Below are 576716 nucleotides of genomic sequence, written 5' to 3' on the forward strand. Positions count from 1 at the left end.
AAAATAATGCGGCAAAGGGAAGAAAAAAAAAAGGTAACTGGAGCCTCGCTGAAGCACCGCAACAAAAGTTTATCGTAGCCTGCCTATAATAATAAGTTAAATAATATAGTCTCATTTCTACAATCTTGACCGGTTGATGCGGTTGAATTGTCAAATTAAAACCGTATCAGAAGAAATTGTACGTGCGTTGTTATATTTTATCTTGGCTCGCCGTCATATTCTAACACATTTAATAAATATACAGTATTTCAATCAATAAAATAAAAGCGGTTGTTAAGAAAAGATTTATAACAAAAAATAAAGCAAAATACGAAGACTTGCGACACTGACACTCCGTGTCGTATTCAGTTATTTTTATCCAAACGTCATCATGCCGACACTGAGGGTGGAGTAAAAGCACGTGCACTGATTGTCCGTGACGTGTAGATTCATCTATGCCAGGAAGTTGAACACTCGTATAAAACAAAGACAAGGGCTGGGCTTCGACCAGAGGCAAAGATATTCATTTCAAAGACAATCTTTCAGCATAGTTGTCCCTGTTTGGAGGACAGAGCCTCAAAACCAAAATTACACCGATTTTCTGCATTGTGATTGTGTGTGTCCTCGGGACTACCTCACAAAAACATGCTGACAGTTTGTATTTTAATTTTTCGCTATTTTTCCAGTTTTTTTGTGGAACCCATACAATGAACAAAAGTTGTAGAACCTGTTGACAGAGGAGACCGTAGGTTTGGAGAAGGAAGGCCAAGATGAACTTGCTCCTGTTTCAGTATGTAGGCTGCAGAGTGTTCACTTGTGCTGTTGCAATAATTGCAGTTAATGTAAATGTAAAGCACTTAGGTGGACTGAAACCCTTCCCCTTCCAAAAAATACAGCTGGTCATAGTCTGCACATATGGCTACTTAGTATTAAGTTATCATTCTCCTCTACTGAATGGAGAATGTTAGGGGAATACACAAGCTTTTTTTAAAAAAATCAATGTTGCAATGGCATATGAAAGTGAAGTTTTTAGATAGAAGTTAAAAAAAAAATCCTATTTAAACCCTGTTTAAGTAAAAAAAAAAAAAAAAAAAAAAAGGTTTAAATGGAAGCAAACAATGGTGAGCAAGTTCGAGTAAATGTAACCTAATGTAAACCTGTGTAAAGTTAATGGCGTTGTTTGACACATTTCAAAGTCAGTGTGATGTATCGAGTAAAAGTTAAATTTGATGAAGTGCAAATGAGTTAACACTTAAATGAGTTAATCTAGTTCCCATAAGCCTTCTTCTTCCAGGATGTGTGAATATCAGGAACTCCATATGATGATCCATTTTTCTTTGGATTTTCTCTTTAATGGATGTCATTATCTTTTAAGCTTTTGAGATCTGCCCTGTCCCTTCATAAATTTGCAACAAACATGTTATGCTGTTGTGTGTATGGACATCTAAGACCTGTTGAGATGCACATGGAAGGCCTGGAGATCCTGCTATCCGACACCGCTGATTTGTCAGAAAACCCATCTGGTCACAGTTATTGGACACCTGTTGATCTTTCCCCTTTTTTCGGTATAACTGATGTGCTTCATGCAATTTTCATCGCAGGCAACTACCTAGAAGAGCAAACTACTTTTGGTACATGGTGTTTTCAATGTCTGCTGTAACACTGAAAGCCGGAGTCATTCCACCCACTTGAACGCCAATGCTGACTCAGTGTTGAGTACTAGTTATTGGGCTTAACTCAGCAGTATCAGAACAAGACAGGAGACACCTTGACTGCATTGTTTCTCAGTGATCATCAAGTCACCTGGACCAGGCACCTTTGGTAAAGCAGACAGAGAAGTTTAGATTTTTCAAATATGCAAAGTTAATGTAATGTAATCGTCGAGATGGTGAGACCAAAGTTTAAGTCTTGAAATATTTCTCTACTTTTGAATTATTGTGATTTATCCGTGTGCGTTTTTCAATCTGTGGTTTTGACCTAGATTATAAAGTTGGCCATTTGAGGATGGAAATATATATATTTATATACGTATATGGTATATATTCTGTACACTTTGTAACTTCTTCCACCACCGTCACGTGCCTTTAGCACCTGTTCCACGTGGGAAACAACTCAGAGTCATAAAGACGTTCTTCGCTGCTGGAAGTTGTTGTTTTCCTTGTTTTCCACTAGGTGGCGCACTTTCTCCAGATATCGCAGAACTAACAAAGAGGTGTGTGATTGATGCAAGCGCGGGTAAATATTGTCAAGACAAGAAGAAATGCTGGGGTGTGAGAGGTTCAAGGTGACAGCAGAGGTGAAGCGGTGACAGAGTCGCTTTAAAGTTTAATATCATTTCTACAGTCCAGGACAACAAAAATTATTATTTTTTTTTTCTTTCCAACTTTATTTAATAAAGTTATCAATAATACACAACCAAAACAACACATTAAAATCCACAATCCAACAAACCCAATACCATTTTCCTACAGTTGGTCAACAAAGTTGCTAAGCAACCATTACATAAAACACATTGTCAAGACAAAGTCTTTCCCATAACAATCCCTTTCTGGCATCAAAGAATATACCTGACCCATGTCTTTCCCACACCAACATACCCAAAAGGACCGTCCCCCAGTAGCAGCTTATCTGAAGTCATCGTCATAATACATGCTTCCTTTAAAACACATAAAATACTTCTAAATTACAACATAAAACTTGGTCATACCCCTAAAACCAGACAAATAAATACACACAAGTAATCATCAGTATAAAACTCATGAACTTTTTAACTGCTTTGCCAAGTCAGGGTCGCAGGGTTCCGGAACCTATCCTAGAAGCAAGGGCTGCAAGGCTCAACATGACACACTCATGGCAGGGTATCCACACACAGATTACGGGCAATTTAGAGTGACTTGTAGTAGTTACCAGTGCAGTTTATGTGGAGTTTGCATGTTCACCCCATGTCTGAGTGGGATCCCCCAGCTGCTCTGGTTTCTTCCCATAGTCCAAGACATGCAATTTAGGCGAATTGGCAACTCTAAATTGGCCTTAATGTGTGACTGTGTGTGTGTGTGTGTGTGTGTGTGTGTGTGTGTGTGTAGCCTGCAATGGACTGGCGTCCCGTGCAGTATCATATGTACGAACCCAGCCTTCAGCCCAGGGATTCCCATAGGCTCCGTACCACCGTGACCCTGAGCAGAAGCAGTTGGTGAAAGTGAATGAGTATTACCCGTTAAGGAACACACAGCCTTTTGCAGTTATACTGAGTATTGATCCCATATGTGTTGTATGTGGCTTGGTTCCAGTACGTTCTGACAAGTCGGGATGATTCTGAACCACAGCCAATTATCTGAATTAACCGGTGAAAATGCGTACAGCACAGCGCAGAGCAGCCACTTTTTGCACATCTCCGCCAGCAGGTGGCACTATTGGAACGCAACTGAGAAATGGCTCAGTCCAGGTCCGTTTTCTGGGAGTCTCTGGTGTGGTGACAAGATGAGGAGGATTTTACATGTTGATGAAATTTTTATTGAGAATTTTACGATTCTCTTGTGTGAAACTGAAACAGAAGAAACCAGCATAGGTTTATCGAATAACTTACAAACAGTTTTTGAAACTCCCATTGTTTTTCTCCATTGTGATTCTATCCATTGTATAAATAGCATATAATAAAATTATAATTGTATGGCCTTTGCCTGAAGACGCACAAAACCGTTCAGGTTATTCAGACTAACACGTTGCCTGTAAAACTGTACATATTTAACCTTGAGTGCACTTAGTTAATGTATTAGAAGTTTGAAAAGCACCATGTTTTGGTTGAATATAAACTGTTAGAATATGATGGGGAGCCAAGAGAAAGTATAACACGAAGCACTTAAACCAAGCATAACTCAAATATTATTTTTCTTTGAATATCCACCTGAGCTCACATTGTTAATATAGATATATTGTGAGTTAGATGCATTAATATGGGCTCTAGCTAAAGATACTTTGCTCAAAAGCTTGTCTTGGTGATGATGTTCCCACTTGATCTGCAAAGAATCACACAGAGCTGTTCTGCAGCCAAACTAAAGCTTGAGCTTGAAAAATCAATTTTTAGAGAAGGAAGATGGTACAGTCAGGTGATGTTGTCTGTACCCTGGTACTCTCTTCCTCTTTTTCCTTTGCTGTTTTCCTTCCCCTCATCCTTTGCCCTATATGGTTCTGCGACTGTTTTCCTGTGGGGGCTCGGTGTTTGTTTTCTGCCTGTGTCTACATCTATCCCCTGCCAGGTTGACGACCACAGCTCCCAGTGAAGGGTCTTTTTCCTGTTTCAGGCCCGTACCCATCTGACCCCCTTCACGGACCCCCTTCACGGACCCCCCGTAAGACAGCAATGGCCTCCTCGGTGAAGCTCGTTTCACTCAAAGCCCTTTGGGAGAGAAGGGAGGGTGAGAAGGAAGACCAGCCCCATTCTGTCACTCTGAATTGCAATGTTACACCTTCTTTCATTGGGGAGTGAAAACAGAAACATGCATGTTTTTATTAAATCTGCGTGGACTGTGCTGGTACTCATTGATGTGTTGATTTTATAGCCAAAACAGACTTTCAGTGTTAGATACCGAATTGATATACGAGGATGGGGATCAGATTTAGAGATGGTTCCACTATCCTTGAGCGATGGCTGGAGGATGTCACAGTTCTTCCCATGGGCTGTAAAACACTCAATACTGATGCTGAAATGACCAAGAAAGGCCTCTTTGATCTCGCTGTTATATGCATTTGGTCCCTAAACCAAGTTAATAGGTTGGTGTGAAGTGTGGGTGTGTGTCATTGTATTAGTACATCAGAGTGCACTGATGAGGGGTGAAAGGCCAGAGAGGGGCTCACAGCTGTGTTAGGCTTCTTTGTTCCCATCACAAGGTTCTGACAATGTTCAGGTAAGCCCATGGTTTCACCCAGACAACTCATCGCTTACATATGTAATGAGCAAAGCTCTTGCTCCTTCTGGTGGAGCTTGTTTTCGGAGTGATGCCCTTTGCCTCAACTCAACGAGTTAAGCAGGGTGCCAGGTTCCTAGGTCCTGGTGTTGGAGCAGTGGGAGCGGACTCCTTCGGACATTGTCATGCACTCATGGCCCTGGTATGCATGCCTTTGAAGTTGGGCTCCTGTAAGGGCTGTCTCCAGATGTGCTGGGGCTGAGGCTTTTGGGCTCTCCATGTTCTACAGGCACAGGCAGCTGTGTAGGCACCGTCACACTTCAGTCGGGCATTAAGTTGTACGGGAACATGGAGTCCGAGCAGGGAGCAGCTCAGTTAGATGGTCTGAAACCAGAGCGGTCATTATTACTAAAACATAAAACAATTTTTTACAGGAAGAGAAAATGTTTAGTTATTGTTTTTATGTATAATTATGATTATTGTAGTCAAACTATCAACCAACACTGCAATCCAAAGAGACTCGCAATTTTACCCATTTAAACAGCTGGATATTCTGGTGGAGCACTTCTAGTACAGTATATAAACGCATACCCTTCAGCTGTATTTTGTATATTGATGCACTGCTAATATAAATGGTCTTTAGGGAGCCCTCTAGGCTTCATACTTCCTCCTTGGATTGTGGTGGGCAGTTTGACCACAGCAATATAATTCTCACCTCATTAACAGCGGCCTTGATGAATCACAGTCCTGGGCTGGTGCTGGAAACAGGCTGGGGGTGGAGGGATTTGCATCAGTGAAGCCCTGCTGTGGGGGGCAGGGTCTGTCTGGGAGTCTTAGAGCAGCTGTTTGACATCACAGAGCCTTGGTACAGGGAAGCCAAGCTTTCCCAGACTCACACGACTCACACTGTGGGGATGACCTGTGACACACAGGATCTGTTTCACTTGGCAAAGGAAGCAAGTGGTTACTTTCAGAATGTAATTCTTCATGCTGGAATAAACAAAGCATCTTAATAAAGTCATTATAAAATTATATTTCCAGATGAAAGAAATATCCGTAATATTAGCTGATCACATGTGTGAACTGTCAAACAGGTAATGTGACGTGATCTAGCTACAGATATACTATCTCTAAATGAAAACATGATCCATCTGTTTTCCCAGTACTATAAACATCTTAATTTTTCCTCTTTATAGCTTGTTTATCAAATAAATAAATAAAAAACAATATGTGTAGAATATGACATACAATGGCACTTTGCTCTATAATAGATGGGTTCCTTGCTTTCATTGTTTCACTGTTATTATGTTACTTATTACATTTACTGTATCATCAAATTTGTCACACGGGTGTATTCAGCATATGACCAGCTTATGTATGATATATATTTTGTCAAGAATAATTTATACATACATACCATCTGAAATCACTTGTCCTATACAGGGTTGCAGGGAGCCAGAGCCTAACCTGGCAGCACAGGGTGAAAGGCTGGAGACACACCCAGGACAGGACGCCGGTCCATCACAAGACACCCCAAGCAGGAATCGAACCTCAGACCCACTGGAGAGCAGGACCCAGTCCAACCCACTGTGCCCCCACGCACCCCTAAGAAAAATTTATCTATGTGATATTTATGTATATGATATTTTTTCTAATATAGTGCATATACATATTCAATATTTATTCAGTATATTAGAAAAACAGCATTTATGTACAGTAAATAGAGTATATTATAATAATACAGTATACCATGGGCAGCTAGTAGTGTAGTGGTTGGAGCTGCTGCCTTTGGACCCAAAAGTTGCAGGGTTGCATCCCACCTCCAGATGTAGTACCTTTGAGCAACGTACCCCCCCATGCTGTTCCAGTAAAAATTACCCACTTGTACAAATGGGTAAATAATTGTTAGTTGTTTTGGAGAAGACCATCAGCTAAATGAATAAAGGTAAGTATATGTTATTACACATCTTTAAAGTATACATTTTTTGTGCTCTTCACAGAAACACTTTAATAAACACTTTCTTTAATTACTTAATCCAATTAGTGCTGCTCCCAACATTGTTGTTACAGCAATTAGTTGCACCATTATCGTTTGCGGCGTGAACTCACCTTACAAACTAGCCCTCTGCTAATTAGCCGAGAACGGCTAACGCACTTGTTTAACATGAAAGAGTCACCTTTGTGATGTTATTTGACCTTTGTTTGTCCGAATTTTCTTTGAAATGCTCACGCCTCGACCTTTGAGCAGTTGACTTGTGACATCCTCACACTATCTGCCACATTTAATGGAGCAATTGAAAGACGGCAAGTCGACAACACGAAGAGCTGTTTGTGAAAAAAAAACGGGCGACTCACGCAGGCACCGAAACCGCGGCCAACTTTAAACCCTTCGCGTGTTTCGAATTGGAAATCGACTATTTTACGACTAACTTAACATCCAGTTGGTGGGCTGACTAAGGTCTGGAAAGTGGTTCAGACAATTTAGCTTTTAATGATTTTGAGGAAAGTGGCAGCTGGTGTCCTCGCATTACTGGAAATACAGCCGATACATCAATATCCAGCCAAGGGGGCTGGGAGAGGCCAGGCGGTCTTTCCTTTCCTCTAACCTTTCACCCTACGGGTCAGTCCTCTCTAAGGGCCTTTGGCTACTGTAACTTAGATCCGCAGTTTGGCCCTTTGAAGACTCACAATTTACAAAGGGGGGAGTATGAATGACTATAGGGGGACAGATACTCACATAGGACGTAGGCTGGAGCAGCGCTCTCTTTATCCTCCCTTTCAAAGTCTCGCAGTCGTTTGAAATGCAGCCATGCACCTTGATCCACTTGCATTACAGGTGAGAGGAGGAGAGAATGTGTCACTTAGTCCTCCCCGGGTCTGGCCGGAGGGTTGTTGACCTAAACGGGGCTATTCGGTTGAAGCCTCTGCTGCCTGTGGAGAGACCTGTCCCTTACACCTGCCCTGCTGTGTGGCAGCTGCTGCAGACATGCAGGCCGCTTCCAGGATTCTACCTGGCCCAGAACACACAACATGTAATGTGTTTTATGAAAAATGACAGACATAGTTGGAGTAATCATTTAATCCCAGTACATTATATTTATTTATTGACGGGGCAATTTTCACCAAGGCAACATAAAATTATTAACTAGTATTTAGCTCACACCTTTGTCAGGTTGTAATGGTAGATTTACTGCACCAAACTCCCTATAATAATTCACCCATGTATGCAGAAGGGTTAGCACACACTCAGTCATACTGTAAAGCCAGTTTAGAGCCACCATTTGACCTGAAACATGTCTTTGAACTGCAGGAGGAAAGCGGAGCAAACCCACATGAACACACTGGGGGAACATACTGGCTCTGCACAGACAGAGCTGGATTCAAACCTAATGTCTGAACACAGTCACGCTGTACACTGTACTAGGGTGGCCTGGTGGTACAGCACTACTGCAAATTGCCACGGTTAGTAATCAGTCATATGACAGCGTAGCGGAGCACAGAGGCGAGGCGGCGACGACGGGAAGCGGGGGACGGGGGACACGGCCTCGGAGATGCTCTCATTCCTGACGGGAACACGCTCCGCATTCCACATTGCTCGTGACCTCTGCACAGCCCGGAGGTCGAGTTAAACAGTAGTTTGATTGGAGGGCTGTTCGCACAGGAGTGTGAAATGCCTGCTCCATTGCCGTGTGTGGCCTGTGGCCAAGAGGAGAGGGGGGAGGGGTGGACTGACCTTTGAGTGCTCCACTGTCTGAATGTGTGACCCTATTGTCGCCGTGCCAGGCCCCAGCCCCAGAGTCCTTGTTCTTTTTCTAGTCTTTGTCTTGCTCGGCAGAGTCACTTCCTGCAGCCGTAGGTCAGGACAAGGTCGCTCTGTTGGTCAGCGTGTGCAACGTCCTTCAGTCCATGTGCCTCTCCGTCTGGCTGCAAGAGGCCCGGGCAGTCTTAAATGAAAGTGGCAAAAAGGTTAATGGTTAAATCAGCGGAGTGAAACACAAATGCATGTTAAACAGTAACACGGTCTGGCAAAAACAGGTATGCCGAGAATTATGCAAGAACACAATAAATCCTGTTTAGAGAATATAAAGTAAACAAAATAAATGCATGGTGAAGTCATGTTATTGAGTGGATATGTTGTCTATCAGCTTGGGATCGAGCCTCTTCCTAGGACAATGCAGCCTGGGTAAATGCTTAAACAGTTTAGCGCTGAACCTGCGTATAGGCAGTTAATCTAACGCAAATAATAAAGTTTTACACACGTGAGCTAGCGCAGGTAGGACACAGCGAGAGTTGCTCAGAGAACGGGGCGGGGTCGGTAAGGTGAGCGAGGCGGTCGAGGCAGCGTGGCAGTTTTCTCAGTGCCACAGGTAGGGCAGCGGACTGGAGCAGGACCCCATGACGTGATAAAAGAAGCAACAGCCATAGTGCTGTCAGACACAGTGGCTAAGATAGCGTACGTGGCCCAGGTCATCACAGTCCTGTGCCGGAGGATGAGGTGAGACGTTGGGGGGTTGAAGTATGTGATAGGAATCACTGGAGCTTTGATGTCTAAAGGCCTGATAAGTAGTTGCAAAGCATGTTGTTGGGGACAAAGGCAGTGACAAGGCAGGCACAAACAAGGGTAGGGCAGACTTCTTACCTGGGCCGTTGGCCTTAAGTACCATTAAGACCAAAAAAGAGAGAAAAAAACACGTGATACATGGGGGTCATTAGTGAAAAGTGGCAGAAAAGTCAAAGCTTTAAAAAAAAAACAAAACAGAGCCCATCATAAAGTTCAATAAGTACACAAAATGACATGGAGAAATGAATTTACATTTGAATGCACTGACAGAATTCAAAATAAGCTGTTCAAAATGACAGTCAAACAATCAGCAACACTGCAACTGACAAGAAGTCACAACTGTTATCGGAAAAAGTGGAGCCAGAGTTCAGTAAAAGGTAAATAAAAAAAACCTAGACTGGCCCCTGAAGCAAATAAAAATCAAAGACTAAAATTAGTAACACCAGATTTCAAACATGGTTACGTGGCAAAGTCTTATTTGACAGAAGACAACAAGCTGCTATGGTTTCCCAGTAATAAAGGACAAAAGATTTTGAGTATGTCTGAGTCAGATTGCAAGGTTATGCACGTTAGCATATGCATTCATTTGAACACACAGATGGACAAGCCATTTATGACCCAGATCCCTCATGTTCTATAAAAAATGATGTACTCTATTCACAGTAAAACCATATTGTTAAAACATGTTTAAAATTTCTTTCCAGAAATTTAAAAAAAAAAAGACTTTTTGGTATTGCTCAGTGAAATTCTTGCAGGCAGGGGAAGCCTTCCTTCAGTCTCAGACTTATACATCCCACCTGGCAAGACAGGATTAGCCTGACAACTCATAGGGTAATGAGTCATTAATACCAAAGTTTTAAAGTTTTTTATACTCAAATGTACAATTCGCGTTATTTACATTAGCGGGATCAGAGATGTCACAAAAAACAGGACAGGGAACAGTCTGGCAGGACAGAACATTTATTTTACAGTATCTTTCTTCCGCCAATATCAAAATTCTTATGACAGGAATACTGCAGAAGGATAACAAAGTTGTCATAAAATTTGGTTTAAAAAATGGAAGGGCTTCAGTGCTATATTTTTAAAATAAGGTGCCTGTCTTGTTTCTAGGACTGTGCCAGTGAAGACAGAATACACAGCTTCACTATCAGCTCAGTGTTCAATTCTAGAAATTTCCAAACAACTGAATGGAAAAGGTTAACAGGCAACTTTATGTGTCTTTCTTTAAAAAAAAGTTTACATAAAGTAGGCTTTTCTCTAACACAATTCTGTAACCAAAGAATAAAGAAAACAACAGAAAACAGACTTTTTAAACTGCAAAGCTGTTTTTCCAGTATTGCAAATGTATTTCACAGTTCACTTTCACAAAGATAGTTAAATGAAGTGGGAGAAGGACTTATACAACGATACTAACTGTAACCCTAACCCAAAGTTCATATATGGCCAAGAAAAAAATTATATGGATATACTACTGCTTAACGCAACCTCCTGATATGCTGTAAAAAACCAACATAACATGAAAAAAAACCTAAAAATACACTATTGCAGTTTCTTTGACTACCCATAATAAGGAATCAGATTCATCAGTTCAGCTGGGTTCATAAACTGCACCCCTTTTGCAGGGCTGAGAAGCTCAGCTTGTGTGAACACAGCTGTGCTGAAAACAAGAGGCTCTCATGTTGTTGACGCAACTGTTTGTGCTCGGGCTATTTACTAATTCTTGAGCAGACAAAGAGCCTTGTGGTTACGTACAGGAACCTGTTCCTGCACAGAAAGTGACCTGTGATTTCTTCTGTTCCCTGTGTGCAGCAGTGAGAGTCAAGATGTCGCTCCACTTTATCCCACCTGCAGTCTAATGATACTGTGCAAAATTGGTCAGATATCATTACCTTACCAGTTTAGCTGACTCTTTTCTCATGTGACTTAAAATAGTACGTTTATGCACTAAGCTACTTAGGATTGTTTAACCATTTATACAGCTGGATAATTTTTAATCAAGCAAGTCATATGAAGTCGGTTGTTCAAGTCCCAGGAGTGTCGCTGCTACTGTTGCCTTATATAGTATAGTGTCTCAGTGGATTTTGTTCAATCATCCACTGACATAGATGGGAAAAATATATGTACATTTGTTCAGATAAAACCTTTGCCCAAGATATTAAATAACCTCTATTGGTGAGTCATAAGAAAATAACTCAAATCCTTTTTATCCCTTCAGCTGTGAGGATAAAAAGGACTGAGTTAATTTTTAATTGGAATTAATTATTATTATAACTGATTTCAAATATTAAAGTACAGTATATGCACTCCTGATTTACAGACTTTTGGCCATAGAAAAGTTGTACCCATGTTCGGTATACAATCCAACTGCTCCCAGTATTATGTACTTTTTCTGGTGTTAGAGGCAGATTTTTCGCTGATGATACAGAAGATGTGATCCAATGAGATGCAGAGTTTTTCTCAAAAAAGTTTTTTAAATCAATAAATAAATGAACATCCCTCAATTCATGAGCTCTGGTTTCTTTATCTGAAATTTCATTATAACAGCTTTTGATAGTCAATTTTGGTATATAGAAAAGTGAAACGGAAGTAATGTACTGTAATTGGCCTGTATGCATCCAGATCTCCCTGTCTGTTGGTGGCTTAGGAATGTGAGTGTTGCTTTAAGAGAGTTGGACATTGTAGAAAGTGTATGAAATTCCACAAGAGCATCTGTTGGCCATATTGCTGTATTATTTTATTGAGTGATTGTGGAAACAGAATAGCAATTAGCAAGAATGTTTAATGGATTTTTTGGATTATGTATGTGCATTTTAGCAGTGGTGTGCAGTTTCAAAAAGTTGTTCACAATAAATGTGATATGTTCAGTGAATCCCTGCTTGGTTTATTTCTCATCTTGCAGAGTTCATCTATCAGTTATAAAGAAAAGTGGAAATTACCGCAGAGCGGTAAGCATGTAAATATAAGTGCTTTGTATTGTGCTGAAATCATGGATTATAGTTATATAAGTGTTTTAGTGATATTAGGGAAGTGTGTTTGGGGTTTTTGGGTGGGCTGGAACACTTTATTATAGTTCCCCATTTAAAATAATTGGAAACAAGCTTGTGGTATCCAAAACTTTGACATCCACATTGTTTTCAGGAACTCACACACACACATTGTCTGAAACCGCTTGTCCCAAGTGGGATTGCGGCGAGCCAGAGCCTAACCCAGCAACACAGGGCGTAGGGCTGGAGAGAGAGGGGACGCCGTACCCAGGACAGGATGTCAGTCTATCACAAGGCTCCCCAAGCAGGACTCAAACCCCAGACCTGCCAGAGAGCAGGACTCAGCCAAGCCTGCTGCGCCACCGTGCCCCCCACATTTTCAGGAACTAATTTAATAAATTGTAGGATCCCTGTATCCGGTAGTCGTCGGAAGTATGAGTATACCTAGGATAAACTGGTCAAAAGAGCCAAAGCAACCCACAAGTACCCTGCATCTCTGGGAACTGCCGAAGAAGCTATCAGGTGATTTATAAAAGCATTCGTGTAATTTGCTTTGGTCTCTTCATTAGTTAGACTGCCATAATGATAGTAATAAAATATCAAAAAGCACAAGTTAACTGAGTGAAGACTGGTAAGCAACATTAATATTTGGTAATATTGCAGACCCCTCATTTCACTGTATCAGCTAATAAATGTATGTCTGTTCATTCCCTAAAAAAGGATTTAAGATACTTAAGTTTGACTCAGTTGATCTGTCTCAGTCAAAAGACGTAAGTAATGACAGACGACGGACCAAATATATCAACTATTCAGCCGAATGTAGCTGTAACAAAGGCGTCTTGTATTGTAAGAGCTACGCAGGTGAGCGGCGGGGCGCGCGGCCGGAATGAAACGTTACCTGCGCTTACGTCACATCCTACTTTGTTTTCCGAAACTAGGGACAGAGGGTGCGCGCGCCTCCCGTAACACCTGGCCTGGGGTGGGAAGGAAGAGGGGAGACGGCGAAATAAAGCTACTTTCCTCACATTTTAGAGTATGTAAACCCCAACCCCAATCATAGTCGTCGACTATCCAGGAGATCGCCATTTTTTAGAAAAAAAAAGAAAATTACTTCTTTGTTTTATTACTTCCGCAAGTTCCGGAATACCTCTCAGGTAAGAGGACTCGACTGTCGTTCTCCGGCGGCGGCGTGAAAATTAAAGTTTTAACAGTTTTGGGTCATATTTTATAAACTCACGATATTAATGTTAAACATTAAACTTTAGTACTGTAAAATTAGAACTCTATCGCAGACCCCGGAGTCGCCAACACTAACTAAGCATTGCTGCTGGTGTCAACGTATTTGTTTCCCATCGTGACACGTTCGGTTCGGGTTACTTTTTTTGTTTTTGTGTGTGTGTGTGTGTGTATATATATATATGTGAGAGAGTGTTTGCGTTCATAGTTACTGTAACCGCAGCCGCTACGGAGGTTGTTCACCCCTTAGCGCAGCTGTTTCACCTGAGGTGTCGCGTTACGGTTGAAAAGGCGAACTAGTGAATTTATACACGTTGGCTGTGTGAGTTAAAAGGTGTTGCGTAGGAGAAAGTCGTACATTGAAATACAGTAGTTTGTTTAGTGTTTTTCTTTGGGGCGAGGGGGAGTCACGTCCTGATTGGCGATTGGGCGGATCGATAGTGAAGTGGGCGGAGCCATACAGACGTACTAGGCTAATCGATCATGTTGTTGAACTAGTACCACAACTCAGTACTGGATTTGTTTACTAGCCAGTGCTTAAAAGTTTTTTTTTTTTTTTTTTTGTCTTGTTTCAAGTGAATTACTTAAACTCAGACACTGGTGTTAATCTCATTATCTCTGATCTATGCTACATGTCTGGGGAAAGAAAATGCCAGCACTAGGGTGTGCATTCTTTATTATTATTGTTATTATTACTGGCAAGAATTGTGATTGTAGTCTAAATGCAGAAGTTATTGGACATTTTAAATGTGAATGTTTTTGAAACAACAACTTATATCACACCCATTCTTCATATACCAACATATGAAAATACTGCAATGAAATAATTTTGTAGATTACAATGCCAGCATGTTTAATAATATCTGTAACAAAATTATTTCTAGCTTGTCTTTTAATTGTATGTTTCATTCATTCATTATCAATATTATAACCACTTGTCCAGTGTGGTGTTGCAGTGGTCCTAGAGTCTATCCAGAAAACAGCAAGCAGTGTATATCCTCCAAATATAGCTTGTGAATGTTTATGATATAAAGTTTGATGCCCTGCTGCTGTACCCTTAAGAAAGAAAGATATTACCCAGGATTGCTCCAGTAAAAATTGCCCAGCTATGTAAAATGGGTGGATAATTGTAAGTAGCATAACACTAAGTTATTTGGTTTTCTGTTTTCTCCAAAGTAACTTAATAATGATATAGAATGTGCTAGTTTAGTTGTGACACTAGATTTATGTTGATTATTATTATTGGTTGAGATTTGAAATGTGGCAGAACTACTTCCGATGTGGCCTTGCACTATGCATAATTCATTTTTTGTACACAGTTAAATGATTTTTTGTTCTGTAATTTTTGTGAAATTTTCTAGTGAATGTTGAATGACTGCTCAAAACTGTCACCCGGGGATGTGAATTGTCATTGGGAATCACCCGTGTGGGATTGTTTGTGTGTGGCTGTACTGTCTGCTGCGTGTTTGTTAGCACTGCACGAAGGACATGCATGGAAGAAGAATGACTGTATATCTAGCAAAAATGCAATCCTTCTGAAGAATAAGCCTGTTGGATACCTTTTCACAAGCCTCTGTAGTGGTTTTTATTGTGCAGGCTCCTATTATATGAGGACTGGCTGTATAACCATCATTTAGCTGGTATCCGTAGTCATGGTGACCTATAGTGTTCAATAAGGAACATAGAAAAAACATTTACTTACGCAGCAGGATATTCTTACTGTCCGAAACATAGGTTAAGTACTTTGCAAAAGGATACATCAGGAGTTGGAATTTGAAACAAGGATGTTTGGATTACAAGTCCACAGCCATAAGTACTACACTGTCTTCTGCCCTGAAACACACACACATTGTCTGAAACCGCTTATCCCAAGTGGGGTCACGGCAAACCGAAGCCTAACCCGGCAACACAGAGCATAAGGAACCCCAGACCCACCGGAGAGCAGGACCTGGACAAACCCGCTGCGCTACCGCACCCCCTGCCCTGAAACATCTATTATGAATTTACTTTTGAATATATTACATGTGCTTATATCAAAACAGCTATTTGGTTTGAAAGTATCATAATCGCGTTTAACAATTCTCACTCCAAAAATACTTGATCATGCTTCTGTTTTTCCGTGACCTTCCAGTTACATGAAATACATGCTCATGTTTATAAGAATCTTGTGCATTATTACGTTTAAATTTAATTAGGGCCAGCAGGAAGGGTAATAGTTAGAGCAGCCACCTTCAGACCCAGAGGTCTCATGTGCAAATCCCAGTACTCCTGGGGCTGTAGTACTCCTGAGCAATGTACTTAACAATAAATTGCTCCAATAAAAATGATTTGAAGTTGATTTGAAGAAAAGTGTCAGCTGAATGAATACATGTTAAATAGTAATAATAATAAATGTTAAGTAGATTCTTGATTATGCTTTAAACACCCATTTCTCTTCAGTTACTCTAGGTATTGCTAGACCACATTTTTTTCTCCTTTTAATTAATGAAAAAGATAGCTAGTAAACTAAAAATAATCACTAGATATCCACATTATGCAACCTAGGACTAGCGCAGTTTTGTGGGGTATACTGAAGACATTGACATGGGAATGGCTATGGTTAAGATGCCAGTGTGTTTCTTAACCGCTTGGCAATGCTTTCTTTTGTGCAACCCATGGTCTTCAGACTGGGATTTGACGTAGAACAGTGGCAGGATTATGTGGAGCCACTGGCTGTTTGTTTTAATCTAACCATGTTGTAATGGAGATGGCTGTGCCTTGTGCAAGGCTCCACTTGGCCTTGCTCCAGGGAGGTTGTACGCTGAGCAGCAATCAGGGCGGGGTTGGATGGTGGAGGAGGCGTGGTGGTGTGAGCAAACTGTTTCAGGGTAGTGGGGGTGGAGCCACTGACTGCTAGCTTTGTACCGCTCACGGACCCCTTGTACCTTTGCTCAGTGGGTGTGGTAAATGGCCCGATTCAGTGTTGTAATACCAGTGGAAAATTAGAAAAAATAGTATGTCATAGATATTTACGGCTTAAAAATGTATCTTAACTACTTGTCCTAAAGTGTTTAAGTAGGTATGTTTTGTTACGAGACAAGATGACTAATGATAATAGTAATTTTGAAACAGAGCTCATTGTCACGGAGAGATACTGGCATTCTGGGAGTTTAGAGCCATGTGATTAAGTGTTGAGACCTTCAGTTGGTTGGTGTAGTAATTTATAAGTGCTATAGTCTGTATAATGTGTGTTTATAGTTTGAACAAGCTTGGTCATTTACTGGGCATTTGGTCAGCTGAGAGATCACTCTGTTATAAAGTCTTACCCTTGTTTGTCAAACAAACAAACAAAGAGGGAGGAAATCCTGCCCATCACAATCAGAAACCAGCCCGGTCACATTTAATATTTTGCAAAATTATTTTTGCTTACCTTTGTTGCTTTTTACTGTTATTGCAAAATAACAACAACTTTGAACAAATTTTACATAAAAAGGGATGAAACTTTGTCCTTTCTGACATATATAAGACCTCTTGTAAAATGTTTTTGACTTGGATGCATGTAGCCCAGTGATTAATGGGGAGGTTATGGAAAATGTCTGTCTTCTATTTTCTGAAAATGATTTCACTGACTTTCTTAGAATTTCCTTGCCACTAGCTGGAGTTGTTAGTTTTTCTTACTTTGGCATCTTCTAATTGTTTTACGAGCTATCCCTCTCTTTATTCGTTATGTTAAAATGTTGCTTGTACACCTTTGGGATGCTGTAGAATATTTTGCTGTTTTTTTGAAGGTCTTCATATCTGGGTGTTGGTAACTAACCTGTTTTTAAAGTAAACAGTTTCCACTTTTCTCAACTATTCTACTGAGACCTCATAGATAACCCAGCACATAAGATGAAAATCAAAATTAGCAACTGAAGGGTTAATAGAGCAGCGGCTGCATTCTGCTCCTCCCATAGGACTAAACAGGGAGTTGTCACCTTTATTTTTCATTTCCATCCCCTCCCTTTTCTTTTATCTTTTTTCCTGTCTAAATCTAATCTTTCTCCTGTATTCTCAGACATCACTCCTGTGTTGCTAGAGCTCACCATTTATTGGTTATTGAGGGCAAAAAATGTTGCCCTATTTAAATACTTAAGTTTTATATTTCTGTCTCTGTCTTTGGTATTTTTGCAAAGGTACGTTATGGACTCAAATAATGAAAAATGAACTTTTATTTAGATCAAGAAGGAATTACCAACTATGCCTTGGGTAGTAACTGATTATAGATTTGAGCAAATAAAACCCAGAAAAAGTAACCTGAGTAGCGTTTTGTAGGTGAACTTCATTCATCATTCCTCTACCCTATAAAGGAAACTTAGCATGTGCAAAGGAGAATGATGGAAGATAAGGCACCATTGTGTTTGACAGGAAGCATGTGCCATGTCATTGGTCAGTGCCAAGGAGCTGCTGTCCCCGAGTAAGGTCCCTGCGGCAGTGCGGTTTCAGCAGTCCAAGGGTTGGTCTCTTTCTCTCTCGCTCTCTCTCTTTCTCTCCCACTCTCGTTCTCTTGCTCTCTCACTCTCGATGAGCTGGCGCAGGCAGACGGACCGCCCACCCTGGCTGCCACTTTCCCCATTGCCCAGTCATGCAGCAGCACCTCCGGCTGGTGGCTTGATGGTGAGCCACTCGAATCAGCGTTTCCCACAGTGCACCTGACCGCCAGTGCATCTGCTGCGTGCACACGTATACACAAACGCAATCGCTGGGCTTGAGGTGTAGGGGTCCTGTCAGACTGCCTGGTGCTGGTAGCAGTACAACCACTCCGATTTCGCTGCCTGAGCGCCGGTGGCACTGCTGAGTATCTGCATCCAGGGTGATCGAAACAACGCAGATGATGGATGACACAGAAAAAAAGCTTTGCCCAGGATAAACCGGTTGGCTGTTTGTAACACGGACATCTTGTTGGGTTACCAGTGTCCTGAAACTAACACAGCAGGAAAATGTCATAAGGAAATGCCAGCGAATGCCATCTGCTGCAAAGTTTTGTTCACAGGTGAGCTGGGAGGTTGTGATGTTTCTATGTTTCCAAGAGAGTATGTGTTTGTGGGCAAGTATTGGAAAACAGAAACAGATAATCTTCAGATAGACATTCTGTGTAATGTCTTGTAGTTGTGCTTGTAACTAAGCTTACTATGAGCTTTAAACTTCTGTCCTAACACATTTAATTCTAGAAATAGATTGTTTGTTTGAATGAATAAATTACTGATTGCGTGGCTATTTAATTGATCATACAAGCCACAACAGATTGAAATGAACTGTGCTTAGTTGCAGTTGCTTTGGGAGTTTGCTGTGGTTGACTGTGGACTGGACTGTGGCAATGAATGTAGAAACGTTTATATTGCTCCTGTATCTAATAAGCGTGCTTCATTAATTTTGGGATTTAATAAGTGCCCCTCAATACTCCAAGGTATGCATTTATTATTAATGTAGCAGTTTTGGCCAAAGAATGAATTACAAGAGATTTAAAAGCTTACACAATAATGTAATGTGCTGCTGAGCAGTCTGTTGGGGGTGTCATTAGTTACCAGGACCAGGATTACAGTGCATTGTGGGTCATTTCAAATAACTTTGTCTTAGAAGTTAGGTTTATTTTTTCACTCGGCTCAAACACAGAGCTTGTGCCGACATTTAGCCAAGATAAATGTTGACAATTTTTTCTCTGAGGAAGCCACTGAAAAGGAAACAGCTGCATTCCCATTTCCAGGTTGTTTCCACTCAGAGGAATTGTGTCATTTCCTGTAGTCAGCCCTGAGTTGGGGGAACATCTCATCTGATCTCCATTTGGAATCTGTTTGTGTTACAGAAGCCTGGAATGAAGCAGTGCGTATGACTTTGAGCGTGGAAGGCTCTCTCTTGGTGGATAGAAGTTTCGGAGTACAAAGCTGGGGCAGCGAGTGGACTCAAGAAAAGGAAGTTAATTTCCCTTCAGGCTGCTACACTGGACTAGATCCTAACTCTGGTTGCCATGACGGAGCCCAAAGGATCTGCAGTAGGGCCCGCTTGGGTGCAGGTTTGCAAGGAGTGCGGGCAGGTGCATAGTGGGCAGGAAAACCACCTGTATGAGTACCAAGATGAGGTGGACGACGAGCTGATTTGCCACATTTGCCTGCAGCCGTTGCTGCGGCCCATGGACACTCCCTGCGGTCACACATACTGCTTCCAGTGCCTGGGTAGCTTCTTACGTGAGCAGGACTTTTGCCCCGTGGACCGACAGCGGCTTCAGCTGCACCAGTGTCGACCCTCCAGCCTGCTGGTGCGCAACCTGCTGGACAAGCTGAATGTCATGTGCCCCTACCAGCCCCTGTGTGGACAGCCCATGCAGCGCTGTGAGCTGCAGCCACATCTACACAACAGGTAAGAGAAATGTGGACAAGGGAGTAATGGGAGAAATTGGGATGATAAGAGAAAATGATAAAAATTTTATAAAAAAAAAAAGGCCAGAGGGGAAGAGCCCTGCAGAGGTTTGCCAGATTTAAAGTAGATACGAAGAACAAGGGGGGCAGAAGGGGAAGAAATCAGGGCTTTGGTGAGTTGTTTTCTGAAGGGGTGGGTCTGTGTGTGTGAGAGAGAGCAGACTTAATGTCTTAATGGGTTTGAAGTAAGCAATTTTCTTTTAAACAGTCTCAGTGCTAATTCATATACTCAGCATGGTGGCACAGAGGCTAATGATGGTGCTTTGCATGTTCTGGACTGGTTTTGGATCTGGGTTTGAATCCTGCTCTGTGTGCAGTTTGCATGTTATTCTCATGTTCGGATGGGTTCCGTGCCACAGTCCAAAGTCATGCTAAAGAAAACAATGGTACCATCTCTGTATGCTCTCTTTAACTTTACCTTCATGTCGTAATTTGTGAAAGGTATGTTTATGTTTACATATGTGTTTGTGTGTACCTGTAAGTGTCTATAAACAGAAAAGTTGAATTAGATTGTCTCCCTGGGAAATGGTACAAATAAAGTATTTTTTAAATCTCAGGATAGTGTTACAACAGGCCTGTGTTACCTTTGACAGGAGAGACTGCAAATTTGCAGAGGCAGATGGAGCAAAACATCAGTCGTACTGTTAAAAACATCAATACTGAAAAAATCTTTATGATCATAATCAGTCAGTTTTCTGCACACAAACATCCATTGTTTTGATCACACTGCAGTTGACATTGCAATGTGTTTATATTTTCTGTGAAAATGTGTATCCTGTACTGAGTTAAAAAAACGTCACATGTTCTCATAGCATTATGGATTCCCAACCAAAGTTGTTTTCAATGAAGATTCTGTAAACACATATTGCAGTTGTTAACTTTTTTTTTTTTCCCTGCATAAAAAATGTGCTCTTTCTGTCTAAAAAGAAAATAATAAGCTGTACCTGTGTAATATAGTTGTTTTAAATGTATGTTGCTGAATATCTTTCAACAGTTATACACATTTTACAGCAGGTTGGTAAGAATTTTCCGCAATATCAAAATTTCATTACCATGTCTTAAGATCATTTCAACCCCTATATAGCAGAGTGGTATATGGTGCATATAGAGATTGATTGATCAACATGATCTCTATGGGTATTTTTTTTTATGGACCTGGTTGTAGGTCATACCAGTGTGCAACATTAGCCGATGAGAATGGAAAAATACAAAACAGGGTTTCGTTCTCCAGTTTTGCTGGAAACTTGGTCTAGTGTACATTCTTGGAACCAAACTCCTTAATAGTCTGTATTGTTTTAAAGCACTCAGTCAAACTTAGTGTTAGAAGCTATGTAAAATAACTTTTAATTTTGGAAATGTTTATTTTGTACATCTTCATTTTTTCCATAGAAGTTGGGAGAAACAAATTTAGAATTTCAACAGAAGTTTTAAACATGTAGGGACAACTGAAAACATCAAAACTAACAGCCTGATTACTGGAATAAGACAGAGTACAATTTCAGAAAGGAAGTTGGAAATGTTTAAATTGCATAATTATATGGACATACCATTTTGTAGGTTAGAACAGAAAATGTGTATTCACTGAAAATTATTGGCCAGCCAAATCTTTGTACTGGATTCCACCTGAGCCTTCTAAAGCACAATTTAATTTAAAAAAAAAAAAAAAAAACTTGTTTATGGTTTTGCACTTAACCATGTACGAGAAAATCCCCACAGATCTGTTCCCAGTTCTTGTGTCTTTGGTACAATAGTCTGAATAGCTTCTGTGTTGCAGAAAGCTGTAACTGCCAGCAGAGTAACAAATAGGGAAATTATAATTTTCTTCAATCAGTGCTCCTTGTGTTTTGACTGGATAGAAATTTCTAGTATTCTCAGGTTTTTTTTGTGTTTTAAAGGTACACTTGAATACACTGATAACCTTTAATTATAGTGCCTTGCAAAAGTATTCAAGTGTATTTCAAAAGCTAAAATGAATAATTTTTCCTCAGCTATTAAAAATGTAAAGTGAAGTGTGCTGCTTGCATAAATATTCAAATCGCTGTGTTCCAAAAGCTTAAAGTGGCAAATTGTTCCTAAACAAAACACATTCGTCTCTTGTTTGAACATAATCAAGTAATTAGTTTCTACTGGTAAGGAATTAAAGGTCACATTTTTGGGATATAAAAATCACTCTGCGTAGGGGCAATTAACCAGGCTGTGAACAAATGATGAAAATGAAGGTGAAAGAATATCGCAAAAGTAAGAGATGATGTGATCCAAATGCATAATTCAGGAAAAAGGATTTAAAAAAAAAAAAAAAAATCAAATTGCTTGGATGTCCTAGCAAGCTCTGTATATCCATCAGCAGGAAGTAGAAGTTATGTCACACCACCCAGTCACTGTGTAAAGAAGGTTGTCCATCAATACTTGGCACCCAAGCAAGACATAAACTGGTAAGGAAAGTAACGATGCCAGCTATCACTTTGAATGAACTACAGAAGTCAGTTGCTGAAATACACAATATCAGGTGCTCTCCATAACACTGGTCTATTTGAGAGGGTAGCATGAAAGAAGCCACTAGTCAAGAATAGCCATAAAAAGTATGTCTTGAGTTTGCCACAATGCATGAGAGAGATCCAGCTAGGATGCAGGAAAAGGTGCTGTGGTCAGATGAAACCAAGATTGAGCTTTTCGGGTAAAATTCAAAGCGTTGTGCATGGCAGAAACCTAACGCTGCCCATGCCTCAAAAAAACACCATCCCTGTAGTGATCTATGGTGGTGGCAGCATAATGATGTGGAGATGCTTCCCCCCCCCCCCCAGCCTTACGCCCTGTGTTACCGGGTAGGCTCCGGTTCCCTGTGACCCCGTATGGGACAAGCGGTTCTGAAAATGTGTGTGTGTGTGTGTGTGTGTGTGTGTGTGTGTGTGTGCTTTTCATCTACAGGGGCTGGGAATCTTGTTAAGAGTGATAGAAGAATGGATGAATTAAATACAGTGACATAATGGAAGAAATCCTCTTCCAGTCAGGTCAGAAACTGAGGCTTGAGATTAGGTTCAGCTCCCAGCAAGACAAGAATTCCGAGCACAAGGCAAAGGCAACGCTCTAGTGGTTCAAAAACTAAAGCATGAATGTCCTACAATGGTCTGTTCAAAATCCTAATGTCTGTCTCATTGAGAATCTGTGGCACTTTTTGAAAACTGCAGTCCAGAAGTGCCATCCAACCAACCTGGATGATCTGCAGAAAATTACTCCTAAGCAGTGTACAAAGCTGGGTCAGACTTACCCCAAAAGACTTAACCCTGTTATTGCAGCAAAAGGAGGCACTACTAAATATTAAAGTATGTGGGTTAAATATTAATGCAAGCAGTGTTTTTTTCCAATTTTTATTAAATCTTTTAGCAAATTATTTACTTTTGCTTTGAAATTAAACTGTTAAAACACTTAGGTTTACAATAAAAATACTTATTGGAAGAATATGTGTATGTATCTTTTGAAATTTAGAAAATGGTGCCAACTTTCATGGGGCTTGAATAATTTTACAAGGCACTGCATTTATTTTTCTGATGGAATATTGGTAAACATTTCAACTCCTTCTCAGTACCTTTCTTTTGTCTGACTACATGGTACTGGCTCAAACATGCCATGTCGTTTTGTGTGGTGTGTTAGGTTGGAGAAGTTTCCTTTTTTTTGAGCCTCTTTTTTTATTGTTCTGTACATAGATTAATTTATCATGGAATTATTTGCAGGCTGTGTCCTAGAGGTCACTCACCCGTGTTATTCATACCAGCCGGCTCATGTCTGATGAGCACGTGGGGGGCAGGGAGGGCAGTATTTGTAAAGTGTGTTTCCTTGTTGCTTTTACGCACAAGCCTACGGTTAACTGTTTTGATAGGTTTAAGGCTTAATTTGCCAGTTTAAATAGTTTTTAACCAATTTAGTAAATGCTTATTACACCATTTTTTCCTCTCTGCCCCTTGCAGCAAGGACACCTGCTACCGTTTAAGGGAAGGTTTGAATTCAGGCACACCCCTCCTGCTCTTTGAGCCGTTCTCACCACAGATGGCAAATTTTTGCATGACAGACATTCTGTCCCATGTCCTCCTTGTAGGGGATACACTGGTTTATCAGTGCAAAATTTCTTTCATCCCTTTACATTTAAGCATTTTGCAAATGCTTTCTCCAAAGCAACTTGGAACACGGAGTGTAAAAGTGTGCATTCCACAGCACAGCTTCAGATACAACTCACAATTATCAAAGCACTAGTGCCAGCATTGATAGATCATCACTCTCTGGTTTAATTATACATTATTTCTGTTTGGTAAGCTGGTCCACCTCAGTTGGTAATGGACCGCCAGTGGAATATCTCAATACACCCATATTATCGGCTGGCTGCCAATTTTAACATTAGAACAAATTTTTTTTTTTGGTTTTTACTGTAAGCTGTTCTGTCCATGGTATGTAAACAAAAAACAGATAGCAGCGTAAAGGTTAATTTGTTCAGCACAATACCAAACCTAAGGCTAAATTAATAAATTTAGCTCAGCTGGAATGTGCTTTCAGGTGCTAGACAACCCAAAATAAATTTGAGGTTTCATTTCTTCAATTTTTTGCTTGCATATATAATTATCTGGCAATGATATGTTAACTTAGCATAGAAATACTGAAATAGAGACCAATCATCCTGCATGTGAAACAGGACACAAGCTCTTTATACAGGGAAAATATTAGCCAGGTAGATAGTTTTTACGTGGTCCTATACACCCAAGTACTAGCTAAATAAACTATGATTAACTGTGCTGTGGACCTAAAATATTCCTTGTTATTTGTCCCTTGAAATGTCATAAGCTATATCATGTTCTTGCATGATGTCTACTTTAATTTATAGAATTTGAACTGTTAGTGACTCTTCTTTGCCCTTCATACTTTACAGAGTTGAGTTTGTGAAACATAAGCTTTGCTGTTTTTATATTATTTATTTTCAACCTTAAATTTTAGAGGCTGCTTTATTTGAATGATTTATTTACTACATTCTAAATGTACGGGGAAAATTTGCATCGTGTATCATTCATTTTACATGAAGTTTAAATAGTCTGAACATCAGGAAATTAGAGGAAAACTGGTTTAAATCTGCCCTTCTGGGGAAAAGTCTTAATGAATTGCTTAATCTTATTTGAAATCAGTGTTCTCTGTTGGAGGATGACACTGACAGTTGTCAGGATCTTCCCTATTTCCGTTAGTCTCCGTTTTTGAAAAATTTAACCGTGTAGCGCTCATGTTTTATGTTGGAGTATGAATGCTAGGGTGACACAAGCTGGAGCACAGACAGCAGCATTGCAAGCAAGCTGACTCGGTGAGCCCTGCTCCGTGCCAGTCAGTCCTGTCTCTGCCTCCCTGCAATGCAGTGGAATATGCTCGCCATCTGCATAGCTCCTCAATCTCCTACTCCCCTCACGCCTGTCCAGTCTTCTGCCAAGTCCAAGCATTCCAGTTCCCATTGACAAGCAGCACTGGTAGCATGCGCACTTAGAAAAGACATGTGAAGGACCGTGTTTGTTGAAATGAACGATATAGCTTTCTGTATGTGTTTATGCTTCCAATTATGCCAGTGCAAGACATGCAAAATATAACTCAGCCAGTTTCCCTTTCTTCACTGACTAGTGTTGTTAGCTAAACCATCACCCTTCTGTACTCTTCTAGATGCCCAGGCTTCCGAAAGCTGCGAGAAGAGGCTGAGAGGAGAAAGAGGCCCTCTTGGAATGAACTGAAGGGCAATAAGTCAGAGTTGGAGCCAGGGACTGACTCTAAACACACACCTATGTCCTCTCGTATGGCTCCGCCCCGCGGACAGGCAGACCCAGGATTGGTTAACCCTGCTTTTGAGGAGACTGAAGATGGTAGGACTGCCTCCTTTTCTTATTTGACTTTGTCAGTTTACAGAAAATACAGAATCATGACAATCTTACACATTGTAAACGAATCGTGGCAAAGGGAGAGAGAATGGTTTTCCTGCCTTGTTGGCTCACTTTTACTTGACAGCACAGGTGTGGAGGTGTTTCTCTCTGCTCTCCACTCAGCCTAGTGCTGCTGATGCCTTTGAAGATGTAGTAATATTTCAACCTATTTTATTTGACACGATGACTGACAGGTGTTTTGTTAAATAAACCCAAACAAAGAACAGTTGCCTGGCAACTTCTTGTGCCATGTATTTTGTTTTAAAGCCTGGCTCTTATCTGTTTCACATTGATGACTCAGAAGTATTTCAAAGATTTGCTGCGATTAAGTCATACTCCGTGGCTTTGTAACGTGAGCCCTTATATACTACAAGTACGTGCATGCTCACGTGTGTTTCGAAGCGTGTGCATGTATGTGTGTGTAATTTCCGACTTCCTCTCCAGATGCCCCTCTGAGGTGCAGTCTTGTTGCGGAGACAAATGTGGTGGAGATTTTCCGTGACGAGCCGGAGGAGGAGCTTGGTATCCGTATTGTTGGCGGGAAGGACACGCCCCTAGGGAACATCGTCATCCAGGACATCCTGCGGGACTCCCTGGCTGCTCGCGATGGCAGGCTGGCCCCTGGGGACCACATCTTGGAGGTCAGTGTCCTCCCCATACTGATCCGTATTCCGTTACAGGACTGTATGGTAATGATTCAGATTGTAACATTTTTTTTCTCCAACTTTTCCATCTTAGATAATGTATTTTTTTGAATTCCAGTTTTTGGACTAGATAAATTTAACTGCTATACAGTTTCTGTTTACAGTTACTCTGTCCGTATTACACTCTCAATGTTGGCTGAGCAGTTGGCTAGATTACCACCCAGCACATTTGTGACTCATTATAACCATGTACAATGAAGGAGTTCATATATTTGTAGTTCCTGGTTAAAATACTGTAGAATAAAACATTTTTAACATAGCTGTACTCAAACTGTAAGATGACATTCTCACAAGTGTCTTACATTGTTGTACTTTCAACCGTCACCCATTCTGTATACACAACACTGCATATTTGTTGACATTTTCATGTATCACTGATTACAGATTATAATGTAAGCAAGGTTTTATTTTAAGGTAGGTCACGAGCAAGGTTATAATGCATGGAGGCTGGTGTGTAATACTGTATGTACTAAGTACTCTGCCTGGAAGCTTCTCAGGATGTAATGAAGCATATTCAGACTTGGTTGAATTTACAGAGAAGTATAGCAAGTTAAGTACTTGCTATGTACCTGTTCTGTTTTTAAATATGAATGAGGGAAAAGGGAAAATTTGATACAGCTGCATGATTGGAGCAGCAGGAAATGGTTGCTGTATTATGTGCTTCTTTGCTCTGTGTGGACAGTCTGGCTTTCGCTCCTCTAGGCAGTGCTGGAATGCACACAGAGGTAAACAGATCTGACAGAATGGGTTCAAATTAGTCCCTGGAATGCTCCAGGCCACCCTTTGTTCTGCTGCAGCCAATTAGAAATATGGAAACGGGAATACAAACCTCTCACCCTATTGGCTCCCATGGAATCTCTGTATTAGATAACAAATCTTTCTGTGCTGCTTTGTGGTGTCATGTCAAAAGATATTAAACTGTGAGTGCATCATCTAGTTGTTGAAATACATTCCACTTGTCTCAAAGAATTTGTATACACCTTAGGCAGTGGTCCCCAGGGCTTCACGCTAAATCCGACAAGGTGTTTTTTTTAATTGAATTATTTGATTGTATACTATATGTCTCCTTTGTTTAATAGGAAGCATCATTGTTTCCTACAGGTATTTATTCATTTAGCTGACACTTTTGTCCAAAGTGACTGACAATATTAGGTTTGTACACTACAACATGAACAAGTATTGAAACCCAGGTCTTTCAGTTGTAAGGTGACCACTCATGACTTACAGCATTTGTCCCATTTATGCAGTGTTTTACTACATCAGTTCAAGGTAATTTCTTTGCTCAAAGGCTCAACAGAAGTAGTGAGGCTCAGACTAACACCTTCACATTATAAGTCCATGTCCTTAACCATTAAAATGCCTTCTGCCACTGCAATATTGTTTGTCCTTGCATGTCATGTCACTAGGGGCAGTGCATTCAAGTGATTGAAGTGTGTAACTGTTCACAGGTGAACGATGTCAGCGTAGCCAGTATTGCCCACGCTCATGCTGTAGCTGTACTGCGCCGGCCTTGCCCTGCTGTGCGCCTCACAGTGATGCAGGAGAAGGGCTTCTCCACCAGGAACCCACGTCCTGAACACCACCCGTCCCCCTCCCACAGCAACAGCCCTGCCCCCGCCCCCAACCCTGGCACAGTTATCCAAGTGACCCTGATGAAGAGGGATCGCTCAGAGCCGTTGGGCATCAAGCTGATCCGCAAGTCGGAAGAGCCGGGTGTTTTTATTCTGGACCTCCTTCCGGGGGGGCTGGCGGCCAAAGATGGTAAACTGCGTAACAATGACAAGGTGCTGGCCATTAATGGGCAGGACCTGCGACACGGCACCCCAGAGAGCGCTGCACAAATCATACAGGTGTGTTCTGCAGCCCACAAACAAGAAATTGTAGTGCTTTGGTGGTAGTAGTATTGAGTGTCGGTAAACACAAGTTATTTTGTCAACTGCTAAGTTTTGTCAGATTTTGTCAAAGTGTGGAGCTGGGAATGTGTGTGACATTTTTGTGCTGGGGATGGGGGTGTGCTGTGTCTGTGTTCAGGCCAGCGAGGTGCGTGTGAATTTTGTGGTGATGAGGCAGCAAGAGCCTGTGGGAGAGGTGGACCTTGGCAGTGAAGGCCGTAGCAGGGGCATCCGGCGAAATGCGGACCTACACTATTTCAGGCGGCGTTCCACCTACGTGAAGGTAAGCCACACGCCGAAGTTACAGAGGGGTTCTGCTGGATTTTACTGGTGGTGCTTCCACAGGGAAGTGTGTTTCTTTGGGAGGAGAGCTTGTGTTCTTTTACACAACAAGCCCAAACAGCAGTCTTTGCCATGGGATGAGATGAAAGACACCCTCCCTCTTTAAATGCTTGTGATCAAAAGAACACATTGCTGCTGACACTGGTGCTGCTTTGTTTGCTTGCTGGGGGCCGGGAGCCGGGGGAGTCTGTGGATCAAAGCTAATAACAGTTAGCTTTCACTAGCAAGACTCCTTCTAGCTGGGAAGGAGGCTCCCTGCTGCCCGGGAAGGCACCGGCCCCCCTGCCTGATCTCCTGTGTTTGAAGAGACTCCAGAGTCACAGGGGAGACTGGCAAAGCTGTAAATTTCAACACGTGCCCTGAGCTAATGTATTGTCCTGTGCCGTCGTTCTGTGCTGCACATTTAGTCTTTGAAAGGAAGTTGCACAAGACTGCAGCAATGCGTGCAACAAACTAATGACAGAAGACGTTAACAACACTAACAGGTGAATATCCCATGTAGGCAAGCACTAGGCTGTGACAGCTGAACTGGACCAGTGCACTGTTGAAAAATTCTCTAGTAACCACTGAGAGTGTACTAAGCTGCTCTGTCCAAAGTTTTGCAGCTGCAGGCTGGACGACATCACACACCACTTCTGTGCTAGAAAGCAAATTGGTGCGGTTTAAAACCCGTGAGGTGTACAACTTGAGTGCATACTGACAGCAATCTGCACAGTTCCTGGGTCATAAGATACATCTGTTCCCCAGTCGTGACATGTGCCACGTTACAGTACCAGCTGTTCACAAGCCCAGTGCCTCTCCTTTGACTGCATTGCTGGTGATCTCTGTCTGCTCACTCAGTTCAAAACCAATTCACAGTCCCCTGCAGCACTGCTCAGCATTGCTGAGTCCCTGCATAAACCCTTCCAGGGCACCAGATGCTGGCCGACAAATGAGGAATTCTCTTCGAGGCCAGCTGCTGACACCCGTACATATAAAGGCCCATAAATAAATGCCACAGAAAGACGTAAAAATACAAAGTACAGTGCTGTTGTACCTGAAGGCAGCCACTTAGTCTGTCTGAAATTTTTCTCATGTTAGCATTTCTCTTTCTCTTTGCATGAAATGTAATGTATTTCTTTGGTCTGTACTGTAACTTGTCTTTGTGTGTGGCCTGTTTTAGGACCCTCCGGATGGTTTTTCCAGCCAGGAGAAGACTGTAAGCGTGAAGAAGGAGCCACGCCTCTCCTTGGGTATCACCATTGCAGGCGGGCGCGACAGCCGGAGCCATTTGCCCATCTACATCACCAGTGTGCAGCCAGTGGGCTGCCTGCACCGTGATGGCACCATCAAAGCCGGTAAACCTGGATGGTCATCGTAGACTCTCACCATATACTATCATGCCTCTGCTGCCTCTGTATGCTGTGTATAACTTGTTTTTGTGTCCCTCTGTACAAAAACGCTCCATTTGACCAATATCTGCATATGGTGTGAATTGTTCTGCAAGCAGTATTTCTTCCTCAGTACACCACTGACCAGAATATGACCTCAGTTAGTTAATTTACATTTATTTAGTAAGATGTTTTTCTCCAAGCAATGTACAGAAAGTGCATTTCAAAAAAAGAAAAGCTTTAGATGCATAGACATGGTTATTGAAATATGCTGTTTCTTGTCTAAAATACAGCAAGGAAATGCAGAAGTGATTGTGACAGATGGTGTGATGCAAATTTATGTAGCTTTTAGATTAGGAGAGAAAAGGGTCTGAAGGAGATGTTTTGAGACCCGTCTATAATGCTGGATATTAGGTACTGTATTCAGCAGTTCTGAGTTAGAGAGGGAGTTTGGTGCACCACACTGGAGCCAAAACTGAGAACCTATGGATTCTTGATTTTGGAACCTATGTGAGTGAGACCACCAACTTGCCTGAGGTGGAAGAGCATAGATCTTTTATGTGGATTTAGGGAACGATCACATCCTATAGCTATCAGGCCACTTATCCCTTGACTCTCTTGTAGACCATTTATTGAAATCTTCAGGCCATCAGGTAGCTTTATAATTGTATGCATATTCAAACTGGGTTCCTTTGTCTTCCACTTTTTAGGCGATGTGCTACTGAGCATCAATGGGGTGGACCTAACTCAACTGACCTACAGCGAGGCTGTGTCTGTGCTGAAGGCACAGGCCTCCCAGGCCAGTGTGGTGCTGCGGGTCCTGGAGACTGTAACAACCAGCCGAGAAGAAGAGGAAGGGGAGGCAGTTGACCTGGATGAGCTGGAGGTCTTGGAGAATCCCAGAGAGGATGATGTGAACTGGGCCCCACTGTGGACCCACTGGTTGGGCCTGCCCAGGTAAGAAGCTACAATGTGATGTTGGCTGATGAGTGAGGTCTACTCAGCATACCACGTATTGTCCAGTCTACTGGGCAGTCTCTCTGAGGACTTGGTTTTGTGGGCTGCTGGCACTGAATAAAACAGGACTCATCTGTGGTTTGTCAAAGAATTTTGTTTTGCTGTTAAGATTCAGAAAAGGAAAAAGGTTGTTTTTTTCTATCCTGTCCTTAAGCGCCTTACACTGGTGTCGAGACATCGCTCTGCACAAGGTGAACAACGAGAGCTGGGGCTTCAGTATTGTGGGAGGCTATGAGGAAGGTCACGGCCAGCAGCCCTTCTTCATCAAGACCATTGTGCCCGGGACCCCCGCCCATTTTGATGGGCGCCTCAAGTGAGTTTCTGTCTGAAACGGAAACCCTCACGAGAACTTGGTGGTTGCTCGTTTTCTTTCCTGTGTGTTTTTGCAACATGGAGATTCACTAAATGAGTTTTTATCTGTAGTTGTTTTTTGGATTCTCATTAATTCTGGAGTATTTTGAGGGGAATCAGAAAAAATGTGATGTGTTTGATGGAAATGTTGCAGGAATTGATGTTTCTGAAAGTAAACCAGAGTCACAAATCTGTGGTGTACCTGTTAAGCTGAAGGAACCCTGTTGCTTTGGGGTGAGGCTGTACACTGAGGCTATGCTTATTCTACAGTTTTTAACTGTTTCTTCAACTTATTTGAACAAAGTTGGAAAGAGAACTCTGTCAGTTAATGTGAAATAACTGAAATATGTTAGAGATTTGTAAAAGGTCACAACTTTGATGGTGGAAGAGAACTGAGGTTTAATTGTAGTAATCTCTAAGCTAATACGAAGCAGATGGAAGGAACTGAGAGATCTGAACTTTCCAGTGAGAACTAGCTGCCCCTTGTCTCGTTGCTTTGGACAAAAGTGTCTGCTGAATGAATAAATGTAAATGTCTCCCATTCCTCCCTGTGGAGGAGTTTCCATGCTAAGAAGGTCCCTTTGTGCTTCTGCGCAGGTGTGGCGATGAGATTGTGGCTGTGAATGGTGCCACCACGGCAGGCATGAACAACTCCTCACTCATCCCACTGCTGAAGCTACAGAGGAACAAAGTGACTCTCACGGTGGTGTCGTGGCCTGGCAGTCTGGCGTGACCCTCGCTGCGATGCCGGTATGAAAAGGTGGCCCTGGCTGACCAGTTGTCCAGCACAGTGTTTCTGTCTACTGTCCTGGCTTCAGAGCCTTTTCTCCACATTGTGCATCTGCTTCTGTGGCTGCCACAAGAAGGCCCTCTTCTGAATTCTTCAAGCAGTTCTCATCAGTTTTAGTGTGTTTCTAAAGGCCTGATTTATTTTAAGAATTTTGAAAACTCTGATGGACGGCTATTTTGCACAGTACCTCTGCCCACTGGTTAGACTTCACCGCTGAGGGTGATTCCTTGGTACATAATTCTGGTTTAAGAGTAATCAATAGTCAGCTCCACTCTGGGAATCAGTGAGGTATTGCACACACAACGGAAGGTGCAAATTTTAAACACAAATTATCGGTTGAAGTCAGAAAACAGTACAGATGACTGTGTCACCCATCTTTTATGCAAAGAAGTTACACAAAGAAGTTTTAATCATAAAATATAACCCTATGAAGTATGTGTTTTATACCAAGTGTTAAATGCTTCAGTCAGTGATGCTACTAGGTGCTGTTTTCTGTATCCCTCTGTCTACACCGAGTGCCTGTGGGAAAGGGGTGGCAGACAATCTCTTCTTGACTGGCCTGTCCGTGGTGCACTGACATCTTCCAGATTGCTGGAAGAATAGGGTTTTAACCACCAGATACACTTCTACTACAGATAATGCTACTTCACTGTTTGAACACCAACTTCCTGTTGGCACCCATTCTATAATATTCTATAATCCTTTCTATTTGTATGACTCATGTACCCAATAATGTATCAGTGGGTGCCATGGATTTTTTTTTTTTTATTACAAAGTTCAGCGTACATCAAATATTATTCCCAACACTTTAGCCTCGGAACACCTTTTTTGTCAGAGCATCTACTCTCAGAAGCCCCTTAACAAGCATGAATGAAGTACAGCCAGTTGTCATAAATCTGGGTTTTACTTACTGTCAGGCAGTCCTGGAGGTACTGAACCTCTAGCTGTTCAGGGTGTGAACATACCAAAGTGATTTTATTTTTATTTTTTTTTTTTTTTATTTCCTCCTTCAGCTTGTTTCTGAGCGACTTTAATACAGGCATAAAACTTTCTATCCTATGCATATGGCTCTGTAATTGTGCCTGTTATTCAGTCTAGCAGTCCTCTTTAAACAGTGTAACCAACTTGATCTTCATCTGATAATTTCAGTGCAGATTGTTGTTTCCATTGATTTTTGTTTTGTGTGCCTTGTTTTGTATGAAATGAATCAAAATCAGTTCATATCTGCCTTAAGGACCAAAAAACAAAAATGCAATCTTTCATTTTGCACCCCTTTCATGCTTTTGTTCCTCCTTATGAGACAAAGGAGTTTGGGGTGACAGGGCCAGTAGTGCAGGCTTTACAGCAAACATTTTAATTAGCATGTGATAAATGTAACAGCCATGGGTAGCGACATGCTGGTCAGTAAATTTCCTTAGTAAAACTATTAGAAACAGCAATTCAGGTCCTGAAAAGCACAGCTGCGTAGTTCTGATGAGGCCAAAGGCTGGTGCTGAGGAGGGGCCACTTACTGCTGCAGCAAGGTATCCAGAGTAGTACTGGCAACCAGAGTCCAACCAGCACCCAACCAGGACCCCATTTGCTCCACTTTTTCCCAGCAGAAAAGCCTGAAATGCCAGACTCACTTAAAAGAGAAGTTTCCTTTTACAGCCTCATTTCTGCAACAGGACGATAGCGTTCTCTTGCAGTGGTTCTTGAACGGACTTTTGTTGAGTGGTCTAGGTGAAACTCCCAGAGGAACACTGCCTCCTGTCTCTGTAGAGATGCTTGTTTGTGTGAATACACATATGTAGAATGTTCTTTTAGCCTGCCACAAGCGTTGATTTTGGAAGGAGCTTTTGTAGTGACTGCAATGTGATTAAATGATCTTGTTTCAATAAATAAAAAAAAAAAACTGAAGCACATTTTAGTGTTTCATACAGATATAGCTTCCTTTTATTTATTCGTTCATGACATTTGCTTGTGTGTTCTATGTGTGCAAATAAAAAAGGAAAAAGGACTAATGTAAAAGTCAACTTGGAAAACATTAATGGTGTCAGACTGAATGGTAGGTTGTGGGTAGTCAAAATCTGTTAGTGTATTTTCAGATGTCTCTACTTAAGTCCTATTTAATATCAGAGCATGAACATAAAAGTACACAGGAGGTGTTTAAAGTGTCTTTGAGCTCCACCAGTAATGTCTTAGTAGGGCTGGATTGGGAATTTGCTGGTGATAACTGATACTTTTATTCCCAGCTATAAAATGTACAGTTGGAAGTAACCCAAAGAAGCACCTGTTACATATATACTTAACACAAAATAAATTAGTGTTTGCTTTTCTATATAAAAAAAGTAATGTTAAAAAGCTTAAGAGTCAAAAATACAAAAACAATTTCTTAAATAGGAAAGGTACGATACACAGATAAGCGACACTGTACAGAGGAATCACATTTTATGCCAGTCAACATGGAAGTGAATAAATGAGCCTTGGAGACGGGTGTGGAACAGATGGAGCTGTTGGTGGGCACAGTGGGACTGCCCGTGCCACCGGCAAGATCCATGGACAGCGGGCGTGTCTTGGGTTTGCTGATGGAAGTTGGGTGTGTCTTCTACTCCTTACCCTCGGACTCCTCTCTGTGCCCTGACACCTCCTCCAGTGCCTCCTTGTCCTCCTTACTGCGCTTATTCTTTTTGTGCTTGTGTCTCCGATGGCCCTCCCCCTCCTCCCCATCGTGCTGCTTGCTGGAAGGCATCAACAGATTGTTGTTAGACTTACCATCATGCTCTCTGGGATTTCTTCCAAGAGAGACACCAGTAGCGCTTGTGATGACGCCACTACCTCTGAGGACACGTTTAACCTCTTGGCTGCCACACTTAGTAATCCAGACCCTTCCCCATCGTTCAATCCTCCTTCCAGGTGGGAGTGCTTCATACTTACCGCTTGGAGGACTTGTGTTTGCTGCTCTCTTCCTTGTCACGATGGCGCCGGTCCCTGTGCCGCTCATCGCGCTCTCTGCTGCGCTCACGGCTGCGTTCTCGGCTGCGCTCGCGGCCATGGTGGAACTCTCGCTCGTAGTCCCGGTCGTGGCTGTAGTAGTGATAGCGTTCATCCTCGCTAAAATTATGAAAACCAATTGGGAGCCTTGTGACAACCAAAACGGACATGGAAAACAGGAGCTTCTCAATTATGGCACTTTTCTTATCTCCGGTACTTCACAAAGAAATGCATCAAGGTCTCCTCGACTAATAAAGACGCAATATGGGGCAGGAAAAAAAAAAAAAAACACTTGTCACTTATCTCTACTACTTCTGGTCTAAAGGCCTAAAGTTACTCTTACTGTACTGTGGTCTAATTCTCAAATAAATCAATGCCACTAGTCAGATTCAACTGTGTTAAACATGATTCTGTGCCATGACAGGAAATGTGTTTTGAGTCATTTGTACGGTCATCTTCAAATTGATGGCCAATTATCCGGCATAGCTTGCCAAGGAAGGAAGTGGCCTGTGTCAGTGGAAAAGCAAACTCACTTGCTGTACTCGCTTGTGGTGGGTGTGCGGTCCCTCTCGCGGTCTCGCTCTCTCTCCATGTCCCGGCGAGATCCCTGGTACTCCCAGTGCGAGCTACCTGCACTTCCCTTCTCCAGAGGTGGAACCCAGGGTGAATGGGAGGAAGACACTGGAGGGTAGCTGATGAAACTGGAATCTGCAATCAAGAACATTCTTAGCCTTTAGATCAAGGCTTTCTAAAACTTGTGCCTCCTGCATGCCAATTTTTATTGCAGCAGAGCTCTATATTAATTTGCTCTCAATTAGTGTGTGTACATAGTGTGAGTGATACAGAGACAGTGTGTTTCACTGATGTATGGATGAGTGACCCATTGTAAGTAGTGTATCTAGCAGTGTAAGTCACCTTGGTGAATAAGGTGTGTGGGCTGATAACACTACATGGTATCCATTGTAAGTCGCGTTGGAGAAAAGCGTCTGCTAAGTGAATAAATGTAAATAAATGTAATGTAAAATGATTTAATGAATTGTTTGAAGCCACAATGAACCACACATTAATAGATGGATCAATATGGTTTTTCAGTTGTGTGAAATCAAATGTATTGAGAAGGGTGCTTCATAAGAATAAACTGAACTGAAAATTGAATTGATGTATGAAAACTCACACACACACACACTGGCTGAAGTTGCTTGTCCTGAGCGGGGTCGCGGCAGGCCGGACCCTAACCCAGCAACACACAGGGCGTAAGGCTAGAGGGGGAGGATGGGGCGCACCAAGCAGGACTCAAACCCCCGACCTGCCAGAGAGCAGGACCTGGCCAAGGCCGCTGCGCTACTGTGCCCCCCTTTGTATGAAAAGTAGATTCCAAAAATCATTATGTAAATACTGTAACTATGACTAAAGTAATTACTGTATTTTTAGAGAAAATTTAAATTTTAAAAAAAAAAAAATCTTTTAAACTACCAAATGCATTCTAGGCTAAAATTAGCTAAAGGTTTGGAACTATCGACAGCAACCCTAAGGCATGTTAAAGATTTACCCTGTGCGTATTATAGGACTGTCCCCAATGGAACGCTGGCCAAGCAAGGAACACCTACTGAACTTCAACAGGCTTCAAAAGTGCCATCAGTCGCATTCAGCAGGTGCCCATCCTTGGGACAGGGTGAACACAGTGTCACTCATTAGGGGATATTTGAGAAACTCACCTGAGGAGTTGTATCCAAAGGGAGGTGGGGCTCTAGTGTTGTACCCCGAGGTAGGGCATCTTCTGCAAAACGGAGCAGCACACAGTCAACACCATCACCAAACATGAACCCTGTGTACCACCCTTCTCACCACACTCACCCATCCATTGGAGGCATCATTAGACTTGGGGGTGGAGCCATGGGAGGGGGAAACAAGCCTGAAAACACAATATCAGTACAATGAAGTCAGCCCTACCAAGCACAACATATCATGCAGGTGTATGAAAACATCTCTGTAATCACCCTGCTCACAACAGCATGTATGCAGATTGCCTCTGACTCACTTCTTTTGTAGCTGCTATGGACTCTTACCTGGAATGGCAGGTGGAGGAATCCCTGACAAAAAATGACAATGTCAGTAAACAGAAATAGCTAAAACATATGCACAAGTCAACAAAGTAACAGCCATGTGAAGATATTAGATTTTTAATATTAATTCTAATATTCCATTATAACTGGACAGCAGGTACTGTAGTCTTTAGAGAGATTTTCTTGGAATCAGAAAGTCCCAAGTTTGAATCCCACCCCTGCTGTAGTCCCTTTGAACCTGCTTTACCTTTAGTTAAAAAAAAAAAACAAAAAAAAAAAAACACCACACTATAAATGGGCAAGTCATTCGTAGCTTAGCAAACAAAACTAACATTCTAAGCTGCTTTGGAGAAAGAAAAGTGTGAGAAAAATTAACCATATTACAAAAACTGTTGAATGAGGCTCGGAGAGGCAAATTTTAAGCGATCATGTGATGTGCAGTATTAACCGAGTTTACAAAAGATCCCTGTTAAATGTCTAAAACGCCCGAGGGTTCATTACACGCTCTCCTGTACACACACAGTGGCAGTGAGTCCTCACCTGGGGGGTGCAGCGGGGGGGGCATGCCGGAGACTGGTGGAGGGGGGTGCATGAAATGAGGAGGGGGAGCTCCAATCGGGGGAGGAGGGAGGCCCGCTGGCGGGACAAACGGCTGCGTCTTGTTGGCATGGTCTCCCAATACCTGAAATGCATGATGGGAAACCAGTTGGCAACCTTTTCAATGTCATCTCTTTAATTTCTTGCAGTCTAGAAAACAGTTTTGAACGAAGTGACCGCAAAAGCACATACAGTAATTTACTTAACTGGCTCTTCTGTTCCCTTTACAATACCATTTAATTACAGATGGTGTGATTTGCACTGCGATGTTTAGACAACGCTTGTAGCACTGCTATACAAGTTTGTAAGCAGGGTGGGGAGACAACAGGGACAGAGTCCGAGAGACCTGGATGGGGTTCTGTTCATGTATCTCTCTCCTTCGCCCTTCAACCCGTCGAATCGCACCGGTCTGTCCGCCAATCACATCAATGGTTCCGCCCAACTTCCTGCACAGACACAAACATGACAGAGACAAGACCGACATAATCAGCGATAAGTTGGTTCGAGTTGCAAAACGGAAGCGGCTCCTGTTTCGACAAATTAAGGGAGATTATTGTATAGCAGAGGTGCAAAGTATTATTTTTTCCAATCTGTCCACGACCCACAGGCACTGTCACCTATTTGGTGGGGGTCCCGCCTTAAGTCTGTTGGCAGCAGGAAGGATGTTGGCAGGAGGGGGGAAGTCCATCTTGAAGTCCGGCTTGATGGCATTTGGCTCCGTTTCCTTCTCTAAAATAGCCGTCCTTCCTTGCTGGACCTTCAGGACACAGACCGGAAGTTAGGGAATGTCTGGCTACTGCCGGTGTGTGGTGACATACCTGCCTTCAAGTGCCTGCTCATGTGCTCTGCCATCATCATCACTATGTTCAATAGTCAATATACTGGGTCCTCGAGTTCTGAACGTTTCAATTACAATTTTTTAAAAAGACATTTTTCAGTTTATTTCTTCATAACTGCACTTTCTTTACTCGCCTATTTCCACAGAATGAGCGAGGCTTCAGATTTAAGTAACTCGCTTCCACAGAGTTTACAACTTGCATCTGGTGTTTGTCACTGTTGTCAAACAATAACAAGATGACGGACGTGGCACGTTTACAAGCAGCATCAAATAAAAGACAACGTATTTTTAATTTCAGTCATTTTAAATTTGTTTTAATTTTAAGTCTTACGGCATATTTTCATTTATCAAAGCACTATCTAAGACTTTTACACTTATTCATTCACCTGACGCTTTTCTCCAAAGCGACTTACAATGTTAAGGTTACAATTATTTACCCATTTGTACAGCTGGATAATTTTACTGAAGCAATTCAGGGTAAATACTTTGCTCAAGGGTACTACAGCCAGAGGTGAGGCTCAAACCTCCGAGTCCAAAGGCAGTCACTCTAACCACTACGCTACCAGCAGAACATACCCAGCAAACAAATGTAGGTATGTCTCTGATCATATAGGCAATAAATAAAGTGCCACATTCTAACAAACACTTGACATATTTATGCAACGAATCAGTCAGTCGTATTCCTTATTTTCATTAATTTTAATATTGTTTGAAGTTAATTAAATAAAACCAAGCCTTGTAAGCTATGTTTCTGAGAGGCTCCGGAGACCACCACAACCCTACACAGGACAAGCAACTGCTGAATATGGGATAAGTTTTTTTTTTTTTTTTCTTTTAAAGGAAGTATTACGGAGAATTTATTTTATCCATTATAGCTAACCTAACCTGAGACGTCTGTATTATTAAGCTTTTATTAACTGTGACACTTTGGATTTATGGACAAAATGAATTAGGTTTACTCCTGGCCCCGGTTGTGCTTATAAGCTAAGGATCCAGTGTATTCTAAGAACACAACACTATGAATAATTGTACTTTTGAGGAACCCTGATTTGTGTTCTAGAAAAAGTGGTAGAAACGTAATTCCTGCACGCAGCACGCTGATAAGGCTTCTGCCCTGCCGCTCCCTCCTCGACCTTCTGGTTGAAACATGAACTCCGTCCATGATTTGGTCTGCCAGTACCTACTGTGATCTTATTCTCAGAGCTCAGAGGGGCGCTGGGCTCCAGGCCCAGCTGCAGCCTGCGCTGCTTCTCGCAGTACGCCTTCCAGGTCTCCTCGTTAAAGCCGTAGTTGAAGTAGTCGGAGAGGTCAGCACCTGCATGCCAGTGACATAGGAAACTGGGTTAAGTTTACACTTCTCACTCACCTGTGCCACATGAGAACAAAATCCGAGGTCAATACAGGTAGTCCTCGACTTACAACAACGGTTCCATTCCAACAACCTCATAAGTCCACTTTCTTGTAAGTCACAAATCTCATCATCTGTAGACCACTCATGACTGGCTCACTGTCACCATCAGACCATCAGACCATCATTAGACCACTCTCATCATTAATAAAGTACTCATCATCAACTGATCCCCGTCATCATCAAACCACTCATTATCAGCAATAACAAGTGAGTAATAAATATGGGTACCCTGTGGCAGTGCGACCAGCTAATGCTGCACAAGAGATGGCGCGGTCGTTGTAAGTCATTATGACCAAATTCTGGGGCTCGAAAATAATATAATAAGGTCCTTTAGGCAGCCTTCCTAAGTCTGGACTGTCATATAAGTTGCATATGTCATAAGACCATGACCACGTTGTATATGAAAATAAAACGGCTAGGGAAAATGGTAGAAATGCAAATCCAACATGAATGTGGATCAACATAATGCAGAATCACTGATAACATAGTCAAGGGTCTTTCTTAAATTTTAAAGAAAACAACAATTTTTTAAACAAAGCATCTTTATCTGCTATGTCATTTTTAAAGAAGCAAAGGCTTAACATTGTGAGTCACACCGTAGTGTCAGCTAAATGAATAAATGTAAATGTGATGTAATGCAGACTCACTTATAATGCAGCTGAGTACCCTGGACCTCGGTGTCCTCACTGTATCAGGTCTACAGTGTAGTTACTGATCTTTAAGGAGACTCTCTGAAACATTGGCTCGAATCATAGTGGACCCTCCATATTCTTATATACTGTTTTTCAGTTAGCTGGTGCCAGTATGCTGTTCTCATTCATAAACCCTTCTCCTCACCTGGCTTCCTCCATGGTTTGTCCTCAAAGATGTCAATGTCCACCTCTACCACAGGAAGCCCGTTGATGCTGCCCAAGGCTTCCATATCGATTCCTTTAGACTGCAGCTTGGCTGGGTTATGTGCAAAGAAGACAAAATGTTAGTTAGCAAGAGTTGAGCTGCTAAATCAATAACTAATTAAAAAAAAAAAAAGAAGCAGGAAAATTCAACACGTGATTTAAGAATTTAGGCTTTGGGGGTAGTTACTTGCATATTGGATATAACAAGGGGTAAGTGTGCTGAAGCACTGCAAGGAAACCAAGGATGTAAAAATAGTAATTTGCAGCAGCTCTCCTAAGACAGACAGGAGAACAGTAATATCTTGGTTAGATCACTTGCCTGCAGGATTAACACCATAACCTCGTCCAGGTTTTAGACTCAGGTTCATTGGTGGTGCCCTACATGAAAGATAAGCTTTTCATTTTTTTTAAACTAACAGGAAAAAAGCAGCCACAGAAATGCACGGCAGCAAGATGTCCTAGAGGTAGGGTGACTATGTAAATTAGAGACGCCAATGTCACACTCACATATATGAAGGTGCTCCGGTCTTAATATTGCCAATGGTGACCTTGACATCATCGTCGTCATCGCTGTCACTGTCGTCATCATCCTCGTCGCTCTTCACAGCCTGTAGAAAGAGAGCGCTCCACAGTCGAGGGTCCTGATATTCAGTTTGGACCTCTGCCCAAGATGAATCGATCAAGGAATATCTCACGGACAGTGATTCCACCACAGCAGAAGTTGGAGCCTTGTTAAAATGGTAAAAAGTAATCACTCTAAATTTAAACTGAACTTTAATTCCAGAGCAGGTCTGCCACCGGCACTTTTGCAGGATGATATCTTCTGGGATTAAAACAAAATCTTTAAATAAACTGAAAGGCACGGAAAAGGGGAGCTGAATATACGCTGCTGGAGTACAAGAGGAAATTAATTAAAAAGGACTCTTGAGTTTGCATAATCAAGTGTCTTTTAAATTAAAAAAGGTCGCACCCGAAGCAGACGCCAAGTGCATACCCGTTCAGCAGTGTCCTTGTCATCGGTGTTGCTAAGGAAACTCTCTTGATTGGAATCAGGGAACCTGGAAGATGGAGGTTATTAAATATAATCAGCAATCATACTCATAATCAACTGTTTTGTGGAAGATTTGGTGTAAGAAATTAAAAAGAAGGTGTTTTTGTACCTTTGATCAAAATATTTTACTTTGGATGCCCCACCCACAATGTTAATTCAAATGAGCAGACTGGCCAACCAATCAGAACACTGCGCACTCAATTTATTAATTTTATCAATTTCAACTTATTAAAATCACCTGTCAGCCCGAATTGCCAGTAGATACAGCTCATAAAGGAAAACACTGAACCCTGAAATGTTTTATTTTTTTAATTAGTAAGCTTTACATCAATAGCGCATCAACAGATCAATAATATTCAACAATGTTTTGCAATAAAATCTCTGGATTACTTCAGAATCACAGGGATATGTAAGCCTAGAGGAAATTTTTTTTAACTTGAATGTACTTATACTGTATGTTTATAAAAGCAAGTAACACTAGGCCCACTTTCAATCACAGCTACCATCAAATATTTCACAAAATAATGATCGGTATGAACCCAAAAAAATGCAGAGGCAAAGCATTCTTACCCAGTCACAGCCTCCTCAGTCTGTTTTTTGGTGCTCTCATCTGTAAAACAACAACATGTTTATGCTGGTTTCATTTCCAGGACAAACAGCATCATTTTTTACTGTATGTTACTGCAGCTCTTTCATTTAACATGCAGCACTTTGACCAATTTATGTGATTATTTTAAGGTATGTGAGCAAAATATGATCTAAGCGATGAATGTTGAACAGCACGATGGTCCAGTAACAAGAGAAAGTAATCTGATGGGAGAGAGTTGTCCACTTATGAGAGAGGTGCAGTCATGAGAGAGGTCAACTGATGACGAGAGCTGTCCACCGATGAGACCGGTGTAGTGACGATGAGATGATGAAGACAATGGTCTATTGATGAGAGTGCTCTAGTGATGATGAGTGGTCTTATAATGATTGGAGATGACTTCTGCTGAGTGACAGGTGTGATGACCGGAATGGCTTCGTGATGATGAAAGTGGTCTTCTGATGATCAAAGTGATCCAGTGGCGAGAGGTCTGCTGGTGATGAGATTGATCTACTGATGACGGCGGTCCAGCGATGATTCCAGCATCCAGTGAAGATGAGCGCAGTCTACTGATGAAGAGGTCTATTAATGAGTTCAGTCCGAAGATGGCAGAAAGCACTTGACGATAGTCTATTGATAACGGGAGCGGTCTCATGATGCCAGTTGATCTATTGATGATGATCACAGTGATCCAGTCATGACTGGTCTACTGATGATGATGATGATGATGATGATGAGAGTAGTCTAATGACAAGCAGTGATCTGGTGATGATCACAGGGACTGGTGACGGTCAGAGATTGTTCTATTGGCGAGAGTGGTGCAGTGATGTCGAGAGCTGTCCAGGGATGAGGGGTCTGTTGATAATGAGGATGATCCAGGGGTCCAGCATCCCTCGCGCTCCAGATGGAGAAAGGATGTGGGACCGTTAATACGTTCTTTCTCGGCGGGATTTATTACGGACCACGCACGACCTCGGGCTGTTTGTGTGAGCGCCTGAAAGGCCCTAACAGCACTGTGTCCGTCACCGAGGAGCTTATTTACCCCCGTACAGCCACTGCTCCTCGTCCTCCTCGGGGTCGTTCGCGCCGCCGGCCACCAAAGAGGAATCCGCGGCGCTCGACTCGCCCGCCATTTCTTCACCTTTTTTATCTGTTTATTTTCAGTTCCTCTCGGCGTCGGTCAGCGTGCCACTTTCGGGAACATTAACGAACCGGGCATTGTGCAAAAGGAAAAAAATCATAATGCACGAGATGCGCGAAGTTACTACTGTAAAAGGACAAAGGTGATTAATACGGACGTAACGACACGATCAGCAGTGTCCACGGTGTTTAAGCTGCTTTCGCGCCGCCATGTCGTTCCTAAGGCCGAGACGGGCCGCGCTCCCGGGTCCTAGCGCCATGCCGTTTCGTCCTCCTTCGTCCGCAGCCGAATCGCTTCTCTCATCGCTCCGCTTTCCGCGCAACACACCTCAACATCCGCGCGAGCACTCAAGAAGTTTCTTACATTTAAAAATGCACATTAACCGACCATATACGCATATCTGCCGACTGTGCCCTTTTTATGGTCTGTGTGAACAAGTTTTGATATTTATGTAGCATTTCAAAAAGTAACCGTTTAACAAAAAAATTAATAAAGGCCTAATTTGAACACCTGGTTGGTTTAAAATTTCCAGCAGCATGCTATTACCTGTCAAACAACAGAGCACTGATTATTAAAAAGTGGCACAGCAAGTAGCCCTTGATGTGAGAGGATATGGGTTTCCTCCCTCAGTCCAAAGACGTGCTGTTCAGGTTCACCCATAGTGAGAGCGACAGAGAGAGTGTGTGTTCCACTGATGTATGGATGAGTGACCCAGTGTAAGTAGTATATAGTACTAGCAGTGTAAGTTACCTTGGTGAATAAGGTATGGGCTGATAACACTACATAGAGTTTGCTGGAAGTCACTTTGGAGAAAACCATCTGCTAAATAAAAAGTTGACCAATAAGATTTGAAACAGAGTGACAAATCCTCACAGAAAATGTGGCATAAATGCCAACACTGCTTGAATCACTTGAATGTCCAGTGAAATCAATGCTCTCCACAATGACTTGGGGTAACAGTTTATTTCAGTTTTCCTTAGTTCAGCAAGGATTTGGAAAACATGAGTACAAGTCCTCTGCTAGAGAAGGGACACTAAGAGATTGAACTGTTGTTGTTCGGCGGAACTCCCCGTGCATGACCAATTTGCCAGAGCAGGACCATGATAAGCATCTGTAAGGCCTGAACCCAACTGTGCACTGGGAGTTCTGTGTAACAGGAACCGAAACACTACATTCACTGGTACACCGGCCTGTACCAGCATGCAGCATCTGCACAAAACTACTGCAGTCACATAGCACAGCTCAGAAAACGCAAAACTGAAATGTAACAAAAACCGAAATGTTATAACATTACAATGGAGCAGCTAACTTGAATTCTTCACCGGCTGCAGTTGATGTTTGTGTAGGTGGAGCAGACATCTACATCAATTTCAAGGAGATTGAGAGATGCCCATTTCTGTTCAGAGTGAAAATCATGTCAAAAAAACAGTGAAGAGCCATGAATACACATCTGTGCAATGACTTAAGACTTTTTAAAGTCATATCTTCTTCAGTTGGCAAAACCCACTCAACTTGCATCACTACTGTTATTGTAAATAACAGTCTATGACGTTGGTCAAATGGAAAAATGAAACCCACCTTCAGTGCGCTACCGTGAAATTTTCAGGATCGGCATTATCTACATAGTAACAGTATGGCTTACTAGGTAAACAGGTCCATTTATGCAGAAAGGTTACTCATCTTTCATATAGCTACTGTACATCAATACCTTGGCAAAAAAACTACATTCTGTAAACAATGGCATAACACTGTATACCTTTTCCTAAAGCAATTACGTATACGTTACATGAGCCAGTTACCATCTTGGTATAGAAAGAGTTTTCTTTTGAAAAGCAGGAAGAAACATTACCTAAACTACAAAAAAAGTTGTATCTCCTGACCATTTCTTTAGAATAAATTTTAAGATTATGTGGGAAAGATGGAAAATAAAACTAAATATTTGAAGAAAGAATTCCGTTCGTTTCTTGATTGAATTCTACTTGCTGAATTTGAACTGAAAGGGTAAGTTTTTTTTTTTTTTTTTTTTATATGGCAAATAAGAAAATTCTACATTTGTATAGGGTTTTTGCCCTTGAAATAATAATCCAATACAAAAACTGATGAATACATTACGTGCTACAGGGAGGAATAGAGTTTCCCAGTGTCTTCAATCACAGGAAATCTAGTTCAATTTTAAGTGCTCAATGAAGATGCTGTCATTTTCTTCAAGCTGTCCTTTGTGACCTACACACTTATAACATGTTTTGTTGTCACTCCACCCAAGTGAGGCAGCATGATAAAATTCTTCACAGAAAAACAATCTTTTTCTCCATTAAACAAAAAATGTCCAAGTGCAACAAAGGAGCCTCACTATGCAAGAATATGTGCAAAATCTGCTCTAAAGCAAAGTGACAGTGTTGTAGTTCTACTGTAGAGGAGGGACAAGGAGGGGGTTGTCACAACACAGCAGCATAGACCATCAGTCCACCATATCTACAAGGCACTAAGTGTAGGAATGGAGGGTTGCACACCGGGACATCCGATCTGCCTCTTCAGTCTGGTCTGAAGATTGGATATTTGGGCAAGAATTCTATAAGAATTACCTGTGAAAAAGACAACACACAAGGTGTTACTTGGCTGTCTGACAACTACTGCAGTTTAACTGCAATAAAACTTTGACATTACTAACCCTTTCAACTTTCGGTGACAAATTTAATCCCAAAGCCACTTTTACCACAAAGTTACAATCAATAAAAATTTCATAGTACAGACATCTCCTACATAATGTATTTATAGCCCCATGTCCAATGTAGGATTGCAGTGGTCCACATCTATCCCAGAAATATAGGGTGTGAAACAGAGCACATCATGGATGGAATGTCAAAAATCAACATATTCATATCCTCCTATTCAGACTTTGCTACTGACCAATTTATCACATAAGCACATGTAACATTCAGCAGCCTCGGGGCACTGTCAAACTTATTATCTACGAATCAATGACAGTTTAATACTACAGAACCTTAGTTTATTTATGGGTTAATTTCTGTAAAAATCATAAATATTGCAATAAAGAAAATGTCTTAAGACTTCATTTTAACATTTTTATCTATCATCAGACTATACTAGAATTAAAAACTAACAAATGCATTCATTGCACAGATGCCTATCATATGCCAACTCTCAAATGTTTCCTCCTACAAACATATGCACCAAACACAAGCTGAAAATACGGTGGAAACCAATCAAATAAGAGTCTCACCCCTCTTCTACTTGGCTGTGTTCTGCTGTAAACTAATATCTATGTGCAGAAATGCTTGTTTTTGCTGTGCAAATCAAAAATTTTATGAAACTTGAGGTTCCAGTGTAATGTCATGCCACAACCTGGAATCAAATTTTCGAATTTACACATATAAAATACTAAATGCAATTCATTCCCAGATTCTTCACAGAACACTGCTGTCAATAACATCACTATACTCCTATCACACTTTCTCTCACACTAAATTTACAAGGGTGACCCTGTGCACCATACCGGACAGTTATTACCAAGTGGAACACCATCACACATCATGCATGTCATTGCTGCTAAAGTTGCACTGTATAAATGCCAGGTATGTTGATATAACTATTTATGCAGCGGCCACTATCGCCTAGCCAGAATAAAGCAACTTTTCTTCAGCACCTTCGCCATTCCTGATCACAAACTTCAAAATGCTTTAATTTACTAATTCTTTATGGCTATAACTGATTAGAATAGAGACCTGAGAAGCCCTCTGGCATTCAATGTATGTGACAGTTTGATCACATCTTCATTATTCTTAATGTGGCTCTTCATTGCAAAGCATACTGACATATTCCTGTTTTTATAAACCATATAACATTCACATAAACTTGCATTTTCACTTTTAACTGCAATTACGCAAGAAATCCCAAGTGGAATTATTCTGTATTTTCAGTGACCGAATAATTAAGATGTTTCAGCATAAAGTCACAGTAAGTGTACAACACAACCAGATTTCCAAAATAAACACATATGCAAGTTAAACTTACATATTCCATCATGTTACTGCTTTCACATTTCCTCTTGCTGAGTTTCCAGTGCAGTCCCAGCTGCACAAAAAAGAGCAAAGTTAGTAGCAGATACAAGTCTTTGTACAGAAAGTGATTACCAGTGAAGCCGCCCACATGGAGTACTCTGCTGGACGTGCAACATTCTGCACAACATTCTTGGGCCGCTGGGTGCTCCCATACATTGCCATGCAGGTTAAGCCAAAATGTCTTCTACGGTTAACTTTTACTTGTTCCGTTTATTATTCATTCATTTAGCTGACACCTTTCTCCAAAGTAACTTAAAATGTTAGGTTTGGATGCTAAACCATGCACAACTATTTACCCATTTTTCTTCTGGGTAATTTTTACTGAGGAAATTTAGGGTAACTATCTTGATCAGCGATTTACAAGAGGAGCAGGACTTCAGACCTGGGTGCTTCAGTTTCAATGTAATGGTTCTAATCATAATGTTACCAGACTACCCTCTACTAGTAATAGTATCACACGAGAATAGACAATGACAGAGGCAAAAACAACAATGCCATTGCTGGAATGGGATGCTATATTGCACTAAGGCTTTTACAAAGCACACCCTGCACAAACCAGTAAAGCAGTTAATGTAGTAATTACTTTGATTTTTTAAAAAAAAAAAAAAAATTTAAAAATGATCAAACTAACAACAAGCTGTAGAGTGTATTTACCTTGCACTTACCTTATGATACAATCTATTGTTTTCCCATTCTAATAATTTCTGAATGGACCTTCTCGTCTGTTACAAAGGACACAGCCATTAAATTCAATACATTTTTGAAAGACAATATAAGTGCTTCACATTAGCAAAAATATAAAGCAACTTATAAAATGTGTATGGCCTTCAATTTAACAGCCAATAAAGTCTACGATGCTGTCAATAATAGTGAGGAGCTCTGCCACCTTTCTTTTTCCAACATTGTCACAAACAGAAATTACTACACCCATTACATGCCTCACTTCCATCCTACATGAACTGTTACTGCCTCTTTCAAACACTTTTAAGACTTCTCTTGCTGAAAGGCATCAGGGAGGCCGACTTGTTCAGGGAGAGGACAGGAATAAGGGGAGATGCATTCCTTTGTCATGCAACAAAGGCATTTTGGGAGACCTGCTTTCTCGCTAAAGATGATAACAAGAGGCTTTTAGAGACCTACTCCCCTGTTTCGAGGCAGATGACAGAGCACTTTTGGGAGACCAGCTATTTTGTTGAGGCAAATGACAGAAGCTTTAGGGAGACCTACTCTCAGGTTGAGGTAAATGAGACATTGCGGGAGGCTTACTCTCTTGTTGAGACAGATGACAGGCCACAGGCTGCAACCAACTGTGCAACAGCAGCACAGGCAGCCACACAAAAGCCACTTCACGTTGATGGGAAGGTTCTTCTTTAGGCACGTGTTCACCCGGCCCATGCTTGTCTTGAACTCCTCGGGAGCCACCTGAGATCGCCATGGAGCCAGAATGGCAAAGGAGGAGAGAAAGAAGCACTATGAAGTGTAAGCATCACCCAAACCAAAAGTACACCAAAGCAGGTATAGCAAAGCTATTTATATACTGTAAAGAAAAAAGCTCTGCCCTCTTGTGCACTCATTGTTTGCTAAAAACACTTGCACTGACTTCATCTCTGAGTTCCAGCAGATCAAAGGAATTTTCTGTTCAAACAGATATTTGCAGATGCTCCTCAAGAGATCAGATCTGATCTCTCAGCCCTAAGTTTGTAACCTGCTCGTCCAGCTTTTGTCATTTCAGGCCCAAAGGGAAACAAAAAAGACAGATAAGCACAGAGCCCCTGGCTGAAGTCTCCCCACACAAAGAATGGGTGCTCATTGCTTACTGAGTATGTACGCCGTAAAACAGGGGTCGTAAGTTTTTATGACAGGATACTGAGGGCTTTAGCATAAAGCCCAGCAGGCCTGAGCTAGACCCCTCAATCATCATAACCGTGACCTCATTCAACACATCACCCAGGTTCCCAATGCAGACAGTACACTTTATTGCCTTGCACTTCCCTTAGCCTGTTATCCCCCAGCAGCCCTCTTTTTGTGTTGGGCCGTCTGACCCTTTTTTGTGTGTGGGGCGGCCTTTTAGTCATTATTTTGTCACCTGATGCTGTGTCCTCTCGTCGCTGGATTCACACTAACTTGGTCTGTCCAGGGCTTATTCATTGACAGAGCTCCATTTCAATTCTTTCTGAAGTACCATCACTTTGGCCCAGTTAAGATGACACAAGCTCAGAAAAGCTCTTGTTAGGACTTTAAGAGGCAAGAGGAAATTCTAGCTGTGAAGACACCATATTTGATCAATGGCATAAAATTACCTGACTTTGTAAATGTCTAATCTAGATGACCGTAAAAAGGCTTTTGTGGCATAAAAGAACACATGAAAAATGAAAATGAAGTTACCTTTCCTGTAAGAACTGAAGGAAATTCAGAGTCGAATTTGTTGCTCAGGCCAAACCTTTAAAGTAGAAGATAAATAACTGCACACAACAGAAATAAGTTCTTAAAATGGTTTAAACACAAAGTTAGGTTACAAGCAAGTCGCTGGAACTTTAAAACGATTTCACTGTAAGTACAATTAAAAATAGTAGCAAGAGCATCATTTTGTCAAAACACTGGTGGACAGATGTTATGAGTTTAAAATATAAACGTTAATTCTGAAACACCAAAATTTTATCTTGCCAAATCATATAACATGGGAGTTCATGACTAAACCTTTCAAAACTAGTCTTAATAAGAAAGCCATTTTTGCACAGGTTTTACAGGAGAAAGATTATAAAAACATTCTATCACTAATAATGAACAATAAAGCAACCAATAAAAGGATTAGGGGAAAAAAAATGTAGAAGTACTTTCACTGGCAAAAAAGGTATTTAATTTCTGAAAAAGCAATTCTTTATCAATAATCAGGCCATCAACTCAGTTACTAAGATCTACAAACATTCAGTGTCTGACATATTCTTTCTCAGATCAGTTTTGTTCCCATGCCTTATACATACCTTACTCGTAACGTCAGACCACACTTGGTTATATAAGAACAAAAAATACACAATTATTTAAAAAATTCTGGGTAACCTTACAACTAGGAGTACTAGCAGGCCTTATTGTTAGCTAAGAAGCTACAATAACTACAGGATTTCTAAGATGTGATCAAAATGTCAATAGTATACAGTGAGAAGCATAGGTATTGGGACAGAAGTAAAACTGGTTATTTTATTGCAATCTCATGAAAGTTACATTTCAAATAAAAAAATGAATAGAAGGGTAAAGTGCAGAATGTCAGAATTTTGGAACAATCTTATTCTTGTGTTTAGTCCCCACAATTTCAGTTGAACATAGATATTGGAACAATTAAATTTAAAACAAATTAAAGCTTTTCAAAAATATTCACGTTTGGTCTCAAGCCCCTAAAATGTGAAAACTCTCTCAATTCTACAACCCAGTGACACCAGCAGACTCCTGATGTCTTGATCCCTCTGCAAAGTCAAAGCAACAGCCTCTCTCAATTGCTGCTGTTTTGTGGATTTTCGGATTTCAGTTTTCTATCCAGTAAGCGAAATATACGCTCAGCTGAACATAAGTATGGCTTATTTAAGCTCACCTAACACTGGGGGGAATTAAGACAAAAATTAAAGTTTTCCAGCATGGCTTAACCAGACTGAAAAACATTACTCGGAAATATATATACATTTACTAATTTAGCTGATGCTTTCCTCCAAAGACGCAGGAGGTTTGGCCAGTGCCTGCTGTGTGGCGGGTCTAGGGTTCGAGTCTTGCTTAAGGTGCCTTGCGATGGACTGACATCCCGTCCAGAACGTTTCCCCTTCCCCTCCAGCCTTGTGCCCTGTGTTTCCAGGATAGGCTTCGGCTTGCCACGACCCCGCTTGGGACAAGCGGTTGTTGACATTGGTTGGTTTTCTCCAAAGAGACCATGTTTAATTACCTACAACTATTGGAACCCAAAGCTGGGGAATCTTATAGGAGCAATTTTAGGGTTAGTGCCTTGCTCAAGGGTGCTACTACGGTAAGTGAGATTCGAACAGGCAACCTTTGGATCCAAAGCCTTTAGTCTAAAGCTGAAATTCTACTTTAGCTACACATTTTCATCTGAAATACAAATTGTATAAGTATGCACTGAAATAAACAATTTTACTTCAGTGTCCCAACACATACTTCATACTGTATATGTCCCACAAACCTTGTTACCTCTCTATAACATTATGAAAATGACAGACTGGTAAGAGTAACATTAATGGCATGTCAGACTATTTTAAATACTGTCAAATGAATGGCAGTCAACAACCAGTAAAATCCATAAGTATACAAGTTGTCTTTAATCATCTGAATTTAGAATTTTATTTGATCAAGCACAGCTGTCAATGTTTATGTCAGGAATGTGAAACAGTTCTTGATTGCTATGCATCCAACAGCAATATTTGTTTTAAAATACTGTTTATACTTAAAAAAGGCAAGCTTATCTTATAACTTGAGACACTTCAATTTAATTAATTAAAACAACATCGTGTTAAAGACTTAATATTACTGGGGTGTGGCTATTATCAATATGTATTTTGCTGACACCTTCCTCTAAGGAGGTGTCAGACAAGCAATTTTACAATAACTTACACACTGATACAGCAGCATACTTTTATTGCATCAATTCAGGCTAAGTAACTTAACAAAAAGCTATTACTGCGAGAGTGCGATTCTAAGCGATAATGAGAATAAGTAAGAGAGCAGTCTTAAATAATGCATAACATCCCACCTACTGCCCTGATCATTATTATAGTGTCTATAATGAGACGTAAACAGGATCTGCGAACGCCTGAGTGGATGCCTGTGTGACCCTGGCAGGGGAAACACACAGACAAACAACACATATCAAGTCACTAGGCAAATTATAAGGTGACAATGACGTGTTTGGGAGAAAAATGTGAATGCCTGTTAAGAGAAAGTAAACTTAAGTGGGGGGGGGGGCGTGGTAGTGCAGTGGGTTTGGCCTGTGACTGCTCTGTGGTGGATCTAGGGTTCGGGTCCCGCTTGGGGTGCCTTGCAATGGACGGGCGTCCCGTCCTGGGTGTGTCCCCTCCCCCTCCAGCCCTGCTTTGCCGGGTTAGGCTCCGGCTCGCCTCGTCCCCGCTTGGGACAAGCGGTTCCAGTCAATCTGTGTGAGAACACTAGTGGAGCTGTGACACATGGCGAAACAAATATTACACAAACTTATCATCCCGAGCAGCTCCTTTTTGTTCGAATCACCCTAAATGACGCCTGCTGGAGAGGACTGCTGTGGACCATCGTGAGGAGACAGACACCTCCGTGCAGGACAAGGCAAGCGTAGCGTAGCAGAGCCGTCACCAGAACGTTTCACACTGCAGCGACAGTCCTCACCTCCTCCTGTCTTTAACTTAAGACCGGGAACAACCGAATTCATCTGGGCTGGTTATACAAGAAAAATAAGCTGAAACGACACACTTTTTCACTTCTCGTCATGTGTAAACGCGCAACACTCGGCCACAGTCAGTAGTACAACGCTTGAAAAAAAAGACTTTAGACACACACTTGTGAAGCAGAGCTGGTGTCACCAAGGCGACTTTCTCTAGTTACATGATTGTGAACAGTCACAGTGTGGCAGAAGCTTTTGGAGCTCTGGGTTTAACCAGACAGGTCGGTGACACACTCTGTCTCACACTCTGACTCTCCCTCCGGCGAACTTCTTCACTCAGTTACACACACTTACTTACTTACTTACTAACTTAGCCAGCGTTCAGCACAGACTAAACTACTACCAGTAGTACTAGTACCTGCTGCTGCGAATTGTGTCCGAAGTGAGCTAAGCTACCAAACGAGCCGCAGCAGGATGTGGCTGTGTGTGTAAATATAAAGCAGTCTCCTGCCCGCCCTGGTGCAGAGCTCGGCCGCTAGTCGCCCGCCACGTCCGCCTTCCTGCTCACGGGGGACCGAGGAACGGAACGGAACGGACGGCGCGGCGCGGCCTAGCAGTACACCCGAGGCCGAGCGCGCGCACAAACCGCCAACACTGAGAGGCAACCGCCTGGACGGATGGAGGAAGGACGCGACCCGGTGCCTTACACGGTGATGTGGCCGGCACCCCGCATCACCACGGGCTCGGGGCAGTATCTGGCCGCGTGCTCCTCGCTCACCACCCGATCGTCGTCCTCGTCCAGCTCGTAGATGGTGTCGAAATCCGCCATGCTTGGCAGTAGGACGGTCATGACGTCACACTGCGGAGCCGTTACGCAGTAACGTGCGCGCCGGCGGCAGAGGGGGCGCGGACGCAACGAGCTGCGCGCGAGATCCGCTTTCGCTGCGATCGGCGATCTACCTCGTGATTCAGCTGACAGGTGCTGAACTGTTTCGAGTAAAACATTCGCCTGTCTTTGTAGGAATGCTTTATAGTTCGTAAAAGTTTAGGGTTTCCCTTATACTTCTGACAAGTGTGTCCCTGTTCGAAATGTAAATAGTTTTATGAAAGTACATAAGAAATATAAAGTGCTGAGTTAAAGGCTTAACGGAATTCTGTTTACATTCAAAGGCTCGTTTTAAATGAGTGCAGAATTGTTAAACTTAAAATGTTTTTTTAAAAATAAACGTATGACTACTGTGGGTTTCTTTCAGTGAAATTCCCCAGCTCATGGGATTTAGGCTCAAACCCAAGTTTGTTAACATCATGCTGAGTATAGCCTGTGTGTGCATAGTCCAGTTGGTACTGTGTGAATAATAAGACAATAAATGTGTTTTAAGAAAGGGATGACAAGACATCTTTAAAAAGAGTTATGTTTCGAGGTTGTCTGTCGCCTTGTCCGGAACATATACCAGTCAACGAACTGAATCTTGGCTCACACTTACACCAGTGTGGTGTTGACCGAACACTAACTAAAGCCTCAATCTTGAAAAAATTAAGTTGTCATTTTAATTTAAAAACATTTTATAATCATCACACTGACAAAATATTTATATCCAACAATCAAACAAAAAAGCACACTAACATAAACACAATTTTTTTTTTTTTAACTTCAATAAAACCTGTATTGTGAAGTCTCCAGCATCGGATTTTAAAAAGTGTAACATTTAAGATGAACAATGTAAGTGGCGTATTTGACAAGTGACCCATGGAAATCTGCCTTGTCCAGTTGGCCTGGGAGTGGCTGAGGATCCCCTGAGGATGAGCTGGAGGAAGTTGCGAGGGACAGGGACGTCTGGGCTTCTCTGCTCTCCCTATCGCCACCGTGACCCTAGAAGGACAAGCGGTCAAGAAAATGGATGGATGGATGGATGGATGGATGGTTTTCTCGACACCAGTTCAAAGCCTGCCCTCAGTGTACTTCCAGTCTATTGGAGTGCTCAGTGCTTCTGGCAGTTTCAAGTCAGCAGCTCACTGAGTGACAGTCACTTGCTGCATATTCCGAACAGGCTGCAGGTTATCTATTCCCATAGGAGGGTAGACATTGATGTGAATTTCTGAAGGGCTCATAGACACCCGTGGTGGAAGAGGACTCAGGGAGCCAGGTTCACTGTGCCCAGAGCTGCCACTGCCATCTGACTGGGCCATTTTCCTCTTGATCAGTTTCCTCTCTTTGGCCCTGCGGTTCTGAAACCAGATCTTCACCTGTAGGAAAATAAAACGTTGTTGAAATTGTGGGACGCTGAAATAAATGACAGCAGAGGCGCTTACCATGTACAGATGTTGCACACATACTTGTTAGCCTACAAATATAAAAAAAGACAATTGTCAGTTAAGCACGTTACACTCCTGGTTTGCTTCTGTCAGCATTAACATATTTTTAAAAAAAATCCATTTGGATTCTTAAGTTCACTTTTATCTTAAGCTATTTGAATACATTTTATCACATGTTTTTCTAGTTATATGTCCACACCAACGGTGCGTATGTATAGACAATATATAAACTGCGTAATATATCTAGGTATATGAATTATAAATTGACGGTTTGATAGCTAGACATCACAAGGACTAGATATTTTTGAGCTGTACATTGTATACATGATCTGGATACTCTGTGACAATATAAGCCTATCGCTAGAATAACACTACTGCACGATTGATTGCAAGATTGTTGTCTTTGCAATAATATACTTTACTTTTTTTGCAAGCAGTTGACAGTGAAATCCCAATATACAGTAGTTGAGGGTTACCTGTCTTTCTGAGAGTCCGAGGTTAAGCGCCAGCTCGGATTTTCGTCGGATTGTGATGTAGCGGTTATAGTGGAACTCTTTTTCTAATTCCAGTCTCTGGTGGTCAGTATAGACGACTCTGTATTTGTCCTTCGTCCTCGTTTTCCCTGTTATTTAAAGGAACATCCATTGTGATGAGTTGTATTACAAGAGAGGCTGCGGCAAATGTGCAGCCGATACTGAACACATCCCAAATACAGAGAAATTAATGTCGTCCTTTTATAAACACCTATTTGAAACTACGAAAAACGAGCTGCTGAAAGCTAGTATCTAGAAATGTGACAAATTAATTCGTCGTTTACGTTATTAACAGTTTTCCGACCAACATATACCCCTTAAACCGTATTTGCATTTAACGCTATAAATTACGTTTAAATTAATAGCCATCTATTTCTTACGACTTTTGGAACCATATGACCACTAGTGTCTCTGGTGTTCTTGCACCCTCATTTGATGTCCTATTTTGCGAAAATCTTTTCTTTGATTTTTTAAGCCTTTTTTTGTTCGCAAATTAAAGAAATAATTTATCCCTGACGAAAAACCATGAAATTTCACTGTGCTTTATTAAATAAAATTGTCTTAAATAAAAGGTGCTTTAAATAAAGTTTGCTGAACCTCTGTTACCATTTTAAAGTGTTTTCATTTAAAGCTATCAAACTGAATCAAATATAGGAATAACCAAATGATGTAAAGCTTATATGCTGTATTTCTAAAATGCGCTAACTGCGCACTGGTTCGTCTAACACTGGTTATTTTTTCTTAGCAGTCGCTCGAATCTTTCAGTAAATATGAACCAAGACTAATAATGGCAATAAAATTATCCTTATGGAATATATGGTAGCATTTCCTCATCATTCAAGGTGTATATGAGGAACAACAGCTAAAATAACTATATATTAAAGCATTCGATACGTTGAAAATTTCCATCATCTAAACCTTGAATACATTATTTAAATAACTAATAAACTATGAAGAACTCGTCTGAACTCGGCGTATATCAGAGAATAAAATACATTTCAAAATAATGCAGAAAAGTGAAATATTTTTCAGAATAGTCTACAATTTACATAAAAAAGCAACTTGTGTGGACTTAAAATTTGAATTAACATTTAACTCATTCATTGGTATTCTCATCTTAGGAACTGTTGTAATATGATTAATCAGTCTAATGTTATCTACTATATATTTTTCCCATAACTATAAACAATGTTCGTAACCTTATTTATTCATTTATTTGCAGTTTTCAAGTAAGCTGTATAATTTAAAAAAAAAATAACCTCTAGAGTTATTCTGGGAGAGGACGCAGCTAAATTTAAGTAAAAAAAATAAAATAGTTGTATCGGACCAGTTTTTCGAAATGGTTTTCCTTACGGAAAAACCGCTTCTAATATAAAAAAGCGCTTTTTTAACACAGTAATTTGCCCAGATTGTGGGAATGACGCAACGCTATACTGTATGTTCATATTGTAGAATTCAAAGAGAGTTCTCGTGAAATCAAAGGAGCCGCTGAACGCTCTCGTGCGCGGAGAACCCGCCTGCCCTTTTACACGTAGCAACAAGGGACCGTCAGGGAGTCTCGAGCCGCAGCACCAGCACGTTGCCGTGGACGGTCGCACTCACCGGTCGAGGTGGACTGGGCCGTTTTTCTCATCCACTGGTACGAGTTGCTGCGTCGTTCTGTCTCAGGCGACTCTTCCGACACCGGGACACTCTGTGGCGCGGGCTGCAGGCCCGTCGATCCCGGCGGAGGATTCATAGCTGTGTAGTCTTGAGAAGCGAAGGAACCCTGGCCGGGCGGTAGGTTGTTCGCAGGCCCAGGTAGAGGGGCCTGGGGCGCCAGTCCGTATGCACCCCAGTCCTCTCTCTGCCCCCCATACGGGGGTCCCCAGGTCCCTGTGGCCTGTGAGTGGCATTCCATATTCGGGACGTGATGGTATCCTGCATAATCGGAGTACTGTGGAGCGGAGATGAAGTTCTGAGGAGGCATGTTGATGCTGGATCTTCTTACTGTTCCCTGATGGTACATGGTTCCTTCTTTGTCCAGAACGTACCCCACGTACATGACTGATGGAAGGTCTTATTTACGGCGACATATCTGTTGCAAAGGTGTGTGACTCAAACGTGTCCCGTTCCGTTAATGAAAAAAGGCTCCCGGGATGTATAGTCCACTGGAGGTTCCCGGAGAGGTGGTTAAGAGACACTTCCAGAGGAGCCTCAGATGCTCATCGCTGAGCTGTGTTGACAAGGTGTCTCTGGCCACGCCGCGGTATAGCCACTCATACCTGACGTCAGGAGGGCCCTCACACTCAAGACATTTGCATTCAAATGGACAAGTATCGGTGCTGAACCCACTTTCTAGCCCCTCCTCGCCCTTTCTGAAACATCGGCCTGCGCAACACACTTTTTTTTTTTCTTTTTTCCCCCCCACTTATACTTTTTGGCGCCAAAATTCAATGCAAGTACTTGCCGGTATGTAACACGAATTTGCGAAAATCAAAGTGACCAATAAACACGACCGGTGAAAACCGATACGCTTTTAGAAATAACGTTCACAAAGTTCTCTAATTAAGACGCATTTCCACGCAAAAAAAAGAGTATAGATTCAATTGTTAGAAAAGCACAATCATTCAACAGTGCAGCGATACTGCAACTCCTGATATTAAGCACATGCAAAATTGTTTGAACGTTTCAGTGTTTTCTTGACGCATTATTAAGTTGTATTCTGTTTTGGCTGATAATATCATATAAATGGAGATCTGCATATTTGACTCGGACCGAATATAACAGTTACATCATGTGCACCCTTTTCACAACGACATAATCGCACACATATCCCTTTGCTGCCTTCGGAGACCCCACTGCGGGAACGTGGCGCTCCCACGCTTCGAGGCCTCGCACGCGCGCGCGCGCGCGCGCGCTCCCCCGCCCGCCCGCGCGCCCGTCTCATTGTTGCGCTCATTCAGGCCGGAGAGGTGCGAACCGCGCAGCGAGCTGTGTCTGGTTGCGCAGCGCAACTATTCACATTCACATCAGTTCCCACTGTGACACTTTCAGATCACACGTCCCAGCCAAATCCGGCGAAAGGAAACCTGCAACCTCACATCACGTCCAACCTGAAAAGCGAGGATGGGGAAAAAAAAGCCAAATTTCAACACCTTCCTAGAGATTCCTTCAAGTTTTGTCTTTTGGTGATGTAGGGAGCTCGGACATGAACTAAAAGCTCACATGTATTCGAACTCCTTTCGTGACTTCATCATCATATTATCATTCACGTTAAATTAAAGCATATGATTCATTTTTAATCACTGTGCACACATATCTTTAAAATTAAAATTCCTCAGTATTGCTAGAAATACTCATACAATTTCAGTATGTATATATATATATAACATCCAACAATTAATGCAGGTGAATTTTAAGCTCGGATATTCAGTGAAATTCAGCGGAGCTGGAAAACTCGTTCGATGAATTGGAGTACCTTTTTTTCCACATAAGTTTTTGCCATTAATTTTCACAATTTAACAAACCTTGTCTTCTCATTGTTTGTGAGATACGCGTTTGCTCACAGAAACTGCAAAATATGTATTCCTTTTATGAGCTCGTAATTTGGGCATTTTTTTTTGCATCAATCACTTAAGTAATACTTTGACTTAATTCGTTTCCTGTCTTAGGCACAACAAATAAAGAAATAAATGAAAAACATGCAGCAGGATTACCATTTTCAATCTCTCACTTAGGGAACATTCATCTGTTTTCAATTTATCTGGACAGTTAAGAATACTGTTGCTAGAATTTATAAAGGATGAATTTAATTTCATCCACTTAAAACGCTTAAACAGTCGGGCACGTTTTTTCACATTTAAGTAAATTTGCTTGAGTCAGTTTAATAAGGTAGTTTTATAAAGCCTCCATGCTGGCAAGCGGTCTATCAGCACCTTAATCAATCAGTGGTGTCAAGTCGTATGTTCGACATGTTTGCCTGCTTTGGTGATTTGTTGTCAGTAATAATAAAATAACCTAAATGAGGTTTTCCTCACTTTTCGTTTTACCAGCGCTTTACCTCCGCGAACACGCTTTGCCCTCTAGCGGCTGATAATGTTGTTGCACCCATTAAGATCCAGGTAACGCGATCGACAGCCTCTTCTGCTGCCCCCTTGCGACAGAATACGGAATTTGCCGAATCATTTACGCAATCAATTATAGTCAAGCGTGCAAACGTCTGAAGATCTAGACAGTTAATATACTATAATTATTTTTGTGTACATCTCTGTTAATAAAAAGAGAGGGCACAAATAATTGGATAGATAGATAGATAGATAGATAGATAGATAGATGACATTAGGTCGGTAGTTTCACGACCGTTACACGACTCCGTACTGTAAACCTGCGATAAATCATCTTAAATTTGAGTGTTGTAGGTGTGAAATAAATGTATTAATTTTCGTATGGAACATGTTATTTGAATTTGTCTCATAACTAAATGTACTCATTCATTGCAGTGTGTTCTGTCATTACGTTGCTGCATATGCTGCTGTAGCATTTCTTGTACGATTAAAGTAATATCTAACACATACTGATAGTTGCAAAGCACACACTTCTTCAAACCGGGAACGTTCACGTGTATTTAACTGAACCAACACTCACTCGCTCAATATTCAACAAATAGTAACCAATGCGATGCTCCGATCACATAGGTACGGCAACCCGTAAGGTTCAATCTGTACGAGCATTTTTACAGCAGGTGTATTGCATTCATCGCAGCGGCGTTGCTGTGACCAGGTCTGTCCTCTAGGGGGCGTGTCAGCCCTACTCTGGTACAGTGCTCAGCCATCGCGGTATGAGACATATTGCAGTGATAAGATATTCACTGTCACAATGAAAATACAATTTAGTTTCTTTGATTGCTGCAAGGACGACAACCAACAATTTTATTTAATCAATGTGATTTGCTTAGTAACCAAATTTCATAGCCATAAATTCAAATTCTCTAATATGAAAGCTGACTTTGTAGCGCTCTCGAGTAAAATCGCAGTACATTGCCACTCTCCAAGACTTCACTACTAAAAAAAAAAACAACTAAAACTGTTACACTCTGTAAATTGTTCACAATTTTCATCCCTCTTTGTATTCCCTTGACACACACTTGCTGAAGCCACTTGTCCTGTGCAGGGTCGCGGTGAGCCGGAGCCTAACCGGGCAACATGGGGTGTAAGGCTGGAGAAAGAGGGGACACAACCAGGGCACGATGCCAGTTTCTCACAAGTCCCTCACAAGGCACCCCAAGCAGGACTTGAGCCCTAGCCCCACCAGAGAGCAGGACCCGGCCAAGCCCACTGCGCCACCATGCCGCCCATAATATCTTTATGCTGTTCTTTTTGTTGCTTTCATACTTGCATTGTGTTAAAAATGGTGGCATGGTGGCACAGGGAGTAGCGCTGCTGTTTCACAGCACCTGGGTGGTGTGAGAAGATGCAGGTTTGATCGTCACTCAGTCTGCATGGAGTTTGCATGGTCTCCTCATGTCTGTGTGGGTTTTCTCTGGGTGCTCTGGTTTCCTCCCACAGTCGGAAGACATGCTGTTCAGGTTCATCCATAGTGTGTGAGTGACAGAAAGAGAGTGTGTTCCACTGATGCATGGATGAGTGACCCCTTGTAAGTAGTGTATCTAGCAGTGTAAGTCACCTTGGTAAATAAGGTGTGTGGGCTGATAACTGTCACGTTTTAATTGCATTTTCTGTATTACTCTATTTCCAGAATATCTCTTTTCTGAGTGAATATGGCCTACATTTCTGCTTGCTGCCATTGAAAGGCTGCAAAACATTCTGTTGACATGACGCCCCTTCCCACCCCCCCTAAAATAGAAATTTAAACAGGATTGAGGAGGGGGCGGGTGTGGTGTCATGAGCACATGGTGATTGAGAATGTGAACCCAGTTGTCATATGAGCCCAGCATGGGCCGATGCAGACTAACAGAGGTGAGGACGTGACGGTGCCAGGCAGCGTTTGTGATATAAGCGGGATCGGAGCCAAGTTCATGGCCGTGATTGAATTGCGGGTAAAAGTCAGGTTCGTGGCCAAGATTGGGTCAAAGCCAAGATCGTGATCATGGTCGAAGCGTGGCTCAAAGCCAGGTTCGTGATCAAAGAAGGATCAGAGCCAAGTTTGGCCTCGAAGTGTGGGTAAAAGCAATGGATGTAGTCGTAGAGAAAATGTGGTTCAAAAGGAGAATCGAGGTCATGGAAACCGACACAGTAAAGGGGCTCTGTTCTCTTACGAGCTGCTGCAAAGTTAGCGGTCTGAGGACGCCTGTCCGAGAAGCACTCCTAGGGTTTGTGGCACATGGCATCTCGGAGTTATTTTCGACCCCCTGACTGCGCCCTAACTACACGCACCTGGCAGGAATCAACGGGACAAAAAGCAGTGGTTTAAAAGCAGTGAAACCACCGTTCTCAGGTTGCGGAATCTCCCAGTGACAACCGGCCATTCAATTCTCACCTCAATCCTTTCACTCTTCGCCCTGTTTCCTTGCCCCACGACTAGACTACTCCGGTTTGGGTCATCGCTCCTCACCTAGAACTACGACTTTGGATTCGCCTGCTGAACGATGTTTGCACCTTGGTTCTCAAAACCTCGCCTGTCCCTCACCATGAGTCTTGTACTGCCACGCAATCATTAATAAATTCCACTGCAACCGGGTCCAACCTCCTGCCTCGCGTCTCGTGGTTGTGACAGTTGTACAGAAGGGGATTCATCCACTTTTTATTTATTGCAGCTATAGTCATGACTTTTACAGAAAGAACCCAACAAATAAATAGAGATACATTTCTATTATTATGTTTTTTGATTGGGAACTGCAAGTGACCACATGCTGACAAACATGTCCATGTAATGCATCCGTCACTTCCTCCTGGCCAGTTTTGTTGAAGTGTACCATGGAGCAGTTGGCACTGAAGGTGAAACACTTTATAATATGTTCTCTCCACACGATCCTCCATCACACTGCAACTCACTCCCTTTTCTTTTCCCCACCGTTTCTCTGTTCTTTGCTGCCTGGTGACTGTCTTGGGTGTATAAAACAACATAATTAAAAGGAGATTTAATATCTTATGTATTTTTTAGTTTCAGCCCTTTTAAAGTAGACAATTTTAATGTGTCTTCATGTAAATAAAACAGTAAAATGAAGTGACATTCCCTCCACAATATAACCTTCCTATGCAATGTGCATAGAGGAAAATTATTCTACTGTATGAGTTGTAAATGAAAATAAATGTCTTACAGTTATTCCTTTATTTCTTTTATTCCATTATAGCTCTTTATAATATATTTAATAGAACCTAACCCATGAACAACTTGAGAGACCGAGCTGTATTATTAAAATTTTCTTGATTGTGACATTGTTCCAAACAGGCAGCCTTCATTGACAAGATTTTTGATAGCAATAAGGGTTATTGCCAATCCAGGAAAAACCACTCTTTTAATTCTGAGCTACTTTAGTAGTTTCTTTGCCATTGCGCTTGGGACCATTGTACTCCTGAAAAATTAATTTCTGTCCAAACTTTAGCTTTCTGCAGACAAGAATACATTGCATTACAACATTACTGTTTTTTGTACCATAGATCATTCCTTCAGTTTTGACTACATTTACATTTATTCACTTAGCAGATGCTTTTCTCTAAAGTGCCTTACAATGGATACTATGTAGTGTAGCCCACACACCAAGATGGCTTACACTGCTAGATACATTACTTACACTGGGTCACTCATCCATACATCAGTGAAACACACACTCTCAGTTTAACTCACACACGATGGGGAAACCTGAACAGCATGCCTTTGGACTGTGGGAGGAAACCAGAGCACCCTGAGGAAACCCACACAGAGAACATGCAAACTCTACACAGACTGAGCGGAGATCGAACTCATGCCCTCTCGCACCACCCAAGCGCTGTGAGACAGCAGCACTACTCACTGCGCCACCCAGATTACCACATTGTATTACAGCATTACCATTTTTGCACTGTAGATCATTCTTCTGTTTTGTCTGGATGACCAGTCCCTGCAGATGATAAATACACCACAGCATTGTTCTGCCACTGCCATATTTTATGTTAGAAGTGGTGTTGTTTAGGGCATGGGTCATGTTACTTGTGTGTCACACAAAGCGCTTTGTGTATTGCCAAAAAATCAGTCTTTTCCCACACTCCAGTGTAATCACTCCAAAATAGACTTTCAGTTGTTTTTTTAAGACCTTCTTTCTTATCAGCTTCTAATGGCGCTTGTGATACACTCTAGGTGTCTGATGTACCTTCTCTCCACTCTCCGCCACTGGGTTCTGTAGCTCTTTCAAAGTGAATGTTAGCCTCCCTGAAGCTTCTCACACAAGACTTATTGTTTGATTGGTGAGTTTTCTGGGACAGTTTTAGAGTCTTTGTGGTTTGATGCTCCTTCTTCTTCCCGATTTGTAAGCCAGCAGTGCTGGGTTATCCATATACTGTGATACTGTTTTGTTTCCTTTTCCTTCACAATGCATTTTTATAACTTTATCTCTTACTTCCTCAGGATGCCCTTTGGTCTTTATTTTCATGCCTTCAGATACGTGGTCTGACAAGGGTTCCCTGTAGGACATTGATTCAGTAAATGGGAGTTTTTTCTTCTTTCTTCTCCGCAAGCAGAGTCCAATGGTATGGAAAATAGGTATTCTACTTAGAGAAGTGTCTTGCACATGCACACTTTTAAGTTACCAGACCACAGGGTCTAAATGCTTATATTTTAGACTTTCTTTGGGATATCTGCAGAGAAATAAATAAGTTTAGGTTCTACACAGTACATAGTGTGTAAGCATGTGACTTTGCAATTGCAGATAAACGGGACAAAGCTTTGCAACATTTGAAAATGTTTGCAGGGTCTGAATACTTTTACAAGGCACCGCCTTTCACGGGATGTTTCTATTCTACATTGTCCTCATTTGCTTATTATATGTTGAATTTAATTATATTTTCAAAATTTGCTCTTAAATCCTGTTACAATGAGGTACTTAATATAATACAGAGGTGATAAAAATGTTTTGACAGATACGTAAGTATGTGATTTCCAGCCTTCAAAGTGCGAAATCTGATTTCAAAAGCTGCGTTCCGCAGAAAGAGGACTGTTTAATGTGCGGAATGATAACGTGTGTATTTTTGTTCATATCAGTAGGAAAGATTTTGCCATGTAAATAAATCAAAAAGATAGCACTGGTGAGACAGAGACTCTCAGGTTCTGTAAGGCAAACATATAACAGATGTGTAAAGAAAATGTCATAAATCTTGTCTATTGTATCTAGAGCATCCCTCCTTTAAAGTGATTTCAAATTTTTAACATTTTTTTCCTGACACCACTTCTTCGCCAGGCATTGCTTTTTCAAGGACATTCTGGCCAAGACGGGGAGTCCTGCCAGCTTAGCAGCAGTAAGGGTGTTCCAGGCGGGCTTGGCAGCTCATCTCAGGCTGCGCGGCGGTAAGGCTCCTTCGGACTGTCCCAGTAGCTGACCCCGTGCTGCGCAGTAGGAGCGCTTCTTACAAGATCATCCAGTCATATTTTTAGACGTGTTTTTGAATGGAGGCCGTAGAGCCGACGGAGCCGGCAATTACTTTCGGCTGCTTCTGCGGATGTAACATCTTTGCATGCTGTTTTCTCAAGTTAAAACAGGATACGAGGAGCGTGAGCCGGGTTGAAAAACATCTTTATTTTTTCAAGTGGACAACAGGAAAGGGTGTATGCGGGAACGTGTTTTTTCTCTGTGTGATACCAAAAGACGTATGAATAGTTACCACTGTTTACGTGAGCAAGAATGCAAACGCGAATAACTTTCAAATAGCATTTACTTCATTTTATGATTTCCTACTCATGTTAAACATGCAAACTCGTGTCTCGGTTTGCATAAGATATTTATTTTAGCATTACTCTGTATGTTTCGGTTATTCAGTATAAAACCATGAACCAGACTGTTAGCATCAGAATAAATATTCTGTGAATAGTTATTTCTTAAAGGGTTTTTAAGATCATCATAGTGCACCAGAAACTGAAAAGTATGTCACTGTGACGCTGCAATCTGTCATTTCTAGTAATATTTCTGGAATTAGCATTGTGGTAAATTTAACTAGTGTCACATTCCAATCTCAGTATTGTACAATGCACAAATGACTGCAAAAGAACGCGGCAGCAATTAAATAAAGTCAAACTATGGTGAAATACCATGCTGCAGTTATTACATACTACAGACTATACATACATCACCTATGAATAAACAGTTGGAGAGGTCTCAGAATCAAAGAAGTATGGTGATTTTTATAGCTTATGTTAATGTGACAAAGGCAAATAATTTCAAGTGACTCAGAAGTATTTTCGCATCTCAGGTTTTTAGACTTGGAGTGAGTTGAAGACCTCACACGGAACCCCGGGGTATCCGCTTTCTTTTTTGCTGAAATCTCTTGCGGCGCTCAGCTGCACTTTTGATTCATCAGCTCAGCGTAACAGCTACCTTACCAGCTGTCAGGGACGAGGACTGGACGCAGGTAAGTTTGTGGACCCAATTGCGGGTCGGACTTTAATCTCGTTGGACAGGTTCAAGGGACGAGGCAAGGTCAGAGTCAGGAAACAGGCGTGGGTCAATCCAGGGACGAATGTGGCAATACAGGCAATCCAAAACTCGGTGGTCGGTCAAAGAACAGGCAAGGGGTCAAGACACAAGAGCAGGCGAGGAACAGATGCTGATGAGAGCCACCGAAACTGCAAAGGCACGGCGCGATTGCAAGAATCCGTGCCCGGGTGTGGACGCGGAACCTCTTTCATCCCTGGTCTTCTTGAGTGGGCGCAGGTGTCTCTGCTTTGCTCGTTCCCGGGGGCTTGACACCAACCTTCATATCGAGATGAACTCCTTGTGTCCAAAGCATTGCTTCCTGTGAGACTTGCAAGTTAAGTGGTATTTCAGGTGTATTCACGTGCAAAATGCAGAGAACAAGCGAACCAGTCCAAGGATAAACTATTATTCTGAAAATGTGCAAAATTTCCCTTTGTATTTTTGTATTTATTTGTGGGTAGGGCTGAAACAAGATATGAATCCAGGTAACTTTCTCCAGGTACTGAAATTGTAGTGACATTTTGATGTCACATAATCTGTGTGACACTTTGCCTAAATCTGCATTGTGACATGAAGAAACTTTCACACAAATCAATTCCTGTATAAATGAAATAGTTTTCAAAAACCTGAACGCTGAATTTCATTTACAGTGAGTAAATTGACTGTCCCTCACGTGCACATACTATATGCATGTTTCCCACAGGTAGATGATTTCAAAGCGTAAGCAACACGTGAACAATCGAGAGGAGCAGTAAACCAAGGAATATTGCTGCCTTGGTTTTCATAAGCTGGAATGTCTGCCTTTCAGCAGGATGCTGTGTTTCTGGAGAGTCTGAACTCAGAACCTCAAGGGAGAGACAAAATCTGATGCAGTGCTCAACATCTGGACCCGGTTCCATGGGGCAGTGGGCACACTTGCCCCATGGGGACTTCTGCTCCTGTGTGTGGTATAGCATCTCTGCTCTACTACGGTAAGTTATTTCTTTAATTAGCCCTTAAGACAGGTCCTGAGGTCCAAAAGCGGAGGTTTAATTAGAGTTTTTCTGAGGTACTCCAGCTCAGACCTAATTGGGGTGGTTCTGTGGTCCTCCGGCGGATGCTTAATTGGGGTACTTCTGCGCCAGATGCAGCAGCACCAAACTGGTCACGCCATGCCAGCTTGGTTGAACTTTAATTTATGGAGACGCTAAATTAAAGCTCCTCGCTGCACCACCACCTACACGCGCATGCAAAATGTTAGCCTTTACACTGGAAACTCAATGTCAGTGTTTCCACTGATACTGGAAACCACATTGGTTGAATTTTATAGCTGTAATAACTACCTGGGTAATATATTATTTGAGTATTTAGTAAACTATCTTATTTGTCTATTTGTCTTATGCCTTTGTTCAGCGCTCTTTGTCAATGTGTGAGAAGAGTGCTCTGTAAAAGTAAAAAGAATAAAGTTGGTTATACTGTGAGTATGTGAGCCTGTTTTCTGGAGCTATCGCATCCCTTTCTCAGGTGTGACATTCCCTGTATGCTATGTCAAAGATCACAATTTTCATACAGATATAGATGGACTTATGGTATGGTAAGTGCTGAGTTGAAGCCGACCCATAGCAACCACTCGCGTGGTTTTCAAGGCAAGTCAAGGGAGGAAACAGAGGTGGGTTGCCAGGTCCTTCCTCTGCATGGTGAGGGAGGCAAACACAGGGAGAAAGACCAGGCCACCGCACCCCAAACAGGACTCAAACCCCAGACCTGCCACACAGCAAGGCACCAGCCAAACCCACCGTGCCACCGAGCCCCCGAGATGGACTTATACATCCACAAAAAATATCACATGGTTTTTCAGGCCTGTCACAACCTCATGTGAGTGTGCCACACTTCATTTCCATTTTTTTCTGCATGTCACACTGTAATAATAACGAGAATGTCATCTGTTAAGTAATTGTGTCATTGATGTACCAGCTTGGTTTTTACCGTATTAAATTTATTTATTTAGCTGAGGCCTTTCTCCAAAGTGAATGAAAGCACTGTTCTACCTACAGTTACTTATCCATTTGTACAGCGGTGTGATTTTTACTGGAGCAATTTAGGGTAAGTGTGTTGCTCAAGGAGAAATTCAAACCAACAACCTTCAGCTCTACAGGCAGCAGCACCAACCACTACACTACCAACTGGTCCATTGTCGCTGTTAAGTATTAACTTGCTCTTTTAAAGTTCACTTTATGGATGTGAGGCTTCTATTAATTCATCTTTAAAATGCATAAAACTGCATCAGCTGAGAGCTCATATTTGTATGGGAGTCATCATGTGAAACAATCTGCAGTAATAGCTGCAACAGATGTTTAGGGCATCCCTACACATACAGTAGACCCCTCAGACACAACTTGAGCCAAACACGTTCAAGGTGTCTTGCAATTCTTCTCCGAGCATCTTTTTTTAGCCACTTTGTGGCCTGCCTGAAAGTTCCTGTGCAGGCTAAAGAAGGAGGACATAGTGCAGAAGTTAGGAGGAGCATGCCTGGGTCCCTCTGCAGGCGACATAGGCGTGAGCGTGGGGAAGGGGGAGGGGATTGGCTACGGGGGACATCCGGCCCATTGTTCTGGTTCTAGGTGAGTGGTTCGGCGCAGCAGACGTGGCCTCCTATTGCTTCACCTTTTTGGATGGAAATGCATTGTGTTGGGGGGCTGGAGGGGAAGTGCACGTTGCTGATGGGAACAACGCGAGCGGACGGCGGCGGCACACACCTAATCAGGGGGTGGGGAGTCGGTGCTGGGATGAAAGTATTTTGGGCCTCCGTGCTTTTCTTCGGCTGGGGAAAATGTGTTTTTGGCAGGATATTAGAGACCCCGTAATGTGTTGCCTCTGTTGAAGTGATTAATGGTACATCCTGTGTCTAAGGGCTTTGTTTGCCTTCCGAATGGGCCGTGGAAGTGAAAATTTGGGAGCTATGCTTCTGCCCAATTGCTCTAAGCAAAGTAATAAGTGTGTTGCTTAAATATACCGGATCTGCTTATTAGATGCGAGGAACCATACAAATATTTGGCTGTTAGACAATATGAAAACAAATAGGATCTTGGGCTTTGTGATCGGCACTTGTGATCTACTCTCGGATTAATAACAGATTAATTAACTTGGCCCAGGCAAATTAAATGGGTAAACCAAAATTTTCCAGTACAAATATCTTTGTGAAGTTCCTTCGGATAACAGCTTTCACTCTGTGAAAAATAAGAAGGGTGACATGTCAATAGCTAGATTTTAATTTCTTTGAGCTGTGGTTCTCAGCTCTGGCCGTAGAGTACTTCCGTTGACTTTTATTCTATCTCAGGTTAAAATTTAGTAGCCATGGCTGGGCTGACAAAGGGTATGGAATTCACGCCCTGCTTGGGGTGCCTTACGGGGGACTGGCGTCCCGTCCTGGGTGTGTCCCCGCCCCCTCCAGCCTCCGGTTCGCCGCAACCCCGCCTGTGATAAGCGGTTTCAGACTCTGTGTGTGTGTGTGTGTGTGTGTGTGTGTGTGTGTGTGTGTGTGTGTGTGTTGGCTGACAAAAGAAATCTGACCATGATCATAACTATTTCAACACTGCAACGCTATGGCCTTTTGAGAACACATCTGTACTTTTCTAATCATAAATCAACCAAATCAATTAATGTAATAAATGAAATAAAGTGTGTTCTGATCAGAAATAAACCATAATAACATAATCAGCACTTTATTTAACTCAATGTTATTTCACTGCTTTCCGCAAAATCATGTCAAAATTGGATGTTTTACGAGCAGTTCAGGTCATGTAGTTCTCTTGAGGTCTCTCCTGGATACTGAACTCAAACTTTTAAATCGCAAGTTGGTGCAGTTAAGCGCAGTGTGATGTATAAATACATTTAATGTACCCTGAAGACCCTTCCTTTAAGCCTTCAAACTGCACTTGCAATATTTGTGCAATTTTTGCTTATTATAGAGCAGCTCAATGAAATCATTTTCAGAAATTTCAAAATACTTCAGGTGAAGTATTTTGCTCGAAGGCAGAACGTCAGCCTTCGCACCTCTCTAGCTTATAATGTTAGAATACTTTTTCATGTACGATGTACTGTGGGCTGACCTAGGTGGTGGTGTTTTCCCCATGGGTCGGTAACAATGGAAACAGTAATGCCTATGATTAATCTCCAAGTTTCATTTTGATGTGTCTGACTTTTTTGCGGGACTTTATTGAAGACGAGCAGAAACCACAGTGGGCGGATATTTTCCAAAACCCCTCAGAAATTAGTTGCCTTAACTGCCATAGTGCATAACAAGCGATCGGGTTTCAAAACAGAATGCCAGTTCTGTGTCTTGAAAGCTTTATTTCTGGCAGCAAAAACCAAACCCATCTCAAAAGCAACAAATTAGTTCATGAAGTTCTACCTAAATAAGGAAAAAAATTAATGGCATGACCATAACAACAATTTACCGCTGAGTGTTTTACACAGACAAACACACTGATATCTAGCTCATAGGCTGAGAAAGAGCTCTTAGTCGTAGAGATCTCATCATTTTCGTGCAGATGTAAGCTTAAGGAAAGAACTTTGTTCCCGAGAGGTATGCAGCATTGCAGCAACACACACCCTGACTCTTGCCAGCTCAGCCAGAGAGTGTACTGCTGCTATCTTGGAATGTGGCACGCCAGACAATAACAGCACTGTCCCGGTGTGTTGTGTATGCCTTCGTTCAGAAGTAAAGGGAGTCAAGATAAACATGGCCTTTGTCAACAGCTCAGCCTTGCAATAGAAGAGCCATTGTGTTTTTCCTGCTTGTTTTTTCCATGGAAAGGTTGTAGGTGTGCGTGCTTAGCCTCACGTAGTCACAATTACCTTGAAATGTACTTGACTTACATCTTCCCTCTTGTGCTGCATTCCTTTTTCTTGCACGGACACTTACGAGGCTTGTGAAAAACCTCCGATACGTTTGTGGTCCAGTGCAATAATACAACAACTAATACGGCGATGCCCTCCGTGCCATGATCACTGTGGGACGGGGAGTGACCCCCTGCCAAAGAGTCTCCTGTCTGACTGTCTCCATTCACACAAGGCGCCAGTGTTTCGGGACACTGACGCAAAAGAGGAAGTTTCATGATTGCAAAGGGAGTGATTTAGACCTAGTTCCTGTCCTGTTTACTTAAGGACTCACCCTTTGCGGAACACATGGCAATATATCAAGACTCTGCAATGATTAGACCGGCAGGTTGAAGTATGTAGGGGGTTTGATGGAATTAATTAACTGACACTTGTTTCACACCGCAGAGTTGTTCATTGAGAGCTGGGAAACATGTACTTGGCCTTACGGAATAAAATCTGAAGTCCTCAAGATCAACCGCGTACGGGATCACATGGGCTGTTCGTGGTTTACGCATGAATCACAGAGGGCATCCAAGGCATCCAGAAAAAAAAAATGAGTGCAGGAATCCAAAAGAATTCTGCTTGTCCACCAAAGGTGCACTGAGTACCAGCGTGCAGAAAGAGAACAGGTGTCACCGTGTTTCCACCAAGTTCACCTGGAATGAAATGTCCCTGCCGTAGCAACATTACAGCAGAAAGCTTCAGCAAAATATCTAGCTTTGCATGAAAGCATTTGCTAGTGAACAATGTAGTAATACTGTCATTACATGGAGTATTGAGTGAAGAATGAGCTTTGATTCCTTGGTGTATGTTAACAAGGCAGGCTGCTAGGTACAGACACACAACAGGAAGCCAGCATGATGGGCATCGTCGTTCTATACTCGGCATGCTTCTGACAATTATGAATATGTCCTGTTTCATATATTGCTGGTACCAAGTAATGTAGTGGTTAAGGACACAGTGAAAGGTATGAACCCTGAATCACTCCAGCAGAAAAACCCAGCTAAATAAATGCATGCTTTGAGTTTTTTACTTTCTGTTTTTATCCTGGCGTAATGGATAATATGTAGAGACTGTGCACTTGATAAAAGGGGTGTGCCTTTATATGCATACAATTTATATGTAATATGTGTATAATATGTATAATAAAATTTTTTAAAGATTAAGTATGTAAAAACACATTTATTTTAAAAGTTACTCGAGGCTGCCATAATGTATAAATATATAAATCTTTATTCATTTATTTATTAATTTTCTTAAACATTGTTTAAAAATACAGTTTTGAATACACTTTAACTACACAAGAAAACAGTATAATCAGTGCATACATTTTGCAATGCCTGCAGTCCAAACCAAAAGTCCACGTTCATAAAAACAACATGACTCTATTCATCTACATAACTGACTGCATATCTATACCTATATATACCCTGAAAAGGTCGTTCTGGTCAAGAGTATTGCTGAACATTTGTGGGGTTGACCATTTAGACTTGTTTATGTGATAAATAAAGCACACCTACACGTTGACAAAAAGACCATTTGACATTTTTAACAAGGGGAACAGACAGATAAAATACAGTATATTAGTAAACCCTGCAGGGCTTAAAACAATGACCTGCCTAATACTGTACATTGATGTGATGCTCAAATCTCAACACAGGAAGACACTAGAAAATGCTTGCAACCAACTCACTAAACACATATAATTCCTCTTAGACAGTGTGGTCTGTCCTATAGTAGTTTAAGTACTAGTATGCTTTCTTGTCAAAACATCAAATAACTACAATACTGTAAATTTCACATATTACAATGTATAATCTATATACTGTTTACTACAAAACAACCAGCATATATGGTTTCAGAATTTAAGAAGTACACAGGAATGTTAGTCATTTTAATACAAAAACACTGAGAATATAAAGGTCTTTGGGTAAATGAACCACTCTAGATTAAAATGAAGCTGTATAAAATATATGAAGTTGACCTATATTCTTTAAATAAATATGCATAGTTTATTCCTTCATAGTTTTGCGTAGCAGATACTTCATTGGAATTTAGGGAAACAATCTAAACAGCATTTTAGCAAATACAAACCAACCCTTCCACATACTTCCCTTCACCTTTGGCAAAAGCAACAACGGAACAAGAGTGTTTCCATCAGGCCCAGCAGTCTAGGTATCAAATTTTGTTTTGTTGTTTAGGAAGGATTGCAAGGATCCAGGTTCCAGGATGAGGTCTGACGGGGGACTGGAGCTCATGTCAGTGTGTGAGGCAGCACAGGACTCCACCCTGTCTGTGAGCGTTTACAAAATGCCGTACCAACACCTCATTGCTGCTGTTTGCCCAAAATGATCTTGAACCTGCTAACGCTGGAACTTTAATTCATGTAAAAATAACAAAAAAAAACAACAAAAAAAAAACACTTTCCAGTTTTCACATATAAAACTACATGTGCAGACAGGAAATATGGATGAACCCTCTGTGGTAACTACTTTTTCAGTGACACGTCCTGCAGTTGTGGCATGGTACCAGCAGTAGTTTTAAAAAAGTACAGTAACCCTTTCCTTGGTACATTACACATGACCAAAACCCACTGAGTGACGGTATTTTATCAGTAGACATAGCAAGCTAAGGAATAGCGAAGAAAGTCATACCTGAGTTAAAAGTTCAAATGCTTGGGCATCACAGTGGTTAATTCAGCAGTCCTTTTACAATGTGCTGTACGAGCACCCAAGGTATAACACATTTTTGAATTTCAGAGAGCACATCCCGATGCTTTTTCATTTGAAAAGCATTTACAGAACATACATACAGGTAGACATATGTGTTGCTGGAATAACCAGCAATTTAGCTGCACGAACAACATTACCATGGGTAGCTGTACAGAACCTGGCATTTTCTTCATTTTGGTTGCTAGAGCGGTATATTGTCCCTTTATAGAAATTAAGCAGTGCCAAAGTGGGCAAAGTGTAAAAACTCGCTCAAAGCTGAGAAATGGAGTGTGGAGGTTGTGGTGTAGCGCTGTGAAGTGCAACTTCGAGAGAGAAGCTGAAGCTGAAAGGACACGTCAAGTCCAGAGGGAGTGCACTTGAGTTTCGTTTGGCTAGTCACGCCAAAGAACTAGACGGGCGGCGCAGAATAGCGAACCACATCATCATAATCGGGCGGCGGACTGTGACACTCCAGACTGGGGTCCAAGGATGAGTCTTCCAGGCTGAAGTCCAGAGTGGAAGGTGGGAGAAGGAGTTTGTCCTGCTCCCGTTCTGACAGCACAGACTCCTTACTCTTACTCATGGCCTTTAATCTGAAGGGGAAGCAGAACAAAAACATACTGCTGATGAAAGAGTCTGATAAAATGGGCTATAATAATGGGTCCATTAGCATTGTAGCTGACAGAACTAATGCAGCGAAGGCTGGTTGCTGAGTGAGAAAAGGCAGAATACAACAAATGCAACAGCGTTGTACTGTTAAACTCATTTGGATTCTAATGACATTGATTAATCATGGGGGATGGAAGGACCACATGGAAACACATATTAGTTACTCCAGTTGCACTTTGTATAGTCTTTTAACAGTTGGCTTTCTGAGAATTCCTCCTATTTGCTCAAAGGCTTGCACTTTTAAGTACCAAAAATGTATAATCTGAACCTTCTGTTTTATTACTAGTGAGATTCTGCTCTCTGCTGTGTTCAATTCCTCTGTATCTGGTATTGCATTCAAGAGCACTTGATCTGTGATGATTTGTGCTGGAATGCCACCATATCTTGGTATGGTAACGACAGACTGGAGTATGAGAAACACAGTACGTTACGTTTACATTTATTCCTTTGGCAGGTGTTTTTCTCCAAAGCAAGGTACAACTCAGAGTAAACGGAAGTGCATTTCACCAACAGACAGAGCGATACAGACACAGAAAGATGATTCTGGAAGTAGAGTCAGTTAGTTAAATACCACCGTTTTTTTTGCCAGCATACATTACACAAGTAGTTTCATACAGAAATGATAGGGAGTATTTTTTAATCAACATTTGGTACATATTTTCAGTTGGGTTGAATGTAAATCCAATAGAGGGCACCAGACTCGGGATTTGCCAAGTCCATGGGCTAAACGTCAATGTTTTAGCGTTCAAGTTTAACGTCTCTCCGATGTCACCTAAACCTTCAAGCGATTTTAAGTTTAAACCTCTCAGAAGTGTTATTCAATACCTGTAATGAAATCAAGTCCAGACCACAGGTACTGAGTCTGGCGCAGGGGGGCTGCATGACTTCACCTCTGTAGATAATCCCTGCAGCAGTTTAATCATGAACAATCTGTACGGTTTCAGTAATCTAAACAAAGGAATGGCCTAGTGACGGGTAATAGGAAACCACAATTAGCTTAAATGATTTATGACAGGAGTTGTCATAACATTGGCTTTGAGTGGCTGCTGTCCTGAACCAAGAGTTTAAAACACACTTCAGCATCATGTGAGTTGTATCATTTAAATCTCTGCCCCTTTTTGATCTCGGGGTCCTATTAACCTGTCCGCCTCAGGTTAGGACCGGGCAACAACTATCAGATTCTCTCTTAATAAAATGCTCTTGAATTACATTCTTTTCCCTGCTTGGTATTGTCCTATTTACTGTAATAATGCAGAGTATGATCTTTAAATTTAGAACTACATGAATTTATTTTGCAGATTAACATGATAATTTTCAAAAACAAGCTCAGTCCAAGCCAAATTTCTTTATGTTTTGCTTATATTCTATTAAAATATAAGTTCACATCTTCACATACCCACCTGCAGATTAATCTTATATCGATGTGGTTTCTCTGCTTGCTAGTGGAAACCTAGTATTTGCCTGGCTACGGTTTTTCTTGAAAATCAGCATATACTTCTTTGACTAGGAGAATCATTCTCGTGGGCATTAAAGCACATCTTGTAAACAATGATGACATTTCAAAATATGAGGCAGTTCTTGAGGAAGTGGGAATGTGACAAAAAAATTTCTGGTTTGAGTTCCACATGGAGTTTCTTCTGATCTTAGCCGTGAACAGGAAGGGAGATTGTGAAAGACAAGCCCACAAGAACTCCCCCAGTGAACGGAACTAGCCCTAAACACACTGTAGCAGAGAAGAGGAAGGCATCGGTGTGTGGGGGGTAATAGACACTTCCCTTTATGTCCTTCTACCAGCCATCAGTGAGCTCGATGTTGGAGAAGCTACGCACTTACCCAAGAGCTCTGTTGCTTAGTGGTCTAGCCAGCGACTCCAGCCGTTTCAGGGTTTTGATGTCATCTGAGGATAAGCCCATTCCACTGTCAGAGTGCCCACCCTGTATGGTGCATTCATGCACACACATAAGTAACATGATATGAAACATATTTCCAACAAACAGTAAGATCAGAGAGCGGAAATTTTAAGATTTTTTTCATGTCATACCGGACCGCTCTCAGTTCCACATTTCTGATTTGTACTTTTTGGCTGTCATTTCCTAAGTGTTAGTATAAAGTGTGTAGGAGCAACTCACTTCATGGGCTTCATTTGTGTCACTCTGCATGGTAACCTCATCGAAGGTCTTGACACTTGCAGGACGCACTTTGATGTTCCTGTAGTAAAAGACCAGTGTCATGATGAGAGGCAAATACGTGGTGGTATATTGGGCTAAGCAAAAGATTTTGGCCCTCAGAAAGCTGATCTGATTGTACATTCTTCTCACTTAGCCTATAACGAATTATAAAAATATGCTTTGCTAAATTACAACGAAGAGCTAGCATACTCTTCAAAAACACATCCACTAACATATTTTTTGTTACAAAATAACCAATTAACCAAAGTCCTTTGTAAGAAAGCTTGGGCAATCTTTACCTAACAGAATGTAAATCCTACATACTGTACATGTTGTGTTTGTGAACAGTTACTTGAAAGTGCCCTGGTGTGTCTTGGTTCTTGGGTATTGTTGCAATGAACACTCATTTTTGCTGTTGGCTTAGTCATTTCTAAGTAATTTATATGAAACACATGTTGCAACATATGCAAATTTTTGTAGTTTTTAGAACCGAACTTGATTAATCCATACCAAGGGGAACCCTATTGGGTCTTAGTGTCTGCTGGCATGTAAGACTTGAAGCTGTATAAATTGTTCTGGATTAAAGGCCTTGCTAAGAGTTTTCTCATTTTAAATGTTCCATGGGGCATGTAAGATTTACAAATAATTATGGAATGTGGAAGCTGAGCAGCGAGCCTGATGTTGGGAGGTTCCACTCACCACATGTTCCCAGAATCCCGATGAGAGTTACATGTGTTGGAGCCCTCCTCTGTCAAAGAGGTGTTGGAAGACTCGTCACCTTTAGTCAGCAAGGCTGTGTTGACTGGGATATAGTGCTTACCCTCCTGTCATGGTGATATTGAAGAACCAACAGTGTACAATAGCAGGATTTTTACAGATATCCAAATTTGTTTGTGAAAAGCAGGAAAAATAGAAAGTCATGGAAAATTGCAAGTGAATATCATGGACAATACACAAACCTATGTGTGTTTGAGGATGGTAGATTTGATATATTTAGTGATTTTCACAACACTTCATAGTTCCGAATACAATTCTCCTATTGGGAATGAATGCAATGAGTGGATGTGGAGAATTGACGCCCACAGGCACATTTTCTTTAATTTCTAAACTGGAGGCAAACGCCATGTCAAAAATCTTTTATATTTGTAACAGAGATATCTTTAATTCATCCATAGTTAAACATTTTTGTTCTCGGAAGTCTTGTCTGCAGTCATTTACGGTATGCATGGTTCACCCACTGTTGTGAAATTGTCTCTTTCCAAGGGAAATGAAATAGACATGTTGAGAGAAATTTCCTATTATAGTTTCTGCTTGAGCTCTCCTGGGTGCCATTTCTCCAACCTTAGCCTTTTTTAAGCACAAATTAAACTTCTATTGCCTTTTCTTTTTCTATTTCTAGGCATGAAAGTTTCAGAACCGGAGGTTAGCATTCATTGTGTTGATTCTTGCCTAAAGAGCCCATTGTAATACCAGTCCTGCATCATGGGGCAATATTAGGACAAATTAATAAAGCTTAATCCTAACTCTGATCCATACAGAAATCATTTGCATACACAGAGCAGAAGGTTATTGTCTTGATGTCCAAAAGGTATTTTCATCACATTCATTTTAATGTAAACATAAATGTATGCTGAATTTCATTATGTACATGCAAATCTCATGTCCCTCATTTCCCATGTCTCCTGATTCTGGTTCTGATAGTGGTTTATTACCTGCTGAACATTGGCCTGCAGCAGGTCTCCCAGCCTCTCCACCAGGTCTGTGAAGGTAGGCCTCATCTCAGGTTCTCCATGCCAGCAATCCAGCATGGTCTGATATCTGTTGGGATGGAGAAATTTTTCACGACAATGATCCAGTCACCAGAAGCAGCAAGACACAAAAATATGTTTTTTTTTCTAGCTTTTTTGCTCATGGACATGCTATTTAGAGTGCTTAATTAACTGACAACCAATAAAATCATTCAGAAATTTCAAACCTCAACAGAACTGAATCTTTTCTCCCCACTCTCATTTGAGCAACGAGATTACCCCAGTTTTGGTTTGTCAAAAGCATTAGCCATGTGGGACTACATCTCCTGCAATGTCCATCATGTGTAGGACTGCATCTGTTCCAATGCCGTACTGAATTTATGAAAGGAACAATGAGACTTTTGTTTTACAGAACAAGGTATGCATTAGTGATCTATGTATCTCTGCATAGAGCTTTACTTCCGTCACTTGACTCCTAGACAAAGAATGCTTTCTTTTTAAACCATCTCCACCAACCATTGGTACCAGAACCAGTTAATGTGCTTCTCACGAAAATTTCAGCAAAGCAGATGGTTCATTACTTCCTTCACCGTTCGCTTCCTGCCCTTTGACCTCTCCATCTGTGTTTGTTTTGGGCATGTAGACCTCCACATTAAAGCATTTTTATTCCTTGTGCAGAAGAGATTAATTGAAGGAAACAGTGCTGGCCTAATTTGTCCACTAATTAACAGCATTATCCAGGTGCCAATGAGCTGAGGCTGGGGGGAGAGTCAGGAGCTCTCAGGGCAGGAAGCCTGAAAGATGATGGCTTTTGAGTACCTTCACAGAAAGTACACCATGAAACATCTGCAAGATGCAGTATAATGTGGTCTCCCATCTTCCTTTTGGGGGTTTGGGTAGGAAAACAAAAATAGTTGAGTCTCAGAAGGGCAATAAATGACTTGTGATAAAAACAGGTTTGAGCTTTCATTTTGCTCTCTTGCTAATGAGTAAATGTACAAATAGAAACATCCAGGATGCAACAACCCTCCTACGCATTCTTCAGCAGTGCACTACTACGTGACCAGCAGTCTGCGAAATCCCTTCAAAATCCCAGATAAAGTGACTCACAAACAGTAAGGATTTAGAGCTGAGCTACTCCTGCATCTCATCTAGGTTTCTTTCCTGGGGCTTTTGGCAGTGGAGGTCAAGGTCATGCTCAGGGTCAGGATGCCTAAGTGGATCTGGGGTGAAGGAGGGATTACATATGCAGGGCACATCAAGAGCATAGCTGAGTCAGTGTTGAGGATGTCTATGTCACAGTTCTGGTGCAATAGCTGTTTTCCAGCATGAACTTTTCATTAATTTTCACTGATATTTTACATGCGATTTACTTATTTTTTAACCCTTTGGACCCACCAAAAAGTTTGACAGTAGAGTTTCTGGACAAAGGTTGACATACAAGAAGTTACCACAGAACATGTGAGATTGTGCTGAGATTATGTATGACCAGCAAAATGAAAGAATATGTGTCAGTCAGTTTTACAAATGGTATCCTTGCCTGCCTAGATTTTTAATTCATTGGGCATCGTATGTTCATGTCTGGCTTTGACAACTGCAATATCAGACAAGGTGTTAAGCTGACTGGCTGCTTGTTCAGTCAAGGAAAAAGGAACATGTATCGTCAGTATAACAGATCAGTGAACAAGATGAAGTGCAGAAGAGGGCATCTGACAGTAGGAGTGTAACTGGTGTCATTTGTAAAGCTGATGAGATTAGCCCTTTAAGACAAGGGGATTTCTCTCTCACTTGTTTCTTGCTGCTTGTTCTGATTCACACTGGCCCTGCTGTTGAGTTCACAGGCAGTTCCAATGGAAAACAGAGATTCTGTTTCAAAGCACTAAAGAAAATACCCTACTTGAGAAATTCAGCCCCAACAGACTGAACTCAAGGAAGAATTTTGGGTGTGCCACTACATTCCACTGTCCTCTGTCATCTGAGGATCAAACCCCGTGACAATCTATTTAGCCGCATACTCAATATGCACACATCTACAACACCCTTTTTAGAGGTTGAGTAAATGTGGCACTCTCCCTGCTCCCCCGCTCTCCCTCTCTGCTCTCCATGCTCCCCTGCCAGCTGGCATTGCCCCAGGTCTGAAACTGTATAAAAGTGTGTCAATGTGAGACATTTTTCCCTTCCTGCTGATCCTTAAGCTCTGGCTCAGGGCCCATGTTCCTGTCCCAGAAGAGAAGTGATGAAACACCACTCTGGGTTCTCTTCTTTTACACCCCTTTCAGTGGCAGCCAGACCCAACCTCAAGGGTTTTTTCAATGATTTCTATAGAGTAATATACATATTACATTAAACCTATGCCAAGCAGAAGTCCTGAGGCAAGGACAGTATACAACAGAAGTGAGTACACCCCTGTGCCATATCACTTAAATGTCAAATGATTCAAAATTTTATCACGTCTCAATAATTGCATTATTTCTAAGTTGAACAGTAGGGTATTTGCTCTTATGTGAAATGAAAAACTAACAGTTTAGATTTACTATATTTAAAATACAGGCCCAACAGTAGAAATTCAATGCAACAAAAGTCAGAACACCTTTCATTACTGAGATTCAAAGCTTTTATTTTTTCAATACTTTGTATGTCCACCTTTATTTTTGATTAAAGACTCAATCCTCCTCTCCTGTGAACACCAGAATTTTATCAGTTTTGGACCTATGGGCTGTGTCTATCTACTTGTCTGCATCATGGCTCCACGTGGAAAAGAATTGCCAGAAGAACTAAAAAATCTGACTGTGAGACTTCACAAAGATGAAAGAGGATACAGGAGGATCGGTGACCAACTACAAATCAGTCAAAGCACAGTTGCAGCAGTAATCAGGACGTATAGAACGAGACGTAGTACCACTAATCAGAGCCGCAATGAGCGACCTCCTACAATGACGCCACGGACAGTGTGCTACTTGCACAATATAGCTCTGAAAAACAGACGGGCAAATGCTTCAGACTGGGCACAGGAGTTATCAATGGAAATCGGTGTTTTGACAGCTCAGACAGTGTGAAGGACATTGCATAATGTCAACCTCTATGGACAGTGTCCAAGATAAAACCCTTGCTTGCTCTTCAGCACAAAACTGGAAAATTAAACTTTGCTAATAAACGTAAGAAGCCTGATGAATATTGGGAACACATTCTTTGGTCAGATGAGACCAAGATAAATGTGTTTGGCTCAGATGGGGTCCAGCATGTTTGGCGTGAACCTGGCCAGGACTACCACAGAGAATGCATAGTCCTGACAGTGAAGCATGAAGGTGGGAGTGTGATGACTGTACTTAAGAATCACACATCTGCAGCTATGTCTCTTTCTCCTGAGGTAATGCACAAATTGTATTTTCTATGAGATGTACGTCACTTTGGAGAAAAGCATCTGCTAAATGAATAAATGTAAAATGTAAATGATGATATGGGGCTGCATGAGTGCAAAAGGTGTTGGGGAGATGACATTTATAGATGGCATCATGAATGCCTGCGGATATACCAAAATACTGGCTGACACGATGACTCCCAGTCTCCAGAAGCTTGGCAGAAGAGGAATATTCCAGTATGATAAAGGTCCAAAGCACACTGCAAAAATCACAAAAGAGTTTCTAAAGAAGAACAAAATAAAAACTATGACCTGGCCAAGTATGCCGCCTGACTTGAATCCAAGAGAACACCTTTGGGGTATTTTAAAGAGAAAGGTAGAGCAACACAACCCCTCCATCAAAGAGCAGCTGAAAAAAATTATCTGTGAAGAATGGCAGAACATCTCTCCAGCACTGGTATCCTCCATGCCGAAGAGGATTGAATCTATCGTCAAAAATAAAGGAGTACATAGAAAATAAAAAATTTGAATCCCAGTAACGAAATCTGTACTGACTTTTGTTGCATTGAGTTCCTACTGTGGGGCCTGTATTTTTATTATAATAAATCTAAACTGTTCTTAATTTCACATAAGAGCAAATACGCTACTGTTCAACTCAGAAATAAAGCAATTATTGAGAGGTGATACAATTATGAATCATTTGACATTTAAGTGATATTGCACAGGGGTGTAATCACTTCTGTTGTATATGGCATGAATCTCTTAATGCATAAGGTAATTGCAGGCGTTTTCCCTGCTGAAAATGCACGTATTTTGTGTCTGCTGCTTTTGGTGTTGCTTAGGGCGGTAAATGGAGGAAGGTGAGGTTTACATTTCAGACGATGCATATTCAGGTGCTCTCATCCTGGTGCCCTCTTTCAATCTGCGACAGAAGTCCTCATCAATCTGTAGGCCGGGGTATGGTGAGGCACCTGAGCAAGAGGTGGGGAGAAAGGTGGTCACCAGGTGTAACACGACTCAGGTGTAGAGGCACACGTCGACACTAGAGAAACGAACTTTCAACAGCTGGAAGGTAAAAAGGCAGAGGGTAACAAAGTGCACCGCTACAGCTCTTGTTATTGAACTCATTTTTTTCTCCATTAACACAAATAAATCCAGTGAGGCCAAACCCCGAAATAACACAGCATTCATCACAAGACAATAGATTTTGACAAGATTTCATTACATGCGTCAGCTCATGGCTGTCAAAATCAATGCAGAATTAAAGGGTTATCTGTTGTGTTGTAAAACAGTCAGGCTGAAGCAGTGTTTCTAATGTATTCTGTGAAGAAAAACATTACTACAATACACTGTAACACATCCCAGGGGTAATGATCATAAAATAGGTAACTGGACAATGAACAAGCAAATACTGTGGAATGATAACAAACAGAAATGTGAAAATTTTAACAAATAAGAAAAAGTTTGCTTGATGCACTGCGGACGTCTGACAGCCTGCAGGTTTATAAATAATTGTCGTAAGTATCTGTTTAAGATTGGTAAATATTGTATATGTGATAGAAATGTTAGATACAGTATCAAATGACACTTAATAGACTGACAGAAAATGTCACTACTACACACACACTACTAATACATTACTAATTACGTTCTTCAAGTCAAAGTCAAGTCAAAGTGGCTTCATTGTCATTTCAACCATATACAGCTGGTACAGTATAAAGTGAAATGAAACAACGTTCCTCCAGGACCATGATGCTACATAAAAAACAACACAAAGCTACCTAGACAAAACAAAAAACAACAAACATGGCAAAAAACGGAAGATATTACAAAATATCTTATTCAGTGACACTCATAAAATCACAATCCATGCTATCTTTATAAAAGCAAGTGAAGCTTATTGTATTATCTTTATTAATAGTGAAACAGTCCACCTCTGCTTTTACAAACAGTAGTATATTCCACTTTGGGACCTAAACCAACAAGATAAGGAAATCCAAGAGCAATAAACTCAATCTGCCTGAATTTGTATGGCAGCTGCAATATGTGAGCATGTATGTGTGTGTGCACGAACATTGAGATCAGCACAAACTTTTGACCTGACGGCACTATCAGGTTGCAGCACTCTGTGTTTGTAATTTTTGCAACTACTTCTCATGTTCTGATTCTTCTCTTTGAGACAGTAGTTAATGCTGACCAGATGTGTGTGTAGCGATATAGTGCAGCAGCAGAGGATGGTCGTATGCCTCATGCAGAAAACACAAACCCACCACAGCCCGCACACAGTCATGACCCTGCCCCAGACGGCAGTAATTATTTCACTAAACAAAAATGTATAATAGATTTTATCATTAAATATATAGATTATAATGTTTTTATTTTAAAAATATGTTACCTAGTTTTACATAGTAAGTAGTCTTCCTGCACTAGTTCTAACAGTTAATATTATAATAGATATTTTATATAGTGCAATCTGTCATATTGTATAATAGATTTTATCATTAAATATATAGATTATAACATGTTTTTCTTTTAAAAATATGTTATGCAGTTTTATACAGTAAGTAGTCTTCCTGCACTAGTTCTAACAGTTAATATTAGTTACTATAGCAACACAAGACAGTCTGCCTTCCTTGATTACTCTGTATCATTGTACTCTATAGCTGTATATCAGCGATCTTTTAGCTCTTTTGTACCTACTATGTACTGTACTTAAATTCCCACAAATAAAACATAAAGGAATATGATACTCAATGTTTATGTATTAATTTAAAAAGTAATAAAAGTATGGACAAATGAAATCTGTGAAACAATTCCGCTGAATTTACAAGTTGACATTTGTATATATGTGTGTGTGACATTGTTCTGGGGTATACATGGATGAACAACTAATGAATTTAGTGCAGTTTATCTAGCACTGTAGTTGCCTTGGATAAGGGTTTCAGCTAAATACTAGTTAATAATCACTGTACGTGGCATCAGACATTCATTTAGCGTCGAATAATTGAAAAAAATGTAATGTAAAGCGGCTGGTGTTTGTCCACAAGGGCCACATTAACATCAATCTGCTGCTTGGTTACTCAAAGTTTGCTCCAGGTAAAGTGGGATGTATTTTGACCTTTATCCTTTGCATAATACTGGAAAGGGTCAATAGTGGGTTTTATACCACTGCACCAGTACTGTTTATTCAGAGGTAACAGCACTCTGTATGCCCCCTACCCCGAAAGAAACAATTAAGTTGTACAAGCTGGAATTATTACCATGTACATCTGGAGAGCAGTGCCGTCAGCAGCTAATAAAAAAGGCTGCATTGTTTGTACCGTGCACCTAAACACAGAGGATGAATTTGTGTTACCCTCCCATTCTGCTTCTCTGTGAAATACGTTGGTACCATGCAGTCATGTACCAATTCACATGTTTACATCAAATCTAATTAGTTACAGTTACAGTTTGTTTGACTTTCACGGGCAGGAGGTGCTGAGGTGGCCAAATAAAATAGACGAGTTCTAATTGTGTTATCATTTGCAGGTAACCAGAAACAAACAATGCTTAAAGAATGAACAGTGAGCACAACACTGCACAAATTGGACCTGTCACATTTTGGCGGGAAAAATGCATTTTGGTTGTTTTCCGAAAGACTTCAAAGCCATATGGAGGTTGCAGATATGGCCGGATGGGTATTCACAACCCGCTGCACTGCACGGCGCCTGGTATTTTGTGTTTGTTTTTTTTTAAGCGTGTGAAGTTACTGTACACAGCATGGGCTACGTTGAAGAATAAGCACATTGGGTAGCTGGCAAGACTGGTACTTACCCAAAGAGAATATTTCCCACATGAGTACCCCAAAGGACCACACATCACTCTGCGTTGTGTAGATCTTGTCGAAGATGGCTTCTGGGGCCATCCATTTCAAGGGAAGTCTGGCCTAAAGAAGAAAAATCAGTTTTGGGTCTCCTTCTACACACCTGCTTGTTATTATAAAGTCCAGCCAAAAATAATGGGTCTCTTTTTTTCAGAATGAGACATAACCCCACACCAATTACATAAATCTTTCCTGGTTATGTTTTAAATACATATATGTGCTGCTTTGTTCCTAGTGGATTCAATCCCTCAGTTATTCTCTGAGCTGAGATCTACGTTGAAAGTTTAATGTTGCTTTAAGCTGTCAAGACGCTTTGGGTGTTTGGAGAAGAGTTAAATTTCGAGTGTCTTTCATGGTTTGCCTAATGAGAGTGGTCGCAAACTGTTTTTGTTCTGTCAGTCAGGAGTGTAAGTGAAAGATTTAGCTGTGGAGAAAGATTTCTGCTCACAACCTCACAGTAGACAGCTTCAGAGCAAAGGAAGTGGTTGGAATTCTAATTTCCACAATAATTTATTTTCTCCTCTGCAACAACTAAATTTTATACTTACTTCTCCCTTGCGCACATAGTCAGGGTCTTTATAGATGTCCCTTGCAAGACCAAAGTCGCATATCTTCACAACATTATTTTCAGACAACAGGATATTTCTGGCAGCCAGATCACGGTGAATGCACTGGAGAAAAAAAATTGATTTTTTTTAAAAGAGAAGAATATGGCACAACTCCTATTCTTTCATTACTGTTAATTTTAACAATTTAGGTTCCACAGTAATAACCAAAGAGCAACACCCTCTTAAGCAAAACCCTCTGTGTAGGGCGGCACATGTGTTCAGGATGTGAAGTTCTTTAATTCAGTGTCTGTCCCTGATCTGAAGGCACTGAGGGCAACAGCCAGCGGCTGTCCCAACTCGTGCTCTAACATCTGGAATGAAGGCGGCAAAATGTGCTGCAGCTCGGACGAACACACAGCACATGGAACAGCCATTAATGAGACTCTATCTAGGGGGCGTGGTGGCAGAGCGGGTTTGACCAGGTCCTGCTCTCCGGTGGGTCTGGGGTTTGAGTTCCGCTTGGGGTGCCTTGCGATGGACTGGTTTCCTGTCCTGGGTGTATCACCTCTAGCCTTGCGCCCTGTGTTGCCGGGTTAGGCTCCGGTTCGCTGCGACCCCGCTTAGGACAAGCGGTTTCAGAAAATGTGTGTGTGTGAGACTCTGTTTAACGATGCATTCAACCAGGCTTTGTGGTGCTATGCACACCAGGGATGCCACTCATGTAACACTCCTGGCCAGACAGCAAAACATCAGAAACTTTTGCTTTAACAGTGAAACCCAGCATGAAGGCTAAGATCTCTGCTTCCCAGTAAAGTAGATTACAGGAAAGGCAATCTGCCACTTGCATTCATTCATTTTTACAGCTGCTTATAACACATTTAATAGTTAGTTTGAATAAGTTCTGCAGTAGGTAGCGATAAGTAAAGGAAAACATACTTTACGTGAGGCCAGGAATTCCATTCCCTTTGCAACTTGAAAGCTGTAGCTGATCAGATCCTCCATTGTTAGGACTCTCTTGTACAAGTCCTCTGGTTCTGTGGGTAGAAAAAAAGAGATACCCAGTCAGAGATGTGTCTTGTTGCTGCAGAAATGAAATGTACTCGGGTGCTATATTTTGGGTACAGAACAGGAAGCATAAATACTGTGACTGTTTTTGACGATTTTAGTGACACTGTTCTCCATGGATAAACCAAATGTAAATCTGTTCCTAAATGAATTGCCGCAGTATGTGCAGATATAAATTCTGTCAGTGATTCTCAGTTGGAGGGCTTTGTGGTATGAACTCTGTGCTGTCCTGCTCAACTCCTCCCACCTGAATAAACAATTTATCAAACAAGAAACAACAAATGAAAGCAAGGCAAATGCTGTGGAACTGGACAAATGCTCCAGATGGCCAGGAAAAGAGAAGACACAACAAGTGGTCGATGGCTATTGCTATGATAAGAGGCTCTATTTACACACGTAGGCCAGGGGTCTGCCGTTGGACTGCAGACAGAAGACAATCAAGGGAACTCTGGACAGGGGGGAGGTGATGTGGGAATAAGTGGGGGTTGAAGGGGCAGTGGAAGGAAGAGCCCTGAATGTTACCTTCCTCTTCTTCTTCCGAATCACAGTAGCTCTTATCTTCAATGAAACCAGAGCTAGCAGAGCTTCCTGTGCTGGCCACGCTCTCCAGGCGACGCTTGATGAGCTCGCTCAAGTCACTGAGCTCGCAGCCCGACCCCAACCCTATCAACTTGCTAGCTGGGTTCTGCTGATGCAATGATAAATCACTTGGATCAGCCTAACAACATTGTCATATAGGTGGCAAAATAAGAGACAATGAATCAGTGGCGCTTAAAGCAAACTTCCTCTAAGAGAACAAGTTGAAGCAGCAAGGAGACTCACCTTGTAGACAATGAAGTCACCTCTCTTGCTTCTTAGGTAATTAGACAAATTTCCATATTTGCAGTACTCCACAATTACCATCAAGGGACCTGTAGGGGCAGTAAAAACAAAGCCAATAAGCGTGTGTTTGGTATTTATTACATTAAAACCTTGGTGTACTTTCTCAACTTTTCCTCTCACCTCCTGGCTTTGTGCAGGCTCCTAGCAGGTTGACCACATTAAGGTGGTGACCAATGTGGATCAATATCTTCAGCTCTGACATCAGGGCCTTACATTCATTTGCTGTAGCTCCTCCTGATGGACAGAGACATCACACTGACTTTAAGACTGGAGTTCCTTGGGCCCATATAAGATAGCAACAATAAAAAAGTAAATCAATACTGAGTGTGCATAGTAATCATTCAAGACTATGGTGTATCAAATTCACATAAAAATAAAATAAACAACATTACAATATATTAATAATATATCAGACAATATTGTGTTTCAGACTGAGAAAACACTTCATGTTGTACAACTATATTTGCCTCAGTTTGAGGAAATTTTATACAATTTTTATACAAGACATGTATACTTTTCATTACATTTAATGTTTCTTGATCTAAAATCGCTTAAGACATTATGTTTTGTTCTCAGAAGGATGTAAGATACGTCTTTCAAGCACGCAACCTTGGAAATCTAATATGATCATGGGATATGTGCAAGGAGCATTTTTATGTTGTTCATCCCCATGGTTTTCAGAAATGCAATGCGTTATGTAATGAATGACATTCTTTAGCAGTGAGGGTCTGTCAAACATATTTGTATTCATATCCTTCAAAATTTAAGTTTTAGATCTAATTTTATTGAAGTCTCCATTTCATGTTATTGAAAGAGAAAGATCTTGTGGATTAAAATGTATGTTTATTGTGAGTAATCTTGGTAATTTCAGCCAGAAACTACTTATAGTCTCAGCTGCAAAAATACAACCTTAGAAAAATTCTGAAAACATTATGAGCAAAACATTTTTTGGTGAAGGAGCAATGGTGGAAGAGGTTATCCTCTTATGTGCTTAATCAGTGATGACTGAAGCTCCTTATTCCCCTGGCCTTATAAGTGAATTCTCACAATTTCTCATCGTTAAAATCCCACAGTCTTTCTCCCCTCCAAAACATACAGTAACACAGATATTTTAAGCCCCACAAGACATTATGGGCTCTAAATGTACTGCCTCCTCCTGTTAGAGTTGACTTTGGGTGCATGAGCTGAGGTCCCTTTAGCTCAAAGTGACATGATTAACGCTAAGGAAGGACCTTGGCTGTTAAGGGAATTCCATAAAAAGTGATTTATCACTGTGAGTATAATCACTGGATCACAGGATAATTACTGTTTCGAACATTAATCTTCAAAATGTATAGTGCTAAGGGCACAGATGAAAGGGTATATTATGTTAACCTTTGTATTCTGCTATTAAGGCTCTAAGGTGATTTTTTGGCTGAGTTTTTGTTTCCAGTTTCCTACAGAGAATAACTATGTCATATTAAGACACATATAAGAGGCATGTAATTAAATTACTTCAATTAATCTCAAGACAGGAATTCATCATTGTCATCACTGTCATTTCAAAGAACTCCTATTTCAAACACACTAAAAAATGTTGATGTTTGAATATTTGTCATGCATATTTGTATTATCTCTGAATAATGGACATTATAGGCAATTTATACTTTTAGATTTTTTTTTTCTGGACTAGGCACATGTAATGAAGTGATTCTATATTTAAAGTACAATTCAACTAGAAAAAATTTCAAATAAAGATGCTTTTAATATTCTGACAGTCTAGAAACAAAAACAATGCCTTTTTTAGTGAAATACTTAAGACAATGCAAAAAAAAAAAATCTACCTTTCAACATTTTCACAGCCACTGTCTTGCAGGTAGAGAGCTTGTCAATCCCAAATGCAGAGGCCTCCACCACTTTACCAAAAGCTCCATGCCCCAGGGTTTTACCTGCAGGAGAAAGGTTTCTTTGGCAAATGTGACTGCATAGGAGCATTTTTTCACTTGAAAGTCATAACTCAAACCCTAGGATATGCTGTCAGGAAAGATATGGGCCTGTAATTAAAACAGCCTGCTGAGTTTTTCATAGCTGGGCCAGCTCTCCATGGGGAATTTATGGGTCTGGGGGACAGCGGCTGGTCTAAGAAGAACAATGTTGGGATGTTTAATTCAGAAATATCACACATGAAGCGCTTCTGTTCCACATCATCATTTCGATATAGATAAATTAAATTTGGAATCAGATGTACCAGATTTCTTTGTGTTAGAAGTTTACATAGCCTCAATATTTGTTAAATAATTGTTTGAAGGAGCAGTGGGAAGTGAGGACTGCATCACCTATGGATCTGATTATAGAGGTGATATTTGACCAGGGATCACTATTCGTTTGACACAATAAGAGTACAAAACAGTGATCTTTGGACATATGAGATCTCTGACCCAGCCTAAGAGTAAAAGCTACCACTTGGCCCCTGAGACAGACAGTGTACCAAGGTCGTGTGCCTGGCCCCATGCTTACCCAGCCTTAGACGGTCTCTGGGAAACTCCCATTTGCTGCTGTCATATGGCAGGCGGTCACACTGCTCATCTAGGGGCATCTCATCTGGGTCCATGATGATGGACAGGTAGCCCCTCTGGATATCTGCGGAGCTTGGCTGAAACAGGAGACTCAGGTTTTAAGAATAAGATTCCGGTCCTGTACAACTCCACATGAGAGGAAACATTACTGAAAAAATTAGATCTTACAGGCATACAGAGGATGGAGGTCTTGTCTTACCTTTTTCAGCTTGCGAATGAAGAGGACCAGCATTAGCCAGAGGAAAGTGGCAGCCACACCAGTGCATACTAGGATTATAACCTCTATGTTGGGCTTGTCTTCTTCTGAAACAGCATCAGGAAACCAGTAATGTAAGAACCACATGACTGGCTAATACTGATGCTGACAGTTTCTGGCATACTGGAGGAAAATGGTATTGGACTGAACCTGAAAATTACTGCTCTGTCTGAATCCAGTTGTGCCTGAATCAGTCCTTACACCAAAAGAGGTTTTTCAAGCCCATGTTTGAACCACATTAAATTAAACCATCAGAACAGGTTCTTTCACCTTAATACTTTGACTCATGATACAAGTAATAGGGTGTGATGACTATTTATTTTTCAGTGTCACCTCTATGCCCTTTGTATTGTTACTGAAACAGTAGCGATGGTATGCAAGTATGCTGCTTGTGTTAAATACTGCTGTCACAGAGAGGAGGTAGAACGAAGAAGAGTTAGAACATTTTGAGAAAAGGAGAGATGACTAATTTGTAACAGTTTTTTCATCATACCTCAAATCACAAAATCTTAATGCAGCATATCCTAATGATAATCATATATTAAAATAATTTTATAATTCTTCATGTATTGAAATAATATACAAATTATTAAATTGAAAAAGGTACTATTAAACTCCTGTGGAACAGTCTTTGTTGGCGGTAATAAGATGGATGTGTAAAAAGGACATGGAAAGGTTAAAGCAGGTCTTCAGCATTGGTGCCGTTAAGAATTCCAGTGTATGACCTGGCAACCTGGTCTTTGGCCCCGTTATTCCTTGTTTCAAGTTTCATGCTACTTTCATGAGCGGACCTCTTCTAAAAATGTTCATGATCATTAGCAAACCTCTTCAGAGAAGCCAAAGAGGTCAGTTCCCAGGAGTGAAATCCCTACAAGAACTCATAGTAAAAGCAAAGAGGAATTTGCTTTCAGTAGTAACTCTCTTGGGTGTCTCTAATTCTGAAGCTATTTGTGGCAATGGCTAAAACAAAAAAGTATGACAAATTCAAGCCAGCAAATATTTTTGAAATGCCTTTGCATACCATGTCTTGTAAACTTGTGAAGATTTATGTAAGCTGCAGCTGATATATGCTGTTTATTTCATAGCTGGAGAAAATGTGCTGTTATTTAAATCTTCTGTACGATATGCATGTACATCTATGCTTAGTACAAAAAATGAATGGACATGGCTTCGTAGAATATATTATTTTTCATGCATTTAATACAAACAGAGACTCGGGATCATATATTGTGGAGTGTTGAACTGTTTGATGTGTGGTTTACTGGAATGGTATGAGGGTATGTAAAAAGCATTTACCACAATGTTTATGGGGAGCAGAAGATACAGAAAGGTTCTGGTGACTGACCTACTACGGTGATACTGGCAGCAGTCATCACTTTCCCTTCACTGTTGCTGGCCTCACACTTATAGAGCCCTTCTTCATCTTTATTCACCCGTTCAATCGTCAACAACCCATCTGCCGTCATTGTGATCCCTGAAGCACAGACAATTTTCACGGAATCAGGACAGTCTGCTTTCACACTACCTCCAGGCTGTGTCCTTATTGTTATTATGCTGTATGACCAATATACATTTTTATAACTAAAATGCTGTCAAGCACATCTTAGCGAAACTGTTTGTTATACCTGCGTTACATACATTCTGTCCTATCCATGAAAAGAAACGGTTTTTGTCTGCTTAGAAGAAGAGTTCAGTTCAACTGCATTCAAGTACGGAGGAGCAGCATAATTCTTAAAAAAAATGACAGTAGCAAGGGAAAGTAAACATCTTAAAATTGTACTTACCAGGTGCAGCCTGCACAAGCTTGCCATTTTTGTACCATGTAATGAAAGGGGGCGGAACCCCATGGGCATAACAAGCCAGGGTCAGGGTGCTGCTGCTGTTGACAACCTGACTGGTCAGGTTCTGCCGCAACCAAGGGGCTCTCCTCTCTGGGTGCCGCAAAACAAACACAGGAATAACTGGTGACTGAATTATATTGTTACACTTTTCACCAACCAAGTGGCAGCTCATTCATTAACACTTAAAGCACAGATCTTACTGAAAGGGAAAAGAAAAGATCTTGCGTTATTTTCACTCACTCTCAACGCTGAACTTGGACGTTTTGGTGACAATGTGTCTTGTGTAGCCGTTGAGTGCGTGACAGGAATAGCCCTTGGCGTCAGTGTGCGACACGTTCCTGAGCGTGAGTGACAGGGAGATGGAGTGTCGTCCCATGTGCAAGGTAACGTTGCTATTGGGGACTGTGTGGTTCACTGGGTCGACCCACTTCATCTCTGTATAGAGGTACCGTGTGCCTCTGCAGGTCATGTTGATGTCATCTCCTTCTATTGCTTTTTGGGGCTCAATTTCTAAAGGTTCTGGGTGATCTAACGGACAAATAAAAGACAAAAACATAAGGTGAGACAGAATACATATATAGAAATAAATATAAAATGATAATAATAATAATTATTATTGTTAATATGAAAACGTAAGGAATGAGTTGTTTCATCTTTGCTTTGAAATGGTGTGTAGCCATGTCCAGCACAACACAGCAGTACAGTGGAAAGACCAGCTGGGACACTGGGACTGGGATTGTGGGGTTGACCAGGTTTATTCAAAATACTGGAAAATGTTCTGGCTTCCATAAAAGAAGACAGCTGTTGTACTCATTCCATTGCATTCCTCTGCTCAGCATTCCTGTGGTCCCTGCTGTAGCCACCTCTGGGACGGTACGCTCTGTACAGTTCCTCTGCCCTGGCTGAGTCATAGCAGTACCCCAGCCTGTGAGGTTTCCCTCTCGTACCGTGGAATGGAACACATCCACACTATAGGTACCAGCTGGTTCAGAAAACTGCTTTGGGTCTTGAACACAGTGGATTACGTAATTGAATTCACGCATTTCATTTGGACTTTTAAAACTCAGGAAATGCTTGTAAGGACTAAATTGTAAAGGAAGACACATGAAAGCACTGCAATGGCAAAATAAGAGTGTAATATAAGACATTAGCCATAATAAATACATGATGTGTAATGACAACTAAATTCTTATCATTTATATTCATACAACGACTAAAACAAACACAGCTAAACATGCCAATATTATGGTATTATACAGTGAAATATGACCTAGAACATGTTGTGTTTACTCATTATTAATGTATGGCCCTGACAGAGTAGTCTGGTTTCAATTAATTCCCCCCCCGGACATTTAGTTGCACAATCTGTGCACTCTTGTCTTAGCATTCTGGTTCATTTGGATGGAAGGATCTATATAATGAATGAATAAAAATTATGTACTGGTTAAAACAGAAACAAACAAGTAAATTTTTTCCTCCATAACTGTATTTTAGAGTAAATTAAAAATTATTTCTATTTTTCATCAGGGATCTTCATTGAAAATGTCCCAACTCTACAGCCAGCGGTTTACTAATTTGAGCTGATTTCTTTGCAAAAGACTAATCATTATATCATATGGAGGTTTCCATCCAATTTCAAGTTTGTGTTGTCATTTAAGGGGGTGCGGTGGCGCAGCGGTGCAGCGGGTTTGGCCTGTGCCTGATCTCTGGCGGGTCTGGGGTTCAAGTCCTGCTTGGGGTGCCTTGCAATGGACTGGTGTCCTGTCCTGGGTGTGTCCCCTTCCCCTTCAGCCTTAGGCCCTGTATTGCTGGGTTAGGCTCCAGCTCGTCAGGACATGTGGTTTCAGTCAGTGTGTGTGTGTATTATTCAATAAATGTTGCAGTAGTAGCTTTGCACTAGTCCCACTTACCATCCACAATGAAAGGTATGCTCCAGTTGTGACTGCCATTTTCATTCCACACCAGGCAAGTGTAAACCCCCGATGCTTTTGCTGCTTCCACCACTAGTGTGCTCTGTGCAAGAAGAAAAGCAGCTTCCTCCATGAGATGCTATGACGTGTACTTTCAAACATACTAATAAAACACCGCTGCAGACATGCAAAATATCAAAAAACAAGGTCCAGGTGGGTATTTTCCTGTAAATGGCCCAGGTTCAGTCAGCTGCCATTCAGATGGGGCAAAGGTCAATTCAAACCTGACTCTTTCTGTGTGCAAGGAATTCAGATTAAGCAAAAGGACACATCTGGGATTTAAGAAACAACAGTGCTCCATTGAAGCAGAAAGACTGCATGTGTCTTGTATAATTTCCTGAAGAACATTCATGCAATGACTTTCAGTATGGGTCAAGTCCACCACCATTAAACATTAGCCTGTTTGAAAACTAAAGCACATATAAGTACAATTTGGCAAGGAGCCAGGTTACACGCTTCTGTTTTGTGTTCACGATGACACATATTTCATGTTTTGCTACGTCAGCAATACTTTAAGATGTCAGTTTTTCTTCTTGAGATTTTGTTTGGTTTCCTGTCTTTTGTGCTGTGGTATGATGAGCATCTAAGAGTTACAACTCTTGGGTGTTTGATGCATTTTATGTTTTTAATCATCTGCTAAATGTCCCACTTAGGAGTGGTATGTAATCATATCACAAATAAGTCTGGAGACTCCAGAGTCAGAATGGAAGTTGAGTCACCTGCAGGACAGAGACAGAAGTTGCTTATAAAATTGCAATTGTAATGGTTTTGCTGCACAGCAAATTTAATGATTGTTCATTTTTTGATACTCTTGAATGGATTGACTTGTCCTTCTTCACACTGACATTTCATTTCATGGCCTCTATACTTTTAACAGTGCCTTTGCAGAAAATACAACACTCTGACTGTTAAGTATGTGTTCATTAGTTTACCTTAAATGTAACCTGACCTTAAAAGTCCAGTGAGTGCATCCAGGATTTTTAACTCGGCCCTTCCTGATGACCTGATTAGATGCCCCCCCATGCCCCTGTTGCCACCATGACCTCTGTCTCACTTGACAGCCTTTACAAGGAAACCTTCTGAGACCCACCATTGCCTTGTTCATGGGGAACCAGGATTTATATAGGGTGACAGAATGGAATTTGCTCCAACAAAACCACGCCAACGCTCCCTTGTTATCGGTGACCCCCATAAAGCACCAGCATCGGCTAACAATGTCTTGTAAATGTGTTCCTCTCCATATATCAACCTAAGTTCCTTTAACACATGAACAAACACCCAGGAAAACCATTTTCATTTTAAATTTTAGTGTCAATTTTAGTGTCAATTATTATAACAATTTCAATGTCAGTTATAATAACTCATTCTACTTCTGCATTGCAGTGCATCATTATAGATGATGACTCTCCGCAGGATCAGATATATTGTCTCTTTTCATTAACTTAGTCATTTTCTTTGTTGGATGAAACTGGCAACAGTATATAATTTATTATGCTGGAATGCTATTCATTTTTAAGGATTAATGTTAGTGTATGATATGCTAGTCTTTGTTCATATTTTAATGTACTTTACTGTCTGGATTTCATTTAGCAATGGATTCTCCACCCTTGTGTGTGAAGGTGACGAAGAATGAGTGGCCTAATATTCATAGTATCTACAAATAGCCTGGTGTTTGATTAAGTTTCTCCAATAAAAAGTCTCACGGGGACAGTTCCTGGAATGTGTATAGCATTCATTTGGAGCTTTGAAAACTTAAGACTCTGTGTATACACAAGGAAAATGTACAGTTAATATAGGTGGTACACGATTTACGATGGTTCGATTTACAATTTTTTTTACTTTATCATGGTGAGCTGGCAACAGACATTCAGTAGGCACCGTACTTTGAATTTTGAATTTTGATTTTTTTTCCCGGGCAAGCGATATGTGGAGTGATACTCTCTCGCAGTGCTGGGCAGCGGCAGTGATCTGCATCTCCCAGTCTGTAATGCTGAGGTGGTGTGTATTAGGTGTATTTAAGGTATTTTCGACTTATGATGGGTTTCGCGCAATGTAGCCCCATCGTAAATCGAGGACCACCTGTAAGTGTTCAGACCAAAATAAAAGCAACATCAGTGTCTTTGACCACAGACAACTAAAAGCCTGCAACACAGGAACAGGGCTCATCGAAAAGTCATGGGACTCCTTCGCCACAGACTTCCTGCGGTCATATCGGAGGCATTTTAAAACAATGCTGCCTTCTGAGGGCCAGGTCATACCTACAGCCTTGAGCAAAAGACTCATCACCTTCCATTTGAAAGGCACAGTGGGCCATACAAAGGGAGTTAAATCATAATAAAAGTAAAGGTACCTACTATTTTTTCCCCATGTTTCAAATGTAATACAATAAGGAAGCGTATGACACATGGAATAGCACAGGCTACATACTGTGCATACTGCGTCTGACATAGTGTGCAACTGCATTCACCCGAACAACCAGCAGCCAGTGTTTCTGTGGAAAGGGTCGGATAAGATGATTTCCCTTGTTACTAAAGAAAGAGTCGAAATAAAAGAACGTGCAATCAGCACCATACCATGCACACACGCATAGTTGAGAGTCATTGTTCTGTTGGGAGATCTTCACAGTCCAGCGGTTTCCCACAGAAACAGCCAAGTAGCACACACAAGCTAATGGCGGATGTGTTATTTAGAGGCTTTTTATTTTATGCCGAGGGATGTCTGGCAGATCGCTCCCCCAGCGAACCACATGCACATGATAAGTTTATACCACACTAAAACATTTCCTTAAACATAAGTCCAAATGTATAATTTAGACCAAACGTAATCAACAGCTAATTACTGCAGGAACATGGATTTGTCTGCGTGGGTTCGAATCTCTCAATTTTTTTGCATACAATTACCGTTTTCATTTATATTTCAAAGCTGTTAAATAACTTTTAAATGACTGACAATAATAATTGCTTCATCAGTGGCCAAAGAGAAAGGCTAAATGATGGATGACTAATAATAAAGTTACATGTTTTTTTTTTTAATTTAAGTAACAATCTTGTTGAAAACAAATGGAGTACAGTCAGGGATGAAGTGTGTATTCACTGTGTGTACTGTATTAAAGACTCTCCTTAAGAAGCATGGCCCCTACTGCAGCTTAGCGCTGCCAAAGAGAAACTTGCAAAATTGCAGGCGGAACTGAGGGGTGCTAAAAATTCATTTTCTGTTACTGACTACTTCCGACTCCTAGCAAGACCAACGAAATTAGTTCATATGTCAAATAAACGTAAAGTTATGCATGAGTCGTGACAAAAATAACAGGGTTCCCACCTTGTTCTTGTGTTTCGCGGGTGAAGGCTCGGCTATGATGGAGCCAATCATGTTATAAGGGTATGCAACGTTCGTGCTGCTTCCATCCTCTTCATAAAACTTCACAGGTTTTGGTTCAGAGTACAGTTTGCACCTGACAGAGGAGAAGAAAGTGCGTTATCGTGTGCTATGACAGAGTAAGTTATAAGGCTTTATAAGCATAACATTAAACAAAATGTTTTATATGGTGTAACACACTTTAGTCATACTTTAAACAGTCATGCTTACAGAATTACTGTACTTAGGATAATGGACAACAGCTCTTGGTTCAGACCAACAGGTTGAGCTAAGTCTCTGCGTGCGTATTAATGGTAAGTACTATCTATGTTTTGTGTGTGCTAGAGGTCTGTACCTGTGTACCTGTGTATCTGTATGTATGGGCTAACCCTATTCGTCAGTTTAATTGCATTTGTCTGCCTCCCACACCCCCAGAGTGCTCGCGTGATGAGGGTTTCTTGCTACGCATGTGTCCATGCGTCTCTTGTGCTGGAGCTGATGGAGGAAGTGGGGCTGGGGCCTGACCATTCGAAGGAGAGGAACAATCAGATTGATGAGAATGGGAGGCAAACAGGAAGGCCTTGGGAATACTTCACCCCCGCTCTCCCACCCCCCCAATGTCTCTGGACAGAGGAGATAAGACTGAACTGCAGGACTTGCCGGGTCAAGGAGGGAAACTGGCTGATCAGATTTCTCACCATGAAGATAAAGACTCCTCCATAAATCTGCTTCTTCACTTCACCCGTTACCTCCAGCAACTCTAAACCACTTCCTTTCATATAAAGACCTTGGTTTATTTTTGGCTTAATCTTATCTGCTCAGTTTGGTTTCAGCAGGGTGTATATTAAGGAAATTCTGTTGTTCAAAACAAACACATGGACAATTTGTCCCCTGCTAAGCAGTGGCTGTTCGTATCTCAAAGGCTTTTGCTCATTAATGGTTCATAAACTGTGCTTTTGATCGACTGCATTCATAGGCTGCTGTTGGCAGACGCGACTGTAAACTCTTTAGCGCTGTCAAAAGCTGTGCTTTGCCAACACTCAGCCTCACTTCCATTTCTGTGGCAAACAGGAGCAACCAGCATACAAAATCATTATCAGTAATTAAAGAAGCACTTGTCAACCATGTTACCTGAAGCACAATGTAATTATAAAGAATGAATTCCTCTCTGTGAGCCCTGAAATCCCAAACAAGTTTTTATATCGGTTTTCATTGAGTGCTGCTAATGGCCCTATGGTAATGGGTCTTTTGTGCTGTGTGTCTGGAGCTCAAAAGACTCCTGCTGTCGCTAACGCGGCTGGCTCTCTGGGAGTGTTCATCTTGTATAGCATGGTCCACATAGGTGCAGACAGCACCGAGAACTGCTTCAGTCTGCGACCTATAAGTGAGCTTGAGAGAATTGGGTGAAGCCTATACTGCCCCATCAAAGGTGCCAAAGGCAAAGGTGGTGACTGCTTTAAGAAGCAGTCATCTTTTATAAATGCCCTGTCACTAGGTTTCTGTCAGCTTCTTGCTCCTGAACCCTCTCATCTTGTCATAAAAAGGGATCCTTGGGTCAAGGTTCAAGGTTGCCTACTTCAAGAAGAACAATAGTGCAGATGGCTGAGAAAACCGAGGTAGAGCAGATGTCAATGAACCAACCCAGACAGCTAATTGGTTTGCCATCCTAACACTGCCAGGGACAGACAAAGGGCTCAGAAGCCCAAAGGCTGTTTCACAAAAGAGATTACACAAATAGAAAAAGAGTGCTGAATGAAAAAATTAGAAAGTATTTCTCGGATGAGAGGATACACAATTCCACATCCTGTTCCCCTTCCGGTTCGTTCTTTCAGTAGGGTGTTCATCTCATATGGCCTGGGTGACTCATGTATTTTTGAAATCCTTCCCTAATTGGAAGAGGCAATGCAAATACGGAAAAAAGACCGTTCGTCCCGGACATGACTGCGGTGCCATCTGCAGTGTGGGCCGGGAGAAAGATTTCTCAAAGATGTTGATTACTTTGACAATTAGAGGTTGTTCAAGTTGATGGTAATCAAGCTAAACACCCTGTGTCTGGAGTACAGTAAAATCTAAACAGTCACATTAAGGCCTTTCCAAATGTTGCTGTCTGAAATAATCCAAGGACACAAATAACATTTTTTGGTCAGGAGGTTACGGCCTGTATATGTGTCTACGCAGAAAGTTTCGAACAAATCAACAGGCTGGAGAAAAAGACAAATTATATCAAACATCCTGACTTGCATTCAGTGGTGTTTAGAGTGTGATAAGGAGCTGACTGTATTCAACATGTCTGCGATAGGCATAGTCTGAATTAGTAAACCTGCCATTCCATACACCTTTCACCTTTTCTTTTTAAATAATTTTTTTCTTTTCTCATCCCATTTTCATCATGAGCAGAGTTGCTCTAATTCTGCCTCCCAAGGAGGTTCTTGGTGGAATCAGTTCACATTAGGAGGCTGAATAAAAGGATAATGTCAATTACCACTTGAGGTTGGAGTCGGGGTCACATGGTTGCCACTTCCAGGTAATGCTGGGTAAGGGATTGCCTTTGGCTGTGCAGGTGAGACGGTGTTCCTTTCCAAGCAGGTGGGGCTGACGCTCCAATGGAAGCTCCTCCTCTAAGATACTTGGTTTTACTGGAGTGGGAAGTGAAGACAGACCATCCAGGTAATATAAATCACAGAATGGCTGAATCAGAGAGTGGACTGTCACACAAGTAATCTATGAGTAACTTTATTGCAGTGCAACTGAAATGTGAACACTGCATGTTTATGTGGGGCTTTTTGGATGTTATCGGATATATTATGATTGGACAATGTCTAAAGTGCTACCAGGAATCCCATTTTTTTTTCTTTTGCCTTACCTTTACCTCAGCCATGAGGTGAACCAACAAATGACTTCAATCACACACACACACACACACACACACACACACACACACATTTTCAGAACCACTTGTCCCATACGGGGTCGCAGAGAACCGGAGCCTACCCGGAAACACAGGGTGTAAGGCCGGAGGGGGTGGGGACACACCCAGGACGGGACGCCATTCCGCCGCAAGGCACCCCAAGAAGGACTCGAACCCCAGACCCACCAGAGAGCAGGACCCAGTCCAATCCACTGCGCCACCACACCCCCCAACTTCAATCACACACACACACACACACACACACACACACACACATTTTCAGAACCGCTTGTCCCATACGGGGTCGCGGGGAACCGGAGCCTACCCGGTAACACAGGGCGTAAGGCCAGAGGGGGTGGGGACACACCCAGGACGGGACGCCAGTCCGCCGCAAGGCACCCCAAGAAGGACTCGAACCCCAGACCCACCAGAGAGCAGGACCCAGTCCAATCCACTGCGCCACCACACCCCCCAACTTCAATCACAAATTAGTAAAATATTTTTATTCTGGGATGGGGTGTCAAGAAAATCATCGCAAACACTGTATACAAGAATCCCTAGGTGTAATATTAGAGTAGTAGTAGTGGGGAATCATTATTTTCAGCAGAGATTTGCAGTCATTATGTTCTATGAATGTCTCAAGTCTTTGCAGAGAATATCAGTTGCCATTTTGTTTTTTTTTTGCTAAAGCGCTTTGTCTTAACAGAGGCAAATGTCATGGAACACATGGGACATAAACTCCCTTGGTGCATGTCTTCTGCTGGCTGGTCAAAGGTCAGCGAGGAAGAGAACCTGGGTCTGGACTCAATACCACATAAGAAAAAACTAAGGTCTAGAGGGGGTGAGGGTGAATTGGAAAGAGAAAGCAGCTGGAGGGGTACTGCACACACATTGAAACACACACAGAGATGTTCACAGGCCTTCTCAAGGATCTCTAATTGAGGCCAGCTGAACCCTTCTGTCAAGTTAGTTCAAGAAAGAATAAAGCTAAAATTCCTCATTGGGACTGCCTGGAGCAGGGAGAGCATCAGGATGCTTCATGAGCCTACACATCTGTGTTACATTGTGCTGTGATTCTGCATGGTATGGCTGAGAATTGACTGACTCAAAGGATTGCCGCATACCTACCTCCAACCTCCAAAACGTATTTAATGTCCTCGTATAAGGACCGTTCCTTGTTTCCCACACGCATGGTGAAGTTTCCTGCATCCTCTGGCTTAACGTCTTTAATGATGAGATTGTAACCCGCAGGCTCATAACAGGTTGAGTCTTCTTTGATTGGAACGTCGTCCTTGAACCTGCAGAACAATAGAATGCAGGATTGTGGGGTTTTAACAAGACCTACAAAATCACCCTGATCGGAATAGAAATTCCTCATAGTTTTTTTACTACAAAGACACACTTCAGCTTTGCCTGTAAGTACTTCAGGCTGTAAATTTGCCATCAGTCTTACCACATCACAACGTTGGGAGCTGGAACTGCATTAACCCTGGGTCCAAACTTCAACATTTTTTTACCTTCAAGAACTTTAATGACTTTGTCGCCTTTGTAGGATAAATTGATGAAAGGATGCTCTAAGGATGACAAAGAAAGCAAACAAGTGGTGAATTTTTTTTTCCAGAAATAACCCACACACACACACACACACACACACACACACACACACTGGCTGAAGCTGCTTGTCCCGAGTGGGGTTGTGGCAAGCTGGACTGAAGGGGAAAGAGACACACCCAGGACGGGACGCCAGTCCGTCACAAGGCACCCCAAACGGGACTCGAATCCCAGACCCGCCAGAGAGCAGAGCCCAGCCAAACCTGCTGCGCCACCACGCCCCCCCCCCGTCCAGAAATAACCATTTTCCTCAGAAAAGGAAAGGAACTGCTCGTAAGGCCAAGTGGAGGAATCATACAATGGGTCATGTAATCAGGGTATTACAGAAACTTGCCATTCTAACTTTTCACCAACAGAATGTTTCTGCCACCCTTACTAAAGGGGGATACTCACCATAAATGATTACTTTAGCTGTCAGGTTCCTGATGTGCTTATTCTCTGCTGTGCACTGGTACCGGCCCCTGTCAGTGATGGTGACGTTTTGCAAGGTCAGAATGCTGCTAAAGGTGAAAGGTGGAGATGGCCCATCTGGAGGCTTGATAGTGTGGGACCGATTCAGCTAAATACAGAAACCAGAGAAGCCAAGTGAGCTTCGACTATGTTTATCCCTCAAAAGGAACCTACACCAACAGCAAGGTTCTTTGGTGTAGACCACCTGCTTATGGAAAGAACCATGGCTATACCTTTGTCTAGACTGGAAAAACCTTAGAAAACTGAGAATTTCAACAGTTTTGAAAGAGCAAACTTACTGGCTTGCCAGGATAGTCCCAAGAGAAAGATATCCTCCCATTGTAGGTGGTCTCGCCAGAGCATTTGAGGGTAAGTGTGTCTCCGACTACCAGTCTCACACGATCCGCGCTTATCTTCACGTTCTTCATCTCGGTTGCTGGACAAACAAGAGGAAAAGTATACAGCCGCAATCAATTAGTTTTTCTATTCAGTTTTTTCTGACCAAAACATACAGAGTGAGGAGAGAAGTTGAACAACTGGAAAAGGTTCTTCTCTGTGGTTCTCCTAGAATCTTGGTGGTGATTCCACATTGACAGGAGACAGTGGCTGCACTCACAGATCCTGTGGGGAATGTAGTGTGACTCATGGCGGATGTGCTGGCTTCCAGTTGTGGTGATGCACTTGACTATTCTGTAGTGGCTGCCAAAGGGGTATGGCATCCTGAATCCAAGCTTTGGGTCCCAGTCCGCTTTCTCTTCAAACTCACGTGACATGCTTTGTTCCTAGATTCAGAGACATTTAGTTATTCTCTCTTTGTAATTGTTTCTCTAGCATATATTTTTATATAGTTGAGGAATGGGCTTAAGATGAAAATTAGTGCGAGACACACTTTTTACAGTTTTGTCTATTTCTAGAATTTATAAGAGCAGTGAATAAAAATTAATGAAGTTTAATAAGTTGGGTAAGGTTTTAGAAGTTGAGGTAAATATTGTGTTGACTGAACCAAGACCTCCACAGAGGTCTTTCCCAAAATGGAGAAGATTCTGGTAAATGCCTATTTTGAAAAAAATTATAGTCATCAGCTTAGTGGCTGATTCTTTCTGTATACAGAAAACACAAGGTCTCTCCAAGTTCTCACACTCTTTCTCTGAGCACAAAGTGTCCAAAATGCAGCCCACACCATTTTCCAATTCTGACATTCAGGTACTGCATTTCTTCACACATTGCATTTTCATTTCTTTACAATTTGCAATTTTGCATTTCTGGCACATTTTTTCTTCAGCAATCCACTTAAAATCAATTATTTAAAGTGTATATAATTGATTGATTCATATATGGCAACTGATCTTTATTCATTTTCTTGCTTTTATCTGTAAAACAAATATTGTCATATAAACATTTCCTTTTTTAGACTCATGGTGTTCTTTAGTATTCTCTTACTTAGGGGCAGGATTATTAAGTCAGGACATACATTTCACTGAAGATTTCAAAATGCTAAAATAACAGCAAGAACATAGACACAATATACACAGTACAGTACAGAAGATGTTAGTGTTTTAAACTTCTGAGTTTACGTGTCCTTTATGATTGGTTTCATGCAGGACAGTTAACATTCTGGAAGTGTATGTTTCCATATTTTCCGATGTCTTTAGACAGAGAAACTATAAAACATTCTGCTGGTAGCAGAGAATGCTTCATGAAATGCTGTTCAGTGGGTGTAGCTTCACTTATTTCCATTGTTCATTCTACAGTCAAAAGGCTAATGCTAAAGTTGGAGGGGCCTGATCTTCAGTAACCCATGCCATTTTAAAGGTCAGACATATTTTTACTTCACCACACAATACTTAACTTCCCAGAACTTTGAGATGTGATGTGAGTTCTGATATGGCTACCCATGGGGTTAGAGTGATTCAACCAATTAACAAGATTCCTTACCACTTTCAGAGTGACCGCATAGTCAGGAGAGGTGGTCCGGCAAGGAATAACCAGCATGTCATCATTATCATACAAGAGGAGGAGGTCAGGGTTTGGATAGTGCTGTTGCACGAAAGGATTGGAGTCATCTGTTGAGAGATCATCGCGTTATGGTTAAATGGATACCCTGACTCCTTCAGCCAGGGCTGTATGCAAAAGTTATATGGTCTGGAAGCTCTAATTGCTGGCAGAGATAAGATGTGGCCACTTGACCAATAACGCTTGGGTAGGTAGCTGGATGTTTTTCCTTCACTGTTTTTGGCAAAAACTTGAGCTGCATCAAGCAGTTTATACTGTAGTTGTCCCAAATGCCACAAAAAAACAACATTCTGTACAGCCAAGTGAGGCTAACCAGAGGACAGACAGTGACCGCAAACATGCCGTTACTTCAGCAATTTCACAGGCCAGTGACCCCAGGTCTCCCTTTTTTACATTTTGTTGAGTGTTGACTCTTCAGACCTGAGCACAAAGGCAAGGCCTACAAAGTCTCCCAGGGGTGAAATGAAATATCCCTGCCAAATTTACATCGGCTCTCAAGCCAAACAATTCCCGCCCTTGTCCGGCATTAAGCAAAGAAACAAATCAGCGATGGAGTGATTGTACCGCCACTTGTTCACAATGGACACGGCAAGCACTGGGGCACTGGACGGCGGTTACTTCAGAGTCGTGCTGTGGGAATGCATTAGGACAATAAACACCACACTTTGCGCTTTGCGTTGGTGTTCCTGATCAAAATATGAACACTTTGTGCTGGGGATGTGGGAGCCAGAATATAAAAATAAACATAGAAAAATCATGTCATAAACAGGGGATGAGGTCTGAGAGGGGCTGACTTAGACTAAACATGAGACTGCCAGGTCATCGTAGACGTACAATGTGACTTAAGACGGTGAAAATCGGTTTCTCAAAGGTAGACTCAAGAATGTCTTTTGTGTTGCTCAAACTGTATGCCCTCTGAGATTATCATTTGCATAACTGAACTTGACCCTTACAAAAGTATACGAACATGTACATTCTCATGTACCACAGCAAAGTAAAACACATTGTTAACCATGTTTAGTCTCCTTAGTGAAAGACTGCTGAACATATATAAAAACAGTTTCATTACAAATTCACATACGTGGTGAAAAACTAAAATTACACTATAGACAGAACCTTGTTTACTGGAGATTCATACACAAAATTTGGTATTATTAAGAAAGTATGTATGAATGTTTTCTTTTCCAGCAGTCTTTACAACTGTAAGTAGGTATAAAATTATTTTACGTATGAAACTGACTAATTCTGAAACAATAATGTCCGAGCACAGAAAACTGAAATCTTTTTGCACTGTTATAAAAAACTCAAGACATCATGCTAGGTAGTGGGGTGGCAAGGGTTGTTGCTGGAAGGTTTCAATCCTATTTCTGTTACAGTGCCTTTAATCCAGGTACCCCAAATTACTTTAGTAAGAGTACCTGTTGTATAAATGGGTTAATGACTGCAAATTTGCCACCCTCATTCTACATCAGCTTGCATAAAGATGTCATCTGAACACAAGTTAGCATTATTATCTGTCTCCAAATGCTTCACGACACAACTCTCTCAAGGCCAGTTTCCTTTTATCAAGCAATATCAGACTCCTGAACTTCTTAGCTGTGTATTGGCAGTCCTCCAGTGAGGTACTTTGGCTTCCTGTGTTCAGCTGAATGGTTTCCCTGAGACACAGCATGCATGTAAGCCAAAAACACCTTGTTCATTATTTATGGTGCAATAATCTGCAATAACAGGAGCTTGAGAAGTGAACAATATTCAGAGGTTGGGGGCTTCCAATTATTTCCAATTTATTTGCTCTGTGTGTCCTCCCCCATCTACCCACCTATCCCTGCAAGATAACAGATGTGGTCATCCACTGGGCTGCAAGCCCAGTAAATTAAACCCCCCCTCCCCACCACCATTGTCACACGCTGGTAATTACGGACCATCGCGTCACCAAATTCCCGAGTGATTTGTAGCTTCCTGGTTGGTTAAAGCTATGGGATGGAACCTTTCTTCTCTTCTGTTTGTCTGGTGCTTTTCCAGGTTTCATACCATGGAAGAAGATCTCAGATGTTTCACTCTAGAGTACTTTGCTCTGTTTGGTTTACATGGTGCAATCCATTCAAATTGCAAAAAGCATGACTGACAAAGAGTTTGTTTAATTAGCATATTGAGAATTAAGACTCAGCAGACGACTCTCAGTAAAACATTGAACAGATGAAAACCTTAAAGCAATGAAAAGCCAAAAAAAAAAAAAAATTCAACAAAAGTTAATGAACACAAGTGACCTGAGTAACCACTAAATAAAAAGCGCACTGCGAGATCACGGAACTATTGAAATTTACAGTCCTCTGGACCATAGACTTCACAGTTATTGGTGGGTCAGTTCCTGGTGGACCAAAAGGCTAGCCCAACAGGAACTGCTGATGGACGATGCAGCACTCCGGGCCTCACCTCTGACAAAGACATACGTGGCCTTTTCTTCAACTGGAGTGTGATTGACATGCATGCAGGTGTATAAACCAGTGTCGTTGTGAATCAGATCCTCCACAACCAGTCGACTGCAGTGACTGTATGGGTGTTTCTCGCAGCCCTTATCCGCCACCCACACTCCAGATGAGGAGAGGTTCCTCGAGGGTAGCTTCCACTGCAGTTGGGATGAGCCTCTGTCAACAGGACAGCACACAGGGATTACTAGTAAGCATGACATTTTGCAACAGTAAAATTGTTACAGACCAAGAACCAATTGTCAATATGACATTTTTATTAATCTGTGCCACAGTTCAGTGCAAATTATGGTTGTTGTATCTTTGAAGGCTGAAATGGAATTTCTAAACAATGCAGTAATGTTGTTAAGTAGAAGACACAGTTCATTCCTTCCCAGCTGAAACACCCTGTTTAATGTAAAAGTGTGACAATAATTATATCTTGTCAACCAAAAGTTTTTGTGAACTTCTTCACTATACAGAAAAGCGTGACCTGCCTCATCACCCATCATCTGATAGTTGTAATTTTCGCGTGGGAATGTTTTTTCTGGGACGATGTGTTCAAATAGCATACATTTCAAAGCTACTTCTGAGGGACCAATTAATCCTCTCCTAGGGGACTATGGACATGTCTCGCATACCATTGCCAGCACCACGAGCGCGACGGGTCGACCGTGCACATGGTGAGGAGATGGAGCAGCATCTATCGCAAGGCCATGTAGGGAAGCGAGACATTGGAGCAGATCACCAGGGTTAGCATTCCGGGTGAAGCTTGGGAACTGTACAAGTCAGGCCCTTGAGAACTCATTTTTGCAGAGGCATCTTGGGTAGGTACCTCTGAGGATAGCTGACAAGGATGGGCCAGCGGAGCTGCCTGCTGTGGCCCCTATATATTGTGTCAGTCCAAGGGATGTGGCAAGGGACATGGGATATGGCTGCACTGACCACAACCTCCCCTGACAAGTGAGTTGCGTCTAGGGCCAGAGACTGTGATCCCAGCCCCAGTGTCAACTTTGGTCCATCCATCCATCATAACCAATGAAATCTTTGATTTATCTATTTAAAACTTTTCTGTTCCATTTCTATAATTTTATATGTATTCATGCATATGTCATTTGTGTGTATATCTATGCATGTAATAGCAAAAACTTGAGAGTAAGTGTGTGAGCAAATTTACAGGACATCCACTCCTTTACCATGCTTCTGAACACCTAGGGATATTTGTGACACAAGGTGCCACTTTACCTGCAAGTGAGGGTCAACTTGTTCCCAGCATGCTTCTTTAGCGTGTTCCCGGCCGGAACTATATGCAGGGAGGCCTCTGTGACAGTCATCTCTGCAGGAACATAGCATCCAGATAGTATTGTTAATAGAAAAAACAGTCATAGTGTGGAACGATGCATTGAGAGGACAGTTTGCTGATGGGCAGTACTGAGCAATATTGCATGTAGGAGTCAGACGTGTATCCTTCTGAAATTAGCATTCTGATATTGCCTTTTTGGATCATTCAGTTTATCTTTTGCACTGTAGAACATCCTTGATAATTGATAAATCCTCCTTCATCAGAGTCTTACCCTTGTTTGATTTTCAGGGGAGGTCTTACTACAAGCCAGTTGGTTTTTTGACCTCTCCAGCACACTCGGTTCATATTTCTGCAATTCTATTCTTGTGTATTCTTTTTCAGGCACATTAAATGATAAATAATAAAAAAAAGTGAATGTTGCTATCAAAACTGGGAAAGTAAGAAATTATTTCAGCAAAGATGGTGCTTCCTATTTTGAATGAGTCACCTTCCAGAGGAATTATTTCATCCACCCAGAAAAGAAGCGTTTCACAATATTCTCCTTCCGACCACATTTGTCATTTTTGTATTATTCACGCATAGAAACACATATACAGTAGATGCACTCTGCCTGGCCTGACACTCACAGCAAACTGTACATTTCTTTTTTCTGCATCATGAAGCCATACAAGATGAATCATTATCTTTTCTAATGGACAGGGCCTCCCCAGTTTCGCCCTTATTCAGCCTTGATCTGCGCTAGCCGACTCCCTGGAAGCACAACACATTTCAACAGCAGTGCAAGTGGAGAAATATGCAGAAATTTGTTCTGAGATCTCACTTGGCTATCTATGAGAGGACAGACACAAGCAGAAACAATCCAGTGTGTCACCACGTGTTGCACGCTCCAGCTAGTTCTTGTGCTCGTAATTAGTCTTGTGTTTTTGTTCATTTTTCAAATATTTGTAATCCCTAATCCAACTTCCTCCTGACTGTGGCATCTCGAGGGCCTGAAACGGCACCCTGTCTTTCTGCACTTGTGTCTTGTTTAGATACACCGTTTTTCCAGGACAAATTTGTGGTCAAGTTTAAAGCAAAACAAATAGCTTTCTCGTGAATTGCAACAATAAAAGTACATCATCACAGCTGAGCTCCAGATAGGCTTGTCTCTTTGCCTTTCTGATCTTGCACTCTGGAATCCATATAAATTAAACGCTGGATTCCTAACAAGCTAAAAACAGAACGCACAGCACACTGCCCAGAATTCTAATTCAAAAACCAATTTCCCATTACATGGAGTAGTGAAGTATCCAGAAAAAGAATGTTCTTGTTTTTTGGAAGCTAAAAAATGAAGAAAAAAATACATAAGAAACCTTGACCTACAGCTGAACTTGTTTTTTTATACCTACTAAATACTGCTGAGTCTGTGTACTGGGTATTGTGCAATTGGTCTATACTAAGCGTACAGCAGAATAAAAATATCTTTCTGAATACACACATCTTCAGAACCGCTTGTCCCATACGGGGTCACGGAGCCTACCCGGAAACACAGGGCGTAAGGCCGGAGGGGGAGGGGACACACCCAGGACGGGACGCCAGTCCATCGCAAGGCACCCCAAGCGGGACTCGAACCCCAGACCCACCGGAGAGCAGGACTGTGGTCCAACCCACTGCGCCACCGCACCCCCCAAAAATATCTTTCTCCAGAAGGGAAATTTCCTGCTTCAGCACTGTAAGCATCAGAAACACACACACATTTTCAGAACCGCTTGTCCCATACGGGGCCGCGGGGAACCGGAGCCTACCCAGCAACACAGGGCATAAGGCCGGAAGGGGAAGGGACACACCCAGGACAGGACGCCAGTCCGTCGCAAGGCACCCCCAAGCAGGACTTGAACCCCAGACCCACCAGAAAGCAGGACCGTGGTCCAACCCACTGCACCACTGCACCACCGCACCCCCTTTAGCATCAGAAACAATCTTTGGAATTCCCTGATATGGAGCACATGTTCTCCATGGTTAATGTCATACCAGTGCCACTCTCCACCCAGAATCTGTGAAACCCACACTAACCACTGTGTCCTCTTACTGGTCCTGAAGACAAAAGGAACTGTATATGCTATGACTGCAATACCACCTAAATTTGAAATGTCATCAGTAAAATTTAAGATATATTGCTGCAATAATTCTCTATAAATCTTCACACTCCTTGTCATTTTCTCTGTAAATCACTCTTTTCATGACTGATGGAAATCTGTAGTAACAGGATGCCAGTTATGATTCATATTCATTCAGTCATGTAATGTACTTCCTTTTTCTGGAGTAATTTGGGCACTGATGACATTTACAGATCTTGAATTCTTTTTTTTATAACAAGCAACTTTGTCATTTTAAGGGGTTTCATTTTAAAGCTAACAACTATTTGGCAGTGTTTAATTCCTCTGGATCACAATGGCAAGAACATCAATGCAAATCAGTCTCCTTTTACTGTGCTGAAATTACAGGAAAATATTTATTGAGGGTGAACTTTTAGACAAATAGTCATCCACTAAAGCACCCTAAATGCTGCCCTAGAGCTACGTAGAGAGGTCCTTCCGGCATTCAAACATCCCACCCAGTCCTGGTCCTTCTGCAGAGAGAAACTGTTTTACAAACTCATAGATTAACCTTCTGACATTTAGGAACTTAACGGATTCCCACACCAAAAACAATCCGACCAGGATGGGTGGGTACTCCAAAGAGAACAGGCTTTTATAAACTGTAGGCTGTTGTCATGAACAACGAGATATTGTGTACAGATAACAAGGTGGCTGCTGCAGCTGCATACATTGCTTTGAGAAAACTATAAAATATATTAGCAGTGGGGGCGCGGTGGTGCAGTGGGTTGGACCAGGTCCTGCTCTCCGGTGGGTCTGGGGTTCAAGTCCTGCTTGGGGTGCCTTGCGACGGACTGGCGTCCCGTCCTGGGTGTGTCCCCTCCCCCTCCAGCCTTACACCCTGTGTTGCCGGGTAGGCTCCGGTTCCCTGCGACCCCGTATGGGACAAGCGGTTCCGGAAATGTGTGTGTGTGTATTGGCAGCACCATCACTTTGCATTGCTGAAGGCCCATGTGAGTCTTGCTTCACGAAATAATTTATTTATAATACACACACATATTCTGAATCTGAGATTTTTTCCACCAAGAAAAAACGCACAGCGACCGGGAATCAGGAGTCCACCCCTCAGAGTGAAAGAGAAAAGAAAAGGCCAGTTGGTGAACAGCGCTCTGAGATGCTGAGAAAAGCTTCCTGTCTATCAAATTCTCACTTTGCAAACAATTAAAGGAGCATACATCAGAACCACCTCAGAAACAGTAGCATCTCAGGTGTGCGCGGCTCTGCCAGATGCTTCCACGTGCGGTAGGAATAGACCCACGGCACTTTAAACACGAGCTCACAAAGGCTGGTGAATGTAGCTATGCACATGTGTCATGAGCGAGTGTTCCTAAGGGTGGGACAATACGAATATCAGGGTGAGATCTGCCACGTCCATTTCATACATTTTTAAGCTGCCGCGGTGGGGTGTTCCCTTAACAGAAAACAAGTCATTTCTGGAGTGAAGAATTATGAAAAAACTGTTTTACTCTCAACAGATCTTGGCTGAGCGAGTCAATCATACAGCCTCGGAGGGGGGCCCTGTTATCGCATGTGAACATTGCTGGCCTCTGGAATTGTTTCTGTCCCTGGATTCCTATCTGCTCCGGCCTCTCGGCCCCTTCTGCATCTGCGCAAACATCACCCCGGGTCCTCGGCCAAGCTGGCTGCTAGCGAATGGCTCCCGCCCTCTTCCCAGCAGCACGATGCGGGGGACGCCATGCATATGACTAGTGGGCGCGGCTACATGAAAGGACTTCACCTGTCCTCAAACCGTGAGACGAAAGCTGTGTACATGGACCAACTGCCTGTATCTGACTGCAGCAAACAGATGGTAGGTCTCCCCCGGCGTCTGGAGCTGCAAAAACTTGCTGTGCTGACCATGAAGCTGCTGGTGTCCATCCAACATATTTATGCATTCTGAGGACACGATTTTCAAGATTACACAAAACATCCACTTGCCAGATGCTCCTGCTCAATGGAATTTGCACAGCTACAGTTTTCCCTTCTTTGGGACATTTTTCTCGAGCTATTTATACTAACAGTCTTTCTCCATGGTCCAAAAGCAAAACCTTATGCAAGACTTGAACCTGTAACCAACTTGCCCAGTTCCCTAACAACTACACTAGATGCTTATCCTCATAAACAAGAAAAGCAGTATTGTACTATGTAAAAGAATGAAACATGACCTACTAATAAAATAACTGGGACATCTATTCATTTCCCTGGAACTGCTTCACTTGTCCATCACCTGTGAAGTATGAAGAGAATTCCTTTTATACTGAAAAATACCCTACTGAAAAAAGCTATCCAATGAGTTATGATGGGATTTCAAAATTATGGAGATATTCAAAATGCATATTGTATATTATATTCGTGCACACTTTCAGACTGTATGAGTACGCTAATATGATGTACTAAAATAACGTGTTTTCAAGGTCTAGTTCTACTAGGGTCTAGTTAATAAAACCTCGAATATAAGAACCATTAAAGCTGATGAAATGATTATATAAGTGTGGTGTCGGAAAGGGAGGTACACCGTTCTTTGGAGGTTTTACAGAAACACAGCAACGAAACACTCTGAGTGCACAAATAAAGGATCTTATTAAGAACAGCAGCTCGTGCGGAACCTTTTTTTTTTTTTTTTTTTTTTGCTCCCGCGCGAAAAAGCCCGCGTCGGCCACCCCGTGCAGCCTATAACAAATCCCCGCTTCAATCAAGAATTAACCAATGACAATTAAGCAACCTTTGTCAACTTACAGCCTATAGGCTGGCAGGGACATTTCTTTTACAAAACTCTAAATGATTTGCTCTGGGTGTAAAACGCCACAATGAGCGTATGGTATAAAACAAATCATTTGCATCACGTACAAAAGAGCAGACACACGCTTAAGACATTTAACCAGCTGGTTTAAATTTCAAACTATCAATAAATGTATGAGGTATTTTTGTAAAGGGGGATGGTGGCGTGACCGAAGACTGCAGCTCACGCAAACACCGGATGAGCAGAAAACAATCGGCTCCTTTTCCTTCTTCCCCCATTGTCTTAAGACGTCGGCTGATTGGGGTCATTAGGAGCGCGGCAAACGCGGGGGGGGTGGTCTCTGCTCAGGTAGCGGGTCACGTTTCCGCGATGTCCGCCACGCGGGCTGAACAATTCCCTCCGTTTCCTCGCCGCTTCTTTCCCACGCTTCAGCACAGCGCGCGGGACAGCGGAGAGCACCTACGACGTGGAAATGCCACAGACAAAGCATCCCAACCTAAAATAGTTACGGAGCGCCGCATTTCCTCTGTTTATCCTTCAGATGGATTCTTGTTTATTTGGACAGCGACAGGAAGATCCGTGCTTTTAGCGCACCACGGAGGTGCTACGCCACACACACCACACGACTGTCACCTTTGTCACGGGGCGGCAGGTGGCGTAGTTGCTAGAGCCGTCGGCTTGCAGTCTTCACACGCCTGGCTGCGATCCCACTCCTACTATATTACCCTAAGGCTTAATTAAGGTACTTACACTGAATTCCTCCAGTAAAACTATGCTACGGATGAAACGATCAAATCATTACATTAGAAAGTTGTAAGATGGCAATTCTCAGTATAGATTATTCAGAAATACACCTTGTAATCATTTTGACTCCACTCAAACAAACCCTCATGGCAGGGGCCATCTGCAAATTTTTGCTGTACACCTTTTCTTTTTTTTTTTCAAACACTGCACTTCATCGCACACATCATCATAACATCCAATATTAATTCAATTTCGGACTGTTAGACGAACAATGAATCAGCTTTTTTCCTCATTGTAACCCGTCAGAGTGATGTTCCCGAACTTTTTCTTCCACAATTTATACTATTCGGCTGGGCCACAATTATTATTATTATTATTATTATTATTAGACTATTAATAAAAATTAGACTAGATGGAAAATCGCGGGACACGACGTCCCTCTGCTCCACCTCTTTATTTCCACTATGTCTGAAATTTATATACGTACTACTCTTTAATTTGCATTTCGCTAAATTATTTACAGCGTAATAATAATAATAATAATAATAATATGAACACCCACTCACAAGGCATAAAACTGCAAGCATAAACAGGTGTCTTCTTTATCACAAAGACCACATGGATGAACACCGTCTGTCACGGGTACGATTAAAGCACCTCTTGGTCACTTAAGCGCAAGTTGCGCTCTTCGCCTCCATCCACGGACCGCGCAGCGCACAATTTCTCCGCAAAGACAGTTAACTTCCGTAGCAGGTCGACAGATGCGATAAGCTTTAAAAAACACTTTGCATTACTGCAATATGTGTTGTACGTGGAAACTTAGTGTTCTTGAAGACTAATGGAGAATATCTTAAAAAGTACCCATAATATGAGTATCCAACTGGCACGCATAGCAACATCATCATGAGGTAATGGCAAATGGTGAGACATGCAGAGGACATCAAAGTATTAATGAAAATATTTGAAACAGGGAAACGTAGAAAGAAAATAATTAGACCTCACTCACCCATGTAAGCTGAGCACAGAACTACAATGAATGGCAGCGAAGCCCAATACATGGTGGACCTTCGCTCTTCGGCTGCGCTGGAGCCCAAGAGAGAGAATCTGTGGGGTCCGAAGTGCCGACCAGGCTCTCCTGGGCGATGGAGGTGAAGATGATGATCGCCGATTGTATCCGATCTTCTCCCACCCACACGGCGGTTTTCACACACAGACTCACCAACTTTCTTCAAATCCTCAAGAAAAAGGTCATTAAGAGCGCTCACTGCTCGCCCTGCAGATCATCAGATGATACAATAGTTATAGTGTCTTTTGGTCGCGCGAAAGACCAAAGGCTACATAACAGTACATCCAAAAGATGTTTCATGGAAAATGACAATGATGCACCTCACTATAATTCGCTAGTGTGGTTTGTTACTTCGCTCGTGTCAAAGTTTCTGGAAGTGCAGGGAGCTGTGAGGACAGGTGCGAAGGGAATTTCAGAACACGCCTTCTTTTGGGAAGTCAGTGTCCTTCTCGAATGGAGTGAGTGAATCCACCAGAATCTTGAGAAAGAAAGGAAAGAAAAAAAGTTCAGGAAAATTAACACCAAGCAGCCGCCAGGGATCGCAGCCGTTACGTTACGTCAATTAGTTGTTTCCTTTTTGACACTGACAGACACACACACACGGACAGTCCCCACCGAGTGTGGGTTTGAGCGCGTTCTCCTGGCCCACGGACCCTATATAGTGGGAGAGAGAGGAAGGAGATCGCGTCACGAGCGCCAGAGGGGCGCGGGGCTGCGGTGCTGGACGGCAGCGCGCGCGCCTTTCCCGCCCGTGCGCGTTCTCACCACGCGCGCGCCCGCTGTGTCGGACGCACAGCGGCGTCCGCGACGGAACGAGCGATTTCACCCAGATCACGTGCCGGTGAAATTAAGGAATTTAGAACAAAATACTGTGATGTGAGCGGCGTAACAGCTCAGATGTTTGGGAGCAAAATATTAGTGAGTCACACAAATAATAATGTTGAGGGAAAAATTAGACTACCTGGAAATATCGGGGGACACGTCCCTCTGCCCCCCCAACCCCCTTTTTTTATTTTGACTATGTGTCTGAAATTTACATACGTACTATACTGTTTAATTTGCATTTCGTTAAATTACTTACTGCGTGTCTATTATTGGCTCCATGGTGTTACTGTTGTACTGATGAAATGACCAAATTGACATTTTTCGCCACCAGTTCCTATTCTCTAAAGAGCTGTGATACACACAGCTGTCGCACAGCGCCTGGGTGGTGCGAGAGAACCTGGGTCCGATCCCCGCTCAGTCTGTGCTCTGGTTTCCTCCCACAGTCCAAAGACATGCTGTTCAGGTTCCACCGGAGTGTATGAGTGACACACAGAGGGAGTGTGTGTGTTCCACTGATGTATGGATGAGTGACCCAGTGTTAGTAGTATACCTAGCAGTGTAAGTCACCACGGTGAATAAAGTGTGGGGGCTGGTAACACTACATAGTATATGCATTGTAAGTCGCTTTGGAGAAAAGCATCTGCTAAGTGAATAAATGTAAATACACACCTCCTGAACTCTTCAATTTCTGCTCAGTAAAAGGGTAAACTAATAAACGACCAATATAGTTCCTGGAGAGAATGCCTCCTTTTAAAGATCTAGGACAAATATTTACCACATTTTGGCTAAATATAAGAACAGGATGCTGTGTGTTGCTATTTATATCTTAGTCAATACAGGAGTGCCCCCCTGGATCCCAGCAATACCCTGGGGTGTGGAAGTTGCACAGACTGTTTACCTTGAGCTTCTGACAAATGGGTTTAGCAGTAGGAGCCCAGGCTGCCAGGTAGGACATCCTCCACACTGAAACATCCTGCCACCACCTTCTGCCGCTCCCATATTTGGGACGAGCTTTGGCCAGAGCCTGGCCTGAACCCCTGCTTGATGAGCCACTGATATCTTTTCCCAGATTTCCATACAGGACAGAATTTTTCCTTCCTTAGAGGAGCCAGAGCAGTTCAGCCTGCGTGGTGGGAAATACAGAGGATGATGGGAGGTTGATGATAACAGAGCATGTGATTTGATTTTTCTGGAAAAGGGAAAAAGTGGTCTGTGCTTAAAGACGTACATTCAGTTTGGAACGTCTTTTGCTTCTATGAAGTCTCAGCGGTCAGAGTTTGGCTGAGCCAACTAGGTGCAAAATAGCCGGTAACTCAGGAAGTGAGTGGCGGGTTAAACATCTCGAATTTAATGCCTTTTCATAGGCAACACCCAGTGGTCAGTGTCTTCAGGGAGACACGTTTAAAGCATTTGTTACACCAGTGTCGAAAGAGAGCACCCTGCAACGTCTTTTCTGACACTTTAAAGACCACAGACACTTAGTGCTGAGAGAAATCAGCCATAGTTACTGTCTGACATCTCACAGGGAACTGTAAAATCTAATGGATTTTGTCGAAGTGCAGAATGGACTTCAGCAAAAGCTCATACACGCCTTCTGACATAACATTCAGTCTTGCTTTTAACCATTTCTTTGTATAATGTCACATTAATTCATAAAACATTGACATCTGGCATATATTTTGCCATGCTGTAAAAAATGTGCATGTTGTTACAGCGGGCTGTCACTTCTGATCCAGCACTCTGCAAACTAAACATAAAAACTGTAAATGCTGGCCAAGCCGAAGTTCAAGAAGTATGTATCACATATTATTCAGAGGCAGTTTGCTGAAAAGTGTACACTGTACTCAAACCTGGAAAGTGGAAGCAGCTTATCACCGGAGAAACTCAGCGATGACCCAGCGGAAGGTGAAACATACACACTTACACAAAAAGAGGACGTACACTCGCTGCTACGACCCAGAAACGGACACAAATCACTCCTGTGTTTGAAAATGTTGTAAGACCGTTTTAGATGGAGAGCAACATTTTGAGTTAATTGTACAGCACTTGGCTGCTTTCCTTGCACAGCTTCTTATTTTTCTTTCATGTAATTAAGCCTGTTTGATGAATGGCAGTTAGCTGCTCGGTCAGCAGGGTAGCAAGATAAGGCTGGAGAAGTAAAAATTTGTGAAAGCTGCAAGAAATACAGTTTTCTTGTCCATATTTTAGTACGGTGCATGAAAATATCCTTAAGACACCTATGTATATAGCCTGGCATCTGCCAAATAAAGAATGAAATGGGCCAAAAATGAGTAGAAAAGCAATAAAGGCTATTTTTAAAGAGCTTTATGCAACTACAACACCTCTGCGGATACAGTGCATATCAATGTCTCCGGAAGTCCTGATACACGGCAACAGGGATGAGCGAGTTTGCTAAATTTCTGTTCTTGATGGAGCATCTGGTATGTGACACAGTCAGACATCATCATCATCATCTGAAACTGCTTGCAGGGAACCAGAGCCTAACCCAGCAGCACAAGGCTGGAGGGGGAGGGGACACACCCAGGACAGGACACCAGTTCGTCACAAGGCACCCCAAGCAGGGTTGAACCCCAGACCCACTGTGTCACTGCACCCCCTTAGCTGAAACACTTGGCTATAAAAACCACCACTTGACCACATTCCAGTTGTGGAATCTCATTAAGACAACAGTCCTTCTGGTCCCTCTGGTCCTCCTGGTCCCTCTGGTCCCCCTGGTTCCACAGGTCCCTGGTCACCTTTGTCTCTGACTTCATCTAAGGATCTTCACTCCTACTCTCACTGCTGACCGACCGACTCTTCGCCTGTCCTCGGCAACGAGAACTTGCCTGACTCCTCATTTCCAAATAAACGATCCTGCAGTTGGATCCAGCCTTCCCTGTAGCCTCTGTTCTGTGTGACAGTATAACACAGTAGAATGGATACAGTACATACATCTTAAAAAATTATCAAAAAAAAAAAAAAAAATCCTAGTCCAGTGCCTATTAGATGCCAATATAAAATAAACCCAATATCTATTTGTGAACAAGTGAGGGGTTTGACCACAAAATGAGACAAAATAGAACAGAAAATTTGGAAAAAAGATAATTCCTTTCTTATTGTTTTGCAAAATGAAAGAAATCCAGCAGCAAAGTGCCAAACATATTTCCAGCTTTCCTTTCAAACTCATGAATAATCCATTCAAAGTTTAACAAGTTTAACTAGAGAAACAATAGTTCATGTAAGGAAAATCAAAGCCACGTAATGTCAATATTCAGTCATTCTTATCTTCGCCTTCACCAGTCACAGCCAACATTCCTTCATAAAGGAGTCTTGACCGTCTCGAGCTCCTTCTTATCTGACCCAGGTTGAATCGTCAGGATTTTAGCCTCAGAAATTTTAAAGTCTTCTGCCTTTATAATTACTGACAACACTTCACTCTTAAAATCCTGTGCTGAATCTTTATGGAGTGGATATCATATTTATGTTTGCTTTAGAATCATTTAGATCTAAGGCAACTTGATACATATAACTGTTCGGCTATCTTCGAAGTTATGGAAATGGTTCTTATTGTGTTTTGCGGTCAAACCCCTCAGGTATTACCAGTACAACAATTACTTAATATCTTCCCAAAAATGGAGTGTAAAGACAAATAGCACATTGCAATAAATTATGCTAGTAGCAGAGTTCACTATGTATTATGGATAATTTTTAAAGCTAAATAAAAGTGACAAAAATGTGAGGAAAATCTTTGTTAAATCCTAAAAATCAGTTTTTAAATCTAGTTTTAAAGTACGGTGGCGCAGCAGGTTTGGCTGGGGCCTGCTCTCTGGTGGGTCTGGGGTTTGAGTCCTGCTTGGGGAGCCTTGTGATGGACTGGCATCCTGTCCTGGGTGTGTCTCCTCCCCCCTCCAGCCTAATGCCCTGTGTTGCTGGGTTAGGCTCTGGTTTGCGGTGACCCCTGCTTGGGACAAGTGGCTTCAGACTGTATGTGTGTGTTTATGTTTTTCTAAGGCTTCTCCCTCTTCTGTCAATGTTTACCAGTCCAGTTGTAAGACAAGAAGGAATGGTCAGTAACTGAGGTCTTAGCCAGAGGGGATCAAGTGAAAACTCTCCTAATGGCTACAAGCACAGGTCAGCATTTAAAGCACACAGGTGATTCTTAGCTTATGGCAAAATTACCACAGACACAAGCGAATGAACGTGCAGGAGCTGGAAAAAAGAATGACAAAGAGAGTTATTGCGGCCTTTCTTGATATTAAATCTACAATATTCCCAATCTCATCATTTGAAAACGAGAGGAGAAGTGGGGTGGAGATACATGGTTCAACAGCTGGGACTGAATAGGAGTTTGTGGATGAGACACATTTTTATTTGGTTTTCATTTTTGTTGCTCAAATAAAATAAATGTTAAAATTTTTAAAATAATGTAAATGTTTAAAATGTTTTACTGACTATTTTTATTTATTGCTGCTATATCTGTGAGTTTTCACAGGCAGTAACCCAGGAATATAGTGATGAATCATGATTTTATTGATTGTGGCTTATTGGTAAAAGCCTTGTAGTTTTGGAGTGACAAACAAAGCTGAGAACGTCTTATAAATCAAATTCTTGTACATTATATTATGGCATAAAGTGCTATTCATTTAAACTGGAAAAAATACACACACACACACACACACATTTTCAGAACCGCTTGTCCCTTATGGGGTCACGGGGAACCGGAGCCTACCCGGCAACACAGGGCGTAAGGCCGGAGGGGGAAGGGGACACACCCAGGACGGGACGCCAGTCCGTCACAAGGCACCCCAAGCGGGACTTGAATCCCAGACCCAGCGAAGAGCAGGACTGTGGTCCAACCCACTGCGCCACCGCACCCCGGAAAAAATACACTGTACTGCAAAAAAGACATAGGTTTTTAGCCAAATTTACACAATCATCTGGCCGTATAAAAAAGGACAATCTTTTTTTAGCCTTGGAAATTTCCTTACTCAAGTACCTGACAGGACACAGAACCTGTCATTGTTTAGTTATTTCTTAAATTACAATGTAGCAAACCACAAGATTATGTGCAAAAAGGACATCGGCAGAGGTGAGTAAATAAGTCAGAAACAATACTAGAGTAAAAATACCGTTACTTTCGCAAAACAGTTACAAAAGTGGATGTAAAACAAAAGCGAAAAGAAAACGAACACACAAACCAAAGGGTACACCTAGGGTACACTTGATGCTCGTGTTAAAAACATTTGAGGTTTACAACATTTGCAACATTTTCCAGTTAATTTTTAATTACATTTCTTCACTGGAATATTATGTAAGATGTCTGTTGCAGAGCAAAAATGACTTCACCTGCTATAGCAGAGAGAATTACAATAAAACAATAGGGACATTCTAGTGCTTACAGCTCATGTATAGTGCGTCTTGGTGATTGAGACAAATATGACAAAACATTGTGCATGTTTCTTGAATTAACAGTCAACAATCAGCTGAGAGTTTGGGTTTTGACTGCTATTTTACATTTACATTTACATTTACATTTACATTTATTCATTTAGCAGATGCTTTTGTCCAAAGCGATGTACATCTCAGCAAAAATATAATTTATTACATTAAATTACAATTACGATTACAATTTATTACATAAAGTTACAATTATTTTCTGTCATTTTAGCTTTTGTGTTTTGTGTTGTTTCTTGAAGTTAACAAAAATGTTAAAGTTCACACACATGAACCGCTTGTCCCTAGTGGGGTCATGGCAAACCAGAGCTTAACCCAGCAACAAAGGGCATAGGGCTGGAGGGGGAGGGGACACACCCAGGGCGGGACGCCAGTCTGTCACAAGGCACCTCAAGCAGGACTCGAACCCAAGACCCACCAGAGAGCAGGACCCAGTCAAACCTGCTGTGCCATCACACCCCTCTATGTTAAAACTAAAAGTCTTTAAAAGTTTTTAAAGATTTTTGCTGTAATACCCAAGATATGGTATGCACCCCTAAAGAGTAGGAGTGGGACCTGGATGCTATAAATGGTTGTTAATTTGGATATAGAGAGCAGAGTAATGTACATAGATGCCCATATGTGAAGGTGACTGTGTGTGTTGTTACTGGGGTGGCTACCTGTACCTGCTGTATATAAGGCTGGCTGGGGAGTGGCGCTATTGGACGAATAATGTCCTTGGGTATTTCACATTTCTGAACTGCTTGTCCCATATGGGGTTGCGAGGAACTGGAGCCTACCCGGCAACACGGGGCGGAAGGCTGGAGGGGAGACACACCCAGGACGGGACGCCAGTCCGCCGCAAGGCACCCCAAGCAGGACTCGAACCCCAGACCCACCGGAGAGCAGGACACGGGCCAACCCACCGCGCCCCCCTTCCTTGGGTATTAAAAGGATAATATTTCCTAGCTGTAACCTCCTTGTTATTTCCTTATGTTCTAATAAGTGCTGCATTATGAAAACCATACTGGTTTCTTCATTTCCCCCCGCTGTACCCATGGCCATTGTGCTCACTACAATATTAACTGAAGCTAACCCATAAATAAATCAAGGTGGATGTGTTTTATGAAGCTTTCATTGATTGTGGAGCTGGTACAATTGAAAGTAGCCCATAGGAATAACATATTATACCAGATTAGCTGATGAAGGCAACTGGGACGGGAAGTAAATAAATCCAAAATCATCTTTTACCACTAAGTCACAATGAATAAAGGGTGAATAAGGGGTTTATTTTTTCTCGTTATTTGCAGGCTATGTTCCGCAAAAACCTCGGATAGTGCTATAATTTTTTTTTTTTCAGAAAATCACATGAGTACATGATCTACTCCTTTACATTATTCAATGTATACTTCGTACTCAGCTTTAGTCAGGACTCCCTCTTGTGTTCACTTAAAGAACTACAGCAACATGAGGTTTTACATTTATTTAGCAGATGCTTTTCTCCAAAGCAACTTCCAATGAACTCTGTGTAGTTTTATCATCCCACACACCTTATTCACCACGGTGACTTACACTGTTAGATCGATACACTACTTACAATGGGTCACTCATCCATACATCAGTGGAACACACTCCCTCTGTCACTCACACACTATGGGTGAACATGAACAGCATGTCTTTGGAGTGTGGGAGGAAACCAGAGCACCCAGAGGAAACTCATACAGACACAGGGAGAACATGCAAACTCCACAGACTGAATGGGGATCAAACCCACATCTTCTCACACCACTGAGGCACTGTGAGACAGCAGCGCTACTTGCTATGCCACCATGCCACCCAATTTTTAGTGGTTACAGCTGCTGCCATTAGACCCAAAAGCTGCAGGTTTGAATCTCACCTCGGGATCTAGTACCCTTGAGCAAGGTACTTATCCTAAATTGCTCTGGTAAAATTACTTGGCTGGGTAAATGTGTTGACATTGTAAGTTTTCACACACACACACACACACTTTGTGAACCACTTGTCCCATACGGGGTCGCGGGGAACCGGAGCCTAACCCGGCAACGCAGGGCGTAGGGCCGGATGGGGAGGGGACACAGCCAGGACGGGATGCCAGTCTGTCACAAGGCACCCCAAACGGGATTTGAACCCCAGACCCACCGGAAAACAGGACCCGATCCAACCCACTGCGCCACCACACCCCCCTCAACATTGTAAGTTGCTTTGGAGAAAAGTGTCAGCTAAATGTAATAATAACCCCAGAGTGTATTTAAAAGTGCACAGGGCACACTGTAAAGTAGAGGTGAAATGACAAGCACGGGACGTGGGACCTGAACATGGAGGTGAGGCGGAACACTGGACCTGGACAAGAGCACAAAAGGCAGGAGTACATGGGACAGGCGCTCGGCACTAGAACATAAACAGCTGTAGAACAACACTTGAGAAAGAGGTAACTAAGGTTTGCAAGGAAATTGCAACCCTGCTTAGTTCTTTGGTCCTTTCATAATCCATCACCAGATTGTGAACAGGATCACGGGTCTGGGCTGGTGGCGCTGAATGGCACTTCCTCTAGTCCCTATGGGTATTGTCGCTGTGGGTCATGACACACCCATGAAACCACAACCATTTTTAGAACTCCATTTGACTAAGCCCTGGGGGAGAGCTATGGAGAAATATGGAGTTCTAATAAATAGTCTTCATCAGTGGGCTTGTTTTCTGTCCGTTGTGACTGACAAAGATTCATCTCTCATAAAGGTTTACACGAATCCGCATGAAATACCTTCGTAAACCTGAAGTCTTTATCCTGATCTGAGGTCCATCTGAAACCCAAGCACCGCAAAGAGCACAGGGGTCTCCAGATACCTGAGTTCTTAATAGATGAAGAAAATGGTCATTAAAGCTTGTTTCTCTCAAGTTTTTAACCAAATAGCCAGCTTTTCACAACTGTTGCATTGATCCCTCTAAGCACATCACTCTCATTGTCACACACACACACACATCATCTGAACCGCTTGTTCAATACGGGGTCACAGGGAGCCGGAGCCTAACCCGGAAACACAAGGCGTAAGGGACACACCCAAGACGGGACGCCAGTTCGTCACAAGGCACGCCAAGCGGGACTCGAACCCCAGACCCACTGGACCTCCACACCCCCAGTATGTAGTAATTACAACTAAAATAAATTAACGTGGGTTAACAAGCTTTTTTTGTAAATATCCTGTATACACATTTAAAGGTTTGATTTCATTCAACTACCCCTGAAATCAATAAAGTTTAAAAGCGTAATAAGGAAAAACTAAAAGAAGCTGTGTTATAACACACACACACACACACTTTCTGAACTACTCGTCCCATACAGGGTCGCGGAGAGCCAGAGCCTAACCTGGCAACACAAGACGTAAGGCTGTAGAGGGAGGGGACACACCCAGGATGGGACACCAGTCCATCACAACACACCCCAAGCAGGACACGAAGCCCAGACCCACCAGAGAGCAGGACCCAGTCCAACCCACTGCACCACCGCACCCCCCTACGCTTGCGTTGTCACTTTTAATTATTTAGGTGATTTATTGTTATTGGCATTATTTATTGCTTTTTTGTGTATAGTACTATCTGTTGTGTTGTCTATAGTCTGTGGAGAAACATTCAAGCAAGAATTTCATAGTACTTTGTACATGGTACTTGTAATTATAACAATAAATCTTGAACTTGAACTAATAAATTAAATATTAAGATATTAGATAAAAATTACTTGTTCATGATTTTTGTACCTTGTGCAACACTGCAAACAAAAATTTTACAAATAAAATTTATTTATGTGTAGAGACACCCTAAAAAATTCATTCACTCGGGGAGTTTTAGTTAATCTAGATTTTTTTTCATATACACGTGCTAACTCGCAGTTTAGTAATTTTATAATACAGCCCTGCAATAACTTCCGGAAAGGACAAATTTTTTTGTTTAATAAATACTCTAGAAAAGGAGACAACTCAAATTATGGATAGAAAGTGGTCTGACACGCAGTTGAACTCAAGAACAAACACACATGTTAGACGTGGGTGTTACTTATGAGCATTAGAGGGCAAAATCTTTTAAAAATTCTGGTTTGCTATCCTGAATAGCAGGGGGGTGCGGTGGCGCAGTGGGTTGGACCACAGTCCTATTCTCCAGTGGGTCTGGGGTTCAAGTCCCGCTTGGGGTGCCTTGCGGTGGACTGGCGTCCCGTCCTGGGTGTGTCCCCTTCCCCCTCTGGCCTTATGCCCTGTGTGTTGCTGGGTAGGCTCCGGTTCCCCATGACCCTGTAAGGGACAAGCGGTTCTGAAAATGTGTGTGTATCCTGAATAGCTTCACACCCTTTCTGAATTCCTATGTCTTCAATTTTTTAATAGCTGCTTTAAGGTATTTTTATCAGAAAAAAACATAAACCAAAGTATGGGATTTTGAAAACTGATTTATTTATTTATTTATTTCCGCGCCCCCCCAAAACTCACACACACACACACACACACATTTCCAGAACCGCTTGCGCCACCGCACCCCCATTCCCCCCAAAACTCATTGGCTAAAAATCCATTTCGGTGAATTTTCTGGCAGCTAAACTGTTTATTGAATTGCTGAATGATTTCAGAAAACAACGCTGAGGGTAATAATAAAATCATTCTTTCCAATAGCAGGCTATTTTCACTGCTTAGTCACTTAACAGCTTTTGTAAAAAAAAAAATATTAAAAGTTGCTAAAGACTCCAAAAACACAAACTAAAAATGCTACTCCAAAAGACACACACACACACTTTCAGAACCACTTGTCCCATAGGGGGTCACAGGGAACCGGAGCCTACCCGGTAACACAGGGCGTAAGGCCGGAGGGGGAGGGGACGCACCCAGGACAGAACGCCAGTCCATTGCAAGGCACCCCAAGCAGGACTCGAACCCCAGACCCCCTGGAGAGCAGGACTGTGGTCCAACCCACTGCACCACTGCACTCCCAATTATTCCAAAAGACATTTGTAAAATTTAATTGGACATGGTGATCTGTGGGGGGGGGGTTGGACCGGGTCCTGCTCTCCAGTGGGTCGGGGGTTCGAGTCCCCCTTGGGGTGCCTTGCGACGGACTGGCGTCCTGTCCTGGGTGCGTCCCCTCCCCCTCCGGCCTTATGCCCTGTGTTGCTGTGTTAGGCTCCGGCTCACCGCGACCCCGTATGGGACAAGCGGTTCAGAAAATGTGTGTGTGTGTGTGTGATCTGCATACATTGAAAATGACAGTTGTGTCTGATTGATACAATCTGGAGAAGTACACATTCACTGTGTTGTAGAGGCAGTTTGAATGTCTACAGTAAATGACAGTCAGGGTTATAACTAATATAAAGCTTTTGCCAGTCAGGCAAAATCATTTTACACGGATTTTCATAATTTTAAATAATTGTCTTTGATTCGGAAGCAGGACAGATTCTGCTCATGACATCACAGTTCCAGCAGAACAACCTCATTCATATGAATACTTACTCAGAGGCAATCATAGAACCAGGTGTGATAAATTACTTACCTGTTTAACAGCCATCACATGTATCTCCATTTGGCAATTTTCTTCACAGCTCCCATCATTTTAACCTGATACAACCTGTGCTTGGCACTGCAGTAGTGCAACTGCTGAGTAAAGCTTTACTTTGCATGTTGAGTGCAACTGGTGTGTGGACAGCTAACGCAACCCACGATGCGGGAGAACTGCAGGTACACATGTGGGTGGAGGATGCCTAAATGGAAGCATCATCAGGAAGCCTTCTTTGTCACAGCACCAAAAACGGTGTTACCTGAGACACATGTATTAAATATACAGCACTCCTTTTCCAATGTGTCTTCTTTTATGATTTTTTCACTGACCTTCTACATCTGCTCAATGACTACTCAAAAAGTTATCTGGGTGATAGTGATTTTAGTCAAGTAAATGAGAAATTATAGGCACCCAAAAATTAAATTAATATGTAGAATAATCCCTCTGTAGTTGTGGGGCATGGTGCCGCAGTGGGTTTGACTGGGGCTTGCTCTCTGGTGGGTCTGAGGTTCAAGTCCTGCTTGGGGTACCTTGTGATGGACTGGTGTCCTGTCCTGGGTGTGTCCCCTCCCCCTCCAGCCCTACGCTCTGTGCTGCTGGGTTCAGCTCCGGTTTGCCGCAACCCCACTTGGGACAAGTGGTTTCCAGCTCTGTGTGTATGACGGATCCAGAACTACAGGCCAATGTCCCTCCTCCCTTTTCTGTCAAAAGATATAGATAGGCAACCTTTAATTAATTCTCTGGATTCCTCATGCAGAACAATCTCCTCAGTGGGTATCAGTCTGGATTCAAAGTTGGACATTCCACCAAGACAGCTCTGCTCTCAGTATTGGATTCTCTCCAGTCTCTCTTCTTCCTCTACTCAACCTCTGTGCAGCATTTGACATTGTCAGCCACCAAATTCTACTCTCGGACAGCTTGGGATCAATGGAGCGACACTGAATTGGTTTCGGTGCTACCTGTCAGGTCCAGTGGGACTTCAGATCATCCCCTCAACCTCTCTTAACTGGCGTTCCACAGGGCTCAGTACTGGGACCCCTACCCTTGTCAATCGGCGCCTCTTCTCTCGGTCTTGCCATCATCTCCCACAGATTCTCCTACCACCTCTATATCGACAATATCCGGCTCTTTCTCTCCTTTCCCCCTCAGAACTACAGATATTTCTTTGCGCATTGCAACCTGTATCTCGGAGATCTCTGCCTGATGTCTGATCACCACCTACAACTCAACCTCTCCAAACAGAGGTCCAAAATCAAAAGCACAAAGGTTTTCGGTTCTGGCTCTGGTATTGTGGAATGACCTAACTCAGAACTGCGGAATCCCTCTATATTTAAGAAGAGTCTCAGAACTCACCTCTTTCGGAATCACTTCTTCGTTGATCTCATAAGTACATGATAAAAGTATAATTTTTAAGAATTTCTTTAATAGTGGAAAGCTCTTTATGCAGCTATTTTGCATAACTTCTATTGGTTCTTGTGGTGGAATGTGACAAACTGACTGTACTCAAGAATCACGTGTCTGCACCCAAATCTCTCCTTGTGCTGATGTATTACACTCTTTGCAGTATTCTCTGAGATGTACGTCGCTTTGGAGAAAAGTGTCTGCTAAATGAATAAACGTAAATGTAAATGTAAATGTATTGTATATTCTGCAGCCAAGCGTTTTACAGGGCTGAATTCTGAATGTAAGAATCCTGGGATTAAGCCCTGGACTTCGATATACTCTTAGATACCAGGAGATTAAAGCTATGAAAGTGAGTATCGGGGCGGGGGGAGAGGCAACACAAGTTTGAGGAATACCGAAGGTGAAAGATACCAAAGGGCCTAGTGTCTCACGATCTTGAGATGCCACTGAATTGTGGGCTGCAGGTCCCCATGGATGTGGTGTGATGTAGCTCCAAACTCAGCATGTAGCTAACTTTCAGCAAAATTTCTGTAGGAAAGAAAGAAAAAAATACTTAAATGCAGAAATAGGGAATGAAAGAGGGAAAAAAAAAAAGTGGCAATGGAATTCAAGCTTGAAAACGTTCTGGAAGAGAACAGCACAAATTATCTACAATGACTATTCAGTTACGCTGCTGAACCTGGCATTAGAAAAGTATATCCATCAGTTATCAATAACTTCTCGTCTAGTGTAAGGCTGCAGTCCTCCAGAGTTTATCTTGGGATAAAGGATCATCTCACATGCCTGTTGGACAATGGGAAAAAACTGAAACATCTGGAATAAAACCACACAAACACAAGGAAGACACGCAAGCTTCGCACAGACTGAACCAAATTAGAACCCAGATCTGAAGCCCCCTCCCAATAGTTGTGAAGCATCAGCCCTACTCACTCTGTAACCCAATACTGATTAATAGTGATATTAAGTAAAAAAAATGGGTGTGTTCATGAGTGTGACTGCATAAGCAATGCTTTCAGAGTAGTCACCTCCAAAGGCCCCGAGCAACATGTACAAAGCATTCAGAAGCTGCAATTAATCACACGACCATTATGTGTTCATTATAATTTAAGAAAGGTGAAAGAATTTGCAAGTAAATTTCCAGCGTTGAGTTGGAAGTTGAGGTCTTGTGGCAGGATGTACGCAAAGGAAACCCTGCTACTAGAGGGATGCTGTTTGTCCCTGCCTCGGTGGTCCTGCGCCGTGTCTGTGATGACAGTCAAGGCCCTCTGGTCCATCGGATGTATGTCTGTTTATCCTTAGGCCAGTATGACTCACACGCTTCACTTTCAGTGAGAGTGGCGAAACTGCTAGTGGGCCAGGTATTATATAACACCGGAACCAGGACATGTTTGTATTCAGCCAGTAAAGGAAAAAAAAAACTGTTTACTGCCCTGTCTGATTAAAGAAAAAATGCCTTTCAGGGCAAAATTACATCACCTGAAAATTAAAAAAAACTGAGAACATTATGTACCATTATGTAAAATCACTAATTTTCAATGCAGGGTGCAAGACAACATCAGTTTCCATAATAATGCAATTTTGCAGTCAACAAATAAGACATAAAAGATAGAAGTCAAGTACACAAGTGTTGGTTTGTACCTTACCGATGCTCCTGGTGTAAATAAAGGCCTGCTATTTACACTCACAGCATGGCTGACCATCATCACCAAATATTAGCACGAAAGTCATCAATGTAAAGGGTTAAAATACACTCGCTGGAGGTGGACAGTGTGTCCCTGCAAAGGGGAAGGATCAGAGATGGTCAGAAACTGTCAATTTATCACTTTTGCACACCTGGGTACCACACACTGAATGTGTTCACATCTGTATTTCAACAGCACCTAACATTACACTCACACACACACACACACTTTCAGAACCGCTCATCCCAAGCGGGGTCACGGGGAACCGGAGCCTACCCGGTAACACAGGGCGTAAGGCCGGAGGGGGAGGGGACACACCCAGGACAGGACGCCAGTCCATCGCAAGGCACCCCAAGCGGGACTTGAACCCCAGACCCACTGGAAGGCAGGACTGTGGTCCAACCCACTGAGCCACAGCACCCCCCGTAACATTACACTCATTTAAAGTATTTTTTTTTAAGTAAACTACTTTAGTAAAGTATTTAAAAAGCTTATTTCTGCTCTGAACTTAGTGAAAAATAGACAAATGTTGCAGATGTACACGTGAAGGTTCTCAGAAAAAGTACTCTATTACATACTACAGTAAACGAATGTACTAAATACTTATATATATGTATGTCCCTGTCCTTTGAGGTGTACATCGTTTTCGAGAAAAGCATCTTAAGGACTAGGCCTAATTATATACAGCGTATATAAATAAATATATATAAATGCTTGTTTAGCAGACGCTTTCTCCAAAGGGACTTCCAATGAACTCTACCAGTGTTCTGAGCCCACACACCTTATTCACCGCGGTGACTTACACTGCTAGATACACTATTTACACTGGCTCACTCATCCATACATCGGTTTAACACACACTACAAGTGAACCTGAACAGCATGTCTTTGGAGTGTGGGAGGAAACCAGAGCACCCAAAGACTTATACTGCTAGACACACTACTTACACTGGGTCACTCGTCCATACATCAGTGGAACACACACACACACACACACATTCTCTGTCACCCGCACACACTGGATTGAACACTAACTGTAAACCTGCACTCGGCACTAATTGTAAATGTAAATATACTTCAGTATTTCGTCATAAGTGTAAATACTCCCAACACAGTGTGAAAGAGCCGTCTTGAATGATTTGTAAATTCATAACCACAGCAGCAACTGAAAAAAGAAACAATAAACTATAAAGGATTCTCTTACGTATTTTGTATCAGTCCTCGAAATAATGTGAAATACTTCCACTTTATTCGAAGAAAATAAATGTGTATAGCAGTGTTAATGACAGCGCACTTAGCTGAAAATGAAAATGCACCATTTCTGAATCTTAGTTAAAAAGTTTAATGTTCAAACACAGGATGGATGTCACGTCAGGCTATCGCTTCGATTTTCCTCCTTCGCGTTGATTATGTTAATCGAGCAACGCTCTGCATTTAATTCAACACTCAAATGGAGTACCATAATAATATGTATATACCTAGATGTTTAAAGGTTTAAACACAAGCACAGAGAACCTGTGGTCAAGATCTCGTTTCCACCCCTACAGCCCTTTCTTCTGCGTGGTCCAACAAACGGCCTTTGGTTGTTCACAAAATAAACGCGAGGTGTCGCTATAATCACAAAGCGGGTTATACTAATATCTTAACAGTAGATGTCGCCAGAAGCCACATTTTACACCAAGTCTTTTTCATTCACTCCTGGTCCCACTAACTTCTCGTCCGAATGTTGAATAACTGCAACAACACCTTTCACGTAGAGCCTAAACTTATGAAATCATTTTGCCCCATGAATGAAAAATTAAACGTGTCACGAAATTCAGCAACTGACACCTTTTAAATCATTATAGACCATATCTGTTTGGGAGGTAAAAGCTGGTACGATAGGTGACTCCTGGAGCGGAGAAATCACGGTCACATTTGCTTTTATACGGTGTGTTAGAAAAGGGTTCGAAAGCTTTAATATAGTTTGCGGTTGGCATGTGATCAAAGGCCTGACGATTTAGTTACGCTTTCTTTTGCTGTCTCAGAGGGTTGGGCTTAATGTTTTTTTTGTTGGTCAGGTAAAGAAGGGCGTGGGCCCACGAAGTAAGGGTTGGGCTCAGGTATGTATTCATCTCTGGATACAGCTAAGAAAACTGCACCGTCTTTGGAGCTGCAGCTGGAAATTTGATAAAAGGAAACCATCGGTTTTTCTCGAGACCAATCTCATCCCGAAACGTTGTCGGCGTGAAAAAAAAAACATAAAAGATACAAAGCAGCTTTTCCAAGATTCGGTGAGCTGTCTTCCACATAGCTCCTCCTGGATATTAACCTAGGTCGCCTCTTCATCCGACTGCTGGTTTAATATAGTAATTATAAACAAATACATGTATAAAATAATGATTCACCACCCTCCTACGCTTTAGTGATGAATTTAGACCTAAAATTTCTAGTGTGACTTACTGGTGCAGAATAGACCTATTTGCAGAGACATAGAGTCTCCCATCTCCCTCCAGCAGTCTTTGCAATGATGCAGAGTACTTCCATAATTAGAACATATTCTATATTTTGTGCATTGCTTATGTGCATTTATGTCCTTGGGTTGTCCTGTAATAACTGCAAATTTTAGAAGATCTAAAGAACAGGATAACATTTTCTTTAATAAATCTAAACATTTCTGAACATCCCCATATTTGCAGTTATATAAGCAAAGTAATCATTAGCATACATGGAATTGATGGGTGTACAAAGTAATAGCAGGTTGAATTTCTTACACATTTGGGGTCAACATATTACATTTTCTCTGCTGTATTAATCGTATTAAAAGTATTCTTCACACATGAAAGTAGATTTTCCGTAGCACTTGCTGTGCTTCACCCATTTCCACACAGAAGTCACATCTCACCTGAAACCTCAAGGACTTGTAGTTTGCTGATATATGGTAATTTTTAAAGATATGGTGGAGCAGAACCATTCCAGCGGTTATTAAATATGAATGAATCACTCTGTGTGCATAATTAATACCGGAAATTTAGACCCTGAAAATAACGATAACACTGCGAATAGTTTGCCTCTTGACATAGTTTAAAATTAAACTTTAAAACTGTAGAAATCAGTGAAATTTAAATTGGAGACCTCAGTTTGGCTGCACTGTGAAAGTTCTAGCTGCAGATGATATTTTCAAATTTTTACCTGAAGTGGTTTAATGTTTCAGGATTTTTATATTTTATTCCCCCCTTTTTTTTTTCCTTTTTCCAAAGCTGCAATTTCACTTAGAAACCCCCATTTATAAACAGAAAAAAAAAAAAAAAAAAAAAAAAACTTGTTTATTCTTCTCCAGATAAATAGAAACCCCGGATTATTATCTCTCAATGCCCAGATTAAAAGGGAACTGAAACAATGATCAACTGTGTCACATATTTTATTATCATTTTAAAATATGTTTGTCCAGTCCAAAAAAGGAACAGTACAAAATGAAATGAAGCAGGACTGCCTTCCTCCATGACCAGCAGACTGGAGGACGGAAACGTCGACATGCCAGACAGCTCCTGCGACCTCGTCTCGGGGAGAACAGCCACCGTACAGCAAAGGGGTGCTATGCATAAGGACCTGCTGCTTCCATACCGTGACGGTGTGCTGTCACCATCATCTCACACCTATCCTCACCTTTTGCACCCCTAGACTCCCACATAGAATCCATCCTTATGAGAAAACCCAGTGCAAGCTCCACCACAGTACAATCTCAAGCATTCATGGAACACACCAGATGCATTCGCAGTCACTCTTAAAAAGTGTACAGTGCTCCGAGTGAATGAAAAATAAAAATTCTTTGGGCACTATGATCACGGCTGACCTATGAATAATTTGCAGGTCCATTAACAGTCAGCACTATTTGGAGAGAGAGAGAGAGAGAGAGAGAGAGAGAGAGCGCTTTTGATGTCACCAATATACAAACAACCCCTACCCTCCAATTTTAATTTCAAGAGCCTGATTTCAAGTTTTCTTCTGAAAATAAAATAAAGCAAAACAATCCTCACAACAAATCACATCTAAGAAAGGCCCATTATTTGACAATGTTACCCTAGAATGAGATTCTGTTTACAGAGAATAAAGACATTAGTGGATGTTTGAATGGAAAGCTCTTTTTAGTTTTATTTCAATTCTATAAAAGTTGTAGCTGTCCACATTGTCTTACATGAGCAAGGGGGATTCTCTGCCGTTACGGTTTACATGTACAGATGCAGTAGTTCATCATGGCTCAGTACCCTTCGGTCACTCCCTGGTTCAGACGCAGGTGTGAAACAGAAGTACCTGGCAGGCTGCCCTCTCAGGAACTTCCTACTCGTAAAGCAGAAATATTATGGGGGATTATGGAGGATAATGCAAACCGGACCTTCAGTAGGCGGAAGCGTTTCCAGTTTTCAGTGCGGCTCGGTGGGGGTGCATTCATCCTGGTTTAAACGGTTGTGCAAAACATATTCCATGCTGCCAGAAGAGGTGGAAAGAGGCCTTTTCTGCACTTCTGATACATCCAACACACGTGCTGTCCTTGAGAGAAAAATCGTTTCTACAGACTCGCATGTCGCCCGACCTTTTCAACGCTCCAGCGCACCCAGTGTCACCGCAGTCCTTTCCTTGGAGAAAATCATGGTCTTTCAGTCACTGCTGTGGGACGCTGGTGTCTGCATTAGATTCCCAGTCCCTGAAATATGAGTTGATGCATTGGCTCGACACTTGCCTAGAACTGATACCAAAAAAGCAAACACAAAAAAAAAAAAAAAAAAAAGAAACCAGCCATATTAACCAACCAACATGTGAATAATGGAGGAAAACGAACAGACCGTAATTTGTCTTTAAAATGATAAAAGAGGGAAAACTATCCGCTGCGCCTGTGTTCCGCTGAACAGCTGCCCTCCACTCCGGCTCACAAGGCAGCGCCACATGACTGACTGTGCCTGGAGTGAGTCTCCCTGGAAGGCAGAGAGGGCGAGTGGGTGGTCCGCAGCGCAGCGTGGAGAGGGGCTCTTCCACCACCACGGTAAAAGAAGAAGTCACCGCAGCAGAACGGCTTTCTGCCACACGATGGGGGCGGGGGTGGGGGGGCGTTGAGCCATCAAAATCGTCCTCCTTCACAGGAGCGAGTCTCCATCCTATGCTCTCACAGTTTAGCTAAACTCCTCTGTCAGTAGCGGGGGGGGGGGGAAAAAAAATGTGGAAAATATTCACACGGATTAGAGCGTCTCTAACTGGATACTGCGAGCAGCAGGAACTGCACCTCGCTGTTCTTCAGCGCCAACATTGACTTTAACAGATATATTTATTCATTTCCCATAAGGCAGTTTGGCATTTCAAAGAGAGCCCAATTATACCTCTCTACCCTCCTTCATTATACCAGAGCAGCATAAAAAAAAAGAAAACAACCAATACTTAAAGAAATCTGACAGCCCTCCACATATGTAGACAAGTCTTATGAAGTGTTAAACAGCAAGAGGTCTTTTTAACGTCACCGAGTCATCTTGCCACACGATGTCATTCTTTTAACTTCCGGCTCCAGTAACATAAAGGTAGGGATTCATGTTCCACTTGGGTTCTGTTCACGTCAGCTCCAGAGAAGGGAGGCACTGGCTGGCTCTGTCCCAAACTGTCAGCAGCCGTTCAGAAATGCAGGTGGTCTGCGGTCTTTACGATATCAGCAGTAGTTTGTGTGACCGATTGGGTTTTTTTTTGTTTTTTTTTTTTTTCTTTTTTTATTTTTAAAACTCTGAACGCTGGAAAAAGGTTCCTTGAACAGAACAGTACCATCCGGGGTCCTGATTTGTATCTAGTCCATCCAGCTTCTCATCATCCAAGTCTTTCCAAGCCCAGCATCATGAAGCACGCTGATCCAGCTTGAGCAAACTGTCAGCCCCTCAGAGCATTTCCAAGTCCAGCTCGCCATGGCACCTTTGTGAGACCCATCAAAGTGGTCAAGAACCAACCTGCACGCCTGTTCCTTTGCTCTGCGTTAAAAGATTAAATGCGTCTGCTATGACATCGCTGCCACAGATGGGTTTGCTGAGAAACTCATGCAGGGGTGTGCACAGTCACAGAAATGATGAGACTTTTTACCCATTAAAGAGTAACAGAATGATGACAATAAAACTTGATATGCAACATATCTAAAAAAGGGAAGGATGGGACTTCAGCTAGGTAGGTAGACTTCAATGTGGATCTGGGGACCACGGGGACTTGGGTGTTCAGAGCTTCTCCGGGGAGGAGATCCAGATGTAAGGGCCTGACTGTTCCTCAATGATCATCTTTATTTTGCTGTAGATCTCCTCTAGCGAGTCACCCTGTACAATTGCTGGAAAGGAAAGAGAGGGAGATGTCACCATAAAGTGGAGGATCATCCTTTTCTATGATTCTTCTGGCTGCAAAGCATCAATATTTCCTGCTCTTTTTGTGACACTAAGCCCGCTGTTCACAGCCGACTTCCGCATCTTAATCTTAATGATCTAATCAGATTCGGTCATTGATGGTTTCCTTCGTTGGGCGTGATGTTCGCGATAAGACTGCCGTCAGCGACGCCTCCCTTTACACCGTCCATCGGCTGTTGCCTCTGAGCTGCCGTTTACAGAGCAGACCTTGGCGCGAACAGTCCGGCTACTGCCATCATGCCACGTCCAGGCTACCGCGTCAGGCCAATTTACACGCTTTTCAAATGATCTTTTCTCCATTTTCCCACAAATTATGCAAGATACTGGCACCATAACAATCCAGTGAGTGCTGTGCATAGTTATGCTTCACACAAAGAATTGCTTTGGCAGCTGCTGCTGCTAAGGAGAAAGCGGCACGGAAGTTTTCCGTACATTAAAATACAGAAGTTAACGTATCCCTTTAGCCCTTACATAATAGTTAAAAAGTTGCGTGTTTTGAGTGCTCGTACAACGGTCGTGACAAATTCCAGGCAACATCAGCTGGAGATATTAACTGATTGTATTTTGTAAGCATCCTTTTATTCGAATACAAGACACTACGTTAGCCTTATAAAACTGACACACAACCTTTAAACTAAGCTGAATTATACAGATTTTCACTCACTTTATGAACAAGTCATTATTTAATAATTGCTGGAGTTCTTTTTTCTTTAAAGAACAATTATGAAATAATGTTGGAGTTTTTTTCTTTTTTAAAAAAAAATAAAAAAATAAACAATTCATGTTGGGAGTTTTATTTAAAAAAAAAAAAACAAACATGAATAGAAGTGTACCTGTGAAATACTCTCCAAACTCCTGCTCCAGCTTCATCGCCTTGTCGAACACTTTGCTGGCTTGTTCATATGTCTGTCTCTTATTCATCTCCCTGCAGAACACAGAAAGGTCAGAGACGGACACGCGACTGGCTGCTTTATAAGTAAAACGTATTTCCTATGAAGACAAAGTAGAGTAAGTTTTTCAGAAGACTGCCCGCAACTCACATAAGGGCTTCGATGGATTTTGGCTTGATGAAAATGGAAATTGGGTACAGTTGTGCTTGTTGCAATCGCTTGATGGCATTCCCTGACACGTCCAAGATGCAATGCTTTCCCTGGAATAAAGAAAGGAGAACAGTTACAACAAAAACATGATACCATGTCACAGCAGCATTGGTGATGAGGGTTTCATAATTGAAAAATGAGACAATCATTTCCAGAAGGTAAAATTCCTGCTTATGGATCTCCTTATACTTCAAACTCCTTTGCCTTCTCGAAAACAGGGACATTTTCCACAGAACACGTTCAGCAAATGTACATTTTACTATTCCAAGCATTTTCAACTGAATTTTTTTTGCGGCAAGAATCTCTGCATACTTATGGATCTTTCTTGTCTTTTTCTACCCTTTAGAAACACCTACCCTTTCAGCCACAGCTCTGACAGACTGGATGCTTGTACCGTAGAGGTTCTCGTTGAACTGGCCTGCTTCAATGAACTTGTTGTCCTGAATGTCCTTCTCCATCTGTTCCCGTGAAGCAACGAAGTGATAATCCTGACCGTCTATCTCATTCTCCCTCCTCGGCCTGGTGGTGTCTGTGACCCAGAGACAAGTTTTTACGACGGTCAGTTTGCACGCTCCTTGCATAGAAGGAACCGGGTCGTTTAATTACCATCGCCACTTCGTTAATGTAACAATGCGAGGGGACCATGGCGACCACCCGCAGCGGAGTCTCGGGACACTCACGCGGAACGCAAGATCCGAACTTGTGAGGAAACTCGGAGATGAGGTCATCGTTCACCCTGTCCTTCATCGGTCCCAGAATGATCACGGGTCTTGTGTAATGAACTGCAAAAAACGACACCGACCAAAACGAACTCAATCGCATCCACCCAGCAGGTCCCGTCCGTCTCCCCAGAGGGGACAGTTACAACAGTGACTAGTCACTAGTTCCACAGTTACTTCTGACAGACAAAAGGAACTGAGAATAAAAGGCCACACTTACTTTCCTGTCGAATCACTGGTTCATAGGACAGGATTGTATCTTCCTGTCCCTCTGAAAAAGGAAGCCACAAAGCTTGAGCATCATGCATTACACATTTTCAGAACCGCTTGTCCCATACGGGGTCACGGGGAACCAAAGCCAACCCGGTAACACAGGGCGTAAGGCCGGAGGGGGAGGGGACACACCCAGGACCGGACGCCAGTCCGTCGCAGGGCACCCCAAGCGGGACTCGAACCCCAGACCCACCGGAGAGCAGGACTGTGGTCCAACCCACTGCGCCACCGCACCCCCATCATGCATTAAAGAAAGAAAAAAAAACAAAAAAAAAAAAAAACGAAAAGAATATATATGTCCATTAAATAAGTACCACATATTTGCCATTCAACAGTTTTCATTTATGTGTATTTACACCGAGGCTGTTTACGAAAGTGCTACGAAAAACTCTCCGCTACAGTTCAGATTCCACCGGAGAGGCCTCAATGCCTATGAGGGAGCGGGAAGCGCTGGACACAAAACTGAGCTCTCTACGAAGGTGGCGATCAGAGGAAAGGCGTTTGCGCCCGTTGGCGGAAACACCATGAAGGATGCTTACTTGAGCTGCTTTCGCTGTCGCTCGTGTTTGACGTCAGACATTCTACAACAGAGACACCGAGGTTACAGTTTTGCAATGAATGAAACAAATGAATCAGAGAAAATCCAGTCTTATATGCTTTATATTCTTCTGTGACGAATGAAACAATCTTTTGCATTATATAAGTTGATGGTGGGGGGCGGTTGATCAAAATCCCTGAGTTGCAGTTTGCTACTATGCTGGGGAAGAATTAGATAATGAAAAGGGCTGAGTATGCGCGTATGCTCTCACAGGGCACTCGGAGGCGCTTGTGCCGAGGAGGTGGACAGAAACGGGACGTTAACCATTTGCCCTCAATGGGTCCCGATTGACCTCGCGCTTGTACCGGGGCTCTCCTGCCGCCGAGCCGGGCTCTGTGGTGACCCACGCCGAGGAAAAGCCCACAGACACCCTATCGAGTCATTTAAACCTTCACCTCGCTAAATATGTCCATAAAGCTGGGGTCAGGAGCCTTGGGTCCACGTTCCCCTCATCCATGAAAGAGCTCCTAAAAATTGCCCTGTAAGAGTATAAAAGTGTCCTACATGTCTTTGTTCCCTGAAAGGCTGGTTTGGGGGGGGGGGGGGGAAAAAAAAAAAAAAAAAAAAAAACTGAGCCAACAACCAGCATCGGATGCCGCAGCTGCTCGGGCACAGGTTTGGCGACCCTCTTGTGCCTGCAGTGCCGTGGTATGGGGGTGTTAGCGTGTGAGGGTTAGAATTCTAGCCTGGGACAGCATGAGGAGAAAGCCCCACACTTACTCAAACTCTTTGATCCATAATAGTCATCGCTTAACCCTGGGAAGTCCTGAGTGTCCCGGCAGGTGAAAAGAGAAAGAGAGAAGAGAGAAAGCACAGAGGAAGAAAGAGAAGGTTAGTGGGGGACCGAGACGAGGACAGAGACCTGGAGACGACTAAGGGGCTTTTCGGGTTGAGGGCCAACGCCATCCCTCTTATCTCACCCTGGGATTACCGTGTGTCCTTTCCTGCATTTCGCCCGTTTCTCCCAGTTTAGTCACAGCCAATAATCTGGTTCATATGCTCATGTGCTCTCGAAGCATGCCAATTGGGTGAACAGCGATTTCTCTCTATGGGCGGCACCCTTCAGCAGGTAATGTAACACACTTGGAGGAGAGTGAAATTTACCGCACTCCATCTGCAGCGACGCAGTCATCTGGCTGATTGTAGGCGTTACTGTGAGAGAGGATGGGGAGAGAACTCCAGCCGCGTCACCCGCCCAAGGAAGCAGGGGCCACTTCGTACGTCCCGGCCATCCGTGCCACGGATGGCTAGAGGGGCACGGTGGAAATCGAGGGAAAAGTGGCCCGCGGGCGCCGCCACTGGGGAGGCCCGTTTTTTTCATGCGTTGCTGAAGCCAACATCACCAGTGCCCTTCACAAGCCCTAGTCTGAGGCTCTGTCCTTTGAAGGAGTAGGGACGCTTGCCCATTATTAGCACTGGGAAGTCAGTGCGCTAATCGGCATGTCGCCCAGTTGTAAACACAAAAAGCCTTGGGGACAGCAGCGATACAAAGCGTGGGAGCGTGTGCGTATGTGTCTGTTCCCGTTAGAAAGGCACCGCTACCCCGAAGCTATAAGGGCTGCGAGGATCTACGAAGCAGAGGACACGGCTGATGGAGGCAGGCTGCAGCGATGGCCGTCCCCGCAAAGCGAGCAGGAATGAGAGCGAAGGATGAGGAACGGAGGTCGGCGTTAGAGCCCCACCACCTGCCCCCTACTCACGTTCAGGCTCCACGCTCTCCTGCGCAATGTTCTCCTTGCTCTTGTAAAAGGGAAACTTGCGCGAGAGGCTGAAGCTCTTTTTGCGCTTTACTTTGACCGACTGCCGGGGAGATGCACAGATGAAGGGCGGGGGATGGAGGATGAAACAGAACACAACGGAATGGGCTGATGAGCAATGCAACACACGCGTGCGCGCACCTCCGACAAACGCGAAGAAACACAAAACCAAAAAGTGACACGCAAAAAAATTAACTCAACAGGAAGAACGATCAATTAAAAAGCACATCGAGACCATAAATGAAAAGCAGGGTATGTGAGCACAATAAATTGAACGTTTTCGCATTCATACAGAGTTTAAATAAGGAAGATCTACCATGAGCCACCACTTCGACAGAAAGAAATCCCTGGGATTTTTGATTCGGGTATAATTTTAATAATGCAGAGCACTGTAATACAGCATCGCCTCTTCATGCAGTACCATTTACATGGACCTGTTAATTTTGCGTCACCCAAACATGCAGAGGAGAATTAGTACTAATACTTCACTGAAAACGAGCAGCATCTCAGCTATTGGTGCCCACTTCGGTTCAGCCTTTGCGTTCAACCCGTATCACACATTGCACGGTGGTAGACTTTGCACCGATGACAAATGTCACCCTGTTTTACAGTACTCAGCAGCTGCCTTCGGATGATGCAATTTCCTCCATCGGTGACTAATCGTCACGAAAACAAGAGCGAGATGGAGAGTTCGGGCGCAGAGGCCGATACACACACATCAGGAGGAGGAACAGGATGTACAGACAGAGGAGGGGAGGCTGCATGCAGGTCTGGCATCGCAGGTGTTAGACAGCTCACCCTGTTGGACTCAATCATGCCCGTCCTGGCGTGGAACTTGACCGTTTTTAACCTCGCGCGCTCTTTCTTCTCCACCCTGCCGAGTCAACGAAGGGAGAGATGTTACAGCCGCGCTGCAGGCGAACCGGGCGCTCGGAGGTGCTCGGGAGCGGCTACAAACCGAGCGATAAGCCTGGCTTGCTGGAACTAATAACCAAGATAGCGTCAAAAAGCTCTTTAGTTGCAAACGCTGGTTTCGTACTTTCCGCTGCAGTCACGCCGGCGAAGGAAAAATAAGTAGGAGACTGGCTTCCTCAGCAGTGGAGACAAACCAAAACAGTTCAAATGTCCTCATTAGGCTAAGGGTCAGTGCTGGACACATGTATATGCATCCTGATCGCCCCCCCCCCCCAGCTGTCGGTTCACCTCGAGGTTGAAAAGCCGTACCTCTTCTTGCTGGGGATGACCCCGATCTGCTCGCTCTCCCCGTGGGGGGTGACGAGCCGCGCCTGCCACCACTCGTCGTCCGAGGCATTGATGACGTGTAGGATGTCCCCGTAGGAGAAGCTCAGGCCCTGGCTGGGCAGGCAGCTGTCCCGCGTGCGGTCATAGTCAAAGAGAGCTCTGCAGAGAGGGAGGCGGGAAGGTGAAAGGAAGGGTTCCCCATGGAAATCATTAGAGGCTCTTGAACCAAAGTTGGACATTACAAAACTGAGCTCCCTTCCAATTACCATGTTTTACCATTCAGGCAAAAGTGAACATTTAAACCTCTAACTGCCCTGCGCTGTGTCCACTCAGCAGCCCACTGTGGAGGATGTAATTGAGAGAAACCCCTCTAGCTCCACTGGGTTTCTGCCTCTTTGCTTTGTATCCAGGAGACACTTCTGTCCAGCATGTGCCCGCAGTCTTCCCTGTGGTAGCAACAGCAGAAGCAGCACCGCTCACAGCCATGACAGCAGAAGCTTCCGAAGGACTCAAGGACCATGCAGCGTTGGCACTGCGTGATCCGTATATGAACGTGGCCACGTGGAGATCAACCATCAGTCTCGCAGAGGGTTTCCGGTACTTTCCGCCACTGGGACCGTAACTTCAGAGGAACGGTTCACGGAGGACTCGAGACCACGAGAGGAGGCTGGGACCAGCAGGCAGAGAAGGGGAACCCTTCTTTTCACAACCTTACAACTGGAACGTTCTGGGTTCAACTCCCTGCACCCCAAGTTGCTTTTGGAGAAAAGCATCAGAAAAGTTAATGAATAAAATGAGAATTTTAATTTGCCGTCATCTACTGAAACAGTCAGCTATCAAGTGTCTTCGTCACCAGGAGACAGACTCCCGCTGACGGCTGCTCCGCTGCGACCCGGCTCTCTTTCCACCTACTCCGTATCACCTTCTCCATCCTCCCCGCATAATGTATCTAACCTTTCTCCGGTACCTGCACCAAAAGCCCATGACAAGAACAGCTGCTATGTAGGTCTAATCGCTCCTTACGTCCCACGCTTGTGGCTGATTCAGCGTCTGTCCTTCCTCTGCACCGTGCTCTCTGCAGCCTGCACCCTGTTTGTACCATGACGCTGTACCCTCCGAAGTGCTGCAAGTCACCCTAGATGAAGACGCCGGACAAATAAGTACGCCACGCATTTCCACGATTGACAAAGGCCCCCTGATTAAAGGTTTGAGTGCCACACAGTCACAGATACACTGCTATGCTCTTCGTGTAACTCTTCAGGGTCCTGCCTGGAACTCGGCAGCGCTGCGGATGAAGCCACGTCACCATTCTAGAATATCACGGAAACGATCGCGGGCAAATTCTTATTTTGTGCCGCTTTCCGGCTCAGCGCGTACACTCAAATTCGGAAGGATCTTAAAAAGGAAAGCGCAACAGGTGGCATCATTGTTAGAGCCATTCCCTTGCTACTGATGGACCCGGGTTCGACTCCACCCTCCCGCTGTACAATGGAAGCATTAACGTAGCATGAATGTGCTTACGCTGAAGCGATACAACAAAAATGACCATGATATTTAAAACAGTAAAAAATTTTAAGTAGCTTAGTGTTAAAACCTAATATTGTAAGCCTCCTTGGTCAGAGATATCAGTTAAATAAATAAAAGCATATACAGTATAACTTAATAACCGAGCTAGGGTCACCGCTCTTGCTTGCAACATCTGGAGCAAAATCCTTTACCCTGATCTCAGTACCACCAAAACGTATCTTCTCCTCGGGAGAAGCAACACACTTGTATTACGCAGAACAGCGTACCACAGTGCTGTCAGACTGCGGACACGTTAAGCGCAGCGAGATGAAGAGTCGCCCTTGATCGCCTGCCTTTGGACAACAACACCTTGTACTCTCACCGTCGATACGATCTGCTCCACGGGAAGGTGCCCCGGCGCCCGGGACTGCAGCGCAGGCTGGCACACCCAGCTTTACCCTGCTTTGCTCATAGCTGGTATGCTTTAAAATAGATAATCTGGCATTAGCAACATTGCTCAGCCTGCACCCGAGAAAAGTCATTTAGACATTCGGTCACGACTGCATTGTACCACAAAGAGAAGGAAGCACACAAAAAAAAATAATCATATTTATTCAAGCCAGTGACTCAGCGTGGTGTTTCTGCTGATGTACTAATCCCAGCTGTCGTCCAAATGATCGGTCTACCGCTACTTCACTCTCTAAACTCGCAAGTTACGTCTTGGAGAAACTTGCCTCTCCCATTCAGATCGCTGAAAAGCTGGTAAGTATAAAAGCAACACCATGACAGGTCCCATTCCTACATTCAAACTTACATCCTTCTGGCTATTAGCTCAAGTCCTTCATCAGTTCTACACATAACAAAAAACAGAGGAGTCTCGTGCAAATGGGTAATTAAAAAGAAAACCTACTGTCAATAAGTCGTTTTCAGCAAATTGCATGGATGCACAGTGAAATAAACGAAATCTCCTCTCAAACCTGTTAATTACCTTCTCCAGAATACAATTCAGTAAATTAAATTAGTAATTAAATTGTGATGACTATTAATATGAACAATCGCACCCGTTTCAATGTTTGAACGATGGGTTCAGGAGGTAAAGAGGATGCGAGCATTGGGAATGTTTGTCTGCATCAGTGTCTCTATGTGTGTGTGCGTGTGTGTGTGTGTGTGTGTGTGTTCACACTGTTTTCCCACGAGGGTGGGATGCGGCTGCAGGCTTGCGACCGGCTCCTTTCTTGGGCGTAGCAGCCTACCTGACGTAAAGCGAGCGCTTCTCACTGGTGCGCAGGGAGCCCGAACCCGAGCTCATGCTGCTGTTCATCATCTGTTCTCGCAGGTCGTGGATCTTGGACTCAAAGCGGCTGTACTCTGTAAAACACACATACAGAGAAAACAATGTCAGCTGAGGACCACACAAAGTGTCCCTTTTATGACGGTCACCCCTTCCTGCTGGACTTCAGAGCAAAGCCTAGGAATAGTTGAGATGCTTTTCCTGGGTCCAAGAGAAAAGCAGGTGCGCAAGAGACACTCCAAGTGTTTGTTCTGCTTAAGCAAACAGAAGAGGAGTCAAACATCCGTGTTAAATTATTCCAGAGATTGGGAGGCATCTCCATATTTAATTTTTGTTTTTCTCCAAAGTGACTTTCAATCTTTGAGGTACTTTAGGGATTTGCACATTCAAACAGCTGAGTAATTTTACTGGAGCAATTTTAGGGTAAGTACCTTGAACAAGGAGATGGGATTCAAACCAACAACCTTCAGATTCAAAGACAGCAGCTCTAACCGCTATACCACCTTCTGTCCCTTTTTAAAGGAAAAATACAGTGTTCATTTTCATTCCACCAAAGCCTGTGGGCGCAAACTCGCAAAACAATTTGCAGCTTTGGTTTTTAAATACGAACGAACAGTCTGTTCAACAACTGCAACAGTCCCGTTCCTAATGCGGGCTGAAGAACACAAAAGACAGTATTTAATGTGACAAAATGCTGAATACATGTTCAACAGTCTGAAAGAGTTGTGACAACATGAAGATTTAAATAATGCAGGGTGCTCCCTCAGCCATATTCAAAATAGCTTCTATTATTTCTTGCCAGGCAGTATGTTATACATACTGAATAAATTAAACCAGCAATTCCATTTGGGGCTGTGGGACATATGTTTGCATGTTAACCTTCAGGCAACAGGTGGCATAGTGGTTAGAGCCACTGCCTTCCAATCAAACGTTTTGGGCTTGAACCCCCCTCTTGCTGCCTTACCCTACATCGATACAGTAAAAGTACCCGGCTGTACAACGGGTCCATAATTCCAAGTATCTTAAGGTACAAACCTAATACTGTAAGTCACTTTGGAGAAAAGCGTAATGAAAAAATAACACAATCAAATTAACTACGGACACAAGATGGGGGGGGGGGTTATATTTCTTTATAATTTCTGAATCTGCAATGAGACCATCTGAGAAATAAAGAGGATGAAGAAACATGTTAAAACTTTTACTTTCCTCAGTTATGCCACAGCCGTCTTTTTTGCCAACTCACCGCGGAACATTTTCTTGACGCAGACACTTGGATATATGTTCTTCTATGTTACAAAATCCACCAACTGTTTGTAGTACAGTATTTCACTAACACAAGGCCAAATAGGCTATCCTGCCAAACAACCTTCCATCTGTAACAAGTATAAGGAAAAGAATGAAAAACTCCAGAGAGACGCGCGGGCAATTCGCCCACACAGACGCTCAGATTATAACATGACAAGTCAGTCGAAACCAAGAGATCAAGCAGCGCAAGCGCACAGAAACCACGCCCGGGGCCAGCTCTACAGGCTCAAGGTACAGCCAGTCGAAACAGAAAGGTGAGGTAACCCGACACCACCCGACTGAGACAAGGTGACGCCGAGGGCTCTGTGGAGAAAGAATTAGAGAGCCCCAGTCAGCGAAACAGGATGGCACTCCACTGTAGGCGGCACGCCAACAATGTGGGGGTGGAAGAGTCCGAGAGAATACAGAGACACGTACTGTGTAACCGCAATAGACGGAGGAAGCAGCAAAGGACCGATCTCAAACAGGGCATTTTTAACAGTTACAAGTGTTGCTTTGCAATCACGGGAGCTGGGTTTGAATCCCACGTCCTGCTGTAGTGCTCTTGATCAAGACACTTATCCTGAACTGTTCCAGTAAAAATTACCCTGCTGCATAAATGGGTCTTTGCAGCAGAGTAGTGCAGTGGCTCCTCACCTTATGAGCATAACTGAGACCAGAAGCCTGTTTCTAAATCAATGTGTTTGTAAATTCAAAGCTTAAAACAAAGAACCTGTGATCTCCACAACGGTTTGCCGTCATCTGGCCACATTCAACTTCTTTATCATCAACTAAAACAACAAAAACGTGAAAACACGGACATCCCTTGATTTATTTATGCCAGGATAAGGCTCAGAAAAAGGTATAATAAAAATACTTACTAAAAGTTATGTTGTAACTTATCAATCGCTGTCACTTAAGACCCTGGTTATGGCCTACAAATGCATCGATAGAACTTCTCCCAGTTATCTACAAGACTTGATCAGCCGCTACACCCCAACCAGTCTGCTAAACGCTTCCACATCTGCCCGCTTGGTGGTACCACACACGAAAGGTAAAGCACGGAGGTTCTTGGTTCTGGCTCCATTGTGGTGGAACGACCTCTCCCTCTCACTCAGAACTGCTGAATCTCTGTCCACATTTAAAAAGGGTCTTAAAACTCACTTCTTCCAGACTCACTTCTCCCAGGATCTCTCAAGTTCATGTAAGGTGTAAACGTTCATGTACTATAAATCATGCCCGGGTCAGTCCTTTACAGAGCTACTCCTGCAATGTAACGTAAATGTTTACATGTATCTAAAAAAAGAAAAAAAACTACTAGGAAGGTGATTAGGAATCGGCGATATTCTGGTAGAGTTTTACGCAGCTACTTGTGTGATGAACGTCGGTACATATGGTGAAGGAAACAAACTAACCGTACTTAAGAGTCACGTATCTGCAGCTATGTCTCTCCTAAGGTAATGAACAAATTGTATTTTCTATGAGATGTACGTCACTTTGGAGAAAAGCGGCTGCTGAATGAATAAACGTAAACGTAGATCCAAAGATGAAGAAAGTTGAATGAAGTCAGTTCAAGTGAGTTTTACTGCCATCTAAAGGCTGGCTGTGTAAATACAGGTTGTGGTTGGTCAGCAACAGACATGCAGTACCGTATTTCAGCAAACAGACAAATGGTAAAATGCAATTAAAACAATGCGAACACAAGACTGTCAGTAGCTTCAAAAATTTCAAAGTTCAGTTTTCATGACACTAAGACCCAAAGTGGAAAAGTAACACTCAGAGCCACTTTGGAGAAAAGCTTCAGCTAAATACATAGATAAAAATAATAACGAAGGCACTACGCTGGTTAAACTTTGCATGCAGAAAGATACCAAAAGAGCTAAAATGCAACAAGAAGGTGCTGGAAGCACACACGTTTTGCTGTGATAAGCTACTTAGGGTATACCCCAACTGTCAGAGCCTGGACCATCTCAAACATGACAGGAACTCCCCTCTGCAGCCACAAGGAAGGGGGTTCTGGCAGGATGCTCCAGTTGGAGCCCGTGCAGCAGGGACAGTGAGCCGTGGAACATCCCAGCGGTCCAGCAGCATAGCTGGCAGGTTCTAATGACCCATAAAGAGAATGCTGCCAGCTCACCCACTGGAAACTGGGTCAGTGCAGTGTCTCGCCAAGATGCTTCATGTCCTCTGCGTTTCCCCTCAGTGGACGCTTTCATCCAACATGCAGCATGTTTTATACTTGTGCTCAGCTAAACAGTGGAATGTTCTGAAATCACAGATATGTTAAAAACACTGACACAAGAAAGGAAAACTGTCGTGAAGTTTAGGTAACATTCTCCCAAGGAGATGGCATCAGACCCCATTCCCTTGACTCGCTGTGCAAAACAGGAAAGTACAACTGTATGAACTCAGGAAGGCCCCGTACATCACCAGCAAAATCTATCGCTGTCTCCGGAGCTAGAGCAGAACAACACAACTACCTTACAAATGCATCAATAAACGAGATGAAGAATTCTGAATCCCGAATCCCGGTAGATGGGAAAAGATGGGCCTTACCTATTTATTCCTTAGCATAATGGAACTTTTGCAGCAGTAAGTGATACAGAAAACTTTGGAGTCTTTCATAGCGCCACTCAATGATAGCATGGCACAGCAGAGCCTCACTTGGCCCTGTGTGGGTTGGCCAAGTGAAACGTAGTTTCTGGATTCTAACAATTCCATCAGCACCTCTCAGGCCCGGTCGAGCCAACGAAAGAGCTCCTTTCAGCTGTGAACACCAGCCTCTCTACGAAACAAAAATACGAGGATACCACATAGATCGAGCATGGTTGCAGCAGAGGGTTTATCCACATATTTCAAATCTATTTGTACAGGTATATTTCTCAATTTGATATTTTTCAGTGTGTTCAGAGAACTACATGTAAACCACAAGCAGCTATGCAGCCACCGCTGTTTGGTCAGGGACGCGATCGAGTTAAATACTGGCAAAGTAGACAGAACACACAAATGCTGCGAGTAACCTTTCAGCTTAAGTAAACTCCACCTCGCTTGGATAATGCAAAATTTAAAGACAATAAAATAAACACTATCAAAACCAACTATTAATGAGACAGGTTCACCCAACACTTTCACGTCACTGAGCCCTTGAGCTAAGCTAAGCTGAGCTAAGCTAAGCTGAGCTAAGCTAAGCTAAAGCTAACTAGACTATAACACTAACCGCACACCAGACTTACCTGATTATAAAACAAAGCTTAAAATGTAAACATGAAAAAGCTACTACTAAAACTTCAGCATCTAGGCTTAAGGCTGTCCTCCCAGAATTCAACCCTGATCAAAGTGGATTTGTTAAAGCCAGATTTGGCTCTGATATCACACTGTACGCCATCCTTTAAATATTAAAAACTATTTCTGGAAAGCAAAAACCTGCTATGATTATCCCTCAACGCAGAAAAGGCAATTGACCGAGTACAATGGTGCTTCTTATTTGCTGCCACAGAGAAACTTGAGATGGTTAATAACTTCTTTAGTGTAATCAAGCTCTTATATTCAAACCTTTCAGCACAGGTTAATACAAATGGCTTTCTGTTTTGCTATTGGAAGAGAATGCTGCTATGCCTGAGCAATCCTGAAACACCAGTCTCCGCAGTTTTATATTAAAGTTCAGATTTGAAAAATCAACCTCTGCAAATCTCTGGCTATGCGACTGAGTATGCCTCCTAATTGAAAATTCTCTTTAAACAGAGAAATTCTGGCTTTAGATACTTAGGAATTTTTGGTACTCCTGCCCTTGGCCATCTTGTAGACACCAACGACTCACCAAGAAGGTTAAACAGAATCAGGCCTCATGGACCTCTATGCCTATTTCCACATTTGACACAATTAATTTCATCTGGATTAAATGTTTTATGTGTCTGTTATACTTGTAAAATGTACTTACTTGTAAGATAACTTTTTAAAGACATCTTTGTTTCTGGATTTATATGAAACAATAAAAGGCCCAGAATTAAACTCTCCAAATTTTGTCAACCAAAAGACAAGGGTGGGGTTTCTCTACCAAATATGACATTTTACTATTGTACAGCACAAATTAAACAAGTGATTGATTAATTCCTGGCTAGACCAGATTCACTGTGGGTAGATATAGAATCTATTTGAAGCTATTTCAGAAGTTCCGTAAGATCCCATCTTTGTCATATGCAACACTTCTAGTCCGGAGAGATGTTGTGATACCTGGGATCCAAACGGACAATCTATGAGGTTTCCTCTTGCCTTCTGAAGAGACCATTTACTTGCCTTTCAGCGATTACGAATGGTCATCTATATGTGCTAAAGTCTTCCCCGCCTACAGCTTCCTCGGCATCCAGGAACAAAACTTAAAGCTCATCACGCCTTCACAAGATGCTCCCAGGGACACATCAGTTGCCCTTTAAATGCAAAACCTCTCTGATACATTAATTTTGGAAAGGTGATAAAACAAGTTTACTGGCTAATCTCACACACTTGGCAAAGAAACGTATTTTAATGTATACCCCAGAAGTTCCCTCTATAATTATCTGAATGACTGAAGTGTTTAAAATTCTACCATTGAAAAAATTAACATTTAATTTGCATGAGAACTCCAAGGAATTCTGTAAAGTTTGTACAACCTTCTGGAAGTTAATAGGAGATGCTAGATAATCACACCTGTGATATACTGTCACCCTTTCACCTTGAGCCTTCGCTCTATGTACATGGACATATTGGCAATCGGTTGCTGTACTGTCCATCTGCTCTTCAAAAATCAAACTAAAACAAACGCATGAAAAAATAAAAACATAACTTGGCTGCACAACATAGGCTGCAAGTAAAGAGTCAACATAAACAAGAGATCTTATATAGGATAAATGAGGGAAAACGGTCATGTGCTCAATAATGATAAGGTCCTTGACTTTATAAGCATTCCTAAAAACTGTCAATGTAAAGGGAGCCAACATCCCCCCCCCCCCCCCACCACCACCACCACCACCACCATCCTAATTCAATATACTGTTCCTCATTCTTTTCTAACCTATATCGTTATTTGTTCACCGAAAAACCCTTTCCCATGTCAGACCAGGTCCACGGTACTCGGCCACTTTTGATCACTTATCAAGGTCGAGCAGAACATGTTTTGACAGATATCCTACATTTCCACATTCCTCTCATATCCACCATTTCGTTTTTCCCACTAAAACTATCCTCAAATGTATTTTTCATCGGTATGTCCAATTTGGGAGGGGAAAAAAAAAAAAAAAAACCTGAAGATTATGTACAAGCTCTCGTGGTACATATACAGTAAAGTCAATAAAAAGTTAACTGCTGGTGTGTGAACAAAACTGTTTTTGTTTGGCCACCTGCTTTCGCGCTGACAAAACTCAACCAGGGTCAACAACAAGAACTTGTTCTTTGGACCCGGGCTCATCCTCTCTATTATGAGCTCACACTGATTAATTATTTACAAGGTACAACACCAAACACGAAGTAGCAGGTGACCCTGGGGAAATCAAATAGAAACCCATATGTACTTTTACACCATAACTCAGTTATATGTAGATGTACGATATTTAAGACGGCACAGGATGGAGCTGTGAATTAGGAACGAGCAGTTTTGAGGTCCCAGCAGGGATAACCTAAAAATGCGTGTCCAGGACACCCTTTATAATTAAGCTCAACGAAGAGCAGAAAAGCTCTTTGTCACTGTCCAAGTGCAACGGCCAACGGCCAACAACTCAATATACAAATGAATGGACTGAGACTAAGCTCTTACCCACATTCCTTAGGACCAAAGGCCCAGTTCTACACCAAGCCACATCTGAGTAGAGCAGCAGAATTTTTACTGAATACTGGAGAGAAGCCGCCAATAAACCGCAGACAGACTTATCTGAACTATACAGGTACTGTGGAAATGAGTTAACATAAAATGAGTAAATACATTGGGTTAAAAATGATGACGTTTTCTAAAGTATTGCTCTGAAAGTATACATTCTGTCTTATTTAAAAGGAAATTCTTTCAGAAAATGTGTTGCACACATGTCACAGCGGATTTCTCCAAAAACAAAATATACAAGTACCTGTACTGTTTGCACCATGAAATGAAGGAGTGAGTTCAGTCTGTTTCAAAAGTTACGATCTTGCTTTGTCCTTTTGGTTATTCTGCCATTTACCAGACAATATAATAACCATAGTGTGTAAACTGTTCATGTACAGCAGTACTACTCAATTAACTGCCCGCACATTTCGCATGTAAACTACTGCAGCTGCAAAGCATGACACCCCTCTAAAAAAAAAGTGTAGCAATATATCTAATAACAGAAACAGTAAATAAAAGTGATCCAGTCATTAACTGAGGGCTGCACAGCAGAGCAGAGGGTAGCGCTGTCATCTAACAGCATCCGTGTTTTTCGGGTACGAGTTCGAATCCCGCTCAGTATGTGGAGGATACATGGTCTCCCAGTGTCTGCGCAGGTTTCCTCCGGGTACTCTGGTTTCTTGCCAGACCTGCGGTTCAGGTGAATTCTTGATGCTAAATTGCCTGTAGTGTATGAACGGGTGAGTGACTCACTCTCTGTGTTGTGTGTGGGTGGCTACCCTGCAATGGAGTGGCATCCTGTCCAGGCTGTACCCTTTGAAGCCTTACGCCCAGTAATTCTGCAATAGGCTCCGGACTGTCACCACCTTGACCCGGGAAAGTGTTTAGCAAAGTGGGTGAGTGAATCATTAGCTGACACACACACACACACACACACACACACACACACACACACAGAAGCCATTTGTCCCAAGCAGGGTCAGGCAAACTGGAGCCTAACCTAGCAACACAGGGTGCAAGGCTGGAGGGGTAAGGGACACAACCCGGGCGGGACGCCATTCCATCGCAAGGCACCCCAGGCAGGATTTTGAACCCTAAGCCCACCAGAGCGTGGGACCCGGCCAAACCCGCTGCACCCAACCACCCCCCCAGCTGAGACTGTGCTCCTTTAATGTTACAAAGGGGATCCCTTTATAATTTTACGGATCTGATCGTGTTATAACGCTACAGAAATGTTCCTTAACTACACGGAAGTCTGTAATAACGTTATAGAAACCATACTGCAACTATATACATAATTATGTAGTAACAGAATGGAGATGTGAACGTGTAGTAAGGAGACATAAACGATCATACTGTAACTACACAGAAGTGATGGGGCTGGAAGAGAAGAGAAGAGAAGAGAAGAGAAGCCCGATCTACTCTTACTGTGATCTGCGGTGTTTCCGACCCCGTCCGGGTCACGGCACAGCGAGGGGGTCTTTCAGGCAGATCGGGGATGGGAGGCGCGGCTTCTGCGGATCTCGACCTTCAGATCACACTCTAAAGAGTCATTTTAAGGGGCTCTGCGACCTTGTGGACACACAGTACAGTCCGTCCGTCGGTCGGTCGGTCGGTTCGGCTGTGCAGCTCGCAGCCTAAATCCCGCAATCTGAAGCGAGTCTGCAGATGAATCGTCAAGGAGCACCAGGTTGGTACCGCAGCACCATCCCCCACCGCAACGCGGGGAATCACCCCCCCTGAAAACACTCCTTCCGTGCGGTCTCGCGCCTCTCGCCCCCGCCCCCAGCTCCGTGAACGCGGACAGCGTGATCGCGCACCCGCGGCGCCGCGATCGCCGTGTCGCAGGTCGTTTAACGATCTCTCTCTCTCTCACACACACACACTCACACTCACACTCACAATAATAAAACGAAAGCGATCGATCATGCCTTTGTAAAGTAACGAGTGGAGCGACTGAGGCCACGTGGACCCCCCCCGGCCCGGTCCGAGAGGAAGCGAGAGAGAGGCAGAGAGAGCGCGCAGCCTGGCCGAGCGAGTGCGGGGCTCGGACGCGAATCCGGAAAGAGTACCTGTCTTAAAGGGAGAGGCAGGAGTCCGCGGTGCGAGTGCGCGGCTGCGCCTCCCGAACAAGAGCGGCGAAAAGAGCGCGCGACACAGCGCGCGAGCAAGCGCGAAACCTCGCACGGACAGCGCATAAAATCACTGTTCCCCCCCCCGCCCACCCTATTCAAATATCTTCGCAAAACATTACTAACGTTTACCACAGTTTTTCCCACGGTTAAATGCCTCACTGGTGTCGAATCGAATTTTTTTTTATTTGTACGCAGAACACTATTTTAAGACACAAACGCATACACTTGTTGTTGAAATAAAACACAGATAATAAATGTCTGAGGATCCGACCCCACGACCGTTCAGCGCTATGCTGCTAAGTTTCTGTATTGCTAAGGTCAGCTTCAGTGACTCAGTAGTATAGCGCTGAACAGTTTGTGGGGTTGGACCCTGGACCCTGGTATAACATTGCATGTGGAGGAGAAGGCTATAGGAGGGGTGTGGACGGGTCAGTAGGTACCCCCCAGCACCTAGTGGTCAAGGTGTGCAAGCTGATGCTGGTTGTGAGGGTGATATCTGGGGGTCCTACCCTCTGGTCGGAATTGGGCAATGATGGTGACCGTCTGTCCCGCCCTCTTCAGCGCGGCAGCGGCCTGCTCATGTGTGGCATTACGCAGGTTCACTCCATTCACCTGGGGAAGGAAACACAGCCTCAAACCCATGTCCCTCCTCTGAGGCCTGTGACAGTTACGCTGTATCACAGCGAGCCCTTAAGTACTCGCATATGAGAAGGAATAGGGAAACCTGTCATAGAGTGATAGTGCAGCTGTCTAGATGTATATTAAGAGTTACATATGCAGCTTGCACATACACAGATGTACATACATAGCAGATATGAGTCATGAATAACGTGACGAGGGGTGCCGGTGGACGAGAAGCTAACCGAAAGGATGCGGTCTCCTCTCCTCAGCTCCCCGCTCAGGTCAGCAGGCCCTCCTGCCAAGATGAAGGAGACAAAGATGCCCTCGCCATCCTCCCCACCGACGATGTTGAAGCCCAGGCCCGTGGATCCCTTGTGCAGGACAATCTTTCGGGGCTCCCTGCCAAAGGGAGTCACAGCCAGAATGGCAAACCAGATTGGGTCTGGTTTAGAAAAAAAGACTAGAATCACACAGACAAGACACTCCATATTTCATACAAAAGGTATGAAAATATACATAACATATACACAAAAATCTGTTGCCTGTTTGAAATTTCCAGATAAGTCCCCACCTGACCGAACGGTGTTTCTGAAACATTCATATTCAGTGCAATCACTAAAGTTCAGCTATTTTTAATAATCAAAATCTTCAAACCAGAATCCCTTCAAAGAACAACTGAACATGACATAAGAAGACATAAGAGAAAATTAACAGTGTTCAGAAAATCAACAGACGAAAACTGCTGTGGAAGCTGTTTCCATTCAGGCTGAAAAACCTGTTGCAAAGGTCCTAAAGAGCAAACTACGAAGCTAAGAAATTCGTCTTCATTTCACCAAATAGTCCAAATTGTAGGGAATTACTAAATATCACAAGTGGGTTCAATCAACACTTTCTGTACGAGAACAATGAAAATATTAGCGGCCACAATGCCACTGTAGTGTGACATTCCAATCACTCATGGACACACGTTCAGGGTATATCTAAACACGAGACAGCGGCACCCCTCCGCCCAGCTCCCTGCCCCCCCGGCCCCTCGCCCCCAGGCACATACTGGGAGCAGCTGAGCTCATTCATGCCTCATGGTCGACTGCCCCATTGCAGTTCTGTTTTAAGCTGCTGTGACTCACCAGGCAGTGGGCGGCTGTTTCTGCGCCATGTCAGGGTTCTGTGTAACCACTCAAACCACAGTTACAGACGGTCAGAGCCTGTGGAGAGGCACGGGCTACTTCATCTCGCTGAGGCTATGTTGCACCACTGCGGTACTCAGCACCTTGCCCGAGTTAACAGAGCATGACACTTGGTAAACAATGTACCGAACCCGTGCTTTAACCGCAGATTCCAGTGGCTGACAAAAGGAATTTTTCATCCAACCTCACACACACACACACGCAATGACTGAAACTGCTTGTCCCAAGCAGGGGTCGCAGCAAACCGGAGCCTAACCCGGGGCCCAAGGACACGCTCAGGATGGGATGCCAGTCTGTCACAAGGCACCCCAAGCAGGGCTCGAACCCAGAACCACCAGAGAGCAGAACCCAGCCAAACCCATTGCGCTATCACACTCCCCCACATCCAACCTGAAATATATAATTAATCCTTTAAAAGAGGGAAAATTAAAGATATTCCAGACAATTTAAATTATTCTCATTTACTGAGCTGACATGAAGCCTGCAGCTGTGTAAATGTGGGCTAATGTAATACAATGCTTTAAAAAACCATTAAACACACATATATACGTATAAAGGGTGAATAATAGATATATATTAAGTGAAAGGTACAACAGCCATCAGTACATCAGACAGCATGATCTACCTGGATCTATGGCACCAAAGGCCCAGTGCTGCACAGCAACTCCCCCTCCGGAGTAACAGCAACAAAAAGCACTAGAAAAAAGGAGATTAAGCTACTCCTCCTCTATTATTAATACATTTATTTATTTAGCTGACACTTTTCTCCAAAGTGACTTACAATGTTAAGCAATTTACAGTTATTTACCCATTTAAACAGATGGATAATTCTTGTGGAATAATCTAGGGTAAGCAGGAAGAGCTGGTAGTGTAGTGGTTGGGGTTACTGCCCTTGAATCCAAAGGTTGTAGGTTTGATCTCTACCTTTGGCTGCAGTACTCTTGAGCAAGGTACTTGTCCTAAATTACCCTAAAATGGCAGAGCATGGGCTGGCTGGCTGAGTGCATCCAAAAATGACAGAGGCCTTCCCAGGTCACCCCTATGGCTCTCTGTTCTGTGTCCAGCTGTTAAGAGTCTGACTAAAGGTAGCACTGCTAGAGGTGCTGACATGTCACACCACTGTGGGTAAAGCACACCAGCTTTTCACTGAAGGTGACAGCAGGCACTGTTCTCCTCACTGTGTGTTCTGAGGTTCAGTTAAGCCTGAGTACCTGTCTGCAGTGCCAGGTCTGCTCAATCCACTGTTTGCCTTTTTCTCCTCAGTTTCCGCTGCTTTCCACTCTCTCATCCTCAGAATGTGTAATACAGCTATACCCCGGTATATAGACTTCAGGTTTACAGACTTTCGGTATAACAGCTCTAGAAAAGTTGTACCCATATTTGGTATACGACATCCGCTCCCAGTAATATATACATTTTTCAGGTATTCTTGTCCCTGATGACATATAAGTCATGAGCTTTCGACAATATATGATAACCTCTTTAATGTTGCACTGTTTCTCACATACACTCTGAAACAGCTTGTCCCAAGTGGGGTAAAGGCAAACCGGAGCCTAACCGGGCAACACAGGGCCCAAGGCTGGAGGGGGAAGGGACACACCGCGGATGGGACACCAAGCCATTACAAGGCACCCCAAGCAGGACTCGAACCCCAGACCCGCCAGAGAGCAGGACCTGGCCAAACCTGCAGTGCCACCGCACCCCCCCCACTGTTTTTTCAAGCTGTTTTATTTCAGGTTTGAGAAATTTTTACAATTTTTTTTTAAATACTTTTTTGTTAATGTACCTCTACACTAAGGGGGATCTCAACTCACCTCTTTTGGAAAAACTTCTCCCCTTGTTTCCTAACTGCTCAATAAAAGTGTACGTGTTTGATATGCTTAATAATTTTAATATAAATGTATTAAATATTGGAAAATCCTATATGCATCTACTTGTGTAATGTATACGGGCCATATGGTGGTATGAGACAAATGGACTTCAAAACTGAAAAAATCACATCTCAGATCTCTCCTTCTGTTGATGTAGTGTATTTGTAATGTACTCTTTGTGTTGCTCTCTGAGACGTACATTGCTTTGGAAAAAAGAAAAGTGTCTGCTAAATGAATAAATGTAAACATACTGTATGTGTTTTTTGCATGTTTACGTGCAGTGCTGTATTGGAGTGGTGCTTTTGCCAGTTTCATCAGGAAAATAAGTATCACACTTGGAATTATGGCCTCCATAAGCTGTTTAATGCAGGTTTCGTGATGAGGTCAGTGGTCAGTATAAGCAGTGATTACAACGTCCTTGGGTCCTTGCTCAGACCCTTCTGTTGTCCCCCTTGAGCTCAGCTTTGTCAGGAAAATGTTATTGTTCTATGAGTAGGATTACTTCACCTGGACGGTAGTAAAGATATAATGGTACGCACACACTGGCTGAAACCGCTACTCCCGAGCAGGATCGCTGCAAATCGGATCCTAACCCAGCAACGCAGGGCGTAAGGCTGGAGGGGGAGGGGACACACCCACGACAGGATACCAGTCCGCCACAAGGCACCCCAAGCAGAACTCAAGACCCGAACCCACCAGAGAGCAGGACCCGGCCAAACCCGCTGCACCGCTGTGGTAGTGGTACAAACAGCTGAAATGTGCAGTTATGAGCTATGCAGAAAGCCCTGCGTTAGGATCGCCCATGAGATAAACAGGTACAGTAATGAGGTAATGTGCCGGAGAAGTCACCAGCAACCCTCAGCTCTCCAATAAGCCACACACACACCCACGCACATTGTCTGAAACTGTTTGTCCCAAGCGGGGTAACAGGAAGCCGGAGCCTCACCTGGCAGAACAGGGCACAAGGCTGGAGGGGGAGGGGACATACCCAGGACAGGACACAAGTCCACCACAAGGCACCCCAAGCAGGACTTGAACCCCAGACCCACCAGAGACCAGCCAAACCCGCTGCGCTACTGTACTGCTGTGCCCCCTTCTGCAATAATCTCTTCTATTGAAATAAGTCAGGCAAATATTTGTTCCATTAAGGTGACAGACCTTTCTATTTCCTGCATACACAAGCAATTAATAATGAATGCAATACAAAGGATCTTTAATGATTGATATTCCAACAATTTGTCTGCCTCGACTCCTTGACTTCGCACAAACACACGCTCGCTGTATGAAACCATTGTGGTTCCTGTTGTTCAGATGAAGGTGGTTACTGGTGATGATGGGCTAGTATATGCAATTCATAACAAGAATTATGAGTCCTGCTTGGGTCGCCTTGTGATGGACTGGCGTCCCATCCTGGGTGTGCCCCCTACCCCTCCAGCCTTGCGCCCTGTGTTGCCGGGTTAGGCTCTGGCTTGCCGCAACCCTGCTCGGGACAAGCGGCTTCAGACATGTGCAATTTACAGAAATACGTCCTTCTGTCTTGTGTCCAGAATGAATTTGTCCATATTATTATGTTTTCCTTTAGCTTACACTTTTCTCCAAGGTGAATTACAATGTTTGTGCACTAGGCTACTTACAATGATTTACCTGTTTTCAGAGCAGTGTAATTTTTACTGCAGCAGTTCAGGGTAAGTACTTTAATGAAGGGTTTTACATATACATGCATCTACATGTATTCATTTAGCATTTTCCTCCAAAGTGATGTAAATCTCAGAGAGAAAAAAACAATGATTGCATTACATCAACGGCGGCAAATGGTGATTCAAACTCGGGTCTTTTAATTGGAAGGTGAGGGCAATAAACCAGCTGCTGTCCCTTTCCTTAATTGTGCCCACATACCCACCTTCATAGAACAGCTCACACTCTGTCCTCTGGATAGCCCATGGATGGAAACCCTGCAGAGTTATGCATTTTAGGCCTGACAGCATTATTTTTTGGACAGTTAATAACAATAGTGCCAGTGAGATTCCCTCGTTACGCGAGTGCTCATTGTGAAATCACTGCTGTATTTTCCCCTATCTATTGATGTGAGTGTTCATATGAAGAGAACGTGTTCCAGCTGGCACGGGTCTGCGGAAGAAACGTGAAGAAACTGAGCTAAGCAGCTGGAGGTGAAAGTGGAGGAAGATTTAACAATATAACAATGGCCACTTTCGCCATTTCAGCCGTCCTCTGAAAGCAGGCAAGAGCAATCCAGGCAACGCAAAATGTTCTGCAATCAGAGAATCGTCTGGGAACAGCGATATGTGGATGGTGGGGGGGCTGTACTCTCTACGTGATTGTGTCTGACCACGCTCCAAAATGCTTCCTCCCCAACTTGTGAGACTCCATTATGACCCTTTTACTTTTTGACTCCCAATTTGCATTATGTGCTTTATTTTGGGGCGCTTATTGACTGTAGCGTCACCTGTTTAGCCTGGGAGGAGGAAGGCCTCTGAAGGGTGTGCTGTGGACGCCAGTGCCCACGTCGGGGGTACGTGCAGATGGGCGGAGGGCTGAGAGCCAACCTGACGATGACTATGACTCATTTGTCAAGCTTCAGCTTCATGCAGAGACAACTGAAGTCATCACAGTTAATGAATACAGATGAGCTCCATCCAGGTATTCCTGTTTTTTAGCAATTGTGGCCTAAGTGTTAAAACTTAATTGGGATCAACATTCATTTATGTATTGTATTTCCTCAATAACATTTCCCGAGGAAATGTCAGGTCATGACAAGACGCTCCTTGTGTTTTAAAGACATATACAATATTACCTACATTGTTCCAGGTGTGAACTTGAACATACAGCATATTGGTGCAGCTGGTAGCACTGGGGGGCTCACAGCTCTTAAGCTGCTGGTTTGGATGTAGGTGGTGTAGTGGTAAGAGCTGCAGTCTCTGAACCTAGAGGTTGCAGGTTTGAATCCCACTTCCTGTACTCTTGAGTAAAGAATTTATTGGAAATATTATTGTAGTAAAAATAACCCATGTACAAAAGGGTGAATAATTGTAAGTAGCTTAATAACCATTGCAGGGAGGCGTGGTGGTGCGGCGGGTTTGGCCGGTGCGGCAGGTCTGGGGTTCGAGCCCTGCTTGGGGTGCCTTGCGATGCACTGGCGTCCTATCCTGGGTGTGTCCCCTCCAGCCTTACGCCCTGTGTTGCAGGGTAGGCTCCGGCTTGCTGCGACCCCGCTTGGGGCAAGTGGTTGTTGACAATGGTTGGTTGGTTAATCACCATTGCAAGTCACTTTGGAGACAAAGTATCTGTCAAATTAACGGAAGCAAACACACATGCTCTCCTTGCAATGTAATTCAGGTGACTCTAAATTACACATAGTGTGTATGAGTGTGTGATTCCCCTTCGAGGGTCTAGTGTCCTGTCCGGGATGTACCCTGTTTCACACCCTATGTTTCAGGTATAGATTTGGGACCGCTGTGCATTAGGACAAGTGTTTACAGAGAGTGGATGGATGTGTGTGTGAGAGAGAATGTTTGGCAGTAGCACTACGTCTTTCACTTTGCAATAAATGAGTGGAGATATACAGTTTCATATATGTGCCTGCTGGACTGGAGCGAAGTCCAACTGGACAGCTGGTGTTTACGTTACGTAACTCAGGAAATACCCTGTTTCCATGCCACAGTTCTGAGGAAACACAGCAGCGAGAAAGGTAAAAACAAACGAATGATGTAGCAGACAGAGGAGTGATTAGAGCCGCTGCCATTGGACTTGAAGGACCCACGTTCGAATCCTAACTCGTGCCGTAGTAACCTTGAGCAAGGCACTTACCCCACATTCCTCGGGTAAAAAAATGACCCAGCTGCATGAAGGCATGAAGAGGTAAATAACTATAAGTTGATGCGGAGGAAAGTATTAGTTAAATATCCCATTGTGGTAGTTCTTTAGATTTATGCAAATTGTAGGGTTATAAAAAATTGTTTTGCACTGCTGGGCAGAAACTGAGCGTGTCCAGGTGTCCAATCCCCCCCACCTTTACAGAAATGTGTTTGAAACTGTAGATACTGCCATATGAACACAACAACAGACCGTCAGCGCACAGACAAGCAACGTCGAGCACTGGGAAGGCCCCATTATCTGAAGTGATGCGGTCGTACGTTTCGGCTGGTGTTCGTTTAACTAAAGCCCTTAAGCGCGTATACTCCGCTGAAGGGATCTTGTACCGCAACCCAAACAAGTTCAGCTGAGTCCTCTCGCTGCCTTTCTGCTTTGCTCCTTGGTTCCACCGGGCTCCCACGCAGCAGTGACACATGCAGCTCCCCCCCCCCAAACTCTTTTCAGAGCTGTGTTGCGGGGAACAGGATTCCGTAACCATGGTAACGAACTAACATCCCCCGCTGAAGGCAGCTGGGCAAGTTTGGGTCTGGGTACCACTCTGCCTTTCAGCCAAACTCTCACTGAGATGGATCCCTGTTTGTAGAGGGCCGGTACAGCTGTTTTGTTCAGTCATGTGTCTCTTCATCACCCAGGTGGACACTGATGAGGAGTCCAGCTCTTATAGTGTTATATTAAGTCACATTCATACTCTCTGTACTACTGTTATTATATGCTTTACCACAATAATCAAATGATAACCATACTGCCGGAAAAATAACCCAAGAGTACTCCGGTAAAATTTGCTCCCAGCTGGATGTCGTATAATTATCAATAGTTATATGTACCATATTTATAATATTTTCATTTCTGTTTCTGGATCTAACATATACTCTTATAGGCAGGGGCACATATGCCTGAATGTGTGTCGCAGTGTTTGGCAACAAACCAGAGGGCCGCGTTTGTGCTGGAAGACGAGTGCAGACGCATGGAAATGTTGCACACACATGCACTGTCATGGGGACGGGTGATATCAGAGCAAACATTTGCTGAGCCTCTGAATGTAGCCGGTGCAGCTCCCCATGGAAACCAAACACAAACCGAGTGGCTCAAAACAGCATATTTGTGCATTTAAAAACGGTTTCGGTCAGTAAAGTGACGTAGCGAAGGACACGCTGTAAAAGGACTAATAGGGACACGCTAAAGGACATGCTGTCAATGTATTTATATGCAAATGCTTGGCCCACTCGTAAGGTGTCCTAAATTAAAAGTCAATCAATTCTCAGTTTTAAATTAGATGGTGGAATGAGCTTCCTCAGAACTTTTGAGTCCCTTCCAGCACTCAGGGTCTCAAAAACCATCTATTTCAGACTCATTTCCTATTTCCCTGCAAGTTAATCCTTCACCACCTGTTAAATTTATTTTCCTGTTTGCTATTTCAATGTCTTTTATAGGCAGGAAAAGTATCAAGCAAACAGTGCGAGCTCTAACGAACATCTGTCTACCTAAAGCTTTTTGTTGTGAAATGCTTTGGAGAAAATAAAAAATTAATAATAAAAGTAAATGTGCACTTTATAAACGGCACCGTGAATGATCGCGGAAGGTCCGGCACCTCTACGCGGACACACGACGGTAGATTTCCATGATCTAACACTTTCAAATGTACACAGCAACGCAAGTACAATAGTAGCAGTGACAGTACCGCACTCCTTATCCAGGGCTCTGAACACACAGGAAAACCAGACTCTAAATCACCAGAGCAAGCTGGGTACTGCGTGACATGGCTTTGATAATTAAAGCACCCCGATCTAGCTGTGGCCCCGACACATTCGGGCTGTTGTGGACGCGGTAAAAGCCATTCGCACCGATACCAAATCCAGGTAATTCCACTGATCGAGCGAGTGCTCTCTGGGTATCGGGACACATCAAAAAGCACCCTGCCGCCTGCTACTTTTCCCCTGCCTTTCCCAGGTGATCTCGGCGACGTGGTGCTATGAGCAGAAAGCTAACGTGCCCCGGCAAAGTTCCCTCGACGCGCTACCGATCACCGTGCGATCACTTCATGCGATCACCACGAAGGCACTAGAGTGTCTTCGTGGCGATCGCATGAGAAAGCTAAACAATCTGGCATCTTGTCTCCTGTACACCTTGTCTCCTTCACACCTTGCACGCTACTGGACTGTCCTTGCTTGCACAACGTAGCCCTCTCACGGTCAGGCCTGTGTTACCATGCTGCTGTACCGTGCGAAAGTAGAGGGGTGCCAGAGCAGAGCAGCCTGGAGAGTACGGTTTGAGCCGCGATGACCGTACCTGGCGTGTTACTCACCTGGTCATGTCCTCCTCCCCCAGCATGTGCCGAGGCACCGGGGAGTACCGGGACGGAGCGATCTGGGGGGGCTGCTGGTACACCGGCTTGGGTTCCATGCCGCCCATGTAGGCCATGCTGGAGCTGTGGCCTACGTGATTATCGACCATGGTGGGGAAGGCTGCAGGGAGGGCGAGGCCAGTAGACAGAAAGGAGGGAAGATTAAAACGGGAACACGGCTGCTCTTTTGGCGGCGTTCGGCGTGTGTCGGCGTGCACGCGTACGACCCCCCGTGGGTTGATACGTACTGCTGGAGTAGTCGGGCGGGGCGTACATGTCGTTGAGGTGCGTAGGCCCGGGCTTGGCCACCTTCAGGTACACCATGTCCGAGGTATTCTTCAGCGCTGCCACGGCCTCCTCGTGCCGCACATCCTGCAGGTTGATGTTGTTCACCTGAGCAGAGAAGCGCAGTCAAGAAACGGGAACGCGCCTCGCTTGGTCGATGAACGCTCTTTAATTATCCTCATTTAATAAAAACCGAATCCGAGTCCCTTGGAGACGACATCCTGAGATTCAGTTACCGCAAGACCTGAAGGTAAGACACCTTGCGGATTCTTAGCGCAGGCATTTATAGCACCCTAACAAATCGCAATTATTTTATCGTGTCTTGAGTGTAATTGCAGGTTGACCCATCAAAGCATTCGGCAATGAGTGTTAACTCTCACGCGGAACCATAAATCACTTCCCCTCGACGCTGGAAAAAGGCGACGGAGGGCTGCTTTCACTGTAAACATCTGCACCGATGTGTGATGGATGCAGAGTAATGAGCACACAAGAGAGTGCTTGTGTTTCGAGTATTCGGGACCTCGGGAGGAGAAGATGCATCGGGTGGTTTTTAATACTTGAAAAACCGCAGCTGCGCTGAAAAGATGAGTACACTTTGTAAACACGTGCGGTGTGTTTACACGCATTAATACAAGAAAGGGTGCCGGAGCTTGGGCTAATTTCAGGTCGGGCCGGATGCGCGCGGCTACGGACGTTGTGGCGCGAGTCTTCGGGATTCGGGACTGGAGGCAATTACACCGACGTTTCTCAAAGCTGGCAGCGACACCGTGAGGGCGCGCCGCCTGACTGAAAATGAATTCCCCCCCGCTTTCGAAGCCACCTTGCTATTGTCAATAATCGTGTTAAGCCGTTTGTCCCCCGCAGAACAAATAATTACTGCCTTACGGCGACGTTCCCACAGAACGAGAGCTGCTCTCCCTCCCTCCTGGGTGAGTCTGAAGTGCTGCATTAAGAGACAATGCGAGAACAACTGCATCTGTTTGTTCCCCTCGCTTGTCGTTTACTCATTTGTGGGTGTTCCTCGGCGTTTGGTATACATGGCAACACGGGGGCCCAGCGATGTGTGCCCTTTGTTCTGTTACCGCGCTAAATGCAAGGTGGGCGAGCGCAGAGGTTCAAGAGGCGGAGCTTTGACTCACGGCTAGCAGGCGGTCTCCCGTTTGGAGCCGGCCGTCCTTCTGCGCGGCACCGCCCTCGATAATCTTGGTGATATAGATGCTGTTGTCTCCTGGGATATGCTGGTTGCCTATCCCCCCTGCGATGCTGAAGCCCAGTCCTGGGACCGGAGGAGCAAAGAGAGCCAGATGTGGATGCAAAGCAGATGCAGGACACAGGCATCCCTCGATTTACAAATCCATTTATCCAAAAATTTGGTGTAATGACTGTTGGCTTTTGACACGCATTTTTCTATTTACGGAACCAAAAATCAGCATGACATTTATTTGAAGGGTGTCCAAAAAATTTCGAAATTTGCACGTTCCGCGAGTGAAGCAGAAGTGCAATAATGTACTGTAGCTGGTTGGCCTGCACCCAGATTTCTGCCGGTGTGTTAAGAATGTGAGAGCTGCTTCAAGAGAATGGGGCACTATAGGAAACGTATGAATTTCCACAGGCGTGTCTGTCAGCCATATCGAATGTATTATTTAACTGAAAGATTGTGGAGGCAGCAGAGTATTTAGCAGGAAAAGTTTAGCTCATTGTTTCTTGGATGTGTATGCGAATGTCAGCCGCAGTGCAGTTTTAGAAAGTTGTTCACACTAAACGCTATGTGCTCAGTCGATCCTCGTTTGGTTACTGGCCATACTGCAGAGAACTGACCAGTAACCCTGACCCTGGAGTTTTAAGCGGAGACAGAAACCTGCCCTGGGATTTCTAACTACGCTCTGGAAGCAGGACAGCAAAGGTAAGAGATGTAATGCACTTTTGTATTATTTCCTGAGACGTATGTCGCATTGGAGAAAGGTGTCTGCTAAATAAAAAATGTAAATGTATGTGTTTTATATCATGCTGAAAACAGGTTGATATGATGGATATATAGGTGTTTTATGGTGTTTTAGTGATGTCTGGTGTCTTTGGATGGGCTGGCTGTCATTATAATTTGTCCCATTTAAAATAATGGGGAATTTAGGTTTTAGGTTTCCGAATTTTCGAGATCCATACCGTTTCCAGGAATTAATTGCGTAAATCAAGGAATTCCTGCATTAAAAAAAGAGCCGTCACGTGCGTCTCAGCTGCTGCAGTTCGAACAGTACGTGCGCCCTCACCTTTGGGACCCTTGAGCAAGTTGACTTCCAGGATGGTCTCGGGCGGAGCCTGTCTCCGCCGTACCAACAGTCTGACGACAGGTCCCGCCTCTTTCAAGGCCTCCACCGCCTGGCTGTGGACCACCTCGGACACGTCCACATCGTTCACACGCAGCACGCAGTCGTTCACCCTGCGTGTTCGAGGGGGAAACCTAGTAGTTGGAATCACCGGCTTACGGCAGAGCGAGGTCGACAGCGGGGATGGAGAAAGCGCTGGAGCCGATGGTGGGAGTGATTTTACCCGCACTAAGCAGTACGCTAAACCGCTCTCTTACTCACTCCCTCATTATCCTACTAGTTTGGGGAATTCAAGCAGACTAGAACAAAGTGTGTCGCACATCTGCAAAACAGACTCTGCTCTCCCCCGCAGCCGCGGCCGACGGAGCGCCGGCATTTGGGGAGCTGTTCCGGGAAGAACACGTGGGAGGAGGAACGCTCACCCAAGCCTGCCGTCCATGGCTGCTGCCCCTCCTGGGATGATCTTTGTGATGAAGATCCCCGGGTCATCAGGGATGTGCGGATTGTCTATCCCTCCGGCAATGCTGAACCCCAGTCCAGAGTTGCCCTGCATAGGGGTGGGGTGCAGAGTGTTATCCACATGCTCCTTGCAGATAAATCGCACGCACGCACGCACGCACGCCTTAGGGACAACAGAAAGTGTAAAATTCAGGCTTGAAATGAGCACCGCTGTTTCCATCAGAAGCACAGAGTAGATCCTGCGGTGACATCAGCAGGATGGTGTCATGCTGGCCCTCTCCCCGGGAAAGACCCAGAATTCTCTGCAAGGGTCACTAGATCACATCTGTATGCCACTGCGCTACGCAAACACACTTGGAGAAGACAACAGCAACATAACTAATTGTCTCCAAATCACACATATGAGGTCATTTTTTTGACCAGCTCAGAAGCTCTGCTGACTTCTAAGGGTTATTTAAAACATTTATTCTGAACCATATGTGTATGTGCTGATAACATTATGGTTTTGTTCCAATACAGTGACATGTAACGTTGTAAACTGTATTGTTTGTAAAAAGAACTTTTTTTTTTGTATCAGGTCTACTCAGTGCTACTATAAAGTCTGAGCATTTTTCAGTTTTCTAAAATAGCTTTAATGCTTATTGATACAATGGCACAATATTATTGTTATTAGAAATTGCACATTCTACTTCAGCCATAAGATAAAAATAAAAGATAAGAAAAGAGAACAGGGATAAAGTGAATGTCCATCCTTACACACACACAAACACACACACACACCAAGAAGCCAAAGATGGAGAAATGGTCGGAAGAGAAAACAAAGTGTGCCAATGTGTGTGTGTCTCACCAAAAGTCACACGCGGAAGCGCTGGAAGAGGACGGTTATGTGCAGTTTATATGTGAACCAAAGTGAGGCACAGAAATATTTTGCACAAATGCAAATATTCTGCATTATACCATACAGGTGTTGGTGTATGAAGAGACTGACTGAGTGGCTCCATCTGATATTTGCCAATTACAGCATTGAGTACTAGGCACTACACCAGCAGTTTCAATTTATGTGCTGCAGAACACAAAGGCTTCAGCAGTTCCGGTAGTGTGAAAGATCACCTATTGCCCCCTAGTGGCTCAGGGTGCGAGGAGGTACCTGATCTACCTGGTCGGCACAAGTCTGCTTCAGTGAATACGTGGAGCAGGAGCCTCCAAGTTACAACGAGACCGCAATTATGCAAAATGCTGAGAATTTTACAGGATGGCGTGCCGATGATGCTGCAGTGATATCCTGAAACCTGATACTTTAACACAATACATCAGCATTGTAACGGTGAACTGAGCAAAATACGATTTTTATGATGTCTCCCCCAGACTTCTAAAATATACCTTTTCCATATTTTATTATATTTGTTTATTGAGAGAAGAAACATCCTATAATTAAAATTTAGAAGAAACATTTATTTAGGAGATGCTTTTCTCCGAAGCAACTTCCAATTAATACTGCGTAGTGTTATCAGCCCACACACCTTATTCACCATGGTAACATACACTGCTAGATACACTACTTACAATGGGTCACTCATCTATAAATCGGTGGAACACATTGTGTCTGTCACTCACACACTGCAGGCGAACCTGAACAGCAGGCCTTTGGAGTGTGGGAGGAAACCAGAGCACCCAGAGGAAACCCACACAGACACAGGGAGAACATGCAAACTCCACACAGACCAAGCGGGGATCGAACCCACATCCTCTCACACCACCCAGGTTCTGTGAGACAGCAGCACTACTCATTGTGCCACCGTGCCGCCCTTTATTTCGTTAAATAAAGTCATGAAAATAATTTTTTTTAAGAATGGCTTTACTCACCCTTTCCAGAATTATTTCTTCGTATTTATACATCCCATCACTGCCATTCACCTGCAAACAAGTATAGTTTTTATTATATTAGTAGAATGCTACTTTTTACCAAAATTCTAGACATTAATGTAGATACAAGGACAGCCACACACACAATAGGTTTGAGAGGGAAAAGTGCATTTTTACTTAATAAAATGAAACACGAAGGAACACAGACAGTGACAAAGGATAAGTAATATGGGTGACACAAGGCAAGAGATGACTGACACTCACATAGGGGCCTGCATCCAAGGAATCCGCATTGACCAGGATTGGAGGTGGATTTGCCTGCAAAATTAAACCTTAGGTGTAAAACAAGAATTCAAAGTAATGTTCTGCTACAACACGACGTGTGAGAATCACCATCCAAAAGAACGAGAAACATGTGGTGTATGTGACATGACACGTTGGATGTTGTTTCTGGTGTTATTCTTGTCCTGTTAATTCTCTCCAGTGTAAAACACGGTATGAAGAATGTAGTGAGACACATCTAGAAGATAAATCACATTAATATGGGTATAATCTTATGGCTGCCTTTTAGGTCACATTTTAGTCCTGTCAGAGGGTACACTGAGTGATAGGCTTTGAGCGCACGCACACACACACACACGCGCGCAGCAACAGATTCATAGCTTCACCGACGTGACGTTTGCAGAAGAAGCCAAATCCAAACACGCGTAACTGCAGCGACACCCAACAATCCAAAATCTCCAACCATCCTGTCCCCAAATAATGAGAACGGAGTCTTGTCCGGCGAAGCTCATGGTACCGGACTCATCGATCTCCCCGTTGGTTCTATGCCCTCTATAGATGTAATGCACACCATCTGTCAGTCATGAAGAAGGTTTGCAATTGTGCGTCTCAACCATTAATTCGTTGCATAGCTGAACATGAAACTTGGAACTTTTTTTCTGACTTTTTCACTCCTTTTTCGCGTCTTTCTCCCAGATCTGGGCAGATTTTATAACACCACCCCCACAGCATTGTCCTGGTCTTGGAGGACCTCCCACGTGCCACCCAGTCCGGTCCCCACTGGAGAGAGGACACCCAGGGCTGCGGAGGTGTGTCCAGGCTGTGACTGGACCTGCACATCGTGCTGCTCCCCATGCTGTGCCTCCTGCTTTACCAGACTAGAAAATGTCAAAATTCAAGATTCAGCACAGATAGAGCAGGATTTGAGCTCAGTTTAACTCTCACAGCACTGTACAGCGTACATTAATTAACAATAAAATCTCCACCTGGAGAGATCCTGCAAAACTGCAATTTCTTTTTTGAAGTGTTAGCTAAGCAACTAAATAACACTAAACAACAGCATATGCCAATTCCAACACTTAAGGCATCCCACCTTTTGCACAAAAGCTGGAAGAAATGCAGTGATACCCTCCTGATGGCCTCCTACAGCATCCCTGTGAAGTATTCTGCGAAGCAGCTCGCGGGAATAAAATCGGTCAAGCTCACGGCTATCATCTACATCGAAAGCAGTACAATGTTCGGCACAACGAGCAAAATGAAAGGAAGCCTCATCAATACATTTACATATTTTCTCTCCGCTTAAATTATTTTAAAGATGGCTGGTAAGGGCTAGTATTTACATAAAAGAATCTCTGATGGGGACTGAACTGAAATCTCATGCTCATGATGTTGGACTTTAACAGCAGAAATCTACAGGCTGATTTGTCAGACATACAGTAACTAAAATCCCACTTACTAAAATACTGCGATGACAAATTAACGCATAAATCTCCATGAACGCTCCATTAAAGGAGTTTACATCAATCATCTCTTATACTTGTGAATGATGGACTGATATGTGCTAGAAGGTGAGGAGCAAGCACACAACTTCAGATTCTTTAGGCAACGTTTGAATGAATGAATGAATGAATGTCAACAAAAAATCACTGCGGCGAGTCTACTCTGGAAATGTGTTTTCCCTTCAAACTTTGGGCTCCTCAGTCTGCAAACTAACCATGCGACGTGTAGATTACGTCTTACCAAGGTAACACTGGCTTATGGTCAGCTCAGCGGGTAGTGTACACCACAGCAAAAATCACACTCCAGGATTGCCATAATCCCAGTATAAGGGATCAGACTAAACAAGCAAACAACAGGGAAATAATCATGGTATTATCCAGCCTCTGTGTCCCGTGCAGGATGCCTCCTTTGAAGAGAAAGCAGCGAAGTGATGCGATAAGCAGTGCGTGGCAGGCAAAGGCCCGGTGGTTTACGAGAGCGAGGTTTGACCCGGTCAGATCTCCTGCAACAAAGGAGCTTCCACAACCCTGATGTGAGGACAGCTTCCAGGACACACAGCGAGCACTATTATTGTTATTATTACTATTATTAGCTCATTTGGCTGACATATTTATCCAGAAAGACTTACGGTGATAACTTAATAAACTAAGCTACTTACAACTATTTACCCATTTAATACAGCGGGGTAGTTTTTACTGGAGCAATTCCAGGTAAGAACCTTGGACGATTTGAAAGTAAAACTGAATGGAAAGAGACTGAGCTTGGGCAGCTGGGTGGGGATGTGGTGGGCTGAAGATGAGAAGGAAAAGGGGGAAGATCCGGGTAGCATCCAGCCAGCAGAAGGCAGAGAGAACAGTGCATGGAGGGAATTAAATAAATCTGAATCAGATTGCCCTAAATCGCTTTATTTCCCTTTAATTCGGACCCTGTTTGTGAAAGGTTGTGTTCCCGGCCAGCTGTCAGGGGCCACTTGTGTTCAGTAGCTGCCTGCAGCACAGCGCTTGGGGCCCAGGGATTAGGATATTGTGGGAGGAGCTCTGCACAGGCCCTGCCCACAACTCACCTGAAACCCCGCCTCCCATCTTCACTGGCTCCACCCCCAATCGATCCACATGTCCTTTTCTCCCAGGCTTGGCCTCTGACTTTACCCCTGAGCGTCACAGAACGTGGCAGGTTTAGCATGCCGAGTTGCGAGGTATTTAAGCTAAAAACGTTCTCATTGCTGCGTGACGAAACTGGCCAAACTAATGAGCTGTGACACGAGTTCGCCTGCACATGGCGATATGTGCCGCGCGAAGAGACCCTGAGAAAACTGTCACAACAGAAGCGTGTGACACTGCCAGATGGGCTGCATTTGGAGTGGCGCTGCACATTTGCCTCATCGTCGGGGGGCTTCGGCTTCACGTGGTAAAGACGACGGCTCTGCGGGCATCTCCTCTATACGCTTTCGTCTGTTTTTTTCTCAAATGAACGTGTTGCCCCGCTAACAGTCAGCCAACGGTCATTAGCGCTACGCAGAGCCCAGCTGCCTCATGAGAGGAGGGCGGCTTTTTGCTAGCAACAAAAAGCACCTTGCAGGCTTTCCTACTTGGACCTGGATGAGGAGCCCCAGGATTAAAAACCCTCAGAGCACAAAGAAAGCTCCGCGAGCGCCGGACCTGGACTGAGCCCGTGCCACGGCCAGCCTCTTCCAAGCCGTTAAATAATCAATGCGTTCCCATGGCGACGGCGACTCAACCCCCCCCAGCCACCTCCTGTCCCCTTTGCCCGGGGCTCCGATGCAGCACAGATCCAGGGAATTTGCTGCTCCTCACACAGCCCAGATGAGGGTCCGTTCTTCACGGAATCTCACGACGGTTGACCCACGGGGGCCCGAGGGTAGGGTGAAAAGGCGAGATTATTGCCTCTGCACCATGCAGCACCAAAAGTATTTACAGCTATGATGTTTCAATATTGCGTATGTGATCCTGTGCTCATGTATGCGTCTACACGCATATACAGACAACACACAAAGTTGAGCAGCATGAAAAAGATAGACCACGTATGCCTTCCCACCGGGACCTTAAATAGAGCCCATTCATTGGGCTGCGGCTGCCTGAGCAACACAAGGCAAAGCTGATTATGGGGCATCTGCGTGCCTGACACCGTGACTGTTGAGCTGGGGGGCTGAGAATACGGCCCCGGCCACCTCCTCCCTCATGATTCGTCTGGTTGAAATGGCCTGCGGCTGGAAACGCTCCAGCTAAACACAAGGCGGCGTCAAATATAGGGACCGAATGCGGAAGCTGCACATTGAAAAAGCAACACTTGAGGACAGAAGAACAAACACCTGCCTGTCCGTCATAGAAGAGGCATAAAAACCCCTAGGAACCGTCACCCTTCCAAGGTTTCCGTCATCCCCCCCACTGTCCCATCTATACCTCTCTCGCTCAGTAGTGTCCCAAGCAGAGGTCTCAACAACCTCTCTTGGCAGCGGTGCGAGTCCACCGCTGGCCTCTAAGCCAAGATGGAAAGTACACAAAGTTTTGGCTCAAAACACACAATCTCAGTCTAATACTTGTAACTACTGAAATGACAGGTGCCATCATTAAGGACAACACAAAAAGAGTTCTTTTGTTGCATGACAGTCATGCCTCATAATATTTAATATAATAAGGTATATTAATTTTTTTTTGGTTGTCGTGGTGTAAGCCCAGAGAGCAATTAATTTACTGGTAATTATTATAATCATTATCTTCATTCTCGTCACTGGCACATATTTAACTGTCCCCAAACATATTACCCTTTTTTAATTACATAATTTACATGAGTTAATATGTCCCTGCAGAAGACCTGCATAAAACACTGTGAAGAATGAAACCGAAAAAAAGGCTACATAATTTTTGATTGAAATTCAGCCAATTTCATGCTCTTTAGAATGATAAGTTTCTTATTAGGACACTTTAAATTACACACTGGTGAGGTAGAGCCGCGTGTCTACCTGAACAAGATGATGAGAGAGCTGTAAGAATGAGCTGTAGGGCTGCATCCAGAGCTCATTGTAGCATATTTCATTCCCAGAAATCTTATCACGGTGTCAGAAATGATGCAGATCAATCACAGAAAACGAGCCCAAAATTGCTATCTTGATCTGCTGCTTCATCAGTAGAGAGCCACTCGTATTTGGTGTCCTTGCCCGTGTGTTTCCAAAGCAGCTCCGCCAGGTTTATCTCTCCTCCCTTCCCCTGAGTGCTGACATTATGTTTTATCTCCTCCCCGTTTCTGTAACCGCGGTAAACAAGCAAGACCTGGCAGCTCTCCCATGATGCTTAGAGAACGAATCGCTCCCCAGAGTGCTTAATAATCACAATGATATGGAAAGAATCCATTCTGCGTGTGAAGAATATAGAGTCCACCTGAGATTTGAGATTTCAGCAGGTGTATGGAAGGGCATTTTGGCTACGGCACTGATTCGGAGGGTGATGCAATGTTAGTTCTGCATATGAAGGTGCTTGAAATGTACCCATTATACAGCTAAACAATTCAGAGTAAGCACCTTGATCAGGGTTACCAAAGCAGGAGTCGGGGTCCAAACCCAAGTCCGTAGATTTATTTGTAGGTTTAAATTAGCCTGCAGCCGAAGCAACTGTGTGTGTAACAGGTAAAGTACCTCTCGCGAGGTGTATCATATAGCCAAATTACTACAGGCTGCAAGACTAACAGGTTTTTTTTGCCCTTCGTCTTAGGTATGCCCTATCTCATGCCCCATGCTTTCTGGATAGGCTCTGTTCCAATGTGACTCTGTGCAGGCAAAGCAATTATAGATGAATGCATGAATGAATGAATAAATGAATGAATGTTTAAAATTGAAATAAAACTAAGCACAATCCACCTCTATCACGCTGATTCCTCTGAGCCACAGTGGCCCACAATCCAAGCCATACTGTGCTTCAGTCAAGCACTCCATTAAACCCCCCCCTGCCCCCCCACACACATTTTCCACCCAGGCTACCTCTGAGAGGCAAGAGAGATTCATGGAGGAGAGGGAAGCATATTTTATGACTCCAGTGATTGGCAATGAAAGAAAAACTGGCAAAGTAATGAAATAATGGACTACGGGGACATGCATGTGCTAGTAAAATTGAAATTAAGAACCTGTCAGACACTGCTGTGCCATGCCTGAAATTTGTGTCTTATCCAGTGTGGCCATCTGGCTGTGCACTGGGGCAGCGATGGCCATGGTCACAACGAGAGGGGTGAAAACGGCCTCATATATCACACAGCAGATGCTGTAAGAGGTCAGGTCATCCACCATGACTGGATACATGTGCTTCAAGGCAGCTGTTCTGTTGGGTAGTTGACCTGGCAGCAACAGTAACTGGCAGAAACCGCCCTAAAAGCTTCACATATGATCACACTGCTCTCATATTATTACATTAACAGTGATCATTTTTTTTCATGTTTAATTATTTTATATGATTAGGACTGCCGCGTATTTCACCCTGAGGCGACAAGCTCTCTCCTTGGTGAAAAGCGTCTCAGATCCTGTTTTCACAGATGTATGTTTAGATGTAATGGAACTGTGAGTGGATTATGTAACTCCACGTAAAGGAAAACAAGTTTATGCAGCTCAGAATGGAAGGAACTGAGGTTCTCTGCAGCAATCAAAGCATCTCACTTCATAACATGCTTCCCTAAATGACTTCGGTCATCTTACCAAGACACCGTGAATACTTGGCTCCTTGAAAATAGAATTTGATCACACCCTTCTCTGAGGTGATGTCAGCAAAGTTCTGCAGCACTGATCATCTGTTGAAATGATGGAAAGAAGGCAGTACGTGTTGTGCAGCCAGGCCACCCAGAGTCACGGCCACGGTCTCCAGCCCTTACCGCCGCTGTCCGATCTACTAGCCAAAAAACCATGTAGGCGTGAAGGAAACTTGTGAATCTGAAAACGAAATTAGAATTACCTTGCTTTGTAAGCACAATTCTGGACATGTTCATGAATGGTACGAATAGTATGCATTTTCTGCCACAACGCTGGGGAAGTGGCAACTGAGAACATCACCTCGCGCAAATGAGAGTCGCCAAGGCTTCCGTAACGACCCGAATTTGCCATCAGTCCGACACGTATCGCTTTGTAACAAACAGACCCACACAAGATCCTCTGAGTCTAACCGCCGAGGGGCTGAAACGTTGACCCGCAACGAACCGAAGGCCATAAACGAACAACGATTTGACCACATCGTACGTGATGAAATAATTAAACGCTATTTAAATAAAGACATTACGCAATACAAATACGGAAAATAAACTGTGAAAGCAAAGCGATTTATTACATATTTGTATGGCACCACAAACTAAACCCACAATCACAAATTCGACACAAGTCTATTTTATGGGTCTCTCGCAGGATTTCACCCACAGAAAATATGGACTGTTCTGGAGCAGCGAATTAGTCATTTTCTTTGTATTTTGTTTACGACGAAACAAGGCTCGGGCGTACCGCAGCTTTGCTTGTCGGAGAGATGCAAAAATCTCCTTGCGGCTTTCAGAGTAGAGAGGCGAGCGGCAAAATTGATAGCGGGTTTTCGTGTGCTGGGCGCTCGGCCCAAACCGGGGAACGAACAGCTTGCTGCACGGGCCTCAGTCACGTCTCACAGAGTACTCTTAGCTACGAGTGAGTTACACTGCGACAATTCAAATCACACACACACACTTTCTGAACCGCTTGTCCCATACGGGGTTGCGGGGAACCGGAGCCTAACCCCGCAACTCAGGGTGTAAGGCTGGAGGGGGAGGGGACACACCCAGGACGGGACGCCAGTCCATCGCAAGGCCCCCAGAGTGGGACTCGAACCCCAGACCCACCAGAGAACAGGACCCGGTCCAACCCACCGCACCCCCCCATACCCAATTCAAATCAACTACAGTTAAAAAAAAAAAAAAAAAAAAGAGTACCAGCTGCTGGCATTTTGGCGTCACCCTATGAAACAAGATTAAAACATATCAGGCGTATAGGTTACGCACCTGCTTTATCCCACTCTGGCCTCAGTCACAGATTGTCAATTCATCTTGCATCACGTCCAAGGCTGATCTTATATAAGATGCAACGTACTGTTTCATATTCGATTATCATCTTCCGATTCCTGAAATACACCTTTGTAAGCAATTTTACAAGCCAAGCATTGCATGGTGACTTGGACAATGACGTCAACTAAATAAACCAATCGATAATCTTAATTTATTTAGATGATGGTTTTCTCCAAAGTTTATATACGAAGCTACTTATTATTATTTACGCACTTATAAAGCTGCAAATTTTCACAGAATCGCTTCAGGGTAAGTACCTTGCTCGGGGTCGCTACAGCATGAGCCAGATAGCTTGAGGTAGATTTTAATTTGGGTCCTCTGAGCGGAAGATGATAGCTGTAACTATTACACTACCTGCTGGCCCAAGTTTGAAAAGCAATAATAATTGTAAATATTACACGTTTCAAAATGTTTCAGATACAGTATTCTTGAACTGAGACAGGTAAAAACAATCACATGATAACACGTTGAACGTGCTGGTTTTATCACCATGGATCCAAATGCGGTGTGATTGAGCTGCTACCTTCTGTTATATATTCTGTGATTTGCCCCCAGGACCCGGAACTTCTTTATCAGAGCATGATACGGTTTAAAAGGGACAATTCTAACAGGTTAAAGCTTTTTCACTTTGACATCCAGCACACCCCACTTCTGACACTCTCTACTTCAGGATCTCAAACATTTGGATGACTAACCGCATCGTATGCAGACTTCTGCCGATTACATAATTGGAATTTTAATGGGGGGATTGCTAATCCGCAGCAGTGCAGTACCGGGCTTCATAAATGGATTGATCTGGATCTGCAGGAAAGGGCTGTTGAGTCTGTGCTGTAACCTCCCTCAATGTTACACAAGCATCCTGCTGCACGGAGGGGATGCGAGCCACCACTTGAACCCGGTACAGAGGAGTACAGCTCACATTCACACATAGACCGGATCCCAGCTGCTTGGCCAGAGCGAAAATTAACTAAAGACGTCACAAACTTATCTCGATCAATACAAAAAATTATGTCTTTCATTTTGATGTTATTTTGAGCACTTATGTAAGCTTTGGTCTCATGTACTGAAGTAAAAATTGTTGGAAATTCTCAGAATGTCAGCGTTTCAAACATGCTGTGCCTTTATTGTATGCGTGACTGCTTACTGGAAAAGCCCATGCTTTGATTTCTTTTTTAACCGTGGAGTTTGAGAAAAATTTTAAAACTGACAAAATAACCTGGACTTCATTGCTTGTTTTTAATGGTTTTATTCCATGTTCAAGTGAACTTTAAATAGTTTACTGTCATTTTATAAGAAATACTGGTAGTAATATACGTGGGTGTAACATACATTATTCTTCAGCAAATATAAAGGTACATAACACTATCCTGCTGCCATTTCAGGATATTCTGTCCAGACCTGATTTCATATTTTACATGTAAGTCTTCACAACTTATTCACCTCCTTATTTTCTGACAGTGCTCTGTGGAGAAGGTCACACAGAAAGGCACACTAAGATTCATGCTAGTGTACAGGGATCTCCAAACCACTGGATGCCCCATGGTATGCAACCGGTTGGTTCTGCTTTCCACTTTAAAGACCATAGTTTGAATCCGAACATACTAAGTTGCATTGGGGAAAAGTGTCAACCAAATAAAATGTAGATGGCATGTGAGTGGCAGTAAGAGCATATGCTGAGTCTAATATTCATCTTGTTCTACACTGCCGCCCCCAAACAGACAAGACAAACAGGTGATTCCTTCCCATCCTGCAGCAGAACTACTTCACATTTTCTAAAGATGGGAAGCAAGACGTGGGACATGGGACTCTGAACTCCACAATTCTTCTTTCTGGGAAAACATGTTTGGTTTACTTATCACAGTCAGTTCTGACAAAGACATTCCAGACCTCCTCTTGCAGCCTGAAAAGCATTGAGTTCCAAGAGCGTCATAAACAGCCAGATAAAGTTGAAAAGTCATTGTAATGTCTGCGATACCTGATCTTGATCGCGTTTAACTGAGCAGAGAGAACGTGGAAATAGTACAAATCTGAGTCGACAAGGAGGAACGACACATGGTACTATAGTTGTGAATTCCACAAGTCCTGCACCCATGGAATGGCTAATGTAGGAACTGAAGATCAGGCAACAATGTTTCTCTCAGATGTTGTACGCAAAGCTAGAATGAGCATCCTGCAGCATTTCCGAACATGATGACCATGGTAAAGTCACTAAGGAATTATGACTCAGAAGGAGAGCTGATCGTGTTGAACCACTATTAGCCTTCAAAAAAAGTGTATTGCCACCACTCCTTTGTCCTTGAAGCTTTGCAAGCAACCAGTTATTTTGATCACCCCGACAAACCGTGCCTGACAAATTCAACCAACAGTCCAACTTTGGCCTTGGACGCAGAGAAACATCTGTTATCAAATAACACAACATTGTTAATATTCTTTACCATGGGAAAAAAACACAATATAAAAACCACAAAGCTAAATGACAATGTTACACAACAGAATTAGTTCATTACCCAGTCAAGTGATTATTACTGTATTATGCTGAGTCCTGCCAGCCAGTACTGGTCTGCTGCCGGCTGACCGTGTATGACTCTGATAAGACAGCACTGTAATCCAGCATGTAATCTTAGCAAGCTCAGCTTTGCTCACATCCTTCTATGCTGTTGCCATGGGGACAGCATATCCAGTGCCTGTTGTAGGGGGTTGGAGGGGCATGGGATGATGTTGATGAACTGCATCTCCTTGTAGGTAGGATTAAAGAAGAAATATGCTCTACTCCACATTGCACAGCACAAAGAGGAAACCAGGAACATTCCTGTCCAGCTGTTCACCAAATCCACTTCGAGGTCAGTGGTACGTCAATGTGGACGAACAAAGCACTGATGGGATTCTAGCCAAGCTTGACAGCAGGAGGTCGGGCCCTTGGGGCCAAGAAGAACAGAGATGAAAGTGAAAGGATATTGATCGCACACATGTTCCTTTTTAAGAAGGAATACAGCTCCAACATCCTAATCCAGTTTTAGGGTTCCCGACTCAAGGCAAAGTCAAACTGCCCTTCAGGAATTTCAGGACAACTGATTTTTGGGGAAAAAGAAAATGAATCAAACTGTACTCTTGGTAAAAGGTGAGAAAGGGATTAAAGAGAAAGTGAAAAATACAAACTCTGAACAGATGAAGTCCTCTTACTAAGGAGAGAGTCGAGGGGAGGACGTCTGTATGGCCACGCCCGCATGGAGCTAACAGTGTTGGGTGTGAGCAATTTCTGAGCTCATTCCTCTAGGTGAGCTGGAGATGCTGGAAAGCACTGCTCCCTATTCCCTCCAGCAACCTGGAGCGATATCTGTCTCCATCACCCTGACAGCTTCTCTGCAGTGAGCTCAACGGGTACTGTATCCAGAAGCCCACTGACTGAGATCTGTTTATTCACTTTAATACATTCAGACATAATGGCATTTTGAAGAAGAAAATCTTTTCAAGAATTGGCTTTCAGTGTTAGAAATGTAAAAAAAAAAAAAGAAAAACGGGGCCAAAAATATGTGAAGGCAACGCAAAATGGCATATACTTTCTTTCTGAAATACAAAAACTGGATTTTAACAGGGCTGCTCTTCCTGAACACAGGATAAAAATTACACTTAACATAAAGAAAGGTAATTGAGTAAATACAGCTGGATTTAAAAATACAGTTTTAACCAGATGTTAGCATTATTTTTTCATAGTGAAAAATTGTTGAACTAAAACTTTCAACCAATGAATCACACACATCATGAAAAATTTTTCCGAAACGAAAAAAAAAAAATTATTATAACAGAATAGTAGTGCACCAATGATCTCATCTTAAGTATGTTTTTTCATGTATGCTGTATTACATTGGAAAGGAAAACCACAATGAAATATTTAGGTATTGAAGACAAAGAAGACGTGTGTTAATCTCAGCAACAACCCAAACAATGAGACTCACGTTTCTTACTTCAAGACACCGAGCAGAGACACGGTGCCAAAAAGATGCCCAGCCTAACGGCAGAGGAGCCATTCCAATCATACAGATGGACAACTCACAAAACCTCTTCCTAAGGATTAAAGAAAGAAATGTGAGCCAACTTCAGATTATCCCTTCCTTCTAATCCCTTTCTAACGAATGCTTAGAGAGAAAATACATGTTATGGGTAGTTATGAAATATATGTATATAATGCCATAATATTTCATAAAGCACCATAACATGGATTGCAGTTTGTACGGTTGGACGTCTAGTTCTATATCTTTAATTTTAGAGAGCAAGAAATGATGGAAAACTGCTGAAAAATCTCCAGTCTGGTATATTCCTAATCTATCGTATAGAAAGATATGTGTGGAAAATTTCTTAAAGCAGGAACGAATATGAGATCTTTCTCTTGGAGTATTTGATGCTTGGTGAGTATGTTATGAGCAGGAAAGTATAAGTATGCTGAAATAAGAGATAAAAAGTTACACAATATTAAAAATGTTACATAAAATGTTCTGAATGTTACATTTATGCTAGCGGTGAAACTACCGCCAAACAGGACAAGTACTGATCCAGCCTTTATTCTTGCTGAGGTTGTTCATTTCTAAACGCATACAAACTGAGTTTTAGAAAGAGGAGATTTCTAGGTACAAGGAAGCAGAGAAAAAAATTATGTAACATACATTTGTAATAGTCAGCTTACTCATCTCCATATTTAGGCCTAATGTACTATTACACTTTGCTAGTATCTGAACGAAGTAATTTTTGTCATATTACATAAAAAAGTAAAACAACCATAAATTCAACACTCGTGGCTGCAGTGACACTGACATTATATATGAACTGTTTTCCAAGGCAATAGATTCTGTCTTTTAAAAATATACAGCGGGTTGTTCCAGTTAAATTTAGAGGTTGCCTCCAAACCATGTATTGCATAGGTAACATTACATACTGATTTCTAGCAGAAGAAAGCTGATGCGCTCTTGAAAAAAGACAAACGGAAAGATCCGCAGTATGCTGTACAAAGAAGAACTGGAAGGCTTTGAGATTGGCCACTCTTCCACTTTATCGATTCGCAAGCGTACAAACTCCGTAGGAGTGCGTGTTCCAGCACAGGCTGGTGTACACAGTATGTGGGCAATGCTATTTGCAGCCATTGTTCATGCTGCGTTGGGTCCATGGAGAAATAGTGCAAGTGTTTCAGTAGTTCGACGGGGCTCTTGACAAACTTGGTTGAGTAAAGGCCTCTTGGCCTGCATCGGTTTGACCCTACAGCCCAGATGAAACAGCAACCAACAACCCCCTGGGGGATGTCTCCGTGTACCATTAGTCAGCAGTAGATTGCTTGGTTGATGACTGGAAGCATCTCGTTGTCAGCGCTCGGTGCAGTATATCTTCACGCTTTCCATAACATTACGCAACCAAAGCGTCAGCCAATTTTTAAAATCAGAGCGGTGTGGACCCGATGCGGACTTCTCGTTCTCCATTCCCTCATCAAAGACCTGGGTCGCGTGCGTAACTTATGTGGTAACAAGAAATAAAATGAAAGAGTTCGTCATAATGCAAAGCTCTTAATATTCAATTATCTTACAGTTATGGTTATTGTGATAATGAAGCTCTGAAAAGAAACAATGAACCCGATGCTCGGACCGTGCCACGTTCTGTTGCTAAGCGATAAACCTGCTCTCCATCTGATGACAAAGCCAACGCACCGGCGGCCGAGGCAGGGGCCTCTCTGCCTCGACACATTTCCAGGCCAGTTGCCATTGTAATCAGCGAAAAAAAGAAAAAAAAGAGAGAAAAGAATATCCCACATAAAGCCTGGGCACGGGGGCAACCAAACAAACACCCCTTCCCCCGGCTGCCCATGCTTCCCTGTTCAAAAGAGAAGACAACATGGGGAGCGTTCCAGCGGCAAACAGCCGGCGGCAAGACGTGAGGACTGGGGGAAACTCGCGGTGGTCGGAGAGCATGCCAAGCACGTAACAAGCCAACAGCTCCGTGATTCGGACACGGTGACCTAAGCGTAGCGACATGACTGGAGAGGGAGGGTAGAATTCATGCAAACAGCGCTGCGCAGATTGCCAAACATACTGTCCGAGCCAAGCGGAGCAGCGCATGTTCTGAGAGCTTACATTAGTCCACCAGCTCAGTATATCTTTCACATTTCCCTAAATATTTTCCGATGCAACTCAGGATAGCCAAAATGTTATTACTTAACATGTTCACATACCCAGTTGTGATAATCAGCACCAAATACTGACAATTGAGATTTTTTTTTTTTCCCTAGAAGGGCAATCACGCCTCTTTGTTCACAGGCTCCAGCAATTCAAGGTGAACGATTTTAAAATATCAAAACTCGAGGAATTGCGAGAAACTGAGAATTAGAAAAGGCTGGGATCAGATGTGAAGCGTGCGCACCGACTGAGCAGAGATAATCCCAAATACACACAGCGGTTCAGAAGAAGAAAGTGTAAGCAATATTGAGTGTTTTCAGAGGATATAAGTCCTACAGTCCACTGAAATCTCGTACAAATTGGAACCCATTCAACGTGATGACATTTTCCTTCGGATAACTTGGTACAGGTTGTTACCCATCCCCATGTGGAACGAACACTGTGAGACCGCCGGACGGTTTAACTTCATACTTCTGATATAATCTGGTGAAAAAACAAAGAGGCACACCATAAATTTGGATGCAACATCCCTGCATCTACTCCAGCGTAAAGGTCGTTCCATGTGCGGTAACCTTTACTGCACCGTACTCCTGTGAGACTGATTACCAATAGCGCTAATACAAGTTACTTTTCAGAAGAGAATACTGCAATCTCTGTTCCTTCCTTTTACTACAGTTTCATTTTCTTCCCTTCATGCACTTCATCTTTAAACATCACACTGTGTATGTATGTATGTATGTATGTATGTATGTATTGCTTTCGAGCTTTGTCACCAGTGAAATCAAGGACTATGAAGTTCCACAATTACACCGAGCTGTGACTCATGACTGTTGCGGGTCTGGAACAAAGCTATTGATGGGTATGTGTCAGTCCCTTAGTCGCAGTGTTAGTGCACCAAGACGGCCACTGCCATTCATCGCACTGCATGAGGCAGGCAGATCTTCTGTAAAGTCCCATCACCACACTCCTCGAAGTGGAATGATCGTAAGCAGACTGAGGCCTGCTCTGGGCTCCGTGACATCTCTCCTCCTTCACAGGGCACACTTGAGCCCAGGCCTGCCCACGGGGGGCGAGGTCCCTCAGGACACAGGGCACACGAAGCCAAAGAACGGACAAAACTCTCGGGATGCCGCCTACGCCGTTCCAGCTTTCACAGCAGCCAAGGAAGGAGGAAACGTGAGACGTTTTTGTCCTTCTGCTGCGAGTCCCTTCTAATAAGTGCAGTGGGTTGCGTTACGAAGCTCATTTCGACCAGCAAAGCAAAAGCAGCCAACATATAGACAGTTCCAGAATTTCTAACTGATACAGGTACTCATTGCATAGGATGAGGGTGCTTACAACAATATTTCTGATTTGGCTGAACCCCAAACCCAGGACACAGGTTAGAGGCGTGAGCTGAGACAAACCCTCCTGTCCTGTCGTCGACTTGATAGTAATAAACTACCCTGCTGTGAAGGCACAATAAAGCGCACTATCATCTTCTCTAAGGGGGTAACAGTCAATGAACTGCTCGTGCAGATATGCGCCGATGCAAATTTTACAGACACAAGATCTTGCCGCACCCACGTGCTCATCCTGCACAGAAATTCAACAAAAGCATGAGTTCACGAAGCATGCATGGCGGCCCAGTGGGTAGAGCTGGTGCTTCACAGCACCTGGATGGTACGATCGAACGAAGGCTTGATCCCTACTTGGTCAATGTGGAGTTTGCATGTTCTCAACGTGCTTGCAGGGGCTTCTTTCCAGAGTCCAACGATGTGTTTCAGGTGGGTTGGCGACACTACATTACCCTATAGCGTATATATGAGCGGTACATTGCTGTATAAATGGCACATTGGTTGTAGGGTGTGTACGGTAGTGGATTTAGCGTCGGATGTCACCTTGGACGAAGGGGTCAGCTCAATACTGGCCAAAAATCGTCGTACGTTGTTGTGGAGACAAGTGTCTGGTAAAAGCATAAATGAAAATGCATCAGACATAAACTCATGTGGAGTCACTGCAAGGCGGTTCATCATGAAGTGAAATATTGAGACAGCCAAGAGAGCCAGAGATGGGAAAAGGTGCCATTTCTCCCCTCTTGAAAATGTATATCAGACATGGCTGTCCACTGTCTACTGTTTACCGTCCTGCTCCGGCAACTGCTAGAGAAGTGCGCTTGGGCTGAGGCAACTCCTCACTCTCGACAGTGACTCTTAGAGCTCATTTTCATTTCGCTGCTTCTGCTCGTCTTCCTGAACCCCAAGCCTGGTTCAGAATGACATCATTGCCAAATAGCCCGTCTGTCTGGTGTATTTAATGTCACGCTTCCGCCGTGGCAGTTCCTTCTGGGAAGTGCTGTGCATCAGTGTCGTCTGGGTCAGCCTCAGTTTAAAAAAAAAAAAAAAAAAAAAAAAGAAATGGTGGATGACGCTCACCCTGTTGAGTACACCTCCTGATTTTCCTCCGGGCATCCCTTCATTGCACACCCCCCTGGCTGGGAGAGCTTTAAAGCCCTCTGGTCCTGCCCCCGCATATTGCAAGCTATCTCATGACACGAATCTCCAGGGTGTCCCAAGAGTGACACACCCATTCCCCTCTCCCAGCTGCCGTCCATCAGCAATTCAGCATTGTGCAAGAGCTACATGGCCGCCACCTTTACTCATTACCCCTGGGTCACCGGTAGGCCTGGTACACCAATTAAATGGATTTATGTAAAGACATAAATTATGCACGCATCTTCTGTATGTTGTCAAAGGTGGATACATGTTGTGTCCATGGAAAGCAGAGTGTCCTCTCTCCTGGCACAGAACATATTTTGTATTAAAACCTTAATTTTTGTTGTATTTTCCCTGATCAACAAAGACACCTGTGAGTCGAGTGTCAGCCAGAGCCGTCGCCTAACACTCACAGGACTGAGGTTTGAATCCTACATCCTGCTGTGGTACCTCTGAGAAAGGTACTTACCCTCAGCCTGAACAGTAAAAATGACCCAGCTGTATAAATGGGTAAATCACATTAAATATAAGTAGCTTAGTGTATGTTTATGTATTGTTCTTATTATTATTATTATTATAAGAGAAGGAAGAAGAATTAAAAGTATGCTTGTTAAATTATGTATTTTTAAATAAAATAAAGCGAAAAATCTCACTGAATTTTTTTCAGAGGAAACAAAATATTTCTGGATGTCTATTTTATATTTAAGCAAACATAAATACATAAAGAATTAAAATAAGTAGTGACTTAAATCTGAGCACAAATATTTATTTGGAGTTCTACATGCACACGCACGATTTTTAATTTTCAAAATGATGTGCGAAAAAAAGTCACCTTTTTAAAATTATGACTAAACTACTGAAATGACGTCGTCATAATGAGCAGTGAAAAACTAAACCGACCCCAGATATGGTGCTTTTGCATTTGTGATTTAAAGAGGGAAACCATAAATCAGAAACTTTCACATAAAGCGCTAGTAAAGCTGATACAAGCTGGAAGGAGTGATGAGAAGTAGTTTGGATATTTGGTTGAATTATCAATAAATGATGGCATTTTTCCTTCCGGAAAGAACACTAACATCTTACTGTTAATTCCTCCTCACGTGTTAAAATGAATAAGTAATGGGACGAACCCCTCCGTCGGTGAGGGGAGGAAGGTTTCTCCATTCCGCTGGTAATGATCGAAGTGGGAACACAGAGGACAGGGGTGTGAAAAAGCCACCGGCACGTTGCGAAGGTTTTGTTTTGATTTAAACGGGAGCAAATTGCTCATTAAAGACAAAAAAGGCAGCACGCGGCCGGAGAAACATAAAGCGCAAGAAAAGGGGCTTGTGGGATTGAGACAAAGCTTATCGTGTTTAATGCTGTGCGACTGATAAATAACGTAAAAGGCAATTAATATTTCAAGGCTGTATTTGCTGCGAGAGTGTGCCACGGATCTGGAGAGCTCCGAGGACAGATTGGAGCCTGAGGAAAGAGATCTTTCTGTGGAAAGGCCCATTGGCTGAGCTTCTGTGGATCTGTCTCCGAGGAGATTTAAACCGTCTGTGATCTCAAACATCTTTTTTTTTTTTTTATTTTTTATTTTTTTTTACCTAAAAGTACATCCATCTGCCTCTAATTAATCCCGACTTTCAGCATGATCCTTTATCGTAATCTCCATTTATCTGAGGTCCAGGAGGTTGCGGGTGCGTGTGTGTGTGTGTGTGTGTGTGTGTGCGCCTGCAGTTTCTGGAAGGACAGAAGTAGATCTGAATTTGAAAGTGCTGTCCATTAATAAATAAAAATCGCCAAACTGTTTTAACCATGTTTTCTGCCAAAGCCTACACCTTTCACACTGCTACCATCTCAGCAGCATTTAACCCTTATTTCAGAAATGTATCAGACATTACTTTCAACCCCCATTAAACGCAGTATTAACCTACAGAGAATAAGAGCAGCATAATGCAGCACCTTAAAGACCCGACGGAAATGTCTGGTTAAATAAACATTCGTCCTTTCTATAATACGTTTGATGAGAAACACAGCGTCCAGTTTGACCGTAACTTGATTTTACCGGCACGCCTCTATTCCTTCCGAATCTTTCAAAGCTGCCTTTTCTTTTCCGAAGCCCCGAGAGACGTGGTACGAAAACTCCTGCTGGGATCGCATGTTTACTGTTGCCTGTGCGCTTTACACAGCGCTACCTAGAGCAGAAAAATGTGCTGCAGCGATGAGAAATAATACATAAAATATTGAGGAGTGACATCTGATGAGGAGGCTGCCTTTTGAGAATAGAGACACTATAAGCATGATAAGCACAACAAGCAGATAAATCCCTCTGGTTGCTTGGCAGAGTGACACAGGGCCAAGGGATGATGGGGTGACACACTCCCTCCTGTAAATTTCACACCCCTCCACACACGGCACAGACCGAGGGGCAGATGTCTGTCCGCGCTCTCCCGAACCGTCCCCTTTCGCACCGCCAACTGGCTCCTCTTATGTAAGGGCAAACCCCTTCGCGGTGCCTGCCTCGGGTAGCTGCGCTCGGTGCCTTTGCCATCACCGGGCCGTTTTCCGTTCCCGGAGCCCAGCTCTCCCAGCGCGACAGGGCGCCGTACCGCGTCGCTGGGCTCTATCAGCCGTACTCTCATCCGCTCCGAAGCGACCGCAACCGGACCGCGTCGGACGCCTTCCGTGCGGGGCGCACAGCGGATAAGCGGCACGCAGATAAGCCCGAATGCCTTTACCGAAGACACGGCGGTTTTCTGCGGAGAACCATCCGAAAAAACCCATTACGTAAAATTCCATATTTTTATTTTTTCTAATACTGAGGTCTGAGTGAGCAGCATCAGGGCAGCGACGAGTGCATGACTTGAGTTTAGAATAATTTTTCGGAGTGGAATTTCAGTCTCCATTTTGCCCTCCCGTTCGCACAAACACACACGGATACACGCACCAAGACGCAGATGCACACGCGCCCAGAGCCCTCTCGTTTCATACAGCGAGCGCAACCCTCCCCCTCAGCCGCCCCCTCACCAACCCCAACCCCCTCCTTCCACACCATGCTCACACACACACACACACGCACGCACGCACACCTCACAATTACATCTTATGCGACCAAGTCTCTGCCAAGCTATAAAACATGGATAAATGGAAAAATCTCAGCCCCATTAATGAACGGAGCACATTTTGCCTTTGATAGATAAAATCCATTATATAATTTGCACAACATTCAGCGGTGCCTCTCTGCCATTGATGCCTCCGTATCTTTCTAGCAACCGTCATTCCTTCATGAGGAATAAAAACCCAGAGCTACTCTATAACTGCTGGACATTATCTTACGCAACTGCCAGTTTTTACATATATTTAACAAACCATTTATTGCAAAGCCTTGCCTTTGATGTCTAATGTTTTTTTTTTCTCTTTGTAGCAAATATACCAGACAAGATGCATTCTGTATAATTTTACAGCCATTCGGGGGGCTGCAGAAATGTAATTTTCCCATGAAACGTAAATTACGATATCCTCAAGAATAAAGGAGTCCGGCACCCAATTTAAAATAACGTGTTTCTATGCAAAATTACGCTCTTCTGAAATTGACAGGCTACTAAATATCGCAATGTACTGTATAACGTATACCTGAAAGTCACCGGTATTCAGGTACCCGGTAAAATGTTAGCGAACCCATCCAGGAGGTGCTCAGTACGTGTGTGTGTGTATAACGCGCTGAGATTAAGTACAGATGTAACATCCCTAAGCAACAGCGTAAGAGTTAATTGACGAAACTGATGATATACCCTGCTGGGTGAGAAAGCTACACCTGCGGAAATTTGGCATCGCAGACGTATCAGGACAGAAGAGACGTACGAATCTAAATAACCCCTCAAAAGGCCAGTTACGGTGGAAGATAAGCACTTCCAGAAATACAGTTTATCTGCGATCGTATCTCTTCCGAGACCGAGAGCCTCGCATAAAAACACGAGTACGGCTGACGGCACGGGAGAGTGGCTTTCGGACGAGGAGGGCCACTGCTTCCGGCTCCCCTGTCCATGCCTCGGCAGGCTCCCGGGATCTTACCTGGTCGTACCACTCCCGGCCAGAACAGGTGCACTCCGGCCACCATCCCCCTTGGCCCCCCGAGCTGTTTCCGTTCACCTTGGGGCCGCCCTTGGACTGGCCCTTGGGGTTGGGGCCCCCGGGACCCCCGGCGGACATCATCTTGCCCTTGCTTCTCCCGAGGGTGCCGCTTCCGCCCACGCCACCCCCTCCTCCAGGGGTCTGTGGGGGCAGGTTCTGACCGCTTCCGTACCCGCCCGGGTACCCATAGGGCTCCGGCTGCCATTCCCCGTAGGACGGGGGGTCCATCCTGCGCAGGGCGGCCATGCGGGTCACTTCGTAGCACTCCGGGCATTTGCAGCAGTGGTGGTGCTTGTGCATGCTGGCTGGGCGGCCGGAGCTCTGCCTGCTCACGCTCTCGCAAGCTCACGCGCGCACGGCTCTCTTCCTGCTGCTGCCTCCTCAGAGTGCCGTCCTCCCACCGCGGAACACGGCGATGTCAGGGTACCGATGCCAGCAGCGGCGCTAATCAGAGCAATTTGACAGATTCTCCCTTAATCCTGATCTTCTGCTCATCCACCGCAAATGAAAAAGGAGGAAGCGGCGGGTAGAAAAAGCGAGGAAAGGGGAAGTGGTCGTCTTCTTGTCGTAAAGAAAAAAATATACAGTATATACTGAAAATATTAAGAATGAGTCACACAATCAGAGACCAGCCCTGATGATAGAAATATTTTTCACAGTGGTATGTATAGAAATACATAGATTTACTTATGTATACATATATATGTACATATACATATATATTTACACACACACTCACATAGAAAAATATCTATATAAACAGACAAGTACACTTACAAACAAATGTATATATGTATACATAAATAACTATGTGCTCGTGTATACAAATGTATATATACATATGTTTGTATATAATATGAATGCGGACATAAATAGAATTAAAAAATCTCCATCCTTTGCTGAAATCTTCTGTCTGTCCCTGCTTGGTTTCGCAAAGACGTTTTCTTCGTTTTCCTGCTGCGTTGAGGAGCGTTTTCTCTCCTTCTCGCTCTCCGTCTCTCCTGCTTTTTTTCCCCTCAGCTTTCAGAGAGGAGCTGAGCTCAGGAGCGTCTCTCAGCTTGCTTGCCCTAGTTGCTGATTACACAGATGGATGCGAGCGAGCGAGAGAGGAGGCTGGGGGGGGGGGGGGGCTGAGGGAGGCAGTGAGACGCAGTAGCATCCCTCCAGCACCGCGGCCCCGACAGCCACGTCCAATCAACTGGCAGCGCCGCCATCAGCAGCGGCAGTGACACTGAGCGCTTCACTGCGTGCTCTTAAAGGGCCCACGCTTTGCCAAGACGCTGCCCATCCTACGCGGCGAGACCCAAGCTTCTCCAGCGCGGTTTCCTCTCTTCCCATTTCCAGCGCCGCGTTCCCTGCATCCGACCCGATGGGGCCGCATGGAGCCATGCCGCGCTCACGTATTTCACGGGGAAGCACGAGGCTTCAATGAGAATGAGATACTGGCTTACGTGCCCCACTGCGGTGAACTTCTGTAGAGATCTTCCGTCACACTATCAAATTCATGTAACGTCTTTGGTTAAAACTCCAGTTCGACACTCATTTTCATTGCTTTACTTAACTGATGCTGGCTGTTCTCCAAAGCAACTAACAATTTTAGGTTTTTATACTAAGCTTACAGACACATTGTCTGAAACCGCCCGCCCCAAGCGGGGTCGCGGCGAACCGGAACCTAAGCCGGCAACACGGGGTGCAAGGCTGGAGAGGGAGGGGACACACCCAGGACAGGGCGCCAGGCTGTCGCAAGGCCCCCCAAGTGGGACTCGAACCTCAGACCCCGGAGACGGCAGGACTCGGCCAAACCTGCCGGGCCGCTGGGCCACAGCACCCCCACTTTAGGCTAAGCTACTTCCAGTTATTTACTCATTTTTGCAGCTTGGTCATTTTTACTGCATTCGGTCAAAGTAAGTACCTGGATCAAGGGTATTACAGCAGGAGCAAAGATTTAAATCCAGGTCCTTCAACTGCTAGCTAATGGCTGTAAACATCTCTTCCCGCTGATCCATCATGTTACATAATAACAACAATGTTCATACTAAAAGAGATGACTTCAGCAAATAAAAAATGGAGTCGAAAACATGGAATTGAGGGATTTATCTGCCAAAGCCAAGAAATACAGTTATTGCCTAGAATGAGCCAACAAGATCAGATTCAATAACATACAGTACTATCAGCAAAAACACGAAGTGAGAACAGGCTGTCCGGTAGGTTCGCTACGATGCTGTCAGCATACAGTGCAGCACATGTACTTCGGAAACAGGACGGAAAGACATTAGTTGGCACGCAGTGAGTGAACAATTGAGCGACAGCACTGCATGTCTGTGCGTGAATGAATGTGTGTGTGCGTGTGTGTCAGTGCACAGATACGTGCATGTGTTATGGCCAAAGCCCAGACAGAATCAAGTCGATGAACGTGCACGTTTGAGGGGATCCTTAGTGTACCAACATCTTTTTTGACAGAGCAGGACTGTAAAGGTGACGGCTCCTCATCTAAATAAATGTAAGACTGTTAAAGAGTCGGCGTCGCAACACCCAAGAGCGTCCTGCTCGAATACGGCTGCGACGCTTCTGTACGTTACGAGGGATATGATGATGATGACTAATCGTCCACTTGGCTTCGCTGCGTATGAGCGTGTGTGCATGTGAGTGTGTTTCCCCGCTGAGGGTCTGGGTACCCAGGTTCTTCGCGGTTGCTTCTCCATCATGCTGCTCAGGCCTTTCCAGGAGGCACGAACAGCAGGCTCAGCCGCAGCTAATTACATGCAACGGTAACTCTACTCATTATCATGCTATTCTATTCCTGTAACTTACGTAGATTTTGCAAGAGGAGAGGAGGGAAAAAAATGCAAAGAAAGGGAGGGAGTCAGAGCTCAGCTCTCCAGAAACACATCGGTAGCCAATCAGGTTCTGAGGGCGTGTCTAAATGTATTTTCTTAAAGAGACGGCGCACCACCTGGGACCGGGGATCTCGCAGACCGCATCTATTCGCAATCTTCCCTTCCTTCTGTATCCATTCCGCTCCTCGGGCACGTGTGCGGGGGTGTAGGGAAAGGCGGGGCTTGAACACCTAGCCCTCCAGGTTTCCGCGGCGCTTTTTCAGAAGGTGCGCTCGTGTCCTTTTTCGTTCGAACCCTTCCGCCGAGGAAAACCTCCTCGTAGTGACAACACCGTACCGGTCCAAACTGGCCACTATAGCAGACTGCAGACTTGCTGTCTGCACAAACAAGAGAGAGCTGAATGGAGATAGGGCCTGGATAAAATTCAGAAATCAAAGTGTGAAACCTGTGTAATAAAGCGCATTTCCAAAGACAGCCAGCTGACAGTGTTGTATATGTACACGGCCCAAGGACTGACAGATTACAAGAAAGGGTCACTAACTACTACTAGATGTGTTGTATAAATATTTCATTAATTGAGCAATTAAAAAAAATTTAAATTAATAGAATAATTCCAATATCACACAGCTTACAGACAGCATTATGGTCAGTCCTTGGAAAGCTACAACCATTTTTAGGGTTTGACATCCAGTTGCATGCAGACCTTATCGGAGCACCTACAGGTAAGCATGCGCAGACTTCGTTCTAATGCACCTTATTATTATTTTTATTATTGTCGCTGTTGTTAACAACGATAATAATAACAATTTAGCTGACGCTTCTTTCAAAAACAACTTACAGTATTAGGTTTGCAAACTGAGCAAGTTATAATCATATATCAATATACAGAGCAGGATAACTTTTACTGGAGCAATTCAGTGTATATACCTTGATCGAAGGTACAGTAGTGAGAGAGAGAATTTGAAACTGAATTCTTCAAATGCAAGGCAGCTGTAACCAGTACGGTACCTGCTGTATTTCCATCACATATGTATCACCACGTAACACCAGTTCTATACAACCTTCCCAGACATAAATCTCCATGCCTTACAGTCCACGAGCACATATTAAGTATGGTGTTTTTTTAAAATGTCTGGGTCTCCAACTTAAACATACAGTAACATTTAGGCCATATTTATTGAGATTTTAATGAGGATTACCATTCTGTGATTTCAGCTCCAAAAACACATTGTTATTGCATCTGTTATCCAAAGTTAGCTGGCCAGGCTCTGATCGACCATGCAAGCAAACACTTCACCTCTCTCTCACGCACACACAGAATATGTACACCCTCCTAGATGCTCTTCCTTCTGGAATTTTTGTGCATTCTCTCACATGTCACATGCTGACTCTTGTGCCACCTGACAGGACAAACGCCCATATATGGGAAAAGGAAGTGATGGCAGGCTTAAAGATGCAATCGCTTTCCATGACATATCTTAGGTCTTAGTGACGGCCAGCCTTTTAACCTGACGCCTTTTTCGCAGACCGGTGAGACAGGAAGGTAACCCTGGCAGACCGCACTGTTCGAGCCTTTCTCGTGCCTCGGAGGAGAAGGTCTCGGCTCTTTCGCTGCTCTCCATCCAGCAGCCCCGGAGTGTCCCCGGGAATGAGCCAGAGACCCTAGGAGGGGAACGCTATGTCATCGAGGCCCGAGAGGCGCCGTGAGAGACACCTGGGCCGGAGCAGCCACAGCAGCAGCGGCCCCATCATCAGCTACCCCATTACATCCGCTCATGTGAACCGAACGGGAAAAGAAAGGGGCTGCGTCTGTTCCCCCTATTAATAGGACGGGCGGTGGCAACAGCTGCTCCACCAAACACAGCACATCCGCCTGACGGAGTAATGATAGGGCGATCAGGGAGCGCGACAAAAAGGAGGAACATGAATGAGACGAAAGGGAAGGAGAGGAATGAAGCAGGATGGGCCTGAAAGAAGAGGAATGGGGCAGGAAGAAGAGGATCAGGGTGGGGAAGGAGGAAGAGGATCAGGGTGAGGAAGAAAGAAGAGGAATGGGGCAGGAAGAAGAGGATCAGGGTGGAGAAGGAAGAAGAGGAATGGGGCAGGAAGAAGAGGATCAGGGTGGGGAAGGAAGAAGAGGAATGGGGCAGGAAGAAGAGGATCAGGGTGGAGAAGGAAGAAGAGGAATGGGGCAGGAAGAAGAGGATCAGGGTGGAGAAGGAAGAAGAGGAATGGGGCAGGAAGAAGAGGATCAGGGTGGGGAAGGAGGAAGAGGAATGGGGCAGGAAGAAGAGGATCAGGGTGGAGAAGGAAGAAGAGGAATGGGGCAGGAAGAAGAGGATCAGGGTGGGGAAGGAAGAAGAGGAATGGGGCAGGAAGAAGAGGATCAGGGTGGAGAAGGAAGAAGAGGAATGGGGCAGGAAGAAGAGGATCAGGGTGGAGAAGGAAGAAGAGGAATGGGGCAGGAAGAAGAGGATCAGGGTGGGGAAGGAGGAAGAGGATCAGGGTGAGGAAGAAAGAAGAGGAATGGGACAGGAAGAAGAGGATCAGGGTGGGGAAGGAAGAAGAGGAATGGGACAGGAAGAAGAGGATCAGGGTGGGGAAGGAAGAAGAGGAATGGGGCAGGATGGGACAAAAGGAGAGGAATAGAGCCGTAATAAGAGGAACAGAATGGCACAGGAAGGGGAGAAATAGCGTTATATGAGACATGAGGAGAGAGACAAGGAGAGGAATGGAGCAGCACGGACATAGAAAGGAGTGGAATGTGGCACAGAGGATCGAGACAACGAGGGTTCGGAAGGAGAGGAATGGAGCAGGACCGGAAGGAGAGCACAGAGGTGCCGTGCTGATGTGAGAAGAGAAAAGCAAAGGACAGAGAGTCAGAGAGTTCACACGACCGGCCGAGGGACAAAAGGCAGATGAAGCGGGCTAGAGGACTGGACTAGCGCTTTTACCAGGGTCTGAGGGCCTTGAGAGGCGCATGGGACCTGCATTGCTGCCAAGATTAAGAGCTGTGTTTAAAACATAAAAAGGGAGCCCTCTGAGGACATGGTGAAGTAAAAAAATAAACAAATGAAATAAAAAAAACACACAGAGAACTGTGTATGTGTGCGTCTTCTCTATTCTTGCCCAGTTATGTAAACACCAACGTGAGCTGCATGTAATTACATGGTCAGATTCATGTGTGAACTGTATGTAAGGCATGAACACATGCATGTCTGCTTAATATATATATGTGTGTGTGTGTGTGTGTGTGTGTGAGTGAGCGAGCGAGAGAGCGAGAGAGCAAGGGAATGAATGTCTATGATGATGCAGGCTGGGGGAAAAATGTGGTTTCCATGGTGATGTGAAGCAGGCTGAGCACTGGGTGTCCATTCCAGCTCTTACTGTGCTGCACCTCACAGCCACTCGCTGCCACTGTCTCAGCCTCGTCCCCCTTCCCCCACCTGACCGCCGTTCCGTATGGCCGTCGGACCACCGCTGCGCGATGTGGCGATGCGCAACAGAAACGCTGCACCGCCAACGCCTGTCCCACCCCAGCTCCCCTCCGCAGTCCGTAGCACCATGTTGCCCCCGCACCCCGGCCCTCCCCCATACGCTGCTCCCCAGCTCCTCGGGGTGCTGAGCTGACGTGTGCCGTGGGCTGTTTGCATTTGGGAGGCCATGAGAGCATCGTGTCTTTTAATGACTCCGCGAAGCCAGACTGGGAGCAGATGCACTTGGATGCCGTGCGCACCATCACGCCTTGATTCAGAGGCCCCTCGTGTGCTATGAACGCTCTCTGAAACGGCTGACTCAAACGTTGCTTCCACCAGACTCGGAGCAAAACCGCTTAACATTTCGGGTCTAAATAAGCGGCGGGAAAATAACGGATCGTTAACTGCTCTTTTCCAGCAATCGTGAACTTGATCTGAAATACGCATCTAAGCTTTGCTCCAACCCTGTTTTGCTCCTTTCCAAAGGGAAGAAGAAAAGTTTCTGACAGCTACCGTGCGTTGCTGTGAAAAGACACGTAAGAAGGCCCAGGAGTAGATTCCAGGCGAACGGAATAACCGCGTACCCTTGATCCGTGCCTGTGACTACATCAGCCCATCTCAGTGCCGGATCTTCTAAAGGCAGCTATATTAAACTGAAGTTCACGGGCAAAGTCAATGGCACTCGCTTTGCCTTTTTCGCGTTTCCAGGATGAATGCGCGTCCCACGATGCCGCCTGTTTCGAGTGTGTTTTTCGCTCGGCTTGGCTCCGCATCCTCTCCCGCACAGCCCCACACCTCCTCTCCAATTTGTTCTGGAAGGTTTATTCTAGCAACCTAGGGGATTATCTCGCAGACACAGGCTAGCTGTCAGCTCCAGACTTCATTACCAATGATGATCCATTGCCAGTGCGCGCCATGCTGTTTCTCACATCCACCTTGCACCTAGGTCCAGACGGCGAACATCGAATCGGTGCTTCGTTCCCCATTCGGGGCGCTTATGCAATTAATGCCATTCAAATTCATGCATTTCAGCAGGTTTTGGGCTTTTTCTCTGCATGTTCTCGTCAATATTGTAACAACCCCGCGTTACTGGTTTTGTGTAAATAGTTGCATTCTGGGAAATCTGTAAATAATGTCTGTAACCACTGGGGGCACACACACACTTTTCTGAACCGCTTGTCCCATACGGGGTTGCAGGGAACCAGAGCCTAACCTGGCAACTCAGAGCGTAGGGCTGGAGGGGGAGGGGACACACCCAGGACAGGACACCAGTCCATCACAAGGCACCCCAAGCAGGACTCGAACCCCAGACCCACCGGAAAGCAGAACCCAGTCCAACCCACTGTGCCACTTTGGGGGGAAATGGTGGGTTTACTGTGGCTGCCAGTGTTTTGGGGCAAGAGCCTAGGGGTGCTAGGCAGGCTGGGAAGGCTGGCTGTAAGCGCAGGTCCTGGAGGAAATGGGGTCCTCGCACCGAGCGTATCGTTTCCCTTGTGCCGGTGTTCGAATAAATTGTTCGTCGTGAACGTTGCCTCTGCATCCTTCTTTGCCCCATTCAAACCCACAGTGCTGCGCGCCACAATATTTTCATAGTGGGTCATAGTAGTGGCAAGCGCCCTCTTTTCAGGTACTCCGGTTGTGTGATGCTGCAAATGTCAATGGAAGCCTCTTCCCCCCGTTCACCTCCAAAGGCAGAGAAACGCGACGCATTTCAGCAGAGGGAGCCTCAGATGCCGATTGACGTTCATTGCAGGGAACAGGATAGGGAGTAACAATGCAGTTTTACAGGACTTCAAAGCGGCTCTGCGAGGCACAGAGCAAGACTCCGGCCGTCATCTCACTGACCTTGGGCATCTCAACGTGGGAGCGGCTCACCAACCCGGACACTCGCTCCACCTTCTTGGGATATCTGCTGCTGGTCACCCGCACGCGTTCCACACCTTCCTCATCTGTACCCTGTGAAAAAAACTGAAAAACGGGAGAAATGTGGCATATGGACAAATGCAAATGCAAAAAATCGGTCAGAGAGGCCAGAAGCAGCAATAAAAAATGATGTTGTGCACATTAATGACACAGAGTACAGTAGGGCAAAAATTTTCATCTTCGAAAGAGTTAATACAAAGGATGGGTTTATATTCTGCTGGAGATCACATGACTTCATGTATATTTACATTTACTGTAGGGCAGGGTGGTCAACTGCCTACATTATGCTTCCATTCCCTTTACACATTTTATGATTTTCATCATAATCGCAATGAGAATGAGTGAAAAACGTGCTTTAATAATGGCACGATGAAGAAATTGCCGTCGTAATCCAGATCAGGCTTAGCTCAAGCTTTCCTCGCAATATGAAACGAGGAACAGAGGCGCCTTCTCTGTGTTTGTGCTCCATGAGTAAGTACACTGGTGGTACCCCTTACTGTATGTAGCGGAACATACCGGAAGGCCTAACAACCACTCCAAAGAAAAGAGACAGAGTAGGCATGAAAAGCAGACCAAAGAGATAATACCCAACTCGGCGCCATTGGACACAGACAACCTGCTTCATGCGGTCATCGTACCCCTGTCTGAGCTGGGAAACGTGGACCACAGTGCACTCCCTAACCCTGACTGCTGCAACAGTGTGCACATTTTGGTGGTATGCTGGCCACACCCATCCTCAGGAATTAGTGATGCATGTTTCCAAAACCTTAAGATCCACAGATGGTGTATTATTACCTTGTTGTTGGGGGTGTTTCGTTGGGTTCCGCTCTGTGGCGGGTCTGCGGTTCGAGTCCTGCTTGGGGTGCCCTGCGATGGACTGGCGTCCTGTCCTGGGTTGTCCTGGGTGTGTCCCCTCCCCCTCCAGCCTCGCGCCCTGCGTTGCCAGGTTAGGCTCTGGCTCGCCATGACCCCGCTTGGCATGAGCAGTTTCTGACAACGTGTGTGTACCGTGTTCCCGAGCTGAACCAACAACCTTCTGTTCACAAGCCTATGTCCTTAACCACTCCCTGCAGTGCCGTCTATGACGAGCGCAGAAGAATGCGACACATATACAACGAGGAGCTAAATCAATACACCTAATATCCATATCCACATATGGACATGAATGAGAACAAGGAATGACTAAACCCAGAACAGCCGAAACAGAAGATTGCTCTAAACGAACGCAACAAAACGGGCGATGGCACAGCGATGGACGTCAGGTATCAATCACAATTACAGGCTGTTTTGTGCTCATCGAATGCCAGTTCGTGTTTCAGAAACTGTCTGTGACAATATTGTGTAACTCGGAGCCACCGCCCACCCGCTTCTCCGGACTCCCACGTACTGACAGCCAATCGCTTTCGGCCGAGAAGGATCTTCAGCCGCGTCTTTACTGGCTACACGTGTCCGTGGTTTCTTTTGCAGCCTGTTGCCGAACGCGGGGGCTTGTTCTGTTTCTTCAGCTCAGGTAGCAGCGTCTGCGCTGGACGCGCGTGCAGCCGCCGCCTCCTCTCGGCTCGCCCCGGTTCGGTCCGGCTCTTTCCAACGCCCACCTCTTTCCGCCGCTTCGCCTCCTCCACCCCCCCCCGACTCCCCGCCGGCTCTGCTGCGGCAGCTGACCGGGGAACGCTCGGGAACAGGGCCGAGGGGGCGGTGAGAGGTGCTGGAGGTGGTCACAGGACTATGGCGGGTGTGTCCCTGCCAGGTCCAGAGTGCGTGACTACTGCGGTCACAGTGCCCTGACTTCCTCTTACACTATCTTACTACACACAGCAGCGTATCTTATGAAACCTGACAATTGACCATATAGAGCATGGCAATGCACCTTATAGAAAATTCTACGTACGGAACAAGATAATTCGCTTCATAGAGCATGACGATTCACCAGTTCAGTTCACCTTATGAAACATGTAAAAATGTAAACACACACACACACACACACACACACACACACACACACTTGCGGAACCGCTTGTCCCATACAGGGTCGTGGGGAGCCGGAGCCTACCCGGCAACACAGGGCATAGGGCCGGAGGGGGAGGGGACGCACCCAGGACGGGACGCCAGTCCGTCGCAAGGCACCCCAAGCGGGACTCGAACCCCAGACCCACTGGAGAGCAGGACCCGGCCAACCCACTGCACCACCGCGCCCCCGAAAGTTGTAATTGTTTCAAGAATATTATTGTTTGATACACAGAACAAAAAATGAACTAGATGCGGCTGAATCGGTTTATGTTACATATCATGGCAATTTCTATGTGTATGTATTTTCGAGTACACATCTGCATGCAGTTGTTTGTAGCTGCATTTATATGTTAATATCTATGATGCAAAGGGGGCACAGCGGCGCCGCAGGTCTGGCCGGGACCCGCTTTTTGGCGGGCCTGGGGTTCGAGTCCTGCTTGGGGTGCCTTGCGATGGACTGGCGTCCTGTCCTGGGTGTGTCCCCTCCCCCTTCAGCCTTGCGCCATGTGTTGCCGGGTTAGGCTCCGGCTCGGGACAGCCAGTTTCAGACAGTGTGTGTGTGTGTGTGTGTGTGTGTGTGTGTGTGTGTGTGTGTGTATCTATGATGTGTTTATTCTTAGAATATCCCAATATGCATTTTGTATACAAGGTATGTGCAACTCTGTCTATGTTAATGTTGATCACAGATGAGTTGTGCAGTATATCTGTACTTAACAGCGCCATGTGCATGTCATCACATGAACGCATGCATGTTTTTCCCTGTCTGTCATATCAGATGAGTATGTTTACGAGTGTGATCTGTTCACGCGTGTACCAAATTGGATGCCTGATGACTGAGTAGGTAGGTGGGCGGTGGGAGAAACATTTTTCTTAGATGGTACCATTTAGATACCATTTGCTGACCTGTCTGACCACTGCAGCCCCCTCTCTGAAACAATCAGCTACGGTCTTCCTGCCCGTTCACTGCTCAGCTCTGAATGCGTCACATTGTCACTTCCAGCAAAGAAGCAGAGGGCCAGCACTTGATCGTTATGGGAAGATAAGCATCATGGTGGGAGACACTGAACTGTATTAAGGGGATGAAGGCATCAGGCAGAGGTTTCAATCACATGATATGTATTCACATTCACTGCCACCATTATATTACAGCTCAGTTCCAGATGAGCATCAGATGAAGATGTGCAGGACCTGTTAACTGCATGGTGAAAACAAGGTCAAAGACCATTGACTTAAAGACCCCTGCAGATCAGCCTGGCATCAAGCTCACAGACAATCTGCCTTCATCTGAAACAAAATAAAGCTACGCAGGTCATGAAGAGAAATGTTAAATCTCCCACTGCAGACATATCAACTCACCAGTGATGAGGTACTAATTTAATTTTACAAAGATAAACGTGGCTCCCTTGATACGGTTCCATTGCAAGACCCTGCAAACCTAGAAAGAGCGTTTATTCACATGTACTCTTGGCGGGGGATCACAGAGCAACCCCCAACACAACAGCGAAATGTGGATCCCGGGCTCTTTTATCCAGCGCATCTATTAATATTTCTGAGCACACTGAAGCTGTTATCACTAGTAATATAAGGCAAAAGTGGCATGAATCAGCCAGGTGAACACATTTCTTTACTTCGTTTCTAGAAATGACTAATCCTGTAGTGTCTGCCTCACTTTCCAATTCATTTCCTCCACCCCCACATCCCCTCCTTAACTTTCGCCCTCCCTAGTTTCTCTCTCCTCTTTGGAGAAAAAAAAAATATTCCTCCTTAGCTCCTTTTTCTGCTTTTAATAAACTGAATTTCAAATCCTGGCTTTTATCTCGTCCATCCTCCCCCTTCTTACCTCGCTCTCCTCCTCCTGCTCATGTCCTCCGTGTCTGGGGTCCCGGCTGTTCTGCGCGGTGTTCAAACTCAGGGTCAGCTCGTAGCACTCCTGGATGTCTGCATGCGAGCCAAAATGAAATTCACGGCATGTTAAGGAAAACATGTAAGTTTGCTTAAGCGCCCTGACCTGAACTTTTATTGCTGGCCTTAACTAGACAATTTAATTACAGTCCAGCAACAGAAACACGCTGGATGTGCATAACACAGAGATGGGGAAGTGTTAGTGTTACCAAACACCAAGTGAGTCAACTTGCAAGCTTATTAAGCATTTAAATCTTAAGCCATGCAGGATTTAGGACAGCACAGCACAGCACAGCACAGCAGAACACAGCAGCCTTTGACAGGCCCTATTCTCAGCTCTTTGTCGCCACCTATAGGTCAAAAAAATCACCACACATTCAGAGCTCATGCTCCTGTCCAGAAATGTAACCTTTGGCATCCTTCTCCTGACACCTGACAAATGTGAGCGAACCGAACAAAATAAACAACTGCAAGTGTAAACAGCAATGCTCCTTACCTCTTCCAGGTAAGAAGCATATCAAGTAAAACATGCAGACTTTGCAAACACAAAGCTGTCAACCAATAACCAATATAGCTTACAGACGGACTCTAAACAAATCAGTGCATTTGCAACAACTTGCAAACTCTTAACATTTTGTTTGCCACACTTATTTTGTGCTATATTGTAACTTTTGAACTACTTTATTTCTGAATAGTCTAACTTTGCCAGTGATTCGTTTTGCTTGAAATACAGTACACATAAATAAGACAAAGTCTGATGCTGCATATGCAAAGAACACACACCAATAAACTCAAATGTTCTAATCCAGTCTTTTGTTTCGAGCAGGTTCCTTCTCTTGCCGCCTTTTCCTTTCTCCATACCAAAAAGCACCCGGCGAGCCCCACAGTCCCTCACTGCACGCCAGCCTCCTCACCAGGTCACGTCACATCTTGGGCAAAACTGCGCCACCAAACTTTCAGCTAAAAAGACCCTAACCCTAATTCCACTACAGGCGGTTCAGGGTGTAGTGGCGTGAGCTACTGCCTGTGGACCCGAAGGTTACCGATGTGAACCCTGGCTGTAGTACCTCCAATCAAGGCACTTACCCATAATTGCTCTGGTACAATTACCCAGCTGTATAAATGGGTAAATAATTGTAGGTGCCTAAACATTATAAGTTGCTCTGAAGAAAAGTGTTGGCTAAATGAATAAACATCATATAATCCTTCTGCTCCTACTTCCACAGTGTGCCTTTTATTTGGTTGTTTTCCTCCCTCCTGCCCTCCTCTCCTCATCTGCTTGGATCTTAAACTCGCATCTGGTGGCCCACGGCAGTTGCCCACTCACTGGAACATGTAGTGCTGTTTACCTCAGTCTCTTTCTGCCTTTCTCTCTCTCTCTCTCTCTCTCTCTCTCTCTCTCTCACACACACACACACACACACACACACACACACACACACACACACACACACACACACACACACACACACAGATGATGCAGAGCAGTTTCTGTTTTTACCCACTGTGTTTTTACAGCTCATACAAAAATGCAGAAGAACTTGCATTGAAACGTTGCATATGCTCTTAGTTAACTTAAGTTTCAGTGCATTTCAGAGAGTGTGTTTGGTGTGGGAAGACAGAATTGAAATGAGAGTACAGAAAGAACCTAAGAGGCTGTGTGTGTGAGAGCGAGAGTGAGAGAGAGAGAGAGAGAGAGAGAGAGAGACAAAAAAAAGAGGACACATGTTCAGCACATATTCTGTATGTGAAAAAAATATGTGGTTTGTTTTCCAAAAAAAATTAAGAATAGTAGGCCTTAAGACATAAAATGTGTTTTTAATAAACACAAAAGTATATCTAGTATCCATCCATCCATCCATCCATCCATCCATCCATCCATGTGTCCGACCACATACTCTGAGCACTACTGCTTTAGTCCAGAGTCTAAACTGGAAAAACCAAGCAGGTGGCAAGATACACCCTGGATGGGACACCAAGTTTTACGACTGCTTTATTTATATTTATTCCTTCAGACAAGAAATACATTTTCATGCAACGACGAAAGACTCCAATAAATACAATAAATTGATATACATTACGGGGAGGGGGCGCGGACTGGCTCCTGCTCTCCGGTGGGTCTGGGGTTCAAGTCCCGCTTGGGGTGCCTTACGATGGACTGGCATCCCGTCCTGGGTGTGTCCCCTCCCCCTCCAGCCCCCCGCAGCCCCCTACCCTGTGTTGCCGGGTTAGGCTCCGGCTCCCTGCGATCCCGTACGGGACAAGCGGTTCAGACGGTGTGTGTGTGTGTGATATACATTGCATTTACACTTATCCGTTTGGCAGATGCTTTTCTCCAAAGCGACATACATCTCAGAGTGCATTACATCGACATATTTCAAATGGGAACCGAATTAAAAAAATCGAACATTAAGCAGCCTTTTCAGTAAGCAGTGATTTCTCCTATGTGAGCTGTGACTGTTAATGTTAATTACTACATGAATAATTAATTGTATAATAAAATTATTGCTTTTTTGGTCTATTTTGAAGTCTTAGCCTTGGCATGTCCACCGTTCCGGAACAGCGTAACGAACTCTCACACACGGCAGCTGTAAGAAAGCAGTGCGGCACCGTCTCGGTGAGGTGCAGGTACGTTCCTGGCCCTGAAATGAAGCACCGTCCATAGATTCCCTCAAACACATCTCCTCTCCTTCTGAGCGCCCTCTCCCAGAGACTCCCTGGGCTGCTCTTCGTTCCCTCCATTCGCGTTTCTCGCCGGATCCTCAGCGCACACGTCCAGCCTAAAGCTCTAGAAGCCTTCCAATGTTTTTTTACTTTTACCCTAAAGACCAAGTGGAAGAGAGCTAATCCTTCACCACTGATGAACACCGCGATGAATATGTCGTTTAATGACATTATTTCTTTTCACTTGGCTGTCTATTGGAGCTCCATTCCGTGAAGCACATCACTTTCTGACTCCCCAGGTCCTGAGGTCAGCATTCTCACCACAGAGAGAACCACATCCCAGTGCCTGTGTGTGTAAGTAAAAATGTCCCCACGAGGATATAAACCCAGGAAAATGATGATGAGGGTGTGACCGCACAATGTAAACCATATATTTTTAGAGAAGTTAAAAAATCACAGCGTAAACCAGCGCCTCTCAATAATTTAAAATGTTTTTTCTCTTCATCAGCACGCATTTCTTGACATTTTGCTTGGGTGGAGCGAAGGAGCATTTAACCGAACTCAATGTGAATTCTATGCTTTGATAGAACAAATTTGAATTTGTGTGCGTGTGTGTGTGTGTGCGCACGCGTATGTGTGCATGTGTTTGTGTGTATGCCCTCCAGTAATACTCTGCTCTTAAACCCATCCAAAGTCCACAGAAGTGGGCGCTCACTGATCCAGACTAAAACCCGTGCCTCCGAGGCCTTTATTTAGAACGACGATGGGAAATTACACCTCATTAGGCTTAAATCTTAGACTGAAATTAGGTCAAATTAGGTTGTGTTTTTTTTCTCCCGTGCAGACAAAGCGGGCGTAATCCCCCTATGAAACGGCTCGCTGCGTCACCTACAAAGCCCGCTGCCCGCGCTTCGCTGCGAGCTCAAGACCGGCTCTTCTGGCCAGTCTGTGGGCTGTGACACGGACGCAAACAAAAGGGTGACGCCGTGCTACAGAACATCTTTGTCCCTGATTGCTCAGCCATGCAGGCTGCAGTTGCCCATGCGAGTCCTCAGCTCCGTGTGGCGTTTTCTACCCCTCTGTGGCTCATCCGGGTGGCTCGCACTGAGTCGTGTACCGTACCTATAGTACAACAACACGGATAAATGTGAACGTGTTTACACAGACAAGTGGCATCATTACTATTACTACTACTGCTGCTAAAAATAATTATTAATATAATAATAATGGGGGCGCGGCGGGTCTGGGGTTCGAGTCCCGCTTGGGGTGCCTTGTGATAGACTGGCGTCCCATCCTGGGTATGTCCCCTCCCCCTCCAGCCTCGTGCCTCGTGTTGCTGGATTAGGCTCCGGTTTGCCGCAACCCCACTCGGCACAAGCGGCTTCAGCCAGTGTGTGTGTGTATGTGTGTGTGTGCGCGCGTGTGTGTGTGTAATAATAATAGGAGTGGTGGCACCGGTGCCTCACGGTACCTGGGCTCTTGGTTCCGCTATGGGTCCAGATGAGACCCGTGTCGGTCACGTAAACTGATGACTATAAATTGCCTTGTGTGCGTACGTACGAGTGAAATCTGGTGTGTGCTCGGCCTGTGACGGACTAGTTCTCTGTTCACGTTGTACCCTGCCTCACGGCCTGTGTCTGTAGGATAGGCTCCAGGTCACAGGGACCCTGCACTGGACAAGTGGTTATCAATAAGGACATCACAAAAGGTGGCTGTACTACTAGTATTAACATAGAATTAAGTATTAGAATAATACACACATTGTCTGAAACCACTTGTCTCACGTGGGGTCGTGAGGAGCGGGAGCCTAACCGGGCAACACAGGGTGTAAACCTGGAGGGGGAGGGGACACACCCAGGACAGGATGCCAATCTGTCGCAAGGCACCCCAAGCAGGACTCGAACCCCAGATCCACCGGAGAGCAGGACCCGGTCAAACCCACCGCGCTCCCCTATTAGAATAATAGGACATGATACAAGATGCTTTTACGCTGTTCCTCAGCTGGATTAAACATTTGCAGCTGGAGGCACTACAGATCTTCACATGTAAACTTCTACCGTGGAGGTCAATACAATTTCAGAGAGAACAAGAGCAAACAACTTGTGGTTTTCAGATAAAACTATATCAGATGGGAAATGAGAGTTTATTATTAGCAGCTAAGAGATACTGAGGTTTTACCTTTTTTAAACTTTTTATTAAGAGTACAGTGAAAACAGGCAAAAACATCCAGATACATAAAGAAGGTTGTAAGATCAAAAGTTTACAGTGTGATCATGCAGCGCCTTTTAACTTCCAGAATCCAGGTCCAAATGCTGCAGAATTCTTCTCAGTGGTCATACAGATCAAATTTTAATTTTTCTAGTGGAAGATATTTAAACACTTTATTCATCCACATGCTTACTGAGGAAACTGCAGGTGCAGGTCATAATATTGACATTTATTAATTTATATTGTCCAAACTGACTTCTAATTAACTCTGTGTAGTGTTATGAGCCCACACACCTTATTCACCACGGTGACTTACACTGCTAGATACATGACTTACATTGGGTCACTCATCCATACATCAGTGGAACACACTCTCTCTGTCACTTACACACTACAAGTGAACCTGAACAGCATGTCTTTGGAGTGTGGGAGGAAACCAGAGTACCCAGAGGAAACCCATGCATATACAGGAAGAACATACAAACTCCACACAGACTGAGCAGGGATCAAACCCACATCCTCTCACACCACCCTGGTACTGTGAGACAGCAGCACTACTTGCTGTGCCACCCATTTAATGTCATTTCCATGCCAGGAAAATGAAAGGAATCTGCCTGTGTTCTATAATGAAACAAGATTTTGGGTTAAGGTTTAGCAAGAAAATTGAGGGGGATGAATCAAACTTTTTGTTAAAGGTTTTTCGAATGGCTGAGTGAACCCTATTACAGGAAACTCGCATCCTGTTACTTTCCCAGAATAAATGTGTCAAAGTTCCTCACGCTGAAAGCACAGCTGAGAAGATCCAGTGAGGACACACAAGAATGCGGTACGTTCTAGTGTCGCTCGAAAGTATGTAAACTTGTGTCCCCGAGTTTTACGTAATGAGAAACAGTCTTTCTCATGTGACATAATAGGTGTATAACGACCAATTCCATATGTTGCATTGCAGTAAATCATGTGTGCAGTAGAAAAATTAAAGTAGCGCAGGTGTGAAAAATAAGACAAGCCGAAGTTACAGTGGTTAAACCCAGTGGGTAAGTAGAACCAGGTGGGTAAATCATAATCATTTATGCATTTCATAAGTGTATTTTAAGATTTATGATTTAGGTTTCATAATTTTATTTTAACATTTTATACAAGAATAATGACCATCCCTACAGGGTTCACATACTTCCGAGCAGCACTGTATGAATGAGCTTCAAAGTTTGTTCCTGGATGCTAAGGGAGGTGTAGACATGGAACCACATGCAGGTGACCATTTATCATCTCTAAAAGACAAGCCAGGGGTTTTTACCCTTTAACCTACCTTTTGCCTGTCCGGTGGTCAGTCTCCTTATCTGGCCACCCCGCCCGACTAAGTCTGCGTACCTCACCGACAGCTACGGCGCACATATCCAAGCGGGCCGTGCACAGGAATGCCTGGTATTTAGATCATCTGGTGCAGCACAGCCACATCTCCCTTCAGCAGCTCGCAGCCCTGGCGGAAAAATCCCTGCACCTTTCGCACCCTTGCAGACTCAGAGACCACCGGTCCCAAAGATAGGAAGGGTGCTCAAACACAACTGCATTCTGCAAAATAGCGCAACGCACGTTAAAGCTCAGCAGTTTCTATCCACTTCTAATCTGGATGAAACTTCTGGGAATCTTTCAGTTTAACTGAACCACAGGAATTTCAGGTTAAATAAGTGTACAGAAAGGTTTACCTTTCACTTTTGCTATCAACACATTGCCCGCTGGCACACGCCCAGACTGTATGTAAATGAGTCAAGATGGTGTTAGGGTAGAGTGCAACAGTCAAAAGGCTTTGAGAAGGATAAGTCCTTACTGTACTGCCAGGCTGAGAATGGAAAACCACTGCAGCAGGTTACCGTGGTATAAGATGACCTCAGTGAACACACATCTACAATGAGAAGCTACACACACCTACCGCAATTGAACATTGACCACCTGTCACAACAGTACACTTGGGCTCCAGAGTGCAGTACCCTTACCTGAGCCATCCTCAACCGATCATTAGTCAACGAGTTTATGTGCAGAAACAGACATCGGTGGGTCTCACTGCAATATTTATGTCATACTGTGTGTGTGCTGATGTCTGTCTCTTACATTTATTTATTTATTTAGCAGTCACTTTTCTCCAAAGCAACTTCTAGTGAACTCTATGCAGTGTTATGAGCCCACACACCTTATTCACCATGGTGACTTACACTGCTAGATACACTACTTACAAATGGGTCACTCATCCATACATCAGTGTAACACACTCTCTCTGTCACTGACACACTACAAGTGAAACTGAACAGCATGTGTTTGGAGTGTGGGAGGAAACCAGAGCACCCAAAGACTTATACTGCTAGATACACCACTTACAATGGGTCACTCACCCCTACATCAGTGGAACACACTCCCTCCATCACTCACACACTATGGGTGAACCTGAACAGCATGTCTTTGGAGTGTGGGAGGAAACCAGAGCACTCAGACATGGCAAGAACATGCAAACTCCACACAGACTGAGCAGGGATTGAACCCACACCTTCTTGCACCACCCAGGCACTGTGAGAGAGCTGCTCCCTATGCTGCTGTCTAACTGTCACTCTGTGTAGCCCCATTTGCAGCACCAGTCAAAAGTTTGAGTACACTTTGGCAAAACTTTTTTGGCATGACATGGACAGATGAGCGAATGCACAGCAACACAGGAGAATCTCTGAGAATTGCAAAAGAAGAGCTGGGAAGTGGGGGCATGGTGGTGTGGCAGGTTTGGTCAGTGCCTCCTGTGTGGGGGGTCTGGGGTTCGAGCCCTGCTTAGTGTGCCTTGGGGCGGACTGGCGCGCAGTCCAGGGTGTGCCCCTGTCAGCCTTACGCCCTGTATTGCAGGCTAGGCTCCAGCTCGCCGCGACCCTGCTTGGGACAAGTGGTTGTTGACAATGGTTGCTTAGTCACTCACCATTACAAGTCACTTTGCAGACAAAGTATCTGCCAAATTAACAGAAGCAAATGCACTTTTGTAGACGTTGGTTGGAGCTTGGAAGAGATGTTAACCCATTTCCTGATCAAACTTGGTAACAGAATACCTACTTTCCAGTAAGAGTACTCAAACTTTTTACTGGCACAGCACATCTGTTCTTATTCCTTCTGAACCCTTCTAGCTCAGGCCAGGGATGGACTCTGTTGACACTTATGAGCTTTCAGTGTTTTTACCGCCAGCCCACCGAAGATCACACCCGATCATCAGACAGATCGTGTTTGACACCTGACTTCTCCAGAAAACAATACAGAAGAATAAAATTTTTCCAGATTATGTAATGATAGCATGCGCATAGTGGGAGTGCAGGTAGTTGGCCTTGGACCCACACAGATTGTTTAATGTTCTGCCAGATTTAGAAATTTCAGTTACACTCCTCAGCTCCGTGAACTTCTTTCCAACGTTACTAATAATCCGTTTGGAATATCTCTGTACTTTCTATGATAACTCTAAGAACATGTCCGGATAAACCTTTACAAAGCTACTCCTCTAATGTAACGTAAATGTTGATCTCAAAAAAAAAAAAAAAATACTAGGAAGATGATCTGGAATCATGGATACAGTTTTATGCAACTCCTCATGTGATGAACATTGGTTCACACACACACTTTCAGAGCCGCTTGCCCCATACAGGGTCACAGGGAACCAGAGCCTACCCCGTAACACGGGGCGGAAGGGGACACACAGAGGACAGGACGCCAGTCCGTCGCAAGGCACCCCAAGCAGGACTCGAACCCCAGACGCACCGGAGAGCAGGACAGTGGCCCAACCCACTGCGCTACTGCACCCTCACAATGGTTCCTATGGAAGAAAAAACAAACTAACTGCACTTAAAAATCAAGCATCTGCTTCTTAGTGTCTCTTCCTACTAATGTAAGGAACACATTGTATTTTCTACGAGATGTAGGTCACTTTGGAGAAAATTGTCTATTAAATTAAAAAATGTACAGATGGGCCCTGATTTCTGGGGTTCGAGTCCGCTTGGGGTGCCTTGCGGAGGACTGGCGTCCCGTCCCGGGTGCGTCCCCTCCCCCTCCGGCCTTACGCCCTGTGTTACCGGGTAGGCTCCGGTTCCCCGCGACCCCGTATGGGACAAGCGGTTCAGAAAATGTGTGTGTGGGGCCTGATTTACGATGGTCCGACTTGTGATTTTTTCGACTTTACAATGGTGAGTGGGGGGCGTGGCGGTGCAGCGGGTTTGGTCGGGTCCTGCTCTCTGGTGGGCCTGGGGTTCGAGTCCTGCTTAGGGTGCCCTGTGATGGACTGGCATCCCATCCTGGGTGTGTCTCCTCCCCCTCCAGCCTTGTGTGCTGTGTTGCTGGGTTAGGTTATGTCTTTCAGCCCCCCCCCCAGGACAAGCGACTTCAGCCTATGTGTGTGTGCGTGCGCGTGCTCCCAGGAAAGCAATACGTGGAGCGATGCTGGGCAGTGGCAGCGATCCGCATCTCCCAGCCTGTCATGTAGAGGTGTGTATTAAATGTATTTTCGAGTTACAACATTTCTGACTTGTGATGGGTTTCGCAGAACGTAACCCCATCGTAAACCAGGGACCACTTTGTAAATGCAAAAAAAGGTGCTCTGAAGCATCACATGTGACGGGCACTATACAGAATTATCCTCCACAGAACCGAATTAAAATACACTGGATGCCTTTGCCTCGTTCTCACTTTCTTTTCTTTCGTTCCCGATAATAAAAAGAAAATTAACGAGTGCTCTCTTAAGCGAAAGAGAAAGGAAGGAACTTCCAGAGAAACAGACGCAAAAGCGCTTTGTGCGAGCTCATGAAACCTGGCCTGTGCCGCGGGGAGCCGCACACAGCGCCGTTTCAACGCCGGCAACATTCGCGGAGCCTGACGCACGCTCGTTGACAGGGGCGGGAAGGTTATTTGCAACGCTGCTAACTCTTTCGGGGAAAATCTGCGAAGGCCACCAAGACGTAGCGTCTATGATATCCGAAGACTCTCTTTACACACGGAAGCACTGAGCGGCTGAAAGGACATTTCTGAAAGGCCTTTATTGGCTTCCCTATGATGTGGCTGGAAAACATTTCTATTATGTTAAAGTACAAAAGCGGTTCTGAGCGGACCGACACAGGCCGACTTGCGCTTGCGCTGCGGTGCGTCAGCCCCGAACGCACGAAAGCATTCATGAGTACAAAGGCACATCAGTGCTGACACACTGTAGTCACTCAGCAGCAGTCAGGAGAACTTTGTCGAGTGTTTTCCAGCAGCCAAACCACATCTCCGGAGGACACGTCTGTGAACTGCTCTTAGCAAATGTTACTTCCACCCGCGGACAGGGCAAAAAGAGGCTGCCTTCTCTTAGTCTGACTGGAGTGTTGGGAGAGTGCAATTCTGTCACTTTAGAAATATTCCAATATCAGAGATGAAAACCATTTAAGAAAACATAAAGCACCAACATATGTTCCTTTGAGTTCTTCAATGAGATGTACGTCGCTTTGGAGAAAACATACACGCACACTGTGCGAAACCTCTTGTCCCATATGAGGAGCCAGAGCCTAACCTGGCAACACAGGGCGTAAGGCTGGAGAGGGAGGGGACACACCCAGGATGGGACAGCAGTCCATCGCAAGGCACCCCAGGCGGCGCTCGAACCCCTGACCCCCCGGAGACCAGGACCCGGCGAAACCCACTGCTCCACCGCACCCCCACACTTTGGAGGAAAGTGTCTGCTCAATGAATTAATGGAAATGTTCCATCTACAGGATAAGAAACAAGAACTAAGTAAAAAAAAAAAAAACAATTTTTAATATGAAAAGAAGTGATCCAGAACTGTTGAGAAGAGTCTCATTCACTTTGTGTTATTAACCGCTTGTCAAAATCAGGATCACAGTGATCCAGAGTCTATCCTGGAAACACTGGGCACAAGGCTAAGCAGGGTTCATCTTGGGCGAAAAACCAGTCCATTGCAAGGTAGCCAGACACAAACATTTACACAATACGGGCAATTGAAAGTCATCAGTTAACGGGGAACATGGACTGTGGGACTGTGGGAAACCAGAGCACCCAGAGGAATCCCACACGGATACGGGGAGAACATTCAAACTCGACACAGGCCGAGCCAGAACTGTAATGTAAGACGGTTTGTGAAAAGTAGACTGATGAAATTAAATTAGAAATCAGAGAGTATTTTGGAAGAAGGAAATAGCAGAGGAAAAAAGGCAGAAGAGCACAACCTCCAAGTTCAGCCGCGTAACAAAACACCTACGATTACGGACATATTAACGTGAACGTCGCAGTTGAGTGAGTCACTGCATTTAAACAGAGAGAACAGCAACTTACCGAGAAGGGCCCGAAAAAGCTGGCTGTCGAACACGGCCGACACTTTGCCCACGCGTGTCCTTAGGGCCTGTTGCTCGGGGCTCGACAGGGTGGCCTGGTACTGTTTCAGCAGAGTCACGGCCCTCTCTGTGTCTGTGTGGCACAACATACACACGTACGTACACCGTATATATACACACCCGCACTGCGCAATTTTACACCGCAGGGACCATTTTCATTTGTCAACCTCAGCTCTTTCATTCAGCAAACTTTATCCAATGTAAAACGGGCAGCTCTCGGTTAAACGCGCAGAAAGGTTTTCCTTTAGCAGAGCCACAGCCCTCTACCTGTGCAAAATTGGTACACTTCATATTCAGCACCTCTGAGGACACTTGCTGGAAACTAGCAACCGCTTGCTCCAAGAGGGGTAGCGGCAAGCCGGGACCTAACCCGGCAACACAGGGCGCAAGGCCAGAGAGGGAGGGGACACACCCAGGATGGGATGCCAGTCCATTGCAAGGCACCCTAAGCAGGCTCGAACTCCAGACCCACCAGACAGCAGGACCCGGCCAAACCCGCTGTGCCACCACACCCCCCTCCCCCAAAACCAGCTTTTTTCAAAAGATAATTGGTTCACAAGTTTGAGCAGCGTACGAAGCATCACATCTTTCCCACATGTGTCCGTTCCCTCCCGCAGAAGAACTGTCCTGGTGTACTCAAACTTTTGACCGGGGCTGTACCGCTACTTCACACTGCCACTGTGTGCCAGTTACCACTGGATCATCTGTAGTGGGTAAAATCAGTGGACCCCAACGTTTCCATTGACTTGATCCTCCCCCAGAAAAGAGGGAAAAGAAAAGAAAGAAGCCAGACTCATCCCTAACGGGAAAATCTCAGTAAGAGATGGAAAATAAAAGATTTTGTCTGCTCCAGTCTGCTGGCTGTTTTGGCAAATTAAACAGCAGAACATGATGGACTAAGAAAGAGCTCAAAAGGGAGAGTCAGTAACTTACAGTGTTTGCCAGGGAGACTCATTTTTCACTCTTTAATTTCGTGTATCGTTTTAAACATCAAACCTTTCTTTACATTTTTTTTTTTATTTTGCAGCACCCCAGCCCCGCCTAATCCTCCACATTGAGTTCTAAAATAAATACGAAGTAAAACATAAGCATAAAGGGAGAAAATATTTCCATAAAATGTGGAAATGAAGAACTTTTACAGTAAAATGACTACACATGATGATGATGATCATGATTATAGAAGAAAGCAAAAGCATATATAACTGTATTATAACACCCGATACAACCCGTGAATAAGATCCGTTACACGATCCCGTCTCCGTACCACCTTAAAAACGAGATTTTGATTTAGTGTGTATTAGCAGTTCGGCGCCAAATCGTCTTTCAATCACAGTGACTTCCAAACAGTGAATTACAGCGGTAAAGTTTTACATCGATCGGATTGATCGCGCGCTCCTCGTAACCATTACGTCAAACAGCCCGTGGCGCTTAGTTGGAGAAAACGAGGTACCGTTATTAACACTCACCGTACTTGTGCACCATGGTCGCTTACATCGCAAAAAGTTCTGTAGTGGAAAAAAATTTAAAAAAAAAAAAAAAAAACCCTCTTTTATCCGCACACGTCGGGGGGAAACGGGCCAGTTCGTCGCGAGGCGCTGTAAACAACTGAGTGCAAAAAAAAAAAAAAGAAAAAAAAAAAAGTACATGCACATACACAGTCAGTATATTGTTCTCCGAGAACAGCATGTGAGACGAGCCGCGTTTTACAGCGGGGCTCCGCGTTTGACGGGATTAAGCGAGAAGCGCCGCAGGTCGCCTGCTCCCCCTAAGGTCCGCTTCGAGTGACCGCGACGGACCATCCCAGCGGAGCGTCCCTCCTCTTTTTCCACTCCCTCTGGCCCCTCCTCTTCCAACATGATCCAGTTGTGCAACAACTCGACAAGTTCGGGGGGAATGAAAATTTTGGCCACAGTGCGTCAAGGAGTTGCAGTCGTGAGAATATTGCGAAATCTTTGGCAATATCTGGATTTCTGCATAAATCGCTGGTAAATTGTGATCTGATCTTCATCTAAATCATAATAATGAATGAAGAGAGTCGTTTTTCAGACAACACGCACATTTTACATTGCACTGTCCTAAAGAAATGGTTAAAACAATCAAGTCAAGCCGGTCATTGGGGAAAAGTATTTGAATCTTTTCTTTAGTAACTAGTGGAACCTCCTTTATTGTCAATCATCTCAGGCATACACTTTCTGTAGCAGTTAATCAGACCCATGCAGCAGTTAGGAGGTATTTTGGCCCATTCTTCTATTAAAAAAAGGTTTTTTATTATGTCTTACTAAATACTACACTTCAGATTACACCATGAGATTGCAATGGGATTTAGGGTAGGGCTCTTTCTTGGCCATTCTAAAATATAGAATTTCTTCTGTTTGAGCCACTCTTGTAGATTTACTCTTGTGTTGTGGGTCATTTTCAAGTAGTACAACCCAGCTTCACCAAGTACATGTATTAGGTCACAAATGCCTTGACATTCTGCTGTAGAATTTCCTGACTCAACGTGGATTTCAGTGGTCCTTCAATGACTGCAAATCATCCAAGTTTTACAGCAAAGGAGCCCCGCTGCATTATACTCCCTCCACCATGATTTGCAGCTGTGATGAGCTATTCGCATTTCTTACAAATATAATGATGGGTATGTTTACCAGGAAGTTCAACTTTGTCTATTATTCCAGTAGAGCTGAGGAACATCAAGGTGCTCTTCAGCAAACTTGAGACAAGCAGCAATGTGTTGCTGGAGAGCAGGGGTTTCCTCTGTGGTAACTTCCCATGCATGTAACCAGAACTGCATGATATTTTTATACAACATGGCAGGTGAAACCCACACCTGAATCATTTATTGGAATACCTGAGTCCAATTACCCTGTTTTCACAATGTCATTTTCCTGGAGGTTCACATGGTTTTTCCATCAATAATGTTGAATGTTCATATAATTTGCTCAACAAAGCTATGGCAATGCAGAATATTGTACAGTACTTGTTTGAACAAGACTTCATAACCACTCAGGTGAAAATCTTTTTTTGTATGATTTATGTCAAAATTTAGGTAATGCCAGAGGCTTCATAAACTTTTCTCAGAGCTGTAGACACAAGTATTGGGAAAGACACATTACAACACTGCACTACTCCCCACCCTTGTTATGAGTATGCCTCCTCTCTTTCCAGTCTCTCCACCCACTCCAGTGTCCTTCCACAGGCCCAGATAACCGCTCTGATGCACTGCTCAGTACTTTTCCTGAAACAAGGACAATGTGGCAAAGGAGAAGACAGAAACTTTAGCTGTGAATCTCCCCTAAAGTTACACTGAGAGGCAGTCTTCCGAAAGACCATAACTGATAAACAACATCAAAGACGGCCTTTTATACTTAATTTGTCTGGGCTGGTTTACCTTCTCTCTCAAGGGGGGTATTCACTGGACAAAATTTAAGCCACATGACATACATGGGAGCTGAAACATAATTCAGTAAAATCTGCCACCCAGTGGGCAATGGTGTACATTTTTAGCATTTGTTTTTATTTGATATGGAACTTGTGATACATTAACAAAGAAAAGAAGTTTTGAATAACTTGTTTTATTTTAAACTAACTTGTACACAAAGCTTTGCTGCACAAGGTTAAACCTACATTTACATTCAGGTTAAACCTGAACCATATTAAAACCATTTCTGTTCATATTATTCCAGGCTTTAAAAAAAGCAACTTAAAGAGCAGAGGGAGTGAAAAAATTTGGTTGTTGCAATTTGCAAAGATGTTGCAATAATTTCATCACTTATAGTTAATATAACACATATATATCAAATTAATGTCATTACAGTGTACTAGAAAACATATAACAGTTACATAATAAAACAGTATTCTACAATAATTTGGTAACATGACTTCAGTACAACCCTGTGTTGGACTGGCATCCCATCCAGGGTGTACCCCATCTGCCTTGCGCTCAGTGATTCCAGGATAGGTTCTGAACCACTGTGACCCTGACTCCGACATGTGGTTAATGAAAATAGATTAATGAATGGATGGCTACACTTTAATTCATATGGAAAAACCTTCAAAAATTTGTTACTGACATCCATTCGCCATGTAGATAACCGTGAAGAAATGACATAAAAAAATAACAAAATAATGAAAAAGGCAAGATACAGCACATGGATCAACCTTGAAAGCAGTTATTAATGTACTGAAGAAATCCATGAGCATTTATCAAGTTTATATTATTTTGGGCAAAGCTCACCTAAGGAGGAAAAAATGCATGGTGTTTGAGTGTGACAATGCTACACGTAGACCATCTGAAAATGTGTGTGTGTGTGTGGGGCCTGGTTTGGTTTGATTTTTAAGTTTGATTAAATAAGGTACAGTAGTGGTGATGATACTCCTTGTCCATAGTCTTGGAGAAGTGATTATTAGACATCTCATCTGTGCTCATTTTAAAAAAAAGTGAGCATTTCTTCCTCCCGTGTGCCATCATTGTTTTCTTCCTGAAACAGAGGAAAGAAGTAGGTACATTTACTCTGTATCACTCCCCTGAAATTATTTAGTCTCATTTCAGGATCTTTGAGGAAAAAAAAAAGAAAAAAAAGAAAAAAAAACTAAAAATATAAAATATATTTTATCTAAGACAAAATGCATACATGCCAAGATCTTTTTAAGAACATTGCAAGTTAGGTATATTGTTGGTGACACAGCAGAGAGCCTCCTAAGAACTAGAACTGGAAACCTTTAAGTTGCAAGTCCATGTCCTTAAATACCATGCAACTTGTCATTTTAATAACTGTGCACACTTCCATACTTCAGAATTACTAAAAAAAAAAAAAAAAAAAAAAAAAAAGTTATTTCCAAAACCTCCTATTCTATGTCATATGGAAAATTTGTTTGCCTATACAATCAATAAAAGTACAGTGATACTCAACTTCCCTTGATTTATTCCCAAGGTAGGTTCTGTAAAAAACTTGGATATAGTTATAATTAAATAAATGCACTCTAAGGATGTTATTACTGTGAAATTCAGTGAGCTGGCCAAGCTGGCAACACTGCTGATAGTGAGAGTGGACACACATTAATAACACAGACCTCAGGATGGAAGGTACTGGTTCTGAGCCTTACCTGGAAGACCGCGGTGTAGTTTACAATGAGCTCTCGGGTGAGACGCACCATATCTGTGTTCATAGCAAACTGCTGGAAAATGTTGGGCACAAACACAATGGCCAGGTTCTGAGCAGTCATCTTGTTCTGCTGGCTGTAGAGCTGGACTCTGATTTAACATGTAGACATTTATCAAAATATTAGCTGCACAGACATCCACGCGAAGGGGCCACAAATCATCAGATCGTTAGCATGAGCAGTTTGAGCAACAGTTAAAACACTGTTTCAGGCAGGGAGGAAGTTGAACTTCAGGATACAACTCCTTTGCTACAATGTGTTGCAGAATGACACTGACTGAAATGGTGTAACAGGAAAATGACAGAAGCTCACATATACAGGTGTCCAAAGACAGCACTGAGTGTGATCCTGTTGTCTGGAGGGAGTTGGTTCAGTAGTGTGCGGTAGGCTTTCAGTCTCTGGGCCTCTTCCGCTTGACCTTGACAACACAGATATATGGAGGTCAGTGGCCACATTGTTCACGTATACATAATAAACTGTCAAACAGGTTATCAGCGCAAGAGAGGAGCAGCATGAATGTAAGGACTGGCAAATCCATTTCCCCTCGAGGTCAGTCAAGAGCTGGTCATTTTGTGTTTGCCTCTCCTGCACAGTTTATTTCTTATATTAATATAGAGATATTCTGGAGGCCCAACTTATTTTAGCTGAATGCTAAAGAATTGCCAAGAAGCAGCAGAAGCAATGCAATTCATACATTACAGTCATGATTAATGTACTTCACATAATTGGCACAGTAACCAACCACTGTTAAAGCTTGCGTGTTGAAAGAAAATCAGAATGTCCACTACATAACAACAGCTCATGAGAGAAACAGCTTATTGACATCTGTTGACAACAGAGCCACACCAAGAACAGCATGGAGATTATGCCATACCTGCAGCCTGCACCCAGTTCCCCATGTGGCTTGCTGGTATGAGATCCAGCTTCTGGCGAATGAACTGCTTGAGTGCCCCAGCCACATCTAAAACACCCATCTCATGTGGCACCAGCTGAGCCTTGCTGGGAGAGGAGCTCAGAATCTCCACCAGTTCGCTGACCTTTACTGCCATGCCACAGCGCCGGTAGATACCCTCCACCTTGAGACCTAAGGAGAGAAAACAGAACTTAACCAATAATTCACATGTGATATGATGCATAGAATGTCATGTCTGAACAACCCTTTGGGACACTGTTGTAGTCTGTTATGCAGTTTTGACCATGGCAACAAGAGTAAATCCGGAGGTGAAATGTCGTAAGTCAGAGGTAGCGTAAACTAAAAATTCTAGTTATACAAGCAAACCTGATTTTAAGCAAAGTTCTTCACAAAGAGGATGGAGACTCTGCTTGAGTAGAGAGCCAGATAATCATGTACAAGCTGTGTGCAGGTAACAGCTGGTACTCACCATACTGCGTAATATGGGAGATGCACCTCTCCAAACCAGGGGGGACACGGCCCGTGATGAAGGAGGGCAGCTGGTACCTAGGCTCTTTTGACGGCTTTTCCTCTGGGGGCAAGGCCACCTTCATCAACACGCCCCAGCACTGGCAGGGCTCTTCCTGCTCAAACTGTAAGCAGATAGTCCTGTGGGGTGTGGTATTTATGAAGACATTTAGTCATTTCAATTCAAGGGAGGTAAGGGACTGTGTGTTTCAAGGCAAACAACACAACACGAACATGACAAAACAGGCTGTAATCTGAATCATGTCACCAGAAGCAGCTTCGTTTAGAATATAACAGTCAGCAGAATAACAACCAGAACAGCCTGGTGTCATATGAAAGTATACGATAGGGGAGTGAATAATTCTTTGCTACAAATCATATTTAAAATTGAATTATAACATTAAATTTCTATTCTTTTTAAGTCATCTGATGTTTTTTTTCAAGTAGAAATATGTTTAACAATGATGAATGAGCATGGGAAACTGCCCTGCTATGGAATGGTATCCTGTCCAAGGTGTTCGCTGCTTGTGCCACCATGACTGTGTTAGGACAAGCAGTTTGTGAAAATGGGGGGGGGGGGAAAAAAAAAAAAAAAAAAAAATGTATACCTAAGGATAAAAATTAAATGCATACTGCACACAGAACAGCAGGCCAACTCAGAGGTAGTTTGTTTGATGAACCTTGACACTTGGAAAAATGGGGCGAAACTTATGAAAAACAAAACTTGTAAAACCACAGACCTTGTAAAAACACAGAAAAACTAACTAGTCTGTTAGGTATCAGGTCCTACTTGCCTGGTCGCAGTGACCACTTCAATGGTGTTCTCAGTAGCATCCATGTCTATAGGCAGAAGAGAGGGACTTGCATTTCTAAAGTTACAGGTAAACACAAGCTCTACAGCAAAAGCTTTTCCACTGCCATGAGCTGAGATAAGCCAGTACACTGACCCCACCCTGACAAGTGAGACTTAAATATGTCTTGTACCAATATTAACTTAGTATCTGGATACACTTTATACATGCAGCGCGGTGCTTGAATAAATGTTGAGTTATTTCCACTAATAATGCTCTACCTAGCAGTGCTAAAATTAATATTGTGCCATCAATAATATAAGGCTCTATTATCTAAGCAACTTAACACCACCGCTGTTAATAAAAAACATAAGGTAATGTGAAAAAAGAACTGTTGTAGCTGTTGAAATATTTAAAAGTATACACGTGATATAACAAGAAAAACATCAAAAACAACTAGACCTTCAACATATTTTCTTTTCATTTTCTCTGTACTGCAGATTATCTAATCATTAAAATGCAAAAAATGTATACTTACTGGTAGCATGACTAGAAGGATAACTTACGTGAAATGTGGGCTACATTTAACTAAATATATAGTACTTTATAAAACCAAACAAACCACACTATTTTCTAAGTCGCAAATGAAATATCCACATTTTAAAAATTAACCTGTTCAATATGAGCACATAACATGTACCAGCATATTTAGTTCAGCATCACAAAGTCAGTATTTTCAATATTTGCTTTCAAAAGCAAATCGTGAACCGTGCTTGTAGGGAATTTTTAGGAACAATGTAGCAATAGCCGAGGAGGAGGAATACAAACAGAAGGGTGACCTACTGGAGCACATGTCTGGGGTGAGCAGCATCTTATCCTGATTGCCTCCCTCGATGGGATAAATCAGGATCTCATTGTTCCGGAGGGCCACCCAGACCTCAGTGTGCCGCAGATCCTCTCCCTCCCGCAGCCATACCCTGGACACAGCGTGAACCCCCTGAAGATCTTCATCAGAGACAGATCCTGGGAGCACCACCTGGATTTAGAGATAAACACCCTTCAGAGGAAGTGGAAGGTTGTGACTCAACTTTGCATCATGGGCAAGGCTGCCCCTTAGCATTCTTATACTTCATATCACTGGGCATCAGTTTTCAAAATAATTACACAAATAAGCTATCAATCCCAAAAAACGCTGCTTCTCTGACAACTAAAATACACTTTGTCCTCTTATGAAAGTTCTCGTTGATTTCAAAGCTTTTAAGATCAAAGGGGAAACCCACTATAAAGAGTATGCTACTGTCCTCCAGCCAGGATGGGATGTCCAGTCTTAACTCCAAATGGGTACAAGGGGAACGGTTTAAGGCTAATCAGAGTTTACTTAAAAGTACCTTCAAAATGTGCGTTAAGTGCGCGAGGAGACCGTCTCTTGTGTCAGAGCTGCAGATCAGTTTGTCTGCGAGTGTCAGCATCTCAAACTCATTTTTTGGCCTGTGGAGGCAGATGACATGTTAGGGTCATGCAAAAATATACATTTTACATCGTGGGGACATTTGCACACACAAAGACACAAACAAATGTAAACACACACAGCACTAAGCAGAATGCAGCCTGTTACCCAGAAGAGCAGTCGAAGATCGACGTGACTTCTCTCAGGTCTAGAACATCGCAGGCAGCTGAGTCATTCTCCTGAGAGAACAGGAAGCGGTCCTCCTCCAGCTTCCCATGGAGCTCCTCTTGTCCAGCTACCCCGAGACATTACCACTTTGTCAGGTTTAAGAGACCACTTTCTGTGCAGAACCTGCACTGTTGGTTCTTATGATTTCTAAAATCCTTCCTATATTCATTTTGTGTCATGCAACGTGCACATTGCCCTGTTATGCAGAGTTACCTGCTGCAGAGTTTGGATCCGTGGTTGCAGAATTCTGTGACACCAGACGTTTAGACGGCTTCTTCTGAATACAGCGCGGGACCTCTGCCAGAAGAGTATGACAACAAAGCTTCTTCAGTGGACATGAAAAGACCCAAGAAGCAAGGCTATAGATTTTGCAAAGAGCTCTGGGTCCAGGAGGTTTACCTATGAACTCATTGTGCTTGAGAAACTCCACCTGTAGGGCCTGGCTTGCCTGCTCTGCCAGCAAGATGGGTGAGGTTAACTGGGGGTCCTCCGTGTGACATAGGATCTGTGCTCCCGACCACACCAACATCATAGTCTCCGAGACATCTGGACTGCAAACCACCTCGCACAACCTCTGAGGGGCACAAAGAAGTGATAATCCATTTCTGCAAGTCAAACAGAGTAAAGCAGCACTCCCTGCACCCTCTATACTGACCATATCTATATAGAAAATGTCCAGTATGTGGGTTAAAAAAAAAAAAAAAAAAGCGAGAAAAACAAAATCTTTTGCTGTCAAAAGCTAGCACATCTTGTGTGTCACTGCAACACAAGTTGATGCACAAGAAAGATACCTGTATTATCGCAATACTTTACTCAGATCCCATAGCTGAGTTTCAGTGTGACATAGCAAAAACTAACTTCTCCAAATGTGCTCCCTTATCCGTAATCACTGACCTCTATAACCATAGGCAGCAATGCGTGATGACAAAGTTATAGTACATTCCATTTCAGATGGAAAGCTATTTTTTTTTTTTTTTTTTGTTTTTACAGTATTTGTTACAAAGCAATAAGTTTTTAGCAGAAGCTTGAGTACTTCAAGTGATTATTTATTATTATTTATCAGACACAATTGTCTACGGCAACTTCCAGGGATAGGTTATAGATGCTAAAGCAGTACCTAAAAAAAGCAACTTTTGACTTCATTTTGAAAATATTTCTGGCCACAGTACGAAAGACGCCCTCAAATAACCAGCTCACACTGCACATTTGCTAATCACTAACATTATCAAAATCATTCTCGGCACAGACGCATGAATTCCTGGAAAGTCCAAAAGATCTGAAAAGAGATTGGACCGCAGGGCCATAGAGTCAAAGATAAAGAACATTCACTGCTGTCAGAACTGCATGCAAACCTGGTTGAGGCGCTTCTGGCTGAAAGCCAGGGGGTGTGGTCGCCGGTATAGGCCTTTGCAGTACTTGGCCTTGATGAACGCATTACGCTGGTTCGGGCTGGCATCAGGCAGGATCTGCTCTGCGATGGGCATATTGTGGCCCCACACAGAATTGGCAACCTTGTTCCCATACAGCACAAAAAGCTGAGGGGAAACACAAAACAAATTATGTCATGGCGATGGGAAATTAAACAATAAGGAGATCCTCACATCAGCAGTACTCTGAAAAGAACAAGAGGCAGCCCTTGCGCTCACCTGGATTAATGGGTTTGTCCACACTTTGCTGTCCATCTTAAGACTGCGCACTTTGGATACATTGATTCCCACTGATCGATGCTGCCCTGCAAATCGTCACATTGAGAACAGTTCAGCCAGGAGCACTATAAAAGCTGCTGCAACTTCCTGTGAATCTGCTTCAACTTCCACAGCTCCTCTCACCTGCACAGGCCTCACAGATGAGCACAACCAGGTTTATGGAGGCCCACTCGGGGTTGGGCGAGCCACAGTCGGCACACACCTTGTTCCAGGGACTAGACCAGAGGCGCTGAGCCACCTCGCTACAGGACAGTGCACTGCGGATCACCCGCATCAGACTTTCCTGCCACATCAACAGGTCCTTAGAGGAGTCAGCTGTAAAACTGGGGGGGGGCAGGGGTCAGGACTTTACTGACAAGAGAATACTGAAGATACCACTATTTATCTAGCACACAGAAATTAAACCTGGCACACCCACTAGAGTTCTGCCCACAACAACTGTTTTGCTCATTAATGCTGCAGACATTGTCAAGATGAATTACCATCACAGAAATTCATGCATTCTGTAAAGGATGCAACACGAAAAATGACAGTGAAAGATAACATGTCAAGTGGTTTAATAAGCAACTTAAGGTTTCTGCATCTCTTAAGGCCCTATGCACCAACTGGAGTAAGAGGATTAAAGAAGAAGCATCACTTTTCAAAAGTTATGAAACTGCAGAGAACAGTGCTTAATGTGACATATGAATTCCAGGAAATTATCTGGTCCACTTTTGACCTCCTAATGTGGGCTTACTTAAAAGTCCTGTAAGGCGTGATGAGGCTGAAGCTGTGACGACCTGTCTGCTTGACTGTTGCCATGTCCATGGACACAATATTCATCCCAACCCCCAAGCTGAAGTCCTTAATGAAAACAAAGTAATTATAAATTGTATACAAAATAATTTTGTACCAAAACCTATACACATATATATCAATTATTTAAAATGTCATAATATCATAAATATGACAATGCAAATAACACCTATGTCTGCTACTACCAGATGAAACCATTCATATATTAGTTCGCAGTGCAAGCAGAATATAGCATTAACTTGCAATTTTGTAATGCACATATTTGGCCACAAAGGGTCCTCCTAAATGGCAGGATCTATAAAAAGGAAGGATGACGATCCAGTCTCGTCTTCAATACCTCTTTACTGCGGTGGATCCATAGGCTGTGCCCACAGATAGCAACATACACCTTGCTACGGGGGTCCTTCATTTGGAGTGGGCCGTGCTGCTCAGCTGGGGCAGGGGGCACCTGTCCGCGACATGCGTGCAAAGATTCTATCCAGCTCTCTTGTGCCACTGCAGAGGAAATCCAATGACACATGGGCACCGTTCAGATCCATCAGCATAAAGGGGCTTGGAGAAAGATGCTGGGATTAGCGTCTCAGACTGTGCTACCAAAACTCACTTGGAGTGTCTGCCATGAACTCAATGCGCTTCTTGTTGAAATAGATGGAGAAGTGTGCTCGGTCTTGTTTTTGGATGCTAGTGATGCTTGAAACATGGAACACAACCTCGGTGAACTTGTCCTGAAGAACACCCAAGGAGACAACAAGGTGACACCAAGCTTCAAATACAGCCAAATGCTGTTGGGGCTTACCTATGGAATTTGAACTTGAAATGAGCAGGACTCTTACCGTACGCTTCTTCCAAAGAGACATCATCTGCCCATCCAGTGTGACCCACAGAACATGGTGCCTACAAAAAGCCAAAGGAGTAATGAACTCATGAACAAAAATGGGCAGCAGGCAGCATAGCGGTTAGAGCCACTCCCTTCAATAAAAGACATAGGTTAGAACTCCACCACCTACTTACACCTAACAGCATCAGCAGAAAAAAAAAAAAAAAAAAATGACCCAGATGCATAAATTGGTAAATAACTAAATAGCTTAGTATACAAACTTAAAATCATAAGCATGTTGACAACACTGAAATCGTACTTGCGGCCCTGCCACACGTCCAGCCAGCTGGAGCGGGACACCACGTTCACCTCACCCGCCTGAGAACCCACACTAGAGCCTGAGGGGGTTTGTTTCCTCCTGCTCACTCGAATGGTAGCAACACTGCAGAACAGAAAGTCAGCACACAAAAGTCATCACTGAAAGTTGCAATTACATGCCAGCTGATGGAAAAACACCCTGTTCTACAGCTGGGCTTAGCTGCCTCAGAACTACACCCATTATTGTTTCCAGGAAGACCACAGAATTCTGCACAGAGAACCCTGCAATTCTCTGCTCAGGTCCTTTGACGCCAGCTGGTCTTTGATAAGTTCCGCAGAGATAATAATGAGGCTGCTCAACTGCTCCCTTTCCCTCCTTGGGATCTCACATGGAGGGGTGATGTACATACCGTGGGGCCATCTGCCTCAAGGGTCTTGTCTGCAGGGCTGAATTCTCCTTTCTCAGCTCGCTGGGCTGTATATTGCTGAGAACATGGACCTTATTGCCAGAGCTGGAAATAGATTTAAGTATTTAAGTATCGTTCCCAAATGAAACTGCAGAAGTACGAAATGTCATGGCAAAGCCATCTAGTTTTGCATTCACTTAATGTCTTTATTTCATTTAATAACCTGGTTTAAAGTTGATTTTAGACAAAGAATACAAAAAAATATTTTGTGTAACTTCCTGTAGTAAACCCAAATTAAGGACTATCGGGAAATTATGCCTAATGCAAATAACGTCAAATTTACACTAAACTTCATTTAGTGCATCTCCATATTTCACATTGTACATTCTCAAATATGTTTTCCATTTGAAAAGTAAATATCTGAGGTCTATGTACCTTCATAAGATAATTAGGAGGGTAACACTCACTCATTGGTATTACAAGGCTTTTCTGAGACTGCACTCCGGGAAGGCAACTCAGCAATCTCCTCTTCGGTGGACGAGTCATATCCAGGGTCCGTAGCCCAGTCAGCCAGATCCTTGAGGATGGTGCCCAAGGATTCAAGAGGAGGAGAACCAGAGGTTGCTATAGGACGGTCAGTTTCGAGTCTGAAGTCATTGGTATCTAGCTGGTTCTGATTGCTGCTGGTCAAGCGATCTCGTTGGGCTGACAGAGGCAAGCTAGTATTCTGGTGGGGAGGCAAGGAGCTGCTCCCATCTGACCCCGGTGGTTTGGAGAGGACAGAGACTGGTTTGTCATTTCTGTTGTTTATCAAACGAGCCGTGTCTTTTGCTTCGAAAGCAGGGCTGTTTTGCAAACCATCACTGGAACCGTTTGAGATAAGAGCCGATGTGTCACCTTCTCCCTCAAAAGCTGGTGGAGCTCCTGTGGATACATATGAAAATATCAGCAGGTAGTGTATTTTTGTATTGTACAAAAAGACCCAGGTTTAAATCCAACATCGTTCTGTTTGACCCTTGAGCAAAAGTACTAACTCTAAATCACTCCAGTAAAAAATATCCACATATATAAATTATTGTAAATTGCTTTGGAAAAAAGCAACAGCTAAGTAAAAGTAATAGAGAGGAAAAACATAAAAATATGTTACAGCAGTCACAGTGTACTTCATAATGTTAATAATCATGTAACATTTCCAAATATACTTGCCTGACAAATTGCTAAACTAAAAGTTTAAAATTTTCCACTTGTGCAATGGAAAAGCTGTTTATAGTTTTTGGAATGTTTTAAGTGACATCATAGCTCAGAGAAGCACTAAGATTTGAGAATCTTAACTTCCCCCAATGACATGACAGAAAAGAATGCAGGAAAATCAGATGATAGAGGTTGTCTAACTTAAAAAAAAAAAAGAATTATAAAGCAACTGTAAAAACTATGAAAATACTGCTGTTGGTATACTGTGAACTAGTGTGAATTCCAAATATATGTCTGCGTTACTTTATTTAGCAGGCAATTTTCCCCAAAGCAACTTCCAATGAGCACTATTTAGTGTTATCAGCCCACACATTATTCACCCAAAGTGATTTACACTGCTAGATACACTATTTATGAGTCACTCACCCAAAGATCAGTGAAACACACTATCACTTACACACTACGGGTGACTCAGAGTCACCAGTGTACCTGAACGGCATGTCTTTGGAGTGCGGGAGGAAACCCACCCAAATACAGGAAGAAGATGAAAACTACAGACTGAAAACTACTCATACCCTCTCACATCATGTAGGTGCTGCGAGACAGCAGTGCTACTTGCTGTGCCACATATGTGAAAGTGTCAATGAGCGCCAGTTTACCTGGTTTCACAAGCTTGTGTGATCCTTGGGGTTCGGGATGATTTTCAGTTAACTGTGAGTCTGGAGCATTGTTCACCATCGCTCTTTAAAAAAAAAAAAAAAAAAAGTATAATAGATAAGAAAACTTCAAAAAAAGGGAGTGGTGACTCACTAAACATAAGCTTAAAAATTGCAGACCCACCTCTCAGAGGAGGATTGAGTGTGAGATACCAATCTTTGCCGCTGCCGGGGTTTCGGGATGGGAACTTGCACTGTATCAGTGGGACCCGACATCCTGAGACTATCACACCTGCCTAAGGAAACAGAAGGGGAAAGGTCACGGCCAACAGAGAACCCTTTTTCAATTCAGTTCCACAGTTCAGTTTTTCTAGCTCCACACCATAACAAGAAATCAATGACCATGAGTGAGTTCAACTACATGTACCAAATTTTTTATATATATAAAAAATATAAGAAATTTTATATATTGTGGCACACAGCGCCGTGGGTTTGGATGGGGCGAAGGAGGACACAGAGGCAGCGTTCATTTTGAACGTTCTATTAGAACACCGGTACCAGGGAAATAATGCTCTTGGTCCGAGGACCTCGTTTCCTCCAGGACCTGCACCTCAAGCCAGCCTTCCCAGCCTGCTTAGCGCCCCCTCCCCGTACGTCAACAAAAACTAACCAATTACAATAAACGCATTTCCCACTCAAACACAGTAACGCGGGTCGTTACAATACATATAGGGTACAGGTAGTTGAACTCACTGATGGTCATTGATTGCTACCACACACACACACACACACACACACATCAGCGTCTGAAACCGCTTGTTCCATACGGGGTCGCGGGGAGCCGGAGCCTAACCCGGCAACACAGGGCGTAAGGCCGGAGGGGGAGGGGACGCACCCAGGACGGGACGCCAGTCCGTCGCAAAGCACCCCAAGCGGGACTCGAACCCCAGACCCACTGGAGAGCAGGACCCGGTCCAACCCACCGCGCCCCCGATTGCTATCAATATACATATATATACAGCATATGATATAGGCAGCTGGTAGTGCAGTAGTTAATGCTGCTGCCTTTGGATCCAATGGTTACAGGTTCAGTTTTCACCTCCAGCTGTAGTACCTTTGACTGAAGTACCTACCCTAAAATTGATCCAATAAAAAAAATCCTCAACTGTATACATGGGTAAATAATTGTAAGTACCTTACCACTGTAAGTTGCTTCTTTGGGAAAAAAGATAGAAGCCTCACTCACAGTGACTGTATGTGACATATATGTATACACACAATATGGGTTGTGTGTGTACTACACACACTCACAGCACTTTCCTGTTGACTCTCCTAAAAAAGTAAAAAGACATGTAAACTTCAAGTACATTATGTGGCAATGAATGTTCCTGACAACGACCTTACATTTGATTCGTTAGACAATGAGGAAGACAAAAGAGAGAAAATAAGATAGAACTTCTCTCTTTGTGGGCCGACTGAGCTCACCAAGCGCAAAGGTTAAATACCTGCAGGTTATAGAACCATAACGCAGAAAATGAAAGACACAGAGAGTAAAAAAATCGCGACAAAGAACTTGTCCTTCACGATACGAAACCGAACTTCTTCTAGTCAGTGGGATATTTATAAACCCAACAAGGCATTATAATTATTATGCCTTATCCGAGCAATTCGGAGACTCTCGTAAACACACAAGGAAGTAGCGCGCTACAACCGACTACTAGTTAGTTTCGCAAAAACAGCGAGTAGTTGGCTGAAATAAGAGCGAATAAATCGCGTTCGTACCGCGACGGCGGCGCGCACACACACCGTACGACGTCCTCGCGCTCACGCGGACGCTCGAGACGCTGGCTACTCGGCCGATCTTACCTGCTTGGCGCGAATCGCGAGGCTCTCTGCTCTGCCTCGCGCCTTCTTTGGCTCTGCGGCAGACGCGCCCGCGAGACCAGAAGAACTCCTGCCGTCTTACCTGTAATACCTGTTTGGCAACTTAGAGCGGGAGCAGCTCCCGCGGTTCGCGCGTGATAAATTATGCACCTAGGCGAAAAATATGTCTATGAGTATGAAGAAAAATCACGTCCAAAATCTTGACGCAAAAGTGTATCTGTATGTCATCGAAAAATCACGTCATGGAAACAGCATGTCAGTGACATGATCATAAACGCTGAAAGGTTAGGTTCCCCAAAGTAATAGTTCGCAATCGTCGTTATATAACGAAGTCTGATTTTAGATTCAGGCTTTCCTGAAATTGTTTTTTTTTTTTTTTTTTTTGTAGTTGACTAAAAACGAAAATAAATCGAAGTATTTATGTAATTATTTGTTTGTTTAGCTAGCTCTTGGGATCTACTCATATCTGGCGCACGTGGTGACGGACGAGTCCGGGAACTGCTCGTGTCGACCGTCATCTCGTGCTCGCGCCGTCACGGCGATTGCAGTAGCGAGTAAACCGGTGGAACCGCGTTCCCGGCGGCCGCGCAATATACGGAATTTTGTTACAGCTTAATCCATCGCTACGAGATTTCCCCTATGAAACAGTCTCCTGAGAATTACACCTAATTGTTGTGATCATGTAAGAAAAAAAAAAAAAGTATTTCTATAGTCTAAAAAGAAGGTTCCACGAGCTGTTGTGAAGCAGAGTTCAGCACGGAAATGTACTGGAAAAGAGATGTGAAATTAAACAAGGCAGCATGTTTTCATGTGAGCGAAGGTTAAAAAACAGAAAGAATATTTCCCCCAAGTCTCTCGTACAACGGGAGCAGTGGTGTGAGATGTATAAAAGTAAAACGAAACACTGGCGAAGTGAATTGATTTGTTGGAGAGGCAAGAGAAGCAGAATCAGTGCGGCATCAACCACTTTTCATAGAAAGACTGAGACCAAGTCAAACACACCTGACGTTTTAAACTCATGACTACTTTTTTTTTTTTTTTTTTTACATTTTCCATAAAACCTTTCTGTTTAAAAACTACAGAAAATACATGGATGTGTTTTTTTTATTTGCCTGACAACACTTTTTTTAAGTAGCAATTCTCTCCAATGGTTATGAAGACATTGTAGAACATATTTTAGCCTTACATAACTGTAATTGTCAGGAGTTGCCCTTTCAGTGGGTGAGTTCTCCATAACAGCCAAAATGTAAAGCTGATGAAAATGAATTTAAGTTACAGGCTGTTCAATTATAGGTTTGAATCCAGGTCAGTCTGTGTTGTTTGCAATCTCTCCCTATATCTCTGTGGGTTTCCTCTGGGTGATCTGGTTTCCTCCCACAGTCCAAAGACTTGCCTTCCAGGTGAACGTAATGCTGGATCGTGTGTAGTGTGCGAACAAGTGCATGCGACCCTGTAATGGATTGGTGTCCTGTCTGGGGTGTACCCATCCTAGCCTTGCACCCAGTGATTCTGGGATAGACGCTAAACTACTGTGACCCTGAGAAGGATTAAGCAGTTAAATTGTGTAGGCAACTCAGTACACATTTTCCAGAAATTACAGAATCTGTGCTTTCAAATACCAAAGATATTAATAATACATGACTATGACTTTTTGCATATGAATTCATTTATACACATTTTTAATTAATGGATTTTTTTTTATACAACTTCAACTGAATAAGTAATTGCCTTTGAGTAGTTATGTGTGATAGGTGAAAAACATGCTCAAAAGTCAAGAGGATGCAGTCTGATATGACATTCAATTAAATATGATGATTAATCTTACATATTTTTTTCTACCATCTTGGATGTATGTATAGTGTCACCACAATGGGGCTCCATTAATAACATACAAAGAAAACAGGAAACCATGGATAAGAGCTTTGAGGAGGTTGCTGCCTTGACTGGCTGTTACACAGTTCCTCAAGCACATGTGAACATACGCAGCTCCTACAAAAGAAAAAAAATAATGCAATCCACTACAAACTACTTAGTAGTTATGGACAATGATGGCCATTGGAAGTGTAAATTAATCAACAATGGAATGATGAGGACACTACTCGACATTTTGTGAAATTTTTATTTTGTGCAATACACTTTTTAACAGCAGATAGCAGTAGTACAGTATTCTCACGAACTTTACTAAAGACTAGTAGACAGCATGTTCCAAATGGACCAACACTCCAGAACAGCACAGAACAGAACTCAGTCAGTGGCAAGTAGTAAGATCTATTCATCTTAACGACTCTTTCATACAAGATAATTTAATATCTATCTACAGTTTTGTTCACAATCTTCAATTTTCAACATGGTCACACAAAATTACAACAGGTATGTTTAGTAGTGACCGTGTGGGTGAGGTATGAAAGAACAAATGAATAGTACAGAGGTCTATTGATGATTCACAGGGACTGATCTACTGCTTCTAATGTGGCACTGGCAACAGAAAAAAAGTGAGATAAAAAATAGAACTATTGTGAAATGAGATAAAAGAAGGCTTGCACAATGAAGTACTGGTCAAAACTCAGGCCTGGTAAATAATTGGGAAAATGACTCCTCTTAACCAAGCAACTTCTTCAACCGCTTTCACGTGGACATTTGGGTGCTAATGAAAGCCAACTGTTCCTGAATGAACTATAGCTACACACTTAAAAACTCATCTGTTCCACACTGTGAACACTAGATATATTCTAGGAACCATTAGATCACTCGCACAATGACGACTCTGTGGCTTTACTTGGTGTACAATGCAAGTTAACAAAATACACTATCCACCTTCATAAACCTTATAACTTCAACACACTATCCAGCTACAGTGTGATCTATGAAGCCGTTATTCTCATTTTTATGGCAGGGAGGAGCTGAGACAATCACTGTGTTTTCAACAATGTTATAAACAAAAATATGTTAATGGAAAGAAAGGAGGACATACCTAACACATTTGGAAATAATGTTCCTTTAGTTACATAACCTAAGACCCACATGGTCCTGTGTCTTCACAAGTAACACAGGCCTTTGTTTTCAACAAATGGACTGATTAAACCATTTAATGCACTGTTGTCTATTTACAGTTTAAGGAGGAAATCATGAGTTAACCTTCCCTCTTGGTAAAGGCTTGCACAATGATGCGCCCTGCTTTTTAGTAATACATTCTCTTGTTAAAACTCCTTTCCCCTCTTGTAAAGGGATGCAGGAAAATGCAAAAAAAAAAAAAAAAAAAAGAAATTCACAATCCACTTTACATACAACTCAACACCATCCGAGTTTACCCTCTTTGGCTGTTCATTAAAACTTAATACAATAAGATATTTACGCAACTAGAAACACCAGAATTTGAGTAGGGCATTGATAATTCAGAATGCAGTAAACAAAATCAACAGCTGTTGATTGTTACAGTACAAGCTCATTATTTAGCAAATTCAAGACACTACCTTTTGATACATTAAGTACTAAATGGACTCTGGATTGCCTGATCCAGAGATAACCAGAAAAATTGGGAGTCCCTGTTTACTTGAACAGAGTAGTATTAAAGGTTTGTTTAATTTTGTTAGACACAACTTCCCTTTAAAAAAAAATAAAAAATCAAAAACAAAGCAACACCCCCCTGAACATCTCAGGCCTCATCCAACATTACACTTCATATACTTAATATTTTAGTTATGGCAAGTATGACAGCACAGATTTGCTCCAATAAAAATGATAAAAACTCAAAATGGTTGGAGAAGCTCACAACCTGCAATCCTATGTACCCCATGCAGCTGAAATAAATGAGATCCTGAACAAATGTTTCAACTTATCCTGTGGTTTAGTTTTCCCTTTTTGTATTTGTCTTTAAATATAGAATAATAGCACATCCAAACTGTTACTCCAAAAAGTCACTGAGTAAAAGAGAAACAGGTCCTCTAGCCAATGCAATAGTTTACGTGGTTCGTGCAAGTGGCCAGAGATATGCAGGTAAACCTCAATCTGCTGGCCTTAGCAGGAACAGCTGCTTTCTGTTACTGGTTGTTCTGGTGGCTTTTCCAACTTGATGTCAATCACTGTAGGATTTCATTTAGGAACACAGACAATCACAAACATCAGCGTCTTTCCACAACCTGGTTGCAAGCATAGAGAATTTTGTAGACACTGTTCTCCCTATAGTGGCAATTTTCTAAATGTTTTTTGCAACTTTACACCATTTGTCAATTATCTTCGTTAAACTGCAAATGACAATCTCACCAAGCCAATGGGTATAAATGGCAAGACCACAAACTTACCATTCCAAATCCAACAGATTTTAGAGCAGCAATGAGAGACAGTATGAACAAGCAACATAGTACATCTATAATGCTACAGAGGCTTTGTCCTCTATCCCAAAGAAGGATACTGTCCTCTTTGCTCTTCTCAGGAGTGCTATCCATCCCAGGCAAGGCAGCGGCCACTCGACGGAACAGCTGTCGGCGAAAGGGAACCATACTGAAAACCTTCTAATGTTACTCTTCTTTCATTCAGAACCTTGACTCCATAATATACAAAACACCGTAATTATAACATAACAATTGAAGAAAAAAGATCACTCATTTTCTCTGCCGATAATATGAAAATTACTTACGGTTTAATGTTTTATAAAAAGAAAACAATCTAAACTGATCAACCCTCATATTAATGCAACGATTGCATGATAAATTGATTAATATAACATTTACTTTTCATTAAACATTTAAATTCAAAAACCTGTGTATCAAGTTCGAACATATGTACTGTAAGTACATTTGGAAAAACTGCTACATTAATCTGCAGGACTGTAACAGACTAGCAGTGACACATAGTGGTAAATAGGGGAAGCACAGCATAGTGCATCAAATGACATAAAAGGAACAGATGAAAAGAAAAAGAAAAACACTAAACAAAGAGACACACAAAGGAGAGTTGCTTGTTGGAAAAAAAAAAAAAAAGAGAGCAGTTGACTATATGTGCCAGTTCACTACCTGCTTCACATTGTAGCCAGTCTTTGCACTGGTCTCAATGAACATGACATTCAATTCCTTAGCTCTCTGCTCGCCCTCTTCTGTGGTGATCTGCCTACTCCGGCCACAGGGTGTACAGGCAAGATGCAGGTAAGGAAAGTCACACACAGGGGAGGGAAGGGAAGGGAAAAGAGAGAAAGAAGAAGAGGAGGAAAAAGGGGGGGAAAAAAAAAAAAAAACCCGCTAATGCAAAATGTGCTGCAGCAAGGTAAGTACAGTATTAAGAAAAGGTTAGTGACTTTTATATTCCACAAAGACAACTTTTTGGGGGAAAAAACAGACCAAAATCAATCGCGAATTCAGTTAAGAGCAATTCAACACACAGTTCACACAAGAAATCAAGCTGAGGCAGGACATTGAACGTGAGCTTGTGATACAATATGCAACCTCCTCCTCCACCATAACCCTTGCTTACTCCTGGCAAGGTGGAGACCCACCTGTTTAACGTTATATCCTGCTTTGGCGCTGGTCTCAATGTGCATCACATTGAGTTCCCGAGCTTTCTTTTCTGCTGCCTCAACAGACACCTCCCTGACCGCACCCAAGGACAGGGAAATGGCATGGGGAGCCAAATCATATGTGATACAGGGAGAAACAGAATCAAGGGGAGGGAAAAATAAAAATTAAAACAGTAATATGAAAAGGCACTGATGACTGAGTTTCAAAGCAAACAACTACAGCAGATATTATATTGTGTTTGAGATCATTTAATTTTGAAGATCTTAATCAACCGTTATTCCAATTACATATTAGCTGCCTTTAACACTAAGATGAATTAGAATGTAAGATCATAAAACCTGTTTGGCTTGACCCAGTACAGTGTTGGAGAAACTCAGCCATCACAACAAAATATTTGAAAAAGAAATTAAATACACACACATAAAACAAATACAAAAGAAGCAGTCTCATCTACCAAAACAGCAACAAAAAACATCAAATAATTGATAAAATAAATTCTCCTGGCATACATATGGAAGCAGCAACGGGAATCAAATTTCCATTGGGACATGACAAAATATAAAGATCAATAAACCATTTACAACAAAGTGAGTTGGGCAACATGAAATGCTCAACTGTACAAAGCCTGTACCTTTTATCCGCCAAGTCCGTTTTGTTTCCAACTAACATGATTATAACATCACTTCCTCTTTCTGTCCTGACATCATCAATCCATTTTGAGGTTTGCTGGAAGGAGTTGAGGTCTACGGAAAAAGAACAAATTAAAACAAATTAAATCTGGGCGACTAGCTATTTCCCATGGAATTTAAAGTATTCAATAAATACCGAATGGTTTGAACACCACACTTTTGTCATGAACAAAACTTCAAGGCTGTACTATCATGAGCCCCTTAAAAATATTAATGAACGGAGCCTGGGGGGTATACACCCATTCCTCACACGACAGTGTTAACTTACTTCTGTCAAATCAATTCATAAAGGAAATCCCTGCTGTGAGGGTGGTGGATTACCATTACTTCTCAGAGAGGAAGAAAATGAAAGGTATGTTTTTGCATGGCAGCAACAACAAATTTTATAACATTTGGAATAAAATTATTTCTAGTTTGTCATTTTCCAACCCACATCAGTTAGAGGGTTAAAATTACAACACAGTAAGTTTTTTGAACCAGCAGCCATTAAAAGAGACAGATATAGGATATGTAAGAAAGGGAGTTGGGTGAGCTTGATTACAAGTAAAACAGCTGAAAAAAGTCCCCACAGATTGAAGAATGCAGCCATGACTCAAACCTGAGAACACTTCAGACCTATTAAGATGGCTGGATACTTGGATGAGGCACTAAAATAGCCACTACCTTGAAATGGATGCACTTGTACAACCTTTATAAGTTAATAAATTAATAACCAAGCCTCTCTGCCTTCCTTTACTTGCTAAGACCAGCATGAAAAATAGCCCAGCCAGTGGCCTGGAGAGCAGGACTCACTGGTGATGTCATAGACCACCACAGCGATGGTGGAGTCGCGAATGTAACTGGGGATGAGGCTGCGGAAGCGCTCCTGTCCTGCTGTGTCCCACAGCTGGAGTCGTACCTGTGGGGGTTCAGAGGGAGAGGGAAATAGAAGAACAGGGAAGCAACAGGACAGTTAAGGGAAAAAAAAAAAAAAAAAAACAAGTTTTGCTGACATGTAAAAGGACTACCTCTCAGGAAGAAGAAAAACATGATGATCAAATAACAACTGGGGGAGGAAAAACAACTGACTGCTGCACAGAGAGGCAGAGGGAATTAAACACCAAAAACCACTCCAGATATTTACATTAGATCTCTATTGGCACAGTTTGAAATACATATTCTAATGCCAAAACATATTACTCCTGCTGTGCATGTATGTTATTTCACAGTGTTTCTGCAGGTTCTTCCTAACAGGTGAACAGCTGAAAATTTCACTCTCACCAGTCACTCTCAGTGTGAGGGGTCACTGCTAAGGGGCTGCAGTTCACATTGAGCCAGGGCTAATGTCGTTGCTTGTGTGTGCTCAACACTTGTATGTATTTTTTCACATTATTTCTCCAGAATTATTTCAATTTCCACATAACAGATTTAGCAGAGTGCTCGTGTGATTCAGACTGTCATTAATGTGACAGTCAAAGAAGGGAATGATTGCCTCATAGAAGGGAACAGGAAGGAGAATTTCCATCTTACTTCACACAGAGCAAGCTTCAGAAAAGGCCCAATTTATAGGTGACAGAGACACTGTGGGCATCAGTAGAGCAAACAACCTTCTTCCCACAACATGCACATGGAATGGGAAGGAAGGATGAGAACTAGGGATGGCCCATTACCTACTTTTGATGTCACTGGGCACCACAGCAGCAGCAGTCATGAATGTAGCTGGAAACAAAATTGAGGAAGCACTCCTGCACAGCCGTGTCTCACAGCCCCAGCTGGACCTGTAGCCGTCCACGTGAAACACGGGGTAGCGGCCCAAGGTGCCAAATGGCAAGGGATGTGTGAAGGAATGGGGAATCAACACAAAACAAACAAAACCCAAAGCTTAAAGGAAAACAAAACAATCGGGGGGAAAAAACCTCCGGCAAAAACAAGCCATAGCACATGCAGGTTACATGCACGTTCAAGACTCTAGTCCATTTCTCAAGCGGGTAACAGTGTCTGGCTTTCAGGAGATTAACCCTTAACACTAACAAAATTCCTTTCAATGTAACTTCTACAGAATTATCACTTTGTTACCCTTAAATGGGACTTGAATCATGGATGTACATGTTTAAAAGATAAATGACTTACCAAAAAATCATTTATGACATGAAAAATGACATTTAAAAAAAAGAGAGATACAGAAGTAGAAACTGGACCAAAAATCTATAAAGAATGGACAGTGAGGATGCTGGTACAGCGACAGGGAAACAACATGAATGATAACACACCCCCTTGCCCCAGTTACCAGCTCGAGAAGCCGAATACAAGAGTCATTAAGAACCATAATCACACTTACCGTACGATCTTCCAAATACATGGTTTTCGAGAGAAAGTCTATGCCAATAGTTGCCTTCAAAAAAAAAAAAAAAAAAAAAAAAAGTTTTTCTATAAGAATTAAGCACAAACATCATTACTGCATAATTTCAAGATTATACTGCACTGCAGCCAAACTGAATTCTTCATTTCATCTTAACTGTTACATTGATTACTTAAGAATCCAGATGTCTTGATTTGAATTACTGAAACAGATCAAATTGTTCTGCTTTCCAAAGCCGTTTTTCAAGTGCTACAGCTACAGCTGGCAGATGGATGACTAACAAACAACCTCCAGGTTTGCCTGAGCTTTAAATGCATGATTAATGCCTTAGATTGGCAGTCATTTCAGAAAACAACCCTTTCAAACAGGGCCTTGTGAGTCTGAAGCCAAAGCACCAAAATCAATGAGGGGTCAGGGAATCATTCTCAGCTTTTCCCCATAGTGACTAAGTGAGGTTTTGTATACCCACAGAGCACTTAATGACAATTTTTTTTTTGTAATGATGCAGTACAATAAATAAAAATGTATTTTTTTTTTTGTATTTTTCCAGGTATCATGGGAACTGTTACCTGATACGTGTTGTCAAAGCTGTCATACATAAACCTGGTGATGAGTGAAGTCTTCCCCACTAACAAGAGAAATAGAGACATAAAGAAATGCACGTTACATTCAATGGATATTTGTATTGTAATTCAAATGACCACTAGTATAATCAATCAATGTTTTATGCCTCTCATTCATTAATAACAAATCTTAGAGACTTACTACAAAAATAAAAATAAAACTTCAGCAAGACGCAAAATTAATATTTAAGTTAGTTACATCCTGCAATGGACTGATTTCCTGTTCATATTGTAATGGCAAACACCCTGTGCCTCTGCGACAGGCTCTTGACTATTTGTGACATTGCACTATAGAAGCAGTTATTGAAAATTGACAAGTGGATGGGGGCGAGTGTGGCAAACCCAACAATAAGTGCCTGCTCGATGTCTCATCAGCAAGTTAACTGGTCAGACGCGCACAGATTCACCCACAGGATTCACAGTTGGGTGGAAATAACCTGCGCAGTAAATCAGCACCATCTGCAATAACTTATTTAAATGAAAGAACTGGTCAGTAACCATCCAAAAATATTTAATGAACAGCATTTTAATCACGCATATTTTTGCTGTACAGTTTTAGCACAGCCTGTATGAAAATGTGGCCTATTTGAATTTAACCTAGAATGTCTTCCTGAACAGCTAATGCTAAGACAAAGCAGCACGGAGGACAACTCAGTACTGGACTTAATCAGAGCATCCTCTCAGGCATTTCTTAATTGGGGGGGGGGGGACAGATGTGCTGTATACTGCGACACAGTATTAGGCCAGCAAGCACTGTAATGCTTTGTGCCCTTGCCCTGCAAATGGAAGATTCAGTGTCTGAATCCCCCTCCTGCTGCAACACCTTTGAGCAAGGTACTTACTCAGAACTGACACAGTAAAAATGACCGAGTTGTATAAATATGAAAAACACCTTAAGCATCTTAGTATTCAAAAGTAACATTGCTACTCACCTCAGACAAAATAAATGTACATTGAAGTCTGGGCTTTAACTGAGAATAGTGCTATGACTGCATGACAGTGACAAGACTTTAAAGTTCAGCAGTGTAAATGTCTGTATTAAAGGTAAAATTCCAGGACATTCTGATTCCCAACACAATTTCCATAGTTTTTCACTAACCAGTGATTTATAGGCATCATGCTAAAGGTTACTTCTGTCAATATCATGTGCACTACTTCTGAAAATATGCTGAGATGACAAGATGTGGTGCCACAAATCAGGACCAAGGACCAGGGACTGGGAGGGGACTGGCCAAATGGTGACAGAATACTAAGCAGTGTGGGGTGCGTTGGGATGGCAACGTGGCAAACACCGTATTGGAAAATCAAATTAACTGCACGACAAACAAACCCCTGCTTGTCATTTTAAGCCAAAACTGCTTCCTATAACAAAGACAGATGTTTGAGACTAGCATTATTATTCATTATTAATTCACCTAGTCAATGCTTTTTATCCAGAGCAACTTGAAATGACATTTGTCTAATAAGCTACTTACAATGATTTAGGCATTTGTAGAGCAGGGTAATTTTTACTGGAGCAGTCAGGGTGAGTACCTTACTCATAGGTACTACAGCAGGAGGTGGGATTCAAACCCTAGGCTAACCACTTCACTAGCAACTGCCCCTGAGTGAGTCATCCTACTCCTGTACCATTGTGCATGGCTAATATTCACCACCATCCATCCATCCATCCATCCATCCATTCATTCATTTTCTAGGCCGCTTAGTCTATATATATATGGGGTCGCGGTGGCAATAGAATAGGTTAATATTCACATGATTCTTCGCTGCCCAAATGAAGGGGAAATACCATCATGTCAACATTCCTAAGAAGTTTGCCTCAAGCAGCACTGCTGCGCTCACCTGCAGCGTCAGAGATTTGGCTGCCAGTGAGCCCTGAATGCAGCAAACACACACACACACACACACACACACACACACACACACACACGCACGCACGCAGGTGAACGTGTGTTGTGTAACTATGCGGGAGGTCCTTTGCCAGCCATAAACACTGTTGCTGTTACGTAATGACACGCGATGATGATCATGATGTGTTCTGGACCAGGCTCACCACCACCACCATGTTCACCTCAGTCGGAGCGCGTTTACATTACATGATGATGTGATGTGTGTCAGTCAGGGTTCATGTGCGATCACCGCAGAGACCCAGACCCTCCCAGTACATCATTACATAACGAGGGTCCAGCGCAGCCACGGCGTGTTGTTCGCATGATCATGATGACACCGCCGCGGTGCTCCGCCATAACATAAGTCACGAGACGAGACCGGACGATGAAACTTTAAAGTCAGTGGACACCTGTCTGTTCAATATTCGTGCGTATATAATTATAAGTCAAGTTGTGGCCATTTTGTAGCAATAAGAATAACACGGTGGTAGCGCCGCTCCGCAGCAGCCAGGCCCAGGGCCTGTTCCCGCCCGCGGCCTTTTCCTCTCGCCCGCCCAGCAAAGATGCAGTAAAACGGTCCACGCCTCGCTCGGTAAGTTCGAGGATCCCATCGTGGGTGCGATAGATAGTCTAAGTATATTTTTCGAAAACTGGCGAGAGCCCCGGCCATTTTACACACACACACACACACACACACACATACAGTGTACACATACAGTGTACACATACACATACACAGGCACACAGACAGACTGAGACTCAACTCACCGCTCTGCTCGCCGAGGAAAACCAGCTTGAATTTCCTCAGCGGGTTCCCGAACTCTCCGCCGCCCGTCGTCGTCATGCTCCTTTTTTTATTATTTTCCTCGCTTGCGCCCACGAAAGTACAGTCTTAGCTGTCGCAAATGTTTATTAAGAGAAAATAGTGAGATAATAAAAGAACCGGAGTAGAGCGAGTCCGCACCCTGAGGGGGAGATGAGGAGCAGGGCGGCCGTGAAGAGAGCAGACCAAAAACGACGACCGCAGAAGACAACACCGGCAGCAGCAGGAAAGACAGAAATAGTCAAAAAGATGGAAACGCAAGGCACGTACCGTACGTGTCCGTTTACGTCATCTCGCGTCTTCGAACGTCGGTACAGGAACCGGAAATGTGCTTTTGCGGTAAGAGCGAAATATGTGTCAGTTTGTTTTGACCAATAAAGTGAGAGAAGTCTCCTATAAATTTAATTCACAGAATTTATCCAAGTAAAGGGTTTTTCTTTCCAAAGACGGGAAAAAAAAAAAAAAACAACATTGACAGGAGATGCTCATTTTGTGAAAGTCCCTCAGAAACAACTCTTCAGTTATTTTGGTTCTTCTGCACAGAAATTCTGGTCGGGCCTTCTCAATGGAAACTTGGTTTTTCTCTCTGATTTCTCCTTTAATTTCAGCATGTTTTGCTTGGATTTTGCAAATGTGAGAGAGATGACAATAAGTCCTACATAATTACAGATTTTTTTTTTTTTTTGGTAGCCAAATATTATATACATTATTGTAAATGTAGTCATTCAAAGCCTTTTTTCCCCATAAGAAATTAAACATTACAAGAACACTGTTCTACTTTCTAAAACCCCAAAGCTGTGAGAACTATGTTTGTACTTACCTCATTTGTGAAATCTTTATTTACTTTTGTGTATATTTTATTTTTTTTTTTTCTTATTAATTTGTCTGTATACTCGTTTTTAATCTTATTCCCTCTCTGGCATGGTTGTAATATTTGGATCTGGTTCCTTGTTTTTATGATCCTAACTTCTGTAATTGCTAATTTTTTTTTTTTTTTTTTTTTTTTTTTTTTGGTCAAAGTTCATTCCAAAAAAAGTCTTAGTGGGTGTGGTAAAAGGTTTAGGGGATTTACAATCTGTTACTTTCAGGCCAGTTTTTACCTCCTTGGATCTGTAAGGCCGTGACTCAACATAGATGGAGCGGCAGCTGGTGCATCAGTTAAAAACGTTATTGAATTCTCAGCTTTCAGGTGTCTAAATATATCTGCAAAATAACGTATCAAAGAGAGCACTTGTCTTCAAAAGAGCCACAGATAAACTTAGCCATATCATTTATAGGAGAACTATAAAATAACTGAATTAATGAAGACTCGTGCATAGTTGGGAGTAGTTTTATTTCGGACAGTCGCACAACAACACTTGTATAACAGTAGACACATTCTTTTTATTTAAAAAGAATACTAACCAACATACATAATTCAAACAGACATTGAATCACAGCGAGAGACTCCACCCACCCACACACACATATATATTTGTGTGCGTAATATTTTTGGCTTCGCAGATGATTACACCGATGTGCCACAGAACTAGTCAAAGTCACTCTTGTGAATTCTCTGATCACTGTTTGTTATGGTGGATCATAAGAGATAATGATAACGGAACTGATTGCTGTTTTTGATGCTCTTGGGATTCTCCAACCAAATGTGTGTAACATCTAAGAATGATCTGGGTTTAAAAGCAGAAAACTTTCAAAGATATAAAAACCTCTCATTTGAGTAAACATCAAAAAAATTGTAGATGTTTAACCCCAATGCCAGTGTAAATCTTCACCATGTGTGGCAAGAGGGAAAGAGAAGTTACTTTTAGTATTGGACTTTTTCATACTGCTTCTTTGTTTTGTCCATCATTCGGTCTCATTTTCTCAATCTGTCGGCTTCTTATTCCTGGCCCTTTTGTCCTTTTCTTCTGGGGAATCTACTCAATGTTAATATCCGAGCTTCCGGTCATGAAAAATACAAAAGAGAAATAACATACCATTAGTGGCAGTTCTTTTCAGACATTTTTGATTAGACACTGTACGTAGATAGAATCTTTAACTGTGTAAATAGTGTCATAGAGCTGCTTCAGACTGTCTCAAGAGGGAAGTGGCCTCACCTTCACTAAGTGGGCAGATTTACTCCAGTTGGCTGCAGATCATGAAGTGCACAAACATACAAGAACATCAACGACATAACCAAAACTTCACTGCTCAGACTTTACCAGGCACTTTCCCTGTCTCCTATTCTTTCCATTATTGATTCAAGAATAATCAGGTTTATTTGTTTTGAATAGATTCAGTAGAGACCACAATAAAAGTTAGTTGTGTTTTTGAAAGAATTAAACATTTAACTGTCCTACTGGTTTATTTTTTTTTTTAAACAGATGTTACTCATGTTTGTACATTTACTTTATCATATTGAACAATTGCCTTTTTGTTCAGCTATCTTGTAATCTGTTATACTTACACATCTTCTCATTGGGATGCAATGAAGTGGGTAGAAAAAAATTACTATTAGTAACTGCATCAAAAGATATATAATCATACATTAGTTTATCCTGAGCTTACTCATATTAAATGTGTAGTGTTTTACATCTGAACACTAAAGCTATCTAATTATTGCCTAAGAAGATCTCAGATCATGAACTCATTAATATAAAGGAATGCATAAATTCTCAGATATATTATGTCTGCTTCTTACCTGCAGGCTTGGGATGCATCAGGACCAAAGGAAGCTCGACACTAACATCACTGTAAGAACGTAACAAGAATCATTTAACCACTCGGTATGTATCACTATGTTATGGTGAAAACAAGTTGTTTAGAGTCATGCCGCAAAATATTGTTGGTTTTCACTTGAGAATTCATAGTTTTTTCTAAAATATTAAGTTACCTTGCTGTCAGGTCTCCCAAGATACTAGAAGAGAGAGAAAAAAGCAAATATTAGGGACACTGTTTGCCCTTTAAGCATACTGTCTACATGTCATAGTAAGAGATATAAATGCCAGTGATATACAGTAATACTGTGTAGCTCCACTGCCTCTCTGGCTATTGTTTCAATGACCGGAGCATTGTGGACTAGAAGACTGAGGACATTTTTCTGAAACTGTTCCTTACCCTCCTCTGGAAACCATGAGGTTGATCTTAATTTTGTAGGAGACCAGGATTCCCAAAACTTCCTTATCCATGCCAGGCCGCAACCTGAAGGTAAGAGAAAACAAAGTCTGAGGCTGGTAAAAATAAATAATAATAAAAAAAAAAAAAATACCGCAACTCTTAAATATTTACACATTTTTAGTATTTTGTTTGTAGGGCAGTGCAGTTTTAGTGAACATTTGATTTTGATGTTCGTGTTAATGATTTTCACTCTTTAGATTTACAAGTTGCAGAGTGAAGTCCATGCGATGCAATTACGTTTAAAATAAAACTTGAAATGCACAGACATATTTGGCCTCCCGATTGCTATATAAGTGGCTTGTTTTAATTGTACCAGCTCCGTCTAAAGGTTTTTCAGGCAATTGTTTGAACTCTTGGCCTGGCTATAAAAGTCTTATTTGCTCGTAATGGTCTAATGAACGACACACATTGTCTATGAGAACACACTGTTCCCTTTGGAGTGTGGTGGAAATGTTACAGAAGCCAGACGTGTTACAAAATCGGCACACTTACATGGTAGTGGACGCCAGATTAGTGTCTTCCTCCTTCAACCTGCCATCCAGCGCCAGACCACGCTTCTCTTTATTGTTGACCAGTATGGGAATAATGCTGAGGGCTTTTTCAAACGTTGAGTTTGCTTCAACTGTCTCCCTGTAACAGATGGACCGATTTCCCACACAAAACAAATTAGATTAATCATGGGACCTCAGGAAGAAATGGAGGTTATCCTCTCCTGGAAGGCAAGACTAAACGCAGTTTAGAAGCTTATTTAAAATCCTGCTTGCATAGTAGATAAGTGACTTTCACAAGTTTTGGATACATACTGCTTCACCACCACATTTTAATATAGCTTAGTCTTGATACATATTATAAATGGATTATGAAAACAGATTTACTTTTACATTTATTCATTTAGCAGATGCTTTTGTCCAAAGTGACATACATCTCAGCAAAAGTACAATTTATGCATTACATTCAGAGAAAGAGACATAGCTGCAGACATGTGACTCAAGTAAACCTAGTTTGTTACCTACCACTTGCTGCACCGAGGTTCATAGTTCAAGTAGGTGCATAAAACACACTATAGACCAATCCTGATACCCTCCTACCATTTTTTTTTTTTTATATACAATATTATAAGATACACAAGCAAGCAAAAACAGTGCCAGAGTAGTGGCTGAATAAAGGCTTTATTTAGATTTCATGTTCTTACCCAAACTCTTCACTCAGTACATTCTTTGTGTACTTATCGGCAGAGTAGAGCACCACATCTGTAGTTTGGTCAACTGATGACAAAGGAATTCCACAGTTAGATACTCTAACAATTCATTTACCAGTATTGTCATGAATTCACTGCATTGTTGAGTCTCCTTTCCAAATTGACTCTCAGTGTTTGACCGATTTATACAACTTGAAATTTTTACTGGAGCAATTTAGGGTCACAACCTTGCATGAAGGAACTTCAGCAGGGTGCTTGAACTGACATCCTTAAGGTTACAAATCCTGTCCCTTCTGTACTGCACAAGGTGCTGACCCCTTTGACTTTAACCTTTACTTTATTGCAGCTGTAATGTTATTCATCTGAAATGTCAGTTTTTCTGTTTATCCCACACAATTATTACTAAATAGAAAATAAAGTAAAAATTACCTAGATTTATATTTTATACTTTAAAAATGTAACTATTTGTCCACGTGATTAGTTTTTGCATGATGACTCCCTTAACAGTCATTAATTTTATTATGCTCTTATCATACTTACCAGTTATTTTGATTTTCTTCACCACCTTGCTGGTTTCATTATTAATCTTAATTTTAATCGGGACTGGGTCTCCATGGTAAAAGATCTGACATTGATAAAGAGAAAATGGAAATAATATTAAACATGCAGACATTACATTAATAAATAGGGCTAAATATAAAAGGTATCCAGTCCAGCTGGGCAGTGTCTCAAGCATACAGCATCAGAATGTAAAAACTGAGTGGCTGGGACCATATAAGGCAAGAACAAGGAAAGTTAAAGAGAGCCCACCTCCTTCTCCAGAGAAGCCTCTAGGTGGACCGGCTTGTCGGACATCATGAACTGCTTGCTGATGTTGCTTTTGGGCCCGACGCCCGTTTGATCAGGGGCAAACTGGATCTTGCGAATAATGAGGCGGCAGGTGTCCCTGCATCAGCAGAGAGAGGGACAGGAGTTCTCACATGTGCCAATGTGCATGACCACATCCAAACAAAAAGTTTTTCAATACTAATTATGATAACAGTATATGTAATATCAAATCATTATTTTGATCAGTAATGTCAGCATTTCCTATATTGGTGATCTAAACTTTTACACAAGTTTCATATAACCCTACATTAACTGCTGTAGAATTGTTTTTTCCCCAGTGCTTTGTTTGGTTAGAGGTAAACAAAGCATACAGGGAACTTTAAGGTCCTGAATAGGTTTGGAAGACAGGGCTGCTCTTACTTCTTGTCCACCTGCTCATCTGGATTATCTGCTTCTTTTGCAATGTATGCCTTCACTTCAAAGTCCACACCGCATGGCTGAAGTGACACAAAGTGATGAGCATTAAGGACCAAATCTAAAAATCTTCAAGATGTTTATTTACCCTACATAACAGTACAGAATCTCCTACTTTGCCAGTGTCTTCTGGTCCTGGTTGAAGAGTAACTGAGCAAGGAAGGTTGGTTGGAAGCTGAAATAAATGGAGAAAGCTTACTTTAACTGGCTGGGCTGGTCTTTTTTCAGAGGATAGCCCAATGACAATGACTGTTAACTGGGGGTTGCTCAAAGCCTGATTTCCTACTGGAGGGTAAAAGTTATGCTTTTGTAGATGAAAACCTCCAGGATCCAGCAGCATAAAGGACACTTCAAGACTGACAGCTAGGGTGAGCCCTGGGCAGCATTACAGGGGAAGTGATACAGAGGTCCAGCTTTGCATACTATTTTAATAATAGGAAGAACATTTCCCATATATGCATAGTTTATATGTTTGAGGTACAGTATAAAAGTCTTTAAGTGTGTACTCAGTGACTTGACCATAGGCATTACTGTGATAAAGATGCTGGAAAGTGAAAGGGACATACGTGGAAAATGAAAGGATAGCCTTGATCACCGGCTTTCTTCAGCAAAACCTCCTGCATAGGGGTATTTGGCGATGAATTGCCAGTAGGTGGGTAAATCTGCAACTGCTGAATCCAGATGTCTTTCCTGAATGACAGGCCAATTACATCCAGATCATCACGGCCGTAGCGGAAGGCACAGACCAGCTGCACCCACACTACAGAGAGAGGATGAGGAAGAGTGCATAGTGTCAATTCACACTAGAATGCTAACCTTCTTCTGAATGCAACCTTATAGTGACATAGGAAACACAATGACAAACAGACATGAATCCATGCCTAACCTTGAGAACTGAGATTGAGATTGAGAACTGTACCTTTCCTGTCTCCAAGTTCAGCAGGGTCAACCTTCAACACCCCATCTGCCAGAGAGATGTCATCAGCCCCAGGGTAGTGTTACAGTCTCTTCTCGCATTCATTATTTGGTTAAATTCTTTCAAAATGGAACCATGAACACAGAATGACTCACCAACAGGGTCCACAGTGTCCACATGGTCCACGAAGTCCCTCCTCCCCAGGTAGAGGGTGAGCTGGGGAGACATAACACAACAGGTGACACCAGCAGCCGTACATTGCTACCTGCTCACAATGTATACTTGGTGGCACACACATGTTGGTTATTAATTCTTTGACTAGACTTGAGTGTCCACAGACTTCAAGTGTTTGAAGAGTCTCCAAGAAATCACTGTCCAGAAGAAAACATCGTATCCTCTTACCGAGCCGTTGCCACTGGTTTTCTTGTAGACCCTGTAAGCAGTTTAAAAACAGAGACCAGTCAACTGAAGGAATCGTATCTTCTGTTTTTAACTGAACCCATGGAAACAGACATGATGTAGGGCTCATGGCAAACTCTTAAAAGATATATAATAAATATATTTAAAATGAAACCATGCAGTCACAAGAAATTTTGTTATTTGAAGTGAACTTATGACATTGTTTCATTGCCTGGTTCATTTCCATTGTCCCGAGTATAATTAAATCAGTGGTTAACCAAATCAACAAATATACACCAAAAAACAAGAAAGAACAGTGACTATACTGAGTCAACCACTTAACAGGTGTAAAATTAAACATGTTATGTTACTTGGCTTAATCTGAGCCATTGCCAAGTCCTTGGCTGTTTGAACAGATTTTCATTTCCTCACTCACCCTTCTTATTTAAAGCATTTCCTACTAATCACAGCCTGCCCTTATCTAATCCTGCTAAATCCAGTGAGACAACTTAGGAAATGCCCATTGTGCCCAAATGCAGGGAGTTCTGTGGCTGATGTCGAAAATCGATTGGTGTCCTGTTCGTCAAAGCTCGCTGTTACATGAAATGTTCCCACTGCCTCCCTCATATCAACCCCTGGCTTTTCATGAATGCAGCAGATCTTCGAGTGCTGTACAGAACATGACTGATGTCAAGATATTATACAGAAAAAAAATATTTTGCTTAAGGTCACTGGTTTTCAATGGTCTCACTCCTGGTTCTGTGGTTCCATTACGTTTGTTTTGTTTTCCTTCAGATGAGGCAGGGATTCAGTTGTCTTGACTGAGCCGTTGACTACATCACATGATCCAAATTACATCAAACTTAATGACTAAGTCAACGCCTCTCATTAAATATTCATTAGCATTAAATCGAATTTATATGATCAATACCAATTAAGATGTTTAAAAAATGGATGCAAGTGCTTTTTTGCTAAAAAAAAATTTTTAATTTATAAAACCAAAGTCATAATACATTAGCCTTTAATGAAAATAATGAGTTCATTGACGAAACTGAAATGAAATCCAAATTAGTAAATTTATGTTTAATAATATTCAATCGAACAAACATCTTAATCAACAGCAATAAGTTGAATTTTCAATTTTAATCTTAGCCAGTAAACAGAGTGGTGTTCCAGGACAAGAACTAACAGCTGCTGCTTTGTATAGCATATTTAAAGTTAGGATGACTAAACTGAGTGCTGAAACATCAGACATGGTATGGATTTATGATATATGACTAAGAAAAAGAATTACAAACTGTATAGTGGAAGGAATCCAAACAGAGCCTAGATATTAATGTTTGTAGCATACATATTCCATGTGTATTTTTACCGAAATACAGATGGTATAGACATTACACTGTTAGTAATTGCACGTGAAGTGTTTCATTTGACCTAATCAAGACAATCCATTGACACCCAGGATTTTGATCTTCTTGCCTTTATACTCTGATCTTTTTAATCCAGAGGCTTTTGAGGGCTTGGCCTCAAAAATCCTTGCATTTGTCAAGAGCAGATAAGCCGTTAAATTCTAGGTTTATGCTGAAGTGCCTTGCAGCAATCTGTTCCTCGTTAATATGACACTTGGGTCATTTTAAAGTTTTTTGTGCTGCTAACTCATGACTGTTGACATGCCTTGATGTTGCAGTTGAATGCAATACTGAATAATTTATTTCTGTAGGTGACGAGGAAGTCCTTTATATTTACACATAACATCTATTTGTACGTTTTATAGTCAGAAACACTGTTTTGCAATTTAGAAAACTTACTTGGCCATTTCTTTGCTTCTTTTTGTTCTGCCTGTAAAGAAGTAGAAAAAAGTAGGTAGTGTCAGCAAAGATTTTTTTCTGTGGGAAATCTGATTACCAGGAGTTCAAAAACATCTTAGAAGTAAAGCAGGGGGAATTTTACAGAGCATGAGACAACAGCAGTAAGCAAAAATACATTTACAACTGCCTGGTAACAAAACAATAAATTAAATGAGCAGGGACAGGGTTTTCACTGTGAACTATACAAAAAGAGGTTTAAATGCCACCTGAACAACTTAAATGATACGCTTTAAACTATTCTAATGCTAAATCATGTGATTGATGGAGAAGCCGAAGAAAGAAACTTGCTTATGAAATTATGTTTTTCAAATGTAATTTTGGAGTTTTATTTGTATTAAATTTCTCTTTCACAACCTTTTTCATTATTTATTAATATTTTTCCATATTTTTTCTGCCTTTTAAATTTTCACCCTCTTTAATAGGGGAAAAAAATGATAAATTTAATGGGAAATCCAGCACTGTTTCTCACCATATTGCCTATAACCCTGTGTGACCTGTTGTCCAGACCTAACATTATGATCCTGGCAAATGAGATTCATGGCTAATGTGAATTCTGACAAATTTAAACCAAATCTTGTGGTTGGACAGGGGGGTGTGGTGGCGCAGTGGCCTTGGCTGGATCCAGCTCTCTGGTGGGTCTCGGGTTCGAGTCGCGCTTGGGGTGCCTTGCAGCGGACTGGCGTCCCGTCCTGGGTGTGTCCCCTCCCCTCCGGCCCTATGCCCTGTGTTGCTGGGTTAGGCTCCGGTTTGCTGTGTGTATGTGTATGTGTGTGTATGTATTGTGGTTGGGATTTGTTTCTCTTGAGTTAAAACACAGTGCTCTGGCATTATTCCATATTTGGAGTACCCTGCTACACCTCAAACTTTGGTTATGTTGACAGGGCTGTAAGGGTGAGACATATCCATTTAACTGTTATTTACCCAGTTTGGAGGTACATTGAATGCGCACAAGCTTACATCTTACATTCTCATCACAAGCTCAAACACAAACCTTCTGTCTGGTTTGATTTAGCCTTTTGGCTACACTGGTATATTTTTACTTGTTCGTTGTTTCCAGGAACTTAGATACTAATGAAAAATGTACTGTTCAGTCTGAACTCAACTGGTATTTTGACTATATTTTTCTCACATTAGGTAAATTAACAAGTAAAATTGTGTTGTTTGATTTAGAGTGTAATATTTATCACACAGTGTGTCTATTTCATACCTTCTCTGTTTTTTACACCTTTCTCACTTTGAATTCCTGTCTTTGTATAATAAACGAGCTCACGCCATATTTTCTCTAATTATGGTCTTATTTAGAATGAGGCCAAAAATATTAGAATGTGAACAAAGCGGGCAAACAAAAGAAAAGATGTGAAACTGAGACGCTAACTACGGAAGTGTGTGTTAGCTCTGTTGGTATGCCCAGAGAGGCAATAAAATCTCTATCCTAACAGGTAATAAGATTTAGGACTAGTTCAAAAACTGACTGATCTTTTGTAGGATGTTCAGAGGATCTTCATGGCAGAAGGTGATATCATTTTCCGTAGAGAAGCACTGGATGCAGCCAGTTGTGCTACATCAAATGTCACACACCAGCGGTATCCTGCCTCAAGTGAACAGGTCACACTTATTGGATTCACATTATCCTGGCATAAAGCCACAATACTTGATTTTACATTAGTCACTCACTTCACTCTCCCATGTCTGAAAAGACCCAAACAGGGTATTTTACAGAATTACTACACAAGTATAAAAAATATATGTAGCTACTGTAGCTAAGGAAAAGCTGAATTTCGGTAACGAAAAACAAAAGTTTACTTACTGGCTCATCTCTAAATAAATTTTTTTTAAAAATGTTTTTTAGTACAATAGTTTTGCCATATTTGAAATACATATATTTCCTTTTTCAGACATTCTAGCAAATATAAAGCTTGTAAATATCTGTACTAAGCAACAATGATGCAAATGAAGCTCCACCTTGAATTACTATGATTATTTACCTTCCTCATGAACAATAGTTAATACTTTAGATGTTGGACATAGTATTTTAGTTACTATGTGAATTTTGATGAATTGTGATGCATTGATCATCTTCTGGTCATATTCTTTTCTCAACCCACTGTGTAACACATATGCTTTCATTCACTTTCATTTCTCACACTATGTCTCTTTCACCTTCTTTGTTTTCTGTACTATCCAGCCATCTACACCCAGTTTTATTCTTCCATTGTGGGGAAAAGTTGTTTAGATAAGCAGAAAGGAGCATGGAGCAGACTTACCTGCTGCGGCCGGTGAATGTGTTCTCCTCACTTCCTAGTAATCCCTGAGTGGTGTGCTTACTGGACTCCTTGGTTGCCTTTATACCCTGATCTCTGCACCTTCCACTGGACTTACCTTCCCCGTTACGGCTTCTTCTTTCTCTCATAATCTTGTTAATCACTTAGCTGTCTGCTTTTTTAGGTTTCACGGTGGTCTAAAAATACACAGAGGGTGCAAAAATGGGGATTAATCTGACATATGACCAAGTTTGAATAAAAATATGAAAGTGAAGTGTCAGATTTAAGAATTGTAAATTACAATTCATGGGCTGCTTTTAGAGGTTCATTTAAGTCTGTTTTTAAATAGGCTTAAGTGTTCACATTTGAGCATTCCTTACACATCATCAGTTAACCATTTAGCATATTCTGTGTGACTGGGTGGCCCAGAACTACTGGAAGTCTGTCAGCGTTCTTACTGTCTCAAACTGTTTGCTTTGACAAATACTGGTATGGCATTGCTGAAAATATAACATGTATGGAGGCATAGAAGAATGATTAGATTCTTTCAGATCTATATTTATTAAAGGCTTGAGACCTTTATCAAATTGGTATTTATTGTAGGGTTTACTCTCTTTTGAATTGCCATATCAGTTTTCATTATAGGCTTTCACGAGTTACAGACATTTCACTCCAGCCATTCCTCACCACTATTTGGCTAGAAACAGAATACATGTATTTCAAATATATAATGGATACGTATATTCGGCTCTATGTTCTTATGGGATTATGGCACCTTAAGTGAATTGCTGTCATTGTAATCTTTACAACATGGAGCAGTTGTAGCATTTCAAAGTACGTAGAAATCTAGCATATATATAGTATCAAAGCCTCTTAATACTAAAATACTGTTAACAAACCTGCAGCCTTTTCAGCAAGGAAAATGAAAAAAATTCCATTGCATTCAATACATTGCTTTAAATATGGAATATCCTAATAATGCTACTTAGTACTTTCATGTGTGAAGATTTTTATGCTGCTTTATCATCACAATTATTCTACATTGTTCTCCAGTGGTATCCTTTCCTGGCTACTGGTATATGTAATGCACTTTGAGATGTACTTCTCTTGGAGAAAAGCATCTGCTAAATGAATAAATGTTAATGTAAATGCACTCAGTCAAGAGCTGTGTGTGACACTAATGTCAATAGTGAGGAGCTGTCCTTCAGCACCACTGTACCCATCAGCACTGATGTCAACATTGAAGACCTGTCATTCAGGACCACATACCAGTCAACACTGCCGTCAACAATGTGGAGCTGTGCTTCCGGACCACTCTACTGGTCTACAGTAGTGTCCACCATTAAGGAGTTGATCTTCAGGACCACTGTCCCAGTCAACACTAGTCTTAGTGGTTGGAGTTAGCATAGTAAAGTGGAGTGGTGTGTAGTTAGCATAGTGATTGGCATTATGTCCTTTGGATTCATAGGTCATGGGTTCAATCCCCACTTCTGGTTGTAGTATCCTTGAGTAAGATATTTTCCCTACCTTCGTCCAGGTAAACTACCCAGCTGTTTAAATGGGTAAATAGTTGTAACCTTAACATTGTAAGTTGCTTTGGAGAAAAGCATCAGCTAAGTGAATAAATGTAATTAGATAGAAAATGCAAAAATGAACAAAGCAGATAGGATGTGAGCTTATCTGTTAAGAGTTTGTGAGAGAAACAGGTCCAAAGGATGTATATTTTGAGTCCCTTCTGGAATGCTGAAGGGATTCAGCGATTCTGAGTGAAGAATGAATTTATTTCACGGTGGAGCCAAAACCAAAATAAATGGGAAAAAAATAACCGAGAACCTCAGTACTTCCAACTTTGGACCCCTTATGAATGGGACCACCTAGCAGCCAGAAGTGGAGAAGTGCAGTGCACTTACTGGGGTGCAGTGAACGATCAGATCCCGTAGGTATCTGCCTGAACCTTTGACTCTCTTATAATATCTACATCTTTTTTCTTTTCATTCTACACTGTTTGACTGAATGTTTTAGATAAATTTTGGAAGGTTCAGAATGAGTATTAACTTCACTTACAGTATTCAACACAAATTATTACCTTGAATCTTTAGATTTACTGCTTGCTATTAAAAGAAATAAACAGACTTGAAAAACCTGTTAAACCAAGAGGAGAGTTCATAATTTGGAGTTCATATTGACTTGATATATGTATCTTTCAAGGGTTCAAATAGTGACTTTATCATAAAATGTTCTGTACAAGTATCAATGATTTCCCATTTCATACTATTTCTTCATAAATGGCTCTATTATTCATGGTTTTTAATTTAACATTTCATTTCCTATTCAGTTTGCTTTGAAGATGCTTCATACTTCTTAATAAAATTATATTTGTAGCAACTTTTCTTTACCTCAAGTGCCTTCATACTTACAGAAGAGAGTCCAGACTCAAGTGACGTCACTGAGATTACGCATGTAACAGAAAGGCCTGACATGAGCAGTTAAGTCTGTTGCTGGCTGGTCGGCCTGGTGACACCCAAAGCCTAGGAGTACAACAGACGTCCAAGAATAGTCGAAGGCACTATTTGTGCAGTAGTGTGGGGGTCTGCGGCTGAGAGCCAGTGGGGAGACAGCCATCTGGTGGAATCAGGAAGACGCACCTGGCCCTTGCAAAGAGGTGTAAACAGCCAGCTAAGGTTTTAGAAGGGACTTTGGGGCACTGCAACGAGGAGATACGAGTGGTGGCTTGATGGACTCTGGGTGCTATAATTGCTCCAAGACACTGCAGCTTAGTTTGTGCAAAAAAGTGCATTTTCCATTCGCTTTCCCTAAACTCAGGAAAGATATCGTCTCGCTCACAAATACTGAGTAGGAAAATTTTTTTCCTTGCGCTTCTGAACACTTTGCTACCATTGAACATGTGTGTGTCTATTGCAGTAGTTTCCAATGAATATATTCTCCTGAGACTAAGCTATTAATTTTTGTCCGCTCTAGAGGACAGATGTTCTTACCATATGAGTAGCTTCCAACTGTATATGCTTAAAATATGCTGAGCTGTCATGCACGTTATTGATGACATGCTATACTTTTAAAAGATAACACACAACTGGGAATGCGGCTTGGACAACTTCCTAAAAATCCTAGAAATCTTATAAATCCTGAAAATATCCTCTCAGGAGGATAAGAAGGAAAGTGTCCCTTATGTTGCAGAGTAGGAGCCAAGGAAGCCCTGCTGTCACAGGATGTTTACTATATGCAATCATTGTGACAGATCATATCAGCGCTCTCATTTTTCTCACAAGAATGACCAGCAGGCTCTTATATAATGATAGCTGTGCTGAAGAGCACAGTTGGGGCCCAGATTCTTGCCGATCAAATCATCAGAAAGAATTCAGACCTATTCAGAATTTTTATCCTAAGTGCCCTTAAATAAACTTAAGCAAATCTGTTGTATGGATGGACAATATTCATATTTCATGTAAAATTCTGAATAGGAACATTGCTCTCTCATCTAATACTTAACTGTACTGTGGTTTTTTCAGTGTAGGAAATAAGCAGAAGTGTTGGAATTATTCCTCCTTGTAATAACATCTGTTTGGGTGAACTGAAATAGTAAAATTAAGAGGATTGTTGTTCAACTATGAACATGCCTGACGGCCGGTGGAAACTCTGTATTTCACAGCTTATTTCCTCGTGGAGAGATTTTGATTGTAAGTAACCTTTTGCACACTTAGTGTAATCCCCTTACTGTTAAGCTCTTTCCAGAATAGCTGTCCCCAAGTCAAAGCATGATTTTGGCTCAGCGTGATCTATTGATAGATTCGATTCGCACTCACAGTGGTGATTTGACACCCTCTATGTTATCAAATGAATTCTTTATAAAGAAATGCTATTTTCGTCATATAGACGCTCTGAGACAAACCAAACTGAGTCAATTTAGTACGCAAACAAGACCAGGCGTCCTTCATCAATGTTTTTAACTGTTGAGATGTGGTGTCACATAGTTGGACTTGTGTGTTTTTGTGTGTTATACTGCATATAAAAAGTATTGCCAGAAACAAACATTTAATATAGGAATATAATTATACATAACAACTAATACAAAAGGCACATTTCATAAAATTTAACATTTTTTCTTTTGTTTAATACCTCAGGGCCTTCAGGTCTTGATTTAAACATTCACTATATGCTATAGTTAACCTATCAGTATTTAACACTTCTGTTGAAGACTAATTTTTTTTTTTTTTTTTAATTTCCTAAGCAAGTTTTAAAACTGCTAAAGGAAATGACTATCACACAGACACAAGCACAGATTGCAATTCCTAAGAAGTTCATCTCCCAAATTCTCCCTGTAACCCCACTACTTACCATGGTATTTTGCCAGAGTATTTATATCTCCTCTCAGTATCTCTTACCTCTGAAATTAGCTTTGTGTTCAGTCAGCTTGCCTTCTCCCTTTTTATTTCCTTTGATTCTACATTAATTTAGTCTTACTGGCAGATGACAAGTTTGCACAGTCACATGTTATCCTTCATACTTAATCTGAATGAATTTTGTACAGTATAAATTAGTATCTTTAATACAACATAACTGACAACATGCTTTCCTTAAATCTGCACTTCTTTAACTTTCGATGGCAAAAAAAGTTAAAGAACAATTTTACACCAAAACTGATTCGACAATGAATGTGTTGTAGATGTTTAGGCTTTGTTATAGTTAATAACATTTTCTATTCAGATTTGTTTGTGTGCAACACACTGGAACCTGCAGCTCCCATCATTCACCCTTTGAAGACAGATCATCAGTACGGTATTTCACTATATAGATATATCTAGTTTTCAAGTCCACTCCACACAATACCTGTTCAGCCCTGGGTTGCTCTACAGGCGATAAGAGGACATTCACATGTAACCTTTCCTGTTCTACTCATTGAGTCTCAACTCAAGGCGGGACGAAACTGATTAATCGGGCAATAGGATTAACCAAACGCTTATCGCAAACTCCACCCAACTGCAAGAATCCCCTCAGGGACAATGACAGCAGACCCTCTAAGATGTGAGAAAGCAGTCTATCCTGAGCAGCAAGAGTATTGTCTAAGATTAAGAAGAGTGTGTTAATATGCATTGGTCTAATTCTGCTAGTGGAGTGCAAACACATGGAGTCACCATCCTGTGACTGCAGTGATATACCATGAATTACCAGGAGGGGTGGAGAACTGGTTTTACATTTATTCATTTAGCTGTCACTTTCCTCCAAAGCAACTTACAATGTTAAAGTTATAGTTACTACAAGCTCACAATTATTTACCCATTTATACAGCTGGTTGATTTTACTGTAGCAATTTAAAGTAAGTACTTTACTCAAGGGTACTACATCTAGAAGTGGGGATTAAACCTGTGATCTTTAAATCCAGAGGTAATAGCATGAACCACTATGCTACCAGCTGTTTCCTTTTCCAAGGAAAAAAAAACCAAATGTTTCTTCATGTGCAGTTGTGTGTTTTGAGACCGCTGGGAAAAAATAAATAGGCTGTACACAGTAAACCCCACTTTTCCAGACACATTTGTGCAGAAGCGTTTCAGAGTGCCAATCTGACATTAGATCAGCCATTCTTGCCCTTCTCTCCACAGACTGTTTCTAAATGCTACACAGGTGCTTATTTGACCTCAGTGTCATTTAGGTCTGATCATTTTACGTTACATTTATTCATTCAGCAGACACTTTTCCCCAAAGCCACTTACATCTCAGGGAACAACATAAAAGCACATTATGCCAACAGGTGAGAGATATGAATGCAGACAATGAAAATGTTCTCAAAATCATATGAAATGCAACAGTTTATTGGGCGATGCCAGGATGAGACCCTTTGAAAAAGGCACCACATCCTTGTCCTTTGTGTTGCTCTCATCAAAGACTGAGTGATCTGGCGTCAAGTTCCGTTGTTTACACAAGCCTTGTGTCCATCAGAACAAATAAACACATAATTAATGCATTTTCAGTGATCTGCGTATGCATAACTTGGCAGGTGCAGAGTATTCAGTCTGCCTGGATGCAGGAGAGCTCGGTCTGCGGCGGTCTCCGTGATGCCACCTGCTGGACACAAACGCATGTTCAAACCTTTTGATATGTCCGGAAAACACAATTATAGGTAATGCCAAGTGGGGAAGAGTGAACAAAATACGGATTTCATGACCAACTTTGACCAAATATTATACAAACTCCTCTACACACGGTGAGTCCCTGCAGCGGTTAAGGGCTGCGCCCATTGATATTTGAGAGCAGAATTAGCAATGAGTGGTCTACGAACCCCGTACGGCTCCGAGAGAGGCGTCTACAGTGCCACATTGACCAAAGATTAGAAAGAGGCAAACAGCCAACAAGGAGGCACACGCATAAACAGAAAGCTTGCATGTAACCCTTTAATCAGCCGCTTTTTTTTTCCACTGCGTGAGTGACAGAGGAGCGGCCTCATGCACAACAGTGATGTGTTTGAGGGTTTAGGTAAGCAGCTCTAGCCTAACAGCTCCACAGTGCCAGTATTTCACTCTTAGTGATCTGGAAATCCCTTCTCAGTTGAGTGCACTCTTAAATCCCTTTGACCTTAGGGAGTCTTCTAAAGGCACTGAAAGCATCGATCTCCTTAGCTGCCCATATGGAATGATGGCCCTTAAATACACACACACACTTTCTGAACCACTTGTCCAATACAGGGTCACAGGGAACCGGAGCCTAACCCAGCAACTCAGGGCATAAGGCCAGAGGGGGAGGGGACACACCCAGGACGGGACGCCAGTCCATCGCAAGGCACCCCAAGCGGGACTTGAACCCTAGACCCAACGGAGAACAGGACCCAGTCCCACCCACTGCACAACCGCACCCCCTGGCCCTTAAATAATTGCACTTTTTTTTCCCTGCATTTTGAGTTGCCGCATTTTTCAGCAGATCCGAGGGCCTCTTCAGCTGATAAACGTGAACTCTGTTGGAAGGCGTATCATGTGCTTGTATGACTTCACTACAACCACCCCTGAACTTCATCTTTGTAAACAGAACGTTTTGTAGGTAACTGAGATCCTTCACCTCCTGGTTTCCTATTCGGTCCATAAATTTTCAATACATTATTGATTACTGTTATAATAAAAATGAATTGGAAACAATCCTATATATATGTAATGGTTCAAACGATAATATCATACAAACTGGCTGTTACTCGAGAATCATGTGTATGGATCTGTGTCTTTCCATCTGCTGCTGAAATGGACTTTTTTAATTTTGAGTTGTATGTCACTTTGGAGAAAATCATCTGCCCAATAAATGATGTAAATGTACAGAGAAAATGGCATCTTTACATCAAAACAAAGTATTAGAAAATATACTTTTTGCTACTTTTTTGCTTGTTTACCACTTAAAACATATTTTTTGAGAAAGTAAATAACTTCTGTTGCACAACTTTCAAAACATTTGTGAACTAAAGTGCAACTTTTGGAGAGAAAAGCAACAAGGGCAATGCTCTTGCACAAGCGTACTTTTAAAAATTACAATACATATTTAGCTGATGCTTTTCTCCAAAGAAACTGAAAACGTAAAGCTCATACACATTGACTTAGACCACTTGTCCCAAGCAAGGTTGCTGTGAGCTGGAGCCTAACCCAGCAACACAGGGCACAAGGCTGGAGGGGGGAGGGGATACACCCAGGATGGGATGCCAGTCCATCACAAGGCACCCCAAGCAGGATGTGAACCCCAGACCCACCAGAGAGCAGGCCCCAGCCAAACCTGCTGCACCACCGCCGACCCCCTCACAATGTTACACTAATTATAATTATTTACCCATTTATACACCTGGACAATTTTTTTCTGAAGCAGTTCAAAGTATCTCTCTTGAAGGCACAAATTCGGCAAGTGGGATCTAAACCTGGTTCCTTCAGCACACATCAGCAGCACCAACCACTAAACCACCTGCTGCCCCATATAAATTTTACTTATTCAAGATCCTTTGTTGCTCAAATGGAAAGTGACCATTTAAATGTTTAGGCTGTGATTTATGATATTTTAGTGTAAGGAATTAATTTGCAATCTCTTGTTGCCCCAGTATCCTGTATTACATACCTTCCGTGTCCTGAATAAGTCTTTTGTTGCAAAAGAAAAGACAAGTTAGAGGATCCATGAAAGGCTGATGGTTCATCCACACACGCACACACTCTCTGAACCGCTTGTCCCATATGGGGTCGTGGGGAGCCGGAGTCTAACCCGGCAGCACAGGGCATAGGGCTGGAGGGGGAGGGGACACACCCAGGACAGGGCATCAGACCATCGCAAGGCAACCCAAGTGGGACTCGAACTTCAGACCCACTGGACAGCAGGACTCAGTCCAACCCACTGCTCCACCACACCCCCTACCTGCCCAAAATATTAGGAATTTATTCTTACTGCCCATGATAGAATTAAACTAACAATCCTATGAAATATTAACTACAATGATGAGAAGAAAAAGTTTATATGTAAGTGCTCATTGTTAGTTTCTCTAAAACATGTATGTCTGCCCCAGTGCTTGGGATAACCAGTGAGATTCAGTATTTTGTGGGTAAAGTGTAACACAGAAGAATGAGTTTTAGATCTACAGTGTTGCTTGGAAGTATGTGAACCCCTTGTGTCCCTGAGTTTTACCATGAAATGGTTACTTAATGAGAAGCAGTCTTTCTCATGGGACACAACAGGTGTATGATGACCAGTTCCATATGTTGCTTCAGAGGACATCATATGTGTAGTAGAAACACGGAAGTAGTGCAGGTGCAAAAATAAGCGAAGCCCAAGTTGCACTGGTTAAACCAAGTAGATAATTACAATCAGTTGTGTAAATCATTATCGTTTATTCATTTTAGAAGTTTTAGTTAACATTTAGATTTTAAAGGTTTATTTTAATATTTTATACAAGAATAACGACCATCCCAATAAGGTTCGGTACTTTCAAACAGCACCGTACTTGAAGGATAGAGTTAATTCAATAGTCCTGATTCAGGAAGGGTGAGGTGATTCTTTTCAGCATCTGTGGCTTTTCGAACTTCACAGATTATAAACACTGACCATCTTCTAATGAACATGCATGACACTTTTTTCAAAAAAGCCAAATAGAACTACTGTTAAACTGTCACATCAGCAAGAACAGAATCCAGCCAGATTCTTTCTTTTGCACCTGACACCGGGGACCTAAGCAGTCAGTTACCTTAAATTATATTTCACATGGTAACAGTAAAGCTCAGACTGAAAAAACCCACAGTGCTGTGGCTTTTTGACCCTGTCATGAAGAAAAAAGCACAAAAGCAGGATCTGGAGAAGTCTCACTGAGTAATCCTATTACCATCTGACGGCGACAACAGACGGCTGCTCCCAATTAATCTGCTAAATCACATTACAGAGTCTATAGATAGAGCTGCAGACGTTAAGAGATGGGTTCAAGTCCCCTTTCACAGTAACTGGCAGCTATAAATCAAATCTATTGCTTGGGTGTGTAGAGGAGTGTGTGTCTGTCTTGAGTGAGACCCAGAAAGCTGGAGAGTGGCAGGAAGGGTCAGTGGGTGAAAAGATTGCGATCGTGGGGTCCAGCAGTCCAGCCTCTGTTTCTGACCAGTTCTTCCGACAAGACATTCATCTACCATGCTGTTCTTTCAAGGGTAACGTCTATTTGGAAAGAGGCTAGGAAATGAATGAATGTAAATCTAACGGTAGCAGTATGACCCAAAGGCACAGAGCCACTATGTCAAGGATTAGTAAAGGTTTTGGGTGCCATCAGTTGAGATGTGTAAAGACTTGCAGTGTCAGAACAGTATCGGAACTGGTAGGGTTGTACGCCAATAGCTATGATTAAATTATTATGCGTTAACACCACATTTAAATCTCAAAAACAGTGAAAATGCACTTTTATTTGCTTTGATTATATTTTGAGACATGGATCTTATTTATAGCCACATTTTTTCCAAAGGCTTACTTTTTCTGGATGCCAGATTTTGGGTTTCACCGAATTGTATGAATCAGTAATTGCTGTTTTCTATAGTGATGGCTTCTGTTCAACAAATGGTGATAAAACATGCGTTTAAAGGAATAACAAACTTTTCTATTACTGCCAGTCTTTTCCGAAATTCTGTGCAGTGAATGTGAAAATGTTATTAGACAGTTTCTACTATTTCTCTTTTTTCACATTCTTAGAGTATCACAAAATTATACCAGGCAGAAGAAAGTTTTGCAGAGAACAGTAATAAATCAACAGCAGCCTTCTCATTATTGCGGCAAGGTGTGAACCAGATGTCTGGATCGGACAAGAGAAGGTGTGGATTTCTACACTGGAATTACAAAATCACATTCTGGGGTTTGGAAGATCATCCTTATCAGGGAGGAAAAGCCTTGTGCTAAATCTGTTTAATTTATTATTTGCAATGAATATTAGATATTGACAGGATGGGACTTCCACAATATTCTGATAGCCTCATAGTCAGAGCCTATTACAAACAATTTATTAAAAATGAATATTTGGATATGTCACAAATTACTTTTTTTAAATACCCTCAGATGAGGGAGAAATTTGCATCGTAATAAAAAAGCTGATGTTCAGTAAAAAGTGTCTAATTTTAGTTCTGTGTTGAAAGATAAAATAATCAATATTAACACACTACCAGCAGTTCTATTCTATTTCCTGGTTGCACTGCATTCCATAATTCCATTTCTAGACTGGATTATCTGTCTTGTTTTGTTTGAAAGCTTAAACTGTCAGGGGGTGTGGTGGCATGGCGGCGTGGTGGGTTCGGCCACTGGTGGGTCTGGGGTTCGAGCCGTGCTTGGACCGCCTTGCGACGTACTGCCGTCCTGTCCTGGGCGTGTCCCCCTTTGGCCTTGTGCCCCGTGTTGCCGAGTAGGCGCCGCCTCGCTGTGACCCCGCTTGGGACAAGCGGTTGTTGACGTTGGTTGGCTTTAACTGTCGGATAGGGAGCAGAGACAGAGGAGGTTGCAGGTCGCTGCTCAGACGGCAGAGGGAGTCGGAGAGGAGAAGGCAGACCGCTTTGCTGAGTTCATGTACATTCTGCTGCTTGTAGCCTGAAAGTCTGACCGTACGCATCACAGCAGTGTTTCTCAGCTTAGGTTTTATACAGTGTTTTCGTAAAAAATGTTGCTCTGGAGCACCGGAATCTCTGCATTCTGCACACTCTGCCTGTGCTGTCCCAAGGGGCAAGGTGCCAGACCCAGGACTTTCTCCCTATTTGTAATGAGGCACTGCCTGGTGGTCTAGGAGCTGTGCTGCCCACCCCTCTGGCCAGGAGAGGGCACCCTCTCCCAGGCACTCGTCAAAGTGACTGGACATGTGCTGGGGGTCTTCATGGTACTTTCTGTACTCTTTCCCAGTAGATGCATCGCAAGTGTGCCGTGCCTTCCTCCGTACTTAGTTCCATCTGTGAGACTGGGAGCCCTGTGGCGAGAATCAACTTCTCTGCAACATTAATCATGAATCTGATCTCTTCTCCAAATCTGTGAAACAGTAAAGAGCCCAAGAAGTTGAATCAAGCTGTATTGTATCTGTCAAATTAGATGTGTGTTCTAGTCCAAAGTGTGAGGGGGAAACTCATCCCAAACTGCCCGATGTTCATTACGCAGGGGTTCTGTTCTGAAACGGGATGTAAAAATTACCTGGTTTGGGTTCCGGAGACTTACGATTAACAAACTGTTGTGAAGGCGAAGCAAGCTCTTGGTGATTGGTACTAAAAACAATGGTCATGCACGTAAACAGTCATTCGGTTTCACTGCAGTTAAAGTGCAAAGGCATTAAGTTAGTGGCACTTTACACCAGCAGTGGCCAAACATGCCCTTGGAAAGCCGCGTGGTTCACGGGTCTTAGATGTGGACTTAATTAATTCAGTTCTCAGTCTGGAAAAACATAATTTGGCATTTACAAGTGTGAAACATTTACTGAGCATCTGACTCCCCGGTAGCAGCTCATTATACAGACAAGCCTTTAAAAGTATGTGTGAATGTGTGGACAGGCTGTGAAATAACTAGAAAAATGTTGTGAATGTAAGAGAACTTTCAGATGTATTTTTTCATACTATACTTTGATTAGTCAAAAGTGATTAATCAAAAATGTTTTGCTATAGGTGCAGTGGGTTGGACCACAGTCCTGTTGTCCAGTGGGTCTGGGGTTCGAGTCCCGCTTGGGGTGCCTTGCGGCAGACTGGCGTCCTGTCCTGGGTGTGTCCCCTCCCCCTCTGGCCTTACGCCCTGTGTTGCCGGGTAGGCTCCGGTTCCCCGTGACCCCGTATGGGACAAGCGGCTCTGAAGATGTGTGTGTGTGTGTGTTTTGCTATAGCTTTAAGACAGTGTTTTTTAAAGGAAACATCTGATATATTAAAATGGATTATAGACCTGGGTGAAATATAATATTGTAAATAAAGAAGTGTTTACTTAGATTGTTCTGCATAAAAAAGACATTTCTTTAAATTCTGCTTCTCATAGTTCCTTCCTCCAGTAAACACACACACACACACACACACACACACACACACACACACTCAAAGGCACATGGACAGTCGCACATCTCCCCATCTTTGCTTACAATCTTACTGCCTACCGTGTGAGAAACCTTTTAGCTCTCAAGGACATGAGCATTTAGCAGGTGAAAGGAAAGCAATACTGAATGTACAGGGACTCAATCTAGCAGACATCCTGCAACAATAAAAGAAAATAATTAACCGTTCATGAAAAAGTGAGGATTTTTTTTTTTTTGGACATTGAAAAGTTAAAAACATCCACACTGATGTTTCTGCAGAAGGGAAGGAAAGATGGAAAGAATATAAAAAAAACTCATATAACCAAATTAATCTGGTAAAAACTAATAAAGCAAAGCTCTGTTTCTCACAAATACATCTACAAGGGAATGTTCTTTCATGGTGGTCTTGTGGATCAGTTTCCTGTTTTGTTCACTGCCCAGTAAGTCCTTTTGGACTGTGCATTCAGCTGCTCATTCTAATTGAAATGTTAAACCATATGGACTTAAGAATGTGAAATGACTTTTATGGCAGAGTCACCTGTGTGGACCACCCCTTCTATGTCCCATAAAGTTCCTACACAGGCCTTCGAGCTTTAGTTGGAGCCATCTGTCCAGAAGACACTGCTAGGACTAATAGTGGGACAAAGCGTTTCTTCATTTACCTCAAGGAACCTGGAAGACAATATGGGACAAGCAGCACCATATAGAGGCTCTCTGGAAAATATCAGAAGCATATTCTGGAATGTAATTTCTGTGCTGTGGTTCTCTGAAGGGGCTGTAGTGATGCATTCATGTATAAGAAGTGTACTTCGGACGGACAATCTTTGGTCAATTTAATTAGAGCAGTTTTAAACAAAACGGAAACTCATTAAAGGTCACTGAACCAAGTGACGAGTTACCTTTAGTCACCATTTTACTATAGGCCAGGCTGACTATAACATCCGAGTACAAGATTACTCTACTGCATTACTATTATTGTAGTAAGTGGACCAAGACATAGCAGTTCAAAACCTAATAAATGTGTTTTAAGGGAACTATGAAATGTACTGTAAGTTGAGACAAAATAAAACTTCTGATCAAAGTAAAAAGTAATTACACAGGATACTGAGCATGAGGTAAAATTATGTGTAAAGCAATTTAGTGACCTAGGAGAAGAAAACATATCAACAATAGTTCTTACTGAAGTACCAGTATTAGAATGGGATGAAATTATATTTTATGTCACTAATATTTTATATACATATACATATACAGCACTGTGCAAAAGTTTTAGTGACTTGGTTGGGAAAAAAAAAGCTGTAAAATGAGAATGCTTCCAGAAATACACATACACACACACACATTTTCAGAACCACTTGTCCCATACGGGGTCACGGAGCATACCCGGTAACACAGGGCGTAAGGCCAGAGGCGGAGGGGACACACCCAGGATGGGACGCCAGTCCATCGCAAGGCACCCCAAGCGGGACTCGAACCCCAGACCCACTGGAGAGCAGGACTGTGGTCCAACCCACTGCACCACCATGGCCCCCTGCTTCTAGAAATAATGCTCTTAATTAATAACTTCCTACAAAGATTAGTAACCATTCATCGTAAACAACCACTTGTCCCCAGTGGGGTCACGGGGGTTTGGCTGGGTCCTGCTCTCTGGTGGGTCTGGGGTTTGAGTCCTACTTGGGATGCCTTGTGATGGACTGGCGTCCCGTCCTGGGTGTGTCCCCTCCCCCTCCAGTCTTCCACCCTGTGTTGCCGGGTTAGGCTCCGGTTCACCGCAACCCCGTTCAGGACAAATGGTCTCAGACACTGTGTGTGTGTGTGCACTTTCTTTCTTCAACGACATACAAAACTCTTAATGTAATACTGTAACTTTTTGCAAAAGGAATGCTTGGAAATCTAAAATATGCTCTTTCCCATTGACACTAATGCAAAAGACATTAAATAACCGTCTAAAACAAATATTTCTGTGAAACATCTAAGTGCCTAAGGCTTTTGCACAGTACTGTAGGTATACATATACATATACATATACATATTATGGACTTGAAGATCTTGTTTATCAAAAGATATTGCCTCCAAACTTTACAGTTGAGTTTCCAATACAAAAAGTGTTGTGTTAAATTCTAATTAATGCCTTTAAGGCTTTTTCATATGGTTTCTCTGTGCCCCATCAACCCTCCAAAAAATTAAATGTAAGATTTCAAGGACACATGGACCAGAATTTAATCAGAGAGACTGAGAACGAAGTGAAAGAGTGACATAAAGAGGAGAGAAGTCCATTATTCCATTGAAAAGGAAACCGATGGCTTTCATGGTTGCTATGGAAACGGGCCTTTCTCTCACAGTCGAACTTGTGATAAGGTACTTCACTGGACTAACCACAATTGTACAGAGGTAAAAAGGAAAATATTGCTTTTCAATGTTAATAAATGTTAGGTATTGATTGGCAGGGAGATGAATGCAGAATCACAATCTAGCTGTTTTGCCTGCTCTACTCAGATGGCTGGAATAAGTGCAGATTTTGCTCTAAATCTGCTACAAGCACCCAACGGCTGCTCTTGACTGCACTTTGGACTGGGCATTCTCGTCACTTTGTGAGCGATGTCAAATAGATAGAACACCTTCGAACTCACTTTTCTCTGTTAAACCTGCGTAACGACTGCACTAACCTGTTTACAATAGAAAGCAGCAAAATTTTGAATTACACTATGAAACCATAATAGAATGAGGTGTTAGTGAATTTATTAGTAAAATATGATTGTGGATAAAAATTTAAGTTACTATAAGCTGTAGAATATAAATATATTGCTCCACATTAAGTCTGGCATGAGTATCTTCATTGTGGTTTTCCTACTTAGTGTGTAAAAACTGAGAAAATATTATGTGAAGCCTAACCAGGTGCATGCTGGGGAAAAACAAGAGGGCAGCTGGTAAGTGTAGTGGTTGGAGCTGATGTCTTTGGACCCAAAGGTTGCAGGTTTAAGTCTCACTTACAGCTATAATACCCTTGAGCAAGGTACTTACCCTAAAATTGCTCCAGTAAAATCACCCAACTGCATAAATGGGTAAATAATTATAAAAAGCTTAACATTGTAAGTTGCTTTGGAGAAACGCATCAACTAAACAAAGTAATATAAACTATACATTAGCTGGCCTGTGAATCCTGGCGCAACAGAACATTTTACCTTGTTGACCTTGGACAAGGTTTGATAAAGTCAGTTATTTCAAATTCAGGGACATGCTTACTGTCACAGCATAACATCTCCCTGTCCTTTGCAACAAAGAGACGTGAATGGTTCTGCAGCTCTACAAAAGAAGGCTCAGACTTCATCAGTCTTGAAACTGATAAAGTCCCTCAGACAATCTGAGATTTTGTCAACACCCAACATGGGAACATGTAATCAGAGGCAGGGGCATGTCTCAGAGATTTCAGTGGGAAGCTTTACTACCTTCTGAGGGCCTCTCCATGAACAAATGCCGTCATCATTGTCCCTAATCAGTTCTCTGTTGTGTCAATGTGTGTTGATGTTAGTGATAACAAAGGGATTCTTCTAGCTACCGTTATATTTGCATGATTAGCTAATCGAGTTCAACAGAAAATAAATCCACCTAAATACATTACAAGCCCACTGTAGTCATAGGAACTAGTATCACGAAACAGGTGGGGTCTCTAGGCTGAGCATTCAGAGACTAGAGGTGCTAATTTCCTTTTTGATCGGTCCATTATATTTAAAATTCAAAACATTTAAACTTCTGTGGTAGATACCAGGAATGCAATGATTAGGTGACCTATATATTATACTGGGTCATTCTCACAAGGGTGTAAATTTATTAACTACTTTTATGTTATTGTATTTATATACAGAACAACAATGCAATACACAAATTTTCTGTCTGATTTTTCATGACATCATATGATGCATTGTAGAGTTCTTAACGGTGCTCTTTCCATTACTCAGCAACAGAAAATATACATGTATCAAATATTTAATCTGTAACCAAATTTAAAGCCTTTAACTGAAAAACAGCATTAAAGGATTTTAATTTCAACTAATTAAATATACACAGTTTCCTACACAACGCGATCTCATCCAGAAGACTTAAAACCCCAGTCAGGTTAAATAATTGTTATGTTTTAGGAAAGACAAATTCTACAGTTATAAAGACGTTAACAAATAATGTTCAATTCAAGTCTCAGAGAGTTGCCAAGCCATGTTCCAATTTACAATCAAAAGACCTGGCAAATCCCACCCACAAAGGCCAAAAACTACCTTAAACATATGTATTCCTGGTCAGCAACTGAATATCCCTTTGAAATCAAGGGGATGGGAAGTGGCAAGTAGAGTTACTACATCCCTGCACCCCCACAGAACTGTTGTTTTCACCAAGTACAAGGCTGTCTGATAAGGGGGCACGGCAGTGCAGTGGGTTTGACTGGGTTCTGCTCCCTGGTGGGTCTGGGGTTCGAGTCCTGCTGGGGTGCCTTGCAACGGACTTGCATCCCACCCTGGGTGTGTCCACTCCACCTCCTGCCTTGCGCCCTGTGTTGCCAACTTAGGCTCCAGTTTGCTGCAACCCCATTCGGGACAGTGTGTGTAAAGCTATCTGTATTTCTACACAACCTTTAATATTTTTCTATTACCATCTCCATTTTGATAATATTGTCATGATTCTTGTAAGGTGTCGATAAGAAATTAAGTGTGGAGATTGTTGTCTGAAGTGTTGTAGTCTGAAGAACACGGGTCATGATCCGAAGAGTTGGAGTTTGAATGCAAAGATCGTAGTCTGAGGAGTCATGGTTTGAAGAGCCAGGGCCATGATATGAAGAGCCGTGGTTCAAATGTAGAGATCATTGTCTGAAGCGCGAGGGTCGTGATCGAAAGAACAATTAATTTGCTCTTTACAAGAAGTAAAGAGCAAAGCTGAGCGCAAGGAAAGGCAAGGATTCTCAAGGTTTCCACAAACACTGCTGGTAGGTCTTCTTTTAAAGAGTGTTTTAATGAGGTGCAGGTGTTTGCCATCCACATGCCCATCCACATGCAATTAGCTGTGATGACCTTCTCCTGTGGCCCTCTAGTGTAATCTCCTTTAGTTTGTGACCATACCCTCCTCCTTTTAGGGGCAGCTCCAGCCGTACTTCTACACTGGGAGGGAGGATGGCCTCTTGGCCTCCACGTATCGGTCCGAGTGCAGCCTGTGGAACTTCTTGATGAGGGCTGAATCCAGGATATTATGGGCAGGAACCCAGGACTGCTCCTCCAAGCCATACCCCTCCCAGTCCACCAGAGAGAAGTATACTTTCCCACTCCTCCTTTTTAAGTTCAGGATAGACATTGACAGTGTAGAACGAAGCAAAACCTGACCTCCACCGGCCCTAGCTTACACTGTCAGACTAGTGGCAGTACGTGATGTGGCTGATGCACGTCACAGTTTTGAAAGGTCCTATGACTTTTGGAAACAGCTCCTTAGAAGGGAGGTGGAGTTTAAGGCTCTATGTAGAGGGCCACACCATCTCCCTGACTTGTACAGCACCGTCTGTCATTTATCCACCTAGACCTTTAGAGACTGGCTGGGTTGTTGGAGTTGAATATGGGTGGTCTTCTAAACCACCTCATTCTGTTTGTACCACTCATCCACTCATCATATCACTTCTTGACCTGTTGTCTTTAATCAAAGTGAAATACTGCAATCCGAGCACTTTCCAGCCCTTTTAAGGGTTATTGAGCACTTACAATCCTGCCCAGGGTTGCACTAGGGGGATGAAGACATCCCAGGCACCAGCGGGGAGGTTGGCGGGGAGGTCGACGACAGCAGCAACGATGAAGACAATGATACGAAAGAAGAAAACTGCTGGGGGGGACGTGAGGCCATGTCCTCTGGGGAAGCAGTTTCATACTGCTCTCTCTGAGGGCTCGTCCACCCGGAAGAGCTCCCTGGAGAAAGAAGGATGACTGGGGATGCAGGAGCCACTCATCGAGGGAACCACAATGCTGACGCCGGCTGGAGGTGGACCGGCGGTGGAGGCAGCGGCAACGACGGCTCTTCAGGCATCATTGGCCTCACCTGCAGAAGAGGCAGCCAGGCCCAAGAAGAAGAGCTCTGCTGCCCCGGTGGGATCCCTGGAGGAAGAAGAGAAGCAGTCCTCTTCAATTAGAATTTCAGGTTAAAATTAAAGCACACCACATGCTTTAGATGGAGAAAAACAGAGGAGTTGGAGGACTTCCAAGAACCACCGGTTTCATTAGGGAGGTGATTTTCAGGACATTGAGCTTGGCTGCTGGACAAGTTGTTTGTGTCCAAAGGAATGGACCCCAGCAGATTTTTGACATTACCAATCTCGCCAAGGATGTGTACCAGAAGGTAGTGGAGATTTGTAAGAAGGAAAAGGACAGGAAATTGAAACAATATAAGACTGAGCACTTGTGGTGGATGGATAGCAGGATAATTACTATCCATGTTTCCAATCCCTTTGTCCCCACTGAGGCCATTTGTGCTTATCTATAACATCACGTCAACCTCCTTCCGGGCCACAGGGATATTCGGGACAAGAATGTTATATGGAATGGGTGCAGGCAGTTTCAGGCACACCTGCAGCCCCATTCTGTTTCCCCAACAGACTGCATCATCGCCTGGCATATTTCAGTAGATTAAATAATAAGGCGTACCTCTTTTACCCCCAGCAGCCTCCCTTCTGCAGGCACACAGGGTCAGGGGCACACAGCAGAAGAATGCAGAAATTTGAAATGCAGGCACTGCTTGGAGACCAGCCACTTTGCCAGGGACTGCAAATTCCCGTGCCACTCTAACATCTGCAGTAGTGAAGATCATCTGGCCTGTCTCAGCCCGCAGTACAGGTCCTCCTATGAAAATACCCTGTCTAGAATTGGGGCGTCTGTAGAGGAGGGTCTTCAGTACAACTTCCTGGTTCCAATTAAAGTGCCGAGAGGTTCCTTTAAGCAGGGCCATCAGGCACGCAGCAATGCTACTAAAGTCCTGAATGAAGTGCCTATAAAAATTAGTGAAACCCAAAAATTTCTACCACTGCTTCAAAGACTTAGGCTGTGCCAGGAAGACACTGCTTCAACTTTCCTTGAGTCTATGGCCACACCCTGTAGACCGAAAACAAACACTAGGAATTCCACTGTGTCCTTGTGAAATTGGCACTTTTCATCCTTTACAAAGAGTTGGTGGTCCAATATGAATAACCATTTCGAAACTTCCCTAACGTGTGAAACATGTTCCTCATATGAGCATAACAATATGTCATGAAGATACACTATACCAATTGATCATATCTCTGAAGACATTATTAATAAATGCTTGGAAACCCAAGGGAACATTAACTCAACCAAAAGGCATAACAACATACTTGTAATAGCCCAGGGTAGTACTAAAGGCGGCCTTCCATTCTTCCCCTTGTCTAATTTGAATTAGGTTGTAGGCGCTCCAGAAGTCAAGCTCAGTGAAGATGGTTGCACCATGAATCTGTTCGGGTGCAGAGGTAATCAGGGGCAGGGGATGAGGATATTTTACTATTATGGTATTTAATTCTCCATAGTCAATTGACAGCTGAAGGCCACTGTCTTTCTTTTCAAAAAAAACCAACTAGTGCAGGGGAAGTGGAAGGCCAAATAAGATCAGATTTTAAAGCTTTGGTAATATAACTCTCCATGGCTTCTTGTTTCTGTTGGAGGAGTGGATACACTCTTCCCCTAAGGGGCATTGTACCAAGTAACAAATCAATGGACCTGTACTCTATGACAATACAGAATCATAAGCTGTGAGCCAGGAAAAGGCTGATATTATAGTGATATAGGGGGACTTGATTAGGAAGAAACGAATGTGTCAGTTTGAATCATCTCCACCTGGAGAGGAACTGGCACGGTTGAGTGGGAAGATCGTAGTCCAAAGATTGGTGGTTGTGGTCAGAAGAATGAGGGTTGTGATCTGAAGAGTTGGGGTTTGAGCACAAAGAGCATAGTCCGGAGAATTGTGGTCATGGTTTGAGCAGCACGGGTTGTGATCTGAAGTGCTGTGGTTTAAAAGCAGAGATTGTAGTTTGAGGTGCATAGGTCATGATCCAAAGAACAATTAACAAGTAGTGAAGCACAAATCTGAGCGTGAAGAAAGGCAGTACTTCTCAATAAGTTTTCAAGAACGCTGCAAGTAAGTCCTCTTCTTTTTTTAAAGAATGTTTTAATGAGGTGCAGGTGTTTGTCATGTATTAAGAGTCAAGAGAGGTTTTATTGTCATTTCAACCATTTACAGCTGGTACAGTATACAGTGAAATGAACCAACGTTCCTCCAGGACCATGGTGCTACATAAAATAATGTATGTGGAATTAGCTCTTATGATCGTCTCGGTGGTCCTCTGGTGTAATCTCCCCGAGGTTGTGACAAATATAGGTAACACTGATAGTGCTTAGCCCACTTTTAAAAACATGCATTGTATATAACATATACTCCCTCTGTGTTAGCGTATATAAATATATGGCATCTTTTCAATATTAATAAGGTATAATCCTTTTGTTTATTCAAATTTTTGCAACTGAAAAAATCTGGTAGACTACTCTGATTGCTGACAGGTTTAAATTTTGTTAAATTTAAACTTTTTTTAATTAAATTTTTTAAAGTTTGGCTGTTTTGCTATGTATAAAGGGGGTGCAGTGGTGCAGTGGGTTGAACTGGGTCTTGCTCTCCGGTGGGTCTGGGGTTCGAGTCCCGCTTGGGGTGCCTTGTGACAGAATGGCGTCCTGTCCTGGGTGTGTTCCCTCCCCCTCCAGCCTTACGCCCTGTGTTGCCAGGTTAGGCTCTGGCTCCTCGCGACCCCAAATGGTTCAGAAAGTGTGTGTGTGTGTGTGTGTGTGTGTGTGTGTGTGTGTGTGTGTGTGTGTGTTCTACTGTGTTTATGCAGGTTATGCAAGAAGTGTTTACTGAATATTGTACACGGTAAAAGTTTATTTTCATCTTTCCTAGCAGCAGTTAAACTTATGTTAAACCTCCCAGCCTGTTTCTAACGAATCTGGTTGACTTCCTGATTTAAAGTAAAGTAAGAGAATGAATACTATCATTATGTATTGTGCAATCTTCATACACCCTTCTGTTTGTAATTACTGTAATTATTCATGTTATTTGTTATTTATTTAACAACCAAAAACAATGTATTAAATGAAATTCAAATCCATCTCAGCATATTGTGTCATCTACAATTCTTGCTTCTATAGCTATCAGTTATGATGTGTTAAAATGTAAATTTCTTTACTTCCTCATTACACTGTAATGAACTATGAATGACAAGGAGTATACGAAAGCTGTAAATTTTACTTTGTGAGTAATGTATCTATTTTACATGGATTTGTAATTTGTTGAAATTCAGTTGGGGTGTGGTGGCACAGTGGGTTGGACTGGGTCTTGCTTTCCAGTGGGTTTGGGGTTCAAGTCCTGCTTGGGGTGCCTTGTGATGGACTGAGGTTGTGTCCTCTGGCCTTAGGCCCTGTGTTGCCAGGTAGGCTCTGTGACCCTGTATGGGACAAGTGGTTCAGAAAGTGTGTGTGAAATTCAATTGCACTGTTTTTCCATTTGATGTACTGTTTTTCCAGTTTAGTTTTTCTTTTTCAATTTTTTAAATGACCTATGGGTTGCTTGTCTGTATCTATGTGGCACTGCTCGTCCTTCATCTTAAACACAGTGGTTGTTCATACTGGTTACACTGGGAGGTAATGAGCAATGAGTGAATGACTAAAAATCTGTAATAATCATGTATATTTAGAAAATGAGAGGAGATGATAAGCTGTTGCTTGGGAGGGAGACATCTGCGAAATGGATAAATGTAAATGTAAGCCGGTACCTGTCTTGGCTCAAAGCAATGAAAACAAAAAGAGGTCTAGAAAATGCATCATCCAAAATATGCCAGTTGGGAACCAGCATCTGCTGTTTCACATATGGCTAAACTTGTACAAACACTGTGCTTGTGTTTATGTAATAGGTTCCTTAAAAGGGTTTCCGGATGTTAGATTGTAAATCAGGACGTAGGGTAGTAGTTAGAGCTGTTGCTTTGCATTTGAAGGACCCAGGTTTGCATTCCTGCTTCCACTGTAATGCTCGCAAACAAGGTACGTACCATATATTTCTGGCTGGTGTAAATGTGCAAATCACAGCAGTGCCTTGGTTATACAAGCAAAACATTGGAAGATGATTTGGAGAAAAGCATCCTGTCAATGAATAAATACTAGTAGTTTTTAAAAAATAAATTAATGAGAGGTTGGCAAGGTGAACCATTTGCCCCTACTTTCCTCGTCATCTGTGGTTACACCTTTACATTTCCTCTTTAAGTGTCATACCTGGGTCTATGTCTAGCTTGCAATCAAGTACCAATTTTGTTTTGTTTCATTGTTCTGTCGTATCTGCTCAAGGCCACAAAGCGCAGTTCCTCATGTGCCTGCAGCAGAGCGCTACAATATATCGCAGCGGGGAAAATTGAACGGGCAGATTGTTCTCCTTCATCCTCGCTTCTGTTTACAGATGCTTTCCTTGTCTTCTGCTGAGAATACATGGAGAACAGTGCGTGGGATCTCGTATAATCATTTTCCACTGGTAGCCACAGAGGCAAGGAAGAGGGGAAAAAAGATCAGCACAACGAAGCGAAGGTGAAATGTTAACAAGAATCTGATGAAATCCAAGGCCTGACAAACTTGGCGAGTTAAAAATTGAACGTGGACGTGCATGCCGGAGGTCTGCTGTCACCGGAGCTCTTCTCCCGCCTGGCGATGCTGGCGGCGGAAGGGTCAGAGAAGTTACGAAAGTAATTAAAGCGCAGCGATTCGCCGCCTGCCGTAAAGAAAAGACAGCAAGCTGTCAGTTTGATTTGGAAAAGTAAATTACAGTTTTAATAATAGGGCACATGAAGGGGAGGGGTATGGGGGGGGGTCGTCCTGCGCCTCCGACGGCAGGTTTGTTGGTGTCCGGTGGGGGGGAGGTATCTACCCATCAACAGTGGCCATTTTCTGAAACGGCACTGGTTGTGCATTGCAAGAGCACAAGTGCCCTTAAAAAAAAGAAAATGCTGGAACATTACCATACTGATTTCATGCGCGTGGCAAAGGGCCTGTGCCAATAACATAGAAGACTCAGCACTCCCATTGTCTGAGGAACTCTGGTCCCCTCTGATATGAAAATTCAATTATTCCCCAAGTAGATCTCGCGCTGCTTTTTGACAGTCAGCGGGAGCGCCTTGCCAGCTGCATCAGCACAGGGGCCCCGCGCCTCCTGATAGCGCGGGGGCCCGCCTTTCAGACACACCGACATGTTGTTGGCGGACAAGATTACTTAAATGTGTTGCATTTAGGGACCGAGAGTTAATCTAATGCATTGCCATTATCACACTCCAGGTAATTCCAATGCCACCTCTATCCGGTATATTTACGCACGCTCACATACTCTCGCACACCTGCACTTCATTGCTTAACATCTGATTATTTATTTTTTTTTTCAGAATTGGCCTCCAAATCTATTGGACTTATTTTGTTGTCCTCATTTTTCTGATGTGGTCATGTTTAAGGAGAAACTCACAACCCTTTCTGCGGTGTCTCAGTTATGTACCTTGTTTTCTCAGGTCTGCTTGAACGGTTGTCCGTTATAACGGAGACATTTATGTTATATCTTTTCATTATGCTCTAATCATTTATGTTTTCCAGAATCATGATTTTGAAGCTTGTAACTGTGTGTTCGAGCAGAAGAATAAGGTTATGACAAGGTTCAAAGCAAAGAGCACTCGTTGAACACCAGCGGTCTTATAGTGACATCTTCATTGTCCATCACCCACAATGAATATCCTCCTTTAAGTCCCTGGAGAGCCCCTTTCTTCTTCACTTCTACCAACTTTTGTCTCACATTTCTATGCATTATTCTACTTTTCATATATTTTCACGATACACATGCGAGCCAATTAAATCAAATTACACTCATTTTTGATGCATCCTTTTGAGGGCTTTACAATAGCTTTACACTCATACTCAAGTAAATGAAAGAGTATTTTACATTAATTCACACAGCTGATGCCTTTCTCCAAAGTGACTTAAATTGTTATTTTGGACATTGAGCTACTTACAGTTATTTTCCCATTTATATACCTGAGAAATTTTGACTAGAGCAATTCAGTCGGTACTTTGTTCAAGAGTACTACAGCAGGAGTAGGTACTCGCAACCGAGCAAAACAATGGTCATAACCACTATGGTACATACTAAGCCAGTTTGATTTTTTCTCCAGTAAGTAGTTATAATACTAAATTAGAACAGTGAATTCTCAGGATGATTTACTAGAACTTTATTTTTCTTTTTCTGATATTTTGTGGTGGAATACAGTCTGCTCTCCGACCAGGTCTCTGCAAATCACAGCCTCTGTAAAAGAACATTGGCCCATTGTCAGTTTTTGCTGTCCCTCAGAGAAATGAAAGCAGACTACATTAATTAGACTGCCCCATTAGATTAGGTGAAATGAGAAGCGCCACTAGACAGTTGCTGAGGGTGTAATCCATTAGAATGCATTATTATATTATTTGTATTATTTGCCAGATTGAAGGAGATGGACATGATTGCGAGGCACACTAACAGTGTTATTACTGTAATTATTATTATTTTATAAAAATGTTATTCAGTTATTTCTGCTGAAAGATGCTTTGAGAGAAGTGGGTTGTGGAACAAAGGTCATGAGCAACGATGTTTGATAACACGGCGGAGGGACAATACGGTCCAGAGCTAACCTTTGATCTGAAATAAGAAAAAAACATGTATTCTTCCGCTGAAGCAGAAAAGAAGCATGTGCAGGTGAATGTGGGTGCTGCAGCGGGACTCTAAGAAAGATGTGACAGAAATGCTTTTCTTGGAAATATACCAACAAATGCTCTTCTTGACAGGCTGCTCTGTTGTCCTCAGAGTATGAAAAAAAAACAATAAAAAGGAGAAGAACGTCACAAGACTTTAAATAAAACACTGTCTTGCTTTGAACGTGGGCCGAGCAGACATGACATTAGATGTTGACACGTGATATGGGCCGGTGAGTTTAAAACGAGGACACATCATAGGTAGTGGGTGAGAACTGCAGCCTTTAGATCCAAAAGTTACATTTACATTTACATTTATTTATTTAGCAGACGCTTTTCTCCAAAGTGACTTCCAATGAAATCTATATAGTGTCATCAGGCCACGCACCTTATTCACCACGGTGACTTACACTGCTAGATACACTACATACAGTGGCTCACTCATCCATACATCAGTGGAACACACTCTCTCTGTCACTCATACACAAACACAAGTTTCCTGTTTGAATCTCAACTACTGCTGTAGTACTCTTGAGAATGGTACTTACACTAAATAGCTCCAGTAGAATTACCCAGCTGTATAAATGGTTAAATAATCAAACGTATCTTAACATTGTAAGTTGCTTGGGAGAAAACTGTCAGCTAAATGAATAAATGCAAATAAGAAAGAGTGAAATAGGCTAGTTAATGTGGTCAAAAATATGCCAAAGACTTTGACACAAAATGAATAAAGAGCTATGCTGAGATGCACAAGATGAAGTTCTCATTTTTTAAAAAACCTCTATACATGTTCATCTATTGTACAGCTGACTGAAGTGATAAACTGATAAATCTCACCATTACTGCCAGTTAAAACCAAATGGGTGAGCTGAAGGCCTGCTATAATTTTCATGATTGTCAAACTAAATTGATTTAAAACAAACACAAAAATACGACGTACAAGAAATCGAAAGCAAATTTTACCAACAGCTAATACACATTTCAGTGTTAATGGCTCTTTTTTTGCTACAAGAAGTAACTTGGCTTTCAAGATGCATGTAAAGACACGCTAGGTTTCTCTCCTGGGTCATGATCCCTTTGCTTTTATTCTGTGAAGTGAATTAAATAAAATTAAAACTAAAATAAAATAACGAAATTAATTGTTTGACAGATTTGAGAGTTGATGAGAAACTCAGATCCGACATCAAATTAAATTGTTTAAAAGTCACGGTTTTCCCAGTTACCTCGGGCTTCCCTCAGCACTGCTGTTGTGCATACATTTGTGTTCACACTTGTCTGTACACCTTATACAGGTGTGTCCAATGTCTACCTCAGGAGCAGAACAACGGGTTCGAGATGCACTTGAATCAAGTGTTTCCTGTCCTCTCTGGCCTTCCCAAGGCCACAGCTCGGGACCCATATTAACCTGTGCCAGGGAGAGAACGCACAATGAAGCCGCAGCGGAGAAAGGGGCTGCCGGTAAGAAGAAAAGGCCTTTAATTGATATTCTGTGCATGGGAGGGAACATTAGTCCTTAGTTAGCAGCGGGTGCACAATTCACTCTGAAGGGAAGGAGGGACGTGTCTCATACAATGCATTCAGGGTGTCCCAAGGGCAGCACAACAGATGAGCATGGAAAAATGCCTCTTTGTGTGTATGTGTGCGCACACGCGTCTGTTTTTGTATGCAGCTCACCTGTAACTGGATTTTTGCTTCTGTCTCTCAGAATGAGCAAATGATGTTCAACCGATGTTCCGACAATCAATTTGTCACATGAAGAAATTATCCACTGAAACAGAGAACTTTATTTCTCACACAAAAGAGGAACGAACGTGGTCTGATCTCTGGACAGCACACTTCAGTCATTCAAGAGGCTCCAAGGACTGATACAGCATCGCCTGATACCTCAGTCTCAGCCAGTTGGCCATGTTACAGGCTCACGTCCCCAGCGTCTTGATATCGTGTAATAGAAGGCCTGACCTTGGACAGGAAAGCACCCCGATGTTCTCCACCAGAGGCATCTTGTTGAAGCAGACACCCCCACGTGGATGAGCAGATGAGACATTGTAGGTAGAGTATGAAAGACATGTCACTTGCTTCACAGCCCAGTGAGATATAATTCCTTACAAATACGGAGGTGCTTATTTCCCTCCCTAAAGCCTGTCAAAGAGGGCAAGATATCCTTTCCTATGGGTGTCATGGGCTAAATATTCAATATCGTTTTCCCGCAGTGATCTTAGCGTGTGTAGAGTTTAAAGCTCAGCGGTGGAGAAAGCTGTGTATGATGCTATATGAAAAAAACCAAGTTTTGCAGGGAATAGTTTTTGAAGAAAAATGTTGAATCTCACCCAGTAGAAGATGAAGAACATTTCTGGTCTATGTCCTTCACTGCATGACTGAAAAGTTACACTCGGTTGTGTATTCGCCTCAGTGCAGGATTTTTTTATAGGATATAATAGACACTTGCAGCTCCTTCACGACATATCAGGTTAACTCAATCCCTGTCTTTTCATAAATGGATCAGTGGGAAATGATTCACGGGGTAGCACAATTCTGCCTTTGTTCTGCATCTCACTTGGGGAAACAAAGAAACCTACGAAACAGGATCTATTTATGCTTCATGAAGAAAGAACATATATAAAGATCCACTATACAGATGTATGTTTCATTTTCCATAAATCTTAGTTCTATAAAAGATGACTTTATTTTTGCTCTAGCAATAGAAGTAAAAATCCAGCATGTATAGATGTAGGCTAGAAATCTGGGAAATAGATCGACCAGACAACATGCAGTATTTTAAGGTTATCAGCCACAGTTTATTCAGTAAATTACAGAAGGTAAAAATGGACTAAGTCTCTGTGTTGTAATGGCATACATTTTATACTTATCTATTCAATGGACTAATGCACACACACACACACACACACACTTTCAGAACCGCTTGTCCCATACGGGGTCGCGGGGAACCGGAGCCTACCCGGTAACACAGGGCGTAAGGGACACACCCAGGACAGGATGCCAGTCCCTCGCAAGGCACCCCAAGCAGGACTCGAACCCCAGACTCACCGGAGAGCAGGACAGTGGTCCAACCCACTGCGCCACCGCACCCCCTTTTTTATTGACTAATGCTTTTCTCCAAAAAAAACTTAACAATGTTATGCTCCTTACAGTTATTTACCCACTAATATATCTGGGAAATTTTTACTGTAGTAATTCAATAGCAGTACCTTTCCCAAGGGTACAACACCGATATTCAAGCATGGGCCCTTTGCTTGCAAAACAAAAGGCTTAACTGCTATGTTACCTGCTTCCTCTTTGAAGGAATTATTCATCCAAACAGGCATCAGACAAAAAAAAGGTCACAGAAAGGTTAATAAGATATAGATTGTATATTGTTTAATATAATGTAGAGATGAATGTGTCCCCGTACCCTGACAATATCCATCTCAAAGTAGAAACAGCTGTCAAACAGCTGTTGCTGTGTAGCAGCTTCACTTCCTAATAGAGCCACTTGAAGTTATCCTGGAGCAAAACTGACTAATGTAATGGGAGGTTAAGCATCCAGATTAATGCGCTGGTGTCAGGACGGTGATGACTGCGACAGGACACCATTAACTGTCAGCAACCATCAAAGGCTCATCAAACCAACAATTAGGCCCATAAATGAATGGTCCCTGTCAAGATGACAATAATATAGGTAGTGAGATTGAGAAGGGAAAAAAAAATCATGCATCAGCCTAATACAAAGTGTCTTTTTTTTTAATGGCACTGTTTTACCGTGTATCCATCCGGTGACTGATCTGAATGCTACGTAACCCATTAGATGGCCTGGTGCAAACAGTGTCGACCGGGGTAGTTTTCTGACTCTCAGTCATCCATTGTGAGCGGTGATGGGAATGACACTCAGGGAAGATTAGCTCCATCGGAATCTGAATGCGTTGCATTAAACCCAAATTGTGATATGTGGCGTGCACCGTCATGACAACGCTGCCGTAACTACTTCCCTCGATCCCGCAACTTTTACACGTACCACCTGTTTTCCCAGTTTTTGCAATGTGCCTGAAAGTGCTTTTATCACTACCGCATTTTCGTGTGTTTGTGCAATCTCACTAATTTTGTTGCATGCCAGTGAGAGACTGTACACATTTTCTTTCATTGCGGGGCGACGCTGCCAAAGAGGAACACTCGAACAGACAGAGACACCACAGAGTTACAGAGCAGCGTAGGTGCTGTCAATGACAACTAGACCCTTTCACAGGATCACATTTTTCCTTTTTTGTCACACCGGTCTTTCAGCCAGCGGCTCCAGGCCCGTTTCCGCGCCAAGTTTTGCGGCCTGCCATATTGTCTGTCCTGCTCAGCTATTTGAAAAATGTTGAATATCAACAAAGGCTTTCAGCGGCGCATTGTCAACTTTTGTATGAAGCCATCTTGGCTGAGTGAGATGGTCCCAGTGCTGCTGGAGCCAGCTGGGGCACACACTCCGGGGGCCGTCGCCCCAGCCCGGCTCTCGCGGCGCACTTCCTCCGCATGGGAAATCCGCCTGCTCGTCAGCCGCCGGTGGCTTTTGTTTGGCTCTGGGCTGTTTGACAGGCAGGCACGTTGAGGGTGGTCCGGAGAATGGAGAGTAGAGCTGTTGCTCAGGGTCATCGGGTGTGGTGTGGCTCAGTGACTGAATTTCCTGCTGTGACCACACCGGGGACCCGGGGCTTCTTGCCACCCCTTCGGATTGCCTCCAATGACTCACGGCCTTGAGGCAGGGGTACGACATCTCACTACTGGTAAGTAGTTGGTATTGGGAGTACCTCACTGAGAGTTAGTTGTGTGCGTGAATGTGTCCATCTGGGTGTGTGTGTGTGTGTGTGTGTGTGCGTATATACGTGCTGACCCATGCGTAAGTGCCTGCATGTCAATGACTGATTAATTTGTTTGCCATTTATTGCTCTACAGTTAAGCGTGCTTTAAAGCATTTCGGAACTTCAAAATGTGGTTTATATTTAATTAGCAATGAACAGAACACTCGTTCTCAGCATTGAACATGTTTTTCTGACATACTTCAAGTTTATATATAAAACAGAACTTTTCATTGAAATTTTTCCTAAAATTTGGAAATTGTCAACGAAATTTTCATTAGTTAATTTCTTAACTGATTGAAGTAAACACAAATGAATGATTTTGAAGATTTCTACATATTTTGTTGCCAAAATGTATGCAGTATTTTTTGGATATATATGTCAAGTCTTTTTCTGTCTTTGTTGGTTACGTAGGAAATAAAGGCATGTGGTTTGAATTTGAAGACAGACAAAATTATGACAGACAGATAATTGTTTTAATAAGTCATGTCATAATCATAACATGAATGTTTTCAAAAACCTAAGGAACTGTTCCAAGAAAACAGTAATTTCGTAGTAAGAAAATTTTTTAGAAGCATAATTGTCATGGTCAGTTTATTTTAAAAAAATGTTAAATATATATACTGTAGTATTAAATGGACATAAAATTGCAATGATTAAAACGTTGCTTAATGCAAAACGATACTTAAACTATGTGTTAAAGAATGAAATAAACGTGAAAAATTATCAGAGTGAGAGACCTAAGTCTGTAAGTGGTGTGATGATGAGGATCAGCAGGCAGTAAATAAATCATCAGGCTGTTGGGAATTCATTTTCCTAATACAATAACATTGTTTTACAGGCTAATGAGGTGATACATCATTTTGTTTTAGCACAGCACATTACCCCTGGCTGCCTTCAATCATGCTGGTATCTGGGGCAGCCGACTGGGTCCCGCCCCATGCCCACACCCCACTCCTCACCACAAAACCAGTCTTTTTCACTCAACAATCAATAAATGATCACAAAACTAAACACAGGGACAGAGACATTTTAACATTTATGCATAAGGACATTTTTCAGTATCAAGTAGGAGCACCTTTAACAGCTTCACTTGCATTTTCTGCGCAAAATGTATGTTCAGATATGATTAAAGGCCATGCAGCTATGTGGATGTATACAGAGTTAAAGTGGAAAAAGAAATTAATATTTAAAATAAAAGTTATTATAAGACCTTGGCAGACAAAAATTTGCATGTGTTTGCTGGACACATATACACAAATGAAACTGCGTCTTTTCCGAAGAAATATTCTTCATCCCCATCATGTACATGAGAACTGTACTGCTTTCCATTATGTCATTGCTGTTCTACAATTCCTCACTACAGCTTGTCTTGTGCAAAAAATTTAACTTATATTTGAGAGTTTTGAAGGAGAACGGGATGACGGCATACTGAATGCACTCAGCAGATGAGGTTTTGCACTGTGAAGTACTGCGACCATGAGCCTTTTCGAAGAGCACTTTCACACTATATTCTGACATTTATTGAAATTGCATCTAGCGTGGGTGGATATAATGCTTAACGCTCAGCTTTTAATTCTCAGCAAGATGCCGTAGCGAAATGTTGCAGAAGATCACATGTTTACTTTGAATGTGTCTATGAAAAAGAAATCCAATTCTGCAGTTCAAAATTGGAATTGCACGCTAACGTCAATAACACACAGAGGTCTTAAACATAATAAAGATGAGAAGATGACAAACGGGCAAGTTTTTAAAATAAATGTTATTGTATTAAAATGCAATAAAAACATGTGTAAATTAAATGCAGGATTGATTTTTCATCCTTCTCTCTAGATACATTTTGTTAAAAGTATATACATAGATACTGTAACAAACAATGAAAAGTAATCCTTTATTTTTTTAATCAGTATGAGTCATTTTAAAAGTCAAATATTCCTGTGTAAACAGGCTACGAAATAAGTTCCTGATGTGCATTCTTTTCTGCAAGAAGCTTATTAACATTCATGAAAAGAGTATGAAAAGCAGACAGCCTCTCCGTCTTCATTTAAATTAGAAAATATGTATTTACTTTTGACAAATAAATGTGCCCATGAGCATGTATTGGTCTGAGTGGTTTTTGTGTTTGAAGTATTCATACGTATATTTTTAATATGAGTGTCGGTATGTGACAGAGACAGTTATTGCACATGTTTATGCACCTCTGTATATTTGCATGCATGTAGTTGCATATGGCTGTGTGTTCTATCAAGGCCAGGCCATTGGCACTTGCTGTGTTCTGTGCCAATGAATGCACTGGCAAAGTGCTGTACCATCATCCACTGTTCCAACAGTTGTAAATACCTTTCAATAAGACATCTTCTGAGACTCTTCACATGCTCTTCATGTTTGCCATTAGTGGAGAAACAAGCCATCAAGGTATGAAAAGCAACTGTTATATGGTCTCTTCAAAACCTGAGCTTCTTCAGTTTCTTTCCCTGACTGTGACTTACTTTAATCTCTTCTGCATTCTGTGCTTCTAATAAACAACCACAACCAGAGTCAGAAATGTGTTTGAACCATTTGCGTGAATTTCACCGTAGGCCTGCTTGTAACTTACATGGGTTTGCATGCTTGGTAACCTACTCTCCAGGAGGTTACACATGTCACCACACCAGAAGATGTGACCAAGGTCCTCCACGTCCCTCTAGTCAGTACAAAGCACATTGTCCCTTTTCCCTAGGCAAGGTGACCATCTCCATCTATGGCCACACAATCCATTATCCTGTCAACAGAGAGTTTCAGAGCCCAGTCTCCACCAGACGGCCAACACTGTCTTTAATTAAATCATCAGTAATCCCACACCTCATCTTTTCACACTGAAGGTAATTAATGCTTTCTGGGGCTGTGGCTGCCTCTTAATTAAATTATGCTTCTTTTAATAAGACCTTTACTGACACAAAATTTTTTGGCCAGTATCTTCATTATCAGGTGCTCCTCAAGTGATAGCAATTTGTCATTTTAACCTGAGTCACGCAGAGATTAGGCATAATAGAGCTCATAATTAATCCATCAATTTATACTTGTTTGTTTCTTTATAAAAGGCTTAATAAGCTCTCCCTTGTAATTAGCAGCGCGGGCGACATCCGCGAAAAAAAAAAAAAAAAAAAAAAAAAAACCTCTTATTCCCGCCATTAGTGCGCGCGCGCCTTTCAGTGACGTATTCATTTTGGCGGCAAACGCAGATAACAACTTTTTAATCATATTACAAAATTAGGTGTGCTTAGTTCATTAAAGATAGAGGCTTCGAATTAATTACGCATCTGCATAATATTATCTCTGGCTAATGAACGTGTGACAAAGAAGCAGTTTCGGTATTTTAAAAAAGGGAGGGAGATTAGTGAGATCTCAATTATGTCTAAAACAAAAGGTAACTACCGCTTGAGCATTGTATAACGTAAAAAATAAAAGTGTCTGTTCAGCGATTTCCACTAAACAGCAAAATGGGAAAAGTTCCCATTGTTTTGCGTAAACTGCAGTACATGAGAATGATGAAAAGATACATGTGTGAAGTGATGACGGCTGTAATTGGCATAAGGGACGGTAATCGTCCTGTCGCGGATCATTTACTGAGGAGCACACTTGGTAAATGCAGGTGTTTTTCTGTAAAGCACGATATATGGGGACTGAGCAGAAACATCCTCCAGTATTTGTGCGACTAGTTTTCTCCATAAGTACAGTAGAGCAGCAGGCAGAGAAGTGATGACTTGCAATCAGGATTTTCTGGGTTCCCCTTTCGCTTCCGCTGTAATGCCAATGAACAAGATACTAACTAATCCTAAATTAATCCAGTAAGCGTTATCTATCCAGATGTGTGATTTTAAACATCTTATTTTACAACCTGATATTTCAGTCGCCTTGGACAAAGGGGTCAGATGAAAAAAAAAAAAATCATGTAATAACATTGTGCGTCTTTTAGTTTCCATTTTAATGTGTATACGCCTTTAAATTATATATATATATATATATATATATATATATATATATATATATATATATATATATATATATATATGTCTGTATTGTGACGACAACGTTTTTGTAGTATTGGTAATAACATACAGAGCATTTTTATATTAACTTTACGTATTTATTCCAAGAATGCATATAACCAAACACCTATTGTCCTCATTGAAAAAGCGTGAGTAGCATCTACTGTGAGTCAATGCCTTCGTGGCCAAGTTATATTTATAATAATTTTCTGCTTAATTTAAAGAGTAATCTAGTAGAAATGGATTTTGAAAGGACGAGAAATTACTAGTCTTGGGGTTTTTTTCTTCATTTAACGCATCATATACCTAATACATTGACATTATTATGGATGATGCTGCCCTGAACCTGAAAGCGAAGTGGCCAGATGGAGCTCAGTAGAGAAGCAGTATTTATTCCAAGAGTCTTCTGCTTTAGCGTAGGACTGGCAAAACTTTTTTGCTGGCTTTTAAGTAATAGATACAGAACCATGAATACGACAGCGCATAGGTGCACGCACTTGTGTTTTGATGCTGTCAGTGGTGGTCTTGTATCTGCAGTACGGTGGCACAGCGAGTAGCGGTGCTGTCTCACGGTGCCTGGGTGGTGCGAGAGGACGTGGGGTCGATCCCCGCTCAGTCTGTGTGGAGTTTGCATGTTATCCCCGTGGGTTTCCGCCGGGTGCTCTGGTTTCCTCCCACAGTCCAAAGACATGCTGTTCAGGTTCCCCATAGTGTTGAGTGACAGGCAGCGTGTGTTCCGCTGATGTATCATCATGGATGAGGGACCAAGTAAGTAGTGTATCTAGCAGTGTAAATCACCTTGCTGAATAAGGGGTGTGGGGTGATAACGCTACACAGTATCCGTTGGAAGTCGCTTTGGAGAAAAAGCGTCTGCTAAACGAAATTATAAATGTAAATGCTATCCGTCTGGGCGTGGGATGAATGTAAGGTGGCGAGACCACGCGTCTGCGGAGCGCGCGCCCGGCCCCCGCTGTACGGAACGCGGGAGTCACGAGCGTCGCGCGGTCACGCCCTGTCTCTCCCCACACAGTCTCCGAGTTAAAGAGATTACACCCGGGTCTGTGTCAGCGGCCTCGGTCGGGCCCCGTGCTCAGTGTAACACAATTAGGACGGATCTGCTTGAAGCGCGAGCAAAAAGGAGTGACCTTTGAAGACATTATTCGGCAAATAAAAGGTGGCGTTTTTTTGCTCGTTTCGCGACGATGAATTGAGATTGCGCTTCGCGAAACGTGACGACAGGGTGGTCCTCTGCGCGCGGGCGGGTACCGTTCAAACAGCCGCCCGTAAGAATGCGCTCTGTGTCAGCCGCGCTCCAAGTGTGAAATCTCCCTGGGCCGTAGCGGTTTTGTTGTCGGCGCACAAAAAAAGGTTTGCAGTGAATTGCACCAGTGACAGGGGAAATGTTGTCGGTGTGCGCGCGCCTGTTTGCCTCGGGTTTAAGTGAATGTCTTGTGTCTGCGCATAAAGAGCCGAGGCACTTGGGAGTTACACAGATGCGCCCATAGGAAGGCGCCCATTCATCGCCAGGGATACGGAGCGCGAGCTGAATAAACTTCCTGTCTCGCTCATTAGAACCAGATTCATCAGATCTTATAAACCGCTCGAGACGGGCCCCGCGCGCGCTGAAGGGATAAGGCGGGAACTGGGAACGCCGCAAGGGCCGGGAGAAAACTGCTCCTCCTCGTCTTACAAAAACCCGCAACGAGTATTGTCACAACAGGAAAAGAAACTTGTTCGCGCGGTGACATAACGCATTTTGCTACGAAATATGGATTCGTCCAGGGCTCTCAAGTCAAACCCTTTGACTTTTAAAAAAAGAAAAAAAAAAACCTCACCACTGTTTTAATTTACTAATAACTACATTCTGCTGCTGCTAAGGCAAACCCCCAACCAAAATATGAATTTCAGTGAAGGACTTAGAAAATGTAATTAGCTGCGATAATGATGGCAACAGTAAGATAAACATGATGTAATATTCTTTTTAATTAAATTGGCGGGAAACTACCAAGAGCTCATCGCACAGATTGATGATCGGAGCCAAAATGTAATGCCACGTGTGTCACCCAATGTGCAGTTGCCCTGACTGGATGCTCTTCTGCACTGCTTGAGGAGTCAACTGAATCAAAGTGCCAGGGTTAACTATTAATTAACAATAATTAGTTTAATCATTGAGGCGTCGCACAACGCCGTTGTAGTACGAGTGGACATGGGTTCGATCCCCGCCCAGTCTGTGTGGAGTTTACATGTTTTTTTTTCCGTGTTGGAGTGCTTCTTCCAGGCAGGCGCCCTTCCTGTTTCTTTCCACAGCATGTATGATTGAGACTTTACTGCAGTATCTCCAGCGATGTAAGTCACTTTGAAGAAAGGAGTCGCCTAAATGAAGAAAATGCAAAATACATGTTAACAGTGTCATTGGTATATTTAAGAAAGATACACACAATGTCCTTTCTCATTCATTTGGTATGGATACACAAAGATGCACGCATGCCATGGGTAAGGGAAATAATTCTTACCTTATGAGGACGCTCGTCATCTTGCACCCTATTCAGCACTTAACGTTACCGCAGGTTTACCTCTGGAAAGTTTACGGCTTCAGTCAGAAAGTCTTTTGTCCTTTCAACAGATACCTGCTTTGTTTAATCTTATTAATCTTAAACCAATTGATTAACTTGGCTGAAAACATTTCCGATACCGGAGGAAAAAAAAAAATAAAGCAGTGCTCATTGGGCTGGAGCAGAGGCGCTCTTAAAATATTTTAGAATAGAAAGGTTCAACACACCATTTTGTGTTACACAAAAATTCCCCAAGTTTTTTGTGCGGCCTTCTATATGTCCCTTGCTTTTATATTCCACCTTATTGCTAATTACATTTTTTTTTTTTTAATTTCTGAGCAAAAATACATAAGGATTGGGGCATAGGTGTGGTCCTAAAAGAAATCTGTGTTTACACTCAGTGATCCATCCACCTGAACTGTAGTTTGCAAATGGACAGCTTCAAAACATTATATATTGGGAATCTAAAAGAAATAAATACCTGCGCCAAACGTATAATTTCCACAGGATTGCGAGCAAGTGAAAAGTGAACGTGGTCTTACGACTTTGAAAGCTGCAAGTTTAGATGAATAGTGTAACACTCGTTTTATAGACTGGATTAGTTTATTTCAGCCTTGGTAGACAAAAGTGCACTTCATAACGTTGTTTTGAAGTAGATTGTTTGTAAAATTCCATTTTATATTTTTAGACTGTAACCTGTCACATTTTCTAGGAATTAAGGCCCGTGATTTAAATTTGCGGTAATTTCTGTCTTTCGCTGATATAGTCCTGTGTTGCTCTGGTGTCCTTCTTTTTAATGGCCCGTGAATATTATTTTACCTGCGATAGAAGGAGCGGCCACGACACCATTCACGGCGACACAATGGGAAAAGCAGACCGTGTTCAAATCGTATGGTCATTTGCATTAGGGATCCAAAAATCATGCAAATCTTAATGAGACTGTCTCTATTGTCGTCATAATTGAAAACCCATTCTGTGTTAATTACTGTTAGTCAATGGCCTTGTCCGTGGTCATTGAGATGGGGAAAAATGAGTTATTGATTCCAGGGGTTTCACTCGAGAATTAAATTGGTATTATTGCGATTTTATGCATTTATAAGCGTATAGGCATGTACATATGTGGCTAATGCACGAGATTTAATAGTAAAGACGCAGAAAGATAAACGACAAAAGAATCACGCAGCTGAATGTAGGAAACAATTTTTACTGGTGCATTTTAGAATTCGGCTTTGATTTGCTTTTTTTTTTCGTTTGATTTGAAGTGTTGATTTTCTGCAGTTTCTACTTGATTGTGCTTTGTGATTGTTACGCGGAAAAAAAAAAGAAGTTATAAACACAATTCGCAGAATGGACTCTCAGATTATCCTGCGCTATTAAATTTGTTACAGTTTCAGACGTGTGTCTAAAATCCATTTTACAGCCACGTTCCCACTTTCCGTTATAGGATCAAATGCATAACCCGTAAAAATGGCTGACATCAGCGTTTTTCATAAGTATAATATCTGCCACTAAACATCAGAACCAAGTCTCGTGCGCTGACTAACGTTATATAGTCTAATTTGGCCGTGCAATTTCTTTAATGAGCTGATTAACATATTACACAGATAATGTTGTGTTAAATATATTTATTCACAGGAATTGTGACTGAAGTCATTTGAAAACGTTTTATATTCAGACATTAAACAGTAATGGGTTTTACTGTATATTATTTAGATAACATTTTATCATGTGATTTCTCTACATTATATTTATAACAATTCTGTCATGCAGAGACCTTACGGCTGATGATACCATGACAATTTTTGACTTTCAGATAATTAATTGGACTGAAGACGTTATTTCACCTGTATTGATCTTTGTTATCAGTATTTAAAATGTTATGTCATTGTGTGTTTCCATTGTGTGACTTTAAATTAGTATTGTCAATCTTTAGTATAAAAGGCTGTACTGATATTTTTTTACAGTATTACTAACTATTCAATTCTGTGTCTTTTTGGTCAAATTAAAACCTCTCAGGCTGACGACACTTGAATAATTAGTGTCTCTGTATTGAACAGACCCTATGTATTGTAATGGATTCTAACCATACCATAGTAGATATAATTTTCACAAAATACAAATGTGTTAAGTATTGGCTTTCACATTTTGGTTCCGTGTCAGTAAGAATTCACAGCAATACTTGAACATCTTTCCGGTGTCCCCAGCCCTTGTGTCTTAAAGGTCTGGTAAAACAGTAACTCTTCTCTTCTTAACTGGTGGTCTCATCTTGTCCTTTTCATTCATTATTTCACTTTGTTCAATGGAATCTTCATTATCAGGTAAGACGACTTTCTTTTACTGCTGCTGGAAATATTTTATAAGAAGATTACAAGGGGATCAGTCCCACGGATCTACAGCAAATAAGAGAAATAACAAATCACTGGACTTACAGAATTAGTTGAGTTGAATCAGCCAGTAATTAGGAGTTTACCTCCTGTGGAGACCCCTTAATGGCAGCTCGTGGATTTGTGTATTGATCAGTGTTAAACCACCATAGAGGCTTAACGGTTCATACACAGTAAGTGCTTTAATTTGGGAATGGAGCCGTGTTCCTTGGAATTAGTTGTTGATCAATACTGATATTGTAAGAATAGTCTACTGATAACATAAGAGAAATATTTTGACACTTTCTGTGGTGCAGCTTGCTGAATTCGCATCATATTTCACAAACATTTTTGTATGAACCTCTCTTCTATAATTGAATTGTATACGATTATTAAATTCTTGTATGGCATGTACATATTTTGTGAAATTGATATTTGGTGTGGAAAACTGAAAAAAAAATAGATTAGATTTAAAGGTTAAAAATAAATCTTAATTCTTGCAAAGAGCATGAATCTTAGACCTGTCGTTAGGTTATTTCTACTTTTGTCCTGCCAATGTTCGAACGTCCAGTCATATTCACTACGAATTTAAAAATTGATGAAGGGCAGACCTTTATTTTCTGAAAGGTTTTAGCTGCTGGTAAAATTCCACGTCCTTGATGGATCACTCGTGTGGAGCGCAAGAGGTAAACCTGAATGTGACGCTATTTATGCGTTTCCTAGTATTTAAAGGTCCTGTAGCGTGTGTTTGTGTGTTGAACAACAATGTCGTGCTCTTGTTAAATAAGCTATTGCAGAGCAGCACCGTTTTTACTGTGGGCTAAAGGGAACATTTTAAAAGCTTAGCTCATTCTAACTGAAACAAAGTTCATAATTTATCACGACGAGTCGCACGATTGCGAACATGATTCGCGCTTGACATGATAGTTAGAGCACAGCGTCACTTTTTAACTTCAGCGCTGCATGATTTACTAGTCGTGCAGCCAGATTTCTGGACCTTTCCAGGTTTTATTTAATTATTCGGAGACGCGGTTATTTTCCTCCGTGCGGGCGCTCCTGGAGCGTCGATGACACTGGATGTGTAACTCGCTTTTCTCCGCAAAGAGCACAGCTCTGACCGCAAGAGGGCACGAACGCAGTGCTCAGGGCTCCTCCTGAGCTGCCCGTGTCGTGATTCGTGAACTGGCTTCTCCCTTCTCTCTTCTCGCTTCTCCCTGAACGCCACGGAAAAGTTCCTCTCCCACTTTCAGCAGGACCTAAAGTCCGCTTAATTTCTGACACACCTGATTATAAAGAGACCGAATACACCGAGAAGTTACTTTCCAATTGAACACAGACTAAGTGCTAGATAATAATTGCGAGGTCAGATTTGCGGAGAACACATTCCTTTTTGCTAATTAAAGCTAAGCGATGTTAACATTTTGAACGTAATGGTTTATACGTTCCTGATAGGAATTCCGACGTCCTTTTCCATGGTATTTCCTCAAAGATATTATAAATATAAACGTCTAAGTGAATTTCTAGTGCACTGGAACGCAAGGTTGCAGCTCAGTGTCATTTCGTGTTTGGAAACATTGGGCGGTTGGTTCATAAACGGCAGATACTACTCTTTATATATAGGCTGCAAATTGTTAATGCATTATAAAATGTTCATTTAGTATGTTTTACAGATTTCTCATTGACTCAATGAGTATTCAATCTCCGACTGCTGATGATACAGCTTAGTTGCCATAAGTAGTGTTTCCCTCTTTGACATGGTGGTAAAGCTAAGTAATTAAAAACTAAATTTCTGCTTTTTTCCCAAGGCATTAACTGGGGCAGGCCGAAGCGCGGATAATTTTCATTATATTCATTAAAAAAAAAGTTTGTTCTAAACCAGTCTCGAGTTAATCTGTATGACCAGCCACTTTTAATTGTTCAAACCACGAAAGTTTGCTGAAATATTTAAATCACGTGACCTTCAACGGGACTGGAACATTTTTTGCAGTATAGTGCACCCGACGTTTCATAGTTTTTGCATGTTGTGTGCAAACAAAGTGTTTTTGCAGTTCGACGGGACTGATCGCGCTAATCCAGCACTCGCCGTAAAATGAGTTCTGTCTTCGAGAAAATAAATGAACTGTATTTACACTATAACTGCTGTAAAGTGACTTGGGAACAGAAATATCTGCAATAATATATAATATAGTATAACATGTTAACAAAGTGGCACGCTGCTCACATTTACGTATAACAATGATATAATAATAAAAATGTGAAATTAGAGGAGCATGATTAAAATAATTTTGATTACTGCTAGAAATGAAATCTAAATTACAGTAGTATGTTAAGCGCTTACCTCGAAAGTGAACGCTTACCAACCAGTGCACCAGGTTGGATGGGGGCCCGAGCGGTCGACTCTGATTGGCTGAGAGCGCGTCATTGTCACGCTGTCAATCACCGAGCCGGGCCACTATTAACAGCCGAGGTTTGGAGAGCAACTTTTCAGAGTTCTCTTGCGGGGCTGGGAGAGGGAGAGCTTTTGCGCCGAGAACCTCGGAGAAGCAGCACGCGCCACAAAGTGGACCGAGTTCAGCTCCAGCTTTCGCGAGTGCCTTCTTCTCTCAGCACTCTCGCTGTTTGCCAGTTTCCTGGCTTGCGACTCATTTCTCGAGGAAAGCGGCAGCGAAACAGGCAGTTGAATGTATAGCATGATGGAAACCGAGATCAAGACGCCGCTCCCGCAGTCCAATGCGGGCTCGGGTGGCAACGGCGGCAAAAACAGCGGTTCTAACGACCAGGACCGAGTGAAGCGGCCCATGAACGCCTTCATGGTGTGGTCTCGGGGCCAGCGGAGAAAGATGGCTCAGGAGAACCCCAAAATGCACAACTCGGAGATCAGCAAGCGCCTGGGCGCAGACTGGAAACTCCTGACCGATGCGGAGAAGCGACCCTTCATCGACGAGGCCAAGCGCTTGAGAGCCATGCACATGAAGGAGCACCCGGATTATAAATACCGACCCCGCAGGAAGACCAAGACCCTGCTCAAGAAAGACAAGTACTCCTTACCCGGGGGACTTCTGGCGCCGGGTTCGAACAGCGTGAACAGCGCCGTGTCGGTGGGACAGAGGATGGACAGTTACGCGCACATGAACGGATGGACCAACAGCGCCTACTCCCTCATGCAGGACCAGCTGGGCTACCCCCAGCACCCCGGCATGAACAGCCCCCAGATCCAGCAGATGCACCGCTACGAGATGGCGGGGCTCCAGTATCCCATGATGTCCTCAGCCCAGACCTACATGAACGCGGGCTCCACGTACAGCATGTCCCCCGCGTACACCCCGCAGACCACTAGCGCCATGGGCTTGGGCTCCATGGCTTCCGTGTGTAAGAGCGAACCGAGTTCCCCACCCCCTGCCATCACGTCCCATTCGCAGAGAGCGTGTCTGGGAGACCTGCGGGATATGATAAGCATGTATCTCCCACCTGGGGGGGACGGATCGGATCACTCGAGTCTGCAGACCACCCGGTTACACGGGGTCCACCAGCACTACCAGAGCGCCGGGACTGGGGTGAACGGAACCCTACCCCTCACTCACATCTGAACGGACTCGCTCCACTTCAAAAGTGCGTCAAATACTTGAACATTTCCACCTCTGAATTTAGAGCGCGATTCGGAGGTCTTTGTGCATTGCATTTTATTATCATTTTCTTTTTTGTTTTTTGTTTTTTTTTTTTTTGTCCCCACCCCCACCCCCAAGAGAAAAGCCAATATTCATCTGACGAGTTCCTCCTAACGGGAGCAAATTCTGGACTCCTGCGCATCAGTGGCGAGCCCCAGCTGAGTCATTTGTGTTGTTATTTCAGAGGCTTTTTGTCCCCGGGTCTTCTCTAGAAGGAGGTTTTGGGACTTGTTTTGTTGCCAATTTCATTAAAAGAAAAAAAGAAACTTTACGACTTAAAAAAAAAACAAAAAAAAACAAAAAAAAAAAACTTTGACTTGTCAATGAAGAGGGAAAGCACACTATCACAAGTGATTGTTTACAGTCAAAATGTAGAATGTCCAAGGTTTGTCCGAGGCTGTGTCCAAATCTGTGTAGAGATGGTTAATTTTTTTTTTTTTTTAAAAAAAAGATTTGTTTTCAATGAATTTAGGTTTTAACACCACGAGAGACTGTGCGGGTCGCAAGCGCAAGTTATATTTATAGTAAGTTGTGTATTTTAATTTTCTTCATAAAGCTTGTGAACTTCTGTGCGTTTTTTTTTTTTTGTCCATATGTTCCATTTTTGGTTTGTGAGTTTTTTTTTTTTTTTTCCTGTGATAAGTTTGACAGCATCAGGTTGATCTATATCGCGAGTGGAGAATCTATTTAAACAGATGTTTCTACAGATTTTAAGATCATTCTCTATTCCAAAAGGATAAATAAATTTGTACAAAGCACAAGGAATGATATTTCTACGGTCTCAACTTTTTTTGGTCCATACCCAATCGTCTCCCCAGTTTTTTTATATTTTTTTTTTCTTTATATTGACGCTACTCAGCGTTGGTGAAACTACAACTATAGTTTAAGTATTTCTTTGCATAAAACACTTTCAGATGAGAACACAAACATATGTAATATTGCCTTTTTTTTGGCCTTTTTGGTATCCATTTGGAAACCGTTTTTTATAGAACACAAAACGGTTTAAATCAAACCGCGGGCAAAATTTCAACTTATTTCTATAAGTTTGGAAATATTAATTAATACGCTGCTCCGCTATTTGGCGTGATATAGAAAAGGTAATTTGTAAAAAATACACCATTTATTTCGTTTCTACCAAGTCAGTTTGAAATTCTTGCATCTTTTTTTATGGGTGTAAAAAGGGAGAGTTATTAAAAATGCAAAGGCTCCGTGTTGTCCATGTACAAGGTATGTAAAACGCTGTAAACTAGGGTGGACAGGCAGGGTGTCGCTGAGTGAGGACAGTCTGTTTTTTCGGACTCTGCTGTGATGAAGAGCTTATTGGAGCCCCTCCAGGTAAAGACAGTCTCCCTGTCAGCTTCTTTTAGCCCTCATTCGTACAGACAGGCCAGTGAGGCAGTCATCCAGACCTCATCATGCCCCTCTTTGAGCACACGTGTGTGTGTGTGTGTGTCTGTGTCTGTGTGTACGCTTTACTGCATGGGAAATAACACAATAAGTGCTTTATTGGCTCTAGTGGACAGACCTAGATATCCAATTGACCGTATTCGCATACAATTCTCACATTTAAAAAAGTCTAAATTAATTTCGTCTGCAGACCGATGTCGCTCTTTAACATCTTCAACTTTCATCATTACTTAATAGAAAGTTACTCGTGTGATGAAGCTGGAATGAAGTTCCATATTATACCTTGTTAGGCCCATTTTTAAAGTGTCAGAAGTTGAGATAGCGGCTTCAGAGGAAATGATGGGAGAGGTATTTCTGAACAAAAAAGATGCCAGTAATTAGGGAATCTTTCTGCATTGGATTTTATTATTATTTTCTTTTCTTTTTCCGAAAAAGTCCTCGAGTTAAGTTTATACCTTTAATACAGAGTTAAAGTATAAGGTTTCTATTTGCTGCAGGACGTGAAACGACTAGAACGCATATAACCAGGTACAAGTACAGTATATCCAGGTCCTTTTTTCGTAGGAGTTTGATTTTTTTTCTCAGTTTAGTTCACTTTGTACTTTTAAGTGGATATCATTGTACTCCAAGAGCGAAATACAAGTGCGATGAGCAGATCGGCACATCTCTACCACTGATCCTCATTCACAATGTTCAGCCATGTGCTCAGGTCATTTGTTCATTAATTTTTTTTTACATCTTTAGTTGTTCAAGGAAACTGTCAGTGATGGAGAAGCTATGCATCGCAATGAAACTCAGCATAACGTGTATTTCGGTGTATATACTGTATATACACAAATTAAAATTAAATGTCATCTACATGGTAGAGACATTTTATTGATTTGTGCTCCACTTTTCCTTGCATTTCATTTCTTGCTGCTCCGTACAAAACACCAATCATCGCTTCAAGGTGGGATAGTTGTTTTACTGTTTAACAAGAACTTTCAAATCAAGATTCGTCTTAACTGTGATGATGTTTTTTTTTCATCATCACAAAATCAGACTAAAATCTATGATTAAGTGTGGAATAAATCCAGTGTCTGCTCACATACACGTACGTGTTGCTCTCGGTGGTATGACTTCAGTTGTTCATGTGTTACAAATAAAAGTGTGGAAAAGCGGAATATTCTACTTTTGGTGTAAAATCACAGATTTCCTCACCTATTCCAATAAACTGTGAATAAAAATTTGGCCTAATCATTGTTTCTTCAAATATCCACATAAGAAAAAAAAACTTTCCCAGTGATCTCTTTAGTGAATCCTTACTTTAATGAAGCCCCAATAGGGTAAGTTTTTTTTTTTAAAAAACACAATTAATTAAAATGATTTTTGTTTGTAAACTTTAACATGCTTGTGATGCCTTTGATAAGATTTTTAAAAACACCTGAATGCGCATTTCTATTATAAATAAAGCCATTGGTTCACAGTGTTTAATCTATTTAAGTCTGGCCAAAGTTTAACAGCAGTAATAATAATAATAATAATGATCATCATTGTCATCATTAGAAAGTGACAGATAGGCAGTTTAAAGGTAAAAAATGAAGAGTAAAATCTCACGCAACGATGCCTCGCACGCTTGCTACACATAATACCTTCACAGCAGGATGCCTGCTGTGCCTGCAGGCTGCTTGCTGCAGGGCACCCTGGGATACGCTGGCCTAGCCACAGCAAGGGTGCGAGTAGCGATGGGCCTGCTGGACTTCCCACACTCACAGTGAGTGCCTAATGCAGCTCTCAGCGCAGCAGCCGGGATTAGCCCTGCGCACCTTTGTGGAAGAAAAAGCTTATCCAATCCTCGCTGCATTCAACAACAGAGCCTTAAACCATCCCAGAGCCTCAGCAGCAGCTCCGATGCCCATTACTCCTTTTTTTATTCTTCCTGTTCTTTTAAACTAAGCCGCTTTAACTCTCTGGGCCCGACACATTGAAGATTTTTGGGCGGTATCTGGGGTGGTCTTTCTGTCCCCCATGTGTTGACTGTCACACTTTGTCAGTAAGGCTTGGATTTCTGGTGGAATAGATGGCAAATGATTGGTCCAATGGTCAAACTTTTTTGTTTGTAGTGTGTGTTTTTAACATTTCGGAAGGAGATCGGACCTCAGAGAAGAAACTGTGGCCTGCGCACTGATATAGGCTCAATAAAAATGAAATCTAAGGGCATCAACTGAGCAGTGATACACCACTAAATAGCAACAGGTGTGTATGACAAGCTGGACCTGCCAAATACACATCATAACGTGTGGAATATGGCAACAGCTTACTCCTGTTTTGTATCGTGCCTTGCTGAATCGGCCCGACTGTTGCCGCACTAATTCTAATTCTAATGATGAAAGCTCAGCAACTTTTTCCTCCTGCTCGGGGCTTGGACCCAGTCATGTGAGCTCCGTTGCCCACTCAGCAAGTGCAGAAACAGCCCGCTCCCAATTGTGTATGACCCCTGCTCGCCTATTTGTTAACCCTTTCTCCAGAACGGACCCAATTATGGCCTCGGCCTTTCCTGCCACCCCGCATTTGTGTGTGCGTGTGTGTACGGCTGCGCGTGGCCCTGGCGCATTGTTTGTTGTGTGGCGATCACATTACCGGTAATCCGCGTGAATGGCTGAGAGCTGACATCACTTCTCCAATCGTCCAACCTGTTCTGCGACAGTCTGACAACACAGCTCTTCTACGGACGAACGTGTTTTCAGTCAAATTAAGTACTTAATACCAATGACGAGGGCAAGCGGAGGTTGCAGTTTACCAGAGGAGTTAATGAAATTGAATTAATTTTCAATAGTCGATGGTTTTTCATATTCTGTATTTTCACAGTTATAAATTGTTTTGTTAAATGTTACATTTACTGTATGTATTTTTTTCTTTTGGGGATGCAGGCTGAAAAGTGGTTCAGAATGTTTAGAATGCACTGCTAGTATACCAGTGAGGCATAATAATAATAATAATAATAATAATAATAATAATAATAATAATAATAATAATAATCTTGTGTCTTAACGGTCTGTCTCAGAAAGAACCTAAGACAGGCCACGCTGAAAGAAGATTCGTAGCCATAGAGGACCCGTATGGGGCACTAAGCCTGACAGCGCAGTGGTTTGAGAGGGCAATGGGGGGATAATCTCCTCGAACTGGGGCAGATGTTGGCAGCTAGCCCCTCTATGATCTCCTCCCTCTGCTCGTGGGAAAGCGAGAACCCAGGCTTCACGGGGTCAGAGATTGTGCTGACTCACAGACAGAGGCAACTTGCCGCACATTTCTAAAAAAGTTTCTTGTTCACTTAAAATTTAGTCACGAGGACAGCTGACGTTGTCTTTATTCGATTTTTAAATTTTCAATGCAGTGCAACGTGGGTGTCAGTCTACTTCTTCAGATTCCATGGCTTTTCTAGCTGTATATGTGACTTCTGCATTTCCCGTATTACTACGGCGCAAAGAATGCGAGCGTGTAATTTAGGAGTCGAGTATAGTTTCATCGTTAGATTCACTTAAAGGTAAAAAGCCAATGGCTTACACTACTGCCAGAGTAAGGTAAAGAAAGGAAGTACGTGGAAGTCTCCGGCAAATGCAAATGTGTCAACTTGGCTGCGCATAAGTCATGAATGTATGAAAACATTGAAATGCAAATAGCCGCAATGATCCACATTAAGGTCATCGCTATGGGTTTGAACATGTAACGTGGTTTGCACTGGGGTTTTACTGCTTAATGTCTTAATATTCAATGGCATGTCTGAAGGAACCCTGAACTGTACAGAATCAGCCGGAAATTGTGCAAAACAAGGAGAATCACTGTGGCGACAGAGAGACCGGTTTCAGGTAGATTCTAAAGCAGCTTGTCAGCCCACCCACGCTGCCCTTTTGACATCCACTTTGAAAAGAAATCACATGAGCGCAGACTACCGGGTGCAAGTAGAAGCTGCCTTTGTGTCCAGGTAGGTCTGCTGGTCTGGACGTGAGCTCAGCGATTCACCCGGGGCGGTGTCTACCACTCACGGCAGCCCTGTCCCATTCAGTTTGCTGCTGGTTGCATGATACCAGCGTGTTCAACGTTACGTACAACTCCGTAGAGAACTGGAAAGAATAAGAAATCAGGGCTGGTACTAAAAAGTCTGAAAATGAAATCATATTCATTTGGGTTTGTATGAAAATCAATAAAAATGAAGGATAATCAAAACTTTTAATAGCAAGAAATTAGAAACAAGGCAATTTACACTTAATGACTATTACATGTACAATCTGTCCTTTGTGTACAGTATGTGCACATGTGTGTGAAAGAGCGCTTATTGAAACTGTTATTAGTTGTCAGCTATATGAAAAGGACTTAGTAAAATTGTTTCTGTGGAATTTAGTCTCTTTGTTACAACTGTCTGGGAGGATAATTTTAATGGTTAATGACGCGCAAAGAAGAATATATAAAACAGGTTTATAGATGAAAGCTCAAATACCAGCATGTATGGAGAGGTGTGACCGATATCATAGCCGTGCATAAACTCCGCTTGCGAGAAAAGAAGTGCGAGGGAGAAAAGGTTTCTTTCTGAAACCCGGGCAAAGCGATCGGTAAGTCGTACATGTCGATATAGTCAGAAACTGTAAGAATAGTAAGACCCTTCTGTGCCGTACGAGATGAAAGGACCAAGGGACAGTAAATGAATGTACTCAGCTGGAATATACGCAGTGGCGTAGATACTGTCGTGATGTTATCCTGTGACTGTACAGACAAAATGTGGACCGTGGGAGAAATCATTTCAGGGGAGTAAGTGTGGGGCCTCTGAGGAGCCCTGAGGGCAGGTCAACCCCCACCATGTAGGCCAAATATATTGATTAGTGTCAGTGAAGGTTATCGCAGAAGAAGATGACTGACACATGCACTCTTTATTGGTGTCGGGACACGCAACCCAAATGACAACATAATCCACGCCACGTTGTAAAGATGTGCTTTCACACATCCCATAGCAAATGTGACGGAGACTGAAGGCTCACATCAAGCCGTTGCCGACTATCACCCACCCACCTTGGCCTGCGCTCCCGGCTCCTGTACTGGCTTTTGAGCTTTTCCTTTTTTTGGACTGCTCTATGCTTGGTCTTAAAATTCTTTTCTTATGGACATTTGATTTAGTTGCTACATTGATGCTGTTGACAGCAGCTGAGGCAGATGAGGACAGAATGATTTTGTCACTTATTGATTATCTGCCATTGCGACTTCATCATCCTTGAAGTCCAGCAGTGATTCTGTCCTCCAGGATGACGGCTGTGTCAAGCTGGTTTTGAGGATGTATATTGGAAATGGCAGGGAATGGTTATGGGATAAAAACATGTCTGTATGATCAGAAAACATCACTACGTTAAATATTGATTAGAATGTAACGTTAAAGGTAAACCTCAAGGATATGTAGAGTTTTTTGATATCATTTACATTTATTCATTTAGCTAATGCTTTTCTCCCAAGTGAGTTACAGTGCTAGGCTATTTATAATTATTTACCCATTTCTACAGTTGGGTAGTTTTACTGGAGCAATTTAGGGCAAGTACCTTGCTCAAGGGCATTACAGCTGTAGGTGGATTTCACACTTTTGGGCTGAAAGGCAGCAACTCTAACCACTATACTACTAGCAGTCGCCATAATAACCCCATAATAAACAAGATGTATATGGATATACAGGTCATGGACTGTAAAGCTATTGAGTTAAGTGAGAGAAAATAAACTATTATAGGTAAAGTACATTAGGAGTAAAATCGTGCGATGAAAACTAAACAATCTGAGACTAAGACACACACACACACACACACACAGAGAGAGAACTTGGGCACAAAATCACCAGCTGTAGTGCAGTCAGGCTGCATTGTTAGTCCTTCACTTTCACCCTTTGTCCTCCTATGCTGTTGTTGCACACAGACTGCTTTTAATTGTGAGTGCAGAAAATGACAGGAGTAGTACCCTTTAGGCCATACCCTCCACTTGTGCGTCCTACACATGCGCACGTGACACAGGGTGCGGTGTGTTACCGTGGCGGTGCTTCTTGATCCTACGTTACATAGACTGGTATAGCGCAGCTCCAAAAGATTAAGAGCTCAGTTGCTTTCAGCCTCTCCAGCGAGATGCGCTGAGGGGCATTAGGCATGCAAGGACTTGTAGGTTAAGCACATGGGAAATCTGTTTGGGTCCTGAAGGTCTGTGGACAGCAGGCAGTGTTGTTTAGATAAGGCGCTATCTTTAAATGAGGCTTGTGTGAATTTTGATGAATGCTGGTCAATTTTGGGGTCAGTGAATTTGGTTCGTCTTTCTTTTGTCAGGAGTGCCTCTCACACACTAGTAGTCGTCGGTCTTTTATACCAGTGCCAGTGCACAGGCACCTTCAGCTGTGGTGCGGTCAGCATCAAATGTGCCCCGTCTATGGCTATTGCCTTGCACTTATGCAGATTATGGACTCATGAAGGGTCAGCACCATTTCAGTTGAATGTCTTCAGGGCAGTTACTCTAGAAATGGGACAACCAGGGATTAAAATATTTGTATCAATAATCATCAGCTCTGGAGTATTACATAGAATGACATGATAGATTTGCATGCATACATACATACATACATAGACCTGGTTTTTACTGTGGTACCTGGATTATGTTGAAGGATATGTCCAAACTCATTTCCAGATTAAGACCCAGAATGATAGCTCCTATATATGCATCTGAAAAAAGTATAAACAGTCTCACACTCTCAGATTATAGATTCTTCTGGCTTGCCCCATTCATAGGGATGCCAGGGAAGAAAGTCATTGTAAGTAACATTTATTTTGTCTTTATTTCTCTGTATCTTGATCAAGGTCAGATTTCCCTGTCTTCTTTTGAGCAAGCATATGACAGCATATTTTTCAGACATGTTTTTACCTTTAATGAGATAGTGTATACATTATGTACAACGATAGATGTAAAACTGGAGACAACTACAGGTAGTGAGTGAAATTTTTTTATAGCTTTTATTTTATTTATTCCTTTTTTATTCCTCTCAAGGCATACAACTTCAATCAGAAGTATTTGCATAAAACCATAAAAAAGGTAATCAACTTGAAACACAGAACACTGCATAAACAGGCAAATCGGTTTATGCAAGGAAAGGCAAAAGCTGAATTTTAAATATAATAACTCAAGGATAACAAGTGTTTCCCAAAGGTCAACTGTCATTTTTATGGGGTGAACAAATTTATTCATTTATTATCACTAACCACTTGTCCAGAGCAAGGCTATAGTGGTGCAGACCCTTTGTAGGACGCATTGGGAATGAGCCAGAGTGCGTCCTGGATAGGATATCAGTCCATCACACACATACATACTCATACTACGGAAATTTTAGAATGACCAATTCACCTGAAATACATGTCTTTGAACTTTGGGAGGAAACCGGAGAACCCAGAGGAAACCCATGTGAAGACGATGGAGAACACGCAAACTCCATACAGATTGAGCTGGATTCAAACCCACAGTCCAGGAGATGCACCACCATGTCACCTGAAAACACATTTTCTGAGTCACTTTTTCATAATATATCTCCGAAAGTCAGGGATTGGCTGAATATGGCTGTGAAGTTTAAATGTAGTGTAAGTCCTAAAACATTTTTTAAATTTGTTGAAAGATCCCAACAAAGTGACGGAGAAACTATAGCATTCTTCTTTGCTAGAGACCTTGATGTTCTGAGACACGTGTGTCTTACCAGACTTGTGGAAGGCCAGGGTCAGGTATTTGACACCTAGGGAGCCATTAACTGCACTGAGCCCACAGCAGGGAAGACCATTGCGGTAGCAAGTGTGAAGAGGTTGAAGAGGGACACAATGGACAGGAGAGTTGGATGTTGAAAGACAGAGAAGTGGAGGTGAAGTTATCTTTCATTTTGTGGTTCGTTTTGAGTTGCTTTGTTTCTTGAGGCACCACGTACTGCATGAAAGTAAGAGTGACGTACTTTTAATCACTTAAATCCAAAGGAACCGTGGCTGCGCTTTCTTCAATGCTGAGAAGAGACACAAACTGCTGCATATGGCAAATGCGCACCCAAAACGTGACGTTCCCCTCAGCCTCTTGTCAGTGCCCCATCATTGCACCTTCGCCCATCGAAATCTCACAGCCTGGGTACATTATCATGACTGAGCTCCACACATCAGCCCTTGCAGGGGGTCTGGGAGTCTTTAGTGCTGAGTTTTGACACCAATCAGGGGAGATGGCGGGCGCCTTTGTCATGCTAACTGGAATGGGCTCTTGTCTCTTCTCCAATTCCTCTCTCCCTGTCTCTGTCTCGCTCTCCTGTTCTCCCTTTCTGTCTGCTCCTCAAGTCCAAGTTAATCCTGATCCAAAAAGTTCCTTGGCCCCTGCGGCGGCCAGCGAGTGGGCCCCTCTCCTGGGAGTCAGCCTGGCTCTCTGCTGTGCATGGTGCTGTTTCTATGGCCAATGGGTCCATTTCATATTCAAATGCCCCAATCAGGCCATAGATCCATGGGGGGCCATTTATGATGAGAGCCTTGGGTCACGAGGTCAAGATGCAGATTTAAAAGCCAAAGCAAACGGATGAAGATTTTTAATGTGTGTTTGCGTGTTTATGAGTGTGTGCACATGTGAGTGGGGGAATAGTTAAATATTCTAAAAAACACTGGAGGTCTTAAGAAGGGCTGCCAATATTTTGTGATGTAAATGACTATCTATATAGAAAATTGTTTCCCACAAATCAATCCTCCCTCCTTGTTTTCACAGCTTTTCCTTTAAATCTTTAGTACTTACTGCCCTCTTTTCTCTATCAGACTAGTTTTCCTGGAAAATTATCAAAAGTTGAAATAACAATGGCGTCCTGTACACTATTCAAAAAGCAAACTGAAACGCAGCAGTAATTGCAATGCACCTTAGTCATCGTTCTTCATGTATTACATCTTCCTGGCAGTTTTTTCAGCAGCTGAATCTGGCAGTCTTTACACTGTTTTCCCTCTTCTCAGTAACTGCTCAAGGTGTGAACCGGCTGTGTTTCTAAGTGCGTTCTGGCAATTCCGAACTAGCTGCGTGTCAGTGTGGCCTCGACGTCTCTGATCTAGCTGTGTTGCAGAATGAAATCAGGTGGGTTTAACCCACGTGTGTCACTGTGCAGTGTTCATAGGTAAACCAGTGTAAACATAGGCCACGGTGACTTAGATGATCGTCGGGATGGAAGTAGGCCATTGTGACTCGCTAAATTACAGGTAGGAAGACAGACTATCACGAATCAGTTTTTCTTCAGTGTCGGGACGGAACTCAGTAACAGTGTCGAATCAAGTTTATTTCTATAGCACATTTTCAAATACAATGGTCGTTCAAAGGTCTTTACAGAAGATAAAGTGCATAATAAAAGTACACATAAGTAAAATTATAAATTAGGAATAAATATGAAAATTAAAAGAATATAGTATAAAATACTAAGACATTTAAGAACAGACATTAAAAGTACCAGTCACATAATACAAGTAAAAGAAATCAATTATGTAAAAGCAGTAGAAAATAAAACTGTTTTCAGTAAAGACTTAAAATAGGTATGTCACAGGTAAACACAAGATTATAGTAAAGGAGAAGGATCTGCAGCAGAAGCTATGGTCAGACACAGTAATGACTGTTTAGATTTGCATTTATTCATTAGCAGAAGCTTTTCAACTGAGAAAAATACAGAGTGCATTACATCAACAGAAGGAGAGATTTGGATGCAGACACATGATTCTAAAGCACAATTTGTCACATTCCACCAGATGAACCGGTACACATCACATGAGTAGCTGCAAAATGGTTTTTCCATTATTAAAAAAATAGTTATTTGAAAGGGGGGTGTAGTGGCACGGTGGGTTGGACCGGGTCCTGCTCTCCGGTGGGTCTGGGGTTCGAGTCTGGCTTGGGGTGCCTTGCGATGGCCTGGTGTCCCCCCGGTTGTGTCTCACCCAGCCTTTGGCCCTGTGTTGCTGGGTTAGGCTCTGGCTCCCCATGAACCCATATAGGACAAGCGGTTTCAGATGATGGTGTGTGTGTTATTTAAAAAATGTTAAACATATACACTTGCTCATTAATTATGCATTTATGAGATCAGGGGAGAAAAGAATTCAAAAGAGGTGAGTTTTGAGACTCTTCTATAAACGCAGGAAGTGATTCAGCAGTTCTGAGTGAGAGAGGGAGGTCATTCCACCACATCAGAGCCAGAACCAAAAACCTTTGTGCTTTTGATTTTGGACCTTCCGTGCATGTGACCACCAAGCGGGCAGAGGTGGAGGAGCGCAGCAGTCTGCTTCAGGTGTAGCCAGTGATCAGTGGTCAGGTCTTGTAGATAGAAGAGAGAAGATCCATTGATAGTTTTGCAGGCCATAACCAGAATGTTGAATTTGATCAGTCTGAAGCTATAGGAAGCCAATGCAGAGCGATGAAGAGCGAGGACACATAAGAATGCTCTGGCCCGTCAAACACGACTCGTACAACAGGGTTCTGTATCTACCGGAGCAGTCTGATGGCAGAGGCTGGAAAGTGAGACAGGAGAGACTTGCAGTAGTGTAGGCTGGATATCACCATGTCCCGGACTAGGAGTTATGTGGAGTGTTTTGTGAGATACAGGTGGATCATGCAGATGTTATGCAGGATGTATCTGCAGGACCCAGTTATGGCTTCGATATATTGAAAGAAAGACAGACTTAAGTCCATCATTACTCCCATTCTCTTAGCCGATGAGGACTGTTCCTGGAAGTGGTCTTTCCCAGCACGTTTGCACAGGGATCCTGGGGTTGTACAGAAATGGCATAATAAGGCAACAATACATTCTTTCATTACTCAAGATCACATTAAACCTACAAGATGGCATGGTGGTACAGTGAGCAGCGTTGCTGTGTCACAGCACCTGGGTGGTGTGACAGGATGTGTGTTCAAATCCTGTATGTGTAGAGTTTGCATGTTCTGCCTGTGTCTGTGTGACTTTCTTCTCATAGTCCAAAGATGTGCTGTTCAGGCAGATTGGTGACTCTAAAGTCATCCAGAGTGGGTGTGTAGGTGAGGGAGAGAAAGGAAGTGCATTGCGCTAGTAGATGGTGTAAGTGACCCAATGTAAGTCACCGTGGTGAATAAGGTGTGTGGGCTCATAACACTACATAGAGTTCATTGGAAGTTGTTTTGGAGAAAAGTGTCTGCTAAATGTTTTGCATAAGTAAGGTTCAAATGAAATTATACAAGCATAAATGAGCTTTTATTAAACATGTTCAGATTGGAGCCAGCATCACATAAAAAAGAAAATGACATTTGATTGGAGATCCTACATGTGTACTGTATGTGTGTGTTTTTGTGTTTTCATACCTGCATCTTGTATTTATTCATCATGAGAGGGTACCGCTGTCTTAAAACCACCAGGAGCGAGAACTCATATTGTCTTCACTTTCCTCGCAGAGCCCCAGGAGAGCAAAAAGGCCGCTTTTGTTTGTGAAAAGTGGTCTGATCCTGCAGGGTAAGAGACCTTTGCAGCAGGCAGAAGGACGAGTGCTCTGTTCCGTGCTGGAATGGTCTACTGAGAGCAAGCAATGGAACTGGAAAAGAGAGAAGTGGGGGGCTTAGAGTGATCTAGGTGAGAATTTGGCAGGTAATTCACACAGGCGTTGTATCATAATGAGTTTGACATTGCTGGGTTCCACCCCTACCATACCCCCCCCCATCAGTTCACCTCGTGTTCCAGGATGCAGGTTTTAACTTGCTGGGTCCTGGGCCCCACCTCTTTGCACTTTCTGCCCTGACCTTAATGAAGTAGCAAACACAGGCTCTTTGTCTAACGGCAGCGTACCTGGAGACCTCTTAAGGGGCGAAATGAGAACTTGGGACCACCTTTGAATTTGGACGAGGCAGAGCGGAGCTGGACAGAAGGCGGAGCGGTGGCCGAAGACATGGACTTATAACCAGGGCGTATAACCTATAAAGGTCGTCAGTTCAAGCCCCACTTTTCACTACGACTTTAACACCCTTGAGCACGGCATTTACCCTGAGATGTTCTAATAAAATTCCTGTTAAAATGAGACAAATAGCGTACATAGCTTTGGGTGAAAGTGTTAGCTAAGCCAAAAATAAATAATAAAATTCATGAAAAGAAGGACTCACTGCCAGCACCAGTATAGGTTGCACAACATTATTAAACTATTATTATAAGATGATTATTATAACATGTATACACAAGAGACACATTCACAGAGCTGGATACTTCTTCAGTTAAGCCATTCGGGTTAAATATCTAACACAAGCATCGGGCGCTTTTAGCCACTCGACCGGTATGGCGAACGGTACACTCTCGCTCTGCCTTCCCCGTGCTCTTGCGCCGTGCTGGAGGTCTGACTGCAGCGAGCCAATAAGAACGAGAGGTGGTGGAGCTTTGAGTGTCCAGCCCGGGCAGGGAAGAGGAGCGGCGGGGGACACGCAGCTGCAGCAGTCCAGTAGATTCACCGAAACCACCCCTCCCTCCGTGCCCAGGGCATTGCTGCCACTCTGCTACATTAGGAGAAAGGGCTCTGCCGCTTGGATGCCCCGCGCCGTGCACCCAGGTTGGCAGCGACCAGTAGAACCGGTCACGGCTATTATCTGCAGCCCTGCAGCTGTACGAGAGCAGAGCAGGAGGATTGGTGTGTGGCCTGTGTGTATCACTCTGTGTGTGTGCTTCACTGTTTGAGGGGTGGGAGGTGGGGCTACGGAGTTGGAACTCAAACCTTAGAGAGGAGATCAGGAGGACGTGGAGGGAGGTGGCATATCCCAGCATGCTTCCATTCTTTTTGTCCCCATGCTGACCATTCCCACAACCCCCTGCTGCCCCACCCCCAGTCTCGGCCCGCTTCCCCCAGCATGTCCCTTGTATACATCCACACCTGCACGGAGTGCGGGGGGCGCTTTCTGCAGCCCAGGCCGGCGATGGGGAGCAGAGAGTGATTTATCTGCGGTTCAGCGGTTCACTGGATCTGCAGAAACAGGATGAGCGAGGTCCGCTTGGGGGACGATGAGTTTAGACGGATTTTCAGCATGATCAGGTGCTCCGAGCGCACGAGCGCAGCGCGTCTCCGCGTGTTCGTTAAATTACTTCACTGTGTTCGGATGCGCATGTGTGCGTGATGGTGTTCGCCGCAACTCCCATCCTTTGAGAAGTGTACCTTTATTCTGACCGGTAGTTTGGAGCACGTAATTATTACTGCGTGTGAGACACTTGCAGACGAACTAGTTTCAAGTGCTTTTGTTTCACAGCTGGTTTCCTTTATAGCACTGTTGATGTGTGTCTGGCCTCTGTATCAAATTACAGTACAGTTTATGTAAAATTAATAAAATACTTAATAACATACAATTCTGTAACCTTTTGCAAATGAGACCCTGCTTCACCGGCACCGCCGCGGTAAGACTTCCCCCGCCTTCGAGAGAGAGGAAAAAAAAAAAAACGGAGCTCGGAGACCTAAAAACCGAACATAAAAAAGCCTGGCGAAATTACCCCAAATCGCCTCAATTTTGTCATTAGGCGTGTGAGAGCTGCACGCTGATTGGCTGGACCTCCGATCCATATTCAATGGCGCAGGATGAGATAGGGCTGCCTGCTGAGAAAATGGTGTCGTAATCAGTCACCGCCAGTTGTGCTGCATCGGGCCCACCATGACCCAGGCCCCTCTCCCTCTCCCCTGCCCTGTAAGGAGATCCTAATGAGAGCCTGCACTGTGCTCGTCTCGAGTGCGGAGTCGGAGGGAGCAGGAGCGAGGGGAGGGCGGTTAGTGAGGTGGGCGGGAGGGTGCGGTTCGAGGTTCGGGGGGCATTTTTTGTTCCCACATTTGATTATTCGGGTTGGCTGAACTAAATTCTCAACTTCTTATCCCCTCTGGGGGCATTTGCATTTGTTTTTAGGCCCCTCTCTCACCTCCTTTCTCTCAGGGAGCAAGAGGGAGGTGCGATGCGACCAGGCCAGTCCGGCCTTTAAGGTTTCACCCTGGTGTGAAATATAGGCGAACAAGCCAGTACTTTGAAATATAAACTGTCAAGCCCCCCAAGCCACCACCACCACCACCACCATCAATCCACTACACAGCCTTCCCTCTACTTCACTCTGGCTGGGTGCCCTGTTCCGTTCTGTTCTGTGTTCCCAGTTCCATGGGGAGCCCATATCTGCATTTAGCTGGGCTCACTTCTTGGTTAAAGCCCTACATGAACTTCGCTTCAGTGCGCCTGTAGGGAAGTTGACATAGGCCACAACTTGTTCTACTGGAACCTGGGACAGTGGGGGGTCCCCAGCAGATGCAAAAGAACTGGGTTGAGGTCGCACTGCAACTCTACACAGGAGAGAACCCCGAGTAAAAACATTTAGCTTCGTTTATCCGACACCTTTCCCACGAAGTGACTTATGATACTAAGCTACTCGTAATTATTTACCCATTTATTACAGCTTGACATTCAGCGCTGGAGCGGTTCAGGGTACGTACCTTGCTCAAGGGTACTGCAGCAGGAGGTGACATTCAAACGTAGGTCTTAGAGTCTGGAGGTGCCACTTTGGCTGCTACACTTCCCGCTGCACCTACAGCACTGTGCAGAAGTCTTAGGCACTTAGACGTTTCACTAAAATATTTGTTTTAGACGGTTATTTAATGTCTTCAGCATTAGTGTCAATGGGAAAGAGCATATTTTCGATTTCCAAGCATTCCTTTTGCAAAAGGTTACAGTATTACAGTAAGGGTTTTGTATGTTGTTAAAGAAAGAAAGTAAAATAGTAATAAACCGCTTTCCAAATAGAGAACTTGAGGTCTTTTTATGGGATGCCGATTAACTGAAGCACAAAGAGCTGTATAGAGGCAATAAAACCGGGCGAGGGACAACCACACTGAAAATGTGAGGTTTCGTCAGATGTGGCAGTTTAACGTTCAGATTTTACACCATGGCAAGAGTGAGTAGAGCGACAAGACACAAGGTGGTCATCCTTGGGATAAGCGCTTGTTGGCGGTGGATGGTTACTGAGCTTTGTAGGAAGTTTATTAATTGAGAGCATTATTTTTGGAATCATTCTCACTTTACGGTTTTTTTCCCCAACTGCCTAAACTTTTGCACAGTACTGTACGTCTGTGAAGCCCTCGCAGATCACATGTGCAGTGCATAAGTGTCAGTTTGGAGAACTTTGCTATTTGCTGCCGACTGAGGAGGAGACATGGGATGTTTGATATGGCTTCATGGGTTGCGATGAACAACTCACCCCAGCGGCGTTTTCAACTTTTGGCTTCCCCGTCAAGTTCAACAGGTGCATTCACTCACAGGATGGCTTGGATCCAAAGTATAAGGGTTTAATTTCAAATGCCGCTGTTGTTGCCTTTCTTGTTTAGTGCCATCACATTGATGTCAACTCTTGGCGACCGCAGACATATAGTTCTTCCAGAATGTTCTGTTCTGCCTCTGGATGTTGATTGTCCACTTCCTTTTCCTTCAACTTTTCCAAATGTTGCCGGCTGTGTGACAGAATTCAGTCCTTCAATAATGTGTCCCTTACTTTTGTCCTCCCCTTTTTAATACTTGTATTTATGGCTATATAATTCCCTGTCACCACAGATAATGTAGTTGTACAAGACTGATATCACTGGAGCAAAATGCCACTTAGGTCTCCAGTCAAATCCAGACCCCGGGATTCCAACTCTGGATTATTTTAGTTTTTTCTGTAAAGACTCGGGTTCGATTTTTGACGTTGTGTGAAAGGTCTTAATCGTTCAGACAGGGAGGCATTTTGTGATATGCAATACGTTTCACCAACTTTCATAAATTCCTTTTGTCGTGTGTGTGCCTCTATAAGTGTTCCCCATCTGAACAGGTGGACAAAGATTATGGGGAAACTGTTCTGGAAAGTTTGTACCGAATTTCCAAAATTGACAACAAGGCAGTGCATGTTTATAAGTTACAAAATACATATTTATATATTTGAAGTTTGTGCTTTTCTGATGACACTTGTTTTCTGTTGCATTAAACTGGGGGTCTGATGGGGGGATCTGGAGGGGATCTGGGGGGGGGTGGTGGTGCGCAAGGATGATTTTTGATCACGTGGGGTGTTTGTCATCCCTAGTATTCCTTTGCCCCTAACCCCCCATCCAACCCTTGAGCCTGCGCCCCCTCCCGCCCTGGGTGCAGTGTCAGGAGGAGAGCACTGAGCGGTCATTGTGTGTGCTAATCAAAGCGGAAAGCCCGGGTGACAAAAGGGGGAGGGCTGGGCTTCGGGCAACAAAGGCAGGAGGCGGGGTGCTCAGTCGGAGAACAGGAGGGGCAGGGGACCTGGGGGGATACCACGGGTTCTACTCACCCCGAAAAGCCCAGCAACTCCTCCCCCTCAGCCACTCACGGAGAGGACTATCTGCAGCATACACAACACAGGGGCACTTGTTTTTGCCCTCACCACGTGTGACGGCTACTGATTTGGTGAAGTTTCTCACTATCATGGATGGTCTTCTATTTGTACCCCTTAACTTCCAAGGGCAGCCACTTCACCAGATTTTTTTTTTTTGCTTTTGAACCTGTGTTGGTAAAACATGCCCCAAAATTGTGCTCCATCCCAGGGGATAGTAGCCGCTGCACTTGACTAACCTCCAAAGGGGTGGTGGGAGGGGTGGCAGTCTGTTGCAATGCACTGCTGCCTTGAGACTATCTTTGGATGGCCCCATAGCAGACCCTCACACACAGCTCTTTGTGATTCAGGTGTCTGTGTTCAGTGGTTTCCCTCCCATGAAGATCCTGACCCAGAGTGTAACCCCCATGATGCCCTGAAGCTAGGGACAGCAATGTCACGACCACTACAGCCACAGCATCACTTTGAAAAGAAGCCCTTCCTCATTTCTCCTTGTCCTTTCCTCCAGGATCTGAGGATGACTTTGCTGGATCAAAGGGAAGCTCTCACTGAAGACCCCTGCATGGTGACCCTCCAACCCCACCCAACCTCAGCTATACTTACCATCTGAAAACCCCTTAATTCCGCAGACCTTCACGTTTTCTGTCGTTTTACATCCAAGCAAGCTGGAGTTACAGGTAGTGTGTGTTTTATTCGGTGTAACCAGGTTTCTGTCTGTAAACAGCTTCAAGTTAAATAAAGGTGTGAGTGTGAGGTCATGAAGGAGACCACACTGAATGTGTGGTGTCCAGTACAGATACATCAGAACTGTTGGGGCAGCTGGTAGTGTATTGATTAGAGCAGCTGCCTTTGGACCTAAAGGTTGCAGGTTAGAGTCTTACCTCTGGCTATGGTACACTTGAGCAAGGTACTTACCCAAACTTGCTTCAGTAAAATTACCCGGTTCTATAAACGGGTAAAGAATTGTGAGTAGGTTAACAGTCTAAGTTGCTTTGGAGAAAAGCATCAGCTAAATGATTAAATATAAACTGTTAGTAACTGTTTATCCAGGTTGAGGTCATAGTGGTCTAGCTCCTATTGTGCGAAACACAGGGTACATCATAGATGGGACACTAGTCTATTGCAATGCAATCCCATGCACTAAGAATACTGAAATGAGTCTTTGGACTGTGGGGTTCCAAACATTTAAATTTGTTCATTTAACTGACACTTTTCTCCAAAGTAACTCATAATGTTCAACTATCTACAACTATTTACCCCTTTAAACAGCTGAGTAATTTTACTGGAGCAACTTAGGGTAAGGACCTTGCTTAAGGGTACCACAGCAGTAGATGGGATTTGAAGCAACAACCTTGAATCCAAAGGAAGGAGCTCTAACAATTATGTTATCAGCTGCCCAGACACAAGCTGAATGTGTGAACTCCATGCAGGCAGATTCGAACACATATCTGAAACCCTGTGTGGCACAAGCACTGTCTGCTATGCCGGTGTGTTGGCCCTGTCGGAAGCCTCTGTCAGGCAAATGTGACCTTTTAGGGGCTTTCAGTTTGTTCTCTGCAGGGGGAGATCCAAGCTGAAGTGGAACTCTTTAAAAAGAATTTGCCCATCTAGATATCTAGGTTCGAAAGCTGGGAGAAGACAGTTCTGCAGGTTTCTTGAAATATGTAGAGTGGGACAAAACAGGTTTGCGTAATATTTAACTTCTCGGTCACTTTTGATACCAAAGTCCTGCCCCTTTTATTCTATTCATTTCTGGTCGCGGCTCCGATGGTGAGAAGAGGAGTTTGCCTAACCCAGCTGTCACGTTCACGCCCGCAACCCAGTCGACAGCACCTGACTAACTGGTCACCCTTTAAAAGACCCTCCTCAGTGCCCATATCTTTGCGGAATCTCGTCAGGGACAACTGCCCTCCTTCGTGATGTCCCGTTCACGTGCATCCCTAATTCTCAGTTCTCATTCTTCAGTTTTCGACCCTTCGCTTCGTCCCCTGACCACGCCCACGGATCTTCGCTCTGACTCCGACCGCTGATGGATTGACCCTTCACCTGTCCCCAACACCAAGAATTTGCCTGATCCCTTGACTCCAGATGAACGACCCTGCACTTGGGTCCATCCGTTCTGGGTCCCTCGGTTCTGCGTGACACCATCGCAGAACATTAACTGGATTTATGTCACTGTTACTTAACCAATTTTACCGTTAAAAGCTAGTATCAGATGATTATTCTTCCCTCCATATTGTGAAAACACTAAAGCTCTTGATACATTTGGCCCTGACTTTTTCATTTGTGCAAGTCGAAAGACGCAAGTCCGTGATTCATAGCGCTGGTGAACCCAGCATGAGACGCTGGGCCGATGACTAGACCTTCCTTACGCTCAGGATGACCAAAAGGCTTCATCTGCTAGATGCTGAAGACAGCTCCAAAGCACTGAAGTAAGAGCGTGCTCATACAGACTTCTGTAAATGCGGTGAACTTCCCGAAAACCCGTATGTGTCATACCACCCTCCAACCCCCCCACCCCCCATGCCCACCCGACCCCCCACATCTCTCTGGTAACAGAGCAGAACTGGCGTACTTCTCTACCCCAGGGGCACTATTAACGGTGGCCGGCAGCAATCAGGAGATGTTCGCAGCCGCTCTCCCGCCCCTCCACCTGGCCTAAGGGAGACAGACTGGCTTGTTACTTCTTCATTTGGGTAATTAGATAATCTGGGGCCAATCTGGGCCTGTTCTTCCACCATGCTGGGCTGTTCCTGTGTCAGCCGGTAATCAGCATGCCGTTCTAGTGGGAAGTGTGTTTGTGTGTGCTCGTGTGTGTGTATGTGTGTGTGTGTGTGTCCCTGGGCATGTACACAGTTTTGGAAGAAAATCTTGTTGGTGTGGTACTTGTCAGGTAAGTTTTATTAGACCTAATGGCGTCATTTGAATGTATGTTATGAACTGTGGTTAGCACTAGGAACCAGCGTCATTGAAGTATGTATTCAGATTTTTTCTTTGTACCTGCACAACGATTGATAAAGTTTTGGCCATGGAAAAGCGTCTTCTTCTGAGAGCACGGCAGTCTGCTCTTGTAGTTAGACGCAGTTACCTTTATTTAACAAAGCAGATTATTTATTAAATTATTGATTCTCAAAGCAGTGATGTGCTGATAACTTTTCTCTCTTTTTGCTCTCCTTCCCGTTTTTTTCTTCCTTCGTAGTTATATTCGCTTTGCGAAACAGAAAGTGTGCATACTTGCGTGTGCCGGTGTTTGTGTGTGGATGTGTGTGCCTCCGTCTGTCTGGGTCTTCCTATATGTGTGTTTAGCTGTATGCCTATGGGTGTGTGTGTGTCTGTTACTGTTTGAGTTAATTTGCCTGCATTGTTGCGCCTTCTCAGCATTCAGTCCTCATCCTGGCTTTTTTGCTCTGTGAGACCTGTGTGAGGTGTGGGCTGCGAACTGCTGAATGGGGGGTGTGTGAGGCGCCCTGCGGTTCCCGCAGACCCGTCACGGCTCTGTCCCCGGCTTCCGCCGGTTCCGCCCGGAGATAGCCATTGTCTGTGCCTCCATGGAATCCCGATGACATCACCACCCATTGCTGGCCCTGTCGACTTTGGCGGTCCGCCCAGCGCCGGCCCCCAGCGCGTCCGACCCTTGTGGAGGGCCCCCCGGACCTGCACCCTGTCCGCAACACAATATAAAATGTGCTGTTGTTGCAGACTGGCCCAGCTTCGTGTTCCGCCTTCACACGGATGAGCTTAGGACTTTCCACTCGGTGGAAGGAAGGCTTCCGCTGGGATGGGCTCTCATGGGCAGAGTCAAACGGCTGGGCCGCAAAGGGGTGTGGGGGAATTCAGAGAGGGACACGTGGCAGGACACATGAAGAAGTGGAACATGGGAGACTTCTAGCCTTTGGCCTCAATGCCAACCACACCCAATCTATCTGACATTTACATTTATACATTCAGATTTTCTCCAAAGTGATGTGCAGTGATTGCTGCGCAGTATTTACCTGACACCTTTATCCGAGCTCACTCGCAATGTAATATACACTACGGTAAACTTAATACCAATATTTACCTTTCCATACACCACAGCAATGCAAAAAACCCACATACATTACGGGTAATTTAGTCATCATTTCTCCCAAGATATATCTTCGGACTGTGGGAGGGAACGAGAGCAAGTCTATGCAAACATGGGGAACGCAAACGCAACACTCCCACGCAAACAGAATGAGGATCAAGCCGACATCCAGGTGGACGAGACCTCAGTACTACCTGCCGTGCCCCCCCATCAACTCGTATCCATGTTTCTCTTTCCCAAAACCACCATCGACCCTTAAAGAGCTTTTAACTGTTGTGCCTTTTTCAGCTTTGATGTACTTTTATCAAAACGTGCGCCCCAAACCGATGTGAGCAAATGAAAGCATTGCTTTTAATTTCATTCATGCTAAAGCATTAAGTAGTGGAGCTGGCAGTAAAAAGCTGTGCGGCACAAAAATGATAATTGCTCTGTGGTTCCACCTCTTTCTCTTTATCTACAGTAAAGCCGGTATCCGCCTCCTTTTTTTCTTCCACCTGTGGATTATCACTCCAGCGGCATCTCTACATCTGCCATGGGTTTAAGGCATATGCGGTTTTCCCATGAGCCTCTGCTGCTGTCTCACGCCACAGTCCCCTTGCGTGAGTACGAGCGGGGGCAATCCACGGCCATTAGCCGATTCCTCTCCTTGCCTTCCTATTTTCTCTGTCACTCACTCGCACTCTGCAGGTGAGGCAAGTGGCACTGGGAAAACCTGCCTTTCCGGACTCCCACCTCCTCCGTAGGCCGGTCCCAGCTCACCTGCGCAAATACTGCCTGCTGCGCCTCGTGCGTCATTGAGCGGGCACAGGGATGGGCACTCCAGAGGACATCGGGGCCACGACTAAAATGTGATCTTTTCAAACCTTCGGTTACAGACACGTTGGGAAAACGACAAGGAGAAGCAGTCAGAGCTTTTTGTTCGGTGTTCTGGACTTGACCTACGGGTTTGGTTCTGGCACTCTGGTGGAGGTGTGGGTTTTTGGCGCTTGGGTCAGACCCGTAGCCGCAACATCACTGGGCACAGGCCTACTGAGATTTTTGCTCACAGGGCTCTGCTGGGTCGTCATAAAGACAGACGGCAAGAGTGGGAGGAGATGTAGCCGTTGTTCCTCTAGTTGCAACCCCTGTGCAGGTGTGTGTAGGGACAGCAAGTGGCGTAGTGGTTAGAGCTGCTGCCTTCTACTCAAAGGACCCACATTCGAATGCCACCTGCAGTAAATCCTGCTGCAGTACCCTTGAGCATGGTACTTACCCTGAATTGCTCCAACAAAAGCGACCCAGCTGTACAAATGGGTCAATCACTGTGGGTGTAACAGGGCGGCAGGTGATACAGTGGTTAACGGCGCTACCTCTGAACTCAGAGGTTGAAAGTTCAAGCCCCCCCCTTTCAGTGTAATACTCTTGAGTAACATACTTACCCTGATTTTTTTGGTGAAAGAAATTACCCAGCTGTATAAATGAGGAAAAACTGTTGGTCGCTTAAAAGTATATTTCGCTTTTAATAAATATGATTAATAAATATTAAATAAATGTTGCAAGTTGATTTGGTGAAAAGCATTGTGCGCATGCATGACTGTAAATATTTGTTCTGAACAAACACAGCCTGTGTGACATTTAGAAAAGTGTTGAGGTTAAATAGAGCCCCCCCTCCCCCCCGTCGCTCTCCCTCGGTCTCGTACCACCTTTCTCACCCACTCTTCCAGGAGGGTTTTGAGGGTGTGGACCCCTTCCTGCGTATGCTGCAGGTTGAGGCCTGACTGCTGTGCCAGTCCTTCTGCCAAACATGGTCCTCCACCCCGCCCTCCAGACATGGATTCCTTTCCCTCCCACACACACGCACGCACACACACGCACGCACACACACACACACACACACACACACGGGCACACAGGCACACCGTCACTCCGTCTCTCGATCACCGACTCTCTTTAAGGCACACCTGCCCGGCCTATCGATTCCCCACAAATGCCCTGTGCAGGTGCACACATAAAGGCAGACATCAGCACGCACAAACACACACTGCGGACAAACACACACTCTCCGTCTTTGAAAGGAACAACACATCAGTGTTTGATTTCAGGCGTAAGCTCTGCCTATCCTTCTCTCCCACACACACCCAAACACGCCCACCCGCCGACCGAGCCGTAGGCGCACAGCACACCCGTAGCGAGCCTCTCGGACTCCCCTCCGCCACAGCAAAGGCCCGCAAGTTCGCAGAAGAATAAAATAAAACTGCAATGCTGCGTCACACAGGGAAACCCGTGCTGGGTTCAGCGCCGGCGGGCCGCTGCGATGGGCCCAAAGCGCACCGGGGCACAAGGCGCTCGTGGCCACATGCGCGGCACTAACAGTCATTTCCAGGCACATACCTGCGCTAGGTGTAATCCTGTCCCGCAGCGCTGGGAACTGCAAATAGTCTCCCGTTTATGAGTCACATCAGCAGAGCTAAAAATAGCATGGGTGCAGGACAGCCCCATCCTGACCACAGGGCTGGGAGGAAAGGGACTGGGCCTTGTTTTTGAACCAACAAACAAAGGGGACCGTGTCTAAACCTGCAGAACTTTCCAATCCTAATTGCCACTTTGTAGGATCGGCAGGTGGTGTAACAGTTAAGGAACCATTTTTTTCGGGGGGTGGGGAGGGCGAGAGGCCGCAGATTCAAACCGCGGGCGCGGCGCTGCTGTTGTACCAAATCTTTTCAATCGCTTTGATCGACACCCAGCTGTCAACATGGGGGGGGGAAGAGCTGAAATGCTAAGCTGTGTAAATAACCTCTTCCTACAGCAACCGCAAGTGTGTTATTTCTCCTGCCTACAGGCAAAGTGTGTTTCTGATGTGCGTTTGCAGCGGTCCTTCCGGAACTGTAAGGAAACGGGAACGTGTCCAGTCCAGCGGCGGTGCTTTGCGCAGCAGGAGAAGCACGGTATTGTGTCTGTAGGCACTTAAACGCGGCAGAACACAGACACGCACCCTCTCTGTCTCGCTCTCACACACACTTTACTTCAGCTCTATGTTTCTCTCAAGCCATCTGACCCCAACATGAGCGTTAACGCCGTGCGCTCTGGGGTTTCCCGTGAGTCGGTGACTTCCTCCCCTCTGATCCTCCATCTGAGCATCTTAGATAGGGGAAAGCCCACAGAGTGCCTTTTTTGGCAAAGTGGGGTTTCAGACCGCACGACCGCATGACCGCATGACCGCACGATCGCGTCGCTCAGCGGGAAGGATGCGGCTCGTCTTGCGGATTCGGCTCGGCGTGGGGAACGGGCACCTTTACGAGCAGCGGAGGATCCGAAGCGGGGTAAAGCGAGCGTGAGGAGAGAGGCGGCTCGGTGTGGCTGTTTGTCAGGTCTGTTTGTTCGGATGTTTTGTGGAACTCCTCTAATCAGATCTGTCTTTGTGCAAAGTACACTTACTGCGACCTGACGCTCACCTATCTGCTTCTCCCAACCGATTGTCTCCGCTTTCACGTCGGCCGCGAAACAAACTCCTTTTCGGCCTGATTCAGACTGTGGCCGTGTCCTCGGCAGATTTTTAAAAACCCTCCTTTGCAGGATCCCTGACCCTGGTCCAGGGACGCATTGGAGGTGCTCCCACTGGTGGTCAGTCTCTGTGCTACAGGCGCAGTGTTCATTGTTTTCAGCGCTCTGTAAAACTTCGTCACGCTCCGGAATCCTCGACGCTATGAAGGAAGTGAGAACTGGAAGGATGAACGGTGTCGCCGTTCGAAGTTTACTGCCGGCGCGCAGGGAGAGATGCGGCCGATCACGGCTCGGATCTTCTTGCCTTCGCCGCGTCGCCTCTCGCGCCGTCAGATTTCTGTCCGTTTTGGTTAATCTGAAAATAACACGATCTTCTTAATGTCAAACTGGCAGTGGAATATTGGGTTAAGGTGGCACCATAAGTGAATCATTTCAAAAATATTTTTGGTTGTTGGCAGAAGCCTGCGGCAGACTGACTATTCACATGCAGTCATGCACAGAGAGGAAGGTGCTGATGTCACCGGTGAAGGATGAAAGCGAATGTTAGATCCAGACTGCGATTAGGAAATGCGTGCATCGCCTCCGTGCTGGTCTCCCGTGGTGATAACTTATAAACTCTCGTTGCCTTCATCGCTGCGGATTTCCAAAGCCATCGTGCCGAAACGCTTCGGTGAGACGCTTCACCCCGGCCCCACGTCACCTGGGAGCTCCTCGCACCTTCCACCGTCACTCGCGCGGTGCAAAACGGGGCCGTAAAAGTGACCGCCGAGACGCCATCCCTCTCGCTCTGGAGCGCAGCCAGCTGCGGCGGCGGAGGCCAAGTGTGGGACTGGGCCGTCCCTTTCTCAGGAAAGTGAGGACTGGTTTTGTGCCTGGCAACATGCGCAGGGTGGTGGATCGCGATTCGGGACACTTCCAAAGCTCTTCTTTGTAGGCGCTCTGATGGAATGGAATGCACCTGCGCTGGTATGTGCCAGACAGGTTCGTTACCGTCACCCGCTCAGAGACGAGGGCGGCTGTCGGTAATTTGTTTAGAGCTCCCAGAATATTGTTAGTCACCGGTTTAGACAAATGTTAGTGCAGAACAGCTGGTGGACGTTTGTGCTGTCCTCAACGGGGATCTGATGTTTTTCGCCAAAGCGACTCATTATCTTACTCTACCAGTAGTTACTTATCCATTTATACGGCTGGGTAATTTTACTGGGGTAATTTAGGGTAGGTACCTTGCTCAAGGGCAGTACAGCAGTAAAGGAGAGACAAACCTGCAGCCTTTAATCATGAAGGCAGTGTCTCTGTCCCCTACATTATCTGCCTCCCCTGATGTATTGGTCACTGCCAGTGCTGTCGGACTCAAAGTACTCAGGTTCGAATCTCAGCTACTGCTGCCGACCCCTTGGCGGAGGTAGTTGCCCTTATTTTCTCCACTGAAATTTGCCCAGCTCTGGCGTAACACTGTGAATCGCTTTGGAGAAATGTGTCTGCTAAGTGGAGAAGCGTAAATGTGAATTTTGTCGCTATTTCTTGGGGCAGGAGATACAGGGATTGCCTGTCCCCTCGCTTGATTTTCCCACAGAGGCCTCATAGTGCAACCAGCAGCAGGTCTACCCAGAGCAGTGCCACCCAGGCTTAGCTGGCCCGGGAGTATCCCTCTGGCATGGGAACCCAGCGTGGCGGCAGAACCTGGAGTCTTGTGTTGCACCGCTGCTGTTATTTTGCGGCCCGACTCTTTGTGCTGCTTCCTGCGAACCAGGAACCGAAGGCTCTGCGAGCGGCAAGGGACTCCATATTTAGTTACGGACGCCTTCCCCTTCGATTGTCAGAACGGGCCGGGAGACGTAAGCGATATCGCGTCGAGTATCGCATTCGCGCGAAAGCGCTCCCGCAACAAAACCAGACAACTTCCTCTCGCGTTCCCATTAGGGCCACACCCACCGGGAGCACGTAACTCGAGAAAGGGTTTTCAGCAAAGTCGGCCGGACGGAGGCAGAGACGACCGAGGCTTTCTGTGGTATGGGTTTCTCCATCCGTATCATCTGCGATGAAGCTGAGCCACAGCGAGAACATACATTACACGCATGTTAATATGGCGGCGTTAATTGGCTCGCAGTCGGATGAGCAAAACGCACCGCAGCTAATGGCCATTCCTTTGACTATCGCCAGACCGCTGAGAGGGTCCGTAATACCACCCGATATAATGCGCAAGATAAAAATCTATTGTGAGGCATGCTATAAATTAGCTGCAAAATTCGAGTGCATGGGGAGGAAGAGGCGGGGCGGGGGGGCGGGGGGCGGGGGGATGAAGCGGAGCCGCTGGAATCCGCAGTGTTGTGAAAGCTTCATACCTTTCAGCTTCATTAAACCAATTTCACGCCAAGCCGAGCTAAGAGAGGAAGCGCCGAAGTATCGGGCTGCGTAACAATGGCACATCGAGGGGACGGGGCCGGAGTAAATTAGCTACCACTTCAGAAATAGCAAATTAAAATCGGAAAGTTGGAAATGGAAAGTTGAGAGGAGGTGATTATGTCTTTATTGTGGCCCCACTCACTCTTTTAGAAGGCCTCCTCATTTTCCGCCGCCGCCACTGCCTCCCACCTCTCCATAAACCAGCCCCCTTAGAAAAAAGCGATAATCTATTTCAGCTCTGGTAATTGGTTTTTAAGATGCTCTTACAAATAACCTCAGATTAAAAACGGTAAAAGCTCCTTTAAGGCCCCCTCTTCAGGCCCTTGATTTTATTCCCCTATCAGTCAGAGTTTGCAGGCTGACCCGCCTCCTCTCCCCAAACATGAATTTTAACTTCCAAAGGCCCCATCATGTAATTATGCATTGTTCTTGGCCATTTGTGTGTTTCCTGATATGTTTTTCGCTTTAACTCTAAGTGAAATATTTTGAGTTTGCAAATAATCCAAGCAACACATTGGAACATGTATCTCGGTTAGTGTTACGCAAACTCAGAACGTCATATTTACAATGGTTAGGCTTGTTTATTTATGACAATAAAAATTACTGTGCCGTGTAACTTTTTTTGTAACTCTACTGATAGGAATATGGACAGTGGGCTTGTAAATCATTGCGATGTATTCTATGATGGATGTGCACAGCACTGACTATGTGTACTGTGTTTATGTAGGTTAATGACCTTGTTCGATGACTTTTTTATTCATTCTGTCTTTTTTTTTTACTCTTCCATCACAGAGCAACATTCTTTGCACCGTATGCACACTGGCGAATGAATATGACTCAGCTTTATGAAGCTTCACATAGAATGTGCTAGAAAGAAATTATGCCTGAAAATTTTTACTGAGGAATGAAGATGAGAAATTTTTCAAATTAATACATTGTTGAAACAAATATGCTGCTGGGAGTGTTGGGTCAGCTGGTGTTAGATTCTCAGAAGGGGCATCCACATGAAGCGTATGCCCACACACACACACACACACACACACACACACACACACACACACACACACATCTTGGAAGGAACTGCAGAGAAAGGCAGAAGGGCGGTGATCTTGGTCAGCAGGATGCCCGGAGTGGAGCTGCTGCTCTGACGGCAGACGGAGCTGGATTGTGAACTGTGGGAGTTTGGGGTGGGTGGGGCAGGGGCAGTTTCACTTCAGCACTCTTGCTTTCTGGCCAGTTGAGTTAGAAGGCTGTAAAACGCAGCATTTCCATCCAATCTGGCCACACAGCTTGGAGTTTTTACCGCCCTTGGGCCTCTAGTGCGGCCAGACGGACGGGTCCCCTTGTCGTAAAACCATCTTCTCACACAAAGGGATTGTTTGGGGGGTCTGCGATGCCGGGGGATGGGGAGACAGTGGTGGTGGTCATGGGGGATCTGACATGTCACCTGCAGGTGATCCGTTTGACACTCCATGAATGAATGCATCAGTGGTGACCAAAGTGGTGACCATAGATGCATAAACACATCTAAGGGTGTTAAATGAGAGATGCACTTGTACACATTTTCATTTATTCATTTAGCAGATGCTCTTTTTCCAAAGGCTGCATAATGATTACCATGTAGTATTTAGCCCAAGACACCCATGGTGACTTGCCATGTTAGATACATTACAGTAATACTGTAATATTCCCTACAATAATTCACTCATCTGTCCACCCGATGTATGTAACCCTCATATACAAATTTCAAGTCTCTGACTAACCTGAACAGCGGGGGCAGAGAAGAAAACCCATGTGAATATTGGTGGAACGTACAAATTCCACACAGACTGTGCTGGTTTCGAACCCTTGTCTATATGTACAGCCCAGACGTTGAGAGCACCAGCGTTATCTGCTGACCCACCACACTGTGCAAAAAGTATTGGAAATTTGGCTTCGAGCTCCGATCTGAGTTCTGTGCCAGTAAGAAGGAGGATTCGTTCGGCTGACAGTCCGGCGTGAGGAAAGGGAGGTCATGAGCGGAGTGCTGTCTGGCACAGGGTAACGAACTCGTGGTGAAGTGACACTTGTTGCCGCGGGAACGGTACACAGGCAAGCTGGGAGCATGGGCTTGGGGTGGTGGGAGCGGAAGCCACGGTTGTGCCAGTGTGACAGATGCACGGTGAATCTTTGACCCTCCATCCCCGCCGGCTACGCATCTGCCCATGGCCCCCGTGGTTCACCTCAGCAACCAGCTCCTCCCCAGAGAACGACCGAGGAGTTACAGCTCTGGGAATCAGTGCTGTGTCCCACAGTCAAAAAAGTTTTTAAAAAGTCACAGCTAGGCCTTCGGCTTAACGCAAAGAACAATGCCGGAATTATTACTTATATGAATTACTCTCAGAGTGGAATTCCATGCAGTCAAACCACTCCCCGTGTTCTCGACCTACTGTTATTCACAGTACTAAATACCATACCCATGCAGCATATAAATAGTAAACGCCCGGATTCTTTGCCAGTTTAACATGGCTTCGTAATCAGCTTTTCGATAATGTGAGACCAACACAAATCCATTATCATTCATAACAAGTTCACTTTGTATGCGTTTGACACATTTTAAGAAGCGCGCTCGGACGGATCCATGCAAATGAGCGTTTCACTCACTCACTTGTGTGATCGGGCTAATCTTTCTTGACTGGATTTTCTGCCGAGTGTAAATTCTGAACTGTAGGACCCTTTCTGCGCCCTTGCCGACCACCCCCCCACCCCACCCCGTAGTCTCCTCAAGCACGATGGTTTATTTTAATTGAAAATTAGCAAAACAAAACAAGGGCAAGAGGATCCCAGAGTGGGGCCCCTTCTCTTTGAGCCCCTGGTCCGTTGAATAATGCATATGGGAGAGAGCAAACAGCAGCGGCGGGCCCGGCCCGGGGAACAATGGGGCAGCACACAGCTCAACGAGGGGCGCCTTATTTTATTACCGGCCTGTCAATCCCAGGAGCCTGGGAACTGGGAGGGGGGGGCTGGTAGGGGGTGCGGAGGCCGGGTAGCAGCTGCTGACCGCCCGGTGCTGACCCGGGAGTGCCCCCGAGCCAGCGGATCTTGCTCCGTTCGCGACGATGCACCTCCATACCGGCCTTGCGCTGGACACATACGCGGCCCCACAGTTCCGCTTCTGCCGCCGATTCCGTTTCCATTTTATGGCGTTTTCGTTCAATGAGGTCACTAGTAGATAGCCAAGGTTTCTTCTATGCACCTCTTTCAAATATCCAAAATTAACACTCAGCATTGCGGATCTTTTCCGCGAATGAATGAATTTATTCTTTTCCTGTTTATTTGCACAAGCTAGTCGACTTGATACAAGAAATATTACTAATGGGTTTAACTGACAGTCTGGAGGACACACTGATCAGAAGACCATATCATTGTTCCCAGATATTTACCACTGTACAGTATACACAGCGATAACATATTGTTTTTTGCAATAACAGGAAAAAATATATTTAAAAAAAAAAAATAATGTTGGGGGGGCTGCGAAAGGCCCTTCTGAAAAGTTTTTGTTCAGCCTCCTTCTTTTTAGCTCCCTCTCCCCCTCTTGCCATTCCAAACATTGAGATTCCAGTCTTGCTTCTGCCTACAACCTGCTCCAGTTGCCATGTCGACCAGCAAATTGGCTCGGAAGATGAGTGATGATGTGGCTTCCCTGAAAGGTCCCCAACAAAGACCTTATTACAGCTGCAGCTTTTCAGAACACACCATTGTCGCCAAGTGGTCCTGATATTAACCTGCCTTCAGCGGGTGTCCCTCTCCTATTGCCAAAGCACGTGCGCGTCGTCATTCTCAAAACAAACGCCATCGTGTAGCGCGCACCCTCAAATGCGTTCGGTTGAAGAAGAGGTCTTCGATGCTTTTTCCACATTTATTTTGTCTGTTAGTCGGGAAACTAAGGCTTTCCTTTGCCGGTTCTGTTCCCGTGTTTCGTTTTTCTAGGTTGCTTTTCTGCGATGCCGTGCAAACTTTGTTAATTTGGCGTGAACATGTGTAATTGGTTTGAAATTCATCCAACCTGAGACAGTCAGGTGCGGCGATGAATACTCGTGCGATCGCTGTCATTCTCAGGGGTTGACGGTGGGTCTCGGTATGTTAAAAGGACTCTTGGCCATGAGAGGTCAACAGGTCGGAGGGGCACCATTCGTCAGATACCGCTGACACGGGATCGGCCCACGGCACCCGCGCGGCAGAAGGACGAGTTGTGCAGGTGACTCTTTGGCGAGTTCGGCGAACGTGAACAGACGTCCCCCAGACCTTCTGGAAAACAGGATTACCCGTGAAAAAACAACAACGGCAAAATAAAAAAGAGTAGCCAGCGAGGCCTGAGTGCTGAGTGACACTACAGGATGCTGGAGTGTTTGACCTGGTTTGACAACATCCTCCAACGTGACGCCCAGGGTGGGAGATGGGGGCAGATAGGAAGCTGCGCTGATCCAGGTCTTCCCGGACCCTATTGTTCTGCTTATCTCCAGGGCGGCCTGTCCGCTAAGCCCGGGCAAATTGCAGGGACGAGAGAAGCAGGGAGGTCCTATTTGCCAGTGATAATAAAAACACTCTTGCTTAATTGCAGAGCTGAGCGGCAATACTTTTAATTAGTGCCCATCAAGAGTCCGAGTGTGGAGTGGGTATAGAGTGGTCATGTGTTCACGGAGGGCTGCGGCTCTAACAGCAGCCCGCCACTCATTATCGGTAGGTACTACAAAAAAATTACAGAAAATCCCTGTAGTTCCGTCCAAAAGGTTTCGTAATCGGCAGGTGGTGTAGTGGTTTGAGCCGTTGCCTCCCTCTCAGAGGAGTTGGGTTCTACTCGAAAGCTCCTGCTGCAGCACCCTTAAGTAATGTACTTACTCCAAATTGCAGCAGAAGTTACCCAGCTGTACGAATGGGTAAATACCTGTAAGCAGCTGAATGCTGTAAGGTGCTTTGGAGAAAAGCGTCACCTGAACGTGTAATAATTTTACTTTCCACAAAACACATTACTTGAGTTCACGCACCTGTGCTCTGCTGTACAGGGGTACAGGTAAGTACACGGGGACATTTGCGTGACGGTGAACCCAGGGTTCGGTTTTCGGCTGGACAGGTTCTTCCTTTCAGAGCAGCGAAGCATGCGGGCAGGTGTGTGGCAGGATGTCCGTCCTAGATTGTGTTTCTCAGACAGGACCAGAGAGCAGACCCCCGTCCTACCCCTGGGCGCTGTTGTGTGCCACATGGGTTATCTAGTCCTATCTACCCCGGATCTCCACTCCAGCCCCAGGGACAGGTCGGTCTGGGGGAATGTTGGTGTGTGTGTCTATTGGGGGGGTCGCGCGGCTCTGTCGCCCTGGGAGACCGCATCCATCAAACACACTGAGACACTTTTTCATGAGGGCTCAGGTAACACTGGGGGTGGAGGAGGATAGGGTGGAGTGGCCAGGGGACTATATCTGACAGCGATCAGGCAGCGTGGGGATGGATGGAGTGTGTTTTTGGTGGTCAGAGAGCACTTCTGACCTCAAGGTGGAGAGAAGCGCTGCGGAGGGCGGCAACCCAGCCTGTGTCCCGTAGGCAAATGGAACCAGAAAGAGGAATGCTTATGGCGATTTAAGGGATGTGAACGCAGCCGGTGGCTGAGCCCGAATCAGTTTTGAACAGCAGGAAACATAGGGCTGCCATCCTGTGAAAGGTTTATTTGGTTTGTCATTCGTTAAAAAGTGTATTTGTGGCTTCGGTTTCAACTGAGCTCAATATTAATTAGGTTTTGTTGACTCGTTCAGAATTTAATCAATCCCTACAAGGGGAAAATTTCAGAGATTTTGTCATGAGCTTGCAGAAAGAAACAGATGTTTGTTGGGTATGGATGTTTTTAATAATACAGATGTAATTAAGTCATTTAACATTTAATTTTACAAAGATATTGTTTGTTGAATATTAAATTGTTTATAACCATTAAACATTCACAAAAGACTGATTTTGCGCGAGTTAAGAAGATAAATGCGCTGTTGTCCCAGGTGGGGTCTACCCTGCCTCAGTCCCTTTGTCTCTGGGATGGGCTCCGAAGCACCAGGAACCGGCACTGAACAGGCAGTTATTGATTCCGAATGAACAGATGGATGGATGGAAAGTAACAGGATGTATTTTACTTTATTACTGTAAATTTCTTCCTAAAAAAACTGTCCTAGTGAGTCTGAACGATGGAACTGATACTTTTCCCATCTAAATCAGGTCTGACAAGCTTTTAATCAATTAATTAATTGAAAGTAACCCACTGCAACAGTAAGAGCAGCTAAGAACTAAAGGTAAGAGGCTTCAGGACAGTGTAAGATGAAATATTTGAAAATGCACGGAAAATGTCTCTCAGATTAAGAGGTTTGTTCATTTACTTTGCTTGACAGATTCTTGATTTCAAGCCATTACTTACCGGAATATAATGCAAAGTCACTTTTAAATCTCCGGAAATTTGAAAATGAACTGTTAAAGACTAGGTAACTTCGGTAAGAATTATTGAAACTTTCACATGGTTAATATATGCAGCATGATTATTTTACTTTTAAAAAAGTCTAAAAGAGAAAAATGACCTGAGTAATGAATCCAATTTTCTAAACTACAGCTATGTGTCTACAAAGGGACATAATCGGAAAGTGACACGACAACAAAAAGCAGCCTAAAAAAAGGAATTAAAAGAAACATCTGAATTGAATGTAATAACTGGGGAACAGATTTGGATGAAATGCACCAAGAAATGTTCTTGTACATAGAGTTCGCCAGCAACACTCAAAGAATAGTATGCTCTAGAATAGAAATCATGGTCAAACACCTCAAATACTTGAATTCATTAACTCAGACACATGGATGGAGGCCTTAGAGCCACAGACCGAACTGGGAAGTGATACGTTATAATGATTTCTTAGAGAGACATTAGATAAGGCACTTCACAAGACTACGACAAAGCAACCGAAGACCCGGAGGTGATGAGCTTGACGTGCTGTTGCGCTTGTTGATATGTCGATTACATTTGAGACAGATGAGCGGGGACTTTCAGCGGCGCGGAGAGAAAAACATCTCGTATGTTTGCCTGAATTTAAGCTCGGCGGATGGCCCGGGGGTCGAGGGGGTCGTGTTTACCTGTGGCAGGTATTTCCTGTGCGCTGATAAGACCGAGCGAGGGGAAGTGCTTCGTTCCAGGTGAGTGAAGACTGGATCAGGAAACTGCATCGAATGGCTCCGCCCATTCCTGGCCCTGGCTCCGTTGATATTGATATACACACTCGAGTATCTCTGTTTTGAGCAACTGGCTCACTCTGCATTACTCCAGTAAAATACCCTGCTCGAACAGTGGAATAATTACTGACTATTATTTTGCTGACTCGCAGTGCTAGGTACTCTACAGCGCGCTCTGAGCCGGAATCAAACCCACGTCCCAAAGCCCAGCGCAGGTCCAACGAGGCACCAGGGCTGGGCAATGAGCCACCCAGCGACAGTGCTTGCGCTCGTCCACATGCACATACGACTGGGTTGCGTGCGCACAAGGACACACCGACATACACTTTCGGAATTTGTTACATTAACACAGTGTCTTGAACATCACCGGCGCCTTCATTCAGAATGCTGAGCGAATGTTTGCATCAGCACCGCGTGTCGAAGATCTCTGGGCAAAAACATTTGATTTCCTCAAAATTAAAGCAGCCATTGACTTCTACTTCACTGTACTTTAGAGAGTGCTGTGTGACGGTTGGAGGCAGCATGAATATTTATGAGGTATTTACAAATAAGCATTCTGGGACCCACACCCCCCACCCGGGAGACGAGGTATCTCAGCCTGCAGATCCTGAAGGGGATGTTTGTTTCCACTTGTCCTTCCTGTTCCTGGAGGCCGGGACACCCCAGGTTCCTCCTTCCGCAGCGGCCTGGGGAGTCAATGAGCTAGAACATGTTAACAAGCTGAGCCGAGTCCGCAGCGCTGAAAGACACATGGAAGATGGGAAGAGAGAAACAATGAGAGACGAGGGCAAAGAAAGAGGAGACAAGTGTAGTGTTTAGTCTGAGGTTGGACAAAAGGATTCCACAGAAAACTGCTTCCCCGTGTCCCTCAGCTGTCCTAACAACATCCAATAATCTGTTATAACTGTGTTTCCTGTGATCATCGTAAAAAACAAAATCTTAGGTTAAAATCTCATGACAGGAAAGCAAAACTAATCTCAGCAGCTCACAATAATTCTCATAATAATGCTTTGAAGGAGCTCAGGTGTCCCCATACTCTGAGAAGACCTGACATACGGACTGACCTTACAGAGAAATATGACAGAACATCACCTCCATCATTCAGAAAATCGGCAAAGTCCAAGGATCTGCATGGTATGAAAATTATCCCCATTTAGTCTTGAGATATACAGCCGAAGTAGAAAGCACATGAGGACACTGCAGGTGTCAGGAAAATAAACAGATGGATGTTGGATCCATTCAGGCAAGAACTCTCATTGGAAACCCAAATGATGTGACTGAGGTTATTGTACTTTGGACACTTCATGAGAAGACCCGATTGTCTGCGAAAGGAAGTAATACTGAGAAAAAAACTGGGATGAATGCGGAAGAGGACGACCAGCAACCAGACGGATGGGCGCAATCGCTAGTGGAGGACAGAACGTTCCGGAAGCACTCTCTGCGGGTGGCTCGAGTTGATCAACGTCGTTCACTTAACAACAATACTTTGGAGAAAGGTGCTTCATTAACAGAAAATATCTAAAAATGCCAATTTTGATAGCTTTTCAATCCTTAAGATTTTTTAGGATATTCCCCTGTTGACATGTAGAAACTGACATGGAGCTAACAGTGTCCAAATAGGGTAATGTGGAAACCTTAAACCTATAGTGTCCAAACCTTTATCAGAAACTCCAAAGACACAGAAAGCTCTGAAAATCTTAATCTCCGAAAGGCTTTTATCAGTGTTCTCAAACTGGAAAAATACTTTTCATGTTTTCTGGGATGCTGTAAACTCTTCTCGCGTGCACCTATCTGCGTAGTGCCTAAGAATACATTTACCACACTGCTTGAGTCTCTAACCCTCAGCCAGAATCTTATCATTAAATTGGCCTTCGACATGTTTAGTAGATATGTGTAGATTTTATCATGCAATTGCTGACCATGTAACACGTGAGCTCTTTGCACCGGGACAACGGAGCTCCCGTGTGGGGGGCAGTTAGTTGCCCTCCCAGGCAAAAAAAAAGAAGAAAAAAGGCCATTATCCTGGAGGTAGCACACGGCTGCCTTTTGTAGCCAATCCAAACATGAACCCATCTCTAATGAGAAGGAAGCGCAGCCGCCTACTTCAGCTTCCAATCCCATTTTCGGGCCCCCGCAGCTGCCTGCTCCGCAAGAGCACTTAGCTGTGTCATTCTATCTGGCTCTCCAGGCCCAGGAACAAGCCTGGTTTTGTGCGCCGCCGTCTCTGATATGACTCCAGAAATGGAAATGAAGCCATGTATCTTCATTAGGAGAGGCAGGTGTCCACAGAGCAGGCCCAGGTGAAGGAACAAGGAGGGGTGGAGACGGTGGGGGGGCTCCTCCTGTTGATGGTGGGCGGCTCTGCGCTGGATCTCTGCTACATCCCAACCCCCCCTGCACTTAATTGCCCATGTAATGAGCTACCCCTGAATGGGATTACTTCTATGGGGGCACTTGAGGGCCCTGTGCATTAGTGCACCTCATACGGTTCCTAATCTCCGCGGGACACACAGAAGGTTCTGTCTCCGTACTATAAAAACCGACCTTCCTCTTGTCTCCTCCCGTGCGCCTGTTGTCTTCCGCCTCTCGTTTTGTCTCCCGATTCAAACGCGGGATGCTGAAGAAACCTGTGGATGCGCAGCGGGCTCCGTGACCTGAGGGATCACCTCCCCCCCCTTCCCGCACCCCCGGTGGAGAGCCAGCTGACTGCCGCTAACAGACACCTGTTCCCTCTCTTTTAATATGTGGCTGGTCTCATGTCGGAGTCAAAACGCTGATGTATCCATAGCAACACAGTCTCTCTATTAATATTTAAGTTTCTGCGGGCATATTTATATCTCTTTTGCATCGTTGGCATTTGTAAAAATGCAGGTTTATTTTGAGTCGTGTGGGGAGGGTTGATTCTTGCTGACGGATGTCGGCAAACTTCCCGCAACACTCCGCTTTCCCAAACAAATATATTCCCCTCCCTCGTGATCGGAATGGCCGGGTAAGGCCTCCTTCTCACGCTGCTTGCGGTAAAATATTAGCCCCCACAATCCCTCTGCGGACGGCTGACAAATAGAGCACCGTTGTCCTCCCACCTCCTAGGGCCCGGGGTTAATGACGGGTGCATTGCGAGGTTAATTCCTGCAGATAGGGCCTTCTCGCCCCTCGCCAGATGTTGGTGGGACATTCGTGTGGCTATCAAACAGGCTCACTCTGCCCAGGCTGATCTGCTCCATTGTACCCCGGCACATTCCGAGGTCCACACCATGGCAACCGGGTAACCGCAGGCTAGGCGAGACTCCCGTGATGCAGATGGGTGTGCAAACCCTGCTCAGCCCTTGATCCTTCCTAGCAGTGCTTTGCTCCTCCAGCCCTGTTTCACATCCCCACTGGCCTGCCTCTAGGTTGTACCTTCTCTGTAGAAATGCTCTGCTCTCACATGCAGGCTGACCTGGACGGGAGAACATTTACCCAGCTTTATCCTAGTCCGCATCCTGGCCTTCCGGTGATGCACGTTTTTAAAACATCAGACGAATAAAATGTAAAACAACAAGTTTTCAACTGTACTGGGACGTATGTTACAAAACATGCCATCTTTCAAAGTAGTTTAGAGCGCAGGAGAGGAGCACAAACCTCCTCCTGGACCAGTCTGGATAGTATCTCATTCCTCTGCGTGTGTCCGTTTGACGGCGGCTATGTGGCTGAGAGCTGCTGAATCACAATGGGTGAAGAACGTAGCCGGGCATGTGCAAACATGGGAGAATGGTCTGACTTTGGGACACACTACACTCTTGTACCCCTGATGTGCCTGTTTCTGAAACACAGGCGACACTGTGCTCCCCCCGGTTCTGCTGGCCTAAGCTGGGGTGGCCATGAATGGCATGGGGATGCTCACCCGGGAGATATATCGTGGTATATCGTGACTCAGCTGTCCTCTGGAAGTTCTCATGCTTAGTCACTGTGTACGTCATTCATTCATTCATTCATTCATTATCAACAACCATGTATATAAATATATTTACATCATATATATGGATACATAGGGGAGTGTAGTGGTGCTGTGCGTTTGACTGGGTCCTGCTCTCCAGTGGGTCTGGGGTTCAAGCCCCGCTTGGGGTGCCTTGTGACAGACTGGTGTCCCATCCTGGGTGTGTCCCCTCACGCCCTGTGTTGCCGGGTTAGGCTCTGGCTCCCGTGACCCCGTATGGGACAAGCAGTTTCAGATGATGTGTGTGTATGAATATATATTCACATCTTTTTAAAATTCCTTGCAATGGTGGGATTGCATACCATGGTACATACAGCAAGGTACTTCCAATATCCATTTACAGAGCTGGCCTTTTAAAACAGCACTGAATCAGGGCAAGAACCATCTGTCACGCAGAACACAGGGAGCCGAGACGGCTGAACCCAAGCGCAGCGTTGTTCGCCTGAAGTTGAGGGAAGAGGCAAGTTCTCAAAACCAGGGACGGACGAAGGGTCGGTCGATCGGCGAACGGGACAGGAACGAGGATCTGTGGACGTGGTCGGAAAACGAAGCAAGGAGTCAAAAACCGGAGATCGTGAACAGAGAATAGAGTAAGTGCGTGTGCAAAGTAACGCGAGGAAGGGCGGTTGTCTCAGACGAGATTCCGCGACGGTACAGGAGCTGAAGAGGGTCTTTATAGAGTGAGCGATTACTCAGGAGCTAGTGCAGAGTCAGGCGTTGTCGCTTGTGTTGTGGGCGTGGACGTGACACCCTCCTCACGGCTACCACAGAGGGAGCAGGAATTCAAACTTAGGTCCTTCAAGTGGAAGGCAATGGCTCTAACCAATACACTACCTGCTGGCCCTGCCTGATTTTAAGCAACGCTTTTTTAGGTTTGGGTAGAGCTGTTGCCTTTGGACCCAGTGGTTACAAGTTTGAATACCACCTACAGTTGTAGTACCCTTGAGCAAAGCACAGCACTCACCCTAAATTGCTCTAGGAAAAGTTTGCCAGCTGTTTTAATGGGTAAAGAAGTGCGGATAGGTTAACACTTGAAGTCAGTTTGGAGAAAAGCGTCAGCTAAATAGGTAAATGTCGGTTTTTCATAAACCCTTTTTAAATTACCTTGCCGAAGTCAGTATTATATCCAGACATTAAATATCTTAAGACATATGAAAAGCTCTTCAGTATTTCAGTGTTTGTTTGACTCTTAATTTATGGCTGTGGCTCCTCCATGCATAAATCCAAAAATCTCCACGCGTAGTGAACAGTGTACCTGGCAGGTCAGTGGTACTATCAGCTTCTGGTTTACCCCAGGCACTGGGGGGGGGGGGGGGGGGGGTTGTTAATTAAAGGTTTCTGTGACACAATTAAGTCTGCTGCCCTCCAGCGACATACCGATCAGCCATCAGCCTGGCATCACCGCCCAAGAACGGGCAGCGAGCTGCGCTCCCCTCTCTGCACAGGCTCTCCTGCTGAAGTTGAAGCCCGAGAGCCCCACAGATGCACTGTTTGGAAACACTGCGCCTGTGTGCGGCGACGTCAAACTGTCAAACAAATGAGCTAATGGTCCGCTCAGCGCTACACAATCCTCCGCGGTACACCCCGAGGGCTATATTCATCCCCAGGATGATTTATACTTACTTGATATATTCCAGTGACAAGAGCACAGAATGGTCCACTGCCAAATAGACATATTTAAGTTCTGTAAGTTCATTTATTTTACATCATTGTTCAAGTTTGCCCTCAAAACTGAATTTCCCCTGATAAACACACAAATGCATCATTGCCATGAGCAGTGACATAATGACGCTGTAATTGTATGTATCAGTGTGATATATTACGTTACACTTCTATAATGTGAAAATAATTGATTTATTGCTGTAGTATAATTCAAGAAAAAATTAAAGCCAAGCATTACCTTCCATAGATGTATTGAAGTTTTGACCTTCAGCTATGTAATTATTTAAATACAGCAGAATTTTTTTCTTAATATATTTTAAACATGTTTGCACCAAGATTTCAAAATGCTGAATGTCGAGTATTGTTATTATCTTTAGATACGAATCATTGCACGTCAATCATAACAAATTGTTTGCCATTAAAATAAAATATTTATAAAATGTAATGCTAATTTCCATAACTTCTACAATCTCTTTTTACGTACTGAACGTTTCAGCTCGACCATTAAAAATAATAATTTATAAAATAATAATTGGAAAGGTTATATTACTCTAAAATTCATTTAAACAACTCCAAGAATTTTTGCATAAAAATTCAGTCTTTTTGAGAGCTCCTTTATAATTATGGAGTAGCATATTTTTCGGCTGACCACATTCTTATTGGAGAAACGAATTTTCCAAGTTTCCACTTCTTTTAGGGACAGCTGGTAGCATAGTGGTTAGAGCTATTGCCTATGGATGTCAAAGGGCGCAGGTGTAATCCCCACCTGTGGCTGTAGTTACCTTTGAGCAAAGTATTTACCCTAAATTGCTCAAGTAAAATTACCCAGCTGTACAAATGGGTAAGTAATTGTAAACTTAACATCGTAAGCTGTTTTGGAGAAAAGCGTCAGCTAAATGAATAAATGTAAATACCTCCTTACAGTTAACCCCAGAGCTGAAATTCCCCCAGTTGCTGGGCAGTGTATCTGTACACCCCAACAATGACAGCCCACAAAGAGAGTGCTCAATTAACTGTATAACGCTGTCATCAATTAAAGCATCGTTTAGAACGTTGATTGATGAGGCCAAATGGTCCGATTCATTTTCTCCATCCAGTGGAAAAACAGCAGAGGCATTGATATAGAAACTAGCTGATGAATGTTTTAAATATCTCAAAAACCTTTCAGCCTTATAAAAGTAGACGTCGTTTCTTTACACATTTGAAGAAAAAAAAAACGTGTAAGAGGTGATGTTCAAATTCTGGGAGCACACAGAACCTTTAGAAAAGCCTTCTTTCTCTTCTTTGACCACCAACAAGACTACGTCTAAAGAAGCTGGATTTTTGTTGGTGCAGCATACATACAAACTACATGAAAAAAACATGACAAATCTCAGCAAAGAAATCGTACTATGATTTCAGCCTACAATGGTCCTTTGTGATGCACTTTATACACACCAGCATGGCTTCATTCATTGTGGGAAGTGCATTGTGACATTTAGTTTGTGTAACAGTAAGACCTGTTACATCTATCTATCTATCTATCTATCTATCTATCTATCTATCTATCTATCTATCTATCTATCTATCTCAGTAGTTCACTGTGGTGCTGCCTGCCAGAGCACATTTCCTGGTGTGGAAATGTACAGTAATTTCTTAAACTGGTATGAAACAAAAAAGCAATGTTGTTATGAGAATTTTATTATTCAGTGGGTGTGGGTTCGAGAAGGGAGGGGCGAACACTTTAATGTTGCTACTGCTAATAAGAAAGTTATTTGGTTTGATAAGTTCTTTAGACTTGAAATTTTTTCCCGAATTCCAGAGCATATAGGGTTTAGTTTGAGTTTTGCCCAAAAATCAAGAACTTGATATCCTGTGATTCCGTTAATTCCCCCCCCCCCCCTAAAAAATTTGCTTTTTTTTGCCTTGTCCCATCAGCAATTTGACAAATATCCCATTTTTAAAACATTTCTCATTTCATCCTGCCTACCACCCCCATTTTGAATCTAGTTATTGATTGCCTGTCCCGCTTCACTTGGAAAAGGTTGATAAAAGGAGGTTTTCACTTTCTCTATTCGAAGTGACAGCTCCCCAACATGAATAATGGAAACCCTCCATTCACAGGCAAATCAACCCAATTCAGCGTACCCCTCCAGCTCAATAGACGAGTCACAGTTCTTGCCGACCCATTCCATCACAATCCACTCGCTTCACAAGCCCTCTGAGTTAGCAGAACACTTCTAAGGGACAACATTGTTCTTTGTCAAATGTTTCCCCCTCGGAAAAAAAAAAAGGAAAGAAAAAACATTAAACAGATAAATACATATATACACACAGCCAAACGGAACAGTAATGGACTCCCGTATTCATCTGTTTCGTGTGCCATCTGCCCGCTGTCCTTGCGTCGTTTCCTTCTCGTTTGTTTGCGTAGGCCTACCTCGCTTTACGCATAAAATGATGCGGTTATCACGTTTGACGATAAAGTAGTTAAAGTAAAACATGTGAAGTATTTCTAGTAAATCACATATATATGAAAAATATGTGAAGTTTGCTTAACTTCTTGCTACTGTTCTGAATAAGTTTTATTTGTTTATTACACAGCTTTAGTATAAAGTACTCTCCTAGTGTAATGCTGTAATAAAGAAAATGTGTTATATACTATATATAAAATGTACAATATTTTTATTTTTTCCCTTCCCAGTCATTTTCTTGAGTGCAGAAGAAGCAGTTACTGTGCTGCAAATGCCCTAATCGCTCCTCTGCGACAATAAAGGATAAGTATTCCAAGAGGCACAAGCATCACCTTTTTACCGCTGATGACAGTTACAACATTCCCACCGTTTATCGCTCCTCTCGGAGCAAAACAGCAGCCCGTTTGTTTTCCACACGCCTCCGAAGGCGTCAACTTTTTACTACTCTAAAATTAGAGCGTGCAAAATACCTCAAGCTCATTTGAGTCATTTTGAGGCAAACAGCTATGATTTGAACCTGGATTTTTTTTTCCAGCTAAGGCGGAGGACGGCGACTCATGCCTATAATCCTTCCCATTAAAGTGTCAGTCACCAGAGGCTCGCTGCAGCGCTGCCGCTAATCCGCCGTGCAGATGGATCGAACCCAGGCGGGAGCTGCGGAGGAGGAGCGCTGGGGAGACGTGACCCGTCCCGCTGGTCAGACCTGCCACCAGGATCACCTTCAGAGGGCGTTGGGCCAGAGAAGGGTATGATTTACACACAACCCGTTCTGGGGGAAGGGAGGGAGGGAGGGAGGGAAGAAGCATCACTGTGACCCAAAGTAAGTGAGGAACACCCCTCTCTGGTAATTTCGACTTGATACAAGTGGAATTGGTGCATTTAGTCAAAGCAAATCACAGCTGTGCAATTGAAACTAAATTACATTAATGTGTATAATTACATTTATTCGCATACATTTTATTGCAGTAAACCGGGTCAAAGCTCGCTTCCACAGATCCTTAGAAAAATTAAGTTTCCTATTTATCTTCAGACCTGCAGATCGCTGTAATTATACAGTCCAGAGACGCCGTTGGATGAACATCGCCGGAAACCCTACATAAACGTAAAGGTACGTGCTTTCAGTCCACTGGGTTTCGCTTACTCGGCGGTTTAGGAGGAAATTTGATTTTGTCGCAATGGAGGGAAGGTCTGGCCCATGAGTTGTTGGATACACAGCAAAGCCATAAAAAACTGAAATTGTTGTCCATTTTTCTTTTTGGTTTGTCATTTATTTTGGATAAATATAAAAAATGCAGAGGCGCGATCCTTAAGCCGTCACTTGTCTATAAAGTGTGTTATGTTTCATTGCGGATCTCTCATCTCCCCTTCTTCTCGCCACTTCTTTTCCCTAGCTCTCCGCAGGAAGGACTTGTATAAAAGTTTTCCGCTTAATCCTGCTGTCGACGTAAACATATGAATATTTTCGATAACGATTGTCAGCGAGCTTTTAAATTCGTTTCATTTGCAAATATACACAAGGGCAGATTTGAACGAGGATGCAAGGATGTGTCCACGCCGTGGTGTTCGGTGAGACAATTTTTCTGGGAAACAAGGTGCTTATTGAGGTCCGGGTTGGATAAGGGACAGTTTGAGTTCCGTTCAGCACAGGCTGCGTAATGCAGGGCCGCTGGCAGAGGGGAAGACTTTGCTGCGGAGGAAAGCGAGAGATCCAGACACATCCCGTCCCACCCCGTCCCCGTCCCAGACACCGCTTTGGGGCGAGCAGCCCTCCTCCCGTTACCACCACCGCCCCACCCCGATGTAAAAAAGCGTCCATATCCTCCCGTGAATGTGCACTTGTTCCTGGTCTCAATTCGCCATTCAGCCCCCACTAAGAAGACAAGCCCCGATCACAATATTGTCAAGGCTCTGTTGGTTTTCTGGTTCAAATCCTTGTTCACGCTGTTTGCTGAGTACTTATCTGCTGTGACAGCCTTCAGACAAGCAGAGCGCCCTCAAAGAGGTCTTCCACAAGCAGATCCTTCCTGCTGGGCTGCGGCTGAAATGGCCCTTTCACACTCCATCAAGAGCAGCCTGAGCTATTGAGCCCGTCCCGGGGACCCCTCCCTGGGGGGCTGGCGGCGGGCCATTGCCTCGCACCTTGCGCCAGGGCCCTGGGACACACCCACAGGATGCCTGCGCTCCCCGTCAGCTCGGCATCAGAGCCACCTGTCCGCCTTTTCGACGCGGTTTCGTCCAAAATCTCCCGCATCGGTGCCGAAGCTGCCTCCGTACTCCCGACGTTGAAATAACGGTGCTTCTTCTGACACCTGTGCGCCGAGGTGCCGAGGGCCGATCCTCTCTGCAGGTGCGTAGCTTTGGCGCACATGTGTCAGGATGGATCGCTTTCCAGATGAGGACCTCTGCAGGTGAGGCCGGCGAGGCGCTCAGGGAGCGAGCGAGCGAGTCCCTGCACCTGGACCCTGAAAAAGAGAGCATCTTGACTTTGGCACGGGTTCTCCTGACTCCGCGCCAAGCAAACCCCCAGCACCCCACCCTTGGCCCCCCTCCCTTTGAAATCTCCATGGCACACTATGCAGAAAAAAAATGGCACCAATTAATCAGTATTCATGAACCGTTTACCCGAGCGCCACTTTGCTCTCGGCGCGGTCGCATGCAGACAGAGGGCGAGTTGTTTTCGGAGTGCCGCAGACGGCCCGTTTGGCCCATTGTGGGGCCCGCGTATCAACTGGTGCTCAGTCGAGCATCCTCCGCGCTCTGCCTTCCTGCGCCCTTTCACCACACCAGGGCAGGAAGCGCAGCCTCATGGAAGCGGCAATCTCCTTTGCACTGTACCAATTCACACCAGCGCCAGATGCACGCAGACATCTGCCCGTTTTTTTTTTTTTTTAACCTCAATCGATGTTCAATTTCGGCGCAGACGATTTCGTGAAGGAGCTGGTTCCCAAAATGTGATTCGGGGCTTTTTTTTCCCCCCTTCGCATAATTCAGGGCTGATTCTTTTCCCCCGCAGAAGAAGTGAGTTTAATTGAGATGTGCGTTTAGAGCTGATCTAGTACAATTATACAATTAAAGTGGAATCGAGTCTATGTGTGGGCCTCCGTTTTCACCAATTTGCTGCACTTTATTCACAGTTCAACTGTGGTTTCCCTTTTCAGGGGATGCAAATCTCTCTTATTTAGCTCAAAATTAGACATAATTGCTCATTTTCAGATGTGCACCTTTCAACAGGAGGTTCCTGCTCGTTAACACGCATTAACCCCCGAAGATTGACAGCGAGGAATATTTTCTGCTGGGGATCCGTCGAAACATACGTGACACCTGGATTATTAAATGCGAGTCGACTGATGCCGGAGCAGCTCGCGCCAAGTTCGTGCTAATGAATCACCTGACCAGGTTCCGGGGACGATGCACTTCCCGTAGCCTGGCCTTCTGTCCCGCCGCCGTTCCACAGGTGGGGCTGTCAAAGAGTCGTTCTCGCTCTCGTCCCACTCTAGGGCTGATCAACTACCCTAAACCCTTTCGTGAAACAGTTTTGGCGAAAACGCAGAGCGCTTAGTGCCGTAATCGGACGCCGTTCTTTTTATCTCTCTTTGGCCGAAGGCCGGTCGTCCCGCCGGACCTTTCGAGTTAAGAACAGTATTAGTCGTCCCGGCGAGATCGGCGCCGTTAATTTCATCCCCTCTCGTGCGTTTCACCGTTCACCCGACGCTCTTCAAATTCTGTATTGATCTTCCTCTAACTGGGTCTGAACACACAAACACCATTCATAAGGAACCCCGACAGGAGTGAAGTGTTGACTGACATCTGATCGCCCCCAGTGTCTTTTCACTTCTCCTTTATTTTTTATTTCCAGCACAGGAAGTTGCTTATTACCCAACAGTCCTTTCAGCTGTGTCTGAAGGGGTGGCCTGAGACAAACACTGACAATAGATTACAAGATACTGTTTTAATTCATATCCTTTTTTAAAAAGGGGAAACACTGCAAAATGTTGGCCCCGCTGCTATTTACAATTAAAAGCGATAGCGCAGGCCGTGTTAAAAGCAACTCTCTTAAACAAGCTCTCTCTGACCCCTGACTATTGAATAAAAAAATAATGCACAAAAAACAGTAGTGAGAGAGGCAGAGGGAAAGAAAGACGGAGATTTTAAGCAAGAGATAAGTAGTTAGGGACCTTTATAGAGTATGCCGCCATTATCTTAGCTGAATAAAAATGAGATTTAGTGGTTTTTCCACTTAATTTAAATCAAAAGAATCTCCACCTTACATATTGCATGGGTAATGTAATGGGGAGGCAATCACAGAAAGGCCTTTGTGGCTCTGACACCTCCTATAGTGGGGCTGTGTTGTCTCACACGCTAAAGGGAGAGAAAAGTTTTTTCTTCTCCGCGCTGCTGCTATCTGCTAACACATTCTAATTGATGCCACCGCATTCCTGCACTGAACGCCTTTCACTGAATGCCGAGTCCAGCGCTGAATGCCCATGAATTGGTCAATCTAAGCAGAGCAGTAAAATACCCCTTATTTCCCCCCCCACCACCCAGTCGCTCCCCCATCTCCCAAAACTATCCCCAAAACTCCTTCCCTAAAGCCCCACTCCAGCTTTACCGCCCATTAAAGGAGCACAGTTTTATAGAAGCTCAGCCAACAAAAGCTGTCAATCTCTTCGGGTCGCTCTAAAAGCCTGGATTCACACTGGCAGGAGCGAGCGACCCCCCCCGGCCCCACTCCACCTACACCCCCAAATTGCCCCCTCCCACCCTGCACACACTCTTTCCTTCTCTCTCTCACACACACCCACCCCCTCTTGCCTCGGTGCACAAAGCATCAATATGTCTTTAGGCTGAGCCCCTTTGTCTCCGCTGCAGGTGCCTATGAAAGCACCCTCGGAATACCCCCCTGGAAGCCCTGGGTTCTCCGCGCGACACGCCCACGGTCGATCTGGTGCCGGCCCAGCGCCGGCCCAGTCCAAAGGGATGGTGTGGAAAGAGTCTCAAGCCTCTTGTCTTGGAGGGGGATTGGGATGGTGGGGGAGGGGTGTTCTGGGACGCACGGTTAGGGAAAGGTTCCCCGGTTTAGCTGGAGCAGAAAGATTTAGGGGATGATACAACTTTAGCAGTGAAGGAATGACTATGTCGATGGGAAAAGTTGGGAAATGGGAAAATTATGTAAGAGGTACGGAAAATACTGCGTAACTTCTCCCCCAATGAAACGCAAGGCGCACGCATCAAAAAAACAAATTTTAAGGAATTTTGCATTTTCTGGTCAATAAACAATACGTGGTTTAATATGGGATAAGGTACGCTCACTAAGTGTACTTGCTGCCTTCCCTTGTTTTCTGTATAAATTGCATGCTCTTTTTCTCAGTCTGTATATTTGGAAAGATACAGCAAAGTGACAGAGGCAGAACTTTGTTAAAACCATGGTAAATCGCACGTCTAATTCTTTTTTTTCCTTTTTCAGTTTGCTTTTTGTAAGTTTTGATTCCTCTTGGCTTCATCTCTTATAGGTAAGATTTGATTCAAGGATTTTCTCAATTTTATCTAATACATAAAAAATTACAGTAAAGCAACACTGGCAAAACTGAAAATAAATTCAAATGAAAAAACAAAACCACAAATTGGAAAACTAGCATTTCGAAAAAAAGCAGAAGGCAAAATTGCAAATAAATGCTTAGTAAACAACAGTAAAATGCTGTGTAATTTTTTTCTTTTTTTTGGTTTTGTAAATGTATTTAACAAAGTAGTGCTGAAGCCACACAATGGTTAATAGTAGAGTATATAATAATGTCTCTTTCAATTACTTAGCACTCATGACTCCAAAAGTAGGACTCATCTATTTTATACCGGCATCTCATTCATCTCACCTCTGGAAAAAAGACCACCAATTGCACGCAGATTTAAATATATGTATTTAAAAATAAAAGTTTATTATCATTATTATAATAATAACTATTATTAGGGTTTTGAGCTTGGTGAGAATCATGTATTTAGGCTTTTACAACAAACAGATGCAATACCACCTACTGGCCCAGGTAAATACAAACGTTATGTATAAAACTTGTCACATATCTCATATTCGGATCACATTGTTTACGGCTGTGAACTTTTATTATAGGGTAATAAAAACATTTATCACCGCTCCCTACGTGACAGGAAATAAACAGGTATCGTGTTTTCTACATCCGTGGATGCGCTGCCATCTAGTGGACATGTTGTGAATAACACATCTCAAATTTAACCCGGCCGCTCGCAGTAAAGCGGTAAAATTAATAAAATGTCACTGTAAAATTACCAAGGGGAAAAAACGACATCACGGAACAAAAAGTGTCCAGCAAGGCACCCAAAAAAAGATAATATTGGTTTGTATTTTTCCAATGTAAAATACAGAAATAATTGTAATGTCTGTGTGTTACAAGAAAGTCAAAGTGTGGCAATACTTAATTCTACTAAATTTGAGATGTAAAACGCGTGTCGGATATGTTTTCTATCAGCTTGTTTTAACGTTGTTCAGATTATTACCTTGTGCGTCAAACGGAATTTCTTTTAAACCCTAACTAACCCCCAGACTCAAGAGTTTTCTACTTTCGCCAAAGCGTTTTTTTTACTGGCCAGAACTTGTTGTAATACTTGACTAAACGCAAAGAAATTTACAGCCAAAAATGATGGACGTCGAACTTTATAATTTCATCCTAATTCCTCGGTGGTTTACTGAGCATATTTCCTACTTAATGCACTTTCCTTCATTTTCCAACTGGTACCACAATACAGCCAAGGATTATAATCCAAGTAGTTGTACGGGTCTGCGCATGCTCGTTAAAAACACGGCGAAACGACCGGTGTAATACTGCATATTGACCACCAGGGGGCGCTGCAAGACAACAGCAGTTTTGTTCTCTACCCAACAGTCCCGCACAAGCGGTGGAGACATCGAAGAGCTTTATAAGGGCTTTTTTGACAAGGACTCTTGGAAAGAATCAATCAGCCGAGTAGGAAGGTGTATATTTAACAGCAATTTTTAAATATTTAATTAACAGTGCGACAATTAAATATAAAAATCATTTACATTGTTTAGATAATATTTGTTACATGGGGTTGGATTTCATTCACGACTGCAAGACCTTTTGATCATAATAGACTTTATTTTATTTATAGTGGAATACATTCAAACCTCAGCTAGCTTTTGAAACAGAAATTGCTTCAATGTGTAGTAAAAGTACGCGTATTACTGTATTTGTTTAGCAGGGACGGCTGGCACTTTAGTTGTTAGCTGCTGCCTTCGGACCCAAAGGTTGCAGGTTTGAATTTCACCTCTGGTTGTAATGTCCTTGAGCAAGGTACGTACCCTAAATTGCTCCAGTACAATTACCCAGCTCTATAAATGGGTAAATAACCGTAAATAGATTATCATTGTAAATTGCTTTGGAGAAAAGTGTCAACTACACACACACACACATTTTCAGAACTGCTTGTCCCTTACGGGGTCACGGGGAACCAGAGCCTACCCGGCAACACAGGGCGTAAGGCCGGAGGGGGAAGGGGACACACCCAGGACGGGACGCCAGTCCGCCGCAAGGCACCCCAAGCGGGACTTGAACCCCAGACCCACCGGAGAGCAGGACTGTGGTCCAACCCACTGCGCCACCGCACCCCCTCAAGTGTCAACTAAATAAATGTAATGTATTTAATATGTTACTATAGTATTAGTTGGTTTTGGATGGTGTTTATGGAAGGCACACGCTGGACCCCACCCAGTGTGGCCTCTTCCTCACCTCTTCTCCTGGACTGTAGTCACTGCTAGGTACACTACTCACAGTGGGTCACTCATCCATACATAAGTGGAACACTCTCTGCCACACACACACTATGGGGGAACCTGAACACCATGTCTTTGGACTGTGGGAGGAAACCAGAGCACCCAGAGAAAACCCACACAGACACAGGGAGAACATGCAAACTCCACCCAGACCGAGCGGAGATCGAACCCACATCCTCTCACGCCACCCAGGTGCTGTGAGACAGCAGCGCGACTCGCTGTGCCACCGCTGTGCACCATCTACCACGTTGTGGCCTATTAACGTAGTAAGATATGTTTTCACAGCCAATCAAGAAAAGTACCTGCTTTGAGCCAGTCGGTGCTACAATGTTTTACTGATTGCAACATGTCAGCCTAGAGATATTTAAGACTATCTTGCAACTTCCAGCTCCTGTACACTGTAAGTCATAAGAAGCCTTTTGACATGAGCCTGTGACTGGATGCATCGTGACTGGGGTCTTGGGCAAAAGCAAAAATATGTGTTACTTTTATTGCAATAATTCGACTACACATTAAACATTAATTTTATTAATTTCTATATATTAGTCTAACTCTTTACACCAACTTGCTGGTATTCCGCACACTTAAAGATGTCTGACAACTTATTTCAATTGTGCTCTTCGGCTGAAAATATCTTTTTTTACTGGGGGCACTTTAGGTTCTGTTTTGATTACTTTTAAAGGCACTTTGCATGAATAAATAGAGGAAATATAAAAAGTTGGGTGGGACTGCAGGAAGGAGAAACGGGTAGGTGGTGGATAGAGATATCACCTTAGAACTTATAGGTTTGAATCCCACGTACTTCTGTACATTGGGTAAACCCACTCAAAGTACTAACCCTGAATTACTATAGTAAAAATTACATAACTAAGGGATAAATAATTAGTTATAAAAAGTTCTCAAACAGTAATGACTAGATGAAAAGGGTGAATGAAATTTGCAGCTGACGTTTTTCTCAATCCACATTGTCTGCCTTCTTGGAGCTTCAGTCACCCTTCATGTGACAAATGCACAAAGTGCGAATTATATTCATCTGACACTTTTTTAAAGCAATTTTGAATGTTAAGCTACCTACTTAGTTATGTTACTGATTTAATAAATGAAAGCTAACTGTATGTTAGGAGCCTTGTGATGGACTGGCATCCCATCCTGGGTGTGTCCTCTCCCCTTCCAGCCTTGCGCCCTGTGTTGTCGGGTTAGGCTCCGGCTCACCGCGACCCCGCTCGGGACAAGCAGTCTCAGCCAGTGTGTATGTTAGGATGATATTTATTTAGCTGATTACTTACAATGTTAAGGTTACAAAAGTTATTACAATTATAAGCATTTACCAGTGGATAATTTTTACAGGAGCAATTTAGGGTAACTACTTTGCTCAAGGACAGCTGGTTGTGGGATTTGAGCTTATAACCTTCTAGCCTGAAGGCAGTAGCACTAACCCACTACACTGCTGTCTCCATATGTACTCTACATACATTATGATAACAGAGTGAACTGAACGCTGAACATAAACAGCACTGCAGGGAAAATGATACCTACTACTATAGCATTTTCTTAAAAAAAACACCTTTTACAATCTTCAAAGACTATATTTTTTAAACTTTATGTTTCAAGTAAATATGCGTCCCCTTGCGAGTCCGTCGACGTATCTCCGAGGTTGCAAGGTGTTGCCAGTAATAAGGAGACGCGTACGTACGAATCGACGCATGTCGAGGTGTCGTATAGCGGGGACTCTTTCCAACAGCGTTTCACCGCAGTCGACGGGAAGGGGGAAGACGTTTGAACTACATTTCCCAAGGAGCACTTGGGACCGCACCCTCAGGGGGCGGAGCTACTGCCGGAGCCGCTCGTTCCGTTCGGGGGAGGAGGTGCGAGAGCGGAGCGAAGAGTGGAATTGTTTGACAGCGAATGGAGGGGGTGGAAGAAGAAGGCGCTCGGCATCTTGTTTAAGTGACTTGAGCTGATCGTCACGGGGACTGGCGTGACGTCAGAGAGCGGTGCTCGCGGGGCTTTTGTAGCGAGCGAGCGAGCGGTACAGCAACAGGGTAGAACAGTATCATGTCAGGGAGCGCCGGAGCCTCGCGCACGAGGAGGAGGAGCAGGAGGCAGCAGCGCTAGTGCTCGTACCGCGCGGCGCGAGGGGGAGCGCGTTCACGAGACGCAATGTAAGCAGCGTGGTGGAAACGGCGCGGCGAGAAAAAATGGGAACAATGTAGCAAATAATAGCCGGTGTCAGTCAGTGCAGCGATAATGGATTCGGGTGAATGAAAATGTTTCGGAGGTCGGAATGAAACACATGTAAGATCCAGCAGGGCTGAGTGAGAGAAACGCCATCGGTCGGAGTGAGACTGAGAGACCAGAGCTGCTGCTGCTTCTTCTTCAGGATCCACATTCAGAACCCACGCAGGACGTGTGGGGGTAACTGCAGCATGTGGAGAAGGAGACTCACATGTCTGGTATGTATATGTATATATATGTGTGTGTGCGCGCGCGCTGCTGAGTACACCCTGTCTTCCTCCTGTTGCCTTTTATGATCATTTCAGTTAGATCATTATATCTGCAGATGATGATCGGGTGTGTGTGTGTATGTGCGCGCGCGCCCGCCCGGTCTCCTCCTCTGCGCTCATTCATTGTCGGAACTGCATTGGGTCGATGCCCAGCAGCTCGTGTGAGAAACGAATCCCGTCTGTGAGCCGTGTCCGGTCCCCTAACTTTTCTCACACCTGGTCCTGGATCGTAAACCTGGCTTCGGCCCGGGCTTCGGGGGAGGTCTGAGAGCCCTCCATTATTCGAGAGACACGTTGTTCTGGGGGGGATCCATCCGCGAGACCGGGGATTCGACGCTTCCGTCACACACACGACACGACAAGACACGACACGTGCCACGTGGTGGGGAGGATGGAGGTGTGGAGCCCTCGTTGTCTTAGTAAGTGTGAAAAGTGTCTCTTCACGATGATGCTTGAAACCGGGGAAAAAAGCTCCTCTAGCAGCGGCGCTGTGGGACTCGAACCCTGAGCACGGCGGTCCGCCCTTCTCCCCTCCGTATTTACCCCAGAAGGGCCACCAAGCGGCCCGTCCACACTGACTTAGTGACTGACCCTCCCGGATTTCTTGGAAAAAGCTCAGTTTCACTTTGCATGCCGATGACGGGCTCAGAGGGGACACGTTTCTTCCTCATTCTAGAAGCAGTCGTGACGGAAGTATGAGGTCAGGCTTAAATTAGTTTTTCTTTCTGCCTTGAAGGGACAGCCGGTAGTGTAGGGGTCAAAGTTGCAGCCTTTGGAAAGGTTGTGGGTTTGAATCCCACCTCTGGCTGTAGTACCCTTGAGCAAGGTACTTACCCTAAACTGCTCCAGTAAAATTACCCAGTTGTATAAATAAATAAATCACTGTAAGTCGCTTTGGAGAAAAGCATCATCTAAAAGAATAAATAAATGTAAGTACTATAGTAATAAGGTGTATGTGGTTTTCACGTATGGCAGCGTGTGTGTAAATTCCCTGGCGCACAGAGCGATATGTATTCCTGATGTCAGTGACCCAGCTTTGCCTCCTCCTTGGGACACGTTCCCTTTTACATCGTTCTGTGTCACCGTCTATTGACGGATGCCGGAAAGTGGTGACATTTATCCTGGAGCTCTTCCAGATTTTTTTTTGGAGGGGGATGTCATAGTCGAAACTGCGCTCATCCTCATTCCTCACAAGCCTTGGACCTCTTTTTTTTTTTTTTTTTTTTTTTTTTTTTTTTAAATGGCACATTTTCCAAAATGCTCCTCTCGTGCCCCAGTGAACCCGGGCAACCGCTTTTGACACTTCGGAAGGACAGGAATGCTGCATTTTCACAGTTAGCAGTGTGGATATTAAAAAAAAAAAAAAATGAAAACACAATGGTTTTGTGCGTTTAGTTTATTCATATTTTATAAAGCAAGCTCAGCGGTTTTGTTTCTCAGCGAATCCAGAAGCTCCCATAAATTTTCATAAGCCATGAATAACATTACCTTGCAGTGGGTACATTGTCATTGCTGTTTTGTGTGCTTCGTTCGAAGGTCTTTTTGCCCCTCGGAAAGATGAACTTATTTTAGTCTGTAATGAGTAATATATTGAAGGCTTTATGAGTAGCAGATTTAGAGGACTTTGAAACGTCCAAATTAAAACACACACACACACACACAGCACCATTAACCTCGGTCCCACGGTTGGTGCCTTGAGCAGTACTTTGCGAGTCTCCTTGAGCCTCTATGCTTATTTATTTATGTTTGTGTCGCATCCTTGTGCAACATAGGCCACCCACCCCCACCCCCCCCATTCCACCGTAACCAGCTCTTCCTGAACAGACCCGAAAGGTGCCCTGATGAGGGATGTTACGAATTCATGACATGCCAGAGACGAACAATGAAAGAGCGAGGTATTTAGCGTGCCGGGCTACCGGTGTATCGCGCAAACAAGGTACCGGGGATTAAAGCGGAACACCGATGGAAATCTCTCCAGTCCATCAAAAGCAAATGTTCTTTAACACGGGTTTAGTCTTCTGAAATAAAAAATATTTGGAACAGCCTTCAAATATACATACATGTCAACATGTGTAATACACTAACCAGGAGTGACTCTGTTATAGCACCTTTAGTGTGTTGTGTGTAATTTTCTGGTTGGGTAACAATCCTACGAGCATCAAAATAAAATGAAAAAAAACGGTTCCTGGCACTAGAACAGCTATAAGGTGCCAGAACGCTGCGATGTGTGATGGGTTCTTATCCCCTCCAGGGTCTACCTCGATTGGCTTTGTGCCTTGTTCATCTGGGATAGGCTCTGGACCGCCATGACCCTCGCATGGATATGTGGTTCGGGATGGTGAGGGAGTGAGTTTCATTGCAAGACTGTATCGTTGTGGAGTCGCCAATTATGATTTTATATTAACCGAGTATAGACTTGTGTTAATTATGCAGTAATATGCTGCTCATGCGTTCATTATTAGTGACCACTTGTGCAGCCACAGGGTTGTGAGGCTTCAGAGCCTATCCAGGAAGCACAGAGTGTGAAGCAGGGTACACTCCAGATGGGGTGGGAACAGGGTACGCTAAGCCAGATCCAAACCTGCATCCAAGGAGCTGTGAAACACCAGTGCTACCTGCTGCAAAGTCATAATATGCAGAAATGATTTATAATTTTTTTTTTTTTATTAGCTATTTATAGGAATCTGCTACCAACTCAATAAGGCCCCTATTTGAGCCATGTTCTCTTTTACATGTATTTATTTAGGAGACACTTTTCTCCAAAGCGACTTCCAATGAACTCCATGTAGTGTTATCACCCCACACACACTTTATTCACCACGGTGACTTAGGCTGCTTGCAGTTGGTCACTCATCCATACATCGGTGGAACACACTCTCCGTGTCACTCGCACACTACGGGTGTACCTGAACGCCATGCCTTTGGAGTGTGGGAGGAAACCAGAGCACCTGGAGGAAACCCATGTAGACACAGGGAGAACATGCAAACTCCAGACAGACTAAGGGGGGGATCAAACCCATGTCCTCTCGCGCTACCCAGGCACTGTGAGACAGCAGCCCACTCGCTGTGCCACTTCCTCTAGTCTAGAAGCCAACAGCAGCAAAATGGGCCGCATTTCAGCCGTAATGCGGCCACGTTAAGCGTCTTCGGTTTCATTTGCTCTCTCTTCCTCCTCGTCCCCCATCTGAGAGCTGCGTTGTCCGCAGTTAACGGCACTGTTAAGCGAGCGCTCGCGTCTTATTCCGGATCTTTTTGAAAGACTCTTTTGTGTCTCGAGTGTTTCCTCGTTCTGTGGGAACCGGCCTCGTGAGCTTCTGTCCGTTGCGGTTATCGGCTCGTTGTTTTTCCACATGTTTTTGGTCCTTTGAAGTGGTTTCCGGTCTCCGCCTCTACGCGCCGCCCTGTACGTCTCGCCTGGTCTGGGGCCGATTCCCCCTTTGACCCGATCGCTTGTGTCCCCGGTCTGCGTGGACGTCGGCCACGTAGAACTGACCGCAGGAGTTCCCAGGCAGACGCCGAGGGCCTTGGCAGGGGGGCCTTTCCTCTGCTGCCAGGGCGCATCCCCCCCCACGCGCACACACTTTTCCGTCCTGTCTGGAATGACTCTTTCAGGAGTGACTGGGAGCACTGGGAGATGGGTGCTGCTGCTAATAATAATGTATGTGGTTTAAAGTATCCCCGTCCTCAGGACGAGGAGCTGCTGGAGTCTGGTCCTTTATTGCGTGACTGTGTGGGTGGGTGGGTGGGTCCGGGTTCGTGAACTTGTGCTCGCAAGGCGTTGGCGTGTCACTCAGCAGACCGGTGAGGTGTGATGTGTGTGTGTGTGCACTTGTTGCTTTCTTCCTATCATGTGGAAAAATAAGGACCCCCCCCCCCTTTACAGGCCAGCGCTTTCCGTGCAGGCATTGCGCCACCTGCTAGGAAAAGCCGGAGCGTTGAAAGCAGCAGCGGCGCTCGAGCCCTCCGGGGAGATGTGCGCGCGGGGGGTGTGAGGCAGGCCGCTGGCCGCGCAGGGCTTATGTTGTTGTGGGGGGGTCACCAGGAGACGGCGGGAGGGCACGGGAGCTCCGTGTTTGCACTCTGGTCGGATCCGTGACAGGGTAAAACCCGGCATTAGGACAGATGTGTCACCCCGTACTGAGCGCTGGGTGCCTCCTGTGAGTTTGGGCTCTCAAGTATCCATTCTGGTTTGTCGTCTCTGGATTTGTCACATCTCTGCGTTTGTATGAGGTTCTACCTGTTTACCATTGCAGTGATTTTATTTTCTGTGGCAACAGGCAAGTGGGATAGAAATTGTCACACGTCCCCCCCCCCTTTATTTTTCATGTTCATTTAATTTTCGTTAAACTGTGTTCAGCATTTTGTTAGACCTTGATAAATGTCATTTTAATGTTTAATTTCCAGAATGATCAGACTCTGGGCTGAGTTAACGGTCTCCCCTTTTCCTTTCTCAATACGGTCTTCCAAAGACCCAATGACGGTTAAAAGCAGATTTCGGGCGACGAATACGTTGACGCACCCCGAAATAAACTTTGTGGAGTTCGCTCAGAGAACGCGTTGGACTCGGGAACAACGAGAGGACATTTTTCGTGCAGGTGCCTGAGCTACAAAAGTGTAAATGTGGAAATGGTTTATTGGCTCATCCGATGCAAAGAAGGGCAAAAATATCAATATTTTATGGAATCTAATATATGAGGGGGGCTGCGTGTGTCTTCTGTACATATTTTTTTGACCGCAGATGGAGGAAAGGATATGAGGCTGGGTGTTGAATCACACTGGATGTAGGGCTGTAAACCGGTCTCTCGGAACTGCTGAAGCTGGCGGAAAGACTCTTTCAGAGGGGGTGAGAAAGAAGCCTCTCTTTTGATTGTTGACTTTATTTCCTTTTCCGCTTCTTTTCTCGTCCTACCAGGTTATGGACGCGCTCCAGTTCTTGAGCTCCTCCCTCGCCGTCTCCCCCGTGCCTCCTGGGCTCTGGGGCGGGACTCCTCTCCGGGACGGGTCCATTAACAATGCATCTCCTCTGTGCGCTCTGTAACGAATCCAGGTCCCGAGGTCCCCCCACCCTCCCCCCCCCGTGCTGCGCTGCACCATGCTTCGCCGTGCCGTGCCTCGCCTCGCCTCGCCTCACCGCTGGCTGCTGCCCACTCGCGGGGCAGCGTGAGGAGCGTGCTGAGCAGGACGCCTGAGCTCGTCCGCCCGAGAGCCTTGGCGAAGAAGTGCTCCCGCGTCACCCTCAGCTCGGAATCTGTGTTTGCACACACGCGTAGACGCGCAAGCGAACGCACCCCCGTGTCCCAAAATCGTCACCCTGCGACACGCTCCGGCTCCGAGGCCCGCAACGGTGCGGAAGGCGGAGCTGCGCCGAGCCGGAGGAACGCGGAGGACGGATCGGAGCCTGGAGATTGCCGCTCCGTTCCTCGCCAGCCCATCCCGCGCAGCTCTCGCCGATTCGTGGGGAAGAACTCGGCCAGCAGCCTGCCTCTCTATTAAATATAACGACCGGAAACTGCGCCGCCGAGGGTGTCAATTTTTAAGCCTGTCGGGCTGGGTTTGCGAGTCTCTCTCTCTCCCCCCCCTTCCAGCGATGGCTCCCGCGCAACCATGCGTCGGATTAGTCATCGTGCGCAGGCGAGAGGGATGGGGGACCTGCCTCCATCGGTGCATCTCGGTGCTGTCCAGCCAGTTGGGTTGCTCCTTCTCAGCCTGCCAGAATCTCCTTAAACCCCCTGCAGCCTAGTACGTCGTTCCGTTAAGGTTTTCGTGGTGCAGGATGTTTGTTCACCCCCTTCGGGGCCAAATGTTTAATAAAAAAAAAAAAACTTGCATCAGTACTGTGAATCGGTAGCGAGGATCCTGCCGGTCAGTAGCGCGGAGCGTGTGTTCGGTCTCTACTTTCTGGGTCGCCGAGTGGAGCCGCTCGGGTCCGGAGGGACTCGGCGTTACCCAGAGGAAGCGCTCGAACCGACCTGACCTGAATTCCTCCTGTTAGAAATTCGCTTCGCGTTCGGGTGTGTGGAACGCGTTGACGAGCGCTTTCCGAGCAACCGTTGGAGGCAACGAATGTCACGCTCTACGGATCTTCTTTAGCGTGGATGTCACCGAAGTTCCGAACTCTGCGAACTGTCGAGTTGCAGGTGTTGCCCCTACATACCTTAACACGTCCAAACAGGCCAAACTTGTTTGCGTCAGCTGCTTCGCCACGGCATGTGACCACCCCGTTTTGCTGGCGGAACGGCAAAGCGCGGTCGCCTTTGTGCGCCGGAGGTTCTCGCAATGAGTGGCCGCAGAATATATTCCTGCCGAAACCAGTTAAGCTGTTTAATCGGAGGGCGGGCACTAGACCGGACAATGGCTCTCTTGGCACTTGGCGTGATGGAACAATAAGGTGCTTGAGAAATGGGCAGCGCCATATAGGGCTTGTGAGGGGGATTGTGGGTAGCTGAGGTCCACTAAGCTTGAGTGATGGGACCACACTGTATGGAGTGAGAAGAGCAGCGTCCAAGTGGCTGAGCCTCAGATTGGCTGCGCCGGTGGCGTCAGAGTCCAGAAGCCCTGCAGAAACATGTTTTTGTGAGTTGTGTGGATTAGAGGAAGTGGGTTTTTTTTTTTCTTTTTTTTTCTCCTTTCTTTTAAATTATTTTTTTTTTTTTTTTTGGTGTATGGTCAAATTCCCCCTCGCTGTCAAAGTAGTTGAATGCAGTGATTTATACTACAGGAAGACTTGTTTTTGATTCTAGATTTATTGTTTGGTACAACTGGCTGAACTGCCCGCAGGGAACACGCTGTCGGCACAGCGTCAAGTGGGAACAAAGAGTCTTGTACTTCCTTAACCGCGCCACGTGATCCGGTGTCGCACGCGCTTCCCAGTTGCGCCGACCGAGCGACGGAAGGTCGAAACCTCGCTCCGTCTCGCTGTCGTCGTCCCGTTCCTCTGGGCTCCTCACGCGTGGGTGATGCCCCAGGTTTGCGAGGCCTTGTCGTCGACCCCGGCTGCTGGCCACCCCCGTTGCTCCGCTCCATGCCTTTCTGCCGTGAGGTTTGCTAATGGACTCGGTGAGTCAAAGTCAGCGTCTCCCCACTGTTGACGCAGACAGACCTGCATCCCCCCCCCCCCCGACGTGTTGACTAGATGAAAACAAAGGTTCGTATAAAATTCCCATCCTGCCATAACGTGCCAGGCTTTTCTGAAGAAGAACTGATAAATAAGGTTTGTATCTTTAGTGAGGATAATCCTTGGGCTGAGCGATGATTTACTTTGTTTGCTTACCTCAAATTCCAATTTCAGCTAAAAGTTCTTCTACTTGGGGATAAAGACATTTTAACGCTAATTGGAAGCTGGCTTGGCATTCGCAGCGCTAATCTGCTTTCGCAGTGCTTTCCCGGCGACCTTGGTCTTATTCCGCAGCTATAGATTAGTCTGCGGCCTGCGATGAACAAGGACGGTCCGTCAGATCTGAGGACCTGCGTTGACCGCAGTTCAGCCCTTAAACGTGGTTAGACGAGGACTTCGTGGAGCCGCCTTCTACCAGGAGATGGAAGCAAAAACTCGATGGCCTTTCTTCCTCCCGTCCGGCCTGAATCGGCTCCCCCTATGGAGCAGGATGCTTGCATTTCACCTCCTCGCTCGCTCGCTACACGGCGGTAAAGCCGTTCCGAGGGACTTGGAAGCCGCGGAGGTCCGGCGGTGCCGGTGGAGGCGTGCTTCCCCTCCTCCGCGGGGTTCTGGATGCCGTTCCTGGCAGGGCAGGGCGCGGCTGTGCTTGGAGGCAGGCCCGTGTCATCCGTCTGCCGTTCGGAATGCGTGTTTTAGCGCTCGTGGACCCGGAGGCCTTTCAGGCGGAGACCAGCTTCCTGGTGGAGCGCTGAGCCGCGAGAGCGGGAGGTAGAAGACCGGGGCCGTACCCCTTTGCCGCGGTTGCCAGGGTCTGTTGTACGACGGGAAACGCCTGAAAGAGCTTTGAACCGGGGTCAACTGCCAAATATGAGCTTGCGCGGTTCACCAAGCGCACCTGCGGTGAGGAGAGAAGCAGCAAGTGACTTTCTCAGTGGGTTTTCCCCCCCTGGAGGATGCTGGGTAGGTAGTTTGGGTGTTCAGATGATAAAATTTCCACCAGTGCCACCCCTGCTCGAGGGAAAATTTTACCGTCGCACCAAACTAAAGTGTTTTCCTGCTAACGTGGCTGTGCGGCAGCCCATGAAATCTCCTCGCCTTGGTTTTTTTTTTTCGAAATCCTCCTAGTCGTAGCATTTTCATTTTTCGTAAAAAGATTCCGTCGCCCAAGGATTCTCGCAGATCGTCTTTGAACGGACCGTGCGGCGGAAGAGGCTAAGGGAGGAGCGCGTTTGCCGTGGAATGGCTGAATTCGGCGCACCCAGAGGGCAGGGATCCTCCCGGAGTTTATCGTGTTTCTTCCTGTTGTTTTATGGCGGTTCTCGTTTTGCGCGTAAACGCCGAGATTCCAGCGCCGAGCACCGGCGGCAAGAAGGCGGGCCTCCGCTGGATGGATGAGCAGCCCGTAATGAGAGCTGTAAGACGGCCAAATGTAAGCGATTTGAAGTGCGGGTTTAGAGCATCTCTGACTGGGACTCTAATGACTGGAAGGGAGAGAGGCTCAGCATGAGCGTGGAGGGGAAAAATGCGAAGCTGTTGACTGCACTCAAAATGTAATCTAATCCAGCCACGTTATTTAAAAAAAAAAAAAAAAAAAAAAACACCGGTCCAGGAATGTGTTCTTCACCCTTATCTCCGGGTTCAGTTACCATCTAGGAAGTGGCTGTAATCTTTCTCTACGCCCCACGAGTCCTACTCTACGCGACGCCACCGATTAGCGGAAAGACCCTTCATCGAGAAAGACGGCCGACGCTCCGAGCCGAAGGGGCGCTCCCGCAGCGTTCGGCGCCCATTTCGGTGCCGGCCGTCTTCGTTACCGAAACGCGGTTCCCTTTCGAGGCCGGTTTCACAGCAAAATGTTTCGAGTGCCGTTATTATTTTTCGTGCCGCGTTCAATCGATTCCGGTCTCGGCGGAGCATTTGGCATTAGTGTTATCGATCTCCTTCTCCTTTTGTTTCAAGTGGTCATTTTTGATTTCTCTGGAGTTCACAGCTCAGCAGTCTTTAGTTGTTCTTGCTGAAATTGTGAGCTTTACGAGGCGTAATCGAATAATGTGACTATTGCATTGACTCGGTTTTTAAGTCGTCTCTCGCCCGTCTCGATGTACGACTCACTTTGAGCGCTGCTCGTTGGACTGCGTGCTGCGGTCGCGTCGCGTTCGAAATGTATCCGTGTTCATCTGCAGCTGTCGTAGTGCCTCGCTGGGTTTTTCCTTAAAGCTTAACCCTCATTAAATGCTAACCAGTTGATTGACTCATTTTATTGAATTCTGGCAACAAAACGCTTGTTGTCAAACACTGTCGGTGTTGGTTCTTGGTGACCACATAGCTAAGAGGAAGGGTCACGAAATCACGGCCAGCGCGATCTACTTTCTTCTTGTTTCTGGGCTCTCCTTTTCGCTCTAGCTTTTCCCAGCATTACAGCCTTTTGCAGGAATCCAGTCTTCTCATAACGTCTCCAACGTATTATAACCTCATTATCATCATTCGCTCTTCCAGCGAGAGCTCCAGCTTGACTTGATCCACCGTCAGTCTGTTTTCTTGGCTTTCATGGTATATCGAAACACTCTTCCAGGACCACAGTTCAAGGAGTCTCATCTTCCCTGTCCTCCTCCTTCAGTGTCCAGCTCTTGCGTCCGTAGAAGTGCTAGAGGAAACACCGTTGCTTGAACAATTCTGATTGTTCATTGTTGTGGAAATAAAACATAAGAACCGTGAGGATAACTCAAAGTCACGAGTTATTTGTGTCGAAGGTCTCAATTATGTGGCCTGGAGGCAGGAGAGATATAACGGACTCTCTGCTGATCTCTCCTGGGTCCCCGAATGCCACGGCTCATTGGAAATGTGGTCGAGGTTCTGGCCGAGACGGCAGGCTGCAGCTGTTGAGTGACGGCGATAGACGCTTGCCTGTGTTGACGTGGTGGAGCTGCGACCTTGAGAGAGGATTCTTGCCTCTTGGTTAATGACTCTGGGTGAGAGGAGTAGGGAGGTCGGCACAGGAAGATTTATTTATTATAATGACATTTCGGGGGGATGGGTGGGATAGGTCAGAGGCTTCATTGCTCTCATTATATGAACTTATTTTTTTCCAAAAAAAAAGTGAACTTGCAACAATCGCCTTTTATGCTGAAAGTAAATTCCGACGAGAATAATGCTGCAAACAGCTGCGTCGCTTGGGGACACCAGGGACCTTGTGTTTCCTTTGATGTAAATGGCTCGCCGTAATTACGCCGTGAACTTCTCTCATAATTACAGAGGGGGGAGAGTCTGAAGTTTGCCAGGCCCTTCAGCTTCACCCAAAAATAAGTTTTGAGCTGTGTTTAGGGACTTCCATTTCTATATCCCTGCTAGCTTTAGTGTTGCCTTATTATGATCTATAAATAGCAGCGAAGAGGGAGTCATGGCTATTAATAGAAAGACGAGCAGGAGGCTTCTTGGTTAAAGCTGCCACCTTGGACGCAATGGACTTGGGCTCGAATCTCTGCTCCTGCTGTAGTACCCTTGAACGAGGTGCTTAGCCTAAACTGACAAAAAAAACAATAAGGACGACCTTGATATGAATGAGAACACCCAGCTGTATGAATCTAAACAATTCTAAGGTTATCTAGCATTGTATGTTTCCCTAGGCAACATTGGCTAAATAATGATGAATAATTAAATTTTTTGTCTTTATATTAAGCTACATTTCCAGAAAAGAGCATGTTCAGGATACCATGTGTAGTGGTTAGCCCTGCTGTCGTGGAGTCGAAGGACCTCTAGGTTCAGGTACACCATTACATTTATTTGTTCAGCTGATGCTTTTCTGTACCGTCTGAGATCGGTTACAGACTGGGAGCGGCGGCAGCAGTAATGCGGTCGCTGTACCGGACTGTAGTGGTGAAGGGGGAGCTGAGCCATAAGGCGAAGCTCTCTATTTACCGGTCGATCTACATCCCTACCCTCACCTACGGTCACGAACTCTGGGTAATGACCGAAAGAATAAGATCGCGGATACAAGCGGCCGAAATGAGTTTTCTCCGCAGGGGGTTGGGACTCGCTCTCCGTGACGGGGTGAGGAGCTCGGACATCCGGGAGGAACTCGGAGTAGAGCCGCTACTCCTTCGCATTGAGAGGAGCCAGTTGAGGTGGTTCGGGCATCTGATAAGGATGCCCCCCGGGCGCCTCCTTTTGGGGGTATACGAGGCACGGCCAACTGGGACGAGGCCCCGAGGGATTATATCGCCCAGTTGGCCTGGGATCTCCCAGATTGAGCTGGAGGAAGTTGCGGGGGGCCAGGGGCGGCTGGGCCTCTCTGCTCTCTCTGCTGCCACCACAACCCTTTTAGGGCAAGCGGGATAGAAGATGGATGGAACTTACAATATTAAGGTACTTAGAACTATTTACCCATTTATACAGCTGGCTAATTTTTTCTTTTCCGGAACAATTTGAGGTCAAGTACCTTACTCGGTGACACTACAGTAGGAATTGAACCGCTGACCTCTGGGTCTAAAGGCAGTAGTTCTAACCACTACGCTACTAGCTGCCCTAACTACCACATCCTGCTGCTGTTCTGTTGTATAAATGGGTAAATCGTTGTAACGGACTTAGCGTTGTTGTAAGTCATGAATGCGTACGTGCATATAAAGCTAGAAGTGTGAAGGTGCTCTGAGGCAGGACTTTGTTCCCAGGTGATTCAGGCTGCGTGGAGCCCGATGACCGCGGTATGCTGTTGCGACGGTGCCTCTCGTTGTGGTAAAAGCTTCAACGTGGCTGTTGGTCGCCGTGAACCTCGGTTTCCTGTTTTGTGAGTCTCGGCTACACGTTAGTCAAACGAGGCCCCGTCGTAAACTCGACATGGGCTTTGCGAGACACTAAATTGACAGGCGGTGGCACAGTGAAGAGAGCTGTTCTCGTGCTCTGGGAAGATCTGGGTTTGAATCCCACATCCTGCTACTAATGTACTAATGATTGTGGTGCCGGAAACCGATACAGTAAAAATGACTGTATACGCCTTCGTAGCCGTGCTGTAGAATCAGTCGGAAGTGATTATTGGGTCGCTGGAGTCGGAGTCTGGAAAAATACTTTGACTAAATGTACCGTACATGCCGGCGTATAAGTTGACCCCCAAAAATTCGAGGTGTAATGCAGGTTTGGGCCTGCGTTCCCCCGATAAGTCGACCCCCAAAATAACGCGCAGCTTTTGGGCAGCGCTGTGGAGTCGGCGTCACGGAGTCGGAAGCAATAATCGGGCTGCTGGGGTCGGAGTCGAAGGTTTTGTGTACCGACTCCATCGCCGCGTTATAGAAAGGTCAGTAATCGTGCAGTAAAACAAACCTAACGCTATAAATTGCTGCAGACAGTGTATGTAGTTTAAATACACACACACTGGCTGAAACCGCTTGTCCCGAGCGCGGTCGTGGCGAGCTGGAGCCTAACCCGGCAACACGGGGCGCAGGGCTGGAGGGGGAGGGGACACACCTAGGATGGGATGCCAGTCTGTCACAAGGATCCCCGAACAGGACTCGAACCCCAAACCCACCAGAGAGCAGGACTTGGCCAGACCTGCTGCCCCCCCTCCACAATTGATTAATAATAATAATAATAATAATAATAATAATCTGTGTGCCTGTGTGAGTTGTTGGACCCCCCTCTCCCCCCATGTGCATATTGGCTTGTCTCTCTTTCCTTTTCTCATGCTCCATCTGGCCCATCTGTCCTAGTTTGCTGGTGGTTGTCTGTCTAGTATTTCCTGTTGTGGGTTTGGTTGGGTGTGGTTTTTTTTTCTCTTCCACTTAAGCCAAAGATCCCCTATAGGAAGCAAAGCGTTTGAAGAAAGCACTTTACGCCCTATAAAACCACACACTCTTACAGTACGACACCTGCACACCATTATGAGAATTACCTTGCATTGAAGTGATCAGATTGAGGGAACGAAGGGCATTTAATAAATCTGATTTTTGGAATCCACGGAGAACGGTCTGTTCTGTTACTGAGGCTAGACCGCGTACGGCGCTGGTACACAGCTTGTGTTCCTCTCGCGAAAAAAGTCGCGAAGGAGTACGTGCAGCCTAAGCAGTTCTTGGCCCACTGCTCTCGAAGGATTTATGTCTTCATTGTGAGGATAAAGTGTTCCGGAATAAGTAAAGATTTCGGAATGGCGGCGAAACGGCGTTGGCGCTTGAAAGAGGTTGAAGTTCACGATGTTGAGACCTGTAGATGTGTTGAGATTTGTGCCATAACTTGAATTGCATAATATGATAAACTTGTGTGTGACCCGACACAAAAACTGTTAATTTCAGATTGATCTCAGCTGCCGCTTCCGGGTGTTTAATGTCTCCACAATCTCATTGTACCGCTATGAGAAATGATTGCGAGATGTTCCATCTTCTGAAAGTTCACCTTCCGTCGTTTTGTCCGCCGGGCCCCGTGCAGTTTGGTGGGGAGGAGAAGCGGGTGGACAGCAGGACCATCCACGCGGGACGCGGATCGAGCCCCGTCGCGGACGCCTTCCCGCAGCAGAAGTTCTGCGACAACCGCATCGTGTCGTCCAAGGTGAGTTATTACTTCTGAGTCTCTTCTTTCCTTCCCTGGGACAAAGGGTGTCGGATGGCGGTGTAGCCGTCCGTTTCGTTCTCGGTAACTGCTGGTCCGGTACGGGGTCAGGTTCTTATTATGGGCGCGCGAGGCAGGGCTCGCGCGCACACATGCAAGGATGTGCAGAGTAAGGTCCGTTTAGAGTCACTCATTCGCCCGAAACGCATCTTCGGACTGTAGTAGGAAACCCGTGCAAATACAGGGAGAACGTGCAAACTGCGCGGACCGAGCCGGATCCGAGCCCGCGCTCGAACCCGCCGTCCGGGAGGTAGGAGGCACCGGCGCTACCTGCCGGGCTGCTGCGCCGCCCCCTGTTCCTTCTCTTCATTTAATAAATGGTCTAGATGGGCAGACGAGTATCCACCCCCACCTTATAAAGGTAATTTGTTTGTGGAAAAACCCTTCATAAATTGAGTTGTCATAATTGTCTCAATTTGCCATTAGTGTTAGTGCTCGCAATGTCGTGTTCCCGTGCCCCAAAAATGAACATTTTTGCTAAAATGTCAACAAATTGTACCGAACAGGGCAAAGTTACTTCAGTAGTTAATATTAGAGTAACGCAACGTGACAAAAGCGTCATTAATTACGCCGTAATACTCCGTGGCTGGCTGCCTGCGCTCGTTCAGCTCTTTTGTACCTAATATCTACCAAACAAATGCTCACAAACAAAACGATGTAGTGTTTGTGTATTAATTAAACTTTTGATTAAAAAAAAAAAAAAACCAACAAAATGGCACAGTAAAAACAAAAGAAATCGATGGACGGATCAATGGACGTCGGGCCTGACTGTGCGGTTCCGCGCGGGTTCGATCCCTTCTCCCTGTTTGCGTGGGTTTCCTACCGCAGTCCAAAGACTTATGTTTCAGTTTAATAGATGACTCTAAATTGCTGTTCGTTCGTTCGTTCCATAGCTCTGCTGTATAAATCTGCCGATGACTGGAGTTAAGCGCAGCGTATCTCGCATTCTGTCACCATGGATGAAGGTGTCAGCTGAACTCTAGTTAATAATCAATGTATCTTGCGTCGTCGGAAAGTATCTGCTCGATTAATAAATGCCTTGCGCTGCTCGGCTGTCGGGAGGGACGTGAAATCCAAACGTCTTCGTAAACGCGAGGTGGTGCCCCGTGAGCCGAAGCTGGGGCGTAGTCAAATTCTCGTAACTCAAACGGGCGTATTTCAGGGTGTCCCTGTAACTTTTGATTACCGTTTAATCGCTCTCGACCTTCATTCGCGCTCGTCGGCGCTCTGTGTGCGTCACACCCTGGTCATCTCCGTCCTCTGCTGAACGTACAGCTGCTCCGGTTCTTCTTTCAGCTGCTGCACTCTCTGGTGCGCCATCCACATCCCCTGAATAGAACTCTGTTCGTCATTATTGTCATTACCGTAGTTCTCACAGTGCATCTGCGGTGCACTTACATTTACATTATTCACTTAGCACATGCTTTTCTCCAAGCAACTTCCAATGAACTCTGTGTAGTGTTACGAGCCGACACACCTTATTCACCGCGGTGACTTACACTGCTAGATACACTACTTACAATGGGTCACTCATCCATATATCAGTGGAACACACTGTCATTCACACACTATGGGGGAACCTGAACAGCATGTCTTTGGAGTGTGGGAGGAAACCAGAGCACCCGAAGACTTATTCTGCTAGATACACTACTTGCAATAGGTCACTCATCCATACATCAGTGAAACACACTCTCTGTGTCATTCACACACTCGCTTGATTCAGTCGGAATGAGCGCAATCGGAAGCCCCCCCGATTAATGAGAATAAGGGAAGTTCGTTGTCATTGTGTGTTGCCACGCAAACAAAAGCACACTTTACATCTGTGCCTATTAATATTCTACCATGTTTACAGTAATTGTGCTGCAAAATCTTGGCGCCAAGCGCCGCTGCGCAAAGCGGGTCTCCTTAATGTTGCAATAACAATGTTGAGAGTCGACAGTTTCCATGGAAATGATGGAAATGAGACGAATGCTTTGATATTTATTATCATAAACAAAATTACCACATGAACACAAGGTTAATGTACCTGTATATAGTTATTAAGCGGTGATCTGTTGTGTCCATTTAGTGGTATTTTGTGGATTTTAACGAATGTGGTCTAGGACTAGGCGAGTGACTTTAGTTCAGATGCTTAAGTCTTCCTCTTATCAGTCATCTTTGAATTATTCATTGTACTTTTGAGTGGGGTCCGTGACTCAAAAGGATATCAAGATGCACGTAGGCTGCCGTGAGAATCCGTTATATTTTAAAACGTTGAATATTGTATAAAATACTAAGTGTTTTTTCTTCCCTATCGCGGACACGGAGGAGCCCGAGCCAAGTGCATTTTGCGCCCTTGCCGTGTAGTCCTGACCCTCAGTAATTCCCCATCCCGCAGCTCTCTGCTTCGCTCTCTCGCACTCCAGTTTCCATTTTCTTCTCTTGTCTCTCGGCTCCATTCCTCCCACCTTCATCTCCATCCCTCGCTCCAGCGTTCCCTCGTCTCCGTGTCGGGATGCGTTGGAATTGGCGGTAACGTGCGGATGGATTGGCCGATAGCTCCGTTCCCCCGATCCGCCTCCGCTCCTGCCAAGAGGCGTTGTGTGGATGAGCGATCTTGGGTGGGAATTAGTTTTATCGCGTTGCCGTGGCTCCCATCTCGCGTCGCCCGATCGATGGCTCTACAGTGTGACAGTGTAACTGCGTTTTAATTACCCTCGCATCCAGTCCCCCATCCAGAATCTCATGGCTTGCGTCAAGCCCGTACTTGAGCTCTTACTGCAGCATTTGCATGTCTTCCTGCATCTGCCTTCGGTCGTGCCCCTCCCCCTTCTCTGCGATGAACCAGTCCTTTCTCTTGGTGTGTCAATCTGCCATTTATCGCTATGACTGCCCCCATTCTTCCCCAGTGCCCTTTGCTTTGTGTCTTATGACTGTCTCCATTCTTCCCGTGCTCTCCTTAGCCCTCTTTGCAGCGATAGTCTCATCATTTCCCGCAACCCCAACAGACAAAGACTGAGGTTAGACCGTGGTCATGATCTTGGTAAGGCTAACGCATCAACCGCCCACCTTATAATTATTACTTATGGGTTCCTATCCTCGGAGTGGTGTATTCGTTCTCTTGTCATGCTCATCTGGAGTTACCTGCTCTACGGTGTTGGAAGGCTTATGGAGATGAGTGTTCCTACAGCTAGCGTGGTATCAGCAGTCATGAAAAATTTGAATGGTCTGCTCAGAAGTCAGGTGGTATTTAATAATACTGAACCTTTTGGAATATATACTTGGTAATATCATAGTATCGGTACAACTTGGAGCAAGTGCTGATGGGAGCGCTCATTGGTATCTTTTGCAGCATCAGTGACCGGTCCTTGTTCTTTGAAGAGCTCACACGGTGTCCCCTCACCTCTTGGTATCTGGCCACCCCCCTCTTGACAGCGGCATCGATCACCCCATTCAGACACGTGCTGAGCTGGTTGACGTTGCTGTGCGGCGGCTGGTGCTGGTACTGGCCGATCAGAGACTGGCGTGGTATCGGCAGTCAAGAAAAACTTGAATGGTCTGCTCAGAAGTTGATAACGCATCTGGAATTAATGAGATGAGTCGGTAATCCGAGTCTATTGAATACCTGGAAATCAGTCCCGGTGTTCTCCTTGGTCAGAGGTCAGCCACGTTCGTTCCACCTGGCTTCATGTTGTAGACTAGCCAGGATACGTGGAGAAGGTGCAGCCTCTTCTCTAGATCCAACCTGCCAGTGGGTTGGAATCCACTTCCTGAGAGAACGGTGACTGCTACCCATTCTCACAGCTTCCTGTTCTTTCTTTGCAGTACACAATCTGGAACTTTCTACCCAAGAATCTGTTCGAACAGTTTAGAAGAATTGCCAACTTTTACTTCCTCATCATCTTCCTGGTCCAGGTGAGTACACCACTGAGGTGTCTAACAAGCTTATTTCACTTGGTGTCTCAGCATCTGCTGATGCTGAAGAGACGCGAACACAACGGACGCGCTGTTCTGCCTCGTTGGTACGATAAAAAGCGGTTGTTGCCGTTCCTGACGGGTGTGAGGATGCGCCGAAGCGATGATGCTGCTCGAAATGTGCAACAACCCCCTCGCAGTTCTGTCCTCTGCCTCTTCATGGCTAAAAACAGCAGCTCAGCTGAAACACGCATCTCCGTTTGTCCTCAGAAAAGCACATTGGAAAAAAAAAAGAAAAAAAAAAAGTTGTGTGTCACAGGTTTCACATGTGCTTTGTGTTAGTGGTGCTTATTTTTGAAGGGAGCGGAAATGCTGCGGGGGTTTAGCGGAACAGGTTTGAAATTCACAGATGCGGCAGTCGTTCTCAGTTCGTAGACCGGCTGTGTACCGTAGTATTTACAGTAAGAGCATCTTCGTAATCAGGGCTTCTTAACCTGGAGTCCATGGGCTACATTTCAGTGGTCTGTGACCTCAGATGGGAAAAAAAATTACATCTTAATTTCAAGTGGCGTTTAGTGAAAATAAAGCATTTCCTTCAATTATGAATGTTTGTTTTTTTTTTCTTAATATTTCGATAACTATCGCAATGTAATTGCTTTCCTTTGTAATTTTATGTGTTTTATTTAATGCATTTAAATGTATTACTCTGACAAGGGGAGCGCAGCCTTCACCAGGTTGCTAAAGGGGTTCATGGCATGGAAATGATTAAGAAGCTGTGTTCAGCTGGTAGCGTAGTGGTTAGAGCTACTGCCTTTGGATCTAATGGTTGTAGGTTTGATTCCCCACCTCTGGCTCTAGTACCCTTGAGCAAGGTACTTACCCTAAATTGCTCCAGTAAAATTACCCCGCCGCATAAATGGGTAAATAATTGTATCCTTAACATGGTAAGCTGCTTTAGAGAAAAGCATCAGCCAAATAAATCAATATGTGTGAACGTGATATTATTTAAAGGGAGTTTGAAACTTCTACTACAGGAGGAAAAATTCCCTCGTACACATAAGACGTGTGTGTGTTCCTTTTGCTAGCAGTACTTTTCATATTTTTTTTTTTTTTTTTTTTTTTTTATCTGGCCAGGCCCATAGGGCTTTAACCCTCCACTAATTTGGGATTCCTCATGGGTGCCTCTTGTCTCACACGTCATGGCACAACATCCTGTTACCACGGGACACAGCGGCCGATCACTGACATACACACTTTCATCCGCAGTGCTCTACATTCCGGCTTCCACGTACCACTTCGAGGAAGCGCAATTGGACACATGTAATTCTCCTGGCAATTTCTGGCCACCCCAGATTGGGATAGGTTTGTGCCCCACTCGCCCTCCTTCCCAGACAGCGGCCGCGGCATCGTCGTATCGACCCCAGCAGCCCACTGCAGCTCTGGAAGTGCCGGGATTAGTCACTTACAGTTAGTATGTTTATTTTTTTAAAGGAAACCGGAGTGCTGGGAAATGGGGAAGTGGGTGGAGGGGCTGGCACAGATTCGCAGGGAGGTGGAGGAGGCTGCCTGTTGCGCCCTTTCTATAGGCGGTTTCCCGTGGGATGGCCTAAAAACGTGAGTCAGCACTGGCGTCCTCCCTCGCACGCTCCCTCGCTTGGGCATCCTTCGTCCTCCTCCGTGGAGTGTTGCGGGAAGGGGGCACGGGGTCCGTGCGATTCGCTGTCCTCAGCGTTTTCCAGCAGCCTCCCATCTTTAATCAGAGACGGCGTGGGCCAGCTCCCTCCTGATGAGTCTTTGTCAATTTATTAAATCTACGAGCATCTCCTGCTGCGCTTCTCAGCCTCGTGTGTGTGCGTGTGGCGTCGTGTCCTTGTTCTTGTTGGCCCGAGTGCAGTTAATGTAAGGAAAACGTTAAAAAAAACTTCCTGTCTGCATACAGTGGCCTCCCACGAATCCACCCTGACAACTCGCTCACCAGCATTGGGGAAGCGATGATGAATATGGCACACAATGAACTGTTTTTCACTAACTGTATTTCCACCGGGCACTTGGGTGGAGCAAGAGGATGTGGGTTTGAGCCCCACTCAGTTTGCGTGGAGTTCTCTCCATGTCTGCGTGGGTTGCCTCTGGGAGCTCTGGTTTCCTCCCACAGTTCCATGACATGGGGTTCAGGCATGTTGGTGACTTTAAACTGCCTTAACTCTGTGAAAAGTTTATTTAAATTGGAAGGATAGATGGAGATATTTCTGTTGTCTTTAACAGTGTTTGCATTCAAATGTCTTTTTGGGGTTACAGTTGGCTGTCTTTTTTTTTTTTTTTTTTAAAAATTATAAAGCTTGGCAGCTTTGTCGAATGGAGATTTGCATTGCATATCGCATTGTGTGTTTATGAATAGGCAGGTGATATCGTGGAGAGAGAGCTGTCCCTTTGCAATCAAGTGACTAAGGTTCCTATTTCCTAGTGCATTACCCTGAAGATAGGCGCTTACCTTGAATTGTCCCAGTAAAACCACATGTATAAGTGTCTATAAATAGCAGTTGTAGGTAGAAACATTGTAAGTCATTTTGGAGAAAAGAATCAGCTAAATTTATTATTATTAACAATAAATTGCATACTTTTGTACCACCTTAGGCACAGACACAACATCGCCGTTATTTGAAACCGGTCTGGCTCTGTTTCCATGTCGACCGTATACATTTTATACAGTTGTTACAACTCCAGTACCACAAAAGTTGGGACGGTATGGAAAATGCTCAGAAAAACAAAAAGGAGTGATTTGTAAATTGACTTGTATTCAGACAAAAACAGTGTAAAGGCGAGGTATTTCATCGTGCATTGTGAAGCGCAAACCACGGCAGCTGAAGACCTTTTATAATGAATGGATGGGGGGAAATTTCACTTGCCAAACTTAACCAACTGGTGTCTTCAGTGCTCAACCGCTTAATAAGTGTTATGAAAAGACATGGTGATGTCACGCAGTGGTAAACACTTGACCGTCCCAACTTTTCTGGAATGTGTTGCAGGCATCGGTTTCAGAATAAACGCATATCTTCAAAAATAAAAATAATGCTGTCGATTTAGGTAAAACCTAGGTAAATACCTTGTCTTTGAATACAAGTTGAAGTAAATCTACGAATCATTATTTTTTTGTTTTACTAGCATTTTTCATATCGTCCCGACTTTTTGGAATTGGGTTTGTACATACCGGACTTCTGGAGGGGAAAAACGGTGCGGATTAATCTGTCCGGCACCAGTCTCGGAGTTCGCGAATTCAGAGCTGCGTGAACTTTGCTCACGACTCGGTGCTCCATTTGAAATTGCTTTATGTAATTTAGGCTGATGAAAACGTAACAGTTGATTTTTTTGTTTAAATGAATAATAAACGAGTTAGACAGCTGAGCAATCCGTTTCTGTTCATGCTTTTTTGCAGAAGAGGGATTTTGGAAGGACACTGAGTCAAGCGAAATGAAATCAGGAATCTGTTCGCTCCAAGCGAGCTCATTATGTCTCACTTTTGACTCTTGTAACCGACCATCAAGCCTCCTCTCGGTCGGTGAGACCTCGATCTTTGGTGACCCAGAACCTCCAGGCCCGTCTTGGCCAATGAGAGATCCTGGCGGGCCCTAGGGGCTCCCCACATAGCCTTGGGTTACTCCTTTGCATACCCGAGTCTTTGCCTCGCTAAAAATCGCCCTGGAGAGGAACGGCAAAGAGTTCATGCTATTTTCGGAGGCTCTTTTGCCACCGATGACAAAGACGGATGAATCTTGCGGGTTCTGTGTTTGGCCGGCGCTCTGGAAGCGGGTGATATGAAGCCCGTTGTGATGTCAGTTCCTCGTCGCCCTCCGAGTCGCTGTCTCGCTCGTCAGCGAATCGTTGTCTCGGTTGATTAGTTGGTTGGTGTGCGATTGTGTGGATTCTCGATGTCTGGGAAAAGGGGTGAAGGGTTTTCCAACTTATTTTTTCAGTGTCAGCCTGTTTATTAAAAGAAAAAAAGAAAAAAAGCTAATGAAAATATTTACTGCACAAGGAAGGTGGTCCTATTTGTCAGAGAGCTCTTTCACATCTACTACAAGTATGGAGTAAGAGGCCGCCTGGTACCCCTCCGGTACAAATCTCCATGCTGGAGCGCACAGAGATCAGGCTTTATGGATTAGACAAGAGCACTGCTCACGTCACAGACCTTGCACTGGAAGATGGAGATTACCTGCCTGTGGAATAGGCGCTCTCCGGGGCAGAAGATGGGTCCGATGTCGAGCCCGTGCTGTAATGGAATATGGCTGTGCTGAAGACGCGCTTTATTAGCCCCTCCCAGACACCCCCCTGACTCACACAATCACACATGGTGTTTGTGTTTGGAGGTGGTCTATAAAACTTTAATTCTTTGTCTTTGCCGTTAGTTTTGTGGCGTCAACGCAACACACTTTGTTACTTCTTCATATTGGCTTCTCGTGTTACAAATGGTCCAGTAATGCATTTTCCATGATAAATATTTTCCCAGTTTTAGTAATCTTTTATTTATACATCTAATATTTACATTTATTCATTTAGCAGGCACTTTTCCCTAAAGCGACATACATCTCGTAGAAAATGCAATGCGTTCATTACGTTAGCGGGAAGAGACAGTTGGATGTGAACCAATGTTCATGACGCGAGTGGCTGCATAAAACTTTATCCCAATATCCACGATTCCTGATCACCTTCCTATTAATATTTTTTTTTTTTCTTTTGGAAATGGATGTAAACATTTGTGACATTGCAGGACTTAGTGACTTAGTGATTTGTGACTTATCGGATAAACCTTTACGCAGCTATTAATTCGATTTTTCACCGGTCTATTTTCGAGTGTCGAGCGAAAGCAACCTGCATTTCCGTACACGCTGCATATAACATACCGAATATAATTCCGAATACACCAAAAATAAACTGCCTTTTTACAGAATCTATGCATAAATTGAGGCGTGCCTGCATTATTATGCATTTTTATTGTGGCATAATGGTAAAAGGTGGATTTTTCTGGGCCCGGTTGTCTTTGTAAGGTGAAGGGCCAGAGTTTGTTCCACCTGGCCTTGGAGATCTCCGGCTTGATTTTCATACCTGTCTGTCCTTCCTCACAGGTGATAGTGGACACACCCACCAGCCCAGTCACCAGTGGTTTGCCCTTGTTTTTTGTCATCACAGTGACCGCTATTAAACAGGTGAGAACCCGACCAGTGTCTCTCTCTCTCTCTTTCCCATCCACCCACATCGGTCAGGTCACTCTCCTTCTTTCTGTCTCTTCCTCTACCTGGACCGCAGTTAAGACATTTCACATCTGCATTTAAGAGTTTACCAAAAATCATCTCCTGTCATTGCCGTGCATTGCGACCATCTGTCCTGCCCTGGGTGGGGTAGCTCCCGATTGTCCGAGAAGCTGACTCTGGGCCCCCGGCCCGGGGAGGTAGGATTTCCAAAGGCTGTCCTGCCACTGGGAGCAGGTCAGAGCCTGGAAAGCATTGTTTGGGGATTGATGGTGTGTAACTTGGCAGCGGATCTTTCGGGAGCCTCGATAGGCTGGACTTCCCTCCAGAAATGTGCGGATTTTAGGCTAGGTTCCCGCTGTTCCCAGGGTTCGCAGCAGACTGCAGGGACTTGGGCTGGCCTTTGAAGTCCATCAGACAGTAGGGGAGCGTTTATGGATTATACAGCTGGGGTTTAGGTAGGCTGGGGCCAGCGTTCACTGAAAACACCAACCTCCACATGCACGCACCCAAATGCATATTCTCACCTGTCTCTCCAGGGCTACGAGGACTGGCTACGGCACAAGGCAGACAACGAGGTGAACAAGTACCCCGTCACGGTGTTGGAGGACGGCAAGAGAGTCGGCAAGGAGAGCGAGAAGATTAAGGTACCCGTAATCTACATCTTATTCGGAGGAGAAGTGCCAGCCGGTGACAGTCATTTATAGCGAGGACCTGGACTTAGGCTGGGGGGTGGAGTGGCGCAGCGGGTTTGGCTGGGTCCTGCTCTCTGGCGGGTCTGGGGTTCAAGCCTTGCTGTGGCATCCTGTCCTGGGTGTGTCCCCTCCCCCTCCAGTCTTGCGCCCAGTGTTGCTGGTTTAGGCTACGATTTGCCGTAACCCTGCTTGGGACAAGCTGTGTGTGTGTGTGTGTGTGTGTGTGTGTGTGTGTGTGTGTGTGTGTGTGTGTGTCTCTGTCCCCTGCCCGGAACAGCTGGGCAGATGGCCACAGACCACACAATTTGTACATGTATTTTTTACCAGTGCAAAGCTCTTTTCCATCTGTGACTTTAAGTTGTGCCCATCACTGTTTGGTACATCCTGCTAGGCTTCTGTGACTTGAACCCAGGTTCTCTTTCATTGTCTTTAGGTCCTCTGTCACACTTTTCACAGACAAATAGAGCTATATATGAAAGCATCAAAAATGAAATCCTCCAGAATATGCGTGTTACACGGTGTATGTTTTCCGGACCTTGTGTGGATGCACAGTATCCTGTAAAATGTATGTCATAAAATTTAAAAAAAAAAAAAAAAAAAGAAGAAATCTGGATGGTCTAAAACATTTTGTTTGGTTATGAACTTTGGACTTGTCATTGTAAAATTTTCTTTGGGTTGTGATTTGATGCAACTTAATTACAACAGGGTTTGACAGTATGAATTTCCCCAGTGATGCAGACAAGGATACTTTTGCGTGCGTGCCTAGATTCCTTTCACGACTCCAACCTTGTTGCTCAGGTGGGTGATGTGGTGGAGGTGTTGGAAGATGAGACCTTCCCATGCGACCTCGTCCTGCTGCAGTCCAGCCGAGACGACGACACCTGCTTCGTCACCACGGCCAGCCTGGACGGCGAGTCCAACCACAAGGTACTTCTCGTCCCGTAGCCTATCATCTCGTTGCCTCCCCTGTCCACGTGCTCGCTTCCCCTCCGTACGTCCCGGTCGGATGGCCGCGCGTCTCTGCTGGTTTGTCCCACATAATGACCTGCGTGTGTCATAGAGGAGTGGAAAGAAGGACTTTGAAGACCTAGATCCTAATCTGTGTCTGTCCCTCCTCAGACACACTACACAGTGCCTGACACGGTGAAGGATGTGGAATCACTACACGCAACCATTGAATGTGAACAGCCCCAGCCTGACCTCTACAAGTAAGCTCTGTGTATTTACCTGGGCACTTATCTCCCACTTTGTGAGAACTCGGTGATAACCTATCATTTTTAATGTCTGCTCTCCTTTGGAGCTGCTCGCTTCGCATTATGGCATTGCCGTAGTGCCACCTGCTGTTCAGTCGGGGTTCATTTGCTGCATATCCTGCCTCGAATGACTCGTGAGCTCCTCTGATAAAGCCCTCGGAGAAGTCATGGATCGCTCAGTAAATTTGAGATGGTTGTGATGACCCTTGTTGGTTTCATTAGTAATCGCAGCGAACGTTGTCCTCTCTTGTTCGTGCGCAGGTTCGTGGGCCGCATGCACATCCGCAGGGACGGCCAGGAGACGGCTGTACGGTGAGCAGGCTTGGAGCGCGTGCCCAGCTCCGTCGCTGCCGCTCTCTGCGTGTCCCGCTGCTGCAGTCGCGTAATCAGTTTCGTCCTCCTGCATTATGTTCACATAATTTTTTATGGTGATGCATAACTGAGAGCAAGTCCCCGAGTAAGCCAAGGTGGCTCGCGTCCAGGCGGGTCTCGCGCGGCACTTTGAAAAGGCGTTTGTCACCGAGGCATTTGTAATGGTCTTATAAAAGGCACAACCGCCTCCTCCTCATGAACGCCAGGGAATTGAGGGAAAATTAATTATTGATCTTCTGGTTCCCTTAATATACAGATATTTGGAAGAATTGTGCTTGCGCAAGTGTCTAAGCCGGTGGCGTCGTAGTTGGCGCCGTCACCTTGCACTTAAAGGTCCCAGGTTTGAATCTCTCCTCCTCCTGTTGTACCCTTGATCAAGGTTCTTACCTTGAACCAGACCATTTAAAAAAAAAAAAAAAAAAACTCAGCTGTATGAATTGGTAAATCATTGGAAGTCGTTCTTCATAAGTGTTTTTGGAAAAAAGCTTCAGCTAAATAAGTGAGTCTACAGGTAGTCCTTCAGCTGACTTCCTCCAACAGAGCAAAGAGATGCAGTTCAGGTGGGTTTGTGACGCTAAATTACGCTTTGCGTGTGTGTACGTGGACTGGCGTCCCATCCAGGGTGTACCCCACCTCAGCCTTGTGCCCGTTGCTTCCGGGATAAGCTGTGGGTCACAGCAACCCTGATCAGGACAAGCGGTTATTGAAACTGGATGGATGGAATGTAAGTCCTCCAGTTATACTTATTCCACTTATGATGACTATGCCTTCAACCTCGCATTATTTTTGAGTCCTGACCTTTGGTTGCAACATCTAAGGTTGACCACTTCATCTGCTGTACAATGACATTGGCTGCCTCAAGGCACCATGTTTCCTCACTTATTGACTCAATTGGTGTGTCTGTCAGCGGTTGCGTTTTGTGATTCCTTTTGACCTTTTTTTTTTTTTAAATGGCTACAGAAGTGAGCGAAGAAAAGAAAAAAAACAGAAGGCAGATTTAGAAAGTGAAAATAATAGTGCAGCATGAAAATACATATACTGTACTGCAAAATAACATTAGTGCATGTAAATTGTTTATTATGGTCCATATAAGCACATTTTCGACTTTGAATGGAACCCCATTGTAAGCTGAGGCCCAGGTGTAACTATCTACCGTGTGGGTTCTACCGTATTTTGTTTTGACTGTCTCCACTCCTTGCATTACCTGCAGGTCTTTAGGTCCAGAAAACCTGCTGTTGAAAGGCGCCACTTTGAAAAATACAAAGAAGATATATGGTGAGTCCTATAGCGGTACGCTGTCCGTCAGCAGCGAAGAAAGTGATGTTGTTTAGCCTGAAGCATGCAATGTGTGTTTTGTTCACCAGGAGTGGCTGTTTACACTGGGATGGAGACTAAGATGGCCCTGAACTACCAGGGAAAATCCCAGAAGCGTTCAGTTGTTGAGAAGTAAGGTGGATGAGCATGCAGGGAGGGGGTGAAAGGCTTTTATACTGGGAAGAGATGAAAATCCAAAGATAGGTGTGGGCAGTAGAAGAACTATGGAAAGAGAGGTCAAAGAAGTTCAGAAAGCAAGAAGGAAAAAAAAAAAAAAAAAAAACTTTTTTTGTGAAACTTTTTGTGTTCGTTTTTGAACAAATGGCCTTTTCTGAACAAAGGCAGTGCAGAAAGTAGAACTTCCATAATGTTAAATGGGTCTTTTCTCCGGTGCTGCTCTTCTCTGTAGTTAGATTTATCCTTTCCGTTCAATCCTTTGCTTAAGATCGATCAACGCCTTCCTCATCGTGTACCTGTGCCTGCTGGTGAGCAAGGCTTTCGTGTGCACCACTCTGAAATACGTGTGGCAGAACCAGCACGGCCAGGACGAACCCTGGTACAACCCCAAGACCCAGCAGGAGAGGGACACCAACCTGGTGAGTCCTTGGCACCGTTTTCAGAATGACTTGGAATAAACAATGAAGCTCTGTTCCTTCCAGCAGCAGTTCCGCAGGCTCAACATCTACAACATGATCAATGTCTGCGGTCTTATAGAATGAGTCCCCCCCCCCCCCCCCCCCCCCCCCCTTTTAAAGAATGGTCCACATTTTTGATTTGCACGGCAATGGTCAGAGAGAAACTGAGCCAAGAGAAAGTGCTTTTCATACCATGGTACTTCTAAACAGGCCTAAGTGAATTGGCCTGGGACAGTCCCAAGATCAATATTACTCAAGGAGACGGGAGAAACCAGCCTCACTTTCTTGCGGGCCAGTTTTTTTTTTTTTTTTTTTTTTTTTTTTTTTTTTTAGCGTTTCTTCTGTGAAGAATTTGTGTGGTTTGTTTTTTGCATGTGATTTATACAGATATTAAAGTAGGGTTTATGTGTAGCTTTCACATCATGAATTAACCTTTTTTTTGCTTCAGATGAAAGGGTAATGCCCCATTAGGCAAACAAATGAGTATACTGTACATAATGGCTGCTCAGCTTACAAATGCAGTTGGAACTAGAAGTCTGTTCATAACTCAGTTTGTTCATAAGTCCAAAGTCACAAGAAATAAAAAAGCTTAGCAATACAGATTATCCCCAAGTTATTTACAGGTTGCCTTCCATAGAAGTCTCATGTACTACATATAAGAAAAAATACTTAGCAAAATTTGTTATATCAACTCGTGAGTTACATTAAAAGTGGGGGGAAAAAACTTTAAAGTGGAAAAACCCGTCATCACACAAGCTGGTATTCAATGCCAATAGTAAATAGTAGTATTGGCATAAAAACATGGTCATGTTCAATCCATATCAAGCAGAAATTAAAAAAAATTAATAATTCAGTTTTTGACATGAGGCACCAGTATCTTTTACTGTACATTTGTACAGTATAAAAAAAAACTTACACCATTTCCTGTTTGTCATAGTACCTGAAGATGTTCACGGACTTCCTGTCCTTCATGGTGCTGTTCAACTTCATCATCCCGGTTTCCATGTATGTCACCGTGGAGATGCAGAAGTTCCTAGGCTCCTTCTTCATCACCTGGGACAAAGACTTTTTTGACCCAGAGGTCCAAGAAGGGGCCTTGGTGAACACCTCAGATCTCAATGAGGAGCTCGGCCAAGTGAGTGAAGGAGAGGAGTAGGGTAAAGTGAATGGCAAAGAGGTTCACTTATCATTTGATCTGCATTATACTAAACCTACGAACAGCTTGATAATTCACATTCTTTATGCATTATGACTGCCTTGCTATATGATTTCCTGGATGTAATACGGAATGGTTCGTTAAACTGATTTGATTTTATGCAGGATAATGCAATTATCTCAGGGATTAATTGCCCATTGGTACTATCCAGGTTGAGCAAGTGCTTGTTTCTTGCATCAGTATTTAGTTTATGGCCCATTTTTTGCCTCTAGGTGGAATACATTTTCACAGACAAGACGGGCACCTTAACTGAGAATAACATGGAATTCATAGAGTGCTGCATCGATGGCTTCCAATACAAGAACCACAAATTTCTGACAGAAACAGATGGTCTCTGTGAGACCGATGGGCCCATAACCATCACCCTGAACAAGGCACCAGAGGTGGGTGCTTGGATGATGGATCGGTTTTGACAGTATGCAACAGGTGGCATGGTGGTAAGATTTCAGAACCTGAAACTCTTAAGACAGACCATGCTTTTGAACTCTTGGAAAAGGTACTTCACATGAATATCCAGTGAAATGACTGTCTACCATATCTACCTATATGATCTCAAAGAAAAAGCCCTATTTCTTATTTTCCTTTATGGTTAAAACTGGAGACCCAGCTGCTGATGCTCATGGGTGATTCTTGCTAAGATACTCATTGGTAGTTTAAACCAAACCTAAGGGGGTCTGTTTTAATTTGTAGAATTTTATTCCAGATTAGGCCTTGGATTTGTTCATTTGGCAACTGATGTAGTCTTCCCAATGCTGGTAAAACCACCCTGCGGCAGTTACTGATCATCAGTGGTTTAACCCGAGATTTGCCTCGACAACTGTTGATCGTGACTGCTGTGTGTTTCTCCAGGAGTTGGAGGAACTCTTCTTGCGGGCCCTCTGCCTGTGTCATACGGTGCAGGTGAAGGAGTCCCAGCCAGTGGATGAAATTGATGGCGTGGTCCTGGACCAGGTTGATGGTTTTTCCCCCAGCCCTGAGGATCAGTGTGCCTTCATTGCCTCGTCTCCTGATGAGGTGGCTCTGGTGAAAGGTGCCATGACGTAAGCAGTTTGGGAGAAGTGTGTGTGTGTGTGTGTGTGTGTGTGTGTTTGAGAGAGAAATTTATCTTGCATTACAGTATTGACTGAATATTGTCTTTTCCACTCGTCAGGCATGGCTTCACTTTCATCGGTTCTGATAGTAAAAGCATGAAGATACGGAACAGAGATAACAGAGTTGAAGTGTAAGTTGATATGGAGTTGTTGATTTGTGATCCCCCACCCCCAGGTATTTAATGAACTCAGTGTAATTCTTCCTGAATTCAGCAAAACAGTAAATGAATATAAAATGTATTTTTTTTTTTTTTCCTTCTGTGAGAAATTATTGCTCTCCCCTTGTATTATGTGATTGTATTGCTCTCAGATACGAGCTTCTGCATGTTCTGAATTTTGACCCGGTGCGACGTCGCATGAGCGTCATTGTAAAGTCTGAATCAGGTGAGACGAAACCGTGGCACCTCGACGCTTTCCTCGGGGGTACGGGGATCTCTGCAGCGGTGAGCTGACCGCCTTTCTGCATCTCTCCTCCGATCAGGGGAAGTGCTCCTCTTCTGCAAGGGGGCCGACTCTTCCATCTTCCCTCGGGTGAGAAAGGAGGAAGTGGACAGAATACGGGTTCACGTGGAACGCGATGCAAAGGTTGGCGCTGCCATGCACGCGACAAAGTGCTCCGTCCAATTTGTCCCAGACGTTTCTGGAAATTGTGCTGTAGTCAATTATCTGGCCTCCTTAGCTCACGAACACAGTTGGGACCTGAAGTTTCTCTGCAACTCAATTTGCTCTTAAATCCCAAGTCACTTTTATCGCTAAATAAAAATGAATAGGATGTTAATAATGTAGATGTCCCTAAATGTATTCTCTGAGGTTCTGCAAAAGTCTCAGATGAAGCCAAAGTAAACAGTTTTTCAAAAAAGATGTTTTTTAACATTTTTATTGTCTGAAGCTACATTAAAATTAGAAATGTAGTATAATACACACACACACACACACACACCGGCTGAAACTGCTTATCCCAAGTGGGGTCGCGGTGAACCGGAGCCTAACCCGGTAACACAGGGCGGAAGGATGGAGGGGGAGGGGACGCACCCAGGACGGGACGCCAGTCCATCACAAGGCACCACAAGCGGGACTCGAACCCAGACCCGCCGGAGAACAGGACCTGGCCAAAGCTGCTGCGCCCCCCGAATTAATATGACTGACAATAAAAATACATTTTCTCCATGCTTAATGCAGTTTGTTCTCCGATCCACGCTGACACATGAAAGCAGCGGTAAACACTGTGGAAGCAAGTTGAATTATTCTCCCAAACTCCTATTTTGTCTAAGTGCATTTGTCAGTGTGCAGTTTGACTTCCTTTGGTGAAACATCCACTTACGCAGAGTGCCTAAATGTGTTAATGGGCAAGATAATGAGCGTTCAACGTGTGGCTGTGCAGGAGGGCTACCGGACGCTCTGCGTGGCCTACAAGAGACTCGGCAACGAGGATTTTGCACGGGTGGACGCAGAGCTAAGGGAAGCGCGCCTGTCCCTGCATGACCGGGAGGAAAAGCTCATGGCCGTCTACAACCAAGTGGAGACAGACATGATCCTGATTGGTGCTACAGCTGTCGAGGACAGGTACGTGCGTGTGTGTGTGTGTGTGTGTGTGGGTGTGTGTGTGTGTGTGTGGGGGGTGGGGGGGCTGACAACATGGTGCACTCTGAGGTTCCTCTCTCTCCAGATGGTTGTGCCTTAGGAAGGACAACCTGCCAATTGTGGTTTTTAATTAAAGTGCAGAAGAAAGCATCTGAGACCAGGGCCTGGCTTGTCATACCAATTCCCCAGTGTCCTCTTCAGGAAGTAATGTGTTTTTTTTTTTTTTTTTTTTTTTAAGATTGGCGTGTAAATTATTTAAGCACATTTCATCCTTACTGAATGCTGGCGGCTGAGGCCATCTTTAACCCGCCTGCCTTGGTGCTCGTTTCAAGGGGCAGTTGTGGGCAGTTTGGTTATTTTGACTGCGAACCCTGTGCCAAAGGCTGCAGGACCGGGCGGCCGAGACTATGGAGGCCCTGCAAGGAGCCGGAATGAAGGTGTGGGTGCTCACGGGCGACAAGATGGAGACAGCCAAGTCAACGTGCTACGCCTGCCGCCTCTTCCAGCGTGGCACGGAGCTCCTGGAGCTCACGGTGGGAGCGCTGGGCGAGGGCGAGGGCAAGCGAGAGGAACGTCTGTTGGAACTGCTGCTGGAATACCACAAGAGAGTGGTGCATGACACCCCCCCCAGCAAGACGGGACTCCACAGGTTCGTGTTTCCATGCTTCTGTGTGCCACTGCCTCTGCGCCTCCTTGACTTTGTTCCTACGTGAAGAATGGGGTAAACGGCAAGAAAGTGCAAGTTTTATTCCGTGTCTTGTTGTGAATGAAGTTACGAACGCATACCGTGTGTCTTGATATCCAAAATGTTCTTCATCTGCAGGACCTGGTCTTCACCTGGCCAGGACTATGGTCTCATTGTGGATGGGGCCACGCTGTCTCTGCTGCTCAATGCCTCACCTGATGGAACCGGCAGCCACTACAAGAACTTGTTCCTCAAGATTTGCCAAAGCTGCACCTCTGTGCTCTGCTGTCGGATGGCGCCGCTGCAAAAAGCCCAGGTGATTTGCCTCGGAGATCTGGTTACAGCCATGTATAGTACAATGACACTGATTGCTTGCATATCTGTAGCTACTGCAGAGGTCCATCCTGTTGCGTTTTGCCCCCTTTTGAAACTTTTAAACCTACATTTTTAAAATGGGTGGCACGGCATGTAGCGCTGCTGTCTCTCAGCACCTGGGTGGTACAAGAGAACATGGGTTCGATCCTCGCTCATTGTGTGGAGTTTGCGTGTTCTCTCCGAGTCTGCGTGGGTTTGCGCTGGGTGCTCTGGTTTCCTCCCACACTCCAAAGACATGCTGTTCAGGTTCCCCCATAGTGTGTGTGTGTGTGTGTGTGTGTGTGTGTGTGTGTGTGTGTGTGTGTTCCACTGATGTATGGATCAGTGACCCAGTGTAAGTAGTGTATCTAGCAGTGTAAGTCACCGTGGTGAATAAAGTGTGTGGGCTGGTAACACTACATAGAGTTCATTGGAAGTCACTTTGGAAAAAAGCCTCAGCTAAATAAATAAATGTTAATCCAAACATTTGGCATCTAAAACTTTGTGGTCTGACTGATCCATGCATGCCGAGGGCCTCAGTTCATATTCAAGTGCATTTTTAGATTATTTCACTCCCCCCCCCCACTGAAAGTTCTTCCTCACAGTCTGCTCTGTTCACATAATTCATACAAGAAATATTTCACAGCAAGAAATATTGTATTTTCATACCTCATAGGCATTCTGTTAAGTTGGGTTGGGGAGCAAAAGCAGATTAGCAGAGTCGCACATTTGTTCACACGGACTGACCTGAAGGGGTGCCTTTACCATCCTGTCACTGATTTTCTAATGGAAAACCATAAGATGAATAGTTTTAGTTGAATTCCCCCCCCCCCCCCTTCTTCCTCCACACACTGTAATGGCTATAAAAAGATAGATGTCCATCTGCAGGCTATAACTATACCAGCACAACATACCGCCTGCATCACGAACGTCTTTTGCATTCAAAACATTTTATTTCTGTCAGGGTTACTTATTTACAATGACTTAACATTAACTTTTCTGTGTTTACCCATTCTATCACCATGCTTCTGACACTCCACTTATTTTGCGTATTAAGAAAACTTTAATTGAAATATGCGTTTGTTCACCTTTAGTCAAATTTTGTGTATCGCGGGATTGTGTATGACACTTCCATGGGTTGGTCTGTCAATATTTAATATAAATTTAAATATAAATTATATATAATGTTGTGAAATATGCTGTTTATTTCATGTAAGGTCTACAGTAAGGAGTATCCAACTTTTTTTTTTTTTTTTTTTTTTGGGCCAAGATTTAGTTATATTGGGGAACAAGTTTGAGGTCCATTTATGTAAAAATCATAGTGTGACATAGTTAAATGTCTAAACTGATAAAATATTATTGTACTTTAGGTGCCATGTGGGTTCGAGTGTGTGTCTATAACTGTATCATTCTGTGAGTCAATACATTGTACTGTATTTATGGTTGGTTTAGTAAATATTAATTATTTTCATAGATCTACGGTGTATTTCGCAAATACCCCGTCGGCACTACCTGGGAGTGAGGGACAGAGCAGTTTTTGGCCACCTAAACTGAAATGTTTGAAAGTGGTGTTTTAACAAGTCACCAGTTTGCCTGAGCTTTCTCCTCCACGCTTCTTCCCGTCCAGATTGTGAGGATGGTGAAGAGCTCCAAAGGCAGCCCGATCACGCTGTCGGTCGGAGACGGGGCCAACGATGTGAGCATGATCCTGGAAGCCCATGTGGGCATCGGTAAGCTAAAAAGTGATCACACTGGGTACAACAGCAGGACCTTAGTAGTGCCTGCACGATTTCCCAACATCATTCTGTTTAAACATGTCAGCAAAAGCCCCAGTCCGAGCACAGGTGTTTTCCTTGACTGTCTGTTGGACCCGGTCTTGTGCGGCGGATGCTCTAATGCAGGCATTAAGGGAAAGGAGGGGAGGCAGGCGGTACGGAACAGCGACTATGCCATCCCCAAGCTGAAACATCTGAAGAAGCTGCTGCTGGTCCATGGGCATCTGTACTATGTGCGCATCGCCCACCTGGTGCAGTACTTCTTCTACAAGGTAGGACAGGGACTTGCTCCTGTGATGCATCTCTTCATTAGGGAGCTCTAGTTGAATCGGCCCACGCGAAAAATACCACGGCTCTATTTTAACGTACGGCTGAAGGCCTGTTTCTCATTGAGTTTGACATTTTGAATAAAGCTTTTTCTTTTTTTTTTGGTCCCAGGAGTAATCTCTTAAAACACAGTCCACGGACTCGTGACATTAGAGTTCGGTTGCTGGAATTTTAACTTGTCCTGGACTAAATACTTCTGTGGTAATTAATAAAGCAACCAAATTTTTCAGTAATGTGTCAAGTGTGTGATTTATTTTCTGGCACTGCTGATAATATATTGTTGCATCAGTTCTGTCAGCCTGTAATTAAATAAATATAGGCAGAGTCGTGCATTATTTGAAGGACAAAAAAAAAAATTTTTTTTTTTTCCCTCCCCCTTCTAGAATCTTTGCTTTATCTTACCTCAGTTCCTGTACCAGTTCTACTGTGGATATTCCCAGCTGGTAAGTATGGGATGGAGGGTCTGTCCAGTGGTTTAGGTACTTCCTTGCGCATTGAGTTGAACCTCCCTACCCTGGTTGCCCTCCCCTTTCTCCCAAACTGAACTGAATGCTTTATCCATCACTTGTAGTTACACAGTGTTTGTGGTGTGTTTTACCACAGTTGTAACAATGCACACCCCTGTATACTATAGAACTGCAGAAACAGTTTCTCTTCAAGCAGAGCTCTGCATATGTTCTTCAGTTTGGACAGTCTAACAGATGTTTGTACGTTAAATAGAATGCATTAGTTTCTAGAATATGTGTGCATGTACGTGCGTCTGTGTGTTTGTGCTTTTGCATGCTAGTGAGTTCCTTTCCTCGTGTCATTTAACCCGCCGTTGCCCCCGATACCCCTCCCCCCCGGGCAGCCCCTCTACGACGCAGCCTATTTGACGATGTACAACATCTGCTTCACCTCCATGCCCATCCTGGCCTACAGCCTGTTTGAGCAGCACATAAGCATCGACACCCTTCTCGACCACGCTGCTTTATACAGGTGAGGACCAGTGCCTTCCGGGACTAGTTACCGGTAGGTGCTAGTAGTTTGCGATGACTTTTACCTTTTGTACAGCACCTTGCTTGAATTTCCCTATGCTCCCTTTTGGTTCCAGGGAGGTGGCCAAGAATGCCATGCTGCGATGGGGCCCCTTCTTCTACTGGACCATGCTGGGGGTCTTCCATGGCTTGCTCTTCTTTTTTGGGGTCTACTGTGTCTTCAGCAACCCTGCACTGCTTCCCAGTGGCCAGGTTCTTAGATATGATAAACCGTTAGTTAAATATTTTATGCGATACTGTTGACACTGTAATAGACACGCACATCTTTTTTTCCCAGGTGTTTGGAAATTGGACCTTTGGAACAATTGTTTTTACAATCCTTGTTTTCACCGTTACCATAAAGGTATTGTTTTTTTTGTCTGCATGTTACTTTTTACATGATGAACCCAGCAGCCGACACTGATGTGATGCATTTGTCTGCACAGCTTGCCCTGGATACACGGCACTGGACCTGGATAAACCACTTTGTCATCTGGGGCTCTTTGGCCTTTTACATACTGTTTAGTTTTTTCTGGGGTGGAATAACATGGTAAGTACAGCCCTGCTAAAAAACAAAATGACACATAATTTTGTAGATATTTATGCTAATAGGATGCATACAGTGGTATAAAAAGTACATCCCAGAAAGTATTGTCCCTTTAACATAACTTTGTATCTGATTCTCGTTCAAATGTTGTTTTAATGGTTAATGTGATCACATTTTACAAAAAACACTGAAAATTTGTACTTTGCGTTTATTTCTTCAATAAAGTTGAATAGACATGCAGTTTCCTAAAGTGCACAAAAAATCAGTACACCCTAGATTTGGCACAGTATGTTACCTCATTTGGCAAAAATATCTATTTTGCATTTTTAAACTGTCTCTTGCATAGACTGGGAGGAGTTATGGCTCACTTTTCAACATGGAACTGCTTCACCTACATGACGTTTGAAGCTTTCTCACATGCACACCTTTATTCCTGCAACATCTAAATTGTTTTGAAATCTTGACTTTGCCAGTGCCGCTCAGTCTCCATTACTTTTTCGTGGGTCGACAACTTGTGGATTTGCTTGAGTGTTTTGGATCATTGTTCTTTTGGAAGACCCATTTTCACTTCATCGGGTTTTTTTTTTTTTTTTCGGGGGGGGGGGGGGGGGCAAACCAATCGATATTTTATGGCAGTATTCTCTACTACATTGTGGAATTCGTAGTTGGCTCGATTTCACCTATGGTACCGAGGTGCTGAAGCTACAAAGCAGCCCCAAGCCATTATGCTCCCACCACCAGTTTTTATAGCTGAAATATATAAGTCTTATGTTCAAAGAGTTTTTTTTTTTTTTTTTTTTTTTTTTTTTTTTTTTTTTTTTTTGCCAAATGTGGTGTCTGACCATCTTCGGGCATCTTTTGGTCAATGTGGACTAAATATGGTGAGACTGCCTGCTCTTTATAGATTGCCAGGATTTTGGATTCCCCCCCGGTAGAGTGATGGTTTACAAAAACATTTAAAATGATTTGCAAACTTTCCCAGATGTGCACATCAATAGTTTTTATTAAGTCCTCTGGCAGCCTTTGAGGTGGACATACTGTATTCCATCTCACTAATGTTACTTGTTTCTTGTATTTTTGCAAACCTGGGACTTTAATGCTACTCTTTATTAAATAGCAGACGATTTAGACATGCATCACAAGCAAATTGTAATCAGGTAATGAAATGATGAAACTTGAAGTGTACTCACTTCTACTTCAAGAATGTGCATTTCTGTAGAGTTTTAGTGACCAAATCATTAAGCAGAATTAAAAATTCTAGCGCTGTTAAATGTTGTCACATTAACCCATACTTGGCATTTAAATTGAATACCAGGCACCTGTATGCTTTAATATTTTAAAGGGCAAAACTTTCCTAAGGGTGTACGTCACTGTATGCCTGAATCTGTTGAGGACATTGAGGCTATTTAATCTACCTTTCCAAACCCTTCAGTCTCAATTCTATTTCTTGAGCCTCTACACAGTCATATTCTTCTCACGGTTAATGTCATTGGCAGACAACATATTTGTTGCATTTCTAATTTTAAGATGAGTTATGAAATGCTGATATTTGAATAATATGTAAGTCAGTATTTTGAAGCAGTCCAACAGAAGCCTCCTTAAACATGAATCTATGTTGTATCAGGCCCAGACTCCTTATCGACATATTTCCTGTTGGCCTTTTCCATAACACACTTACTTCAGTGCCAGTGATACCAACTTCCAGGCCCTTTCCATTCTCTCACCCCAGGCCCTTCCTTGAGCAGCAGCGGCTTTACTTCGTGTTCATCAACATGCTGAGCTCCATGTCAGCATGGCTGGCCATCATGTTGCTCATCGTGCTCAGCCTGCTGCCCGATGTTCTGTTGGTGGCACTGCGACGGCCTCGAGGCCGCAACACGCGACAGGTATTACCCAGGAGCCCGCTTTGCTTTCCCAGCATCCCACACCAGGTTTTCCAAATCCCACCTGTGTCACACCTACACGCCCACATATCATCCTTCCTACATGCATCCTTTCTATGCATATCTTTTCTTTGTCCTCTTTCTCTTTTTAATTCTGCAGTTGCTGGTTGAAGGAGATGACATCCATCCCTCACCCTCCCACACTTTCTCTTTCCCTAATTCCACAACCTCTGTGCTGCTTCACAATGACTGTTCATTTGTACCAGTGGTCACAATTGTCTGTCATTTCTAGACTTCAGCTGACGCTTGACCTTGGAATAAATAGAAATAGTTGGACATATAATGTACTGTGTATACATTATGGCTCTTGTATCTTATATCTCTTATCTTCTCACATTCTGAGCCAAGCAGTCCCCTGCACATTTGAGTGTTGCTTATCCCTGGATGAAGGATTGAACAAAAACCAGCAGACGGTGATTTGTATGATATGGTGTTTGTTCTCACTCACCAGATGACCTTGACTTCCTCTGTAGTTCAGTTCCTTCCCTTTATCCTGGTGGTTTCAGGCAGCACCTTTTTTGGCTCTTTTTATCCTAATTCCAGCTCACCCCACATCAGGGAACATTGTATCTTGGCTGAAAGACCCTCTGTCTTCCCCCCCCCCACTTCCTACTCTCCCCTGCCCTAAAATTGACTTACTGCTTCAGCAAAGATGTCTTACTCTTAGTATGTGCGCTTAAATCTACAGCATCTCATAGTTTGCCTATGTCTCACCTTGTCAGTCAGTCTGGCATTTATATCTATCTTTGAAATGAAATTAATTTAGAATTTTTTTGCAATGAAGTGCATACAATCTCAGATAGCATCTTTAAAAGTACTTTGATACTGTGGTACTTTGACTTTTTTTTTTATACATGGCTGATGCATTCTGGGAAAAACAGCTGTGAGATCCATGTTGTATCCTACTAGTTTTGGCAAGCACTTTATGAAAACTTTTTATGCTTTTCATTTTTCCATTCCATTAACCCCCCCCTTTCAAAAATGCCGTAAGCAGTGACTGAAACATTTTAAATGTTGAGCATGAAAATGAAAATTCAAATAGTGTTGCTACTGCCTTTCAGATGGGGGATCGTTAAGGTGTGAGGGACTGAACTGATTGCTTCTAGTTGCTCAGTTCTTCCTTCTGCTTTTTGCATTTTACTTTTAGCTTTGCCTCCAGTTATTGTCCAACATATACTGAGCAAGACTTTGAAAATTAATATTGAATTTTTCTGAGAATATTTATTAAAAATGTAATGAAAATTGAAATTTATCTTCATTATGCATGCATAATGAGGAAAGTGAGCTGCAACTGTTATTTGCATTTCGGTTTTTTGCTTTAATATTTAATTATGAACTATGCAGTATACTTCCATGTAGACTGAACCACCAGCAGTTAGTTGGCAACAGTTTGAGTTAACAAATAGATCAGAAATGCTTCACTGAAGATGACCTGAGTGATTTATTCCAGATTTTAACACTGATAGACTTAAATATATAATCCAAATTGGAATTATTAGCTCTGCCATGATGTGTTTTTTTTTTCTTTTTTTTTCTTTCCTCTCTCTCTCTGCATTTGATTTTTGGGCAATCCCACATTCTTTTTTTTTTTTTGGTTCCCAGTACCTAGTCTGTAAAATAGTCTACGTTCTCATTCCATCCAAGGGACTGGTACAAATCCATTTACAGAATAACGTTGCGCTATGAATGGCTTTGTGTCCTCTTTATTGTGGCCCTCTACGGGGCAGTGTGCACAAAACTGAGCCTCTCCCAGGTGGCCTTTGGACATAAATCCTCTTAGATTGGCATTGTGGTGGGCGGTGGATTACCGAGAGGTGCCTTTTGGGTATACGGAGGCTGCATTGACATGGTCCCTCCATGCCGCACCCCGGGACAATCCCTTCTACATGTGTTTATTGCCTTTCCTCATGCTGTGTGCAGGTTTCTTTCCTTTCCTACTCATCCCTCTGCTCTGTTTTCAGTCTGCCTTTCTGTTTCTGCCGCCCTGTCGTGCCGCAGGTCCGGCGACGCCTTCCTTCCTCTGGGACGTCCACTATCTTCATGCTGTCCCAGACCGCCAGTGGTCACAGCTTCTCCTGGAGTGACTGAGGTCTTTCTTCCACCTTTCCTGACTGCATGTTTTTCTTCCTTTCCTGTTGTGACGTGGCTTGTTTGCTGTTGTGTCTTGCTAGCAAGTCCGTCCACACACACACACACACACACACACACACACAAAAAAAAATGGTCTGTTGCTTCTCCACTCCACCCCCCAGTCCTCCCCAGGGGCAAAGCCTTAGGAAGTTGTCATTTGAGTTTTATTTTCAGTTCAGGTGGGTGTGGACTCTGCAGACTTCGTACAGCTTTGCGTTGATTATTTTTGAATGTTTCTATATATTTCTACAGTGAATCTGTCCATCCTCCTTTTGTCTGCAAACGGAGACACATCTCCACAAAGACAGTGTTTTGGCCATTCTGTGCTCTTATTCAGTGGCCATAGAGCAATTGCTCCAGAAACCCGAGCCTGTGACCTTCGCTTCCAGTAGTAAGGCCTTGCTGCGGTGTCCTCAGTGTGTTTGTGTCTCTGTACACCTGTCCCACAAGTGATGGTGTCCACATGGCATGTGCATGTGTGTGCGCTTTCAGAACCCTGTAAGAGCAGCTGTATTGTAGCTTGTAGTGAAAATTCCACACCTGTTATTACCAGTAAGAAACTGACAGTTTTTGAAGGCCTGGCAAACTCGATGCAGAAATACAAATGTGAATAAACAAAAATCTTAGGTCTACTAATGAATGCGGTTTCGAGTTTCATAACTCGAAAGCAAAATGATGGCAATTTAACATTAAAAAGGTGTATATAGCCATATGGAAGGGTGACATTTCTCTTTTTGGTTTTAATCCCATGCACTTGAATAAGAATTCGGTTTATTCATTGTGGTATGTAGCCAGCAAGCTGCCGAAACTTGAGAAACTCAACTGAACTTTCTGGAAAACTACCGTGCAAAGATGCAGTTTATTGGATCAATGTCAAGTTTCACTCTTGTCTTAGATTAATATTTATTTTGAAAGAGAACTTGCTCAGGAACCCGGAACCCAAGAAGGTCTCGTCATTATGTCAGTGTAGCCTCCGTAGGAGAAACAGCAGTGTGATGTGAAATATACTGCAAATAAAATAGCTTCCTAGAAAGTGGAGAGAGCTGCAAACCAGGGATTGTGTGCTCACTTTGACTGCCTCCCAGTTTCCCAGGTGGCTTCTGAGTGGAAAAACGTATGATTGACTGAACAGTATTTGCTGGCGACCGTAAGTGAGAACGTGTGGTTTGCCGGACACAGTCCGCAGCCTGCACTAAGTAATGACTTGTTGTTGGTGAGATGAACGCTCATCTTCGGACTGTCCTAAGTGTCTTTTGCCCTTCCAGAAGAAGCCGAGACGGTTGAGTCCAGGGGACCCCAAGTCTCCCGGATTTAACATGGTGCCCTTGATATCAAGACGTGTTACAGATGAACCCAATTCTCTCTGTTAAACAGGTATCATAACCCAGTGCTCTCTAGAAGGCCTGTGGTTCTTGCTAGTTGAAACTCCCTCATTTCACTTTTGGGGCACAATTTTCCTCCTTTCCTCCCTCCTGAAGCCAAAAGTGCAGCAACTTTCAGCACTCCCTAGTCTTCTTCCATCTCGGCTCCGAGTCCTTAATGAACCCTGTCCCGTCATGGCGCAGCGAGTTAAGATGCACACCAGGATTATATTTGCAGAAGAATCACAAGACCAGTTTTTGAAAGACACCGAAGCCCATAATTCTGTGTCTTGTCTAATTCCTTTCTTAATGGAAGTTACTTGTCACTCTTAGCCCTTCGTAGCAGATTTAAAGTCACCGTTCAGGCTAAATACTTAGGTGCTGTTCATCTGAGAATTAGAAGAATCTAGGTATTCCACTTTTGAAACAAGCTAGAGATGGTTTCACTTCAGAAGCCTCACAGAGGCTCCAGCTCCATCATTCAAAACTATGAACCAGAGCAGACATGTTTAGTTTAGGGTGGCCTATGTACCTTAGCATTTAGCATTTATGGACATGCCCCCACCAGGGCTTCTGCATTGAACCTTCACCCATAATGGGCAAGAAGGCCTTTTGTACTTCTTTATCTGCTCTCATTTCAGTTCCTCTGGGTCTGCATACTTTTGGTCCATTCCTACTTAACAAAATGGTGAGAACTGCGGTGGCTTGGGGTTCCTCTGCCCTCTTGGGACTGTGCTCACCAGACGCAGTGCCTACCTGTTCATAAAGTACTGCACATTGTTATAAAACAAGTCGCAGTACTCAACACCTTGCAACATCTTTTTTCCGTCGTTGCGGTGTTTGCTGGTTTGTGGTTTCAGTTAAGGTTGTTTGTCTTGGTGTGTGATGGGGGTGTAGGGTCCAGTATTACACCACCTGCCTCTAGCAGAGTGGGGCTTTGCTCACTGCACATTAACGGTTTCTCCGCGGACTGCTCTCGGTGAACTCTGGCAGTAACCGGGGGCCTCCGTTGGCCAGCTGGGACTTTTCTCACGAGGAACCAGGGGCAGCCTGCTTCTCCTGGGCTGAGCCCAAACCGCAGCTGACTCATGTGAGATCCCACAGCATTAAACCTCCATTTCTGTTCTCTCCAGCCATCTGAAGACTCCCTCCTACACGTAGACACGTAAACCAAGGTAAAAAAAAAAAAAAAAAAACCAGAAGCTCATCTCGTGTTTTCTGGCCTTTCGGTGTTGCTCTGCTCATTTTTGCAAACTTGCCAAATCTCTGCCGGCATGATCCGATCGTAGACAAGGTTGCATGGTGTACTTTCCTGCCCTGCCTTGTATAACGATCATTTGGATTTTTTTTAAATAAACAAATATGATTGATTGCTTAATTATGGGTGATTTTTCTTCTCTCCTTCTTTTAAGGTGCTCTGCTGTTCAGCTTCTGTGGTTTCCAGCCTTGTCCACCTGGGTAACAGTTTAACTTTCTTTACCTGTGTTCCCCAGATCGCTGCTGTCACACCGCTGTCATACAAGCACTTGAAGGAACGGGAGTGGTGAAGACTGCACGACGCGTCTCGGAAAAGCCTCCACCTCTCCCGTAGGACCCCACATCCTCGGTGCTGCCTGTCTGCATTGCTGCCTATCTTTTGTTTCCATTATAAGCATTTTTTTTCTCCCTTTTTTCCTTACAAAGGACACTGTGTGACTCCACTGCAGTGTTCGCTTTGCTGACACTGTTATTTCATCTCCGAGCTTTGCCGGTTTGTTTCAGTTCCAAAGTGAGAGCGCCGCTCTCTGGAATGTGCCTTTTTTCCGTTTATTTTATGCAAATGAGGCCGACAGACCCGCACGGACACCGGCTGATAGCCGCATTGTTTACACACGGACCCGCGTAGCCTGCACGAAGGGAAACTCTGCGGCTGTCATGTACAGCTGTAGTTGAAGGATTCGAAAGAGAACTTTTTTTTTATTTTCCCTCCCATTTTCAGAGCCAACAGCAGCTATTTGTTCATCTGTGAGGAGAACAAGCAGCGCTCAAACCTGCCGCAGGTGTCGCTGCGATTCTACGACCCCAGGATCAGTCTGTCTTTGTCAGGCACATTGGCACTGGAGACATGATGATGATGATGATGATGATGCTTCTTGATCTTTGCGGTTAAAAAGCCTGCTGCTTCGGCAGCGGAACGCACAGACACCCTCAAGTCCCCTTCACACGCGCTTGTGACTCTTGCACTGAATTTCGTGATTGTTCAATACCAGACCAGCTAAACTTCTGTTCCCTACTGTCATCATTTTCTCATTTCCTTTTCTTTGGGGTTTGTTTGCACATGAAGTACATTGACCATTCCATTTTGGGCAGGCAGTTGTTGAAAAAAACCTATGAATATGGTTGTTTTTTTTTTTATTTTTTTATATATCTTCCCTCCTTTCCTTTTCAAATTTATGCCAAAAACCTTGTCAGGAAGATTGAAGGCCAGTGAATGAAAATGCGGATTCCGCCAAAGTACTGTGTGTGTGTGTGTGTGTGTGTGTGTGTGTGTGTGTGTGTGTGTGTGTGTGTGAGAGAGAATTTCTAATGGGAAAAGATATATTAACCATGCAAGTAAAGGTCTGAGCTGAATTCATGTAACCTGTGTACGTTGGGACGTAGTAGCCAATGAAACCCTACCCTTCCTGTGTTTTTGCAAAATCCTTGTTGTCATCCATGATTCTCGAGTTTCAGCACCTATCTTCCACTTTCTTCCCTTCCAGTGTTATTGCTGAACTGTACGTACGTATGCATTCGTGACCAGTACGCTATCTGTAAAGCATTGCTGCCTCTTCATCTAATTCTGTTAAATGTTGCGGCTCAAGGCCGCTGCGGAGCGGTGCATTGTGGGCCGCGGCATCCGACCTCGTGTCCGCCTCCTTATCGGTACCTCCTACGCCCGACCCGATTCCTTCCGTTGCCCCTGCCTCGTGCTGTACGATTACCGATAGTGAGGTGGGTCCATACGTTTCTGCCAGTCTGCCACATAATAAAAGCTTCACACATTCCATTTCTACATGCCATTCAGTGGGATCCCTTTGGATATTTTGGAATGCATTCAAATTTTTTAAACTTGTATGTCTTTGAAATATTTCTGTGATTTTACCTGCAGATGTTATATTTTTACTCCCTTTTTAATGACGGGAATGAGCTGTCAGTTCTGTTGCTGAATTATGATGAGAATGAGCGATGGGTTTGCTTGTTAAATTGGCCTGGTTGGAACGAGTAGGTATGGCTTCCTGTTCCTGCCGAGTAGTGCGCCGGCCCCTGCCTTCTGTGGACCGGATGGTAAGCGGGCCTTGCTGACCGGGCATGGATGCTGTTGCGTTTATGACCAAGGTCCGCCCTCACTCACCTGAGATTGGGAGCGGACTTGTGATCTCACATACCCGGTAGACGTGAGCTGATGTTCCCAACTGGGTCCTACGTTGCCCTGGTCTTGAGAGAACGTTTTCCTGGAAACATTTCCGCTGCACTAACTGTCACCAGCAGATTTACAGGCCATTTGCCTTCTCTTCCAGTTATCAAGGCACCTTTTTTTTTTTCTTCTTTTTTTTTAATTATTAAACCCCCCCCCCCCCCCCCTCAACTTGAGGGATGCAAGTTGGCAATTTCCTAAGTCCTTATGTTTGCTTGGCTTTAACGGTGTGCTGAAAGGCTATATTTTACCAGCAACGTTTTGTACAAAAATAAGGATCGCCAAATACAGGAACCATTTCCTCCAAATAGGGAGGAATGCGATGGTATCACTGGTACCTTTACGGGTAGACGGTCCTTTTGAGCAGGTTCTAACAGAGGGTACCGGCCCTGCACACTTCTTCTGGGCGCACTACTTCAGGACCCTTGGCCTAAGTCCACAAGCATCTGAATGTAACCCTTTGAAACCAGTCCCTTCAAATTGTTTCTCTAATAAAATGGAACAATTCAAAACTTTACTGTGTTCTGTAAGCGTGTTTTCTCAAGGCTGCACTGGGTCTGTACGGTGAAGCGTTGCCGCGCTCTTGTGCTGCCATCTGCTGAGGATTCAAGAAATCGGTTTAAAGTGCAGGTCATTCAGCCTTTTACACATTTATGGGGGTTAGAGGGAGTCTGGTCGTTTCACGTGTTGTGAGTATGGTCATTACTCTATGTAGTGCTGTTGTATTGACTGTGTGTGAGAGAGACCGAGAGAGAGAGTTCAAAGGATGTTCTCTCATCCTGGGTTTGAAGTGTTTGTCTTCAGGGTGGACAATGGTCCTGCAGCTCCTTCAAGCAGAGAATCAGGATGTGTTCGCCATATCTCCTGCAGAGCTCATGTCCGCATCTTTCTCCGCTTGACCGTGTCTGGGAGAGCAAGGAGACTGTGGAGAACGGGTTTCCGGTTGCGTCTTGAGAGAGTGTGGGAGAGGCACCCTGGGTCACGAGTCTGAATGGAATATATATTTTGAGCTGCTGGAATCTAGAAGGGAACAGCACAACGCGCTACATGACCGTGTACGCGTTCTGTCCCGTGCTCCGCTGCTACATTTTCACAACATGCATTTGTGACGGTGATATTTACCGATGCAGTCTCTCCTTTCTTGGTCACTGCCTCTGCTTTAACATTCAGCAGTACCATGAGGTACCTTTTGTGCATCAGTTACTCAGGACGAGCTGCTTGCGTTCACTGTTCAACACTGGTTCTGTATTCCAACGAGGTATCGCACGTAGACTTGCTTCTATAGCTGTGCGTGCGCTGAAGTTAATGAGTGGAAGACCGCTTTTGATAAGAACTCTGAATTTTGACAAAAAGGTTTAATCTGTGTATCTGTTCATTCCAAATGTATTTGTCTTTTGTGTTACGGCTGCCACAGACGACCAGCAAAAACAAAGTCCGCGTTGATGTTCTGTGTAATGCGTCTGCTGGTTAAAGCAGTGGCTCCCCAGATTTCTCCTTTTGGACCCCCATCCATCCCTATATATCTATTCTGTTGTTTCCCCTAAATAACTGATATGATTCTGCTCATTAATCAATCGTTGCTCCTCAGAATTGGTTTTGCTGTTGTTGGAACAGAATAAAACAAGAAAGGGCGGGAGGGCATCAGTGACGGCTTTGGTAACTTTGCTTCTTAACGCTAGCAGCAGCATGGTGCCTTAATTTGAAAGGCCTGCTGTTGTACCCTAGAGAGGGGAACTTGCATTGCTTCAGATCCATAAATGGACAAAAACACTTTCAAATATCTTTGGACAAAGTGTGAGTTGGTGAATCAGTGTGAAAAATAATCACACGAGCAGGACCTCATTGGTCCAGATTTTTGACAGTGAATGATGACTTGGAGCTATAACAACTGTAAATTCAACCAGAGGTGGGTAGTCAAGGACAATAGGGGCCAGGCGATGCTTTAAAACACAGCTGCATCTAAAAAAAAAAAGAAAAGAAAAAAAAAAAAAAAACTATAATAAAAGGAAACTGTTATCCAGAAGTATATACATACACACGCTGTCTAAAGCCGCTTATCCCAGGCGGGGTTGCAACAAACCGGAGCCTCACCGAGTAACACAGGGCACAAGGGGACACACCTTGGACAGGACACCAGTCCATCACAAGGCACCCCAAGCAGGACTCAAACCCCAGACCCTCTGAGCACAAGACTTGGTCAAACACACTGCACCCCCTCAACTATCCAGCAGTAAACTCCAGTAACAGTGGAAAAAGCATTAGGATTAAAAAAAATATATATTTTGATTCAGATTGTTTTTAATGTTCTGAAGCACTAGCAATATGCATTTTTAATTGTTATATCTATGTCTTTCCAACACATTAAATATGTACCAGTAAAATTAGTGTTGATATGATGAATCAATTAATTAAAGAAAGGTCTACTAGGCCATAAGATGATTAGTCATATTCTATGAACTTGCTTTCCTCAGTCAGTGTGGGTGGTTTCACAGTCAACTAGATGGACAATATTTAATTTAGGAGGTCAAAATTGGTTACACTGCTTTAGTATGGCAAGTGAAATGTTCTCTAACGTTTGAATTCCAAACTCATTCGCAAACATTTGCAAACACTGAACAGTCTGAGCTGCACTCAAACTCCATGCCAACTGAGCAGCTCAAGAGTTGGGGGCAGCAGTCTAACCTACTATGCTGCAGCATCTCCTGAACAAGAAGCCCCTGGCAGTCTTGCATCATATTGTTATATCAAGGTTAGGGGGGCACCTGGTAATGTAGCAGGTAGTTGGACCCAAAGGTCGCAGGTTCCACCTGTAATACCCCTGAACAACGCATCTACCCTAAAAAAATGCTCTGCAAAAAATAAGATATAGAAATTAGTATATAAATATGCTATTATGTACCTAACACTAAGTTACCTTGGAGAAGTACATATCTTGCATACAATACTCCAGTCTATCAAAGGCAATGCAGTTATCATGTCAAGACATCACCACTTAGTGGCAGAGTTGTTAAAAATAACAATTTTTCATTCAAATGGGCTTTTTGAGAAAGTGTTACAGTTGGTTTTATGCCAGGACAGATATTTATTCTGTTTACCTAAGTTTTAAAAAAAAAAAGAAAAAAAAACACAGTGATGGTTCTTTGTAAAGGGGGGTGCGGTGACGCAGTGGGTTGGACCGGGTCCTGCTCTCCAGTGGGTCTGGGGTTCAAGTCCTGCTTGGGGTGCCTTGCGACGGACTGGCGTCCCTCCCCCTCCGGCCTTACGCCCTGAGTTGCTGGGTAGGCTCCGGTTCCCCGCGACCCCGTATGGGACAAGCGGTTCAGAAAGTGTGTGTGTGTGGTTCTTTGTTTAAAGCCAGGGACATAGTATTACATCAGTGTGATATTTTACTCAACTGAACTTATTACCAGAGACTAAACTCCCTCCCTTCTCATCCCTCAGGCTCATAACACTCTTTATTTTTTCTGTCTTTTCTGTCCATCTTCTCTCAGATAAACTCCACTTATGTAACCATGTTTGAAAGTTGTTCAGTTATAGATGGCCACCCTGTAAAGCGAGTTAATCGGAACCGCACTTCTAAATTGTTTGCTAATTACGTGTGATTTTCAGTAACTCTCAGTCCATGTTTTTTACCTCCAGTGATGCAAACAACTACACAGAATTTTCCTTTACTAATCTTTATTCTGCTCTGCTTTCCGGGATGGGACCCAGACCTCCGTGATCCTGCAAGAGAACCATTATTAACAGTCAATGAGCGAGGAATTAACAACCTCAGGGTTTTTAAAGGTAAACACATTAGCTGGATATGGTGACTCTACTACAAAAGGATGTCTACAAATGGAAGGAGTCTTCACGGCTGCCTTCAGGAGCTCTGCGCATCCATCCATCTATTCAGTCAGCCAGTCAGTCAGCCAGTAAGTCAGCCACTGGGATGCTCAGCATCTCAGATCAACAGTAGTGCAGCTGAAGTGTAACCTGCAAGCTCATGACATCATGAATCTAAATGTAAAAAGCAGAGATTGCCTGGTCTGCCATCCTCTGCCGTGATGGTAATAATGCACAGGAGGCCCAGAATTCCCTAAATCCTCTTCCTCCGCTAATTCACAAACATTTGAGGAGGACCTCATATTCTCATTTAAACCCCTGTCTTCAGTTTTATTTGTCAGTCATTTGCAATGTGTTTTGTAAATGCTTTAATTTAAAATTGCTTTTACTGAATTCTAGTTGTTACTGTTTTAAAATGTATGAAAAAACATTTTGGTTCAATTTTCTCAACATATTTTGTTGCCATATGGATACTGCAGAAACTGTAATAACATTGTTATTTATACCTTAAGACAGGTACTTGAAATTATGGTATAATTTTACGTTTTTGTCTGACTTTTATTTTAAAAACAGTTGTAGAGTGTGCTTTCCCGCTCAGGTAACCTTTATCATTCTAATAAGGAAATAATTGTTGGTACAAGCAGTCTGCACCTCTTCTTCATATTCTTCTTATTAATGTTGCTGTCAGTAATACAGGACTCCCTCGCGTTGCTGTCCATGGTGCTGGTTGGTGTCAACCTGTTGTCATTCAAGTGACTGAAAATGAACATAAAGACACGATTAAAAAAAAAAAATCAATTTTTTGTTTTCACAAACTGCCTGTCCTAAACTTTGGCTTCATGATTTCCTATTGCACTATGAAATGTATGTATTGAAATGTGTGACAGCATCATGTTATGTTTTTTCCAATTCCTTAAGTTTTTTTTTTTTTTTTTTTAACTTTAAGCAACAAAAAACAACAGAGAAAACAGTACATAGAGTACATATACCTCAAGAGTACATGCACCATTCTACAACCATATCAAAAAGTGAAAAGAACAACATTACGGGTACATATTACAACACACATTATGAAATGTATGAAAAAAAGATGAGTAAAGAAAGATAAGGTATTTTCATAGTTTGAAATTAGTTGCAAATAGGCAATTACATCTAATTTAAAGTGTCCAAAGTTAGGATTCTTCCCTGACCATTTTAATTTGTCTATGCAGTAACATACCAATGTGATAGTCAATTCCAAAATACAATATATTTTTATTATTTTCAATGGCATTAAAAGTTTGTCATGACATCCTCTTCTTTAAAATGGATATCGGTGTTTGCCTCGTTTTAATATAGATTGTGGTTCAATCCAAGGAGTTTTCACCAGCAGCCAAAGTCCAAAGACTTGCTGTTCAGGTTCACCCACTGTGTGTGTGTGTGTGTGTGTGTGTGTGTGTGTGTGTGTGTGTGTGTGTGTGTGTGTGTGTGTGTGTTTGTTTTACCGATGTATGGATGAGTGACCCAGTGTAAGTAGTGTATCTAGCAGTGTAAGTCTTTGGGTGCTCTGGTTTCCTCCCACAGTTGAGACATACTGTTCAGGTTCCCCCATAGTGTGTGAGCGACACAGAGAGAGTGTGTTCCACTGATTTATGGATGAGTGACCCAGTGTAAGTAGCGTATCTAGCAGTGTAAGTCACCTTGCTGAATAAGGTGTGTGGGTTGATAACAATACATAGAGTTCATTGGAAGTCGCTTTGGAGAAAATCATCCGTTAAGTAGATAAATGTAAATGTAAAAGAAATGCCAGATACTACTTCCAGAGCTACCTTCACAAAAAGCACATTATCATCTATATTCATCTTAAATCGTTGTACAACGAGAGTCTTTACAGGGCAGATTCGATGGTCTCTTTTATATGAAACCCCTTTACCCTTATGAGAGCACATCCACATCTATACACGCTATTCTATGGGATGTACTGTATCACATCTAGTCTCTGCACTGCGAGTCGTGCTTTGCCCCCTCTGTCCCTCTAATGATGTCAGGGATGACGAGCTGAGCGATGACGATTCTGGCGACTCGCAGCCGCGCGCAGCAGAGGTGCCCGGGAGACGGTGCTGCCGCCCTCCTCGTGGCCGCTGCATCACGCGCGCTGCGGCTGCGCGCTGCTGCGCAACTAAGTCCCGCAGACGGTCCGGGCAAAGCGGGCGGCGCGAGGAGGAGGAGGAGGAGGCTGAGGAGGGCACGCACGGCACAGGCGGCGCGGTCCCTGCAAAGGCCGGATCCAGCAGCCATGGCCGAAGCGAACCCGCTCAGAGGGACACCCAGGATGCGGCGGGCGGCGGTAAGCGTAAGGTGTCGCGGCGCCGTTCGTGCTGTGCGCGCGGGACTTGTTCTTCACCTAAGTTCAGGCGCGAGGAGGCGGGGGGCGGGAGGCTGGAGACGGGGGGGGCGGAGGGAGGGAGGGAGGGAAGGAGGAATGCTGCATAGCGCGGCGGAAGCCGCTGTCACGCGCGCGGCTCGCGCTGCGGCGGCGGCGAGGCGTTGGGAATCCGGCGTCGTGGCGCGGTCCCTGCGGCGACAGCCTGGGAGCAGTGGCCCTTGCGGCTCAGTGTCGGAGCGGGACAAGTAGAGGATGAATTGTGTCTGCGGGGCGGATCAATGTCACGCGTCTAGAAGATGAGGCTTCGCGGGACCGAAATTCCGCAGCTGCCCCTCCATCCATGATGTACAAAGTGGCCCGCGTGTCTCGCCGCGGGGGGGGGGGGGGGGGGTCTGTGCGGCTGCAGACACCCAGCGACACTTGGATCATCATCCCTTTTCACGCGCGCCCTGCCGCTGTCATAACTAACTTAAGGCAAATTAAAACATCCATCTTTACCTTAAGTTCAGCACTTTTGACTGCGAGCTACATATTGTATTTGCTCTTTGATGATCTTCATGTATCCAGCAGCACTGATTGAAATAAATGCTTAGCCATGGCTTTGGGGGGGAGGGGGTGCATTCTGGAGAACACTGTCCCAGACACAGTATGTCAGTGCTGTTTATATGGAGGACGCCCAGGTACCTTTAGGACCCCTCTCTCGGTAGGCGTACACCCCCGCTACAGTGTTTATGCGGCCGATGCCCCGCAGCACGGTGTGATTGACTGTTGCAGGGGCTGCGGAGCCCTGCAGTCTGACAGCGCGATCGCGCCTCTCTGCCTTCAGACTGACAGAAGCAGATCCCACCTGTCACCGGGAGGTGCTGGCATCCGCTCCCCAGGGAGGGATGGCCGCTTGCCCTACCCCTCACTGCGCCGCGCCCTCATTCTGCGCTGCAGCATCCCATCTGCAGGCCTCGCCAGCTGGCTTTACAAACACGCGTGGATCCGGTGCGGCGCGGCCTGACGCTGCGGCAGCTCCTGCTTCTCGCTTCGGAGGCTCCCTTTCAGAGCGCAGGATGGTGCGAGAGTGGGCTTGTGGTATCGCAAAGCAGGCGCGCGCACACGGAGGTCACGTCAGCTGAGCGTTTTGGTGACGAGCAGCCGGATTTCGGGAGGTGGTCGTCCCCCCGGGGTGGTGTGCGATGGGGGTTCGGCGAATAAGGCTGACCCAGATTGGCGTGTGTGCTGAGGCTCCACAAACAGCGCGTTACACGCTCGCCTCTGGCGGGCTGCAGAAGGAAATCACCCGCACCGAACGTAACGTAACAGATGTCACTGGTCAATGTGGGAAGGCCGAAGCGATGAAAAAATTGTGTTCTTGGCACTCGCTTCCAATTCAGCACTGCAAATTGCTCTCATCATCTCCAGGCGCAACCAGACATCCAGTCACGCTGTTATTTACTGTTATGTTGCCACTGCACTACTGCCACACTGTTATTCTGCTGTAAATGTAGCTTTGAGGCGTCAGCTTGACCTGCGTGACCCCTGTGCGGAGCAGGGAACGGTGTGAATTAACGAAGAGGGGGGTATCCTGGCTCTCTAGGCCTCCTTCCCAGGGAACCTCCACCTGGTTCTGGTCCTGAAGCCCAGCAGCTTTCTCCAGCGGACCCCCACAGACATCGGCTTCCGCTTCAGCCAGGAAGACTTCATGATCAAGATGCCTGTAAGAGACACCTCTGGGAAATGACAGGGAAATGAGATGCAGATGCGAGCAGGATTAGCACATCAAATAGTCCAGTTATTCACAAGCTGCAGAACACGGTGCTCTCGTATGGGTAGGCTGTGACAAGAGTTAAAAATACCTTCTTCCTCATGTACTCTCATCATCATTTGGAGGAAAGGTTTCCTTATAAGACCTCTCAAGTAAACCTGCATGGACGGTGTAATTTGTGCACAAAGTTGAAAAACTCACAGCATTGTCCTTCACAAAAGACAAGACCTATGATTTCTCTTCAGAAATCTGCGCATTAATTAGAGCTATTAGAACTATTTCTGTTATGAATATAGAAATATGGTGTTGAAGGTTCCTGGTCATTTAAAATGCTGCGAAAAGATGTAACTCAAACCAGAACGCTGTAAAAATTGTGGTAGTGATGATATGCGCTATGTTCAAGCCTGGCTATCTGTGGAAGTTCTTGTGTTTCTGTCTTTCTTGTATGACGTCAACGTCAGGTGGTGATGCTCAGTTCTGTCACGGATCTGCTCCGCTTCATCGATGACAACCAGCTGACCTCAGAGTTTGGTGGCACGCTGGAATTCTGCCACAGCGACTGGATCGTCCTGCGCACGGTAAAACACCACCCCCCGGGGAGGTGAAAGGCATGCCAAGTGTGTCAAAGACCAGACCACAGCCTTGCAGCATCGAGAGATTCTGACAATAATCATGACCGGAACAGAACCACGGATTTTCACCCGAGGGCACAAAAACTATAACCGCAACTCACACTTGGTGCCAACGAGAACATTTCAAACTGTCTGCTAAAAATAACCTACTTTCTTGTTTTGACACCCCAGGGTTTTCAGGTGTAGTTCCTGTGGTGGGTCAGAGATGCTCCAAACTGACGCGCTTCAATTTAGGTTCCTGTGCAAAACCGTGGCGCTCATCGTTCTTTTTTTAAACGAAAGTTTTCATAAATTATAATTAATGTCTTTGCTCTTAACCGGTGGTAGAAAACGCTATGTACGTAGTATGCTCCTTACACCTTTATAGATGGAGAAAGAAAGACAGTGGAGAAAGTGCTGGAAGCAGCTCAAACAGAGCTGGAGGAGATGGTGCTGTCAGTTCTGCCAGATTCTCCAGGCTTCACTCTGTCTCCTCCTGTAGGCCATTGAGAGCTTTGCTGTTACGGTGAAGGAAATCGCTCAGATGCTGCAGGCTTTCGGCACGGAGCTGGCTGAGACCGAGCTAACGGATGAGGCAAATGCCATCGACTACCTACTCCGGTCGCACACTGACAAATACAGGCAGCTGAAGGTGCGGTCTGCCTCCTGGGCTGGAACACCTGTGTTAGGGCAGCTTGCCTAAGCTTGCATGCCTGTGTGTCCCTTCTGAGTGCATCTGTGTTCTTTTTCTTATTCTTAGATGACTTTTTAATTTGAATGTTTGTGACGTCACTCCAGGATGACATCAGGTCTGTGATGAGGCAGGGACGTCAGCTGCTGACTCGGTTGGAGGCATCAAGAGCAGCAGAGGAGGACTCTGGGGAGGAGAAAGATGTCAGTCAAGACTGGAACACTGTGCAGAGGTATAGAGAGGGGACACAGTTCCACAGCAGTAAAAGCACACAGCGGAGATAAGTGTCACACATCAGCACTGTGAACATCCAGAATCCTTTAACGTGTTCCTTGTATTTCCTGTCTCATAACTCTGACCGCATGTTCAGCATCCGCTGACACGGTAGCACAGCAAGTAGCTCTGCTCTCTCCCGGTGTTTGGGTGGTGCGGGAGGATCTGGGTTTGATTCCGGCTCAGTCCGTGTGAAGTTTGCGTGTTCTCTGGGTGCTCTGGTTTCCTCCCACAGTCCAAAGACATGCTGTTCAGGTTCACCCACAGTGTGTGAGTGACAGAGGGAGTGTGTTCCACTGATTTATGGATGAGTGACCCAGTGTAAGTAGTGTATCTAGCAGTGTAAGTCACCTTGGTGAGTAAGGTGTGTGGGCTGATAAGAATACATAGTATCCATTGTAAGTTGCTTTGGACAAAAGTGTCTGCTAAATAAATGTCAATGCTTCTGAAATTACTTTGACCATGTGAGAGTGCTGAATTTTCAATCAAAAACTAGAAAAAAAATCTCCATGAATGGCTTTTAAATACCAGTTACTCACTCACTCATTCATTCCACAAACACAGGCAACAGTCCTTGTCCTGTAACTGATCATCAGACACAAGCTGTTAACAGTTTGGAGCTGAGTTTTATTATGGTGATCTCACAGTTCTGCCCAAGTGCGTTTTACTGACTCTTACTGACTGTCTTTTGGCTTGCTGGGTAAATACAGGCTTTTACTTTTCTGCCAAGAGAAATTTTAGAAGATAGGAAAGTGAAGAAAATGCAATTAAAAATGGATACCCTGGAGAATGTAACGTCAAACACTTGTAACTTGATCATTCGTTATACAAGTAGCCATCGTAGTTGTTACCTGGAGAATATGTCATTGAATGCAATATTGTTGATTTTCTTCAAAGACTTTATTACAGTTGTCATGTCTCCTTGAGGAAATTTTTGTAGCCTCAGGCCTTTCGCTGCTTCTTGGCAGTCCTAGAAGTCATGTCCCTGCTCCCCCCAGGCTCTTGGCCCAGCTCCGGGACATGGAGATGGCCTTTGACGGCTTCTTTGAGAAGCACCACCTGAAGCTGAAGCAGTACCTGCAGCTGCTGAGATACGAGCAGAACTTCCATGAGGTGAGCTCCAATCTCCTGCGCCGTATGGTGATTGGTAGGAATTATGGTAGGAATTTGTACCCTCTGCTGCAGTGCAAACACTGGCGACCATAGAAAAGGTGGCATTGAAGATAGCGACTACACAGCTGGACTTGTGATGAAGAAGTGAAACCAGATTACTTCAGTTAGTAAACATTTATATTTATTTTTTTGCTAATGCTTTTCTCCAAAGCATCTTACCAGTTTGTACATCTGAGTAATTTTTTTTTTACCTGGAGCAATCTGGTATAAGTAGCTTGCTTAAGGGTACTATAGCAGCAGGTGGTATTCAAACCTGGGTCCTTAGAGAAGAGGGTGGTAGCTCTAACAACTACACTACTCATAGGCATAGAACAGGTCCTATGTATTTCTGTATATCCTAGGTAACCATAGAATAATCATAATAATCTTATCTGTTAATGATTTTATATATATAATATATATGTGTATATGTACACACACGTTGTCTGATACCACTTGTCCCAAGCGGGGTCATGACAACTGGAGCCTAACCCGGCAACACAGGGCGTAAGGCCAGAGGGGAAGGGGACACACCCAGGACAGGACGCCAGTCCATCACAAGGCACCCTAAGTGGGACTCGAACCCCAAACCCACTGGAGAGCAGGACTCAGCCAAACCTGCTGCGCCACTGCGTCCCCCTCTATATAATATATACACACACACACACATCTTCAGAACCGCTTGTCCCTTACGGGGTCACGGGGAACCGGAGCCTACCCGGCAACACAGGGCGTAAGGCCGGAGGGGGAGGGGACACACCCAGGACGGGACGCCAGTCCGCCGCAAGGCACCCCAAGCGGGACTCGAACCCCAGACCCACCGGACAGCAGGACTGCGGTCCAACCCACTGCGCCACCGCACCCCCATCATATATAATATATATATATAGAATATATATAACCATATATATATATATATGGTTAAGTATTTATAGATATACAGTATATACAGACACGCGTGGTAAGAATGCAGGGTACGTCACTGTAGCTCATGATGAAGACCGATCCGTGCTTTGCAGCATGACTCAGTGCTGCTCCCGTGTGAGATGTTACTCCTATGACGTTGTGTATCAGATGGAGGCCTCTCTGGAGCAGCTGACAGCCCAGGAGAGGGAGATACCTTCAGTAGGGGCTACTGTGGCCCAGACAGACCAGCTGATCAAAGACTTGGACGCTTTGGACAAAAGAGCACAGGTGAGGCGCAGTCGTGCAGTTGTGCAGCGCCCACGAGGAGGGGCCGTTCGTCACTCTGTGGCCCACCATGACTCTGGCGTCCCGTGCAGGACGAGATGAGCCGCGCCCAGATCATCATTCTGCACGGGCACCAGCTGGCAGCCAACCACCACTACGCCATGGCACTCATCGTGCAACGCTGCAATGAGCTGCGGCACCACTGCGATGTGCTGACCGCCGCCCTGCGCGCCAAACGAGCCGCGCTCGCGCGCACCCGGGACCTGCTGCTTCGCCTGGAGGAGGTACAAACACACGGAAACACATTATCAGCCACGAGCAAACACACACGCGATGCCACAGAAGTGCATCTTTCAAACACTCTAGCAAACCCACATATCCATATGCACACATCACCATCATACCCTTCTTGAAAGCATGTAATAGATGGCAGACATGCAGCCACATGCTGTTTGCCTTGCTGCTGAGCCTGGAGGTTGTCCGCACTGTCACCCAGTGCTCACTTACCCTCGGTGCAGCTTCAGCCTCACAGCAGGTACAACAGTGAAGGACTTGGGACCCTTAAAAGTCATGTAAGCTTTTTCCGACCTCATGGATTCTGCGGCTTCCCCATTCCCTCTTTACGGCTTTCATATGATATTGTTAACATATAGGACTTTGTGTCATATTTTCAATCGTGTTTTCATTCAGTTATTAAGCAAACTGAAGAAAGGCTGGTCAGAAAATCAACCTGTATTAGGCCTTTACTTCTTTGAATATTTGAAAACAGTTCAATACATAGGCATCATCCTTTGCATGGCTATCATTGTGAAAAATGATTAAATATAAGCTGGGGGCATGATTGCGCTGTTGCAGATGTTGTGACCGCATGCACCGCATGTCCAAAGGCCAAGATGCTTTGCTTTGCCACCTTCCCATGCTTTGCATCCACATCTGAACGTCCAAGCTGTTCGTGTTCGCACCCGTCACGCATCACCGCGGTCCATGCGTCAGTGTGCCGGTTGCCGTGATTCGTGTGGGTATGTGTGTCTGTGTCCGCCCCAGGCGCTGCGCTGGTGTGATGAGGGAGCCTACCTCTTGGCCAATCAGCTCATGGATAAATGCCAGTCCAAGGATGGTGCTCAGGCAGCGCTGAGAGACATTGAGAAGTTCCAGGAAGGCACGCCCCCTCCCCTGAGCGCAGGCCCCCAGGTTCTCAGTCAGGAGTACGAGTCTATACTCACCCCTCAGCTCCAGGTAAAGTGCCCCTGCTGCTGGTCTAGCCTGATCAAGTCAGCCCCGGAATCATGTCATCTTCATGCCTTCGCCTGATCAGCAGGAAAACAAAGTTCATCTCCCCTTCTATAGCACATGCAGCAAAGCCACGAAGTGACACTGAATTACACACATATCACACACCCACATACACTCAGTAGTGAAGTGATGCTTTTGCAGTTTCAGCTGCATTGAATATATATGTATATAGAAGAATTACAGGGGGTGTACAAAAAAGAAATATATCAGGAACCTTATGGTTAAAGGCGTAGAGCTATCCTTTGCCTTCAGAACAGCTTCAATTCTTCATGGTTCAGTGATGCTCGGTGTTGATTTGGTTGATTTGGCGGAGGTCATAACTTTGTCCTGGTCTTAATCTTCCTGGAATATTCAAACACCATGAAGGAACAGTGTTTGCGTCACAAGATGCACCTGATCCTGTAGAATGGCCTCACATTCCTTCACTTTCGTATCACTGTGAAGACCAATCGTCGGACCTAATGGCTCCCGTGAGATGATTTCCAAACGAAAATGGATCCCCCGCTATGTTTAACAACTGACAACAGAGATTGTGGGTTCAAGGCATCCTTTGGCATTCGAGAAACATGAACTCGTCCGGATGAAGGAAATGGGACCATGAAGTCCTTTTCCCTATTGGTCAAGGGTTCAGGTATTGCGCTCCTTACACCAGCTTACGCGTCTTCATGCGTTGGTCTTGGATACAAGTGGTTTCTGAATGGCAGCCCTGCCATAAATTCTGGCTTTGTAAAGCTCCCAGTTTAGTTTTTGCTGAGTGTGAGTTACAGAGGTGCTGATTCAGTTCTGTGGTCATTTTTGAGGCTGCACTTTTGGGGCATTTAGCAACTGTGAAGTGTCACATCCCTGACATATCCTTGTTGGTGAGCTATGACTTGCTGTCACTGTTGTTCGTCCATGTTTGGTGTATGCTTTCATTATTTTTGAGACGGTACCCCTTTACACATTGATTTTTAATTTTTTTGGACCCATGCACCTGCAAAGACACTGGCCACTTGGAGATTCTGTCATTTCCCTCACGTTGCTTCGAAAACCCAAATATTAAAGTGCTAATCAGTCATCAGACCTCTTATATAGATGACATACTCCCAACTGAAAATCCGTCTAATATGAATCATCTTTGCAGCTGCTTTTGTAATTGTGATTTAGTTGCTTCAAAGTTAAACTCCTTTTTCTTTCACTGTTTCTGTTTCTGTGTGTCTCTGGCGTCTTCCTTTCCATTGCTTAATGTTTCAGTGGTGAGCAGCCGATGGGTTTGTGCAACAGAACATCCCTCCTATCCCGACTCCCGCTTGTCAGTGTTGTCCCTGCAGAACCTGCGAGGCTGAACTATAATTATGAGAATTATGGCAAACTGGGGTTCCTGTCACGGACCCCTGATCGCTCAGTGCCTCCACTGTCCCCCAGGCCCAGATCGGGGCGGCCCATGACAAGCTCTCTTCTGTGAAGGGGATGATCGAGAACCGGCAAGCCAGTCTCCGGAAGCTTGCCGATAAACAGGAGCGGCCCGTCCAGCCAGTGGCCCCCCGGCCTGAGGCCCAGTCCAAATCCCCCCTGTTCTCCCCCAAGCACGGTAAGAGCTACCCCGCGGCCCTGCACGGTCACACGGAAGGCCGATCGACACCGACGAAGTAACGGGAAAAATGTGTCTTGATGAATTTAGCAGGAGACTCATGTCACTTGATTTTCACTTGACAATATATGAAGTTCCTTGAAGTCTGTGCACTGGTGCACATGGGCTTGAAAAACAAACACAAACACTTTCATGCAGGGTTATTGTCTAATACATGCATATATAGGTAAAGATTTTGTTTAAAGGTACAGCAGACTCCCTCCCAAGATTTTGGATCACAAGTCCCACATGCCGACTACTGGATATACAGTTTATTACTTTTTGGATTAACGAAAAACCTCATTCTAAGCTTTCGGAGATGACCTTGCTGTTATTGGATATTTAGTTTTCAAAGTGAACTGATATGGTGTTCCACTTCCTGCTAACCGGCATACACCAAAACTCCAATAACAAGCTCCTTTGTTTTGTTTCATGAGGTGTCGACTTCAATTCTAGCTTAAGGTTTTCCTTCGACCTCTCTCTCCCGGGCAAGAGGGTGTCTCGGAAGGGCCCCGGCTCTCGGAAGGTGAGACGCTCGACCGCATGCTGTCAGACTTCACACAGAATTTACTATTGCGCACATTAAAATCCACCAAATGGTGAACCAGTAATGACTGTAAAGCAGTAAACACTGATGTATGTTACCTCTTTCACTGTACGCAGCAAACGCAGAATACTTGTTGCAGTTTATAATACAGAAAAGTACAGTGGCTCCTCAACTTACGGCCACAGTTGGGACTGGAAGTCTGTTTGTAATTTGAATTGTTTGTAACTCAAAAGTAGGTAAGCTAAACTGCCAGACTGGATACAGCCGTAAATGTTACTCCACTGTATTGCAGTGTAACATTGCTAAAACATGTGCCTTTGTTTATTTTCAGATAACATTCTGTAAATATCTTACATAGCTATAGAAAATAAAAATACTGAGATTTTTCATGTTAACATTTTTATTAACTGAATGACATTTAAAAATGACTGAAAATAAAAGTACAGGCTCTCCACGATTGTTGATTTATGTGCAACACTTCTCATCCTGTTATTGAACACCAAAATTAGGAATGCCTGACAGGAGCTGGAAGTACAGTAAATTCTGTAGAAAGATGAGGAATGCGGGTGTTCCTTTACCTGTTCCCCTCTCTTCGGACTACGAGTGCACAGGGTTCCGGTGTCACATATGAAGTGATATTGTGCAGAAAAGTGAATTATCACACATGTGCCACTCTTTCGTCTGTTGTCGCAGATTGAAGTGATGCACGAGTATGGGGAGAATCGCAGCTCTCTGTCCTACCGTTTCAATGGAGAGGAGAGTCCTGATATCCTAAAGCGGTGAGCAGCGACTGTTCTGCTAGGGGCATATTTGTCCTCATCACTTCTTCCTTCATACAGTTCTCCTATTATGAATTCCTCCAGTTATACAGTTCTCCTGGCTCTACATTCCCCCATTATGCACTCATTCTGTGACGCATCTGAATCATTGTACACTTGTGGCACGTTGCCCCACGGTGCCTGACTTGTGTGATCGGATGTAGGTGCAGTTACCACTCTGTCCGTGTGGAGTTTGCGTGCTCACTCCTGCATTCACGTGGGTTTCCTCCCACAGTCTGAAGACATGAGTTTCAGTTGAACCGATGACCAAATTGCTCTTAGTGTTTGTATGTGTGAGTGACTGTATGAGTGGTTACCCTGTGATGGACTCCTGTCCTGTCTGGGGTGTACCCTACCTTATCTTAGTGCCCTGTACTTCTGAGAGAGTCTCTGGACCACCACGATCCTTATCCCGATATGCATTCTTCTATTTCTGCTTTCCTCCCATTTTACCCTTTTCCAGGTGTGCACTCCACCCTTTATACACCTGTCCTCTTTTTTGGTGCTCCAGTTGTGTACTCTTCTACATTGCATGCTTCTCAAAAGTTCCATGTACGTCCCATTGTATACTGATATCATCTCGGGCCCCTTCCTGTTTCTCTGTCACGCTTCAGTCACGTCATGAAAGAGCTGATCGAGACGGAGCGCATTTACGTAGAAGAACTGCTCGCCGTGTTGTTGGTGAGCGCATCCTCTCAGATATGTGCCTTGTGAACCTCTCTGTGGTATGCTTATTCACACAGGTTTCAGAGCCTCTCAGTAAATCTTACCTGGAGTCAGAACGTGGGTAGACCTTCATGTGTATTTAATTAAATTAAATAAATAAAAAAAAAAAACATCAGTTTCAAAACTAGCATGTTCCTTTATAAAGAAACGTAGCGTGTATAAAAACGGATGCTCGGCGTGTGCATGTCTGTAACTCTGTCCCATCCTGGTGATGCTGCAGGGATACAGAGCTGAGATGGACAATCCAGCCCTCTCCCGCCTTCTTCCCCCCATCCTGCGCACCAAGAAGGAGGTCCTGTTCGGGAACATGCCGGAGATTTACAAGTTCCACAGCAGGCAAATCACCGGCGCGTACAGACCTCTTTCCCCATCCATAACTACAGGGGAAACCCTGACCTTCTGTCCTCATGTGCATCTTGACAGATAGCTCTGCACCATCTCTGAAATTGTGCTGTCATTCGATGACGGATGTACTTTTTCCCAATCACAGTGGGATGCTTAACTTGCTCTTGTACTTGAACTTGATGTTGATCTTGCTAGCGACATCTATTATCACTACTACTTAAAACATTCGGTGACTTAAAGCTGTTGAAACATTAATACTGCAGTATTAATATACAGGGACATATGTTTTTAGCAAAGGAAATCAAAGCAAATGTCGTACCTTCTCATCTGTGTTGAATAAGCTCTGCATGAGTAGCGTGTCCAGTTAAAGAGTGGGAGACGGAGCAAGCCTTCGTGAATTTTGTAGCGCCACGATCCTCCGCCCTTCCTCGTTCCGCCCCACAGGATCTTCCTGCAGGACCTGGAGGGATGCTTGAACAACCCGGAGGCAGTGGGCTCCTGCTTCTTGGACAGGGTACTACACACCACGCTCACACAGAGCTTTCACAGGTTTTGCTGTGTGTGGGTGCAGAGGTATACGTGTGTGACATGATAGCCCTTGTGTGTTTTCAGAAAGAAAACTTCCAGGTTTACAAACGGTACTGTCAGAACAAGCCACGCTCAGAAGCGTTGTGGAGACAGTGCTGTGATTGTCCCTTCTTCCAGGTATACATCCATAATAATAATAATAATGATAATAAGAATTTACTATTATTCATTATTATAATATTATTATTTATTGTTATTTACATTTATTCATTTAGCAGATGCTTTTGTCCAAAGCGACGTACATGTCAGCAAAAATACAGTACTATTACTATTACTGTATTACTATTATAATACTGTTACTATTATTTAGTAGCAACAATAGCATTGTGATTAATGCTGCTGCCTTTGGACCCAAATAAATGTAATGGATTTTAGGATGGTGTTACAACTACACCTGTGAAAGAGTAGTCTTGAGATAAGGCATAGCTGAAGGTCTTGAGTAGGGGTAATAATAATACTAATAGTAATTATTATCACACTTTTCGTATTGTTGCTTCTTTTGTTAACTATTTTTAAATCTGTTCCATATAAATTGCTCCGACAGCCCGAGAATAGTGATTTTGTCCTTATTTCGTCTACTCACTCGCACACGCTTCCTACGACCGGTTGCTTCTAACCACAGTAATCCAGTTTAAAAGTTTTTCATAGTGGCTTCATCCCTTATAAGAAGAAAACACAAAGTCTGATTTTCTGTCCTTCTTTACGTAGGAATGTCAGAGAAAACTGGATCACAAACTGGGCTTGGATTCGTACTTACTGAAACCGGTGCAGCGCTTGACGAAATACCAGCTGCTGCTGAAGGTGTGTGTCCAGCCCCTTAAGATAAACTGGGTTCGAAAGGAATAACCAATCAATGGCGGCGATGGCATCGCTGTGACAGCACTAACTAATTGTGTTTGCTCTCTTATTTTTGGGCTTTAAGGCAGGACACTATTTTTTGCCACGTGCCAACTCAGGTTCTCATTTCGAACAAGAGATGATGCAGACTTTGACAAATGAAACTTGACACTGCAAATCATGTATGGGAATAACTAGGTGCTAAAGAAAACACGGATCAAAATTGGTACCAAAACTGGTAGACGGTGCTATAATCCAAAACAAGAAGTATCTACTATTTATTGTCGTTAATATTATCAATATTATTGTTGTTGGGTCATTGTGTTGTTTAGTTAATGATTTATGCAGAAATATGTAAATTGACCCGTTTATTTAGCGTAGCTGTGTTTTTTTGGAAAAACCGAGTCCGAAGGGGCCACGTCTATGTTACAAACAGGTTTTGCTCTCATGCTTCTGCAGGAATTGCTCAAGTACAGCACGGGTGACAAAGGCACATCTGAACTACAGGAGGCGCTAAATGCCATGCTGGAGCTCCTCAAATCTGTCAATGACTCAATGCACCAGATCGCTATCACTGGCTACGAGGTGAGACACGGGAAGAAAAGATGCCTTGGTTTGTCTCGTGGATATTTTGAATGTTTGACTAAAGACATAGATAAAATATTCGATGTATTTTTTCATCTGTAAACTAAATAGCCAGAGGCCATTCAGCGAGTTCCCTCTGCTTAGTTCAGTTTATTGTTTCAGCTGGTGCCACATGTTGAAATGCACGTATCAAAGACAGCATTCGCGCCAACTGATGGGTAGAACATCTCCAACGCTGGCAAAAGCTGCAGAGAGGTTGACGTGGTTGAAGTCGCCGCAGATTGCAGGCAGTCCCTGGATTATGAATGAGTTTCGTTCCTAAGTCAGGCTTTAATTCGAATTTGTACGTAAGTCGGAACAGTTAGGCACGGTTCGCATCTAAAGTCAATGAGTCAAATGTTTGTCTTAGTATATAGTATATCGTGTACCTTTGTATGCATAAAAAACATTAAAGAAATACACTAAAACATCTTGAACATAATAATAAGAAATGTAACTACAGTATTTATAACAGAGAGCGAGAGAGACATCGAGATAGAGCCTTTTACATGCTCCATTATTTTTCCTTTAAAATTGTCTTGATCGTTGACTGACTATAGCCTAACGCTTTTCCAATGTTCAATGGCGTTTCAACTTTTTCCAATCGCTTTATTATTTCCACTTCAGTTTCAGTCGTGATCATTTCCCTTTTCTTTGATGCATCACCATCACTTGCATCACATTTAGGCTTTGGTGCCATGGTTACGAAGGTGAAAACAAAAGAAATTAAAGCCGATACAGTAAGACGCGAGACGCCGTTAACAGCAACGTGGTTCGACCGAAAAGAGCAAAGTCTTTGTCCTACCTTGGGCTCACGAGCTGACGAACCGCTGTAGACACGCAATGTTTTGATGCGTCGCCAAGTAGCGCCCGCTTGTTATTACGAATCATTGTGTGTAACTCGACTTTTTAATATAATAGGCTTTACGGGGTGGTTCGTAACTACAGATTGTTCGTAAGTCGGATGTTCATAACCCAGGGATTGTCTGTATGATGCTTGGGCTGCTGTGTCTGAAGTCTTGTGATTGTAGTGCAGATGATGTCTCAGGCTGCTTCCATGTTCGCAGAATGCACTGTGTAAATACAAAGTGAAATGCGGTGAGAAACCTCACAAGGCATACAATATAGGTGCATAACTGAACATCTCGACTGCGGGTTTGTTCTTTAACTGTGATTTCCAGAGTTACGCCAGTTTTTATTTGCCGGCTCTGCAAGCCCACCAACTTTCATCATCAGCTCTTCCATCCTACCTGGTGATTGCAGTGTGAAAGCCTTTCTCAGTCAAGGCGGAATCAGGGATTTGTGTGTGTAGCCACATCTCCAAAAAGCGCATGATACCGAATCCTCTGTATTCCCTCTTCCTCCTCGCCAGCATCGACACCATTAGCTCTTCCATCTTATTTTCCATCTCATTTCCAATAATGACAGAGGAAAAGTATTATTTATATATCTCCATGCTCACTCTTTTACCCTTGCTTCGCATCCCTGGAACCTCTCCTTCCAACCTCTGCTGAGCAAACACAGGCGGATTGCTCATGACCAGCAGCTGATCCCTCATGCAAATCTAATCCTGCCACTATCACAGCCGCATCCCTTGGTGGGCTGGAGTGTCCAGAGAAGAGACAACAAACAACAAACAATAAACAAGCTCCACGGCCACTCTGTATTTCTGTATGGAATAAAAAAGCGACGTGTGCAAGCAGGTGTCGATACCAACTTGATACCAAAATACATGTAATACCCAGTGTGTTCAGAGTGTTTTCCACTTGCGAGCAGGGGGCGCAGGGCGATGAAGCTCATGGCGTCATGTGTGCTCTGTCCACCAGGGGGACCTCAGTGACCTGGGCCGGGTGCTGATGCAGGGCTCCTTCAGCGTGTGGATCAGCCACAAGCGTGGCCCCACGCGCATGAAGGAGATGGCTCGCTTCAAGCCCATGCAGAGGCATCTCTTCTTGCATGAGCAGGCGCTGCTCTTCTGCAAGCGCAGAGAGGACAACGGAGAAGGCTGTGAGAAGACGGTGTCCTACAGCTTCAAACACTGTCTCAGGGTGAGGAGTCCAGCAGGGCCGGCCTGCTAATGCTCTGACAGAGAAAAGACGTGCGCTTATGCAGTATGTGTGTATTTTTCCACCTTCTTTTCTTAAAATTATGATTATTAGTGGCATAACAGCTTCTCAGCTCTTGGAGAGCCAAAGATATGTGCAGTAGTATACCTGGGGGCACATTACATTTACTTATTTAATAGATGCTTTTCTCCAAAGCAGCTCCAATGAACTCTATGTGGAGTTATCAGACCACACACCTTATTCACCGCGGTGACTTACACTGCTAGATACACTACTTACACTGGGTCACTCATCCATACATCAGTGGAAGACACTATGGGCAAACCTGAACAGCATGTCTGTGGAGTGTGGGAGGAAACCAGAGCACCCAAAGGAGACCAATGCAGACTCCACACAGACTGAGTGGGGATCAAACCCACATCCTCTCACACCACCCCAGCACTGTGAGACAGCAGCACTACTTGCTGTGCCACCCCACATTAGGCTTACTTGATCAAACGAATTACATTTCTGATCATATTTTGTAATTACTGCAACCCCAGGGGTTTTGAACTTGAGGACTCTGCTGTAAGACCACCAGCAGTATTCCATTTACCCAACACTTTTCTCCCAAGCAATTTACAATGTTAAGCTACCGACTGTTTACTCACATATACACCAGGGTAGTTTTAATGCAGCAGTTAATGGTAAGTACATTGTTCAAGGGTGCTACAGCTGGAGTTAGGATTCAAACCTCTCACCTTTGGGTGCAAGGGCAGCAGTTCTAACCACTGCACTACCAGCAGCCTTTACCTGTTTCGGCACTGTGCTCGGTATCTTACCATCATAGTAGACAAGACAATATATTGGTCTTTTTTTTCTCTGCAGATGAGTGCAGTGGGAATCACAGAGAATGTGAAGGGAGACATCAAGAAGTTTGAGATCTGGTACAGTGGTAGGGAGGAGGTCTACGTGGTGCAAGTATGCATCATCAGCCTACGTTGTAAATTTGCTGTAGGCACATGCAGCTAGCAGCGGTCCTCTGCTCAGCATTAAACTATGAATTATTGTTTCTGTTTATTTCTTTATTTGTTCCAAGGCTCCAACTGTGGAAGTTAAGCTGGCCTGGCTCTGCGAGATCCGCAAAATCCTCACAAATCAGCAAAAAGTCCTCCAAGGTTTGCTCTTCTTTTGCACTGCATTTCTTGATTTATTTATTGTATTCTGCAGAATTTTGTGTTTAAACCGCCCGAGTTCTGAATGTGAATTTTCCTCTCTGGGCTTGATCTCACTCAGATGGATCTGTCCCACCCTGTGCGACCCCAGAGCATGTCCAGCTGTCCCCGCCCTTATCTGAGAGGTGAGTCCTCGTGTACGTGCCCTCGTACAACTTTATTGTACCGTGAAAGCCCCATTGCTGTGATCCACGGCCTGGTCCATGCATGATTTGTGCACGCAGAATTACGCGCGGTTTCGGGCACAGCATGCGGTGTGATAACATGGTCAGGCATGTGAATGGTGCGTTTGCAGTCTCGTTGCTCGTATGGAAGAGAAAGATGCATTGCTATACGTTTTCCATTGGAAAATGTGCAAATATTTGAAAATGCCCTAAAAGCAAGTACAGATATGCTCGATACGGAACAAAATGTCTCGCTCTTGAAATAATGTCTGTGTGACATTTCTGGGCCATTTTCAAATATCGTGTATTTGTTTTCCATATAAAACGGCTTTCCTGCAGTTTTTTCCTGTGGCGTGTCCAAGGCAGCGTCCAGTGTTGTGCATTTTTTTGTCCTAAAAAGCAGCAGTTCCCAACCAAGCTTTACAACACTGGGGCACTCTCCCGATTTTATCACTCCTCGTAACGCAAGGAAATCAGCCCTAGTAAAACGGCTAATATATTTCAGGTTCCGGGACTGCGATGGTTGTGTTCATAACTCACAAAATATTGATATTTTGTCTAATGAATTTATAATGCTCCTGTTACACAGTTCATGACAGGTTGTGCATAACAGGGAGCTATGTTTCAGCCTCTGTTTTTTATTTGCACATATTATGTTTCTCTGTTAAGCTTAGTGACACGTTTGGAAGTAATTTCAATTTTTTATAAACACATAATTTGGAGGTATGTTGACTGAGGAAGAGAGTATACCTTCCTTTTGTGTTACAGTGCGTCAGGTTATGAGTTTTCAAAGATATAACAGTTCAATTATTTGTTTTGTTTAATTGCAATTAAATTAACTTGAGCTGAGTTTATATATAACCAGCCAATAGGTAATGGGCGGCATGGTGGTACAGTGAGCAGCGCTGCTGTCTCACATCGTGTCGGTGGTGCGAGAGGATGTTGGTTCAATCCCTGCTCAGTCTGCGTGGAGTTTGCGTGTTCTCCCTGTGTCTACGTGGGTTTCCTTCAGGTGCTCTGGTTTCCTCTCACAATCCAAAGACATGCTATTCGGGTTCCCCAGAGTGTGTGAGTGACAGAGAGAGTGTGTTCCACTGATGTATGGGTGAGAGACCCAGTGTAAGTAGTGTGTCTAGCAGTGTAAGTTACTTTGCTGAATAAGGTGTGGGGGCTGCTAACACTACATAGAGTTCATTGGAAGTCGCTTTGGGGAAAAGCATCTGCTAAATAAATGAATCAATGTAAGAGTCACCTAGGAGTGTGGAGATAATTCAACTGGCTTCCACAGTGTTTACAGATTATGTTTGGTGATCAAGAGTGTTGGTGCTTAATAACCAGATGAGGAACACCGCACATGTTGATGGGATGAATCGGTGAAGAGCTGGCGGTGAATAGGTGTTTGTGGAAACTCAAATTTTACTTCCGGTAATTTTAGATTAGGACCCATTTTAAAGGAACTCAAAAGTTTTAAAAAAAAAGGTCTTACAAACTTTTTTCTTTATTTTAAATACATACAGGATTTTTACTGTTCATAACAAATTAATCAAGTGATTCCTGCATTAAGTTTGTTTATTGTGACTTTGGGGCTAAAAGTGACTTTGAAGTTGTGAACAAAATGACTTGTGGTCCCAATTATTTTCGTAAGAATAGGAGCCAGTGTAAATGTTACGAACAGGCACGTGCACAATAGATTACATAGCTTTTTAGGGTGGGAATTATTTTTGAGACCACGCTAACACTGTCAAGAAAGTCAAAGCTAAATGTGTCGGCTTTCACTGCATTGCATATTTAAATGCATGTCGCTCAATGAACGAAAACCTCATTTTCACCAACATGCTTCATTTACAGTAGCACCCAAAAGACAAAGGTGACACTTGAAAAAATTTGCCCGTGACGTGACGGTGTTCATTTCTGTTCTGTTCTGCTGCGCCGCTCTGCTGGACAGCGTGGCTGGTGTCTTGATGTGCACGGCCTGGACTCCCGCCCCGCTCGCTGGCTGCTCAGCTTGTTTTGATGTCCCTCCTCACAGCAAGCTGCAGAGGTCCTCCTTCAGCTCCGAGGAGCCTGAATCCGGCCGCACCAGCCCGGTCCTGACGGACCCGGTCATTTCCTCCCCGCAACCTCAGCACAACCGGCGCAGTGAGTCCGTCGGGCTCACGCACGCAGACCGAGGCTCTGTGCTCTCGCACTTTCGAAGCTCTTGTGGAACCTCTAGAAACAGTCATCAAACAGAAACCAATTTAGTAAAACTGCAGAAAGCAAACAGTCGTTCAGGTGGTTTTGTTTGAAAAGTGTCACGTTGGAGAGTTTCCGTCCTGGTCCTCAAGGGCATAGAACCTTAGGGGTTGGAGGCAATATATCTTAATTATAGTAAACACAAGTGAAACACCCATTCACATGACTGTTTCTTCATAGCAATCACAAAAAGTCTAGCAGTTATGAACAAAGTATGAAAGCGAGCCATTAACAGCCCTTGAATGCCACGGTTGGACATCCCTGCTTTACTGGGCTGCTCCTTAAGCGCTTCCTTCGCTGAAGTTTCCCCCAGCTGAAATCCTAAATAATTAGCCTGGACTGAGCTGTTCATTCAGTTTCATCCTCCTTCTTTCATTTCTATACAAAATCTTTTTCTTGGTAAAACAACATTACTGTTTCTCCAACATTCCAATTGTGTTTGTCGATCGGCTGTGATTAAGCCATTTTAAATCATCGACTGCATCGTTTTTCCTGGTTATTCAACAGTTTAATAACGGACTGATTTCTCGGAATGAATAAAATTACTGCTTTCATTCTGTCAGCACAAACACACGCAATGCTTTTATTAAAGGACGTTAACAGTGAAGTTTATATATGTGATGTTAAGGTCAGTATGTGCTAACAGCCCCATCAAGCCTTGTTTATGGCTGGAAAGAGGACCTTCATGCAGTACATGACGTGTCCCCAGGAAGGCTTTACAGACCAATCAGTCAGCTTGAGTCGCGGTGGTGTCCCTTCATTGTCCAGGCTGGCCCGGTGCCTCCCAGTCCGTAGACGTCTGTGACGGCCTAGAGGACTGGAGTGGCACGACGGACCTCTCCAACCTGTCCGACTCGGAAGAGGAAATGGAGCCTTTTCAGCTGGTGAGCGGGGTCCTCATTTCGCTAGTATCCCCACGAGAGACCACAAGGAGAACTGCCACGTCTAGGACTGAATATGCAGCACATTCAGACTGATTTTGATATTAGTGAGAATTTTTAAAATGAATAATCAAATCCGCTGGGACACGAAGAACACGATCTGAGCGTGAGAACTATGTTATAGGGAAAAGATAATGGTTCGTTTATACATTACTCCATGGTCTTCTGCCTGATGTTGAAGTCCTGCTATTAGAGTACGAGCGCAAGCGATCTGCACTAGCGACATCTTTGAACCCGTCTCGCTCCTCCTCAAGGCTGCAGGCAAATACAGGGCTTTGGAGGACTGTGAACAGTGTGGGCATGATGGCCTCATCATCAAGAATGGTGACATCATCCAGCTGTTGCAGGAGGATGGCGAGGGACAGTGGTGGGTATTCTGCTGGAGGCAGTTCACCGGCACCCCCAATTACAGGCTCTACCAGCTGCGGTGGTGCTAAGTCTCAGTCATCCTCTCTTACAGGGAGGTGAAGAACCTGAGTCGCGGCCAGGAGGGCCGGATCCCGGTGTCCAACCTGCAGGTGATCCTGGGGGAGGACAGCAAGGAACACTCGGGCAGGATGGGCGGTACGGATCCGCGCGGACCAGCCGGCCTTGTGCCTTTGCTCCTTTCCCATCCGTCTCATTGCGTCCGTTCTTGTCAATCACAGATCTCTTTCTTGTTTGTCCGTCAGATCCCGGCAATCTGAAAACGAGAAAACTGAGCTCTCCGTGAAAAGATGACGAGTTTGCTTCCTCCAGTTCACATATGTTGGAGGTCCATGCTGCCATTTTTTTCTTTGTAACCCACGTTTACCTCTTGGGTAAGCCTTCAGACTGTGACAGCTGTCAGGGATGGGGATAGCGTTGTGACTATTAAGATCAAGAATCCAGCTTCAAAGCTGATGCCGGTGAAGGTGCTTTTCTCACTGACTGGGATTTTAGCATCTCATAGTTTCATTAATACATTTCTATCAGTGCAGTATCTCAGTATACAAAGTTCTCGGAAACAGCCAAGAAGAAAACCTCGGATGTCAGACGTCCTTCGTCAGTCGTCATGTTTTTTAGCTGCTGAAGAGGTGGTTAATACAATAAGAGAACATTAATTTACAATTTTGTTAGCTATGATTGGAACTAGAGGAACTGGAGGATGAATGTATGACACTCATCTCACATTCCACCAAATCTGCGTTCAATATGGGTTAAATGTTCTCAAGGGTTCTCTATGGACCGAGTTGGATTTAAGCACAGAATCAGCACCATCCTGGTCATGATGTGGCAGGATGGCTTTTTAAAGTTCAGAACATCTGGTTACTCTCCATTTAGCACATCAGACTGAGGGCACAGTGTTTTCTGCAGCATGCCTTCCTGCGGTCAACTTGTAGCTATACGGTCCAGCAGCCGAATGGTCGACCCTCGGAAGCACCTCGGAAAACAGGCTGAAAGGCTTCATTTTTTTTTTTTTTTACATAAGGGAACATCTTAGTAAGTCCCGAACGAGGATTTTTACTTTAAAAAGTTTATTTTCTAAAAAAAAAAAAAAAAAAAAAAAACAGTACATGCACTTTACTGTGTATTCCTCTGCAGTAGGAATAGCTCTGTATTGTCTCACTTTTTGTCTGCCATCGCTTAAAAACGGAGGGACTAACATTTACAATACAGTGTACATGCCAAAACATGCTGTGCCAAAAATATGTTTTCTCTGCCTTTTCTTGGTGACAAATTTGTCGTGTTTTTCTTAACCGGATCTCCCGACGTCAGCCGTACACCCGTGAGGTTCATTCTTCGCTCTCGATTTCATAATTTATATGTTTTACAGGTGCTCTTGTGATAACGTATATAAAAGTAAAACACACTCACAGGGCAGGGGGACATGAATTATATTTTTCAGCTTTGTAATGACAGCAGTATGCATGAGTGATGGCAGTGTTACCTGGTCGGGCGGGAGGGGGGGGTCCTGTGCCGTTTAGTGGGAAACTGCAGTTGACCAACCTGGCCACAGGTATGTACAGAGATGCTGCTACGCTGTGTATGTGTTCAGTATACTGTTTTATGCTAATGATAACTGGTCATTAAAACTGAAAAACAAACGAAATAAAAGTGATGACGACTATAGCATATTAAGCACATTCTGACCCATTGTGGTTGTACGGTAATAGAAATGCATTTTAACTGTGTTTTTAAAGTGGGGCACAATTGCCTAAATCAGTGATTATGGTTTACCTGCACATACTTGCTGTACATAACACTTCAGAATTTTCCACGTGTGACTGAAATGCCGTATTTTATATTTGTCTAATGCCAGAGGGTAGAGCAGTGTGTTCTTTCAACTCGACATTGTAAAACCAGATGCCCCCAGATTCATATACGTTCCGTTTATTTAATTCATAAAGATTATTTGGCACATGTGAAATACACCTACAGTGATGAATATTAATTAGAATTTGTGTCAATCTGTTATTCCGGATGAAACCTTGTTAAGATGTCATTAAACACCTGTTGCAGCATAGCTTTACGTGTCCAGTCAATAGATTATTTACCCCTCCAAACTGTGCATGTTTTTTCCAGTTCATTTCTCCATTCTGAATTCCAGACTAAACTACTTGATAATACTGTCCATCACAGCTGATGTCTCAGGGGTCCTGTAAAGGTTTCTGTCTGAACACATCCATGGCATTTTTGATTAACGCTGAACGAATGCAGTAATGTCATGTGTAATAACAGCATGCGAACTGCGGCAAAGCGACCGCAGACAGAACGTGTTTTAACTGGAAGCAACATATTCTTACTGTGTGTTTTTTTTAAAAAAAATAAGATTGCTTTTCTGTATTGGGATGGTTAGTCGCACCGGGGCTGTGCCGAACACTTTCAAGGCCTTTCAAGGTTCTTTTTAATCCCAGTGATGCGGGCGATCCACGGGTAGTAGCGAGCCACATGGGTGTATATGCCGTACTTGCCCCCCTTGGCGCACTCCTCGCCCCAGCTAACAATGCCCGTGAGAAACCAGGTGTCGTGGTATCGGGTCGCGTGGGGTCCGCCGCTGTCTCCTTGGCAAGAATCCTTCAGCTCGGTAAGGTATCCGGCGCAGAACATGTTGCGGGTGATGCGGTCGCTGCTGCTCTCCTTGCACTCGGTGCGCTCCACGTAGGGCACCTCGACTTTGCGCAGGACGGGCGACTCGGCGCCCTCGAAAAGCACCTTCCCCCAGCCGCTCACCAGGGAGGTAGGGCCCGCGGTCAGCAGCATCTCCGTGAAGGCGCGGGACCCCAGGCAAACGGGCAGGGCGTAGTCCGAGAAGGAGATGGGTGTGCTCAGGCGCACCAGGGCCACGTCGTGGTTGTACTGGCTGGACTTCACATCGTAAAGCGGGTGCGTGTGCTGCTCAGCAACCTGGTGGTCGGACTCCGTGCCTTCGTCTTTGCGCACGTGGTGTTCCCCTGCGCGGGACAAGGCAGTGGGTTTTCAGACCAGCTCGCAGAACGAAGCGCTAAGCCTGAACTGCTGCAGTAGCGATCGGTCATCCTCATGACTCCACGGCAGGGCTCATCAGACAGACTAGTGTCAATTTTTTCATTTTTAAAATTAATTTTTGTAGAACGCCAACACGGATGATCATTCTGAAGCTCCCGAGCGTCTGCTAGATGAATAAACGCAAACACAGATACGGATCGATGGAGGGCAAACTGGAGGGCTGTGCTGCATCTGCATGCGTGAGAGCTGAGCCACCACCCACTTGCCTGCTCTGATGAAGTAGGAGTTGGTGTCGAGACCCTCCAGGCAGTGGGCTGCGGTGATCACCCACACATCGCTCAGAATGGACCCCCCGCAGAAGACCACTTTTTTAACATTGTCGATTAAAGCCGCCTGACAAAAGGACCACGACCGATATGAGTTTCATAAATGCAGCATGCTATTTCACACGCATATATGTTGAAGATATAAGGCCTCGCACACGTAAAGGGGGATGTACCTGCCAGGGGACCTCTCCATGTGTCACCTCATTACCCCCTACAATGCGATTTTCTGTGCTTTGCCCCGGCAGAATGGTAGGCAAAGTGGGGCTGAATACCCAGGAGGGCCACCTGCTCTGGGAAAGGGGTGGATTGGTGGCTTTGACCAGAGGAGTGGTGCTAGGGGGCGGCCCCGTGGCGTTCGGCGGAAGCGAGGAGTTTTTCCCGTTACCGACACTGTCAAGTGCGAGGTCGGTTCGAAGGGTGCGCGTAGACAGAGCAGTAATGATGCTCTTCCCAATTCTCCCACAGGAGAAGTTACCTGTTGGCACAAGTGTACAGATTAACGAAAGCACATGCAAAATTTATGGCTTTCAGTCTGTATGCAGTCGTAGATATAATGGGATCCTAAAGCACAACTAAGAGTTTAAATTTTGATCATGAAAATGCATGGATGAATGTGTCACGTCTAGACGTGAGTCCAGCACAGGTATATGTTGCTGTAACATTGGAACATGGGCATGAAGTATAACGGGCAACTCTTAGCGTCATGGTTACAGCTGCTGCCCTTTGACCCAAAGATCACAGGTTGGAATCTCACCTCTGGATGTAGTACCTTTGAGCAAGGTACTTACCCTGAATTGATCCGGTAAAATTACCTGTATAAATGAGTAAATAGTCATAAATGGATTAACACTGTGAATCGCTTTGGAGAAAAGTGTCGGCTAAATCTAATAATGACCCCAAGCGCACAGCGCAAACTGGAAAATACAGAGTAAAGGTGCAGTGACAAACACGGGACAAAGAGATGCTCGGCGCATTCTCACAAAAGTGAAAAGTGAACCACGAATCTGTGAGTGGGACTTAAACACCTGGACCTGGACAAGAGCACAAAAAGGCAGGAGAGGACAGGACAGACACTCGGCACTGGAACGTAAACATCTGTGGAACAACACTTGAGAAAGAGGTAACTAAGGTTCACGGGGAAGTCCTAATAGAATGCTGATTGAGAATCTGCAATCTTGCCTCCTTCGTTTGCTCCTTTTACATGTGAGTGATACCCAAACAGTGAACAGGTGCACAGGTCTGGACTGGTGGAACTGAGTGGCGCTTCCTTTCGGAGTTAGGGGTGTCGTCCCTGTGGGTCATGATGAAATGTGCTAATATGTTATGTGTAATAAAACCTTCAACCGTCACAGACAGATCACAGGTAGGTAATATGGGAGTGTTGGCTATAGTAAACGGGTTACCTTCAGGTTCGCATGTCCTTCCGTCCCGAGCCAGCTTGTATCCCACTGCGCAGTCGCAACCCACCCCCCGGAATCTGTCGGCCCTGCAGAAGTGCATGCAGCCCCCGTTGTTGATGTCGCACTGTCTTGCTGTCTCTGCAGCAGAGCATGCAGGAAGCAGTCATTGCATAAGGCTCTGAGAAAGAAATTGTCCATTTAGAAATGGTTTCACTGGTCATTTTGGGTTGCTGGGTAACTCACCTATCTCACAGTTCTTGCCACTAAACCCAACTGGGCACCAGCATATGTAGGAACTCATGGCATCTTTGCACTCGGCCCCGTTCTGGCACGGCGAAGACAAGCACTGGTCTCCATCTGAAGGCGTCGGCGAAATGCACACAAGAGCTTGAATGAAGACGTGGTCTGTCACCGTCCGAACAAACATACGCAGGCGTGCCCTTCTACAAGCAACAAGGAGACACATCCACAGGAAGGGCTTCTTTGAGTTTAGGCATGATTTAAAATAAAAGTCAAACATCTTACCGATATAACTGACCCAAAATTCCATCTGGGGAAGAAAGAAAGGAGAAAAAGGTGAATATATGGGACGATGTGACACAACTGAAAGATTGCGTGTTGCGGAGGGATGTTTGTGCAGTGCATTGGGTTGTATGTAGAAATTACTCTCACCATCCATGACGTCTGGGTGTCATTTATTTAAAAGTTCCTAAACTACCACTTTTACACTCAGACTATGGCATGGAGCTGGTAAGTGTGAAAGAATATTCCTGAGTGTTTTGCTTTAGGGGGAGCGGTGGCGCAGTGGGTTGGACTGGGTCCTGCTCTCGGGTGGGTCTGGGGTTCAAGTTCCGCTTGGGGTGCCTTGCAACGGACTGGCGTCCCGTCCTGGGTGTGTCCCCCTCCCCCTCTTTCCTTATGCCCTGTGTTGCCGGGTAGGCTCCGGCTCCCCGCGACCCCGTATGGGACAAGCGGTTCAGAAAATGTGTGTGTGTCTGTCTTTATTACACATACAAGATTCTCCGACTTTTTTGTTTCACTGTGCGGAATTTCCTTTCTGGCCCCAAGTGATATTGAAGAAGAGCAGCGAAGAGTCTCGGTTTTTCGCTTACTGTTTTCTCTCCGTGTTCAAAGTACTCTCGGGCCTCCTCAAAGTTACACTTCTCCTCGATACACTCGCGCTCCAGGTTGTCCGCCAGCACCTCCTCCAGCCTGCCTGTGTTGTAGCGCCGGTGCCTCTTCAGGACGGAGCCCGCCATGTGCCTGGGGAGAAACACCGAGGCTGGGGAGCACCAGGTAGGAGACAAAGTGAAGGTAAGAGATCAAAAGAAACAGGGAACCTCAATAACATGGAGCTATCTGAGTCACGCAAAAATGTGATGGATGACACCTTGTAACAAGCTTCTACAGAGCATCGTGGTGGAACTGTCTCTCTTGAATTAGAGCTCCGAATCTAGAATCTCTCTTACTACTTTAACTCCTTTAATATTCATTAGGAGCAAGAACCCCTAACAGCTTCTTCTGGTTTTCCCTCAGCCTCACCTCTGAACTGGTTGGAAGAGATACCTGGATAGTGAATCACTTGTAAAACAGAACCGAACTGAAATGTTTAACATATGACAGCCTGGCCTTAGACCATCACATCCAAGGATGTCAGCAGATTAGTGGGGGACTGGGGAATTTCTTATGAGGGCCACAGATTTTTGTTTCTTCTGCCTCAGACAATAACTGCTTTATTCACATAGTAACTTACTTACACTGATTTAAACATTTTTCCAGAGCAACTTACAATGTTAAGGTATCTAGAATTATTAACCCATTTATACAGCTGGGCATTTTTTGTGCATTGGAGCAATTTTCAGATAAAAGGCTTGCTTAGGAGTGCTACAGCTGGGATTCAAACCCACAACCTTTGGGTCCAAAGGTAGCACCACTAACCACTACACCTTGGGGTTGGGGTTACTTGGTGTCAGTAGTAATTAACTGAATGGTATTCCTGACTCTGGTCTTCAAGGGCTGGAGTTGCCCACACCTTGTGTAAATCTATGATTTATTACAGAATTATTGACAGCCCCCCTAGAACACACTATATGTAAAGGCTCATTTATGCTCACTTTCATCTGAAGTCGCTCAAGATAACGTCACATTAAATTTGTTATTCCACATCAAATGTTGTGATATTTCAGTAACTGTTGAGCTTTCTTTGCTATAAGGCTACTAACTTTTTCAATACTCATAGCAACGATTTGTAACAAAACCCCACACACACACACACACACACACACACACACACACACACACACACACACACACACACACCGTTCTGAGCAGGGTCGCCACAAACCAGTGCCTAACCTGGCAACACAGGGCACAAAGCTGGAGCGGGAGGGGACACCAGTCCATCACAAGGCACCCCAAGCGAGACTCAAACCCCAAACCTACCAGAGAGCAGGCACAGGCCAAAGCCACCGCACCGCCGCACCCCCACAAAGCCACATATCCATACATTATATTTCCATACAGTAATGTACACACAGTATATTCCAGTATATTATTTTCTTATATGGAACAGTGAGATACAGAAGGTTAAAAACAGAGTGGACAGAAAGGGCAGCAAGAGACCGCCCATGTTAAACCATGGATAAGTTCAGTACTCTCTTCGGAGGAGATTTTGGGGACAGAACAGCACGTACCGTCACAGCTGGTCCACGTCTCAGCCAGCAGCCCGCAGGCGATGAGCACTAGGGAGAAGCCCGCCATGCTGTCAACCAGACCGATGTTCCTACAGCCCAAAGGACTGAGAACCTGCTGCAAAGTGCAGCCGGATGTTTGCGCAAACCAAACCAAAGGTTGTGCAGACACCTGTGTTTGTGGAGAACCGGCCCATTGCGTCCAAATGCTGCGAGGGGCCAACCTATTGTCACTTGGCTACTTACAGTCATACAAGAGTGCTTTTGATTCTAATCATGCTCTTTGGACTTCTTTAGGTTGCCACGTGCCTACTCAAATGAGATTTTTATTTATAAAGAAAGAGTCTTTGCACATTCAAGCAGATGTTTGTTTACACAACTTGTAGTGCAATTATTAGAAATCCATTGTTTGAGTGCTTCTTTTTCCAAGGGCAAAGGTAGATACTCATTGAAGGCACGTAACGTGAATAGTGCTCCCCCTGTCTTGGTGCCATTCCCAAGATTACGAACATGTGTACAGTAAATATTGACATTAGCTGAGGCCCCCTGCCTTCTGTCCAGCTAAGTTAAACAGTGATTTACTGGAACTTAAGCAAGACTGCAGTGGCTTATGTTTGCTTGTCTTTTTCCCCTATTCAGCTCTCGGAAGGCTCTAGAAGTGGAGTTCAATACGAGGAGACTCGTATTAACAGAATATAACTGTAGTGCAGCTGTGCCACACATCAAAATTCACCAAGTTAATTAATTAATTTAAAATCTAAAAACTGGTGCCCAAAATGTTTTTTTTCTTGCAAATTGTGTAATTTCAAATGGATTTGATTCTCTGCCAGTTGCACATGTAGTATTTTTGACCACCAGATGGTGGACATGCTCTAGGAAAAGAGTATAGAAATGAAAAAGGATACATAATATATACAGGAAAATATACATAAAAATTTTAAAAAAGATATATAAATGCTTTTAAAAAGTAGTATGGAATTTTATTCAGATGGAAAATGAATTATTAAATAAAACAAATAAACAATATCAAACGTTCGAAAAAAAACACAGGTGTCTCCCAAAATTACAGAATTTCACGTCAAAATCTTTTTATGATTTCTATACATTTTTATTTTTAATGGTGAATTTAATTAAGTAATTAATTTAATTAGATTCAGAGTTATTTGAACATAAACTTGTAATCTGAAGTTTTCAGGATTAAGTATCGGGACTGGCCTTGCCATTGCACCTTTAGAGAATTTAAATATTTCTTTAGAATACCTGTATCAAGTTAAAAAGAAAATCAGTTACAATGATATATTAATCATTAGTTTTTTTTCTGCAAATTGAAGTTCTTAAGAACACTGGTTTAATCATGCCTACTCTATGTACTGCTTTTAAAACACATTTATTCCAGGTACACTATATATTCAGCAACGTATATATATGGGAGAGTGGAAAATGCAGCCGTTATGAATATAGGCTCGTGAGGGGAAGTCTGAGCACAGCAGGCGTACGTTTCCTTGCTAATGGCGTGGCGAGATCTTTAGTGTATGTGATTATAGGAAAACATTAAACTGTGTGTACCACAAGAGGGTCTTGAATGACCAGTAATATTTGATTACATAGAAAATTAATGTCTATTGTGATTAACTGGGCTGTAATGACTTCTTTGTTTCAGTGTTATTGTTCATTACTGTGTAAAGGGACCATCCACACTGCACTGGTACGTCTTTTCCAATAAAGCGTTAGTTTCTCTAAATATCAAGTAGACGAGAAAGAGGCTGATGAATCTTTATAAGACCTTTCGCTGTTGAGCGTGTCTTAGTTGTCTAACTTGGGTCACATTTTTATGTAAAATTCAGCAAATACTTTTTCCATTTCACACTAAAGTCAAAGGTGACTCATGAACTGTGGAACCGCTAAGTCCTTCACTCATTCTTTAAGGTTTAATGTCTGTTTAATGTTTCAATCTGTTTCCTGTAACCACACATCCTTGACATAAGACTGATATACCCATTTAATAACATTTCTTAAACTGTCACATTCTGCCATGAATTATGTTACTTTGAGATAAGACCAGTATTCAGGCTGAACCGTATTCCTTTAAGTTGGAGGTAAGACTGGAATATTCCCAGAATTACATTCCTTTAACTATGATATTAGAGTAGAATACAACTTGAACAGTGGGGGGCGCAGTGGCGCAGTGGGTTGGACCAGGTCCTGCTCTCCCGTGGGTCTGGGGTTCGAGTCCCACTTGGAGTGCCTTGCAGTGGACTGGTGTCCTGTCTTGGGTGTGTCCCCTCCAGCCTTATGAGTTGCCGGGTAGGCTCTGGTTCCCTGCGACCCCGTATCGGACAAGCGGTTCAGAAAATGTGTGTGTGTACAACTTGAACATTGCTGCTTTAATTTTAGAATTATGTTACCCCCCCTCCACCGCAATCCTTTGTGCTTGAGATGTTACCTGTTTATTTGGCTCCTAGAATTCAAGGTAAAAATGGGTATATAGTCTAAAGGTTCCCTTGAAAATAGGACAAAATAATCTAATAAAATCCATTGTTCTGACATTTTGTCCTTTACAAAATGTCCCACATCCACCCCAACACATTAGAACTATAACAGCAATTTTCCCTGTACAACACAGTACATTTCAGCCAAAACGATGACATCTGTTGTCAAGTCAAACTGTTAAGTGCGAGGCTGCATATTTTTAAAGCTGCTGCTGCAAGGTATCGTCATACCCATGACAGTGTCAAATGCTAGGCTGGATATTTATAAATGTGCCACTGCGAAGATGCAAGGCACCAGCGGCGCCTGCGTGAGAGGAACCTGGTGATGGCAGTGACACGGTCGTCACGCTTTCACACCATTGGAGGCTGCTGGCTCACTTGTTACTGTATAATGACACCAAAACAACTCGTGTCAGACTGACATAATTTATCAACCACTTTACAAATAGCTCCAAGAACATGTAGGCATACAAAGCCACATACATTTTATACAACACACACACTCACTGGCCACTTTGTTAGAGACACGTGCTTGGTACGTCTAGAAAGGCTCAAATTCAGCAAGGTGTTCAGCACATTCCATACGGTTCTTGGCCCGTTTTAAGTTGACATCTTCACAAAGTTTCAGCGGATTTTTTGGTGACACAATCATTCAGTTAAAATATCATTCCACGTCGTCCCAGAGATGCTCTGTTTGCCTAAGAGGTGGAGCCTGTGCTAAGGCACTGAAGTAAAGTAAAGGCAAGACGATGAGATGAGGTATATTTTGGGATGTGGTACATTAAACAGCTGACAAAATCAATCTGAAAAAGGCTTCATTGGCCATGAAAAAATGGATCTGGTCAACAAGAATGTTTCAGTATTTCATTGCATTCAAATGATTCGCCGTTGGAAGTAAAAAACTTATGGAGCTCCCCACACCATTACACTACCACCACTGTGTACCTGTGACACCAGGTAGGATGGTTTATCGATTAATTTTTTTCTTTACTTATTTCTGATCTTGCCATCAACAGAAACCAGGATTTAGCAGAGCATCCAAATTCTTTCAGCTCTTTGCTTGTGCTGCTGTGGTAACTATGTATTCCACTGGAACTTTGATTTCTTGTTCTGAGTTCACAGGAAAAGAACCTGGGATGGTCCTCTGCTGCTGTAGCCCGTCTACTTCAAGGTTTGTTGAGCTGTGCACTCAGAGATGCCTGAGGCAACATTTTTGCACCTATTGCCTCCCTGATTGCTTTAACAAATCTTGCCGTTTTCTTCTGACTTCTCTCATCAGTGAGACTTTTTCTCTGAATGCTGTACGTACCATGTCATGACACTCACTGATTATGAGGAGGCAGATTGTATGTTTAAATGGCAGGTTCACATATTAATTGGCTGGGGGGTATTTATTAAAATTAAAACTTGGTGTATGGATAAGTGAACCAGTGTAAGTAGTGTATCTAGCAGTGTAAGTCACCACGGTGAATAAGGCGTGTGGGCTGATGACACTACATAGAGTTCATTGGAAGTCACTTTGGAGAAAAGCATCTGCTAAATAAAGAAATGTAAATAAATTTAGATGTAAAACAACAGGGACAATAAAAATAATAATCTCTGATATATACTATATATAGGTATTCAAATAAATTACTGCTAAGAAGGCATAAAATTATTCCTTTGTAGCAAATATGGGAATCAAACTGATCTTAATTAGGCCAAGTATCCAAAATACGTATGTCAGATAAATGCAGCACGACTGAATTCAGTGAGACAGATTTGTTTGTGAAGTACCGAGTTTAAAGTCTGAAGGATGCTGACAGTCCACAGGAAAATAAAGGCAGGAACAAAAGAAAGTGGAAATAATGGCTCTTTTACAAAAGTAGTGCCAGGATCTGAGAAGCATCAAGATGACATTTAACATTGTGAGATGAATTGAAGTCTGATAAAGGAAAATAGCTTTGGCAATGCCTAAAAATAAATAGTAATAACTTACAGTCATTTAGTCTGAAAGGTCATCAGTCACAAATATGTGAGTGCAAACTTTTGACACAGTGTCGTGTAAATATTAATAGAGAAAAAATATCTAAAATAATCCCCGATGAATCGTGTGTACTCAGCACTGTGCAGCTGGTCATTAAGCCTTCAGCAATGTGTATCTTATATTGACATTAAGTCGTATGTCTCCCTGTGTAAAATCGATACAGCTTTTTCCGTTCAAAGTTTACACAGGCAACAGCGTCCTCGCTGAGTTACAGTTTTATTACTTCATTATAGCAATGTTTGCAAAGGCCGGGTGATAAAAATACAGAAATAGCCAGAGCTACAGCCAAAACAACACATTTAACACAGCCTAGATTCACTGCTTGGGTAGATGATCTGGTATCATGGGTTGTAGCTGGAGCTTTGAGGTCCTAAAGAGTATGTACATTGCCAGTCAAAAGTTAGAGTACGCATGCTTAGTTTTTTCCCTCGCAAGGCAAGGCATTGACAAGTCTGATGAAGGAATGCACCACCATGTCTTCCCAGCTCTTCCCACAAATTTGTTTCACTTTCCTATTCAGTTTGTCCCCTACAAGTATTACTTAGATTGATAAGGTGAACTCACACATTTGGCTGGTTCTGTAAGCACAACTTACATTTATTTATTTATCAGACACTTTTCTCCAAAGCAACTTCTAATGAACTCTATGTAGTGTTATCAGCCCACACACCTTATTCACCACGGTGACTTACACTGCTAGATACACTACTTCCACTGGGTCACTCATCCATACATCAGTGAAACACATACTCTCAGTGTCACTCACAGACTATGGGGGAACCTGAACAACATGGCTTTTGGAGGGTGGGAGGAAACCAGAGCACCCAGAGGAAACCCACACAGACACAGGGACAACACGCAAACTCCACACAGACTGACCAGGAATCAAACCCATGGCCTCTCGCACCACCCAGGCCCTGTGAGACAGCAGCACTACTCACTGTGCCATCGTGCCACCCAACTTGTGTTTTGGATGAAACTGTGTGACTCATGCACACACACACACACACAGCCTAAATGTAAATGTGTCATACACAATGTGTCCATGTGGAGGCAGTGCTGTACATACAGTGTTCACTTGTGCAGCATAAATTCTAAAATTGGTTTCTCGGGCACAGAGACTCTTAGCATTCCAGAAAGATCTCTGACAGCCGAAAACATGAGCAGTGGATTCAAGGTGCTGTTACTTGGGGCCTTTGGAGAGCCGTTTATTGTACGTCTACGAAGCACAGGTTTCCTAGACGCAGACATACATTTGGTTCTCATGCTTGGATCCCAGAGGGCATTACAACTTTTCCGATTTCAAGCCACGCCTTCTACTGGTTCATTGCATCATGGCAGATTACTTAAAAACTTTCCAAAACATATACTTACGCTGAAACATACATTTTTGCAGACATTTTTAGAAAGCAAAGCAGCAGGTGCCGCTGAGTTTCCTGAATCGTTCCAGGGAAAGTTCAAAAGGTGTAAACAGGGTAAAACCACAAATACATTTTTCAGCTAAGCAGTGAAAAAAGGACATTTGAGTGTCTCACTGGGGTCACTAACTGATATAGGGAGGTTCTACTGTAGTGTACAAGGGAGGCAGAGATGGACCGAGCACCAGGTCAGCGGCAAGCAGTGACTCACAAGGATAGACGCCCGTTTTACCTTCCGCCCACAGCTCTGCCTGTTAGACTGTCATTAAAATGGCTTTAAAGTCATATCACAAGCCCTGCATCAGAGGGGTAATTAAAGTTTTTCCTCTGCCTTGAGCTTCAAAGCTGAGGCACAGCGTATGTCACAGGATAAGAGCTGAGTCTGCTGCTGGAGCTCAAGTGTGTGTGTGTATGTGCGTGTGCATTGCATACATTCTGTGTGTAAGAGAAGCACCAAAATAACTGGTCCGCTGCCTCGTGACTCGGCAACGCCAGCGAGATAATCCGGTGGTTCCCAGTACAGGTATGAAAGGTACATGTTGACAGGGCTGGAAGAGCAGCGGGAACACAGGGGGCATCGAGGACAGCCTCCCCAGCCTTCGCTGAAGATGCAGAGGCGAGGTGGGAGGGATGTTGGAAGATGCAGCTGAAGTTAATGAAGGCACTGGCTCCTTCAAACAGGTTCCCAGATCCGCTGCTGTTTGTTCACTGAGCCTGCAGGGGATGTTCCTCAAACCCAGCACATCATTAGAATGTTGCTCAACTGCACAAACATTTAAATAAAGGTAATCAATGACAAGGTGGCTCAGGGGTACAGGGCTTATTGAGTCCTATGTCTTTACAGCATTGTGGTGGTACCTCCTTGATGGCATTGCTTAGCGAACAAAAGCCTCAGGCAATGCCCAGTGCAAGATGATTAAGCTCTTCCAGGATAATGAGTTATATTTCTAATCTCACATCAAAAGCCCTGGATTCTATAATTTGACCTTGGGAAAATGAGAACTAATACAATACTATTAATAATTACTACCACTGCTTTGGCACTACTTTTAGCATTTTTTTTCCACATCAATTGAAAAAACTCCACTGGATTCATTTTCATCGCATATGACTGATTTTGCTGAAATGACTTTAAGTGAATCCTACGACAAACATCTGGGGCTACATAAACACTTAAAGCCCACGGAGATGCCAATATTTCTGAATTCTGCTGGATCGTCCAACTCCTCAGGTAGAGAATTAATTGCTCTCCAGAGACAGAAGAACGCGAGACACAAGGTGAATGATTTGAGATAAAAGAATGCACTCAAAGAGTACAATTCAGACGTTCACAGAGCGATGAATTTTGCTCTATTTTTATGCGCTGGCAAAAATAACTGTTTTGGTTTTAAAAAGAAGCAAGGAGGAGAAAAAACTAACACGAGACATCCAAAATTAAGCTGCAGTCCAGGGAGTGGCCTGTTGTCCTTCAGAAAGGAGAATCAGAAGATCAGCTCCTTGGTGGCACCACTTAGCCAGTTGTGAGCTTACATCGATGCTCCTTTGTCGACTTGCAGGTGGATATTCGCAAGGGAGGCAGTCAACAGAACCTGGTCTCCAGTGCCTGATCAATACCCTCCTGTACTGTAGTGGTGAGGCAGACAATTTGTGTAGATGTGGGATGGTTGATATTTTTGGACTAGGAATGAAGACTAAGGCCTGACAAGGTATGTAATAGACCTGAAATTTGAGCATGTCATGTCTTCGGGAAGTTGAAGTAAAACGATAAAGATGCTTCCATCGCCACCATCATCCAGGCAAAGAAACTCATGAGAACTCAGTGAGGAGACTGCGGTGGCAGATGAAGACACTCACACATACTGGAAGTAGCCTTTCGGTTGCTGGAAGTCTTGCCCTTTTCCATAAATTTTGGACAAAACAGCTGTTGAGTACAAGTGTTGTGTTCACATTTGGCACTTGGAAATATCAACCAAGTGAGATGCCGTAATCCCAGTGAGAAGTACTGCAGTTAGAAGATCCACAGGTAGCAGACAGTTGATGCCGCGTGGGTCCGAAACAGGCGAAAAACAGAGGCGTACATGATGTTGCCATGACAGCATGCGTATGCTTGAGTAGCTAATGTCACCCAGCCCGTCGTTATTATGGTCTGCGAAGGAGGACTGGATGGATGAACTGCTCAATGGTTCCCCTTTCAGAGGGTCTCTACTGTCATAATGCTGTCTGCATGACCAAAAAAAGTGTTCTTAATAATTCATGTCTGTTGCATCCACAGGACGTAACAATGTCACTTCTACATGTGTGGCTCCATCCTGCCAACCGCTTCAGCCATCAGTCTGGCCTCTTTCCCTCCAGCCTAGTATGATTCCTCTAGATTGAAAACATGGGAATACAGAACACTCTTCATTTCAATAATTTAGCATACTTTCCTGATGATTCCTACTCTAATGCACGTTTTATTTTCGCATCGACAAAGAGTGATGCCTATGCTATTAAAGAATGAATTCTGATAGCCTGCTTGCATCACTCAGCACTCTATAAGGATTTAGTTAAAGCCATCAGATGTAAAATTCATTTGTTTTCAATGATTTGTGATGTCCCTGTCCCCTCGCTTCTTACTGACACTATGCATTGCTCCCTCGCTTGAATCCACTCTCTGTTTTGCCGATTGATGGTTGAATAATGCTAAAAAACTCCAAGTTTCTCTTTTCCCACCCACAGCACAAGTGCCAGTGTCTTGCTGTGAAATATCCGAAGAAGAATTCTCATTAAAACAAAGCTGTGTCTCAGATTACCTCTGTTCATGTTTCTTTTATTCATCTTCTTCTGGTAAACAGTATCCTGCGAAAATAGCAGCGTACTTGGTACCCATTAAAGAGTTTATGAAAAAATCGAAAGTTTTGCCAATGAAGAAACTGAAGCATCAAAGTCCGCCACCACTCTTTTTCCACGTTGTCTCACTGCTAGGCCGCAGTTAATGAGATGTGAATGCTATTGGTTTGCTCATATTTGTTTTTCTGAATTATCAAATGTAGCATGTGAAACGTTTGGAAAAAAGGGAAAGACGGCTCTGGCGGGCAGACGTTGCTTCGCCGGCGTAACTAACTGGTTTTCTTTGCCTTGCCTTACTGCGGAAAGGCATCATTCACAAAGGGTGCTGTGAGAGGTTGAGTGGCTCAGAAGCACAGTAGATCAAGCTCATTGAGGCTTCATCAAGCCATGGAATGGGTCTCCAAAGAAGGGTGGTGTTGATGGTCTTTTTTCCGGATATATTGGCACAAACCAACAGAGTGCAAGGCAATACGGGTAAGAGAAGAGAGGAATGCTCCAGCTCTGCACGGCTGCCCTCTTTGACCTGAAAATGTCAACTCGATGGGACATTTCCGGAAGTCAGCTTTTGGAGGTAGGTTTCAACCTATTAGACTGCCAGGGATCACAGCTGCGAAGCCCCAGTTTGCATTTTGTCCTGTGGACGTCTGGGAAATTTTGCCCCTCTGTTTATGTCGCCCTGCTTCTCACAGTCAGTTATGAAGTGACACACTGCAGACATCAAAGCTTTAGCCTCTCTGTTTCGCCCCCTGGATACACTCATTGACATTAATGTGGTATTTGAAAAGGATACCATAATTAATTGGCGCAATTGGTCAGATTATCTGAAAGGGTAATGTTTCGCTCCCCCGTTCACTCAACACCCACATCCCAAGCAAAAGCAAACTTTTGACATTTAAACAGTCTGCTTGATATTTACGAAGCAACTAATAACGACAACAAAAACAACAATAATAAACTCCTCAGTGAGGATCGCATTGAGTGGAACCTCAGCGGAACAACAGCGGATCATGTTCTCTGGTTCAGTTATACTTATTTATTTATATATTTAGCTGGTTGTGTGTGTGAATGTGTGCAGGAGCAGGATTGATTTTCAATACCGTCTCTTCACGTGTTTCACTCCAGGGATGCCTTCCCCGAAGAGGCCTTTAGTTTCTGGATCTGATGCACTGAGACAGGAAATGGTAAAGGGGAGCTTACCTTTGGAGGAGTAGTATTTAATGGGAAGATATGCATGGCTGCGGTGTTAAAGGATAGTCTCTCACGGGGGCCTGGGTCTCCCGCCTTTCAAAGGACATCAACTTCAGAACCCTTGAAGTTACATTAATTCATTTAGCTGACACTTTTCTCCAAAGCAACTTACAATGTTAAGCTATTCACAGTTATTGACCCATTTATACAGCTGGGTAATTTTACAAGAGCAATTGAGGGTAAGTACCTTGCTCAAGGGTAAGCAGGGAGAAACCTCATGCGGTTTCTATTTGAATTTCCTTGTTTGCTACAATCCTCTTTGTTCTCTTGTTCTGAATTTACTCACTTTCTTTAACGTATTGTTCTTGTTGGGGTTATGGCAGTCTGGAGGCCAGCTCAGAGTCACCAGGCTCCAGGTTATGAGGGGTACACCCTGGACAGGATGCCAGTCCATTGCAGGGTAGCCATACACCCACATCTACTTATTAAAGGCAATATAGCCTCACTAGTTCACCTGTAAGGCATATCTATAAACTGTGGGATAAAACCCACACAAACACGAGGAGACCATGTAAACTCCGCACAAATTAAGCTGCATTCAAGCCTATGCCGAAACAGCCCAGGTGCTATGAGGCAGCAGTGCAACCCCCTAGAAAGTCAAATAAAGATGACAGGATGCAATAAAGAAATGCAAGGTCTTATGTCCGATTAATCCAATAGTTGACATAATTTTTAGCTAATAAAAACATCCTGTGTTTTTGCTGTATCTTTGCTCATGGTAGTACAAGAGGAGAAGGAAACTTTTGACACTGCGTCGGATACATGACAAATGCAAATCCTGACAGTGTTGTCATTTCCAAACTGAAATCCATGGCCTGTATTCAGTGTTACTCTGTGACAACAATATTCAGTACCTGCTGAGCATCTTCTGGCCCGACTGTGTGAAACAAGGTTCAAATTTACCTTGTTATTAATGTTATAAAATTATTACACAGGCAGCCAAATGTAAAGAACTACATTTTCCCCATTTTTGATGCATTTGTACATTTAAAACAAAGTTTAATAAAATAACAAATATTTTGCAAGAGTAAAGTTTTGAATTACGGTTCTTTTAAACAGGGGAGAGGTTTGGCCAAGGCCTGCTCTGTGGTGGGTCTAGGGTTCGAGTCCTGCTTGGGGTGCCTTGCAACAGACTGGTGTCCTGTCCTGGGTGTGTCCCCTTCCCCTCCAGCCCCACACGCTGGGCTAGGCTCCAGTTTGTTGCAACCCTGCTTGGGACAAGTGGTTGTGGACATTGTGTGTGTGTGTGTGTGATTTTATTGGATTTTAATTCTTCCTTGTGTTTAACACTTTTTTGACTCTCGGAGTTCATTCCTAATGTTTTGTATGACACAGTGGCACAGCAAGTAGGGCTGTTGTTCTACAGTGTGGGGGTTGTGCGAGAGGATGTGTGTTCAATCCCTGCTCAGTCTGTGTGGACTTTGTATGTTCTCTCCATGTCTGTGTGGTTTTCTTCCAGGGGCTCTGGTTTTCTCCCACAATCCAAAAACATGCTGTTCAGGTTCACCCATAGTATGTGAGTGACAGAGAGTGTGTTCTAGTGATGTATGGATGAGTGACCCATCACAAGTAATGTATCTAGCAGTGTAAGTCACCATGGTGAATAAGGTGTGTGGGCTGATAACACTACATAGAGTTTGTTGGAAGTCACTTTGGAGAAAAGTATCTGCTAAATAAATAATTGTAAGTGTAAAGGACAGACAATATGGAGTTTTGTCTTTAAGGCACAGAATTTCCCATATTACAAACTTCTCTCTCTTCTCTGGTTGCTTCCATTTCACCTTCAAAACTCCCCTTATTTCACTACCGTTAAAAGAAATCCTCTCTGGATCCAGACTCAGTCCAGAACTATAGGCCAGTCTCTCTCCTCCGTTTTCTGTCGAAAATTCTGGAACAGACAACCTGTGATCAGCTATATGTACTCCTCGCCAAGAATAATCTCCTTGACAGGTATCAGCCTGGTTTCAGAGTTCTGACATTCTACCAAGACAGCTCTCCTCGCAGTATCAGATGCTCTTCAGTCAACCAGAATGGATAGATCAGCTCTAATAATAAACTCTATTCAACTCCTGGTCCATGCTATGGTGATATCCTGCCTGGACTATTGCAACTCTCTCCTATTTGGCTTTCTGGCCTCTGCCATCAGACCTTTCCAGCTGCTCCACAAGTCAAGTTTGACCTGCCAAAGCATTGCCATGTATCCCATCTCCTTGTCTCTGTGCATTGGCTTCCTATGGACTCTGGTTAAGGTATACAAAACCATCAAAGGATCTGCTCCCTGGTATCTGCAAGACCTGATCACTTGCTGTACCCCAACCAGACTGCTACACTACTCCATCTCTGCCCATTTGATGGTCCCATGCACTAGAGGTCAAAAATTAAAACCACATAGGTTTTTGTTCTGACTCCGATGTGATGGATGACCTTCTCTTGCCGCACAGAGCTGCTGAATCTCTTTCTACATTTAAGAAGGGTCTCAAAACTCACCTCTTTCAGACTCACTTCTCTCCTGATCTTGTAAGTGCTCAATAAATGTGTATGTGCCTGTTATGTTTAATAATTTATTTTATAATGGAAAAGGCTCCATGCAGCTACTCGTGTAATGTGTACTGGTTCATATGGTGGACTGTGACAAATTGACTGCGCTCTAGAATCACATGTCTTGCTTTGGAGAAAAGCGTCCAATAAATGAATAAATGTAAATGTAAGTATTATTAGAGGCCTTTGGATTACACTTAGTTTGTTATTTGCAGCTAACCTTCCAGCTAATTTCTTTCAGTTAAAATGTAAAAATAACTTTCCCATTGAGTTTCTGTAGTGCAATATAACCTTGATCATTGAGATGCACTGAGGAATTCAAAGCAAACACTGAAACATTCCGGTAGATGTAAATTCTCTCTTCTTCGTCGGGTTATATGGTAGTGTTGTAGGGAAGAAGGGTAAACGTGCATTATGGAACAACCTTGTCATGCAGTAGAGGCTATATTCACGTATACAACATGTCCACAAATGTAGCAGTAATAATAGAATATAATATTAGCCCTTTATTAGCCCTCACCAGAGCGCTGTGCTCCTGTGCTGTGCTTACTTTCAGGGCAAGGAGAATAGTAGGGGCCTGGACCCCCTCGCCACTCGTTTTGTCCTCTGTTCCCACCATATAGAACAACTGCATGTTTCCTTGAAATAACAAATGCCTCCTGCAGCCCTTGTGGTAGGTAGGTCTCAGCCTTTTTGGTTTTTATCTACCTCAAACAATGGGTGTGAATGCTGAAATCCCTGAGCAGTAGGGGCGAATAAATCACTCCCGACATTTTCATTAAAACTGGGGATTTTTTGCCCTGCACAATCCCAGAAAAATATTTTGAGAACAGTCCCTAACAGTTTCATTATCGACTCCCACAACATCATCAGGGTCCTTGAGGACATCCACAGAGGCAACTTCACTTTTCCCAGCTTGTCCTAATTTATGCATTTATTGATGGATGATTGATAAATTCATTGACTGAGTGATTGGCTGCATATGTAACTCTATTTCTGTTTACTTGAAGCAAGCCACCCGTGACTCATCCTCCATATGGGCAAAACTAAACTCGTGTACCACAGCGTGATCAGTGTACCAGTAACTTCACTGACTAGCCAGTATTTGAAGGAGATTTGATTTTCTTTCTTCCCAGTGCCTTTTGCTTACTTGCAGGCTTTTGAAATGGATTTTCATAGAAAAATTGTGTTGACAGTATAGACAAAGCAGTTTAAGAAAATAATGTTTTTGCTTTCTGTAAGTATTAGTCTAAACTATTTTTTTTCTTTGGATGAATCAAGTATTGCTCATAAAGATTAACTTGGTTTATTCATTTCTCAACAGGCTTTCATCATGAAATAATACAAATACAATTTTTCAATCTGTAATGCAACTTAAAGTATGCATGAATACTAAAATCATATGTACAGTATATTTTTAAAAAATCTCCAGATCCTTGAAGTGCAGATCTATGTTTTTGCTTTTCTGTTGACCTCACAGTAAAAGACCTGATATGTGCTGCTCACCTTCAGAATCAAACTTCAAGGACTGTCTTCAGCTCCAGTTTATGCTAAATGTTCTGCTAAATGTTTCAGTTCTTGGTGTGGGAAGTTTCATCAGGGCTGTTGTAAATTATTCACAATTGCTGTTCCTTGGCAATCTCTGAATCATAAATTGTCAGGCATCTTAAGTTATGCTCCACCTGCTGAATATCTTGTCTTTGCTGGAATGTGTTTTCAAAGAGAGGGACTGAATGTCTGATGTTGGTTAGTGGATGGTAATCATAACAGTAAATCCATTCCCAAGGTACAATGGCGAAATTTAATTAGATTTGATACACAAGGCATGTTTTTCCTTTACTTTACCTATTAGAATCACAGTCAATATAAATTTAGACTGAGTCAGCACTCACTTCTGTTAACTAAAAAAAGAACCAGTAATTTTGATGAATCCAGATCTTAGGACCTCTTGGGCATTCTCAGTTTTGTTCCAGAGACCACTTAATGTATGGATCTTGAAATAATAAAGGATAATTAATGTGATCTTTTTACCTTCATATAACTTGTCAGATTAGTACAGTAATTAACAGTGTCAAGCCTTCAAATAATCAATGCACTGAATACACTAACTGATGACAGTATTTTTTAAGGGATGCATATGGGACAGATTTTATTTATCTCAACAGAAACAGCCTCAGACATGGTTCACTGGAAACAGGAACAGCACTTTTAGATTGTTTAGTTTTTAGTACTTTATAATCAGAAAGTAAGTAAAAAAGACCATTCAGTTTGTGTGTTCTTTATTGATCATGAGCATCCACTTCAGCTAATAGAGATATAAATTAAAGTGTAAATTTTTGTGGAAGTTAGTCATTCAGTTTTCCAATGGGAATTTTTCATCACAGGACTTGTAATCTGTAGGGGTCCTGATGCTGTGCTTTTATTAATATACATAACTAGAACTTCTCATGCTGAAATGTTTGGCAGACTTACTATACTTAAATGCGACATGGATTCAGTAGAAGTCCTCCTCTAATTGAGAGGAACAAAGAGTTAAAAAGAGGCAAAGAATCTGCTACACTTTGACAGGTTCTCCAAACCCTGGTAACTCACTACATGTACCCCATGTGTCACTACACATCAGGCGTCTCTAGACAGTGATATGATGCACATAAAATTTCTTGACCGTCTTCTATATTTTTCATGTATGCTGCATTTCTTTATTTTTTTGTATGTCTTGTTGCTTCTTACTCTGTCTTAATTTCTTAAGCCATGAAGCTGAGTAAATTTAAATTTTTGCCTATGGTACTTGCTGAGCAAGAGATGTATTCCTGAGTCAAATGAAGTAAAACTTGACACCTGTATGCATTTAATAAAATCAACTGCCATTCAGTGAGAAGCGCTGGATTCATCACCTGAAAAAACTCAAGATTGTTCAACAAAACATTATATACAAAACTGCTGATAAATATGTGTCATTGAATTCCATCAACTGTCACATGAAATATACAGCAATGTTCTGAAGGGTCCCAGATCAAATGGCCCCCTCCCCCCTCACATTTTGTGAACACATCACTCCTTATTTACATTCATGTGAAATTATCTAAAATGTCTATGAATATCTTCTGGGGGTATGATGTCTGCACTATACTGTAATATGCTTTAGCAAGTGTTACTAGATGATGATAACCTTATGATGCATTGAGGGAGACACGGGAGCTTGTCTTTGACTTGTCTGTCAGAGACAGTGAGAGGTTTCCTGTATACAGTAAAGTCTTCCATGTCTGCCTTGGGTCGGGGGGGTGGGGGCATCCAGGAACAAAATCCCAGGTTCTTTCACAGAATTTCTAACTCCCTTAAGGAATAGAATGTCTTCATACCATATTCCTGTTGACATCTGTGACATCTTCAGTGGTGTTCATACAGCTTTGAAAGTTTTATCCCTCTATTTTATTGTTAATGCACAACCTGAATTCTGTTTTTGATGAAGCTATGGAACTTACTGCAGGTTCATTACTCTTACACATTTGACAAGGACATGTATTTTATAGTTATGGTCCACACCAGAGGCTCCCAGCAGAAAATTTGTGTTTCATTTAAATGTCTAACTTTCTAAGTAAGTGGTAATCCAGACGAATTGTGAAATGTCTGCACAGCCTTTTGGAACCTGTTGGACAGAGTTTTAATACCACTGCTGCTGAATAACAACCTTTTGCCCTTATGTTGTGCAGTGGCGTCACTAGGGGTGTGGGGGGTGCGGACCGCACCGCGTGACACAATCAGAGGGGGGTGACACCGAAATGACTACTTAAAATTTTGTGCAGTGTTTCAGTAGAAATGTATTATTTTTATAAAAATATCCCTGTAGTTCGTTATAACAAAAAAAAAAATAAAACATTTTTCGTTACAAAGACCACCTTTCATGTATCATTAGAGCCACAAGGATAAAACTCTATGCTAATTTCCTTTTCGAACCTTCCAATGCGCTCCGCTCACAGCTCTCATTATTACCCAATTACAGTGACGCTTCGGGTCACGTGGTTTCGTCTTCGCGCGCTACGAGCGCACAGTCACAGTCTTCGCGCGCTACGAGCGCGCGCTCTTGTTTTCATCGCCGCTGCTGTTTCTGTAGTCGCCGGTTTAGTCAATCTTTCTGGTGCTTTACCTACAATATTGTAGTAATTAGTATTTGTGAACCTATAACAATAGCGTTTAAGTAAACATTGTTTGATCTAGTTCTTAACCGTTTCTACTTCGAATTCTATTGTTTTCTTACCGAATTTTGACTTCAACTCCGAATGTAAATATATTATTGTGCGTATGATATAATATTCGAATTTAAAGGTGTAGTTTTAATTTTGCTAGTTGTTTATGACACTAACTATTGCCATTACATTCAGTGATAGGGGAATTAGGATTTACGAGTATCAAAAACATTACTAAGGATTCTGTATGATTTGGTACTGGAGGAGGTCCATGGCGGGTGTCCCTCCCCCGGGGGTGACGCCAACCCTAGGGACACCGATGCTGCTGTGTACGTGGAACAAGTCTTGACCGGTTGATTCTCCTCGGTGTAGCATTATCAATCGGTACGTGAAATCCATATGAAAAACAAAATACCAAAGCTACTTTTGTCATTGATTCACAGCACAAAACAAAGGGTCACAACACAGTCACAGGCAGAAAGTAACTGCACCAAGAAATAATTTGTAAGTACATATACAGATATACACAGCCACCTTCATTATTTATTCAGGGAAAAATTCCGCGCCCTTCTCTTCTGTCCTTTTATAATAAGACACAGTTATTCGGTCCAAATTAGGGTCCCTTCGCGCGGACGCCCCCGTCGAAGTTCTCATCATGCTTGCGTCGCTTACAAATGGACCACTTAGGATTGTTGTTGAGCTTGCGGAGAAACTTTGAGAAGAGTACAGTGGCATCTAAAAATAGCATCGTCTCCTGCGAGCACTGTGACCAGGAGCCTGGAGCTGCCCATGTGGCCCCCAGGGACGCGGACCTACAGGAGATCAGTTGTGCCCTGCGCTCGCTCATCCGAGTCCCGCTCCTCCGCGACTCCGCTAACAACTCCGCTGTGCAGAACAGTAACAGTGTCGTGGGACGTTTTTATTCCAGGACGCTGCGCTGTTCGGAGCTCCAGTCCGGACCGGTCATCAGTGAGGACTCTCTCTAGGGCTCATCCAAGACCCCAGGAGTAAACACAGTGCCACCTGCTTGTCTCTCTCGATTAGTGATTCGCTGTCTTTTTATTCTTCAGTTTTTTTTTTTTTTTTTGTCGTCCACTCTTGTGCCATCGTGCTCCGCATCCCAAGGTAAGCACAACGTGGGATCTTGGGATCGGGTCCGAAGCCGCGCGCTGTATTAATACCCTGGAGAATCCAGGTGGACGTGCTCTCCGTGGTTTCATATATGCCCTTCCCGCCCTCGCGCATCTGCTCTGCGGCACGAGGCAGGGCTTCCCCACCGCACTGACTGAGTGAAACTTCCACGATGTCACCGAGCTCTCAGTTTTCCCGGGAAGATGATCTGCGGCAGGCAGCGTATTATTCAAAACCCAGAACTGGGGGAGGTCTAGGAAACAGACACCTGCTTGAAGTTCGGCGGCGATCAGAGCTCCGCGGGTCAATTTATGGTGTCATTTGCTTAGATAACTTCTGAATGATCCAGTCTCTGGAGCACATACGTACACAAACACACACGGACACAGGCGCGCGCCCGCGCGCGCACACACATAGTACACTTGCATCATGCACAGTGGAGAGATAATCTGAAATATGGATTTAACTGGTGGCCAATCAATTAATGGTGTTCATTTATGGTGTTAACTGCTGTCGCAGTGCTTCAAAACAGCTGTGTGCTCCCAGTATGGGAATTAAAAAAAGAAATTTCCAGAAAGAACGGGTTGCTAGAGCACAACAGCCTGGTGCTTTTCGGAGACATCCCGGTTTCTAATCCCCATCGCACTTCCTTCAGTCTGGAGGGAGTCCTGCGAAGCTGCGGTGAAATTAAAGACAACTGTGATTTTTACACGCTTCTGGAAGAATACAGTACCCGCAAACGGACTGTGACTGTGTCATTGCTGTGAAATCGGACACGGATTTGTAAGGCTATACCTCACATTTTATTTCTAGCAAGAACTGGAGAAACTTGACAACTAGAGGAAGTTCTGTCAAAAATCCAGGCCCCGTGTGTCTACACGGAGGAGTCCACAGAATGTGTCCTGAGAAACCAGAAGTGGCATGTAATTTTGTCAGTATATTCCATCCCTGTGTGTCATACCTGAAGTCGATCATGTGTTGCACTCTTGGTGGCCTGGATCATAGAAATTTTCAGGTTTAAATAGTTCATATATTAATTAAATATTGTTTGTAATGCATGATTTGTGTTGCAGAAAAGGAGCACAAAACAATGTGTTCTGAATGTTGTTTCATTTGATTTTCTCTAGCAAAATAAAAAATATCCCCACCTAAGTCAAACTGATACAATAAATCCATCCCCTATAGGTGTATAACTCCGAGTAACTGAATCCGTTAAGATTTGCATTCCGTGAACACACAATACTGAATGATTACTGAATTGATTACTGAATGATCCCTGGATGATTGCTTAGAAATTAGGGAATAATTAGCATTTTGGCTAAATTGCAAAAAAAAAAAAAAAATAAATAAAATATCGTTACACTTGCTCAGGACTTGCCAGTTCATCCAACAGAAGACATTTACAGAAGACAAAAAGGCCCGTTTTTCCAGGAGAAACTTTAAAAAAGTCGCTCTCATAACAAGGAAAACCGCGATTTTGTCGCTTTACGTAGCTTTGCTTGTAAAACCTTCGGTCAGGCTGGTGAACTGCTGGTGTTGTATGTATTTATTTATTTGTTTGTTTGTTTATGTCATAATTACATTATCGTTCCCAGACGCCCGCTCCTCTGCGCGTCTCATAAGTGGATCACACACACATCCGTGGGTATCCTGCGTGGTCACGGCTCGTCTGCTCTCATTTCTCCACAGCCCCTAGTACTTGACAGACCCCTCTAGTTCTAGAAGGATGTTCCCCCACGCTTGGGAAATATTATTTTAATCCGCATTTTTCTGTCTAGTCTGACGTCGAGACACGAGGAGCGTGTTTTTCTTTTCTTTTCTTTTTTTTTTTGTTTCTACTTTGCTTTTTTCTTTCAGATTTTTTTTTTTTTTTTTTTACGACGGAAAGCCTCGTCTTTTGTATGGAACGAGGCGTGATTTTTGGTGGATGCGTTTTTCCATCGATGTGCATTGATGTAGCGGAAAACGTGGCAGGGACGAGGTAAGATGTGCAGTGTGACCACAAAGAAACACCGCTGCCCTCTCTCCTTTTGTGCGTGTGTGTGTGTGTGTGTTTGTGTGTGTGTGTGTGTGTGTGTGTGTGTGTGTAAGAAGAGTTTACTGCTCAAGTCCAGAAGGGAACCGAACGGATCAATAATGCCAGTTTTACAGAACACCGACAGCATCCAGACCGCCTGCATGAACATTATTTATGTGCATTAATATGAATGTTGCAACACACATTGGCGCTCCTTGCAAACGTATAACGGGGTTATAATGACTGAAACGCAGGCTTTGCAGCACATGATCCACCGCCACGAGTGTTTCCTTTGTTCAAACGTGATTTAATGCCGCTAATTTGCCTGTGTACTTATAATTTCGCCCCCCCCCCTCCCCCCCCCTTACAGAAAGCCCATCTCACAACCCGGGACTCTTCGGGGAGAATCCGAAAGGTTTTTCCAAAGAAGCCGTGTGCAGAAGAGGGGATTTCATTTCCACTGTTAATCGGGAATTTAACGCGTCCAAACTGGGATCTATGAGCGGAAAAGTGGCGAAGCCCAGCGAAGAAAAGGATGATTGTAAGGGTAAGAGACGAGCCGCGCGCGCATCTCTCGAACCCACTGAAGCGACCGCGAGTCCGTCTCGTCTGCACAGCCTCTTTATTCACCTCCACACTGTTGCCCGTGCGATGCTGGATGCTGAGATTTCAGTGTGAGACGTGCGGTGGGCAGTTGTGAGGTTGGGGCGAGGGGGGGGGGGGGGGGGTTGAGCTCGAGGATGAGCTCCCTGTCAGTGTTGTTCTGGAGCATCATTTGGACACCCTTTGTTGGACCACTTTGTCCTTCACGACGCTCGTCGTCGCCGGGTTTCGCGAAAATACACTGATGCAGACGGAAAGAAAAAGGGAGCCGAGAACAAGGGCAAGGAAGGAGCGGAGCGGCGTCCAGCGCGTTGTGGGACGTGCGCTGAAGCGCCGCTCGCGCGCGCCTGGAATGGGAGCGCTGTCGCTTTAACGTCACACAAAAAAAAAAAAAAAAAAAAAAAACACTGATGTCACTTGCATCCTGTTGCGGTTGTGAGCGTGTGCGCGCGCGCGCGCGCGCTGGTGTGTGGGTGGTTCCTACTGTACGTGTACGTCCATGCGAATGTCTGGGGATGTATTATATATATTTATATATACATACAGTTAAATTTGCATTGATTGATTTATATATATATGGTGTATTCTCGAGGGGGGTGCGGTGGCGCAGTGGCGCAGTGGGTTGAACCACAGTCCTGCTCTCCGGTGGGTCTGGGGTTCGAGTCCCGCTTGGGGTGCCTTGCGGCGGACTGGCGTCCCGTCCTGGGTGCGTCCCCTTCCCCCTCCGGCCTTACGCCCTGTGTTGCCGGGTAGGCTCCGGTTCCCCGTGACCCCGTACGGGACAAGCGGTTCTGAAAATGTGTGTGTGTGGTGTATTCTCGCCACAGTACATTTAATAAGGTTACGCGTAGCCTTGTTTAGTGGACATATTCGGTTATTATCATTTATGATGATGGGATGCAGTTTGCATGATCATCATGCAGTTATTTATGCCGTACAGTTTTCTGGAATTATTTCCCGCGCCTCCGTGAATCAATGTAAGCATTGATTGCCATGGAGACAAACGTGAGCTGGGAACACACTTCAATGAAATGTTTGGTGTCATTGTAACCAGTTCTGTGGAGTTGTCCCGTCGGGCACGCAGCAGAGTCACACTGCAGCAGTGTTTCCAGCAGAACACCAGCCGTCAGTGGGTTTCAAACTAACAGCTTTAAGTCGGGGACACACCTTACAGAAATGCGCGTTTTCACCCTTCCAGCATAAATCAAGTACTAAATCATGAGTGCATCATTAGATCATTCATATGTGAATATGCCATCATCATCAGAAACACAGTTCAGTTTCCAAGACAACAGCAAGAATACACAATGAGTGACAGTTTCAATGTGTCTCTCCTACTACTACGCAGTGTCAGGGTGTTGTTCCCTAATCATCACTACATGACTGTAGAAAACTGCAAATGTTTTTTTTTTTTTTTTTTCTCACTTCTTGAACAGCTTTTCATAATTGGCTGACTTCAAGGAAATCTGTCTTTTTTCTGTGCAGATTAAAATTAAATTAATCAGTAATATGCAGTTTAGTCCTTTTAGATTGCTTTTAAGAGTTGTAGCAAGAGTTCATTCTGTATTTGTATTTTTTTTTTTATGTGGAATTTGACCGTGTCCAGTTTTTCAACACTTTTTTTTAATCTTTTTAAACTTATTTTGACAAATCCACTCTTACTGAACTGAGCAACTGGTGCAGAGTACTAGAGAATAAAGTAAATGAGTTATGCCGGTGGGGGGTGAGGTGGCGTAGCGGGTTTGGCCGGGTACTGCTCTCTGGTGGGTCTGGGGGTTAAGTCCTGCTTGGGGCGCCTTGTGATGGACTGGTGCCCTGCCCTGTCCTGAGTGTGTCCTCTCGCACCCCGTGTTGCCCGGTTAGGCTCTGGTTTGCCGTAGCCCCTCTCAGGAAGAGGGGTTTCGGACAGCATGTGTGTGGCTTATGCCGGTTTTCCCAGTATACAATGTTAGTAGCCCTTTTTTGTGTTCAGACAATGGATTGACAGCACTTCTAAGGGCCTGGAAAGGCACGGACAATAATTCATTGTACTTTTACCTAAAGTTCTTGAATGCCCCCAAATGCTCCAGGTGAATGTTTAGAGAAGTATGTAGTGTGGACTTGATTTTACTAACAAAAAGTCTTTCAGCCTCAATTGAGAGTAATCAGTGAGTCAAGATCCAGTCCTAACTGGGTCGCTTCAGTGCTGGCAGTAATGGGATACAAACCCATATTTGCTAATGGTACCAGGTAAATTCTACAGGTAATTTTGCAGTATGTAGCCTTTGCAATGGCAGTCAGTATTAATGCAAATGTAAAAACATCCTGGGACTGTATGGCTGCTCTGTACTGTAAGAGCTAGTGTCCAATCTGAAGAGCATTTCCATTTATTCATTTAGCTGGCACTTTTCCCAAAGTGACTTACAGTGTTAATCTACCTACAATTTTGTGCCTGTGTGTACAGCTGGTAAATTTTTACTGTAGCAATTTAGGGTACAGTACTCAAGGGTACTACAGTCAGAGGTAAGAGTCAAACCTGCAACCTTTGGGTCCAAAGGCAGCAGTTCTAAGCACTACCAGCTGTCCCATTTTGACTAGGATTGCTGCCTTCTGCTTGGGACATATTGGTTGGATGCTCAGGATGTCCTCACAGAGTTTCTACACAGTATTTTAGTCTTTGTTTATACAACATTACTTAGCCTGCACACTGTTAAGATCAGTGTATTCAGTTTGTGGCTTGATACATACTTTGAAATATCTTATGCCAAAAGCTGAACTCCATATCGAGAAATCAGCAGAAATCGGGAGCAGGATTTGGAATTGTTTTATTAATCACAGACGTAGCCCCCTTCACTCAGGTTTCTAGCACTGTGGCAGTTATTCTAATGTTGTTGATGCAGTGAGATACAGTATTCTGCTTGTGCCAACTCTTATTACTGTCTTAATGTCGATAAAGTAAATTTAAGTAATATACCCTATCTGAGACTTCTGGCATTACTGAATGCTGATGGGTGACAGGTCCCTTTGCACATCAGAAGTATTCAATATCTTTAAGTAATTTTGCTATTTTAAAATAGTTTAATTTTACTCTGTTTTTTTAGAGTTGTAAAGCTTACATCAAAATAATTTGATCATCTCTCTTGCCAGACATATAATAAAGCTATCGTAGAGCATAATAACTCAAAAAATGTTTTGGTAGTCTGGGGATGAAGGGAAACAGAAACCTTTTTTTATGTACAAACCTGTGCTTTGGAACAAAATGAAATTATTAGGCCTTTCATTTTTTCAAGCTTGCACAAAGTGGCTCAAGTTTAGTATTGTGTGCTGAAAGGTGGTGAGTAGGTTTGAAATGAGTGGTTTTGGATAAGGCTTCTGCTGAGGTATCGTTGACAGAATTGCAAGCCACACACTTTATCATTTACAGAATAGGGTCAAACTGATCTTCTGAGATCACCATCCGTCACCTCTACCCTAGAAATTATTTGAGGAGATGCATGCGCTCAGTAAGCAAGGCACTTAGGAGGTATTTGCATTTCTTGGAGATGCCACGGTAATAACGCATTGAACTTGAATTACTCTGCTGTGTAGATGATGTGAATAGGACATTTTAACTCATAATGCTGTTTCTGTCTTTCTCCAACAAAAGAAGTTGAGTCAGAGATAAGTGACTGGTTAGAGAGACCAAGTAATTAGGCCATCAAGTACTTCTACAATACTTCTGAGGTACTTCAGGTCTTTCATTGTAAGTGCCCTTATTTAATATCTCCTTTTAAAGTGCTAAATGTCTTTTCAATTATTTGACAGTTTCCGAGAATGGGTTTTGCGTGCCTTTTCTGGAACCCTCTTTAAAAAGGAGGCAAAGAGAATCAGTAAAGAATATTTAAGGTTCAGTAAAATAAAAACTCTTGCAGAACACGCTAATGAAGATACACCTTACTCTTATGTGTGCTTTAACTCTATTCAAAACCCCCATGTAACGGAAATCCGGAAACAGCCATAATTGATATGATTAACTTATTTTATACATGGCATAAAGCTGAAAGTGATCATTTTCTTCAGCTCTTAATATACTGAAGCTGTGAAAAATAATTAATGATCAACAATGACGAGGCATCATATAATGTTTACTAACTAGTGTTAAGTTGGGGGAACAGATTTTTACATTTCACCTGAAATATGTGAAATGGGCACAGCTTCAGCATGAAGAGGGATACTAAAGTGACAGTGTTAAGTAAATTTGTTCCATTCGGCATTTTGTGTAGGAATTGATGGTTTAGAGTCAGCTAATATTATAAAAGTGATATGTTACTCTTCATAGCAGTTATTTCAGCCAACAGGACAACAAGAGTTTCCTGCAGCAGGCTGGAATCGCATCCAGGTTGTACCCTGCCTCACTCTCTGTGCTTCTGTGATAGACTTGGACCATGATGGCCCTATGTTGGACAGGTGGTCATTGATGGATGGATGGAGGGATGGATGGATGGATGGATGGACGTGTTCTTTTCATTATTACCTAAAAGAGGTGAGAGGAGCCCCTCTGATTGCATTAAATCAGTTTTCATAAGCTGTGTGTTTTTCTTTGTATTTTTAGTTGAGCTGTTGTTGGCTACTGGTTTTAAATGCCTGTTACCAAAATGGATATATAAAGGTTTTCCCAGTAACTAAGTATTTAACGTTGGGATAAATGTTAAAGTTCTTTGTAACTTTCTCTGCGGAAATTGAACTCTTATCTTACACCTCAGCTATACACCTACCTATGTGGATTCAAGAACGAGCCTCATGTAACAACAAATACAGCAGCTACTTCAGTACAATTGTGACATTAGATATGCAGATCAGAAAGCAAACACTGGTGTATGGATGCAGAACTATTTTTCCAGTGAACTGTTAGTTCAAATGCTTGTGCATCTATGATTATGCAAGTTTTTGCAATGTGCAAGAGGGTTGGGTTTGAAATTAGCAAGCCTTTTGCTTGGCCCCTGTGGATGTTCTATTTTAAAGCATAAGGAGTATTAATTCTTGGTCTGGACACTAACTAATTAAAGTTTGTAAAATTATAACAAGGATTAAAGCAGGGGTAAAAGAGAACAGATATGGCTGGAGCAATGTTAATAAACAAAGGCGATTTTATAATCCGCAGTGTAATAACTTTTAATTGCTAGGTGAATATGTTTGCATATTCTGGCCTGGGTCTTCTAACTGGGCTGGAGAAGTGCGTCCTTTGGGTCTGAATCGCTACACTTCTGTAATCCAGATTTTATATTGTACATATAATAATGACCTGATCTAGCAGTTATTGAAATTGGATGGATGGATGGATGGATATAATAAAAATTGATTATACATAATGAAATGTATATGTTCATAAATATTTGGGTTCTTACTCTGTGGAACCCACCCAGAAACCAAGAGCAAGCTGAGGTCTACAGACATTAGCAAAAGCAGGAGGTGGGCATCTCTAGACAGCAATTAACAGCCATCAAGGTAGCAGGTAATGGGGTCCTTGCATCCAAGGACGGCTTTTCAAGACAGAGAGAGCAGATCCTTGCGCTGGTGAGCACTGCTGTCTGTACAGTGAGAAGATTTGGGGGAGAAAAAAAAAAACGCATTGTGAGGGAATGTTCTAAATATAGCAAGTATCTCGTCAAGGTCCCAGAAGCTAAATTCACGCAGTCTGGAGCAATGAGCATCACGGGTGCGGCTGAGTTTCTTCACTGAGAGGCGAATCGGGAGGAAAGATTACTTCTATAATGAGTCACAGCCATGTTAAGGAACCAGACATAAATATGTTTGCATGTATGTATGTGCTAATTATTTGAAACCAATTCATTATGCCACATGTTAATATTTGAATGTACATATGCGTGCATGCACTTGGCTTGCAATGTATTGCATAAATAATCAAAAAATTTGTGGATAACATAGAAAGGGTTGAAGTGAAGACCAAAGGCAAAAGAGCTCAGTGTATAAGGGGTAGAAGATGCAGGGAGAAGCTCTTTGTGTTGAGCAGCACTGGCCTGTTTCTTAAACACCCCAATTCTGCTTCTGTGGCTCTGTACTGTTATTTTCTCTTACCCTGCAAAGGATTGGCATCCCATCTGGTACTGCGCCTAGCCTATTGCTCTGTGTTTCCGGGATGTTCTCCAGACAGTCACGACCCAGCCTTAGGATAAGTAGTTATGGATAGTGAGTGAGCGTCGCTTCCTGTCCGTCCTGCGGCTTTCTCATTCGGTGACAACGTTCGTGTAGATTTCATTTCTAGGTTTTCACCAGCATTTGTGCTTCTTTCCTTGAAGCAAAACGGTTGGCATTAATGCCTCTATGGTAACCGGGATGCCTTCGGAAGCACAGCGTGCGGAGCTGTCACATCCGGATGTGAGTCCGACAAAGACACGTTTTGCCGTAACGTCCCAACACACACGTAAAGTATCAGGACCCCATGTCCTAAGTCTGTTATATCACATCTGCGCTGTATTTTACCCTTTGCATAGTGCAAACACAGTGCAGATGTGATATAATAAACGTAGAACAAAGAGATGGAAATTATGCTTGTGCAAGTTACTAAATGAAAAAGGAATATGTGATTAGAACATAGAGGCATCACAAGATACAGGACTGGAAAGCGGGAAGCGGACAGGCTTGCAGAATGCCTAGACCGGACAGAACTCGGGACTCAAACACAAACACCGACGGGACAGGACTGGGAAAAGCGATGAGTAAATAAGGCATTAGAGTGCTGATCAAGAATCCGCAACCTTGGGTATGTTCTTTGTTCCTTTTATAGCTGTTGATTGTTGAGTATGAGATTATGAACGGGTGTGTGGATTTGGGCTTGGGAGAGTGTTACGCCTCCTGTTGTCGCAGGGGTTATTACTCATCAGATGTAACAGAGCTCATAACATAATATGACTAATGTGGTCAAATATAAGACCCTGGTTATAAGCCTGGTTATAGACCCTGGTTAAAGCCTACAAATGCATCAATAGGACTGTTCCCAGATAACTACAAGACGTAATCAACCTCTACGCTCTTCCAGATCTGCCCGCTTGGTGGTCCCACGCACAAAAGGTAAAGCACGGAGGTTCTCGGTTCTGGCTCCGTTGTGGTGGAACAACCTCCCCCTCTCACTCAGAACTGCTGAATCCCTGTCCACATTTAAAAAGGGTCTTAAAACTCACATCTTCCAGACTCACTTCGCCCTCGATCTCTTAAGCTCATGCAAAGTGTAAATGATGCAGCATAACTTTGAGATCATGCCCGGATAAGCCTTTATGCAGCTACTCATATGATGAACATTGGTGCATATGGTCGAAAGAAACAAACTGTACTTAATCACACATCTGTATCTATGTCTCTCTTTCTGCTAATGTAATGAACACATTGTATTTTCTATGAGATGTACGTCGCTTTGGAGAAAAGCATCTGCTAAATAAATAAATGTAAATGTAATTAATTTCTTTAATCACCCTAAACCTCACATTTTTGGGAGGCCGGAAGCTGAAGCAAAGAGAGGTCACTGCAGTATACACCGGAATGTTTTGTGTCGTCAGGGATCGCTTCCGTTAAACTCGATGGAAGGTTAAATCGGGACACTTTGCTAGACTGCAGCACACTTCCCTGTTTTAAATTAACAGTTGGCTTGAAATAGAAACCATTTTTGATGGTTGGCATTAACTCAATCCCGCAGAATTGATTTTGCTATGTCAGAATCAATCCTCTGGGAAAGGAGACATTGCTGGATATACATTCAAGTCAGTCAAGATGAATTGTCCAACGGAAAAAAACATTAAGGAAGACCTAGTGTCTTTGTAAACTTGCAGTTCGAAAAAACTTGTTCATCCAAATGAGAAATTCCGTGCTCAGAAATAACATCACCTGTGCCATTGGCTTTCTGTAGAGCAGGAGTGGAAATTTAGTTCCAAACCAGTGGATCAAAGAGAGAGTTTGTCACTTGAGTTTATTAGCTGCCGCTTTTAATCATTATTTTAATCTTTATACCGAATGCGCCGGGGGGTGCAGTGGCGCAGTGGGTTGGACCACAGTCCTGCTTTCCGGTGGGTCTGGGGTTCGAGTCCCGCTTGGGGTGCCTTGCGACGGACTGGCGTCCCGTCCTGGGTGTGTCCCCTCCCCCTCTGGCCTTACGCCCTGTGTTGCCGGGTAGGCTCCGGTTCCCCTGTGACCCCGTATGGGACAAGCAGTTCTGAAAATGTGTGTGTGTGTGTGTGTGTGTGTATACCGAATGCGCTTCCATTGATAGGGTGTTTTGTCAGGCCACTCATGGCTTGCAGTAACTGCTCTTAAACTGTCCACTCTGACAAGTCCAGTATCATTGCTTTAGCCTCAATTTCACAATGTGTAATACAATTGCTCTCGGGCACTTTTTAATGCTGATATTCTGCTCACATTCTATAGACAAAAGGTCTAGTAATCAGGTGACATCTTCAGTGAAAGACATTAACATTATTGCTTTGAGAGTATCGGTATTCGGGGGGGTGCGGGCTTGGCCAGGTCCTGCTCCGTGGTGAGTCTGGGGTTCGAGTCCTGCTTCGGGTGCCCTGTGATGGACTGGCGTCCCGCCCGGGGTGTGTTCCATCAGCTCTGCCCCTTGTGTTTGCTGGTTTAGGCTCCGTTTTACTGCCACTTTGCTCGAGACAAGTGGTTATAGACATTGTGTGTATGTGTGTATATGAGGGTTCATTAAGACAGCTGATAGCATAACAGTTTGAGCTACTGCTTCTAGAGCCAAAGGTTACAGGTTTGATTCCCACATCTCACTGTAGTACCCTTGTGCAAGGTACTTACCCTAAATTGCTGCAGTAAAATTACCCAGCTGTATAAATGGCTAAATAATTATAACCTTAATAGTGTAAGTTGCTTTGGAGAAAGGCTTCAACTAAATGTAGTTAGAGATCTGATGTATTTTTGAATTTAGGAGGAGCTATGTTCAGTTTGCAGGTCTGCTTTGGGAAGCAATAAAGCAGTTATGCACCTTAATTTTGGTATTAAGGGTCCTTTAGGGTCAAGGGTGTCTTTCAAGCCCTGAACATTATGGGGAATTCATAAAACTAATGGGTGCAATTAGCAGTTTATGTACTTACAAGCCTTCCTCAGAACCACCCAGTTAAGTGTCGTGATGTTCCCTCCATTCGCTCAAATGACATAATGTGCCGGCAACCCGCTGGGAGCTCTATTGTGGGGGGCTTGATGTCATTACGGGATGCGGAATTGAAAGGGGTCAGAGTACCGCACTCAGTGGTGACCACGCTGTGTCTTGTTGTCTGAGCTGGCTGCCTGCCTCATGAGCCCTGGGGTTCAGATGGACCCCCAGGGGGCCTCCTTCAGGTATGAGGTGCTGCATATTCCCCCTTGCGCAAACTCGTCCCCGGGATCGAAGTGCTGCCCCCCTTCCACCATCGGACCATTTTTATCCAACACATGCTTGTGGAGCTGCGTTTGATAAAGCTACACTGGAAATGGGTCAGAGCTGAAATTCTGTACTGGGCAAAAGACAGGAAACATGGGAATTTGTGCATGCTCTGGCCGTTTTGTCCGTGGTGCATTTTTGTGCCATTGTGTCAATTTCTATGACCACAGTATTATCGTTGAACCTTAAACATTTCCAAAAATTTCCTACAGTGTTTCGGTGTGGCGAGCTCTGAGAACAGGTTTATTGTCAGTGTTACTCTGTGGTGACCTTAGCATGTAAGTATCACTGTCTGGTGCATTTCTAAAAGATGGACCAGACAGATCGGGTGGAGATGAAGGCAAAAGTATCATGCATGTTCATGGAATCAGCGTTTCTTACTGCGCCCGTTGAAGATTGCAGTTACGCCTTGACCACATCAAATGTGTCCTCTATTGGATGTGCTGAAAATATAATATTTTTGACCTATATAAAACGAGTTTTTACACCCTCCAAAACAGATGAGTGTAAGGATTCATAAATTATTTTCAGGACACGTTTTGGTGTTGTTCTTGGTCTTAGATGGTTGATTCCCCAGTTCCCCTTTTACTGATATGTGGTGTCTGGCTGCAGCCCATCAATGACTCCTCCTTGTGCTTGACCTGTTGCCCTGTGTTTGTCCCCCAGGTTTTGGCTATCGGAGCGTAGTGAGAGAGATGCCATTAGCAGGAGTAGCATCCTCAGGATTGCCGTTGGCTCTCAGGATGTGCTGTTTGCCCCAGAGGAGTCTATGTTTTTAGCTCTTTGTCCCGCCGCTCTTATTGGCTCCAATTGTTCTCTCAGACAGAAGAGAGAAAGAGGAAGACCGTTGAGTTTCAAGCAAAAGCCTTTCAGCATCCTAGAAAAATGAGGAGTCACACCAAGGTCCAGAAAGTGCTTGGTGCCATTCGATTGCTTTTGAAAAAGAGTTAAAGATGGAGTGGAGAGAAAGAATGGAAGCGAACGAGGAGCAGGGTCAAACGAAAGGAGAGATGCATGAATCTGGTGAAGGGGAACGAGTTTTGATCTGGTCTCGTGAATTGACGCCCGACCTGACCCGATCCGGCCTCACCCGTGCCTAAAGCAGACGCAAGCCCCACGTTGCATTTATTTTCAAGCACGTACCTGACCTTTCCTAAATTCGATACATGGTTAATGACATTTTGTCCTTCTTAACAGCTTATTTTATATGCAAGCAATAACATAATAACATAATCAAATTCGAGCAAAAACATTATCTATAATTTGAAATTCTAATGAGTGCCTTTCCAGAGTTCCTTGGTCAAGTGATTATTTACAAAACCATTTTATGGTACAAAACCACGGTGTGCTTGCTCCAGTGCAGACACTTCACAAAACAAATGAGTTCCTTACACGACAAGGGTCCTGACATCTTCTGCTCAGCTGTGGGAACGAAGAGCCTCTTTAGATTTATTCGTGTTGCGGAAGCTCTCCTCTAAAGCGATGTGTAACCGAGTCAACAGAAGTGCTTTTCGCCAACAGGCGAAGAGCTGTAGGTGCAGACCTGCGGTTCTCGGAGCACGGTTTGCGTGTCCAAGAGAGCCGCTGTTGCCGGCGCGCGTTCCGCGGGTAGCTGTCTGTAGAGCTGAGTCCGATAGGGATGTTTTCTGAGACGCAGACAGTGGACGTGTGGAACCGAGCCTCTCTATCCCGTTGCGGGAGTCCTGCGTGAGCTCTCAGCTCACACGAGCACTGCCGTTCCTTCGTTTTCCCAGGCTTTACAGCGTTGAGGGGGAGAACGCTATGAATAGAAAGGATCCCCCGTTTGCGGCTCCCTTTGTTATTGGCGAAGACGGTATAAATAATTCAAGACTCGTGGGTGTTTTGTTATTGAGCGGGCTGGTATGAACTGCGACGCCTTTTCCTTAACAAACGCGGAACGCCGGGGCTGCGGATGGCGCGTCGCCGAGGCGGTGACCCCCTGCACGTCGTGAGACGGGGGCTTGGGTGGGTGGCTGGGCAGACACATGCGCGCCATGACGTCTTGCCGCGGGCCTCCAATTGCAGCAAACCTACACGCGCCCGTGGCCTCCAGCCCCCAGCCCCCAGCCCCAGTGCCCCTCTGCGGAGAGAGCGCCGCTCTTACACAACCTGACACATCCGTGCCACGAGCGAGAGGCTTGCAGACGGGGAAAAATGGCCTGTCACAGGAGGGGAGTTGGCAGATAGAGAAACACAACTCCATACACGGGAATGTTTGTGCCGACGTGGACTGTTTCTTGTTAAGGTCGTTGGGGTCGTGCAAATCCATTGGTGCTCATTGTGCTTTTTCAGTGACCCGTGTCGCTTCTCATCATATTTGCGTTCCACGGTTTATGTTTTCGGGGCAGCATGGTGGCATAGCTTGGCCGTTCGGGTGTAAATTCCAGTCCGGATATGACTGTCCGAAGTTCGCGTGTACTTGCCGTGTTCAGATTGGTTTCCTGCAGGTGCTCCAAATTCCTCTCATACTGAACAGGCATGCTTCTGATGAACTGGAGAATCTAGGTTGCTCAGTGTTTGTGTGTGTGTGTGAGAGAGTGAGTGGCTACCCTGCAATGCATGGGAGACCATTGTACGCCTGTTTAGCCTCATGCTCCTTGCTTCCGGGACACTCTGGACATCCGTGACCCTAACTTGGATGGGTGGTTACTGACAGTCATAGTGATAGAAAGTAGGTTTATTTTGGGTCCTGCTCTCTGGTGGGTCTGGGGTTCGAGTCCCGCTTGGGGCGCCTTGCGATGGACTGGCGTCCCATCCTGGGTGTGTCCCGTCCCGGGTGTGTCCCCTCCCCCTCCAGCCTTACGCCCCGTGTTGCCGGGTTAGGCTACGGTTCGCCGCAATCCCACTCGGGACAAGCGGCTTCTGACAGCGTGTGTGTGTGTTTGTGCGTGCCGCTTTCTCGGACTCAGTTTGAGTTAGATGGAGAGGCAGGATATTTAGCAGTTCTATGACAATCTCTTCATGCTGCCTTATGCGTTTTGTCTCGGAAATTCACATGTTCCCTGGACGGCAGGTTATTTGCCTCCTTGCGACCAAGGAGCATCGCTTGTAATTAGCAGCTGCAGATGTACGCGGGGAGACTGATTCTCACCTACTGGGGAAAGAGAGCCACTTCACACCAGTTTATAGCCACAGAGGAGAGACGTGAGCGGAAACGAGCGCTGCGTGTGAAAACAAACTCGAAGCTGATTTAGCTTGCCTTTGTAGCGGCGGCAGATGGCATCGTGGTTAGGGCTGCCGCCTTCCACTTGAAGGAACCAAGTCGGAATCTCACGCTCTGCTGTTGTATCCTTGACCAAAGTATTCATCTTGAATGGATACGGTAAAAGCTGTGCTGCTTGATGAATGTATGTAAATGTAAGTAATTGTAAGCAAATTTTCCTATAAGCTGCTCTGGAGAAAAGGATCAACTTAACCAGGAAACTGTATTTGTGCATAAAACAAAGAGGGTCTCTGGTAGCGTAAGGATGAGGAGGCCTATTTAACTGCAGTGATTTTGGAAGCACCCATAGACTGCAGACATGTATGAAATTTTCTGAAACTCCTGCAAATACACATTTATACGTGATGTTATTGCTAATCTGGCCATACACCTCACCCTAGAAAAAGCATCAGCCAACTGAGTAACATAGACCATTGGCACCATGTGTGGACAACCATTAACCAGTTTTTTTTTTTTTTTTTTTCATTTCTTTCCTCCTCACAACTTTGCTTTTAAATGTGCGAATAAAAAGCAATGTGCTCCTTAGAGTGATTCACAGTAGCTGCCTGCTGGTTCGCAGGCGGACAGTCGAATGCACATTTATTCTCCTGTTATTGATCACCACTAAACGCAAAGTGCTTGAAGGGAGATTTAGCGTTTTAACTCGGGGTTTGAGAAAATTGCTTTATTATTTATATAACTGTACTTAGCACATGCCCTTGTCCAGAGTGACTGAGGCACTTTACATAGTGGTTATTTCCTATTACAAGTCAAAGAAAGTGCATAGGGGGCTCAGAAGCATTCTCACTTTGAACCTGCAGCACACTGGTTATTAGTCCAATAGATTAATCAATATGCCTCCTGTTGCATAGCATATGCTGCATGAATTATTCATATACAGCAGGATGGCGCAGCCTCTCGTAGGTACTGTATAACTAACATTACATTACTGACAAGATCTTAAAGGGCGTTTCTGATCCGGCAGTTTCTTTCAAAGCTCCCTTGTTTCGGTCGTGTTTTATACCCTTGTGATTAAAGTTGGAACATAGAGTTCAGAATGGTGCTCGAAGAGGGACTGACTGATGTTTGAGTCTCGTTGACCCGGCAGCGCCACCGCTGTCAGTGCCGTGACCCGAATCGCAGAGTCGTTTCTCCCGCTGATGAAATGTAGCTTTGGCTGTGGCCTTCGCAGTCTGTAAGTGACGTTATTAAAATCAAAGGGAACGAACAGGAGACGCACGATAGGTTTATGACTTATTAAGAGTGTGGGCGGGGGAGGGGGAAGAGGGAAAATACGGCATTTCGCTGGCTTCTTCGGGATTAAGGAGCGCCGCGTGGACTTGCGCGTAGCGGGGAATTAAACCGGAGGCCTCGCGGACGGAAAGAGGGGGCGTAGGCATGCCGCCGCTATCCCTTTGTCTCCTCGCGTCTGCCGTCTCCTTGTAGCTGGCTGGGAAGTGGATGAGCCTCACGGCTACGGGGGGAGTCGGGGAGCCGAAAGCAGGTTCACCGAGGGCTCTTTGCTCTTCAGTTTCCTCGACGCGAAGCTCATCTTTAAACACGGAGGCGCCGGGTGCTAATCCCCTGCTCCCAGAGCAGTGTCTGTAAACACGCAGGAGTTGACTCCCAGTCCTTTAACACATCACTTCCTGACAAAAGTGATTTGCCCGAGCAAAAGTCAGTCAGACCTCCAGCTGTCTGCCTTCGCCGATTCTTACGTAGTCTCCTTCACCCACTAGGGCTGCTTCTCCATTTCCAAACGCTGCGACTGGGTCTGCTTCTTCACCCGCTACGCTACGACTGGTTCTTCTTCACCCATCGTTCCTGGGTTCGCTTCTTAAGCCTCTGTGACTGGGTCGCCATTCCACCCGCTGCAACCCATCTCCTTCTTCACTTACTGTGATGTGGCTTTCACTCACAATGACTGGATCTTCTTCTTCTTCACCCACTATGACTGGGTCTTGATTCCACCCACTGCGACTGAATCTATGTCTTCACTCATTGTGAATGTGTCTACATCAGTTCAGGGTAATTTCCTTGCTCGAAGGTATTACACAAGGAGGGTGCGGTGGTGCAACGGGTTTGACAGGGTCCTACTCTCCGGTGTGTTGGGGGTTCGAGTCCCGCTTGGGGTGCCTTGCGACGGACTGGCGTCCCGTCCTGGGTGTGTCCCCTCCCTCTCTGGCCTTATGCTCTGTGTTGCCGGGTTAGGCTTTGGCTCCCCGCGACCCCGTATGGGATAAGCGGTTTCAGATGGTATGTGTGCAAAGGTATTGCAGCAGGAGGTGGTATTTGGACCTGGGCAGCTCTAAACACTGCACCACCTCCTGTCCTGTTGATCACTCATAGCAAAGACAATAAAAGCAGCAATCCAGTGCATTTTGACCAGTTTGTTTTGGCTAACCCTAAACTGTCTGTAACTCTCAACAAGTACTGCTTTTCGATATAATACAAAAAAAATTCCGTTGGTTTATTCTGGCAGATGGTCATCCCCCCATTTCCAGTGAAACCAAAGAACAAATGCAACATCATGATGTGAAAATGTATGATTTCAGTGCAAACAGGGAGTCAAGGTGGCACAGCAAGTAGCGCCTGGGTGGTGCGAGAGGATGTGGGTTTGAACCCCACTCAGTCTGTGTGGAGTTTGCATGATCTCCCCATGTCTGTGTGGGTTTCCTCTGGGTGCTCTGGTTTCCTCCCAAGGACATGCTGTTCAGGTTCACCCATAGTGTGTGAGTGACAGAGTGAGTGTGTTCCACTGATGTATGGGTGAGTGACCCAGTGTAAGTAGTGTATCTAGCAGTATAAGTCTTTGGGTGCTCTGGTTTCCTCCCACACTCCAAAGACAGGCTGTTCAGGTTCCCCCCTAGTGTGTGAGTGACAGAGAGAGTGTGTGTGTTCCACTGATGTATGGATGCATGACCCAGTGTAAGTAGTGTATCTAGCAGTGTAAGCCACCACGGTGAATAAAGTGTGTGGGCTGATAACACTACAGAGTTTGTTGGAAGTCACTTTGAAGAAAAGTATCTGCTAAATAAATACATGTAAACACACAGACAGCTTTGCTTTTTTAATGCCTTCTAATAATGAAGATGTTTTTGCTGTGCTTCAAACCTGTTGCTTTGAAAACATTTAACGCAGCCACAGTGAAGAGGTGACAACTTTCATCACATTTTGTTGATTTCGTTAGAATTAATGGTCCACATCCATGGCTTTGTGTAGTTGCCGAATTAACACGTTTCTAAACTCTACTCAGCTCAGGGAACAGGCAGCCTCTCCAGTTGTGTGTCCCCACACTTGATTAAACTTCTACGAGATTCCATGGCTTGTTGGTCTTGGACTGTAATTGAATGCAGCGCAACTCCTTGCGGAACTTCAAAGACGTCCTTTAATTATGCACCCCCCCAAAAAAAGAAGAAACTCAAACTCTACTGTAATTATATGACTCACACACTGTTATGTTCCATGCGCCACTGCTCTCCTTTTCCGTTTCTTTTTTATGGCCGTACTTATTAAAGACGTGTCAGAGCTAATTACGTTGTTTATCTATAGAAGCGTTATCTCCGCCCGGCTCGTTTTGTTAATGGGTCGTTACATCTTCACGGAGGCCCGAGACAGAACGAGAGGGCTAATGGGTTTCTGTCTGGGGTCACTTTCCAGGTAGGCATGGAGTGGGACCCTCCATTAGGCAGCACCAGTTCCTGATGAGGGTGCAGTGCATTCTGGGTAGGAGCGCATTTCTTAAATGGCCTGAAGAAAGTCCCCTTGAGAAACTGGAGTTGTTGCACAGATTTGTGCAACTTTTTAATCTGGAAGAGATGGCTGCCTGAAAGTTACAACGATTAAGTAATTGTTCGCTTACATGGAACACACCGTTATCCAGAGTTACCTTTTACTGAAAAAAGTCATTTTAAAAGCATGACCCTGAAAAGTTGTGGTTTTAGGAAAAAAAAAAAAAAAAAAAAAAAACTAATTTCATTATTTTTAATTAATATTTTAATTTTTTTGCAACCCTCATTCAACTGACAGAAATCTGGTTTTAAACTTTATTTAGCTTATGCTTTTCTCCAAGGCAAATTACAATGTTAACTTTTACGTTAATGTGTTTTTGTGTAGGGGGTTGTGGCGGCACAGCAAGTTGGGCTGGCTGCTGCTGCCTGGTGGATCTAGGGTTCAAGTCCCTCTTGGGGTGCCTTGTGATGGATGGGTGTCCTGTCCTCTGTGAGTCCCTTCCCCCCCAAGCCTGGTGCCCTGTGTTGCTTGGTTAGGCTCCGGTTTGCTGCAACCCTGCTTGGGACAAGCGGCTTCAGACTGTGTGTGTGCTTTCATTTAACAGATGCTTTCTGGAAAGTGACTTCCAGTGAATGCTTTAGTAGGATCAGCTCACACCCTATTCACCCAAGGTAACTTACCTAGATATGCTAAATTTTATAGATTTTTCCATTTATACAGCTGGGTCATTTTCAATGCAATAATTCAGGGTAAGTACCTTGTTCATGGGCACCATATCAGGAGTGGGACTTGAACCTGGGTTGTTCAAGTACCAGGTTTTTGTCATCTTATACTGTAGTAGAATCCAGTCTTTTCATTCCAAACTTTTATCATCTCGTCTCAGCTTTCTGAAATGAGTGTTCAAATATGGCTGTTTAGTATTCCTGTACCTGGATCGCAATGGTTTACAATTGACTAACATGTTGCTTAAATAAATGCAGATAAATACAACGTTGACGTACATTAAGGAGCTGGGAGTTGTATGAAACAGGACTTTTTTTTTTTTTTTACTCATTAGACAGAGCATCACAGCTCTTTTCCATTTGGAATTTTTTTTTTTTCCACTGTTTCTTCCCAATGACAAGTGAGGTATACACTGCTATGTGTGTGTGTCTGTGTGTGCCTATGCTGTAACACAGGTGCAGACTCTTCTCCATTTCCCTGCCACTGCCCATTTCGGTGTTCAGGATGTGGAAGCACTTGGCTCACTGGCACTTGCGGTGCTTGACAGCAGGAAGCCCTAAAAGCAGCCAGCGACTCCCGCTAGTAGGATTGCATTTAGGACCATTCCCCTCGTTCACCGTGCAGACCTCCGGCGTTGCCCTGAAACACACTGCTTCTGATCTCGCTGTTCCCCTGTCACACCGGACCGCTCGGCTGTCTATTACCTGTCAGCTCACCCTCACATTCTCTACCTCCCCCCATTTGTCATATTTTTAAAGACCACACAACTGGTAATATTCAGTATGTAAGCTGTAGCAGTGAAATAGATGGTGGACCGTGGCCTTTGGGGACGGGTTTGCTGCAGGTCCTTGATTCCACCTCGTAGGCACTAATTGAGGGCTTGCAGGTGTTCTTAAATAGCTGTCTGTTATATCTGTCGAAGAATTTATGGGTGTAATGACTACTCCAGTGACTCCTTTCTTCTCGTTCCGTAGATTAATGATTATTAATGAACCCTTTTCTATCTTTAAACAAATCTGTCTCAGTTCAGCAAGATGATTTCAAAACATTTTTACAGATACTAAAAAAAAAAGAGCGAAAGAATATGTCACAATGCTCTTTAATTAAACTTGACTAACGCACCAAGGTGAAAGCACGAGGCGTGTAGCAGTGCTTAAGGAATGGAGTCTGCAGGGACGTGCGTTTCCAAACTCTTTCGGAGAATGTAGGTAGCGTACATTTAAATGCGGCATGCCTGGCCCTGGTGTTCAGAGAACAACTCCTAAAATCTCAAACCCCACAGGCAACAATCAGAAGGGGAAGCTGAGCTTTTATTTAAAAAAAAGTGCACAGTGCGTAGTTTTTTCTAATTCAGATTATACACTTGGATACTTCGCTTTTAAGCTGTTGGCTTAAGTGTACAACAACAGGGTCCTACAAGGGCTTCATTTCCTTAATCACGGCACTAACAGATGCCCATTGTTTACCGTACTCTGGTCCGTCTGAAATTAGGAGGTTAAAAGCTGCCAGTTGGCTCAAGCAGTTGGCCCAAACTATGGTCCTTGTGCCCTCATCTTCAGAATGACTTCTGCTCTCTTTTTTGGCTCACAAACACGCCTGTGGATAGGGAGCTGAGATTGCGGATTGTCCAAAGCTTTCGTCCAATACCATCAACACATTTCACATTGTTACACTCTGTTCATTTATACAACTTTTTTTTTCCTTTTTTTTTTTTTTTTTTTTTTACAGAAGCAGTTCCATGTGACTCACTTTGCTCACAGTGCACAAGAGCCCCTCTTGGGATTTAAACTGACAAACCTTGGCACAATAATACATTCACAGAACCGGTATCCTACCTGCTGCTGGCTAACTTAATGTGAAGGTTTTAGAAATATGACTCAGACTCTCTTGGAGTTTGTGTGTGAAGGCATCAGGCAGTGATTTTTTTAACCACATATAACATAGCACCATAATACCAGAATTACACGGGATGGGTCGCTATGGGTCTAGATTAACAAAACAATAAAGCTGACACTTTTCAGCATACACTTAAATCGCCTGTAGTGCATGCATGAATGAATGAGCGTGTGTGTCATTTCCTTGCCTTGTCATTGCCTGCCTCATACCCAGTGTTTCCAGTATAGGCACTGAACCATCGTGAACTTGCATTAGAGAAGTGGTTAGTGATAAGTTCAGCATTTCCTGTATAATATTGCCCTGCCTTTATTTGTCTTAGAATTTTTGTTATTTCTAAGTTGAAACTAGCAGCTCTTTTAGCACCTATTTATAATAAAAATTCTTTTCAGAATAATTATGAAGTCCTCAGTTGTTTATTCACCAGAGCGTGAGCCTGCATTGCTGTTTCTGGAACCTTGTGTCCCCTCGTCTTCCTGTGCCTCCCGCACATTTTAAGTCTGGCGGGCATGTTATTCATGCAGTGCCCTAAATCCTCTCAAATTTCTTTGCACTGTTCTAGATAGACTATCAGAGCCACTAGAGTCTCTTTTGCATCCTCCACCTTCAAGTGCTTTAGCATTGGCATCGCTTTAAAAAAAAAAAAAAAACTTTTCAGACCTTAAAAAGCAAGTCTCCCATACATGAACGTGTTCACGCGGCGCCTTTGAAACGTGCCGTTTGCTCGACTGTGGGACGGCTGTGGGAAGCAGCCATTTGTGAATTGTCTTCACTTGTGCATCCGTGTCACGGGCAGACAGATGCACGCCTCTTTTGACAAATGTTGTGACAAGCTGTCGCCTTGGTGATGCGCGGCAAATCCAGCTTTTATAGGCACAACTCTTTTTTTTTTTTTTTCCTTTTTTAAAATTCCATAGGAAAATATTCTAACTATACTACATTTAAAGGGCATTCCATTTTACATTCTTACACCTTCTCATGTACTTGCATCCGAAACGTGTTTATCGGTCAAGTCTGCACACTCAAATCCCCTGGGAAATGAATACGTTTCTGCATGTATAACATGTCTCTGCTAATCTTTGACACTCTCAAGACAGTCGTGGTGCTTTTGAAGGTGAGCTTACTTATTCAGTTCAATTCAGCGTAGTTTTATAGAGCGTTCTCCTCACCAGGGTGACACAAAGTGCTGAAAAAAGTTTAGGGGACGATATAATGCACAAAAATGCTGGGTCACTTAACCATTAGGATAAGCAAGCTGGCAGGTGAGGAGAGGAAAATAAAAGACTCCCTACTGTGAAGAAGGGGAGAAAAATAAATCTTTGACGGACCAAGTACCAATACCTGCCTAGCCCTGCCGGCATGGGTATTCTAATGTGGTTACAGGAGACCTAACCCGGTATGGCCATTGCAAAAGACTGGTATGTGTGTCAGGGCAGAGCTGTAGTCTGTGGAAGCTCAAGATGTTATCCAGGCCCATGGTTACTGATCCTGTTGATTGTGGTAGGCAGTTATCAGCTCCCAGACACAGAACCCTGTGGTTGTCATAAATAACTAACTGCCCACCTGTCATTTTCTCCCAGTTTCAGAATGCTGGTCTCATTGCAGTAGACTGCGTATACACTTACTGAGCAGACATTTAGCTCAACTGTGCAGTAAAGGTGGCAGCGTAGTGTTAGGGGTGAACACTCTTCAAAGAAAGTGTTTATCGTAGGTCTGACGATATAGATGTGCTTGTGTACTTTGAGAGAAGTACACTTGAGAAATGATGAGACCCATTTGGTCTTGGGGTTACTCCTCCTCAACTGTCCTCACACATTGTTTTCTTTGCCATCTCTGAGTCTGGCAATACCAAGCTGATCCACTCCCTCACCAGATCCACGCTCCTGGTATCCCAGCAGCTCCAGCATCCCACAGGATCCATCCGCATGCTATCACATGAGACGCACTGTCTTAGGCCTGTTATGCTTGCAGAATCGCCTCTCCGCAATGTCCATTAAACCAGTGGGACCAGCAGCCCACAAGCTCAGGCACGGCAGCAGTAGATCTTTAAATATAATCTGCAGTCTACTGCTGGTGCATAGCCAACACCTGCTATCCATATGAGGGAGACAGCAGGAAAGTGGTAACTCTTCTGGCCAGCTGGCAGTATCCTAAGTCCAGTTCATTTTCATTCTGACCTGTTAATGTGTTCCCTCTTCTTGCTATTAAGCCTGTCTTTATCATGATTATCCTCTGTATCTCACTGTGTTTTATTGCATCTGCTGAGCTGCTTCTGGTGTATTCTCACCCTTTCAGAAGTGTGATTCTCGAACTTACTGGCCAGGTTTAACGAAAGGGTTAAAAGAGAGCTCGTACTTTAGCGCACAGAGTCCGATTTCCTGGCTTAGTGTCAGGGAGAAGATAAACAAATAAAGAAGCATTTGATCTTATTTCATTGGCTCGAAGTTAGCATCTCACCCTGGAGGGCTGAGAAGTCACACAGCTTCAGAAACAATAAACCAAAGGCAACCCCCTCACACTTGATCTCAGTGCCTGTTTTATCTGAGTGTTTTGCCTATAAATCAGTTGCGCTTGCCACTACTATCAGCATGTTTTACACAAGTAGCTGTAAACCTGCTGACAGTTTAAAAGGCTGTTGAACAATAGAAGGTACATGCTAATGACTTCAAGCCTAAAGTGTAGTTAAAAGTCTTTATAATAATACAGGTTAGTTTAAATATTCAGTGTATTTGATTTGAATGAGTGTTGAAGGAGTGTTTGACTTCTGTTTCCAAGTGATTTAATTTGCAAAGATGTCATTGCAATATTCTGATATTGGATATATATATACTATGTATATATATATAGCCTCTCTGACAAGGTCTATATATAGCACAGGATATATATATATGTATATATAGCCTCTCTGACAGGGTCTATAGATAGCACAGGATATATGTATATATCCTGTGCTATATATAGACCCTATATATAATAAAATTAGCCAGCTGTTTGAATGGGTAAATAATTGTAAGTAGCTTTACACTCTATTTTGCTTTAGAGAAAAATAAAAGAAATTCTGTAATGTTGTGGTTATATGCATATAGGGACATTGACTCAACAGCACTGAACTACAGTCATTTAAGAGTGGCGTTACAGTTAATATGGTTTGATTTTGTCCACCTGTTGTGCTGATACTGTTTGTCATCCTCGTTGCAGGTCATGTGTCTTTCATCCCTTCATTCCTGCTGCTTTGCCAGCCTTCCCATTTTCCAATGTGAGCTGTGTTGCTGTAAGGGAGCATGTTGGAAAGGTCAGAGAAACCTTGTGCTTGTGTTGTGCACTCATTTGCCTCTCTGACAGATTTCTGCTCTGACCCCAGAAGAAATTCACTTCAGACCCATTCCCATTTTCCCTCACTCAAAGACGATAAATATATACTGTATACTGTGTACTATATACACACACAATATGCACTATATATACTCTCAAAAAACTTCCAACGGACGGAGGTAAACCCAACTGTGTGAGTAAACAAGATTCAGTGTTGGTGTTCTGATTTTATTTAGAGCCTGCAAAGCAATGAATTTCATATTTTTTCTTTTTGCATCTCAAAGTTGTTTGGGGTGAAAAATTAATAAATTTTTATACAATGTAAAATTATTATGATAAGCTGTTCTGAGCTCTTTACATTAACTGATTTTCTAAATCGTGCTTCAAGAACTTTTATTTTGTGCCAATCATTGTGGCTGACATTTCGCTGAGATATTTAGCCTCATTACACAAGTCCCCGTGAACATTTGGTGCAAGGCGCAGACCTTTAAAAGAGCTGGAAACTCGATAGCAGTTCAGAACAGCTGCTAAGAAGCTACTTGGGAATAACGCTTTTTATGCCATGTTATGACTTGTCCTCCGAAAATATACCAGCGGCCTCAAATCCTGCGTTTTTTTTTCCACTCTACATGTCAACAATAAACACACATGCAAGAAAGTCACCACCCTTACTTATACCACATATTGGCTTCAACTGTACGTTCAGTGCATAATTAGTCGCTGTATTAGGGTTATTTACAGTGTAATTGTGCAGATAAATTTATTTATATCTTTAATTGGAGCAGATGAATGTTATTCAGCAAGATAAAACACACACTATCTGAAACCGCTCGTCCCATACAGGGTCATGGGGAGCCGGAACCTAACCCGGCAACGCAGGGCATAAGGCTGGAGGGGGAGGGGACGCACCCAAGATGAGACACCAGTCCACCACAAGGCACCCCAAGCAGGACTTGAACCCCAGACCCACCAGAGAGCAGGACCCAGTCCAACCCACTGCACAACCTCACCCCCTCTGTCCAGCAAGATAACATAGTGTAGAAATGTGGGTTTTAATAAAATTTCAGAGCCCGGCTTTGGGTTCCGATGGGGCAAAGAATGACACGTGGAAGCTGTCCATGAAGAATATTTATTAGAACACCGGCACTCAAGAGGCATCAGCGAGTAAACAAGGAATTAATGCTCTCTGTCTTTTTCAGTAACCGTTTTCTTCAAGGACCTGCACCTTAAGCCAGCCGTCGACGCCCGTTAAAAAGACTGGCGGTGTCCTCACTTCCTATCTGCCCAGGAATGTCCCACTTTCTGGCGCTGTCCTCAGAAGTGCCTCCGGTTGGAAGTGCAGGTATTAGATGCTCAGCGCTGGTGGCTGCAGCGGGGGAAGCAGATGTAGCCGAGGCGACCACCATCCCCCTTTTGTGTGCTCAGCCTCGGTCCTTGGTCCTCGGTCCCAGCGCAGTTGAGTGCGCGACAAGTCCTGGTGGCGCCAATGTGATTCTCACCGGCCACATTGCACTCCCCGCACCTGACCGGTGCTTCCTGCTTTTGCGGTGTTGGTGTTGCTTGTTCTGCTGCATCAACCCTTTTTAGGGTGACTTGAAGAGGCTTCAGGGAAAGCTGGGGGTTTTCTTCACCATAGTGGTGGCATCTTTAAATGCGGGCGACCTTGTGTTCAAGGGTTCGCTCGACTTGCCTGGGAAGTCCCGCCATGTAGCTCGTCGTCCGGAGTCTTTGGGAAAATGCTGTTTTCCACTGGTGCAGGGAGACTTCTCTCAACCCGAACACCAGCGAAGCCACGGAGGTTCGTTGCCTTCCTCTGCCGGTTTTCCCCATGGTACAGGGAGACCCCTCTCCACCTGCTCACCCACCATCAGTTGCACCTCAAAGCTCTTCTCCATCATCTTCAAGAGAGCATGCTCTTCCCCAGGGTCCCCCTGGACACATGTGCTTTGTAGCAGCTTCTCCACCTGGACTGGCCCCCGTGTCACCAGTCTCTGTCCTGTCCCCGCATTGGCTTCTTCCTTCGCACACCTTCTTGCTCCTCCATCCTCAGGGTTCCACAGCTTTTGGATCCCGCTTCTGAACCAACATGATGACCATGACTTTGGGCTCTTATGGGGCAAAGAAAGATGCACAGAAGCTGTCCATGACAAATGTTTATTGGAACACTAGTGCACAGCAAGAGGTCAGAAGGAAGTAATGCTCATGATCCGAAGAAACCTTTTTTTCCTCAAGGACCTCTATGTCAGTCCAGCCACCCCACACTTCCCAACATGCACTAATCCCATTTTAGCTCTTGAAAGCCCCCTTTGTGGCCACATGACAATTTTGCATTTCCCACAATTCCTGTTGTTTACAACTATTTGCAGTAAACATCTGTTCGCGCACAAAGGTAAACCCTTTAGTAACATGCGGCGTTTCAGTATGTTGTCTAGTAATATCTATCCACACACAGCTAATGTACTTTCTCTCTGCAGAAAGTAATTGCAGTGACCTTGTTGAATGTTAGCTTGTTTTGTGTGAAACTGCTGCCTGAACACCTTTCAGTGTCTCCAGGCTTTGTTGGAACAGTTATTAGTCTAAAGATTAAAAAGATTAACAAATATAAAATGTGACAGTATAGCTCCACATTGGGAAAAATGGAATCCATCTGATTCCAGAAAAATAAAGGCAACATCGATAATGTGTTTTTGCTAAGGGATTAGATTAAATTAATTTCCATCTTGGTTTCGTTCTCCTTTGTTCACCTGTACACAGCCCACGTCCCTACACAAAAGCCCAAAAGATCTATAAACAGATATTGTAAAGTTAATCATACTGGATGTGAGCTATTTTAATTAATCCCTCGGGCCAAGACAGTAGTTACTGTAGTGCTACAGTTTTTAAGATTTCAGAATATCTCTCCACTCCTGTGCAGAGTTTGCATGTTCTCCCCATGTCTGCATGGGTTTTATCCGGGTGCTCTGGTTTCCTCCCACAGTCCAAAGGCATGCTCTTCAGGTTCCCCCATAGTGTGTGAGTGACAGAAAGAGTCTGTGTGTTCCACTGATGTATGGATGACTGACCCAGTGTAAGTAGTGTATCTAGCAGTGTAAGTCACCGCGGTGAATAAGGTGTGTGGGCTGATAACACTACATAGAGTTCATTGGAAGTCGCTTTGGAGAAAAGCAGCTGCTAAATAAGTAAATGTAAATGTCTTTATGTAGTGGTGTTTGTATTTTGTTTAAATGTACTGAGCTCTTTATGTTTTAGAAAATACTCCACATTCAAAAAGGCTGCATTACTACCATTTGAGTGAAGAATAGATGCAGTTCTATTATATATATTGTTTACAGAATGTGCTGTAATTCAGCATTTTCATGTTTTAGTGCCACGACTTGGTACATTTTTTCCTGGTTTAGGACCAAATACTAAACGGTTCTAATGGATGGTTAGAATATTCCTCACTAAGACATGCGAGTCTGGTGACCTTGAGCTTTTCAAGACACAGAAATCGCTGAAGCTGATTTCAGAAAGCTTGCCTTTGTCAAGCTACAGTTGTAAAACACCCAACTGTGTTGGTCTCATTTTGGAATAAAAATGACGTGGACTGAACTGGCGCACTTGAAAGATGGAATGAACGATTGTGTTGATGTAATGCAATCGGCTTAACCTTTAACAGTTAATACCAGCATTTACTCTGTTGCAACTTAGCAGTGACATTAAATCAGAGCGCTGATAGATGTGTACAGTTCGATCGCAGCCTGGACATTACTGCACCCAAATACACATTACTTTCGCTATTATTACATTTTGCTAATAGTGTTAAGCTATTTACATCTGTTCACCCATTTCTTTAGCTTAGTATTTTTTCTTGAGCAATTTAGGCTAAGTACCTTGCTCAAGGGTATTAGAGCAGTAAGTAAGATCTGAACCAGCAACCTTTGGTTTTAAAGGCATGAGCTCCAGCATGACCTTTAGGTCATTCCGAGCTGTAATCTCAAGACCCCTCTCATCATCATCTTAATTTTTCTTACAGCATTTCTACTTGTTTGTTTCCCTGATGGTTTCCGCGATAGTTTTCGTTCAAATATACTGTACATCCGGGTGGGAAAGAGCAGCAAAGCATTTTCATCTGTTTTCAGGCTAGTATCTTTAATTACATGAATTCATTCACATTTACATTAATGAGCTTTTTTTGTCTTCCAATCACTCACCCTGCTCTTAGCCATTTAAACACAGCCTTAAATCACTGCCTGAACTGCAACATGTGTGCTAAGGGGGTATCAGTATAGTGCAATTCTCATTTGATACAGTAGTTCCCAGTTGAATTAGTGTCTAATTATTCCAGTTAGTAGAGCCCAGAGGAAGTATTCTGGGTGTTTAGTAAACAGACATCTCTCACTGTAATGATATCATCACATTCGGCATGTCGGCCCCCCACAGTCATGCCTCCCCAGCACTTGTTGTCATAGAGATGACCTGTTCGAACCCTCCACTGCACAGCTTGCATACCGCCTTAATCTCATGTGCTCTGCAGAGCAGTGGCAGACCTGCATCCTCACACCACCTCCACTGGGGAATCCATACTTCATTGTCCCCGCACGTGACTCAAAAAGAGCAGAAACCCCCCGTCCTCACCACCCCTGACCCCGGTGTACACAGCAGGTACACATATGCCCTTTCACTCACTGCTTTCACACGGGGATCAGAAACTCCAGGCCCACCTGCTGCTCCCCTGTCCCGTCTAAGGATCACTGAGGATGTTTGTCAGGACTGCTCCCTTAGACCCGTGAGCAATGCGCCACTTAGGAGTCAATAGTTCACACACACCTTTTGGCTTAGTCTGCTCTCGTATTTGATATTAGATACACAAGCAGTGGGGGGTGTGGTGGTGCAGTGGGTTGGACCGGGTCCTGCTCTCCGGTGGGTCTGGGTTTTGAGTCCCGCTTGGGATGCCTTGCGACGGACTGGCGTCCTGCCCTGGTTGTGTCCCCTCCCCCTGCAGCCTCACGCCCTGCGTTGCTGGGTTAGGCTCCGGCTTCCTCCGTCCCCATATGAGACAAGCGGTTCAGACAATGTGTGTGTGTGTGTGTGTGTGTGTGTGTGTGTATACACAAGCAGTTGCGCTGCTGTGTGAAACCAGATCCTGCTGCCTTTGCAATCCCATAGGCCAAAAATATGTAAAACTGTGGCGATGCCACATAGTGGCAAAAAAATGTTGTACCATGTCGAAGAAGCGTTAGAGTGGAAATATATAACAATAAGAATTTTTTTAGAACATTCCCACCTTCTGTGTCACTTAGCTGTGAATCACCTTTTTCCTGTGTTTTTCAGCAAATTAGATGTGTCAGATTATATCCCCCGTTTCTGTTTTACAAAGATTTCACTATTATTATTAGTAGCAGTATTTTTTTATAAAAGAGCCTGCTACTGGAAGAAAGCTGTGTAAATGTCTCACTGCCCTTTTTCTTCTCTTCTTTAGCTTGTCCCTAAATCATGTCATCAAACCCCACAGAGAGCACACAGAGGACTAATTTTAGATTGGAGTTTTTTGGTGGAAATCTGGTCTGGGGAGATAAAGGTAATGACCCATTCTTGTGCATATTGGAACAGATGGTGACCTAAGACCCTCTTTGTCACATGGCCTTTGAGTCGCCCTCACTTTCTCGTGGATTAAGAACCCGAACAGAGACGGCCTTACTCGGAAGTTAGAACCCAAAGTACGACGACGGGGGAAAGCAAAAAAGCTGTTTCTGCTGCGGGTTTCCTTCCAAGCTGCAATGTGAGCACGTATCTAGACAATCCTCTGCCAAGGTTTACCTTGCTCTCCACCAAGATTCTTGCACTTTGACATTTTATGGGCAGTATTTTCTTTGCTGTAACGGCCCCTGTACTGCGTTCATAAAAAATACAAAGTTGTGTGTCAGGATGCTTGGGATCGTAAATAATTCATGGACTGGAGAAAAGCGGGATGCAGTGTTGCCCTCTTCAGATTTGCCATTCTGGCCTAGGACCATCCTCTGTTTCGTTTACTTTGTGCAGCAAATGGGTTTGCTTTGTTCGGCCGGAGCATCTTGAGCTGTAGTATAGAGACTCTTGAGCAAAGGATCGCGGATGCGCCCTTGAGCGATCCGGAGTGTTGTGTGACCGATTTTGGGGCAGAGGTGGCTGGACAGAGACGGCAGGACATCAAGTTTTCCGGACAACCCGAGGCTTATTTTGAGCAAAACAAAAACAAATGGGAGCACAGCCTCTATAAGATAAAACCGAACCGCTCACAAAAATCATCGACGGAAAGATCAGAAACCATGATACTCATATATTTGTTAAACAGATGTCTTCCTCCAAAGTATCTTAGAATGAATTCTCTTTGTATTTGGCTAATTCTTTTTTGTCTAAGGTGGCCTTCAGTGCTAGATACACTGCGATACAGTCAGTCACTTATCTACACACCGAAAAAGGGTGCTTTAGAGTCACCAGTTCACCTGAAACACGTCTCTGGAAAATGAACATGGAGAGAACATGTAAGCTCCACTCAGACTGAAGAGGGATTGAACTCACGTCTTTTTACATCACCAAAGCACTGTGAGACAACAGTGTTACTTGCTACACCAGTGTGCTTCAAGAAAAACCCCAAAAATCCAAGACTTTGTGGAGTTTGCACGTTCTCCCCATGTCTTCATGGGTTTCCTCCAGGTGCTCTGGTTTCTCCCCACAGTCCAAAGACATGCTGTTCAGGCTCACCCACAGTGTGTGAGTGCCAGGGAGAGAGAGTCTTCCACTGATGTATGGATGAGTGTCCCAGTGTAAGTAGTGTATCTAGCAGTGTAAGTCACCGTGGTGAATAAGGTGTGTGGGTTGGTAACACTACATAGAATTCAGTGGAAGTCGCATTGGAGAAAAGTGTCTCCTAAATAAATAAATAAATGTAAATGTAAATACTGAACCAGGAACCTTTAGAACTGAGCTATTTCTACTAGGTACTGCACAAGAACCACCTCAAGGTAGTCCTGCTATGGCTCCACCTCCTGCTGACTCAGTCGGCCAATATTTTTTTTTCTTCAATCATCATTATACTTTGTTCATCTGCTTTTGCTGATGGGATTACAGGGACCGAATATCAAAGCAGCACATGGCCGTATTTCGCTTACTATATCAAATACTTTTTAACACCCTCTCTAACCTTGATATAGGCCACTCATTTGAACAATTAGATTTTGTAGACTTCATTACAAATATTATTACTTTTAAAGTTGTTATAAATTTTCCATTTTCTACCACAAGTGTTTCCATCACTTATTCGGATTTACAGTGCTGAAGAGGCAGAGTGCAGACTGGACTCGTGTAGGTATAATAGTCAATATCAATTTTGACGTTCGAACACTCCGAGCTCTCAGGCACTTGCAGGTGGCTGCTTGCCAGCAGTAAGAGAGGTACAGCATTAGTACTCCTCTATGGCTTTGTGTGACGTTCCTTCCTTGACGGCTGTAAAAGAAAGAAAAGGAGAGAAAGAGTTGGCAGTAGTATGAGTTAGCAGAGCCAATGTCAACTGCCCTGGAACCAAAGGAGGCAGAAATGTTCTTCTCGTAATTGTTAAGGAATCATGTCACATTAGGTATACAACCTCATTAGTGTCACGTCCACGCCCGCAACACCTGACTCTGCACTAGCTCCTGAGTAATTGCTCACCCTATAAAGACCCTCTTCAGCTTCCGTACCGTTGCGGAATCTCGTTTGGGACAACCGCCCTTCCTCGCGTTCCTTCGTGCACACACTTACTCTATTCTCTGTTCACGACTCCTTCCTTGCTTCGTTTTCCGACCACGTCCACGGATCCTCGTTCCTGTCCCGTTCGCCGATCGACCGACCCTTCGTCTGTCCCTGGTTTTGAGAACTTGCCTCTTCCCTCAACTTCAGACGAACAACGCTGCGCTTGGGTTCAGCCGTCCCGGTTCCCTGTGTTCCGCGTGACAATTAGAAGAAACAGTTGGCAAGTTATAATTTTTTGCCTAGAGAAGTGAATGCCATTGCAGCGGCAAAAAATATGGCTACAATGAAACCACATCTATGAATTCTGCTGCAGAGTGTTATTATGCATTTGATGTTTGCCACTGGATCATACTGTGGCGCGCAGCACCGTAGGTTTGGATGGGGCAAAGAAGGACGCGGAGGCAACATTCATAACGAACGATTTATTCCAACACCAGCACAAAGGAAATAATGCTCTCGGTCCGAGGACTCCTTTTCCTCTAGGACCTGCGCTTACAGCCAGCCTATCTTAGCGCTCCCTCACACACTGCGACACACGGTCACCCTACCATTTTCCCCTAAAGTGCCCCCAGTGGTTACACACATTTAACATTATTTCCCATAATGCAACTATTTACATTTAAACAGTAACGCGGGTCGTTACAATACTGCGCTCTCACTAGAAGCAGAAATGACGAGACTGATTACATCCTACTTTGGACTTGTCACGAGAAGATTGGATTCTCTCAAAAAGATGATAATTCTTGGAAAAGGTGGATAGGAAAGCATAAGGAGATGACCAGCAACCAGATGGATGGGTGCAATCATAACTTCCACAGATGGACCCCTCTTCAACTCAGGGATACAAATAGATGACATGCCATTGAGGCACTCTGTATACGCAGCCACCAAGAGGCAACATGTACTACACTTTCGAACAATCTTATCCAAATTTAAATAAAACCTGGGGACAATAAAACGATTCAGATGACTGTTCACAGCTCCCAAAGTGACATAAGACAACATTTGGTAAATTACATGGATTGGCCTGCATCTTCATTTACGTGCCGTTTCCTCTAAGGAAATCTTTCCGTATCTTTGATCGTCGCCTGTGGCTGTGTTCATTTGTGCTTTTATAAGAACAGGACGATGGGGTTCGGTCACAGACACATTTGCTGAGAAGGCGTCGGCATTTGGACGGAGAGGGGACATTTTTCTTTATCTTAGTAAAAGGATCATTTGTTCACGTCAGGAAGATGAAAGCTTTTTGCGTTGTTGTCTTTGCTTATGCTAAGCCCTGGGCGATGAGCTGCAGCATGCTCACTCAGACCCAACATGCCCGAAAACCATTTCTGTGTTTCTCTTAATTCATTTAATTAACTGTTACGAAATGGGGCTGTTTTCAAAGGCAAGAAAATTGACTTTTTTAACGGTGATGCCTTTTCTGCTTTAGTCAAAACATTTAGCGGCCGCTTTTTTTTTTTTGGTTATTGCTCTTCCTTATTGTTATTCCTCCTGAGTAATGTGCCCGGTGTCTCTCTGAACACCACAGTCTCCAGCCTGTTCGGAGAAAGGAGATGCCCATTTCTTGTTTCCCCGCCATCCATTTCAACGGTCCACATCTCACCAGGCTACCGGGAATTATTTAACGCTCATTATTGTCGTTACCCTTCCGCAATTCAGAAAAAGGAGTTTCATGTGTTACTCATGTGCAGTTGGTCTCAGTCTAGACTGACTGAGGACAAATACCTTGTATACCACAGTATGCATGTGTTGTTACGTTCCGCTCCGTTGCGTCGACGGCGGAGTGATCGTAGGGAGTTTAGTGTGATTGTAGGCAGCGGCGGCGTGGAGTTGGAGTTGGAAGCAATTACAGGTGGTCCCCGATTTGTGATGGTTCGACTTACGATTTTTCGACTTTACAATAACATAACTTCGAATTTTGATTTTTTTTCCCGGGCAAGCGATGCGGTGCGATCCTTTGTTTCTTGCGATGCCGCAGCGATCCGCATCTCCCATTCTGTCACGCAGAGGTGTGTATTAGGTGTATTAAATGCATTTTCGACTTATGATATTTTGATTTATGATGGGTTTCACGGAACGTAACCCCATCGTAAATTGGGGAGCACTTGTATTGGGTTACTGGAGTCGGTAAAAATGTACCGACTCCGACTAAATGCACTTTATATTCCGGTATATAAATCGATCCAGTGTCTAGGTCGACTCCCAAAAATCACAGGTCTAATAGGTTTAGGTCTATATTCCCTGAATAAGTCGACCCCCAAAATAATGTGGAACTTTTTGGCAGTGCTGTGGAGTCGGAGTGGTGGAGTCGGAAGCAATTATTGGGTTACTGGTGTCGAAGGTTTTCCGCACCGAATCCACAGCCCTGATTGTAGGGGGTTCGGCATTGTTTGTTGTCTTGGATGCAGGTGTCAGCTAAATACTACATAGTAAATGCTGTATGCTGCTTTGGAGAAAAGTGCTGCTAAATGAAGAGGCGTAAACCTGAGTGTTTGTGAGTCTGTCTCGGTATTGCCTTCACCGGATCCTTTTGGTAAATGAATGATAGTGGACTGAAGGGGGGCGCGGTGGCGCAGTGGGTTGGACCGAGTCCTGCTGTCCGGTGGGTCTGGGGTTCGGATCCCGCTTGGGGTGCCTTGTGACGGACTGGCATCCCCTCCTGGGTGCGTTCCCTCCCCCTTACGCCCTGTGTTGCCGGGTAGGCTCCGGCTCCCCGTGACCCCGTATGGGACAAGCGGTTCAGAAAGTGTGTGTGTGTGTGTGTGTCATAGTGGACTGCTGGGCTGTGCCATCATCAAATGTTCTGGCCCTGTGTTGTGCGGACATCATTTTCTTATTGCCTGATGACTCCAATCCTGGAGTCTGCCCCATTAGACAGGCAGCAGGTGCTGCTGGGATATAAATGATCATGTTCCCTGTAGTTCCAGTCATGCATATAGTTTGGCCAGTTGTTCTGTGCACCCCTTGCAAATGTTTCAACTTCTGTTAATGAAGCTCTAAGGATCCAGAAACGTTCTCTGACGCTTTAAACACTTGAGATGTCAGATCTGTGGTCCAGGCAGGATAAAGACGGATTGTCGTTAAAATGAGGTTTTCGTTGAGTTTGTTTTTCTGACTGGGCAGCATCCACGTTTCCGCAAGACACAGGAGTCTGCAAGGAACATGTGTATCATTGGACTAAAAGATTTTTAAAAAGAACGATTTCTTTGCGTTTTGTTTGTTTGTTTTTCTTCTGAGGATCATCGGCAATATTTGCTGAAAGCATCACGCAAGATGACGAGCAGCCTCTGCCCCAGCCATATGGACTCACAGACCTCGGTGGAAGGAGTAGCGTTAACAGTGATGAGTAAAGGAGCACCGCAACCCTCCCTTAGACACCTCCGCCTCACTCGCAGCATCTCGGTGAAACCCCTCCCTAAAATGCATAAAGGAGCGCTTAGCGGTCCCAGGCACGGTCGGCGGGGAGCCAAGCGGGGGGTCTCACGCCTTTCTGTGGAGCGCGGTCCTCTGGATGCCCCGCGGCCAGTGGGCAGATGGGCTGTCCAGCCTGCCAAGGCCTGCACCCGGCCTGATCGTTCAGTTATGTAACTGCGTCAGGCACAGCCGCGCAAAGACACACTCATGTGCCGCACGTGTGTGTGTGCGTGCGCGCGCTTGTTGCCCATGGAAACGCACAGGGGAGACAGCCATGGAGAGGACGTGGCTGAAGGAGTGAGAAAGAAAGAGGAGGGGTTGAATCTTACATCTTTTCTCCCGCTTGCCGCAGGCTCCTCTCGGGCCCCGATTTCCTGCCTTGGCCCGTTGCCCTTCTGCGTTCTGTGGAAAAGCCTTCATACCCTCAACCTAACAGCAAATATGTACAGAATTAGCCTCTAGATGGAAGGGCAAGTGCACCCTTCGTTCCCCTTGCATGCTGTAGAGCTTGGTTTGTGCCGCAATTTTCCTTCCACACTTTGCTTGGATTGCCTATTGATGATCATCAGCCTAGTAAGGAACCTCTAGTTGTTGACATTGTGGGTGGGGCCAGTGCAAACCATGATTGCAGCAGATGCTGTGCTTCTTTGTCATGTTGTTTCATTGCCCTCTAAACAACTCATCACAGAAGTTCACACACATTTACTCATTTAGCTGATACTTTTCTTCAAAGCAACTTAGTGTTGAGGTTACAATTATTTACCCATTTATACAGCTGGATAATTTTAGTGGAGCAATTTAGGGTAAGTACCATGCTCAAGGTACTACAGCTACAGGTGAGGCTCCAACCTGCAACCTTTGGGTTCAAAGGCAGTAGTTCTAACCATGACCCTACCAGCTATCCTGTTTGCACATGCTGCAGAGTTTGTGGGGACAACGCAAGACCACTGGGATTATTTACGACAGCGAGGTGTTTTGAAAATACAGTATATGTGGCCGAGTGCCCACCTCCCATGGATCAGCTAACAGACTTTCGCCCCAGGCACTCGGGGAACAAAGAAACGATCTCTGAACAACAGAGAGCAGAAGAGGATGACTCAAGTGCTCGGGTTGTCTGAACCCGTGGCCCCGGTTTGGGTCCGATCTTGGGCGCCTTGTTTTCTGGCACGAGGTTGGAAAGCATCCACAGTTCAGGCAGTGTTCGATCTTACTGTGCGATACTGTAAAGTGCGAGGTGAAGGCCCGAGATGTGGAGTTCTGAGTCACTAGCAAGCCGGGTCAGAGGTACGAATTGTGAAGTGCAGCCAGTTTCTCTCAGCCAATGAGTTGTACCGGCCATGTGGGATGCAGCATGTTGCACCAGGCATGCGTGCTCAAGTGTGTGCCTCTGTATGTCAATGGACGTGCATGTACTTGCGCAGTTCGGGTGCTAAGGGCTGCCGATCCCTTTGATGCTCTAAACCTGGATTGTACCCGTAATCCCTGCTGGCCTACTGAGGGATCGTGTTAAGACTGAACTGACAAAGTGATCATTTCCAAAGCAGCAGCTGGCTTTGTGCCAGCCTCCATTGTGGTACCACGGTTCCTTTTTAACAGTGGTCTTTGAGGGTGTGTTGTGGGATTTCAGCGGGAGGGGGGCACAGCTGGGTTAGTGCAGACATTATTTTATCAGCTCAAACCCATGGGAATGACTGGCAGACAGGTGAGGACTTACAGATGTGTACAGGTCGGCGCACAGAGGGGGGCTGCAGGCAGAGCGTGTGTGTGCGTGTGTGTGTGTGCGTAAACTGTCCATCCCGTTTGTGCTTGGCAGAAGCATTCATTCAAAGTAACATTCACATTTATCCATTTATACAGCAGGATGTTTAAATGTTTATTACCTTCCTCAAGGGAATTACGGAAGGGATCCTCATCACGATTTCAAAAGGATTGCATTACGCTCTTCCACATCTACCTGCCTGGTGGTCCCGTGCACGAAAGGTAAAGCACAGAGGTTCTCGGTTCTGGCTCCGTTGTGGTGGAACGACCTCCCCCTCTCACTCAGAACTGCTGAATCTCTGTCCACATTTAAAAAGGGTCCTAAAACTCACCTCTTCCAGACTCCCTTTGCCCATCATCTCTTAAGTTCATGTAAGGTGTAAATGTTCATGATCATGCTCGGATCAGTCCTTTACAGAGCCACTCCTGGAATTTAATGCAAATGTTTATATGTATCTCAAAAGAAACTACTAGGAAGGTGATCAGGAATCGTCGATATTCTGGTTAAGTTTGTGTGATGAACGTCGGTGCATATGGTGAAGGAAACAAACTAACTGTACTTAAGAGTCACACATCTGCGTCTATGTCTGTCTGTCTGCTAATGCAATGCATACATTGTATTTTCTATGAGATGTACGTCGCTTTGGAGAGAAGTGTCTGTTAAATGAATAAATGTAAATGTAGATGTAACAGGAACCCTGAACTTGCCTTGCCTTGTTTGCCTGTTCATCATTCTTTGCTGAAATTTCCCAGCCTGTAACATTACACCAGATAGTCCTACTGAGGTACTGAGTAGGAAATGGTACTAAAAAGCCCGAGTTGAACAGCTGTTCATCTGGATACAAAGACTCAGTACCTCAGCAGCCACAGTTCTCTCTCCTTTTCTTCCTTGTAATTTTGAATAGATTCTGAGAAGTTTTCTAATGGAGCACTCATGTAAGAGACAGAATGGAAGAGTAGCCTGGAAGATGAAGAGGGCTGTAAAGTTTCTCTCCGCACATCCAAGATAGACGAGCGTGAGCCACAATTCCAGTGAACAAATGCAACGATGTGTGATGCAAAAAAAGTGGTAGTAATAGCTGTGGAGCAGGGTAATAAGAGCATTTTTCATAAAAGGTACAGTAGTTATACACTCCGTCCTCTATGAAGAGAGGATCATTTATTGTAAACGTAGGACTATTTGCGTAGATTTAAAAGCTGTTTTTATTTTTTAAATAATTAATTTAGTCAATATTACAGCCTCATAATTTATTTTAAAAAGTCCAAGCCAATCTTGCGACAAAACATGGTTTTCTAAGCAATGGGACAAAAGAAAGAGGAATCTGATGGTGTTAGAATAGAAAAGTGCACATGAGTTATCCCATTACCACCCAGCAAACGATTAATAGAACAGTTTTTTTTCTAAAACTTGTTTCCACTGAAATATTTTTACATCTTATAAAAACACAAAATACTTAATATATATGCATATAATCAGAAAATAAATAATTATGAATGGGTTAATAAATGGGTTAACCCTTTTAATGATGGGGTTGATAAAAAAAAAACATCTGCAGAAAAAGAGAAGAATCCAACCACCATCATTTAAACCCAACTTCTTCCAAAGTTTTCGTGAGAGCACCACAAAATCTCAATCCTAGAATTGATGACGTGATGTTACGTAAGGCCTTGTGTATCAAAGAAACTGTAAAAGTGGGAAAGGATGAAAGAATGTAACCGGTTTAAGCTCTTAAATGGTTTAAATGTATGCTTTAATGTGTTGTTGGGATGTTAAGTCCTTATAGGGGAGATGCAGCATTAAATATTTCCTGTAGATGAATCCACTGACTGGTCAAGAAATGCAACATTTAAAGTCTCCTTGATGTGGGCTGTTGAAGGCGTCCATTTGTGCTTTCTTACAAATCATCAGGGAAGCCAAGCCTTGCGGACAGTTGGTATGGTTTTTTTCCCCAAACAGAACTGGAGTTTGGATTAGTGTGCTTTCTTGGTGAAATTATGGAAGAAATTATGGAAGAAAAGAGCGCAGAAGTTGTATTTCCAATGAAACGTTGGATTTCTAGAGCCGAACTGATTGTGCTCTCAAAGTGGCGGTAACCTGAATGTTCACGTTTTCAATTTTCCTTTCTCAGTATTTTTTAAAAAAAAACCACAAGAAAGAAGATGTTAAACAGACTGTGAACTCGATGGGAAAAGAATTTTACGGTTTTCCAAAATAGGCAGGTATGGTGTAACACCGAAGAAAGTATGCATACTCCACAATCTTTCTAGAATTTACTGAACATGGAGGGTCTTGTTTTGAAAGCTAAAACTACTTACAGTAATCAGCAATCCTGCAAGTGAGGTACGATCAACAGGTTGGTGGAAATGAAACCGGTTTTGCTCTCGCAGCAGCGTCATACCAAACTCACACTACTGTTATCTCACACTATACAGTACTGCATATAGGGAATTTTGGCTATATGTAATGAGCTCTCCAATAATATTGACATTTTACTGTGCTGAAATCTTGGCGGGCAACAGTATATGTAAACTGTAATGTTTGCCAGCTCTGCAAATAGAAAATATGTGTTTGTAATGTCTTTTTTCTTCTCAAATGTAAGGTTCCAATGTGTTCGGTATTCCACAGACAGTTGAGTCAGTGCCTTTTCCATTCTATGAAACTTTTTTTAATGTTCGACTACAAAAGAAAAAATGTCAAGACAACATTAGTTTGATATCCTGAAAGTGTCTGTAGATTTTACCCAAACGTTATAAAATAAACAACAACAATAATAATAATAATAATAATAGAGAGAAACACCACTGTCCACTTACTGCGTCTCCTCATCCAATGTTGATTTATGTCTGTTTTTATGGCAGTGTAATCCTATTTAGCGCACTCATTTGTTTACTCCCTGCCCCCCCCCCACCCCGCGAAATCACAGGTGCTTTTAATCTTCCGATCTGGCTGGGTAATATCTCTCTTTTCCCCAGTGTGCCTGCTGCTTGTCAATGATGCGTAATAAAGCACAACTTAATTAGTGTGGATGTTATCAGTCAATAACGTGGAAGAATGATTGAGTTTGGCTCTGGGAGTCATGCCAGCATGTGGGTATTTTGCCTTTGTTATTACTATTGAGAGGGCATGTGTCTCTACTCTCGACAGCCTCCCAGGAGCCCAGCTGATTCTTTTTTTGTAATTTCTGGACGGGGACCGTAGCAAATGAACCAGATGAACGATCATGACAAACTCACGATAAGGACATGTGGCGCTCGGCAGATGATTGCGTTTGTGTGGTCTTCTGTTTCCCAAAAATAAGCCTCGGAAAGCCAGAGCTCCCGAGCCCAGGCCTTGTCCCAAACTACGGATCTGAGCGAGCAGAGGGGTGGCTGTTGGGTCTCTTACCCTGCTCATCTTTCTGGGTCGCTGTTGCTAGTGTCTTGGTGTCGAAAGTAGGACGCCTTGTCCTTAACGCACAGAAAAGTAGTGACATTTGTGCTCTTTAAGTAAATTCTGTGGCGGGCCGACAGGTCCCCACCGCCCTCTGCAGTACCTTCATCTTTCTGCTGCTCTGTTACAAAATGTTCTGCTCAGAATCCGGAGTCCTCTTTCCAGTGCTTTTTCTTTCTCCCAAATGTCTTTATTTCCTTACCTGAGACTAATCACAATATTCCGCGTGTCCGTTTGAGTTCATAAATTTACTTATTTCGCTGATGCTTTTCTCCAAAGCAACCTGTAATTATTTACCCATTTATACTGCTGAGTGATTTTTACTGCAGCAGTCTGTAGTACCTTACTTAAGGATATGACAGCTGGAGTGGGGTTCACATCTGCAACCTGTGGGTCCAAAGGCAGCGGCTCTAACCACTACACAACCAGCTGTCCCATTGTAAGTGTTATACATACTTAACAAATAAATTATAATGCAGGAGACCTAACTGGTCGCTTTTAGGACTGTATTGAATATGGAATTTACATTAAATTGCTCTGCGTGTTGATGCGGTTAAAGGTGAATTCAGCCGAGCTTGGAAGTGTTAACTTCCTCTAGGCGTACCTGAAACCCAGGGCATCGGCTTTTTAAAGTATCGTATTTTTCTATCTTGTCACTCGTTGCGAAGCACTTTTATTCTTGTATGTTCGAAAGGGAGTCGAGTGTGAAGGTGTGAACAGAAGTTGAGATACGTTGCCCTGTAGCTGTGAGCGATGAAGGAATTTAAATACAGATTTTTCTTACGCATATTTTTAGAGCAGCATGTGGGATTTAAGGGTTAGCTGACTTAACACGGTTCTGATGAATTCCGCATGTTGTCCTTCATTTTTCCCCACCGTGCTGAAGGTACGTGCTGTTGCTTACTTTTACACCCTTAACCCACAATCTGGGCGCACTGTGCCCAGACACCTTCATTACACTGTCACTGGGCTGTGCATATGCTCCTGTGGGAGTCGTCTACCGAACGTCCGTTTCTGAAGCTTTAACACTTCGTTGGGAATTTCAAATGAAGCTTTGAAAGTCCGTGATGACACCCTGAAGTTGTCATTTAAACCACTCGGGTTAAAAATAAAGTGATTTAATAATGAGAGACAGCTATTACAATTCTGAGCCTGTATTTAATCCCTGAGTTGGAAATCCCAGTCCTTGGAATTTCCTACAAACCAGATGTATTAGTTAATAACTTGCTGTGATTTTTCAGACTTGTTAAAGCTAATTAATTCAGGACTGACTATCTTAACGGTAAAAAATAAATAAATATGTTTCTGTTAACATTTGTGAATTATTGTCTTTGATGGGCTAATGTTTTTTTGCCCTCAAACAAATGCATTCAAAAAATGAATAAATATACACTCAGTAAAATGCTAATTTATTCTCATCGTTGTTAGTTTCTCCAATAAGCAAAATAAATAAATAAATAACATAACATTTTTTATTAAAACAGACACAGTGAAAAGTGACAGTGTGTGTCATCTGAATAATATCTTTTTTGCTCGAGGCTACTCCTGTGATGGGGGACGGTGATTTTTTTTTTTTTGTTGTGCCACTTTCTTCCTCATACACATATTTTCCCAGTGTAACCACCTCTGTCAAAAAGAGCCTAAGCAAACTAAGCTAATTCCAGAGCAGTGCTTCCAAGCTGGAAGGCGTTTGACGTAAACCCCTTGATAAGAATCCGACAAAGCCCACTGGCATTTAGTGACTCACCTTCAACGTGACATTTGACCTCTTCTGGCATGGAAAGAGGCCCTGAAGACTCCCGGTCTGAGAAGCGTGTTAGAGAAATGGATTGAATCATTACCCTAGAAAGGGGAATCTCCAGCTATTTCATCGTTAAATCTGAAGTGCGCCATAAAGGGCAGATCGTAGATGATGGGGTCAGAGATATCTTGTGTGCTGTCATTGAGGACAGGTGGAGTGAGAATCTCCTGTTAGAGTGAACACTTCAATATACAGGTGGTCCCCGACTTACGATGGGGTTGCGTTCTGCGAAACCCATCGAAAGTCAAAAATATCGTAAGTCGAAAATGCATTTAAAACACCCAATACACACCTCTGCGTGACAGACTGGGAGATGCAGATCACTGCCACTGCCCAGCATTGCAACAGAGTAGTGCACTGAATATTGCTTGCCTGGGAAAAAATCTAAATTCTAAATTCGAAGTATGGTTTCGACTGAATGTCTATTGCCAGCTCACCGTCGTAAAGTTGAAAAAATCATAAGTCAAACTATCGTAAATCGGGGACTACCTGTACCGATCCACTTGCAGGGTGACCTGTTCAGATGGAGGGACTGGCCTAAATATTACCAAATATTAACAAATAACATGTAGTATGTTTGAATTTTGGCTAATAGGGAAAATATTGTGAAGCTTATTTAAGCAGTCCATTTTTATGAAAAATTACATTTGTCTCCAAAGCAGTCTTTTAGCATGTGTCATTATCTGAGTTAAGCAGTTATTGATAAGGAACGCATGACTAAGGTGTTTGTAATGGAAAATGAATATTTTTAGTTTCCTATAGCACTGGGTCTATATTCCAGTGCAGAGTAATTCAAGGACCAAATGTGAATCTGCAGTCCTTGTTTCGAGCTTTCTTTTTTGTGCAGAAAAAGTTAAGCTGGGTTGTTTTATCTTTTGAGTCTGTGCACAGATTTCTCCCTTGGCCGTGTGTCCTATATTGAGCGCAGGCAACTGCTCTCTTCAGACATGAGAAATGCCAGTGGCAATTATGTGATGCAGCAAATGGGACAGTTGGGTAAAATGGGAAGGGCGGAAAATGCGCTTGCTCACTGTAGCACCTCGCCATGGGGATGACTCTGTTGCCATCACTTCAATTGCTGGAAGGCCGTGGAAATAATTTGCAATATGAGAAACAAAATCATTCATGTGTAATCCGTACATATCGTGCGTTGTTGCAGTATTTACTGCCTGTTGATTGTTTCTGTGTTTCATACTAAATCAGAGTGTGAGTTTTCATAGTGACATGGATATATTTTATGCACTCACCCATTCAGCTCTCAGCAGGTCACGTAGTTGTTGCCTCGTAGTCTGAAGGTCCCTGTTTTTAATCCCATTTCTGCTGTAAAGCCCTTGATCAAGGCACTTATACCTTGAATTACTCCAATAAAAATTGCACTTCTGTACAGTGGGTGAGAAATTCTAAGTTTAGTATGCAAACCTAGCACTGCAAGCTGCCTTTCACAATAGCATCAGCCAAAAGAATAAATTATAATAATAAATACGTCATCCATACTGGAAAAGTAGTCAACTGTTCCCTCTTTTCTTACCTGTCACAGTTATCCAACACCAGCATGGAGACTGATACTTGAAGAATCTGCCTCTGATGGTAGCATCTTTTTCCCTTCTGCATGTTCAAATGTGACTGCAAAGTCCTGGTTTGTGAACCCGAGCATCTCTCATATTACGGATAAGGAGTTATGCTCCAGCTGATTAAAACGTGAAAAGCAGCAATGCAAAAATAAGCTATGCAGTGCTTCGTGTCACTTAGTGAGAGAGGGGAAGAAGCAAATCGCCTTACTTCTCACTTTGGCTTTCTCGGAATTATTGCCCCTTAGACTCTTAGTCGACCCCCACGTACCACTACAACTGGAGGACTCCTGCTGGACTGGAGGTGTTGTGATTTGTGCCCCTTTCCACCACTGTTACTGTCTCTGCACAACTGGCTGACGATTCATTTTCAGCACTGTGGCAAAAGGACATCCATCCCTGCCGCTTGATGTGCTGCCATGGCCTACAGCTTAGGAACCATCAGTCGGCTTCGTGATGGCTCATTCTCTGGCCGGCGCTGGGAGCAGGACACCCTCGTCCCCCATCCATCAAGGTCCTGTTGACTCAGGCGTGCGCTCTGTATGATGAGAGAGTGAGTAAAAGGTGGTGGTGCTAGTGGGTGTTGGTTGGAGGATGAGTGTCAGGCCATAGAGCTCAGCTTAGACTCCAGTATTATAGCTCCACATCCATCACATTTAGAAAGTTCTAGTTAATGTGGTTGTTAATAACTGTTAATAGTCACTTAATGCTCACCAAGAATACCTTCCAAGTCCCCCTTTCAAACACAGCCCTTTGGAGGTCTGCATAGATCGCTGAGAAGGGAGCAAAGAAAATCAGAGGATCCAGTGATGCTCAGTCCCAGAGTACCGCCCCCCCTCCCCACCCGGCACCCCGCCCCCCCCCAGCGCCAACTTCTGCTGCAGGTTTCCTGCAGTTCTGCCCAACCTGCCTGAAGTGCAGTACAGAAAGTATGTTTTGAAAGAGGCTTCCAATTCCCTGCAGTCCTCACAGATTCAGCATTCACCTCCCAGGATTTAAGGTGCAGCGCTGGTAAGAAATATGATGCATATTTAACTGTGAAGCAGATTTCAGGGCAGATTAACAAATTGTTCACCAGACTGCTTTGTAGTCACTGCCCTCCATTGCAGCCATGCTTGTAATGTAATGTTGTTTTCTTTGATGTAGTTAATGAGCGATATTTTTGGGGGACATCGTGAAATTATGCTCCGAGTACAGGGTATCCGAAAAGGTACTCTAGCTTAGGATGTGAAAGGCATTAAAAATGTATTTCCTATCTGAAAAATGGGATGGGATTAAAGCCTTTGGCAAATGGAAAAATAACCTCTTAGTCAGTACCCTTGAATGCTTACCTTCTTGAACTAGGGTGCGATGGGCATTTTTTTTTTGGGTTGGGTTGCAGGAAGGATACAGAAGGATGGGACTTAGTATTACAAGCACCATTAATATTTCAGCCTTCTGGCTTCTGCCTTTGCACTCAATGAACTCTGCAGGGGCAGAATCTAGAGAAAGGGTTTTTGTGAAAATGGGCAAACGTGGTAGTAAGAGGTTCCTTCAGCGGGGGATGGGGTAAAGTGATAGATCGGATGTGTCCGGCCGGTTTCGGAGAGTCAGGCACAAAATGTGCATCCCCTCACGGACCTTCTCGGGGAGGTGGGCATCAGTGCGGCACCAGGGCCAACTCAGCAGCTTTCTCCTTTTAATCTCAGCCTTCAGCGCTTCTTTTGGAGACTACCTCTACCCATCCAGGAGAGGAGATGTTCTTTTCCCTGCAGGGAAGCCTACTCATTTCCCCAGAAGGCCTTGGGGCAAAAGTGCCATCATTAATGCTCTCCTACTGTACCAAAGAGGATTCTAGTTCATTGTAACCACTGTGAAGCTTTTGTTGCCAAGCAATACACGTAAATGGAGTCGATGATAATAAAGAAAACATATTCCCCGCTAGTACAAGTAGCATTTAAATAAAATATTTCAGAGCGACAATACGCTCTGTGCAATGTAAACATTTGTTTAACTTAATTCACAATTTGTAATGATTGGTTCCACATCTGCATTATTCAGCAGGCTGCTTGGCGGCATGGTGGCACAGCGAGTAGTGCTGCTGTCTCACAGCGCCTGGCTGGTGCGAGAGGATATGGGTTTGATACCTGCTCAGTTTGTGTGGAGTTTGCATGTTCTCCCCATCTGCATGGGTTTTCTCCCAAAGATATACTCTTACATTTATTCATTTAGCAGATGCTTTTCTCCAAAGCGATGAACATCTCAGTGAAAATACAATTTGTCCATTACGTTAAGAGAAAAAGACATGGCTGCAGACATGTGACTCTTAAGTAAACCTATTTGTTGCTTTTCACTTGATGCACCGATGCTCATCGCTCGAGTCGGTGCATAAAACGCAGAATAGATGAATACCGATAACGTTCCTACAATTTTTTTTATAATAAGGTACACAAACAAACATTCACATACAATGCCGAAGTAGCGGCTGTGTAAAGGGTTATCTGGGGGTGCTCGTGAAGTTACGGTACATGAACATTTACACCATACATGATCTTGAGAGATCTTGGGCGAAGTGAGTCCGGAAAAGGTGAGTTTTTAGACCCTTCCTGAATGCAGACAAAGTTTCAGCAGTTCTGAGTGACAGGGGAAGGTCATTCCACCACAATGGAGCCAGAACCGAGAACCTCAGTGCTTTACCTTTCGTGCACGGGACCACCAAGCAAACAGAAGTAGATGAGCGAAGGGGCCTGGTTGAGGTGTAGCGGTTGATCAAGTCTTGTAAATAGCTGGGGGCAGTTCTGCTGATGCATTTGTAGGCAGTGACCAGGGTCTTGAATTTGATCCGGGCAGCTATAGGAAGCCAGTGCAGAGAAATGAGTAGAGGAGATACGTGGGAACGCTTCAGCAAGTCAAACACAACTCGTGCAGCAGCATTCTGAATCAGCTGCAGAGGTTTGATGGTAGTAGCAGGAAGCCCACACATGAGAGAGTTGCAGTATCCAGACGGGATGTCACCATGGCCTGGACAAGTAGTTGGGCAGTCAGTTGTGAGGTAGGCACGGATCTTGCCAATATTATACAGGATGTATCTCTTCAGGTTCGCCCCTAGTGCGCGAGTGAGGGTGTGTTGCGCTGATACATCTCTTTTTCAACTTTGTTGGGATCCTAAGAGGAAACCAATCTTATGGTTCTTCTGCAGATAATAAAATACAGTATGGCCACTGAAAGAGTGTTGAGTTATCTCTTTGTCTTTTTGCTTGCTTTCATTTCCTTTTTTCTGCCCAAGAATTTATTGTGGTTTTTAATTCTGCACAACTCTTCATAGTGCTGTTGATTTCGGTAGTTTTTTTGATCTAACCTTTCCTGTTTCTGTTTCAGCAAATTTGATGTTTTCACCTCTCGAGTTGATCGCTCTTTCTTGTTGAGCATCACTTTATGTCCTTCTTGCTCAATCTTCCAGTGTTGCTGTTTTTTGTTATCCTTTGGCTTTCGGGAGCCTTCTAACCGCTGCTTTGCTTTGGTGTGACCCACAGTCCAAGATGACGCTGCCCCAGGTACCCAGGAGTACATTATGCTGCGGCAGGATTCCATCCATTCTGCGGATATAAGGAAGAAAGAGTCCCCCTTTCGCACAAAGTGTCACGAAATCTTCTGCTGCCCGCTGAAGCAAGTCGTCCTCAAAGAAAGCGCAGAACCGGAAGGTTTGTGAAACCTAATCTATGTTTTTCTTACGTTTCATTGGGTTTTTCTTGTTTGTGTCTTTTCCCAAATGAGTTTCATTTCACTTGACTCCATCATTTGGCCGTGGACAGCATTCGCCCCGTGTGGAGGAGACGCCCTCACCACGCTCAGTTTATTCATGTTCCAGTGCCTGCTGAACATTTTCTCTGCAAAGCCTGCTTCATGACTGTAAAGCTGCACTCCTGAGAAGCGTGTACCAGCTGTAGCACACCACCCGTGGGGGCTGTAGCCCGATGCTGCCGCCATTATCAAAATGAGGAGAGCAATGGTATCAAAGTCATCTTTGGAAGTATTTCCTGTCCATGACTTCATAAAGACAGAAGTTTGCAGTTCCTGCCGCAAACATTGTGCTCTGCTGTCCCCTTCACCAGCCTTTGAACCTGGTTTGTTGCCGTGATGATGATGATAATTCTAAATGATGCACCAGTTTTTGTCCAGTTATCATCCTCAATGAGCACGCTGTGCGTTTCCCCTCTGACCTGCTCATTGGAGTGTTCATTGAAGAAAATACCCTGTCCCTCCACTTGCGGCTCATGCAACGGGGGCATCTGGTAGTGTAGGTGGTTAGCGCTACTGCCTTTGCATGCGAAAGTTGCGGGTTTGATTCCCCACCTCTGGTTGTAGTACCAGTGAGCAAGGTCCATCCATTTTCTTGATCGCTTGTCCTTCTAGGGTTGTGGTGGCAATAGGGAGAGCAGAGAAGCCCAGGCATCCCTGTCCCTCGCAACTTCCTCCAGCTCAACCCGAGGGATCCCCAGCCACTCCCAGGCCGACTGGGAGATATAGTCTCTCCAGCGGGTCCTAGGCCGACCTCAGGGCCTCGACCCAGTTGGCCGTGCCTGGTATACCTCCAAAGGGAGTCACCCAGGAGGCATCCTTACCAAATGCCCAAACCAGCTCAACTGGCTCCTCTCAATGCGGAGGAGTAGCGACTCTACTCCGAATTCCTCCCGGATGTCCGAACTCCTCACCCTGTCACGGAGAGTGAGTCCCACCACCCCTGCGGAGAAAACTCCGCGATCTTATTCTTTCGGTCATTACCCTGAGTTCAGAGTATGGCCATGGCTGAGCAAGGTACTTACCCTAAATTGCTCCAGTAAAATTACCCAGCTGTATAAATGTGTAAGTCATTGTAAGCTTGTAATTGTAACCTTCACATTGTAAGTCGCTTTGGAGAAAAGCGTCAGCTAAACGAAGAAATGTAAATGTAACGAACGCCCCATCCCTGCTCTTTTTTCACTTTCCCACTCCAACATCATCGGCCCCCGCACAACTTCAGCTCCTTACCTGTCCCCTTGGCTTTTGCACACAGCACGCCTCTGCAGGTCCTCTGCATACAGATCTCCCGTCTCTGTGCAGCAGTCAGCACGTAACTGCTTGCCAACCTGAGGAGCAGTGCCTTCTTTTATGCACTAACTGCTTGCTGTGGATACCCTTAAAGTGCTGAGGCTCCTTAAGGTCTTTGCCTTTCAGGCTGGCTGACAGGTTAGTACATGAATACAGATTGCATTCTGCTCAAAGTGACTTCCCAGTGACCTCCGTCGGATTGAGGTCATAAAATAAGGGGATGCCTTCTTTCCAGAGCCAGATGATCATCGCTTCAGTCGTTCTCCAGCTGCACTCTCTATCTGGATTCCTCAAAAAATTTTGCATTAATGTGTTGAATTGATTTTTAACTTCTAGCACATGAATTATGCAAGGACTTGCATGAAAATGTTCTTTTCTCTTATCTTACACACATCGTATGACACTAGTTTCTGTACCTTATGCTCCATATCTCAGTTATATAGACATTTCTGCAGTTTATGTCCTTTTATCGAAACCACATGCTGTAGGTGCTGCAGAGATGCAATAATGGTAAGAATTTCAGGCATCAAGCTGCAAACTAAGTCGCAGTGCGTCTTTATTAATGATCACAAAGTTCAGCAGATGCGGTGTCGGGAAAGTGCTGTGGTAGAAACTGCGAAGTCTGTTGTTAACCTCTCATTTCGGGCGTGACATGGTTCCAGTAAAAGTAGATTTCCAGAACTTGGGGACATTGAGGCTGATGATACTGTTTCATCAGACATCTCTCACAAAGTCATTTGTTTTGATGCGAGTCTTCTGAGTTCAGCGGGGTCGCGTGTGGCGTTAGTGATGCCGAAGCTTGCGGGATCGTATTTCCCACGTTGGCCAGTTTTCTGTGTCCTTTAAAGCACTTCAATTGTGTGATACAGTCGAAGTTTATGGTTTGATTTCTCTGAGATTTCTTTGGCATCGCAGCAGCTCTTTCCTTCAGGACAGCGACATATTACAGAACAGGGCCATGCACATGGATGTTGCAGAAAAGAAAAAACAATAAAAAAGAAGTGAGAAAATCAGAAAAGGATCAGTAAAAAGAATAAGTAGATGAATAAACAGATAAGCGAATAAATTATGAATTTTTCCAAATGATACACACACTCAACATGAGAGGACGACACACAACGTGCATTACAATGGAGGGGTGGCACAGTAAGTAGTACTGGGGCCTCACGGAGTCTGGACAGTTTGATTCCTGTTTCTTCTGGGTGGAGTTTGCAGGTTCTCCCAGTGTTTGTGTGGGTTTTGGGTGAACTGGCGACTGTAAATTACCTGTAGTGTGTGTGTGTGTGTGTGTCTGTGTATGTGTGTATGTGTGTGTGTGTGTTACATATTTCGGAAGAATTATTACAGGACGTTTACTGTAGCGTTGTTCATCGCCTCGGACAAAGGTGTCAGCTAAATACTACACAGTAATCGTGTTTGTCGCTCTGGAGAAAAGCAGCATCTGCTAGATGGATAAATGTAAATGTTACATCAAAGAGCACAAACATCAGTAGATGTCTGTTGGTAGAAGGTGTATCACTAATGTTTAATGCAAAAATACCTGTCAGGCACCGGAGTGAAGTTCTGTGCCGAAGTGATAACAGACCAGATGTGGCCAGGCAATGGAGGATCTCACTGTAAACACCCTTTCCGCCTTTAAGAACTTCTGATGATGAACATGGACTTTGATGAAGTCATGATATGATTACCCCCCTTAGTAAAACTGAACATGTATATTGAGCAGCATGGTGGCACAGCGGGTAGCGCTGCTGTCTCACAGCGCCTGGGTGGTGCGAGAAGACGTGGGGTCAATCCCTGCTCAGTGTGTGTGGAATTTGCATGTTCTCCCTCTGTCTGTATGGGTTTCCTCCAGATGCTCTGGTTTCCTCCCACACTCCAAAGACATGCTGTTCAGGTTCACTTGTAGTGTGTAAGTGACAGAGAGAGAGTGTTCCACTGATGTATGGATGAGTGACCCAGTGTAAATGGTGTATCTAGCAGTGTAAGTCACTGCGGTGACTTAGGTGTGTGGGCTCGCAACACTACATAGAGTTCATTGGAAGTTGCTTTGGAGAAAAGTGTCAGCTGAATATGGGTGGTCCCTGATGTACAATGGGGTTATGCTCCATGAAAGCCATCCTTAGTCAAAAATGCATTTAATACACCTCTGTGTGACAGACTGGGAGATGCGGATTGCTGTTGCTCTGCTCGCCCAGGAAAAAATCAAAATTAACTATTTGAAGTACAGTTTCAACTGAATGTCTATTGCCAGCTCACCATTGTAAACTCGGAGACCACCTGTAAATAAATGTAAATTAACCCTGAAGGCCTTCCCTGATCTCCTGTCCCTTTGTGAAAAAGGAGGACTGGTGAAAATAGCGGCGTTCTTGAATGTACAAACTCACTTTTACATTTAATTACCAGACTAATGAACTGGACACAATCCTTCTAGATGACAGTACACTCACAAAGCAGAGAGCTGAACTCCCAATGGAAAGGCACTTTATCATCTAGGACCGCTATTATTTTAGGATCGCTTTGATTCGTGGAAAAAAGTGAAACAAGCATTTGTGATGGAAAACTTGAGCTGATCACTGTAAATAGGACAGGGCTCCCTAGTCTTGATCCTGGTGGGTCAGTGTATATTCAGGTTTCTCATGTCTTTTTTAACCACGACCATCTGCAGAGCTGTGAAGGATTGCTAAATTAGTTCAACAAGTTCAGGGAAGTAATTAGTTCATCGGTAGGACGATGTTTTTAGGCGGAGCGGAAACCTGCATGTGTGTCACCCCATCGCTGCTCACGGGTTTCGGAGGGAACGTCTCCACGCGGATGGCACGGCGGACGAGCGCGGACTTTGATGTGAAACGACATTTAAACGGTTGTCCGGCAGCGAGCGGTGCCGAAAGTCTTTCGAGGAGCGGAGGAGGAAGAGGAGGCCGAGCCAGAGGGAATGCCGCGGGGCCGACCTTCTCGCGCCACCCGTCTCAATGCGTCGTTGCTGCAGGACCCTGTTTTTGGACTGTGGAGGAAAGATGCAAGGACCTGGACTTGTATCTCACTCCCCGATTGAAATGAGATGAGTTATAGGGGGTGCAAGTGCAAAGGAGAAAGAGACGCGTGTGTGTGTGTGTGTGTGTGTGTGTGTGTGTGTGTGTGTGTGTGTGAGAGAGAGAGAGAGAGAGAGAGAGAGAGGAATAGTGGAATACTACAGATGTATTATTCCGTTTCACTGCAACTCCACTCCGACGTGACTGAATTTACTAAGAAAGGAGAATTCATTATGTAGCGTATTTATTAACTTTTTAGAGCCTTGTGTCGTATCGCCGGCTGTGCCACAGAACGGCGAATCCTCCGCAGCGGTTCCGTCCCACGTTTGTCGGTCGAATCTCTCTCGGGGACGCTGCGTTAATTCTTCATCAGACTGAGGGTGCGCCGGTATTACAGGGGTTCGTCTGAATAAGGTCAATTATTGAAACCCAGCCTCTACCCTCCCCCACCCCCACCCATCAATCCACCTGTCAGTCACCCCAGATCAATTGATCTGTCAAGGATTAGATCTTAAATTCCCACTGAGGTCAGGATCTATTTCCTCTGTAAAGATGTGGCTGCATGCTCAGTCCCAGGGGGCCACAGGGGTCTTGATCCTCATCAGTGAAGACCTGTAGGAACATGGGTCTGGGGTTTTCGCTCCTCTGACCATCTCCTCTCGCTGCCTCAGCTGATGCCGAGTCCCAGATTTTGCCACCGGGTGGCGCCGGTTTCCAGCTATGCCGCGGTAGGTGCGTCAATGCAGATGGAGTATCGCACCTCAGCGGCCTCATCAGCGCACACTTCCCATGAATAATTCAGCCGTGACAGCGCTCTATGTTCCTCTAAGATCCTCGTGGATTCCCGGAGGTGAAGGATGCACAAGGATGGCACTGAAACAGCCCCCCACTGCCCCAGCACTGTTGTCCAGAGAAATTTATTCGCCATAGCTTGCAAACCTGGGCCTGATTCTCATCAAGGATGCTGCATCGGCCTGGTCGTTTGCTACTCTTTAGTCATTATGGCTGTTTATTTCTTTATTTATTTATTTATTTATTTATAAGAGGGGGGCGCGGTGGCACAGCGGGTTTGGCTGGGTCCCGCTCTCTGGTGGGTCTGGGGTTCGAATCCTGCTTGGGTCGCCTTGTGATGGACTGGCGTCCCGTCCTGGGTGTGTCCCCTCCCCCTCCAGCCTTGCGCCCTGTGTTGCCGGGTTAGGCTCCGGTTTGCCGCTACCCCGCTTGGGACAATGTTTGTTTCAGACAGTGTGTGTGTGTGTGTGTTACTTATTCGTTTGTTTGTATTATTACAAGACATTTTTATCAGCAATGACATTTTTCAGTTTCTAAAGCCGGAATGTTTAAATAAAGCATGCAGGTTAATTACCTGTCACAAGAACACATCAGCAGAATCCCTCCTGTTATCTGACTATGCAAACGTTCAGTTACGACTCCAGTTTCTTAACCGTTACACCATCTATTTACCCCCAGCGGTTCCGAATCCCCCGAAGAAAAACCAATGATTCATAGTGACTGCTGTTTTCAGATGTTGCCGTAAATTCATTCCTCTGTGCGTTGCATGGTTTATTAATCAGCGTCGGGCGAATGCAGACTATTATTATAGCTTTCAATGTGCCTACAATTTTCAGCTTTTTTTTCACTGGACTATAACTGCATACAGCAGCAATTTCCTTCAAGGGGCACTCGAGCAGTATTGTTTAAGGAGCCCTGCTTTTAGGTAATAAAGGACTTATTTTGATTAAACAGGGATTATATTGTACAAATGTGATATTTATAGAACTACAGTGGGGTTTTCTATACATGTGCAGAAGAAACTGCTAATCCAAGGTACCCTGGTACCGCTGTAGGAGCAAGAGCCGGCTGACTGCACTAACCGCACTACGCAAACTAGACTACCCGTCCCCGGTTCCGAGGACACGGACTAATTGCATTTCACAGGACCGTTTGCACAGCCGCGCGTTCCTTGCTGTGACAGCTCCGCGAAGCCCAACGTGCAAGCTCATTTCAAGGCTGACAGAAGTCAAATAATTCACTTCTGGATGCAGACGGGCTTTGATTAGAGCCTGTCTTATTTATTCTTGCTCACCGTGTGATTTAATTTACATATGCCGAGGGTTTCGTCTGCCCCTCCCACTGGAACCATTGTGTTGCTTTTAAAGTTCTGTAGGGAAGAAGTAAATATTTAAAAAAAAAAAACACACACACACACCTTCAGAGCCGCTTGTCCCATATGGGGTCACGGGGAACCGGAGCCTACCCGGCAACACAGGGCATAAGGCCGGAGGGGGAGGGGACACACCCAGGACGGGACGCCAGTCCATCGCAGGGCACCCCAGGCGGGACTCGAACCCCAGACCCACCGGAGAGCAGGACCCGGTCAAACCCACCGCCCCTGTGCCACCGCCCCTCCTCTCACTTTGTAGGCAAGCATCGAAAAAGTACGGCAGTCTATTGATCAAGAGGGCTAGCAACAATGATTGAGGATCTCTGACTGGGCTGGACTCTTATTAAATGATTTAGGGGTGATTTATACCCTCACCTGGGAAAAGAGCAACGTTTAAGATGGTCGTTTCTGCAGGATTCCGGTCTGCATGCTCCGCGTAAACGTGTACATGTCTGGACAATAGTGACAGTGCCCTGGGAGGACAACTGTACTCATGATTTCTGAGCCATTTTTGCTTTGCCTGCCATTTAATTACAACTTCATTTGCACCCCCGCTTCCTTTCAGCACCGCCACATCCCAGTAAACATCAAACTGCCTATTGACGGGTTAATTGACAGGTTGATTTTTTGCATGATTTCTCTCTGCGCTGCAGAATGAAGTTAATATTTGAAGGTAATTACCGTAAGTATGGTGAATCCCAAGGGAGATGGCTTGCATACTGTCTGCTCACACTTATACTGCTCTCAACAAAAGGTAGTTCACGGGAATTTTTCGATGTGGTCGAACTTTGGCATTGTGAGTCACGTGGTCCAGACCCATTTCCCATAATTCCCTGAGGAACCTTCAGCAGCATCTCCAGTGATGCAGATTTTTGTTCCTGTCTGCCCCAATTTTGCTGTACCCTACATTGCTGCCCACTCCTTACTGAGCTGAGAGCCTTTACTCAGAATGATCCGCGGCGCCTGCCCCTCTAGGCTTCGCATCTCTCAGTTGTGTGCGGCTGGAGTTTGGAGCGATCAGTTTTGAGTGCTTTGTTTATAGCTGTTACATCAGCGTATGCAGTTTTGAATTTAGCTCAAGTCCTGTAGGATCAGTTGGGGATGCCGCGACAGTCACACGGAAGACGTGTACTGTAAAGCTGCTGGATATCTGTTTAGTGTTCCGAGGGGAAAAAGAACTATTTATTAAGAAGTTACGGAACAGCAATATCAACTAGGTGACATATACAGTAGTTTGATGATAATGTTTTGCTGTCAAAATTAATGCCAGCTATTTCTCATCTCACTTTGAAGAAGACCACAATAAGCAGCTGAGTAAAGGTTTGAACAGATATTCACATCAGCAGTATCCCAGTTACAGAGAAAACCATTCTGAGTGTTTTCCACATACTTTTTTGTGTGAAATGTTGTTGGCGGAAAACACACACACACACACACACACACACACGCGCGCGCTGGCTGAAGCCGCTTGTCCCAAGCAGGGTCGCGGCAAACCAGAGCCCGACCCGGCAACACAAGGCGTAAGGCTGGGGGACACACGCCCAGGATGGGGCGCCAGTCCATCACAAGGCACCCCAAGCAGGATTCAAACCCCAGACCCACCAGAAAGCAGGACCCAGCCGAACCTGCAGCACCACCAGACCGTCACACCCCCTGGCTGGAAAACAATGATGTCACATTGCAGGTTACTTCCAGAAAGGGCCAGATGCTTTTATTCTCACACTGATTTGCGAGACCTGGGAAGGAGTAGCTCAGTGCAACGTAGGGCTTATATTCCCTGCCCTTGGACGTAGACACAGTTAGATCTCCTTGACACCAAGGTCAGCGGCTGTGTTCCAGCGTTACCTCTGACGAACTCGAGGAGCTGTGGTTCTAACTGGTGTGCACCAATGCCAAACCACCGAAATGCTGCAAAAGTGAGAGAGGGGGAGATTTTGGGCTCTAACAGGCAAAATCTCTGAAAAAAAAGCAGGTTTTTTAAAGGTTGAACATTAAAAGGTTAGTAAGTTGAAGTTCCATTTCTGTACTGGTAAGAAAAGCACTTAACCTGGACTGTTCTTTGCAAAATATATATCCAGCTGTATAAATAGAAGTGTGACACTATAAGCTATGTAAGCCGCTTTGGCCAAAATTGACTGGCAAGCAAATTTGAAAATCTTTCCCCTTCGTTTTTTCCCCCCCTTATCAGGTTCAGTGTTTAGACCATGGTGGTCTAATACTTCTCTTCTGAATTTCCGCTTAAAACGTCGCCAGAAGAAAATATTCTTTTGAAGAGTTTGAAAAATGAATGGACATTTCCTCTATTCTTTTCTCATTCTCAGCATTTAGATCACAAGGATGCTTCCGTCCAGCAGGACCTGCCTGATCTTCGTAGAAATGAAGCACCGTAGCAATGTATCAGTTTAGCACAACCAATTACGCTCAAAAACACACCAGTAACAAACTTTTCTAAAAATTAGTTTAGCCAATTTTATTTCCTATGAAGCAAATACCCTCAGCTCTGCTACAACTTTTATTTTTGCGATTTGGACATACTAAAGCGATGAATAAACACGGGGATCCAATGTGCATAAAGCAATGTTTTAGAGTGAGATTAAGTAGGGAGTAAAGAGATCCCCTTATGAAAACTGCAGATGGAAATGAGCATCATGTCCTCGATCACGTGCTCATTTCAGTCGGTGATTGTTTGACGTCTTATGTATTTTTTGCATTTCATGCTTAATTTTCATGTACTGAATTACAGTTACGGGGGTGCGGTGGTGTAGCGGGTTTGACCAAGTCCTGCTCTCTGGTGGGTCTGGGGTTCGAGTCCCACTTGGGGTGCCTTATGATAGACTGGTGTCCCGTCCTGGGTGCGTCCCCTTCCCCTCTAGTCTAATGCCCTGTGTTGCCGGTTTAGGCTCTTGTTCACTGTGACCCTGCTTGGGACAAGTGGATTCAGTGTGTGTGTGAATTACAGTTAAACACCTGGCTAAGTGTTAAGAAGTGTCCATCCAGCAAGTGTTAATCAAAACTGTGCATGAATAGAGAGAAAAATGACAAATAATAAGCTGCAAATATCTTGCTTATTCTTTCGTGATTTTCATGCACATACTCACTCTGTTTCATTAATTGTTTGTCAGGGTGGTTGGGAGTCTATAAGAAAACGGGCTTCTTCTTAAATGATATGCCAGTACGTTCAGGGTACACACACACACACACACACACACACACACACACACACACACACACACACTATGGGCAGTATAACACTGCCAATTCCCCTGAACCTCCTGTCTTTGGAGTGTGGGAGGAAACCTACACAGACACAAGGAGGATATGCAAACTCCACACAGACTGAGCTGGATTCAAACCAATGTCCAGCCAGCCCAGGCACTGCAAGGTGGCAGAGCATAACGATCACGTAGTTTCTCATTTTTTTTATATGTACTCATTTAACTCATGCTTTTCTCCAAAGTGACTTGCAGTCTTAAGCTACTTACAGTTATTTACCATTTATACAGCTGGGTAGTTTTCACTGGAGCAATTTGAGGGTTAGTACCCTGTTCAAGGGTACTGCAGCAGCCTGTGAGATTCAAACCTGCAACCTTCGGACACAAAGGCAACAGTTCTCACTATCAGCGGTCCCTATTTTTTGCATTAGAATAGTTTTTGTTAGGTTTTGCACAACCCACCGGTTTAATTTTGGGTGTGCTGTGAGTTGTTTTGTGGGTGATGAATTACTGTGCTTCATGTGCTCTGCCCCAAACCCAGTGTTCCCACCAAAACTTATTTTTATTACACAAATTATCATAATGCAATTTTTCATAGCGATGCAACTATCATATCATAGCAGAAATGGCTGTATACATATTTAATGTAAAATATGTACTGTAAAATATCAAAAGTTCAGGTGGAATTGGTTTGTTTTATGGAAGTCATTTAGTAAATTACTTTGGGTTCCAAGCGTGAACGCTGGTAACTATAGTTACCGGTGTCTTGTTTACCCCCAAGTGATCTCTTTCGAAAGCCCTTTTCTTGGATTTCAAAGTGCTTAACGATAGAAACCAAGAATTCCTGCTGTGTGAGGAGACACATATGCAGTGAAAGGAAGGAGAAAATGTTTGAGAAATCAGAGACCCCACTATAACACGGGTGGTGGAAGAGTCTCATGTTACTGTGAGGAGCCATGAGTGTCACTGGACAAGTGGGGATCCCACAAGGGCTTCATTTCCCTCCGGAACACCGTGTTTCTGCCCGGACTCACGTTCCCCATGATTTACACAGACAACCAATTTCCCCCATCGCGTCGCTCGCTGGGGCTGGCGACAGCTCCTCTGGGAAGAAGATAAGGGCGAAGGAGACGAGATTGCCGAGGCCTTGTTAGCTTCAGCACTCGTGGTAGAGACCTGTGATGAGAAACCCAGCACCGCGCTGGGGATATCGCCAGAGGGGACTTGGTTTCTTGCCCACACAACTTTGGATGCGATTGTTTATTATTGCAGACGCCGACGTTCTTTCCTCATCTTGAGGATTGTACATATCTTGTCACTTATTAGTCATTTGAAGCTGCAGCAATGACACATTTAGCAAAACTGTCACAACCAGGTAATTGAGGATTTTTTTTTTTTTTTTTTTTTTTTTACAGCAAATATTTCGTGCGTATCAGTTGGCTCCTTGGGGCCGTACTGAAATTCCCACTTCGGGTCGTTTGTTTCTCAACACCCGGAGGTGGGATTGCGTGTAATCCGTCAGTAAATTGAGGCAATTGCATTATTGTCATGGTGGGATGCAGGAGATCGAAACGACGGAGTCGGTTTGCAGGCGCTTTAATCCAGTCAGGGGAAGGGAAGGTTCAGTCGATCCGAAAATGTTCTTCTGGGGATAACACAAGAGCCGTGGTCGGAGAAACTGAGCTGTAGGTCGAAGAGCCAAGGATATGATAAATGGGGCACAAGGACGAAGAGGGGATAGATCGAGGAGTGAACAAAGGGAAAAAGGTTGTGGAGCAGGTTGCGAGCTGCATCTTCTCAGAGTGAAGTTCTGCAGTCAGGTGTTTCCAGACCACCTCTTTTATACCCATCCTCCCTAATCTCCCACAGGTGTGGTCGTCAGCCATGTGGCTGGGGGCGAGACAGTTATTGTTATCTGTGTCTCATCATGAGAGTACAGCTCTGCTTGTTAGCCAGAGAGGTGTGTAGCACACACTGCAATGTTCCAGCTTGGTAACCACATGTATGCTTCTGCCAGCTGGGCACATAGAGCCCCTTGACTGTGTGTCAGCCCTAAGATTGACACATAGAAGGAGTCTGAGATACAACATACCACTTGGCATCTCACTGAGTCACTTTCATTCGCCACATCCTTGGTTGCTAACATTTACATTTATTTCTTTAGCAGAGGCTTTTCTCCAAAGCAACTTCCAATGGACTGTATGTAGCGTCACGAGCCCACACACCTTATTCACCATGGTGACTTACACTGCTAGATACACTACTTACGCTGGGTCACTCATCCATACGTCAGTGGAACACTCTCTGTCACTCACACACTAGGAGTGAACAGCATGTCTTTGGAGTGTGGGAGGAAACCAGAGCACCCGGAGGAAACCCACACAGACATGGGAAGAACATGCAAACTCCACACAGACTGAGCGGGGATTGAACCCACATCCTCTCGCACCAACCAGGCGCTCTGAGACAGCAGCGCTACTCGCTGTGGCACCGTTCCACCCGTCACAAAAGAAACAATTTCCCGTTTCCTCAAAATCCTTTTAAATTTTAGCATAACACAGTCCACTTCCCATCCTGCTCCCGGTTTCATCTGAAATTGAGCGTGCTGAGATGTGGACAGAGATTATCAATATTCTCTGGGGCGTGTGGAGCAGGCACACTCGCCAGACTGTTTCTGATGGGCAGGCTCGTGTGTTGGGAGGTAATGTGTATCGTAGCGTGGTAATGGGTGGGAGTCATTGTAGTCCATTTGCTATGAGATGGAAGCAATTATTATAGCAGGAGCGGTAGCAAAAGCGTGCAAACTCGACCACAGTTCATAACAGACGACCGCTATATCGACAGCTGGACGTTTTGAAGTATTGCAGGTCTCGTGGCACGTTTCATTTGTCCTTGTTCTCCTAGTATTTTTTTAACGGCTCAATTTCTGTGGAGTGCCCCGGCCCCCCCGCCTCGCCTTCGCCGCATTTGTGTTGTATGCGCTATTGTCTCATAACCCTGTAAGTTGTGATGATACTCAGGACGCTACAGGTTTTCAGAGTATCCTTAGAAATCATCAAAGTCTGCATGTAAACGTTATTTTCTCCATCTTCCGATGGCCCCTCGGTGCTTCTCAGAAGGTCCGGCTTGCTTTTTCAGTTGGGTTTTTTTTTAGCAAACCCTCCAGTCCCCCTGCTCTCCGCCAGCGACCGACAGACCACCCTGCCTTCTGGAAGACCAGCACTTGATGCAAAGGGAGTAAAGACTGAAGAATCAATAGCTGTAATCAGAAGCCTTCCATCAGAATCTCCTTCATTTTTAATGTCCTCACCAGGTCTTGTCAGTGCTGCTGTTATTGACCTGGGCCTTTGAGGTCGAAGATTTCTGCACGTCGACTGCGATGCGCTGCAGCATTTACACGTTCCCTCCATCGGTCCTGGGTATCCAGTGGGGCTCGTCTTGAGCATATCGGTAACTGTGCTTAGGAAGTTTGCTCCACATTGTGCTCTTGCCCAATGACACAGTTAAAATTGACCCAGTTTAAATCCAAAAACAGATAAACGAATATCTCTCATGGATGCCTAGCCCTCCGATATGGGAAATGAATAATGGAAAGTCAGGTGTCATCCCTCCTCTGTTAATAATGGACATGTATGTCCATCAAAAGCTGCAGCGCTTAGACAACCCTGAGTGTCTTCCTTGCCCTGTTTCTTGACCTTCTTGGGTTGCTTTAGTGACAAAATGAGGCCCAAATATGTCTCAAGATCAATCCCAAGATGCACATTTTGAGCAGCTCTATTTCCCCATATTTGGTCACGTTTGTAGCCCTAATCTCTTGTCCCTGCTTACATTTACATTTACTCACTTAGCAGATACTTTTCTCCAAAGCGACTTCCAATGAACTCCATGTAGTGTTACCAGCCCACACACCTTATTCACCGCGGTGACTTACACTGCTGGATACACTACTTACACTGAGTCACTCATTCATACATCAGCGGAACACACTCCCTCTGTCACTCGCACACTATGGGGGAACCCAAACAGCATGTCTTTGGAGTGTGGGAGGAAACCAGAGCACCCAGAGGAAACCCACACAGACACGGGGAGAACATGCAAACGCCGCACAGACTGAGCAGGGAATCGAACCCACATCCTCTCGCACCACCCAGGCGCTGTGAGACAGCAGCACTACTTGCTGTGCCCCGTGCCCCTCATGCTGGTATCCCTCCTCCTGTTTTGTCTCATTTCTGAACTGTTAGAAAGTCATAGCTGCCTATCGTTGCAGTTACTTGTTATGGAGTCTGTGTTACACGTTGAATGAACCTGCAATGCTGGGTGTCGCCGCTGTCTTTGACACATGCAAATTTTCTTTTCCGCTTCCCTTTTAGCGAATCAGCCAAACCAAAATATTTGGACCTTTTTATTTTTGTTTATTTCCTTTTAATGACCGTGGCTGTTCTGCCACAGCTGTGGCAAAACACTGCGGCTTGTTATGTTTCTGCTGGGTACGAACGCGCCGCAGTCTCTTTCGGCCCGTCGCATTACACCCCGGCGGACAATGTGCCGGCAAGCAACCTAATTATCCCAGAGCGCCACGCAAAGCATGGTACGAAAGCTCGCAAACACAGGTGGGCAATTAGAACCGAGACATGTTTTGGGCACTTTGTCTCGACTGCAGATTTTCTGTTATGTAACGCACAGCAATGCAGCAAGGTGGCATCAATGCCCAGAACGTGAGAATATGCTGTGTGCTGCTTGTCTGTGGTCCAGAACAAGTGTGATGTGTATACACACACACACACACACACACACACACACACACACACACACACATTTTCTGAACCACTTGTTCCCTTTGGGGTTGCGGGGAGCCAGAGCCTGACCTGGCAACACAAGGCATAAGGCTGGAGGCAGAAGGGACACACCCAGGACGGGACGCCAGTCTGTCGCAAGGCACCCCAAGCGGGACTCAAACCCCAGACCCACGGGAGAGCAGGACCCGGTCCAACCCACTGCGCCATCGCGCCCTCCACCTGCCTGATATGTAACCTTTTTTTAAAAAAAAAAATAGCTTTTTATAAACAGGGGTGCGACAGCGTAGTGGCGCAACAGGTGTGACCTGTGCCTTCTCTCTGGTGGGTCTGGGGTTCGAGTCCTGCTTGGGATGCTTTGTGGCGGACTGGCGTCCCATCCTGGGTGTATCCCCTCCCCCTCCAATCTTGTGTCCTGTGTTGCCGGGTTAGGCTCCAGCTCGCCGCGACCCTGCTTAGAACAAGCAGTTTCAGTCACTGTGTGTGTGTGTGTGTGTGTGTGTGTGTGTGTGTGCTTTTCATAAACGGTATAGTTTTCAATGTGGGATGCGATTTAGCCACATTCTCAGGAGCTCTTTTGTGTGTTTTTAATACACCTATGAAGGAACCTTTGCTAGGCAACAGATTAGTTTTAAATTGACTTGTCTGTATATTTTCTTTGATGTTGTTTATTCTAACAGCTGTTGCTTATAATAAACACATACATGGGTAGCTTATTCACTAGAGCTCCTGCCTTTAAACATGAAGGTTGCAGCTTTGAATCCCACCTCCTCCTACAGTATCTTTGAGCTATTTTATGTTGTACAACTTTATCTTGTAAGTTGCTTTGGAGAAAAGTGTCAGCTAAATGAATAAACGTATGAAATATGCATACAGAAAGGTAACCGGTTTAGAGAAACCCACTTTCTTTTTGTCGATTGGCCAATCGCATCATTTCTCAAAACGTGTTTACGAAACCAGTCATGGTGGCAAATTTTGGTGTACCTTTTCTGGGAGAGATTAGTGACCATATTGAAGGGCTGTTCTACACTGGGAATGTAGAACAGCTATTCTAATGATTTCTTATTCTGTGGTTTTTATGACACTCTATAATGGACTGGTACCCCATCCTTGGTGTACCCTGACTAGCTCTTCACCCTGTGCTTCCAGGATAGGCTCCAGACCAGCGGAACACTGACTTGAGCATGTGGTTAAAGACTGTGAGTGAGTGAGTGAGCGAGCGAGTCTTAAGAATCTTAATACTTTTATGACTGATGATTTGTGATTGGTATAGTTGAGAGTGCCATTTTCGTCACTTCATTATAGCACATTTTGACATTTCAAGGAGCTGAATTGTATTCAGTGTGATCTTTGCTCATCCTGTACTTGCAGTTTCAAGACTGATGAAATTAGCAACACTCCAAAAATTTTAATTAAAACGAACGAAGGAACAATTAGAAATTTGGCCATTTAAAGAGACTACTCCAGAAGTCTAATGCTCAGACAGGCAACCTTACGAAAGTTCACAATGTCGCCTAGAGTTCTCCCCCTATGGTTTCTCTCACTGAACTCGGACTGGCCAGTGGGCCTGGCATAGGGGAATGGACACGGACACCAGAGCTCCCCCCAGGGGGGTAGCGTGGACATTACCCCTCAGGTTATTGCGACCATAAACTACAGATTGCTGATCTGCACCCTAGCCAGGGCTTTCCAGCCCTTTCAAAGTCATGAAAACAGTGCTCTTTTACCATCACTTTTAGCTGCATTGAAGAGTTATGGCTGTACAGATTTATCGTGGAGAACACGAGCAAGGCAGTCAGAGGTTGATCGATAGGGCAACAAAGCACCAAGTTCCAGGTATCTCTTGGAAGCTGACTCTTAGTACAAAAAGTCAGGAAATGAAACTCCATGAATAATTCACAAGGTCACTTGTACCCAAGATTCAGTAAAGGTTCCCAGTGTTATTTTGGTATCATTCAGGTCTGAGTAAATTTTGAGGGCAAGCATACATTTGAATCCTAAGGTGATCTTCAACCTTGGCCTGTCAGATTATGTTTCTTATGACTTTTTTCTGGCTCTCAGAAACAAAATGTAGTTGTTTAAATATCACAGTAACTAACTGCTGAGATTAATTGGCCTTGCTGAGATTTAATTTACCACCCTGTCACTGTTTCTTTGCTTTGCGTTGACAGTCATATTAATATTCACGCCTCATTGATCATCGCTTACCACATATGAGAAATAATATTTTCCATTTTTCCTGTTACTTTTTTTTTTTTTACTTTTAAAGTGTGAAAATGTACTCTGGATCTTATTTTTGCAATTGCATAATTTTTTAGAATTTGTACTTAAATATCCACACGTGGTGAAATTTAGCGAAAGGGAAGCATGGTTCTTGTACGGCTTTCACTTCACAATTCCAGCCTTGAAGAGCAATCAAAAATCATTGGTGTTATCTGGAGATCTGTGCTGAACTTGGTTTGGGCTTTTGTTCTGATTTTGTTCTGTTGTCTCACCATGGTACCCAACATGGGCATCTTTACACTGCTGCTTTCTGCAGGCTCCATTACAACATGCATCTATATACCTCCACATTAAAGCACTCACTGTTCCTCTGAAATCCTGCACTAAATATGGTCGGAGAAGGAGACGGCTAGAGTACCAGAAACTACACATCAAATGTGTGGTGGGGCAGCGGGTTTGGCCAGGGCCTGCTCCCCGGTGGGTCTGGGGCTCGAGTCCCACTTGGGGTGCCTTGTGATGGACTGGTGTCCCATCCTGGGTGTGTCCCCCTCCAGCCTTGCACCCTGTGTTGCCGGGTTCGGCTCTGGCTCACCGCGATCCTGCTTGGGACGAGCGGCTTCAGACAATGTGTGTATATACATAGCAAACCCCCTCCCACCCCAAGACTCTGCGATATTGCCACCTGTCTGCTGATGTGATGTTCAGAAAGTAATGCTGCAGTGAATCACAAACTCATTTCAGTCATTTGTATTCTGATGATGGTGAGATGGAGAAAAAACACAGGGCTGGTTACATTTGGAAGGATCGGATTAATAATTTACCTGAAGAATATCGCTGAAGTGGTTATACAACCAGTTCAGTGACAGGGAAATATTGCTGCCAAATGCTTGATAATATAATACTGTATACTATATATCTCACTCCAGTGAAAAAGCGTAATGAACTTTCATGAATGTGTATGTTGTGATATCTGGTGTATGCCGTGCTCATGTTTCTCCCTGACAAGACTGTTTGTGGATTAAAGAAAGGAGCTTTACACCCTGGGATCAACTTAACCCCACTGCACATTTGTAACAGCAAATGACTTTCTGAAGAACTGTTTTTGGTCCACTATTTGTTGTAACCACTTTTTTCTTGTAAGTGTGCAAGGCACAGATACTGCGATTTACATTTATCTATTTAGTAGACGCTTTTCTCCAAAGCAACTTCCAAAGAACTCTGTGTAGCGTTACCAGCCCAAACACCTTATTCACCAAGGTGACATACCCTGCTAGATGCACTACTTACACTGGGTCACTCATCCATACATGAGTGGAACACACTCTCTCTGTCACTCACACACTAGGGATGAACAGCATGTCTTTGGAGTGTGGGAGGAAACCAGAGCACCCGGCGGAAACCCACACAGACACGGGGAACGTGTAAACTCCACACAGATTGAGCGGGGATCAAACCCACGTCCTCTCGCACCACCCAGGTACTGTGAGACTGCAGTGCTACTTGCTGTGCCCCTGTGCCACCTTTCTTGCACTTACACTTTCAAAGTGTCGCGTCTTTAGCGTATCTGAGCAGCGTAATATAAAACCGCTCAGACAGAAGCTTTCTCGGTTTTATGTAAGCGAACTTTGGGTTTGTGGGTGAAACCTGCATTTAAATGATTCATGTCGACATGCTTAATCCAATGGAGGCCAGTCTGCGATCCATTGGGAGCAACCAGAATTTCTGCTGGCTGCACGGATCGCGTTAGAATTTGACTTCTGCCAGAGGTTATATGTTTGCTTGTAGCTTTCGTCTTAGGTCCGTTAGAAGTGAGCACTTTTCTGAGAGCCTGGGCTAATCTAGATTTCGCCGGTGTAAAGCAGCTCCTTGTACACATAAGCCCCTCTGTGCGGGACAATAGACTGTTGCAGATCCGTAGCTTAAATCCACCATTTTAGTACCGTCATACCTGGCAGGGAGGTACGCTACGATCCTTTCTGTTAGTCTTTGGTAAAACTTGAGAAGGAGATATAAGGAATATAAGGCAAGAGAGAAGATGAGGCTCAAATACCTTGTCTGTCATTGATTTTCCTGCAAAGCTAAAGTGCAGTCTAGCATCACCCTTAAGCTTGGGCCATGATGCGTGGCAAAGCAAATGGGTGTCTAATGCTCTCTATAGCAGACTCATAATTAGTGCCTCATAAAACACTAGACAGAAGTAAAGCAAAGAGCTCAATTCAGTCAATATAAATCACCCAAGCCAGACTGGTTTTGTTAACTTACTGTAGCTCTTAACTGTGAATCTCTGTGCTCAAAGGCAGCTACAGAACTTATGCTGCATGGCAGTGACCTCAGGATTTTTCTCTATTTGTCAACTGGTAGGCCAAAGTCAAGTTGCTGAGTGAAATTATAACAAAAAAGAGATTTTTCTCTCTACCAATCATATGTGCAGCCTCTCACGTAATGTATGCTGGTTAAATTGTGGTATTAGATTAATCGACTGTACTTCCAGAATCGTGTCTCAGCATCTGTATCTCCCTGTCCGTTGGTGAAATGCACTTGTGTTTTCTCGCGGTCGCATGTCACTTTGAAGGGAAGCATCTGCTGAAGAAATAAACGTGAATACAAATGGACACACAGATTTTAATTCTCTTGAGCTGTTATGTTTATTATTTTATTAACTTTGGCTTCGCCGCAGGCTTTGTCCAAAGCAACTCACAATGTGGGGTTTGTATACTAAACTATTTGCAATTATTTGCCCATTTGTACAGGTGGATGATTATTTTTTTTTTGGATAAGTACAATTATCAAAGGTACTACTGGAGCGATGACTCAAACTCAAGTCTTTTCATCGCAAGACTTTGACTAAATTCATGATCGGCACCTGCCGCCCCAGTTAAATGTCAACACGTCGAAAGAAGCATTTCTAGTAGCCTTTTTCACTTGAAAGTACACTTTGCCATATTATAATTACTTACCCGTGAAGTCTACATCACTTTGCTTTCACAAAATACTGCATCAGAAATAGTACTTTACATTTCCTTCTGTCCCTCTAGATGAACTTGCGAGAAACACAACTTTCCTTGCTCTACCTGGTTATTTACAAAAGCATTGCTTTTCAACAGCAGTTTCCCAGTGGGCGACGCAGCAGTAAGACACTGAAAGGTTGTAGGGCAACGGGAATAATCTGTACAAGCCCCCCCCTCCCCGTGGTCAGCTTCTACGCGCGATGCTGAGAGAACGTCGGGATTCTCATTGCAGTCGGGCTCCCTGTGCACGGAGCATCGTGGTACGATTTCACACACCGCTCGCCCCATCTGATTGAGATCGCTGTCTCGAAGGGATGTCCGGGTCTCAACTGTGAGTGTGTGGGTGCGTTTGTCCCGTCAAGGATCTCTGCCTTTGCGCTTTTTTTTATTATTAAATTTGGCCTCAGCACACTCTCTCAGCTGGAAATTGAACAGACACGGTTGTGTAAGGAGGCAAAGCCGTTGACCAACAATGCGGCGTGGTGTTTAGCAGGCTGAATGACTGAACAGGCCCTAGGCTATAAAAATGTGTTTGATTCTTTAATTAGCAGCTGTGGAATCATGACATTCTTTGGAGCTGCTCACCCTCTGGCTGTCACCGCCGTCTCGTCCTGCAGCTGGGGAATTGCAGAATTACAATTCGATCTTCAGCGATGAATATGAAAGAATGGCACTTGAAAGAGAGTAAAAAAACGCCTGCCACAACAAAGGGCATTTAAACACCTTGCGATATCGACCGTGTTCCCAATACTTTGCTACTTCTTCAGCCCGGTAAATTTTACTTGTAAACACGACTGATTTGCATATGGAAATGTGGCTAGAAAAGTAAAGCCTATGTATTATTCTTTACTTTTCCCAGTTATAAAGTATTGGCCAGGAAAGGAAGGCACGGATTTACGCTGGAGGCCCCCCGCTGCTGCTTCGTCGGAGAATTTGGAATTGTTGCGTGTGACTTTTACCACACAGCAGCCTAATAAGTGTCTGTTACTCTATATTTGTCGGGTACTGTTCTTCTTTTCTTCTTAGAGGTTTGAATACGAAGGTACTTGCAATTATATACCCGTTTATACGGCAGGGTAATTTTTACTGCAGTGGTTCAGGACAAGCACCTTGCTCGAGGCTACACTAGAGGTGGTCCTTTGACTGCAAGACAGGGACTCTAACCACAACACCACCTGCTGCTCTGAAAGAAAGAAAAGTTTCTTCTTTCCTCCAATGTGACGTGTTCTCCCTGTCGAATAAACACCACTGAGAGTACCGAGTGTGAACAATGGCAGCTGTCAAGCTGCGGCACGGCTTATGTAGGTTATTTGGTATCTGCTGTGATTTTGCCCAAGGAATAACCTGGCGCCTCTTTGTTTCCTTGTGTCGCTATGCTATTTTGTGTTGGGGAACCACGTTTTAAGTAGGCTTCACCCTAACCCTCCTGGCCAAGGACCATGGTGACAGAGGTGATAGCATGGTGAGTCGAGGCTGGTCGGGTCACAGCAGAGGGGTGTTTGCTGCCCCTTGTTAAACTGCTGCCACCACGAGGTACGGCCCCTACTCTGCACTACCGCCAGGGCCGTTGCCTGCGGAGTCGCATGTCTGCTGGCGATCGTCTCTTTCTAGCCGTCAATAATGGCTCCTGTTTTGGATGCACTTTTGTTCTCGCTTTCATTTGGAAATAAGAAATCTTTAGTTATAATTACGGCACAATCATGCAACGAACGCGAAGGTCACATTGGAACCGGGCTCGGCATTTAATGGATGTACTGAGAGCAGCGGGAAACTGTTCTGGGGAATTTCTGAGCACAGTAAGATTCAGCTCCAAGAAACGTGCTGCCTTTGCCCATGTAGGAGACCTTGACCTGAAAATCAATTCTGCATACTAGCATAGTTACATAAGCAGCAAACATGCTGAGCGCAATCTTGAATATCAAAGACAAAAAGATGAATGCCTCTGAATCTGACTGATAGATGGAAATGTGTAGTGCCTCATTCCGAGCTGTTCGATGACAATGCTATGACACAAAGAACGTCTTTGTTGTCCGTGCAAGAAAGTCTTCGACTTACACATATGCATACGCCTGACGCTGTCCCATCAGTCTTATAGATTTTTCAAGTCCGTACGTTTAGTCGTAACATAGTCTGCTCCATCTGCTGTACCGTAGCATCAGCTGGCTGCACTTCCGCAAGACGTCGTATTTCTTGTGGACTCGCTCTATTGATCAGTGATTGCATTTCATTTACAGAAACACTGTTTTATCTACAGAACGTTTTATTCAAGTTACTTTTTGTTTACAATTAATTTACAATATACAGGTAACTGGAACAAAACCCCTTCGACAACTACCTGTATTACACTGAGGACAGCTGAGGTCTGGACCTCCACTTTTTTATACAGGTGGTTTGATTTACGATAATGTATTTTACGTAGCCATTTCACTGAGTGAACAAAAAATCTCATAACTTTTTACACAGTGAAGCCTTAGATGGTTCGGGTTGTAGGGATGATAAGGCAACAGTCATCACACCCAGATGACTTTCTCCTACTGTGTCCTGCTGTGTCCCTGGAGGGATCTGATGGCTCCTTCAGTAGCGTTCGGTAAAAGGATAGCCCTCTTGTGTGATCACGAGCATTGCTGGACACATTATTCCTGCCCCTGAATCCCAGACACATAGTCAGTACCCCTTGTGTGGCAGAAATTACCCACCCAAACCAAGCACTGAGCTTTCTGTTCAATGAGCTCAGTGTTTTTTCTCAGCTACTGATAGAACGAATTGTTACGTGCTGCAGGCTTACTTATTTATTAAATTGGGAGAAACTGCTATCCCAAAAGATTTAGGAGAACTGTAGATTACATAGTGCATGGTATACAGTATTTATCAATTTAAGAGTTTTAGGATTCAGTTTCAAATCAAAACGATCCAAAGCACATTACATCATCATTTTATGAATGAATTATAATGGTTAGTGTAGCAGAGGGCATTTCTGGTAGGGCTGATAAACAGTGTCCACAAACAAGCCTAAGAGATTTGTTTTAGATTTATTTTGAACAAATGTGATAGAGAACTACTGAAAAATTAATGGAAATATTCCTTCATTGAGGCTTCTTTTTATTATGTAACTTCATTTCATGTCAGCATCCTGTAGTCTTGTGCGTGGATGTCTTTTCTCGGCAGTGGCTGCATCTAGTGGTTAAACGCGGGACTAGCATCCTAATGCACGGCTCCAGTCTTCGGGTGATGTCATGCTTTTCCCCGGCCGGGAAATAAAGGTTGGTTGTGCGTAGTAGATACTGACGCCCTGGACCAGACGCTACTATAGATGAAGCCGTGTCACCCACGTTTCTGCACATCAGCGCTTCAGTCACATACAACAGACCTAGACTTTCTGATAACAAGCACGTCTTGAAACAGGGCATTGCCTGCATCTCTAGAGGGGGACGTGGACACGTGGTCTCCTTTGAGGTGCAGCTGTAGCATCTTCCTGACACCAACCGGAACCCTGAAACCAGACACCGGTACACAAATGTAAAACAACACGGATGATTCGGGAGTCCCCGGCGAGAGAGTACCGAAGCCGGCCATTACAAAACGCAGCCCTAGCTGTCACAACTCCGTTTGAGTGTTGTGTAGTGTTCTGCTCACCTCTTGTAGAAGAGCTTCACCGGGAGCAATATCGGGGACCTGGGAAAAGCCGTAGCTGCGCCTGCCTGTTTCCTTGTCAAAAGCACCGAAGGGGAAAGGCCGCCTGTGGCTCTGCTGGAATGCATCCATGCGTGCTGAAAACCGAACGTAGTTCAAGGCAGAGCGAGATATGATGGTGTGTTAGATATATCCTCTCCCAGCACCACCGTGTCTGAGCCATCTGGACCGCCGATATTCAGGTTCCCCACCGGCGCCCTTTCTGTCTGAGAATGAAAGCGAACGTGACGTAATGCAGCCAGACAGCTGGCAATTGGGAAGCGGGCTTTATTTAATGTGGCCCAGAATGCTGCGAGGGGGTCTTTAACCTTGCCCCCAATTCTGTGAAGGATGAGCGGGGTGGGAGTGAGGGAGGGACAGGGCCCTGGCCTGCGCTACTTCAGCTCTGACACTGTGGATCAGCATCCAGAGCACTGCGGTAAATACAGCCCATGGCAGTATTTGCAGCGCTTTGCGTGTCAGGTTGTGACCGTGGACGCGACGCAAGACACGACTGACATTGGACATAACCGACTCTCAAGTCCAATGATCGATACAGACAATATACTGTTGCTTAACAGCTGCAAGTTGCTGGGAAAGCAGTTTAATCATGAGTGAGACAGATATATGAAAAACAAGTTTTTATGATTTTGTTTTTTTTTTTCTTTTAATGAGACATGGATCATTGGTTGATTTCTGACAATGTGAAATTAAACGTTAAGACAGTGGTTATTGAAATTTAATGGATGGATGGTTTCAGAAAAGTAATTATAGCTAACTATATAGATGGTGAATAAACAGGTAAAAGTTGCTGCGCATGGCTTTGTTAATTTGTTCTTTGTATAATTTTAATAACACCATACCTGCTCTGTTTCTAGTTTTCGCTCCTTCATAGATTAGTCTTTTGCAAAATAAACATCCCATCTGCAATTTTATAGTGAATGCCTATATGTTATATACCACATATATGTGTGATATAACTATGTATACATATATATGCAGTATATTATCCGTATATAGTTTAATAAAGTTAGGGTTAATAATTTAATAAAGTTGTTCTGCATGCAGTAAAAAAGTTGCTCACTTAATTTCAGAATAAATATTCCCCTCTCTGTAGGGTCCCTCAGTTAGATTGTCGGAACAAATTAGTGAAAGTTGCAGAAAATCACACATCAGGAGAAGAGTATGCTATTTTTAGAGGTTTGGTAACACTTTAAAGGAGGCCCGATACCTGCAGAACTTTTAGAACTGTATCTTCGTAACCTATAAATAAACATCCATAATTGTTTATGTCAGCAACCGTAGATTGCTAGGCAACATTTCCTGAGACGGATTTAGAGCTTCACAGACAGCGTGTCACATCTTCAGGAGTTCATAAGCATTCATATCTGATGCAGAGCTTATAGAGGCTATATATAGACACATTAAAGCAGGCGTAACTGAAATGCAGAGATAGTATCCATTTCATAACAGTCAAGTCCACAACATGATCACCTCTTGTCACTGTCCGCCCAAAGTTGGCTTCGAGAGACGCCACAGAGACAGTGGAAAAGTGAAAATGTCCATGATCTTGTAAACAACTGTTTCATCCAACATAACTCTATTTCCGTATGTATGTTTTCTGTATTGTTGCTCACATTTAACTTATGTCTGCTGGAAAACCATCTATTTTGCTCACAAAGTTGTCAGCATTTGTAAATCATCAAAATGGGATGTCATTTGTTCCAAAAGCAGGTGCGCATGCTTCTGAGATAAATATCCCTGTGTTTATTTACTTTTGTGTTGTTGTTGTGGTTTCTGTGAAATACTCTGTTTTCCTGCCTTGATAAAACTCACATATTTGAGCATAAATAACAGAAGGCCCATTCGACTGGGCAACTGTGAATCAGTCCTCTATTGTTGGCTTTCAGCAAATTATTACAGTGTATGACAGGAAGGCAGGGGAGTAATGTAATTCACCCTATATCTAATAAGGGTCCGTCCTTAATATTTCTATATTACATTAGCCATGGAGAAAATGAAAATATTGAGTTTTGGTGAAGGATGTTTTTGCTCCGTCCTTCACTCGTGCACGTGGAGGAGATGCTGCACTTTGTGTGTATCGAGACGTATCTGAAGCCAAGTAAGCTCATCTCGGTTGCATTCTGCTTCAGGGACACATCTTCGGTGCTGCACGGAACCTGCGAGCATCACCGAGAATAACAGGGTCGGAAGGAGGGAAACGGTCATAGAATCAGACACGAATGACTCGCTCCACCTAGTGTTCGGCGCGCGCTATCTTTGCGCGCCCCCACCCCCCCCCAGTGCGGTAACTCATGGTGTCACCACCACCCCCACCCCCAGTACCAGACCAGACAGAATCCTTAGAAATGTTTTTCATGTCTAATGTTATTCGTAAATCCTAATTCCCCTATATCACTGAATGTAATCATGGTAACAGTAGTGAAACAACTAGCAATATTAAACCTTTAAATTACAATATCATACGCACAGCCTAAATATATTTACATTTACATACTTGCATACATACACAGTTACGATAGTAAATTTACATACTATGTGGTTAAGTGAAAATTCGGTAAGAAAACAATTAGAATTCGAAGTGAAAACGTTTAAGAACTACATCAAAATTATGTTTATTTTAACGTTAATGATATAGGTTCACAAATACTAACTACCGCAATTATTGTAGCTAAAACGACAGAAAATTTGACAAAATCAGCGACTACGAAAAACAGCAGCAGCGACGAAAACAACAGCGCGTCTCCGTATCGCATGGAGACGAAACCACGTGATTCGAAGCGTCACTGTAATTGGGTAACAGTGAGCGCTGTGAGCGAAGCGCATTGGAAGGTTCAAAAGTGAATTAGCATAAGAGTTTTATCCTTGTGGCTCTATTGATACATGTAAGGTGGGCTTTATAACGAAAAATGTTTTTCTTGTTATAACGAGCTACAGGGATATTTTTATAAAAAGTAATACATTTCTACCGAAACACTGCACAAAAATTGTATAGACAGTCATTTTACTGTCACCCCCCTCTGATGGTGTCACCCCCCGCACCCCCTAGTGACAGCACTGCATTCATCTTTATTTAGCCGACGCGTTTGTCCAAGGTGCGAGGCGACTTACGGTGCTGGATAATGAATTTGCAATATTTTTCCCATTCACAGGGCAGGCTATTCTTACTGTATCAATTCAGGGTAATTATTCTGAGCAAAGGTGCAGCAACAACAGAGTGGGAGTCCAGTCAAGATGCGTACCTATACAGGTGGTTTACACGTGACTGATGATGCCTCACAAAATTCTGATCCAGATGCTACGTTGAGTTACAACGTCGTAATGTTAAAAATAATATACATGCTCTGCTGTACCCCGTTGTGATTCATTTTCATACGAAGTTATGAAAACAAAATGTGACCGGTCGACATTTGTTGTTGATGTGAATTACTTGTTTGTCTGTTGTTTGCTAATATGTATATGCTATTATTGCCGAGATGGGCTGCCGGAACGACGATGCCAATGTGCGCACTAAGTGGTAACGTTCTGGATAATGAGCGTTGGTGGCAGAGACTCTTTGCGCGGACTCATTAATTATTCAGCCCGTCTAAGTGCGCGCGCTCGCTTTGATGCGCCGTCTCATCTTCTCCCTAATGCCCGCTGTCATATCCGCTGATGCTCGTTGAGGCTTTTTTTTTTTTTTTCCCTCCAAAGTGGACAGACAGCCTAACTGGTTTACCAGATGCATTAGGGTGGGGGGTCGTGTTACAGGCTTTTTTTTTTCTTGTAATCCGAGAAATCAGTTTACTGTGCGCTGATTGGGGGCCGGAGCAGCATTTCTTGGTGCCTCGTGTTTGACGACTCCTTTGCGCACAGAAGGGTCCGCAGAGCGGCGCGCGCGGCCAATGCGCTCCAATGAATCATTAATGGCCGGTCTGAGGTCCTAATGGGCTGCCCGTGACGCCCATTAATGATCCGGCTCTGCGCTCCTGACGCTCACATGGGTCCCGGCCGAGGCCTCTGACAAGTGCTCCTCAAACGTTCAAGTGATGAAGCGCTGAAAATGTTAAAATGAGCATCAAACTTCGCAGCGTCCTGTCCTCGCGACCGCTCGCGCCGTAGCACCGCACTTTTTTTTTTTGGTGTTTTCCCCCCCCTCCCTAAAAAAAATAATAATAATAATAATATTTCAGAAGCATGGCTTTTCCTTTACGGAGATCCACATCAGGTATGTGCTTTTTTTAATGTTTTGCCTCTCTTACTTGGATTAAGATGATTCTCAACGTGCCTGCAAGCTAAAAACTTGGAAGAAAAAATTAATCGCGTGATGAAAAACTTATTTTAATGTTGAAGTTTGTCTAATTTCAGTTATTTTATGTTATTCTTTGCTAAACTGTTAAAAAGTGCCGCAGGCAGGCGCACAACCAAGTTTTCAACTTTAAATTTACCCTTAAAAGCCTACATTTACCGTTAAGGTTTACTTTTAGACTGAAAACTTGTATGAAAACCTAATGTTTACCTATATAGCCTTTAACTTCAGAAATTGTGTTTATATATATATATAGAAAATATGTTTTTACCATGCAGTGCCGTTTGAATGTTTTCAATTTCATCTGTTTACAGAAATACATTTTATACCACGCTAGTAAAACAGTGATTTATGATCCTGCAATTTACGCGTTAAGAATGCCGTGTTTTCTAACAAATAGCCTTGTTCACTGCATCAAAACAAAGCCCTGGAAATCAATACATAACGGTTGTTTTCTGTTTCATCTAAATATGTCTCCTGTGTAACTCTAAATGTGCTTCCCGCATGAAATATGATCATAGTAGTTCTTCCTCCCTTGTTTATAAAATACTTATTGCAAATGACCTTTTCGTATACTATTGTCCAAAACAGAGATTTAAACAGAAAAACAAGTAGATCCACAGATCATAAAGGAATGCATACATATTTTAAAGAAAAAGTCTATATCATGTTAATGTTTCAGATATCAGAGTATTTGATAACTTATACATACTTTTCTGTTATGTATCATTTGGAATATAATTCAGAATTTAAACAGCTTTGATACAACCTTTGACTAATTTTTCAGACATTTAAAATTGTGGCAGTACACGCTTAATGGTGATTTTCATTTTTCTGGTTGTTTTTTTTTTTCCCCCCATTCGTCCTCATTTGATCAGGTTATTTTTTAATCACTAGCCTGTTTCAAAGCAGGAAAATCTTTTGCATGACAGATGGAACTTTGACATGCATTGTGCTGTCATGTTTTTGCAATCCTTACCCGTGGTCTGTAAGAGAATGGCCTGCTCAGGGTGAACAAAAACCGCTCGTCCTGGTCCGATGAGCCGGCTCCCACGGACGCTCGAGAGCAACTGCTCATCTGCCATCGTAAGGCAGGCAATGGATGTCCTCCTCTGCTGAAAACATGATCATACCTGTCAGTTTGATCCCAGTCAGCATTCACATCACATATTTTGTCCTGTAAGATGAATCAGCAAATTCAGTCCCTCCAAGAGCTCTCTTGTTCTCTATTTATTCCCTTCACAGGATAATCTACCTCTTGGGTTGCGTGAGACATCGACCAAGAATCTTAACATCAAACCACAAGATGACTTTCTTGGTTCTCCTTTCTCTGTTCTTTGTGTGTTTTTTTTAAATCTCTTTACCACACAGCAGGCAGCAGTTTGTAAAACAACAATATGTACAGCAGTATACGCTTAAGAAGCAAACAGCCATTCATGCAGATTCATGCTCTGTCTCCTGGCCTACACTCCCCAGTGCGGGCATGGTAAGCTGAAAAAAACTCAAGAGTAATCAGTTCACACAAATTGAAAAATATGACTTTGGGGCACTGCTGCAGTGAAGGATGAAAGTTAAAAGTCTGCATGTTTTCATCGTGAGGCTTTTTCCTACGTTTTTCTGTATGTCTCTACGTCTGAAATGATTTAAATCCCCCAAGATCAAAAGTTGAATATTCTGACCCACATAACGTTACTTTTTTTTCAGTGTGGTGTTAATATCTGAGTGTAAATTGTTGTGATAATTGATTCCCTTCACCTATAAACATTAGATTAATTAGAATGCATATTAATTATGTGGGTGGTTTTGGACAATCTGACTTCTTTGAAAATAAGTGTAGCTTTTTTTTTCTGTCCTGTATGATTTATATGGAACTGTAGGTGGCACCATTGGAAGGATTTTTCAGTTTTATATGACTACTTCTACATTACACAGAGCAGAACTGGATAGGGATAAAGTATCACAAATCAGAAAGGGATTTAAAGGTGTCAAAAGGAGCATAGTGTTCCTCATGAACGCAGAACATTTCTTTGAAGACCAAATACACACGGCTGGAAAAGCCTCATTTTAAATATTCTTTAATGCCGCAGAAGTTTAGGAAAAACTAAACAGCAGGACGATTTTGCTATTTGAGAAGTGCTGAGTTTTCTGTGCATATTGAATGCCTTTATATAGTGGATATTGTCCTACAATTTGTTGGTGGATCTAGAAAATGATGGCACTTTGGCATATGTTATGATGCTGAATGCCATTTAAGATGTTTTTAATATAAAAGAATAGCTTTATCATTAAATCATTTTACAGTATTTTTATGTCACTGTAGGAATTGTAGGTGTGGCAAGGGAACCAGTGAGAAAGTATCATAAGTGAAAATAAAATAAATAAAACCCACAGAAAAAAAAACAGCCTGTACTGTGGGTGGACCATATATTTACATAATATGCAAACTTATTTTGCATATTGATTTTATTTAGCACAGACTGGATAATTTAGAACTGGAATGTTACACCACGATATAATGCATTGCCTTGAAGAATATACACATACTACCGGCATTAACTACATTGCCTTTCAGATTCTTGTTAACATTTGTAGCACCATTTAATTATGGCTAATTTTAATTACTCTTAGTAGTAGCTTCTTAAAGCGCTCTTATTTCGGCATTCAACTGCAGTTCGATTCTGAAGTGCTGAAATCTTCAATTTGTATTCTTCTGCCATCACACTGCTTAAATCTAATTCTCCGCACTGCACATCACGCACAGCAATGCCTGCTAATGTCCGTTCCGTAGCGGGGTTCAGCTTTAGCTGTAACGTTTGTTTGCAATGCTACAGTAACTTACTCCAAAGATAGAGCAATTTCAATAAATGTTATTTTGGGCTGTCTAGGTCAATATGTGTTTATGAGACATGACATGTTTTTTATCGATCCATCCATTTTCATCAACCGCTTGTCCTGATCAGGGTCACAGTGATCTGGAGCCTATCCTGGAAGCAGTGGGTGCAAGGATGAAGGGGGGGGAACTACACCCTGGATGCCACACCAGTTCATTGCAGATGCATTTTTATATTTCATAGAAAACATGGTTTTATTTCCTTAACTATTATATGTATAATCCTTTATATAATTAAAGAATATTTTGCTAGTAGACCTAGAGATGTATGCACAGAACTTTGATTGAGAACCCAGTGAAAATCAATCACTTTGTTCATTCGGAAGTTAACATGTTATTTCCATATAAATGTGGCAAGTAGGCTGTTTTGTTTAAAAGGTGTTTTGATGCACCAGTCACAATAAGGGCAATATATGAAATTATTAAATAAAAATGTGATCAAATAGATATCAAATACAATTTTAAGTGTCCCCAAACTGTATATTGGCAGGCATTTTAATAAGCCTAATGAGTGAAATGTAACTCATTTCATACTTGATGGGACAGTAGGGTGAGGGGTGAGGGGGCACAGGGGATTTGGCCTGTGTCTGCTCTCTGGTGGGTCTGGGGTTCAAGTCCCGCTTGGGGTGCCTTGCAGCAGATTGGTGTCCTGTCCTGGGTGTGTCCCTCCCCTCGCCAGTCTGATGCCCTCTGTTGTTGGGTTACGCTCCAGCTTGCCATGACCCCACCTAGGACAAGTGGTTTCAGTCTGTGTGTGTGTGTGTGTGTGTGTGTGTGTGTGTGTGTGTGTGTGTGTGTGTGTGTGTGTGTGTGTGTGTGTGGTGCAGCAGATGACATACTAGTTTCGGCAGTGGCCCAAAAAATGTAAAAGTCCTGGGTTTGAATCCCCACTAGTGCCCTTTAGCAAGGTACTTACCCTGAATTGCCCCAAGTAGAACTCCTTAATGCACAAGTGGGTAAATCTTCACAGAGCTGATTATCTAACAATGTAATTTACGTTGGACAAAGGTGTCAGCTGAATGAATGCATATAAACATAAGATAACCGGATGAAAATTTAGTCGACAATAACCGTGTTATGTACAAATCAGTGTAAACATTAATAAAATTGCAGGTGTTTCACTAGATGTTGTCAAAGGGAGATCCTGCCAAGCTGTGAGTTTCCAAGATTCTTGACTCATACCAAGGTGTATATATTTTAAGGCCATGGGTCACTCTAATAAGCTTTTCTGTGAATAATCAGAGCATTTATGAATCATACTGATATTCAAATCATGCTTGTCACAGGCCTATTATTTACACACACTTCAGCCTTAAAATACTCTCAGGTTTATGGAAAAATGAATTGGTTGGTATAATGTGCTAATTTCTTGCATCAGGTACTCCTACACACTGTGTACCAAATTAATGGGCTGTCAGGTTGTTCAGGAATATGGGGTTTTCCTCTTCCACTGCAGCAGCTCTAGTTGAGTAGTGCTGAGCTTCTCCCTCACTCGCTTTCCTTATCCAACCTCAACATTGCTTAACCGATTGTCCAAGAAGAACGTTCAAACTCCACACAGAATGAGCTGCATTTGAACGTATGTTCAAAGCGCCCAACTCTGTGAGGCAGCATGCTACACACCGTTTCGCCTCACCGACCTGTGATTGTTTCCTGCATGCATGTATTGGTCAAATCAATTGGTTGAGACATAACGGAAAAAAAAACAATGAATACAGCTGTGGCAGATAAAATAGAGGTTAGTGTTGTCCTCTAACACTCAGAGGACCTGGGTTGAATCCCTGTTGCAGCTGTAGTACTTGTGATCGAGGTTCTTCTCCGAATTGCCAAGGTACATGTTTCGTACCTGTATAAATGGGTAAATTATTCTATGTAGCTGAGTGTAAAACCTCATGATCTAAGTGGTATTGTGGCACAACGTCAGCTAAATGAATGAATAACAATAACCCGATACTTTGTTGGGCACAAAACCTGGCTGTAGTCAAAGCAGTCGTGATACGAGTATGGTTTTGATGGCAGCATGCGTGTCTTTGTATCCAAAATGCTGTTTCAGAGGATGACATCTGGAAAAAAATATGTGTCAATGCTGGTCAAGACTACATATAAATAACACATGTGTGAAAAGAGTGAGTTTCTAGAACTAGGTATAATAGTCCCAGAATACCTGAAGAGCAGCAGCTTGTAAGGGGGGGGTTACTTCAGTCTGTCAATGAAAGAATGACATATTTTTAACATCTGGCCCTCTGACAGACAGTATGAAAATAATTTTGGATAAGGATTTCTTGAAGATATCGGTATTGTGGGTTTTTTTTTAGAAGACGAAAAGTCAAGAGCTGGACTGTAAGAGCGTGAGGCTGTGGACCTGCTGCAGGAAGCTGCTGCAAGGCTGGTTGATCATCCTCTCCTCCACATTATGATGTCTCCTCCTGCATGAGCATCTCATGCACAAAATCTGCATAAGGAAGGAGGAGAAGGTGCGGGTCTGGGCCGCAGCCAGAGCTTTGCTATAGTATTTCTGGACTACAGGTTCCCGTGTAACTGGCGCTGGGGGGGCTGGGTGGTGGTGGTGGTGGTGGTGGTGGTGGGGGGGGGGCACAACACTGAACACACGTCATTCTTCCGCCGTGGCTGGTGCACTTCGCCGTTCATCTGTTGCGTTCCCGATCGATTTGCTGCTCCGCCACACTTTGGTGTGTGTGTGTGTGTGCGTGCTCGCGCGCGCGCGCGTGTGTGTCGCGTGTGTGCAAAACGCGTGACGCGGCGCGAGGAGGGAGCCGTACCCACGGGTGTCCTGCTTGAAGACCACGGTCACGTCTGTTTGGGTGTCTCTGTCACCATCCACCAAGGAAGGAAGCGGGGAACAAGTGTGTTTTGTACCGCAGCTGCCGCGGCACGGGGCGGCTCGTGTTACCGTCTCTTCGGCCGCGGGCGGCGAGTCCGACATTCTCACAGCGCGTGGGTTCCGCGCGAGCGCGTCGCGCGTGTTTTCGTGCTCGTCGCCGGCGTGATGTTTGAGGCTGAAGAACAAGAAGCGGCGTCTCCCCCCACCGTCCGTTCCTGGAGAGAGGATCCGCAATCGCACAAGTGAATCCTACCCTGCCTACGTAAGACACACACCAGAACAAGACATTTTCCATTTTCCTTTTTTCTCTCCTTTTCTTTTGCGAATCTAGAGCGGGATCCCACCACGTCGTCCACTCGCGTTTCCGCAGCAGCTGAGAAGTTTTAATCTGCTTTTGCTCCAGGGGCTGGGGCTCTGTCCACGCCACGGGTCCCTCCTGAAGCCCACGAGCCCCGCAGCGCGAGCTCTCCGTCCTGCAGGTACCGACACTGTGCGCTTTCTCGCGCCGCATCTCATGCGTGTTGCGCCGTGCAGGTGAAGCGAAATAAGAGAAAAAAAAAGGAAGAAGAAAAGCAGATTTGATCATATATTTGCTGCTTCCAGGTTTTTTTTTCCAGTCATCACCGTATTCATTGCCTCTCCTTCATACATTTTTTAAAGATAAATAAACGGTGTATGACTGTGTGCACCTGTTAGCAGGTGTTTCCCACGTCGCGCATCGCCAGACACCTGCATGTTGTCATGTCTGCCACGGATAGCACGGCTTCGCTGGACTGAAGCAGCACGTTTTACCTGCTTATTTTTTTAAATCATTTTAATTATTTTTGCGGAAAAAAAAAAGAAAAAAAAAGAAAAAAAACATGACGTTTTTCACCAGTTACCTGGATTTCGCTGCGCCACGCAGCAGCGCTGCCGGTGCGTGTTCTGCGCGCGGCACTGTCACAGCTCGCGCCGCGTGAATGGGGATCATGTTTTGTTAAAATCTGCTTTTATTTTTTTAACACACACCCCCCTCCAACACCCCCCAAAGAGGAAAATGGACCGTTTCTGAGATGCGCTCAATATCTTAGACATTTAAATAGCCCTTCGGAGCGGATACAGCACATGTGACACATCTGTCTGCGCGGAATCATCTCGTAAGGAAGCGAAAACAAGAAGGGGGAAAAAAATAAAAAAATGACTTCGCTGCTCATCTGAAGACTGCTCTGGATTTGCATGACTGTTTTTTTCCCATCTGAGAAAAAGTGGGAGAAAAGAGCATCGTTTAGCCGGAGTCGGCGTCCCGCTTTGGCGGGCGGGGTGTGGGTGGTGGTGGGAACAGGTTTTCTCGTGGACGCGGCCCCCCCACTGAAAGCCGTCAAGCTGGCGATGGCCGCGGCGATCGCGAGCTCCCTGATTCGGCAGAAGCGGCAGGCGAGGGAGCGCGAGAAGTCGAACGCCTGCCGCTGCGTGGGCAGCCCGAGCAAGGCGAAGGGAGCGTGCGAGAAGCCCAGCAGGCTGAGCGTCTTCTCCCGCGTCAAGCTCTTCGGCTCCAAGAAGCGCCGGAGGCGGCGGCCAGGTCTGAGCCCCCCACCTCACCTCACCCCACCCCACCCCACCCCACCCCACCCGCAGTCCCCTCGCCTCGCGAAGCTTCCCCATTTGTGCTGCTGGTGTTGTTTTCGCCATTAAGTAACAGATCACCAGATCCAACATCATCCTCACCATGATCATCACCACCACCATCTGCTGCTGCTGCTGCATCTCCCGCTTACGTGGTGCTAAAGAAAAAAGTGCATTCACCCTTTAACATAAGTGCAATCGCCCGAGTTCTTTTTTTTTTGTTCTTGATAAGGGACTATTTAACTTGTAAATGTTCAAAATCATGCTGAACCGACACGTTATGTTCTGCATGCTGTAGCCTGTAAGTATGGAACAGTGAAATTATTGCACCCCCCTTTTTTTTTTGGCAGTGCGGTAAAGCCAGTGCACAAGGTACTGGGGCTCCATGTGCTTTTTTTTCTCACGCCACAGTCAGTGTTTATTGCTTTACTGACAGCCCATGTATGCTGGCTACACGGTGACAAATACACACTTCATTCTGCTGTCGCCGTCACAAAGCATCTTTCACATGTATGCACACCCCATGCATCTGTCACCCACGTTGAAGCTGGCGAGTGAAAACAAGTGCACGCTCTGGTTGATCTTCGCTCTCCAAATGGTTTCACGCACCTGGAAGATGACGAGTTGGCTGAGGACGCACACGGCAACAACATAAAGGCGTTTATGTTTTTGTACAAGACCCAACAAGTTTCCACTTGTTTTTTTTTTTTTTTTTTCTGGTTGTTTTTTATGAAGCAGGACCTCCATGAATTAGATAACTCACTGTTGCAATTCCAAGACCGTATCTGTGCTATAGCCATGCATAGGACATAGGGCCAGATGCGAAGGAGAGAAAAAAAATCCGAGAGAAGATACGATGAGTAGATCCATGGTGATATTACCCTATTTGTAAGGGTGTCAGTTTACAAAAGTGAGTAAGTGGTTCAAATGGCACTGTGATTGGGTGAGTGTGTGATGGAGTCTGAGGCGTCGGGGTTGCATTTGGAACGGTGAGAGAGACAAGGGACTGAAAGCGTCCCCGGGCACTATTAGGACAGAGAAATAAGCGAAACCCCCCTCGCCCCTGTAAATACTCATGGTATTTTTGACTGACATGTACGTCGCTTTGGAGAAGAGCACCTGCTAAATGAAGAAATGTAAATGTAAGGGGACCGCGGGGTCTCCGTCCCTCTGTCTCCTGCCTTTCTGCTCCATCCCTTGTTCCCTCAGCGAGAGCCGCTTCTCCCGTAGGTCGGATTCTCAGGCTGTTTTCCACATCGCGTTGTTTGTGAAGGTGCTTGTTCCACGGCGTGGACGACACAGCGCTGAAAGAAGTTAGGGTGTGGTTTTAATCCCTGCAGATCTCTCGCTACTTTAGAGAAGCGGTCCAAGCGTGAACTGTGCTCATTTTAAGCAGTCTGTGCCATGCTGCGCTGGCCCCCAGCCAGGCCTCTGGCCCTCGGGCCTGATGGGATGAGGGAGGCAGCGTTACGTAACGCGATCGCTCTTCCACGGAGCAGCGTCCAGGAGGCCAACCGGGAAGGGACTTCGTTATCTTCCTACGTGAGGCGCTACCGAGGAGCCCCTGCTTCATTAACACCTGGGCCTGGTCACGGTGGAATTGCGAAACTGAAGCTGGCTGCTTGCGTGGCCTCCCAGATCAGAGGGGCGGAGGGGGGCGATCGTCTGTGGGGCAGGGGGGTGTAGATGGCCCTGACAGGGGTGCCTTGAGCTGAACTTCATCTGCAATTCACTGCTGCGGCTCTTCGTCCTCATCTCTTTATTCCTCTAAGTTAGGGGAACAGTTCAATTTTAAGGCTAGGGCTCAGACACTCGCAAATCAACCCTTCTGCCAAGGCTTCTGCTGACATTTATTATGTGTTTACGATTTCGCTTAATCGTCATTTCTATGCATATCCCCTGTCTGCTACAACGACGAAGAAACAAATCCGTCAGATACATAGCTTGTTATTCCCGCTCGCCGTTCTCAGGTACGCTCCCATCTGCGGGATTAGAGAAAACAGCTCTGGAGTGGGAATCTGAGATTCTCCACCATTCAATGCTAAAACCTGAGCGGGTGCGGCAGGTGGCGTAGTGGTTAAGGACTTGGTTCTTCAGACCTGGAATTCTTGCAGTTGAGGTCCATCTGCTATAAAGTTGTGGAACAGTTGCTCTTTTGAAAATACTCAGCTGTCTACATCCCTATAAGCCTGGAAATTACTTTAGATATAAAGCACCTTCCAAGCAAATATATGTATGTATATGTGCACACATATATGTACACACATGCACAAATAATTGTATTAATAACATTGTCCCCAGGTTCACATTTCTGTTATGAATGTTAACAGTAAAGGGTCTGACTCTGAGTTTTTGTGACGGAGACTTAGAAAGAGGGCTAGAAAAAAATCTATAAAAGTTGCGCACATGAAGCTGGAAAGGTGCCCTGCCAGGTTTTCCAGAGAGTAAGGCTATCAATAAGCGGCAACATGAGAAATCCCTTTCTGGACGTCGCGCCGCACGCAGGGAGGGTTTTCGGGGATCTCAGTGGGAGGATTCCGTTGCTCGTGCACTGTTACCTGACACCCTTTGGCACAGGCGGGCCCGCGGAGTGCGCTTGCTCACCGCCAACGTGTGGGCGTCCATCGGCCACGGGTGCCAGTGGTCCTGCCGTGGGGGTGGGGCGGGGTTTTGTTACCCGGCCTCGGAAAACAGCACGTCGTCACCCTCCTCCCGTCTCCATCCACAGAGCCCCAACTGAAGGGAATCGTGACGAAGCTGTACAGTCGGCAGGGCTTCCATCTGCAACTCCAGGCCGATGGAACCATCGATGGAACCAAAGAGGAGGACAATGGCTTCAGTAAGTCCCTCACTCTCCAGTCCTCGTGGACCATCCTCACACACTTCCCCTTGCACCAGTATCCCTTTTTTAACCACCTACAATGCAGAGAAATACACCAAAATTACAGCAGATGCTTGAAACCGAAGCGCGTTCCCGAAACGCTTTATTCGCAGCTTTTCGCTGATGTCCTTCCTCACGTTCTGCGTTTCATTCCAGCCTGCGCTCTCGTTTCCTAAACTTTATTTCTTCACACAGCCACAAATGTAATATTACGTGAATGTGTACAGCAGAGAATGGACACACACTGAAATGAACATAACGAAAGTGGTACTGTTAAGGGCAAAGCAGCTTTAATGGCAGTACTGGGTTGAGCGAATGCAGTTCCGGCACATAGTCTGTCTCCCATCAGTGGCCCTGTGTGCAGTGTGACAGTCTCTCTGCTTTCACTGCCTCCATCTCTCTGCCTCTCTCTCTCTCTCTCTCTCCTCCTGCGCTCTCTCTCCATTCTCATTCTCCCTCTCGCCGGCTTTCACCGCAGCCGGTCGGCCTGCGCGCGGCAGCTGAGCTCCAAATCAAAGCTCTCTCCACGCCAGTAACTTTCTAAGCCGTCCTTGTCCCGCACCGCTGCTCTCCACACCGTGTCCCTTGTACTGAAAATGAGAAAAAAAATTAGCAGGAGGTTTTGGCTCCCGACGAGCGCGAGAAGCAGCATCGACAAGCAGGGGTGCGCATGTTTTGCGCGCATATGTTCTTCGTACATCGCGTCAAGCCAAATTATAGGATTTTCATAAAAGTATGTAATCTGTGATGAAGCATTCAAGTAGAAACGTGAGTGTGTGTGAACACTGGATGTATTATGAAAATGTAATTGTTTTGGGGTAATATGGGGTTATGGGGGGGCTTGTCGTTGAGCTCATAGTCTGGTGGTTGGTGTTTCTGTCTTTGCTCCTAAAGGTTGCAGGTTCAAATCTCACTTCTAGCTGTAGTCCCCTTGAACAAGGTACTTACTCTGAATTTAGTGCAATTACCCAGCTTTGTAAATAGTTGTAAGTTCCTTTTGGAGAAAAGCATCAGCTAAATACGTAAATGTAATATTCTCTGTTCAGATTTAATAGTTTTATAAAGGAAATTGAAACATCTGCTAACACCAATATAATATTAACAACTAACTAGCAAAGAACTAACTAATGTGAAGATCCAGCATATATTCACAGGTCTGTTAAGTTCAGATGTGAGTTCATTTTGTCGCGGTATATGTTCTAATCAATATATCAGATGCAGAGCAAGAGAGCAAGTACAAAATGCTGCCAGCAATTTAGAAATGCTGGGTAATTTAGAAATTATGAAGCAGTTTTCTATAAAGCTTTTAATTCTACAGACCGTGCTGAAGTTTCAAGGTTATGTCACATGTGTTTGTTTGTTTTTTTGTTTTTTTTTTTTTGCCAGTTTCATACATTTATACAATAATGGTAATGCAATAATCTGAGAACCACAAATTCGAGTGAATAGGATAATACTTAGAGAGTCAAAGTGTAGCTGATTAATTATAGAACCTATCAAAATGACAATAAATGAAAAGTTCCCACAAAAATTAATGCTTTTTTTATTATTGCATTATTTGATAACCGCATTGCTTGAAGTCACAAAAACAGATGTTCCCGTTTGCTAATAGTTATATGAACAACCAGCCAAAGTAGCACATCTTAAGCCAAATTATAAACACATTGAAATTAATATTTTACTTTAAGAAGCAGCCATGCACAAATCCATAGAGAATGTTTCAAGATTCATGCTTGGTTTGTTCCAGTGCCTCTGCTGATCGGCAAAAACTGCCGCTCTGGTGTCGTGGCACTGTATGCAATATGTAATGAATTGTACCCAAGTCACAGTAGTTACATCAGCCATTACTCAGAACAATGCACATAATGTGACACATAATTTAATATTCAAACTGCAATTGCAGATCGTCCTGGAAAGAAAGAACAAGTGTTAACTCAATTTTTCCTGCCAGAATGCAAGCGTGGCACGGCATGCTGTAGAGAACGTGGTTTGCCAGCTATTGTACGTTAGTGGGTCCTACGACCCGTGTCTTCTTAAATGTTTTATTGTGCTGAGAAATTGGGGGAAAAAAAAAAGTACTTGTGTCAGGATTAATCTCCTTTTGCCGTAATGTCGATATGGTCCTGGCAATACAAGAGGGAATGCAAAGAAAAATCGCTCTTATGCTTCATAATGATTTATTAAGAAAACATAACGGACGCAGAACTGCATGTCAAAAATACCGAGCTGTAACTTGTGATGAACCCAGCACCGTCCGCTGGGTGGGCGTGTGGGTCACCGTCTCAGCAACCTGGAACGTAGTCTGGAGCACGTAGACCGTTCAAGTCTTCCGCGGAAAAATGGATGTATTACAGGATTTTTGGTCTTTAATGCTTTTGCGGACCGCCGAACACACTACTGTTGACGGATCCTGCCGTGGAAACGTTTGAGTGATTCGCCATCTGGAGTCCTTATTTCTTTTAATATTTTCATATATATTTAATATATTTTTATCTATTTATCATTATAATGATCAAGGCCTCTTTTAAGCATTTCATGGGCACTTCTCTCATGCCAGTTTACAGTGATAAATACCGAAGATGTTTGCATGCTGAGATCTTTGTCCCTCAGTGTAAACCATGCTGCCAACATGGGGCTCCTTCTTGCGGTAACCTGAGCGATTACTGTAGCCGTCCCTCATCTTATAGCTCCGCTCCCGAACTCCGTGGCTGTGCTTCATGAGCTATCGGTAGCCGGGAGCGCCCTTAGTCACCCAGGACACGGTGAGATGGACCACAGCTTTGGCAGAGCAGTAAATTATGTACATGTGGAGTCAGCCACTTTTCCCTCTGTTTCCTCTCGGCTCGTAGCACTTTTTATGGCTGCGTAGCAAGTTCTTATCGCAAGTTACAGCAAAAAAAATTTGCTTTTCACTGACGCTTATTTGTATACCGTAGCTTATTGGGAAAATGATAAAGGATGTGTAAAACTGTGGTGAAGTCATACACCCAGCTACATCCATTTGAGTTATGACAGTTCAAATCCATGTGGAATATATTTATATTACATACATTCATTTAGTTGATGCTTTTCTTTAAAGCTACTTACAATTTTAAGGTAACAATTATTTACCCATTTATACAGCTGGATAATTTTACTGGAGCAATTTAGGCTTAGTATGTTGCTCAAGGGTACTACTGCCAGAGATGGGGATCCAACCTGCAGACTTTGGAGCTGTAACCGCTACACTACTGACCATCCCCTGATTTAATACCCTACTTTGACTGCCATGGCATTTGTTTGCGTTTGAAAGCACCAAATTTAGATTTTGTGTGGCTCCTGACAGCTCAGCAGTGTGAGACATTTACATACATTAATTCATTCAGCTGTTGCTTTCTCTACAGCAAGTTCAGGCACGACGATTATTAACTAGAATTTAGATGCCTTCATCTAGGGTGACTTTCAGTAAACTCCCTACAATCATTCACACATGTATACAGCAGAACAATGTAACACACACACGCGTTTAGAGTCACCGGTTAACCCAAAACGCATGTCGTCGGACTCTGGAAGGAAACCAACTGGGACACGGGGAGACTCGAGGGTATTTATATGTGTTCATTCTGAGTATATTGGTGTTTCTATGGTTTCATTTTCAATAAGTAATTACAGTCTTTTTATAAACGTGTGTAGTATTGTATGTTTTACCAACTTTGTGAAAGTTTATTGTAGCATATTGAGGTGTCGACAGCAGAGCGCACGTGCACTCAAACACACACACACGCACACACGCATTCATACGCTACAGGTAATTTACAGTCACCAATCCACTTGAAACACAAAATTAGGTCACCCAGAGTAAAGTCATACTTTGCGAAGTATACAGTACGTAGGAGCTATGAAAAAGCAGAACAAGCAAAGGTAGACATCCATTCTATATTGTAAAGTATATTAACTGCCTTGGGGGGCATGGCGGTGCAGCAGTGCAGTGGGTTTGGCCAGGTCCTGCTCTCCGGTGGGTCTGGGGTTCGAGTCCCGCTTGGGATGCCTTGTAACAGACTGGTGTCCCATCCGAGCCTTGCACCCTCTGTTATCAGGCTAGGCTCCTGTTCACTGCAACCCCACTCAGGGTAACTGGTTTCAGCCAGTGTGTGATTAACTGCCTTATTATGTTGTGTTATGGTTATTAATGTCAACCATTGAAGTAGCCTGTCCATTTTAATGGGGCTTGGTGACATTTCACCATAAATGGGTGTCAGTTTTGAAGCTTTCCAAGCTTATTCCAACATAAAATTTTTTACCCTTGCAACGAACGGTAATTGTGTCATTGAGTTATGAGATTTCACCTTACCAAAGGTTTTTCAGGAACATATTATCTTTGTACGGTGAAGGAACACTGTACGTTATATGTATGCAGAAGAGGGTAAATTTGTTACTGCCGGATCACATCAGTTCAAAGCACATACAGCAACTGAGCTCCTGTTAATTAGAGGTATTTCAGCTGGCCATTTAGCAGGAAGTACACATCTGAATTTTTTGAGCAGAGCATTTCATTTTTGGCTACGGTGCAGTGGACTCGGTAATCACCTGGCCCTGTACCTCCCATGGCATCTCAAAGTAGACAGACCAGTGATATCTCAATGACATGTCAGTGATTTGATGAGTCCCACTGGCACTCTGATGAGGATCCCAGAGGGTTCAGCCAAAAAAGCAGCCGATACTCTTCCCTCGTCTGTCCTTTGACTGTCATTTACCTTCCGCTTTAAACATTTCACCAGCGCTTGCGCTGGAGAACAACAGGATATTAAAAATCACACCAAAAAGCAGGAGGAGAGAGAAAATGAAGCAATTCGCACCGATACAAAAATAGTGTTGTTAGGGATCGGGTGCTCTTGTCTCCATAGCGACAGCAGCACAGTCCTCTTGATGTTTCGATGCTCTGTGATGGTGGGTAACAGCCTACTCACTTGTTCACGTACAAACACATGCAAATAAACACACAAATACCACGTGTTTCCTCACTGAACCACATTTGACTGCAAACTTTCTCGAGTATCCCTGCAGATGCCCATTAAAGTAAGACATCAGTGTGTTGTAATAGTTTTATACATGTCATTCCATTTTCATACCAGTTACACTTAATATGTTATATACAAGTCTTGTTTAATTTGTTATCTGTAGTTCATTTAGCTAGTAATTCGAAATGTTGACAAGGCACCCTGTCATTTTTCAACAAAAATTGTTACAATACCAAAGTAACATAAGAAAATAATTCCAGCATGGTTTCTTATGTAAAGATAACAATTTCTCTAAAACTATTAATATGTCAAGGTCCACACATTAAAATCCACTAGAATAAATAGAAATGGTTCATAATTCTCATGTAAAATGTGCCCGAAAATGTAATGAATCACTGGCGATTGTACTTCTTTCGTAATCATTTCTATCTCATTTTTTTCAATAAAAGAACATTTTTATTGCTGTATGTTTCTGTATTGTCTCCCTTGATGTGACAATTTTAAGTGTGCCTCTTTGCATGGCGTGCCATATACAGACAACCCTCTTCTTACGTAAATGTGATTTACGTAAATCCGGATTAACGTACAATATTCCCTGCATACGCACTATTTACAGATAGTGGTTTTATTTTACGCAAAACATCTGAAATACGTTAAGTGCAAGTCGGCGTAGCCAGACAAGGCAGGAAGCTGCATCTTCACAGTTCCTGTGAGCTTTGAGCCATGAACTGATCTCCTCACCTTAGTGTACTGCTTTTTTCCCATGTTTTTTTACCCTTTTAATTATTCAAAATGCCTGGTGGCAAACGTGCATTTGAAGGAGAACGAGAAGCGTCTTGCAAGCGTACAGCAATCGATTTGGAGATGAAATTGAAAATAATATTACAGTATTTAATATGTCTGACATTTACTAGGGAATTATATTATGTAATGTTTTATACCCGTGTTTCCAACAAATGCCTAGGGTAGAGTAGGGTAGGGTTAGGCTTAGGGTTAGGGTAGGGTTGGGTAGGGTAGAGTAGGGTAGGGTTGCGTAGGGTTAAGGTTAGGGTAGGGTAGCCTTTGTTGAATAGTGGGGGAGGAGGGGAAATCTGACATAGGTAGCTTCTGACTTACGTAAGGGGTTGAACAACAGCGTATTTGCGTAAGTCAAGAGGTGTCTTTACACACTATTTAAAAAAAAAAGGAAAAAAAAAACACCCATTAATGTGCATCAGTATCTACATGTGTAAAAATTATAAACTCTATTTGAAAAAGTTCATTCTACTTTCTATTTTGTTTCATATTTTTTTTCTTTTCATATTGTTCACTGACTGTAAGGACATACGGAATAACTGTATTTTGATGCAAAAAAAATTAAATACTTGAGCGCCAGTATTTAGTGCTGTCTTAAGGGTCGTCGCCTCGCAGTCCAAAGGTTTATGATTCAAATCCTACTGCTGCTGTAATGCGTTTGATCACGCAACTTATTCTAGACTAATACACTAAGAATGCCATGATGAACAAATCATTGTAAAGTTACATAGTTAACGCTATTAGTTGCCGTGGGCAAAGACATGAGTTAAACCCTGTTTTCTGTTTTTAATCAATAGTTTGTTATAAAGCAGGGTCACAGTGGTCCAGAGCTTATCTCAGAAGCATGGGGTGCTGGACAGATTACACCCTGGATGGGGTACCAGACCATCACAGGTCAATCGCCCATCGTCTCTTACTCGGATCAACACAGACATACACTGTGGGGAAAGTAAAGTCACCAGCTCACAATAACATGTCCACAATAAGATGTGCAGAACATGCAAACTCTGTACAGACTGGCCTTGTTGTGAACCCAGAGCCCAGGAGCTGTGAGGATCCAGCCCTGCCTCCTGTGCCACCATGCCGCATGAGCTACGTAAAAGTTAATAATGTTATAACAGCTATTGCCTGTTAACTGCACACTAACATTTGAACTGACTGTCATTGTTGGCCCAGTGACTCTGCTGAATGTGCGATTGTTGGCATTTGGGAAGGGCTCTTAATCAGTGTACAGTCGCCGGGCTTCCAACTCGAGATCATTCCAGTCTTTGTTAATTTGTCCCACAGCAATGTTCGTGCTATGCTGTCATTCTAAATTTGTGTTTTAAAATGTGAGATCTGCTTTCGCTTAATTTTCTAATTAAGCCCCTTCATACAGGCTTCTGTGATGCCGCGACGCTTGCAATCAGAATAATGCAATTCGGCTTAGGAGGACGCGTGCTCTTATGCTTCAGGAACCTAAACTGAAAACATGATCGGTTCCTTCATGTTGGAGAGATTTTCCACGCCACAGTGTGCTGTGAGAGTCTGATTCCCGCTCGCTGTACAGGGAGAGGCGTTAGCCTTGTTATGAAATTCTAACCGTGCACTCTGTGGCTCATCATTCGCAAGCCCAGGAGCCCTCCTGTCCTGTTTTCCAGTTAAAGGTTTTCTTCAGGGAGGTGATCTCAGCATCTTGCATGAAAGATAAAAAAAGGAAGCTGCCGCCTGACTCAGGTGCACTGTGAGGTGGAGGTAATTGAGTTCTCCCAGCCTGTCCCCCATGGCCAACGACTTCTAATCCCTCCGAAATGAAGATTGCAGGGGCTTTGGGTTTCATACACCTTTTTTTTACTTTCTTTTTCTTTGGCAGATGGCAGGTGATCTTCACAGGCGTTCATTACTTGAGAAGATCTCTGCATGTGCCATGATACGCTTGTATAATCGTTGACCCCGCCTACAGTTTGAGCCCATGGGGCGATGAGGGGAGGAAGTGAGGGCAGATGCATCTCAGGAGGGTTGGGGGGAGGTACACAGCTGTTGTTTTGACAGGTCTCCTGCAGCCATCGTGGCCTACCTGAGTCCCCTGACCTGGCACTAATCCACACGAAGCCTCCTGGGTACTGACACCCCATCGTACCGTGCATCATGTTACCGTGGAACTCATTAGCGGGAACTGAACCAAGCCCGACCCTCCGGCTGTTTCCGTACCTCTGAGCCTTGTTGGTCCCTCCCTGGCCAGACTGGACTTAATGCTCAGCAAGCAGACGGTTGTCAGTGTGGGCTAATAGTTTTGAAATGCACAAGTCTGCTTCTGAATACGTTAGTCCTTTTCATGGCTTATGCATGTAGAGTCTGCGGGTGGCAGATCTTGGAATATCCACGTTGTCCTGCTCTCCGCTTATGGCTCCCGATTGTCTATCCTGGTGCCCCTTGGAGAGACTGTATGGTACAATCTGGGTCACTGGGCTGTAGAGTAGTGCGGCATGAAGTGCAGCGCCCCCGGGATGACCCTGCCCTGGGGCTCGCATAGGGAAAGTAGTTCCACGGCAGTTAACAGGGTGAGGATCTCTGAGGATCACTAATTGGAAGCACTGCGGCTTTGCCTCGGATACCCTGATACTGAGAAGCAGGAAGTGCAAGAGGTTCGGATGTCTCTCGAGAAGACCGCAGCACACAGACAGGGTGTGAGAGTAGAGAGGAAAGATGGTTGCTACACTGCAATCAGTCCCCAAACCACAGGTTGAAGCTTTTATCCTACTGCCTGGGAGGAGAAGAATTGGACAGTCTGTTAAAAGCTGCTCCCGCGGTCCGGGATTACAGTGTTTTTACTGACACAAATGATTTCCAGAATGCTTCCAATAGTATTAGACCTCACGTCAAACCATTTGGGACATGTGCGTTTCAAAATGCAGGATGCAAAATAAAAAAAAAAGAGAAAAAAAAAGGATTTTTCAAGAAATAGAAGGTGAGGAAGAGAAGAAAGAAAAAACGGTTCAAAATATATTATGAAGTAAACGCTTACGTGTAAGTTCACCGTAGCTGCAGATAATAAAAACGGAGGAGAGGGAAAGCGAAGCAAGTCAGGAGCAGACGCTGTCGTAAACTATCTACTCTCGTAATAAAGTTTGAAGAGAATTATTTTCATGTAGCTGACCGTTTTCTCCAGACGTGCTTGGAATTGAGCTGAAAATTGCTCAGATTTGCCCCTCCCTCTCCGCACAGCATTGCACACATTTCACTTTCATATAACCTTTAATACTGGACTACACATATTTGTATCCTGCTTTATTTTATTTATTTTATGATTTATTCTTTCCCGTTTTCATCATTATATATTCCTCATATTCCTGTAGTACGTTCCTAATTTCTGCTTATTCGCATTGCCTTATTTATCTGTACCGCGGACAGTCGGAAAAGCATTTCGCCGCAAGTCGTACCGAGTCTGGTTGTGTATGTGACAAATAAAAGTTGAAACACGAAAGCTGAATGTTAGGTTTGTATACTTAGATACTTCCTATTTACACAGTTAAGTCCTTCTTCATGTCACAACTCAGGAGTAGTTTGCTCTACAGGAATTACAGCAGGAGGTGAGTTTTGAACCTAGACCCTCTGGTCCTAGAGATGATCTGGCACAAAAAAAAAAAAAACTGGCAACGGACAGAGAGCTCAGTCTAGCTCCAATGTGCAGAAAGCACCACGCCGAGGGGCGGGGTCCCATGAGCCGGAGCCTAACCCGGCAACACAGGGCGGGGGGGGGGGCTGGAACACACCCAGGACGGGACGCCAGTCCATTGCAAGGCACCCCAAGCTGGCATCGAACCCCAAACCCACCAGAGAGCAGGACCCGGCCAAACCTGCTGCGCCACCCTTCCCCCCTCAGAAAGCAACAGTAACTCACAACCGAACCATACGGAGAGGCAGAGGATGGAAGGAAGAGGCGAGGAGAATCGATATCCCTAAAGCTTTTAAACCAATAAATGTTTGAAACATGAACAGATAACTGCATCTGCTCACTCGTACACACACATAGATTACATTCCTCTAACAGCACAATTAATGCGCATAACAGCACATATTTCACCGTCATGTACGTGTTTTTCTTCACATGGTGCACGTTCTCTGTCCAGAGCGCTGTCATTTCTCAAATGCTTCTTTTCACTCTTGTAATTTGCTTTGTTTTTAAATTGTCAGATGCCCTTCCTGAAGCAAACCAATCTATCTGTCTAACAGGGCATGGAGCTGTTATCTCTTTCATCCCGTTCCTTGTACGTGCCTTAGTGTGTCGTGCGATAATTAGATCCGTCTGAAATCGCATCAAGGAGGAAGGGTTTGGACAAGCAGACACGTTTTTTTTTTTTTTTTTTTTGTGCTTCAACAGCTTTTACATGTTTTGTTATTAAGACGGAAATAAGCGTATTTTTACATAAAGACAGCTATTTTTACATTTTAGAAATATGTATATCTTTAATACTCTTTTGTGCTGTTGTCAGAAAAGGGTTACCATGTTAGTGCTGCTTAGATGACATTTGAAAATGATCTGCTGTAGTGCCTAAGGATAGTGTCAGACGTGGAGTTATAGAAAGAGGGTGGGGCATGGGGTGTGTGGAGTTTATCCTCCTATCCTCCTCTTGGTGAGTTTTGCAAGTGTTCACTGCCGCCTTGTTGCTGCTTTATTGGGTGGTATGGTGGCACAGCGGGTAGTGCTGCTGTCTCACAGTGCCTGAGTGGTGTGAGAGGAGATGGGTTTGACCCTTATTCAGTCTGTGTGGAGTTTGCATGTTCTCTCTGTGTCTGTGTGGGTTTCTTCCAGGTGCTCTGGTTTCCTCCCACACTCCAAAGACATGCTGTTGAGGATCACCCATAGTGTGTGAGTGACAGAGAGAGTGTGTGTGTTCCGCTGATGTATGGATGAGTGACCCATTGTAAGTAGTGTCTCTAGCAGTGTAAGTCACCGCGGTGAATAAGGTGTGTAGGCTCACTGCATAGAGTTTGTTGTAAGTTGCTTTGGACAAAAGCGTCTTCTAAATAAATGTGAGTTAGGATGAACACTCTTGAATCCATTTACTTGCTGTCAGTCTGGTGCTGATGTCTCTAATGCTGTTGCCATTTGTGTCTCCTGCTTCCTATCTCTCACTCTCGCTGCAGCCATGTTCAACCTCATCCCCGTTGGGCTCCGGGTGGTGGCCATCCAGGGCGTGCAGACCAAGCTGTACCTGGCCATGAACAACGAGGGTTACCTGTACACATCGGTGAGTTGCTGCTTTAAGGCGTCCGGTGTTGGTGCAGAAGGGGGGTAGAAAATTGTGGACGGTTTCCTATGGTCCACTTCCATGTGAACTACAAGTACTAAAAAGCCCACTATAGGTGTGCTTTCTCCTGTTTGGGGGTAGATGAGGTTTTTCATTTAGTACTAGCAGGAGGTCCCGTTTTTTTTTACATTTGGTCTGGTAATGAAGGTCAGGGAATTGCCCACTTCTGTAGTGAAATGAGACCAAGGTATATTGAAATGGACCGTCAGAACCTGAAAGTCCCCGAAGAGTGTTATGGACAAATACAGTTAACAGGAATTTATACCATGTTTTTGGTCAATGGGCTGAGAAAATAATGCTGAACACAGGGAGGTTCCACCTCAGCCAAGATTAGTCTACTAAAGACTGGCAGAAACATGCATCTGAATGTGTGCGTGTTAGTATGAGATATGAAAACCTGGACCCGTTCTGTGCTGGATCATCCAAACTGAACAAAAGATTCTGGAATATAATAAAACCGAAGAACAAAAACTTTTTCGAATCAGAGTCTTAGCCAACCTTTGATAAATACTGAGCGATAGAGGCCATATGCAGCAAAAGTAAAAATGTTTGCTGGCCTGTCAGCTTCTGTTTGTTATATAAACACTTTTATAGTGATGCTTGAAGATTTTATGAAGTTGTAAGATCAATAGGCAGTTATATATCTCTGCTGTAACAATAGTCACTGGAATATTACATAATGTCTAGACATTTTGTGCCCAAAAATTTTCACGGAGCTGATTTTTTCTTTTTTTTTTTTTTTTTTTTGTGAAATTGGCTCGCTTAAAAATGCGTGTGGTTTTGCAAAGGTATTTTTAAAGGTTTCCTTGTGTTTATGTGCAACGAGCGGCACGGCAGCTCGTTCCTTATCGGCACGTAGTCCGGGTGTGGCTCCGCTCGGGAAATAGGCAGCTATTTTCCCCCAGCTTCACATTTCATCTGCCGCGCAGCTACAGTCGTGACTTACGAGAGGCTCCGTGCTGGCGAGCCGCCGAGTATCTCTTCTTTTATCCTCGTTCAGGACGTTGTTTTAAATTAGGAGCCAGGTTTGCTGTATTTTGAGCAGAATCATTTGATCGCTGGCTTTACATTTCCTGCCCAAGTGGCTCAATCGGCAGCTTCCAAGATCCCTTCGTATAGATGGCCGGTGGGCTCGTGGGCTCACGGGCTCCCAGGCGCTCGCCGTCCTCAATCCCTGCCCTTTGTCCAGCCGTGTCTCTGCCCTGGCGACCTTGGGGTTGCCATCGTGAGCTGGCACATCTGCTCTCCGGTAGAAACGTGGGTTGCCGTGGAGACGCGGTTGTCCTCAGAAACAAATGTGCGGGGTGGGTTTCACGCTGGCACACTAAGCCTGGTGAAAGTCGGAACGGCTCCGCATCGCCTTGACAGTCCACTTACCGTTATTGCGCGCTGCGTTGGCTCGCAAGCACGGTCAATTTTTGCTTTCCACTCAGAAGGACTGTGCGCTCTCTTGCCTTCTACGACAAACTACTCGTGCAAGATAGACAGTTAAAGCCAATTTACGCAACGTCACTCTGTCACATATACAGGACTGTTGTCTCGATAGTGCCCGTGGTCAGGAAACAATCCTGTGTAATTTTGATGCAATTTAATGTTATCAGAAAGAAATGATTCATAAACACAATCCTGTACAGATATCCAGTGTTGGCAGCCTGCTCCGATTTCTTAGATTAAATGTGTTATGAAGTCATGAATAATTCATTGCTGTGCCAATAAGTGTTCCTGCTCCGCACAAACATGGGAGTCTCACCGTGATCCTGGCATTATTCAAGTAAACAACAGCCCACATCCCCGGCCCTTCAGATGGGTACAGAACTCATCTTGGACTTTTTGACAGACATGTCCCTTATTAAAAACATGATCCTCTGGTTGTGGGTGTGGGGTTGTTGGGAGTGCAGGGTATTCAGACCTGGCAGCGCCAGTTCCTTGCTCCTTCCAGCGTCAACAGCGGACCATGAGGTATTCCAAGATGCTTCTCCTAAAGACACATGCGCTACCGCTGGCTTTGATGAATGTTTACACGGAACGGAATCATTACAGCATTGCAAAAAAAAAAAAATCTGTGTATTCCTACCTACTTGCCCATAATTTATATTTGACTGTGCGTGTCCGCACCGCCGCGGCTCCGCCGGAACAACGTTGCTGTCCTTGAAGAATTATTACAGCTTCATTATCCTGCAGTAAATTGTGGAGAACTATAGGGACAAGGATCACCACTTGGAAAGGGAGAAAAGGAAGGAAGAAGAAAAATCTCCTTTGACAGTTTAACTTCATCACCTATAAAGTCTCCAATCCTCCAATCATACCCTTTTTAATGAATGGCAGAGTAGCGGTTCGCTGCTACATCAGCTCAGACAATAGGATTTAGTGACGATGGCTCGTCTTGCTCAGCGGAATGTTATTTACTTCATAGCTTCCTTGAATGACAACAGTACTAATGTCATCGGTCGCGAGGCAGAGGATATGAACACTAGTCGAGCCATATGGCGGAAACGGTGACCGCAACGCAACTTGGTTGCATTGGCTTTGCAGCGAGTCATGGAGCAGCACTCATTGGATGTGAGTGACACCAATGCGGATCTTCGGTTGAGCGTGGAATGAGCGTGTATTGCTCCCTGATTAGGTTGTTAAGCTGCAGAATCCAGTAAAAAATGTCACGCTGTACACAGCAGGTAATCTTTGTTTACAGACCAGAAAGAAGGTAATTGCAAATTGCCTGGTGATATTTTTGAGCTTTAAAATTGCAAATATTGTTTGGTTCTGCCTCCACGTCATTTGATTGACTCGTTTAAATTTTTTTTTATTCCAAGTCTTGTTTATGCTAATATTTGCGTTCATTTTAACCTTAGCTCATACCGAGGCTTACAGATGATAATCATTTAATTGCTTAGTATAATTACAAAACCAACGTGGATTAAAAAGTGTTCAAACAATGTCGCAGTAAAACATTAATATAGCGACTCAGTTTGATGGAATTGATTATTACAATATTAACAGTATAACCAATAATCTTTGCTTTAGAAAAGACAACTTTTTATGTCAACCTAACATTTTGCAGGTACCTAAGGTTAGTTAGAGCTGGCAAAGGACTTGCGCACTGTTTCAGTTCCCATCATTTCAGCTGTATCATTTGTAAATCCACACCCATGCAGGATGGGTATCGGTGAGAATATGTGGAATGTTACATTCCTCTGTGTGTTCCTTGAGGTGCAGCAGATGCCACCGCTGAGAAATTGTGCTATTTGTGTTTGAATGCGTGTATGTGTGGGTCTCAACATGCAAGAACGCTCTGGTAGAAGTGCGTTCAACCAGGGATGTCACAGTGTGTGGGAGAATCTAAATTAATTTGATTGTTTGCATTTCATACTATCCTCCACCTGGACGTTCTGTTCTCATTTTTCAGGCTTTCGGAAGAGTTTTTCATCCTTTTTCTGACATGGCTTTGAATCGCAGCAATTAATTGAATTAGTTTTGAGTTGGTGATTCGGATTAGGGAGAGCAGAGTGCTGTATTCCCAGGTGAGTTGGAACCGGTTAACTCGTCTTAAGTGCCAGAAAATCAATTTGCTGTTTATTGGAGCAGGACATTAAATGATATATTATCATTTTAATTTTTAAATTGATGGATTTCCTGTTGCCAGAGTCATGTTGATCAAATGAGTTTCTCTTGAAGTTTTATTAGACGCAGAAGTAGGGTTTCCACAAAGGATGGAGAAATGCATTCATCTGTTAGGCCAAACCCGAAAGAAGAAATCAACTGAAACCTCATGGATGGGACATACAGACCAACAAATCATCTTCCCAAGACTAAATCATCTTCATATCTGCTTTGGTTTTGCATTGTTTCCTAAGTATACATACTCTTTTTTTTGGGAACATAGACCAGTAACAACACCACTATTTGTTTAGGTGCTTGTTTTGCCCTCAGTCAACCGCTGTGTTTCTCCGAAACCAACACAAGTTTGTCATTTGTTGTCATTTCATGATCGAAAGCTTCGTGAACAGGGGTTAGTACTCAGGTGATTGGGAAACAGCAGAGTGCGATTAAGTGTTCAGAGAAAATCTCGCTGCACCGTGAAGGACCATTTGAAGAAAATACTCTCGTGTCCATTCTGCAGCCCTTCCAGGTTAGAAAGGAAGCCTGAAGTTATTCCTTAATAAAGATGATCTTCAGGTTAACAAGATGGATGTGGTAATAACCGTGCTTACTGTAGTGCCTCTACACCCACCCTAAACGCACGCACTGCATCGGCTCATGCTCAGCGCACGCAATCCCTTTTCGCAGCCAATGCCAATCCACAGCAACACAAGGCAGCTGAAAAATGAAAAAAAACTGCAATTCTCCGCCACGGTCCTCCTCATTTCTTACACCGAGTGCCCTGCAGTAAGAAACCAGCTGTACCTCGGATGTACCTTAACTGAGAACGTGAACACTTTTAAGAAAGCTGGTTATTCCAGCTTTAAGTGTCGTAACATGTAAAGGCCACATATCCAACTGCGTTGATCTAATATGTGAGAGATCATTCCCAGATGAAGAAGTAAATGAAAAAATACTTGCACCACATATGGGTATACTTATATAGATACAGTTATAGAGTTTTTCCTACAAAACTTTGGCAGAGACATATTTGACCATCCCCTATTCTCACCAATAGCATGCTAATCACTTGTGTTTGTATGCCCTCAGATGTTCTAGGTCCTCTGTGCACTGCACATGGCGCCCTACCACCTCCACATTACTCCCCATCTTCTGTGAAATGATACCCCAGTAGGGAGAGCTCAACTTCCCCTCCCAACAGCAGGAGTGAGTCCCCTAGTAGACCGCAAACTGAAACGGAAATACTGCAAACCTACATTTACTTTGGTTTGCAGTGTGTGTATATACTGTGTATATAGATTATATTATCTCAAAAAGAACTATTAGGAAGGTGATTAGGTATCGTCGATATTCTGGTAAAGTTTCATGCAGCTACTCGTGTGATGATCGTCAATGCATATGGTGAAGGAAACTAACTGTACTTAAGAGTCGCACATCTGCAGCTATGTCTCTTTCTCCTAATGTAATGCACAAATTGTTTTTCTATGAGATCTACGTTGCTTTGGAGAGAAACATCTGCTAAATGAATAAATATAAATTTCGCTGACATTTTTCTCCAAAGTAACTTAGAATATTAAGCTTACAATTATTTACCAATTTATATAGCAGAGTAGTTTCATTAGAGCAATTTAGGGTAAGTACTTTGCTCAAGGGTTCTACAGCCAGAGATAGAGATCAAACCTGTGGTCTTTGGATCTGAAGAGAGGAGCTCTAACCACTATGCTATCAGCTGTACTATAGCAGCTGGAGTCCTGTTGGCTTTCTTCTTGTATTTGTAAAATAATTATATATTATAGCAATAATTACAGTGCGGTAGTAAAGAGTAGGGCCACTCTTTACAGAGCAGATTTAGTCCTTCTAGAGTGATGTTGTAGAAGCCATGAACTGTGTGTAGTGGTATACTGCACTCTTCATCATTAAAGAAAGTCTTTTAGTTCTTAAGGGGTGGGGGAGATGGAACTGTTCTCCTTAGTCTGTTCTCTACACCTCCTTACAAAGTTTCAGTGATGATTATATCTGGTCATTGGGAAATCCATGTAAGGTATTTGACTTCTTCTCCATGTTCATGAAACCACTGCTGAAGTATGAGATGTACATCTATGAGATGTAAGTTGCTTTAGAGAAAAGCATCTGCTAAATGAATAAATGTAGGTGTAAATAGGCTACCGCTGTGTGTGGGTGATATCTTCTTGGAATTTAGCTAAATTATGAGGAAATAGTTTTTCCACTATCTGATGCCCCATATTACCAATATGGTTTCCTGTTATACAAAAAAGCAGAGAAATTATCACAGCCAATGAAGGCCACCAGTTGGCTGCTCATACCATTGAAGATCTACTTCCATTTCTGATTATTAGCAATAAGCAACATTTTAGCTTTCTTCAGATATTAAACCAGTCAAGAGGAATGTGATGAATAAAAGAACCCATCATCCTCTTTAATTGCATTATATTTATTCATTCAGCAGATGCTTTTCACCAAAGTGACTTACAGTGTTAATGCACTACAATTACTTACCCATTTGTATAGCTGGGTAAATTGGAGAAATTTTAGGGTAAGGACCTTGCTCAAGGGTACTACAGCCAAAGATGAGATTTGAACCTGTGGGTGCAAAGGGAGCAGCTCTAACCACTACCCTACCCTACCCTACCATCTGCCCCTGCTCAAGAGTCCATTGTTTGTGCCCATTACTGCCTGTTTTTGAACAGTTTTACACATTTGCCTTGGATTAACTAGTATTCGGCTGACACCTTCACCCAAGGTGACTTACAGTGCTCGATATGCTGCACGAAACTCAATACAATCATTCACCTTTTTTGTAGAGCAGAGCAATGTCACACACTCACACATACACACACTTTTGGTTGGTAGCTTCCAGTTGGTATCCATATCATAAATACCATCTTTGAGAAAGGCGTTTTTAAGTCATTGGCGTGTTGATTAAAATTTTTTAGATATTTTTGTGGGTTTATTGCAGGGCAGCAGATGACGTAGTGGTCAGATCTTCTACCTTGGACTCAGAGAACCCAGGTTAGAATCCCTCCTTCAGCTGTAGTACCCTTGATCAAGGTACTTACCCTGAACTGCTCCCGTAAAAACTACCCAGCTGTATAAGTGCGTAAATAATTATAAGTACAGAAAAGTGTCTCCTAAATACACAAATGTATTTGATGCTTTAAGGAGCTATTTATAAAGAGCCCACCTATCCCTGTTGGGCTGCTTCATATTACAGCTACTATCTCTACATCCAAAGCTTTTCCAGAGTTTTCTTCCATTTAATACATGTAGCAGGGAAGAAGAAAAGGAGATTCCAAACCGCATTTGTTACCAAGAGCTTTTGAAAGATGCTGCTGTTTTATACTCGAGAAACGTTCCTCCGTTTAATTCCTTTAAAAATATCTGCTCTCAACAACAGGGGACATTTAAGGCCATATGAATTTACTTCATTATAAATAATGGTTTGTAAGCTAAATTTATAAAGCAAGCCGGGCTTGTAGTGTGTCATGAGGTTAGCATGATATTGATTCTGACGAGTTTGGGCCTGACTCCAGCAGCTGCGTTCTTTTCGCAAGCCTGCAATGAGAAGGGTTCGAGTCCAGGGAACGAAGGTAGAAGAACGCGCTATGGGAACGAGAAAGACAAAGACAAACATCCCTTAAAGAGAATGGATGGAGTGGGGAGTGCCTTGAGGAAGAATATTGACCTGGCATTTAAATGCGCGCACGCACACACACACAAATTAATGCGTTGGCTCCAGCAGGGGGTATGGGGATACCCTGTGGGGGAGGGGTGAAAAGAAGCAGAGTATGGTGGTTGGGAAGGGCTGCAGAAATCCAGCATCGCAATGACGTGCTTATCTCATATTTTAACAGAGATTCTTAACCTCGGATTTCTTAATGTTTACTATTTTAAAGTATATATGCATGTGTAACAAGTAATCACCGAATGCAGGTGTGACTGCACAAGATAAGTGGGAGAAAGGAATCTTTTCAGATGGGAGGGGTGCTCATAACCACCCTCCTTTTTATAGGGCAACAGTGGAGGGACAGGAGGGATAGGAATCTGTCTCAGCTTATTAATATGTTGGAAGCGCACACGGACATTAATGCACGCATGCGTCGTGCGCGCGAACGGCCACATGCACCAATTCGAGCTCCAGCAGGGGAAACCCTGTTAGGGAGGGGGGGTGGGGGCTGCGGGATTTCCAGTGTCGCAATAAGATGCGATGTACAGCCAGACCACATGACTGCAGTGCACCGCCGATGCTGCCCGCGATGCGAAATCCAGGGGGAGACGACGTCCGGAAGGCACCATATGGCTACCGGCAGAGGGGTGCGAGCTGCCGCCACAGCATCAGCTTCGAGGCACCTCAACCGCCGGGGCATCAGAAACAACCCGCTGCTCCACGCTCCAAGTGGCTCGCCGCACTTATGCCTGTTCAGGTCTCTGCTGCTGAGAGAAGGATCACGAACACCTTCTGCGCTGAACTCCATATCCAGATGGGTGGAAGTGTGCAGGGAGATGTGAACTAGAAGTGGCTGCTCACCAAATGAGGGTTTCTTCAGGCTCAGCTGAGCATGCCGCAGTAAGAGAAAGACCACTGAGCAGAACAACTCATGTGAAACACAGCATTTACTTGTGTTTATTCTTCTCCTTACTGGGCATTGATCGAAATGTTTACAGCTTAATTTTTATCTGTAAAATACCGGTCGCCTGCAGTGTGGTCAGGAGGTTTTCATCATCTTTCAGTTACACCACCTTTTGACAAACAGGCTCCGGTTTTAATTTAATGCAGTTCTTGCAGCAACTTTAGGCCCCTGAGGTGTCAAAGGGTTGCGGGGTGAACAGGCAACGACACCAGCTAGACATCCCTGGCTCTAATTCCCCCACCTGCTCTTGTATCCTTGAGCATCTTACTTACACTGAATTACTTCGTAAAATTATGCTTCTGTATAAATAGGTACATGTTTTTATGCATTTTCTTGCTGTAAACTCTCGAGACGTCAAAGGCCTCGGTCAAAGGCATCAACTAAGTAAAGCTCAATAAATTCCATTTGATCACGTGGCCGACACTGTTATTCGGAGAATGCGGCGGATGCGGTAAGAAATACATACCGCGCCACAAGCCATTAGAGATTTTACAAGAAAGACAGTCTAATGGTGGGTTCAGTTAGCAAGATTGCATGGCAGTTATCACATCAGTGTCTACCTAGGGAAAACTCAAGCTGTGTGTGATGAAGTCATTTTCTCTGAGCTGGGTGATGCTCTCAGCTCTTTGAATTACATGGAAGTCCACTTACAGAGCTTATAGGGTGTATATTCCGTACTGTTCTGGGTGGTGGGGAGATGTGATGGGTCAGAGTCGGTCATTGCCAGGCATTCAGGCACTTAACTTGGGCTCCAGAAGTGCACCGGAGAACCAGAACCCTCCAAGCTCATTAATGGAAAAAATATAAGGCTCCTGTCTCTTAACAGTGGAACGGCTCATAATTTTCTCAGAGTCGCTAAGTACAGCGCAGTGATTAATGCAGCTATCCTATCTCAGCAGCTCACCCTGGAAACCGGAGAATTGGGGCTCGGGGAGCGCGCTAATGAATTGTTCAACTACCTTCTCGCTGGGCTCCAGAGTGAGAGGCATCTTAATGTGTTCAAAAAACTCAAGAAATCAGGAAACAGAGACTCAGAAAAAAAGGCGCCATAGTTACTGGGTCTTTAGGTGTTGAAACACCTCTTGTTTGCGTAATCCTCCCACTGCTTAATTATGTCTATAAACTGTTCCATATGGGTCTCCGAAGTGAAGTTCTCCATGCCTCCTACCTCTTGTTTTCAGTATTATAATTGCATTGTTGTTTTTGTTGATGTTGTTATCATTATTGTGATTAAATATCTCTGACAAGGTGGAATCCAGGGTTTAATCCTGTCCTCCTAGAAAGAAGATTAGCGTCTGATTTCTTGCTAATTAATCTGACCTTCAACCGCTGCACCGCTGACTCGGAGTGGAATGGTTATGTAAGCCTCACCAAACCCCCCGATAATCTTTTCAAACTGTGAAGAGATTCCAATTGTCTGTGAATATTTGTATTTATGAGAGGAGGAATGATTGCTTTCCTGCAAACATTTTGGCTCAGTGGACTCCAGCAATGAGAGTAACTACTGCTCCGTCTGGTCGGAGATCACAACGCAGATTTGGTCAATTTAGCCTTGCGGCACATTGCTGTTGTAAGAAGATTTTCAGTGACAGAGCTTCAGTTTGTGCTTTTCCTGGTTGATCAGGCTTGCTGTTGGACTGCTGCTGTTGATGGCTCAGTATTTTCCTGAAGTCTATTTGATCTGCCCTTCTCAGAGTCGATTCTGCTGAAGCCCTCCGAAAACGCGTCGACGCCGTCTAACGCGGAGACAGAATCCAATGAATATTAATTACACAAAGGCTGGCAGATTTCTGTCATTTCCCAGTAAGAGCAGTCTTTATTGCATGAAAAAAGTTGGTAAAAACTGAGGGGGGTGTTTGTTATTCATCTCAAAGTTTTTTTTTTTTTCCTTTTTTTTTTTTTTTTTTAATTACTTGCATCAAGTACGTCTGTGGAGGCAGCATTTCTCCACCGAGGTGCGATATCACAGACAGTGCTCTGTACTTTAGCACTTCTGGAGTGAATCACTTCCCAGTGTCTCTGAATAATATAGCCGATTGAAGCATCAGATTTCGGTACGCAGCCGCGCTGTGGCTCAGAGCCAGGGAGCAGAGGTGGACCTCCGGAGTGGCTCTGACGTAATCTGAGCTCCTCACTTTGACAGCTTTGCTGAGGAGCACCATTAGATGTGGCTCACCCCATTATTCTAGTAAGAACTCACTCTTATCACTCACCGTGTGCGTGTGTGTGTGTGTACACGAACGTGTTTTTAACCAGAGAAAAATGTATCGGTTTTTCTCGGGAAAAAACAATGCGCTGAGTCAGAGGGCTTTCAGGCAGTTTGAAATTAATTAACGGCCCTTGACACATGAAGAGGCCGGCTAAAAGAACAATATGATCCCGTAATTTCCTTACGTTCGAAATGCCCACAATACGCTTTTTCCACGCTTGCCTCTGCTGGTAATTCAACGCCCTGCAGACTCATTAGAGGAAACGGTGCTTGGATCTTCACTGAGCAAAGCTGGTGGTGACGAAACATTTGGGCAATGAAGCCGCGAGTTCCTGCGGGGAACCACGGTGGTCTTGATCATGTGAAAACTACAGGAACGTTAAATGAGAAATTGGAACGTGGCCTTGTAGATGAGCTACTGATGGTACGTTTCTTGCCTCTCAGAAGCACCGCACTCTCACTATCTTCCATAGTCAGAGAAGACCTTTCATGTAGGAATACTGAGGGAGGGAGGTTGGGGACAGAGTCGGAGAGAGAGGAGAAGATGAGATGGACTCGATAGAGTATGTCAGCGTTGAAGGCTTTTGAAATCACCTCCAGTGGTCGTCTCAAGGCTTCGGCAGATGTTGCTTGAGAGCCGATTCATTAAGGATCAGAAGACGTGGTTCTAAATGAAGCAGAAATAGCGGAAAAAACGGCACAAAGCTCACTTCAACTGGGTTATTATGAAGCTGGCTGTCAGCAGTTGCAAGAGACTGCAAAAAACTGCCTTGTTATCTGTCCCACTTTGAGTATATGTGTGTTTGCGTGTGTGTGTGTGTGTGTGTGTGTGTGTGTGTCTATAGGGCTTCAATTAAAAGTATGTATGTCAATGCTGTGGTTAAAAGTGAAGCATCCAGTGCGTGCCAGAGGTTAAGAATCTCTCAGAATGTCTCTGATGTTCTCTGTTGGGCTCTCCCGAGGGCTCCTCTCACTCTCTATACCCTGTTCCCTCACGCTCTCCGCTCCCTGTCTCTCGTCCAGGAGCACTTCACGCCGGAGTGCAAGTTCAAAGAGTCAGTGTTTGAGAACTACTACGTGACGTACTCCTCCATGATCTACCGGCAACAGCAGTCGGGCAGAGGCTGGTACCTGGGTCTGAACAAAGAGGGCGAGATCATGAAGGGGAACCATGTGAAAAAGAACAAGCCAGCTGCCCATTTCCTCCCCAAACCTCTGAAAGGTGAGCAAACATTTCCAGGTACTGAATCCTGCTCCCCTCGATACCCTAGTTCCTCCGCCTCCCCCAGCTTGCATGCCTCCTTCTCTTCTTAGAAGGGTGGTTTCTCCATGAAGTCCTCTGCCAGTCTACTCAGGACTCTCTCCTTTGGGTATCAAAGGAACCTGGATTCACCCCCTCGATTAAGCAGTCTTTGGTCTGCGATGTTTTTATGTGGCACCGGCATTCCCCCTCGTCCGCGTTAAGACGGCCGAGCATCGTCAACAGGGGACAACCGCCCCGACCATGGCGGTCTGAGCGTGACTGAGCGTGGCTGGGTGAGGCTCAAAACCACACATGTACTGGCTGGGTAAATGGGGTAGCGGGGGGGGCGGCTCAGCTGGACAGCCTTGAGAATGTCCTGTCGCTTTCATCCTTAAGAGACGGGGAGAATTAGCTGTCGACAAAAAGGAACAGCCCGTCGCTTTGCTGCTCGATGCTTGAAAGTGAAGGCGGCATAAATTCGATCAAGCAGAAAGGGCCACGGAGTGAAAGGAAGCGCTGCCGTTGCAGAAATGCAAACAATGGCTGGGATTTCAGCTGTTTCTCCCCAGTTTCTTTGTGGGGGGGAACTAGATGAATTTGTTTTGGTATCTTCGCAAAGTATGTCGTACCACCCTCAGCGAAGATGTTCAGATGAATAAGCAGGTGAAGCGAACAATAATATGGGTTCACATAATGGTCTAAACCAAGTCACTCTAATGGAGCCATGAAGCTCACGAGGAAACAGAATGGTCTTCCACAGAAAGTGGTTTCTTCCCAAAAGAAACGTTTAAAACCTTTATTCACGTGTTTAAAAAAAAAACACATTTCTTTACAACAGCTCTGCCTTGGCCTCTAGGTAAACCCCTGTAGAAGGGAGGTGGCTGCTGTTACATTTGCCCGCTATGCTGTGCTACGTTCCATCCTCGTGACTGAAGGTCAAAGACCCTTCGCATCGACCCAACAGCAACGTCGTGGTTTTGTCATCACTTGGACTGCCCTAAATTCATATTGCTGGGTGACATTCAGCAGGTACCTAGGGATACAGTAAGAAATATTCTGAGGGAATGCTGTAACAAAGGGAATAACACAGCGAGTGGCCGCCGAGAGAGGATTTTGCCCTGGAAGCCGTTGGCTTGGAAGAGCATGTGCCTTTATCTTTCTGTTGAAAGACGGATGGCTGTTGCAGGAACAGGCATCTACTGTTTATCCTGGAGCTTGTCATTCTCACTGTCGGCAAAACAACTCATTAATTATCGGAATTATCGGAGCAGCTCTTTCAAGTGAGTCAGAGTGAACTTTAAAGGCATGCCAAATTCACCGCGTTCCGCCGGAGAGGGGGTTCGGATGACGGCCGGGATCATTGATGCCGGGGGGGTGGGGGGGGGGGGTTTAGTCAGGAGCCCTTCTTTGTTCAGGCAGCTCAGAAATAGTCTGATGCAAGATGTGGCGTCGAGCTCACTCGACGCCCTGAACCGTTACAGCCAAGCAGTCACACACACACACACACACACACACACACACACACACACACACACACACTCTGTCTTCATTTCCCGTTGTCCACACCCAGCCTGCGCACAGGGGAATTAGTATGACCTTAACACTCGAGAGCAGTGAGTTTTCGACTGTCAGGTCTCCCCGATGACCCGCTATCGTCCGAGACGGCTACTGTACTTCTGAGGGACGAGAACCTTATATAATGACCATCACTTTCCAGCCAGGACCGTGTTATTTCACCTGAAGAGGATTTTCTGACCAGTTCTCTGGCCAAAACGCTTCACGCTTAGCGGGGTAAATGCAGTAATGAAATTTAAGGCCCTGCCATCTCTAAGGTTTGCAAGTATGTGTTAAATCGCAAGGAAGCATCTCTCAACTGTGTCCACTCAACTCTTCCATGGAAAACATTCACCGTACTCAGTAATAGTCAACTTCGGCGTTGCGCTTCTCTCCAAAAAGGGCCAAATAGCAGAGAAACGAAACCCATTCGTAGCAGCGCGGTAAATAACCAAGCCGGGACTCTTTCGTGAACTGAGAGCCCGAGCGAGCAGGACTTTAAAAGCTTTTGTTTCCGATTCGGCGGTTTCGGAGCACAGCTGCCGCGGGCGTTTCCACGTTCAACCACGGTACAGTAAACGTACCTCGGCAAAGCACTCGTACCACCTCTGTGGTACAAGTAAGTTCATTACTTGGGACATGGGATTACGTCGTGTACTGGGTATCTCGCTAGTTCGCGTCAAAGGGGCATTAAAGGTTACGGGCCGTTCTCAGGTCAAGCTGGCTTCTAAAAACAAAGACAAGGGTTTTGGTGGTGTCCTGCTGCGCTTGCGGTGGATTTGGTCAATTTGCTCGGTGAAAACACGGTAGGTTAACTCGGGTTTGCTCGGCTCCGGCGTAAATTACCGAAAAGCGCACGTTAAATTGCGCATTCGCCTCTTTTCGGTCGACGGCTTCGGCGCAGAACGCTCGATCTTCAAATCGGATCCCGTTCAGCCTGTTACGCAGTACTTGCCAGAGGCAGAGAAATCCAGTCCTCTCATACCAGGATAATAAAGGCTGGTTTTCCTTCAAGCTCTTAGTCGCTCAGTCTTTACCGGGATTTTGATTTAACGTGCTGTGCGATACAAACTGCAGATTAACGCTTCGCACGCGGTAAACGAATGAGTGCTAATCAAGGAATAACTGTATCATAATAGCGAAAAATAAAATACTAGGGGCGTTTGTGTTTTTTACACTTAATGAATGACTGTGTTTATTATTGCAATGAATCAAGTTGCTCGATCGTCGTTTTTGCCTCCACCATTTAAATTGAACGGATTAAGGGAGCCGAGTAGGATTAATCTGTTTCAATTTACGAAACGAGGCACCCGCATTTCGCGAACGCAGCCGCAGCGTTTTTCTGAAACGGTTGGGTTTAACGCGGCTGGAAAACGCAATCGCGCGTCTTTTTAACGCGCGCGGAGCATTCGGGGGAAAACGGAATAACGAGTCTCGAGATGAGGCGGAAAGAAAAGCTCGACTCCACCGGGCCTGCGAACGCTGCGATTTCGTGTTGCGCGCATGTTTTATTAATGAGGCCCAGCGTGCGGCTCCTGACTCTTCTGTGTGTCTCCCTCTCCCGCAGTGGCCATGTACAGGGAGCCTTCGCTTCACGACCTCACCGAGTTCTCGCGCTCCGGCAGCGGCACGCCCACCAAGAGCCGCAGCGCGTCGGCCATGCTGAACGGCGGCAAGGTGGTGAGCCAGAACGAGTCCACGTAGCTGGGCGGCTGGGGCTCGGCCCGGGCCTGCGCTCACTCCCATGCGTACCTCTGGATGCTCGCGACTCCAAGCAGACTCCTCTCGCCCTCTCAAACCGTGACCGGTTCTGGTTCAGGACAAAGACGAACGCAGCACAACCCGGTCAGATTAACATATTTCCGTTTGCGTTTTTTCACCTTCTTCTGATTCCCCGAGAAAATCGCGCCGATGACAGGTTTGCTCCGTTACGAAAGGTTAATCAGCCACTCGCCTCCGGCGGGGAACACGCGCAAAAGCAAACCGTTTCACTGTTCTGGGGGTCTCGTTTTTCCCCTTGAATAACCACTTTGTCTGATCCTGATGGGGGGGTGCAGAAAACGCCCACGAATCAGGACAGTCGCCGGAAGTGTCTCCGCGTTATTTCCGCTGCGGAGAAGCAACCCGTTGCTCGCGTGATGCATCCCTCTCAGACCACGGGTCCTGCGGCAAAGAAGGGTTCGAGGGGGCAGTGACCCCTGCTGCATATTCTTTGTGTGGGGATGGTTCTCCCACACGGAAATACAAGGCGACGTTCAGACGATCTGAGGAGGGGGGAGGGACTCGATGCCCGAGGGTAGGGGTTTCTGAGCTCACGGTAGCCGCGTCTCCACTCGCTCGCTCATCTACCGAAATTCCCGAAAGCTTTACCCTTCCTCCGTAGTTGCCAGTACGCATTGCTGTTTTACTGAGGGCGTGGAGCCGAAGCACACCGAGCACAGGAGAATAACCGCGTGTCCCCCGAAGCCAGAATGCAAGTGCGGTTGGAATCAACGGACAGGATCATGCCTTTAGTTACGGTCCGAAGAAGACGGAACGCAAAAGAATGCCAAGTGATGATCTACAAGCCGTTCCGTATTTTTTAAAGTGTTTTGCACTGCAGCGCGAGGTACGAGTTGACGTTTACGCGGCTCCCTCTTCGTTCCAATCTCGTCACTCCGCCTCCGTCTCCATCATGTCCGTAGTCCGTAACCGATCGCGTGCGTGGTTGTGTCGCGTCCGGCCCTTTCCTCGTGTAGAGACCCCGTCGAATGGCTCCGCTCACCACGGATGAGGTCCCCAACCCAACCGCTGTTCCGTGGTTACGTAGCGGTTCCAGTTTTTTTGTATTAAAAAATGAATACTGTGGAATTTTAAGTGGCTGAACGTTTTTATAGGTTACGTTTGATTTGTAACAGATAAAATTAGGAAAAAAAGAAAAAAAGGCCAGGGCATGTAAAAAAAAAATAAATAAAATACTTGCATACAGCAAAGATACTCTGTGTTGGCTAAGTACTCTTTCCCTCGAACAACATGATCTTCCTCTTCATTCTTGCTGTGGGAGGTTCTTGTTTATAATCTAGATCCATTTGTTTTTTATGTGAGCATATCTGTTGCATGGGAGACAGCTGGGACGTCTGGGATAGAGCTGCATGACATAGGCCATGTGTATTAACCCATGTTGGATCATGTGTCCCAAAGCGTATCAGGATGAAACCATACAGTGTCCAGGCAGGTGTTCAGCCTGCTACCTTACGTTTATTATTTGTTGTATACACAAAACTGCACTGAATAAAAAGGTTTATATTAAGATATACTTTTAAAACATGTTGACATGTTTTCTTTGGCGTTCTCTCATTTCCTGTAATTGTTTATCATAAGAAAATTACCCTGGGAAATGGTAAGAAATCTGGTGAATTACTGATTTTATTTTTCGTAATGCCATCTCTAGCCATCTCCGAAGGTACAGGGGAGCTGACGGTTCGTTTTTGCATAAATTTTTAATTTCCGAAGTTTAGACAAGATACCTTCCTCACTACTATTGTATTAATTAATACAAGGCTATCAACATTACACAAGGGAGGAACATCACTTCATCAGTGTGCTACTTGTCGTACAGTACAGCTGGTTGTCACTGGGAGAGGAAAAATTAATAATAAAATGCCACTTGTCTCTTCTGTCTATAGTAACAAAAATACCTTTCCCCAAATCTGGTAGTTATGTTTAAGGACATACGCCACAGTGGTTTCCATAAAGGCTGAGGAAACAATTTCAAAATTAATTACGAAAAAGGAATCCCAGATGTAGCGTGCTCTGACTGTTGTCTATAATATTATTAAGCTTCTCAGATTTACGGGAATGTAATGAATGAAGAATATACTGGCATTATTATGAACTAAGTGGGTCCCTTCCTTGTTAGTGGGATCACAGATGGTGGATGGAAGGGAGAGGGGAATATGTAGGCTATTTTTCTGCCTGTTTAATGAAAGCGATATGGATATGAACATGCGGAAAATTAGTGCTTCCATGCGGATATCTTTAATTAGAACTGTAAGGTAGAGGTAAAAAATTAATCGAGATCACTGGAGGTGATCACTGGATCAACGGACCCTTTTCCAGCAAAAAGGTGGGTTATAATAATTTTCTTTGGGATAAAATCATGGTGCTGGGTCTGAGAGAATAACAGTGCGTTCAGCATGATAAATAGACAGAAATTCTGCAGCTCGAAACATCGTTTCTCTGATGGGTGAATGTAATCATAAACGTCTTGAGCTACGGAACGCCTTCCCTCAAGTCATTTCTTTGTGTCACAGGATGGAGAGGCATTCACGAAACGTTCTTCAAGAGATTTATTTACTTTTTCAAAGCCACAATATTAAACGGACTTGGAAAAACAGTCTTCGCAGCCCCAAGAGTTTCTTTGACTGGAGTCATATTTACATAAGCAGACAATAAGCTAAGCATTTGTAATAATTTGGATATTCCATAACATAAAATCTACGTTTCATAATCACACGCATACATCATCTGAAACCGCTTGTGCCATAAGGGGCGCGGGGAGCCGGAGCCTAACCCGGCAACACGGGGCGCGAGGCTGGAGGGGGAGAGGAAACACCCAGGAGGAGACGCCAGTCCATCACAACGCACCCCAAGCGGGACTCGAACCCCAGACCCACCGGAGAGCACGACCCAGCCAAACCCACCATGCCCCCTGTTTCATAATCACAAGATTTTAAATAACCTGGGCTGGTGTTCAGTACAATATGTTATTCCACTATATGTATTCTTTACGCATACTGTAAGAAAAGAGACTGGAGCGAGAGAATAGGGAGACGGAGACGCATGCATTTCAAATGTTTGGCCCTGGACACCCAGTATTCTCTGTATATAGTTTGCAAATTCATACTAACACTAAAACCACAGAGCACTGCCCACTTTCTCCTTTTACTTCTTTTTTTTTTTGAAAATGTATGATGTAGGGTAATACTTGCTTAAATTAACCACGAACTGTCCCTGTGTTTCTTTTTCTTTTTTTTTAAAAAAAAAAAATCAGCTCAAAACAAACCAGCTCATATAAAATTTCAAAAGCAGCCACCAATAATTTATGCTGTTTGTTTTCCCTTGTTTCTCGTTGCAATAACAATGCTTGTATCCCGTATCAAATTGCAACCATTTTAATAACGAGCTGCAATTTGCTTTGCAATAAAGTGCAAGTCATAAAGCACCAGTACGGGACCCTGTTCTGAGCTCAACCGCTATCAGTCAAATAATGCATCCTGGGACTGATAATGCAGATAGGCGGAAAATCCATTAGGTACAATAAGTATGGGTCTCTGACAATGCACAGACCTTGTTTTTCTTTTTCAATCTTCCTATGACAGACTGTGGAGGCCACACTGATAATAACCGCTCCCTGAAATACTGCTGCAGATAACAGCGGTTTAATCTTCCACGTTCCGCTCGCATCACCGTGCATTTCCAGCCTAATACGCCCCATTTATTAGACAGCGGACATTCCCGTTCATTAGTCAGGCGATGTTTTTCTCACTCTGTCCTCCAGTCGTTTCAGATGAGAAATATTCTCATTCTGGCCACTTGGCTGTCATTGAAGGAGAAACTCTGGAGAGTTAAATGTGGGACAGATGTCACTCTCAGGGGCAAATTACAGGTACGCACAGGTGCGCGCGCGCATAAATGAACATACATACACATCAGCAGGCAACGAACCGCTGGTCCCTGCTTTAGCTGAGCTGTTAACAAATGCGAAATAATCTGCACAGAAACAGTGAATAAAGAAAAGGACATAAACACCTGTTATTAGAATTATGTGTTATTTAACAAACGCTTTAGTTCAAGGCATTGTACAATCTCAGGATTGATCCAGTACAATTGTGCTTCCAAGAATGCAGATTAGGAATCACATTTTAGACAAAGCACAACCATACGCTGAAATTTTCACACGATCAGCCTCTTAAAATGTGAACAAAACAGATCAGACTATGACAAAATCAATTTATTACAAAGAAACTGACTTTCTACAAGACAAGGGCGCACCCAGTCTAAAGCTCAGAATGTACACGCTGTCAATGATTGGTATGTTAATACAGCGATGATAAACACCACCTTGACATGTAAAGGATCTGGAGGACTGTCTTCGGTTCTTCGGTCTTTAGTTCCCCCACCGTGATGTGGAATGATGCCAAATTGCGGCAGAGCAGTTCCACTCCGTTCTCGACGCCCTTAATGCCTCGTCTTTTCTTTGTCGTCGGGTAGCCAGAAAACCAAAAAAAAGTCACATTTTCACAGAATGCATTTCCACAGTTGCTCCGCTACCTTTTTGTTTTTCTATTAACGAGGAGGAATAAAAGCGATGAAATGTGAATGAGAAAAAGAACAAAGATACCGAAACATATCACTTCCTCCATTTTTATGAATGTTTGCGTATAAAGCTGGGCATCAAGACTCATGAGGCTGCATGCACACATGTCATTGTGCTGGTACACAGGCAAAAGCCCTCCTGCAGTTTTTACTGAACCCATATGATGCTTGAGAAAATCACTGTTTTTGGCTTATGCTCTTTCGTGTTGAATCCAACCGCATAACAAAACTAATTACCAGGATTTTCATAACGATAATATTGTAGGAATATAAATAGAAATTATAATCACTCTCGGTTTTTCCTTCATGTATCCATGCACTCTGCCTGGATGGCATTAGCGCAATTATAAGGCACCGCACCATCTCAGGATTTCACATTAAAGACTTTCACCACTAATCACAGCCAAAGCTGAGACAATGATTTTCTGTTTATTAATATTTCATACCTCTGAATATTTTATTATAGGAGCAAGATTTTTTTTTTTTTCTCTTGAAAAGCAATAGACCAATACATGTTTTGTATGTTTGAAGCAGGGATGAGTTCATAATATATGTAAAGAAAGTTAGCAAGAAAAAAGACAATGGGATGCAGTAATGTCAGCAATAGTGCAAATGTAATCAATGTGTTGCTTTGCCAACTGGAGTGATTTGAACATCCAATTAAACCAATGAAAAGACACTTCACAGGGGGTATGGAGTAGCAGTTAGTGCAGTGGTTAAGTACACAGTCTAAGGTTCTTGGTTCATTGCCCAGAAAAGCCTGTTCTCCTCATACATGTCTCTTTTTTTTTTCTATTCTTTGACTCAACACTATTTTACCCTTCAATTACTTCTGCAATTAAACCGTTCGAAGGCAATCTTGTTTTAATGGAACACAATTGCTAGGAAATAGGTTTTCGCACATGCTGCTTTAAAAATAAACCAAAGTAAAGTTAAAGCCTTCTGTGAAGTATAGATGTGCTAATATCCCTTCCACCCTGAAAGCATGGTGCTGCAGTAAACTTCACCGCATCATTCTCCAGCCACGTGCAGAACGGCCTGTTACAGGTGAGAAATCTCCTTTAGAGTCACCTGTCACGGAAGGGCTGGTTTCGCACCACCTTTGGCTTCGGATTTCAGGAATTCGAGGTGAGTTGATGTCACAGCATCGATCCCCCTTCCAGTCACAACCTCCTGAGAAGACAGGGACATATGTGGTTGGGTCCCAGTGTTGTAAAAGTTTAAGTCATGCACTTGATGGACCCTTGCCGTTTGCTTAAATTCCTTCAAGAAAGGAACCTGAATTACTATGCTATGATATCCATCTGAAGAAGTAATAATAATTAAGAAAAGCAGAAGAAGAAGAAGGAGAAGAAGAAAGAGAAGGAGAAGAAGAAGAAGAATCATGATGCTTTCTTAGATCAGCAGGATTGCGAAATCCTGGATCAACAAAAGCAATTCTTGTTTTCTCTGCTTTGCTGTCAGCATGAGATATATTAGCTGTACAAAACAATCGTGAACAGTTCAAGAAGTTCACATATTTGTGGTTTCGTAGATTTTATAACTGTTTGCTTTCCGGTAATACGAGCAAATAGAATGTGAGAGGTCGTCTGCAAACAGACAGGAGGAACGCCGGACAAACACACACGCAAACACGCACCAAACCAGTGACGCACCGGCGGCTCCACGGAGGCAGCGATAGGGAAGATGAGGTTCACGGCTCAACAAGTAGCGCTCCAGCTTACGCGCGCAACACCCCCCCGCCGCCACCTCCTCCCCCTCCTCAGAGAGAACAGGGCGGATGGGCAGAAGCGGCGCTTGCATTTACAATGTGACAAATGAGTCAGCTGATGGGAAAGGGAACGCTTGTTATTTGGATAAGCGAGGAAAAAAAACCCAGCCGACTGAGTGGTCCCGACAAAGGGGCTTCTTCGTGCAGTGTTACAGAACACCACACACACACAGATGTACGGAGGCAGCAGGCAGCATCACATCTGGTGTTTGCACGTCCCATTCCCTTATGGTGAGTTCATACCAAGCCGTGCCTTCTGCCCTGCTTCGCGGAGCACAAAATAACACAGATGGCTGTTTTCGGAGGGGAACCTGGCCCAGGCAGGTGAAAGAACGCAGGGCTGAGAGTGAACGCTCCCTCAGCAAGGGGAGCATCCGGCCTCAGCAGAGAGGAGGGTCTCAAAGTAGGAGTGCTGTGATGGTCATGCAGGGATAATGGACACACGTGCAGTTCCAGGAAAGCACTATGTCTGTATCTGTATTGTAACAAGCGGAGCCATCCCTGTCATGGGTATCGCTACCAGCACTCCGCTAGCAACCCAGCGATGCCCCCCCCCATCCCCGTATGGAAGCAGCAACACATTCAGAGCATCCAGCATTGCAGAGGCACCCAGCAGCTCGGCCCACATGGAAGTGCCACTCACAACTTTTACAGTCCAGATGGCATCACCTCTAACCCGGGCTGAACGGCTCCACCTAGTAGGAAATGCTTCTCGGAAACTGTGACATCAGGTATTTACCTTGTTTCGAATTGTGTTTCTCTGAGATGTACGTCGCTTTGGGGAAAAGCATCCGCTAAATGAATAAATGTAGATGCAATGTAATGTTTCCCTCCCCCGACTCGCCCGCCGGAGTCACACCCTTGATACGAATAAACATTTGTACTGCCACTGGGCTGAGAACTGACAGATTGGGAATGTCAGTTCTCGACAGCTCCTTTTACCAAGAACGCAAACAATAAGCAGGAAATCAATACAGATCACACATGAGGTTTACTTGATTTGAGTGGATTGTCTGATATTTGCGTCTAATTTCGGCAACGTGATAATATCACTTCAGTCCAATTCCGTCACTAACATCACCACCTCTGCCCCAGAGAGGAAGTGTTAAAGAAGGGTTATAACACCTGCGCTACATTAAGAGGCTTTTAGATCACGGGCTAGACTCGGTGTCACAATACCCATCATGATTTGCAGCGCCACACTGTTCTTCCACTACAATGCTGTGAAAGCCTCTATGTAGCCTCTTAGACAACAAGCACTCAGAGTGTCTGTGGATAGGAGGAATCCACAGTATTTAAAACATCCAGAATTAAAAATGTGCGTTTTGGGGTCAGGAGGTAGTGTGGTGGTTAGAACTGTCACCTTATAATCTAAATTTGCAGGTTTGAATCTCAGCTCCTGCTGTACTTCAAGCTATTCGACCTGAACTGCTCTGGTAAAAATAACTCCGAGCCGTATGAATGGGTAAATAATTGCGAGAAGTTATTCAAACTTCACATTTAAAGTTGTTTTGGACAAAAGCTTCCATTAAATTATTATTATTATTATTATTATTATTATGGGGGGCATGGTGGCACAGTGGGTTGAACCGGGTCCTGCTCTCTGGTGGGTCTTGGGTTTGAGCCCCGCTTGGGGTGCCTTGCGATGGACTGGCATCCTGTCCTGGGTGTGTCCCCTCCCCCTCCGGCCTTACGCCCTGTGTTGCCGGGTAGGCTCCGGTTCCCCGCAACCCCGTGTGGGACAAGCGGTTCTGAAAATGTGTGTGTGTATTATTATTATTATTATTATTATTATTATTATTGAATAATAATGTGCCCTGCAATAGACTAGCATCCCATCAAGGGTGGAACCCCCTTACGCCAAATGCTTCCTGGATATGCTCTGGATCACAGCAAACCTGCTCAGGAAAAGCATTTATTCAAGTTGGATCAAAGAATAATACTGACAGAATCATTATTTAGGCTAGTGATTATTTAGGGACGTGATAAACACAGTACAGTTTCTACAGAGGTTGCGGGAAGTTTAAAATGTCTCTCATCCCATTAGTAGGTTACATACGAAATACGCAGCCAGTAAGCGATGTAGCGGTTAGAGTCGCTGCCTTGTACTTGGATGATTTTGGTTTGAATCCCACCTCCTGCTATAATACCTTTGGACAAGGTACAAATAGTGAATTAGTAGAGTACAAATTACAAATCTGAATAAGTGGGCAAACCCCTGTACGTGGCTCGTCGCTGTAAGCTCCTTGCGACGAAAGTGTGAGCTAAATGATAGAACATGTGGAACTCAGGAAGGGTTAGGAACTTAACCCCAGACTTTTTACACCTATTGAGAAGAGATCAAATGACCTCATTTCCTCTTACAAACAAAAATGTTCCATCAAAATAGGAGAGCAAACTAATAGGGGGGTAGCTGGTAGTGTAGTGGTTAGAGTGAGCCCCTTTGGGACTCCCCCCAGTAGTTGGAAGTTCAAGCCTCACCTCTGGCTGTAATATCCTTGAGCAAGGTATTTACCTTGAACTGCTCTGGTGAACTTACCCAGCTCTACAAATGGATAAATAATTGTAACCTTAACATTGTAAGTTACTTTGGAGAAGAGGATCAGCTAACTGAATAAATGTAATTGATATCATACTGAAAAAGGAGATATTCAATCACCATTTCTGAAAAACATCAAAAAGTGGCACTTCCTCATCAGCTGAGCTGTTGGGTGTCTCAACTGGATTGAGTTGAGAATTTGTCCTCTTGCGTAACATCCATAGGATGCACCTTTATCTCACAACAAACTCAACCAAGGCTGATATGGAATGCTGCTGTGTGAGTTGTGTGTGACCAACCAGGGTGTTTCCATATACGCCCCCTCTTCCATCAAAAACATGAACGGATTCCTGCAAGACCTGATCGCTCTCCACATTCCTCCATTCTGCCTGCTTGGTGGTCACGTGCACAAGACGTCCAAAATCAAGAGCACGAAAGTTCTCGGTTCTGGCTCCGACGTGGTGGAACGATCTCGCTCAGAACTGCTGAACCTCAGCCAACATTCATGGGAAGGTCTCAAAACTCACTCTTTCGGATTCACTTCTCCCATGATCTCCTATGTGTACTATGTCATCAGTTTAAAAAAAAAAAAACTGTGTGCACCTACTCATGTAATGTACACAGAAGGTCCCCGATTTACAATGGGTCGACTTGGGATTTTTTCAACTTTATGATGGTGAGCTGGCGATAGACATTCAGTACAAGCTGTACTTCGAATTTTGAATTTAGATTTTTTTTCCCAGGCAAATCATATGCGGAGCGATACTCCGTCACGATACTGGGCAGCAGCAGCTATCTGCATCTCCCAGTCTGCCACGCAGAGGTGGTGTGTATTAGGTGTATTAAATAGATTTTTGTTTTACGATATTTTCGACTTATGACGGGTTTCGCGGAACATAACCCCATCGTAAGTCGGGGACCGCCTGTACTGCTTTTACAGTGGTGCTCGACAAACTGACCGTACTCAGTAATCACGTGTCAGCATCTAAATCTCTTCCGTTGGTGCAAAGCGCTTTTACATTGTTCTCGGAGATGTGTTTCGCTTTCGCGAAAAACGTCTTGTTAAATGAATAAATGTAATTGGAAATTTCGTACTCATGCAAGCGCGCACACGCTCTCGCATCTGCACGGACTCAAATGCACAGAGAGAAACGCGAGATCTGTGCAAAGCCTCCCACTGACCTAGAGAAAACATGAAGCCCGCCAGTTGGGAAAACACAAGGTCTGAGCAGCTGCACCAATCTCTACACCACTTAACAGGCCGACTCGTACAGGAGGTGCGAGGTGCTTTTGTGCAGCGCCAGTGGTCACGGATGCCGATGTCGTGTTTACTGGGAGATCTGCCTGCTCGGGCTGGCGCCCTGAAATCTGTCCATTTGTCACTTCTCACTTCACTTTAGTGCGTCATCCTTGCCGCCCTTTAAAAACACCCTCTTCAGAATCTCAGCCGAGGGAGGGGTCACCTCATTGCCAGAGCTCCAGCAAAGCTAAAACTCCGTCCCGCTTTGATCTTTCCGCAACTGCACCCGTGTCTCGGTGTATAAACTAAGGGATGGGTGGGACGGTGTCACAGCGAGTAGCGCTGCTGTCTTACAGCGCCTGGGTGGTGCGAGAGGACGCGAGTTTGATCCCCACTCAGTCGTGTGGAGTTTGCGTGTCTGCGTGGGTTTCCTTTGGGTGCTCTGGTTTCCTCCCACACTCCAAAGACATGCTGTTCGGGTTCACCCATAGCATGTGGGTGACAGAGAGTGTGTGTTCCACTGATGTATGGATGAGTGACCCAGTGTAAGTAATATATAGTACTAGCAGTGTAAGTTACCTTGGTGAATAAGGTATGGGCTGATAACACTACATAGAGTTCATTGAAGGTCGCTTTGGAGAAAAGCATCGACTAAATAAATAAATGTAAATGAAGGGCACTTCATCCGGCGTGTTCCACAAGAGGCTTTAGATGTTGCTCCACAGCTACGACCTTCAGCTGCCAATTAGAGACACATTCCCTACCCTCACCATGCCGTTCACACCGCTCTGATAGCAAGTCACCGTAAGCCCCGACAGTCACAGTCCTTACATAAGCTCCAAGAGAGACACCATGGTAAGATACTTTCTCCCCCCACACCCTGCTCAAAAGGCACCATGACAAATGCTGGTAAAATGACTTATGCTGCCCTGCCACCACCACCATTCCTCTTCCCTCCATGCCTTCAGCAATGTACCTCTCTACGAAATCACGATGATGATGTGGACGTCACGGTCATCCCAGGAAGGTAATTTCAATACGGCGAAGTTCAGTGTCTTTAGACGGCACGTGATCCAGGCAACGCTTTAGAGACGCTTAAACTGTGCACATTAGACTAACCTGAGCACTGTTTCGGGTGCTGTCAAATTAGCAGAACAAAGATCTCCTCGCACACCACTCCACGACCGCTTTGGGAGAAGAGCAAGCCGGCTGCGGTTCTGCTGCCACGCTTTGGTGCCGGTCGACCAAGCGGGAGCTGGAGCCTAAGAAGGAGAAGAAAAGCAATCACAGGGAAAACAACTTAGCAGAAAGGAGCCTTAATGAGAACAACCACGGCTGCTGTCTCAGGAACTTCTACAAAGGAGACTTTTAGGAGTTCATTCGGCGGTTACAGTGCAACTCTCCTCCCGGAGAGGAAAGTGTTATTTTCTTTAGAGTGTCACTGTGCCACCATTCTTAAAAACATATTATTTTGACTGCTGACCTATTGTGCCCACAAATATTTCAGAATAATTGTGTTTGTGGTTAGACTAGCGCTGACAGCAATGAGGTGCTATTTCAGTGCAAACCAGAAGGCAAGAACTACCAATTCCAGAAAATATGTGAATGTTCTGAAACTTCCGCTTCAAATACATATTGACAAGAACATAATCAAAGTCATTAAGTCATCAATTAATGAATTAACTGTGAATGAGCACAGCTGCATCCTCTGACACACACACTGTCTGAACCGCTTGTCCCATATGGGGTCACAGGGGCTGGAGCCTAACCCGGCAACACAGGACACAAGGCTGGAGGGGACACACCCAGGACAGGACACCAGTCCATCACAAGGCACCCCAAGCAGGACTCGAACCCCAGACCCACCAGAGTGCAGGACCCAGTCCAGCCCACTGCGCCACTGCACCACCGCACCCCCCCTATATTATATTATATTATATTATATTATATTATATTATTAATAATTTCATATTTCCATTTATCATTTCCTGTGAACGCTGGGAATGAATTTGTTCAGCAAATGTCAATCTCAAATATTACACGTGTATTGCGTATTATCTGTACATTGAGTCCTACTTGTGTGTTCTGTGTGTGTGTGTGTTGTGTGAAGGTGTTTATTGTGTATATTGTGTATATTTGTGGTCTGTATACTTGCAAGATGTGCCGCACAGCTGTGGAGAACGCACCAAATAGTTTCAGCACCCGCGCACTTGATTTAATTTTATTTGATTTATACACAGTTCGGACCGTATGCTCCTATGGAGAAAAATATTAGCAAAATAAAGAAGGAATGGAATACAGTAGAAAGCTGACTGGGAAGAAGGGGACTCAGTTCCACTAGAAATAAGGAAGATCGGAAAGAGACAGGAATGACTTTGAGGATGGAAGTATTAATATTTTCATATTTCCATTTATCACTTTCTGCGAACACCGGGAAGGGACTGGTTCAGCAAATGTCAAATACCGCTGAGGTCCAGGCTCTGCGTGTGTGTGAGAGAGAAGCAGAGGGAAAGAGAGAAATAGAAACCAGTTTCAAGCCCAAGAAGAAGGCCTCTAAGACGTGGGGTCCCCAGGGGCAGATGCATTTGTGAAAACCCAGCAACACTCCCACATGCCACATGTATAGAAAGAGGCTGGATTCCATGACGGCGCAGTGCTTCCTGACAGATGGAGACCCTGGTGATGGTGTGTGCAGGTGCAAAACAAATCACGGGTATGCGCTCGCTTGCGTGCGCGTGTATATGCGCGCGTGCGGATGGGCTGGCGGAGGGGGCCCGAGCGTGCCGTCGGTTACCGACGAGGCGAGATCTCGCGCGGAACAGGTGGACGGAGGAGGCCGGGCACGAGGGGGTAGGATGCAGGGGGTGGGCGTCGCGCGAGACACAAAGAGATGTCAGTTGCTATGGCGTCCAGGAGAATTAGCTCTCGATTTGTATCGCGGGGCCTTGGGAAACAAGACGTTGGAGATGCTCTGCTCCCTCGCGCCGGCGCCAACGAGTGGGCCCGCGGCAGCCTCGACGCCCCCGCGCGGAACGGCGCGCTCGTCCGTCTCCGCAAACTCAAAGCGGATCGCGACACCCTTCGGAGGCTCTGCGTCCGTCGAGGCCCGGCCCAGGAGGACCATCTTACCTCCCGTCACACGAGCTGACACCTGTGGACAAACGGAGCGAAGTCAAGCGCGTTAGTGTGGATGCTGTGTCAGAATGTGAACTTTTCTTACTGTAAGTCCTGCCCGTGGTTCAATAAATGATTCCTTGTGTCTTCGTCACAGTCTTGGAATTCATTCCAGCGTTCGACTTCGCTGCCACGGTATGAACCTCTCGCTCGTGTTTTCCGCTCAGCGGGTTATATTTAGCAGGCTACCCTTTGTCTAGAAGGACGTACGACATTTATTTTGCTTTTGCATGCCTCGACAATAACGGCAAAAAAAGGAAGACTGAATTCAAGACCTCTGAACTCACCTATTCTTACGGCTCGCACACCGACACTCGCGCACGCGCACAAACACACCTAATAATGTAATAATGGTGCATTTGTCACGGAGGGCTCAGGGCTGTAATATCCTTGCAGACCACAGTAATAAAAGCGGAGTTGCCATATCTTACTGAAGACATCAGAGATTTATTCCAAAGTTAAGAAAGCAGAGATAAGTCAGGGGTACTGGCGGCAAATTTTTGGACTTTAATTTGTTTTTACGCCCCAGGCTTTGACTTTGAGCAAGACTGCTCTTAACGTCACTGTGTGTGTGAGCGTGCGTGAGCGTGTGGGTGTGTCTGCAGCGAATGAAGCGGCGAGTCTTTCGCTCTCCTATTTTTTTGTGACCTCGGCTGCCCAGACTGCCCGAGGGCGCAGCGGTCGTGGTGTGGCTGATGGCTGGTGGCTGATGACCGATGACCGATGGCTGACAGCTGATGGATGGTGGCTGGTGGCTGATGGCTAATAGCTAATCACTGATCCTCTCTGGCACCAGTGTAGCCGTATCAGAGCCGCTCTCTGCATTACGGTCGGAACGTGTGCTATTGCATCAAGCCGTGAGCGAATAAAAAAACAACGGCACTGTTCACACGTTGGGGCAGCGTGGCGGCGAAGCAGGTGGCGCTGGTGTCTCGCGATGCCGCAGCTGCAACGGCCGCATGTAAGCGGACTCCTTGCGCTCTTTGTGCTGAGTTTGTGGAGTTCCTCCGGGTGCTCTGGTTTCCTCCCACAATCCAAAGACGGTGAACTGCGGACTCAAGCTGCGAATGCGTTTGTGACATGCCCTATTGCACATAGTAGACTGGTAAATTATTGAAGGTAGTTCACCATTGTATATTTTGCATTGTAAGTCATTTTGGACAAAGATATCAGCTAAAAATTAGATAATGAATAGTGAAAATAACGGTGAGTCACAGACAAAAATCAAGTTAAGCGCTCAAACAATAAAAAGCTACTTTTATATATACAATATAAAATCTACCGATGGAGAAGGTGTGTGATGTAGGGCGTATACTCTCACATGTAGGAGCAGCTTGCCAAGTTAAATATGACTCAAGTTTACTACTTATACATTTTGGCAGAACAAACTCAGCCTTTGTATATATTGGGTTCAGTACCGGAGATGCTCATTGTCTTTGATGGTGCTTAAGGAGTGTTTAACACATCCTCTCCTAAGCGCTTGCCGAGGACGCATCTGCTCCATCACTTACTACGGCTTCATCGCACCAGAGGCACCCAGGGGAAGGATCTCCGGGTTCGACGATCGCTCTGAAGGGTGCGAACAAGCCAAAGCAGTCGATGAGACCAACTGTGGGAGGATCCGACCGTCAGCGATCGGAGGGCTTGGGTTGGCAACGCCACGTGTTTCCCACTGATCTTCATAAACACAGGTATCGGTTGTCCTACTTTCGGGCTCAGCGCACTCATCGCCTCCATGCCACCAGGGCTGTTTTGTTTGAGAATATGCCCCCAGGGCAAGTCCATCCTTCACCAGCACTGGAGCACCTGTCCAGTTACATTTCTGACGTACTGGACATGCCCCTCTCTCTCTCCCCCAAGAAGATTAACATTTTGGCTCGGGATTGTATTACGGCTCTTACCCACCGTGTTTAAAAAGCCTGGCTCCAGTTTATGCCAGCATGAAAGAAGGGAAGAATCAGCAGCGATGGAGGCAAGAAACCTCAAGCGCAGCGGGGTACGGATGACACGCCATCACGTGGACCAGAAGTGCTCACGGACAACCGGAAAGATCACCGCGAAGGGCGCAGGGTTCGAGGATACGCCAAACTTACAGCGCGAGACAAAACAGGGAATAATTGAACCAGGTCGGTGTGGATCTGCTAGTCTCTGGGGTGGTGGAGGAGGAGAATGAAAGGTCGATCACTGGGGAGTGGAGAGCAGCGGAAACAAATTGCTGCAAAGAAACCATCTCAGAACCATCCTTTTCACATCAGCATTTTTCATAAGCATCCTTTGCCTTAATTTATGCATTAAAAAGACATTTATGCTAATATGGTTTCACTGGCAATGTTTAGAGAGCATATTGATTAAGGTAAGCATGCAAATGAAACACGCCCACGTACTTGCCCTGACAAGAATAATATAAACAATGCACAAAGGAGAGATTTATAGGCTTTCTTTTAAACCAGAAATCGATGGAATATACAAAGAGAATTAACCCATTCCTGCAATACTGAGAACAAGTGGATCGCGGACACACTGCCCTCCGTGCGAAACAAAGACGGATGGAAACAGAATGTTTCCTAGCAACCAAAAGTTTGGGAGGGAAGAAAAAAACATCAATGGGAACAAGATGTATTGTTTTAGACTGAAAATGAATGTGAAAGGCATGGCAGTTCTGCTAACTGCGCCAATGGCATTAGTGTGTGTTTCTCCGCATAAAGAAGACTACATTTTCGTGTAACGGGAATTAAGAGACCATCTGAGATCCTGTGTGTGTTATTACAGCTGAAGCTGCAGGCAAAGCGAAGGCACATTAACGTGAGATTCGGGCAGGCGACGACTCCTTGCTCTGAAACAGCCTATTAGACCCTTCTCCCGATGTCCTGGATTAACCACCCACAGCAGGGTTTTGGTCGGGTGGGGTGGAGTGAGGGGGGCGGTCAACTGAAGTCACGCAGGGACAGGGCGGAGCAGAGGCCGTAGTGGTGCTGCTGCAATCCAGACCCACTCCATCGGTCCGTCATCGCACCCACATCCGAGAGGCACTTCACGCAACGCACGGGCTGCAATTACCGGGAAACACACACTTATCCTTTTCGGGGCCATAAAGAAACTACTACAATGAACGTGTTATTTATTCATGGTTTTTTTTTTTCCTTTTTTCATACCGAACATACCTAGAGAGTTGAACTCAGACTGTTTAGAGCAGTTAATTCACAGCACTTATTTTGTCACAGCAGTTATAGTCAGATGATATGGGAATAAAAGCAGTTTTAGGCCTATTTTCAACACGAGAAACAAACAGAATGAGTTTTGAGTACAATACAGAAATACTAGAGTAACGCCTCACTAGTGCCCATAATACAATGTCAGCATTTAGAGTGGGAGACAGAGAAGGGCAACTGGTGGCGTCAGTGAAAATATACCACACTATATACTGCACTATGTTACACTACACCACAATACACTATTCCATTCTGTTCTATTCTATTATATTCTGTTCTATTTCGAGCTGGTGGGCACTCCAACCCAGGGCACGAGGCAGGAGCGCAACGATGGACAGCTCTCAAGGAGCCGCCCCTGCACTAAGTCGATAGCGATGGCCGGCTGCAGGCGATCAAGACCGATGAAGTGGGAAATACTTGGGCCTGAGGACTTGGGAGCAATGTTTTGGGGAACAGGTCAAGAGCTTGGCCTGGTGAAGAAGAATTTTTGGTTTGGTTCAAACTCAGTTTACTTGTTCCCTTATTCTCGGAAGGACCTGTTTCTGTTCCTTTTGGTATATAATAGAACTTCTTTTTGGTTCAAGTCCTGCAGTCTCTGGCCTTCGCCCTGCCCCGTCGCTGCCTCATTGTCTTTTCCAAGACTCACCATAGTATAGTATAGTATAGGATAGTATAGTATTATCTAGCATAGTATAGTATAGTATACTGTGCTATAGCATGCTATACTGTATGTAATGTAGTGTAATGTACTGTGCTGTACTGTACTATATACCATACCATGCCATGCCACACCAAACTATACTCTACCGTTGCATACTATACTATACTATACTATACTATATTATACTATACTATACTATGCTATGCTATGCTATATAGTACTATACTATGCTATACAATACTATATATACTATATATACTATGTATACTATTATATAGCATATCATAGCATAGTATAGTATAGTATGGTATGCTATGCTATGCTATACTATACTATACTATGGTGAGTCTTGGAAAAGACAATGATAGCAGAAACTCTAAAAGGAGACAAAAACCTTAAAGAGGGTTGGTCATTTAAAATGTAAATATGACTTCTACGCTTTTGTGTAACGTTTCCATACTCTTTACTTGGAGATTTTCTGCTGTTTCACAGCCAGAAGGGCCTTTTTTTCTATTAGGACCGCTTTTTGTAGAGCTCTAGAGTTAAGGCAGAGCTACAGCAGACAAAGAAACGGTGACAGCAAAAACAAGTGAGTAACAGTCTGACCACAGAAAGGGCAACTCAAGAATGCGAAGGTGGGTCGAACAAGAATAAAAATGATTTGAATCATTGGACCTTAACCTGTGCTTATGAAACACATATGAGAGCACCTTTACTGCATGGCACACACAGCTGAGCATAATCACACAGAAACAAACATAAAGACTCTGGCACAGCTTTACGAATCCTGTAGTTATCTTGAATGTGATTTTGTTGATGGTAAAATGGCCCTGAGGATAAAACTGAAGAACTGAAGCACATACAGCAGAGGACCAACACTGAAGATCTACTGTAAACCCTGGTCCTGCTTGGTTCTTTCTGGGGGGGAAAAAAAAAAAAAAGAAAAAAAAAACTGGGCT

The 576716-nt window shown here is 44.0% G+C and overlaps 14 protein-coding genes and 2 long non-coding RNA genes across 41 annotated transcripts; 6 read left to right on the plus strand and 10 right to left on the minus strand.

Moving 5' to 3' along the window:
• Positions 1-4554: 4554 nt before the first annotated feature.
• Positions 4555-7670, minus strand: LOC108928963 (uncharacterized). Its single transcript, XR_001965715.2, has 3 exons — positions 7618-7670; positions 5596-5799; positions 4555-5264 (listed from the first exon to the last, which is right to left on the minus strand). It is a non-coding gene; the product is annotated as an uncharacterized LOC108928963 (long non-coding RNA).
• A 5692-nt stretch (positions 7671-13362) lies between these two features.
• On the plus strand, positions 13363-34373 carry LOC108928988 (ligand of Numb protein X 2-like). Of its 3 annotated transcripts, none has more exons than XM_018743245.2 (11): positions 13363-13579; positions 18209-18672; positions 19483-20033; positions 25772-25968; positions 26470-26666; positions 28178-28579; positions 28761-28904; positions 30126-30300; positions 31044-31290; positions 31505-31663; positions 32299-34373. In XM_018743245.2, exons 3-11 carry the CDS (start codon positions 19645-19647, stop codon positions 32432-32434), a joined length of 2046 nt encoding a protein of 681 aa, XP_018598761.1. In that variant the 5' UTR covers positions 13363-13579; positions 18209-18672; positions 19483-19644; the 3' UTR covers positions 32435-34373. The 3 variants fall into 3 exon arrangements, with proteins under 3 accessions (XP_018598761.1, XP_018598763.1, XP_018598762.1); XM_018743247.2 differs by having other exon boundaries at positions 18594-18672; XM_018743246.2 differs by lacking the exon at positions 18209-18672.
• An 83-nt stretch (positions 34374-34456) lies between these two features.
• On the minus strand, positions 34457-44345 carry LOC108928989 (pre-mRNA 3'-end-processing factor FIP1-like). The gene is made up of 16 exons (XM_018743248.2): positions 43949-44345; positions 42891-42930; positions 42264-42327; positions 41777-41877; positions 41589-41647; positions 41211-41321; positions 40147-40277; positions 38742-38881; positions 38471-38570; positions 38068-38209; positions 37531-37554; positions 37319-37376; positions 37180-37241; positions 35998-36172; positions 35408-35584; positions 34457-35211 (listed from the first exon to the last, which is right to left on the minus strand). Exons 1-16 carry the CDS (start codon positions 44037-44039, stop codon positions 35079-35081), a joined length of 1608 nt encoding a protein of 535 aa, XP_018598764.2. The 5' UTR covers positions 44040-44345; the 3' UTR covers positions 34457-35078.
• Positions 44346-44997: 652 nt separating this feature from the next.
• LOC108929017 (cysteine-rich hydrophobic domain-containing protein 2-like) lies at positions 44998-54341 on the minus strand. Its single transcript, XM_018743296.2, has 6 exons — positions 54199-54341; positions 50512-50566; positions 49393-49548; positions 48792-48848; positions 48080-48139; positions 44998-46629 (listed from the first exon to the last, which is right to left on the minus strand). The coding sequence occupies exons 1-6, from the start codon at positions 54339-54341 to the stop codon at positions 46579-46581; spliced, it is 522 nt and encodes a 173-aa protein (XP_018598812.1). The 3' UTR covers positions 44998-46578.
• Positions 54342-55361: 1020 nt separating this feature from the next.
• Positions 55362-58381, minus strand: LOC108928955 (homeobox protein CDX-1-like). Its single transcript, XM_018743171.2, has 3 exons — positions 57940-58381; positions 56281-56426; positions 55362-55735 (listed from the first exon to the last, which is right to left on the minus strand). The coding sequence occupies exons 1-3, from the start codon at positions 58379-58381 to the stop codon at positions 55502-55504; spliced, it is 822 nt and encodes a 273-aa protein (XP_018598687.1). The 3' UTR covers positions 55362-55501.
• Positions 58382-73122: 14741 nt separating this feature from the next.
• LOC108929000 (vascular endothelial growth factor receptor kdr-like) lies at positions 73123-116834 on the minus strand. Of its 3 annotated transcripts, XM_018743263.2 has the most exons (31): positions 116540-116834; positions 116160-116426; positions 109477-109567; positions 108200-108411; positions 105689-105816; positions 104370-104535; positions 104053-104189; positions 103697-103862; positions 103146-103266; positions 102821-102990; positions 101267-101420; positions 98749-98881; positions 95371-95473; positions 93701-93988; positions 93404-93550; positions 92965-93093; positions 91563-91666; positions 91305-91440; positions 90632-90736; positions 88929-89042; positions 88749-88837; positions 88449-88614; positions 87798-87895; positions 86862-86984; positions 86265-86376; positions 83323-83422; positions 79058-79163; positions 78045-78169; positions 77307-77385; positions 77011-77111; positions 73123-75101 (listed from the first exon to the last, which is right to left on the minus strand). In XM_018743263.2, the coding sequence occupies exons 2-31, from the start codon at positions 116209-116211 to the stop codon at positions 74918-74920; spliced, it is 3939 nt and encodes a 1312-aa protein (XP_018598779.2). In that variant the 5' UTR covers positions 116212-116426; positions 116540-116834; the 3' UTR covers positions 73123-74917. The 3 variants fall into 3 exon arrangements, with proteins under 3 accessions (XP_018598779.2, XP_018598781.2, XP_018598778.2); XM_018743265.2 differs by lacking the exon at positions 116540-116834 and having other exon boundaries at positions 88449-88611; positions 116160-116533; XM_018743262.2 differs by lacking the exon at positions 116540-116834 and having other exon boundaries at positions 116160-116533.
• A 19981-nt stretch (positions 116835-136815) lies between these two features.
• Positions 136816-215853, minus strand: LOC108928968 (disks large homolog 3-like). Of its 8 annotated transcripts, none has more exons than XM_018743184.2 (24): positions 215544-215853; positions 214019-214150; positions 202758-202855; positions 198833-198955; positions 170340-170393; positions 170076-170126; positions 168176-168300; positions 167697-167866; positions 166572-166708; positions 165396-165540; positions 165109-165268; positions 156100-156256; positions 155746-155848; positions 145953-146067; positions 143176-143352; positions 142750-142825; positions 141895-141994; positions 140136-140177; positions 139544-139594; positions 139285-139386; positions 138961-139133; positions 138545-138654; positions 138338-138429; positions 136816-137431 (listed from the first exon to the last, which is right to left on the minus strand). In XM_018743184.2, exons 1-24 carry the CDS (start codon positions 215557-215559, stop codon positions 137325-137327), a joined length of 2616 nt encoding a protein of 871 aa, XP_018598700.1. In that variant the 5' UTR covers positions 215560-215853; the 3' UTR covers positions 136816-137324. The 8 variants fall into 8 exon arrangements, with proteins under 8 accessions (XP_018598700.1, XP_018598698.1, XP_018598706.1 ...); XM_018743182.2 differs by having other exon boundaries at positions 165109-165286; XM_018743190.2 differs by lacking the exons at positions 141895-141994; positions 198833-198955; positions 202758-202855; positions 214019-214150; positions 215544-215853 and adding exons at positions 140915-140960; positions 190615-191339.
• Positions 165564-167854, plus strand: LOC108928969 (uncharacterized). The gene is made up of 3 exons (XR_001965718.2): positions 165564-165682; positions 167242-167335; positions 167795-167854. It is a non-coding gene; the product is annotated as an uncharacterized LOC108928969 (long non-coding RNA).
• Positions 215854-218422: 2569 nt separating the features above from the next.
• Positions 218423-231273, minus strand: LOC108928866 (arf-GAP with Rho-GAP domain, ANK repeat and PH domain-containing protein 1). Of its 5 annotated transcripts, none has more exons than XM_018743056.2 (25): positions 230880-231273; positions 230334-230345; positions 229198-229309; positions 229017-229099; positions 227634-228090; positions 227170-227271; positions 226761-226883; positions 226458-226518; positions 226229-226349; positions 225962-226119; positions 225566-225672; positions 224953-225152; positions 224770-224855; positions 224476-224658; positions 223523-223697; positions 223337-223420; positions 223064-223190; positions 222837-222936; positions 222292-222484; positions 221452-221497; positions 220620-220798; positions 220112-220321; positions 219550-219655; positions 219181-219328; positions 218423-218555 (listed from the first exon to the last, which is right to left on the minus strand). In XM_018743056.2, exons 3-25 carry the CDS (start codon positions 229287-229289, stop codon positions 218505-218507), a joined length of 3192 nt encoding a protein of 1063 aa, XP_018598572.1. In that variant the 5' UTR covers positions 229290-229309; positions 230334-230345; positions 230880-231273; the 3' UTR covers positions 218423-218504. The 5 variants fall into 5 exon arrangements, with proteins under 5 accessions (XP_018598572.1, XP_018598571.1, XP_018598569.1 ...); XM_018743055.2 differs by having other exon boundaries at positions 230325-230345; XM_018743053.2 differs by lacking the exon at positions 230334-230345 and having other exon boundaries at positions 230880-231271.
• Positions 231274-233805: 2532 nt separating this feature from the next.
• Positions 233806-243068, minus strand: LOC108928995 (ras-related protein Rab-6A-like). 3 transcript variants are annotated; one of them, XM_018743253.2, is made up of 8 exons: positions 242712-243067; positions 240001-240059; positions 239411-239464; positions 237886-237991; positions 237036-237147; positions 235907-236000; positions 235306-235372; positions 233806-234976 (listed from the first exon to the last, which is right to left on the minus strand). In XM_018743253.2, the coding sequence occupies exons 1-8, from the start codon at positions 242785-242787 to the stop codon at positions 234912-234914; spliced, it is 633 nt and encodes a 210-aa protein (XP_018598769.1). In that variant the 5' UTR covers positions 242788-243067; the 3' UTR covers positions 233806-234911. The 3 variants fall into 3 exon arrangements, 2 of the variants coding, with proteins under 2 accessions (XP_018598769.1, XP_018598767.1); XM_018743251.2 differs by lacking the exon at positions 235907-236000 and adding an exon at positions 236383-236476 and having other exon boundaries at positions 242712-243065; XR_001965721.2 differs by lacking the exon at positions 233806-234976 and adding an exon at positions 236383-236476 and having other exon boundaries at positions 242712-243068.
• A 1773-nt stretch (positions 243069-244841) lies between these two features.
• On the minus strand, positions 244842-283942 carry LOC108928899 (arrestin-C-like). The gene is made up of 20 exons (XM_018743098.2): positions 283652-283942; positions 273744-273859; positions 273040-273065; positions 272438-272518; positions 272107-272221; positions 271518-271685; positions 249741-249771; positions 249494-249554; positions 249342-249386; positions 248989-249182; positions 248538-248597; positions 248369-248445; positions 247931-248066; positions 247661-247745; positions 247115-247187; positions 246415-246552; positions 245863-245946; positions 245639-245662; positions 245447-245496; positions 244842-244894 (listed from the first exon to the last, which is right to left on the minus strand). Exons 1-20 carry the CDS (start codon positions 283940-283942, stop codon positions 244842-244844), a joined length of 1908 nt encoding a protein of 635 aa, XP_018598614.2.
• Positions 283943-295467: 11525 nt separating this feature from the next.
• On the plus strand, positions 295468-297201 carry LOC108928930 (transcription factor Sox-3). The gene has a single exon (XM_018743134.2). It carries the CDS (start codon positions 295649-295651, stop codon positions 296552-296554), a length of 906 nt encoding a protein of 301 aa, XP_018598650.2. The 5' UTR covers positions 295468-295648; the 3' UTR covers positions 296555-297201.
• A 52128-nt stretch (positions 297202-349329) lies between these two features.
• Positions 349330-394677, plus strand: LOC108928973 (phospholipid-transporting ATPase IG-like). 8 transcript variants are annotated; one of them, XM_018743205.2, is made up of 31 exons: positions 349330-349938; positions 363515-363634; positions 367499-367588; positions 372706-372786; positions 373368-373475; positions 374322-374450; positions 374643-374731; positions 375038-375088; positions 376359-376423; positions 376513-376594; positions 376908-377058; positions 378035-378232; positions 378526-378696; positions 379163-379353; positions 379464-379535; positions 379715-379788; positions 379886-379989; positions 380786-380967; positions 381368-381634; positions 381809-381986; positions 383652-383754; positions 383926-384071; positions 384510-384569; positions 384977-385104; positions 385220-385355; positions 385441-385506; positions 385589-385692; positions 387419-387575; positions 391028-391136; positions 392257-392298; positions 392617-392650. In XM_018743205.2, exons 1-29 carry the CDS (start codon positions 349912-349914, stop codon positions 391130-391132), a joined length of 3435 nt encoding a protein of 1144 aa, XP_018598721.1. In that variant the 5' UTR covers positions 349330-349911; the 3' UTR covers positions 391133-391136; positions 392257-392298; positions 392617-392650. The 8 variants fall into 8 exon arrangements, with proteins under 8 accessions (XP_018598721.1, XP_018598722.1, XP_018598726.1 ...); XM_018743206.2 differs by having other exon boundaries at positions 391031-391136; XM_018743210.2 differs by lacking the exon at positions 391028-391136 and having other exon boundaries at positions 392617-392695.
• A 5802-nt stretch (positions 394678-400479) lies between these two features.
• mcf2b (MCF.2 cell line derived transforming sequence b) lies at positions 400480-422993 on the plus strand. The gene is made up of 26 exons (XM_029257945.1): positions 400480-400710; positions 402335-402454; positions 402964-403080; positions 403616-403765; positions 403912-404036; positions 405076-405190; positions 406304-406423; positions 406513-406704; positions 407465-407656; positions 409118-409283; positions 409760-409848; positions 410563-410648; positions 411302-411368; positions 411634-411749; positions 412203-412272; positions 412371-412463; positions 413055-413147; positions 413643-413768; positions 415634-415855; positions 416741-416833; positions 416952-417030; positions 417149-417212; positions 419197-419390; positions 420255-420370; positions 420682-420794; positions 420888-422993. Exons 1-26 carry the CDS (start codon positions 400660-400662, stop codon positions 421111-421113), a joined length of 3195 nt encoding a protein of 1064 aa, XP_029113778.1. The 5' UTR covers positions 400480-400659; the 3' UTR covers positions 421114-422993.
• A 92-nt stretch (positions 422994-423085) lies between these two features.
• Positions 423086-428433, minus strand: f9b (coagulation factor IXb). Its single transcript, XM_018743269.2, has 8 exons — positions 428294-428433; positions 426713-426882; positions 426126-426150; positions 425844-425957; positions 425604-425738; positions 424374-424675; positions 424141-424267; positions 423086-423840 (listed from the first exon to the last, which is right to left on the minus strand). Exons 1-8 carry the CDS (start codon positions 428358-428360, stop codon positions 423272-423274), a joined length of 1509 nt encoding a protein of 502 aa, XP_018598785.1. The 5' UTR covers positions 428361-428433; the 3' UTR covers positions 423086-423271.
• Positions 428434-448041: 19608 nt separating this feature from the next.
• On the plus strand, positions 448042-560065 carry LOC108928870 (fibroblast growth factor 13-like). Of its 2 annotated transcripts, XM_018743058.2 has the most exons (7): positions 448042-448134; positions 448541-448717; positions 494295-494462; positions 532319-532429; positions 543391-543494; positions 555033-555231; positions 558374-560065. In XM_018743058.2, exons 2-7 carry the CDS (start codon positions 448669-448671, stop codon positions 558508-558510), a joined length of 768 nt encoding a protein of 255 aa, XP_018598574.2. In that variant the 5' UTR covers positions 448042-448134; positions 448541-448668; the 3' UTR covers positions 558511-560065. The 2 variants fall into 2 exon arrangements, with proteins under 2 accessions (XP_018598574.2, XP_029113966.1); XM_029258133.1 differs by lacking the exons at positions 448042-448134; positions 448541-448717; positions 494295-494462 and adding an exon at positions 528803-529546.
• Positions 560066-576716: the final 16651 nt, after the last annotated feature.

This window comes from Scleropages formosus, chromosome 14 (genome assembly GCF_900964775.1).
Source record: "Scleropages formosus chromosome 14, fSclFor1.1, whole genome shotgun sequence".
Taxonomy (NCBI): domain Eukaryota; kingdom Metazoa; phylum Chordata; class Actinopteri; order Osteoglossiformes; family Osteoglossidae; genus Scleropages; species Scleropages formosus.

Coding starts and splice junctions, on each gene's coding strand:
- LOC108928988 (XM_018743245.2), top strand. CDS start 19,645: ATGACGGAGCCCAAAGGATCTGCAGTAGGGCCCGCTTGGGTGCAGGTT. Junction 20,034..25,771: donor CAGCCACATCTACACAACAG/GTAAGAGAAATG, acceptor GTACTCTTCTAG/ATGCCCAGGCTTCCGAAAGC. Junction 31,291..31,504: donor CACTGGTTGGGCCTGCCCAG/GTAAGAAGCTAC, acceptor CCTGTCCTTAAG/CGCCTTACACTGGTGTCGAG.
- LOC108928989 (XM_018743248.2), bottom strand. CDS start 44,039: ATGGCGGGCGAGTCGAGCGCCGCGGATTCCTCTTTGGTGGCCGGCGGC. Junction 40,278..41,210: donor CAAACCATGGAGGAAGCCAG/GTGAGGAGAAGG, acceptor ACTGGCATGCAG/GTGCTGACCTCTCCGACTAC. Junction 37,242..37,318: donor ATGATGCCTCCAATGGATGG/GTGAGTGTGGTG, acceptor TCCGTTTTGCAG/AAGATGCCCTACCTCGGGGT.
- LOC108929017 (XM_018743296.2), bottom strand. CDS start 54,341: ATGACCGTCCTACTGCCAAGCATGGCGGATTTCGACACCATCTACGAG. Junction 49,549..50,511: donor CTTCAGTTCTTACAGGAAAG/GTAACTTCATTT, acceptor TGGCGATCTCAG/GTGGCTCCCGAGGAGTTCAA. Junction 46,630..48,079: donor GCAGTAACATGATGGAATAT/GTAAGTTTAACT, acceptor TCTTTTTCACAG/GTAATTCTTATAGAATTCTT.
- LOC108928955 (XM_018743171.2), bottom strand. CDS start 58,381: ATGTACGTGGGGTACGTTCTGGACAAAGAAGGAACCATGTACCATCAG. Junction 56,427..57,939: donor GGCCCAGTCCACCTCGACCG/GTGAGTGCGACC, acceptor TTTAAATAACAG/GGAAAACGAGGACGAAGGAC. Junction 55,736..56,280: donor TCGGACTCTCAGAAAGACAG/GTAACCCTCAAC, acceptor ATTTTCCTACAG/GTGAAGATCTGGTTTCAGAA.
- LOC108929000 (XM_018743263.2), bottom strand. CDS start 116,211: ATGTATTGGGCTTCGCTGCCATTCATTGTAGTTCTGTGCTCAGCTTAC. Junction 109,568..116,159: donor TCTGTGCTCAGCTTACATGG/GTGAGTGAGGTC, acceptor ATGTTCCTGCAG/AGATGACTGTCACAGAGGCC. Junction 103,267..103,696: donor AGCTAAAGTAATCATTTATG/GTGAGTATCCCC, acceptor TGTCATCCTTAG/AGCATCCTTTCATCAATTTA.
- LOC108928968 (XM_018743182.2), bottom strand. Junction 142,826..143,175: donor GTCATCCCCAGCAAGAAGAG/GTACGGCTTTTC, acceptor TTGACTCGGCAG/GGTGGAGAAGAAAGAGCGCG. Junction 140,178..141,894: donor GGAGAGCGTGGAGCCTGAAC/GTGAGTAGGGGG, acceptor TCTCTGTTGTAG/AATGTCTGACGTCAAACACG.
- LOC108928866 (XM_018743052.1), bottom strand. CDS start 230,277: ATGTCACATACAGTCACTGTGAGTGAGGCTTCTATCTTTTTTCCCAAA. Junction 226,884..227,169: donor TTGAGGCAGATGGCCCCACG/GTATGTACATCA, acceptor TCTGTTCTGCAG/TGTTGCTACCATTCGAGTGA. Junction 224,659..224,769: donor GGACAAACCCATTAATCCAG/GTGAGCGCAAGG, acceptor GTTTCCCCTCAG/CTTTTTGTGCTGTATGGGAA.
- LOC108928995 (XM_018743253.2), bottom strand. CDS start 242,787: ATGACGACGACGGGCGGCGGAGAGTTCGGGAACCCGCTGAGGAAATTC. Junction 239,465..240,000: donor GCTTTGACAACACGTATCAG/GTAACAGTTCCC, acceptor TTTTTTTTGAAG/GCAACTATTGGCATAGACTT. Junction 237,148..237,885: donor GGTGGTCTATGACATCACCA/GTGAGTCCTGCT, acceptor CTTTTTCCGTAG/ACCTCAACTCCTTCCAGCAA.
- LOC108928899 (XM_018743098.2), bottom strand. CDS start 283,942: ATGTCGTACCCCTGCCTCAAGGCCGTGAGTCATTGGAGGCAATCCGAA. Junction 272,519..273,039: donor GGCTGCTGGGGGTAAAAGAG/GTACGCCTTATT, acceptor TTCTAATTGAAG/AGGACTGCTTCTCTTCTTCC. Junction 245,663..245,862: donor CTCATGGTTTCCAGAGGAGG/GTAAGGAACAGT, acceptor TCTCTCTTCTAG/TATCTTGGGAGACCTGACAG.
- LOC108928930 (XM_018743134.2), top strand. CDS start 295,649: ATGTATAGCATGATGGAAACCGAGATCAAGACGCCGCTCCCGCAGTCC.
- LOC108928973 (XM_018743202.2), top strand. CDS start 349,912: ATGTGGAGAAGGAGACTCACATGTCTG. Junction 377,059..378,034: donor AGGAGAGGGACACCAACCTG/GTGAGTCCTTGG, acceptor TGTTTGTCATAG/TACCTGAAGATGTTCACGGA. Junction 383,755..383,925: donor GGAAGCCCATGTGGGCATCG/GTAAGCTAAAAA, acceptor GCTCTAATGCAG/GCATTAAGGGAAAGGAGGGG.
- mcf2b (XM_029257945.1), top strand. CDS start 400,660: ATGGCCGAAGCGAACCCGCTCAGAGGGACACCCAGGATGCGGCGGGCG. Junction 406,705..407,464: donor TGCTGCTTCGCCTGGAGGAG/GTACAAACACAC, acceptor TGTCCGCCCCAG/GCGCTGCGCTGGTGTGATGA. Junction 412,464..413,054: donor GTGATTGTCCCTTCTTCCAG/GTATACATCCAT, acceptor TTCTTTACGTAG/GAATGTCAGAGAAAACTGGA.
- f9b (XM_018743269.2), bottom strand. CDS start 428,360: ATGGCGGGCTTCTCCCTAGTGCTCATCGCCTGCGGGCTGCTGGCTGAG. Junction 426,151..426,712: donor TTGAACACGGAGAGAAAACA/GTAAGCGAAAAA, acceptor TTTCTTCCCCAG/ATGGAATTTTGGGTCAGTTA. Junction 424,676..425,603: donor AAGGACATGCGAACCTGAAG/GTAACCCGTTTA, acceptor TTGTGCCAACAG/GTAACTTCTCCTGTGGGAGA.
- LOC108928870 (XM_029258133.1), top strand. CDS start 529,204: ATGACTGTTTTTTTCCCATCTGAGAAAAAGTGGGAGAAAAGAGCATCG. Junction 529,547..532,318: donor GCGCCGGAGGCGGCGGCCAG/GTCTGAGCCCCC, acceptor CTCCATCCACAG/AGCCCCAACTGAAGGGAATC. Junction 555,232..558,373: donor CCTCCCCAAACCTCTGAAAG/GTGAGCAAACAT, acceptor CCTCTCCCGCAG/TGGCCATGTACAGGGAGCCT.